The sequence below is a fragment of the Cnephaeus nilssonii genome (assembly GCF_951640355.1).
Source record: "Cnephaeus nilssonii genome assembly, chromosome: 9".
NCBI classification, from domain to species: domain Eukaryota; kingdom Metazoa; phylum Chordata; class Mammalia; order Chiroptera; family Vespertilionidae; genus Cnephaeus; species Cnephaeus nilssonii.
The window spans coordinates 11,755,609-12,263,849 of NC_137080.1; the positions used below are offsets into that span (position 1 = coordinate 11,755,609).

Here is a 508,241-nt window from a genome sequence, read left to right on the forward strand (position 1 = left end):
ATTGGGACAACACTAATCACAGTGTTTGTTCTATCATAGGCCTTTATTTTCCCCAGTGAGTTGTATATAGTACTTTAGCATTAAAATACTAGTCCATAAGAATAGACATTTTTACAAGGCAGGTGTTTCCATTCATCATGTTTCTTCCCTGTGCTCATGATTTAATCATGATAGAAAGTGGAGAACAAGACTTTATGGGTTTTTTTGTTTTTGTTTTTCAATTGAACTTATTGGGGTTACATTGGTTAATAAAATTATACAGGTTTAAGATGTGCAATTATATAATACATCATCTGTATATTGTATTGTGTGTTCACCACCACAAATCATGTCTCTCCATCACCATTTAAAGTCCACTAAAGTGTTGGTGAATTTATATTGATAATATTTTATTTTCTATTTTATTTTTTAATATATTTTTATTGATTTCGGAAAGGAAGGGAAAAGGAGAGAGAGATAGAAATATCATTGATGAGAGAGAACCATTGACCAGCAGCCTCCTGCACACCCACTACTGGGGATCGAGCCCCAAACCCAGGCATGTACCCTGACCAGGAATCGAACCTGGGACCTCTTGGTCCATGGGAGGATGCTCAATCCACCCAGCATACCAGCCAGGCGATAACATTTTATTTAGGATTTTTGCATTAATATTCCTTTGTGAGATAGGCCTTTCATTTTCTTTGTGTCAGTCTTTATCAATTTTATTAGCTTGACAAAAACAATTTAGAACTTTTCTTCTCTTTCCAGGTTTTCTAGTGCTAAGCATTGGAACTATAAGCTTTATGAAGGTGTGGTAGCATTGGCCCATGCAATCATGTATTGGGTGTGAGAGAGCAGCACTCAGACAATTTTTTCTATGGAAATCTGCTTAATTTTTTTTAATCCTCACCCAAGAATATGCTGAGAGAGAGAGAGAGAGAGAGAGAGAGAGAGAGAGACATTGAACTCATACCCATGCATGTTGCCCTACCAGCAACCTTTTCGTGCCCAAGACCATGCTCAATCAACTGAGCCACTCTAGCCAGGCTGTTTAATTTTTATTTTATTTATTTATTTTTATTAATTGGGGTGACATTGGTCTACATGAACATATAAGTTTCAGGTGTGGGTTTATATAAGATCTGTATATTGCACCCTGTGCCCACTGTCCAAAGTTAAATCTTTTCCTGTCACTAGTTTTAATAAATTACATTCTCTGAGAAAATTTTAAATTTATTCATATAGAATTGAAGAAAATAGTCTATTATCCTTTCAGTTTTCTCTGCTTTTATGGCTATTTCCCACTTATTTCTTATTTTGTACATGCTTTTACTCTACTGGTTCATGACTAGTTTACCAGTAGCTGGCAGTTTATTTTGTCTTTTCCCCCTGGAAAAAAATCCATTTTTAATTTTTCTTTGGTTCTACTATTTTTCTGACATCAGAAGCTCACAACCCACTTGTTACAGCCCCAGGTGGAAGTAAAACTGCCTTGAACAATGGCAAGGATAACCCTAGGGAGGCCCCTAGTGAGATTTACACCTTCCTCTGACGTCACGAATATCCTTGTTGCAGCTTTGCTTCCTAAAGACTGAAGAATATGGGGGCTGTGTGTACACAGGAAGAGGTCGTGTGTGTGTGTGTGTGTGTGTGTGTGTGTGTGTGTGTGTGTAGGGTTGGAGGGATTGGAATGCTATAGTCTCTAGGACCTAAGAGCCTACAATGTAACTTCAGTTCTGGCATTCTAACACTCAGCTACAGAAAAACTATTTCTAGTGCAGTTTAAACCCAGCTCAACTATAACCATCTTTTCTGAAATCAAAACTGAATCAATCCTAGGTTCCATCAAACCTTGTATCATTTAAGAAATAGAAATGTAATTATTGAGGAGAAAGATTGAAAAGCTGACAATTTCATCTATATCTCTCCCCTTTTCCTCCTTGAAAGTGGCCTATTAAAGTAGAATCAAGCCCAGCTGGCATGACTCAGTGGTTGAATGTCTACCTATGAACCAGTAGGTCATGGTTTGATTCCCGGTCAGGGTGCACGCCCAGTTGTGGGCTCGATCCCCAGTGTGGAGTGTTCAGGAGGCAGCCGATCAATGATTCTCTCTCATCATTGGTGTTTCTATCTCTCTCTCCCTCTCCCTTCCTCTCTGAAATCAATAAAAATGTATTTTTATTTTTTTTTAAGTAGAATCAAGAGTGGGATTTGAGTCCTGGCTCTGACACTACCTGTGTGACCCTCCATAAGTAATATAAATTTTCTAGTCCTCAGCTTATTCATCCTCATAATGGAGTACTTTTTTCGACTGAACATGTGTGTTATACGTGAGGCCACACAGTAAACATTTGAACACATTTATTGCATACGAGGACAGAGTATTGTATTTGATAATCTTCATAAAGGCTTTCAGCTTTAATAGAAATATCACATTTGGAATCTGCTGCCCCCTGCTGTCACTTTACCAAATTGCAAATTTTACCTTTCCAAAGCCATAGAATCCACGTTTTTGTCTGTTTTACATTTTGTATATCTAATTTTCCTTCTTATAGTTCATTAATCTATCTTCCTATTTACAAGCCATATTTTTTATCCTTGCCTGAGAGTATGTTTTATTGATTTTAAAGAGAGATGAAGGGATAGAGAGAAACATTGATGTGAAAGAGAAACATCAATGTGAAAGAGAAACATGGATCCATTGCCCCCTGTATGCTCCCAGACCAAATCCGCAAGCTAGGTATGTGCCTTGACTGGGAATTGAACCCAGAGCTGGGCACTCTAGGTACACCCCTGTGTGCACAGTCTTATAGTTGAACCTTGATTGTTGTTGGCATCACTGGGAGGAGTTGACCTCCAGGCCAATTGGCTGTGAGGACCAGCTGTGACTACAGTGGGAGAGCTGCTGTGCAGGAAACACCCCTATGGAGCAGGACTTGCTTCAGTGGAGCTTTGGTGCTCACTGAGTCTGCCTCTTGAGTTTGCCACTTAGGGATGTGTAGAATTGTAATCTGGCATTGTCTGAGCCTGTTCACTGGGTACACTGGCTCTAGGGCCTCCAGGATAGTACAAAATTAGCCACTGGCCGGGGCCACCTCACAGCTGCTACAGAGGGATCTGCAGAGGGCTGCTATTTGCTATTTGTATTGGGCTTGGAGGTACCCAGGCGAGGCCCAGCTGTGAAGCAAGGCAGGCTGGTGCTAATACTGGGTCTTGGGCCTTTTATTGATAGGTTTGGGGCACACTCTCACCAGCTGCAGCTTGTTTAAGAAAATTTAGCTCTGAAGCCTGAGCCAGGACAGGCCATTCATATGGAAAAGCTGCTGCAAACAGCTTGGATGGGGCTGCCAATTGGATGGGGCAGGGTCTCAAGGAATCCCCAGGGCGGAGCAAACAGTGTGGGCCATGCTGATATGGCTGCCAGTCAGCCCTGAGAAATGGAAGGTCCCAGCACAGGAACAATGACCCCTGTGAGCACCCCTGTCTCGGAGAAAGCTGCCCCAAGTTCCTGCCCCGATGCTGTATGTGTCTGGGTCCCCCGGTCCTGGAGCTCAGAGGAAGCCAGACCAGGTAAGTTTGTGTGTGGGCCCTTGAAGAGGAATATCTGGGATTCCAGCCACCTCCTAGTCACTCAGCCACAATCCTCGCTGGCTTTTACAGCCTGTAGTTGTGGGACTTCTCTTCCCAGCTCTGAGACCCTGGGCTACGGGGCTGGGGTGGGGCTGGGACCCTTTGCTCCTCTCTGGCGGCCTCCACAGAGGTGCTCTCCCTCCTGATTTAAAAAACAGCCCATGGGGACGCCCAACCAGCCCGTTCTGCGCCTCCGCACCTCCTACCAGTCTCAGTGTGCTTTCTTCACTTCTCTAGTTGTAGGACTTCCATTCAGCCAGCTTTCAGGCGGTTATGAATGATGGTTGTTCTGTATTTTAGTTGTAATTTTGATGTGGTTGTGGAAGGCCTTGAGTACAGGTGTTTACCTACGCCGCCATCTTGGTTCTTTACTCTCAAACTGTGTCTTTCTGTTTTAGGTGTGTTCCTTATAAATAACTTGTTGCTGGATTATTTTTTTTCAATTTGAATTTTTTCTTGTAATTGGAGAATTTAGACCTTGATCAAGCACTCTCAAAATCCAATCCCAGTAATGCTCAACCCCTGCTGCAATATACTAATGCTTACATTTGGGTGTCTAGTCTTCTCCCTTACACATCCACAGCCAGGTTTTGCTAGAATTTAATCTTGGCTATAAACCTTGCAGCCAAGAGTAGTGAGGGCAGTTATTATCTGCGGGATAGTGGGGGTTGGGTAGCAGCGTCTCTAGCACTTTCTAGCCTAACAGAGGGAAGAGGTGGGGTACTTCTGTAAGACCAACTGCGTAGGCCCTGCGGAGTCAACGTCCTCAGGGGTATCCATCCAGATGTCCCCAAGGTTTCCTGGACCAGGGCTATAACGATGAGATGGCCAGCCTGAAGCTCAGCTGTTTCAACCCAGGCCTCCTTGTAAGCTTCCCAGAGGTCCGCTGGCTCTCCTATTTCACCACTAACCGCTTGTTAACAGCCCTCAGTCTCATTATCCTTCTGCAGGTCATCAACACAACTCAGCAGCAACCAACCAACGTTGCTATTCTTGTAGGCATTGTTCTCCCCATACTTAGCAAATGCATGTGTCATTGAACTTCTAGAGAATTCCTCTCCATGAGGACATTTGCCCAGTTACCACCTGTATCTGGAGTGTCCAAGACCATCCTCAGATTGAGTCATTTGCTAGAAAAAGCCATAGGACTAAGCATAGAAGTGTCCTCACAAGTATGATTTATTAGAGAAAGAACACCAAACAGAATCAGCCCAGGGAAAGGCACATGAACAAACCAGAGGAAACCAGGCGCAAGTGCCGAGTCTTGTCCCTGTAGTCGCACAGGACAAGCGTCACTCCTCCCGCAGGGATCTGTGACATGTACAAAGTCCGTCTGTCAGGGAAGCTGGCCCGAGCCTGGGCGTGGGAGGCAGGGTTTTTACCAGGCTCAGTCACATAGGTGCACTCTGCTGGCACATCACCAAAATCTCACCAGAAGGAAAACAAGTGTTCAGCATAAACCCTATTGCTTGTACAAACATCTCAGACACAGTGAATAACTCTTGTCAGTTAAGAAATGGGGGAAACACTCCTAAAATCCTCATTGCTGGACATTAGCCGAAGGCGACCTTGCACACAGGTCTTTGTAAGGATAACAGGTTCAGGCCTGTAATGTTAACCCTTTTCCGCACACCATCTGTGAAATATTCGGCAACTGGACCGTGGCCTGTGCCAAGCAATGCATGTATCCTAGACACAGACCAGGATGTCAGCCTCTTTCCCCTCCAGGTGGGAGATGAGCCAGCTCCTAATCTATTAGCCTGTTTCCTCAGCTCTCACTCCTGGTCCACTGTGTTAGTCTGGGTCCTTCAAAAAGCAGACACCAAGACCAAGAAGGGCTCAGCCATGTCAAGGATTAAATAGGGACAACAAAGATGAGGAAAAACCAGGAGGGAGCTGGGGTTGGCCGGAGGCTGGGAGGCCACCAGATCTCATGCAGGCCTGACCCCAGGTGAATGAAAGGAGGCAGGAAGCCTCGGTGAAAGCAACCTAAACTTTAGGGAGTCTGGCAAGGCTGTCAGGGAGTCAAGCCAAAGTCAAGAAGCCATAAGCTCCCTCTCAAGATCAGTGGTTGGCAGGCAGCAGCTTGTGGGAAGCAGCAGTAGATTTCAGAGTGCAGCAGGGGGCGGCCCTGTCCGCATGCGCCCTCCTGGGGATGACAGATGCTTCCTCGGGGCTGCCACAGCAGTGACCACAGCTTTCACAGTACACCTGGGAAAGATTTATTATCAAACCAACCCTTAGCACCAACACAGTCATTTACCTCTTAGTTAAAAAAAATTGGTAATCCCACATAAAATAGAATGTTGATTAACAATGAGAATGCAAATAATCTTTTACATTTCATAAACTCAACAATCTAACGTGATATTGTTCTGGAAAAGACTTTTCCAAATTACTTGTTTAATTAGGAACTTAAACGGATACATAGTCACCCTTATTTCATTAGGACTAAATCAAGGTTAGTCCATGACAAAAAAATAATTATTTTTAAATGTTCATACCAAGTAATACTCCTGAAAAAAAGTAAAAAAAAAAACAAACAAACAAAACTGAGCCATGTTTACAGATGTTTCTAAAAATTATTTTACAAATAATTTGGGAACTTCTAAATTATATCTGCTTCGATGGTAAAATAGAATATCCTTACTATCTAGTAGGGTTGATTTTCTAATTACCAGTGTTGTCCTCACAGATAACAATGGCTATCAGTTTTTGTAATACAAAACCAACCCAAGGAGGCTAGTTGTTGCCATCTGCTAAGTTCCAGCAGAAGCCGGTCCTACAGTTGCTCCAGCAGTTCCTTCCAACCAAACTTGTTTTTTGTTTTAAAATATACTTTTATTGATTTCAGAGAGGAAGAGAGAGGGAGAGGATAGAAACATCAATGATGAGAGAGAATCACTGATCGGCTGCCTCCTGCATGCCTCCAGAGGGGATCAAGCCTGCAACCGAAGCATGTGCCTTGACCAGGAATCGAACTGTGCGCTCCTGGTTCATAGGTCAATCTCAACCTGTGAGCCACACCAGCCGGGCCAACCAATATGCTTTTAACTAGCTCAGATTAAACAGTTCCTCAAATGAGTTAATTCCTACCCCAAAAAATTGTTCTACCACAGGCCTTGTATGAACTTTATGACTTGTTGGTACAAATAATAGAAGCTACTAGAAATAAATAACAAACCAAAGTATTTAATGTGAAATAAAATTCATTAAAAAATTGAGATTGATACCATTTTTAATGTAGAAGATGCCATCTTTATTTACAGGCCAATAAAAAAATAATGAACTCAACTTAACTAAATACAATACATTTGTCATAAATCCTATAGATCTGAGGCTGAGCCTAAGTGGAAGACCGGATAGGTGGAATAGGATGTCAATTATAATAAGGATGTCAAATAATGTGCAACTTAGGCATGAATTAATACATTTTGTTTCTAAACAGAAAAACAAAAGAAGTTCACTGTGGGGGAAATAAAACCAGCACCAAGACAAACTGTGCTAACTTTTGACAACTGTTCAATATAATCACCAAGACTCACAAATTTTCATCTCTCTTAAATCTATTGCAGTAAGTCTAATGACCTAACTGTTGTTTTTCCGACATATTCACAACAGATACTGTAGAAGAGGCTTTAGAGGCTGAAATGTAACTGTGTACACACAGCCGTCACACTGTATTGAACGTTTTCCTCAGCTACTCTGAGTGTGCAGTTGTTTCCTTTCCTTTCAACTGACTGCGCCACAGTTCTCTCCTTACGTTTGGGTTTGCCCCAGAAACTTGGGTATTTTATGAGTTTCTTTCCTATGCATGTGAGAATAAAAAATTGCTTCTCATTCAGTCCTTTGGAAAAAGTCTGTAATTCTTAAAAGACCTTATATCCAAAATGAACTTTTAACCGGGTAGTTTCTAAACATGTCAGAAAGCTCACAGTAGCATCTGAGCAACAGTGCTCTCATGTAGGCGTGCAAACCAAGGGGCCGCAGGAATGAAAAGGGGACTGACCCATGCAAGTTTCAATTTTAAACTACCTGGAATTTTTTTCATTCTGTTCATCCGCCCTTGAAAGGAGTTATATCATAACCATCTGTCACAATCCTTTTATTACACAGCATCTTTATAAATATGCCAATTGAAGGCTCTAAAAAGATTCTTCATAGACTCAGTAGATAGTGCTTGAAAATCAAAAAGTTCTATCTAATAGTTCCTAAGAATTCAGTCATAGATATTCTCTGGAAAAAAATGCCATAGTCATCCCATTCTAGACTGTGTTTAAAAAAACATAAAAATAACATGGTTTTGAGTCACACACAAAACAACAGTTTCAGACTTGCTACAATGTAAATTTTCTTGGCTACATGAGTACACTGGCTAAACGCCAGCGTGCAGATCTCAAGTCATGCATGGGGGTATGCGTTTGCAGCTGGGGGAATGCATAAGGAAAAGGCATTTGTTTTCTTTATAGAGGCCTCGCCTAGCATGTCAGGAGCAAACAACAACATGTAGCTGGCTTATTCAGTTGTGCAATTAAATACTAGCTTTTGCTAAGAGGCATCTTTATCCTACAAGGTATTGTAATATCAGTAACAACATATACTATGAAGTGCATTTCTATTACAAATTAACATGAGATATACAGATGAATAAAACCACCAAAACAAACCATAAATGAACAATAGTTAAAACATAAAATTTATAAATAGCAAAACCACCAAATAAAGTATATACATTTTATAGATTTACTTATGAACAAATATATATAGTGCATCTAGGAAAGACAAGAAAGTGTGTGTTAGATCACATGACATCTGAATATTAGAAATGAAGAACTGATAATACTCTAAGGGCCTGCCAGGCTTCCCCCCCCCCCCCCCCCCCCCCCACTTAATAGTCCCTTAAATGTATATCCTTTAAAACAGTGATACTGGCAAAACTATCACCTCTTTAAAAGTAATATTTTCACTTTCCCCAACAAGGTACAGTGGCTGCAAGAACAGTAAATGAAAGAACACTTCTCCATGCTTACTCCTGGGATAAGAAAACTAGCACATCCGAAGTTTGCATCTGAAAAGCTCTTTAGTCAAACATACACTGACGTGGAAAGCCAACCAGAACCATTACTGTGTGAAAACATCTTTACCTTATCTTTCCTACCAGGGCCTCCGCTTTTTAGGTGACTGGCAAATGAGTTACTCTGAGGGCAAACTGCTGTTAGAATGCAATATATTTTGTTGATATAATAATAAATTTGAGCTTTGACTGCCAGAAAAATGTATTTGTAAGTGCCAGGACTATCACAGCAAGACACAACTCAAAATGTACAAAACTGTCTTTTGTAGATCCCAGGGAAAAAAGCATGTTAGACTACACAGTAATAACGTAATGCTCCAATACCATGCACAGAGATCAACATAATTGGGAACAAAGAATTTACACTTATCTGCATCTCTTTTGAAAAATCAGGAAAGTACAATATACAGTAACTACAGAAACGATTTTGGTGCAGCACTGATTGATAAGGATTGTTTAAAGAAAACTATTTTGTACTGCATTGCATAGAGCTGAACGGCAAATTCATCACAATAAATGATCATCAAGAACTGATTTACATATCAGGATGCAAAATAAAATTTAAAAAAACCCAAAGCCATTCTTTCAGTTAAAAAAACAATTAAGTCCAGCCTACATTTCTGCAATTCATTGAGTCAAGTTCTGTCTTTGAAACACCACACTTGACATTCTGGAATATATAACATGAATTCATTTATTCTCTTGGATTTAAAGGCTATTTCTTATAAAATACTGGTTAGCACTATCCCTTCTACTAAGTGGGAGAGGAACCAAATAAAACAGTAGTGCTTCATTTGGTACTTAAGAGCCTAGTAATATCCCTTTGGGAAATACATGCTTTGGTGCTTTACAATTTTTTAAGAAAATCAAAATTGCTTTACATGCAATAGCCAATTATGATATACCACAGAATCAGGGAGTCAAGCGTTTAGAATTGTTCACATGAAGCCCTGAGGTACCCGCCTTTCATTTGGGCAACAAACAGCCTCCCTTGAGCTTGTACAGTCTTTGTCGCCATCTTCCCTAGTGCCCCAAGTTCAGAATAGTCTGATTTTACAATCTTGTCTGGGGATAGTCAGTTTAACAAGACTTTCTCTGATACAGACTGTGCAGATCATCTAATTTAGAAGCACTGTCTTCTAGCGGAGTTTCCCTCGAAGTTCCCAGGTCTCCATTTTCATGTCCATCAGTTACTGCCTTCTTATTAAATCCTTAAAAAAAGAGGAAAAAATGCTGTTACTTTCTAGTCTAAAAAAAAGAAAGGTCTTGTGATTCTACTGAGCCAAAACAAAGGAATGAATGCCCACTGTAATTAAAAGTATTACTGGCCCGGCTGGTGTGGCTCAGTGGATTGAGTGTCGTCCCACGCACCAAGAGGTTGCTGGTTCGATTCCCAGTCAGAGCACATGCCTGGGCTGTGGAATCGATCCCTAGTAGGGGTCTTGCAGGAGGCAGCCGATGGATGTTTTTCTCTCTTTCTCTCTCCTTCCTTCTCTCTCTAAACCCAATAAAAACATTTTTAAAAAAGTGTAACTGAAGAACATCTGAGGCTTTTATATTTTTAATTTTTATTAATAACTTTTAGAGATTTTTACCTTGTAACACTTTGACTTCCCCGCCTGTGTCTTTGCAAGTGGCACCAGGATTACTACCTCCTTCTAACTCATCTAGGTATAAACGGTAACGATGTCCACTCTCATCTTCATACTCTACATTTTCATCATCAGAATCCACTTCAGGAGCCACATAAACTACTTCAAATTCAATCTCTCCTCTCTAAAATGGAGAAAGAAAATAAGGAAGTCAAGTTATTGTAACTGTAATTAAAAAAGGAGTTCTAAATTCTTTGGGGTGGTGGATAGAGATGAACAGTAGTCAGACCTCAGATGTAGCTTCCTTTCAAGGCAACAAATGACAGTCTAGAATCTCAAGAGGTAAAAGAGAGCTTAGCCCTAACCGGTTTGGCTCAGTGGATAGTGCGTCAGCCTGCGGAATCAAGGGTCCCAGGTTCGAATCTGGTCAAGGCCATGTACCTTGGATGCGGGCACATCCCCAGTAGGGGGTGTGCAGGAGGCAGCTGACTGATGTTCCTCTCTCATTGGTTTCTAACTCTCTCTCCCTCTCCCTCTCCCTTCCTTTCTGAAAAAATCAATAAAATCTATTTTAAAAAAAAAAGAGAGAGAGCTTAGAGGCCATCATGTCCAGACCAACTCCATGCATCCTCTCTAAATTCTTTTTAATATTACAGTAGTTCTTTCTACTGATTACAATATTTTTGCTTATAGATCTAAAAAAAAAAAAAAAGGATGCTCAACTACTCAATTATAGACTTCTGGAACAAATGTTCAGTTTAAGTCATTTTGCCATTTTGTACTTTACACAGCAATTCAGCAAATCCATTTAAATAGATATTAAATAAAGGTGCACATAAAGGCATCACACAAACGTTTCCTTGTCTAATTTAGCATACCTCTACATAATGATTTTGTTTCTTACTTACTAGGTCTTGAACCTTAACTTTCACTGAGTACCAGACACAGTGTTAATCAAGGTATTCTGTCAGTAATAATAGTAATGACCATATTTATTGTGCAAAATTATATCCTTTAGTTCTCAGAATATCACTATTGTAGTCTTTTACATGAATGAAAAACATGAGAGTCCTGGAGAAAGCAGACAACTTCCAATATGATGAACAAGTAAAATATAAAAGTAGAAATTTGACTCCAAATTCCTGCTCTTTCTACCATACTCCACTAAATGTGTAACATTTATACAATTATTATTTAGTAACAACTTTAGGTGCAAGTAAAAAATTACAGATTATACATTATGTTAGAATATTCCAAGTTATAATCATCCTATATAATAAAAGGGTAATATGCAAATTGGCCGAACTGCAGAATGATGGTCACTATGATACACACTGACCACCAGGGGGCAGACACTCAACACAGAAGCTGCCCCCTGGTGGTCAGTGCACTCCCACAGGGGGAGCGCAGCTCAGCCAGAAGCCCAGAAGCCGGGCTCACAGCTGGTGAGTGCAGCGTCTCACCTCCGCAGCAGCCTAAAGATGTCTGACTGCCTACTTAGGCCCATCTGTTGGACATCCCCCGAGGGCTCCCGGACTGTGAGAGGGAACAGGCTGGGCTGAGGGACCCCCGCCCCCGCCCCGTCCTGAATGCACAAATCTCATGCACCAGGCCTCTAGTCATTTAATAAGAGACTACGATCATTACACACAAGTCTGGTATTTGCAACTCTCTGAAAATTATGGCCTGCCCTTTGCTCAAGAGAAAACATGCCATTTTTTACTGCTACTCACTAAGTCAGTCTCTTTGGTTCTCCTGTTCCCAGCAGTTTAAAGCTATGCCTCAGAATTTTAATATGTGCTTAGTGTTTCCTTCAAGCTTTATGACTGTCTATTTGTGTCTCCTTTACCACAGCTGCCATTCACCCCACTCGCATGCTACTGGGTGACAGCCAAGCTGGGTTGGGAAAACACCAACTTAAAGAGGCTAGGGTTGCATTCTTAGATCTCCCTTATCGGAACATGCTTTAAAAATATTTTGGGGAGGCAGACAGATAATACAGTGGTCTTCAGTACAGTTCTAGTATATTTTGGGGAGGCAAACAGATAATACAGTGGTCTTCACAGACAGAATTAGGTCTGTGGGTAGCTGTCACAGAGACACAGATTTTAGACTTAATATGAGAAAGCTTTCTAAATATCATCAACATACCTCAAAAGAACCGACGATTTATCAACAAATCCTTCAATGCAATTATTTAATTAGTAATATTGTAGAGATTTATGCATCATGTGGAGTTGAACCAAATGAGCTATAAATTCACTTTCAACTCTAAGATTCAATTCTACACTTGCATACCACACTTATGATCCAACAAAAACTCAATGCACTACCTACCAATGCCTCTCTAATTCCCTCAACCCTAAAGGAAAAACAAAATAAACCTTAGGTTTATATACATATGATATCTGGATATGAATACCAACTCTGTCATTTATTTGCCTGCAACTATGAGCAAACCATTATTTCTCTAAGAACCTTAGTTTATTCGTTTTAAATAAGAAGGTTGAACTAAATGACTTCTAAGGATCCTTTTAGTTCTAACATTTATGACTATAAATCCACTTCTAGCATCATTGTTTCCTACAATATCTTATATTTATATAATATTTTAGTCATTAATGATGGTTTGCTCTCTAATGTCAGGTTCTGTCCTAACTTTTTATACTGTACAAGAGGCCCGATGCACAAAGATTCATGCAAGAATGGGCCTTCCTTCCCCCTGGCTGCTGCAGCGCCTTCACTCTGGCCAGAGCTACCTTTCTGCTCCGGCCCAGAGCTGCCTTTCCGCCTTCCCACGCTGCCCAGAGGCCCGGAGCGGCTGGGGTGGTGCGGAAGCTGTGTATGCAAATTAACCCGCCATCTTTGTTGGGTTAATTTGTATACTCACTCCTGATTGGCTGGTGGGTATCACAAAGGTACTGTCAATTAGCATATTACTCTTTTATTAGGTAGATTAATATACTGAATCCTTACAGTTCTCATAGGAGGGCACTGCAGCACAGAAGATTTAACTTGCTCAGAGTAACACAACTGTGGAAAGAACAAATAAAATCTCCTTTTTCAGAAAATCTGGCTGAATGTCTTCTATAAAAGCCCCTATCCCCCCAAAAAACCCGCAATCTATACAGAAGCACTTTACTACTTGAGTAACCTCCTAGGGAAGTAGAAAATACTCAACAGATTAAAAAAGAACCAATTGATAGATTCTATTTTAATTTCATAAAGGGAACTTACTTGCTGGGAAAGAATAGTTACAGCTTCTTTATGCTTTGTATCCCTTAAGTTAACTCCGTTAACAGCCAAAATAGCATCTCCAACGTGTAGTCCTCCACATCTATCAGCAGGTTGCCCTGGCTGGATCTCAGAAATGAGAATTGGAACACCATGTTCTTTCCCACCCTAACAAAAAAAACAAAACAAAGGCAATAAATTAGTTTACTCTTTGTATAGGCACAGACTATTCTAGAAATATAATATTTTCTTACAATATGTTTCATAAGCACCTATACTGATTCTATAAATGCTGAGTAAAATCTTGTTTGCTGCTTAATGATAAATAAATCATTATGAGTTTCAAAGGGTTACCTCTTAGTAAAACAATAACACACATGTGCTTTCCTAAAAAGCATCTTACAGAGCTTCCCCCCCTCCCCGCAAACAACTACAATCAACTAAACTACTTTAAACACAAATAGGAATACTTTATGTATTAGTAGTCTATAGCACTATTCAATTTTATCAGATCTAAATCACTCACTGGTAACATAAACCATTCTTTTATGTACCATAAAAACAATTGTAAGCTCATAAGATGGATCTCAATTTCAGAGATGTTAAATGTGAAAAAATATGCAACACAGAATTAATGGAATGCAGTATTTGGTATATATCACTTTCCAGCTTGTATCATAAAATTTTTTATAATTTTTCATTATAAAAAACATTCCTTCATTAAGCAATACCAGAACTAAAATGAACTTATGCAGTACCTAAGTGTTGCCAAGTGAAAATTAGAGTAAAACCACCTCATTCATTCACCTGGAACAAAGTACTAAGCAACAGCAAAATGACTCCAAATATATGTATTTGATAATAGATTGCTCTCAGGAATGTTGCCCAAGACAACTCTTTATAAAGGCATCAGATTTAAAAAGGAAGACTAGACCCAAGAGCCAGTCAAATCTGACAACTAAGAAATTAAGCAAGAGGAAGGTAACATATACTCTAGAGAAAAAAAATAATACAATCTGGAGCCATTTAACACAGAATAGACATATCCATTCCCAAAGGCTCTTAAAGGCATCACAGAATAGGATACAGAACTATGCCAGGTCATAATAAAAACGTTTAACTCTGTTTATTCAAGTTATATGTAACAGTTATTAGCAAGATTTACATACATACAAAAAAAAAGTTTACATAAAAAGAGTGCCCATGGGGATAAATCCAGTTACTTAGAAATATATGCAGAATGCTTTGTTTCAATGATTGCCAATGTCCTAAGGGGCATGATTATACTAGGTAACTGTAGAAAAGAAGACTGGAAGCACTACTTCTTACTGTAATTGAAATGCCAAGGCCTTCATAATCTTCCTTAAGGAGGAGAACTTTTCTAATTGGACCAACACCTTGGCTCTTCTTTAAAGAGTCTTGATCCTTATTGGGGGGAAAGAAGGAAAGAAGAAAAATTTGTATTATTTAAATAATATACCAAATAGGGTAAATCCATGCCATATAACTTGCTTTTATTAAATAAAGAAATCTTTATTAATTTCCTGCAATGGATACATAGTATGTGTTAAGAAAGTAATTATAGATAAAATGGAAAAGTGAAAATAGTTTTCCTGTTAATATAGTAGAATGTATAGATGACTTTCTCATCCTTTCGTCAAATTCTTTAAAATACTGATAAATCTCTTTTTAAACTGAAAGACGTTATTAAAAAAAATATTGTCAGGAATTAATTGATGAACAAATATCTTCAAGAAATAAAAATGGGTAATTGTTTATCCTCACTGGAAAATATGGTAAAGATCTATATCTATTTTATCTGATTGTAGAAATGAAAAACAAATTACCAACTGGATCGTTCATTATTTTCTCATTCCTTTGAGCTCTGGAGTCTACCTTTTAAATAGAGGACCTTGCTCCATGAATAATTTCTTCTCTGATACCTTTTCTCTTTCCGTCTCTACTAAGCTCCTTCCCTATTCAGCATATAAACTAAAATTCCAAGCCTCTTCCAGCTTTAAAATACTGACCATGTACAAACACAAAACAAAATAAAACCCTTCAATCACTTACTATGGCCTTTAGTTACTATCCTCCTCCTCCTCCATCTTTCCTTGACTTTCAAAAAGTTAATCCTCACCATATCTACTTGCTTGCCTCCCATATTCATTCTCCAACCACTGCAATTAGGATTTTGCCCCCACCTGCTCCACTAAATTGTCTTCTCTGCAGTACTCGGTAACCAATATGGCTATATCCAACAAACACTTTTTAGTCACCACTCAATTTGAACCTTCAGAAAGTTGGTACTGTTCGCTAACCCCTCCTTGAAACCCTCTCTCCCTTGGTTTCTATTGCACCACTTTCCTAGATGGCCTGTGTCTGACAAAGTCCACCTCAGGCTCCTTCCTTTAGTAATCAATTCCCTTGCCTCCCTCCATAAAAGATTCTTTCCATTCTTGCCCTTCTATTCTTTTTCCTTAAATATACTTTCCCTGGGTGACTTAATCAATTTCATAGTTTCAATTATAAATAGATAGATGATTTGTCTAATATTTTTCAACACAAGACCTCTCTCCTGAATCCCAGTAATACACCCAGTTGTACATAGCTGGGCTGTCCACTGGCACTTCATACACTACATGTCTAAGATTGATCTGGTTTCCCCAAAACCTTCCTTTTCCTCTATTTGGTTTATAAATCAATGGCATCAAATCACTCAGCTGCCCAAATAAAAAACGTAGTGTCTTCCTTCTCACTCACCTACTTAACCAAAACCAAGTCCCCTTGATTCTGTCAAACCTGTCTTTCCTCCCAAATGCACTTGCCCTGCTCTCATCACTGTCTCCTCAGATTAGCATAGTATCTTTCTAATATATCTCCTCACCTCCAATTAGACCCTCTTCCAATATATCTTCCAATACATCTTCTTCACTATACCAAAGTAACTGTCAAAAAATGTTAAATCTTATTAAACCCACTATTTTATTTAAAAATCCCATGATTATCAGGTTCAAATTCAAACTCCTTTATTTAGCATAAAATAATTTGTCATCTGGCAGCTGCTTGGAATATAATGGGGACCAACTATGTCCCAGAGAAGACAATGGCATAAGTATTTATTGCTATCTCCTCTCCTCTCCACCAATTCCATGTACATATCAATTCTTCTTACAATACTCTTTGCATTATTAAAGCCACGCTTTATCTGATGCTAAGATATGTGGGTCACTGAGTAGAAGTTTGATATGCTCTTATTATATTAAGGTTTGTATTATTAGACAGCTGTTGTAATGAAATTTGATAAAGATTTATCCAGATAAAAAGAAATACTCCCGTATATGATGACTAAGAAAGCAGACAATTAGACACAGACACAGATGTCAAATTCCATCTTAATTTAAGAACAGGTGTAAACATTAGTTCAGAACCTACATTTGAATCAAGTTACCAAAAATTCTCTTAAAAAACTACCCAAAAACATTTACCAATTTATCAATATGACTACACACTCTCTGCTATGCTTAAAATGAATTTAAAACAAATTCATGCTAATCATGATCCAGGAAAATTGGAGAATATGAGCCAAAGTACTAGCAATAGTTCACTATCTTCAGATATATCATTTTCAGGGTACTAATAAGTCTATAAAGAGCTATGGGTTATTGAAACTTTAAATATGTATCTCTTTTAAATAAGGTTAATCCCACTTTCACTTTTTAAATTACAGTTTTAAATACTATTAGAATACAAAAATGAAAAGGGCTTCTGATTAAATAAAGAAGGAAGAGGCTGAGAGGAAAGAAGTAGCAAAGCAAACCTACGTGGCCCGGTGGTGCCTGCATTGGTCGTTTTAGGTCATTACGTCCTCTACAGGCTCTGATGACAGTTTTGTGACGATGCAAATGTATTTCAGCTTCCAGTTGGTTCCAAAGCTTATCATGAGCAGGTCCCTTCATATCCCGCCCTAATAATTGTATTTGTTGGACCCTTCATATTGCCAAAAAGAGTTAATTCAGTTAGTTTTTCATTGTGCATACTACAGAGAGAATTCAGAAGAATTACTGAACGTAAGTAGCTTTTGCAAAGATCTAAGTAATAAAGATAATACTCAGGAACCTCCCAATGTCTCTGATTTATAAGGATATGAAAACTGAAAAGAACTGTGTCTTTAAGGGAAAACCAGTTAAAAAAATAAAAGACCATATGCTTAATTTAAATACATTTAAGAAACAATTTATGAGACTAATGTCAATTAACATGTATTTCACGTCTTGCATACAATTAAGATAGGTCATCGAACTCAGATACTATTGAATACTAGTCTTCAGATGAGGCTAACTATACTGAAACATTTCTTGTAACAATTTCTTTTTAAACAAAATGACTATTTTAAATGTGCTAAGTTATTAGAAAATGTGCACTTCAATATTGTTATTTTTATTTGCTCCACATCAGTTCTAATGTGACATTAAGACAATGAGTGGAAAATTATTTAGTACTAATAATAAATTAATCACCAAAGTTTGTCAATAATTCATTGTGATAATATCACTGTTATTTCAACACTAGAGGCCTGATGCACGAAATTCATGCTAGAGTAGGCCTTCCTTCCACCCGCTGCCAGTACCGGCTTCCCTCTGGCACCCGGGACCCGGGCTTCCCTCGCAGCCCCAGCTTTGTCCAGAAGGACGTGTGGTCTAATTAGCATATTACACTTTTATTATCATAGATATTTTTGAGGGGTAAAAAAGATCAGGCTTCAGTGATCACAGAAATAATTCCTTATGGAAGGTGTGCTACACATGTGAACATTATCTGTCATGTGTCAAGGCAAATAAGGACTGAAAAGTGCAGCTGTAGAATTGTTCACATTTAACAGTAAATTACTATCTGTGTGTGTGTGTGTGTAAACCAAAAATACTGAATAAATCTGCAATATATAAGGCTAACAATATTAAGTTAACAATAGTAAGCTATAACCAACTATAAAATAACTCTATAAAACAACTCTTAGGGTAAAGACTAATGTTTCATTTACCATACAGGTAAAAGTCAACCTCATTAAATATCCATTTGTCACCTACGGATACAAGGGCACCCATCTTTTTACACACCTTCCTGCCAGTTCCTTGTCTAAGTACTTGGCAGCCAGTCTTGCCCCATAAACTTCAGCCTGGAGAACAGCTATATGTCTACGAAGGGCTTCATTCTCTTTTCTCAGCAACTTTACTTCAGCTTCAAGTTGAGCTTCTTTCATTTTTTCTTTTTTGTTTGCTTCAAGCTCTCTCTCCTATTGTAATTAAAAAACAAACATAATGCAATGAAAATACTTTGAAGACTCTACAGTAGAGCATATTCCTTAAAATACACAAAAGCACACAGTCTAAATGACAACAATGAAAGCATGTGATAAAAATTACTACTTCATTTCTATAAAATAAGAACACAAAGATTTGGATCCAGTTCTTTTTAACTAGTACCAGAGGTGTTGGAATCACTTCTAGTGAGAATACTAAGAGACATAGTATTCTTTTTTCTTTTTTTAATGTTTTCTTTTTTTTTTAGAGAGAGAGAGAGAGGAAGGGAGAGAGAGGAAGGGAGGAAGAGAGGGAAGGAGGGAAGAGAGAGAGAGAGAGAGAGAGAGAGAGAGAGAGAGAGAGAGAGAGATTTGATGTTCCATTTCTGTATGCATTCACTGGTTGCTTCTTGTATGTGCCATGGCCAGGAGTATTGGGACAACACTCTAACCAACTGAGCTACCCGGGCAGGGCTGAGAAGTAGTATTCTTTATGCTCATGTTATCACATAGTAATAGAAGTGGCTTCAATGAATAACTGAATCTGCTCGCTATTTTCGAAAAACTACTTAAGAAACTAGACTACAATAAAATAGTCATTCTGGTGGTTGTGCCCAAATATCCAATTAACTTTAATGCAATAATTCTATAAAGCTAGTCAAAATCATCCAGTTACATAGAGATATGCTCTATAATTATCTATCTTAGAAGACTACGAAAAGCTTACAATGCTAAAATTAAAACAGATATTCTAAATAAAAGGAAACATTTTATGGCCATGGAGAAATGTTGGTAACAACTGCATGAAGACATTTACACATTAAAAATAAGCATATCTACGGTGTAAATTATCACTGATTTTGGGGCCCTAGATCATTCATTTGTCCATATGTTAAAGTGAATGAAGAACTGTTTTCTGAGGAAAATACTGGCTTCACTTCCATATCCTAATGGAAGGATGCACATCCATTTTTAGCTCTCACAAAAAGATGTCATCCTATGTTCCACGAGTAGATAGTCCATATGTGTGAATTTATAGGTGTTAGCCAGAGGATAAAACCTCAAGACCTTCACCACCAAATTTTTATCATAAGCTTACATGTGAGAAATAATGTTCAATTTACCTTAAAAGTAGGAAGTACAGTATGTACAAATGTAAATACCCTCAGGATCCAAGCACAGAGCAGAGGCAGGTACAAGATAACTTAGGAGAGTAGAAAACTGAAGGTACAAAATCCTGCCTGAAGGCAGTCAAATTCAAATTCACACACACACACAAACAAAACCCTTCTGAGAGTTGATAGAGCTCTGATAGATATTTTAAGTGTTATTTTTGGATCAAGCAAACAAAAAACCCTAAACACTGCAACCTTCCATCTATCCTGAGTAGAACTGCTTTTACTGATTTACAAAATTGCTTTTTCTGCCTCACTAATTTATAGAACTCATAAAGCCTGTGAAAATATGGTTATATCTGTTAATAAGATGTGGAAGGCACGTCACTATACTGCCAAGTCCCCTTTATGAGACGTAAAAGATTTACTATAGCACCAGGAAACTTGGTTTATCTTGAGCAAATGGCAAATGATAGTTTCTACTGTTTGGGCACTGATTATAATTATTTCTTTTTATTCTGGACATTAAGAAGCTGAAATATTTAAACAAATTTTTAGCAATTCATGGAATATATTATGGTACTAATTTGGTCTACTGTTTTGACTACAGTACATCAGCATTTGCTATATTTAATACCAATAGATAATATATTCAAATATAAGGCAGTGAGTACCACAATCTTAACAAAAAAATTATACAAAGCTAAAATAAATGACAACTTCTATGATTAAAAGTATTTGTTATGTATGTGGATAAGCAGAAAGAAATTAATCTGCAGGCTTTTACAACTTCTGTTTAAAAAAATAACGAGTAGAATATAATTTTTAGATATTGTTTTAAAAAATTTGCACAACTGATAATCCTCCATTTTAAACAACTTTCGAATTATTAATATGTCTATTTATTTCAGAACCTATTCCTCAAAAGAGAAGGTATCAGTTCTACAAGAAACCATGGTTTAGATTACATTAACAAGACTTTTTAATGACATTTATTGAGGGTTAATGCTATTTGTTTCAGAAAAAGAATTCCTAAAGATCAAGAATTCTTTGGTTTACTGGCTAAATAAACTTTACATTGAGAATTACCTACTTACAATTACTTTAATGAGCTATTTACACAAAATTTATGAAATCTAAGAAACATAATAAGCCACTGCTTTGCTTTAATGATTCAAACCCCTAATGAATCTGACAAACTCTAAGGCCTGAAATTAAAAGATACAAGTAAAAAAAGGACTGAGAAAACTGAACTTGATCACTTCTAGATTTAAAACAAAACAAAAAAAGCCTAAATTTTTTTAGTTAACAAATTTGTTATTATCATCTATAATAACAAAAGCATAATATGCTAATTAGACCGGAAAGCTGAACGACCTACCAGACGAAGCAGGGGCTGTGAGAGCTGAGGGCAGCCGCTGCAGCTATGAGGGCTGAGCCCCTTGCACAAATATGGTGCATCGGGCCTCTAGTTAGATAATAATCAAGAAGTTCATTTTGTATTTAGATAGCCAAACAGTATTCTTCAAAAAAAGGGAAGCCATATGACAAACTGGAACCTGATTAGGTTGGGGTAGTGTGAAAAATATTAAGAATTTATATATTGTTATCTTCTAAAATGATTTCTGGTAAAGGGTTCTAAAATTCAGTAAAGCCACACAATTATTCCGAAGACTGCTACAACACATGCAGTGGATGAATAAGAAACCAACATGCACATTCTTTCTCTGGGAATAAATTCAAACAGCAAAGAGGGAAGCTGGGCCTATTTAATATTTTCAAAACACTCAATGGGAAAACCAATTGCTCTTTTGGAGTACAAGTGTGAGCAAGTTACCAGGCTGAGAAGTTGTTAAAAATTGATGAGCTCTGCAAATAATGGCTACAAATTACAAACACAAGAAAAATCTGTCACAACATTAGTGAGAAAAGAGCAATGGGCCGTCCACCGAACTTGTCAGGTGCGAGCGCATTTAAAAATACCACCAACATCATTTTCAAATACAATGTGCAAAGAAAACACTAAGAACACTTAAGCGTGACATTTTAAAGCAAGCCAGAAACAACATACTTACCAGCTCCTCCACAGAGGGGACAGACTTAAGATATAAGAAAAAAGTTTTATAATTAGAAAAACATCAAGCAAATGAATTTATCTAGTGGTATAATCACTACAAGGAAAATTTCCATATGTTGAATAACATTTGGGTAAAATTCGTTAGGACAAATATATGTGCAAATCCATAAGCAATAAAATAGTAACTGTATAGTATTAAATTAAAATTTTTTGTTTTATCAACATTAGTCACCACACCTGGTTCAGTGTTGTTCCACTACAGCAGCCTATAGTTCAATCTAATGTTAAAACTTAATGTAAATTCCTTCCTAGTGAAAATGCACGTTGTTTTCTCAATGTTAATATTATCTATTCCAAAGAAGCTGTTATCTGATTCGTGTCAGTTAAATAAAACACTAATAACTTACATTCATAAAATTTCAGAATTTAAAATTATTTGGGGAGAATATAAATATTCATTTAAATAAATTCTAACATATCCGTATTAAAAACTAATTAACCAACCAAACAGAATTAACTAAAAACAAGTAAAACCTAAAAATGTATTTTACTGTCATCATTAACTATGTGCCCTGCAGTTAATAAAGTGTCTGGCACATAATATATACTCAAGACATGAATTAAGCTGAAATTAGACTTAAAAAATATTTACCTAAACAGCCTATACTGATGAAGAGGGCAATGGCTAATGATGGAAAATTTGCACAATGAAACATTATGCAAAATAAAAGTTTTCAAGTGGCAGGGAAAATGTCTACAATATATTTAGAGCAAAACAAAACATGTGCCATTGGCTGGCACCCAATCCATTTTCCCCTTCGTCATTATTAACAGAACTCTAATTTAAATGGGGGTGGCCACGTGACCCACTAAGAGACTGATAAGCAGCTGAGGATAGCCAATGAGATGGCCAAACTGACTGGCAAAAACCGTTGAGGAGTTCATGAAAAGTTCTTGAAAGAAGGCTAATACAGCTGGGCATCATCCTTTTGCCCTTCCCTAGACTCTGGAATGCAGACCTAAACAAATCCTGAGGATAGAAATCATGAGCTAAAAATGACAGAGCATAGTAACAAAAGGAAGCCGGATCCCTGATATCTGTGGAGCTGCCATATCAGGTCTACACTGCCTGTCTCAGAGCTTCTTTAATTGAGAGAAAATAATATGTACTATTCAAGAATAAATAATTTATACTATTCAAGAATAATCCCAATGTTACTTGGGATTTCTGAACTTAATGCTGAACATTAGAGTAAAAAAATTGTTTATATGCTATAATCCCAAATATTTTAAATATATTTATACAGATATTTTTAAATAGGAAAAACACTATTCTAAGTACCCATTGGTTATTGATATTATCACTGATCTTTTCTGGGGATGAGATTTTTGAATGATTGCACTGATCTTTACATTTCCTGTATTTTCTAAAATTGCCACAATGCACACATATTACCTTTTATAATTAAAAAGCCTCACTAAAAATTATTCCCTACATCCTCTAAAATGCATATGAGTATAGGTTACCCTATAAACTACTTACCAGTTTTGCTTTAATAGTACCAGAGTCGACACTTTGACCAGTTTTAGCATGAAGCTGAAGCTGAACAGAGTGCAATTGTAAAAGCTGATCATGTACTTCTTTCTCCAGTACAACTTTCTCCGCTTGGGTCTCTGTCAGTTCAGATTTCAGATCCACCAACTGTGCCTTATAAAACAATAATAACGAACATTAAGTATGCTTCATTTTCTTTATTTTGGCTCTAATTATTATTATTTAAGAATGAAATAGAAAGACTGTCTTTGAAATGAATAGATGAACACTAGAAGACCAGTATCTGAGCTATAGAACATCCAGGTACACTGACAGAAAGTCAATAGTGCAAGATATTTGAGTGACAAGAGAACTATATCACAAATAGTATCCTATCTAATAAAAGGGTAATATGCAAATTAACCATCATTCCATCACAAAGATGGCGGCGCCCAGTCCTCTCAGCCCTGCCGGAGTCCCCAGTCCTGGAAGGGGGGACAAAGGGGGGAGGGGGCGGCGGCCGCTGAGAGTGGGCAGCATGAGTGGCCTGGCAAAATGCTTGCTTTGTCGCCGAGGCGACGAGGCAAATGTTCTGCGCCCAGGTGCAGCTGGGCCTCTGGCCAGGCCGGGGCGTGGATGGGCCTCTGGGCTGCGAAGAGCCTTGGGGCAGTGGGCGTGGAGCGGCCAGGCCCCACAGAGAGCTACTGGCGCACAGATTTGTGTGCAGGTCAACTAGTCCTACCTAATAATAGACAAATATGCAAATTGACCGCACCTTCACTACGCCCAAGCCATGCCCACCAGCCAAGCCACGCCCACCAACCAATCAGGACGAGTATGCAAATTACCCCAACCAAGACAGTGGTTAATTTGCATACCAAGACAGCGTAGAAAGAAGCCAAGAGCTGCAGAAGGGAGCAAAGCTGCGGAGAAGCAAGCAAGCCGGGGGGAGGAGAAGGGAGGAGCGGAGGCAGGGCGGGGGAGAAGGGAGGAGCCAAGGCAGGGCCAGGGGAGAAGGGAGAAAAGCAGGCGGGCTGACGGAGAAGGCGGGGAGGGGAAGAAGGAAGGAGAGCAGGCGGGGCGGGGTAGAGTGCAGCAGGAAACCCTATTGCAGGATTCTTCCTGCAACGGGAACGCTAGTCTTCTAATAACACAGAATGCTACTTCATTTTACTTTGTTTACTTTAAGGCTTTCACTGTTTCACCTTTATCTACAAGGTTTATGAAAATATACAGTATGGGATGGTTCACCATCCTGCAGAGACAATATGCGCTTTAGTGGTGAACTAATACTAACAGTGTCTTAGAGGAGAATCCCGTAAGTGGTGCTTTGTCCTCACCCCGAAGAACACTAGCCCAAATCAGCCCAACCACTATCTAGTACTTTAGATGCTGAAGTGTGAGTTACTGAGGCTACAGTGGGTCTTAGGATCAGAATTAACTATAAGCTACAGTTAACTGTTACAACACAGCAGAACACCTCATCAGAACCACTAATCCACTTAATCTGAAGTTTTTCATTTTTCACAATATATTCATTGCTTTGCAATAGTGCATAGAATATGTCCTTTATGTGTGTTTGGTCTTCCCCACTAACCAATAGATTAAAATCAAGGCAAGACCTTAGTTTTCTATTTAACATGATTTTATAAAGCATCTAGGGGCCCAGATTATGTCAGCACAATGAGAAAAAAAAACTGTGAAAAATACTTTTAAAATTATAATTATTTATGCCCTTGAGAACCTTTCTTATCAACAGAGGTGATAAATATGCATGCACACTAAATAAGAAAAATGTGGCAAGCTACAGATATATTTAGAATTGGTCTGGTCCCAAGGCATTCAAAGTAAAGGAAGGCTTTAAGAAGGTTAGTGAGGACAGAGTTTAGAAGGGCTTTGAAAGAAAAAGACAACAAGGACAAAATAGAAGTAATTAATCTAGAAATGGGAAGACTAGCAGAGGCATAGAGAAATTAGAAGCAATTCAGGTAAATTCTGAGTACAGAGACCAGAGGAATATATCTCTACTAGAGGCCCAGTGCACGAAATTCGTGCACTCGGGGGTCCCTCAGCCCAGCCTGTGCCCTCTCGCAGTCCAGGAGCCCTCAAGGGATGCCCGACTGATGGCTTAGGCCCACGGGGAGTGGGTCAGTGTGCGTCATAGCGACCGATCGTTCTGCCATTTGGTCGATTTGCATATTAGCCTTTTATTATATAGGATATCCCAACGGTACCAACCAGTGCCTACTACATAAAAGATGCAAAGAGAGAACGCAGGTATCAAAACTCAAAGCCCAATTTTATTTTCCAGGAACAAGACAAGTGTTTAGAATTTACTCTAAATTTAATAATATTCACTAGTAAATAACTCTTCTTATCCTATATAATAAAGAGCTAATATGCTAAATAGACCAAACAGCCGAACAACCTTCCAGATGTCCTTCCAGACAAAGCCGGGGCTTCGAGGGGCTGTGAGGGCTGGCCAAGGCTGTGAGGGCCGGCTGAGGCAGCCAGAGCTGCGAGGGCTGGCCAAGGCTGCGAGGGCCGGCTGAGGCAGCCAGAGCTGCGAGGGCCAGCTGGGGCTGGCAGGGTCAGCCAGGGCTGCGAGGGCCGGCCGAGGCTGGGAGGGCTGGCCAGGGCTGTGAGGGCCAAGCCCCTTGCACGAATTTCATGCATCGGGCCTCTAGTCCTATATAATAAAAGGCTAATATGCAAATTGACCAAACGGCAGAACGACCAGTTGCTATCACGCACACTGACCACCAAGGGGTAGATGCTCAATGCCGGAGCTGCCCCCTGGTGGTCAGTGCGCTCCCACAGGGGAGCACCACTCAGCCAGAAGCCGGGCTCATGGCTGGCAAGCGCAGCAGCAGTGGCGGGAGCCTCTCCCACCTCTGAGGCAGCGCTAAGGACCCCTCGGGTTCCCGGACTGTGAGAGGGCACAGGCCAGGCTGAGAGACTCCCCCCCTGCACCCCCCCCCCCCGCCCCCGTGCATGAATGTCATGTACTGGGCCTCTCGTCTATAATATAAGCACTGTAGCTGCTAAGAAAAGTTAGTCATTGGTAAGTATGTGCCTACTACAACCAGTGCCTACTACATAAAAGATGCAAAGTTTCATATTTTTACTTAATGGCTAAAAGTTTCATATTTTTACTTAATGGTTACCCTCCTTATGTCACAGAATTTTAGAATTTAAAGAAATCTTAGAGAATATAAAATCTATGGTTATGAAAATTAATATTGAGATAATAAAGCCAAGGCCCATCAAAGCTGTTTTTATTTCTAGGGCTACCCAATCTGTCAGTGGCAAAACAGCACTTTGAACCCAATTCTTACTCCCAGGGCAAGGTAGCGGGAGTGTTAAGCAATTAACCATAAGAAAAAAATGTTTCTATAGCTACAATACATATGTATTACTAACAATATTCAAAACTACCACAAAGCAAGTAATCTACTTTCCATATGATAGGTATATGCATCATACATTATCTGTCATTCTTATCTGTCAAAATATCCAAACTTTTCCACCAAGATAATTCCTTTCTAATACAATTCTTAACCACTGGATTCCACTCTGTGGCACCAAAATCAAAGTAATTTTTTATTCAGTTTCCTATTGTTTCACTTTGCTAGACCTTAATCCTCTGTCTATATAATCTTTGAAAAATATACAAGAACTGTACTGTTTTCATTCTAATCTAAACATAAGCTTTTTTTTAAAATTTCTTTAGCACTCTTATGGATAACATTGCCAATTATTGGCAACTGAGGCCCAAAGAGATTGAGGTGCCCCAATGGGCCAAAACTCAAACCTCCTGACATCTTTGTCATTCTGAGAGTTAATAGGGAAAATGGTAAGGAAGCAATCCACGTGAGAGCACATTACCAAATCTCAGAACTAGTCACAGCTCTGAGAAACAGCCCCACACAATGCACACACACCCTACTCCACACATGTGCGCTCGCACGCGCGCGCGCGTGCACACACACACACACACACACACACACATGAACTTGTACACATGCACAGGCATGAAGATACCCAGACACACATGGACACACATGCACATAAAAGCACACATTCCTCCAACTTGTTTAAGAATTACAAAGAAAACAGTTGATCCCACTAGCAGTTTAACTGTAATGAAACACATCATAGAAAGCTGTTGATAAAGATGTAAATATTATGCCCTGCTGGTGTAGCTCAGGTGGCTGGAGCATCGTCCTGTACACCAAAAGTGGCGGGTTCAATGTGCACATGCCCAGGTTGTGGTTCAATCCCCTGTGGAAGGCAGCAAATCCATGTTTCTCTCCCTCTCTCTCTTCCTTTCTCTAAAATCAATTTTTAAAAAAATCCTACTAAATGGCACAGCCTTTTCTCCTGTGACAAAAATCCAAGGCAATAATCCTAAATAATAAAAGGCTAGCCGAAAATGGTTTGGCTCAGTGGATAGAGCGTTGGCCTGCAGACTCAAGGGTCCCAGGTTCAATCCCAGTCAAGGGCATGTACCTTGGTTGCGGGCACATCCCCAGTAGGGGGTGTGCAAGAGGCAGCTGATCGATGTTTCTCTCTCGTCGATGTTTCTAACTCTCTATCCCTCTCTCTTCCTCTCTGTAAAAAAATCAATAATAAAAAAAAGGCTAATATGCAAATTGACCAAAAGGCAGAATGACTGGTCACTATGATGCGCACTGACCACCAGGGGGCAGACACTCAACACAGGAGCTGCCTCTTGGTGGTCAGTGCACTCCCACAGGGGAAGTGCTGCTCAGCCAGAAGCCGGGCTCACAGCTAGCGAGCGCAGCGGCAATGGCGGGAGCCTCTCCAGCCTCTTTGGCAGCACTAAGGATGTCTGACTGTTGGCTTAGGCCTGCTCCCTGGTCAGTCAGACATCCCCCAAGGGCTCCCAGACTGTGAGAGGGCAGAAGCTAGGCTGAGGGACCCCCCCTCTCCCTCCAGTGCACGAATCTCGTGCACTGGGCCTCTAGGGTAACTAATAAAAGCATTTTGATCCCTTTCTTTTCTTTTACTCCTTCAAAATAGCAGAACAAAGTCTTAGGGCTCATCTACTTTAACCCACTCCTTTTATAAAGAATCTTCCTCTACTTTCTCTTTTCTCCATGTCTGAGGTGGTTAACGTTGCTCCTATTATCCAATATTTTAGGAAACCAATGATTCCTATTTCAAAACAAAGAATGTGACCAAACAGAAAATATATTCAAAGGTCAAATATGAAAACCCCTGCCATCCCTCAAGGTAGGAAATCATATTCCTCCTTATTACAAGTCAGCTCTTGACAATCTGCTCATTTGCCTTATGAAAGTTCTGTAAGAAAACACCTATTTGCTTCCATTTCTCTATCCAAGCATAATGATCACTATTTCCATCTGTCATTATTTCTCCCCAAACTGTTCTGCAGTTCAAGACAAGCAAACATATTTTTACTTTCAGTCTCCCACACTCATTCAACAAGAATTTATTAAGCATCCAATACTAGTATATGCCAAGCACTGGGCTAGGTTTTAGGGATATGCTGGTAGACAAAACAAATGTGGATCCTGCCCTGCAAAGTGTAGAGGAGCCCGGAACAGGAGGCAGCTCCTAGGGTAATAAATGGAATACCGTATTTTCTGGCGTATAAGACGACTTTTTAACCCAGGAAAATCTCAAAAGTCGGGGGTCTTATACGCCGGAAAATACGGTATTTTTCTCATCAGAAAAATCTTTAAATGTTCATAATGGATTCAGGTTTTCACTTTTCACAATTCTATTTTTCACTTAAAAGCATAAATTCTTTTCATTGGCAACAAATGCTGTCAGTTGTTTTCCTTGAAATAACAAATTTATTTATTCTCAAGAATGTGTCTGCTAAGTATATTAATCTTAACACATTGCAGACCGATCACAAGAATTCTCGCTTCATATTACACAGTGTTTTACAAAGTATCATACTTTTAAAAAGATGTTAGATTGTAAGAACATGTAATAAATAACTTCAAAATGCAATGGGTATTTAATTTTAAAGCGTGCCTTTAACATTTATGTAAAACTTTTTTTTGTACTCGTTCAATAGAAACTTATATGGCCACTGGGTAAAGCTAGCAATAAAACGATAACGTGTTAACAACCATAATTTGTTCTTCTTTCAGATAAAAATAGTGTCCCACAAAAAAAAGTTCAGCTTTGCAACTCAAACAGTTGTGTAACTTCCTTGAGATAACGTAGTTTGATATTTAGCAGATAAACTTTATGCATACTTCCCATTTCATCACTCTGAATATTAAAAAGATTTGTACTCAAGAGTCAAGATTTTTAAAAATCAATAATTTTTACTGCTTCATCAAAGATATTCTTAAGTGGACTTTTTTAAAACTGCAACTTCATAGTAGTGAAGAGTACAGTGACTATTGGTACAGTCTGGTGCACTGCATGGACTTGTACTAAAATGGCAGCATTTGGTTTATCATTGCTTTTGCACCTTCAGTACAAATGTCAACACAGTGAAAAGGGCAATATATTTTATTATTCTGAGAACAGTTTGACCTTGTGGGTCTTCTGAAAAGATCCCACAGATCTATGAGAACTGCTGCTGTGATAATAACCAAAACACTTCCCAGATGGCTAGCCATATACTCCCACCCCACTAATTCTCTTTGTTTACTTTCTGTCATACAGTTTATTACAGTTTGTAATTACATATATTCCTGGCTCTGTAATGTCTTTGGACAAGTTACCTAACCTCTCTGTGCTTCCGTTTCCTTCTCTGTACGAAAATGATGTCTCTCAGAGGATTATAGTGAGGACTAAGGCAATTAAAATCTGAATATGTTCAAAACAGTGCCTGGCACACATAATGCTGTTATATGTACCGTATTTTCCGGCCTGTAAGACGACTTTTTAACCCAGGAAAATCTTCTCAAAAGTCGGGGGTCTTATACGCCGGAAAATACGGTATTAACAAATGTGATTTTTTTTTTTTATATTGCATAATGAGATATGCCAACATTTGGAAGATCTGCCTAACTCAGTGAACCAATATTTTCAAAATGACCAATGCAGGATGCTAAAATAATGCCTTAATAAAATATACATTCAAAGATTACATAAACCAATGTCATACTACTTTACTGCAACAGTGTATGGAAAGTTCATGGATAGAGTTTCAGACTCTACATTGTAACTAACCTTAAGAAACTACCTTTTTTGCCGAAACCGGTTTGGCTCAGTGGATAGAGCGTCGGCCTGCGGACTCAAGGGTCCCAGGTTCGATTCCGGTCAGGGGCATGTACCTTGGTTGCGGGCACATCCCCAGTGGGGGGTGTGCAGGAGGCGGCTGATCGATGTTTCTCTCTCATCAATGTTTCTAACTCTGTCCCTCTCTCTTCCTCTCTGTGGAAAATCAATAAAATATATTTAAAAAAAAAAAAAAAGAAAGAAAAGAAACTACCTTTTACTATCAAATAAGAAAATCCACAATTATCCGAAAAGGCTATGAAAATATTCCTTTCCTATCCAACTACATACTTCTGTGAGGTCAAATTTTCTTCCTATACTATACTGAAGCCGCATACCACAACTGTTTGAATATAGAAGCAGATGTGAGAATCCAGCTGTGTTCTATTAAGCCAGATATTTTTTAAAAATTTAAAAAATGTAAAACAATGCTATTTTCTAATTTTTTACTATATACTTATTTTCCATTAAAAATGATATTTATATTAACATGTAATGGTTTATTATTGCTGTTTTACTGATATAGTAAATATTTAATATTTTCTCAGTTTTAATTTCTAATACAATAAATACCTGTACCTATAACCTACATTAGTAGGTAAAGGGGTCCTGAGACCAAAAAGTTTGAGAACTATTGCCTAAGAGCTTCTGAAACGAGGCCCATGTCACTAGACCATCCTATATAATAAAAGGCTAATATGCAAATAGACCGAACGACCACCAGGGGCAGATGCTCAATGTAGGAGCTGCCCCCCTGGTGGTCAGTGCACTCCCACAGAGGGAACACTGCTCAGCCAGAAGCTGGGCTCACGGCTGGCAAGCGCAGCGGCGGTGGTAGGAGCCTCTCCCACCTCCGCAGAAGCACTAAGGATGTCCGACTGCCCGCGGTAAGCGGGCCTAAGCTGTCAGTCGGACATCCCCTGAGAGGGCGCAGGCCGGGCTGAGGGGACCCCCCCCCCCACACCCCACCGAGTGCATGAATTTCATGCACCGGGCCTCTAGTATAGAATAAGAGGGAAGAATAGTAAGATGTGTGATTGGATATTTATCCAGGTCAGATCATACAGAGCTTGTCAGCCATAATAAGGAGTCTGAATTTTATTCAAAGTATAATTAAAAAATGTTACGTTTTAAAAAAATGCAGCTGTGTGTAATATGAGAGACAACATGAATGAACTAGGATTGGGGGATCTGAGATGGAGACATAGATAAATCTGTGATGTATTTTTTACAGTACTTTGATATTAACCTCAAAATGAAGTTCCAAACAATATGTTTTCTGTTTTCATTTTGATGTTAAATAACTCAGTTCCTCTATGATCAATCAAACTGAAGGTGGGGTGAGAAGAATCAACCTACCCAACATTTTATTTATTTATTTATTTATTTTGTTTTTTTATTGAGGTATTATATGTGTACATCTTACCATTCCCCCCCACCCCACACCCATACATGCCCTCACCCCCGAGTTTTGCGTCCATTGTTTATGCTTATATGCATGCATACAAGTCCTTCGTTTGATTTCTTATCTCCCCCACCTCTCCCTAACTTTCCCCCTGTAATTTGAAAGTCTGTTTGTTGCTTTACTGTCTCTGTATCTATCTTTTTGTTCATCAGTTTATAATGTTCTTTATTATCCATAAATGAGTGAGATCATGTGGTATTTTTCTTTCATTGACTGGCTTATTTCACTTAGTATAATATTCTCCAATTCCATCCAGGTTGCTGCAAATGATGAGAATTCCTTCTTTTTTATGGCAGCATAGTATTCCATTGTGTAGATGTACCACAGTTTTCTGATCCAGTCATCTGCTGACGGGCACCTAGGCTGTTTCCAAATCTTAGCTATTGTAAATTGTGCTGCTATGAACACAGGGGTGCATATATCCTTTCTGATTGGTGTTTCTAGTTTCTTCGGATATATTCCCAGGAGTGCTACCCAACATTTTAGAAATGTCACATGTACAATAAATCTATACTCAATATTCTTATATAATGATGTTTAAATTGATTTTTAGTCACAGTTTCAAATTTTTCTGAAAATGGAATACCATGAAATATTAACTTACAAGGCATATCCTTGTAAGTTACATACCAAGGGAATAAATGAACCTGCAGATTCAATAATGTAGCAGGCACTATTAGAAACTATAGATAACAGAATCAACAAGACAAACATTATCCCAGCTCTTACCAAAGATTATTGGTAATCTTTGAGGACTCATGGCAGAACACTAGAAGTGTTTCAAATAACTTATTCATTCAAATAAACACTTATTGAGTATACACTGTGTGCCAGGATCTAGAGACAAAAAGATCTGAGTAAGACAGGAATTCCGCCCTAAGACTTTCACTGTCTAGTAGAAAGAATTAAAAATATATATTTCCAATTATGATGTAGAGTGTCATAAGCACTATTACAGAGGCATGTGTGATGTGGCAATTAAAAAAGAAGTGAAGGGGGTCAGCCACAAAGGAGAAAAAGTTTACCTGAGTGTTGAATGGGAATCAGCTAATACATGGAGTAGGAAGAGGAAAGGTCTGAGATATGAAAACCCCTAGCAGGTGAGACAGGGATATAGGTAGGTCAGAAAGGAGTGTGTCTAATGTGCGTTTCAATTTTTTAATTTTAAAAGGGGCAAAACATCAATTCTGTAATCTATATGTAAGTTAACCTAATAACCATATTCAAAGGAATTACTCACTACTCAATATGGTCTGGGAGCACTATAGAGAAAAACACAAACAGCTCTTAAAAACCAGATATGTTACCCCCTTAAAGTCATCTTCACAAAGCATTTGATAGTTCAGGTTATTTCACCTGAACACGATCCTGATCCTCAAAGAGCTTACCTTCTCTAGAACTAGAGAGATGTGGTAAGCACTATTACAGTGAGCACAAGGTAACAAATCTAACAGTCAAAGTGAGTTCAAGGTGTTAGGACAGCCTCTTCCTATAGGCAGAGAGATGGGTGAGAAAAGCCTTCAGAGATGGTGATGTAAGTGGTATCTTGAAAGATGAGTGGGTGTTTGACACTGTAGACAAAGGGGACAGAGAAAGCATTATACACAAGAGCCTATGCCAAAGGAGAAATGCCACAGAAGAGCAAGGCCTATTTACAGAACTGCCAATAGACCAGTTTGAGGCAAAAGAAGCTAAGAAGGGGTGACAAAAAATAAGGACAGACAGACTGGGCATTGATTACCATGCTAGAGTTTGAGTTTTAGCCAAGAAGGAATAGGGAGGTAAAAAAGAAGAGTGACAGAATCAGAGCTGCCTTTTTTTAAATGAAACATTTCAGAATGATTTTGATAACAGATGGTTTGAAGGGAGTAAGAAGCAATTAGGAGACTGTTAGAAATATATAAGAAAGGATAGGGACTGTTAGGAATATACAAGAAAAGATAGGGACTGTTAGGAATATACAAGAAAAGATAGAGACTGTTAGGAATATACAAGAAAGGATAGGGACTGTTAGGAATATACAAGAAAGGATAAGGACTGTTAGGAATATACAAGAAAGGATAGGGACTGTTAGGAAAGATAGGGACCTGCACAATCTCCTAAATTCACCTTATCTTTCTGCCAGACCTGCTCCTTCTGGTAAATGGTATGTAATGCCATTACTTCAGTGAATTGCGTAAGTCTCCTAGAGCTCTCATAACAAATCACCACCAACTGGGTGGCTTAAATGAACAAAAATTTATCTCTCACAGTTCAGGATGCCAGAAGCCCAAAATCAAGGTGCTGACAGGGTTGGTTTCTTCTGGAGACCCTGAAGGAGAAACTGTCCCAGGCCTCTCTCCTAGCTTCTGGCGGTTGCCAGCAAGCATTGGCATTTCTTGGCTTGTAGACCGATCACTCCAAACTCTGATTCCATCTTCACATAGCCTTTTCCCTGTGCCTCTAAGTGTCTCTGATCAGGACACTTTCTTTGAATTTAGGGCCCATGCTAATCTGCTATGATCTCATCTCCCCATTTATATTAATTACATCTGCAAAGACCCTATTTCCAAATGAGGACACATTCTGAGGTTCTAGGTGGACATAAATTTGGGGAGACAATACTGAACCCACTATAGGCATCAACCAATACGTTTCCCAAACGGAAACGTGGTGTCATCCCTAACCTTCCTCTTCCTCATCCTCTGCATCTACATTAATTATCAAACCCTGTTTCTAATTCTTTAATGGAAGATTATCTCCTTCATTCCATTTTCATTTCAATAACAATCTTGTCCATACAGCAAACTTCTTGCTACAGCACTGGATGAACTCAATTATTACTCTCATTACTGTGCCTGTTACTAAACAAATTAAGTATTGCTGGAGAAAGTCACACAACAAGGCAGACTGGTTGTACAATGAGATGCCAAAGCCAAACACGTCCTCAACATTGCCTGGCAGTCCTGTTTCTCTGACCAACTGCCTCTCCCACTCAACGAAATCTTAACTATTTCAGATCTTTTCCCTCTCCTCAAGCTCTCACTTTCACCCACTTTTAGTTGTCCTGGGCTCCTATTTTACAGAGACTAAAGAAATCACCACACAAACCCCCCCTCAACCTCCCACCTGCTCTTATCATCTCTCCTTTCTCTCTAGTACAACAGCTGCCCTTACAAGACAAGACCATTCAATCTACATGTATTTAGGATCTCATCTTCATTCAGGGACCTTATTAATACCAATATACCTCTTTTTCTCTAGACTATCCACCTTTCCCCCTGAACTATATGGTTCTCATTGGCTTATAAATATGTTCACGTTTGTTGTTTTTTTTTCTTCATTTTAACCCTCCCTTGAATGCCACACTCTCCCTTCCAGCTATCGACCCAGCCCCTTACTTAATCCCTGTAAAATGGGAATAACAACACTAAACCTGTCCCACAGGGCTGCTGTGAGAATGAGATTAATCAATATACATAAGAGGCTTTAGGACTGTAAACAGAGAAGGACATTGATACTATCGTGCTTATCCCACTAAATTTTCCTAAGAGCTTTGATCAAATTCCCCTAAATAGTTCATGCATGCAGGAGATAGTATGTCCGTGTGCAACAGTAGACATGGACCTGAAATTGTTAAAAAATCACCAGGACTGTGTTTGTCTGGTGAAATACAAACCGAGTTTGTCCCTATGAAGGTAGATGTAAACACTCACACGTTAAAAGGTGGGCGGAGGTACTCTAATGACAGACCATCCTTCAGCTTCAGCCTGGGGTGAATGTAGGGTGAACGAGCAGACTGGTGGAAGGAGTTCCTCCTCACCGAGCAGGGAGGTGGGGGATGGCCCCCCGGAGACCCACACGTGGACCTACACCCCTTTTTCCAGTCCCACCTCACCTCGCTCCTTTCCTTCATGCACACACACACACACACACACACACACCCACTCCCCCTGGCCCTGGAGGCCCCGGGACCCCAGCGGGCAGTCTTCCAGTCGTCTCCCAGAGGCCTTGCATGGGACCCGAGGACTGGGGTTGCATGCCACCCCACCCCTCCAGCGCCCCAAGCTCACCTCTAGCTTGTGGTTGATCTGGGACACAGTCTGGACTTTGTGGCACAGCTGCGCGAAGCAGGAGCTCAGGCTGGTCATCTTCTGTCGCCCCTCGTAAGTGATGTCCGCCTGGTCCGGATCGATCTCCCCCAGGAGCAGGTCCACATCCACGAAAGCCTTGTCGAACTCCTTCTCCAGCACCTCCAACCACCGGAACATGGACACCCCACCGGGGGAGACCCCCACGGCGCAAGAGGCGCCCCCGGGCCCCCCTCCGGCTCCAGCCGGGCACGGTCCGCCCGCCGACATGGCGCCGCCTAGGGCCTCCCCCCCGACTGCTGCGGACCCCAGTCGCCCACCGCGCGCGAGAGGAACTGCTGGGGCTGCGGGGACCCCGCGCGCGCACGCTCCGCCCGACCCCTCGCGGGGCTAACGCCGGCGACGCAGCGCCGAGCGGCAGACGCGGGCGGCTGGGGCAGCGGCGGCGGCACACGGAAGGACCCGCCGTCCCACGTCCCCGCCAGCCCGGGCTGCGCATGCGCAGGCGGACGCCGCCAGCGGAGCGACGTGGGCGGGACTAGGACTGACCTGGGCCTATGAAAAGTCTCCGCCGGCGGGCCGGCCGTCGGCGGCCATTTTGACTACTGGCAAACTCCTGCCGGAAGGCCGGGGAAACGGGCGCGTGGTGTTGGCTTCCAAATTGGAAAGGCCCGAGGAAGGGCAGGGTGTCCACGTCTCAGAGAGGACCGGCTTCGGCTCGGGTGACTTCGCAGTGGGCGGGGCCGTCCTGCACTGGCCCAGGACGGAGGCGGCCGTGACGTCTCGGGGCCCGGAGGTGAGCGAGAAGGAGGGCGCTCTGAGCATGCGCAGTGGCCACGTTGTACCTTGAACACCCAGTTCCTGTGGAGGGTGCGGTGGCCGGACCCGCCGGCTCTTCTTGGGAAACCAGGCCCTCGATTCCGGGTGCAGTCTGCACGTTGAAGGGCCGCGGCTGACCAGGATTGGCTGAATTCACACGAGACTTGCCTTGCGGTTAAGAGGCGGACCTGGGTTCCAGTCTCAAACCTTGCCACGTAGGAGCGGTGCCATCTCAGTGGTATTCTCTAACCTCGAAGCCTCAGTTTCCAAAATGCACTTCTCTCAGGAATAAGGTAAAATGCTGAGCTTCAGTGCTTGGCACTTGGTATTCCTTATGACTCCCCCAGGCCATCGTTTCCAAAGCAACTACTTTTAAAAAAAGTGTATTTATTTCAAAAATGGTGCCCGTGTCCCTTACACATGACATTTCAGAAAAACAAAATCATAACGAGCCACGTATCCATACATATATTGAGCGCAGAACCATGGTGAGGCATTGGGGACACAAAGATAAATGAGACACGATCCTCCCTCAAGCAGAACTCGCCGGCCAGTGAGTCTAACCCTCCGAGCTACAACTTTAATTTGAATTTTGCAGGAGCCTTTAGCGACTGGTCTTGACCGCCCCTCCTACGCATGTTCAACCCCCTTCCCCTTCAAGCGGAGCCCAGTCTTGGAAAGCAAAGGAAGAGCCGTCTGAATGGAGTGGGCTGGTAGGAACTGTCTCTTCCAAATTGCCTAAGGGGAACATTTTCCTGGCTGACTGCAGACCCTTCTGTGATCCCTTCACGGTCCACTCTTCCCGCTAATCACCATCAAAGCCTGCACCGTGTTCCCCTTGTCAACTCGATGCCAACGGAGAAGGAAAGATGGTCGCTTCAGTCTGCTCTCTGGGTACTGCATGGCAGACTGGTTAGCATTGGTCAAGAAAGTCCTGTGGCTTCCGCAGATGTTAAGCTAAGCAAAAGGAACCCTGAGATCCTTGCCTTGAGCCTTCATACCGTTTAATACGCAGAGATAATATAAAACTAAAATGTGTATCTTTCTCCATCACCCTCCAAATTAAACGTTAGTTTCATCTTTAGTGTTTGCAAGAACATCATTACGACAGCTACCAATTTCCCAGCCACTTTCTCTGTACATAATATAACTTAGCAGTGCATTTTCAGGAATTTGAGGTAAATAATTTAAAATTGGGGGGAAAGCCCTAACCGGTTTGGCTCCGTGGATAGGGCCTACGGACTGAAGGGTCCCAGGTTCGATTCTGGTCAAGGGCATGTACCTTGGTTGCGGGCACATCCCCAGTAGGAAGTATGCAGGAGGCAGCTGATCGATGTTTCTCTCTCATTGATGTTTCTAACTCTCCCTCTTCCTTCCTCTCTGTAAAAAATCAATAAAAATATATTTAATAAAATAAAACTGGGGGGACAGATACCTAGAATCACAATAATAGCTTTCAATTATGGAGTGCATACTATGGGTTAAGCATGTGCTGTTTGCTTTACTTCTTTGACCCTCACAAAGTCCTATGAGGTAGCTATTACCACTTTTTTTGTAGATGAGTTACAAAGAGTTTAAGTATCTTGGTAAGGTCATACACCTGAAAATGGACTGAGATGAGATTTAAGTCGAGGTTTCTTTTTCTCCAGTCTTAGTGGTTAGACACCTCCTCCAGGAAGCATGAGGAAAATTTCTTCTTATGTAAGTTAACAATATAATAAATTGGTAACCAGTCAAAAAGCTTTTTCAAAAACATAATTTTTCCCATTATGCCATATGCAAATCCATTAATAAATAAAAAATATTACCAAAAAGTAACTGTAATGCACATTTCTATTACTTATCACTCTCTTTAGTTATATGGACTACACTTAAAAACAAATTTCATTTCTTTAAAAAAAAAATTCAACTTCCTGTTATATTGTGGGTATGCCTGAAATACATTTTTAGTGTTTATGTGTTTCCATTGCTCTGACTTTGGGTGAATGCTCCCAATTTCAGGATTGTAGAACCCAGCCCTATTTCTGTTCACAATCTTTAACAAGTCGCACCCTCTGTGTCTCAGAATACTCTCATCTCATATTGTCCCTTCTCATTGCCATGTGATGTAGCAGCTACCACATCTATATGTCCTTGCTATCTTAGTGTTGTGTGGCTGTTTCAAATACTCCTAGGTGCCCTCTATGTAGACATTATCTTCTGCCCACCTTGATTGGGATTTTGCATTTCTCTGCAAGTCACAATCTAACGTGGAAGTGAAAAGCAGGGTTTTATGTTCCAGTGCTGCCATCTGTTGGCAGTGTGCTCTATCTACATTTATTGCTTTATCTTGACCTACTCTGGAATTTGGGATGGTGTGTAATCTCAATACTTATGGGATTTATTTTCCAAGAGATAATAAAATCTTGATATTTATACTTGAAATTGCCTTGGAGAAAACTTCCAATAACTGTTTCGTGAATCATGCATATGTGATTAAACATTTCTAATATAACTTAAATGTGACAGTCTTTTCTTAGGAACTTATACTTACAGAATTTTACCAGAAGAATAAATAGGGTGGGGACTGAGGAAAATGGGCAAGAGGAAAGATGGTAAAGATTTCTTTGGTAGGTACTGGTAATTATCTGTAAAGTTAGAGCTCAAATATTTATTAGAGCAACATTAATTGCAAAGGCACTGTAGTAAAGGGACATACAAGATCTACCTTGAACTGGAGAGGGAGACTACCTTTTATTGAACTCTACTCTGTGCCAGCCCTATACTAACTTCACATGTATCATTTACTCTCCAATATCCCTACCAGGAAAAGGAAAGATATTAAGTGCTTTTGGTCGCAGTAAACAATTCTATGATGAATAGAGAAAGCCGAGGAAAACTCACTACCATTTTATTTGAGCTATGTGGGAAAAGTTCTGGAATATATCATATTTGTATATCTTATTTATGTTATATTTATTCATTTAGTAGCAATTTGAAATTTTGTGATAGACATGCTAACAAAGTAAATTTAGGCATTCCAAAGTGATTTATTGGCCTCATTATCCTGATCATTTCTTTGTTTTAATATATTTTTATTATTTCAGAGAGAAGTGGAGAGGGAGAAAGAGATAGAAACATCAATGATGAGAGAAGATCATTGATCGGCTGCCTCCTGCACACCCCACACTGGGGATCCAGCCAGCAATCCAGGCATGTGCCCTTGACCAGAATCGAACCTAGGGCCCTTTCTTTCTTTCTTTCTTTCTTTCTTTCTTTCTTTCTTTCTTTCTTTCTTTTTTTATTTTATTGATTTTTTTTACAGAGAGGAAGGGAGAGGGAGAGAGAGTTAGAAACATCCATGAGAGAGAAACATCAATCAGCTGCCTCCTGCACACACACACTACTGGGGATGTGCCCACAACGAAGGTGCATGCCCTTGACCGGAATCGAACCTGGGACCTTTCAATCCGTAGGCCGACGCTCTATCCACTGAGCCAAACCAGTTAGGGTGAACCTGGGGCCTTTCAAGTCCACAGGCCAATGCTCCATCCACTGAGCCGAACCAGGGAGGGCCTGATCATCTCTTTTATATACACTTACAGAACAACTGTTTGCTCTCTTGTTCCTAAAACTTTAGAATTTCGATGCAGTGGTTTGGGATTAGCTCAGACACCTTTTCCAGGAAGCATTCCTTTTTTTCTCCTCACAGGAAGCTATGGACTCCATCCTCATTCAGTTTCCTGCAAACACCTGCTGTAGAATTTAGCGTGTATCTCCTTGGAGCCCCTTAGACTCTGAGTGCCTTAGCAGCAATAACTGTATCTCATTTATCTTTGAGTCCCAGGTCCTAACACAGGACCTGGAATATAGTAGGAATGCTGGAAATATTTATATGACCAGTTGAATAATTAGGATAGTACAACATTCTACCAAGGAACTTCTAAAAGCAGTCGCTTTTCAAGACATACTTTGATACCAGCTGGAGAGCACAGGTAAACATATATTTATATTGGTTCTGGGTTTAGGAATATCTATAAAATACATGTTAAATATCCAAAATATACATATTTCTTTAAAAGCCAAGAAATATTTTCCCCAACCTAAAGAGAAAAGTTCATTTAACAACTGTCTGGTTGACTTGACTAATAAATCCATTATAATTTAGGATTTGAGAATTATTTTACCTATTTTATAGTTAAAATGTATGAGGTACTACATTTTACAGGGTATACCCAAACCTAAAAACATAACGAAAAATTTAATCCGTTACTATATTTTTATTCCCTTATACCCTCAAAGACTGACCGTAACCACTTTTCCACTGTTACCAGATCTACATTCTTCATGTACCCTTTCCCACACCTCCAGGTTGGTTCGACATTATCTAAAGCCACCCTTTATCACCAATGGTATCAGAGTTTACTAATATTGATTCTTCCTCTTTCATCCACTGTCAAGTCACTGCTTGTTTCTCAGATTGTCAGACTTGACAGATCACACATAGACTCCCCACATCAGCCTCCATCATTTATATTTCTTCTAAATTAGTTCTATAAGGGGCACAAAACAATTGCATTCTGACCGTGTCTAACATTTATCTTTGCATTTATATAAAAAAGTAAAGAATACTTCAATTATCTCATTAGAAATGTCATAGTCTTCTAAATGAACAAGTCAGAAGTATAATGAATGATTACACAAAAAGCCATGTCACAACAGTGGCATGGAAATAGAATTTGTTTGGTCCCCAGTTGATTGTAACTAATAATCCAAGCTGATACCACTGTGATTTATTGAGACCCTTTTTTTTGCCCGTAGACTTGATATGCCTTAGTGCATTTCATCTCTTCCTTTCTGTAAAATGGGAAGTATTTTCCCCATTTTTTAACTTCATTGTATAGAATAAAAAATTGAGGTATAAAGAGGGTAAGTAGTAGAAAATTTTATTTTTTTGTTTTACTTTCAACTTATGCTCTTTTGCAACATTCTCTAGGAGCAAACAAATTAAAAAAGAATCATATTCACAATTATTTTATTCTTTAACATTTATCTCAGAAAGAAGTTTTCATAACTTACAGTCTTATGTTTATCTCTTGATTGATCAGTTTTATAATAAGGATCACAAGCCAATGCTTCTATACACAAGTCAGGGAGAATGCGAGTTAGTTTCTTCTCTGGAATTCACTTTCTTCCCTATAATGGAAACTTGGCCTTTGCTTTTAATAACACAGAAAGGCCAATATCCATTGCATAGAAGTACACATTTATGTTTTTTGCAGGGTTTCTTAACAATGGCGCTGTTGACATTGGACTGCATAATTCTTTGTTGTGGGGCTGTCTTGTGCATTGTAGGGTGTTACGTAGCATCCCTGGCTATTACCCCCTACATGCCAGTAGCACTGTCTACCCAACCACCCCCAACCATGTATTGTCATAAAAAAATGCCTCCAGACATTGCCAAATTGCCTCTGGTTGAGAACCACTGGGTTATAGGAATAAAGAGAAGAAAGCAAATCAGGGAGAATCCTGGTTTGAGAATATGAACAAAGACATAAGTCTAATCCAATCCAAATTCAAATGTAGAGCATATTTTTTGAGATTGCAATCTCTCTTGTGCTGAAAGACTAAACCTAGATTCTGGGCTGTATTTTGAGCAGAGTTTCTAGGTGAGTCGCTGAGTTTCCCTACCTGAGAAAGGCACCCATGGTCCTTTACTCATTTTCTCCTGACCCAAAGAAGCCAAGTAATAATGATCTGATAAGGTCTTGTTAAGTCTTCTTTAGAGAAAAGAACAGCATGCCTCACACTTAGCCTAGGGACCCATAAGTTCAAGAGCTAAAAACCCAACCCAAAGGTAAGGAACTTTATACTCATGACCCTTTAGTAAACATGTGAAAACAACAAAAGTCTCAGCAGAAAGTAAACCAGAAGCTGAGCAATGGTGGCAGCTTTTGTGGCTGCTTCCTAGCACAACAAACTCCAGAGCAGGTACAACAAAGCATGCATGTCCTTTAAACATTCAGGTTCTATTTTTGTATTATACTTTCTCTGCAGTTTATAGTATCAACAAGACTTTGCCTGCTACCTGACTGAGAGGAAGTTGACTTCTCAGCTTGATCCTAAATAAACAGGTGCGGCCTGGGGAGCAGATGGATCTTTTCTTTTTCAAGACATTCTCAAACTTTTTATGATCAAAGTTATTTATACTTATAATGGTAAAATCAGGAGATAACCTAAAAATCCAGCACTTAAAAAGCAGTTAATCAAATTCAGACAATACTCTTGATGGACTGTTAAACATTTAAAGTTATATTTATGGAGATTATGAAATAATATGGAAAAATATTATGATAGTGAAAATTGCAGAATATAAAGTTGCATCTGTTTACAACCTGATAAAACTATTCACAGCGTAAAATAGTGGTATATTACAGATAATGCCAAAATTACAGGAAAACCAAATAAATACCATGAAAAAGAAGGAAAAATATATGTTGTATACAGTGTAATTTCAAGGCTTAATCAAAGAAGAGAGAATCCTGTGGCCACCATCAGAGGATTGAAAATGGAAGTCATTGCTACGCTGCATAACAAAATAATTAGCTGTCGTCGATGGCAGATGAGAAGTTAGGATTTTGCAGGCATTTTGTTTCAAATAACTAAATATGAATTTACTTTTTTAGCAACACAAGAATAAAAGTGTTCAGTAAGTATTTCTCTTTGCTGTTTCAAAACCCGAGCAGAGAAAAGAGACTGGAAAAAAGTTTGATTTTTTGATTTGGATTTTTCCCCCTTCCTTGTCTTTTTTCCAAATTTCTTTTAATTGGGCATTACTTTGCTCTTTGAAAAATCTAAAAATTAAAAAGATAATTCTATTATTAGGCAAGAGAAATAAGTCATAAAGTTTGTTGAAAAGCAGAATATTGACAGAAAAGAAATCTTATCACTCCTTATCTCTGATAGTGAAAGAAAAGAAAACAGAGGAAAACCAATATGGGGGGGTGGGGGGGAGTAGAAAAGTCTGTTGGGAAAAGCACACAGAAATCCTTACTCTGGAAACAGAATACACTGATTATTAGATCAAAGTAACGTTTAGCTTCAAAATGAAACTGACAAAGAGAGGCAGGGTTGAAGAGGAGGTCAGAGAAGCTTTTCAATGAGAAAGAATTTCTGGAGAGCAAGCTGCTGTGGCCCATCAGCATGGGAAATGTTAGGTCTTCCACTTGGGGGGACGGGGCTTTTTGGTATTACCTTTTGCTTAAAGTGCTTTTATTTTTGAAATTTTAGTTTTATTGTTGACATTACTACAGATGTTCCCCCTTTTACCCTCCCCCTCTTTGCCCACCTCCCTCAGCCCCTGACCCCCACCATTGCCAGTGTCCATGGGTTATGAATATATATTCTTTTTTAATATTGTTTTTTTTATTTTTTGAATATTTTTTATTGTTGATAGTATTACGGATGCTTTTGAATCCCGTAGCAGGGATGAGCATGGCAAGACAAAAAGCCACAACAAAGGAGTGCCCAGGACAAGTGACGTTTTCCCTCTCCAGTCAGGTTTCACAACCAACAAGTTCCTCTGAAGAAGTGAGAGGCATTTTCTTCTATTATTAAAATTAGATGAAGATAAGAGACCCACGTTGATGTTTTATTTTCATTTGCGTCAACAATATTTTTTATTAACAAAGGTGTTTTCCAAGTGGATCAAGTGATGGATGATTTGAACACGTTATCTGCAGCTCTAAACATCTCTCCGTGGTACCTAGCAATAAAATGTTACTGAAACAACAATATTAAATTGAAAACCTGCCTATTTTCCCATACTAGTTAATGTGAGAAGCAAACACCTGTCCTTTGCAGTCCTGCAAAAATGGTTTTAATATAGGGTCACAGAAAACTCAAAGGTTTTATAGCCCCTATAAAACAGCTCTTTGTCTTTTCCCACTAATTCCCTTGTGTCACATTTAACAAAACAAGGAAACTACAGATAATAGAGGTGTTTGCAGATTAGCCTTCCAAGCCATAAATAACATAGGGTTTTGCTCACCTACAAATATTAAGGCAGCTTATCAATTGTTTAAGCCCTTCCTCTTTGTGATGGTTGCTAACATTTTAACCCAGGCAAATTGAGAATTTTTCTTTCCTGTCTTCTTACATTGACAGAGTACACATTCATAAGATTCTATTATCAGATTTCATGGTATAAAGAGTGAGACATCACCTAAACGCTTGCTTGCTACCCGAGAGGCCCTGTTTTGGAAGATGCATCTGCTTTATGCATTCCTTGTTCTGCTCTCTCTTAGCGACGGTTTGGATCCTCACTGTCCTGGAAGATGCAGCTGTGACTCAGTGCAGTCGGTGCAATGCTACAGGCTGACAGAGGTGCCGTCAGGCATTCCTTCCACCACCAAGAAGCTCTACATCAGCCACAGCAAAATCCAACACCTCCAGGTAACGACTCACTCTACACTCAGGTGGCTGCAGTTTTATTTTGCATGGCACAGTGAGGGGCGAGTGTGGGATTGTTCACTTAATTGAAATCATCAGAACTTAAAAGTTAAAACTTGAGACTCAAAAAAATAATCAGAACATAGTAGGTTTGGGTAGGTGCACTAGTTACCAGCTTGCTCTGTACTACTGAGATTGGACTATGCCTCCGGATATTTCTTTTTAAGGAAGCAGGAAAACCACCACAATAAGAAACAAACAAATAAAAACAAACAAAAATAAACACACCAGAACCTATAACTAATCATATTTTATTTCATTTTTTATTCAAAAAATTTTCTAATTATGTTGTTGCAAAGTAAAAGTAAAGAAATGGCTCTTTCTTAACAAAAAGTTTGAGAGCATATGGCCACTTTATGTTCCCAGGAATAAGAATAAATGCTTTTTTTAGGGGGGGGGCATAGTTTTGTTTATGCCATAGAAGGCAGATAATACTAAGATCATTATAAGACTGTGAAGATGAACCCAGCATATGAGAATTATTCCTACAGACCTCACATCCTACTACGCATTAGCGTCTGTGAAAACCTCTACAGAAGAAATAGGGGTTTGTGTTTCGTCATGTTGCTGCAATTCTGATTCTGTTGCTTTTAATTATGACTGTTACTTCCATGCTTACCTATTCAGAAGGCACTGAAAAGAGTGCTATAGGTTTGTCTGGCTTTTACAACATAAAGGAACTTTTGGTTTTGACCTTTAATGTTTGAAAGGAATCAAGAGACTAACTAGGGTTCTCTCCCTACTTGGCTCACCACCAAGAGAGACAACCATCTTAGGCAAGCAGTTAAGAAACGTCTGGACCTCACCTTTTTGCCTTTATGAAGTGAGCACGCTAGATTAGATAGGTGATTTTAGACCTCTTTTAGAAGGAAAACTCTATGGCTCTCCTATGATCCTTCACTGCTCCCACATCCATCCAAATCCTAAAATGAGGAAATGCCTCTCTATGATTCAGGGGCAGTCAGCAGATGAACGTACTTTGTCTTTAAATAGAAGTCCCCTTCCTTCCATTTGGGTAAGAACTTTTAATGTAGGTGCACATAAACACAGAGGGTTTAAAATATGCTGCATGGTATTTATTCTGAGCCTTAATAAGCACAATTGCCTAGTCGTCATCTGTTTAGTTCTCTCTTCCTAACCCAGTAGTGCCTAATGCCCGAGAGCAAGTCTGACCTGGTCAGGTCTAAGCATTCAAGCAAGACACCTAGTTAAAGGGCAGGTTGCTTAAATATTTGTTCAGAGGACCTGAGATGTTGCGAACTAGAGGGTCAACTAAGCCTGGTAATGACCCTGCACTGACATCTTTGCAGCCAATAAGATGAAATTATACCTCTCATCAAATTACATTATTGAGTCAATCCATTTGTCATTGGTTTAGGCTCATTGAACAGCAATATTGCCACTTCCCTGACTTAAGCCCACTTAACTGTCTCTTGGAAGGACAGTTCCCAGCAGAAAGGTTGATGAGACACAGAAATGTTTTGTGAAGGAAATCAAAAGCTCTGAGCAATAATATTTCTCTTTATTCTTGTAAAAAGTTAGGTTTTAAATAACCATATTTCACCTGTATTTGGTGAATACAATGTCTATTCAGTTTATTTGATTTGAATCATAGAACAGGATGCCTATATTCAAAGAAAAAAAACCTTGAAATGGATCTTCAGATTAATTGCAATAGAAATTATATATACATATGTACATATATAAATATAAGCATATATATCACACATTTATAAGCATGTATACATAAATATATACATATATGTATATATATATATATATCACTATTTAAAATATTTCTATTATTAGTTTATATAATTCAGTTGTGTTTGAGATTGGGGATAAAAAATGAAAAAAAATCACAGTTTGTGCCTTCAAGAAAAGAGGGATTTTATTTATCCATTCATCTGTAAAAATTCCTACTTCTTTGGAGCTGCCTGCCATCAGGCTATAAAACTCTTTATTCTTCTGTCTTACACTGTGCCCCTGGTCCTTTCCCTCCTGGCTCTAGTCTTGTTCTCCATCCTAAACTCTGAATTTCTTGGGTGCCTTCAGTGTCCAATAGCCTAGTCTCATACTTCCTTGAACTCATAAAAAAGTATCTATCTACATTTCCACTTGACCATAACACTCTACTGTCTTAGTTATATCATAATCCTCTTTGCCCATGTAACTTCTCCACTCAATAAACTTGAATTCCCATACCCACTGTCTCTCTGCTCCTCATCCATCTCCTTTCCTTTCAGTCACACTTTGCACTTATCTTTCCACCTCATGGAGACTTCTAGCCTTAGATCTACCCAGGTTCTCCCAGATAATTCGTTTATTTCTTATCTATTTTCTTTTTCTACCCCTGCCCTTTTTGCATCCCACAGTGACTTATCCAGCAAAACCTCAGTTTTAAATTAGGGTGATAATTTACCTTTGTTTCTCCTGTACCTGAACATCTGGGTGCTGCTGGAGAGGATCACACAACCTCTTTACACGTGTGTGTGTGTGTGTGTGTGTGTGTGTGTGTGTGTGTGTGTGTGTAGTTAGGAAACACCACTCATTTATAGAACCACTACAAATTTAAGGTCTCCAACTTCATCTGGTTCTTCAATGTCACCCATCTAATTTCAATTCTTTGTCAGGTTCTACCTATATCCCCTCAACATCTTCCAGAACTTCAGTACGGTTTTGGATTTCCTTCTCAAGCCCTGCCCTTCTTATTCTCACCAAATGACTGGCTTCCCATTTTATTGACAAATCATGACAAAACGAAGGCCATTTGTCTTGATCTCCCTCAATTCTTACTCACTCTATACTAACTTGTCTCCATCCAATTCTGCACGTTCTTTCCTGCAGAGAGATGTCCTCCTTCTCTGCAAAGCAACCTCCCTCTCGTGCCCTTGATTCCATCTTTCTCACCTCTCCCCAAAGCTTGCTCCATCATTCTCCCCACTCCCATATCCTCCATTGCTCTTTCTTTATTAGCTTCCTGGCCTAGCCTATAAATATGCTCCTTTCATTACAATAAAAATAAAAATCTTTTAATCCTATGTCTCCTCTGCAACTATCTGTATTTGCAAAACTCTGTGAAAGGGTAGTCTGTACTTACTGGTTCCACTTCGTCATCTTCCGTTTATTCTTTAATTCACCACTGTCTGGTTTCCACCTGTTCTCACCCAGCTAAAACTGTCCTCTCTCAGACATTGGCTCATTCTTTTTTCTTGAAATTCTCACATTCTTGTCTACCATGACTCCACACTTTGAAGTCCTCATTATTCTTCCCTGATATTTCTTTTCTGCCATTTTTATAGGTTTTGTTGCCTCTACTGCCTTTTAGATTTTGGCTTTTCCAGGGAGTCTCAATCTTCAGCCATCCCTTTTCTTACTATGCACAATATCCTTGGGTGACTTCACTTTATGTGATCATGGCTCCCCAAATTGAGTTTCTATCATAACTTTTCTCCATGTTCAAACTTAGGCAGCTGCCTACTATACCTCTACTTAATGTCCTCAAGTTTTATCCATGTTGTACTATATGTCAGAATTTGCTTCCTTTTAAAAGCTGAATAATATTTCATTATATATACCACATTTTGTTTATCCATTCATTGTTTCCTCTTTTTGGCTATTATGTATAATGCTGCTATGAACATTCATGTACATGTTTTTGTGTGGACATATGTTTTCATCTCTTCTGTGTGTATATCTAGGAATGGAATTTCTGGGTGATATGGTAACTATGTTTAACATTTTGAGGAACAGCATCATTTTACATTTCCACAGCAATGCAAAACAGTTTCAATTTCTCTTGCTAACATTTCTTACCTTTTGTTTTGTTTTGTTTTTTAGATCATAGCCATCCTAGTGAGTGTCAGGTGGTATCTCTTTATGGTTTGACCTTCATATGATTGATGATGTTGAGTATCTTTTCATGTGCTAATTGGCCATTGTAAATCTCTTCTTTTGAGAAGTACCTATATGAATCCTTTGCTCATTTTTTTAAACATTTCCTGTTCATATTTCCTTGTTGTTGTTTTTTCTTTATTGATTAAGGTGTTACATATGTGTCCTTATCCCCCCATCCCCTTCACTCCCCTTTGCTCATTTTTAATTGGATTATCTGCCTTTTTATTATTTAGTTGTAAGAGTTCTTTATATATGGTAAATACAAACCTTCCATCAATATATTATTTGCGAAAATTTTATCACATTATGTGAGTTGTCTTTTCGTTTTCTTGATAGGTGTCCTTTGAAGCACAGTTTCCAATTTTTATTAAGTCTCATTTATCAATTTTTTTCTTGTTCACGTTTGCTTTTGGTGTCATATCTAGAATAGCTTTTACCAAACCCAAGGTCATGAAAATGTATTTTCTTCTAAGAGTTTTATATGTTTAGCTTTTACATTTGGAGGACAAATAGGGATGTCTTTATGATGGTGGTCAATCATAATGATTGCCTTTACATATTTTGTGGAAAAGGTTACTTAAAATCCCTCCTGGGTAAGAAATATATAAACAGGATTTATCACTGAGTGAAGGAATTATGGAAAAATTTTATAATCTCACTATACTTTGCAGAATTTTAAAATGGTTTACAGAGAACAAGTGTAGCTCTAATGGTCAGAAAAAAATTCCACATTGTTTTATGAATTTCTTGCTGCCTTGGTTCACACATGTCTGAGGCGGTCACTGTGAGGCTATGTCAGTTCTGTGTGTACATTAGACCTAGAAAAAACCAAGGAAGCTGTGGGGCCTCTAATGCGTGGACAGGGCCAGGCCCGAATTGAAACCAGAAATAAAGTCTTTCATGGGGAAGCCGCAGAAGGTGCCCTTCTCCTCACTTCATTTTACTTGCCTTGCTTATTTTTTTTTTAAACTTTTCATATTTTATTGTAAGTTTTATTTATGTATGTATTGGGCTCACTAAACTGTAAACCTACAATGGCAGATATTATACTTAGGTGAGATTCCTGTACCTAATGGTTAACACCAACCCATACTTGTCTTGTTTTCTAAACAACATTGAAAAAACTACCAGTCACCCCAGGTTAGCTCTAGGGCAAAAGTACCTCTTTCCATATCTCTTGAGCACAGCCCTGTTTAGGCCGGGAGATGGAAAAACAGGTATAGCCGAGTTATTTTTTTTCCTTTTGCCAACTCAACTGAAAAGTTGAAAGCCAGTGGGTGTCTTCCTCACTGTTTCTGCCACCAGAACTCTCTATTCTTGAGCTAAGTGCTGGCTAAAGGGGTAAGGTTAAAAATGCATTTGTTGGAATAAGATAAACCTGGTTTGAAAGCCCAACTTCCACTTGCTAATGAGACATACTTGGGCAGGTTATTTCACCTTCTTGAGCCTTAGTTTCCCTCTGAGAAAAGGGAATAATCATGCTTACACAAAGGGCTTTTTAAAGATAAACATACTTAAATAATGACAGGTATTAATAATAAACAGTAATCTGCATTGATTCTGACAAAAAGAAAAAGAAAAGGTTCTCTATGCTTAAAAGAAAACATCTATCCATTGGATTCAGTTCAGAATACTACATTTACTAGCTAGACCAGTGCACATACGTACAAAGAGTAATCAAGACAATTGACAAACTGAAGCTCTGATACCACTCTTTGTCTCCTCCCCAAATATATTCCCCATTCAGATCCATGTCAGCACTGAGACTTGCTGCCTTGTCAGCAATCTTTTAGGGCTGGTGGCCACTGAAATAGAAACAGAAAGTCTGAGTAACACCAAGTTCTTTTGGGAGATCAACAGTCCAAGAAGTGAAGATCTGGGTCCAGAGTCATTTCTGACTCTTAATGAAAGAAAAGCCTGGAAAAGGACACTTCAGAAGGGAGAATAGATTTAAAAACACTGAGTTTTTGGCAGGTCATTTAATTTTTTATTTATTTTTGGCCCTTTAAATGAGAGATTTGGATTAGCTAATCTCAAAGATCTCTGCTTCTCTAAAACTCTATGGTTTGTGTCCAGATCTTGAGTCTTTTCTGAAAACATTAGTTGTAGACCAAATGCAATAGAAAATGTATTAGAAAATGGTGAGCTGAGGAAAAAAGATGTTTGCAGTCCAATAGAGCTTGATGAAATTCTCAACTTTTTCACTTATTAACTTTCTTTTTTGTTGTTGTGTCTTGTTTTGTTTTCACTTAATAACTTCTTAGTTTCCTCATCTAAAAGCCAGTGTTGATGATAGTAAGCTTGCAGGGTTATTAAGAGAATTAATGATAACATTAAAAAAGCACTTCACACTTGTAGATATTCAACAAATATAAGAAAAATTTGTGCCCAGCTGGTTTAGCTCAGTGAATAGACTGTCGGCCTGCAGACTGAAGGGTCCCGGGTTCCATTCTGGTCAGTTGCAGGCTCCTCCCTGGCCTGGGCCCTGGTCGGGGCTCGTGCAGAAGGCAACCAATCGTTGTGTTTCTCTCACATCCATATTTCTCTCTGTCTTTCCCTCTCTCTTCCACTCTCTGTAAAAACCAATGGAAAAATATCATGGGGTGAGGATTAAAAAAAAAATTGCTATTACTATTGGGATTAGGACTAATCAATGCAATTGATTAATCAGTAGGACAATATCAAATATTAGCAGCAATATGTAACTAAAGGCAGCTGCCAAAACTGTTAAGGTTAAAAACATCTGTTTATGGAAATTTTAACATGAGATTCTTCTAATAGAGTATTATTTTTTAAAAAATATATTTTATTGATTTTTTACAGAGAGGAAGAGAGAGAGATAGAGAGTTAGAAACATCGATGAGAGAGAAACACCGATCAGCTGCCTCCTGCACAACCCCTATACTGGGGATGTGCCCGCAACCAAGGTACATGCCCTTGACTGGAATCGAACCCAGGACCCTTCAGTCCGCAGGCTGACGCTATATCCACTGAGCCAAACCGGTTTCGGCTAGAGTATCATATTAAGAGATTTTTCAATATATACTTTACCATAATTCACATCACATGTCCTCCCAGAATTTAGGTGCTTATAATAAACACTAGAGGCCTGGTGCACGAAATTCGTGCATGGCGGGAGGTTGGGGGGGTGAGGGGGTCCCTCAGCCCAGCCTGCACCCTCTCCAATCTGGGACCCCTTTCACAATCTGGGACCACTGGCTCCTAACCACTCACCTGCCTGCCTGATGCCCCTAACTGCTCCCCTGCCTGCCTGATTGCCCCTAACTGCCTTTGCCTGCCTGCCTGATTGCCCCTAACTGCCTCTGCCTGCCTGCCTGATGCCCCTAACTGCTCTCCTGCTGGCCTGATCACCCCTAACTGCTCTCCCCTGCTGGCCTGATCTCCCTAACTGCTCTCCCTTGCTGGCCTGATCCCCCTAACTGTTCTCCCCTGCCTGCCTGATCCCCCTAACTGTTCTCTCCTGCCGGCCTAATCACCCTTAACTGCTTCTGCCTTGGCCCCACCACTGTGGCTTTGTCCAGAAGGATGTCCGGAAGATGTTCGATCTAATTAGCATATTACCCTTTTATTAGTATAGATGGGATGCAAAATTAACCCAATTTAAAGATGTTAATTGTGCATTGGTATTATAAAAGGACTCAACTGCATAATGAAATCAAACATTTAGAAACTGTAGGTAGTAAGACATAAAATTTGCATTGAAAGTTCCACCTTAATTGAATTCTCAAGCAGGTTGAACATGCTGCAAAATTTATCAAGCTGAAGAAAACCTAAAATGATTCCTCTTTCTACCTAAACATGATCTTACTCAGAAAACCAAATACCGAGGAACCCATCATCCCACAAAAAAGGTGGATGTCAAATTAGGAAGTTGGTGGAACATGTAGAAAGATAGGAGTATTTGAATTTGCAAATCAGGGACCAAATACTTCAGATTTTGGTACTTCCTCAAATCTGGGAGAGGTCGGGGATATATGCATGAATGTACTTCTTGCTCTAGCGAGATGGAGATATATGTATCCTGTTTGTTTCTTCATGGATCTTGTTTATCAGTGAAGTGCAACTTGGGAGATATAGAGCAGGCGGCTAGTTTACAAAATCTATCTATATAAAAGCCGAAACAACTGTTCGACCGTTTGGCCAGTAGCTACGATGCGCACTGACCACCAGGAGGCAGATGCTCCGACCGGTAGGTTAGCTTGCTGCTGGGGTCTGGCCCATCGGGACTGGGTGAGATGGGCCAGACACGCCCTGGAGCCCCTCCCTGGCTCCGATCGTGCACCGGTGGGTTCTCTCAGCCTGGCCTGTGCCCTCTTGCAATCTAGGACCCCTCGAGGGATGTCTGCAGGCCAGGCCGAGGACCCCACCAGTACACGAACCCATGCACTGGGCCTCTAGTATAATATAGTTGAAAACATTTCTCTGATAGGTCCATCCTGGTGATAGCAGTATTTGGGACTTTTAAATTTTTACTTTTAATGCTTCAAAGGTAATTTATAATTTAAAAAATTCAAACAATACAAAATGTAGATAGTGAAAATCCCTTGCAATCTTACACCCTAGAGTTAGCAGCTATTTGGTGAAGAATTATTTTTAGTTATTATAAGATGATGCAACAAAGAACATTGTATCCCATAAATCATTGTGCAATTTATAAGTATTTCCTGCCTAGAAGTAAACTTGCTGGGTCAGAGAACATACAGCAAAAATTGGCCAATATTTCACATCTAACTACAGTGTGTGAAAGTGCATAAAATATTTTTGCTATCTTCTAGTGTTAGGAAACATAAATAAAAATAGTCAGGATCCTAGATTTCGACTATCATTAGTATTGAGTGATAGCACATATGGTGTGTTTTTCCCTCCACAATAATCTTAGTTTACTATTTGTGTCCCCCCTCCCTGCTTCTGCCTTTTTTTTTTTTTTTTTTTTTTTTTTAGCTATCTAACTTCACCCGAATGTTGGCTCTGGAAGACTTTATTCTTCTGGCCAGTGGAACAGAATCAGTAGAAAATGATACTTTCAAAACTCTGAGTACCTTGAAGACCTTGGAACTCTGGAAAAATAAGCTCAGACGAGTCCCCCGTGCTCTCCCAGCCAATCTTGAAGTGTTAAAACTAAATGATAATTCAATATATGTCCTACACGGATCTGATTTTGAAGGACTGAAGAAGTTAAAAACCCTTGAACTTAAAAACAACCTGATCTCTGCCGTCTCTCCCAGCATGCTCTCCTCCCTTGCCAGTTTGCAAAGCTTGATGTTGGATGGCAATACTATCGAGTCTGTAGCTGGACCACTGGCACTTCCCCATCTGAAACATATGAGTATGGAGAATAATAAACTGCATATTATACCAGCTAACTTCTTTACTTCTCTTCAGTCTTTGCAGTTTCTCAGTTTCAGTGGTAATTTTCTGACTAAAATTCCTATTACTTTGCCCAAATCCTTGCTCTCTTTAAAGATAGAGAGAAACCAGCTCAAAGTGGTGAGGTTTCGAGATATGAAACACTTGGAAAACCTATCCCATCTTTACCTGTCAGAAAACTCACTCTCTTCCATCGAAGGGGCACAGCTCCTTGCCAATTTAACCACTCTTGAGTTGTCCCAAAACCAGCTCCAAACGTTGCCCCTCAGACTACCGGCAAGGCTACAAAAGCTTGATATTAGCAATAATCTGATTCAGAGAGTTACAGTGCAAGACTTCCAGGACCTCCGGGACTTGAAACATTTGTTTCTGGACAACAACATTGTCAGCTTGTTTGAAGCTGGAGCCCTGCAGAGGTGTTCCCAGCTCTCCAACCTGGCCCTGGAGCAGAACCTGCTGTTGTCTATACCTCTCAGGTAAGTGAGCATTACCACGTGGTTTCTATTATAAATGTTCTTCAAAGATTAGGGCAATTAGCACAATGTAGAAGCAAGAACACATATTAGAGCAAACATAAATGATCGGATCAAACCTATCCAAACCTTTAGGGGTGGAAGTTTTCAACAAGGGTTTGGAATCTCCAGCCCGCAAACTGAATACTGCACTAACTTATCTTGCCTGTTTGTCTATCCGAGTGTGTGAGTCCATTTGTGTTGGTCTTACCTTCTGGTTTTGGTTGTCTCTTCTCTCTCTTTCTCTCTCTCTCTCTCTCTCATACCCTCATACTTTGACACTTAATTTTTCTTTCCAAATATTCCTCCCTCTATACCCAACCCACTGTACCTGTTCCCCCAAACCAGTCATAATCTATAACTAATATACATATTCACATTATTAATCCCATTTATTTAAGCTTTATCCTATGTTCTGCATTTTAAAGTAGATTAAAAAAACAGTAGAAGAATGCAGCACTGTTATTTTTTTTATAAAAAGAAATCATGATGTTTATTATATGTGCCTACCAGTGGATTCTTTTTCCTTTTAGCACTTTATAGAAACAAAAAACCAAAACTTTCTTGCCCTACTTATTATCATTATCAAATTTCTACTAATATACTAGCTTTGGCCTCTGTAGAATCCTATGACATTCCATTTACTTATTTTCATTGTTAGTTATAATATTTTTTCTTACTAATGGCAAAAGGAAAAATTATCTTTGATATATACAAATGTTAATTTTTCTTGTTAAAAAAAGGATTTTTTTATTATAAAGTATGCTACTTGTACCCAAAACAATGCATCAAAAAGTGACTTTTCTAATTGAAATCTATTCATATTTAAAAATATATATTGATGTCCAGACGTCACTTCAAACCAATTCAATCAGACACCCAGTGTTAGGGCCCAGACGTCAGTATTTTTAAACAGTACCCAAAGGAATTTAATGTGTAGCCAAGGTTGAGAACCAATGGACAATGGGGCAAGTAACATGAGATGGGAATGGGCTTTTCCTATGAGGGTTAAATTAAGCAACATAACTGTCTGCTCGGTCAAAGAATGTAGCCAGCAATGCGAGCAACGTTCTTGCAGAGAGTGATTTTTAAATTCCTCATCACCACCCCACCCACACTCCCTGCCTTTTCTTTGAATTAAAAAGTGGAAATGACTCAGAAATTTTCTCTGTAGTATTCCTCCTCCCATAAGGAATTAGAAACACAATAATATCTATTTCTTATACTTAGAATAAAAAAACTTTTATTTATGAACTTTAAGCAAGACACCCTTTCTTTTTTATTTGCTCCTTATTCATATACAAAGTAACACTTTAAAGTTTAGATTTCTATAAATAAACTGTAAACACATGCAACCTACTTATATCACAAACTATTTTCACACATCCCTTCTTTTGTCTGCCATCTTCCATTCTACATTTCATCAAGTGTAATGGTACATGGTTTTAGGTATACATATATTAAAATATCTACCACATTTGCCTCAATATACTAATTGAGGCAGAAAATGATACCTAACATTAATAACTGCTGACTAAGATCATCAATGAATTCATGTACTAGTATATCTGGTGTTTCTTACAGCATTCCTGTAAAGGGAGGAATATTGTTTTACTTCTATAAATTATTTTTAAAATATATTTTTATTGATTTCAGAGAGGTAGGGAGAGAGAGATAGAAACATCAGTGATGAGAGAGAATCATTGATCGGCTGCCTCCTGCATGCCCCACAGTGGGGATCGAGCCCACAGCCTGGGCATGTGCCCTGACCGGAATCGAACCATGACCTCCTGGTTCATAGGTCAACACTCAACCACTGAGTCATGCTCATGGGACTACTTCTATAAATGATTGATTCATGGCCCCTTTCAACTAAAATATTGGGAACTTAGTATTTTTCTTACCAATTTATTTTCTTACCAAAGCCTTGGAGGGTTGTGAGCCCATTTGATAAGAAAAAATATTAAAGAACTTTATGACTGTGAACCAGAAAAAACTAGAGGTTTAGAAAATAAGACTTATGAGGAAGGCTTAAAGACCTATAGATATTACACTTAAAATTACTTTTTAAAAATAAAGTTTGCTTTCTAGCTTCAGAAGGGTCAGAACTATAGACAAGGCAGGGGTTGCTCAATCTGAATTTCTTTGCAGTTGAGGAATAATGGCCGTGACCTTCTCTCCCATCCTGTTTCCATGCTTTCGCAGGCTCCCGGGGACCTTGGCCAGGCTGGACCTAAAAGGCAATGCCATCCAGGATATCGCTGAGAGGGAGCTCAAGGACCTAAAGCAGCTGCAGGTTCTAAACCTTAGGAACAACAAGATCTCTGCCTTGGACCTCAAAGCCTTGGAGGGGCTGCCTCGCCTCAGGCACCTGTATCTGGATGGGAACCCATGGAATTGCACCTGCAGTCTCCTGAGAGCGAGGGAGGTCCTGAAGGCCAAGGGAACCGACGTGAGGGGAGGACAGTGTGCAGCACCAGCCGAAAGACAAGGGGAGAGCTGGATGTCTTCCAAGAAGATCATGAGGCAGTGCGAGCCACACTTACGTCTGACCGAGAAGAGCAAAGAGACCAAAAAGAAGTCAAAACCGGAAGAGCACCCCAGCGTCAGAATCAACGTGGATGATGATTATTATGATTATGAAATCGATTAAGTGTGAACTTAGTTTACAGCTTAGAGAAAGTTTTTGTTTCTTTTTTTTAAAAAAAAATAGACTTTATTTTTAGAGCAGTTTTAGGTTCTCAGTGAAATTGAGAGGAAGGTAGAGAGATCTCCATACGTGCCCTGCCTCCCCCATCAGAGGGACACATGTATTAGTCGATGAACCTGCACTGACACACTGTACAGTAGGGTTCATGCATGGTGTTGTACACTCTGTGGGTTTTGACAAGTGCATAATGACATGTATCCTGCATTATAGGATCATTTAGAGTAGTTTCCCTGCCCTAAGCATTCTCTGTGTTCCAGAAACAGCTTTTAATGTTCAATCTTGGAAGCAGAAATATACTATACATTTAGCTATACCAGGCTCTTTTTGTTAGTTTTTCTTTTTTGAAGAATGAAATGAGGGTTAAGATAAAGATGAGGTGGGAGAGGAAAGTAGAAAGGAGCAATAGTGAGAAGATGTAAGGTTCCTCCTGTGTGAAAAGTAATTTGTGTTTTATACTGAAACCTAGGCAAATAACAATGCCAAATAAAATCGCCATCTGGCTAACTTCCTGCAAGTGCAGTAGTCCTTTTTATCAAATTAAAAGTGGTGGTTTTGTATATGAAGTTGGTACAGGCATACAGGTATATAGACATACACTACAGGCTGTTGGTTGCAAGCAGTAAAAACTGACTGTGCGCCCGGCCGGTGTAGCTCAGTGTCACTGTTTGATTCCTGGTCAGGGCACCTGCCTGGGTTGTAGACTCAGTCCCCAGTGTGGGGCATGCGGGTAGCGGCCAATCAATGATTCTCATCATTGATGTTTCTATCCCTCTCCTCTCCCTCTCTCTAAAATCAATAAAAAAAAATATTTAAATACCCAACAAAACAAAACAAAAAACTGACTGTGACTGACCTGGCCAGGTGGCTCAGTTGCTTGAAGCATTATCCCATACACCCAAAGGTTGTGGGTTCCATTCCTGGTCAGGGTACATACCTAGGTTGTGGGTTTAATCCCCGGTTGGGGTGCATATGGGAGGCAACTGATCTCTCTCTCTTTCTCTTCCCCTTCCTCACTCTAAAAAACACATACAAATATATCCTTGTGTGAGGATTTTTTTAAAAAAAATACTGACTTGACTGACGTAAGGGGAAAGAATTTCTTGGAAAGCTAGGGAATAGGTCACAGACCATGAGAAACCTGAGGAGTCTGGGATAGATAGGGATCAGAACGGCTCCCGGCCCCAGGCAGAAGACCAATGAAGAGGCAGGCCCTCGGCTTCTTCAGGGCGCTCGGCAGGATGAAGTGCTCCTGCTACTGTGTTAGCTTCCCTCTTCTCAGCATTCCCATCCTCAGAGGAAGAAGCTAAGGGGACTCTCTTGAGTCACACGTTTGCCCTTTGCTAAAGGGCAGTAGGTCCTGACGGTCTGACCAAGACCGAAGGCAGGCCAGAAAGGAAAAATGTAAATTGGCACCTTAATTACCCGAGATGTCCTTACAAAGGCCTTCCTGAAAAGAATTGTACTTTGAGATATCCTAGGACCTACGTTTTGCCTAAGTTGGCCACAGTCCCCACATTGCCTTCCTTTTTTAAAAAAAAAAAATTAAATGCATGCTTTTGAGAGTTGCCTGTCTGGGGACAGAGGTGTGACTATAGAATTTTTCTTTTCTTTCATCAGTCTATTTGCAAATAAATCTGAAACCCCATACCAATTAGTTTCTGTTTAAGTTGGTAAGATTTATCTGTTGCATTATTTTATAAAGTTTTCCATCAAAATACCCCCAATGGCAGAGAAAGTAAACAGTAGAGGTTGAGTGAATGAGCAGAGATGCCCACCAGACTTTTTCTAGAGCATCATGTTTTATTTAAACTTCTATGCAAGTTTCGCATTACTTGCTTTATCTCCCTATTTTCTTCTCCCCAAATCATTATAAACTTGACACTCCTTGGAGACGAGCCCTATTTATATTGTGGTTTCTGGTGCTCCCTGGCACATGGACAGGTATCCCAAATCCATAAAGCACAGGAGTACGGGAGTAAGGGAACTCATGATTTTTCTTGTTATTGTGTGAGGCTTCAACTTTTTTAATGTGTTAGACCTACAGTTTTCTCTAAGAAAGATTAATGATGCTTGATGTGTAATAATTTATACTCACCGACATTACCTGGATATTAATAATCTGAATCCCGAAGGTGTAAGGATTTTAAAAAATATATATTTTATTGATGTTTTACAGAGAGGAAGGGAGAGGGATAGAGAGTTGGAAACATCAATCAGCTGCCTCCTGCACACCCCCCACTGGGGATGTGCCCACAACCAAGGTACACGCCCTTGACTGGAATTGAACCTGGGACCCTTCAGTCTGCAGGCCAATGCTCTATCCAATGGGCCAAACCAGTCAGGGCAGGATTTTGAGAAAGAATCTAGTCTTTGGCAGTTGAGGGAGCTCAGGCTCACGGGAGTGAAGTGACTGTAGATTGACACACCCAGAAGGTGGCAGAACTAGAACTTGCAAATCTGCCCCTCTCCAAACCGAGACATTGCTCAAAGCCAATCACAATGGTGGCATATGTAAGCAGTGCCCCCTGGGATATTGCAGTATACAGTGTGTGTTGGTACTGTAGGGCCTCTCTTCCCTCACTGCCCCCCCCCCCCCTCAACAATTCAAATCACACCTGCTCAGTTCTGCCAAGTGTCAGAACAGAGCATTTCCTGCTTGGTCATAGCCCTGCTCTTGGCTGTTCCGTTGGTCACACGCATCTGGTTTGAAGCCTTTAAATTGCACCCTGTAAGGGCCTGATTGTTCTTAGGTGAAAGACGAGTCTCCCACTCAGCCTTGAGAAAGCGGGGAGAACCTTATCTCAGTTTGGAAGCCCAGAGGAATAACTGCAGTCAGTGATCTGAAAAGAAGGCATTGGTATTCCTTTCTGGTACACACACACTACCTACATACACACACACACACACACACACACACACACACACACACGCACGGACACACAGCTTTTATCAGTACTGATGTTTTCATTCAGGGCATTCTTAGTTTATACTCAGAATTGCTCAGAATTTGTAAACTTCAAAGAGTTTTCCCTCACAGACTTTTTGAATTCTTGTTAATCAGTATATGCTCTAGCAGGAAGCTGTAGACTCATCTTTTTTTTTTTATGTGCAGACTTTCTGCTAAGGCTTTGCAAAGGAGCTCCCAAGTCTTCTCAAATCTCTGCTTGGCTGCATCTGTGGGTCTCCTCTCTTACTCCAGCAGGAGGAGGTTCACGGATGCCCTGGTTTTAGTTGGGAAAGATGTTTTCAACACTGATGCTCAGAAAACTCTTCTTCCTCGGAAGGAGTCCTTTTTCTCTATAGTTGTTTATTATGTCCCTTCATCAAATAATATTCTGGTGTTGAGGCTGTAGCCAAAAATTCTAGTCTCATTATACAACAGCAGTAGTGGAGGGTAAGGGAGTCTGTTGATGTTTAACTCTCATGTCTTTTGTATATAGGTTTCATAGATTTCACTAGTCTTGAGAAACTGAATAATACTTTTTTAAAGCTCTGTTTTACTAGGGGCCATGGCTCACTATGCCACTCACCATTTAGTTAATCAGATTTTGCTCTTAGGTAATTTTGCTTAAATAAATATGGACACACATGAAATAACTACCATTACAAGTCAACCAGAAACTCAATGTTTCTCCATCATCTAACTGTGTAGTAAACATTAAAAATTGGATTTTTACCAGCTTATCAGTCTGAAACCTTGAGGAGTGGTAAAAGTGCCCCAAAGCACAGTTTTATGACAAGCCTTGTAGAACTGGTGCCATACTAGTAATAATAGTGGATTATCTTAACGTTTTGATTTAGGAACATGACTAGTGCCATCTCTGAGCCCTAGGCTTGCCATTATTCTAAATGGTATCTGTTTCTGACAAGGAAGAGCTGGTATAATGGATTTCCCTATATTTTTCTCTCTAAGGCAAGGTATTGTTCTAATATTCTCTATAGGTTTTCACAAAACACTGTTTCTTAGAATCCAATATAAAGGATTTGATTTAATTGCCAATATTCAACTTTCAAAATAGTCACTGACAACTGCCTCTAGAGTATTCTTATCTCAATCTTTCTTGGTTTCAGAAAATACTTAGTATGTTGTCTTTTTTTTTTTCACCTATTCTCTCCCCCAACACAAACCCCTACAACTCCCCCGCCCAGTGTTGGGTCATTATCATTCAGGCTCAGTAGTACTCCCTGATTGCTTTAGGATTCATCATCTACCTTTTTAAAAAATATATATTTTTACTGATTTTAGAGAGGAAGGGAGAGGAAGAGAGAGATAGAAATATCAGTGATGAGAAAGAATCATTGATCAGCTGCCTCCTGCATGCCCCCTACTGGGGATTGAGCCCACAACCCAAGCATGTGCCCTGACTGGGAATTGAACTGTGACTTCCTGGTTCATAAGTCAATGCTCAACCATTGAGCCATGTCGGCCGGGCCATCATCTACTTTTGAAAAAAATCACAAATGCACTGAAAATAATACTGTCTGAATAGACAAAAAATGTCTGTGCATTAAATGAAAAGTAACTCATGATAATTATTCACTTGGAAATGTAATGAAATTTCAAAATGTACTGAAAATCCATGTGTTAAAGGCTATGTATATTTTTAATTTTAGTGGATCCCAGCAGATTACTTCCCCTAAATGTTGTATAAACTCCTTAGAAATGTTTGTAGATACCTGTTTCAAATAGTCACCAGTATGCTCAGTCTTTACAATTTTGCCAGTCTGATGGGTGAAAAAACAGTATCTCATTGTTTTGCTTTTCACTTTCCTGACTACTAGTTAGGTTGAGCATTATTTTTTATATATTTGTAAGCCTTTAAATTTCCTCTTCTGTTTTTGACCTGCTCATATCCTTTGTTCATTTTTAAAATTCAGTTCTTTATCTTTTCTAAAAATCAGTTTATAGGATTTCTTTGTATAGCAGGTATTATCTCTATTTTGTCAATGATATTATTAATATTTTCTCCCAGACCATCCTTTTCCTTTAGGCTTGGTTTATGATGTTTTTGCCTCACAAAACATTTTAACCTTTAGATAGTCGAATCAGTCCATCTTTTACTTATAAAGTATACATTATGCACATATATGTGTGTATATATACATAAGATATATTTTAGTGTATATATGTGTGTATTTATATAATATATATATACCATATATAGTATGTGCATCTATATAATATATCTCTATGAATATGCAGATATATATCTTAGAAGCCTATGTTTCATTATTCTGTATTACTTAGAAGTTATCTATATAACTTATACCAATTAATTAACTTGATTTAATATTATTTCCAACTATTAAAGTTAACTTGGAAATTCTATTTAAAGAACCTTGGAAATTCTATTTAAAATGACACTACAGATTATAATGTTCATCAGAATTTATATAGTTCTAAACTGTTGAACATATAATTTTTCCTTTTTCCTAATTTTAAACATTATGTAAGAGTAAGCTTAATCTGACCAATAACCCAGTACAAAAAGTTCAGGAAATTCAGATTAATTAGTCTCTATATGAGAAGACAAAAACAGGGAATGAACTTACAGATTTATTAAAAACACAAACTGTCCAAGTATGATTTACCCAAGGATTTTAGGTTCTTGTATAAAAATGCTTATGACCTTGCAGTTTCGGTAAGAAAGTGGTTTGTTTTTCCTTAAACAACTAGCACATAGTTCAGTTTCTTTACTTTCTGGGAACTCTAGAAATACTATACTTCTGTAAGTCTACATAAGTACTTTTTATCCTCTATAAATCTATCTGAATAAAGCTCCTTTTACTTAAGATAGTTTGCAAAGTCAGGCGTTGGCCAACTTCTTATGTAGTAAACAACCAGATGGTGTATACTTTGAGGGCCTTGTGGTCTCTGTTGCACTACTCACCTCTCCCAACAGGCAATTCATAATGAACGGATGTAACTATACTCGAATAAAACCTAAAAAAAAAAATCGGTGGTAGACTTCTGGGTTATGATTCAGCACATAAGGAGCTTGGACGTTGTCAATCCATCATAACAACAAGTAAAACACTGGACAAAATGGAAAAAACCAACAACTCTTTTTTAGATCCATTAGAGAAGTGAGGCCACAAGGTAAACTTCTGCCCCCAAACTGGAGAGACAGACAGAATGCAGAAGACAGAGAATTACAATTCCCTGGGGCAGCAACCTCCACGGGAGCCCGTGCTGTGGGAGGCAGAACTGAGCTCGAATGTAATTCATGAATTGCTGGAGGCTCAGAGTGGACAAGTCTGAGAACTAAAAAATCCGGGGGCCCAGACACCGGAGGGTAAAACCCACTTTTGTGAGTTCTACTTCCAGGAACTGAATGAACCAGGTTCTGAAGTGAATATCTTGGAGAAAAAAATCCCTTCATGCTTCTGGCAACAGGAGGAGGAAAGGAATCATTTTGAAATATGCCAGAGCATTCTGTTCTTATCAGGGCCTGCCATCAAAAGAAACTATTTTACTGGAGCCTAAACTATTGGGATTTTATCAGAGCCCAACTCACTCTACATCTTGTCCTACAGAAGAGGGGGTGAGTTAAGTAAATGAAAAGCACTAGTTCAGAGGCAAGGCTCACTGAAAAAAGGAGTCTTAATCATAAGACTAAAGAGCACAGCCCAGCAATGAACAAGTGGAATTTGAAATTAAAAAGACGACACCATTACATTGCATTCCGTGGTCTCTCAGGCTTGCAGGGAGTGACACGTGACATGGTCATAACAAGAAATGTTGGGCGTAAGGAACTACTGTGAGAAGGGGGAGAGACATTCTGAATTAGGGAACTTGAGAAGTTCATACGGAGAGATGGGATTTAAGCAGAACGTGGGAGAATGAGGAGGAGATAAAGTTGAGGAATGCTCTAACTATCAGGTTTGGGCATCAATCAAATCCTGAAAACAATGGAATTTCCTGAGAGATAAAGATTTGAGGAAAAGAATGATTTAGGAGTATTGGTCTGAAGGACAGAAACTAATGTTTTATTCTTTGTTCAGTAACTCAAATTGCCCGTATGCTTCACAGACGCTACAATTCAATTTTTAATTTTTAATCTTCATCAGATAGGTATGTATAAGTGTGGGGTTTTGCCAGAAAGTGAGGTCTGACTAACTCGTACAGAGTATTAGAATAATCTCTGATTGACCTATAACATTTCTGGCAGCCAGCCTGTTATAATCAGATAATGATTTGCCCTGTAGGGTAAAGTTGAATATACCTTAGGCCAGTGGTCGGCAAACTCATTAGTCAACAGAGCCAAAATCAACAGTACAACGATTGAAATTTCTTTTGAGAGCCAATTTTTTTAAACTTAAACTTCTTCTAACGCCACTTCTTCAAAATAGACTCGCCCAGGCCGTGGTATTTTGTGGAAGAGCCACACTCAAGGGGCCAAAGAGCCGCATGTGGCTCACGAGCCGCAGTTTGCTGGCCACGGCCTTAGGCTGATAATTCATAGAATTTACCAAAGAACTCGAGGAATAGAAATCGTGAGACTGTTATAAGGACACACAATATTTACCTAAAGCAATGCAACAGATAGATGCATTGCCTGGGGAACAAAAGAAGTGAAGCAATGTGGTGAATTGCTTATAAAGTAAATCACTTACAGGGAGGTGAATCACTTATAAAGTAAATCACTTAAAGGAAGGTCCTTTATATTCCAGTAGAGAGGAAGAAAAAAGTATAGCGAAATAGTTTAACTTCGCCAAGTGTTCTTGTTCTGACAATTCCTATATACATTATGCACGTGTGTGTGTGTGTGTGTGTGTGTGTGTATTTATATGATATATTTTTGAATGGAATTGCTGTGATTCAGAAATATTCTTTCTCATATTCTGTAAAAAAAAAAAAAGATTGGCTTGTCTACAAAATATTATTGAATGTAAAATATAATTGAAAAATAAAATTAAAGAAACAAACAAAACCAGTCAGCCCTGGCTGGTGTGGCTCAATTGGCTGAGTGTTGTCTCAGAGATCTTATACTCTAGTGAGAGAAAATTAAGCAAGCAGGTTTTATTTTACTTATATTTTTTTTTTCCATCGGGCCAAGGTCTCCCAGAGCACAGTGGAGGGCAGAGGAGACCGACTCACTTGAAAACTTGCTTTTGGACTGAACAAACAAGCAAGCAGGTTTTAAAATCAGTCTGTCTCCTTTCCCCTCTACTATGCTCGGGAGACCTTGGTCCAGGGCTCCGACTTCCCTGGGACACAGGGAAGAAGCATACACGAGGGCAAAAATGTGGCCTCTGAACTAATGGGTTTTAAATAATACAGACTTGATATAAAAAAAAAAGACTGGTAATGAAAACAAAGAAGTCAAGCTGACCAAGTATTGGCTGACAACCAAAGGATTTTTACAGAGCATTTCAGTGAATGGACTTAGAGTACTTTATGTCCTACTATAAAAGCAAGTTTAACTATTTTTCAGAGATAATTGATAATTTAATTGTTTTAAATAAGAGACGTTTGATTTTAGTGTGTATTGATTGATTGATTGGTTCATTGATTCATTCATTCATTGGTGAAAACTGCATGGCTATTCAGTACCAAATATTGTTCTGTGCCTGAGGGTGCAGCAGTGAACAAAGCAGACAAAAATCCCTAAGATCATGAAACTTGCATTTTAGTGCCATTGTGACAAATATTATAAATAAGTAAATGTGCTGTATTAGATCATAATTGCAATAAGGAAAACTAAAGCAGAAAATTAGAGACAGAAGGTTAAAGGTAAATGGTGGAAGAAGGGGAGGAGTTTTAAGTAGGGAGGCGTTTTAAGCCTCAGTGGCTTTTGGGTACAGCCCAGAAAAAGATTGAGATCTGCCAGCAAACTGATCCTTCTATTTTCATTTACACATACTTGTTGATTATCGTAATTTCTGCCAATAATTATTTTTATCCTTCAGAAATTGGAGTTGTTTTCTCCGATTGGAATTTTTTGAGCTCAGAAGTCTAGTGAGGAAATTTGGCTATTTTGCCTACATGACTTTAATTTAGGAAATGACAATAATAGGAATGATAGAAAACTGGAGTCTGGGGGCTTCGGGTGCTATGGCTGTATTTGCCTGGGTCTCACTGGACTATACCTGTATCCATGTTAATCTGGATATGTATGATTCCCTTCAGTGGTGGAACTTGCTCATATTGCCCGGCTGTATTGGTGTCATAGTGGGAAACTTGCTGTCGGGCTGTTTTTTCAAAATAAGGCCTGTGGACCCAATGTGACTGAGTCATTGGGGATGCTTATAAGAAATACAGATTCAACACAATTACTGCTCAGACTGAGTGAGGGAATGGGACCTGAATGTCTCTATTTTCTTATCACATGATCTATATCAGCACTTTCCTTTTTCTAATTTATTTTTTATTGTTGGTATTATTATACTTGTCACCCATCTCCCCCTTCCTTTGTCCCCCTCCACAGTGCCTGCGCCCCACCCTAGGCCTTCACCACACTATTGTCTCTGTCTATGGGCTATGCATATATGCATATAAATTCTTTGGTTAATCTCCTCCCACCCCACCACCCCACTTCCCTCTGTATATCAGAGATTTTCAACCTTTTTCATCTCATGATGCATATAAACTAATTACTAAATTTCTGCAGCATACCAAAAAATATAGTTAACAAGGGTAATTTTTAAAGCTAATCTGACAAAAAAAAATAGATGTAATTTTTATTTACTCACAGTGGATGGTTATTGTTGTGTTGGCCGTTGTCATTTTTTTTAAATTTGAAAATCTAAGGGAAAAGATGTCAGTGCCCCAGACTAAACAGTCAGGTATTGCATGTTATAAAAATTTTTGCTGCACATCAGTGTGTTGCAGCACAACAATTGAAAATTGCTGATCTACATGATGCCTTTGTACCCTAAAGTGTGACCCTAACACAAATCTCTAATTTATTATTACATAATAATAAATGATGAGAGAATCATTGATCAGCTGCCTCCTGCACACCCCACACTGGGGACCAAGCTCGCAACCTGGGCATGTGTCCTGACTGGGAATCAAACCATGACCTCCTGGTTCATAGGTCGACACTCAACCACTGAGCCACGCCAGCCAGGTGTTCTTGTTTTCTAAGTTCCAGTTTCTTGCTGTGTAAAGCTGATAAGGATTTCATTTATTTTTTGCATAATATCTGGGGCATAGTACATGGGTACATGCCCAGGTTGTGAGCTTGATCCCCAGTGTGGGGTGTGCAGGAGGCAGCTGATCAATGATTCTCTCTCATCATTGATATTTCTATCTCCCCTTCTCCCTTCCTCTCTGAAATCAATAATTTTTTTTTAAAAAAAAGAAAGCAAGAACCTATAGTTAGCAAGGAGCAGATCTAAAATTTGAACCAGATTTTATTTCAAAGCATTTGTACTATTTTATGCTAAACTGACTTCTACTTGTAAGAAAATATGACCATAATATAGTCACTTTTAGTACTACTCCCGATGATGTATGGTTATCTTAGAGCCTTGATAAAGTGATATTATCTAAAGGTGATAGAAATGACTTGTAAAAGATACTTAAAGGCAAATTGAATTTTCTTCATATCACTAATATAAACATTCATCCTATGAATCATAGGACTCATTTTCCTGTTTTAATCAAATAAATTTAATTCTATGAAGCTCCTGCTCTGTATTGAGATATTTTAGTCAGGTGAGCAGTCTGTGAAGATACTCTTATTTTTTTTAAATGTTCATGCAGATGCTGAGAAAGTCTATGTGGCTTGTGCATTTTACACATCTCTTTTGCTTAAAAGCTGGGACTTAAATCCCGGTACTTATTCTATTATACAACACCATTTACATTAGCACACACACCACCAAATGAAATAATTATGTATAAATCTAACAAAATATATACAAGATCTATTTGAAGAAAAGTATAAAACATTGGTGAAAGAAATAAGAAATAAATTCACTGCCATAAATATGTGAAGTAATTAAAATCATTTCGTAAGATGTTTTCTGGACACAGTGTAATTAACACAGAATTTGATAATCAATCTTCCAAATGTTTGGTAATTAAGCAATGTACTTCTGAATATACCAAGGTCAAAAGTCATATTGGAAATAAAATATTTTCATATGACTAATAATGAAATATTACATATCTGGAATGGCCAAAGGAATGGAGCTTTTTCTTTGTTTGCTTGTTTTTATTTTTTCAACCTTCAAGTAGACAATTTCAAACACACTGAAGTGTAAGGGGACTTGTCAGTTCTCTCTTATCTTTTATGCTATAAGCTGAAACTGCTCTATAAAATAAAGTCCATTAGAAAATGAATGAATTAATTAAACAGGTAATGGAACACATTTGGCCCATGTCCATGGTTTGTTGACCCTTGGTCTAAATTTTAAATATCCCACAGAGGATGGTAGTCATGCTAAACTTCACCAAAGAAATACAGACAGTGGGAAACTCCACAGAACAATTTGGTTTCCTCGAAAATAAATTGGAATAAAAATAAACAGATGAAGAGGGACTAATAGATTGAAAGAGTCCGAAGAGGCATATCAATCAGTTGCAAAGTATGGCTCTCACATGGATCCTGATTCAAACTGCACATACAAAAACTTATAAATTTTCAAACTTGAAAATTTGTCCACTGAATTGGTATTTAATGACACTCGGGAATGAGTATTAATTTTTAGGTATGATAATTGTATTTTGGTTACACATTAAGAAAAGAGTTCACATCATTTGAGGCAGGATGAAATTATATGATGTCTATGCAGGCTTTGTTTCACAATGCTATTAGGGGCAATTTAGCTGTATGTTATGCAGAAGTGAATGGGGATGTGGGCTTGTCCTTAAATCAGTAACTATTAAAGTTGGGTGATGAAGCATGGGAGTTCATCCCACCCTAATTTGTTTAAAATCTTCCAAATGAAAGTTAAAACAGGCAAACAAACTTCACTGTAGTTCCCAGCCATACTTGCCTCCCCAGGTAATTCTTATGATTTTTCCAATTTAACATATACTTAAGCTGCATTCTTTTAAAACTAAACATTATATCTAATCTAGTTATATCTGGGAGTAAATTTAGACGGCACAACCAATTTTACATAAAAATGCCTTCTCACATTCTTATATCTGACCTGAACTACAAGAGCTGCACAACTTGCAAAATGAGTCCTGTCCTGTTGGTTTGCACTACTCATAAAAGGTGGTAGCTGAGTAGTCAGCATTGCCTTTAAGTGCTCTGCAATTGAACAGTTTTAGTTTTTAAATTATCAGATGATTTATCACATAAATCCTATGTACTAGATCCATAGCTAGTGGAAGAATACTTTTCAGTATCTATATAAAGCATTTTTTCTTTTGCTATATAAGTGATATGCAACTAAATATGGCAATATTAAAGTTTTCTTGTGAATCACTGAGAAATTGTTCCCATTACTGTATCTTTTTCTTTTCTTTTATTTCAAGAAGCTTATTGACAAATTCAGCATGCAGCTTTATCCATTTTTTAAAAATTCTCACCCTAGGCTATGTTTTCATTGATTTTTAGAGGAAGGGAGAGAAATATTGACGTGAGAGAAAAAAAAAATGATTGGTTACCTTCTGCAACCAGGGATTGAACCCACAATCTAGGTATGTGTCCAGACTGGGAATTGAACCCACAATCTTTTGGTGTCAGGGATAATGCTCCTACCAACTGACCCATCCAGCCATGGCGGTTTTAATAATTTTTTTTTAAGGGATAAGGGACTTCTTCATTGTTTAAAATAAGAGAACTTCAGTTTACCTATTCTTGGTTTTGATTGATCAATTCATGCATTCATTTGTTCAATAGGTGACAACAATTGTGTCACTATTAAGTGCCAGAATCTGTTCCAGGCATGAGGTTACAGCAGTGAATTAAACAGACAAAAATCACTACACTCATAGAACTTACATTTTAGTGGAAGTCTGACAAATAATTCAAATGACTTAAATGTGTGGTATATTAAATCATAAGGTCAATGAGGAAAAATAAAACCAGGAAGGTAATAAGAATGTTGAAAGTCAATGGTGGAGGAGGAGGTACAGTTTATTTTGTCCCCCCTTACCATCTCTCCTCCCAACCCCTATGCACCCCACACCTCAGTGCAGTTTAAAATAGGGTGGCTAAGGACAACCTTGGTGATTGAGTAGAGTCCTCAAAGAGATGAGGGAGCAAGCCATGTGGATATGTGAGAAAAGTTGTCCTTTTCAGGGACACACTGTCCTGATCCTTAAGCTTTACTCATTTTTCTTTACTCATTTTTCTCAAACAGACTTTTATTTAAGCTGTTTCTATATAGATATATTTGGCATTAAAAATCCTATTGACATATTCATAAATGCTAGATTTATGAAGTACCTTCTGTGATATAAAGCACTGGGACACAAACTAGTACAAGAAATGGTATCTCTTAAGGAGTTTACACTCAAGTTAGAGATATCTACTAAAAATTAATATAAACTAATATCTAAATGCTAGTGAAGGTTAGAGTCTTTGTTTAAGAAGAGAAAAAGAAAAACCCTGAGGAGCCAGGTTATCCCATATAATCATGGTAAGGAAAGAAATGAAACTTGAGGTTGGCCTTGCAAAAATAAGTAGAATTTTATTAACATAAACAGTGCTGTGTTCTCTCTCTCTCTCTTTGAGTGTGTATGTATTGTGTGTTTGTTTATATTTCCCTATGGCAGCATTTCCATTAGAGAAGCTTGAACAGCAACATTGAGTACAGTGTTGGGAACAGTAAATACAATAGGTAAGTTGATATAATGAAAATTTGAGAAATGAAGTAGAATGAAAGTTTGGACAACTGCTCTGGTTATCTGTTGCTTTGTAGTCTACCCCAATGCAGAGTTTAAAACAACAGGTGATGTCTTAACTCGGTTCAGTTGGGCAATTCTTCCTTGGTGTTGGACCCACTCATTAGGTTGCAGTCAGTAGAGGCTGGGACACAAAGTTTTCTCGTTATCTATCTGGTGCCTTATTTGTGATAGCTGGGATAGATGAGGACAGGTTGGCCACGTGTCCTCACATGGTCTTCCCACATTCCCAGCCTGAGAGTCCTCATTTCTTAGCAGCTTCAGGGTAGTAGGCAACTTCTTACAGGCAGCCCCAGAAGAGGTTACCAGAGACCTCACCAAGGCCCAAGCTGCAAGAATTCGTATGAATTAGCTTAGGAAATCATGCAGTGTTCCTTCTGCTGTATTCTCCTGGTCTGAGAAGACACAGGTCTGCCCCAAGTCACGGAAATATAGAAACAGACTTTACCTCTCAATGAGAAAATGGCTGTTGCACAAGTGCAGTGGTCGGCAAACTGCGGCTCGCAAGCCACATGCGGCTCTTTGGCCCCTTGAGTGTGGCTCTTCCACAAAATACCACGTGCAGGCGCGCGCGTACAGTGCGATTGAAACTTCGAGGCCCGTGTGCAGAAGTCGGTTTTCGGCTCTCAAAAGAAATTTCAATCGTTGTACTGTTGATATTTGGCTCTGTTGACTAATGAGTTTGCCGACCACTGCACAAGTGGTATGGGATGAGGTGGCGTGATGGCCTGGATCTTGGTGATGAGCTATTGTATTACATTTTCCAAGCCCTGTACCCTGCTACCTCAAAATTTCAATTAAAATAAGTATGCATTCTAATTCTAGTTGAATCTAGATTTTATTTGGTTCTTAGACTAAAAAAAAAATCTATTGATATTTATCTTGGTTGGACTCTGCCTTTTACTTTCATTTAACTGTAATATTTCTTGTTGATAATAATTTCTGACACTATTTTTTTTCACATATCAGAAATTAGCATTGTTTTCTTGGGAATTTCTTTTTCTCAGAATTCTAGTAGGGAGATTTGGCTATTTTGTCTACATGATTATACCTTAAGAAATGGCCACAATTGGGATGGCATAAAAACTGGCCTTTGGGGCTTTGGGTCCTGTAAACATTAAGCATGCTATAAACACCATCTTTCTGAGGCCGTGGAACTCTTCCTGCATTTTTGTGTCCTGGGAGAACTTGGGGGGTAGTGGAGGTGGGAGTTAAGATATATCTAAGTAATCCAATGTTTTTATCCTGAACTCCTAAGGTTTTAAAAGTGCCAGGTTCACTGAGACCGGTTTGGCTCAGTGAATAGAGCATCAGCCTGCGGACTGAAAGGTCCCAGGTTCGATTCCGGTCAAGGGCATGTACCTTGGTTGCGGGCACATCCCCAGTGGGGGGGGGGGGGGGGGGTGCAGGAGGCAGCTGATGGATGTTTCTCTCTCATCGATGTTTCTAACTCTCTATTTCTCTCCTTTCCTCTCTATAAAAAAAATCAATAAAATATATTTTAAAAAAATAAAAATAAAAGTGCCAGGTTCACTTCCTTTTTTTGAAAATGACAAAGTAAGTAATTATTTAGAAAAGAGAGAATTTTATAAACTTTGGATTGAATGTATATGCACAACAGGCAGTGTCGTTTTCTTGTCCCAGAACTGTGGCTGAAAACAAGACGTTGAATGACCTCCTTCTAATTGCAGAGAAGCTGCCAATAATAGAGGCAACGACCAGGTACCTCCATCCCTACCCTACTGAAAGGGGTCAACGTTCTCTCCATAACTTCTTTTGGGAGGCCAACATCCTTAACATGGATACCTGTCCACCTACCACTGGCTAGTATCATAGAAACAAAGCCAAGCAATTGCGGAGAGATGCCAGAATATGTATGTTGGAGGTGGTGGGGGTGTATTTATTGTTGTATAACATAGGTCCTCCTTTTCCCCCATTAACCTCTTCCAACGCTATCCCACACGCCCCCGCCCAGGAAATAAGAGTAGTTGAAACAGTGTCAGTGACTGAAACATTAAGGCACAAAGCCAAGATATTGACGGATATTTCCCAATAGGTAAAGGAGGTGTGAGAGAACAAAGATTAGGTAGGTATGACTAAAACAGCATTGTTTTCGTTCATTTATATGTAACATACCTATGTATAGAGAAAACATATAACCCAATATATAGCATATAAAAATACAATACAAAATATGTAATAATGTCACATATACAGCCCCACATATATATATATGAAAGTGGGAAGTGCTATAAGTAGAGCCATGAAAACTTATGAGTCGCCATGAGATTTACAAGAAGGGAGAGAGGGGATCAAGGGGAGTTCCACTGAAGAATGAGCCTTGAGAAATGGGTTGGGATTTGGGCAAGACCTAGTTGGGATTCAGGTGAAGGGAAGGGTTCGCACAAAGAGGGCAAAAATGGCACAGAATTGTTGCAGGGAAGGCCCCAACTGGTCTGGAGGGCCACTTTGTAGCCCAGATGACTGGACATTAGGCCCTGTGAGGGGATGATAAGACTGGATGGACAGTTTACATCAAATAGTAGTGGTGACTGAGGTCAGTGGTGCTGGTGTTCAGTAATGGCTTGCTGAATGAATGAGTAAAAGAATGAAGTGATTGGACTGCCAGGGGTGGAACCTCTCTCTTATGTACTAAGCAAAGGATTCCCTTTAGAGGGGAATGATATGGGCCGCATTATGTTCCAGGAACATTACGGAGGGTTCTCATTCTCACCCTCGGTAGAAGCAGTCTAGCTGGAAGGTTTGACCAATGAACAGTGGCAGGACCTCTCTAAGGGGCACACTCCCACCTCTACAGACACTTCCTTTAGGGGACCCTGGTCGATTCCAGCATCAACACTTACTGAGGGATACTTTCTACCCCTAGTTTCCTTCTGGCTATTTGTTGGTGTCCCTCGTTAGGGCGTCATAATGCCGGGGTTCTTTCCCCAGCCTTACAAAGGGTTCAGCATTCTGGTGAAAGGGGCTGCGCGTAGATGATTAAAGAGTCTGGAGACGAAAGATATTTTTGAAAGGTATTGGGGGTCAGAGGAGCTTCAGCTAAAATGAACTGAAGACGCTCCTCCTTCACTCAAGGACCCTGCTTTTATTCACACGATTTATCCTAAGGCAAGGTGGAAACAAACACTTCATAGGGTAAGGTATCAAAGGGTAGAATACAGAAGCATGATCAGTTTGGGGAATAGCCTACAGCTATTCAGGTATTTGGCCAAAAGGAGGCAATAAAATGCCCTGAGCTGTCTGGCAGCAAACAATGGTCCTATTCAGGTTTGGGGGAAGTGCCATTTAGCTGGTTCCAACAGGTGACTCAACCCTGCTGAGCTCCCCAAGCTTCACCAACCTTTTGGTGCAACTCTTGTAATTATGACATGCTGGAACTGGTTCCCGGCAGCTGTTGTAATTGCCAATCCACTCGGTCGACTTGCACTGCTTGGAAACAGTTTCTGGCGGGACCCTGAGAGGAAACAGACAGTATAAGATGCCCAGGACCCAAGGGGCACTGCGTCCCTGCAATCACCCATTCCTACCTGACCACAGGCATCTTTCTGGGTCCTGGCGCCTAAGTACCAGTGGCGGCCGCTTCTACACCTCCAACCACCAGGGGGCGCCCATCGGAAGCCGGTCCGCCTAGTTCCCAGGCGCGCGCTCTCCCTCGCCCAGCGGGGCCAGGCCACATCCTCTAACCAAGAGGCCACGTCAGAGCTCCACGCCGGCCAATCAGAACTGAGCAAGTACTAGCGGGGGTGGGGCTGCCAGGGCCGGAGGAAGATGGCGGCGGGGGCGAGGTGAGGCGCTGGCAGTAGAAAGGGGTTCGGGCGCGGGGGGCCGGGGGACCGCGGGGCGATGGCTCGCGCCGCCCGCAGGGGTAGATAAGGAGCCGTGGCCCCGTGGGTGAGGGAGGGAGGGAGGGGCGGGCCGCCGGGCGCCGGGAGAGTATGACGGGGCTGTACGAGCTGGTGTGGCGGGTGCTGCACGCTTTGCTCTGCCTGCACCGCACGCTCACCTACTGGCTCCGCGTTCGGTTCGGCACCTGGAACTGGATCTGGCGGCGCTGCTGCCGCGCCGCCTCCGCCGCGGTCCTAGCGCCACTTGGCTTCACGCTCCGCAAGCCCCCGGCCGCGGGCAGGAATCGTCGGCCGCACCGGCACCCGCGCGGGGGGCCGGGCCCGGGCGCCCCCCACCCGCGGCTGCGCTGGCGCGCGGACGGCCGGTCCCTGGAGAAGCTGCCGGTGCACATGGGCCTGGTGATCACCGAGGAGGAGCCGGAGACCAGCTTCTCGGACATCGCGAGCCTCGTGGTGTGGTGTATGGCCGTGGGCATCTCCTACATCAGCGTCTACGACCACCAAGGTGAGGCCCGGCCCGGGGAGGGCGGACGGGGCGTCTCCGACGGCGGGGACCCCACACCCGGCGGCAGGTGTACGCTGGCACCCCGCTCGCCGCGGCCCTTCGGTGCCAACTTCATTGGGAAATGCTTTCGAGGAAGGGGAGGTCAGCTTTAGGGAACACCCACTAAGTCCCTGCATTCGGCTCCATAGATGTTTGTACGTTTAAGGAATATTTCTTATTCTTCGTAATGCCCCGCTAAGGTAAGTGGTATTTGTACAGACCCTTGTTTCACAAGTGCGGGAGCGGAGGATCAGGAACATGCACCGATTTGCCTAAAGTTACCAAGGTGGTAATAGAGGGATGGGAGGGTCGGCCGGTCGGCTTTCCTGCACATTTGCCCTTTGATGACAATGCAGAGTTTCCAAAGAGGGGTTCGAGGCGCTGATCTGAGGGCGCTGCCCGGCTGGGGGCGGGGGGGGGTGGTGGTTATGCTTGGCTTGAGTGGTTGGGGCCCGCTGGCATTGGAACTGAGCTTATGGAAGACTGGATGGGGAGAAAAGAAAACGGTCCCCTGTCTTGGGAGGCCTGGGATGGAGCCTTGAGCCTCAGTGGCCAGCACTGTACTTGACACAATAATTGTCCTCTCGTAGTTTTTTTGATGGAGGGCATTTTCTCAATGGGGGAATTTTTGTAAACACTTCTCAGGTGGCTACAAACCTAAAGCATTGGGCTAGGCATTATTCTTGGGATCTTACATTTAATTCCAGGGACTCTCAGAGGAGACGCATGATCCCGTAGGTAGCATGGTCTCTGACAGGACATGTTGGGAGTGAGGAACTACTATGAGAAGTGGGGAGAGACATTTTAATGGGGAACTTAAGTTCATGTGGAGAGATGAGGTTTAAGCAGAACATGGAAGAAAGAGTAGGAGATAAGGAGAATGCTCTCATTGTCAGGTTTGGGTTTCAATCAAATCGTGAAAACAATGGAATTTCCTTAGAGAGATTTGGTGAAGAGAATGATTTAGGAAGGGGTGTTGATATGGAGGACAAACTAATGCTTTATTCTTTGTTTAGTAACTTGAACTACCAATTTCATTCTCTGATCAATAAATTTCACAGAAGCTGCAACTTGATTTTAATCTTTAAAAATCAAGATTTTAAAGCTAGATAGGTTTAAGTGTGGGTGTTGTGTGTGTGTGTGTTGTTTTGTTTTTCCCAGAAAGGGTGGGTTGAGTCTGACTAACTTTACAGGGTATTTGAGTAATCTTTGACCTATAACATTTCTTGCAGCCAGAAAGTAATATGGTGACCAGATAGTCTGCCATCAACTGCTGACTTGCCTGTAGGGTAAAGTTGAATAGACTCAGGGGCTAACATTTCATGGCACTTGCCAGAGAACTCTGCAGAGGAATAGAAATCCTGAGACTGTTAGGAGGCCATGCAGTCTTTGCTCAAAGCAATACAACAGATAGATACATTGCCAGGGGAACAAAATAAGCGAAACAGAAATAGAAATTAGTTAAAGCCTTTAAGCAAAGTGGTGAATTGACTTAAAAGGGAATCACTATATCCCGGTGATTCTTTTAAAACAAGGGCGGTTTACCTTTTAGTAGGAAAGGAAAATGTAGAGCTAACTAGTTTCACATGGTGACTGCCTGCTAATGCAGATTACAGTGCTCCCACACTTCCTGGTTCCTGCAATTCCTGTTACTGAGTCGCTGGTGGAATTCAGAAGTATTCTGTGTCATATTCGCTAAAAGAAAACAATTGATAAGGAAAGGGAAGAAGTCAATCTGACCAAGTATTGCCTGACAAACGGAAGGAATTTTACAGAGCATTTTCAGTGAATGAACTGAGAGCACTTTGTGTCCTACTGTAAAAGCTGTTTTAATTATTTCCTAAGGGATAAGAATAATTTCATTGTTTAGAATAAGAGACTTTCCAGTTACCCATTCTTGGTTTTTATTGATTGATTGGGTCTTTCATCCATTCATTTACCAGGTGACAATTGGGCATCTATTAAGCACCAGATACTGCTCCAGACAAGAAAGTGCAACAGTGAACAAAATGAGAATTCTTATGTTTGTGGAACTTAAATGTTAGTGGAAGTCTGACAAATATTATAAACTAGAGGTCAGGTGCACGAAATTCATGCATGGGTAGGGTCCCTAGGCCTGGCCGGCAATCAGGGCTGATGGGGGGGGGGGGGGGGGCGGGGATTGGGCCCCGGCCCCAGCCACCGCCTGTTGCTTCCCTCTGCGGGGCAACCGGTGGGGCGATCAGGGGGCCCCGCTGGCACCCGCCTTGGCTGGCCTGGGGCCTGCAGGCTGGGGGCAGCTCCTGCACTGAGCGTCTGCCCCCTGGTGGTCAGTGAGCATAGCGATGGTCGTTCCACTGTTTGGTTGATTTGCATATTAAGCTTTTATTATATAGGACTAGAGGCCTGGTGCACGAAATTTGTGCATGGGGGGATAGAGTCCCCTCAGCCCAGCCTGCACCCTCTCCAATCTGGGACATCCTTCTCACAATCTGGGACCGCTGGCTCCTAACTGCTCACCTGCCTGCCCGCCTGATCGCCCCTAACTGCCCGCTCTGCCAGCCTGATCACCCCTAACTGCCTCTGCCTGCCAGCCTGATTGCCCCTAACTGCCCCCCCACACCCCCTCCCCCCTGCCGGCCTGGTCACCCCACGCAGCTTGCTGCTCAGTCGTTTGGTCGCCCCTCACTAACCCCTTGCCATCCTGGTCGCCCCACGCAGCCTGCTCTCAGTTGTTTGGTCACCCCTCACTGCTCCCCCTGCGGGCCTGGTCGCCCCCAACTGCTCCCCCTGTGAGCCTGGTTGCCCCACGCAGCCTGCTGGTCAGTCATTTGGTTGCCCCTCACTAACCCCCCTGCCGGCCTGGTCACCCCATGCAGCCTGCTGGTCAGTTGTTTGGTTGTCCCTCCCTAACCCCCCCTGCTTGCCTGGTTGCCCCATGCAGCCTGCTGGTCAGTCATTTGGTCATCCCTCACTAACCCCCCCTGCCAGCCTGGTCGCCCCATGCAGCCTGCTGGTCAGTCGTTGGGTTGTCCCTTGCTAACCCCCCTGCTTGCCTGGTCGCCCCATGCAGCCTGCTGGTCAGTCATTTGGTCATCCCTTGCTAACCCTCCTGCCAGCCTGGTCGCCCCACACAGCCTGCTGTTCGGTTGTTACTGTGAGGGTGTCATGACCAATTTGCATATTACCCTTTTATTAGTATAGATGAGTAAAATATGCAGTGCATTAGATCATAAGTGTAAGGAGGAAAATGCAGGGAACGGGGATAAAATGTTGAAAATTAATGATGGAGGTGGGGTGATAGAGTGGCTTAGGAAAGCCTCAATGACTTTTCTCTCCTTATAATCCTTTATTGAAATGCTTTTAAATATGGCATATGACAACATAGTAAAGGCAATCAGTATGGCAGATTAATTTTATTTTGGATCAAAACGTTGGAAAACCGCCTCTTACTCCACCACTTTGCAAAATTCAGAGCTAAATATTTGTAAAATGTGCTGCAAAGCCTGCTCTGATATAAAAATACTATATATATGTTCCTGGAATTCTCTAACCAACAGTCCTTCACTCACAGTGCGTATGGTGTGAGGTCGTGGAAGGTGTGAGGGAGCAAGCCATGTGGACAGGTGAGAAAAGTTGTACTTTTCAAGGGCAGTACAGATTCTTAAGCTTTACTCAGTTTTCCCTAACAAACTTTTATTTTCACTATTTCTATAGAGATATTTAACTTAGAAAAATATTCTAATGCCAGTTTTATTGCGTGCCTTCTGTGATATAAAGCACTGGAATACAAAGAAGTATAAGAAATGGTGTCAAGGAGTGTACACTCAAATAGGGATATCTGTTAAAAATTATTATAAGCAAATACATAAATGCCAGTGAGTGGCATTTTTAACATGAATATTCATTTTGATTATAATTGCTGTAAATTATAGTTAATCCTTAGACTAAAAAAAATCCATTGATATTTCCCATGGTTTGACTCCTGCTAGCAAACTGATCCTTTTCTTTTCACCTGCCTGCAATATTACTTGAGTATAATGATTTCTGCTAGTAATTCTTTTATCCTTCAGAAATTTGAGTCATTTTTCTTGAGCTCAGAATTCTAGTATGGAGGGAGACTTGGCTGTTTTCTCTACATGATTATAATTCAAGAAATGACTGACTGGAATGGTATAAAAATTGGAGTTTGGGGACTTTGGATGTGATAGCCATAGAGTTGCTATGCTTGCCTAGGTCTCACCTCAAGAATCCCTAGATCCAAGGTATCTGGAAATATATTATTATCTTCTGTGATGGAACCTGTTCATATTGCCCAGCTGTACTGGTGCCGTACTGGGAACCTCACTGTAGGGCAGTATTTTCAAAACAAGGACCATCTGTGAGTGAGTCATTGGGGATGCTTAAAAGAAATACAGATTCAACACAGTTATTGATCAGACTGATTTAGGGAATGGAACTTGAGCATCTCTATTTTATCAAATGATCCTTAGGATGCATTTGTGTGGTCCTAACAAATCTCCCTGCTACTTACCTTACATCAAATTATTCATCCTAATACAAGTCTCCTTGCTACTTGCCTTACATCAAATTATTCATCCTTCATGGTTTTTTTCATGAGTGAGGATAACCTGGGGTGGGTCTTAATATTACTTAGGATAAGATAAGTTTGAGTGATCTAGAACAGCGGTTGCCAACCTATCAGACCTCACGGACCACCAGTTGGCAACTGCTGACCTAGAATATGGCATTGACTTCTTTGTGAGAATTCAGTAAAGGCAAAAGAAATCTATTGTAGCTCCTTTTAGTGTTACTTCCATGGTTGTAAATCCACACTACTGTGTCTTATGAAATGGTTTGGGGTACAGAATTCTCACACACTCAAAAGATCTGCCCAGTGTACTGCCAACCTTCCCAACCTGTTTTTCACTCTTTTATACGCCTTTTGCTGCATCCAGAATTAGATTACTTGATGTTCCTTCCTCCTGAAGCTTCCTCCTCTCCTTTTCCCAGTAAATGTCTGTCTCCCTGCTAAAAGGCTGTTATTGATCCTTGTAAGTCCATTCTAACACCTCGTAGGTAGTCTGTCACTACTGTGTTTTCCCTAATCTTGCTCTATCCTTGAATCTCCTTAGAGCTTTGTACATCTCTAAAGGCACTTCTCTTCTCTATTCTATAAAGTGTTAGTGTATGTATATGTGCCTGAATTTTCTACCTAGAGTCTAAGCTCCTGAGATGCTATTAATCTTCATTTTTCTTTCTTCTACAGAGTATAGCTGGTGTGATGTGTGTAGTCAGTATGTATTTCTTGAGTTGAAAGGAAGACTGAATTTTCTGTAATAAGAATAATGAGCTGAGTTATAAGTTGTTTCTCAACACAAATACTACCCAAAAGCCTTAAAATAATGGAGGAAAATGAACATAGTTTTTTCCTTATTTACTTATTTGGCATACTGAAACATGCTATTAGCAAATATAATTTTATTAAGTATTATTTTTCTTATTTTGAAATATAAAGTTGCCAGAAGTGTTAAAAGGGGAAGTATAAATGTGATTGCAATTTAATATACTGAGCAATGCAAACTAGTGTACCTGGCTTCCCTTATTTGGTAACTCATGTAAAGGAGCATTCTCTTCCTATTCTTTACTTTTGTGTGATTCACTTCCAGCACAGCATTTCACATTTATATTAGCGTTCTGGAATGTCCTCTTCTCCTTCTTTTGCCAAAGGGCTAGTTCCTTGTCAGGAGGCTATGAGAGATCCTTGTGTGTGTCCATTCTGACTATCGCCTCCTGGAAAGCCTTTCTCGACTGCTCCATCACCAGTTTTGCTGTCTTTGTTAATTTTTGAATGACCGCATTCTCTGAATACCCGCCTGTTTTACCATACTACTCGATCAATGTATGAAAATAAACCTTTACTTAATAGCAATAATAACTCTATTAAACACTGTGTACCAGATACTATACAAAGAAGTACATTAAGTTCTTAGCAGTTTTACACATCAAGAAACTGAGACTTAGAAAGCAAGAAACAGATCTAGAATTCGAACCAGATTTTATTCCAAAGCTTTTGTACTTAACTATTATATTGGTAAGACTTCTACTGGTTAAGAGAATTTGACCACAATACAATCATTTTTAGTACTATTCCTGATTATGTAAGGTCATCTTAAAGCCTTAGTGAAGTGGCACTTACCTACAGGTGATAGAATGATTGGTAAAATATATTTAACCTTTTGCACTCGGATGTCGAGTGTGACTCGACACGGTTAGCATTAGAATAAAGGAATTGAGAAAAAAGCAAGCGAGTGCAAAGGGTTAAAGGCAAATAGAATTTTCTTCATACCACTATTATAAATGTTCATCCTGTGAGTCAGGAATCACTTTCCTTTTTCAAGCCAATGAATTTAACTTTATGGGGCTCCTGCCTCTATTAAATTATTTATTTGTCAGGTGAGCAGAGTCTTTGAAGATAGTTGCATTTTTTACATGTGCAGCCAGAGACTGAGAAAGCTTGTTCATTTGACCGTTTCTTCTGCTGAAGCACTGGGACTGAAAACCCAGCACTCATTCTGCTATCCAATGCCAGCATTCCATGTATCTGTTCCCTCGCTACATGCTAATTCCAGTATAATTATTTTCCATGAGGTATCCTGGGGCGCCCTTGTGTTATGACTGCTTCAGTCATCTAAAATTTTAATTGCAGTTTTTTATTTTATCCTACCTAATAAAATAGTAATATGCAAATTGACCGCACCTTCGCTACACCCAAGCCACCCCCACCAGCCATGCCACGCCCACCATCCAATCAGAGCGAGTATGCAAATAAACCCGACCAAGATGGCGGTTAATTTGCATACATAGGCGCCCTGAGCTGACCCCCTGCGACAGATTGCAGAGAGCTGGGGTCCGCTCTGTCATCAGACCGAAAGCCTCCGCCGGAGGCTTTTGGCCTGGAGCCGGAGCAGACACCCAGCTCCCCGCTTTCGATGGATGGTGGGCATGGCGGACACCCAGCTCCTCGCTCTGATTGGATGGTGGGCGTGGCGAGCGGACCCCCTGCCATTGAAAGCGGGGAGCTGGGTGTCTGCTCTGGCAGCAGGAGGCTTTTGGCCTGGTGCACAAGCAGACCCCCTGCCATCGATTGCATGGAGCTGGGGGTTTCTTCGGCCTGGTACACTAGCGGACCCCCTGCGATTGATCACCTGGGCAGGGAGCTGGGGGTTTGTTTTCGGCCTGGGCAGGAGCAGACCCCCTGCGATTGACTGTAGGGAGCTTTCGGTCTGGGCAGGCCTGGGCAGGGGCTGAGCCGGTGATCAGAGGGAGCTGGAGAGGCCTGCCCAGGCCTAAAGCTGCGGCCAGAGGCTTTAGGCCTGGGCAGGGCCCAGCCCTCCATTGGTGTGAACTATAGAGGAAACACCTTTTCTGACTGCACATTGGCTAAGCTTCCTCTATGCCACTGGTAATATTCTTAGTAACTTGGGTAATAAGAATCCAAAAAGGTGATCTAGGGTTTTTCCACCACACTTCTGGAGAAAAAAATGAAGGTCCGCTGCTGGAAGGCTAAGAAATGTCATATCCTGCCCTAGCCGGTTTGACTCAGTGGATAATGCCTCAGCCTGCAGACAGCAGGGTCTGGGTTTGATTCTGATCAAAGGCATGTACCTAGGTTGCAGGCTCCTCCCTGGCCGGGGCCCAGATCAGGGCTCATGCAGGAGGCAACCAATCAAAGTGTTTCTCTCTGTCTTTCCCTTTCTCTTCCACATTCTCTAAAAGTCAATGGAAACATACCCTCAGGTGAGGATAAAAAATAAATAAAGAAATCCATATCCTATGAAAGACACACCTTGAAAATGCCTAAAGTAAGTTGTCATTTTTTCATGGTGAAGGGACTGGAGTCCGTGATGATGAAAACACCTTGGTGGCTGTGGTGACTGACAGTGGCTGCAGCAGTGGGGTGATGGGGCTGGTGCCTTCCCCTGACCAGCCCGGTTGCCTCCCGCAAAGGGAGGCCAGACTGCGGCTTAGGTACGCTCCCTGTGGGGCGCAGGCCTAAGCCGTCAGTAGGACATCCCCTGAGGGCTCCCAGTATGTGAGAGGGGGCAGGTTGGGCTGAGGGACCCCCGACCCCCAGTGCACGAATTTCATGCACCGGGCCCCTAATTTTAAATAATTGCTTTGTAAGTATATGTTTTCCTTGCTGGCGTTTGCCTCCAGTAGTGTTATAATTTTCTTGTTAGAGAATTAAAGGAGGGCAACCACTAGGTAACTTACATAGATGTCTGGTTTAAAAAGAGGAAAGGTAGGCTACCTTAGTGAGTCCACCTATTTACAAAGAGGTATTACTTTGATTCCAGGGCTGGAGAGATGCCTCATAACTAAGAGATATTTCAGTGTTTATCTCACTTTGCTTCCCTTGGATGTTAGATGTATTTAAGGGATATGGGTAAGATTTGCTGATTGAACACTTGCCTAACTGAACTCCTTGTTACTTGGTATTAAGTTGAAAAAAGTATTATGCCATGGCTTTGTGACCCAGTTCACACAGTTCATGTGTAGGTGCTTGAGTGTAGTATAAGTAGTCTAGATATTGAAACCTATAAGCAATTCTATTATGTAATTTTAACTAACATACTAGAGATTTTTTAGAGACTCCAATAAGGTTCCTGAGTACAGTATAAATCAAATAGGTGGATAGGTCATACTTAATTTCCTCTCTCTTTGAAATGTTTTCTCTCCAGGCTTCCATGACATCACATATGGTTGGATTTCTTCGTATCTCACTGTCTGTTTCTTCTCAGCCTTATGCCTGGCTTCACCTTTGCTCCACTTCTAAATGTTGGGGCAAAAGAAGCAGGATACAGAACTGCATGATCACATGCCAGGATTACACATGCATGTAGACAAAGACTAGGAAATATTAAAAATTAGAAATAGTTGTGTTATAATGGTAAGGTGGGTGGATGGTTAGGGGACATTCCTTTATTGCCTAACTTTGAACATCTCATATAGTTTTAATATTAGAATTTAAAACAGGTATTTCTTCAATATAAAAAGAAGTATATTTGGCCCTCAAAGTACATAGTAGTATTTATTAAGAAATACCAAAAACAGGAAAATCAACTCTAGAGAGAAAACAAGATGGCGGCATAGGTAAACACCTAAACTGCTGCCTCGCACAACAATTTCAAAACTACAACTAAAAGACAAAACTGACATTATCCAGAACCACAGAAAGGCTGGCTGAGTGGAAATTCTACAATTAGAAGGAAAGAGAAAAGCACACTGAGACTCAGAGGAGCTGCAGAAGGCAGAGGTACGGAGGCGCGCGCGCAGAGAGGGCTGGCAACTGAGTACGCGGCTGGCTTTTTCAATCTGAAGGGAGACAAAAGCTCCCGACGGCTCTGAACTTCAGTTCTGGGTGAGACTCTGGGGACCCAGACTCATTTGGGGAGAAACTGGACTGCCTGGCAGCGGACGAAACTTGAGGGCCGCTTTCTCTCAGAGATGCTTGCAGCGATTAATGCGGGACACTGAGACACAGGGGCCTATTAGGGCAGGGCTGATGGGAAGCCATTGCTGTCTGCTCCACACTGAGACTCCGCCCCATCCAAGCTGAGCACAGAGTCTTTTGCAAGTCTTGTCTCATAAGGGTGTCTCCAGCACAGAAGTTCTCCCAGTGTAGACACAGCTGATCCTCACAGCCACTTGGCCTGGAGGTCAATTCCCCCCAGTGATACCAACAACAATCAAGGCTTAACTACAACAAGACTGTGCACACAGTCCACAAAGGGGTGCACCAAGAGTGTCCACCTCAGGTAACTGGGGAGGCTGAGCCACTTGGCCCTATAGGACACCTAGCACACAAAGCCACTTTATCAACTCAGGGAGGCAGCCAAAATGCGGAGACATAGAAACAGGTCACAAATGAAAGAAATGGAGGAAAGCAAATGACTGGATATAGAGTTCAAAACCACGGTTATAAGGTTTTTCAAGAATTTTCTAGAAAAGGCCAATAAATTTAGTGAGACCCTTGAGGATATGAAAAAGGACCAACTAGAAATTAACCTTTTGCACTCGGATGTTGAGTGTGACTCAACACGGTTAGCATCGGTAGCAGGAATCGAGAAAAAAGTAAGCGAGTGCAAAAGGTTAAGCATACACTGACTGAAATAAAAAATAATATACAGAGATCCAACAGCAGGCTAGAGGATTCCAAGAATCAAGTCAAAGATTTGAAATACAAAGAAGCAAAAAACACCCACTGGAAAAGCAAAAAGAATCCAAAAATATGCAGATAGTGTAAGGAGCCTCTGGGACAACTTCAGGCATACCAACATCCGAATTATGGGGGTGCCAGAAGAAGAGAGAGAGCAAGATACTGAAAACCTATTTGAAAAAACAATGACCGAAAACTTCCCACACCTGGGAAAAGAAATAGACTTACAAGTCCAGGAAGTGCAGAGAGTCCCAACAAGAGGAACCCAAAGAGTCCCACACCAAGACACATCATAATTAAAATGCCAAGAGCAAAAAGACAAAGAATATTAAAAGCAGCAAGAGAAAAACAGTTAACTAACTCTGCAAGGGAGCACCCATATGACTGTCAGCTGATTTCTCAACAAACTATGCAGGCCAGACACGAGTGGCAAGAAATATTCAAAGTGATGAATAGCAAGAACCTACAACCAAGACTACTCTACCCAGCAAAGCTATCATTCAGAATTGAAGGTCAGATAAAGAGCTTCACAGATAAGAAAAGGCTAAAGGAGTTCATCACTGCCAAACCAGTATTATATGAAATGCTGAAAGGTATTCTTTAAGAAGAGGAAGAAGAAGAAAAAGGAAAAGATAAAAATTATGAAAAAAATACATATCTATCAACAAGTGAATCTAAAAATCAAGTGAATAAAAAAATCTGATGAACAGAATAAACTGGTGAATATAATAGAATCAGGGGCCTAGAAAGGGAGTGGACTGACAATTCTCAGGGGGAAAGGAGTATGGGGGGTGCGGGAAAGAGACTGGACAAAAATCGTACACCTATGGATGAGGACAGTGGGGGGCGGGTAAGGGCAGAGGGTGGGGTGGGAACCGGGTGGAGGGGAGCTATTGGGGGGAAAAAGAGGAACAATTGTAATAATCTGAACAATAAAGATTAATTTTTTAAAAAAAGAAATACCAAAAACATTGTAGTCTTTCTGAGTTCCAGTTTTCCTTGCCTAATATTTTAATCTTTCATGGAAACTAGATTTTTGTGTGTGTGTGTATGTGTGTGTTTTAAAATGTTTTGGTTCTTCCATATTATCTTTTCTATATATATTTACATGTAGTTTGTACTTAGGAAATTAAGAGAGCAACAAAACATAATGTAAAATTCTTTAAATCATTATTGCAGTTGGTGTTGCTCAGTGGATTGAGCGTCGTCCCATGCACCAAGAGGTCATTAGTTTAATTCCTGGTCAGGGCATATGCCTGGTTGCAGGCTTGATCCCAGTGGGAGGCATGCAGGAGGCACCCGATCGATGTTTCTACCTCTCTCTCCCTTTCTCTATCTAAAAATCAATAAAAACATATTTAAAATATATATTTATAGGGTAAGGCACCATCATAAATCAAGAAATAAAATGTATTTTTTTAAAATGAAGAAGAATGAATCATTATTGCATAAACTTATTTTTATATTCCCAAGTCATTTTTTAAAGAATTTAATTATCGCCGTGACCAGTTTGGCTCAGTGGATAGAGCGTCGGCCTGGGGACTGAAAGGTCCCAGGTTCGATTCCAGTCAAGGGCATGTACCTTGGTTGCGGGCACATCCCCAGTAGGGGTGTGCAGGAGGCAGCTGATCGATGTTTCTCTCTCGATGTTTCTAATTCTCTCCCTCTTCCTTCCTCTCTGTAAAAAAATCAATAAAATATATTTTTTTAAAAAGAATTTATCTGTTAGCCCTGGGAAACCTTCTTCAAAAGCCTTTTAAACACAAACTATAGTCCTAGTTTTTTTTTTTTTTCAAAAGATGCTATTCATTTGTAAAAGGTCAGTTTTATTTTATGGAGTTTAATTTTTTTTGAGAGGAGAATTCAAAATTTAATAGTAAATTGAGTTCATCATTCTTTATCAGTGTTAGAAATAGTTACTGAACTGAATAATTAGAAACCAGGAGACCTGGAATTCATGCCAAACTCTTATATCATTTGGCATTACTTTAGATTCTGTGAAAGCAAACAAGATGAATTATGATATGAGAAAAAGAATCTCCACATCAACTTGGTATTGCTAGAGGATTGCCTATCTCAGTCCAAGGCGCACTTACATGTTGTTGCATTTCTTTTGTATCATGTGACGTGTGTGTGGACTTTGAATCCTGAAGAAAATAGTAAGCTTATAATCTTGCTTATGTATAAGTGAGATAAGTGCCATAGAATATAATCAGGTTTCCAGATGGGGTTCAAGTTACGAGGTATCAGGAGTCATCTTGCTGATAATCTGTCTTACCTATGCATTTGGCATTTCTCAGACACTATACTATTTTTATTTCATCTCTTTATCCAAACCAGCCAACATAAATGTTCTGTTTAAAATAACTTTATGAAAGTCTTTATAAAAGGTGCTTTGTAACTATGCCTCTGTACAATATTCTTCCTTTTTAACATAATTTCTGCTTATGTGCAATAAGGAAGTATCTGCTTTTATTGTGAGAGGTTCCTGGAAACATTAAAAAAATTCCATTCAGTGAAGTGTTCATTTAGGTTTTGTTGTTGTTAGGTGACATTTTGTGCACTGATAATTCAGTTTATTAAATAAACATTGTGGAAGGTGCCCTAGGGAAAAGAGATAAGTAAGACACTAGTTCACACTAAGTACAGTTTAGTTGGAGTGGGGTTAAGCTATAACTGTAATAAAATGAAGAATATTAGTCTATCAAGGAGTTTGAACAAATTGTGTGTATTTGGAGGGGTGAGAGGAGGAATGAGGCACATCTGTCTGGTGGATTGAGGGTAAGTGACATTTTAGCTGGCCTGTGGGGCTGTGTAGGTAACATGATAAAGGTTGGAGGTTGGCCTCACTTCCTGTGTTTTTAGCGGAATCGAAGCAATCTAATTTGCTGGCAATATGGTACTATAGAGAAATAGAAAGATTAATTTATCTCATAAATACAAAGTATTTCTAGCCACCAAGTGTGGAAGCATAGGCTGGAATATGAATGCTGATCTGAGCAGCTTGTTCTTAATATATTCAGTATTTGGGGAGCCATTGACAATATTAAAGTTGGAATGTGCCAGGATTGAAGATGTACCCAGAGAAGATTAGTCTTGTAGTCAGTCTAGCAGTACACGAGAAGGGACGGGAAAGACACATTAGAAGGTGGTTGTAATATTATAAAGAAGACTATTGCTTGAAACAGTGGGGACAAAGTGTTACTGGAGAATTATGAGGATTGCTCTTCTCCATTGCTAGTGAGAGTGCAGTTTTTGGGGTGCCATTGGAAAAAGAATTTCTGGAGGCCTCCACGGGAGAATAAGATGTGGTACAAAACTTTATTTGTGTGGAATTATATCCTTCAAGTTGCAAAGTCTCATTTCCCTTAAACCAGTCCTGGAAAAGGTGCAGTTGGGGGTCCAGTAGAGCTAAAAGCAAAGCCAGTGTCCAGAGTTTGTGTTCCATGGTGGAGCTGGGTCCCATGTAGCATCAGACTAGTTAGAGTCCATTGTGTGTGGGGTCCACATGGCTGAGAGCCATGTAGGCAAATGCAGGAGCGTGCGAGTACACCCCCTGCCACAAGAGTCCCAAGAGACTAAGAAAGAGGGAACTCCTTTGTTCAGGAACTTACATATCTCAAATCTGTTGCACTTGCAGTGGCCACGCCTCTTCTGGCCAATGACCACTCCCAGGTGTGACTGACAGGTAATCTTCCCTACGTCACCCAGACCTTATTATGGGCATACCTACCAGTATAATATTCAGTCTTTGTTCCTTTCCAGTTCATTGATAACTGGGTTAAATTCAACGATGTCAACTGGACAAAAGGAAATGGTTACAGGGAGCATTGCTGTAGAAGAGTATATGGGTTCTGCATATTAATGGGTACTGATGAGGCGGTGGTGATAATGCTAGAGGGAGAAGATGCCTGGGGTGACTGGCAGGTAGTGATGCTTTTATTAGAAATAGAACCAGAAGAAGGGCTATGTTTTTATTAATTATATAAATAGCAGTTGTGATTTTAAATCACCTTGTTCCACCACCCTTATATATTTATTGTTCTCATATAGCCTATTCAGACCCCCCCCTTTTTTTTAAACTTGATATAATACAAGTGCTTGAGAGCTAGCTTTAAATATAAGCTGCCATATTTTAGATGTGTTCATTTTCAGATGCTTACAGATTAAGGGTGGTCTAAATTGTTATTTCTTCTTCACTTACATAGGTAATTAGAAATCATGTAATAGCAGTTATAAGCCTGTATCAAAATTTATATGCTGTTTTTGTATCATACATGTGACTTTTATTTTGGACTTGAGGATAATGATTATATCCAAATACTACACAAGTATTACTATCCTAAACACTTACTCAAATAACTCCTGATATTAATCACCTTCTTTGTGTTTGGGAATATATTTGTGGTATTTAATCTTGCTCTGGACATGGGTGTTACAAAATGCTCTCCTTTATCTTTCTAAGCTTAAAGTCTTAATGATTGTGGATTTTTTTTTTTTAAATCCTCACCTTAGGGCATTTCTAGACAGTCAGACATCAACGTGAGAGAGAAACAACAATCAATTGATTGCCTTCCGTGTGAGCTCCAACTGGGGATCGAACCTGCAACCCAGGCCTGTGCCCTGACTGAGAATCCAACTGGCAACCCTTCCATGTGCACAGGACAAGGCTCAACCAACTGAGCCACTCTGGCCGGGCGATTGTGGACTTTTTTATGGAGCCACATTCTTAGCTCTTTGCTCTTCTCCATGTATATGTACTCCTTTACCTTTGGAAATTGTATTTATTATTTCTTGTGTGTATGGCTCTCACCTTAAGGAGGATGATTGCCAAATGTGTATCTACATCTTTATCCTCCATTTTTTGTTCTGTTCCCCTTCCCAGCCCACGTCTAAAAAATTCTCCAGAGACCAGCTGAAAGTCACTTAACCCAAAGAAGCCTTTCCCAGTCCCCTAGCCCAGTGGTAGGCAAACTGCGGCTCGCGAGCCACATGCGGCTCTTTGGCCTCTTGAGTGTGGCTCTTCCACAAAATACCACGGCCTGGGCAAGTCTATTTTGAAGAAGTGGCGTTAGCAGAAGTTTAAGTTTAAAAAATTTGGCTCTCAAAAGAAATTTCAATCGTTGTACTGTTGATATTTGGCTCTGTTGACTAATGAGTTTGCCGACCACTGGGCTAGCCAATCTCTGACTTACCATCTTCTTTCAGTAGAAGTTTATTTGTTGAGTGTCTCTTCTGTACCAGGCACTTTGCTAGCCCCTAGTAAACAAAATAGGTAAGACTACTCGTGTGGTGCTTATGTGACGACCTCTTTTGAACATTTTTCCCTCGTGTCTCTTAATCACTCTTACAATAAACCCTACCTAAATATTCTACAATCAGCTATGTAAAAGTAAACTTTTCCTTTGAACCAATTCTCTTTGTAGACTTTCTCTACTTAAAAAAAAAAAAAAAAAAGATGTTCACATAGTCTGTCACCAAAGATTAAAATCATGGAATTTTCTGTTTTTACCTCTAATTAAGTCATACTCTTTATTCTATCATTTCTTCCTTTGTAGTGAATCCTTTTCCATTGCTTCATTAAAATTAGTATAGACTTCTGCAGTAGTCTGCTTACTGGACTTCTCTTTACTGTTACCAGGTTAATTTTCCTGAAGAAATAAATTTTCACACATTCCATATTGCTCAGAAAATGTTGGTTGCCCATTGAGCAGACAAAATGAAATAAAAATCAGAACTATCCCTTTGCCCCTTTTCACAGATCCTTTGCACCAGCAGCATTTGTCGGTCTTTTGAGCATTCCATGTTTTTTTCTTAAGCATTTTCTCCATATAACTGTTCTTCCCATTTTCTTCTCTAAGTCTTATTTTACAAAGCCTTTCCCCTACCAATAGAAACTGCTTTTGTCTTTCAACTGCTATTACACTTACACTACACAAAGTTGGCATTTATATACAGCACTAGAGGCCCAGTGCACAAATTCGTGCATGGGTGGGGTCCAGCTAGCCTGCCCCAATTGGGGCCCATCAGGCTGGGGTCGGGGGAGAGGGGTCGCAGGAGGTTGGCCAGCCAGCCCCGCCCCCTGGTTGAACCGGTCAGTCGAACTCCCGCCCAAGGGGACAATTTGCATATTAGCCTTTTATTATATAGGATATTCAGCAGCTTCTGTGCTATTTTTATACATTTATTATATTCTCTCTCTCCCAGTGAATCTTTGAACTGTTTTAGAATCATATCTGACTGAGAGGAATACTTGGTAAAGGCCCAAAAGGACAATGGCCACTGGAAGGTTGGCTTCTCTGAAAATAGCCAAAAATTTATTTGTTTTTAGTTAGAGCTCTTTATGTTAGTTTTACATTAAATGTATGTCACGTTCTTAGTTCTTTCATCCTTTGTTGAATTTAATTTTTTAAATTGTTATTGGTTGATTGATGTTTTTAGAGAGACGGAGGGAGGGAGGGAGGGAGGGAGGGAGGAAAGGAAAGAAATATCATTTTGTTTTTCCACTTATTTATATGCATTCTTTGGTTGATTCTGACATGTGCCCTGACTAGGTATCAAGCCTACAACCTTGGTGTATCAGAATGATGCTCTAACCAACGGAGCTACCTGGCCAGGGTTGAATATACTAAATTTTGCTAATTTAATCTATTTTCTACTTTTTACATAATTCATATTAGTCCCTCTACCATTAAAAAATCTAATCAAATTGAGGTTATGGTTCTGAATGTACATAGTAAGTCTGCAAGGCAATTACATGAGGCTGGAAGTCTGGAAGATATAGACTCTAGACCACTGCTGCAGTTTCTAAATCCTTGGACTAGACCTTAAGGATGTTGCATCTCAGTTTCATAATCTGTAAATAAAGTTGTCGAGTAAATGATCTGAAGTCTTTCTGGATCTAAATTTCTGTCATGTTTATATTGACACTATGTAGTTACCTAGCCTGAAGCCAGGCTCTTTATGTTAACAAAGTTCTGTTGTTATAACTTCCTTTCAGGTTCTAGTTATAATTAGTCATGACTACTTCATTTGGCATTTGTTCAGTTCTGGATCTAGCATTGTTTTCATAGCAAACACACTATTTATTAAAGAGGATAAATTACCCTCATTTGGATTTACTTGCTTTTTTTTTTTTTTTAAGGTATTTTCAAAAGAAATAATTCCAGATTGATGGATGAAATTTTAAAACAACAGCAGGAACTTCTGGGCTTAGATTGTTCCAAATACTCAACAGAGTTTGCAAATAGTAATGACAAAGATGATCAAGGTAAGCCTGAATATAAAATTGAATATCTAACAAAGGCCAATGTGTTTTGTGGTTGAAGGCAAATTCTGTCACTCACTCATTCATTCATTCATTTCACCCTGTTGGTCTTTATTGTCACCATCTTTAATCATCAGATTTAGACTTTTGTTCATTTTGTTAATAATTTTTTAAAAAGATTTTTTAATTTATTTCAGAGAGAGGAAGGGAGAGGGAGAGAGGGATAGAAACATCTATGATGAGAGAGAATCATTGATTCGCTACCTTCTGCATGCCCTCCACTGGGGATCAGGCCTGCAACCTGGGCATGTGCCTCTACCAGAATCGAACCCTGACCTCCTGGTTCATGGGTAGATGCTCAAACACTGAGCTACAAATGGCTGGGCCATTTGTTAATGATTTTCAGAAAAAGATAAAATTATGAATTTCATAGATATTAAAAAAAAAAAGATTTTATTTCACTCGTAAGCCACCAGGAACCAGGCAGATTTTATACCAGTTCAAAGAGAATCCAAAGAACAGACACATTTCTAGATCAGGAATATTGAAATGGTTTTTAGTGGGGTTGGTGGGAACCTCTATAGACAAGAATTTGGCATTGCTATTATTTACCTAGAGTCCTACCAATTGTAAAATAGCTTGGATAGAATCATAAATTTGATTAAGTGGGTATGCATTGTAAACAATGCACATTCCATTAAAACACTTTTTTTTTTGTCTTTAGTCCCATGTCACTGCTAACTGCTATGATTGTAGATGCCACTTTAGACTTACAGAAATTGAAATTTACTCTATAATTAAAATTCCTATTTGCTAGAGGATTTATTCACAGAGACAAGGTCATTCTGCATACTTTAAAGAGAAGGCAGTATTTAAATACATACACAAATGTGATGTGTGGGTCCTTTCCAAGGAAAGTAGTTTAAGTATATTTTGATATGGAAATTGAAGGGCTTAAATGATTCTTGTTTACTGTAAGAACTGTACCTTTATTTAGGTCTGAATTTAACATATCTTGAAACTGATATTGAAATATATCTGGAAGAGTATGCGGGTTTTTTTTTAATGTCTTGTTTGTGTTTCCTTCAGTTTTAAATTGCCAAGTGGCAGTGAAGGTCCTGTCCCCAGAAGATGGAAAAGCAGATATTGTACGAGCTGCTCAGGAATTTTGCCAGTTAGTAGCCCAGCAGCAAAGTAAATCCACAGATTTGGATGTGCATATGTTAGACAGTTTACTTAGTAAGTCATATATATTTATTTTTAGTTTTGTTCCACAAATATACAGTATGAAGAAGAGTATCTAGGTTCCTTTCACATTTTAAAGGCTGATTTTGTTGTTATACATGTTGTGTTTCTGAAGTTTAAGATCCTATGTGAAATTGGTTTTGAGATAATGACATTTGTAGTCAACTCACTTGCATGAGGACTTACTGGTTGGTAAAGGAGAGGACATAAGAGGATTTGTCAGGGGGAGTGATGAGTATTCTTAAAAAGGACTTCTGCTTGTTAGCCTTCCTCCCTCTGGATGTTTTCTATACCGACAATGAATTTTATAATTCTCCAGACACCAACTGGGTGTCCAACAATTCAATTTCATTCCAATACTAACTACCCAGAGTTAGTGTTAGGGTCTAACAAGCTTAAGAACTCAGTCAGGCAGGACTGCCCCACTTCAGACACCAGCTGTAATTCTCTGAGCACCTGTACTTGGGATCAGTCAGCTATAAAGAGGGGGTTCCCAGGACTCCCTCCTAAGGTTTGATAATTTGCTAGAATGGCTCACAGAACTCTAAAAGGCACTTATGTTTACCAGTTTGTTGCAGAGGATACAACTCAGGAAAAGAGGCGTTCAGGGCAAGGTTGTAGCGGGAGGTGGGCGTGTGGTAATGCAGCCTCTCATACAGGTATGGAGCCAGTGGCCCCTTTGTGTAAACCACTCTCATTGTGTCTACCAATCTAGAAGCTCTCCGAATCCTGTCCTTTAGGGAGGTTATGGAATCTATTACCTGGGCACCACTGATTAAATTTTTAAAAATATGATTTTATTAAAGAGTTTCATTTTTATGAAATCCAACTTATCAATTTTTCTTCAGTAGATCATGTATTTGGGGTCACGTCAGAAATTTTTGCCTAATTCAAAGTCACAATTATTTTCTGTTTTCTTCTAGAATTTTTATAGCTTTAAGTGTTATATTTAAGTCTGTGTTCCATTTTGAGCCCATGTTTGTGAATGGTGTGAGGCATAGGATACCAGTTTTTCTTCGACGACCCTTTATTAAAAAGACTAACTTAACCTTTCCCCCTTGAATTACTGTGGCTCCTTTGTTGAAAATCAGTTTACCATAAATCTGCAAGTTTATTTCTGGGCTTTCTATTCTGTCCTATGGGTCTGTATTCTGTCATTATAATGCTAGAGTGTGTTGATATTCAAAGCATAAGAAGCCAATTTGATGAACGGGTTTTGCCCCTGGTCATTTTATTTGTAAGCAGTGCGTGTTAAGATTGTGTGTATTTCTTTCTTTTCAAGGTTCAAATGGTTTTCCTGATCCTGATGTAGTACTGAAGTTTGGGCCTGTGGAGAGCACTTTAGGCTACCTTCCCTGGCACATCAGGTTGACTGAGATTATGTAAGTAATTAAAAGTGCACTGACTTTGGTTCAATTCAGCAGGAGTTTCTGGAGCCTAGTACTGTACTAGCATTAATGGGAATTCCCCCCAAATTGCAATACTGGATTCTTTCCCTCAGGTATTTCACCGTATCATTGGTAAAAGAAAGACATATAAATGCTCAGACACGAGAGGGTATGTTTGTGCAAATGTTTGGTATTGACACCAAGTATCATAGGAGATCAGGAGTGAGATATCTCTGTTGGCCAGAGTTGTTGACTATGTAGAAAGGATGTGACTTGATTTGAAGATGTAAATTGGGTGGAATTTGGTAACTAGAGAAAAAGAAGTGTAGGGGATGGGCAGGGTGGGGAAAGCTGGGGCGCAGAGGAATGCTCATTACATGTTAGAGACAGAATGAAGGAACTGGCCACACCAGAGCCGGGAGTTAGTGTTAGGTAGTCGTGTGAGATAAAATCAAATAATTTGGGAGTGGAGACAGTGGGAACACTTCCAGTAGCAGCAGAAGGAATGCATATAATTGTTGGGACAGGCAGACGGAAACCGTTGAGCCTGGGGATGATGCGGGAACGGTGACCTTGGACGATTTGTTGGGTGACTGGAACAGAGCAGAGTGCATTTGGGAAAGGATGAGGTAAACACACCAGTGAAGAGGCCATAGCTTAATTTAGGGGAGAGTACAGTGAAGAGAATGAAATTGCTTATTTTGAACAGTTGGGCAAGCTTTTTGTATAAAGGGCCCAATAGTAAATATTTTAGGCCTTGCGGCGTCCTACAGTCTCTTGCAAGATCTCCTCTGTTGCAACTACTTGACATTGGCTAGTATACCTATACAACCACAGGCAACATGTGAACAAATGTGCGTGACCACATTCCAATAAAACTTTATTTACAGACACAGGTAGCTGGCTCTTGGGCTGTATTTGTCAATTTAAAATAAAGGAGAGACTTAGGAGCGTTAAAATATATTTAAATTCTGGGCTTTAGGAGAAAAAATACTACAAATTCTCTCATGAGAAGTATAATTGCAGGCCTAGCACTTCACTAATTATGATAAAAGAAATGAAATGACTCTCTAAGTTTTTAAGCCTAAGTGACTGGGTGGATTAGAGAGCTATGGAGAAAAACGGAAAAGTGAAGGGAGCGTTGGATTTTTGAAGGGAAGATGTTGAATTCAAGAGTAAGATGTCTTTGAGGCCAAATCTGTTTAGATGGAAACGTGTAGAAGAGCAGAAGAAGATGTAGAATTGGTGCTTGGATGAGAAGTCAAGGCTAAAGACGAATCTGGGGAGTGTCAGTGTCTTGGAAGTAGAAGTAGGGAACGTGGGAGAGCCGAGGACCTCTCTAACGGGTGCACAGAGGAGCACAGTACCAAGGGGTCAGATGCTTCACGCCCAGGGGCTGGAGGGGAAAGGGTGTCAGAGAGGCAGAAGAGCAGGCAGTATGTTAGAGTCAGAAAGGGCTGTAGATCACCTGATGCCGCTTCCTCATTTTGTCGGCGAGTGAAGTGGAAGAGACATTGCTCAGGCTTGTAACAAAGTGGAATTAGAACTTAAATGTGCAGACTCTGGGTTTCCCTAAGGTGGTGCTTATTTCTCTTGTCTCCTTTTCTCTAGAGCTTTCCACGTCATTTTGGGTGCCTTTCAGGTGGTAGTTTGGAGGGAAAAGTGTGTTTTAAAACAGATCTTGGTTTAAATCTTAGCTGTCTATGCAGCTCATTAACATGATTTTGGAAAGCTATTTAAACTTCTATTTGTAAAATGGGCAGTTAAACACAGAGTTCAGGACTTAAATTTGGTAATGGACATCGGATACCTAGCACATACAGGCTTTCCTCGTGGATCTTCGTACTGTGTCTGTCCAAGCTCTACGTCTGTTACAGCTCCACGTTATATTGAGGTTTGCTCTGTATTTGTCTACTGTCCACCGGACTGCAAGCACCCAGATGCAGGAAAGATGTCCTAATATGGAAAAGAAGGGTGAGCCCTGACGAAGCCGACCCCGAAATAGGACCCCTTCGGAGGCACGGAGGGTGGTGGCGCTAAGTGCTTCTTGAGGAGTGACGGGAAAAGGGGGTAAATTGAGGAGGGCTTAGGAAAGTGGGAGTTTGAGGAGGACATTTGAAGCAGGCTTTAGCAAGAAGAATGTCATTCAGTTTGTCCTTTGAGGATGTCATTTCAGTAGAGTGAATAAGAAAGGGTTGATGGTAGTCAAAGGAAGGATAAAGATTACATGTCAGTTCTATCTCAATAAAGCTGGGGTTTGCGGAAGAAAGGGTAAAGTGTAGCAAAAGAGAACCACAGGGGCAGACAGGAGTTCATTCCCGGCAGGCTTGCTGAATCCTTTTCTCTGGTGCATGAATGTGGCTCTTGTACAATAGCCAGGTGTTTGGCTCTAATACTGTTTGGAATTTCCAGAGTTCACAATAAAGCTGTATAAAGTAGAGATTTTTTAGAAATGTTAATTATTTAAAATCACTTAAGTGTTTAAAATACTTAAAGGGGAGCCCTGACTGGGTGGCTCAGTTGGTTGGAGCATTGTCCTGTACACCAAAGGGTTGTGGGTTCGATTCCGGGTGAGGGCACTTGCCTAGGTTGTGGGTTCAATCCCTGGTCTGGTGAGTACTGGAAGCAGCCGATTGATGTTTCTCTCCCTCTCGTCCACCCTTCTCCCTCCTATCTCTCCCTCTTCTCTTTCCTCTCTGAAAATCCTCAGGTGAAGATTAAAAATAATAATAAAATACTTAAAGGGAACCCTCCAGCTGTATGTTCACTCCCTCTGTAAAGTCCTTGTCTTCACACTGCCATTGTCCCCTTGAGCAGTTGGAAATGGTGGAGGTAGAGGTTGTTTGTTCATGGTTACTCACCACATGGCTTCAGTCTGTCGCTGTGCAGGGGTGCTGTGCTGCTCTGCCAGTGCCAAGCCTGGCTTCCCTAAACCATTGAAGTAGTACTGGCTTCACTCAGACAGAGAGGAGCTCTTGAAGTCAATTTGAATGAAATCCTATGTAAATAGATCTCCAGCTTTGCATTAATCCAACTTAGAGGTTCTGAATCTCTATCTCACTACAAGTTACTTTTCTCTTACTGTGGGAGGAGAGATTGTTTTTCACTTGAACTGTTTCACAGTTAACAGTCATTTAGTAGAAATGGTTTGTATTCTCTATATTTACCGTTTACTTTCTTCTGTCCTTAACCTCTTTTTGGTCATTACCCTTCTGGTTCCCCCCTCCAAATCACGGTATGTCATCTAACGGCCTCTTTTCCCCTGTGCTTCCTTTTCAGCTCCTTGCCTTCCCACCTAAACATCAGCTATGAGGACTTTTTCTCTGCCCTTCGTCAGTATGCAGCGTGTGAACAGCGTCTGGGAAAGTAGTGATCCCTGGCTGCATCATTTGATTTCAGGCTTTTGGAGAAAAGGACCTAAGTGATTCTGATGTTTACAGAGCAACTATGAAACCCTGTACACACCTAGTTCATAACCCTCATAATTTATCAACAAACACAAAAAAGTGTCTTACTTGAGAGTAAGTGTGAGTGAGTGAGTGTGTGTGTGTGTGTGTGTGTGTATGTGTATGGAAATAAACTTATAAATGGGAAGTGTTAGAGAAGGAAATACATGGACTTGCACCTCCGAGCAAGCAGCAGTAATGTTATAGGAGCTGAAATTTCAGTTTTAAAGCCTTCAGCCCAAACTACTTCCCTGTTTTTGTAGGGACATGAGCGGATGTTTAGAGCTGTTAGATTATTATTGGGGGTGGGGGGTGGATTTTTTTTTTCAGTCTCTCTTGGTGACCAAACCTTAATTTTTAAGAATAATATATTGACTTATATGGAAGCATTGTGAGTTTGAGGGATTTCCAGAGGAATGGAGATCTTTATTGCTCGCGTGTTAAAAACTTGCTCACCATTGAAGCCCAAGGAATACCTGTTTTCAGAAACCCGTCCTTTTCCATCTCATCGTTATCGTCAAACAATGTGACTGGAGAGTGTTGATCCGGTGTCTTTGTCCTGGGATGTGAAGATCACTTGAAAAGAACTTTTACAACATTGAAATGAAGAATTTAAAGAATTTTAGAAATTTAAGTATTAAGCAGCCCAGAAAAGGTGAAGAAGTTGTAATCTGAAAAACCAGGTGGAAAGTTTCCTAAAAAAGAAAAGTTTGGATTTTTGTTGTTTGATGGATAGTGTGCTACATAGCATCCAAAGTTACGTTAAAAAAAGTATTTCCACTGTTTGTTTAAAATAAGCACTTGAGGGAAATTACACGGCAGCTCTTTTCCTTAAAAGTAACCTGTTCCTCTTTGGAATCACATGTTTAGGACCATGTTAGTACCCAGGGTTTTTGCTCAGTAAATCCTGATGGTGACTTTATGTAAAAGACCTTTAAGTGAGATTGAGGGCTGTGTAGGTAATAAAACATTACCAAAGGCTACAAAAGTAAATTAATTCTACATGTTCTCTTTCATGACAGAGAACAGCACTGGTTCTGTTATCTTTTTAAATAAATAAGTGATTTTTGATAGGTATTTAATATTTCTTTCCTCACTGCTGATCCTTGGACAGAAACCATTCTTTATATTTGATGGACTGTTTTCAGAAAAATCTTAACAAATGTATAATAATTATCTAAAATTGTACATTTAGAATGGAGAAATTTAAATACTATGTCTCAGAAGTCTGAAAAATAGCAGAGAAGACTGGATTTGGAAAGTAAGATCTGGAATTGCTTGTCAAATTCTGAAGGTATGAAGAATAAATGTTTCAACTTCAGATTACAAAACCCCATTTATGATTTAAAAAATGCACTTGAAATAAAATTATTAAACTAAATTTTGGTTTAGTGATATTGCTTTGCATTTCATTGTTCTTTGAACATTATAAGACTTTTTTTAAAGTCAGTTTATTGCTGAAAGCTTTATGTGAAGCTACAGCATATCTCTGAACTTGACCAGAGAATTTTTTATTTCTCTTCCCCTGTACAGTGATTCGTGTCCTAGTGAGGATTATTTTGCCTTAGTTTAAGACTGAATGTATGGCTTTTATAAACATGTGTCTGGAATATGTATAGCTTTAATGAATTAAATGTAATGGGCCCAGTTGAAGTGAAAAGATATATTTGTTAAAATGACGTTAGTCAAATAAATTACCCACTGGTGTATAGCCAAAGTCGCTAAAGGTTTAATAGTTGTCTTTTACTTTATTTTCTTCCATTTTGTAGCAGTATAGTGCTATACACCAGAGTGAATCTATAATCTGTGCTTGAGTTTATTGTAGTCCTAGGAAGAGACCCTGAAAACAAATTGCTAAGGGTTCTGAATTCAGATATAGGCATTCCATATCTTTCTCCTCATGGGTTCAACTACTAGTACAATCTCCACAACTTGAATGGCATTGGTCATTCTGTAATTCCTGCCAAAATTATCACTAGTTAACGCATTATCAGGGCTCCCTTGCACTCCCAAGAAGACATGGTAATTTTAAAGGAAAGTGTTGTTTGTCTTTATGTCTAATGAAGGATATTGTTTAAATATCCTTTAAATACTTTTTTGACACTCCCCATAATGGAAAAATTTATCAAATTAAACCTACATTCTAGATGGCAGCTCAGAGCATAGCAAGAAGTCAGGGGTTGAATTCCAGTCCCAATCTGGTTTGATTTTGTTTCTTAAAAATGATTACTGTTACAAAGTTTGAAAGCTGGTTTTGATGCGAATAGCAAATTGTGTATATTGTGACTAAGGCATAATAGCCTGTCTTAAGCGAGGGAGGTATTGTTAATAAACAGTGCCAAATACACTGTGCTTATCTACAAATTAATCTCTGAATGTATGTTACTTGATAGCTCCCTCCTCCTCCTGTGTGATGGTTTCATGCCTAGTAAGATCCTTGTGACGTTTTGTATGGCTGTAGACTTTGGTGACATGTAAATAATGTGCAAAGCAAGTTTTTATGATTAAGGAATCAAATTTATTGAATTTTATGATTGAAAGTCGAAACTTAACATGTATGAACAAAACAATAAAAGAATATACTCTTTTCATGGACATTCATTGTTATGTGAATGCTACATTTATTCTAAACATGTAGGACTTGCAGAAATGGGATGAGAAACTCCTATGACTAGATAGCAATACTATTTTTTTTTAGATGATCTTGGTTGAAACATATTCTCATTTTTACCAGGTTAAATACTGAGAATCTTATAATGTTATTTGCTTTTTGCTATATAACAGTGATATAAAATTCATCTTCCCCATTGCTAGGATTGTCAAAATTCTACAGTAATTAAATTATGAATTGATTTTTACCGAGTATGGAATGCTGAATTTAAAATGTATATGTGTACTCTTTAAAAAAAAATTGACAGTTTTTGTCAAACCAGGAAATTAAAGGGCAAGAGCTATTATCTGTTGTACGTTGCATAGAGTATTCACTTTCTAACTTGAGGATCTAATTATAAGATAGTTGGTTTTTATGCATAATATTTCATCTGAAATAAAATTTTTCAAAGGTCACATTTTAACTTTGGTTAATAGGAAATGCCTATAACAAAAATTAGTGTAGAAAAAAAGTTCAACATGGTTTGAAATAATCCCAGGAAACAATGTCAGCAATTGTCCAGGAATCCTAGTTGATAGGCCATAACCTGTGATAAAATTGGTGGAAAGGGAGAGTGCAAAAAGAATCTGCTTAAGGTTTAAAAACAAATACACATTTATTGCAGAAAAAATTAATTTGGAGACATAAAGGAAAATAACTTATAATACCATTGCTCACCGATTACATTTTTGGTGACAATCCTATAATTATTTTGTACTTATATTTTAAAAAATGGAGCCTACTGTAATGGGTTTAATAAAGAGATTCTTTTTAAACTATAAACTATAAAAAGAGTCTTTTATTCTGTTTTGTATTTTGTCATTTTGTATGGATACAAACAAATTACATTAGCACATGATAAAATGTTTGGAAAAATTAGTTCACATTCAGTTATCCTTAATGAATTTTTAACCTTACTTCATATTTTAAAGGTAATTTTATACTTATCTCTTTCCTCTATCTTCTAGAGATTCAAGAACTAGAAGTTAGTTTTGGCATCTGGATTCATATCCAGATGATAGCAAAATAAAAATTAGATGTACCTCAGATCAAGCTCTCTGCTCTTGATCATATTTATACTCCCCTTCATTAGAACTAGTAATTTAAGTTGCTTTTATGCGGATGAGAAAAGATCCATTTGTCTTGGAGAAGGAAAGCTTCAGCAAAATGAAAAAGATCAGAATGTAGGCAAGTTACACTTGTATGTATCTAATGTTTCCATTCTGATGAAGATTGATTGCAACTGCTATATCTTTTATGGGTTTGGTTCTATGAACCTTTTATTTTGATAAATATGTATTTACAATGTTATTCCTCAGTAACAGCTTGTATTTAACAACTGCCTAGAATTTCTTATTTTTATGAATTTCAATAGAGAAGTAGATGGGTAATGGCAATAGTAACTGACTCTCTTCTCCAGAGAGAAACCTCTATTTTAACTAGATTTTAGATAATTAGAAAGAAAATGGGACTAAAAATGTGGAAGTTACTTAACGGGATGTTTGACAAAGCATTTGTCTGGTGCAGTGCTGCTCAGCTGGAGTGATTGTGCCCCCCAGTGGACATTGGGCAATGGAGACATTTATGTTTCACCACTGGGTTGGGTCGGGGAGTGGGGACAGGACTACTACTGGTATCTAGTGAGAAAGGCCAGGACAGTCTTCCAAGAATTACCAGGCCTCAAATGTCAGTAGTGCCGAGGCTGACAACCCTTGATTTCTTTTATTTGGGGAGGAGTGGTGATGGATGTTGCCTGAAATATGGTATAGGGCCGTGGTCGGCAAACTGCGGCTCGCGAGCCACATGCGGCTCTTTGGCCCCTTGAGTGTGGCTCTTCCACAAAATACCACGGCCTGGGCGAGTCTATTTTGAAGAAGTGGCGTTAGAAGAAGTTTAAAAACTTTGGCTCTCAAAAGAAATTTCAATCGTTGTACTGTTGATTTTTGGCTCTGTTGACTAATGAGTTTGCCGACCACTGGTATAGGGGAATTGTAAAATACAAGTTTGTTTAGATTTGAATCTATAGATCATAGTTTAGAGATGAAATAAACATGCATATTTTAATTTATTTGAAATAATATATTAACTTTTTTCTACTCATGAGTTCTAGTCATTTTCACATTTATCTTTGACATTTTTTAAAAATATGTTTTTATTTAAGAACAATATAAAATCAATTACTGCTGGATGAAAGAAATTACTAATTTGATGTCTATAGATTGGATAATTAGAAGCATGTGATTTCTTATAACATGTGTAAAACATTGCTGTCTCAAAAAACTTGACTTTGTTTCAAATAAACAATAAGCTGACAAGCTTTGAAAAACTGATAGGCATCAAAATGTCAAAGATTGCTTGGCTGGGTGGCTCAATGGTTGAGCATCGACTCATGCACCAAGAGGTCACGGGTTCAATTTCAGGTCAAAGCGGATGCCCAGGTTGCAGGATCAATTTCCATTAGAAGGCATGCAGGAGGCAGCTGATTGATGTTTCTCTTATCAATATTTCTCTTTCCCTTCCTCTTTTTATAAATCAACTAGAGGCCTGGTGCACAGATTCGTGCACTTGGGTGGGGGGTGGAAGGTCCCTCAGCCTGGCCTGCGCCCTCCACAATCCAGGATCCCTCGGGGGATGTAGCAGTGCGCCAAGCGGCAGGCGGCCAGGGAAGAGCCTGAGCTGCTCAAACTCATCCCGGCCCACTGCGCCTGCTTTTGGCCATGAGCCCGGCTTCTGGCTGAGCGGCGCTCCCGCTGTGGGAGTGCACTGACCACCAGGGGGGTCAGCTCCTGCATTGAGTGTCTGCCCCCTCGTGGTCAGTGCATGTCATAGCGACTGGTCGACCAGTTGTTCCTGTTGTTCAGTTGTAAAGGTCGCTTAGGCTTTTATATATATAGATATAAAAACATGTCCCATGCTTGTTTTTGAGGTCATATCTCCAAGAATAAAGACTATCATTGATAAATATCTTTGCCTCTTGTTTTTAAATAATTCATCCAATGACCTTTTTTTGTTCTCTGAAACTAACATTGAAGTCTAATGTGATTTTCCCCAATCTTACTTTTTCTTGGCCTACAGAAAGATGATGTATGAGGGAAAATTATAGAGAAATAAACCTGCTTATGGTGTGCATAGGATATGTATGTGGATGTAAAAATAGTTCTGATAAGTCTGTAATTGATTTTGGAGTGTGGGGTGCAACACCAAATATAAACTATTCAGGATATTAACAGAAGGCACAAGAAATATCAAGGCAAATGATTTCATTAAATATTAATTTATGAGTTACTTGGAAGCTGAAGCTCATCTATACATAAGTATGCAGAATATCAAGTTGCTTGCAAAACCAGACTATATCAGATACACTCTGAGATCCTCAGCTTATCAGATGGAATATAAGACCAGCCACGATGCTCATAGCATATCAATTGATGATGCTTTTAATTTATTTAAAAGAAAAAATCATAGCTTTCCCACTGCCTGCACTTGTGGTCCTCAAAAAAAAAAAAAGTTAATATGAACGTGTACATACTCTATTTGGGGAGGTAGAAGTAGAAATTATGATTGCTGTGTCAAACAGTAATATTGGCAAATTTTCCTCCATCAGACCTGTGCCATATTCCCACTTGCAATAAACCAGAGTACTTATCTCCTTAGGATCTGTTGTTGACTTTCAGATGTTTGCCAATTTGATGGATGAGAAATACTTTTGTTGTTTTAATTTGCATTTTATAGTAGGTAGCTTGTGTTTCCAAAGATGGCTGTAACAATAGTTCCCATCCCACATGCTTTGTTTTGCAGTGTCACCTGGCCAGTTTTCCATAACACTTCCCTTGAGTCTGGGCTGGCCCTGTGACCCATTAGTATGTGTCAGAAGTGACATCGTGCAGCTCGCAAGACTGTTGTCTTAAAAGGTATATGTCTTCCTCTTTCTTGTTCTTGGAGTCCTGAGCCATCACGTAATGAGAGAGAGAGAGAGAGAGAGAGAGAGAGAGAGAGAGAGAGAGGTGCTACAAGTAAAGTTGAAGGTCTTTCCAATAGTTATAAACCATTTCCTTTTTTCCTTGTGAATGTACATGTCTGCCCATTTTTCTTCTGTTTTCTGGTATCTGTTCTTTTTCATGAGCTCTTTATAAATTAGTGTTATTTGTCCTTTGTGATATAAGTTGCAAACATTTTCATCTCGGTTTGTCCTTTACCTTTGATCTTGTTTTTAGTTTTATTTTTTACATACTGTTTTTATTTTTTACATTTTGTGGCTAAATTTATCAATATTTATTGGTTCTAGATTCATAGAAAATCTTTTCCCACTTACAGATTATAGAGGAAGTTATTCATGTTATCTTTCATTGTATCTAGTTTCTCAGTCTCTTCCCCCCCCCCTCCTCTCCTCCCTTCCTCTTTTCCCAACCCTCCCCTCCCCTCCCCTCCCCTTACTAGATATGGATCTAATTTTGTCTTTTTTTCTAAATGGCTAACCAATTGTTCCATTTTTTTAAAGGTCCATCTTTTGCCCAGTGATTTGAGATTGCCATCTTTATCATATACTGCATTTTGATTTGTAACTTGGAAAAATTGATGTTTCTGTGAGGGGACAAATCCTGGAAACACCTGTCTCATCGCTGTTAAGTCCCATTTCTCAAATCTGCAGCATTAGCAGATTTCAACGAAGTGGTTGATAAGCATACTTGCCTAGGATGTAGGCATATTCACTTCCTGATGATCTTTATTACATTGAAAATAGCAAGTGTTGAATATGCTAGTCTGTGCAGTGAATATTAATGTTTTATTTTCCCCAGTGATATTGTATCAAAATGGCATTTGCCAAATCAAACTGGAACTGAATTCTGAGGTCACCTTAATGTCTATTCATTTCACCAGGGGTAGAGTCATATGTATTATGTTAATTTTTCTTATTTTCTTTGCTAGACACATGATTTAAGGGCAATTTATTTGAATAAATCACATTTCTATTACATATGCTACATAAAATTGGAAGGACTGAATTCTTCCGTCAGGTGTAGGCATTGATTAGACATATATACCCCTGCCTCGTAGGAGAAAAACAACTTTATTAGTATCTTTTGAGAATATTCAGGTATGGGGCTTCTGGAATAAAGAATTCATTGTCCTTCTGAGTTACTAGCTGATGTTTCTACTCTTGACAGTACATATTCATGCAACAGATTGTGTTTCTTCCTTTGCTTTGACTACTAGGATTCTCAGAACCAAAGGGTTGTTCTAATTCTATTGAGTACTAGAGGCCCGGTGCATGAAAATTCATGCACTGGAGGGGGGGTCCCTCAGCCCAGCCTGCCCCCTCTCACAGTTTGGGAGCCCTCAGGGGCGGGAGGCAACCTGGTGATCAGGGGAAGGCGATGCCCCCATCACACCTCTGCTGCTGGCAGCACAAGCCTCGGCCGGCCCTTGTTACCTGAGCTTTGGGTGGCCCTGAGTGGCTGGGAAGCCACCATCTGAGGCTTGCCTGCACCTCAGGCCAGCCCTAGGTTGCTGGGGGGCTGAGGGGACTGGGGGACTATGGAGGCAGGCACATAGAGTGGCCGTACCCACCTGGGGGCGGGCCTGGCTGTGCCGTGTGCCTGCCACCCGGGCGGGGCTGAGGGCACTGGATGCCGCCATCTTGTGGCTGTGGACAACATCATCTTTGAGAATGTGGCAGTCAATTAGCATATTCCCTCCTTATTGGCTGTGGGCACTGCCATATTTGTGAGGGTTTGATGGTCAATTAGCATATTCCCTCTTTATTAGATAGGATTATTGTCAACTCTACCTTCATATAATTTTTTGCCTTGTTTCATGAACCCCAATTTCCTCATTCACTTATTTTAGTTTTTGTAAAGTTTAACGGCCATATTAGGTTATCCAAAAAAATGGATCTCACCTCTGTCTACATTAAGTCACAGATTATTGGGGATGGGGTTAGAATTGTTATCCAGGCTCCAGCAGCTTGAATAGTCCTTATTCCCATCGGCAAGAATAGCCCTTCTTGCTGGCTCTTAGCTGCACTTCTCTCCACGGGGCTCTGACATCTGTGCTCTGCTCCCTCACTCTCTCCTTTCTCAAGCACCTGATTATAAGCTTCTTTAGGCAAATGTTCTCCCACTCCCTCTCTCATTCAAGTCAACTCATGCAAACAGATATCACAGGCTTGCAAATGTACTACTTCTTTAACATTCCCAAGATCCCTGTAGCTCAACCCAGTTCCACACTACAGGTTAATCCAACCTGGGAAGCCAGAAAAGGTACCACAGAGCACAGGGAGTGAGCGGACTTGTTCTATTTTCTCCGCCCCTGGCTCATTTCTCTGCAGCCCCAGGGCTATGTTTTCATTCCAGGTACTCCAGATACTGCTCTCTTTTCTACCATTTCTCAGGGCACAGTGTGTCTGTCAAGGTGCACCTGCTGGCCATGCCCTCTCACGTAGTCTTCCCATCCATGGTATTCTTGCCACTGATGAACATGTGGGATGGGGATGGAAATAGCTCAGTTAATTTCCTGACACTTGGATGAATATGTGCTTCTTGAGAAAAACTGTGCCAATAATTTGTTGGAAAAAGAACAAGGTTCCTATGCTCTTTATAGATGGAAAGAAAAGAGCATTAATTAAAGAAAGTATTCTCTTTTCATTTGAGTCATTCCAAGTTATGTAATCAAAATATGGTTTTATAATTTTTCCCATTCATGAATTAACTCTTTTTGCTATTTGATTCAAGTTAGTTCAATTAAATGTCAAATTATATGTAAGGTGGGCTTGTGCCCTGATGGGGAATCAAACTATGAACTGGTTTATGGACTGACACTCAACCACCTTGCCACATCAGCCAGGCCATCCACGAATATTTTTAATTCATATAATTAATAGGACATTTGGTAGATACAGTGTGCAAACAGTATGAGATTCTTTCACTGGCTTTCTGAACTTCATACATTGAACAAGGGCACAACAAAGGCTTGATAATTTGTATTATTTATTCATATATACTAAATTAACCTAAGTCTTAGTGGCTTGAAACAATAGCCTTTATATACAACAGCCTTTATATACAATAGCCTTTATAAACAACAGCCTTTATATCTCATGAGGTTGAGATCCAGGTGTAGTTTATCTGATTCCTTCACTCTAGAGTTTCTCACCAGCTGTCCAGTGTTGGCCAGGGCTGCAGTCTCACTTGCAGGCTCAAGTGGGGCAGGCACTGCTCTAAGCTCACCCATGGGGCAGTTGGTCGGATTTAGTTCCTAGAGGGTTGTTGGACTGAAGGCCTTAGTTCCTCCCAGGCTGTTGGCTAGAGGCTGCTCTCAGTTTCTTTCCACAAAGGCCTCTCTATATAGGAGCTCAGAACATGGCAGCCAGTTTCTACCAGAGCAAAACACCCAAGAGAGCCAGAGAGTGCCAGCAAGATGGAAGTCACATCTTTTGTAAGTTAATCATGAAAATAACATCCTAATATGTTTGCTATACTCAATTGGTTAAAAAGGAGGTCTTTAAGTCCAGCCCTTAGGAGAAATGAATGTTAGGAGCAAAAACCAGATTTACCTTTAATATACTCTGATTTCTGGCTTGTGTTTTTCAAAGAGTCTGACCTCATTGAACTGCTTACCTTGAGGGACAGAGGAGAATAGAGGGGAATGTTTTTGAAATTAAGGAGAGGAAGCCAAGGAAATTTCCTCAGCAGTAAATAAGTTAGAAGTCAAGGAGCCTGTTGAGAGCTACTGCACTAGAGTTGAGTGGGGTGAGGGATCAGAGTTGATTTTAAATGGATTTAAAGAAAATAAATGGATATTTCTTACACACCTGTGTAAATTTGTGGATTGAGAATCATAGCCACTTATGATATATGTTACAGTTTATTCACTTTAAGAGCAGATATGTGATTGAGAGGAGACTAACACCAATGTTTTAAACTAACTGTATAGTTATTTTATGGATTTAAGTCTCAGTGTGCCTAATTTAAATTGGTTGTTTTTAGAACTCTATAAAGCCTATTAAATCATGTTAGGTAGAATTAGTTCCAGAACAATTATTGATGCTTCAACTAGACTTAATGTTCCTTTTATAATTATTTTCCGATACATGAAATGTAAAAATACAAGAACTAATACGTTTTTGCTCATTTAACTTGCTATTTCTAGTTATCAGAATTTGGCGTTTATTGGACCTGGGAGATAAAAATATTACTAACGTTTTCAAGTTTGAGATTAAAAGTTTTAGTAAAATAAACAAAAATAATGATACATCCTAAGCCTCATTAATTCTATTGCTTCTTCCATTTGAAAGCATTTGAACATTTAATATTGCCTCTTATTCTTCCATTCCCACTGCTGCCACCTTGGTGGGAGCCCGTGGTCTCTCTCTGCTGGACTTCTGCCAGAGCTTCCCAGTAGCTCCCCCCCCCCCCCCCCCCCCCCGCCACTTCTGCCCTTCAAGCCCCTATACACAGCAGTGGAGTGATCTTAAAACAAACAAAAAAGTTAGATCACAGCACTTTCTTCTCAAGACCCACCCATCCCTTCTCATCCAACTTCGAATACAGAACAAACCCCTCAGATCTTCCCAGCCAGCCTCCCGTGCCAACTCTGCTTTCCTCTCTCTGCTCTACCCATTGATGTGATCCTCTTACTCACTAAACTCTGGAGCCTAATTTAGATGAGTCAAGCACTAAAAAAACAAGCAAATGAATGAATGCAAAGCAGATATGCCTGAGGTGGTCAATATGTGCAGACTGATTATTTTCAATAGATAAATTTTCCCATTAGCTTTTGCCTGGGAAAAAAGTCAAATGACAATATAATTGAGGACTTTGTGTCAGAAGCAGATTAACACAGCCTGCTCTGCCATTACTTTCCAAGGTGAATGAAGGTGACCTGTTTGGCTGTTCAGTTCATCTTTTGCTGAGAGTTAAAAGATTCAGAATGTATCAGTTGGATGAAGTTTAGCAGTAATATATCTGTGGACCAGGTATTTTGTGGTATTTAAAGACTGGGCAGTGGATTGTGAATCTGAGGCAAATTTATTTGTTATTACATTTTCTTTCCTTTAGCTCACCAGTCCTCATGAGTAGACATCTAGTTTTCAAAAATAACCTGTTAACAACGTTGGCCATAAAAAGGAGGTACATTTTCTTGATTAAACAATACACCATCACACTGGACAGTCTTGAATGGTTTGGAGAAAATGAAATTTTTAATTAGTCTCAACGCTCTTCAGAAAGTGCAACATCCATTTCAGCAAAACAAATCATTTCTCTTTGGTTAAAAAACAAAAATGAAGTCTAAACTCTCCTCACCGATTGCATAGGGCCAGTTCCTTCTCTATGGTATTCTTCCTCCCAGTTGTCTCTGCACAGTGGACAGAGTTGAGGCCAAGCTTAGATCACCTTTCCTGAGATGTTATGTTATGATTCTTTTAGATCTCCCAGGGAACATCCTGCATAAAAGGCTTCAACTTCTCAGAAGAAAAATAAGACTGTGTGTAAGACATCAAACTATGTACTAAGAGATGATGAAAACAAACAAAATGCTACATTAAAAGCTTTCAGCACTGCCTTCAGAGTCAAAGAAATATCCATTAGGCACCTACAGGGTGCTTAGTACTTAGCTGGGATGAACAACCCATTTATTTGGGCAGTCAGTAATGGCATATGTACAACAATATATAATATGAGTAATATTTAGCATGATGAAGACACAGACACTAGGAACCAACAGGATGGAGATCAAGAAGACTGAGATAGGTAATCAACAAAACTTTCAAGGATCTTCAGTGATGAGAATAATTTGCCTAGGAGCCAGAGCCTTAATTATTTTCTCTGTGAAGCTTATATGATGGCTTCCTTGTTTTTGTCTTGTTTTTCCAGCTGACATTCTAGTCCCTTATCCTTCTAAAGAAGCATAAGTCCTTCTGCATTCTGTGCACCTATCTCCAGATATTTGCATTGTACGGTTGGGCTTATGGAACTGTTCAATCTCATTTCTGCCCTCAAATTTGGACTCAGCTTTCTTTGAAGGCAACATAATAACTTCTTACCCAAACTGTTTAGTACCTCCAAAGGGCTGACCACCTCAGGACTCATCAGCGTCCTCTGTCCAACAGCCTCAGGATGGGGCTGAAGGGCTTTCTCCTAGTCCCCAACACCAATAGTAAACCATTACTCCGGAACGCTCATGCAAAAGCCCTCTCTGAAGGCTCTTTCATCTTCCTCCTCTTCCTAGCTGTCATAGCTGCTCACGCTTCCGACTCAGTGATGACCATAGACTCAGGCTCACTGTCTTCCTCTTCATCCCAAACCCACCATCATTCCTGAAAGGAGCACAGGCTTTGGAACCAGAGAGGTGGGTTTAAAACACAGCTCTACCCTCCACTAATAGTCTGACCAAAGGCGAGTTGTGTAACTTCTAGGACCCTTACTTTCTCATATGTAAACAACAACGGTTCTTCAAAAAGGCTGGAGACTATGCCTGTAAGTTTCTCACCACAATCCCCAACTCCCAGAAAGTGAGGCATAAACGTTGCTTAGGCAGGTTGCTATGATGTGGAAAGCACACCCAATGCCTGGTCTTTGTTCAGTGCTCGGAGACGCCAACAAGGCACACACAGTGTCCCTCAGGAGTTCCCGAGACTAAAACGATTAGCGGGCTCTGAGCCCCTGCTGCCTTTCCCTGGGTGTCATGGGTGCTTAATGGTTCTTCATCGACTGATTCTACCTTTCTCTGTTGCTGTGCCAAAATGAGCCCATATGCTTTAAGTTAGTGTGATTTGCCACTGTCTTTTTATCTAGTTTTTTCCTTTCACAGGGTAGAAATAGTGGTAAGAACATCCTCAGATCGTCTTGTTTTATTTTTGGATGCTCTCTCGAATTTTACTTCTACTTTAATCATTTCCGTAAAACTAAATAATGTACCTCTTTATGTTTCTCTGTTGCCCTGTCATTTTGTAATATCAAAAGTGTGTTCTAGACAAAATTGTGATTTAGCTGTTGCTCTGGATCCTGGATTGCCTGCAGCCGTTTGATTTAAAATTCTAGAGAGAGTAAACCACTGTGTCTCTGGTGACTTGGGGGTAGTGGCAAATCTCTGGGGAATATACAAGTCTGTGAGCCATAAACGAAGAGGTCGCCTTTCATCATCAGAGGGGGCTAAATAATTTGGAGCAGATTAACCGCACAGTAATAAAGGAATCTTTCTTCAGAATCATCTTTAAATTATTGCCCAAATTGTGCTTAAAACACTCCCTCACTTGCCCTTCCCATTCTCATCTATTCCTGTTCTCCAAGGTAGATTAACAAAAAGTAGAAAAAATTAATTTCTCAAATTCTTAAGAAGATAGAAGTTTAAGCCTATTATATTAGAGCATTTTATCTTTCTTGTGCAAATACTGTTGATGGCAATTTGAATTTTGCTTATGACTGAAATGCACAGTACCTCTTCTTTCATCATGTGATCTTTGCTGAAGTATTCTAATTTTATTACCTTTCTCAGACAATTCTCATTTTATTTCTTTTTTAAAATTTTTAAAATCTTTATTGTTGAGATTATTATAGATGTCCCTCCCCCATCCCACCCCCATTGCCTCCCTCCACCTGGTTCCTGCCCCACCCCAGATCTTTAACACCCTATTGTCTGTGTCCATAGATAATGCATATAAGATCTTTGTTTAATCTCTTCCCGCCCCCCACCCCCCTTCCCTCTGAGAATCATTAGTCTGTTTCATGTCCATGCCATGATTCTCTCTTTGTCTTTAGCCCTTTTTATTCACCAGTTTATTCTGTTCATTAGATTTCTTATTCATTTATTTTTATTTTTAGATTCAATTGTTGATAGGTATGTATTTGTTGCCATTTTGTTGTTCATAGTTTTTATCTTTTTCTTTTTCTTCTTCTTCCTCTTCTTAAAGAATATCCTTCAACATTTCATATAATACTGGTTTGGTGGTGATGAACTCCATTAACTTTTTCTTGTCTGTGAAGCTCTTTATCTGACCTTCAATTCTGAATGATAGCTTTGCTGGGTAGAGTAATCTTGGTTGTAGGTCCTTGCTATTCATCACCTTGAATATTTCTTGCCACTCCCTTTTGGCCTGCATAGTTTCTATTGAGAAATCAGCTGACAGCTGTATGGGCATTCTCTTGTAGGTAACTAACTGCTTTTCTCTTGCTGCTTTTAAGATTCTCTCTTTGTCTTTAGCCCTTAGCATTTTAATTATGATGTGTCTTGGTGTGGTCCTCTTTGGATTCCTCTTGTTTGGGGTTCTCTGTACTTTCTGGATTTGTAAGTCTACTTCTTTCACCAGGTAGGGGAAGTTTTCTATTATTTATTTCTTCAAATAGGTTTTCAATATCTTGCTCTCTCTCTTCTTCTGGCACCCCCATAATGCAGATGTTGGTACTCTTGAAGTTGTCCTGGAGGCTTCTTACACTATCTTCATCTTTTTGGATTCTTTTTTCTTTTTGCTCTTCTGGTTGGGTGTTTTTTGCTTCCTCATAATTCAAATCATTGATTTGATTCTCAGAATCCTCTAGATTACTGTTGAATCCCTGTATATTATTCTTTATTTCAGTCAGTGTATGCTTATTTCTGACTGGTCCTTTTCAAATTTTTTGGAGGTTTCTAGAAGATTCTTGAGTAACTTTATAACCGTGATTTTGAACTCTATATCCAGTAGTTTGCTTTCTTCCATTTCTTTCATTTGTGACATGTTTCTTTGTCTCTGCATTTTGGCTGCTTCCCTGTGTTTGTTTCTATGTATTGGGTAGAGCTGCTATGTCTCCTTGAGTTGGTAGAGTGGCCTTGTGTAGTAGATGTTCTATAGGGCACAGTGGCTCAGCCTCCCCAGTCACCTGAGTTGGGAGCTCTAGGTGCACCCCCTTGTGGGCTGTGAGCACAATTTTGCTGTAGTTGAGTTTGATTGCTGTTAATGTCACTGGGAGGAATTGACCTCCAGGCCAATTGGCTGTGAGGACCAGCTGTAACTACAGTGGGAGAGCTGCTGTGCAGGAGACACCCCTATGGAGCAGGACTTGCTTCAGTGGGGCTTTGGTGCTCACTGAGTCTGCCTCTTGAATGTGTTGCTAATGAATGTGTAGAGTTGTAATCTGGTACAGTCTGACACTTACCACTGGGTACACTGGCTCTTGGGTCTCCAGGGAGGTGCAAAGTCAGCCACTGCCTGGGGCCACCCAGCAGGAGCTACACAGAGATCCGCAGATTCCTCCTCTTTGTATCAGATTTGGAAATGCCCAGATGAGGCCCAGCTATGAAGCAAGGCAGGCTGGTGCCGGCCTTAGGCCTTTTATTGATAGGTTTGGGGCTCCCTGACCCAGCTGCAGCTTGTTTGAGAGATTTTAGCCTTAGCAAGGACAGGCAATTCATATAGAAAAGCTGCTGCACACAGCTTGTGTGGGGTTGTAAATTGGATGAGGCAGGGTTTTAGGGAATCACCAGGGCGGAGCAAACAGAATTGGCTGCCAGTCAGCCCTGTGACCAACCAGCTGGGGAGGTCCCAGCATCGGAACAATGATCCCTGTGAGCACCTCCTTCTGGGAGAAAGCTGCCCCTGAGTTCCTGCCCTGATGCCAGACAATCCAGTTCCTCATCCCAGAGCCTCAACCTTGTAAGTTCAGTTCGTGGTGCTGGCCTTTTAAGAGGAAGAGCTGGGTCTGTGTCACTGAGCCCCAATCCGCACTGGTTTTTACAGCCCATAGTTCTTACTGCCCATAAGGACTTCTTTTCCCAGCTCTGGGATCCTGGGTTGGGGTTCTGGTGTGGGGCCTGGTCCCCTTGCTCCTCCAGGTGGTCTCCACAGAGAGGATCTCCCTCCCTATTAAAAAAGCAGCACACATGGGAGCTGGACCAGCCCGTTCTGTGCCTCCGCACCTCCTACCAGTCTCAGTGTGCTTTCTTTTTTACTTCTCTAGTTGTAGGACTTCCATTCAGCCAGCTTTCCAGTGGTTCTGAATGATGGTTCTCCTGTATTTTAGTTGTAATTTTGATGTGGTTGTAGGAGGTGGTGAGTGCCAGCATTTACCTATACTGCTATCATCTGTGAATCTCATTTTCTTTCTTTCCCAGGCTAACCCTCACTATGTGGTAAATGTCCTATGCTATGTTGTAAATGTCCAACCACAAGGCTGGTGTTTATTAATTGCATGTTAGCATTAAGAAATATAAGGGAATTAACATTTACTGATAACACATGATGTGCTAGAACAGTGCTAGGGGCTTACATATGCTATTTTATTTCATTCCCACTTTATTTAGTGATGAAAAGATTCTTTTCATCCTGTTAGATAAGTATACATTTCATTGGCCAGACCCATCTGCAGAAGAACTGGGAGAGGCATTCTCCTGGTGAACACTGGTGATATCCCCGTACCTGGCTTGTGGACTAAATGTAAGCACAGCACACTTAGCTCCAGAATAACTAACTTCACATTGTCTTTTTTGTTGTTCTTAATCTGAGACTGCTCAATAATCCAGACTCCCTGGGTCCCTCCATCATTGGATCTCCAGTGACTGAATCTGTCATCAACTGCCTTGAATGCCTTCATAGAGACCAGCTGTTTATTTCACAGAATTACCATAAGGGAGCAGAGGTTACCAGTATTTTCCCCAACAGTGACTCGGAGAGAAAGTCTGAAGTGGTTCCACATCTTTTGAAGGTGTTATGGAAGTGTTCTACAATATTTTGAGGTTTAAAAAGTAAATGTTAAATAATAGTCATTTGTCATTCTTTTAAAACGCTGTAGGACTTACCCCCTTAGTGACTTAATAAAGCTTTTTGATCAGAGAGCACTTGAATGAGGCACAAGCTGACTGGTAGATCGTCCACAGCTAGAGAGGCTTTGAAAGGCTCATTCATCAAAGCCAGCAGTTTTGGCAAACTCTGAGGTACAGCTTTAATTAGCATTATGTTGCTTTCTTCAGTCTGGATTTTGCATAAGTTAAAGCAGCCAGGGAAATATTTTACTAAAATCCACCTGCTCACTCAGCATCACCTACCTCTTTGGTTTTCCATAAATAGCTCAGAATGAAGCGTTGACTGTTTATTTGTTTCTGTACTCACAGCTTGGGTGCCTCAATGGAACATATGGAAAGATAGAGTCTGGGGGCTTTGTGACTCTTCTTGAGCCAGGAAAGTGAGTACCTGAGGCTGTGCTCTTGGTACCCTCCTTAATCCCCAGCTGGCTCTCAGGTTTAGAGCTGGCCTTGTCATTAAGTTAGGGCTCTAGCTGGCTTTGAGGTTGCCCTAGCATGGCTTTTTACTGTTTTCTGAAATCCTTAGAAACCAGCATGCTCATAAGTCACTCTCAGAACTGCCTTGATCCTTTATTTAGGCACCTGTGTCGACCTTCTTCTAAAATTAAGTAAAGGTGATAAATAATTTGGGTCTATCATTAGGCCAATTTCTATAAACAGCGAATTGAAAAATAGAACAAAAACTGTCCTGCTAACACAGGATATACTGTATTTCTCCTATTACTGGTATGTCCTTCACTCACTTCCATTGATATAATGTACTAGAGGCCCATTGCATGATATTCGTGCAAGAATAGGAGGCGGCAAGTCCTCGCTTCTATCAGGAGCACCACTCCAGTAGCTCCCTCTGCCGCCCCCCCTTCCCCTCATAGCAGGCTTCACACCACTCCGCATATGCAAATTAACTTCCATCTTTGTTGGGTTAATTTGCATACTCACTCTGATTGGCTGTGGGCATAGCGGAGTGATGGTTAATTTGCATGTTTCTCTTTTATTAGGTAAGATGATATTTAAGAGTTTCTCTCTAGTCCTGGAGCAGAGAGGAAGAAGAAGGAACATGGATGGAGGTAGCCATTCATCAGAATAAGAAATAGCTTAATGCTTTCTGGAAGTTTGTGTAGGTTTGCTTGGTCCTCCACTGTTTCTGGAAATGGATACCTGACTATAGAGAGACCCCATATCTCACCAAGCTTACTGATCCTCTTTGAACCAGTTGAGCACTTTCAATGCCTTCCAGGATAAAAAGGGAAGTGGATCCTTTGGTTCCACATTTCATGTTGTTCTCTCTAGTGTAACTGGAGCAGACAGAGCATGAGGGTGTTTACCTTAGGTAAGCAGAGTGTGCGGGACACGAAGATGCACCTCCCAGATCCCTGCACTGGAGGACTTACTGCCCAGCTAAACGCAGAGAGCTTCCCCTGCTCCTTCAGCGTTTCCCTCAGGTGCCAAGAGCAGCCTTGCTCAAGGGCTTGATTGGTCGAGATGGGGTATAAAGGCCTGTACATATGATTCCAGGCACAGAGGACTGGACTCTAGGTGTGCAACCCCCATGGTGGGGTTCTCCACAAGCTCACAGAAGTCACCCCCGAGGTCAAGTTGGCTTTAAACAGGCGCGCTGGTGTGAGCTCAAGGCAGGAGGGAAAGCCCCTGACCCTTCCTGACCTACCTGTCCCTTCCAAATCGCCAGCCTTTTGGAGGGAAAGCCATCGTTGGAACTGGCAGATCGAACAGCCAAACACAGTCCCTCTCCCAACCCAATGCTTGCAACAGCCACAGCTGGGAGGTGTTAGGTGCTATGGGATGCTTGATTGGGGCTTTAAAAGTTGATATTAGATTGTACCTCAGCTATTATTGACTTAATGGTGACTGTTCTTATGCCTCTAAGTTACTGAAAGACTTACTGTAGGAGAAACGCTGTGAGGCCTACCTAGGATTCCATTCCATTCAAGGAGGGGATGGGCACAAGCTATGCATAGAAGGGAGCTGACAACAGGTTTGCAGAGGCAGTACCGAGAAGGAAAATGTTGCTGTGTGGATCCACAAGTGTAGTGGTTCAGAGTAGGGACTGTGGAGCCAGGTGATCTGAGTTCATACCCTACACTTTGCTGTTTCACTGTGGGCAAACTACTTAAATTCTCTGTGCCTCTTGTTTCCTTACCTGCAAATTTGGAGTAATAATAGAATCTGCCTCATAAAGTTATTTTGAGAATTAAATTGATTAACACCTAACACACATAGAACAGTGCCAGACATCATCATAAGTACTTTATAAATATCGGCTATTATGGGTCTAGCATGTTCATTACCTGTTAGGTAAGCATGTATGAAGATCCCAAGGATGACTTGTTCCAGAATTGATGGTAAGCCCAAAAGCAAGTTAGTAAGTGAATTTCCTCCCCTGTTGATCTAGGGAAGATTGGCCTGTGCCCTGTAGTCTGAAGAGGCAAGCTCATCATTCTGTTGGCAGCTTCACAGATTTCCTTTCTTTCTAGAAAAGGCATGATGTATGCCCAGCCAGCTGTGCACAGACTGGCATAACTCCCTAGTAGGCACTGGAAAATCTCTACTTTTTTTTTTTTTTTTTTTAATGGAGAAAACTTCCAGTCTTTCCCAAGCCCCCTCCACCAGAGCTTAATGTTGAATGCAGATTTCATCTGCGAGCCAGCAGGAGGCGCTGTCCCTGTGCAAATCTAGTAGAACTGGCACATTTCTTTCAGCATTCAGGACATTGTGCTCTAAAGGGAATGTTTAGCATCATTTGAAAAAGATTTCTAGTCTATTTTGTTGATTCATATAGTCTGTGGATTCCAGTGTCAGATAATAGAAAATCTATTTGGCTCCTTGCCTGTGACTTCACTGTATGTTTGCAAAGGAGGAAGAAGTGGAAAGTCAGATTTTTCCCCATCCCTTAGAAAATGAGATGTCTGAGGTTTGGAATCTGTTCAGTGGTTTCCAAGTATTAAACGCAGAATTTAACATAGGGAATCTAAAGAGAATTTGACATTTAATGTCTATATCAATGAGTCATGTCACTTGTTCTTCACTATGATCTACACATTTAGCATTTAAAATCAATGATCCGTTATGCACCATATGCAGTTGAGTTAAATAGTAGTCACATATGAACAAGAAGGTCAAGGGTGTATTTTTTTAGTTTTGTGTTCCCAGTTTGCTCATCTCTGTTTTGTATTTATTTCATCTCTTATCACATAAACAATTTGAAACATCATTTTTCAGTACCGGGAAAATGACTGAGACTATATCAATATGATAACTATATATATATATGAATACAACTAAGTTATTATGAATACAGAATAGATATCACTTTGCTAACATGGAACACACAGATGCACACATAAATTCACTGAAGATGCATTGTTTGGGTTTCTTATGCATCTTTATCTGTGTGACAAATTTTTTTGAGTTTTTAAAAAATATAACTGAGATTAATGACTTGTTCATTTTGTCCCCTGTATTAGCTTTTGAAATGTATATGCAGATGGAGTGACTTTAGCTGGTTCTGTTGTACCAAGGTTGCTGTTACTTTGCTGGAAACCTCTGCAGGAGGTTTGCCTGGATAGATTTATGTCTGAAACAGTGCTTCAGCCAACTTTAGATTGCAAACACTAGGCCATCTTATAAGGTTAATTTTCTGGAAGTTTCTTTAACATTTTGCCATGTACTCATTGGAAGGAGCAACTTGTCCAAGTTCCGTTTGTGGCAGGAGAGTGTTTGCAATATAGATTGAGCATTTAATGCCTCTCTATGTTAGTTTTGTAAGATGCAACCTACTCCTACACACAAAGGGAAAACATGAAAATATGCTTCCTTTCATGTGAATTCAAGGATATGTGTTTTCTAAACGTCCAGATCTCTTATACACATTAAATACTATAATCCATAAGCAGAGCTCTTACCATCATACATATTCTATTTAGTAGAGAGACTCTAAGCAATCTAATGGTTCCAGAAGGTAGCACCATTGATCTTATGCAATTTAACATAGCATAATTGTACCTGAACCAAGCAGCAGGCCTACCCTGGCATAAAATATAATACATTCAACCTCTTTCGGGTAATCATTTCTATAAACTCTCTGGACACATCTCAACCAGAAATGGAGCAAATTAGTGAGTCAGTTGCTGAGGATTCTAATGCACCTCTTCAGTGAGAGAGTCAAGTCATACAGGAATGTTACTAGCCCAAGAGTTGAACCCTCAATCATGAAGGGACTGGAGGAAATTTGCTCTGTAGGGAGAGTTAGGATTTATGTCAGTGCAGGAGTCATCTGAATTAGATTATATATTTACAAGAGGCCGGAGATAACAGGAGAAACCTGTGGCCCTGGGAAGAGGGAATATGGTATTTTCTGGTAAACTCTTCACAAAGGCCAGAGAGACCAACCCAAGAACTTCATAGTAACCATTAAGGGTAACAGGGTAGAAGGAGGTTTAAAGAATAATGAGGATTCTCTTTATGTTGGAGGATGCCTGAAAACTCACTTGTGTCATTTTTCTTTCATTCTCCTTTTGAGCATGCCCTGCCCCCTGTGGATAGATCCAGTGCAACAAACACTTGTGGTAATAGACTTTATGTAAACGCTGTGGTCGCCATACTAGTTGATGGAAGGTATTGTTTTAAATAGAACCCCAGATTGTTGCTGAGGATTTACTTAGCACTTTTAGAGGATTTTTAGCACTTTGGTTTAATTGCTAACAGATGACAAAATAGCAGAAATTCTTAATGATGGATATATGTGAAGAGGTAATTATAAAAGTGAGAAGGCTTTGTTCCTTAACACTTCGATGTAGTTTACTTTAATCTCAGTTATAGCAACTTCTAAAGAGTCTTCTTCACTTGGAATTAGTTACTGGTGACTTGTTAATAACCCACTAAAGACATTAAAAAGTGTCCGTGATCACATATACCCACCTCATTCCACTTGTGAATTGAGTGAAAAATATTCATCCAGTTTTGGTGAATTTTCCATAATTAGCTGATATCTTCAGATTGTCCCTCAATGCAGTCAAGGTAACATTTATCCAGTTAATAAATGGTAGAAAGACCTGTATAAATGGTAAAAAGAGGGCTACGCTTTTCTATGTCAGAAGTGACATCCTGAGTCAGACCATGCATGTGGCCAGATGCCTGACAGTTGAGCCTAGAGCTATGCTGTGACTGGCTTCACCTGGGAGACAGCACCATAGTTGAAAGCATAGTGACCTTGATTTAGGCCGACCCTTTGGGAAAACATTAGTCATTGGAATTTTATGAATCAGGGCCTGAGTTAGGGTTGGAGAGATGGTACAGGTCATGCTAATTGGCTCAGACCTAACTTTATTCATAAGAAGGGCCTCTATTTCAGATTTTTGAGTCATTTTCAAACCAGGCTGTCCAATTGTCACAGAGATACAGACACAGCAATGAAAGGAGAAGCTATTTATCACCAAATTCTGCTTTGTCCCATTACAGACCACATTGCCTATAGTGGACTAGGAATTAATGTTCTATTGTATATATTTTATATCAAAGGACTTCTTTGTAATGTAAGCATTCAAAATACACAGAAAATTTGTAACTTCATATTTTTTAACATAATGAATGGTATTCTTGAAAAACAATGAAGTGGCTTTGCCTCTGTTATATTGTATGTGAGTTGCAGTCTACTTAAACATGGTTAGTTAACATTTGAAAAGTTCTAATTAGGAGTTCATAATCCAGAGGTGCCTAGTTATTGTTATCTAAATTTTCCCTGGAGGGCTTTGTTATTTAGCCAAAGGGATGTTACAAATAATTCTTCACTGAAGAAATGAGTAGTGTTCAAGGCACATGGTTGGCTAGAAAGATTGTACAAGCACCTTCATCCTTTTATTCAAAAAGAAAAGTAAGTGCAACAGTATACAATGTTTGCGTGATGGCTTCGTCTAGAACTCCTTTTAGTCATTTGTGACTCCTGTGATGGAGGACTAAAAGGCTTTTTGATCCTGTCTTCAAAGTATTGTTAGATCTGCTTTGTAGTTTCCTATGGGATGCTTTTTAGAGTCAAGAGTTGTCTTAGCTTAGGCTGTGATAACAAAATACCACAGACTGGGCGGCTTAAACAACAGGCATTTATGGCTCACAATTCCGCAGGCTGGGGAGTCTGAGGTCAGGGTGCCAGCAGCGTCAGGGTCCGGCGCAAACTCTCTTCTTGACTGGCAGATGGCCGCCTTATTGCTGTATCATCACGTGATGGGAAGAGAAAGAGAGCTCTGGTGTCTCTTCCTCTGGTTATAAGGTCACTACCCCTTCATGGGGAATCCACTCTCATGACTTCATTTAAAGCTCATTTCTTCCTAAAAGCACCACCTCCAAATACATTGCATTGGAGAGTAGGGCTTCCACTATGAATTTGGGCGGGGGGGGGGGGGTGGCGGGGAGCATACAGAGACACAGACATATAGTCCATAGCAGGGGCACTTTGAGGGAAGACTCTATAAAGCTTAAAAGAACAGGTTGTGTGACTGTTTCTGTACCCGCATGTAAATAAATGTTTGTGTATGTGGTGCAATTCAGTCTGACTTGTTTTCATTCAACATGCAGCCTGGCAGCCAGGTGGTGGGGAGGAGACGATAGTTCTCTAAATGTTGCTGTCAACCTCGGGAGGCTCTGCTCTGAATATAATAATCTCATTCTGTAACATTCATTAACCTTTCAAACCGGAGGAGCAGTCCTCAACCGGATTATATTTTTCCATCAACAAACTCAAACCATGTAAACAATGGGAAATCATATTGATGAACTATGAATGAAAAGAACTTCAAATGTGATCTTGACATATTTCTTCATGCAAAGCAGTGATTCTTTATAACCCTGTGTGCTGAACCACAGGGATGGTTAGAGATGGTCACATCAGAGAATGTAAGGCACTGAGAACTGCCCTTAGTGATATGCAGAAGGAATGGGGGCAATCAATTGTTGATTTAATTCTTCGTGACTCAGATTCTTCCCAGAATGAACTGTCGAAGTCTCTTTAATGTTCATGTTCTTAGTCTACAACTCAGAAAGGCAATTTTTAGTGTAAGTATTGTACTGTCCATGGAAAACAAATTATTATTTTTTTTATTAAGCCACTCATAAGTGTTGACAGGCTTATGAGTTTACAAGGATGAACATTTTGGATATGTTTGCATGAATAAAAGTGTGTTGTTGTTTTTAGAACTATTAGAGATACTGTGTTGGCACTATTGACTCAGAAATGAGGTCTTTGGTATGTGGAGTTTGAAGTAGAAATTCAAAAAGTGAAGGAACAAATGGATAAATGATTCAAGGCACAGATTGGTGACCAATTAGTGTAATATGCCTTAGGGGTTTGCTTATGCTAGATTAAGAACCTTGTCCATTAAAATCACTGTATAAATGAAGCTGAGTATAGTAACAAGTGCAGTTAGGAACACAGTAAATTCTCATTTGATCAGCATTTGAAAAGAATACCTTAAAGTGTTCTAAGGCATTAGGTCAACCAGGCAGGACTTTGCCTAACAAAAACACAGGTTCTCTCTTTCCCATGTTGGATGTTTGCTCATATGTCCAGAGACCCTACTTGCCAGTCAAGAAATGAGATCCACTGACCTTAGGAGCCAGGAGGTCACACTATGAACCAGGAGGTCACAGTTTGACTCCTGGTCAGGGCACATGCCTGGGTTGCAGGCTAGATCTCCAGTGGGGGACATGCAGGAGGCAGCCAGTCAAAGATTCTCTCTCATCATTGATGTTTCCATCTCTCTCCCTCTCCCTTCCTCTCTGAAGTAATTAAAAAAATTTTTTTTAAAAAGTAAAAATAAAAATAAAGGCCCCCTCTCCAAATAAAATGGACTCATTTTTTTAAAAATTGAGTGCTCCTTAGTATGTCCAAGGCACTGTACTAAATGCTCTAAACAGCAACCAAAGCCACAATGCCTTCTGCTTCTAAATCCACTGATGGCACCCTTTGCTCTCTGATTATGAGAGAGGCCCTCCAAGTTTAACCTGCTTATCTCTCTTTGAAATTTAAAAAGTGCATTTTCATTTCTTTGTAAGGTTCTCCTTTTTTGTTGGATAAATTTCTAAGATTTAAAAAATTATTTACCCTCCAACTCCATTATTAGTCCACTGTAAGTGTGGAAGATTGGAAAGCAGGGCTGGAGGTGGGTGTTAAGGGTTAACACATACAGCACTTTGAAAAGTTGCAGTTATCATGTACTTCATGCAAATAGAAGCATTTCCATGCTCGGAACTGTCTTATTGGTAAACTCTATAGAAGAGAATGACGTGATGCACATTACTTTCTAGGGAGAGAGACATCTGACATCTGTACTAGACTTGGCTGGGAAGAAACAGCCATGCTGTTGAGACCAGAAGAAATACACACCACTTTCTGTGGGGAATAAGAAAAGTGTCTTGCCACGAGACTCCTGTCTTGTTTGACTGTGAATGTAATTGTCAACTTTCCAAGAAGCTATAGACAGAGGGCAACCATCTCTCCTTTTCAGCAACATTCACCTTGTTTTCTGAGGGACCTTTTGTGGTTTCACACCAGGCCCACCTGGATCTGTGCAAAGTCAGGGCCCTGCAGGTCTATTCTATGTCACCAGGTAGGGTGGGAGCTGTCAGCACCAAGCTGAGTCCTCAGTGGAAGCTCTGCCACCTCGAATACCAGGGTGATACCTCACCTTTGTGCTTACAAATGAAGTGTCCATTGCGTCAGCTGTTCATAAAGACATTGCTTTCACTTTTCAAACAGGGACTCCCTAGAATATCCATTAGGGGAATCCACTTGGATCCATTGTCACAGCGTGGATGCCCACTCTTTTCTTTTTTAATCTCTTTACTTCAATTCTCTGCACATAATAGGCAGATACACATCTTTTTTCTTGTTTCTTAGAGAAACAAAGAGACAGCAGAGTTAAAAATTTGCGAATAAATCATGTGACCCTCTGTAGTACAAGTTTTATTGAAAAATGGACTAGAATTATGCAGATCTCCCTAGCTGCCTGAGTCTTGACATATCCTCCTTTATAGAATTAATTTGATTCAAGGCTCTGGGAAGCAAGAAGATGAATAAGATATTAATAAGATTGATTTATGCAAAGGAAGCCACAACAGTGAATATATTGTGCATTATGCAAACCAGAGGCAATGCACTTCCGAACCAGAGTCACTTGAAATCTTAATTACAATGGTTATATAGTGAAGTGCACAGCAATGACAATGTCCTGTATTCAGCATTTAACCTCAGAGCTAGCCAATAAAAAATGTAGTTTTAAAAGAAAATTTGTATAAGAAATTTTAAAAATCACAACATCTAAATTGTTTTGAATTTATATGTATTTCTTGACTTAATCAGTGTGACAAGGTGACAAGTGACAGAAGATACCTGAGCACTTTTGACATGCGCCTTTCTGCTCCACAGCGTACCTTATATGCCCAGTGAGGGTACCGTAACCTTCTCTGCTATAATACAACTCACATCCCACTAGAGAACCAGGCAGCCATTAATGCACAGCTGTTAGCTTCTGTGTAATCGATAGATATGGAACAAAGCATCCTTTATTTAGCTGTTGTTGTTTTTTTGTGAAACAGCAGTGAAATTTCCTGCAATAATAGCAATGATAATAATCCCTTACATTTAATTAGTGATTTTCAGTTTACACAACTTTTGAAGATTTAGAATAACAATGACTTTTCACTGTTGTGTGTTTGTTTCAGGCACTTTCTTAAACGCACTGTCTGTACTTTGTTGGTTTAACTCTTACAACAGCTCTGTGAGGTAGTCAATGGTCCTCACATTTTCCAGATGAGAGACTGAGCTTTGTGAGAGTAAGCAATCTAACTAAAATCATGTCACTAGTAAGAGGTCAGAGTTGAGATCTATGTGACCACAAAGTCAATGGTCAGAACCTGTGTTGTACTGCCTCTTTTGATGTCACAACAAATACATTCTTACTTTTACTTATAATGATCACTGCTCCCTACTATGATCTAAAGCAGTTCATACTGTTACAATTTGGAAAGTAATATATTTACATAAAAGGAAAATAATGTAAAAATCTGTTGCCTGGCCAATTTTTTTTCTTTATTTGCTTAATTATTCTCCATGTCTTCTATTCCCTGAATAGGATCACCTTAGCCTGTTCCCTAGAATAGAAATCCTCCTGAAATAGGGGACTCTTTTTAAAAAATATTTTTTTATTGATTTCAAAGAGGAAGGGAGAGAGAGAGAGAGAGAGAGAGAGAGAGAGAGAGAGAGAGTGAGAGAGAGAGAAGAGAGAGAGAGAGAGAGAGGGAGAGAGAGAGAGAGAGAGAGAGAGAAAGAGAGAGAGAGAGAGAGAGAGAGAGAGAGAGAGAGAGAGAGATCAATGATGAGAGAGAATCATAGATCGGCTGCTTCCTGCATGGCCCACACTGGGGATCCAGTTTGCAACCCGGGCATGTGCCCTGACTGGAAATTGAACTGTGATCTTCTGGTTCATAGATTGATGCTCAACCACTGAGCCACTCCAGTCAGGTGGGGACTTTGTTTTTTTAAATAAAAAATACTTCTGCTGTGTGTGTGTGTGTGTGTGTGTGTGTGTGTGTGTGTGTGTGTGTCTGAGAGAGAGAGAGAGAGAGAGAGAGAGAGAGAGAGAGAGAGGAAGAAGAAGATGAAGAGGAGAAGAAGGAGGAGGAGGACAAGAGGGGGGAAGAGAGAAGAGAGAGACCAATTAAATCCAAGCAGAGCCAAGTTTAAGAAGATCACAAATAAAGGGAACAATTGGTTTTTCTGTGATAATAGTGGTAGCTCCCTTGTACTACATTTGAGATTTTTCTGAGTCATCTGGATAGTATTCATGTTCACTCACTCACTCACTCATTCACTAAATACTTGAGCATCTACCCCAAGCATGTCAAACTCAAAAGCTAACATGAACGAGGCATGTGGTCCTTTGGCCTCGAGTTTGAGATGCTTGATCTACTCTGTGCCAGGGTTTGTCCTCAATGCTGAGAATACAGTTAAACATACAGATACAATCTCCTTTGTGGAGCTCATAGTTCAGCTAGAAAAATAGATATTACCCATTACAATATAGTGTGAAGAGGGAGTTTTAAAAATGGTGACAAAACATAACTCAGATAGCAGCAAAAAAACAAAGTTGCTTTTGGGAAGGAGGACTCCCAACTCCTGACGGTTCCATCCTTGTTGGGGACATAAATTAGTGTAACACTCAACATCTTTCAGTTTGTATTTCAAACTGGTTGTCACTCTTGTTTGTCTTTACTCTTGCCCTCCACCCTTCCCCATTCGAATTTACCTGATTGGTGAGATTGGGAGGAGGAACCAGATGCATAGAACCCCACCCCTTCCACTCCCTCTCTCTTTGAGAACTCCTGCCTACCCGAGGCAAATGCTTTCTTCTGGGAAGGCCTGTGAATTTCAGCCCTGCCTGACACTGGGCAGGTGAGTCTGTCTAATTAGGTGGTGCATTATTAGAAGCATATTGTTGCTGCACATTAAAGCCACATTCTTTCATATCAGCTTAAGGAATAACAAAGGTGATATTTTAATCCAAATGTATCTTACTCTTGTATTATTTCTCAAATGGCCCCGAGACTGGTGTAAATTACTGAGTTCTGATCATAGCAAGTATCTTTAAAAACATTTCTGCTTTAGAGGAGGACTAGAATTATTCTCATAACCCAATTTTCAACATTACTGCCTGTTATTTAATTTCCAACACACACTTCATTTGAATAAAAGTAGTCCTGGAATGAAAAATGAAGACATTTTTCTGTATTAAATTATTGATACCTAATTCCTCTTTGACCTTGACTACATCTATAATTATTAATGGTAAATTTAACTGTGACTTTTTATGAATGAGTTTTCCTTGTTCCATAATATTAAGCCATGTAGATTTATTTTACTTTAAAAAAATCATTATATAAAATTTATACAGAAAAGTTTACAAAATGTAACTGTGCACCAGCATGAGTTGAAGTACTGAAATTTTTGAGTTATCACTGGACATCCACTGTTTACAGTGTAAATTCTGATGAGGAAAATAATATGATGGGCTTGCTTTTATATTTGTTGATTTCTCTGACATAAGCCCGTATTTTGGTTCTTTATTCTCATCTTAGCAGTGCAGTCGATGATCAGGACCACACCTCCCAAGGTATGAATTGCCTGTTACTGATTGGGTCCTATGAAAACTGCCGTTTCCTCTTACCTCATCCTCCTCTGTCATCCTGCATATGTAAGTGTAGAAGGATCATAGAGAGAAGCTGTCACCCTCATGACATTGTTACAGTTCCTCAGGGATTTAGGAAAGTTGGAGGGAAGAAAAGAGAAAATTTAATCACCTTTTTTGTTTTGTTTTAAATGCTATTTATATTTTTATAAACGAATCCTCCATTTCACTTAACTGGGAACTGAAGCTTTGCTTGATTAACTCTAATCCAAATTGACCCTTTCTCTAAACCATATACATGCACAATTTTCACCATATAAACTTGCATTTACTACATGTTATTCTTGTGTGCATTAAATAATTTAACACTTAGTAAGGCCTTTGCTAGGTCATAGGAATTGTAACAGAGTAACACGCTGAAGAGTAATTTAGAAAGTAGATTTTCGAGCACAGGAGAAAGTGTTTAATACAGATTGGAGCCAGTAGGGAAGACGTTACAGTAAAAGAGTTGGGGGAAACACTCTGGAGAGAGAAGAGCTTATTTACAGATGATTTGGGGGTTCAAAAGGCATCATGAAACAGCTGACGGTGAAATTCAGAGGTGAGAAGATAAGAACATGGAAGGCCAGCTAGGTAGGAATGAGGGTAGGGCTTGTGCTTTGGATGACCATGCAGATTGATGCAAAGGGAATTGACTGGCTTCATGGTTAGAACATGAGCTATAGGGAAAAACTATTTTGGAGATGCCTAGACTTTTAGCAATTTCTTTTCATGTACTTATGGAAATGCTATTAGTGTCAACGTGGCTCTAATTGACCTTCTTCAATTAGAAGGGGGAAATGTTGGAGGGAAAGTGTGGCTGAAAGAGTTTGTACTTCAGAAAATGCATTTCTGAAATACCTTGGTTGTAATCATTAGAATTATCCTCTGAAAATATGCAAATGTGACCTTAAAACCTTTTCACAAGTTTATGTCTCTTCCCTCTTCCCTCTCCACCACCCCCCTAATAATATGGAAATGATTACATTTCAGGAATCATACTTTCTAATTCCTTTATTTATTCCCACATCCATCATTACATAGTAAGACTTTTACATACTTTGTTATAGCTATTAGGTATATTACTTAATCCTGTTGGGCCATAAACTTCTTTAAAGCTTGAACTTGAATCATCCTTAGTTATAACCTTTCATTTAGTAACTACTTAATAAATGTTTGTTGAGCTACAAAAACAGCAAAATTGAACAGTGGTGGCTCAGGTGTTGATGTCTTCCATGAGACTATGGAAGGCAAGAGAATGACATACCACCTTTTGGCATGGAAACCAGATCAGTCTGCATGAATGTTCATTCCTGTTGCCCTGGGCTGTAGACATCCAACATAGATGCTTACATCTACCTTCTACCCTGAGGAGAACATTCTGTGAAATAAAAGAAAGAGCCAAGAACTGTCAAAGCCAACAGCCACAGAGGTTAATGACTTTTCTTCTCGATTCTCTGCCCCCCGCCCCCGCCCCAGTAAATACAGCTTAGATAGTCTTTAGGATAGCACTGGAGAGAAAATGTCCTCTCCTATACCCCACTGTCAGCTTTATTGTGGAAGAGGAAACATGTTTTAAAATAAGTATTTTCTGTCATTAGGACACTCGCCTCTAAATATTTCATTTTGTGTGAAAACTGTGTGGTGATATTTCATGATCCCCGGATCCCAGAAGGGATATTTTTAGTGAATAAAGAATGAACCGTTAGGATGTTGAGGGTAAATTACTTAAGAGTGTTTTTCAACTTCCACTATGATTTCTGAAAACCTTTTTTATTTTAAAATAGTTGTAGATTTGCAGAAAAAAATTGCAGGTAATAGTACAGAGTTCCTATACGCTTCTCACCTAGCTCCCGCTGTGATTAACATCACATTAGTGTGGTACATTTGTCACAATTAATGAATCAATATTGATACATTATTATTAATGAAAGTGCATACTTTATTCAAAATTCCTTAGTTTTTCCTATTGTCATTTTTTCCAGAATCTCACCCAGGATACTGCATCACATTTAGTCATGTCTCCTTAGGCTGTTCTTGAAAGCTGGATATCTTGTGTCAAGTGATAGAAACTAAGGTAAAAGGTATTTAGTGGGAGGACTTATATTAATTGGGCCAGAAGTTGGGCTATTGCTACAGGTGTCAGAGCCTTAAAATTCCTCCAGTGACCTCTGCTTGTCTCCCTTTTTGACTTGGACTCTCCCTCTCAGAGAGTCTGTGTGCTGCAGCTCTTTCAGCCGTAATCCATTTCATATTGAAGTCGGTGTTGTGATAAGGTGTGGAAGACAAATAGCATTCTATAATCTCATGCTTGAAACTCAATCTTTTTTGTGGGCCTGTGACCTTCCCAAGTATTTCTCCAGTGGTGTAGTCTCCCCTCCCCGCACCGACACACACTCCCTTCTCTCACTGTAGTATTGCCAGTCTATTTCTGTGAAGCCGTGAACTCCATTGACTATGCTTTTCCCCTTAGGTGAGTCCATGCAACAAATATTTATTTAGCACATACTATGTTTCATACTGCTTTGGCACTGGGGAGTGATTTAGTATTGAGAAAAATAATGGACGTTTCAGGAGAAATTGAGGATACTACAGCAGTCCCCTCTATTCATAGTTTCATTTTTTATGGCTTCAGTTACTCATGGTCAACTGTGGTCTGAAAATATTAAATGGAAAAGTCCAAAAATCAACAATTAATGCTTTAAATTGCATGCCGTTCCAAGTAGGGGAATAAGATCACATGCTGTCCTGCTCCTTCCCACCCAGGAGGTGAAGCATCCGTTGTCCAGCGTGTCTGAGCTTTAGAGACACCCACCCCTTCGTCATTTAGTAGCCATCTTGTCTTGGTTACCAGATTGATTGTCGTGGTATCACAGTGCTTGTGTTCATGTCATCCTTATTCTACGTAATAATGGCCCTAGAGTGAAAGAGGAGCGATGCTGGCAATTCAGATAAGCCAAAGAGATGCCATACAGCACTTCCTTTAAGGGAAAAGGTGAAAGTTTTCCACTTAAGAAGGCATTTTATCATCTTACATATCACAAGAAGAAGAAGGGTGAGTTCAGTACAGTAAGATATTTTGAGACACCACATTCACATAACCTTTATTACAGTCTTGGTTACAACTGTTCTATTTTATTATTAGTTACTAGAGGCCCGGTGCATGAAATTTGTGCACGAGGTGGGGGGGGTCTGCCTCAGCCTAACCTGCACCCTCTCCAATCTGGGACCCCTTGGGGGATGTCTGACTGCTGGTTTACGCCCGATCCTTGGGATCGGGCCTAAACCGACAGTTGAACATCCCCCTCACAATCCAGGACCACTGGCTTCTAACTACTCACCTGCATGCCTGCCTGATCACCCCTTACTGCCCTCCTCTGCCGGCCTGGTCACCCCCAACTGCCCCCACCCCTGCCGGCCTGGTCGCCCCACGCAGCCTGTTCGGTTGTCCATTTGGTTGCAATGGTCGCTTAGGCTTTTATATATAGAGATTGTTATTAATCTCTTACTGTGCCTAACATAAACTTTTTCATAGGCATGTATGTATAGGACAAAGCAGTAGATACAGAGTTCAGTACTGTCTGTGGTTTCAGGCATCCACAGATGTGGGTCTTGGCATGTATCCCCTCCTATAAGGGGAGACTGCTGTGTTTGGAATGATAGCCTTGAATAAGAGATAGAAGATGTGATCCAGTTTACCAATGGAGAGGTTGGCCTCAGGTAGTACTTGTACAGTTGATCACAGGAGTTTATAACAAGAAGGGGGATACTATTTTGGCCCAGATGCAACTAGGTTGGTTGATTTGGCTTCAAGAGGAACTGAAGTCGGGAGAGTCACCAGAAAGAGCTCATTTCTCTCTCTTTCTCCCTCTGATTCTTGAGCTTCATAGTTTCTCATAACTCTTCTTGTTTAATTCATTCTCCATTCTTTCTGAAGTCAGCCATTCCCTACTGAAGCAGAGACATGGCAGGGAATGGCTCCACCATAATTCTCTCAGGTCATCACCTTAAGAGTTGCTGTGCCTCAAGTATAAGCTTCTGGAAGAAAGAACTTTATGATTTTCTCATCTGAGGTCAGGTGTCTACCACTGTTGCAGTTACCTACAGCCCATAATTTGCCCTGCTGTCACTTTGCAGGGATTGTGAAGACTGAATCTTCGATGAGCATTTGGGAGCAGGTTCTTTAAGAACATGGGAAGTTGAGGGCAAAATGATTTCAATGTCTAGAAAATGTGTGTGTATGTGTGCAGTTCATGCATGCCAATTAGCCAAAGTTAATCTGCAAATTTCACTTAACAACCTGAAAAATATAGCCCTGCTTGAGTGAATTTAGGGTTTGATTTTAAGATAAAAAACTCTAGAATAGAAAAATTGTATTTTGAATTATAGTTTAAATTATTGATGCATAATTTAAATTATCATGGCATGTTCTTTTACTAAGTTTGGATTCCTTACTCAAAAATATAGCTGAATATGTATTGTCAGGTGAATTCTACAAGAGCCGGTGGACCGTGGACCTGTAGGTGCTAAAGCTATTTGTCTTCTGCTTCCAGTCTTTTTACCATATCCCAAAATGTGCTTTTAAAGTTAGTCCTTCAGCCCAGATGTAATGTGTTGTACTTAATGGCCACTTAAGATGAAAAGGAATGCTACTTTATTCTATCACTTGCTAACACTGGCTGAATTATTTAGACAGTTGGACACTGTTCGAAAAGTGTTTGTCCCTTTGGCAAAAAGCAAAATTGCATATAGCAGTAAAATGACATAGGAAAAAATTCTCTTTGGGCTGTATGAATATTAATGTTGCTTTAATTATTAAGTTTTATCATTCACAATCTATCCAGGAAGAAATGCTTCTTAAGTCTGGAAACTGCTTTCATTTTGTGGAGAGCCCTAAATGTGAATAAAAGTGGGAATTTAGGTAACTTCTTTTTTTGCTGTCAATATGTTTTATTGTCACACAATATGTTTCATTCCATTTGTCCCCCAGTATCTATTCTTCCATTCTTCCTTAGTGTCAGGGCCCCAAGTTTTTATCTAGGCATAGGCAATAGGAATAAAGACTACATTTTCTGGGTCTCATTCCTTGCAGCTGGACGGGACTATAACCAAGTGTGTCTATAAAACTTCCAGGAAGTTTCCTTAAGCGAAGCATTGATCCCATTCTTCACCCTTCTTTCGTCCCCACTGGCTGGATTTGGATGAGATGGCTAAGCAGCAGTACTGGGCCATGAAATAGAAGCCAAACACTGAGGGTGCTGGGCTACAAAATAAAAGGAGGTTGGGTTGCTAACACTTCTGAGCTTTCACGCTTGCCCAGGCTGCTCTGTTCCTACATCATCTCTCTGTTGCCTTAGTAAAACTGAGTAAGAATCGCTCACAGAACCTCAGTGGTGTCCAAAAATTCTTACTTTTCACTCATGTGGGGCTCAGCTTCTCTGAGGCTGGGCTCCCTCATGCTTCCAGGGGATAGTGGAGGGTTGGCTGATCTAGGCTGGGTTCAAATGGGGCTGTTGGGGTGCCTCAGCTCTGCTCCATGTGTCTGTCATCCTCTAGCAGAGCAGTTGGGCACATCCTTCTCCTATAATGGCAATGGCACGAAAGAGCAAGTGGAAAAATGCAAGGCCTTTAGGGTTTGGGCTTGGAACTGGAGCACCAGCACTTCTGCCTCATTCTATCGGCCAAAGCATGTCACCAGGCCAGCCCAGGATCTAGGAAGTGGGTCTCACCTCTTACATATGAAGGGGGTGAGACAGGGAAGAGTGAAGAATTGGGACCACTTTCCCATTCTTTCAAGTTTTCAAACTTCTTTTATATACGGGACAAATTTCTGTCTTGTCGAAGCTTCTGTACTTTAGTTTAGTTTTGTTTTTGTTATATGCAGCTGACCCTAATCCTACCTGATGTATTGATCTCCCATTGGAATGTGAATTCCATGAGGACAGGGACTTTTGCCTTTTGAATTCACAGCTGAATGTACAGAATGAACAGTGCTTATTCCATAGTGGGCATTCAATAAATATTTATTGCTAGGATATGTAAATAAATGATATGGCACTTAAGCTTAATATTTGTAGAAACAACACAAACATGAAGAGTTGTAACAAATAAACAAACAGGATTATAAATAGCTTTAGAACAAAATTAGACAGCTATGAGATAAATATTTTAAAAAATGCTGATGTCTTAAAATAATTTGGTGACTATGGCAGATACTATATTTTGGCTCAGCTCCTATTCCAATCCCTTTTATCTTGACCTATAGAGACTATAAAGCTAAAATCTACATTTTCACACTCGCTGGCAGCCAAAGTCCTGAAAACGAGTTAGCTTTCACCAAGCCGACCCACCTGCCCTTGATTTGGAGGGAGCGTGGGCAACAGGGGTGGTGGCTGTGCAGAGAGTGTGTCTCCCGGAGTGACTGATGTCAGAGGTGGCCCACCCTCCCGACTCGGCCTCAGAGAAGTTTCTGGCTTGGGGTCACAGGTGTGGACCAGTAGGGGCAGAGCAGTTGCATTTCACCTTTAGATTTAGTGGTATTTTTTAGGGTTTCTCCCGTCGTATTTCCAGGCTGTGTAATATTCAAACACTATACTTGGACGCTCCAAGATATTCAGTAAACTACATAATATTTCTAAAATACTTTCTTATTCATAAACCAGCTAGAGAGAATTCTGCTGTCTGCAAATATTTTCAGAAACAACCAAATATTTGATCAATTATATTAACGTCACATTTGCTAGCATGCCATTTTTTGGATCTTCAGTTAAAATGTTGTGGAAACTTATTTTTTGGTTAAGAATAGAGGTGAGGAAACATCATAAATATGTGCATTTTAAAGACCTAGCTTTGAATTTTGTTCATTTAAAAATATTCTTTTGGCTATCAAAAAACTGACATTCCAAAATAGGATGTGATTAAAGCATCAAGAAGTGGGAATTATTATTTTAAATGTTACTTATAAGAGTTCTTTTCTATATCAATAAAGCATAAAGAATAAACTTTGTTTTTCTCCATGCATTTTCGTATATCCTTGAACAGATTTTCATCCCACACAGAAAACATTAAAATATTGGAAATAAAGCATTTAATTTCAGTGATTTTTTGCTATGAATAAATGTTTTTATACAAGCAAAATAAGCTAACTTTCAAAACATTTTTGTTTATTTTTGAAGAAATGGATAAAATACACAGGCAATATCTAATTGTCACAGACATAAATACAGATTTACATACGTAGTCTTACACCTGGGTTTTTCAACCTTAGCATTATTGACATTTTGGGTTGGATAATTCTTTGCCTTTGGGGGACTGTCCTGTGCATTGTAGGATGGTAGCAGCATCCCTGACCTCTACACTAGGTGCCAGTAGCACTAATCTTTCTAACTTGTGACAATCAAAAATATCATCGTCAAGTGTCCCCTGGGTGGCCAAAGTACCCCACCCCACCCCACCCCCTGCCTTGAGAACCACTGACGTACACAGACACAAAATGTAGATGCAATTTCTAATGAAACATTTAGCAATATTTTTCAAGATCTTGAAGACCAACATCTTCATGCATGAAATATGCACCATAAATAGCATGTTCATATCATATCAAGGCTTGTAATGAAATGGATGTATCTATACACTTTTTCACTGTTGTACTCATGACATTAAGGTGTTTTTTTTTTTTTTTAGTGTGTGTTTTTTGTTGTTGTTGTTGTTGTTAATCCTCACCTTAGGATATTTTTCTATTGATTATTTATTTATTTATTTTTATACAGAGTGGAAGGGAAGGGGAGAAACAGAGAGAAGCATCCATGTGAAAGAGACACATTGATTGGTTGCCTCATTCACGCTCCCTGACCAGACCCGGAGATCAAGCCTGCAACTGAGGTACGTGACCTTGACCAGGAATCAAACCTGGGACCCTTCAGTCCGAGGCCTGACGCTCTATCCACTGAGCCAAACCAGCCAGGATAAGTTGGGTTTTCTTTATATCAGATCTAAATGAGCAAGTTGTCAACTTGATAAAGACAAAAATGCCAGATATGTACACAATAAACCAACACCAACAGGTTACTGCAGACACCTAGCAATTACCTGTGATTCATTTTTGAGCCTATGGAGTTTTTATTTTAATTCCTGGGCATACTCTTAGCAGTTGGAATCTAGTCCGGGAGATAGAATGAAATATTATTTTCTTTATTTCTCAGCAGCTGGAAGAAAAATGACTGTTTACCTGAGTTCCATTCTCAAACCATGTGGGGTGGCCCTTGGGCGATATTGTCACCATTGTTTGTCTGTATGTTTTATGATCTGGGTCTGAGAGTGCTTCAGGGTTGCTGGAGCAGTTTTGAGACCTGAGAAATCATAATTAATGTTGAAATACGCTGTCAAAATAAAATTTTTTTTCTGACTCAACAAACATTTGTTGCAAGCACAACATCAAGAATTTTCTGTGAGGATGAAAGTTTCAAAAGTTAGGACTCAAAGAAACAGATTTATGAAATATTATGCTAGAGTGACAAAGATGTGGTTACAAATACAGGCATTTGGTTTGCTAAGATAAATTAAATAAACTATCTTATTTTAAAAATACCTGTCATATAATAGAAATTCAGGAGACCCAAATTTCCATTCTGATTCTGAAGGGGAAGAGGAAAGAATTTTTTTTTAAACTAGTCTCTGGGCCAGGGACTCTTCATATATTCTACCAGCTACTCTATCATACTATTTCTAGTCACTTAATCCCTCACCTTCAAATGAGGGTGTTGGATCTGGGCCATGGTTCCTTAATTGATCATCCTCGCATAGAATTCAGGGTGGTCCTTGAATTCCTTAAAATTGTATGCAAATTTTTGAGTATATGTACTATTATATGTGAAATATTCTGTGGGAGATAGTCCAGAGCTTCCATCCGTTTCTCAAAGGGATTTGGATCCTGAAAAAGAAAGAATCAATTTACTTGGAACAAACTGGAGTATGTGTGCCCCTGAGAGTAGAAAAACCCAGGAGATATGCAGGCATGGAAAACTCTAAGTACATCTGATTGTGTTCCTCAAATTCCTTGGGTATTATGTGCCAAAATAAAACTGTCCGTGAAAGTATGCGTAAGAAAGTCCCTGTGATAGAGGGCTGATTGTCCTCTCTTACCTCCTTCTTAATCTCCATTCTTCATTTTACTAAAGAAAGATTTACTTCCAGTTCTCTCATAATCTTACTATGGTGCATTGCCCTGTGGTATTAAGAACCTCCACAATGCCAAACAAATGGATATCTCTAGATATTCGTGTTGGAGTTAAGAAAGTAAATGACTTTACTGACTAGATAACAATTTCTTTGTACCTTTCATGGTTTGTGTTCAATCATATTGAAAGAGAACTTAATCACATTGTTATCTGATAAAGCATTACATTTTTAGATGATTGGTACCAATAATTTTCTCTACTGTATATTTCTTTCTCTATTTCATTAATGTCTACTCTTATCGCTATTATTTCTCTTCCATTTTCTTTGGGTTTAATATGCTGTTTTTTTTCTAACTTCTTGGGCTATTTCAATCACCAGAAAACTGGGTGATATTACTCTAATAAAATAATTTCCATTCCCATATACTTATCTAAGTACAAAAATTATTCAGTGCTAACATTCATGAAAATGAAAAGTGAACATTGTCTTATTCTAGCAAAAATATATACTTTTAAAGTATTTACAGAAAGGATCAGCAAACTGTAGCCCATGACACCTATTGTACTAGTAAATGAAGTGTTACTGGCCCACAGCCATCTCCAATTGTTTATGTATTATCTATGGCTGCCTTCATGCTGTAAACACAGAGTTGAGTAGTTGGGACTAAGATCAAATGGCTTCAAGCCTGAAATATTTGCTATCTGGCCCCTTAACAGAATATGTTTGCTAACCCCTGACTTAGAATCTAATAGTCACATAAAATGAACAATATTCAAATGCATATACATATGTGTGTGCATTGCTAAGAAGTAAGATTGGAAGATGAATAAAATACTATGAAGCATGAAGTATTTTACCTTAGGATAAAATCATGTGGAGAAAGCGGAATTAAAATACAGATTTAAAGAGGAGAAGAAGTTATGAACAATTTTCAACTGTCAAAGAGCTGGTTCATGTATAGGTCAGTTTTGCCATAAATTGCATTTCTGCAATAAACACATTCGTGGCTGTGGTATATTCTTTGTGCATATATCCATGGATTTATGCTGCCTAGATCATTGTGTTTCCTGACTAGAATATTACTTAAGAGTCTTTTCTCAGCATATTCGTGTTATTTACCATTTCTTTCAAAGCACATTATTTACATTTGTTCCTATTGTAGACGTTTAGTATTGTGGGTACAAAGGAGTATGGAGTAAAATCGTTTCTCGGTCTCATGCTGGCTTTATCCTGTCTTTCCTCCTTATTAACAGTGTATCCTTGAGCCACTTTCTCAACTTTTCTAGACTGAAGTTCCTAATCTTCAAAATAGAGATAACAATAATGCCTATTCATAATATTATTGCAGCTATAGTCAGAGATAATATATGTAAAGTACTTGGCAGAATACGGGGCCTATAATACACATTGAATAAGGATGAGCTGAGTTGTCTGCTGCATTTGGATATGGTTTTTCCTGCCTGCGTGATGCTGACGGTGCCTTCGGGTTAGAACTCTTTGCCAATTCTATGCATCTGCCCTTTGTTCCACGGTGAAGGAAATTGCAAAACCCATGAACAATAGCAGGCTCCGAACTGTAAGGCTCGAAACTCTCACCCAGCCTTGTATTTGCTGCTGGTGATCTGAGAACCCTTCTCCAAAGCAAAAGAGGAAGAGATGATTATTTGGAAATTCCAGGAATTAAAAAGAAATGCACTTTGATTCTGATCTGCATTTTTAATGTTTATGGTAGTTGACATTTGAATGTGTTTTCTTGGTTAGAATTTCCCCCTGAATGATTGCCTCAATGCTTTATTACACTTAGAGAATAACAATATAGTTGAAGTCTCATTTTACAAGATAGGAAACTGAGACATTGTGGTGAAATGATAACATTTTATAAAGGGAATCCAAACTATGGCTGAGTAGACATTTATGAATCTATAGCCCATTTAAGTATAAAGACCCGAGCTGAGTATGTTAAATTATTATGTAAGGTTTAAGTGATTATTATGCTGCTCAATAGGAGTGTAACCCCATCACTTTGCTATTGTATTTTATTTTTTTGATTGTAAAGACCATCTGAGAAAAGTTTCTGGCCACGCAGCAATACTGAAGATGGAGAATGCTCCTTTTGTGAGGCAGCACAAAGGCTCTGCAAAGGCTTGGATTCATCTTTTCCAAGTGCTGGCAGCCAGAAGTCTTGGGCAACCGCTAGCTCAAAGTCTCAGTTCTTCATCAACACCATCGCAAAGGGCTGCTGAAGAAATAGACTGGGAAGCTGGGGATTACAGATAGATTGCTAGAAATAGATGAATTTCAGTAAACAGAAGCAGAAAAGGCTTGACGTTCTCAGATGGTGTTATATTTACAAGTTGCTCTAGCAAATGAAATGGAACGCTGGTGACAAAGCATTTACCCCAAAATAAATAAGTAACAGAAACAGTCCCTTGGGCCGGTGATCGAGGATAGCACTTTGTTATATCAGGCAGAAAACTTTCCTGAACTAAGGCTAATCCTAAGGAGTGTGAGACAGGATGAATATAACAGCCGCTTCACAAACATGGGGGTTAGCCACAGATGCCAAATGCTGAAATATGCTGGGCACATGTTCCTCTAAGCACATCATTATCGGCCTCGTTACTATCAACACCCTTGTGTGCTTGTTAGGTTGACCATACATGCCATGCATTCTGGTTTGCTTGGACAGTACTGGTTTATCCTTGTTGTTCTTATGACCCTTCATGTTGGGACAATCTGAACTATACTTAACTTGAAGGCCTTATTTTGGAACAGAATAGTACTTGGTCAATACAAATACTTCTGAAATTGCTGAATTCATACAGAATTCAAATATTAGGCATAGGCAAACTCATCTGAGAACATACTGAGAAAATGTTTATATAACCAAATATTTTCAAAATTAAAGCCCTTTATTGATAGGATAAATTGCATAATGTAAATAAGTTAAACATGTATGTTTACTTGCAATTTTTGCTGAGAAAAAATTAAAAGACAAAACAACCAAGCAATCAAAGCCCGTCCTGACTTCTGACCAAACTTTCCCCTGATGCCAGGTGGATATCACATATAACATGTGACCCATATATTACTTTTAAGCAGAAGAAATGACCCTATCAAATAAGTACTCTCAGTGATTCACCATGGCATGTGGGAATCCCTTAACTAGATTTCTTTCCTTAACTCTAACATCCACATTAATGATGTATAATGCTCATTAAAATTCAAGGATCAGTTATGCTTGGGTAAACCACAAAAGTTACTTTTTAAGCGCAAACTCTCCAATTTTTTTTTTTTAAAGCACACATCAAGTGTAATGAAGCTTTGATGTCTATTTGTGGAATTCTCTAAAGTAAATATCTTAAATTAAAAGCATACCTGTATATGTCATGGAACATTATTAAACCCTTTAAAGTATTTATTAAAATGCAGCCAGTGAAGCTGCATTTCAGTTGATTTATGCTAAGATCCAATATGCAATGTACAACAAGGAGATTTTTTATTCATGGCCATTTGTTATAACTAAACATCAAAGTCTGATTAATATTAGCTGAAGATGAAAGAGTTCATTGAGTGTCAATATTTATACAGTATTAAATTTTTTACTCATCCACATAGTTTGGCAAATGTTAAATAGAAATTGCTATTGGCTATGATGTTCTCATTCTAGAAAAAAAAAAAACCTTATGTAATTATGGAAGAGAGAGACTTATGTAAATTATGGAAGTCCAAATTTATCGGCTGTCATTGACTACAAGCCTTTTATTCTTTTCTATGAAAAGAGAAAGAGATGTAAATGAAATGAAGTCTTAATTTATGTTAGTTGCTCCAAAGATACTTATCCAGTAATCAGTGAGACCTAATTTGGAGGCCCAAGAGCTGTGTGAGCATTTGATGAATGAATGTCTTAAATCACCTCTCTGGAGCATCATGGCATCCCAGTGGTTCAGATTCTTTAGGGCCTGAACACTGTAAAGAGAGAGGCCTCATTTCTGCTTTCATGCCCGTAGGAACGCATCAGTTCTTTTGTTTGCATCTTTACCGAAAGATGAAACCCTTACGCTGTGCAACCACTCTGTTTTAACAGTGCACACGTTTCCTGTCTGATCCTCTTGTCTCTTGCCTTCAGAAACTATTAGAGTAGTTGATTAGAAAACAGCGACCCTTCCCACAGCAGCCTTATTGTGAACAGATCGCTTTTTCGGGGGTTTTCCCTTCAGTCGGTCTGTGTGCGGGACAGGAGGCATTGCCCGGTCAGCGGCAGCTGGACGCACACCGTCGAGTATACACGCTCTACCCAGAGCCTCCCACGGCACCTGCCTTGATGTTTTTCTGCAGACGCAAACTGTAATGTTCTTCAAAATAAAGGAGCAAAGTATTTTCATTGTTCCCAGGCTAAATACTGATTTTTTTACCCAGGCCTTCTTTTGGTTCTCCCCACACATGTATTTTCTCCAAAGAAAGAGGTAACCATCTGACCCTTTGATTTATCCTATAATTCCCGATAGGCTTCACCGAACAAAAAGCCTTTTCAAGAGAACAGTGGGAACATTTTTTCATCACTATTTCTGAAGAAACGGAAAACTAGCCTAACATAATCGAGTGGTGGTTCTGTAGCAGTAAAGGTCTACCTGTCTCTCTTACTCATTTCTTTCTGGAAGTTTCCAAAGCAGAATTTTCTACTCCTGGTAGAGAGAAAAAGATGTGGTGTGTGCGGGTCTTCAACAAGATGAAACGGTTAAATAATTGGGGAATCTAAACTTCTTTTCATTTTCTGTTCATCCTCTCCACCTCCTGTCCACTAAACATGGCCACACGTACCAATTCTGCGGGGCGCTCAGAAGAGCATCTCCATAAAGAATCATTAGGTATCACAGCCAACATCTGATTACGCTCTTTTATCCTGTCCACCAACAGGCATTTAGTTCTTGGATAAAAATCCGTTAGAAAAGATTTGACTTTTCCGTCTTTAAAAAAAATATCCCAATTATTTTTCAAGTGGTGACACTTTAGCCATTAGAATGCCCTCCCCGAATGGAACCCTATCTTCTCTTTAGGAACAAAAACAGCAGCTTCCTCCACACTGAACTGGACTGCTCTAACTCAGCGGGTCCTCCCACTGTCCCTTGGCTGGGCCATTTGTCTTCCCGGATGATGTTTTCCAGGCACACTTGACAAGTAAACAATGGTGTCGCTGACACTCTGACAATATGATCACATGCTTTGGTCCTGGTGAAACCCCACAGGGAAGAAAGTTATTTTACAGAAATCTTTTGTGAAGTAAGTGGTGGCTGGGAGCGAGATGTCTGAAGTAGATTGATGCTCAGTGATCAGTATTTAGCCGGCAGTAGCAGCTGTGCTTAATCCTAAGCGAGTAGGACAGCCTTAGAAAAGTGCCCGGGGAGGAAAACCCTGGGGCTAGTGTACACTGAGAAAGGAGGGATGTTGCCTAAGTCCTTCCTGCGTTCTGAATCCCATAGTTGCTCCCCTGTGTCATATGTAGTTCCTGTGGCTCTCAGTTCCACCGTGGTCCACTAGTCACCTTGCTTCTAGTCTCATTCGGGCATTCCTGGATATTTGGCATAACCAGAAGGAATGAATTGGAAACAGGAAAACATTTAAAACTTCATACTAAACATGATTTTCTCTATGTTCAAGGTGTGGGGGGAAGCACTTAAGTTTATGATCTTGGTAACTTTTAAGTCTGAGATGCTCCATTAGCACACCCTCTTGTTTTAATCTCTGCCGTGTGAATCCACCTTTCAGAAACTGTGTCATGCTCACAGAATTATCTTGCTCAGGATCCATCGTTACTCAGCAGCACGTTTTTTTAAAGTGTGGGCAAGTCTATCTAGAAATATTTTTAAAAAAGCAATACACACACACATATATACACACATGCATATATGTATGTGTATGTCTAGAATAGTCTACTAATGTATATATAAATAGTATAGTATACATATACACCTATATGTATGGTCATATATATAGTGGAACATACAATTATGCACTATTATATGTAATACCCTATATTATATAGTATATATATTACATATATATATATATATATATATATATATATATATATACTTTTAATAAATATGCAATTTTGTTTGCTATTTTCAGGAGAAACTTAGGCATTAAATTGTAGGATGTTTAAAAATATAGATAGCTAAAAAACTACAAAAGCATAAATATCCCTTTAGAATACACTTTAGTAAATTAGTCTTGATATTTTTAAATTAAAAAGCCCACAAGCCTATCTATTTTTAAAAATATATATTCTTATTTATTTCAGAGAGGAAGAGAGGGGGAGAGAGAAACAGAAACACCAATGATCAGAGTCATTGATTGGCTGCCCCCTGCACACCTCACACTGGGGATCAATATTTATACAGTATTAAATTTTTTACTCATCCACATAGTTTGGCAAATGTTAAATAGAAATTGCTATTGGCTATGATGTTGGCAAATGTTAAATAGAAATTGCTATTGGCTATGATGTTCTCATTCTAGAAAAAAAAAAACCTTATGTAATTATGGAAGAGAGAGACTTATGTAAATTATGGAAGTCCAAATAGTGCCCTGACTGGGAATGGAACCATGACCTCCTGGTTCATAGGTCGACGCTCTCACTGAGCCACACCAGCCATCTATTATGTCAAGGTCATAAACAAACAACACTTGGGTCAGCAGCTCCTACAGAATACACTGGGGAGAATAGAGTCAGTTGATGGCTAAATGTGTCCTATAAAAAGGCTTTTATAAACTGTAAGCCAATCATTTTATTTATATGCTGTGTCTGCCACATACTAGTGGTTTAATAAAGACTTGTTGAATGAACAAATGAACTAATGAATGAAAAGCCCCATCCTCTCCTTCTATTCTTGCAGTAAATCTCTTTTTTTTTCTTAAGATAATTAGATTTGGTTTTGGGTGCTTGCATTTTATAATCATAACTGATATAGAATTTAATTCCTTTAAAAATGTATCTTATTTTATGAGAAGGTGAATTTAATCCAAACCCAGTATTTGCCAACAGACAGAATTTGTTAGTTATCCTTATCTCAATGTGCCCTTGGATACTAGTTAAAAGCCCTTCTCGGGAATGCAGTTGGATGGTAATAATTCAGACCCCCATTTGAGATGTTTAGCGGGCTTCCTTCTAGTGCCGCTCTGTTGAACTGAAATGAGATCTTCTCCTAACCCTGCTTCCTGCCTTTCTAATATTCCGAGGGAATAACACACCCAAGACCTTCAGTCCCCATGAATGCTGTCATGAGCTCTTCCCGCCACCCTTACCTAACCACTTTCTGGGGACCACACCTCCACATATTTCACCCCTTCCCTTTTCATGCCCGTGTTCTGGAAGTGGCCATCTCTGGGTGACAGTAAGAAGAGAGCTCCCGAGGGGGACTGGGGTGGAGGAGGGACGCTGGCTTCTCAGGAAGCACCAGGCACATGGCAAGTTGCCCAGCTTTCTGGTTGAAGTGTTTCTGACCCACTGATTAAACAGTGGGGGGCAGTAAAGCCATCACACTCCCTATTATTATGTGACTTCTCCATGTAGTTAGTTTTATCTGTTGTACCCTCAGAAGAAATTCCTTTAAAATTCTGCAGATCAACCTAGTATCATTTTTAAGTTGCAGCTTTGGAAATATGTACATCTTTTTTGTGTGTGTGTTTCTGGGGGAAATATTTTAGTGGAAATTGAAGAGACCATGATGGAACGTAAATTTAAAAGGTCTAATGATTATTTATATACATGATATATTTTGAGTATTTTTCAGAGTTTTTATCTAAATGTGGCATATACACGCGGGTACGAATCAAACTAGTACGTACTGGCATTCATAGGCGTCTTGTTTCAGTGATGTGATTCTCTAATTTGGAGGCACACTTTCAAGCTTTGAGCCTTTACCATGACAGTATTGGGACTCTGACCCCCCTACTTCCATTACAAATCCTTCCAGCCTCCAAGAAGGTATTAAAAGGCTCAGTGGTAAGTTTTCAAAATATTCCACCTTCCTTGAGGTCCTCTGTTGTCTGTTGGGCCATTATTTTCCAATAATGGTGGTGGCCTTGGCATGACTTTCAGAGTTTGTCTGAAGCCTTATTGATGGCAGTCTCAGCTTCCATTTTCCTCACTAAGGACTGTTCTTGAAGTACTTCTAAGTTCTTTGAATGTGGGGGTTACGCCCTATACTTTGGAAGAAGTCTACGGACCACTTATACACTCTGGTGTCCTGCACAGAGGAGATCCTTGATGGTCGTTGGTTGATTGATTACCATTAAGGCTGAAGTTGTGCTGTGTCAAGTGGCAGGCTCACAGATTGGGACACTGAATCTCGGTTCTGTAAGCCACTGGAAAACCATAGTGTGAATGGAGAAGGACTTACTATAGGTATTACATGTATTTTTTGACATTTTCTGTTTGTAGTAAGCGCCTCCTATGTGCCGTCTGATTTAATTTAGTCTTTACTACAACTACATTATTTCATTTTTACTAACAGAAAAACTCGGGCCAGAAGAAATGTATTTTATAGTCATAGCAAATAGAACAATATTAACTACATAAATTTACATTCTGGGAGCGGAAAAGGAAAAACCAGAAGATTTATATGTATGGGAGGAATTCCTAAAATAAGAGGAAGAGCAAGGATATCTGTCTGCTGGGGAGATAGCCTGGGTGGGGACATAGTTGTCATTCAATAGAGACCTGGAGTTCTAGAAGCATAGAACTTTGTCAATAGCTGGAACTTTAACTTAGAGTGCTAAGTTTTCTTCTTTTTGCTCTCTTTATTCTGAAGAAGCCACACCAGGGAATTTGAGCAGCAGCATAAGGGAATTAGGAATTTCTCTGATTAGTTAGCATTTTACATCTCCTCATTATTGATTCCACTCAAATTAGGCATCAAAAGCTTCTATCAGAACAGTAGCCTTATTCCTGATCATAAAAAGCCACGTTTCCCTTACTAATGGAGGCCTTGTCCTCTAATTGCCCTGCGGAGGGAAATGTACCCAGTTCTGTGTTTTCCGTTTGATTTTAGGAGTCTGCTCCTTGAGGCCCTGGGGTTGGTGGATATGTCCTATATCTGCTCTGTCCAATAGAGTAACCACTAGCCACATGTGGCTATTAAGCATTTGAAATGTGGCCAGTGTGCCTGAGGAATTGAAATGCAATTTTATTTAACTTGGATTAACTTGTAGCTACATTTCAATAGCCTCATGTAGCTAGTAGCTACCATATTGGACAAAAGGGAATTGATCAATTTCAGGTCACACATCGGACTGTTTCTACTGAGTTCTTGTCTCAACAGAGCGTGGTCCTTTACAATCATGTCATTCCTTCCTGCTCTCATCTCACTCAATTAATTTTCTCTCTTATCACTTGTTATTCAACAATTACCTGCTTGCTTCTAGCAGAAAACTTAAAACTGCTTTATTGGAAAATCTTTTCATAGAAGCAATGTTTTCCTCATCCCCTCCCCCCCCCCCCATATTTGAAAAATAAAAATAAGAGTTTGTAAAAGCTGTTTCCTTCCCTGTTACTTATTAATGCAAAGCAGTGTTTCCCAAAGTGTAGAGCATGTGCCCCTAGTGGCACAAGAGATAATTTTAGGTGGTACAGTGCGAAGCATTTACATAATTTTATTACTTATTTTTATTTTAATGACTATTGGGAAAATGTGGTTAGCACCTCAAATGTATAATTTTATGGATTATTATTGCTTAGCGTGAAGCTAAAGTAGACCTTTGCATTTTAGGGGCTCATTTAAAACAATATTAAGTAAATAGTAGTACAGGTGGTATGCAGATATGGCAAAACTTATTAATTCATTTAAAAATGGCTGAACTCTGGGAAACGTGGCTGTTAACTAAACTTTTTGCATCAGCTCCATTTCATGCCACTCCCCACACGTTCTCTCAGCTTCAGCTTATTCGCATCACCTGCAAACCCGCTGTGCACCGTTCTCCATCAGGCCTGTGTTTATTTGGCTGCTTCTGCCAGGACTGCCCTTCTGCTCTGGACCACTCATTCTCCACCAGGTGGAATTCTACACCGCCAGCAGCACCAGATCAAATCCTCACAGAAGCCATCCATGCCACTCTTCTTCTTCAGCTCTTTCGTAAAGTGAACTTCACCTACCTTCTTAGCCTCGTTGTAGGTTACTCATTCTTCCAGTGTAGCACTTACCCCTTGATAGTTTATTTGGTTGCATGCGGGTCTGTTTTGCTTTCTGGAATTGAGAATCTCTTCAAAGTAGAGACACTGTCTTTATTATCTTTGCACCGTAGAGTCAATTACAGTGTCCAGCACATAGTACGTGTTTATGAAATATTTGTTAAGGGACAAACTCGATTTTTAAGTTAAACTTAATTATGTGAAGTCAATTTGAGCCACACACGCCCCCTTCTCTTACATTCATCATATTTCCAGGCAGCCTTTGGCCATACAGGGCCAGCAAATGCTCAGAACGGCAAGTTCCATGTAGTGTTAGCTAAGAGGAAGCACGTAAATATTTTAAATTTGTGAGGAAGAAACTGCAAAGCTTTCCAAAGCGAAAGCGAAACAATTTTAAAAAATAACTCATGCCCTTGCTATCAAATAGTTTTCATACAGAATTTTATATTTAAATCATGCATTATTAAAAAATACTCTGCTTCACTGAATAAAAAAGATATTTTTTTTTTGGTTCAATTATGAACCTGGTCTATATTGATTTCTTTCACCATGTAATTGCTTAACTCACCTTTTTATTTTGTCTGGTTAGCTGAATTACAAATATAACATTGCATAGCTCTTTGTTCTCAAGCTCAGATAAGATATGGACAAAGAATATCTGAATATAATAAACTTTCTATAAGCCTCCTTATGTGAGTCATTTACTTATGCCTAGGACAGTAAAAATATACAAGATAGTCAAGATTTATAGGAACAATTTCTGTTTGAATAAAATGTTAACAACATTACTTTCTAGAAGCTCTTGACCTTTTCTTAAAGTGTTTTCTAGCTTGGGTAGGCAATATATTTTGTTCAGTAGATATTTCCTTCTATATCAGCTTTTCCCCTCTAACTTTAAATGAAGTCTGTCTAGTAGGTAGGGCTTTGTCCCATCTATGTATTTTTAAAATATATATGTTTTTATTGATTTCAGAGAGGAAGAGAGAGGGGAAAAGAGATAGATAGAGAGAGGCACCAATGATGAAAAAGAATCACTGATTGGCTGCCTCCTGCACACCCCACCCTGGGGATTAATCTTACAACCTAGGCATATGCCCTGACCTCCTGGTTTATAGGTCGAAACTCAACCATTGAGCCATGCTGGCCGGGCTATCTATCTATATATTTTTTTAACAGTACTTGATTTTTTGAGACCATGTAGGACAAATTTCCAAGTCCATTTCTTCATTGTCAGTCAGTCATTTGACAAATGCTTATTACATGCCAGACACTAGACTAAGTGATGGGAAAGAAGTTGAATGAGACAAGGTGCCGTAGCGCACGGAGCTTACAGCCGGGAACACGGATGCTGTTGGGGTTCACAGGGAGGGCAGTGATTGCACTACGGGGCCATCCCATGGGGCCACAGGGTCCGGGAAGGCGTCTGCAGGAGTGACTCCTGAGGTAGTTTGTGAACAATAAGGCAGGTCAGCTGAATCCGGGGAGGAAAGGCCCTTCGGAGTGAGCGGCGCCGAGGCACCTCGGAGCGCCCTCTGGCGAGAACAGGACGCGCGCGCGTGTCCCCCGCCCTGGCCCCCCTCTCCCCGCTGCCGCTGCGGCGCCCCTCCCGGCTCCGGGGTGCACTCTCGGGCTCTCACTCCGTGAGCCTCCAGACCGCGGCTTTCCCGGCGAGGCGAGCGGGGACGGGCGCCGGAGACGCTCGCCCCGAGGAGACCCGGGCACTGGGCGAGGGGGCGAAGCCGGAGCCCCAGCGCCTCTCTCCCCGGGCGTCTTCCGAGACCAGGGACCGCTCTGCGTCCCTGCGCGACACCTGCCGCGGCCACTTCGCGGGGCGAGCCAGGACTTGGGGAGCGTCTCGGGAAGAGCCGGGGCGGGCGGCGGCGGCGGAGCGAGGGCGCGCCCCGGGACCGGGAAGGAGTGCGCGGCGGCGGGCTGGGCGGTGGCAGCGCCGCGGCCGTAGCCGGGGGTGCCTCCCCTCCGCGCTCCTTCCCCGGCAGGACCGCCTCCCCCGCCGCCACCCGCCGGGTCCTCCGCGCCTTCCCCGCCTGGAGCCGGCGCGCGATGTGCCCGGCCGCGTTCTGATCGCCGCCGCCGCCGCCGCCGCCTCCGCGATGATCCCCCCGGAGCCGGCGCCGCAGCCGCTGCAGCCGCCGCTGCCGGCCCTGCCGAACCATGTGGTGACCACCATCGAGAACCTGCCGGCGGAGGGCAGCGGCGGCAGCCTGTCCGCCTCCTCCCGGGCCGGCGTGCGCCAGAGGATCCGCAAAGTGCTGAACAGGTGAGCAGTGGCGGGCGCGGGGCAGGGCTGCGGGCGCGGACCCGGGGGGGCCCCCTCTGCCCGACCCGGGGTCCCCTCTACCCCCCCCCCCCGGGCGGACCGGAGGCCCTTGGGGACGGAGGCAGAGTCGTGGCTGGGGAGACAGATGAGAACAGAGGGGGGGCCCCCCCGCACTCGCCGAGAGGCCGCGCAGCTTTGTCCCAGACCCCAGAGCGAGCCGAGCCGGGGAGCCCCCGCTGCCCGCCTGTCCGGGGAGTTCGGGGAGGGGCGGGGTTCGCCTGCCGAGGGCTGTGTGTCCCCCCGCGCGCCCCCCGCGCGCCCCCGCACACGCGTGCTGCCTCTCTTCCCTTTCCCACTCACGCCCCAGCTTTACGCTCAAGGGCCGGAGGGGACCCCGGAGGTGGCCGGGGCGGAGGCGGGAAGGCGTGGGGCTCCCGAACGGCGTGGAAGTCGCGGCCTCCAGCTGTCGCCAGCCCCGCCCGGCTGTGTCTGACCCCCCTCTCCCCCCCGCTTTGCCAGGGATGGGGTGGCAGCGACGGTCCTGGCGGGGCCGGAGGAGGACCCACTTCTGCCCGACACTTCAGTTGCCGCTGCCGCTCTGGCTGGCTGGTAGTCGGGCAGGGAGGCCTGGGCCAGACCCACGCAAAGTGCAGAAATGTTGCGGGAAAGGGTGTGCGAAGGAGGCGCCGGGTTGTGGCCAAGCCGGCGGAAGCCAGAGGCGAACGCTGGCGCCCGCACTTGCAGTGCCGGAATCTGCGCAGAACCTGGACCGAGGAGGAGGCGTGTTAGCGGGAGGACCTGGTGGGTGGGAGGAAGGGGGCCCCCCTCTTGGCGCCCCTAACTCGACTGTGATGTTGAAAGGGACTTTTTCCACGGAAGGAACTTGAAATGGTGGGAGAACGGACACTTAAAAATCGCGTAGAGAATTGGTGGTGCGTGTGTGTGTGTGTTTATTGGGGGGCGTGTGTGCGTTTCCATGCATCTGGAGGGGGAACGCTTAAGGTGGTTCTGTTCTGACAGGTTTCTGCGCGGCACTGGTTCGGGTACTTGAGATTCTCCAAGAAACTGACATGGAGCTCTTTGAGGCTAAAAGCTCTAGAGGGAGCACAAAATATGTACAGAAATAGAAGCTTGAAAAAAACCCTTCATTTTAAGAGTATGGTTTAATTTAGTTATATCAAATCCAAACCATTCAAGAGTCCCTTGTGAAGACTTAACATGCATATTAGCTTCCTTGCGGGGGCTTCTGTATGTTTCTGTTTATTAGCAAACAAGAAGACATTCACTCTGAAGTGAGACATGGCTTGGTACTAGAAAGGCAAGTATCTTCACTTAACTTTGGTTTGTAGCTTAGAATGACGCCCTCCCAAATAGTACACTTAAAAAGCTAATGAGCAGAATAAGTCAAGAAGATGCTGGCTCCGTACATATTATGTGGGTTTCCTATTCTTTCTGATTACCTGTGCGTTTTTAAATTGTAAATGTCTTGGCATTGGTTGTTTAAAATTTTAAGCAGAACATGTTAATTATTCATTTCTCTCATCAAACTGGGAAAATGTGCAATAATTCATTTATCTTTGCTTGCTTATAATGTCTTATTGATTCTGTGCAGGTTATTTCTTATTTCTTTTTTTTATTTCTTATTTCTTTTAAAAATATATTTCTTTGTTGATTTCAGAGAGGAAGGGAGAAGGAGAGAGATATAGAGACATCAATGATGAGAGAGAATCATTGATGGGCTGCCTCCTGCATGCCCCCTACTGGGGATGGAGCCCGCATCCCAGGCATGTGCCCTTGGCCGGGATGGAACCTGGGACCCTTCAGTCCGCAGGCTGACGCTCTATCCACTGAGCCAAGCCAGCTAGGGCAATTTCTTGATATTTAATGAAGCTTAAAGTGCAGAATGACAAGATCACTGAAGTAGGAGTGAGGGGGCTTGGGTCGTCATCATTCCTCCACCACTCACTAGCCATGTGGCTTGGGGCAGAGCTGTTCATCAGCTTGGACCTCAGTTGCTTCATTTACAAAATGGGTTTTAGAATACTTTTCTTACCCCGCTTAACATAGTTTTGAGACTTAGATGAGATTATACCGAAGAAAGTGCTTGGGAATGTATAAGGCTTGACACCAATTCATTTATTCAACTGATTTCTGTTGTCTGTGTTGGGTCTGGGGAATATCATAAGCAAATTAAATCATGGTGCATCATGGATAGACCTTTGTGTTTTATTAAGCCTCCAGTGGTCTGTGATATGATTCTTACTGTTCCTAATTTATAGAGGAGGAACTTAGACTGAAAGGTTGGGTCAATGACTTTTAATCACAGGTACATCTGTGCATGGAACCTTAGGGTTATAGTCTTTAGACTTCCACTAAAATATTTAATTGTCTTTCAGAGTTCTTCAGAGTGTTCAATATAATATTTTGTATTGAGTGAACAATCTTTTCTTATCCTTAAAGGATAAGAAGACACTATTTCGTTTGAGGAGGAGCACCTTTAGGAAGGAGACTGAAAGAAAATCAGAATAAATGTAAAAGTCTTGATGGGATAGTTTTGTTAGCATGCTGATGTGCTTGGCCTTTGGGCCATGATTAGTTCAACAGGAGACAGAGTTAGTAGTGGCTGCTCAGTGAGTGGGCTCAGGAGTGTGGGGGAGAGTGAATTTCGGAGCTTCGGTGCCAGTGGTTAGGTGTGGTTCCTTTTTGGTTTGAACCATCCAGGTGTGTTGGGGAAATCAGTAATGATTGTAAGGCTGGCTCTTTGTGGCCAAACCATAAGCATCTTTGTTCATATTCTAAAAGCTTACGATCACTTTTTCTCCTTTTTCTCTTCCCTTTTTCCTTAAAAAGGAGTGTTAGACTGCGAGCAATGCAAGCCTGGTGAACACCTGCTACTCGTCAGAGTCTATAGCAATAGCTTCCTGCCAACTGAGAGGAAGACAGGGAAACACATATGCTAGCTATATCACGTCTACCTAGGAACAGATACAGAGAGAAGTACTGATTAATAATTAATTAAAAGTGCTTGTTCTCAAGAAGCTTAGAATGAAAGTGTAGTGTTACCTTAATGAAATCTGTCTCACGTTATCCTGCATCATTTATTTCCCCCCTCTTTAAAGGCTTGTAAATTTGGAATGCTGCATTTTGTACATGACAATTGGGCATCTTCCCCCCCCCCCATTCTATTCAAAATTGTTTTGGCAGTGAAATGCAAGAGATACAAGATGATTTAAACGCTGGGACAATTGTTACTTCTTTAGTTCCCATAGATTTAGAATAATGTATTGGTTTGAAGAAGGAACACATTATGGTAAACTCTTCTTTACTTACTTCTTTTTTTTTAAAAAAAATATATTTTATTGATTTTTTACAGAGAGGAAGAGAGAGGGATAGAGAGTTAGAAACATCGATGATAGAAAGACATCGATCAGCTGCCTCCTGCACAACCCCCACTGGGGATGTGCCCGCAACCAAGGTACATGCCCCTGACCGGAATCGAACCTGGGACCCTTCAGTCCGCAGGCCGAGGCTCTATCCACTGAGCCAAACCGGTTTCGGCTTTACTTACTTCTTAGTGTAGAACAGTATTTATTACCCTGCCATGGACGAGCAAGATATAACAAAAAAGAAAATACTTCAAGGGCAACAGGTGATGACCCTTTCATAGAAACTGCTGATACCTGTAGATTTTTAAGAAACATACAGAAGCAGATACTGATCTGTATAGTATCCAAATATTTTCTCCTCTAAAATGATTACTTAATGAATGTTTATGAAAACATGTGACAGCTCCTTTTGGGTTTTGTATGCGCATAGTTTTATTTATCTTTTCCCACTTGCATATTATTTTCAAACACTAACAAAAATAACTATGAGGTTCTAGTTTTGACCCACTTTCTTCCCACGAAGAGATACATTGGGATGTCTCTTGTTATAAAGGATTTCTGCCTTTTTGAGTCTTGTAGTGGGGATGTCTAATCATTAGAATGGAACCGGGTTATCTATTCATTTGATTTGGAACTAACTGATTTATTTCCAAGGTACATCTTGATTTATTTTGATCAATTTTCAAATTTCTGACATTTAAAAAAATTGAAGACCAAGGAGCACTAAGGAGACTACATAAGAGAGTTGGTAGCAAGCCTACATAAAATCAACGTCTATGCAGGAAGTTACCATATGTATATATCGCTTTTCTGAGTCATTAATTAAGGTGGACAGAACATGGTGAACCAGCAAAATTGCTTTCAGGGAACCGGGCTGTTCTGAACTAACTATTAGGTACCGTTGATAACGACATGTAATTTATATGATCCCTTTTTTATCAAATGGGAAAGCTTTTGTTAAAAAATGATGGTGAAGCTCTTCCTCAAGCTGCTCCTTTTAACAGATGTCAAAACGAAAGGGGAAGATCAAGTAGTAATGAGCATAATTGATACAAAATATGCCAAATGGAACTGGATGGTGTGATTAAAAACAGACATTTCTAAGATCAGTAGTAAACAAAGGATGTCTGAAGGGTGCATTTATTTTTAACTCAAGGACAAAATTATAAAAATAAAACATCATCAAGTGTTTTCATTTTTATGCACAAGGCTTGGAGAGATGAATGTTTATATTAAAGATGATGCATGCCCAAGTAATTAATATTAATTTGTAATAAAATAGACACATCTTAGTGTATTTCTTTTTTACCTTTACTTGAAGCACTGAAACACTCAAGATCCTTCAGTGCTTAAGGATCACCATAATAGAAGTCTATTTTTTACTCTGCCTTGCTATAGATGTAGATGATATAGGAATTTCAGTTGGGTGCCCAATGCAAGACCTGATTTACTATTTATTTGTCATTTCCCATGTAAGTAGAATATGAAAGTACCACTACCAGGTTTTAGTTTATCTTTCTCATTCAAGTTTAGGCCAATGAGCATTCACTGCATATTGTTCAAAGACATAAATTCTTTTTAAAAAAATATATTTTATTGATTTTTTTTTAACAGAAAGGAAGGGAGAGGGATAGAGAGCTAGAAACATCGATGAGAGAAACATCGATCAGCTGCCTCCTGCACACACTCCACTGGGGATGTGCCCGCAACCAAGGTACATGCCCTTGACTGGAATAGAACCTGGGACCTTTCAGTCCGCAGGCCGACACTCCATCCACTGAGCCAAACCAGTCAGGGCAAGACATTAATTCTTGATTATGTTTCTAAATCAGTATGCTTTGGAAGTCAAACTCCAATAGACACATGGAAATAAGTACCCCATAAAATTTACTATCTTAAACACTTGTAAGTGTAAAGTAGAACAGTGTTAACTATATGCATTGTTATGTAACAAATTTCTAGAAATTTTTCATCTTGCAAAACTGGAACTCTATAGTCATTGAACAACAACTTCTCTTTTCCCTTTCCCCACCGGACCTGGCAACCACCATTCTACTTTCTGTTTCTCAGAGGGTTTGGCTATTTTAGATCCCTCATATAAATGAAATTGTGCAGTGTTTGTCTTTTTGTGACTTGCTTATTTTACTTAGCATAACGTCCCCAAGGTTCACCCACATTTTCACAAATGCAGAATTTCTTTTTTAAGGCTAAATAATATTCTGTTTATGTATATACCACATTTTCTTTATCCATTTATCTGTTGATGGACATTTAGATTGCTTCCCTTTCTTGACTATTGTGAATAAAGCTGCAATGAAATGAATGTGCAGGTATTGCTTTGTTTTTCAGACATAGTCAATAGAACAGAATAGAGAGCCCAGAAATAGAGTACCCATGCCTTTATAGTCAATTAATAGTTGATAAAGGATGGGAAAAGATACAATGGGGTAAAGATAATCTATTCAATAAATGGTGTTGGGAATATTGGAAAGATACGTGCAAAAAATGAAACTAGATCACTTTCTTAAACCATATATAAGAATAAACTCAAAATGGATTAAAGACTTAAATGTTAGACTCATAACCATAAAAATCTTTGAAGAAAACATAGGCAGTAAAATCTCAGATATTTCTTATAGCAACATTTTTTTTTTTCTGGTATATCTCCTTGGGCAAGGGAAACAAAAGAAAAAGTAAACAAATTAGACTACATCAAACTAAAAAGTTTTTTCACAGCAAAGGAAACCATCAGCAAAATGAAAAAAACAACCCACCGAATGGGAAAATATATTCGCCAATGATACATCTGATAAGGGGTTAATATCCAAAATTTATAAAGGACTTAAAAACTCAACACCAAAAACAAACAAACAATGCAATTAAAAAATGGGCAAAGATCTGCATAGATACTTCTCCAAAGAGGACATACAGCTGACCAATAGACATATGAAAGATGCCTAATGTCACCAATCATCAGAGAAATGCAAATTAAAACCACAATAAATGAACAAACAAGTGTTGGCAAGAATGGAGAAAAGGGATCCCTTGTGCACATTTGCTAGGAATGTAGATTGGTGTAGCCACTGTGGAAAGCAGTATAGAGTTATCTCAAGCAATTAAAAATGAAACTTCCTTGTGACCCAGGGATTCCACTTCTGGGGATATATCCAAAGAAACCTGAAACACTAATTTGGATGAATATATGCACCCCTCTGTTCATTGCAATGCTATTTACAATAGCCAAAATTTGGAAGCAGCCCAAGTATTCATCAGTAGATGAGTGAATAAAAAAAGCTGTGCTATGTTTACATGATGGAATACCACTCAGCCATAAAAAAGAAGGAAATCTTATCCTTTGTGACAGCATGGATGGACCTCGAGAGCATATGCTCAGTGAAATAAGCAAGTACCACTCATTACCTCTCTATCTCATCACCCCACTTTAATTCTCTGAGTAGTATTTAGCACAATTGAATATCTTCCTTATATATTTGTTTATTGCCTGCCACCAACTAGAATGTAGCCTCCATAAGAGTGGCAGCCTTCATGTCTTGTTCCCTGCAGTAACCACAATAGCAAGATGGTGCATCTTACCTGCTCAATAATTGTTTGTTGAATTGCTGAATAGATCCCACTCTGTGCCCCCCCCAGAGCTAGAAGTGAAGCCACACCAGTTGTCTAGTCACTCACACTGACCCTTCTTGGTAAACCTTGAGGGGTGGTAGCACTTTCTACTATAACCCAAAGCTAGGCCTGTAGGCCAAGAGAGGAGCTTTGGTTTTATTCTAAGTGGAATAGGGAGTAATGAAGGTTTTAGCAGAGGAATAATCTGGTTAGTATTTTAACCCTTTGCACTCGCTTGCTTTTTTCTCGATTCCTTTATTCTACTCGGGATTTAATTTTTTAAATACCCCAGATTTTACAAAGCACGGCAGTAGAATAAAAAACTGGAGTTTCTTTTCATACAAACTTATTTATTTGGATTTTTTTATATTTCAAATTATTGATACATTCAAAGAGTAATTTTAATCTCAACATCCGAGTGCAAAAGGTTAAAAAGAACACCCTGGTTGCTGTTGGAGAATGGATTGTAGGACAGGTAAGTGGCTTCTGGAGGAAAGATGTTGGAAGCTTGGACTGGAGGGAGTAATGGAGGTGGAAAGAAACGATTGGTTCGCAGTGATTTGCATTGAGAGATGAAACCCAAGGGGCTGGATGAGTGATTTGATGAGGCTGTTGAAGGAAAGAATAAAGAAAAATTCCAGTTTTTTTTGGGTGTGAGAAATTGGGTGAGTAATGGTACCATTATGTACCATGTGTACCGATTAATAATGTGGATTTTGTAATCAAAGAAAACCCGATAATTTCAAGAGAAACTTCACAAGTGCTTTATTTAAGTAATGTCCTAGCTACACATTTCCCCCATCTTTCAGGTAATTTGTGAATACCGTCCCAATAGAACTTTTCTTGTTTTGAGGCAAACCATTCAGAGACCCAATTTTCCACGTCTTCGTACATTTTGAAGTGCTGCTCAGAAAGTGCGTGTGCCATCGATCAGAACAAGTGGTGATCTGAAGGAGCAAGGTCTGGTGAATACAGCGGGTGGGTTAATACTTCCCAGGCAAGATCTTTTAACGTGTCTTTAACTGGTTTTGAAGTGTGTGATGGTGCTGCGTTATCATGAAGCAAAATTACTTTGCTGTGTCTTCTGCTCCATTCTGGTCATTTTATGATCAAAGCGTGGTTCAAATTGATTATTTGTTGTTGGTAGTGATCAGTATTAATGGTTTCACATGGTTTTAGAAGCTCATAATACACCCCACCTTCCTGATCCCACCAAACGCAGAGCATTGTCTTCTTTCCAAATCGATTTGGCCTTGCAGTCAATGTTGATGGTTGATCTGGATCAACCCATAATTTTGTGCATTTGGGATTCTCAAAATAAATCCACTTTTCATCGCCAGTCACAATTCGATGCAAAAAATACTTTTTTCGTGCCGTTGAAGCAACATTCTACTGATGACTTTTCGGTTTTCTATTTGTCTTTCATTCAGTTGATGTGGCACCCATTTTCCTTCCTTTAAAACCTTTCCCATTGCTTGTAAACAATCGGAAATTGTTTGCTGAGCAATGTTTAATCTTTCTGCAAGTTGTTTTTGAGTTTGACATGCATCTTCATCCAATAATGCTTGTAATTGTTGGTCTTCAAACTTTTTCGGTTGACCTGGACGTTCTTTGTCTTTCACATCAAAATCATCACTTTTAAAGCGTTTAAACCAGCATTCACAAGTATCTTGAGATGGAGCATGTTCACCATAAGCTTTCCGAAGTATACAATAACTTTCAGTAGCATTTTTTTCTTCAAAATAAAGTAATGAATTATAACTTCCCGCAAATACTCTTTTTTTTGGCATGAAATTTGACATTTTTAAGCGTAAAAATATCTATGATGTTAACACCTTAAGAAAATGTAACATATGAAGTTTTGAAGCTTGCTATCAATACAACAAAATAGCATACATATCAAATCGCATATATATCAACGTATGTGTGACTCCATTTATTGAAAAAAAAAAATCCACATTATTAACCAGTACACCTGGTAAGATGGGGAAGACTGGGAGAGGAACACGTTTGAGAATAGAAAGTAAAGAGTTTACCCTGGCAAGTTATATTAGAAATTTCTGGGGGAAATATCAGATGACAGGTGGAGTATGGGATTCTGAGGAGAAATCAGGGGCTAGGGATTTGGATTTGGGAGTCACTAGGGGTGGTCTGGTGTGGACAGCGGAGAAGAGGGTCCCAATCTGGGGAGCACAGCAACTTCCGAGTCAAATAGAGAAGGAGGACCCAGCAAAGGAACTGGAGAAGGAAGGGTCTGTAGTAGGACAGGGCGGTGTTCAGAAGCCAAAGGAAGGAAGTGTTTAAGAGGGAGGAAATAAGCAGTTGACCGTGCTGAGTAATTAAGGGCAGAGAACTGATCAGAGAACCTTGGGGCCATGACAAGCCCAGGTTCAGAGTGGTGGTGCCAATGGAACCTGGATGGAATGGTTCGGGGAGGGAACTTGAGGTGAGTGTTCAAAGCGTAACTTTTGTGATGTTTTGCCTTAACCAGGAGCAAAGTAAAGGGAGAGTCTTTTTTTTTTTTTTTTTTTTTTTTTAAGGGAAAGTCTTTTAACAGAGGGGATAATGCAGAGGGCCGATTGGCCATTGGGAGGAGCCAGGACACGCTTCCTCGTACAGGAGGGGAGGCACAGAAGTGTGGGTGTAAGTGAAGGTAATTGTAGGTTTGGTGGTGGGAGGAAAAGGCTGTTCCTGGCAAATGGCTTCTCTTTTTCTGTGAATTCTGAGCAAGGGTCTCAATTGAGGATGAAGGTGTAGGTAGTGGGGGAGGGGTAAGATATTTATATGGGGAGAAGTGGGAACTTGTCCTTTTGAAGAGTCTGAAAGGATACTACACACCAAAGAAGCAGGGTAGGATTTCAGGGCAGTGTTATGTGCTCATTTGACATTTGTGGTGGGGACGAGGTTGGGATGGGATGGGCAGAAAGACGCTACTGCTGTCTAGAATATGTCTTGGAAAGGGCTAACTCAGAAACGGGTCTGGCCCAAGCAACATGCCAGCAAGGACCACCAGTGAATTCAGCTATGAAAAAGTAAGTGTGTGTGTGTGTGTGTGTGTGTGTGTGTGTGTGTATACACACACACACACACACACACACACACATATATATATATATGTGTGTATATATATATATATATATATATTTAAAACCTCACTTGAAGATATTTTTTTTCCACTGATTTTCAGTTACAGTGAAAGGAGGAGGTGGTGGGGGAGAGAAATATTGATGTGAGAGAGAGACATCGATTGCCTCCAGTACATGCTCCAGCTGGGGCTGGGGAATCAAGCCTGCAACCGAGATACGTGCCATTGACCTGGAATCGAACCCGAGACCCTTTGGTTTGGGGTGGGGGGGCGACGCTCTAACCACTGAGAAAACCAGTTAGGATGAAAAAAGTGAGGACATTGCTGTAGGACGTATATAAGGGAGCCCAGGAAGATTTTGGTTCTGATTATATTTGGGAGTGGGGTGTGGGAGAAAGACAGGGGAATTCAAAGTCACTTAGAGATTTTGCTTCTGAGCCATTGGAGTGATAGTGTCTGTCCCCTTCAGAATGTGATACGTTTTGTCTCAGGCAACTGATTTTTGGGGGGAGGGGTGTCTCAGTTTTCTTATTTGTAAGCCCGTTAAAATAACCCCAGCCCTTCATTTGCCATCACATTTTGGGGGATTTTTAAATGAAAGAACATCTGGAAGAGGGCTTGGAAAACTGCCAAGCAGTCAGTGTGCCATTGTGATCCTGGTCACACAATTAGAATGAGAGCCCGGTTCTCCTGGCTTTGGGCTGTCACCAGGCCTGTGATAAATGCTGCCCAGGGCCTCCCGCACACAGAGGACTTAGATGCAGGCACCATTCTGGTCCCGTCCTTTTTCTCATGAGCTTGTCAGATTCTGAAGTGAAACCCTATGTATATGTACATTGGTTTTGTCTTCAGCCAGCCTCGTCTTGGGAAGCCTGCTTTGGCCGAAGGCGTGGGGCCCGGCTGTCTGATCGTGGCCCTGAGTGATGGTGCTTCGAAGGTACCTGCGGTTTGTAAAGGAAACTTGGACAGGCTTTGGGGAAGGCCTAGTGCCTCTTGAACTGGAGAGGTTTCAAAATGAGCCCGGGCCTAAAAGGCCCCACAGAGGCCGGCAGTGGGCAGACAGAGCAGCTCAGAAGGCAGGGACAGAGCAGCTTTAATGTGCTAATGAGGGGGAGCCCAGATGCTCGCGGGATCAGAGGAGCTCTTTGTGACGCTGGGTTCCCAGGGATGGCTGGAGTCTCTGTGCCTCCCTGGATGCTGCTGCAGCCTGGGGGACACTGTGCTTTCAGAGAGGGGCCTGTCCTCCACAGATAGCCTTACAGACCTCTGCACACTGGTGGGCAGTGAGCGGCTGCGGAAAATCCCAGGATGGGGTGACCGCTTGACAACAGGAGGGCTTATGTGTTGGCGGGGAAGTGCGTGGGGGGAGGACAGAGGGTGGAAAGCGGGAGATCTGTGCTGGAGGGTGTGTGTGTGGTCAGATAGCCCCAGAAAGGATATTTGCAGTTTCACAGAGTTAGCTGTTTTCCCACCAGTACTGCCAAGCTTGGTGAGTGGCCTTCAAGTCGCTCAAAGGAGGTGATCTGTCCTTGGGAATAGTGTGAGTCAAATTTTAGCTAGTTATGAGTAAGTCCGAAACATCACAAAACCAACCAAAGGAACGCTAAACATTGCCATCACCCAGAGCGCGGGAATGAAATTCATGTCCGGTTATTTCAGTCACTGATTGCTCCAGAATTGCCAGAGGAGAGGGGGGAGCAGGGTCAGCGTGCTAGACTTGAAGCTGAGTTTGCAGAGCAAGAACACAGTATTTACAAAGATTTGCGTGTTTACTTGTGCTGAACCCATCTGCTGATGGAGAGGTTGGGTTAACAAACCACCCTCAGCCACCCTTCACCATGCCTCTAAATTTCATCATAATGTCTGGGGTCATTACGTCTCAGAAATACATGAGTTCTCAGACAAGAGACAAATGAAGATGATTGATCCATGGCATCTTGACCTACTTGTCTCCTACTTTTGCTTTCTGAATCTTTCTGAGGATATATACTAGTATGTGTGTGTCTGATCTGCGTCTATCTATCTATCTATCTATCTATCTATCTATCTATCTATCTATCTATCATCTATCTTAGTAGTCCTGTGCATGAATCCATGTGCCAGTAGCTCAACAGTAGCTCACTGCTGCCCTCCTGTAGCTCCCCCGCCCCCCTCATAGCTTGCTGCCCTGCCCCCTCCTGTAGCTCTCCGCCACCCACTTGTAGCTTGCTGCCCCACCCTCTTGCTGACCAGTGATCCAGTCATTATGCGGTCTGTCGTTGCACGGTGTAACAACCATTTGCATATTACATCTTTATTATATAGGATATATACTAGTAGTTATATATAATATAACTATATTATTATATTATTTCCCCAATAGTATATTATATATTATTGGTAATGATCTATTTGACTGTCTCTTTTTGTCTTATTTGGCACTCTCCCCCCCTCCCCCCTCCCCCCACCCCCCACATACACATACAGATAGGTAGAGGGTAGTTTTCCATTTGGAATAATTTGTCTTCCTTATTTGAAGATAGTCCTCAAATTTCCTTACCATGCTTTTATTTATTTATTTTTTGCTCAGAGTTGTTTCAAGAGGAATGCTTTGTTTTTTAATGTTTTATTTTGAAACCACATTGAATTGGTATCACTTATGGAATGAAAATAAAAATATTCTGAGCTAGCTGAATCTGCAAGTGTGAAAGCACCTATGGAACAGCCACCCTGTAAGGATTTGTCCCCCTATTGTCCTCAGCCATATATATTTTGTTACGTTTCAGCTCCAGGTGATAATGAGCCCGGTAACCTGACTTTAAAATTTTATCCTCTTTTACCTTCTCTGATTCTAACAGTTTGTGTGATTTTAGTGCTTTTCAGGCAAAATTCTTCTTTATTAAAATTTTTTTCTCTCTCTTCCTTGATGCTTCCCATTTATTTCCTGTCCCTAATGGGATACATGCATTTTGGATTGATCTTTCTTAATGAAAGTTGGGTGCTCTCAAGCCTAAAGAAGTATAGGCAATGAGGTCCTTGCTTGCACTAGTTTTAGAAAATTGATCATTTGCGACTCTAATGCTGATAAATGGACTCATTTGCTTCCAATGCAAAGAGACTGTAATTACTACCTCCCTCGCCTCAAAGTTAATTGTAACCTGAGAATGTGCCTTCATTGATGACAGACGAAAAGCACCATTTAAAGCATTTACAACAATGGGTATCAATTGCTCATTTTGGATCATCAATTTGTCAAAGAAAATGGTGATTCTGAAAGGATGCAAATGAGAATGTACGCAGAATGGACCAGTGTACCAGGAACTGCAATTCGTTAGGCTATGGATTGATGAATTGAGATATAACAACAAAAATTCTTAACACAATTGTCATTTTCCTTTTTCACAGCTACAAAGCAGTTCATTGGATTTAGAAACCTGAAGATCCTCTTCTTTTTTAGTTCCTATTGGAGAAGCCAGTGAACGAGCCAAAGTCTATGATACATTCTTTCTCTAAAAAGAAATGTTCACAACTTGATATGCTCTACCACAAACTCTTTGGGAGAGATAAGACATACACAAGCTATACACAAGAAATAAAGACATTTTAAAATGAAATAAATAAGGAAATGAAATGCTGGGGAGTCTAGGGGGTGAGGGGGGGAGGTGATAGGGAGGGAAGCCTCACAGAGAACTACCCTTGTATTTCTAGGACTGCTCTGCTTTTTTAAACAATCAAGTTATTGGCATCATGAGGCATAGGATGTTGGTTCCTGACACTTCTAAGGGAAATGCTGGCAAGGTAAGAAAGAAAAAAGTCACAGAAGGCATGTGACATGTGAATGAATCAAAGGCACCCTTATTCTGAGTCAAAATTCCCATTTTGGTGAATTCTTAATTTTCTCTGTGGAAGTATTTTGGATTTAAGAAATGAATAAAGTAAGCAGTGAATGTTGTCATAAAGCCTTGATCCTCAGTTTTAAGATGCTGCTAGGCTAACCTCTGAGTATTCTCTAAAGATAAATTATGATATAGAAGCTCAGTCTACAAGATTTTATAACTTTTCAACCGAAATACAAAGACACCTATGTTTTTGACAACCTTCTGACCCAACCCCCAAGTCTGGGTTAGATGCCCCTTCCATATTCAGGCCATTTTCTATCATTCCCAGTCAACATTAGTTACTTGTCTGAACCCTCCCAATGAGTTGTTACTTCACAGGGTATCCTCTGTCCAACATCTCACCCAGAACATGGCATCAAGTAGGTGCTCAATAAATATTTGTTGATGAAGGGGCAAATGATCTTCTAGTGGCCCTTTCAAAAAGAGAAATTATTTTCAGCAAGTTAATATTCTCTGATTTTTATTATCAAATAATGTATGTGATAGTGCCTGGCTCAGAGTTTTAAAACTCAGTGAATTTAATTTTAATTAAAAAATCGATCCATGAAAGGTAAAAGATATAGAAAAGTATAGAAAGGTAATTTGAATGGTGCCAGAGTTAGGAAAAAAATTGCTGTGTGCTGTATAAGTCCTATTCATATGTTTAAAACTCAACAGACATTGCTATCAACCTCTTTTCCTAATAGAAAGTTTTCAATTCTATCTTTTAAGAAATTTCCCATGGGACAATCCATTGTAGAAATGAAAATAAATGTCACTTAATGCTCATTATAGGCAGCAGAGGTTAAGAATAGGGCTAGTTTAGCATCTAGACTGCCTCGTTTAACAACTTACTTTTCTGGTCTTGGGGGCTTCCCTTTCTTATCTGTTCACAGGTTGTAAGGACTGTGTAGCACGTAGAACAAAATCTGACATATAGAAAGCCCTACTCAATGTTGTATCATCATCATCATCATCATCATCATCATCATCATCATCATCATCATCTATGGCAGCTAAAATGCCCAGGAAAAAATAGTGAAGAAGGAAACCGATTGCCGAGAAAGCTCATGAAAATAGTGCCCAAGTCTAGCTTGTTTAGTGTTTTCTGTCCAGTGCCCAACATGGCCGTTGAACATAAAATAGATGTTGGTAATACTTGTTTAATGAGTTAATGATGTACTTATGGTGGTCTGGGAAGAAAAAGTAAGAAGGTCATGGTAGGTAGTAAGTAGCTCAAAATAAGCAAGGAGAAGGAAGAATATTTTTTATTCCTGTTCATAAATATTTTCCTAGATAATTTCTTCCAGTTAAAAATTAATTGGAGTTCAATTTCATCTTTAAATACATCAACCTGGGAAAATGAAACAGGATTAGATTTATATCCTTTGCATGCCTGCTGCAAGGATAGCATAGTCCTCAGTGTGGTTAGGGGATACAAACACATAATAAGGTTGGGTGTATGCTCTGAAGTATATTTCAGTCTAGCTAATCAGTTATTACTTCAGTCAATCAACTAGATTGCTTTCCTTTTAAGAGCTGGAATCAATCACAGCGAAGGGTGGGGCATTGCTTTCAGGTATCCTTGGAACATGGGCTCTTGGCCATCATGGCAGGTCTGCTGGATATTTACATTGGGAAAAATGGTACCACGTGAAAGCTTCAAGCCTTTTGGGCTAGAGGAGAACACACAAGCATGGGAGACCACCAGAGATCAACTTTGCTTTCTTTGAAGTATGTCTAGGACTTTCTATCAGCGGGACCAGTTATTACTTCACTAGAAGATTTTCAGAGGTATATGGATTGGTCAATAAATCACTGAGAATGTATCTATGTGACAGCTCTGAGCATTTTGACAAGTCATTTGAAATACATGGTCATTAATCCCCTGTCCAGCTCTTATGGTATATGATTATACATGACAATAAAGATCTCCAAAGATCTTCTGACAAATCAAATGAAATTTATTTCGAAAGCATATATACTGTCTTCATTCTTCATGAGCTGGGACCTCAGCATAAAATGATAGCTTAATCATTTCAGCAGTGGTTCCGATGTGCTTGTGTCCTGGGGGCAAACAGCCCATGTGGAGAGTTTAGAAGTTAAAGATCCTGTATATTAGATTAGAGTTACAACCAGGGAATTATTAGATACCTCAGTATATTTAGATAAACCCTGCAAAGATGGACTCAGGATAACTTGGCAAGGTTATCTGCAATAGAGTAGAATGGACGTTAGCATACATATTTTTTTCTAAAAACTAGCTGGCTTTAAAAACAATCTTTTGACATAATTCTTTTTTAAAATATATTTTTTATTGATTTCAAAGAGGAAGAGAGATAAAAATATCAATGATGAGAGAAAATCATTGATCTGCTGCCTCCTGCACGCCTCCCCCCCCCCCCCCCCCCCGCCCCGCCGGGGATCGAGCCCGCAACTCAAGCATGTGTCCTGGACTGAAATCGAACCTGGGACCCTTCAGTCCACAGGCTGTGCTCTGTCCACTGAGCCAAACCAGCTAGGGCTAAAAGCTAGTTGGCTTTTAAACTCCTGTTTCAGAACACACAAGTGTGACACCTTGAGGAGCAGGGCAGTACCCAAGTGTTGTTAACTGTGACAGCCTTTTCCCCCTCTCCAGCCTTTGTTGCATCATCAAGGTGGGATGTTTTATTTAATGAGAAGTGATGGAAACTTCTGCTTTATGATATTATCAAAGATCTGCCCACATACAAAAGAGTAATGAAGTCCTTGGGCTTACATTTTTGATATCTTTTGTATTGCCTCTGTGAAAGGTTGAATGAAGCAGTTTCTACAGCCGCTGTGAGCAACAAGCCACAAAATGTTCAATGCTGACTCAACATAAGCATGTCTGCAGAAGATGATTAACTTGAAGAGAAGCTAGCATCAGCAAGAAGAAATACCACCACACATTCAAAAAGAATATGGAGTATGCCCAGCCGGAGTGGCTCAGCAGTTGAGCATCCACCTATGAACCAGGAGGTCATGGGTTCAATTCCTGGTCGGAGCACATGCCCGGGTTGCAGGCTCAGTCCCCAGTGTGGGGCATGCAGGAGGCAGCTGATCGATGATTCTCTCATCAATGATGTTTCTATCTCTCTCTCTCCCTCTCCCTTCCTCTCTGAAATTAAAAAAAAAAATATATATATATATAGTATATACACTGAGTGGCCAGATTATTACGATCTCTGAATGCATAATAATCTGGCCACTCAGTGTATATCCTATATAATAAAAGGCTAATATGCAAATTGTCCCCTCGACCAGGAGTTTGACCAGCAGGCAGGCCGGCCAACCGCCCATGTCCCCTCCCTCTGGGCAGGCTGGCCAGACCCCACCCATGCATAAATTCATGCACCAGGCCTCTAATATATATATGTGTATACACACACACACACACACACACACACACACACACTGAGTGACCAGATTATTATGTGTTCAGAGATCATAATAATCTGGCCACTCAGTGTATATACACACAAATACACACACTAGAGGCCCAGTGCATGAATTTCGTGCACTGGTAGGGTCCCTAGTGGCTGCCGGCTGGGTACTCCCTCCCTTCCCCCCGCCAGCACTGCCTCCTGGTCGAACTCCTGGATGAATTCTCAGTTGAGGGGATTTGCATACTATGCTTTTATTATATAGGATATTTTAAAAAAAGAATATGGAGTATTTATATGTGATATCTTCAGGAGCTTTTGCAAATAGAGAAAAGTATAATTTTGTTAGGTGGAAATAAGTATACTCTTTCTTTTCTATCCTTAGCACTAGAGATTTATTTCCTACTCTCTTGTCGATCCCCCTACAAGTACATCCATTTCACCCCAGATGATTCATATAAGCCAATTAGTTCTTAGGCATTTTTTCTGGACTCCATGGCCTGCAGATTATTTTTGGTCTTGGAGTGGGTACAGGTCCCAGGTTGGCCCAATCAAATTGTAGGGAAGGACTTACATTTGATGGTGGGGTAAGATATTCCTCTTTTCCTTCTGAATTTGATCAAGGAAACAGCCTCTTAGCTACTGACTGTTACTGTCAGCTACCCCATGATGATGAAGGAAGCCAGCTGTATAATGTCACTGATGCTGAGGACAGAAGACTGGAGAGAGACAGAGCACTTGGATCCTTGCAGATAATATTGAGCAACTGACTGCCGAGCTACATGTTTGAAGCTTGCTCTGTAACTGAACTTTTATTATACTGGATATTTATTAATATCCTAACTGCATAGGCCAGGTTGAGGTAGAATTTGTTTTACTTGTAGCCAGGAACTTCCTAAACTGATATACACATCTCTCTCACTTTACCCTAAAACTGATGACCTTCTGCAGCTACCAGCCAGGGCCTTTTCACCTCTTTTAATCTAGACACATCTGCCAAGGAAGAACAGAGGCAGGTTTGCTAAATCAGTCTGTGGTAATGCTGGACGTTGGGTGACATTTAATGCCGGTGGTCTTGATCCGGCATCTAGAAGGGTTCTGGAATCTGGAGAAAGGGCCATGCATAGATTAAATAGGAGTCCAGAGATGAAAGATAATTTTGAAAGGCATTGGGGGTCAGAGGAGCCTAGCTAAAGAAACTAAGTTCTCCTTGTCTCAGGACCCTTTGCTTTTTATTAACACAATTTGTTCTAAGGCAAGGTGGAGATATACACTTCAAAGGGTAGGGTTTCGTACAGAAGCATTGTTAGATTGGGGAATAGCCTTTGGCTGTTCAGATGTTTGGCCAGAAGCATTGTTAGATTGGGGAATAGCCTTTGGCTGTTCAGATGTTTGGCCAGTAGGAGGCAATAACATGTAGATTAAGATGCCCTGAGCTGTCTGGCAGCAAACAATCAATTTAATGCATCATTTTCAGGTTTGGGGAAATGCCTTCAGCCATCTCCAACAGGCGATAACATATGTGACTCAGCCCTTGTTGAGTCCCCAAGTTCCATCAACCTTTTGATGAAACTCTTGCAATTATGACATGCTGGAATTGGCTTCCGGCACTGTGGTATGGAAGATTGTTTTTCCCAGGATACAGTTGCACAGAGAGGAGAAGGAATGGGCTCTTGTGACTGAGAGATGCCATGGATATCCATACATTTGGCACCTTTGATAATCCTGAGCTGGTCTGGATTATACAAATGTATTGCAGAGATTGGAATGCTGGATGATAGGCTTCCCCATCCATTTTTTTCATTGGTTCGATAAGCATTTATTTCGAGCCTGTTTTGTGCCAGGCTGGTGTTAGTCCCTGGATATGTGAAAGATCTCCCAAAGTATAGTGGAAAACTATGGATCACCTGATATAAGGGAGAGGCGGAGGCATCTGAGCATGAGACAGCTAAGCTGACAAGTGGAGAATGAGGAGGACTTAGGAGAGAGAGAGAGAGAGAGAGAGAGAGAGAGAGAGAGAGAGAGAGAGAAAATGTCCTAGGCAGAGGTAGCAACACGTCAGGAGACTGTGAGTAGGTGTAAGCATGGTGCATGTGGGGAAATGAGATCTGTTCAGACGGCTGCAGCTCTGTGAGAAGGAGAAAGATGTTAGTTAGAGGCTGGAGGAGTAGGTAGGGACCAGATCATTCAGGGCTTTGGAAGTTTGCTAAGTTGTGTGTACTTTTTATCTTGGGAGCACTGGGCAGTATTGGAGACTCTAGGCAAAAGAATAACATGACCAATTTACATTTTGATAAGCTCTGGCTGCTTGCAGTAGGTACTGTGCATTTGAGTACAGCAAGATTGGTTGCAAGGAGCCCAGCTAGGAGCTGGTTGGCAAAGAGAAATAGAGAATTGTTATGCCCACTTAACCTCTCCTTCTCATAACCAGGGGTTTTGATTGTAAGCACTACTTAAGTGAAAGGTGGATGGGTATGATGGTGGTCAGTGTTTGACTTTATTTGATGTGACAGTTGCATGACCTCAAACAAGTGACCTAAACTCTCTGAGCTTTAGTTTCATTGTCCGTGAAATCACAATAAGAACCCCTACCCAATAGGGTCACTGAAGAAGATTAAATAAGATATATTTACAGCTCTTGACACCTGCCTGAAGCATGCTAGTCATTATAATAATTAATGCTTAGCCTATTAAGTATGCATGGAAGAGCCATAAGAATGAAGGCAGAGAAAGAGCTTTCTACCTGAGTTCCTTTGCCGTCTTGGGAGTTGAGTTCCATGAAAACGATGAAGCAGTTATAACCATGGTGTTATCATATTTTCTTTGGGAGCAGGACTTGTATTTATGGTACAGGCAACACATTCTGAATTCTGGGGTCAGAATTTCTGCCTGAAGCATGGCCCCATGCTGGATTGGGTTCCCTCCATTTTCCACCTATAAAGAAGCCTTGTATTTGTATTGCACTCATTAAAGGAGCTAATTAGAGAAGCTAATCAATGGCTGATGAACTGATTCATGGAGATAGATTTCTCCAGCCAGAGTTTGAAAGGAAAGAACAGATTTTTTCCCGTGGACTGCGTAAGCAGCTATTTTTAGTCAGCAGGTGTTGCAGCTTTTATGAGGCGTTTGGCAGGGTTTCTCTTCTTCTATTTCATCAGAAATATGTAACTTTCATCCCTTTCATTCCAGAAACATGCTGCTTTGTGTTTTCTGAGTAGAAAAGGGGATTGTGGGAAAGCAAAATCCAGGAAAAATATATGAAGTGCTTAGCACAGACCTGGCCCCGTAGTAAATGGATGCTAAATCAGAGAGAAGCTAGACAGAGCGTGGGGGGAGGAAGGCAAGGGCAGGGGGCACTGCCTCCTGCTGCACAGCGGGGACCTGTCTCTGCATTCCTGGAGAGAACGCACGGCTTTCAGCTCCCTCGGTCTGGATCGATTCCTGGACTTGGAGCCTGGGCTTATCATTTTAGATGTCAATACTGATTAGTTAGGGAAGAGGCAATCAATGTTCTTTGTGCATTGCTTAACAACAAACAACCCCCCTCCACATCATTTGGTGGAAATACAATGACTTAAAAATGGGGGCTTTGGAGAACACCACCGCGCACAGTTCTGAGAAGAGAACTGGGCCTCCAGAGCAGTTATTTCCTCTGATCAATTTCTAATCATGCATCAGATTTTTGCCAGAGATGGATACAGTGTAAGCCACAGATATTTGTTCGTCCATGAGATGCCGTGCTCAGGTCTTTGATAAAGACAAGCCTGGTATTTTCTTGCTTCCTGGAGAACAGCAGGGGAAGTCAATCAAATACATGAATGGCTTGCTTCAGGAAGCTGTGCATCATCTGGGCCTATGGATCATCACCCCAGCACTGCAAAGGGACTGGGAGCAGTTAGACAGCTCCCCTCTCTCTAGCTCCTCTCCCCCCGCCCCCCTTTTAGGTTTTAAAGAAATTGGCTCACACAGTTGTGGGCAGGCATGTCCAGAATCTGTAGGGCAGGACAACAGGCTGGGAGCTCAGGCAGGATTTCTGTTACAGACAAATTTCCTTCTCCAGGAAACCTCAGTTTTTGCTCTTCAGGCCTTCAAACGATTAGATGAGACCCATCTTCATTATCATGGGTAAATCAGCTTTACTTAAAATCAACTGATTGTAAACGTTAAGCACATCTTCATAGCAACATCTAGACTCGTGTTTGACCAAATAACTGGGCACCATAACCTAAAGAAGCTGACACATAAAATTGACTGTCACAGTGATAGTGATGGTGATGGTGATAGCTCTCAGATGTACTGACATGACCATGTGTCAGTCACTGTGCCAAGTGCTTTATGATACTGTACTGTTAAATGCTCTGAAACCTTTATCTCCATGCTAAAGATGAAGATACTGAGTCAGAGAGGCTGCTGAATTGCTCAAAGTCTCACAGACACCGAGTGGCCTTGGTTCTGAAGCCTTGTTATGGGGCATTCTGTGCAGCAGATACAGTTGATACCATTTTGTTTCCTCCCAGGGACAGAAACCTAACTCAAGGTAGGATGCAGTGTGCTTTCTCCTGCCCTCAGGAGTTCCAAGGTGACTGGCTTTAGGCACAGCTGCGTCCAGGGGCTGAAAGGCTGTTGTCAGGACTTGGCTGTTGCATCATCTCTTGGCCCTAATTATTTCCTCTGAACTTTACTTTATAGATGGGGTCTCTCCATGAGGAAGGCAGGGCTCACATCCTCCAGTTCAGTAAGTGCCATGGAAAGGGGCTTTGCTCTTAACCTCCCTATAGCAATCCTATAAAATGACTTTGACCTTGATTGGGTTATGTAGTATTCTTTTTAAAAAAATATATACTCTTGTTGATTTCAGAGAGGAAGGGAGAGGGAGAGATAGAAACATAAATGATGAAAGAGAATCATTGATAGGCTGCCTCCTGCATGCCCCACACTGGGGATCGAGCCCACACCCCGGGCATGTGCCCTGACTGGGAAGCTAACCGTGACCTGTTGGTTCATAGGTCGACATTCAGCCACTGAGCCATGCCGGCTGGTCTATGTGGTATGCTTGGGCTAAGTCCTAGGTCCAAAAGGTTCAGCCATGTGATTGTACCTCCTGGGTCTCAGGTCAGACTCTGGGTTGGAGGGTTGGGGGTTGGTGAATCAGGGCCTCATGATGGAAGCCACACTAGAACAGGTGGAGTGAGGGCACTGCCACACTCGGGCCTCCCGTACTGACACGTGACCATGGAAAGGAAACTCCCAAGGGGATACCTCCTTGGACTGGACTAGATGTGGCCTTTTCTAAGTTTCCCAGCTGTAGAAGTATCTGGAAGCTATCTTGTGGGAACACTATTTTTAGTGCCTTGGCCTGTTTAAAGGGACATCCAGCCCTAAAGTAGAATTTGAATATGGCATTTTAAATGTTTCCCTTTGATTCAAAGCACAGGGCTTAGGCAAACTTCTTTCCAAGCTTTAATGCTAAATTAGCTTCCCAGTAGGTACCTGAACATCAAAGGTGTCTTAGGGAAGGTAATGGTGCAACCTGATGTTCACATCACTTCACCCTTTCTAACTGCAAGTCCCAGACCACCTTGAACTATGGTTGTTTGTATTCCAATCTTACCTTTCTACAATCTTACCTTCCTTTCTTAGCGGGCAGGGTCCCAGCTTCTCTCTTTTAGTAACTCCCTACACTTCCTCACAGATTTCTGTTGCAGTGGGCACTCAGTAAGCGCTTTTGAGCAAGTGAATGAATATAAATCATTATGGAGTAAAATACTCCATTGTGTGCTGTACTCAGAGAGTTCTCCGGGGTAAAATTTTAAAGGGGCATGGCACAGAATAGAGGTTAAGGGCACTGGTCTGGGTCAGATGGCCTGGCTTTGAATCCTTTACCCCCACCCTTTGTCCCTTTCTAAACCTTCATACCCCCATCTATCAAGGAGATGATCATAGTATCAACCCCACAGAGATCTTTGAAGATATATTGTAAGTACCTGGCTATAGTTAGTATTCAGTAAACATTAGCTATTATAATTATTGTTGTTGTTTCGTTATCTTTGATGCTGGAGGCTTACCGGGGCCGGTTTGAACCTGGCAAGCATTTGATTTAGTTACGCTCATCACTGTGCCTCTATCACATAACAGCACGTAAGTCTATTCTTGCTTGCATGGCAAAAGTAACGTCTCTCAAAAAAGAGTTTGCACTTTTTTTTTTTATTCAAACAATGGTATCATGTATCTTAATAAAGCTGTTACAAAACAAACAAACACAAAAACAGTGGTCCTGTACAGGTAGTGGTTTTCTAAGGACCCCAGTCTGAGGAATTTAGCATGCTAAAGCTGAGGCTGGTTTACTTTGATGATCCCTGGAAATGGTCTTCAAATCACCAGATTGATTTTCACGGTGCCCGTGGCCCATTTCTCTCTAAGCTCATGGTTGATTAATAGCTAAACCCTTCCCTGTTCATTCTCATATGGTTCAGTCACTTCCTGGCACACCATTTGATCATCTTTACAGCCCAAATGCATCTGACTCCCCCAGAGGGATGGTTCACTTGCAGGTAGAGGTCATGAAGGCTGAGAGGGAGAGACGGTACATGGAGTGTGCCAGGCTTCTCTGGAATCCGCGCTGGAATCCTTTCTGGATTTCCACAGTGGGGAAGATGGGAATTGCCTGTGGAGGTCTTGAGCTTCACCACATACAGCATAGTCAAAGGAACTATGTCTAGAAGCAGTTATCCGCTTAATTGTTGCTATTGTTTTTTTTAGAAACGGATGAAGAGGTGCCTCTTGATGTAGGTGGGAGAATAACATTATTTTTTTTTTTACTATTGTTGCCTAAAACATTTTCAAGTTTTTCAACAGTCATTATCTGTTTCACAGAGAAGAAAACCAATGCAACAGAGCAAGTAGCCACGCTGAGACTTGAGTTCAGTTTGTCCTTAGAGCCTGTCACCTTAACCACGACACTGTACCTGCAAAAATGGCAAAAAAAGAACACTTTTGAAAGCCTCTTGTGGTCTCTACCCGGATAAATGAACTTTACCCCAATTTAAGATGAACAATGATGGAAGAACCCAATCTCAGACAGATTGAGGCTTTTCTTCTGGTAAGACCAGGCCATTCAAATGCTCATTTGGAATAGCTTACTTTGTGGTTTAATTGAGTGCTGTGTGAACTGTGTCTTTTGAAGAACGATACGAAGTTTTCAGGAAGTGAGAAGACCACACGGGACTTCCAGAATTTGGAGTCACTGAGGTTGGTCCATGTTTTCCTTCGGTGGCAGTCGGCAAATGTGAACTTCAGGAGACTCTTCTGATCCTGTTTGGTGGGATTCCTGGGCTGGGCAAGCCAGCCGTGTGGTTGGAGTGAGGCCCATCCCCTCAGGTCCACATCCCTAGCCTCTCTGCCTGGCTTCTCAGAAGGTGCTGCTTGGAGGGAGAGCTACTTGTAACAAAACCAATTTCTTATGTTGATTTCCCACGAAAGCTCCAAGGACAAGCTCAGAACTTGTTAGACTTCTGCCTTTCGTGCTGCATAACTAGGGCTTGCAGAGACATTACTGATGCTTGTGAAAGGAATATGATAGATATGGCAGAGATTGAGATGCAACACTTACTTCTTAATGAAAATCGATTCCTTCCTTCTGCCTTTCACCCGGCATGCCTCTTAGATCTGCAAGATCTGCAGACAGTGTTAGGCGTTATAAACCCTGCATATTTATAGCTTAAGTTATTTCTCCGTGCATACCATATTTAGTATACAGGCTCCTCTTCCTCTCCTTTCTTCCTTCCAACAAAAGCAAGCCTTAGAAGCACTCTAAATTTTATTGTTTTAGAAAAGCAAATTGCCTTCAAAACAATATCATACTAAAGGGATGCCCATTTTCTTTCAAGCACCTATACTAATAAAAGGGTAATATGCTAATTAGACCGGATAGACTGGATGTTTTCCAGACGTCATTCCGGACATCCTTCCTGACAAAGCGGGGGTGTGGCCAGCCTGCAAATTATATATATTTATAATTTTTTTTAAAGAAGGTATACCACACTCACAGTATTTCTGAGTAAGCATACATGTCTTGTGATGTAGTGGTTGCCATAGAAATTAATCGCCCCCCAAAAAGAATAGTGGAGAATATAAACCCATGTAAATTACCCAGAACTGTAGTTAGAGCTGCCCCCTGGGCACCTTGGTTTATGAGGGATTTCAGAAAAAAAGGGTGTTTCCTCTTCCATGGAAAAAGGGAAGGAGAAAGCTGCTTTTGTGCTCTGATTGTTTGGCCTTCTCCCTTCCCCTGGCAAGCGCCAGAAGGTTGAGGGGCAGCGAGGCCTTCATTCTAGCTGACAGAGAGGGCTCTTGTGATCGCTAATTGCAAAATACACTTGGGCATGGCGGGGTCCACCGCTCTGTGAATATTCTGCATTCAGGTTCTAAATCGCCTGTGCACTTTCTTGGGGCTCAGTGCTCACTGCTTTGGAAGATGTTTTACTGCGTGTCCTGACCTAGGTCTTTTTTCAGATTGAGGTGGAATTTGCCACCGATTTCTATTCAGTAGGAATAACAAAAGTGGAAATTATTTTGAAAGGTTGACTGTTGATCAGGGTTCTGCCGAGACAGAGCAAGGCATTGTGGAAGGAAATCCATGAACTATAGTGAAAGGGCTCAGAGGGAGTGAGCAGCTAAAGGGTGATTTCTGAAATTTAAATTATGTTGAGCAGTGCCATTTGGCACCTGGGAACGAATTTGCCATTTAACCTGCTTCTTGTAGGTCAAAGCCCATAGCTTCCAATCCTTTCTCTCTCTCTCTCTCTTTCTCTTCCCCTCCCTCTCTCTTTATTTTTAAATATATATTTTTATTGGCTTTTCTTTTTAAAGACAGCCATTAAGAAATATGGTATAGTTCGGTGTAGCAGGCATACAGAACCATTCCTGATCGAAAGGATTTCTTATAGAAAAGCTAATGGAAACCTGGCCAGGTGGCTCAGTTGGTTGGAGTATTGCCCATACACCAAAAAGGTTGTGGGTTCAATTACCAGTCAGGGCACACACCTAAGTTATGGGTTCCATCCCTGGTCTGTGCAAGTAATTGATGATTCTCTCTCTCTCTCTCTCTCTCTCTCTCTCTCTCTCTCTCTCTCTCTTTCTCTTTCTCTCTCTCTCTCTCTCTCTCTCTCTCTCTCTCTCTCTCTCTCTCTCTCTTCTCCTTCCCTCCCTTCCTTTCTAAAATCAAGAAAAACATATCCTCAAATGAGGATAAAAACAAAGGCTAAAGGAAACATGTTTATATGGTGGAGGTGTTTTTAACTAGGACAATTCAAGGAATTATATTAAGAAGATGTTCTGTGATAGTATTGAGGAGACAAATTTTGGTAAGTGATTCTCTGATAATTATTAAGGTTACATTTTAAAATAGAATTAATAGTCACAAAGAGAAGCCTTAATAGTTCATGTATAGTTTACCTCAATTTGTAGAAGACATTTTCTTAAAAAGTCACTTGTAAAGTGAATTCCGGTTTCAATAAATGTGAAGTTACTTTTGGTAGAATTCACTGCCCAATTATGCAAATTAAAATTTACCATGCGGGGACAATAATTTGGTTACACAAGAGTAAAATAAGCTATTATATTTAATGGTTTCATTGAAATGAAAGCGATTCTTTCTGATATTGTAATCTAAAACAAACTTTGTGTGTTTCACTCAGTAATAAGATACACCGTTCAGTGTTACCCTTTAACGGTACAGAGCCTGCTGGCAAGAAAACGCCCTGAAATTCAGTTGGATAAGTTGGTTTCACAGGACCAGAAAAAAAGTCAACTCTTACACGATTTTGGTTCATAGTCCACACTAGGTCATGTGTACATTAACTAAATCTCACTGCTCTAAATCTCTGCTTGTTTTGAAAGAAGCGCCAGTCTCTTCCAATAAACTTCCGGGAGTTGTCTCACGTGCCTCACCATCTCTCAGCCCCCCTCCTGCTGCTGGCTTCCTGGTCCTTTCTGCAGCGAGACTCCTGCCCCTCCACCTGCCCCGATTCCGTGATGCATTTGCCCAGATGGAGGAGCAGATTCCTGCCGAGTCCTTAACATCCCTTCTGACAAGCTTCCACCTGCCCCCACAGCTTGGCCAACTCTTGGGAAGTAAGAAGGAGGATGTTTCCTCCTCTTGGTAATACTCAGATCAGAAGGCCCCAGAACAAGGGTTGTAGGGTCAAGCTGGGGTATAGTTTAGAGTGATGGCTTTGCCAGGTCACATTTAGTTTTTCCCCGCCTGGGATTTGTACATATCTCCAGGTAGCTTTGTCTGAGTGGATTTAAGTACTACGTTCTGAATGTTGCATGTATAACTGTGTCAACGCCCCCCTCCCCACCCCACCGCCAAGGCACCTTGACTTACTGTGTTAGACAACTTCAGGATTTTCTTTTGTAGCCAGTCCCCACTGTCCTCCCCGAACCTTGGTGTCCATTTCTTTTACTTCTAGAGTTCTACCAGATGTGCCTGGAGATGCTTGAACTCTAAATGGAGATCTGATTCAAGTGTGTTTTCCCCCCAAGAAGGCCTCTCTACCTTAATGTAAATCAGTGGATGCAAAAAGGTACTTGTGAGAACAAGTATCACTTAGCTCTCCTTCCCAGACAGATCCGAGTCTCACTTCAGCCCAGCCAAGTACTGCATGTAATTTTTTGCATTTATTTCTTTTCCTCAGGGGCTCTTCCTCTGGCGTTCTTGTGTTTAAACAGCAAGTTACGGTAAGATTAATGGGCATCAGGACCTTGATCTTCCACAATGCCCAATTCATCTTCTGATACTGACTGAAAGTTCCTCAAAGACTTTGGAGCCAGTTGGAATCCAAAGTATCTTTATCCCATAAGTTTCCCCGAGAAGTGCCAGATGGAACAGATTTACAGTGTATAAACCTGGAAACATAACAGATGCCCTACTGTGGAGTTTCTGGAAGAAAAAAAGAAGCAGGGAGGAGATGATTTATAAAGTAACTAAAAGATGGTACTTATGTTCCCATTACTTTCCTACTTTAAAATTAGGAATGTTCTCCTTTTAAATTAGCCCAGACAGGCAGGACCAAGCAAGCTGAGTGGGTATCGGTCATTGTATCAGTGTTGCCTTAGTGGGGCAAGGGGCCGAGGGAACTCACACACCACCTCTCCTTGCGTCCCACAGACCCATGGTTCCATCCACCACGTGAGGGATGATGAGCAGAGTGGAATGAGCACGCGCCACCTCAGTTGTCCTGGCCTGGCCAGGAGCGCACAGTGGGTGCTCTTTAAATCAGCCTTTTCTCTGAACTCTGCTGACTGAAGAGCCCCGCTGGCAATTAGCCTTGGCAGTTTAAGCAAGTAGAGAGGAGGTGGGCAATGGCGTGGAGGGAGGATGCAGGGAAATCATTTTTCATTCCAAAAATGAGTGCAGTAGGGTAGAGAAACACATAACAGTACATAGCTCTTTTTCTGGGCTCATTGCTTTTGATCTCTTTTAAATGGATTTGCTGAGTATCCAGAGGGACAAATAAAGGGATGCAGCCTCTGTTCACCATCAGGAGAAGGCAGAAGGCACTTGCTGTTGAAATGTTGGTGGAGGATGGAGTTTTCTTTTATTTCTGAGGGTCATCTGGGACATTTCATCTATACTAAGACTGTGTTTGTTGTTTTTGTGTTTTGATTTTTTTTTTTAGATTATGTATCATCATCTATAAACTTTTCTTAGTAATACAATAATGGCCACCTGTATTTGAACTTGTATGGTGCCCACTGACCTAAAGAGAGGGCATCACACTTGGTCCCTGGTCACAGTTTCTCTCCTTCCAAATTTTAAGACCTGATATCCATCCACATGCTGGCTGTGCTGTTTATATTTGTTTTTAAAAATCTAGACATATCTTTCTGATTTATAAATTCTATGTTAAAAGAAGTTTTTCCTAAAGTAAAACGAAAGCCCCAGTACCTCTTGAGAAATTCTATCTTTAGAATCTTATTTTTAGGCTTTTATGTTTCAGCTGAGAAAACATATTGGAAAGACTCTCTGCTATTTTAAAGTGTTTAGAAGCAAATTAGTCTCACCATGTTGTTTACATTCAAGGTAAAGCCCTAACTATTTTTCTTCTTCTTCTTCTATTTCTAAGACAACGTGAAGAATGTTTGCAGAGTAGGGGTGACATCCTTGATGAAACCCTGGAGTCCAAACCAATCAATAATAATAGCAAAGCCAGTAGCAACTACCACAATAATGAGCCTTCAAGAATCAAAGAATCTAAACCAAGAATCAAAAAGATATCAGGAGCAGCCCATCTGGTTGTGAAATGCCTACTTACCTTTAAGCCAGTGATTTTCATTCCTTTCTTTCATACAATACTCTATTTGCTGTTGGAAATTATTGATTCTGTTGCCAGTAATGCAACAGATTAGCTTTTGATTCAGAAACAAATTCATTCTATGGAGTGAGTTGTTCAAGTAGCACTGAAGATTTGAGTCTCTATTTAAACCATAGATATTTAATCCTATTCCTTGTTTTCTGAATGAAAACAACCCCCCCCTCCCCAACAGGGATCTATATCCATCTATATCTGAGAATCATTCACAAGATTAACATGACTCAATAGTTATTGCTGATCACCCAGGAGTTAGCTAAACAGATTTTCTTCCTCATCATTATATCATTTGCATAAGTTACCTTATATTTGAATACCTACTGTGTGCCAGGCATACCTCATTCTCAAGCATTATCATCAAGAAGGAGAAAAAAATGATAGAAAGGCTAATAACATGTGCATTTTATAAAATTATCATTTAATCCTTTCAGCAACACTTTTGAGATATCATATCTTTTGCCAGATATTGTTATTTGCCAATAGTGCCTTAACCACTTGTTTAAGATCACACAACTAGTATGTGGTATGGTGAGGATTTTAAACTCAAGTCTCACTAACAATAAAACACCTGCTCTCTTTCTGGGATTTGGACCTAATTCTATTATTGTTACAGAATATGAATATTTAACATGAATTATATAAGCACTATGAGTTTAAGTATTGTAATATCCAGGAAAAAGAAAGAGAGAGAATAAATTTTTATATGTGTTGTCAAGAGATCCACACCAATTTGATATAGAATGTTTTGATCTTTGAGGGTGTTTAGGACTTCATGTGAGGGAGTTTAAATTTTTAATAGTGAGCATCAATTAATTTTTGTCTTTTCTTGATGCAACTTCCATTTTACATAGAACACCTCATTCAATTTTTTGATCTATTTTTATTTACAAAATTTAATTTCATTGGACCACTTATCCTATATAACAAAGAGGTAATATGCAAATTGACCATCATGCCCTCACACAAGATGGCAGCCCCATGTGGTCACAAGATGGCCACCACAAGATGACTGGCAGGGGAGGGCAGTTGTGGGCAATCAGGCCAGCAGGGGAGGGCAGTTAGGGGCAACCAGGCCAGCAGAGGAGGACAGTTTGGGGCAACCAGGCCGGCAGGGGAGGGAGAGCAGTTGGGGGCAACCAGGCCTGCAGGGGAGGGAGAGCAGTTGGGGGGAACCAGGCCTGCAGGGGAGGGCAGTTGGGGGCAACCAGGCCAGCAGGGGAGGACAGTTGGGGGCGACCGGGCCGGCAGGGGAGCAGTTAGACATCTATCAGGCTGGCAGAGGAGTGGTTAGGGTGTGATCAGGCTGGCAGGCAGAAATGGTTAGAGGCAATCAGGCAGGCAGGCAGGCGAGTGGTTAGGAGCCAGCAGTCCCAGATTGTGAGAGGGATGTCTGACTGCTGGCAGTCAGACAACCCCCGAGGGGGTCCCGGATTGGAGAGGGTACAGGCTGGGCTGAGGGACAACCCCCCCAGTGCACGAATTTCGTGCACCGGGCCTCTAGTATTTTGTATAATTTAAGAACAATTTATATATTATTCAGCTTTCTGGCATCTATTAAAGTGTCAAATGATTATAGTTTCTGTCATTGAAATTGTTATTTCACAGAATCAAAATTTTGTGTTATGATTGAAATTCTACCAGGAAGATTTAATTATTTTATCAATAGTTAGTCATTGTCAGTTTTGTTTGATTATTTCTACTAAATCTTATTTTCTAAGGTTTGTTTTAGCCATTGTGATTTTTGTTTTACTAGTGTCCCAGTGCATGAATTTGTGCACCTTGAAAGGAACTGTGGGCCGCAAGGCTGTGGTGGGCAGAGAGGTGGGTCTTGGCCCATCCTCTGCATCCCCACCCAGCCCCTCTTGTGGCGGTCCCCGGTCCCCTCTCTTCCAGCAGCCCCGCTCCCGCTGCTGCCGCTCTCATGCACTGACGGCACTGGCCCCCCCACTCACACCTGCTAACGGCACAGAGCAATTGGGACTGGCGCCAGCAGTGTGTGCGAGCGGGGCCAGTGCCATCAACGGGTGCGAGTGGCGGCTTCTGGCCCTGATCAACCCTCAGGAGCACGGGGAGGAGGAGAAGCCCTGAGGGGCAATCAGCTCTGGCAGTGGGTGAGAGCATTGCTGTCGCCAGCAACAGGTGCAAGTGCCAGGTGGGACCGTGGCGCCTGGGAGCAAAGAATTTTCAGTAACTACCAGAGTCTGATGACACCGAGCGGCACCCTACCTTGGTCTGGCACCCCTGCTCACCTGCTCCAGCATCCCACCATGGCTGACACCCACCATGTTCTGTGCGCGCCCCCTGGTGGTCAGCGCATATCAGAGTGACTGATTGTTCAGTGGTTCTGCCGTTCAGTCTATTTACATATTAGGGTTTTATATATATATAGATATTACTTATTTTTACTAGTAATGAGTTAATTTGGGGACAAATAAAAACCTTTAATTTTTATAGCCAATCCATGAGAAAATTATGATCAGTTTCTCTTAGTCCACAATTTATCCTTTGTCAAAATGTCATACCAGTCTCAAGTTCCTTCAAATTCTTGCACAATCAATAGTCAGGTGCCTCTAAAACAACTTTTTTCTGTCAAATATACTAATCTTGTAGTTGATCCATTTTGGATTGAGTCTTGAAATCCTTTTAACGGATTTCTAAAATTCAGAGTGCTTCATTTCAAATCTCATTTGAATATAATAAATGTAACTCTAAGAAAATTATTTAATAAACCATTACAGATGTTGATATTTCATGTTGGGACCTTATCTGTGGAGGTACCCTAAACACGTTTACTTAACCAATTTAAAAGTGGTTGTAATTTTTCTAATATATTAACTTGCCAGGGTCTCCAATGAAGTCCTAACTTATAAATTGGAATTTAGGCAAGTGACACAGTTATCTCCGTCACATGCGCAAAATGCATATTGTTATCAGATGTGGTGTTAACATTCTCTGCTCTACCTTTAATTGTATTTAAAAAATTGGAAAATTTAATGTCAGGAAAAATTGAACAGATTGAATGAATACCACTTGTTAAGACTATGGACAATGATGTCAATGTGAAATTTTATGTAAAGTTCTTTATGGGTTTAAACATACATCAGAGGTAGATCATTGAAATCATCTTGTGATGGAAATGACCTAAATCTTTGCCAAAAGAGTTGGCTCTGTTATAATATTCTATCAAGTAGCAATCTTCCCATTCAATTATTTCAGTGACCATGAAGGTTCTTACCACATCCAAACCATGTAAAGGCTTCCCATATTGGTAGGTCTGGAAATGGTCTTGAACCCCAGTTTGTGTCAAACCATTGGTTGTACTGATACTGGAAGGAGTTCCTTTAGCTTTACATCACGTTTGGTCATCCATCTGCCTTCAGTTGTTTCCCTTTTGCCTCCCTTCCAAGTGGCCCGATGAACATAAATCTGAAGTGAAGAGGGTGCTTCAGACTCTTTAAGCGTCAGTCATAGAAACACAAACTTGGCCCACAACACCTCCCTGGGAATGTTCCTTCACTGTCCACAGATCCAGTCTCCTCAGGGAGTTGTGAAGTCTACCTTTGCAGGTGTGAGAAATGCCCTGAAAATTGATGTGTTCATTGTTGTTTATTTTTGAAAAGTAGCATAAATGGCCATCACAAGATCATTTTCTGTAATTATGTTTGGTAGTCTTTTGTTTGATATTGAACAGCGACAATGATAAGAGAATTATTTCTGTAATGAACTTAGTCCAGTTCTCCGGTCTCTTTGTTATCACATTGCTTACTACACGCTGTCTGTATCAGTTATTGGCAGTTGAAAGGCATTAGTAAGGAAAAGATAAAGGATCTGGTTGAGGGAAGGGACAAACCTCTGAGGTCAAAGTTGTGAGGTCAGCTCTCCCACTTCATTGCCAATGTAGTATAAATTCTGTTGTTGGGCTGCAATTGTAGTTGAAAAGTTCAAAATGTTGTGAAACATACTGAGTAAATTTTACATACTGACAAACTAGTTTATTATTTTTGTTTTGTTTTCTGGAAAAAAAAAAGTTGTCAATTTTGTTTCTTATGATCCGCCTCTACCAACACAGACACACACACGTAAACACAAGCACACGGTGAGAATATATTATAGATGTAAGCACATGGTAAGTATTTGTTGATTTGTTTCAGTTTACTTTACTGCCTGCCATCTTTATGGGTGCATCTGCTCTAGAGAGAGAATGCCTGCATACAAACAAGGCAAATTGAACAAAACTGTACTGGATTCCAGTTTTAAAGAGTGATTTGTAAGCAGTTTTTGAGATGTGATTCTTATTTTTGTATGCAGCTATTCTTATACTTAATTTCAGTTATGCTGTCTAATCTGAGTGTTTTTACTCTGTTCCTAAATGTTCTGTAGTCATGAAAAAATGTAGCCGATTCCATCTCTGACAAGGTACAGCAGGTTTGCGGGTTGGAGGCAGAGCTGAGAAATCCCTCTTGGCAGGGCACTTGGGCAAGCTGCCGGGGCTCCCAGGGCCAGCACTGTTCCCATCCACGGGTCACTTGGCACTTGCCCACTCCATCCCTAATGCTGACCAATCTCAGGAGGATGTACTACTGGCTCTCCTTAAATCATATATAGACTGGTTTGTTTCTATTTGGAAAGATCTACTACAATAGAGAGTATGTTTCTACTTGTTTGAAGTTTTTTTGTTAAACAGACAGTCACAAATTTACTATTTGTTTAGTACTTGCTACATACATTATATCACTTAATCCTTATAACATCCTGCATCATAGGCAGAATTTATTACCCTGTTTTACATATGAGGAGACTATTATTTAGGGAGTGTAACTCTCATATTATGAGTTACATATATATACACATATATATTATATACATTATATATTACATATATACATACACTAGAAGCCCAGTGCATGAGTTCATGCATGGGAGGAGTCCGGCCAGCCTGCCCTGATGGAGGCCCATTGGGCCAGGCCAGCGGGGGTGAGGGGCCGTGGGCGGCCCCTCCCCCAATCGGGGTGTTGGGGGCCGATTGGGGGTGGGGCCGGCCAGGGAGCGGGGTGGGGGAGCCGATCGGGGCCTGGATCAGGCTGGTTGGCTGCCGCAGTGCGTGTCACAGCCTCCAGTCATTCTGGTCGTTCCGCCATTTCAGTCGCTGGGCTTTTATATATATAGATTTATATGTGTGTGTATATGTAAGTAAAATAGTCACAGCTTTTCTGAAAAATGAAAGGTAAACTACTTGTGATTATTTGAGAACATTACAAACATTCAAGATGATCACTTCTTAAAGTTAAGCTAGAGTATTAGAGTTATAGTACATGCATGTGATGATAAAAAAAAAAAGTACTAGCTGGTTAATCCTAACACTTTTTCCTTGTTATTTTCTTCTTGGAATTATTAGGAAGCTTCGCCATTATGAGTTATTGCTTATTCATCTCCATGGCATACCTGCTGTCCTCCATTGTATGATATTTGACAAAGGCCTTAATTTTTTCTCCTCTTTCCACAAATTCGAATTTAAAGTCTCTTTATTAGGTTGGCAAGCCTCCTGCCAAAGCCTGGTTTATGTGAGATGCCATCTGACCCCTTCTAAGAACCCAGATTCTGGCATTGTAAGCCACGGCTCAGAAAAAGGAAAACAAGAAGAAAAAACCAAAAAACAACTTTCCATCCTTGAACGGTATCTGTGGAACCTACTGTTCTCACTTCATAGGCTCATTTCCCTCATGTAATTATCACCTGCAGGTTTGAAAATATCATCTGTTCACTTGTGTCCCTGAGGCTTTCAGTTTCTTGACCTATCACTGTAGATCTCTACTGATTGAGTTGTGAATGGTAGTGTGGGTGGCATGGGATCAAGAAGGTGGTACCCTCCTGGTTAGTCATAGATTTACACTGTTCACTCTTAGCAACATATGTCTCTCTCTGGGGGATAATTGGAGTCCTTGTATTTGATAATGCATCCTTTTTATTGTTCTGTGGAATGAAATGCTTCTCCATTAGCAAGTCCGGAGTCCCCCTCCTTCGGCAGTCTCGTATTTTTGAGTAACCCTTTTGGTAGATGTAGCTTTTTCTTCTATGTTGCAGCCTCTCCTTCACAGCCCTTCCACTGGGTCTAGATTCCAAGCTACCCATTTTCTTCTTTCTTATTCTGGATGTTGTTTCTGCTCTGGGTTTATTCATCTTCTCTAATAAGATGGCAGAGAAGTATTTATCAAGCTCATTTACACTCTTGCCTACCAGGGGCATGGCTGAACTGGCATTTCTTGTGGCCCTCACTAACTTTCGGATGCTTGGTGAGATTAAATAATATTCCATAGCACATGGTGCCATAGTAGGTAGGAAGATTGAACCTTCATCAGCTGGACGCTAGAGGCAACGCTCTGCGTGGCTGTGTTCTGCTGCCTCCCACATGGTTTTCTTTGGTTTTGCTACTTTTGTCTGAGAAACATTTACTGACTATTATTTATTGAGTACTCTGTGCTAGATGTAAGATCTTTGGCATACAAAGGTCTCTCCTTTCAAGGAGCCTCATTCTCAAGAGGGAGTGACTCAAAATCAATGTGTATGACTCTGGTCATTGATTTATTCCAAACATTCCTGGTACATATAGCCATAAATTAAAGTAAAATAGAAGACTTCCATTATAAAACTAAGATGGTGTATATAGGGAAGTCATCTCTTATAATTTTATTAAACATTAGCAATAAATATACTCAAAGCCTTTATATTTGAAATATGCAGTGTTGGAATTATAATTCCCTAAATTACAGTTTAGTCACTAAAAAAAGCTGGTATTGAGACATCAGTTAACAAATAAAGAACTTTGAAATAGTTGAAGTCATTCATAAAAAAGGAAAAGAATTTAAAAAAATTTTTAACATATAGTCAAAGAATACTTTCTTATATATGTCTAAACTAAAATAAAAATCACAGACATGCACAACTGAATGATTATTTTCTTATTCACTTATGTCTGGATGTTCTATTCTTAGACCTGAACAGGAACATTTCTCTTCATAACTTATTTCAGTATCATGAATGTGATCTATGAAAAAATGATGTTTTTTTAGGGTTTATTCAGAGCCCAGAATCTTTCCAGACTGAATTGAGGGAGCTTTGGAACAAGGCTGGAAAAGTCTAAAGATTTAATACAAAATTCAGTGCCAACAAAGAAGAGCTTAATTAATCTCCTCTTTCTTAGAAAGAAAAACAAACAGCAACAACAAAAAAACAAGTCATATTAGAAAGAGTGAAGAGTTTTCTGGTGGGTTTGAGGCTGGAAATTATATGTCTTGGTAACCATCTGGACATAAAACTGTTATAGAGATGGGGGAAAAAACCCCTCATTTACTAGAAATGTTAGAAATGTGATTTTATTTTACAAAAAAAAATGAGCAAAATGAAATTTAGTGAATTTAGTGGAATTGAATGATCTGGGGAAAATGGGGAGTATCTATAAGATTCAATATCAAATAACAAAGAAAAAGGTAAAAGAAAACATTTCTGCAAGTTGAATACATGATCTAATTATTCTTTCTTTTTATACTTCTGGCCTCTAAAAAAATAGTGAATAAGTTTGCTTCTTAGTGCTGTGTAGGTCAAGGGATATGCTAGGGATAAGAGACTGGGAAAAGACCCCTGTACAGACCTAGGGCAGTGTTCATGGACCCCACATTAATGCTCATTTTGCCAGAAACCTACCCTTGCCAAAGAATGACAGTGGTGCACGCAGGGCGGCGGGAGACAAAGCCAAGGGGAATGGAAAGCGATTCCGTCCTGACTGGCAGTAGACTGTGCCTAAAGATGTCCATTAAGTCCAGGGGATTCCCTGCAAAGCGTCTGCTGGAGGAAGGCAGAGCCTCTGAAAGGAACTTTAAAGTGCAGCTGGGAGTGAATATTGCCTGTGCCGCGTTGCCAGCCGGCGGCCCGCCTCATGCTGCGCCCTTCTGCAGAGCAGCCATCTGCTGCGGCTTTAATGAATGAATCTCCCTCGAGTTTTCTTTTCTCTTGACAGAACAATAGCTTCTCTGGTGTGATCTGCATTCCGATGGGTGGATTGGGTCCTTTGCTCACACTTCTCTCTCTCTCTCTCTCTCTCTCTCTCTCTCTCTCTCTCTCTCTCTCTTTCTCTCTCTCTCTCTCTGTGTGTGTGTGAAGACATGGTGTATGTCTGAGTCCTCTCAGGTGGGGAGTTGGTGGATGTTGTTGAGAAGGTTAATGCTTTAGGTTCATTTTTAATAGGAACGCTCAACCAGCTCTGCCTTTGAAGACTTGGACAATGGGGCTGCTGCTCTTTCTCTACATTTCCTTTTCACAGCTTTTAGTTTCCCCCCTCAACATTGAAGGATGGAGTCACTTCTCTCAGGAAATGCTGGTGAAGTACAGGTCTATGGAATAAAATATTTAAGCAGATATTTTTCTTTCTTTTTTTTAAGTCACCCAACATGAACTTGGATTGATTAATCCCCTTCGGTCCCTCTTGCCTTGTCTGGTGTCTGTAAATCCATGTGGCTTCCTTTGGTGCAGTGCCCTGGAGGGAACCTCTGCCATCCCAGCAATATCTCTTCTGCCTCTGGTGTTTGTCAGACTGGAGTCCTGGTCTTCTTAATAATAGGAGAGAGAGAACATCCCAGAGACAAATCCAAAACTTTACCAGGAAAAGATTGATTTGGTCTTTGGTTTAATCATCCTTAGAGACTCTTATGCTGCCTGTCGATAATGGTCCTGTGGTTAAATCGTTAGCCTAACAGAACTGAAGGAGAAGCTAATTTGGGGAAAGACTTGTGAAGACTGGTTATTGGACTCATTGAGTTCATGTAGTTTCTGATTTTCAGGAAAAAAAGAAGTATTTCAAGTAAAATCTTATTCAGAACTTTCACATACAGACCAGATACAATTGTAACTGCGCTGGGTGAGTTGCAGAGGCGTGGGAAGGACGGAGACACAGCTGAACTCCCCAGTAGCCCATGTCCACAGGGCTCTGCTGGCCGGAGTCTATGAAGCTACTCAATCAGGGTATTCATTTGTTTTGGGGTAGAATTCTGCTAAGCCATAGTAGAGAGCAGTTGTTGGTATTTATTTGTACTGTTCTTCTACCTTTTAACTATTAGCAGAAATGCTGCAATATATTTTTTCCCTCCCATCCATTTGGCTACATTAGGCAGAAGATAGAATAAATGGGAACAAAAAACCTGTTTTATTCTAAAAATCAGAAGCAAATGGCAATATTTACACTTTTCGTTTTATTGTGAATATATGTTGAAAATTTTGTACTTAGTTGCCACATAACCTTACCCTTAGGTATTTTATTACTGTAAGAACTGTGATTTATTTTTTTACAAAATTTCATTTCCTACATATGTATTTATGTACACACATACCTATTTATGTGTATGTACCTGTACATAGAAGACACATCTATGTAATTCTTGCATAGCTCATTCTGAGAGACACACATATCTCCAGTGGTAATAGCAATATAGAGCATTCCTGGATTTCCTTTTTACAAATCCACTTACCAAACCCTTGAACACCCTTTTCATAGAGGCATTAAGAAAGCCTTCTAAAATGTCTAAGTTGTTGCTATTTTCCATTTAAGGGTCAGCCAGGAACTAGAAGAGCAGGCCTAGGAGGCAGGCATTTCCAGTTGCGTTTGAATCTGTTTTATATGTGGATGTTTCCATGTCCTGGATGGTGGTGGTGGAGATTCACATCTCAAGCTAGGTCCTATAAGGAGGTATCGGAGTCAGTGGGAAACCTGCCATTCTCATGAGGGCATAAAGCAGATCATTTATTGGTAAAACTGGGATCAGTCTGAGAGTGAAAGGAATCACTACCTGAATGGGATGCTGGAACAAGCAGGACATGTGGTCACCCTACTAATAGTTCTTTTTTAAAAAAAATATTTTATTGATTTTTTTTTTTTTTTTTACAGAGAGGAAGGGAGAGCAATAGAGAATTAGAAACATCAATCAGCTGCCTCCTGCACACTCCCTATTGGGGATGTGCCCGCAACCAAGGTACATGCCCTTGACCTGAATCGAACCTGGGACATTTCAGTCCGCAGGCCGATGCTCTATCCACTGAGCCAAACCGGTTAGGGCCTACTAATAGTTCTTAATGTCTCCTAGGCCTCTGTGCATGAAGAGCACATCCAGCCCCACAGACTTCAAAGTAGAGCCTTCTTAAGTTCTGTAAGCAATTAGGAAGAAGATCTCAACAACTCAAGAAATAAAAGCAGAGTTTTGTTAAAGCAGCTTGATGCTTTATAGCAATCTTAATAGTTATATTAGCTTTCACTTCGTCATGGATTAGGAAAGTGGTGCAGTGATGGAGCCAGGTGAACATCTATCAGTGATGAATATGGTGACCAAGAGGACAAGGGTTCCCAGGGAGTCCTTACGATTATGTTACTCAAGCTAGATCTGCAGAATTAAAAGATCACAGAGAAGTAGGGGTGGAGATATAACGGATAGAAATGGGCAAGAATGTGGCAGGTAGAAATCATTCTTTTGACCAGATGTATATTCTACTGCAGTGGTTCTCAACCTTTCTAATGCCGCGACCCTTTAATACAGTTCCTCATGTTGTGGTGACCCCCAACCATAAAATTATTTTCGTTGCTACTTCATAACTGTAATTTTGCTACTGTTAATGAGTCATAATGTAAATATCTGTGTTTTCCGATGGTCTTAGGCCCTAGACCCACAGGATGAGAACCACTAGCAGGGTCGCCTAAGACCATCAGCAAACACAGATATTTACATTACGATTCATTAACAGTAGCAAAATTACAGTTATGGAGTAGCAACGAAAATAATTTTATAGTTGGGGGTCACCACAACATGAGGAACTGTATTAAAGGGTTGCGGCATTAGAAAGGTTGAGAACCACTGTTCTACTGCATCCCAACATCTGAATATGTAGCTCCACACTTCCATTTGACCACTCCTGATCTAGACTTGGTATTCAGATAGTCTGGTGGTGCCTTACCACAGGCTGTCTGTCTTTACCTCAGTTTTCTCATCTATGCACTTTGTTAAATATGCAAGAAATATATGGATGACCCCAAGGTTTTCTACTCACTGAATATTAATATGTGCTTAGTATAACATTTGAAAATATTAACTCATCTATAATTTATTTTGAACTGTTCATTAGCCTTAATACTAAATTAAGCTTCACAATCCATTCCTAGAGTATTCCAAGTACCTAAGGGCTAATACTTCATATTTAAAATTTATCATGAGAAAATCCTTTCTTATAACAAATACATTATTTTTAGCATTAAGTTGACTAACATCTGAACATGGCATTTATGCCACTTAATCTATTGTAGAATTCTTGGGCTCTTTTATGATTTTTAACAATCACTTAAAAACCATAACTCCTGATTTTTAAGTGATTGTTAAATTGCTATTGCCAGGAGAAGTACCTTTTAGGAATTGCAGGCAAAATTAATACTTGAACTGCATTTTGAAATACTTACAATGGTGACTTTATTTCCAAAGCTAAACTTGGAACTGATTGTCCAATGCCTAGTCTGGAAAGTGGTCTGAGACACGGGCTGCACTTTGGCCTCAGGACTGTCCCAGCCTGTGGTTACCCACGTACAGAGCAGCTGGCATGTGGTAGGAGCTTTGCACATGGTCTCGACTCTGAAACTTCCTGGAGTGCGGGATTGTTTTGTGTCTGGCTTTAAGTTCTTTATTGCTTCTTTGGGTCTTAAATGGAGTCTTAATGCTCCACAGTCAACCAAGTTCCAAAGCTGTCCCAAGAACTTTCTCCATCTCTCCTTTCACCAGAGACCCAAGGTCAAGGAAGAGGTTAGAGTAATCAGGAGCTAGACAGGATGAGAGAACAGAGGGTACTGTGTGAGGACTCAATCTCAGTGGAACCCCAGTCCATTCTCTCATTTGTGCTGACTTGCTTATTGTCTTTGTTAACTTGCTCAACTGAGTTTCATATTGGATATCAACACTGCCTGAGGGTGGTCCAAAGTAATAGACAGCAGAATTAGTAGCATAAAATTAAGGACTGAAAAGTGTATTTGGCCAGGTTGGTGTGGCTCAGCGGTCTGAGCATTGACCTATGAACCAGGAGGACACGGTTCGAGCTCCAGTGAGAGCACATGCCTGGTTGCAGGCTTGATCCCCAATAGGGGCTGTGCAGGAGGCAGCCAATCAATGATTCTCTCTCATCATTGATGTTTCTCTCTCTCTCCCCCTCTCCCTTAATCTCTGAAATCAATAAGAACATATTTAAAAAAAGCGTATCTGCAGGCATTTTTGAACTGTGGAAGTTCATCTGCCAGTGCAACAATAATCACCAAGAGAAATGGCGTGAGGGATGAAAACTGTGCTGGTTTAGAAATGGCCTGTGGGGAGAGCAGCCATACACCACCCTGGTGCTAGGTAAGAGCTGCTTTACAGGACTGTCAGGAGCCCTGGCCAGAGCTGAATGTAGTCTCTGCTTCTAGACCCACTATTTTATGTCCTTTCTGCATCTGTGCTGGATGCCTCAGAGTAGTTCAAGGATGTCTGTTCTTCACTTCACAAGCAGGGTGCCTTTCTGGTGAGCAGAATGGAGCCCCTCGAGCTCTCTGTCTGCTGTCAGGAACTGGCGTGAGAGTCCCTGCCCTCTAGACAGGGCTGCGTTCGGGCACTGTGGGCATCAAGCTTTCCCACAGGTGAGCAAGCCCTGGTCCCTTTGCCCTGGCAGCCACAGGGAAATATACGGTGTTGGTGTTGTCTTTTGATGCGCTTACGGGCTGCCTTGTGCAGTGAAGGATTCTGGCCCCTTCGCTGTGGATGGGAAATTGTGATTAAACCCTCAATGAACACTCCTTCACTAGGCAACGGAGGGACAGTGCCTGGAATCTAGTCAGTTCATTGATAAAACTCGAGGTTGAAAGCATGACTGTTCCTTTGTGTAAGTGCATCCAGGCCTCACTAATGGGCTTCAGCCCAACGCTGCAATCTGATCCAGCGCTGAGCAATCCGAGGCATTGCAGAGGCCATTTTAACGTGCCTACAAGTGAAGCTTTTAATTTCTCATTGGGAAATTTTAGGATTTGCCAAATGTCACTGAGGCCCCTATTGATAGGTTAGGATTTCAGCAGGAACTGTGGGAGGTTGAGTTTCTTTAAATCTTGAAGAAACAAGGGAACCCTATCTTAAGGGCATATTTTCTTTAAGCAAATATCTAGCTTCAAAGACAGACATTTGTCATAACTCTTAGCATCAAAATGGAGGCTGAAAAAGAAAAGAAGAGGAATACGAACATCTGTTTCCCTCCACTTCTGTTCATAGAGCAATATTCTACGCCTACGGTAACGACTTCCTTGTAGGCCCTGGGCAGGGAGGTTTTCCCTTTAGGGTTATGCTTGGGGCCGAAACCGGTTTGGCTCAGTGGATAGAGCGTTGGCCTGTGGACTCAAGGGTCCCAGGTTCCATTCCGGTCAAGGGCATGTACCTTGGTTGCGGGCACATCCCCAGTAGGGGGTGTGCAAGAGGCAGCTGATCGATGTTTCTCTCTCATCGATGTTTCTAACTCTCTATCCCTCTCTCTTCCTCTCTGTAAAAAATCAATAAAATATAGAGTTATGCTTGGGGAGTATCTCTCCTCATGACTCAGGTATCCTAAATGATTTATGATTCTGCCTCTGCATCCAGCGTGTCATCATTTTTTCTTCCATCTTCTCTCCAGACACATTTCTAGATAAAACGAACATTTATCAAAGGAAAGAATGACCCTAATCGTCCATGTGAATATTTCAGTATTTCTTGACTCTAATGCCTTTCTGGTCAGTTTACGTCTCTTATAGGAATACCTTTGTCATATTCAGTTTTCAGCGGTCCATGAGCCTAGACCCCTGGGCTCTGTGCTTTGGAGCAGCGGTCGCCAACCTTTCGGACCTCACGGACCACCAGTGGTCCACGGACCATCGGTGGCGGCTGCTGCTTTGGAGAAAGCCATGAGAATTAAAGAGAAAAAGAGAGCATTGAACTGTGAGGCATCATAATGGTACTTAATAGTATTAGAATTTTCAAACTAGGTTCCACAAAACATCCCAAACAGCTTGACTTTTAGATGTGGGCCTTGATAGAAGCATCACAAAAGTAGTTTGGTTGTATAATACATGATCCCTTTGGGATATTTATTGAGAAACCTAAAAGGTTTATAGAGGGTTATATCAGGTTGTGATTACACAAAACACAGTTTATTCTCGTATTATTATTTATTAATTCCATACAAACAACTGTACACCTACTTTTGCCATATAAAGATGAACAGTTTTCCTCTCATTTAGTGGACAGTTCTTAGTACAAAGAAAGCTTCAGTGAAAGACTATGGTCAAGTTCACTTATTTGGTAGAATTCTGTATTTCTAGAATTTCTGATCCCTGACTAAATTGTCATTTATACTCTGGAGAGGTAGTCTAGTGGAATTAGAGCATGGGCTTCGGAGACAGAGTATGTAGTTCAGATCCCAGCTTCTCTACCTGCTGGTTGCATGGTCTTGGGTAAATCACTTAATTTCTCTGTGCACTTATTCCTTCATGCATAAAGTGGGGATATTCATAGGGCTCTTCTGAGGTTCATGGAGCAGATCTGAGTAGTGTGTGTAGAAGAGTGTGGCACATGGTAAACCTATGAATGCTCATGATTTCCTAACATTGTGAGTCCCCGAGTTGGGTCCTGTAAAGCTCTCCAAGAAGGATAGGGAATTGCAAGCAGAAGAGACTGAGGCAGCGTCACCGCTATTTGTTTAGGCTGTTTGTGAGTTGAGTACCCTGCTCCTTTAAGCCCGCTGTACCAGATGCTGTCCTCTGGGCCCAGGACTTGTAAGTGAGACTTCCATGTCACAAAGGCCTTTTGACATTTCAGTAACTGAATCTGGGTCTATGGGCCTGAGGCACAGTTCCCCAGTACTCAGGATTGCTCTACAACAAAGAGTTTTCGATCTAGGCTCCAGCATGTCATTTCTGAGAGGAGGAAAACAATTCTAGCATCCAGAAATAGACATGTCTTGTCATACCCGAGATGCAGGAAAAGTAAATAAACTAAATTCCTACATAAATACATAGATCTAAAAATAGGGCTCAACCTTTTTGGTTAAATAATGCATGGAGCAAGATCAGAAAGCATGAGATCAATAGAAATTCTTCTCCTGTATGTATAGTTGAAGAATAGTTTGCTATTCTTAAAAACCAAGAGGTTTTTAAGAGACACTGTTAGGACAGATTCAAAGAATATATAATACCTAACATATATAATTGCATAAAGAATAATTATACAGTGAAACAATTATTTTTATCACCTGCTAAGTGCTACAAATTTTCACAAGTTTCCTCAATAAATATTCTCTACCGACTTGGTTTATATGGTACCATCTTCATTTTTTTAGGGAGAGGAAAACTAAAATTGTGAGAGATTTGTTTGAGGTTATATATAGGTAATGATTGACAAGGCAGCATTCAAATCCAGGAATTTCTGACTCTAAATCCACATACTTTCCATGATAATCTTACTGTCTTTCAAAGATAATCAAGTTCAGTCCAGTGGAAAACTTAAGTTTCTATTGTGTGGTAGGCACCGAGGAGGGTACGGTGGATCCAAGGCAAGTCACACAGCCATGCTCCCTGTCTTCTAGAAAGTGATGGATGGGATGACAGCTATTAACAACTATCTATATTTGCTTCTCTTTCAATGCGTTCCTGGCATGTACAGTTTAGATGGTTCGTAAGGCACTGTGCTCTCTTGAAGATTATATATATGTAAATCCTCACCCAAGGATATGTTGAGAAAGAGAGAGAGAGAGAGAGAGAAACATCAATGTAAGAGGAAAACATTGACCAGTTGCCTTCCATATGTGCCCTACCCTGGGGATTGAACCCACAACCCAGGTATGTGTCCTGACTAGGAATTGAACTGGCAACCTTTTGGTGCACAGGACAATGCTCAACCAAGTGAGCCACTCCAGTTGGGCTAAGATAATATTTTCAATGCTCAACTGCTGAACCACACCCACTGGGCCAGGTATAATGTTTTGTAAGACAAAACATTTGTGCAAAATATGTTCATCTCAAATTCTCACCCTCATTACCTAATGTTGCCACCTGACATCGTAGTTTAGACTAGATTGTGAAGGATCAACGGGAGAATTATAGTTTAGCATGTTACAGTGAATTTCATGTTAAAACAAGACATCTGATTATACCAGTTTTCTGACTTCGAAGGGGCACAGTAAATCGTAAATAGATTTGTCCTGATATTGTGGAGCTCATGAAGAAAGGGGAGAGGATGAGCTGGACAGCAATCCCTTTGCTGTGTCCCCAAAGAAAGTGGATGGGGTATAGACGAAGTACCTTTGCAGGAAAGAAAAGCTGTGTGTCAACTGATGCTTGATGGAAAGGACAAATTATTAGTACAGGCATGAGAGAGACAGAAGGCGGGTGCCCGGAGAAGCAGGGAGAACATGGGGCTTGACGTGTGTGAGGACCTGTGTCTGATGATACTACTTAGTTATGTTTCTAACATCTGGATGTTTACTAACTCTTGTTTTATGGACTGAATCACTTAGCTTCCATTTAGAGGTTCAGAGTCCTCGATATACATTTCTTTAGAATACAGGATCAGTTCATTACCGAGCCAGGATATAACCACATACAAGAGATGAGCCAGGCTTGCTTTCTCGTCCTATTTACCAATCTCCATTTTCCATGGTAGTGTATGGGTGAGGAAGCCACACAGCTTATGAAATATTCCCCCAGTATTTTAATAAAGAGAAATAAAGTCAGGTATAATGTTTTCTAAAATATATTCTTATTGATTTCAGAGAGGAAGGGAAAGGGAGAGAGAAATAAGAAACACTAATGATGAGAGAGAATCATCGATCAGCTGCCTCCTGTATGCACCACACTGGGGATCGAGACTGCAACCTGGGCATATTGCCCTGACCGGGAATCAAACTGGTGACTTCTGGGTTCCTGGGTCAATGCTCAACTGCTGAACCACACCCACTGGGCCAGGTATAATGTTTTGTAAGACAATGAGGATTATTGATTTTTTTTCCTTCACTTGTTAGAGATTTCCTTTGTTTCTGTAGATCTTTCAGCAGGTTTACATTTTGAAATGACCCCTCCTTGCTTTTTAAAAATGCAAGACTTTGAACACCATTATACACACACACACACACACACACACACACACACACACACACACACAGAAAAACACAAAAGGTTTTAAGATTCACTCTTCTTTGATGTAAAACCATGGGTCATGTATAATCATCCACTCATCCGGAGAGCAGCTGCTGCTCTCTTTCCGGGCAAACAAAGCTTTGGTGGAAAGGGCAACACTGCAGGGACGATGTTAACACCCTCCACTCCTATCCCACCGAGGGCCAGGGGCCTTGGACTTCCCTGGAGGGCCTGCTAGCGCTTATCAGCTGCTTCACGTGGGCTCTTACTGAGTGACCAGAGAAAAAAGTGTTCTCAGAGTATAATGTGTGTGAGAATAAATATTGAAAAATGAGAGAGAGAGAGAGAGAGAGAGAGAGAGAGAGAGAGAGACAGACAGACAGCATGGGATTCTAGATCAGCTGGGCACTCTATAATTGTGATAGGCTGCCCTGCCCACTTTTCAGGATTCTGGAAAACAGTTTGTGAGGGCGTATACTGGGGCACTTGAGTCACTGGGCTCAGTGCTCAGCCCCACCACTTCCTGGCTCTGTGATACGGGCAAATATCTTAAATCTCTGTTTCCTCATGCTGTGGTGTGCTGATAAACCAGCTTTGGGGTATATGTGGGGGCAAGGGGAAAGGGAAGGAGCCCTGATTTGTAGGAATTGCCACAGTGGTGATTTCAAGCTATTCATGGTTGTGGCTTGCTAAAACTCCTGAATATTGAACAAAAACTCAGTAGCCAGCTCAAGCATATCATTGCTGGTCTGTAAAATGGGCATGAGAATTTACTTCAGAGGGTTGTGGTAAGGATTAATGAGACAATGTATGTGAAATTCTTAGCACCTTAAATTCTGGAATATACTCAATAGTTAATGAAATCTGCATAGATAGGCAGAAATGGGCAAGGTTGCCCCATCTCATGTGTACCCAGTCCTTTTGAATGAAATTCCTGGAGGTCCTCCCACTTGTATTAGGGAGGGAGAGTACCCGTCTTCCCTACCCCCATGGGATCCTCCACCTTGAGCACTGCTCCCCTCACAGAGCCCCCATTCCTTCCCCACAGATGGAGTGGTAGATGGTGGGGAGGTGTATTAGTTTGCTAGAGCTACCATAACAAAGTACTATAGATTGAGTGCTTAAACAACAAAAATTTATTTTCTCACAATTCTGGAGGCTGGAAATCTGAGATCAAGATGTCAGCAGGGTTGGTTTCTTCTGAGGCCTCTCTCTGGCTTGGAGATGAGTCTTCCCGCCATCTTCCCCCTGTATCTGTCTGTGTCTAGATTTCAGAGGAATGCGGATATCAGTCATATTGGATTAGGGCCCACCCCAATGACCCCGTTTTAATTTCATTACCTCTTTATCATTTCATTTATTTTTTTCATTACCTCTTTATTCTGAGGCATTAAGGAGTTAGGATTTCAGCGTATGAATTTTGGAGAGACACAATTCAGCCCATGACAGTAGGGCAGGATTATTTCTGCTGGCCTCCAGTGTCATTGAGGTTTCTTTTTAGAAAATTTGATGTTTTGGGTTTGTTTCAGCCCACTCAAAATTCTACTTACCACAAAAATAAATGGTGGTTGCTGAATATTTTTGAGACCTTTACTTTGCCTTCCTTACCCAAATAGTTGAAACTATGAAATGTACACTATAAGAAATTACTAGAGCCCATGGCAGAAGGACCTGAAAAAAAAAAAGAAAGCAAAAATTAACTACGAAGCATAGGAAACAACTGGAAAAGGGGATGGAAAATATCAGAGGAAAAAAGGAAACTATCAAACATTCATTTTGAGACCATAGAAGAAACCTGCATCCTATTTCTGCCAAGTGTTCTGTGGGAAGAATAGGGTGCCACAATCAGACAATTCCGCCGAAGAGAAGGATTTCTGACCTTACGTTATCGCCACAAATGTCACTGTTATTGTCTACTAGTAACATGCAAGTTAGTAGATTATTCTTACTGACACTTCTGTTCTCACCCATTTCATAGTTTCATTCTTGTGTTGGCCTTTTTGGAGGACTCTTAACACTTCAAGATAATGCTTGTTCAGCTGGACAAATCTACACATTGTGCCACTGTTTACTCTTGTCTCCAAAAACAAATTGTGGGCTTTTCAGCAATTTCTGAGTTCTGAGAACTATTAATGTTCACTTAAAGAAACAAGCCATTAAGAGCAGAAAGATCAGCCAAGCAGTCTTCTGTGATGAATGAGTTAATGGAAGGTGGTTCAATAAATCTGCACCTTGGCAGATGCTGGTGCCAAAAGGTAGTTGCCTTAAGTTCATGGAAAGAAAAGAGTTAATAGTAGTGTGGGGGAGCCATTTCCATTCAGCATGAACAAAATAAAGAAATATTTGTCTTTATTTCAGAAACTTTTCAAAAAAATTCTTTGAATTCTTAGTTACAGTGAAAGGATGATGGATGTGTGCTTATATATAGAAGAGAAATGGATATAGTAAAGCATGAGGATGTTAAATATCTCTCCATTTCAGTATTTCCCATTTCACGGTTTTCATTTCATTTAGAAATAACTAGGAAGATTAGCACAGTTTCTGGTAGTCATTCCAACATCATGTGCTCACATAAATTGTAGTTGGTTTCCTTACCCTGTGGACCTGTCTTGTTCCTTAGAGTGCTACAGAAGTGCACTCTCGTGTGTTCCGCATTCCCTCTTTCGTCCCTTCTCTGGATCGTATTCCTATTTTCCTAAGGAAAATGAGAATTTTAGTTTAATTTATAAAAATAATAAGTATCACCAAATGAGCTCGTGTGGGCTTCCTCACTGAGAACAGCTTTCACTAACAGTATTTGCCTGTTCTTTTTCTAGAAAGAAGTTACCTTATTTGGTACTATCAGGAATTAGAACATTTTAGGCAAATTCAAGTAAAATTAGTTTCATCATGAATTCTCTTTTGAATGGTGGGAAGCAGTAGTGAGGGATTGGAGAGAGGTAAAAAGTTGCTTGAAAGAAGGTTTGGGGAATGCGAAAACTTCAATATTTCATTTCAAATATTTTTATGAAAATTGTGTCAAAATAAGTAGCAAAATACATTTTGTTTATTTTTATAAATCTAAGTTTTTTTTTAAAAAAAATCCTCACCCGAGGATATCTTTTCTTATTGATTTGAGAGAGAGAGAGAGAGAGAGAGAGAGAGAGAGAGAGAACATCGACCTGAGAGAGAAACATCAATCGGTTGTCTCCCATATGTGTCCCAATTCTGCTGACCTACCACAGCCTGGGTATGTGCCCTGAGCAGAAATTGAACTCGTAACCTTTTGGTGCACGGGACAACGTTCCAACCAACTGAGCCACCTGGCCAAGGCTCTACTGAGATTTGATTGACAGTTGTATACCTAGAAATTTAATACTTACATATTTGTATATTTAAAGACATTTGAAAAATATGCTCCACAGTGTGCCTGCATCAGAAACATGTAGGGTACTTGCTAAACCTACTCTTCCTTGTCCCCTGAGATTCTGATTCCATATAGTGACATGCAAAGTCCTGAATTTTTAGAGGACTTTCCAGATGTTTCTCATGCACAAAGAAGTTTGAGAACTCCTGTTTTGGGAAATAATTTTGCTCACAGAGATTTTATTCTGGCGGCACTGGTGTCTACTTGTTTATTAATCTCCTTTTTCCTTCTCTCTGTTTTGTAAGTTTATTAACTAACCATTTTGTTCCAGAGAGGGATCAGATGATGAGCCTTTCATATGGGTAGCCTATATAGCCCAGGAAATGGTTTTTTAATTGACTAAAAGTGATTGTACAATTTCAATACAAAAATTTATTTCCTTTGTGTCTTTTAGTCTTGGATGAATGTATTGCATCTCATAGAAACAGAGAGCGAGAAACAGGTACTTTTATTGTAAACATGTTTATACTTTCACAATAAATTTCTCTGTAATGTAGTTCAAAATTTTTACTTGCAGACTGAAAAAACTTGGTTGTTTGTGTCCTTATTTTCTGAAAGGACACACTGAGACATGAAGATACACAGAGATTTTTGCCCAGTTTGTGATCAGAACCGCAGTGACATGGTTAATCTTGTAAAAAAGAAAACATTTATTGTTTATTTGTTGATTCATAAAAGTAACACATGGTCATTGTCGAACTTTTGAAATACAACAAAAAGTATAAAAATAAACCATCCTTCATTTTTAAATTCCGAGAAAAATAATTTTAATTTTTTGATGTATTTTTTTCTTTCCAAAATATATATAACTCTTCTTAATATTATCTACATAAATCTGTAGGGATTCCTGATCATTACTTTGGAATAAATTTCTAGAGTGTAATTCCTGTAAAAAGAGACACTTTTAGGGTTTTCAATATATATTACTCAATTGCTTCCCAGAAAAGTTGAGCTAATTGGTATTCTGTTATATGGATAGGCAGACTTCACTGGCTCAAATTGATGTCTTTTTTTGAACTTATAAGAACAACACTTTTTAAGGAGTTCATGAGTCTTTAGTGAGCTTGTCTGAATTATGTCACTTCTGCTGTACTATTTGATGCTGAGGTTATTGTAATCAGTTGATTGAACAGGGTAGTGTATTGAACAATGTCTTCTGTCATCCCAGTGACTCTGCTGATTGCAGTGTCTGAAGATGAACACGTTGTCTGGAGAGTTGACCCATAGTGACTTCTCTAATCCACTGCCTCTCTAAGGAACTCTCCTGATAGTAAGAGCTACTGCTGTTAGCATGGCACATGGTGGCTCCTCCGGCTGCCAGGCATGGCCTCATTGTCCTTCACAATAGCTCATGGCACCTTAGCTCATGGTACTACCCCCATATGACATTCTAGAATGCAACAGGCATGTGTGGCCTTGAATTTTTATATGTGCTTTCTCAATAATGTTCTGTAGGTTAGTCTTTCTTCCTCCAGTTTTTCCTTGTCAGCTCCTTGAGGACACAAAAACTTGACCATAACCTGTAATTCCACCTGCTGTCCACTGCAGAGTCACCACACCTAGATCTCCATTTTGAGATGAGGATTACTGCTGGTTTTCTTCTCAGACAGGCATCTAGATGTCTTTCTGCTCCTCACTGATCTTGCCTCTGTGCATGCACACCCCTGGTGTCTCTCTCACTTCTTATAAGGTCATATTGGATCAGAACCACCCATACAACCTCATTTAACCTTACCTCTAAAAGCCCTATTTCCAAATACAGTCACATTCTGAGGTGTTTTGAGGATTAGGATTTCAACAGGGGACTTTTCCAGGGGAATACAATTCCGTTCATAACAGCTTTTTGATTAAATGATTGATTGGTTGAATTACTTAATTATTTATCTGAAAATGGATGTCACTAATGTGCACAGATTATTTTACTGGGAGCTGGTTTGCTGATGTTACACTTTCTGGGCCTCTCTCCAGATTTTATATCTTTTTATAAAAGTTAGAGTTTAGGGTTATTGGTATAGTAGGGTCATTTCTTCACAACTCCATAACTGTGCACAAGTGAATTGTGACCAAAAGTTCAAGTCAGTTTACTTTTTTAATCCAATCTGCAGGATCCAGGAATTAATGGTAAACTTAAAGTGGTGGTTTTTTTCAGCTCTGTCAAGATAAACTAACTCCAGCAAATCTTGATGTTGCCTAGGATATTGCTCTACATCATGTGCCACTAGTTCATATATGCAGCTCCAGGATTTTGCTGAGTGGTGTAGTTATACCATGAAGGTCATGCGCAGAGATTCTGCTCATTTCAATCCTGGCTCTGCCACTTATCAGCTCTGTAACCTTGGTCAAATTTCTTAATCATTCTGTGCCTCAGTCTCTTCATCTGTAAAATGGGAATAATAACACATAGAATCATTGTCAGGAGTAAATTAATTATGACAATAAGTACTTAGAACAATGGCTAGTATATATCATGTATTTAATAAATGTTAGGTCTTATTATTTAGAGATGGCCACATTATTTTTTTTTTCAGGCTAAGTTGCCATTTTATTTTCCCAGATTAGCAAGTTACCAAACATAGTTGTATTTACACATGATAGGTTCTCAGTACATTTGTATTAAATTGATGCATGAATGAAATTTGAAATATTCTTATTAGTTCTCCACCTAAGTGAAATTTAACTTGGGTTCTGAGTAGTATAAAGTCGAACAAAAAATGCCTTTCCATTCAGGGCAAAGCAGAAGGTTGCTTTGATGCTGAAAATCCAGAAAGATTTTCTGGAGCCTCTGAATTCAACATTAATACAACATTTTAATGCTGAGGCAAAATAGAGGTATCTGAAAGCTATTCTCAAGAATTTTAGTCTAGGACCCATTTTTACTCTTTAAAATGATTGAGGACCTAAACTTCTTTTGCTTATGTGGATTACAACAATTCATATTACCTTATTAGAAATTAAAATGGAGAAATTTAAAAATATTTATGTATTGTCCAAAATAACAAAAATAAGGCCAATTTTGGTTGGCAAAATAATATTTTTATGGCACTTAAATGTATTTTCCATGCGAAGAAAAAATTCAGTGAGTAGAGTGGTATTGTTTACATTTCTGCAAATCTCTTTCATGTCTGGCTTTAATAGTAGACAGGTAGATTCACATATCTGCTTCTGCATCCATCTGTTACAAAATGTACACGGTATACTTGTAAGAGAATGAGAATGAAAAAGGCAAATACTGTCTCAGGATGATTATGAAAGCAGTTTTGACCATGTGGACCTGCTGAAAAGACCAGAGGGATTCCCAAAGGCTCCCAGACCATGCTTTGAGGGCCGCTGATCTAAGCCAAGTCCACGGGAACCCACAACCTCAGAGTTTTACAGCTCTGTGTTTATCAGCAGTAATGAGCTCAACAGATGGAAATGTTTACTTCCTTCCATTGATGTATAGAAGCAAATTGACTGAAATGATTTTCCAGTGCCATTCACACACCCTTCAGTGATGACGTCTTTCCGCAAAACAAATGAGAACATTAAATAGCTAGAAAAATCTTTTTGTTAAGGTTATTTTGACAAAAAGAAATTTGATTAGAGTCAACTTCATTATAAATGTCTTCCTCAGATTTAGAGCCCTGTAACAGGCAGCATCCCAGGGCAAGTTCAGCAGTGCTGTTGAATAACAGATGCAAGATCTAGTGTCATGAGAAATTCTTTTCATTTTAAGATGATCTTTCCACTTTAGTATGTTAGAACTAATTGTGTATCTCAGCCTTCTGGTCAAATGTGATTTTACTGTAATTAGATGCAATAAAGAATCCCCAAATTAGAGCGATGAGAAATTCAGTTCTATTTTGGTAGATGGTCTTGTTTCAGTGTAAAGGGGAATTCATTCTGTCCTGCACATACACTTGCGTTGTGCTGAAGATGTCTTAGTCTCTACTCTAAATGATCTCTTATTTGATTTTGGTTTAGTCTAAGTTGTTTTAATCATGTTTACTTTTAAAGTGATGATGTATGACTCTGTGCGTTAAGAATGTGCAGACGTGACCCTCTTTTCTCATTTCAGAAAGGCTTGCCTCCTTTTCAGGACATCCTGACCCTTACATGTGAGCACAATGGTGTATTTGCCCCAGAGGAGATCCTTGTGTCCTCCACTGTGATAATTCAGACAAGCAGTGGCAAAAGTACAAGCGGACTTTCAAGTTCTCTTTCATGAATTTTAGGACAATAAACACTCTATTGAATGTCAGGGACTTTTATATACAAATGCATTGTATGTTGAAAACCTAAATCCTCAGGAATTCTGGGATGATTTTACCCGAAGGACTGTGGTCTCTAGTGAGCACAGGTGTGTGTTTTCTCCCATGGTGAGTAATAAGACACAAGTCTTTCAGCTCTAAATATATTTTTAAAATTTCATCCCATGCTCACAAGAGGGCGCTGATCATATTCATGCCTGAAGTGGCAATAGAATACATGCTCTCAAATCTCTTCAAGGTCAAATTAGAGTAAAATCTTGAGCACAAGAAAACTTCTAGTTGGATTTTCTCACTTTTAGCAGAATAAGTTTAAATTTTACAAATCTTAGGCTGTAAAAAAAACAAATAGAAATATCACGTACTTGTCAGGTATGTGGCAAACTCAGTTTTGAGGGAAAAAATTGATTTGGGGATAAAGATTTTATTTGTTTTTGTTTTTTTTTGTTCAATTTTTATTGTATTATTGAGATGACAATAAATAAAGAGTTGCAGGGCATAGGCAATCTATAAATATAAGTACTTAAATAAATACCAAGGTGTATGAGTCTAAGACTTGTACATATGCTTAGGTTAATCCATATTTCTGTTTTCCTTTTTGCTCTTTAGCTAAAGCTAGTTCTCATTTTCCACCACCTTGATTGCCAAAGAAATACACATTTATTGTGGAAGCCACAGAACATATAAGAAATTTTTTTTAAAGGAAACAATAATTATGCATAATCCAACAACTGGATTAATCACCCTTGACATTTTAATATATTTTCATCCACTTTTTTCATATATGATTATTATCATGCTATCTGTAGACATATAAATATAGTTTTGTGTGCTACTTAGAAATACTTACTGTTATATCACTTATTTTTAAGGGTCACTTAAATTGTTTTAAATGCAATTTTAATGACTGTCTAATATTCCATTTTAATTATTCTCCCATTAATGAACATTTATATGCTTTTCTTTTTTTCTGTTAATAGTGTGATATCTCTGTGCATAAACCTTTGGCAATACATCTGATGACTTCCTTAGGACAGATTTCTAGAAGCGGAATTCCTAGGTGGAAGAATGTGATCATTTTTTAAGGCTTTTGACATTTACTGCTAAATTAATTTCTAGAAAGGTTTTTACCAGTGCCTGATGCTCACTAACTACCCTCATCAATATTAAATATATTAATTTAAAAATAACTGCTAATTTAACAGGTGAAAATGTTAGCTAATGATTGATATAATTAGGATTCCCTTGATGACTAGAGAAGTTAACTATCTGCTGTGTTCATTTTCTTCCAATGAATTACCTTGTCATGACTTTTGTCCATTTTTTTGCATGATGTGGAAGATTTTGTTATCTTTTCAAATGAGTTCTTATTAGTATAAGGGTAATATATTCTCTTCTGCTACATTTGGAGTACTTTCCAGTTTGTATTTTGCTGTTTAATTGCTTATTGCTTTAAAAATATTAGAGTGGTTTTAAGTTTTTGTTGTTTTAAAACTGTTGAATTCTTGGATAGTTTCTGTCATGATTTTTTTATACATAGAATATTCAGATAAGTCTATCAAAATATGTTTTTATGAAAGGGAAAAGTTTTCAGAAGCTGTGACTTTAATTTTAGCTTCATTTTCAAGAGAAACTAACAGTTAAGATAATAAATATTGGGGAGAAAAAAATCTAATTTGTTATTTTGTTAATTTGGGAGTAGATTAGAATTTTACTTGAATTTTTGGAAGATTTTCTTCATATTGCATCAAATCCTCTTCTGGTAGGCTAATAAAAGCAATTATTATAGTATTTCTTACTTTCTTTGTATTATATGAAGATGATAGCACCTCAAAGTGCTTTTTAATTTCACAACTTTTTTATGAAGTGTAGGCTATGTTTTCTAAAGGTGCCTGAGCCACCAGTAGCTCTAGTGAGTCACTTGACTATGAACTTTTTGGTGTTTTCTGGTGCACAGTACCTGGAACTCAGTGAGCGCTCAGAGGTGTTTGTTGAGTGAATGAATAAATGAATGAGTTAGTACTTTTTATTTCCTCAGTGTAAATTGTCCTATCTCCTTAGGTGTACTTATCTAGATTGAATTTCACTTCCTCTTCTATTGGACTTATCTTCTCCAAAGCAATAAAGAGATGCCTCATTTTTTCATGCTTTAGAACTAGCAGATCACAGAAATAAGGGTCTATTTCTTTTTGGCTCCACTTTTAAAGAATATTCTTATGGAAAATTATCCTCTTTCTTTATCTCAATCTTTCTTGCTCTCTCTGTGTGTCTCTCTCTTGCTCTATTTGCCAAGATAATCATGCCACGTTACTTAGTGCTTCTCTTTGTCTTGAATTAGTTGTCCACTTTCATCCTCATCACAATGAGCACAGTCTGTGCAGTCTCAGTGTTATTGTTCTCAGTTCCACACTTGCTCATGACAAAAATCTCACTTCTTTTCCCTTCACGCTATTTTCTTCCCAAGCCCCTTCCTCTGGCTCCCTCTTGGTTCACACATAAGCCATCTTTCCTTGGAGAGAACCCCTGGTCCCCCTTGCCAGATTCCATGCTTTAAAAAAAACCCCACAAATTTCCTCAATTTTTATTTGTCTTTATTTTTCCTTCACTTTTGAAGGATAATTTTGCAAGGCACAGAATTTGAAACTGATTTTTTTTCCCTCTCTGAACATTTTAAATAGTATTTCACTCCACTCTTCTTTTTAAAAATTTTGTCTTTAGTGTTGAAAGTATTACAGATGTTCCCCTTTTCTTCCCCATTGACCCCCTCCACCCTGCTCCTTTCCCCTCCAGAGGCCTTCCCCACACTATTGTCTGACCACGGGCTATGCATATATGCATATACATTCTTTGGTTAATCTCCCCCTCCTCCCCACTTTCCCTTTGAAATACATCAGTCTGTTGCATGCTTTTAAGTCTCTGGATCTGTTTTGTTCATCAGTTTATTTTTTTCATTAGATTCCAAATATAAGTGAGATAATGTGATACTTGTCTTTCTCCGACTGGCTTATTTTGCTTAGCTTAATACTCTTCAGGTCTCTCCATGCTGTCTCAAAGGGTAAGAGATCCTTATTTTTTACAGCTGCATAGTATTCCGTTGTGTAAATGTACCACATTTTAAAAAATTCATTCATCTACTAATGGTCACTTAGCTTTTATAAATAATGCTGCGATGAACATAGGGGTGCATATATTCTTTCTGATTGGTGTTTCACGCTTCTTAGTATGTCGTCCTAGAAGTGGGGTCACTATTCCACACATTTCATAGAGTCCCTCTCCTATGACAACTTAATATTGTTCTCTCCCCTAAGAAACCCATCTCATTTGGACGTTAGGACTCAGGTTCTCAGCTCTCATTCTCTAAAGTAAGGCTCATTTTTCATTAAGGTCTCATTTCCCTCATCTAGCTTCGCCAGATTTAGCAAATAAAAATACAGGGTGCCCTGTTAAATTTGAATTTCAGATAAACAGAGATTAATTTTCTGTATTAGAATGTCTCATGTACTGTGTGGGACATATTTACACTCCAAATTATTCTTTGTTTTTCTGAAATTCAGGTTTAACAGGGTGTCCTATATTTTAGCTGGCTCTCTTGCTCTCATCTGTTGCTCATTTCATGGTTCCTCTTATCTCCCTTTCTGGGTCATGGGGGGCTCTGCCCTCCGCTCCATGTCTCCTGCTTAAACTCCTTACAATATGTTCCCTACCCTGGCATGACTTCTTCCTCACCCACCAATTGCTTTATGTAACGAAAGTATGTTTTTTAGCTTATCCCACGCTATGACTGACTCACTTGTATGTTAGTGGATGCCACTGTGATGGGTTTAGAAGGAAAGCTACCTCAGAAGAGAAGCCCCACTCATGCCCAAAGCTCATCCCTTCCTTGGACAGCACCTCTGTATCAAGGGCTTCAACGATTCCTAATTCAAAAAGCTGGCCGTGGAGCCAGGACTCAGGCTGGTAAGCTTTTTATGTTACAGCTCATAAAAGTCACATCTCTCCATTACCCCATTAGAAGATTTCCTTATGAAATCTTCTGGTCCCTTGGAAACTGCTAAGAAGATTTTACTGCGTGTGTAAAGCGAATACCAGCAGACACAGCTTAAGAATTGGTTTTGCCTCACAATGTTTCCCTCTTTTTAACAGAAGTAGGTTTCCGATGAATTCATCTCACCTTACCAGCATCTAGAAAGTATTAAAAGCTCTTTTTCTTTCACTAAACACAGCTTGTTCTTCGGCAATCAGCATACTGGTGTGTTCCCAGTCCTTCTGTGTCCTGCCTTTACATCAAAATAAGAAAATCTTAAATCGCTCTGCTTGAAGCACACAGGCATTCAAATCCCATTATTATTTCTTTTCTTCTCTTGGGCTCTCAGCCCAAGGTTGAGTGCGAGGCCCTGTGGTAGAACAGAAGCAAGTGCAGTCCTGTTTCTCCCAGCATGGGCTGCATGGTCCTTTCCCGGGCATCCAGTGGATTCAGCTGATGTGGATCCAGTATTGGGACCTTTTGTTTCCCAGCATGATAGGATGATGGAGCTTTTCGTACATCCCGGCAGGAATATTTCATTCATGTTTCTCTGAGCTCTGCCAGCAAAAATTACTTACCAGGATGTATTTTCCTTCGGGATGGGGACAAGTTACTCTTAGCACAGTCATGAGATTTCTTCCACTCCTCTGCGGATATTGGGGCTTCTGGCTCTTTGTCACTCCCCGGATGGGTCCCTATTTGTGCATGTGTCTGGCAGGTGTGGAGCCAATTGCCCTGCACAGTTGTTCGAAGACTCACCTTGCAGGGGCAAGGCAGTGTGCGTTTACCACGCACTCTCAATGTCTTTGTTGGTTTTGAAACCGTGTCTGAGGGAAGCTTCAGAAACTGACATGTCTAACCCTCCCCACCAAGATGTAGCCAGCCAGATGGTTAGCTTTCTGCTAAGTCTGGGATTCTAGACGGTACACCATTAAAGAAATATGGGAGATGGTGGGTACTGTAGACATCGTTGATCACGCTTGAGGAGAGCTTGATTATGCTCCTTACATGAGACTCTGATGGCCCTGTAGAATGACAAGAAATGGGTTGGCCATCTGGTTCTAATGTTGTATACATTTGGATGTCTGACTAATTCAACAATTTTACAACAGCAGGATATATTATATTTTCTAGAAATATCACACGTGGGATTCAGGAAAAAGCAAAAGTGGAAGGGAAAGGAGTTTTTGTTTTCATTTATTTATTTACCAGAAAATTATTGAGTACCCCCTCTGCCAGGCACTGTGTTAGTCATTGTCCCTCCAGCTTTAGGGAGCTCAAGGTTTAAAAAAGAGATACATATGGGAAATATAATCATAGTACATTGTAGTAAGGGCTCACTAGAAATATTTATAGAGTATCCTATGAGTACTGAAGAGTCTATGTAAGAGAATCAATTAATGATGCATGGTGACCATTTAGTTTTTCAAAGTAGGTGGTACAAAACCTTGATAGAAATAAAGGCGTTCAACAGGTTGTCCTAGAACACTTTCAGAGTAGTGGGAGGGAAATGAATTAAGACACAGGGATGCGCCAGGTATTTAGGGTTATCCTGTGGCAACAGGGAAGCCTAGATGATTTCAAGTGTTAAGGTGATATAACCAGTTCTGAATTATGGAAACAAATTTCAAAATGTAGGAAGACCAGTTGTGTCTATTATAGAAGAATGCAATAGAGGTAGAGGCAGTGGGAAAAGAGAGAAAGAGGTGAATTTGAGACAACTTGCTTGTAGAAGAAATGGAGAAGACCCCCTATTCCAATGTAACTACTTATTTTGAGGAAAACCAGGATGAGAGAAGGAGATTTGGGAGAGAGGGAAAAAAGTGTATGAATCCTATTTGGGCTGTGTTGGGGTAGAGGAAGAACATCCAGATGGAGATACTGAAAATGCTGACCTGGAGTGCAACAGGGTGGAGGTGCTGCAGATACAGATATGGTCCTTGTAAGAACATAGATGATGATTGAAGCTGTGGTACTGGAAGAGACTATCCAGGAGAAGAGTGGCTAAATAGATGAATAGTTAAGGTGGGGAAGGGAGTAAAAGGAGCAAGAGAAAGACTGGGAAGGCTGAGTAGAGGGGCTCCCATCTGGGCTGGTAATGGTGCATAAAGGGGGATGTCAGGGAGCTGACAGGAGGGAGGGTTGGGAGTTGACAGCTAGACTCAAAGGCCATGAAGAAAACTAATCAGCTTCAGAGTTCTTGCTGAAACTGGTTTCCAATAAGCTAACTTCAGAATAGGTTCCTCTCTGATGGGAAGGTGCTTCCAATGGGCAGAACTGTATGAACATTATCAACAAGAACTCAGAAGGGAAAGTTAATTGAAACACGATCTAGTGCTTGGGGTACTTTTGTTCAAAGAGCATGATTATGAATCTGAAACCAAAAACCCATAGAGAATGAAGATAGAATTGAAACAGAGACCATATTTTTTCCTCCAAGTTTTCTATACATCACTGATCTTTAAAAAAATCAGCAAATTAACCATTCTGACTTTGGGAGACCCTCTATGAATACATTTGTTAATTTTTCTGCGTCTTTGGGTTCTCAACTGTCTGATCTTAATTACCCAGCATTACCCTTGACTAATACCTTATCGAAGTGGTACCATTTCAGTTTCAACTGCTTCTCACCTATCTATCTTGAGTCCATTCATTACACTGGAGAGATTTGGGCTGGGACAATTGGTATAGAAGGAAGAAAAATATAATTTTGCCCCTTATGGCACTTCTGTCAGCACACTTGTAATTGTATTCCCTTGGTCTCAAAAGGCAGTTAGCAATAGAGTGGTGATAGATGAGTCTAAGCCCTTAAAAGCCAACCCTAAACACATGCCTTTGGATGGGTGGCGGGTGCACTGTCTTTCATGGATGAAGAATTGTCAGTCCTTAATTGCAAGTATGAGTTGTGTGCATCCAACATGGGAAAGCTCTTTCAAAAGTGGATTTCCTTAAGTCCCGATTGGTTACTTGGTGCACCTGCCTTAGAAAATTCAGAAGCAGCCATAAACCCATGACATGCTTCTAGATAATAGGCAAGGAACTTTTTTTCTGGTCCACAGTACTTTCACCATTCTGATCCCACGGTTCAACCAGAAACATCTTTAAAGAGAAAGTAGTAAAACCCATTTATTGTGTAGATGAGAAAGTAAAACAGAATTGGTCATTTTTCTTTATGTTTAATTAAAGTCCATTCTGATTCCTTATTTCTGTTGTGACCACTCTGATTTTTTGATGGGTAGCTGTGTATGTATGCCTACCTAAACTCACATGTTCAGGCTGCCTCATGGAATTGGACTAGTTGGAGGCTCCAGTGGGAAGACTGGGCTTCTCTGCTCCTTCTTGAAACCTTGAGGAGGTATATTCTGTCATCTTATGGGCACCATCCAAAAACTCCTATTCCACTCTGCCTTCCAACGGCAGAGTTGGAAGGAAAAAGTAACATTTACTTAAAACATACTTCTTTGTCTATTAGCTAGTAACAGAACCTCTCCTCTGTTTTCAGTTATTATTGTTATTGGCAATACTAATAATATTTCTCAGGGTTTGCTGTGGGGCAGGCTCACTGCCTATTCTCATACAGATGGCAAGCTACGAATCATTGTTACATTTTAAGTGGTTGAAAGAAATCAAAATAATAATATTTCATTATATAAAATTCACAGTTGCGTGTCCAGAAGTCAGTTTTGCTTATGTTTTGCTTCCAGCTGCTTTTGTGCTGCTGGGACAGCTGAGTTGAGTAGTTGCTACAAACACTGTGTAGCCTGCACACCCTAAAATATTTACTATCTGGTCCTGTACAGAAAAATGTGCTAGCCCCCTACTCTATGCCACATACCTATGTTAGCTCAACGTAATCCTGACAACAGTGCTACTCAGTATGTGCAGTCATTATTTCCTCTCTACACCCGAGTACCCTGAGCGTTAGCAAAGATCTGAACTGACCCGAGGGAAACAGCGAGGGAGCCACAGAGCTGAGCTGCAAGAGGAACCCCTGTCTTTCTGATGTGGAAGTGCCAGCCCTTTGTTGTACACTAAATTGTCTCACAGCTCTACCCTCTTCTACAGCCATGTTGCCGTCCTCTGAACTACTTCTTCATTCTCTCCATCTCCATTAAGGCTGAGCGGAACATAGACCCCTATTTGATAACTCTTTTCTGTAGTTGAACAGTCTGTCAAACTCTGCAGCTGACGGAGCCTCCGTAGCCTATATGTGAGAATAATAACACAAGGCTTCCCCCCGTTCTCTTAGTACATCTCTGGCCAACTGTCTATAATGAATGCTGAGCAAGCCAACTGCTGTGAGTCTGGGCTGAAGCAGAAAGAGAGGCTGAGCCACGGGAGGAGGACATCATGAGTCAACGAATGTCTTGAATTGGATGCCTGGAACTCAAGCTTTTTAAATTGAGCCGTGGTTTTGTCATCATTCAGGTTTTGCTGTTTTTGATGGTAATGCTTAGCTAAAGACGAGCATTAGACAAATCACAATTCACTTGTAACGGACACATGGAGGGAGAGTGCTTGAGAAACACTGTCTGAATTTATAATTTAACTTGCGTGCAGGGTTGTTTGCCATATAGAAAAATGCAACAATTAAAAAGTCATTAGATTACACATTCCAAATTGGAATCTCTCAAGATGTTCATTAAACAGCACAGAGGAGCATCTGAGGCCATTGAATACCTGTAGTTGAGTGGCATATATTTCTATTTACACATACTTTTAAGCCATATGCTCCGTATGTTGCTAAAATATCTTCAAAGAAACTATGAATAGTATGTCTACCCATTGACTTATTTCCTTTGGACTTTCAATTTTTCAATTAGTGAGAAAAGAACATTGTTCATAAAATTACTTCAAATTTTTTCTTAATATATCTTTAAATTTGTCAAAAAATTAAAGTAAATATACAAATACATTGCATGCCTGTCTTAATATTAGGCCTCCTTTGTTTGTGAGGCACAGTCTCAGAAAGCATCACTAGCTTGAATGAAAAGGGGAAATTTTCTATAAGCAGAGATATGATCCAGGGACATCTCTGGGCATCCAAAGGCCATTAGTGTGATGGGGCGTCACAAAGGACTGGGCAGACTGGCCACGCTTGAAGGGAGGCAGCTATATTTTAGTCTCTTCCTCACTCTGTCAGACCATATGGTCTCTCTTTTTTGGTTTGTTTCTTTGTATTTTTATTGACTTCAGAGAGGAAGGGAGAGGGAGAGAGAGATAGAAACATCAATGATGAGAGAGAATCATTGATTGGCTGCCTCCTGCACACCCCACACCAGGATAGAGCCCGCAACCCAGGCATGTGCACTGACCCAGAATTGAACCATGACCTCCTGGTTCATAGATGGATGCTCAACCACTGAGCAATACTGGCTGGGCACTAGCCATATGGTCTCTTGTTTCATATTCTTTCTCGTGTCTGCTGTAGGCTTCTCTTTCTGTAGGCCTTCTTTGCTTCTCCATTCCCATTTCGGAATATGGCCTGGTCACAGCTCACCAGACACTAACCAGTGTGCTAGCTCCCAATTCCTGGGAGACAGAATCTGTTTGGCTTAGCTTGGATCTGGGACCATTCAGCTGTGGCCAAGGTAAACCATGGCCACTAAGGTCCCTTCTTGGGTTGAGAAATTTCAGAGGTGGCAGGCTGGATGGAGACTCAGAGGTGTATCCACTAGCTATCCATCATTGCCCATGTCAGACCAAAAATGAAAGACCTAACTTATTAGCTTACCTTTTCTTGCTTAACTCAGAATAGCTTGCAGAAATCATATTCTTATATGTTTTTGTACGTTCTTTTTATTTTCCACAAGTGTGCCCGGGCAGTACATTTTTGAAAGTTGAAAAAATAGCTTTCTTTCAAGAGGCTTGACGCTTGGGGTACAGAGTCAGAGCCTGCCAGTGGTGGGCCATTCACAAAGAAATGCCCAGGAATCGCAGCTTCACAGCAAGGAGAGCCCCTCAGGCCTCCAGCCCTCTATTCAGGACAGCCAGGAGGACACATGTCACTCCCCAAGAGCTCCATGAAGCCCGGTCACATGGACTCCACCACTGCTGAGCTCCCAGCCCCTGGCAAGGTGCAGGGCACAGCAGGGACCCCCACAGTGCACATGAAGTGAATGAACAAGGTGTATAACAATGACTATCTCATGTGTGAATCACGCAGAGCTACAATGTTATCTTACCTCCAGGTGAGAGGCAAGGTGGTGGGTTTTCTTTTTGCAGTCACTTCATATCTATTCCAGAGCAGCAAGCCCATGGAACTAATATAATGTCACAATCCATTCTATATTTCTTAATTTAGCTTTAATCAGAAATGTAAGGACCTCTCTAAACCATAAGATACCTCTCTTAAAAGGAAACCAGAAGGTTAGAATATAGTGACACTTAGTTAGAATATAGTGACACTTCCAGCTCTCCAACTCAAATCAGCCAGCTCCCCTGCATCCGTGCAGAGTTCAGTGAGCACACCTCCAGCCCCAGCACCTCAGTGAGCTGTTCTTCTCTCCAGAAAAGCCCAGGTGTGAAAAGTGTTTCAATGACGCTATTCGAGTAGAAGAGATAGATGCTCCTATTATTAATACTGACCACCCGGACCATAAACTGTTTGATTTCTTCTATGATACTAAAAAGTGTGCCAGCACAAATGTATCCTTTCTAATTTCATAATATAGAGTAAATTAGGCTGGTTTCTTCATATTTATTATCAACGTCCTGTGCAGGGCTGAGTGGAGGAAGAAATGGACATTTATTGTTGAACAGATACAGAATTTCAGTTTGGGATGATGAAAATCTTCTGGAGAGAGATAGCGGTGATGGTTGCACAACAATGTGAACGCAATGCCAATGAATCGTATACTTAAAATGGTATAAATTTTATATTATGTGTATTTTACCACATTAAAGCTTTTCTACTTTGTGAGGTTTTAGAGGTGCCATATGTCGAGGCAGTTATTATTATCTCTACTAGAGGCCCTGTGCATGAAATTTGTGCAATGGGGGGGGGGGTGTCACTCAGCCCAGTCTGCACCCTCTCCAATCTGGGATCCCTCGGGGGCTATCCGACTGCCGGTTTAGGCCCAATCACAATCTGGGACTGCTGGCTCCCAACCGCTCGCCTGCCTGCCTGCCTGATTGCCCCTGACTGCTTCTGCCTGCCAGCCTGATCACCTCCTAACTACTCCCCTGCCAGCGTGATCAATGCCTAACTGCTCCCCTGCTGGCCCGATTGCCTCCAACTGCCCTCCCCTGCCGGCCTGGTCGCCCCCAACTGCCCTCCCCTGCTGGCCTGGTTGCCCCTAACTGCCCTCCCCTGCAGACCTGGTCGCCCCCAACTGCCTTCCCCTGCTGGCCTGATCGCCCACAACTATCCTCCCCTGCCGCCCATCTTTGACCACATAGGGGCGGCCATCTTGTGAGAAGGCATGAGGGTCAATTTGCATATCACCTCTTTATTATATAGGATAGCAAGATGGGTAGAGAAGTTCTTAGTACCTAGGGAGCTGCCGTGGACTCAAGTCAAGCTGACGTGGCCAATGACCAATCATAGATCAGCTCTGTGAGGGTCACTGCATTCAGGGACCCCCCTTCACCCACTCCCCAACCCCAGCAACTCCAGCTTCGCTTTGTGGTAAATAACAGGTTTCTGTCTCCAGACAGAACAGTTACAGAAATAGCATCTCTGTACCATTTTTAGCTGAACACATTTTATATTCTGTCCCCAAATGGGAGACCTGCTCTGTACTGTCAAACCGTGCACAGTGCTTTCTGAGCGCCTGTCATCAGTGGGGGACACGCTTCCCACTTGCAGCCTGTCAGGTTTTGGGGATTCTTCTGCAGGGAAAGCAGCAGGTCTGGGAGAGAAAGGCCTCCGACTCAAATAAGTTTGTTTCTAATGTTCCTGTGTAGTTTTATTTTGAGGAGATTTTATCTTAGATATTTAATTTGGGGACCTTCTAAAGTCCTTTTGATTCACTGATGGGGTTTAAAAAATGGAAATTGGGTTGTAATTTCTGACCTTATGAATAATTTGTTTTTACAATTAATTTAAAAAAATTAAAACCCTTAAGTATAGTATTTAAAGTTAAGTATCCTAAAACTGGAAAAAATTACTAAACTTAATGTTGGATTTAATTCACTTCTTCAGTGACTACAAATGAATACAGTGAAAAAAATGTGTAGTTATGTTTTATAGGTAGAATGAAGTAATACATACTAAGGCACGAATAAAGCTTTACGTTATGAGGAGAAATGCTTATGCTTTAAGAAAAGGAAAAAGAAAACGAAGGAGACTAGACCAATGCCTCTGACTTTGGTTTTCTTATAACGCCTTCGTAGAAGCGCCAGCTTCAGTTGGCCTGACAGATGACAAAGGTTTTCCCATTCTGCAAGATGCTTTGTTCTACTTGTTTTTTATTTTATATATTTTTGGTAGCAGAGTTGAGTCCAACTTACAATGGTGACAGTTAAGCATTTAAACCCAGAACTTGCTTTCTGCATGAATATCTGATTCAGAGTGGCAGCTGACAGTTGTCATTCCCCATGGCCAAGAGAGATTAAGTGGGTAGCTTCTATTTTAAGGCACATGAGTCTTTTTTTAAATTTATTTTAACAATAGGTGAGATTCCTTCTCCCAGTGTGTACTTGTACTGATTTTCAGTGCAGGACTAGGATTCTGAATCCTGAGCTTTGGAGTTAGGGTTATTTTCTCTAGGAAGTAACTAGACGTATATGCTAAGTAACTTCTGTCCACTCTGGAGGCCACTGTAAGTGGCTCTAAACAGGTCTCACACTTAGACTGAGTTTGCACCATCATCTTCTTCTCTCTCCCTGGTGGTGTCTCCTCTGATTTATCCAGTGGTAAAATTTTCAATTTTATCTAGCAGTCACTAGATAACTACTACATAACTGAAGAGGTATGTTATCTCAATAATTTCAATACTCACTAAATAAATAGGACATCATGTTGTATGAAACAGTGCAGCCCAAGGCCACTCTATTGCTAGTTGCTTGCATTTACATCACAGTTTGCAATCCACAGAGCGGTTGCGTGTACACCTGCTCACTGGTTCTTGAAATTACCTGATGAGCAAGTGTCAACTGTGAGCCCTGCTAGGCACACAAATGATGATGCAGTGATGGCTTTTGTCCTCTGAAGAGCTGTTTTTGCCTTTTATGAAGTGTTTGAAGTTAGTGGTGTTGATAGAAGAGAGCAGTTGCTTGGAGGGGTGAGAGAAGGCCCAGACCAAGCTGGGGTAGCTGGGCTCTCCGTATCAGCTGCATTGGGATGTGGCTCCCATCCACCCAGTCTGCTGCTGGTTCTGCTGTAAGTCTTCATAAATGATCAGGACTTGGTGAAAATTGGCCAGATTATGGGATTAGTGGTATTGTCTCCAAAATAACAAAAGTAGGGTACCCATTTAAAAAGTGAATGGCTTGGTGATTCTCAATTGTTTTCTGAATAGAAAACTGAATGGACATATTGATGGCGGAAATTGTTGAACATTCAGGACAATATAAAGAAAATAAAAATCACTTGTAACTAGGACCAGATGGAGACATTCAGAGGCATTAAAAGCAGGTGAGAATATAGCACCTCAGCCAACATTTGATTTCAAAATGAAAACAATACTAAACTGTGCAGTAGATGTAAAGAAGTCCAGCCATGTTCCGAGTTTTTGCATGATGACAAATTCACTGCTATTTCTTTTTAAATTATGAATTTCTTTTTAAAAAAATATATTTTATTGATTTTTTACAGAGAGGAAGGGAGAAGGATAGAGAGTTAGAAACATCGATCAGCTGCCTCCTGCACAACCCCACTGGGGATGTGCCCACAACCAAGGTACATGCCCTTGACCGGAATCGAACCTGGGTCCTTTCAGTCCGTAGGCCGACGCTCTATCCACTGAGCCAAACCGGTTTCGGCAACTATGAATTTCTTACAGAAAAAAACAAAAACTTTTGCATTGTCTTGCTCTGCTGATGCGCAAGCCGTCTGCTGAGTTATCATTGCTACCTCTCCCTCCTACAACCCAAAGACAGTAACTCTCCCTATTCTCATGTATATTCTTATAGAATTTTCTTATATAGATAAAAACAAATTTTGTAATTAAATTTGGGTACCGAACCTGTGGCTTTTAAAATTTTGAGTTTTCACTTACCACATCATGAGATTGTTCTCATACCATTAAGAGCTCTCTGAATGATACTTTCAATGTCTAAGCCATTGGTATATTTAGCCAGTCTCTCAGTGTCTCTGTTTCATATGCCAAATAAAGCTCTATAAACAGCCTGCTGCATTCATCTTTCAGTCCATTTCTAATTTTTTAAAAAATATATTTTATTGTTTTTTTACAGAGAGGAAGAGAGAGGGATAGAGAGTTAGAAACATCGATGAGAGAGAAACATTGATCAGCTGCCTCTTGCACACCTCCTACTGGGGATGTGCCCGCAACCAAGGTACATGCCCTTGACCGGAATCGAACCTGGAACCCTTGAGTCCGCAGGCCGATGCTCTATCCACTGAGCCAAACCTGTTCCGGCCATTTCTAACTTTTATTTGTATTATTTACCTGGATTTGGTTTCTCTCTTGGGACATTTGATAATCCAGAGTGGTATTATTTTAAAAAAGAATGATAAACAACTCTTCTAACTTGATAGAAAAAAATAGCATCTTGTTTTATTTGCATCTATTTGATTAGTAGTGGAAAACATTTTTGCTCATGTTTATTGGCCATTTTTTTTTTCATTTCTGTTTGTTTATGTCCATGGAACATTTTTTTCTCATGATATAAAACATGTTGTAAGTGCTGTCTCTGTAATAAGGATCAAACTTCTAAAAATATCTGTTAGAAATATTTTATATGTTTTTTCTTTACCTTTTAATTTTATAACATATTTGATTTGGGAAAACTGAAGTTACTATAAGATTTAGTTTATTAATATATGCTTGTGAATTTGGTAATTACTCAAAAAGCCCTTCTCCATTCTGAGATCTAATTTCCAAGTAGATTTTTTTCTGTGCTTTAAAAATATTTCCCCCTTTTTACTGTTCTTTTAAACTTCTTATACATCCTCTGACCAGTGTTTTCTGTGTGTGTGTGTTTGTTTTTTTTTTGCTAATCCTCACCTGAGGATATTTTTTCCATTGATTTTTCGAGTAAAAGGGAGAGGGAGAGACAGAGAGAAACATCCATATGAGAGAGACACATCGATTGGTTGCCTCCTGCACACACCCCGACCAGGGCTGGGGAACCTGCAACCAAGGTACATGCCCTTGATCAGAATCGAACCTGGGACCCTTCAGTCCATGGGCTGATGCTCTATCCACTGAGCCAAACCAGCTAGGGCTGTTTTCTGTTTTACACAAAGTATTGTTGATTTCCATTTGCCACTTAGTTGACATTATTGCATTTGAAGTGTTCAGTTTTTGTGTGTAGGAGATGAAAGAGGATGATCTAAAAAGTCAACAAAAAGGATCATCATTCCATGTCTTTTGAATATTCTGCAATCTTCTTTAATATACCCTCTATTTTTTTCCTCCTTTTGCATTCATGTTCCTCTTCACCTCTCATCTTCTCCCAATTATCATTTGATAAATACAAAATCTATCTTCTGTCTTCCCAGTGAGGCAGGTATGAAGACCTTGGCCACAGAGAAGTCAAATTAGGAAATTGGATTGCTTTTCACAGTGCCTTCCTGACTAAGAGAAAGTGCTGACTTTTGTGGATATTAGAAATATTTCTTATTCAGCCCCACTTATTTTTCTGTGGGAGAGACTTTTAATGGAATAGCCTGAGGTTGTTTTTTAAATGCCATGCAGAGACAGAAGTGAAAGATTTTTTTAAAGCAAGAATGGCGCAGAGAAATTCAATTTCTTATTTTGAGATTAATTGATAGTCTTCCCAGGAGTCATCGGTTTTCTGAAGAGTAGTTTAGTTTCATTAGCTTCTTCCCTGTACAGTCCACCTCAGAAAGATAGGACTTTTGCAGATGGCAGTGGGCCATGCTTCATTTCTGGTCAGATCACATCATAATGATGCCACTTATTCATCCATAAAAGCTTGTGGAAGTGCACTGAACATCTGCACATAAAGCAGTCATTCATGCGAAGAGAGCTGAGGGCCCTGTTTGTCACAAGGGATCTGCGCGCTCTCTCTTCCTGCTCAGTCTCTCCTGGGAGTTCCAACTGCCCTGGGAGAGAAGTGCCAACAGCCCACTAGCCTGATGAACCAACCCACAGACACATGCTCTTTCTGCCCTCGCGGATGCCTGGCTGCAGCTGGGGCACAGCCAGCATGAGTTTAGCTCTTCTGGAGCCTGACAGCATCATCTCCCTCCTTTAGTCCCAGACCCCCAAAAACACTGCTTGGACATATGGCTTCCTATGGCCATGTTTACCCTTAACCACGTGTTCTGCATGACCTTTAGCCAAAACAAATGTGAAAATCTTGAAATTAAAGCGATTCCTTTAACAGCTGTTGCTGTAGAAGAACTAGTTCAATGAAAAGCATAATAATAGTTTCCTATTTCCGTTCATTGTAAATAGGCTTTCATTTGTCCAGTTAATAGGTTTTTATTGAGCAGCTATTGGGTGCCAGGTAATATGGATAGAGAATTGAATGAGGAGGAAGTTGTTCTATATCCTTTAGCATAATTCAAGTACAACAAAAAGCTTTTTAGACCAATTTTTTGAGAACTTTTCTTTATTATTTTTCCAAAGAAGAATTCAGCTTTCACCTCTTCATAACTATAGTATAACTTAGGCCAGTACCTTAAGTCTAGAAATATAGGCATTATCACTTTTGACAATTGTCATTACTTCGTTTGGCTTTAAACAGTTTTCTTGTTTCCTTAACTTAAATGTATTTTATGATTACCCATTACCCATCCATGTTTGCTGAATGATGATACAATGGGCAGGTACTTCTAGTCCTAGGATGAATCCAACTGCAAATGTATTACTTTTCTTTTGCTGATGTTAAAATTACCACAAACTTAGTGGCTTAAAACAACACAAATGTGTTATCTTACAGTTCTATAGGTCAGAAGTCTTTGCACTGGCAGAAATCAAGATGTTGGCCAGCCTGAGCTCTTGCTTGGAGGTTCTAAACTCATTCAGATTGTTGGCAGGATTCAGTTCCTTTTGGTTGTAGGACTGAGGTGCCTGTTTCATTTCCATCAGCTGGGAGCTTGCTTAGCTCCCAGAGGCTACCTGTATTCCTTGTTACCTTGCCTCCTCCAACTTCACATTAGCAATATCACATCTTTTGGAATCTTACATTTGAATCTCTGACATTCTTTTCTGCTGCCTCTCTCTATGACTCCAGACAGAAAAAGTTCTCTTACGGGATTATGTAATTAGATTGAGTCCACCTGGATATTCCAGAATAATGGCTCAGCTTTAATATATATAACCTTGCCCGGCTGTGGTGGCTCAGTGGTTGAGTATCGACCTATGAACCAGGAGGTTACGATTTGATCCCTGGTCAGGGTACATGCCTGGGTTGTGGGCTTGATCCCCAGAGTGGGGTGTGCAAGAGGCAGCCGATCAGTGATTCTCTCTCATTGTTGATGTTTCTATCTCTCTCTCCCTCTCCCTGAAATATATATATATATATATATATATATATATATATATATATATATATATATATATAACCTTAATTTCATCTGTAGAGTCCCTTTTGGAACATATTCCCAGGTTCCAGGGATTAGAATATGGACATCTTTGTGGAGTCATTTTCCCTTCTACAACTTTCCAGACCTCCTCATAAAAGCTCTAACTATTAGAATCTTCACCATAACTCTATGAAATGGGTACTGTGTAGCCATATTTTACAGGTAAGGAAACTGAAGCTCAGAGAAAATAAGGTACTTGCTCAAAACCTTGCAGTTAATAAAGTTAGCAATGGGATTTGAACTCTGTCTTCAAAACTCTTGTGTTTCACCTGTGAAAATAAAAGTAGTATAAGATATTGTTGACTGATTAATACCTGGTTATTGACATAATTCAGAATGTTTTAGGCTCTTCAAAAAACTAAGATGGATGAAAACATGTACGGGGGGGGGCAAAAATAGGTTGACAGTTGTGAGTATGCAAAACACAGAGTATATATATATATTTTAAAATATATATTTTATTGATTTTTTACAGAGAGGAAGGGAGAGGGATAGAAAGCTAGAAACATCGATGAGAGAGAAACATCGATCAGCTGCCTCCTGCACACCCCCTACTGGGGATGTGCCCACAACCAAGGTACATGCCCTTGATCAGAATCGAACCTGGGACCTTTCAGTCCGCAGGCCGACGCTCTATCCACTGAGCCAAACCAGTTTTGGGCCAGAGTATATTTTTGTATTATTATTTATTTATTATTGTATTATTTTTCATACTAACAACTGTAAACCTGCTTTTACCCCAATCTGTATGCATCTTCTGGAATAATTTCTGTACTAGAAATTTACATTCCTTATTTTCTTTAAATTTTCAAGCAAACCAGTTAATATAATTTAAAATGTTGTTATGAATTGAACACCAATGCTCTATCATTGATATATTTGCCATCCCAGTAGATATTCTAGTCTGTAAGCCAAATTTGGTAATATCACACTCTGAGTTAGAATACATCTTGGTGATCATCTCTCCTGACTTCTCACCTAAGGAAGGAGTCTGGTATGCAATATTTCCAACACTTCTGCCTCATCCAGCTTGAGTTTCCTCTCACTACTAGAATACCAACAGTGTCAGAATTTACTATTTTATGAGGTAGTTATTTTTACCAGTGAATAGCTTTAATATTCATTTCTTTTTTCATGAAATAAAAACATTGCTTCTGCTTCTGAACCACTGGTATTTATTATAAAGTTTAGGAAAAATTCCCTATGTGTTTTCTGATTGAGCAACTATCCTATATAATAAAATCCTAATATGCAAATTGACCGAATGATGATACAACTGGTCGCTGAAACTATCGGTTGCTATGATGTGCACTGACAACCAGGGGGCAGACACTCAATGTAGGAGCTGCCCCCTGGTGATCATTGCGTTCCCACAGGGGGAGCACTGCTCAGCTAGAAGCTGGGCTCATGGCTGGCAAGTGCAGTGGTGGTGGTGGGAGCCTCTCCCACCTCCACAGCAGCGCTAAGGACCACTTGGGGGATGTCCAACTGCCCGCTTAGGCCTGCTTCCCAGAGGGGCTTGGGGTCCTGGACTGCGAGAGGGTGCAGGCTGGGCTGAGGGACTCTCCCCTGACGCCCCAGTGTATGAGATTACGTGCATCGGGCCTCTAGTGTCCAAATGTTTTGCTAAATAACAGGGAAGGCCTTTGTTACTTCCACTCATATTGAAGTTCAATGAAGGCAAGGATGTTGTCTTATATACCTAGTGTCTAGGACCTGACACAGGGCAAGTGCTAGATAAATACTGTATTTATTGAGTGAATGAAGTGATAGATGGATGATGATCTTTATTTCATACCAAGGGGAAACATTTAAATTCTGCTTAAGAAATGGCCAAATACATTTTATTTGGAAATTTGATAGATTTGATGGGTTGTATTATATGGCAAAGAAAGTATAAACATTTTGTTTTCACAAAAGAGACAAATTAATGTTGAATAAATTTTAAATGAAATAAAACATTTGTATGGGGGATTCCTTAGTGCTATTTTCTGTCTTTGGAGAAATGTGTTCTCCATGGCTGAGGGAAATGATAAAGACTATCGTGTGCATTTATAGTATAAAAATAACTTTTTCCCCTGAAATCCCCACATTTAAGATTTGAATATAAAAACTCCACATTTATATTTTTTCAAATGAAAATTTTAAAGAAAACATTTTAGTGTTAAGATTCTTCAATGATTTTAGTATAAATTTTTTTAATCCAAGGGCATTTCATTAATGCAAAAGCAAAAATTTGCACAATTTTGCTACCATATATGAAGAAATTCTTTCTCTTCAGTTTAAACAATGTTTTCACAAGGTGCTATTAGACCTTGTCTCAGGTGACTATTTGCTATTAGAAATGATATCTAGACATATGCAAAAATTTAACCTTTTTATAATGATATGAGAATTTCTAAATTGCCTGGAGGAAAAGTTGTAAGAGATAAGTAAAAAGTGGTATCCGGAGGAAGATATTAAAAAAATATTTTGAGAACTTAAAAAAAATTGGCAGCCATTTCTACAACTCTGAGCCAGGTGGGTTTTCCTTCATGCTATTGTTAGATCAGTTATTTATTACTCAAGTTATGTGTATGCTTTTCCGAAGATCCTGCCATCCCTGTATACTATAGCCACGAAGCCAGTCTTATGTAATGCTGACATCTCTGTACACAATAAGCAGATTCTGCTTAGTAAATCAGCTAGCATATACAGTATACTGCACACTAATTCATTTGGAAGGACACAGACCTATGCATGAATTGTAATGAGGTTGTCTTATGTTACATCTAAAGAGGGTTAATTATAAAATATCAGTTGAAATTCAGTGTAACACAGTTTAGGAGGCATGCATGATCTTCCAATGCTCCAAACATCGGAATTTCCTTTGCTGGGGGATGACTGAGTCCCCTGTATGTATAGGCTTAGGCCTGTCTAAGGAGGTTAAGACAGCTCTTTCAACAAACCCAGAAAAATGAAGAAAAAAAAACCACACACACAAAACAAAACAAACAAAAACTCCAAAGAATAATGAAAAGAGGATTATTTCCAAGATTCTGTAGACCCAGTTAACTCTATAGCTATCATGATAGCATCATGGAAGCACAGGCCTCGGTGCGGGAGTTTCTGATTGGTTCTGAGCCTGGCTTCCATGGTAACCTACAGGCTGTGGCCTCTGGCTGGTCTCAGTCATGAGGCTGGGTGAGCCAGGTGGGTTGTCCTTCATATGGTGCTGCCCTGGTTAGAGTTCGGGGTACTAGTGTGCTTGTCTTTATTCTGGATATAAGCTAAGGGTATGCTGTCCAGCTGTTGAGAGAGAATCATAGAGATAATCATACTGACTATCACATGGGGTTACGATGAAGAATAAATGGGTTAATATATGTAAAGCTCTGAAGTTCCATTTGATACCTAACTTTTTGCATTCTTTTTCCTAAAGAAGACCCTCTGAGTTGTACAAAGCTTCAGATACCACATACCTGGATCTGCCCTGTCTCAGACAAAAGTGAGAAAAGCAGTCACTGCTCCCAGAGGGAGGGGAGGTAGGAGGAGAGGTTCAGGACTCGCTCAGCCTCAGTATCTTAATCTATAAAATGGGGATAGTGATATCTTGGCTCTTCACAGGGATATTGTGAAGCTCAAATGTAGAATGCATGTGAAAGCAACCTAAAACTGTGAATTACTAAGTCATTATTATTATTGAGTAGTCTTTGTATGCAAGTCCTATATTTTGCAAACACAGGAGGCAATCTGGATAAATGTGCACAGATCACCTTTGATTTGTTAGATTTCCACTAAGCATCTATTTCTTCCTGAAAGATGGTGATTGCACAGGACAATCTAGGTGTCTAGAGAGTGTTGTTTTGAAGTGGTTATTTTTGTTCATTTCAAATCCTGAAATCAAGCAATCCCTCTAAATGTTCTTTTGGCAATAACATTAGTAGAGCGTTTTGGGGGTTCCATTTAGCATTTAGAGTTTCCGTTTTATCACAGTATTAGTGATGTTCAGAGTGCTTAAAGTATGAATATTTTGCTTATTGTCCAAAGCTTAAATCCATTTAAAATAGGATGGCCATTTGTTTGGAACACTAAGTTCTAATCATACTAGAGTTTGTCCTACCATCACCTAAAATTTAGATATTCCCGATTCAGAATTCATTCAACAGATTTGTTGCGTGTCTGCTATGCACCAGGGATAGTTCTAGTTGCTGGGCATACAAAAATCAGGTCAGATGCAGCCCTTGGACTCAGGGAGCTCACCGTCTAGGGTGGAGAAGCAGACAAGCACATAACAATGAAGCGACTTGATGGATGTTGAGGCAGAGGCCTTTATTCACAGCTGTTAGGTAATCTAAATTAGGCTGATGGGCCTGAGGAGGGTTTTCTGAAGAGGTGACCCAGAGAAACCACTTGAAGTGTGACTGGAAGACAGGGAGACAGAGCAGGGGAAGAAGGGCATGGGGGAGCGGAATGGCCCGCTGTGTTCGGAGGACTGCTGGCAGTGTGGTCTGGGTGCCTGCCTGCTCACATGCGCACACATTGCACAGCAGAGAGAAAACAGGGGCCAGGCCTCAGGAGGCCTTCAGTGGGACACTTAGCCCGCCCCTGTCCCCCGCCAGGCCTTCACCACCCTTTCGTCTGTGTCCATGGGTTATGCATATATGCAGACAAATTCTCTGGTTGATCTCTCCCCATCTTCTTTACTTTCTCTCTCTCTCTGCTGTTTGCCAGACCAGTTAATAATTGTCCTTTCAATTTGTCTTTCATGGTGTCTCTAGATGTTTCCTAGTCCTACTATTTTGCCCCATTTTAGGCTCATCTTCCCCATGTGGGGGCCACTGCTAGGTCCCCCTGAATGCTCTCCCTGCCTCCTGTTTTCTCTCCTCCAGCCTGTTCGCTTTGCCTATCTCTGACAAGTCCATCTACATCACCACGTTGGCTTCAGAATCCTTTAGCAGCCTTCTGTAGCTCACAGTATTCCTCCAAAATACAGTAAGTCTTGACTTGGATGGGAATGAACTAAAAACCTCTTCACTTAGCTCCCCAAGCCCATGGGGCAGCACCAACCAAGCCGCCACCCACCCTCAGCTGCCCAGAACCCACATCTGACCCGCCAGCGTGGCTCCAGCTCTGCACCAGCCTCCTCTGCGCCCTCCTCCCATGGGGGTCACTTCTTCTGAATTTCACTTGCTGCTTCTGCCACACCGCCCCCACCCCCCCACCAGCCCACCTTGGTGTCCAGAAGTCTTAATTATTATTGTGAATTATTTTATAATTATATTTTATTTTCTGAAAGAAATTTCAAATTTGCCCCGAAGGGGAAAATTTGTAAGACAATCCATCAAGCACTTAGCACAATGAATGGCACATAGTGGACTCAACAAATTATAGTAATTAGTAGTGGTACCGTTTTTTGGTTTATTTTTAGGATGTTGCCTCTTTGGATCCCTAGAGCATCAAGTAAAAGAGGCCCTCAAAGAGATGTGCTACCCTAATTGAGCAGCTCACTCGGCATTACTGTAAATGTCTGGCAAAATGTTGAGAGTTATAATAAAAAGGCTTTCTGCTTGTAGTTTTAAATTGCATGCTCTTAGATTGAACTTTTTTTATTGTTAAAGTAGATCTTTTGTTATTAAAAATTTGACACTTATTGCAAAAACTTCCAAGGGATGAAGTATACACAATAAAGAGTGAATGCTCTTCCATTTTAAATTCCTCTAAGTTCACTCCCAGAGATAACTGACTCCTGAGATGAGCAGTTCTTTAAACACTGTTTTGTGGATGGTAAATGGTGATTACTGTATGAAGTCTGCACAGAGTCATCAAAGAAATATATTCACTATTTTCTTAATTATTAAACAATATTTTACTTATTAATAAGTGAACTTATTTGCCCTGGCTGGTGTTGCTCAGTGGTTAGAGTGTTGGCCTGCACACTGAAGGGTCACAGGTTCAATTCTTGGTCATGGGCACGTCTCTGGTTGCAGGTTTGATCCCCGACCCCAGTTGGGGGTCGTGCAGCAGGCAACCAATGGATGTGTCACTCTCACACCAATGTTTCTCTATCTCTCTCCCTGTCCCCCTCCCTCCCTTCCACTCTTCCTAAAAACCAATGGGAAAAATATTCTCAGGTAAGGATTAACAAAGAAATAATCAACAAACAGATAGATAGATAAATAAACTTATTTACCTAACATTCATTAACTCAATAACACATGTTTATTGACCACCTACTATGTGCCGGACATTAACTAGGCAATGGAAAACATGTGCTCTGCCTCCCATCGATGATTCTCATGGTCCTAGTGACTTTATAGCAGCACCAGTCATTATTTGATGGCCCTTGTTCCTATGCCAAGTATAAACTCAAGCATTGTAAATTGAAGCCCAGCCTTTCTCATTATACTGAATGAACTTCGGTCACTACCCTCATCCCTATGATGTCATAGTGTGCTCACATTCCTTCTCTTTGTATTCGATTTCTTTGGTGTGTAATAAATGACCGCGAACTTAGGGACTTAACACAACACCCACTTACTACCTCACATTGATGTGGGTTTTCTGCTCAGGGTCTCACTAGGTCAGGCTGCAGTTCTCGCCTCGAGCTGAGAGTCCTCTTCTCAGCTCATGCCGGCGAATCCCATTCCAGTGGGCATAGGAGTGAGAGCCCTGTTTCCTTGCTAGCTATTGGCCAGGGGCCACTTTTAGCAGCCAGAGGCTGACTGCAGTTCACACGGTCTCCACAGGCATTGTCACAGCACGGATATTTGCTTTCTCCCAGGATAGCGAGAGTGCATCTTCTGCCTCCCAACCCCTTCTGGTCTGCTCCACTATCCCATCCTGCCTACAGGTCCCACTGCACTCAGGGAAGAGGATTGTGCAGTGGATACACCAGGGAGTCAGAATTTGGAGGGGGGAGGTGTCAATATTCTGCCTACCACACCCATGTATGACATTGGGGTCAGTATTTATATTAACTGCAGGTTTGATGTTTACAAACAGAGCAGAGGCTGGGCCTGGAGGAGGTTCACTACAACAGGTGGAACATGGGGCCGCCATCCGTACTTGGCACTGATAGGAGGTTGGGCGAGGCGGGCCATTGACCTGCCCTGATGAGAGCATTTTCATGTTTTGCTGAAATAGTCCACGTATGAAAAGTTAGCTCACAATTCAGAAAAGAATAGGAGACCCTTTTCTGGAATTTACTTAGAGGAGCAAAATTTAAACTTACATTCCATGCTAGTGATAGACCAGATTAGACCTAAGCAGATGGCCAGTGACAACTGCAGATGGTAACAGCCTCAGTTTAAAGTCCGTCTGTTCCTGCGGAGAATAACAGTCTTTAATATTTTGTTTTCACTGTCCAAATCCCCTTGGAGTTGGCTTCTTTGTGCTTTCCCTCAGAATCTGGCTCTTCTGCTCATGTTTTCATTTCGGTTAGTGGGAACTCAAGACCTATGTAAAGAATTTCAGATGGCACTCTTATAATTATTGATGCCACCTTGGAGAACCTAAAGTACTGATAGGCCTTAGAAATATGTGTTGTCCTGACACTTAGGTGCTGCCATGCAGTGCCATTTATCATTTTCTGTGTGTCTAGTCTGACCAATGAATCAAGTGACAGAGATACAGTGCATCAGATTTGGTGCATAGAATTGTTTATTTATTCTACAAATATTTTCTGAGTGTCTGTCATGTGCCAGGCACCGTGCTTGTGCTCAGGATACAATGGAGAACAAGAGACCTGGTGCCTGCTTTTAAGGGTAGGGAATAGTGCGATAAAACAGGCTGAAGTGGCCCTGGCCTGGTGGCTCAATTAGTTGAACATCGTCCAGTACACCAAAAGGTGGAGGGTTCATCTCTCTCTCTCTCTCTCTCTCTCTCTCTCTCTCTCTCTCTCTCAATCTCTCTTCCTGAAATCAACAAATATGTCCTCCAGTGAGGATTAAAAAAACACACAAACCAACAGGCTAAAATGATCCTACAAATCCTTTTCTTCTTTAACGTTAGAGATTTTGTTTATGTTACAGATGGTGAGATGGCAGTGCATCAAGGTATCAAGGATATCTGAGGTCAGGGTTATGGGCAGTCACATAAGTAATGACATTCCAGAGTGCCAACTGGTCTGGCCTTGTCATGGTGTTTTCCCATTTTAAACCTAAGGAGAGCTAAGTGGAACTGTTTTGAGACAATAAACTAGGTCTGAAGAAAAGACCCTCGGCTCTCCCTCCAGTTTCCCCGCCCCTCACTATTGCCACTGGGCCGTTTTGCCCGGATCACAGAGCTAATTAGAGGCAAGACAGCAATTTGAATCCTCCAAGTCCAGTCATCTTTTGACGACAGCTCCACAGAATACTTTAACACCCTCTATTCTTTCCTCATTGCCATTTTCTAGTGTGGTTATAATTATTCACTCAGTAAAACTACTTTCAAAATGACAACCTCAGTTCCTTAGTATACATTTTATTCTCATTATCTTTAAAGATTTTTAGTCCAAATTGGTCCAACCCTATTTTTAGATATCTTCTCTTTGATTTGTGTTCCATCTATGCCTACTTAAGAATAAGTTTGCCTAGTCTCAGGATTCCAACTTCCAGACAAAGGAATTTTGTTGTTTTTAGGTAGAAGGAAACTTGCATGCTAGGGAAGTATCACCTGGAAATTTATTTTGTAGTTGACCCCTAAAGATAGAAACCACATGCATGCTCGATGCTTATATTGTTATTTGAGATTCTCTGAAAAATAAGATACACATTTATAGGTGGAAATTGACTAAAAAAATCATTTTTAACTAAATTTAATTTTGATAGCAGAGAGAGGAAGTTTGGTGTTCAGAGTGCTGATTCTGGACTCTGACATGGCGAATTTTCCTCTGTGGTCCAAGACGGTCTCTGTATCTTAGACCTAAGTGTGAATCCAGGATTTACTGATGTTTTGACATAAATTTTCAAGAGCCTCTTATTAGTTTGTATTACTTCATAATAGTAGTGCCATTTGTATTGACATCTGCCTCCTCTAATAAGAGATGACAATATTAATTCTCTGTAAGGAATAATTAGCTGTTTGCAAAAATGCTCTTAAATGTATTTCCAGAGCTGACAATACATTCTTGTGATAAAGACAAGGGAAAATAAAAGTGGTTCTTAATTTTTTTTTACCATTTTACTTGACCATATCATTTTATTTGACCATATCAATAAAAAGTGCTGATTAGAGGCAAAAAGTGTTGGCTTGTTAACACATACAAAAGTTAGACAATGCATACTGTCTGTTAGACTCAGCCCACTCATGTTGTATAAAATACATGTTACTCTTCAATGCTTTTATTATTGTTTTTTGGGGGTTTATTTTTCCTCCAAGAAACTCAAAATCCTTTAACCAATCTTGTGTTCATATCAATTCTCCCAAGGCCAATATGATATGAGTAGACTTTTTTTTTTTTAATATAAACAACACACATTTATTTCTTGTAGTTCTGAAGGCTGGGGGCTGAGATCAGGAAGCAGGCATGGTCGCATTCTAAGGAGGGCCCTCTTCTTGACTTGCAGACAGCTGCTTTCTTGCTGTGTGGTCACGTGGTAGAGATTCAGGAGTAGACATTATTAAAGAAAACTGTCACCCCACTGACCCCCAGCTTCTTCCTACCTCAAGAATGACATGCACAAAACTCAAAATAACCTTCTTCCTTCTCCAACACACAGCCACACAGACAATCAGGCAATGTTGTCTAAAGGAGTACTTCTTGACTAGGGCTGATTTTGCATGCCTTCCCCCTGCCCGCCCCCCCGGGACATTTGGCAATGTCTAGAGATATCTTTAGCTGTTACACCTTGGGGTGGAATGCTATGGGCATCTAGTTGGCCCAGGCCAAGAATGATGCTAAACATTCTACAATACATAGGACAGCCAGGCTGCACAACATAGGATTATTTGGCCCCAAATATCTGTGGTGCTGTGGTCAAGAAACTTTGATCTAGAGGCAAAAGCACTAGGCTGAGGGCCAAGAGAGGTCAGATATCTTTGTCTCTATTTTTTATGGGCCCATCAGAGAAAAAAAGCAGAAAAAAATTACTTTGAATTTCAGAATAAACACCTTATAAATATGAAAAGCTTTTAAAAAATGACATTAATTTTTTAAGTGCTAACAATGGGTTAATTACATGTATAGCATTTAAGAATAAGAAAGAAATCTGGAAGGAAAGGATGAGGGGGGGATCTTTTTATATGTCTCAATAGTATTATAAGTAATATCCTATTACTTGTAATGTTAGTGACCAAAATGAGAGGAAAAAGAAGCAGAAGGCAAAAGAAGAACAGGAAAAGGCAGACGAATGTGTAGTTAGTTATTTAATGAGACTTTTGATACTTTTCCCTTTTAATAATCTTGGCAACTGCCATTTCATTGACCTTCCTCCTGAACTTGAAGTTGTCCCAGGAGACAGCATGTGGGGACAATAAATGACTGGGAGAAGGAAAACAAAATAAAGTAAATGGAAGAAAAAGACCCTCTGATTACATGGTTATGAGAGTCTTCGGCAATGACACCAGCAGGAAGGATTAGCAAGCTGTTGTCTGTCCTTGCTGAGTTTCGCCCTGATTGGAAAACCTGGGCTGAGACACAATGCGTGGAGCGCTGAGCCCAGGGTTATTGAAGCAGCCTGCTGCCTCTGTCCTTATTTATACTTGCTAACTTGCTAAGTGGTTCCTGGCAAATCACTTAACCTCCCTGAAGTGAGACTACACTTCACTTTATTTGCTTTCTGCAATTCAGTGAGAAGGGCGAGATTCAGGGAAAGCTCTGCATTGAGACATGTGCCATTTTACAGGTGTTATTACTTAGCATCATTATTCATTAGTAACATGGTCAACTGCCAGAATGGAAATGAGTGTACTATTACAAACCCTAAGCACTCTGCTTAGATATACAAATTTCTATGTTACCCACAGTAATAGCTGCACTTTTGGTAAGCGGCATCTTTAGCCAAAACTAGCCATCTCTGGTGGTTACTTGGAATTTGGATGAATGTAATTTCCCCCTTCTTTTCAGCAATTAGTTCATTAGTGCAGCAGTAATCATGTAATCATGAAAATAGGTCAGAGCCTTCTTAGAGTTGGGTTCCTATGCCTCCCCCCATGCTCCCCGCCCGGAGAACAGCACTTAAATATTAATAGCATCACTGGGAAAACACGGCAGCTATTTCCCTGTTTTCTCCAGCTCAATGGAGGGTTGTTCAGTGTGGACCCCAGTGCCCTCCCCTCATGAATGGATGTGATTGTGAGGAAACCATCTCCTCCTAAGGCAAGACGTGATACTGGGAACAAAGGCTGGTTTTCAGCCTGATGTGATGAGCTCACCCCAGTGCCCATGTGGCGACTTTGAAGCTCATCCAGGTGCCAGCTTTCTGGGTATCTGACATTCCTGGGGGGGCATTGGAGCCTGGGCAGCAGGCCTTTCAACATTGATCTTCAGTGTATGACTGCAAGGTCAGATGAGGTGAGATGTCATAATTTCTATTTAGCCAAAATTTCCCCCAGAGGGGAATTATTGCCTTTACCCTGAGTAAAGGGAAACCACAATATTTTCAATTCCGCCAAATCAATAAAGGCTCTTAAAAGAAAATTTGTATAATTATTTTTTGGGTGGATATGTCTGTAAATAAGAAAGTACATTTCTCCTTTTCAGTATCTACCACACCTCTTTGAGGCTATGCTAAAGCTTAGGAGAAGTACAACCAGGAAACCAGGTATGGCATAGGCAATGGAAATAGGAAAATCTCACAGAACCAGTTTTTGATTCATGCGATGTCTTGTAACCACATTGATTACTGTTTTTTTCCCCATTGAATTGACTGATTCTCTTGTTTTGTCATCCTGTAGTCAGAGCTTATCATATGGTTCTATGCAAATCTGTTTGTGGACCAAAGTAAAATTAAATGGGCTTGATTTTTTTTCCACTTACGTAGAGATTTTTCCAGTCACTCTATATGTTATGTGCACAAATACTTAATTGGACACCCATATATACCTGACACTGTGTTGGGTGTTATATAAATTCAGAGCAACAATAATTTACAGTCTAGACTTAGAAGACTAAAATATACTACAGAACAACCTAAGAATGCTATTGCTTCATAGTGGGGAAATAGCCTTTGAGTCAGACTTGAGTTTGATTCAATGTGTTCAGCTATGTTAGCTTAGATAAGTTAGTTGAAATGGGTTTAATACTATTTAACCTGGTAGGCGCTAAAGCATAGTGTACAACACACTAGCACAACATGGACACTCAGTACATGGTCCCCACTGTTAGGGAGATCTCAAAACCACAGGGCTCTCAGGTCAGGGAAGGGTGTCTTCTTTGTGGGTTGGAGTAATTTGGGAGCAATTCATGGGGGTGCATTTTAAGTTGGCCTGTGAGAAATGGGGGGCGGGTGCTAAATGTATAAAGAAATCTATAAAGGATGCTAGCATGTATTAGCCATAGTAACATTTTTGAAAACAAGAATTGGTACATGCAGAAACTTTATACAGGGAACAGTTGTGATATCCAGATTTTGAAGTGCAAACTCATACTTGTCACTTCTCGTGTAATCTCTTTCAACCCAGTTGTAATTCAATATCTTTTTGGGTGGGTGTGGTCAAGACAAGAAGCAAGGGTGGATTTCTCTTGGGACTGAGGCTGTGGAGCATCAATCAGAGGCAAACTGAAAGCTGAAGGAGAGAGCTGCTCTTTCTCTCTCTGGGAGAGTCACAGGCACCGAATTTGAGGGAAGCAGAAGTGGAGAAGTAGGAAGATAGATGTCATGGAGCAGCTGTGCACAGTTACCAACAATAAAAATGGGTCAAGAACAAGCTAGAGGGCATCTTGGTGCCTTACACACCAGCTGCCCTCTTGGGCTCACCGATATGGGCTGGCAGATATATGATAATTAGGCAGGTATATGATATGGGCTGGCAGATATATGATAATCAGGCAGATTCAAGAGCTGGTAGTAGGATGACCACCTGTCTAGAAATTCCTGCTCTGAAAAACTGGAGGCTTTTAGCTCTCCCTACTTCTGGTCACCTGCACCCGCCGAGTTTGTGTTCTCTATGAACATAGTTTCCTGAAATGGTTTCTTTATATCCCACTTCAATTTCCAACGACCAGCCTAAACGAAAAGACCTTATTTTCCCGACAGGAAATAATCACCCTACAACCCTAACGTTTTAAAAACACCTCTCCCACCACCTCCACCCCCAGGTTTGTCTATCAGACTAAGCACTCTTTCAGGGCAAGCATTGGGCCAGTACCTCCTTGTATGCTGCCCAGGGTTCTCACATCGACTCGATGGCTCTCAGAGAGCCGTGAACAACTAAGAACCCAGTTATTTGCTGAATAAATCTCTATGTTACTCTCTTGAGAGATGGTTTACAAAACTGATCTGATTCCCTGGGGATGCTTTTACCAAGGAAACTCTACCACATATGCATGGCCATGCCTGCCTTTGGAGCACTGGCTTCCAAAGCATGCACCCGTTCTCCAGTTTCCTATTCAGTGAGTTCTGCTGCTCAGAATGCAGTTCTCCGCTTGTGTCCCACACCTTAGTCTTGGAGTCAGTGTGCTGTGTTTTGTAGGAGTCCTTCTGTGACCCCAGCATTAATGTTTTCTCCCACAGAATGCTCCTCAGTCAGCCTAAGGGGACCAGGCGCGGAGTCCCCTGTGTCTTATGACCACCACCCCTCCTGCTTCTTTTGTGTCGTTGAAGTCCTTGGGGGTAAATGGCATGCCTAATATTTACTGTTCCATGCTGAGTTCAGAATAGAAGTCATTTATTATGTAATATTGTTTCCCACAGAAATACTAATTTAAAGAAGGACTAAATCTGAATTCTGTGAGCCCTTTATACATTTACAAAACAGTATTTTGTCCAGCCTAGTTTACCAGCAAAGGTGGGAGAGAAAGTAGCCCTGTTCCTTTCAAGTTGAATAGAATTCGTTTCTTAAATCAGTCTTGTAGGGTTCAACTGCAAATATTCTTTGTTCAGGAAACTCTACTTTTATAGAATGACTTTGGATCCAAGCTCTTATGTGGAACCGGTGCCTACACCACGTCTGGTAGTTAATATTTGCTTAATGCTTGAATTAATCAGCATTGGATTCTTTGCTGGTATCCTGGGTTCTTCTCATCCAAGAGATTTTACTTTTTTAGTCTCCTATTGTGCTTCCAAAGTTAAAAGGCATGACTTCTAATGAATATTTTCAAAAGAAAAGGGCTTCAAGCCATCCTGCTCCCTCTTCATAATCCCCCTCAAAATTTCCACCACTGTCATTACCAGCAACAAATAAATCCCTCCAACTCCCAGACTACTCTTGTGGTAAAATTGCAGGGTTGTTTTCCTTTAATGTGATGCTGACTCAAAATATTGAGATTGCTGCTGATTTGGTCTCCTCACCCTTATGCTAAACCCAGGAGCACACAGCCTTGCTTACACAGTGGGATCTGTGGAATCCCCCCAAATTTCCCTCCCTGGAACATTGCTGGACAAGTTACAGTAGCTTCAAGAGCCAGTCTAGGAGAGAGAAAACAGACCCCATGTCTGGCTTGGTTTGGCTCACTGACATAAATTGTCGGTGTTCTCAGTGTTGTCTCATGTGGGTAGAGACTACATCCAGTGGCAACAATAGGAAGATCCCTGGAACCTTCCCTGAGCCTGGAGCAGAACTGCTAGCAGGAAGTGATCAAGGTGTGGACATGGGGACAAGCAAGTCCATATTAGACTGGGTGCCTTTGCATTGGTGTTAAGTTTCCCAAGACTACTCCTTTGTCATTATTATTATTATTATTATTATTATTATTATTATTATTATTTTGTCACGTTGCAGAATCCTAGGCAAGCCAGGGGGTAGGCATTTAGGAATTCTCATGAGGGAGATCTCAGCAATGCTCCTCTGGAATCCCAGCAGGATCGTGCTCCTGGGCTACCGTTCTCCAGTGTCTGGTGGCTGTGATATTCACTGGTAGCAAAAGCTCAACTTGCAGCCGAGTGCTCTTCTAAATAATAGCAACTTGGCAACTGCAGGAGCTCGCACTAATTATGTTTCTGTCATTCATCTGTGGTAGATCTTTTGTAGCTCTTGTATAAAATAGCTCCAGGGTATTATTTCTGCACACTTATGTAAGCTCTGCTCATTAAATAAAGTGCTTGAAGTTAAGTTCCCTTTTAATTTTGTTTTCTAGGACTATCATAATAAGAGAGAGACTGGACTGCAGGGAGCGCTTTTTGTAGACTAGTTAATGGCAACTTGATATAAGATCGGTTTTAAAAAACGAATAAAGGAGAAGTCAATGGGTCTTATCATTACCTCACACTTTGCTTTTAAAGTCCTCCAGCATTAGCCCCAAGTGCCAGAGTAACAGTAGTCATTATCAGAGTCTGGATTCTTTAAGTGGAAAAGTATTACTACTATATTCATAATCAAAGGACAGACTTTTTCACTATCATTTAGTAGCTGCATAAGTATCTCAATTTCTCTCAGCATTTCTTTATCATTTGAAAGTGGGGAAGTAATTTCTACTTTATTATGAGGGTAAATGATTCCTTTATATATGTGTCCAAAGCACTTTGCAGACCTACAAATTATACAAATTTTTGTTGTTGTTAATGCCAAACAGCTTTACACAGGAATATATATATATATAATTTTTTTTCTAATCTTCACCCAAGGGCATGCATTGATTTTAGAGAGAGGAAGAGGGAGGAGAGGGAGAGAGAGAGAGAGAGAGAGAGAGAGAGAGAGAGAGAGAGAGAGAGAGAGAAACATTGATGTGTTCCCTCCCAAATGTACCCCGACCAGGGATTGAACCCACAACCAAGGTACCTGACTGGGAATTGAACCTGCAATCTTTCAGTGTACACTGGCTAGATATGCAGGGGTACTTTAACCATGTCTTTCCATGTAACTTGTGTTTTATGCTTTGGGATCTAGATGGAAGTCTTTACACGAACCTTTGAATATTTCTCTATTTTGTTGTTGTTGTTATTGTACCTATTCCGCCCCCCTGCCAAATTTATTGAGATATAATTGACACATAACATTGTATGACTTTCAAGTGTACAGTGTATGATTTGAGACATTTATAAATTGCAGAATGGTGCCTACCACAGTGTTAGCTACTATCTCCAGCCCGTGATATAGTTACCTTTTCTTTTTTATGATGAGAACATTAATATTTCTCTTAATAAGAATAAAGATAATGGGCAATATTATATAGGAACATCTTATCTGATAAATCCCCTTCTCTACTATTGACCCCATGGAGCTAGCTGGTGATGTGTGGCTAATGGGACCAGTCACAGCTGTACAGTGTCCAAATTGTATTGTTAGGCCACACTGTATACTAATACATCTGAGTTTGATTGACCTTTACTAACTCTTTCTCAGCTTGGGCAGTTTTGAGGACATTCCCGTTCACATGCCATGATAAGAAATTCCAATTTGTTTTGTGTCAATAGCACTTTCTGAGGACTATCACAGTAGACTTAAGATAATTTTAAACAATTTTAGCTCTTTAAGTTGAATGTGTCAGGTCAAACAATACCAATTGCTATCTCCACATATTTTATTCTTATTCTGAAAGACAACGGTTTTAAACTTGTGCATGTATAAATTTATAATGTGGTTTCCCCTATGTCAGTGATGAGCAACCTTTTGAGCTTGGTGTGTCAAACTTCGCCAAAAAACTGAGCATAACTCGGGTAGTGTGCCACTTTGAGGAAAAAACATTATTTCGCAAATGTTTCATCCTCAGGAGCAGCAAATGTTTCATCCTCAGCATGTGGCCGCTGAGGCGGCTGTGTGTCATCAGAAATGGCTATGCGTGTCAGTGCTGACACGCGTGTCGTAGGTTCGCCATCACTGACCTATGTGAAACTGACCAAGTATTAGTATTACTCAGCACTGGATTTGAACAAATATTAGTTTTGCTATTTGCATAAATATATTGAAATATATGGTATATTTGGTATTTTACATAGCCAAATACACCATTTTATTCATTTTTACAGATATATTTATATAGTAAGTAAATAAATCTTTAGCCGATATTCTCAGTGACAAATAATGACACGTTTGTGGTGTGACCATTTTTAAGCATCTTTTGTAAAAGTGTAAATTCAGAGTATTAAGATATTAATATAGAAATTGATATTTACAGCAAGGTGTAAAAGATTTCTTTTTAGTCTGAATAGTTGTATTAAATTAATATCGTTAAAAGATAATTAGCATCCACTCCATGATGAAACATTTTTACAAATATATTATGCATTGGAGAAGAGGGTGAAGAGGTTTAGAAAAATTAATTTCTTTTTAGTTTTTAGGCACATATACACTTAGGCAAATGTATATAATATTAGCCTTATATACATTTTCCCAATAGCTCCATAGTACTTGTTTCATATTAAGTACTTGTTTCATAGTAATTATATACATTTATATATATCCTTATATACATTTATATATATCCTTATATACATTTTCCCAATAGCTCCATAGTACTTGTTTCATATTATGTAAAGCACAGAATAATACTGTATGTTTTCCTAAGCGACTCTGACCTCATCTACTTTAACTCCCTTATTTCAGATTAGACTCCAGGGGCAGCACTAGTGGGAGCAGTGTAGGTCTATTTTTATTTAATAGTTGGACGGTGGTGATATTGTTTGATTCAATTGATATTTGTCTTCAGTGAAGAGTCCTTTTAGCAAAACACTCATCCTGTTTGTGTTGTACCCTTTATCACAATGGGTCTAATTCATCATAATTTTGTTGTCTTCAATGAGGAGCATTTTAAAAAGTGTTATAAAAATGTCACAGCATTTAAAATAACATTAGAGGTTGGCCTCTGACACATTTGAAGAGTCAATGAAACAGACATGCGTGCGCTGGCCGGTGTGGCTCAATTGGTTGGGCATCATCCTATGCACTGAAAGGTCGCTGGTTCACTTCCCAGTTGGGTACATGCCTGGGTTGCGGGCTCCATCCCCTATAGGTGGGTGTACAGGAGGAAACCAATGTGTGTTTTTTTTCTCTCTTTTTTTTCCTTTCTACCTTCTTTTCTCTTTAAAAATCAATTTTAAAAAATCTTTAAAAAAAGAAATCAGACATAATATTTCTTCTTTTTAGATATAGTAGTAAGTCCTCATAGTTATCCACATCTCTGCTTCCTTTCCCACAGACATTATTAGGACATACTACGCTGTACTAATTATATTGAACTGAAACTGAACACCAATCACCTCCTATAGGATGTATAGGCTGTGTGGTATCTGCTTATAACTAGTTTGCAAGTTAGAATTTTCTGACTGTTAATTATGTGCCAAGTGCGTACCTGAGCGGGATATGATGTGCTACTCAACTCGAAAAAGTGTGCTAGATGCTCAGAAAGAGAAAATGAAATGATGGCAAAGGCAACTTTAGAGCAAGTGCTTGATCAGAGTAGAGGCAGTCAAGCCCAAGAAGAAAGGGCATGATCTGAATTAGTCTTGGAAGAATTGTTGAATTTTCAAATGTCCCAGCTAGAAGGTTCAGTCCCCTTAGAGTACAGACATGGACACTGAAGTCATTCATCTGGCTTCAACCAACGTCTTTGGGCAGAGCAAGGATTAGCATCATGTCTATGATTTAGGGTCCTGGGAGTTGAAGGAGGTTCCAGAAGGGTGATTAGTAGAGAGCAAAGCATAGATGAATGAGCGTCCATGACAGACTAATGGCAAGAGGTACGATTGAGCACTTTCTCTGTAGCTGAGGAAATGAAACTGGTATTGTGGAGAGTTTACACAAAGGGATACTGGGAAATAAGTTTAGATAGACTTGGGGTATTATTGGGGAACTCTTGAAAGTGAAATAGAATGTATCAACTTGAAGAAATGGGAAATGGAGAGTTACTACAGACTTTTGTGTGCAAGAAAAATAAAAAAAGAAGCTTAAGACAATTAGTCTAAATTCTATACTTGAAATGTTTGGAGAGCACAAAACTAGAGCCCAGAGACTAAGAAAATGCTGCTGTAACTCAGGGGCCTTGGTATGTGGGAGAGAGTGGCACTGGGGACTGAAGAGAAAGAACAAATCAAAGACTAAAAAAAAATCAGACATTTTGAAATAAGCAATGATGGGATTTTGAATTTAATATGGAGTATGATTTAGAGGAAAGGGCCAACGATAACTCATAGTGTCCTAGTTCAGGATGCTGAAGATTGGATGTTGAAAAGGAAGAACCATTTTAGGGATTGGTGAGCAACCTTTCATCCAGTGCTATAGTTATGCAGGAGGAATTTCTTCAGCAACTAGTGAGGAACATCATGAGTGACATCAGATTCCTACAAGTCCCTTTGGCACCTGGAAGCCCGAGTTCTGAACTCACACAGCACACTACTGCCACATTCTATTGGTTAAAGAAAGTACAAGACTGGCCCAGAATCCAGGGGGGAATAAATAGACTCCACCTCTAAGGGGAGGGAAGGATTACCATAACTGCATTGCAAAATGGTGTGCATACAGGTGTAGAAAGTATTTGTGGCTTTTTTTCCCCTTTGCAATGTATCATAGAACATGATCAGATTTTTATTGTACTATCTTTATGACTACAGCAAAAAATGTATTTGGAGAAAAATTCAGACTGGAAACATGGGGACTTATTAGGGTGTTATTGTGGTAAAGCAAGATAATATTTATGGGTGTACTAATTAATGCACTGGCAAAGGGAATGGACAAATGAGAACAAATTCAAATAAATATTAAGATGTTAAAACTTGAAAATGAATTTGATGTGGAGAAAAGTCAAGGTTGACTGCTAAGTTTCTTGTTTGGTCAAATAGAAAGGAAAGTGATGACAGTCACCAAAACATGCAATCCTGCATGAGGAACAGGCTTGGATGGGAAGGCAAGGATGTGGCTGTTTGGGTAATAGGGAATCTGAGGTGCCTCTAGGATTTCCATGAAGGAAAAGGCAGAGGTTTCCCTTGAAGATGAGAGGGAAGGTAATAAGGTTCTAAGGAAACTGGCAATATAGCTGTTGTTGGGACAGAAGGGACAGGGAACTGGGAAATATGGACAGTGTTGAGCATTGGGAACCATGAATCTTGGTGGCTCAAGGCTGCCTGGTTGGGCAATTATTTCCAGTAATGTTCATCCATCCTATATAATAAAAGGCTAATATGCAAATCTACTGAATGGCAGAACAACCGGTTGCTATGACACACAATGACCACCAGGGGGCAGATGTTTAACACAGGAGCTGCCCCCTGGTGGTCAGTGCACTCCCACAGGGGGAGCGCTGCTCAGCCAGAAGCTGGGCTAATGACTGGTGAGTACAGCGGTGATGGTGGGAGCCTCTCCCACCTCAGCGGCAGTGCTAAGGATGTCCAACTGATGGCGTAGGCCCGCTCCCCGGGGAGGGCTCCCAGACTGTGAGAGGACACAGGCCGGGCTGAGGGACTTCCTCCCTTCCCCCCGAGTGCACAAATTTCATGCACCTGGCCTCTAATTCCTAAATAAGCATAGAGAATGCCATGAATCACCCATTGACATTCAGTAGGTGCCCAGTAAAATGTCTTTGCTTAATGTAAGGAAAGGAAGTGTAGGTAGATATTTTTGAAGATCTCTTAAATGGCAGTGGTCAGGAGCAGCCACATAATTTGCTGGACACAATCCCAAAGGAAAATGATGAGCTCTTTATTAAAAACAATTGTGAAGAAGTTCAAGATGGAAAAAAGAAAGCATTACGTCAACCTGGGGGTCCTGTACAGTGCATGGCCTGGTGTGACCGCATAGGTCACACCTTCCTGTGAAGCTGGCCTGGCCATGGGGACACTACCTGGGGACTGAGGAGAATTCATTCACTGAGTGAAAATTCAGATATTTCTTTTTGAATATATTTCTCCTTTCTCTTCTTTTGTCAAACATATAAATAACTAAGGTAATAAAAATGATGGATGCTAGGGAAGTGGCGGGCATGGAAGGAATTTGGTGGCATGATGCATTTAAGGGCTGACCCTCACTATTCATCTGTGCCTATTCAAATGGAAAAGCTGATCTCTGGCCTCAAGTCCTATATCACAGTGTCTGCTCCGTGACAGCCATGGTGAGTTCTCCAGCAATATAATATTAAAGCTGTTGTAAGCACAGTTTTCCTAAAATCCTCTGTTTTCTTACAAACTTGTGAAACTTTACTCTTCATCCTTTTCCTTCTCTTTGAATCTATCTGAATGCTGGCTTCTTTGGGTGGTGCAAATAGAGGTCATTCTTTAGCATATTGGAGACCGTTCCCAGAATCAAGGGAATAGGAAACCAAATTTGAAATCAAAGTTGTGTTAGGTATGCTGGTCTCATTGAGTTATATCTTCTGCAGCACAGTTTCTATTGCTGAGACATAAACTCCCATCTTCATTAATTTTAAAGACTCTGCACTTGAGCAGCGGCTGTGGGGTTACTGTGGAGTCAGGCTCACCACTTATTTGAAAGGCAAATGTGAAATCGCACTCAGACTCTAGAATTGTTATAGCTAAAATGAATTTGGAAATAAGTGATTGTGAATTATAAGCTTTTCATTTTATAAATGAGAAATCAGAGACCCAGAGCTGTGGTTTGTTCTAGATCAGTCAGCTGGATGGACTTGGCTGGAGAATCTAAGGCATCACTCCCACGGCCTCTAAATATGCTCTTATCTTCCATCCCCCAAACAACTAACTAAACCAGAAACAATCCTTTCCCAGTTCTTTCTACTAAACTGTCTCCAATAGGGACATAATTTATGTAAATAATTAAGATAAAAACAAAAGCTTATATTTTTAGCAATGGAAAATGATCAAGGTCTTACCAGTATCAATTTCCCCCCAATTTATTTTGAAAGGATAGTTGTAAAATTAAGACCATAAAGCCTTTTTTTTTTAATAGCAAAATATAGTGTTCCTTCACTTTAAGGAGGAAAGATAAAAGAGAAAATCAGTCATCTCAAGTGAAATTTATTTTAGATAATGCTAACCACAGAGAGAATTTCTACAAATAAAGTTATACATTTTTCAGTGGCTTTCAGTATAAATTGCATTATTTAATTTATTAATATAAAATCATTTTCTCCCCCATTTTCATATGCTGTAATGAAGCAAGCATTTAAAAAGTAAACATTTAAAAACAACAATTACAATATTAAAAACACTTTTTTTGTATTTGTATATATATTACAGATGTTCCACCTTCTTAAGAGTGGTATAACTATATAAATTATAAATTATTTAAAATTCTTCTGTCTGAGAGATTGTCTATTGTCTCCCATTTATTTATTCAATCATATATTTGTGTCAGTATGGACCCAAAGACATATATTTTCGGTTATAATCCCATAGCGCTTTGTTGCTCAAAGTGTTATAGCTTTGGCCCTTGGGAACACTTTCAGTTGAATTTGTATGTATTTTATCTGATAGTTTCAAACAAATATGTTTTCAAAAGACTCTAGGATATATCTTATATTTAGAGTAAGTCTATTACCTTGAAACAGAATAGTCATTAAAATTTTTAAATGGGCCATTATTGGGATTACACTAAATTTTCTATGATCGCACCCAATGAAGTCTAAATTTAGTATTCGATCATTCAACAAATGTTTATTGGGTACCTGTTACTTCAAGGCACTGTGCTAGGTGTGGGAGGTTTGAGGATGACTCACACACAGGCTGCCATCTCCATCAGCTTACAATCCAGTAGGTTAATTATGTCCGTACCCATACAGCACAGGAATTTAGCAATCACAGGGACATGCAGATAAAGGACTTTGGCAGTTTACCAAAGACAGAGCACACTTGCAGTCTGGAGGATGTTTGAAAGGATCCTGAACTTTTCAGGGTGAAGAGATGGACCTTGAAGGACAGAAAGGATTCAGAGATGATGAGCCGGGGAGGATGGCATGACCTGTGCCCAGAACACAAAGAGCAGGAAAATAAAAGCCACTACGGCGATAGGCAAGGATTTCAGTTTGATTGGAACTGCTGTTTTCTTCTGGTGTGGATTTATAGACAATATACTTAGTTTAAGTGGTGGCTTTACTTCTTTTATAGATGGAGTTTAATTTCAGATTATTATTTTTTAAAAGGGAAAAAGTCATTCGGAGTGTAGGATGTGTAATAAGAATGTTGACATCACTGTTGGTGTTCTCAATTTCTTGTTTTGTAAATATTCTCCTTGTGAATTCTGGAGTTGTTGAAGATTAACAGTGCGGATATTTACTCCAATTCTGTTTGGGGAAGAAAACTTTTAGAGCCAGTCTTAACATTGTTTTCAATATTTAAAGGATTTAACAATGTGTTATTAAGCTGATACTGAGAAATTATTTTCAGTATGAAGATGGTTGCCTACAGAAGTTAATGAAGAGGTTGGGATAAGAAAAAGAAAAGGTGTCTTCTCTTTTCTGATTTTAAAAACAAGTCTTGATTTTTTAAAAGCGACGTTTATTGAGTCATATGCAGTAAAATTACTCATTTTTAAGTATTGAGCTCAAAAAGTTTTGACAAACGTATTCAGTTGTGTGATCACCACCACTGTTGAGCGATACAGTGCATTTTGATCACTCGTAAATGATCTTTGCAGGTGTATATGTATAGGAAAAGCATAGTAGATTTAGGGTTCCGTACAACCCGCAGTTTCAGGAATCCCCTGAGGGTCTTGGAACATACCCCCTTTGGATAAGGGGGGATTATTTTCTTGTGCACCTATGTACTTTTAGAAAATTTAACTTTTTGACCTTTGTCAACTTTACCAGGTAGGCAGTGTGAAGAAATACCCTGAAGTCTTTTGCTCAGGTTTATAGAAAAAAAATTTGTTCTTCCCTCTGCCACTGCGTTCAAGGTTGCTTTTACATCAGACCTTTTAGGGGAATCTGATTTTCTCTATTGTCAGTGCAGGGTGTGACCTATTCTCCTTGGTTCTGACAATTCTGTGGTGCTTACTGAGGGAGGAGGGGGAAAGGCCTGCCAGCGGATCTCCTGATGGCCCCAAATGAACTGGCATCCTGTTGACAGAGGCCAGGATGCCCACAGGGTGCAGGGCAGCCACGAAGCATGTGTCCCCCTCAGCTCAGTCCCATTCCTTCAAGCACAGATGGTTCACATGGATTCTCATTTTTGTACCTGTCTGTGATGTACCTCTTCTAACACACCAGAGTTTCAGTCAAGGGCAAGCTCTCTGCGACCTGATACCTGTCATGCCCTTCCCTCCCCTCTGGTCTTCTGGTCTTCCCTCCTGTGCATAAACAAGTCTTCTTCCTGATCCCTCCATTTTTCTCTTTCTCTGAACTCTTTACATCGGTCATACCAGTTTGAAACACTTCCCCAGAGCTTTTCCCCTTGCATGTGGGTGTGGTCAGGTGCCCAGTTGAATAACCAAAAACAAGTGAGAATTATTCCGGCCATTTGAAGGGCTTTCAAGGGGGAGGGGGAAACACATAGCCACAGCTGCGCTTATAAAATCATTTTCTCCTCCTTTGTCCTCTTTCCTCACACTCTAACTACTCCCTTACCTGATCCAGTTAAACTCTGTTTACTCCTCAGTCTCCTCTTTGTTTCTTCCCACTAGTTATCATAGAGCAGAATTAACCTCTCCGTCCACAAAATGTCAAAATGTAATTCTTCTAATTCAGGAAGGAGGAGAGGGAATGAGAAATTATGGGACAAAGGAAGTTTGTGAACACTGTGCATGTGACTATTTTTATGCTGTTACGTTATACAGTATAAAATTATGTTTTGAATAAATGCTTCAAGAATAAGTCTTGCATATATGGATAGATATAATTTTTTTCAAGAAAACAAATTTAAATGATTTTGTTAATGCCATTGTTTAAAGGTAAAATATGAATTTTCAGGGAACTAACTCCTTGTCTAACAAATTTACCCTTAAATGATGAGCTTTGCGATGTCAGATTGGGTGAAATGTTGCATTCTGGGTTTGTGTCTTCCATCAGAGGCTGCCTCACTCATAGTGGAGAGATTGCCAAATAAGATGTACTTGGCTACCAGAAAGAAAAAAACATACAAGAAAGCGTTTCTAGGTTGCCAGCCATGAACATAGCAATTTGTCAGTTGTCTGAGTTAAGAAGGTCTAAGATCAAGTTCACTAGATCTATGCTATTTATGGATCGCAGGGTCTCAAGGGCACAGCACAAAGCCTGGCTTATAGGAAGCTCTTGATGGATGGTTAGTGAACTGATACAGAAGCTTGGCAGTCCAGAAATTTACTTTTGGACATTTACCTCCTAGAGCTATTTGTCTTAATTTCTGAAGTTGCGGCTCACATTCTTTCCTTTCCCAATCACATGCACACAAAAGCTGTCACACCTGACTCCCATGTCTTTGGGATGTATTATGTATTGGGTAGTACCATTGGGGACATGTCAAAGTGGGATGTGGCAAGTTTTCTTCTATTGCTCTTATCTTCACAAATGTTAGGTGCAAAGAATTTGTAATATCTTCAAATTCAAAAGGGAATTATGTTTGTAGACATAAAATCTAGCATGTTCAGCTCACAAATTTGGTGCTCTCTGTAGAGGCTTTGATGGATCCTGAGGGGATGGCCACAATTATAAAGTGTTTCCAGGTTATTAAGTTTTATTTGAAACATTTGAGCAGTTTTTAGTGGGTATGGGCTTTTTGTGCTTGGCTTTATACCATCTTGGATAAGAAATAAAGTTGCTGAGCAAACCTAAAGTGCATGGAGAGAGACCCAAGCATTCATAAAGTATTTCTTCAAAGATTGAGCTGTGCCTCTTTTAAAGCAAATGTTTCTTTATTTCCTGGACATTATTAGCAAATAACCATGGTGTCTTCCCCTGTAACATCTGTCTTTGCAGTGACAAGTGCTTACCTATTTCAGTGCCCTTATCCATGTGTAATTCTAATATTCAGAATTTATAACCAGCACTGGAAGTAATAGTAATAGACAAGATGGTACCTGTCCTCAAGGAATTTACTAGTAAGTGGGGAGATAATGACAAAAACCAAAAAACAAAACTGACAATTGTATTACAGAACAATAGGTGCAGCGATAGACGTCCAGAGGTAATGAGGGCCCCAAAGAGGAGCAGTGAACCTTACCTGTGTGTGTGAGAGAGGCCTAGAGAAGAATTCTGAAGTGAGAGCTAAGGAAGAACAGAAATGATCTGGGCAAAGGAAGAAAAGGGTGGAAGAGTGTTTTAAGCAGAGGGAACAACATACTTAAAGGACTGCAGAAGAGGCAGCATAGGGCTTAAGGAACTGAAAGAAATTCCCTGTTGATTTGTGGGTGGGTGGGAAGAATGATGGGGGAGTGGACAGAAACTAAAGAAGAAAATAGGGCTAGACCAGGCCAGGTTTTGTTGTAGACCCTCATCCTAAGGGGCTTGGCCCTCATCCTAAGGAGGGTGGGTGGCAATTAAAATAAATATATTGTGGGCAGAGTATGATTTCTATCATTCCTTAGCTGTTGACCTTGACGAGAAAGACATGGAGAAAAAACAGAATGGCTAGGTGGATCCTGGCAGCTGTAGGTTAGAGAAAACCACTGGAGCTAATGAGACCTCTGTGGACTGGGTGTTCCTCAGCATATAACTAACTTTGCAGATGAGTATATTGACATCTAGAAGATTTCCCCTTCTACTATAAAATAAAGTTACAGAAAAATTGAACATGTTTCATTAAAGACTTATTATGTTAAGAATTTGTGCATTCTAGATTAAAAATGTACCCCAAAGTCAGTTTCTTAGTAACCTGGTTTGTCGACTTCTTATCATTTATAAAGCATTGCCTATTTAAGAATTACAGCTATTTAATTATCATTCTAAATTCATGTCTCGTAGAAACACATTATTTAATTTTCCAAAATTAAATAATTTTTCCTCTTGTTCCTTTTTTCCTTTTGTTCTTCTGTTCAGTTTGCCTTGGTTCTTGCTGAGTACCCATTGTGGACTCAGCCCTGTTAACAGGTTCGCATTTGACTGTTGCTCAATACCTCTCTGAATAATTAAGTAATTTTCTAATTAGATATTGTAACAAGTGTGATGCTTGTGTGTGTTTTAAAGATAAATAAGAGAATGTGTCGGCTGTTGTAGATAGCACACATTTGTCATTCACCCACCACACAGCCATCACTGTGCAAAGTCTGGGAAGGGGTAAAAAATGTAAAATACATAATACTTACTTCCTTGCAATTCACCATATTGGTGAGGAGACAGAACATACATGAAAAAGAAGGAAAATAATAAAAGGCAAATACTATTAAGAGCTCAGAGTTAAGGTTAAAACAAGAAGGTGCAATAGAGGTGCAAAGGAGGAGGATCTCAGTAAGAACCAGAAGAATCGAGCAAGAGTGCAGGAGGCATGTAGCAGCCGGCTCACAAGCTGACTTTGCTGCTGCTTCAGTTCAGTTTGATTACATTTAAATGTATTTCTCCTTTCTTGGACCCTCTCCCTGTATATTTCACCAATTATCATCATAGTGAGCATATCACTTCATGTTTATTTTCACTTATAGTGTATTATAAACATTTCTCATGTTTTTTTATAGTGTGTATGTTTATAGTTTTTAATGGCTTTATGATATCCTACTGAACTGAAGCACCAGCATTTACTTCAACATTCCCCTACTTTTAGTGTTTTTAAATTTTCATGTTCATGCCCATATCATGTTTATGCTTGAGAGGATTTTTAAGGATAAGTTCTATAATAACTGGGTCAACCCCCAAGAACACGTTTATGATTCTGGGTATATATTACCGTATTGGGTTCCAAAAGAGTACAATCTAGCTGATACATAATTATTAGCAATATATTTCTGTTAATCCACATTGACAGCATTGAGAATTTTTACTATTTTTTTAAATTTAGTGTATGCTGAATGGTACTTTATTGTTTTTAATGTACATTTATTAGTAAACCTGAAAATGATTGCATGTGCTTGTTGAACATTTGTCTGTCCTTGTCTTTGGGGAACTGACTTGACTGGAAATTCATGGATTTCTCTTTTGGAGTCTTGATTTTTTGCTTGTCAGCATCATAACTTTTTGCAATTGGTTAGCAATGAGTAAGGCTTTGGGGGCAGAAGAAGCACTTTCTAGACAATGAAGCATTCAGAGGGTGGGAGCCCTGAGAACAGAATTTATTTGGCTGGAGTAAGATGGCATGGTAATAGATTGCTCTTTTATCAATGTCTATCCATTGTGTGAGTGGAAATAAAAAGGATACTGTTTTAATCGTCTATCATACTGCAATTTCAGAATTCTTAAAGAAGGGTATTTTTTTGACTTGGTGATTGAAATATTTTACTTATGGATATCATAAAGGTTATTTTCCATCTGGGAATATAATTCCCTGTTCTTGACATAATTACAACCTAAGATTAGAGAAAGATGATCATTTTGCGGAGTCTGTCATTCTCTATATGCCATTTTGGCATCAAAGGTGATGTAGATTTGTGGGAGCTGTTTCCCTGGGGACCTCTGGTATTTCACATTACCTGTCACCTCATTTCCTCTCTGACATTAAATCACCCTATTCCGTAAGAAGTGATGGATAGTGGATTTGACATTCTGGCAAACTCCATTTTCCCAACCTTATGAGAGAAGCCCTCTGCAAGGTTGTGAGTCCATCTCTTTTCAGTTAATTGACAAATATGTCTGGCTTTGAAAGGATGGTTGGATATTAAGGACTAGTTTAGAAGATTAGTCAATGTTACTTTATCAGTGTTTTTTAAGATTTGTCATTAGATTCAACATTAAATTTGAATGGGTAGAAGCATTCTTGAGGATGTTGTGTTTTAAACAATAAGCCGTAAAGCATCTTAATGTAGTTCTGGTTGGTTTATCAATTGCTTCATTGATTAAATATTTACAATAGAAACATTGTTTTTCATTCTTGGTGGTTTTTAAAATTTAGCCCGATTTTGATGTGAGGAAGAGGTTGGAAGAAAACCTGAACATTTGGAAGAAAAGTCTCTTTGATATTGGAAGCCTCTGGAAGTCATTGTTGTTGGTCTCATGTGTACTCAAAGAAAGGACATTTTCGTTTTGGGAAGGGATCTATTTTTAAAGGGACCAATCATTTGGATTGTTTTTCAAATTAATTTGGCATAAATCATAATAATGCTTGGTTATCTTATAAAAATGCTGAGAAATATCTTCAATCCAATAAGTTATTCCTGGAAATGTTGTCTTTAGTCTGGATGGTAAAGCATTGGATTATCAGGTGCCTGAGCCAGAGCTGCAGATTATGAGGCTGTGGTTGAAATGAAATGCACCAGAAGTTAGAGGCAACTCATGCACTAGGTTTGAGGGGGGAAATGTGTTTGAACAGGAAGTCCTCTGGAGGGAGCAGTTCCTTGTCTATTGACCAACACCCACGACCAAACCAGGTAGACTGAGGGAAGGTTGGTCTCAAGCAAAGGTCAAATTTGCCTTTGCATCTGTGACAGGCTGGACTTTGGCTCATGGTCAGAAGTCTGGCCAGAGAAGGCCTATTAGGAACCACTTTTCATGTGGGTTCTTCTCTGGAGTGGTTTAGCTCCTCCTCACCAGCCTTGCCTCTGGGATTACCCTTGACATTTAAGATCTCAAAGTGAGTGCTAATCCCCTGGGTATGTAAGTGCTCAGTTATTCAAGGCCTTTACATTTCTGTCTGAAGTCTCTTTCCAAATGGGCTGGAGCTTTAGGGGCAACACATGGTAAGAACAAGGAGGGAACACAGCTCCTCTGTTCCATAAAATCTGCAGAGTAAGGAAACGGGGAGATTAGGAAACTAGTCCAGGGCAAAAACCCACCAAGAACCTAGCAGAGAACTGAAGCGCTGATCTGAAGGATGAAGCTAGGTAAAAGGTGGCAGACCCAGAGAAACTACAGATTTTCAATTTTTACCAAAATAGGACAAGAGTAGCTGGAAGATCCAATGTGAGGTAGAGTCTGGAGTAATTTCTAAAGTGCTGAGTTAAGGACACTTTCAAGAGGGTACCTGGGTTTGACCTCTGGTTGAGCAGCAAGACATTAAGAGTTTTTCAGTCAATCCAGACAATGTTAGGTAGTACTGATATTATATCTTTTATCTCTAGCATATAAAATTTTCTTTAGGTTTATTTATTATTCAAATACCCTTTGCTTAATATATAGTTTAAATATTTAATTTTTATGTCATTCTTTAAAAATAATTTATTCATTTTACATCCTTTTAATTATACTATCCTTCTTAAGCTTTCATTAGAAATGAATACAATTTCTTCTAAGAAGTAAGTCCTGACTCATATGGACAGATTGATATACATCTCCACAGCAGTGCTAGTCTCATAATAACTATTTAATATTTCTGATTAAGGAAACATAAAAGGAGACATTTGGATATTTTAACTTAATGATCACAAGTTCCCAGAGGAAGGCAGTCAATCCTCTTTCATATTCTAGATTGCACTCTGAATCTATGAATATTCACCCTAAATCAATCTATAAAGGCTTGATAGAGGACAGTTTTGCAACTCAAATCTGGTTGCACTCTGATGCAGGCAAAGTAACCACAGCCAACTCTATCATAAATATGGTGAAGTTGATATCTTGTATTTCAGTTCAGTGAACCTGAGAAGAGTGTGTGTATTCAACTGTGGCAGAGAAAAGTGTTTTGTATTTAAAATATGTTTTTATTGATTTTTAGAGAGAGAGGAAGGGAAAGGGATAGAGAGATAGAAACATCTATGAGAGAGAAACATCATTGACCTGCTGCCTCCTACACATCCCTCCACTGGGGATAAAGACTGCAACCCAGGTATGTGCCCTGACCAGGAATCGAACCAGTGACCTCTTGGTTCATGGGTCGATGCTCAATCTCTGAGCCACATTGTCTGGACAGTGTTTTGTATTTATACAAAGGCTTTTTATGGGAATTTCCTTAAGCTTTATAATCACTGTCTTGGTCAGTGATGCCCATGGCAGTAGTGTATTGTATTGATCTTAATATTGTACCTTTCTTTTGCATTTGGAAAAACTGGAAAACAAAAATTAAAATGATTTGTCTTTGTTTTATCTTTGGCAGAATTGACAAGCAGAAAACTTTAATAGCTGCTTAAAAAAGAACAAGCAGACAAGGATAGTAAGAAATGAAAGGTGAAAAGTGTACTGTTCCTAATTTAATTATCCACATATAGATTTGATGATAATGAGATAATTGCATTTGTGAGTGATTGCCTCTGCTCCATGTAAATTTAAACTCCAGAGTCCATGAGAAGGCTGCCTTTAAGGCTGCCATATCACATGAGCCATTTAACAGGGGCAAATGAAATGAAGCACTGAATTAGTGTGGTTAGTGTTTATTGTACTGTTAGACCAATGCCATGATAGAGATAGCTACAGCTCACCATTCAAGGGCTGTAATATGGGCTTTAATAGTGAAATTAGGTGAGATCCTACCTGGATGGATGCACACTGGCGCCAGTCCCTGGAAATCCTTTTGATGGCCGCAGTGACCTTGACAGTCCCTAGAAGAGGAGGGGATACTGTGGAATTCCAGGGATAAAGTTGAATCCTGTGGGGTTCCTGTGGATTGATTATATGGCAGAAAGTTGAAGATGTAATTAAATTAACCATCTAAGAAAGTGTAGTAAAAAGAAAAAAAATCCTCTGCATACTATGATATCAGATCAATCTGCCAAGAAGCTATCACCTTGATCTTTGGTCTCTATATTTTGTTGAATGAGCTTTTGGAATCTGATGAGAGGTTGCTAATGGTGGAAGTGAAATATTGGGAAAGCTCCCATTTATCCAAAGATTCCGGGGAAAACAATAATGGCGGAGGTCTGGTTGTTGTGTCCAGTATGTTGTGTTGGTAGAACAAGTTAATGATTCTTCCTAAGAAAACTTTAGAGAGATGGAGACCAGTGTGTACTAGAGAAAGAAGAGACGTTTGAGGTGTGAATTTCTGTTGTTTAGAGGCCAGCGACTTGTGGAAGACAACCTCTTCTGCTGAATGGGTGGAAGCCTTCAGGTCAAAGGCAGGCAGGGAGGTTCAGGGAGGTGAGGAAGAGATTCTTCTTCCACAGGAAGTACATTTTCATGGAGCTGGGCAGCATCAGCGGGCTTTCCTGTCCTACTTGGAGGGATGGAGTGGGAACATGATTCCCTGAGGCATGGAAAAAAAGGTTATAACTTTGGTTATTTATGTAATTGTTCTTTTCATATATTTTTTCATGTATATAATATATTGACACAGATATAACGCACAAATAGATACACAGATGTACCAGAGGGTACATTTGAACTTTTTAAAACTTTATTAAGGTGCTAAAAATAATCTTCAAAGTTTGGAGGTCTAGGAATCAATCCCTTTTCCCTGTAGTAACTGAGCTGGGCCTCTCCAAAGATACTTCGTAAACCAGAGACCCAAGGAACTGTTTTGTTTTCCTTATATAAGACCTGGTGATCTTGTAATTTACTGTTTTTTAATTTAGGAGCCAATCAGATCCCTGTCTTATTTCCAGATATTTGTATTTCCTAGACACCATTTTCTCATTTCCTTTTAAAATCCCACTGCTTGGTGTGCATTCCTGCTGACCCCTGGAGATTTTTATGAAACAAGGTGGGGAATATATAAATAAAGCTGAGAATACTTAGGGGACATGTAATTCACCCAGCCATTAAGATTTACCAAAGCAACAGTACAAATGGTATGGGGATATTTCTATTGTGGGATCTCTAACTAGCTTGAAATAGTCAACTTACAAAACAATGCTATTTGTTTTGGCTAATCATATTTTTCTTTACAGTAAATCATTACTTTTTTTTTTATTGGCCTCTGGTATTACAATAAGTTGGAATTGTGAGTATAGTTCTTAAGATAGAATGCAATTCTTTTGCTATAATAAGACCAGCTTTAATTTAGTTTCAGTGCAATGAAAATATAATGAAAATCTCAGCTTCAGAACATAGAATCTGGAGAAATTTTCCATCAGTACCAAAAGATATTCAAAACCTTTCCAAGATATAATAAAATCTTTTTCATTGAAATTATTTGTGGGGCTTAAAGATATTCTTCCAATAATAAAAGATGCCACAAAGTTAACCTCAGTGAGATGATTTTATTGCAATTCATCATTATAAAAATAATTCAGTTATTCAGGATGTGAGAAGAAACACAACACAATAATTAGTCACTGAGCCAGTAAGAATGCATTCCATGCATTTTAGTTACTTCTCATATTCATTGTGACAGAAAAGAGAATGCACCTTAGCTGGTAGTTTGGTCAACCTTGAATTTATTTACAACAAAAAATACCTACCAAATCATATTATTTAGGACACAGAGTCCACTTAGGAGAATGACTTCTGTATTATATCAACTGCAACTTCCCCCACTTACTTGCCTGGGTAGCACAAAGGGAAAATAGAGAAAGAATACAATTAAATGAGGATGCAGTCTAATTCTGCAAGCTATCACCCTAAATTGTTATAAAATGCTACAGTAAAGTTTCTTTCTTTATTCTCTTCAAGAAGTTGATCTTTATAGTGTTAAATTGGGATCTTAAAGTAAGTGCCCTATTTGATTCTGAGACGCTCTATCTGTCTCATTCAGTGCAAACTAGGTTGTGTTGCGGTAATAACCAATCCCCCAAATCTCAGTGACTTAACAGTAGCCAAGTTTGTATCTTGCTCACTCTCAATGCCCATTGCAAGTTGGCATCCTCGTTACTCAGAAACCCAGGCGTGGAGGTGTCATGTCCACGCACGCTTTCACAATTGCGGAGACAGGTAGACAGGAACTGGGAGAGTCATGTGCTGGTCCCAAAAGCTTCTGCTGGAAGAGAAACTCATCATTTCCACTTACAGCCACACTGCTTTTGAGCAGGCAGAGGACTTCAAAGTTCTACCCCGTACTCAGAGCTAGAGGCCCATCATTTGTAAACAGCCCAGTGGCAATCACAGAGGCCACTTATTGAAAGATGTACTACCAATCTAATGATACCATGTTTACAGAGATGGGAGAAATACCACTATATTGTGTACTCATAAGCTTTATAAAATATGCTGTAGGGCTGCATATTAAGAATAAACATTGTTTATACCCTCAAATATCTTACATTCTGAAAGGGGAAGTAAGGTAATATGAGACTATATAATGATATCTAGTTAGCGGGAAATATGTTAAGTTATCAGGATAAAAACCGCATAACAAACAAGGGAAAACATGTACTTTAGCACTAGATTTGAGTTTACACATGGTCCCTCCTCCTTAGTACTGATTTAACCTCTCTGTGTCTGTCAACAGGGAGTAATATCTGTTCCATTAGATTACTGTGAAGATGAACAAGATGGCAAACATAAAGTGCCTGCCACATAGTAGTCAACTAAGCAGTGATAATTATTATTACAACACTTTAATCTAGAGAGTATTGTGCTTCAACATAGTATACATGTACTAGTAGGTAGGCACCTACTAAAGGAGTTTGACCGATATGATGAGTTTTCATTTCTGGTGAATATAAATCCAAGCCTCTGATGTCATCTTTTTATATGATAAATGCAAAGATATCTTAATCTTTAAAATAGTTTTAGAATTGCCCCTCTACCAGTACACAGAGGATACCCACATTTTATTGTGCCTTTTATTTTTTATTGGCTGGTGTTAATTATCATTTCTATTTGCACTAAAACATTCGGAAACCTCAAACATTTGGCTCACTTGATGAGATTTGTTCACTCTCATAAGCAAAAGAGGCCTAAAAGTATAAAATCAGACCATGAAATAGAGAATGAATAAGTCACAAAAAATTTACTTGTTTTTATGAAATACGGTGCAATTCTGCATCATTTTGCCAGCTTGAATTGTTTAGTAAAACAAACAATAGTGAATGTGCCTTTAACTCATTCCTTCAGAGGAAGACTATGAAGATTTGCCACCTTTCACATGTGCGGACACTATGAAGCTTTTCGTATTTGCACAGAGAATGAAAGCTTGAGCCAGGGTTGGCACCAGGCACTGTGTTTGTAAAGCCCAAGCTCAGCCACCACAGCTCTGCCACTCATTTGTTCATTTGTTGGTTCAGGCATTTATATTCTCCATTCCTCTAGTAAAATAGTTTGTATCCCACAATTCCAAATATACCATGAGTCTTCTGGATAAACTTATTGACAAATTTAGGTTAAGGGACAGTTGCAGAATGGACACGTTTTAGTAATCTCAACTGTCTTCCCATACTAAGAACATAAAAGGCAGCAGAATGGACTATCTGCTCCCTAGAGGGGCTGGAGGCCACCATCATGGACTTGAAATTGCTTTTTACATGCACCAATTGAAATGGCCTCTGCACAGCAATTAGATTTAATGAAGGGAAGCTGCTGATAACTAAGACAGGCTGCCAGACCGTCTGTTGGTTATTTTTAGAGGAAATAGATTGTACAACCTGTTTGGCGCCAATTTCTATCCATCTAAAATTGCTTTTTCTTGATGGGTTTTGCTTCTTTTTCTGAATTTAAAATCCAGAATAAACTCCTAAAGGTAGTTTACTTGATAGCTTCAAACAAATGCTATCATTAAAGAAACTGGACTCATGATGATGCTCATAAGATGTATTATGTATATAGATACAGATATAAAGTTAAAGATATAGACATATATATGTATTACACTTATATATGTGTATATATATATATATATATATATATATATATATATGCGCGATTGGTATCTTTTACATTGCTATTTAATTATATGTGTTTCATGTGACTTCTTTGCACAGCTTAGTTCAAGGGTGGGGAACCTTTTTTCTGCCAAGGGCCATCGGATGTTTATAACATCATTCTCAGATCATATGAAACTATCAACTTAAAAATTAGACTGCTACATGTGGTCACACATTTAGTTAACTCATTCCTAATGCCTTGGCAGGGCCAGAACGAATGATTTCAAGGGCCTTTTACGGCCTGCAGGCCAGATGTTCCCCACCCCTGGAGTTAAACTGTAATTTTACCCATTTTCCACTAAATTCCACTAATTTCCACTTAATTTTTTTCATGTTTTTAGACAAAGTGACTATAGGTATCAAATCTACATATACAACTCTGTGTTTTTTGATGACTGGGCTTCCTACCAATGATTATGTGTGTACAGAATCTCATTTTGGGAAGATGCTAAAGTTATAATAAAGCAAATCAGTATTAATAAAGAGCTGATTGGCTATTATTTTCTGAAGTCACATATTCTCAAAATGATTTCTAAAAAAAGACACATTTAAATGGAATTGTAAGATGTCAATGATTTGCATCTATTTCAAGTTATTTTCCTGACAAAGGACTACACTAACTGCACTAAGCTAAGCAAAATGTGTCCTTTAAAAAAATTATGGTAATAGAGTTCTTGATCTCTTAAGGGAGAAAATCAGAATGAGGGTTTTTTTAAAATGAAAAATATGTGATTTTTAAACATGTGAATATGTTATTTTTAAATGAAACACATTATTTCAAAATGAAAGTATTTTGTAAGACATTGAAAGAAAAATCTCGCCACAAAAAATCACATAAGAGATTGTAATTGAGGAAGAAGTTGAGTTGATTGCTCATGATGTTCAAATAATTGAATAATAAGTAAAAAAGGAAAACCACCAATTCCTAAAGTTTTACTTAGTAAATATTATTTAAGACTCTCCTCAATTTTTAAAAAAGGAATTAAACAAGATGAAGATAGTTTTAGGGATGTGAGTTATTTATTTTTTAAGGGCATTTTCTTTGTCTCCTAATGTATGGATTTGGGGAGTATGCCATGTTATATAAATCTAATGTATGTCATGTTTCTATTATAGAAAAAAAGAAAACCCTAAATTTTAATGCCATCATGCAGTCACCAGAATATTGGAGAACTACAGTTTATAATCAGGGGAGAAGGGAACAAAATCTACCTTGGGTAAAACTTTTTATAAATGATCTCTTTTATCTTTATCTTAAATATAAACTTTCATATTTAATTTGCCATCATATGTCCATAGAAATATTCTAAAATGTTTTCACTGTAAGTTTTGAATGGAGTAAGATTAATTACTCCATTATCAAAAAGTTTGAAAACAAAGGAAAAAAAAAACTAGAATGAGTAGAAAGATTTTATTTCCTCCTTTTTACATATGCTACTGTCCTTACCCATCCCAATGCCTCTCAAGACCACTCTGTGAGTTTCCTAAAGTTTAAGGACCCAGGACCCCACAAATAGGCAAAATATCTCCAAGGAAAATTATATAATACGTATGCATATCTTTCTCTGTATTTTTATTGACATACTTTTCAGTTATTCACTGTATAAAAGGCTAATTGTTTCTGAATTCAGAAATGGGTCAAAAGCCACCCCCCACCATTCCCACCCCACCCCATGTTAAAGCTTAATATACTGTTGGCACAGCATTCTCACACAGTGAGGTCATTCTTCCTTCTTCTCCATAATCTCCGAGGACTGGCGATTGTGGGTAACCATATGCATAGCCATAATCCTAAAATGTCACCCAGGAGCAGGCACTGTGGTTAGGTGCTTCTGTAGGACTGGTTTTACTCTGAAGAATCAGCCTGATGAAGTTTCTAACAAATGCCTGAAAAGATACATGGGATGGTTTCAGGATGATTTTATTGAAAACAGCATAAGGTTCTTTCTTCCCTCCCTCCCTCCCTCCCTCCCTCCCTCCCTCCCTCCCTCCCTCCCTCCCTCCCTCCCTCCCTCCCTCCCTCCCTTCCTTCCTTCCTTCCTTCCTTCCTTCCTTCCTTCTTTTTTAAATTTCACTGTAGGTGTAATAATACACAGGTGTGATATGAGTAAATCATGTAAAGAAAGTGTCTGCCTAGACTGCAGAAAACAAACTAGCTCCTTTGCAGATTTTGGTCATTTTCATTTAATGGACTTTGCAGAACTGGTAATTACTATTGTATCATAGCCTGACACAGATCGTAGATCCTACGTTCAGAACCCCAGCCCACCTACAATAGCCATCACCCCCTGCAATACCCCTTAGAATTGCCACGGCTCCCCACACATTTTGGGTAGGTGGCTGCTGAAGGGCGCTGGGCTGTTAGTGCAGGTGACAGGACAACAAAGTCAGATGTGAGTGACTCACGCTGGACTCTGGCAGCCCCGATGAGTACAAAGCCACTGCTTTCATTAGGAAGTCTCAGGTCTCCTTGGATTCTGCCAGACACCTAGGGTGCCTAGACATTTCAGACCCAATTTTCTAAGAATACTAATTTAAAAAGCCAAAATTCTGAACTTGTATTCTAAACTTTGTAACAGCTCGAAGGAATTTATCACTTTCCACATTATATTACATGCATTTGGTTGTCTGCATTTTTCTCTTTCTGGCTGCTAAGGGCTGCTGTCTTGTATACATTTTTATCCCTCTGTGTCTTGTACTTATTGGCTACCTGATATAGATGTGGTTAATTGAATTACCCGAAGCACAGGAAACCAATGAAAGGTTATACCTCCAATTGATGTATTAAGGAACAATCATACAGCTAATCTAGATAATTTGCTATGGAGGTGGTGAGGAAGGTTACCAAATTACCTGGATTAATTTAATTTACTGTGAGAAAGAACCTTAAATCATTGCCTGGTACTCCACTAGGGGTTGATAATGGGATGCAAAGAGATAGCAGTAAATTTTATGCCTCCAGCTTCTAGGCTAGTGTTCTACTCACTAAATGTGATTGCATGGAACTTCACAGGCAGGCAGAACAGAAAATAAAATTCCCACTTTGGGATATTTTAGTACAGGAGAGTAAGAACATGAACTCACAGTCTAATAATCTGTAATCTGCTTTCTGCAAAAGCCAAGAGATACTCAAAGGTAGACAGAGTTGGATTAATGTTTAATTAATAGGATTTTATAGACTTTTCCCCCTCCACAGCTATTCGGCAGTTCATAGATTTATACTGCATTGTGTTGCATTAGTCAGATCATGCTTACAACAAAAAAGGTTGGAAGGGCAACCAACAGCACCTGTTTGGGTTTACTTGTTCTAACTTGTTCTAATAAAACTAGTGAGGACCAGGTTTCAGTTTTATTCCCTTAAAGGAATTTGAAGATTCCATGAAGAAAAATCGAGTCCACAGTCAGAGATTCCAACTTAGACCCAAATACTCAGGTCCCAGATGATGTCACAGGAGATACTGGAAAAGTGAGTAGGAACTGGCCAGTACCGGCCATCACTGCTGGCAGAATGAACACGTGGATGCCTGGACACTGGAGTTAGAAACAGCCCCTCTTTTTTCTAAGAGACCAATACACATATACCTGCACTTTAGAAAGGGAGCTTAAGGATGGAATGACTCTTAAGCTCTAAAGTGGATGACTCCTGAGTTCCAAAGTGGAAGGTGGCTTTGAGTGACACTGTGGGCCTTAGAGAACATCTGCTGGAGAGGCAGGGAGAGAGAGGAGAGGATGAAAAGGAGGATCAAAGATTTTAAATTGTGGTGGAGATGGTTATTCTCTGTGTGTTGTTTTTAAAGGAAGTATTTTTTTAAATTTTTATTAATTTTGAGAGAAAGGGAGAGGGAAAGAGCGATAGAAATACCAATGATAAAAGAGAATCATTGACCAGCTGCCTCCCGCACTACCCACACTGGGGACAGAGCCCAAAACCCAAGCATGTGCCCTAACTGGGAAGCTAACTGTGACCTCCTGTTCATAGGTCAATGCTCAACCTCTGAGCCAGGCCAGCGGGGCTCTGTGTGTTTTTTAATTAAGATTTTCAGGTTCTCTGCCTTTTCTATTTTTCGTTAAAGAACTAGAGACAGGGTAGCAGCACAGGCCAGTTTATATTAAAATTAGGCATGTGTAAAAGGAAGGCAATTCTTTCTCTTCCTGGGTCAGGAGAAATGGAGGAGAAATTAGGAGGAAGGGGCCAATAAACATGTGGGTGGGGATAAAGGTCTGAGTCAGCTTCCCCTGCCTAGCCGGCCCCAGCTGGAGACAGGCTAATGCTTCTTCATTTAAGCCTTTCCCCAACTTGCCACTTGAAAGGTCACATTTTTGTGTCTGACCTTTGTCCCCAGGAGCTTCTGCTCTCAGTGCATTTGTTGCTCCTCAGAAGGAAAGAGGAGGGAGACGGAATTTATTCAGAGAAATTTCTTTTCATGATCTCCTTTGAGATAATTGGAGAAAACCATATGGAAAGGGAAATGCATCATTGAAAATGATCTTTTGTTACTAAACACCTGTCATGTGTTAGGCATTCTCCATTTATTATCTGGTTCAAACTGTGTAACTATCTTGTGAGGAAAATATATTTTTGTACATATTGAAAACTAAGGCTCAGAGAGGCTAACTAACTTGACTTATGTTACCTTGTTAGTCAGTTCCAAGGCTGGAGTTTAAACTTGGGTCGGCTTTGCCTTAAGTGTGAAGGTGACTTTTGCACCATACTGTAGAGTTTACCAAGGAGTGATACAAATATTGCTAACAGAGCACCAATTCCATTACTTTGCTCTTAGGACAAGGCCTCATGTGAGTATTTAAGCTGAAAAGTAAATCAGTTTATTAAAAGAATAATATTCAGCCAACAATAGACATAGTGTATATTGCAAAATCATAAATGTACTGGAATGCTGAAGTTTGGAAAGTATTGAAGAAAAAGTTTTGACTCCCTGTGTTGAATTGAAAAAACATGATATAAAATGATTTCCTCGCCGAAACCGGTTTGGCTCAGCGGATAGAGCGTCGGCCTGCGGACTGAAGGGTCCCAGGTTCGATTCTGGTCAAGGGCATGTACCTTGGTTTCGGGCACATCCCCAGTGGCGGGTGTGCAGGAGGCAGCCGATCGATGTTCCTAACTCTCTATTCCTCTCCCTTCCTCTCTGTAAAAATTCAATAAAATATATTTAAAAATAATGGTTTCCTCTAACAGGGCTGTAAGTCACAATTCCAAGTGTACAAACATCAAGGGCGTATTTACTTCTAGTCATTTATCATGTGTACTTGAGGCCATTTAGTGGTTGTGTATATTAATTAACCACCTAACCTGCATAATACACAATTCTCCCTCCTCCTCCTCCCGACCCATTTTGTTTCTGACAATTTCCCCATCATGTCAAGGTAACAATACTAAGTTCATTGCAGGACAGATCAAATCTCTTCACATTATTTTTATAGTCTATCTTGAGGAAGACCAAGGACATCAAGGAAATTTTTTCTCTCTTTTAATCAGACCAGTATTTCCTTAAATGTGTGAATCTCTCTCTCTCTCTCTCTCTCTCTCTCTCTCTCTCTCTCTCTCTCTCTCTCTGTGTGTGTGTGTGAGAGAGAGAGAGGTATCAGATGTCTTATTTAATATATATTTTTTGCCAGCCTCCTTTCTCCTGAAATATATCTAGGATCAGGCCCAAAGAGATAAGATATTTTCTATTAAAATTTCCTTTCCACTAAAATCTCCTAGTCTAGGAAGAGTTATTTTCTCGAAGCTCTAGCTTGCCATTCAACTTTGACAGTTCTATGAGACATGTAAAAATAAAGCAGAAGATTGTCATAGCAATGATTAGCAAGCCTCACTGTTGGCTTCTCTAGCTAATATCTGGCTATTTGCAGCAAGAAAAATTATACTTATTTACCAGCACCAAACGATTGAGAAAGTACCGCTTACCGAGTGTAAAGCACTTAAAAATGAACTCTGTCCCTTCTGAGTCTGAAAGAACAGATTCACGGCACTCAACTACATATTCAAAATGAGCTCTTCTGTGCAGGAATGTCCATTTAATTAAATATAGCTTAACTGATGCATAATATATTATGCAGCAAAAACTAAGGAAATCTGAGATAGGGTAAAACAGCAAACTGCTCTCTCTTTAGCTAGAGGACTTAAATTTCAGAGAAACAACCTGCACTAAACCTTCAGGAATGTTTTATTTTCAACTGGCATGTAGGTTTCTTCTGTGACACAATAGGTGTGAGAACATAAATCTTGCAGCAAGATGCTAAAGTCTGCTTTACTTCAGTTCTACACTCTTAGATAGGAATTAAACACAACTATGTAAGACCCATATGAAGTATGCATGTACACATACATACCTAAACACCCACACGTACATATTTTAAAAATGGAATAGTATTAATTCTATCCTATTGCAAGGAACAACAAATAAAATGCTATCCCTAAATTTAGAAATAACATGACTAAATCAGTTATAAAATCCAACATATTTAGTTATATAACCTAAAATCAAAATGAGGTTTATGTGTGAAACTTGGTCACATGGTTGAGCAGATATGTGTACTTGTTATTTTGAATATTTGAAAAGAATTTCCTGCAATTATTATTTAAACAATGAATAATCTCTGTTTTTACTTATACTCTCCTGTTGCATTTTATGAACACCATTTACCACTTAATGATTTATGTTACATAAATTAGTCTTTTGTTTGTTAAATTGGCCCATACATCCCATATTGATTTGTAACATAAATAACACAAAAATTAAAATTTAAAGAAAGAAATATGGCCATTTTGTGTATTGTTCTGATGTCAGTGAATCCAGGAAAATGCCCCTTGTCAAAATTAAAAAATGTTTCCTGTTGATCACATAAATTCAATTCCCTTAGCTTTTTTCCATAGACTATATTTATAATGAATGAATGAATGAATGAAATAATTGTAGCATGTTTTTATAATTCTGCCCTGCAGTCAGTATGGGAAGGAGCACTGTGCCCTCAATTGGGAAACTTGGGTTCTGGTCCTACCTCTCTTGTAGATTGTAAGTATATCCTCTCTGCTCCCTGAAATGTGTGCAAGGCAGTGATGGTTCTTTCAAATTTACTACACTGGTCTCCAGCTTGCACAGATACTATTCCTACTGTGGGAAGGAAGCAGGGCAATGAGGATTGTGCAGTGGAATGCTGTTGTGCTCCCAGCATGGAGAGTTGGCTGAATTTCTCTCGTTCAGCCTGTCAGATCCCCTCTGTAAATGCCTCCATGCCTGGGTGTGACCTCCTGAAAAGTGCAACCTAAGCTTGACTTACCTGATATTATTTACCTTCATTGATGGTAAGGATCATCCAGCATCCTTTTATTCTCAATTCATCTTCCTCAGGATTGAAATGTGAGTGTCTGGTTTGGTGGTTCAGCATAGCACAGAGTAGTGACTTGGTAATTATCCAGGTATGTGGAGACATGCAGATTGAAGAAGTAGATAGTTGGGGGAGGGGACTACAGACTTCAACTTTGCTACCATCGTGTTAAAGCTTTACTTTCCAATGCATTGTTCATGTAGCCCTTTCTCTGTGTGTGCCTTCTGAATGAAAGACGATGGAGCCATGTTCTGTTTTAGAATATGGTGCTTTTCTGGTGAGAGCTGGTTCTTCAAATGAGTTTTCTTAAATTAGTCAATGGACTTCTTGAAGCTGCAATCAGGATGGTGTTTATGTTGGGTAGACTATAAATGGTCAGAAAATAGAACCTTGGGACAGGAAACATTTTTCACTTCTAATTATGCTTTAGAGGATTTTTAGTGTCTTCAGTGGTTTCGCATTAATTGTCACAGCATATTAATAGCAATGCAGTGAGAGCTTAAACCTGCATGACAAATGGAAACTAGTGCTACTTCCAAAGAAAATGTTATTAATTTCATATCGGCATCTTTTTAGCATTACTAAATAGTTCATCAGATTTTGTGGTCACACATCCAGTTTTTTTCTCCTAGAGACATTTCTGCAAACCAAATGCACTGGGAGCCTAATGCGAAGATTAGGATGACAAATACTGCAATTAGATGCACAAACATCAGTAAAGCCCTGACTAATGTAGCACTTAAAACTGCATTTGTATTTTTGTTTGCTCATTAGTCTGAGTTCTATAAATGCAATATTTTTAGTCTATTATCACTTTATTTTTGGAAACAACCTGGTTGCTGTTTGGAGTTGACTGTGGTTCTTAATGTACATGGACCTTATGTATTTATACATACATGCTTATGACTTTTTAATGGGCAAGAGCAAATAAAGTTTAAATTGTCAAATTGATTAGTATTTCCCTTCATAGCAAAATAGTAACTTAGGAGTTGAATGATATGCTTTTCTTTGCCCCACACAGTATATTTTTAAAAATGTAAGCAAACAATGAAATTGGACTTTTCTTAAATATGTGGAAGATCTGGTAATCCCAGCCTTCTGTTTGTAGGTGAAGCGCATGCTCCCCAGGTGGACATCAGCCCACCCTTCTCTATTATTCCTTGACTAAGGCCAAGTTGCACCTTCGCCACCAAAGGCTTAATATGTCTCTACTGAGGGGAAAAACAAAACCATGATTCTTTTATCTAGTCTGATAATTGCTAATTTATGTTACCTGTTTTGGCCCCTGTACTTCTATGAGTTTATTATTTCTGCTTTATAGAATTGGCTTTTTGTATTATCTTTAGAAAACTTTTTCTACCCTATATTACATAAGTATCCTTCTGTTTTTTTCTTGAGGTATTTTATGCTTAAGGTTTACATTGAAATATTTAATATATTAAGAATGTACTTTAATCGAAGGCATGAGGTGGGAACTTGAGCTAATTATTTCCAACATTGTTTGCTAAATAATTTATATTCTCACCATGAATTTCAAATAATGTCATAGGCAGCATTGCTTCTTTTATGCCATTCTGCTGTTTTAGTTTTTATAGGCTTATACGATGTCCCCTATTTATTACATATAGAACCAGCTCCTCTTTTCTCTTTCTTCAAAGCGTGTTGCCTATTGTTGTGCAATTATTTTTTATTTACTTTATAATGACTTTTCAAGACCCCATTTCCCTCCTTCAGCTATAGTGCTGTTCCCAAATTCTCAATTTTTTTTTTAGAACAAAATTGAAATTGTATTGAGCTGATGGATTAATATTTGGAGAACTGACATCTTTCTGTTTGGAATGTTTGTAAACAAAGTGTTGACATGCTCTTCACTGTAAGCAGGCAACAATACTGACGAGATAAATGCTCAGAAGCATGGAGCCCCACCAGGCAGGGATGCTCGGGGAAGGCCTAGCAGAGAGATTGCACGTGGCTGAGGCTTAGGGGTGGGCGGGAACACTCAAGCAGTAGATCTCTGTGGAACTCTCCAACTGTGTTGCAATGTCATAGCTTTCCAATATTTCAGAAATAGACATAAGGGTTTGACTAGTCTATTAGCGGGATAAGGAAATGCCCTTTGGGAACCTAAGTCAAAAGTTTATCAGGGTCATTGCTGGATAAAATTCTACTGAATGCCACATTTTTGTCTAATTGACTTCATAAGACTTTTGGAAATTTTAGTTTACTCATAATAAACATGGAAAACGAGAACCCGTGCTCAACTTCAGCAAAACAGTATATAAGCTGAACGCTGGGCAGCAGGTGGAGGATTTAAGATGGGTTTATTTTGAAGCTTTGTCAGTATATCAAAGGCAATGCAGACCATACAGCTGCCTCTGGAGGTTCCTGTGACAGGTGGAATGTGAAAACTGAGAAATAAATTAACTATATTTAGTACTAGAGGAAGAGAATTCCCAAAAAACTGAAATAGAAAGAAATCACAGTTAAAGAACTTCACATCCAACCATAAATGTATTTTCTAAATCATTTTTCACCTCGTATGGCTGTGCTTTAAGATTCTGGCTCACTAAGTTTTTCTCAGTAGTGGGTTAAGCTTGCCATTGGTAGTCAGTTAAATTCTGCCTCTTGGGATTTAAAAAATGTCAGAAGGCGAGTATCTCTCTTTAACTGATGTCCTGCAAAGACTAAAGCAATGGAAACTAGGTTTTTGGGTTTTTTATGGCTTCTCATTTCACTGATATCACCTCAAAGGCATGGCACAGTTGGTGTAGTATTTTTTAAATTTACGGATGAGAGAAGTGCTCAAAGCTCATTCTTTCTATATTTCTATTCAAAGTTTATAGAAGAATATAAGGCAAAAGTATGTCCCCATGTAGAGATAGCTCATGTGAGTGGAATGAAACTGCAAAGAGATGGAAAACCTGTCGGCTATTAATAAAAAGAAGAATGAGTGAAATTTGGGGCAATAATTCAGAAGTAGAAGCACATTTACTTATTTTGTTTTTGTTGTTTAATTTTGTAAAAAATCATTAAAAGAATACATGCATTGGGAACTATGAGGAAAAGAATAGCAAGATATCACACTATGTCAGACTGAGGACCGAAGGCTTTCATAGTCTCCTAGTCACAAGCCAGTTCTGTAGGAGCTGGGGCTTGCATAAAATAATACATAAATAAAATAAAAAATGTACACAGTTGATCTTTCCCTAACCCCTTGAACCTTTATTTCCACGATAGTGGATTGCACCTTGATTAATACACTCCCATTTAAAACTATGTCACTTGGGGGAATTTACTAATACAGAGTTTAATCTCACTGTCGGAATTCTTTACTTTTTAAAAAAAATATTTTTATTGATTTCAGAGAGGAAGGGAGAGGGAGAGAGAGAGATAGAAACATCAGTGATGAGAGGGAATCATCGATCGGCTGCCTCCTGCACGACCTTCACTGGGGACTGAGCCCACAAACCAGGCATGTGCTCTGATCGGGAATCAAACCATGACCTCCTGGTTCAGAGGTCAACACTCAACCACTGAGCCATGTGGTTGGGCAGGATTGTTTTTTTCTTCTTAGAGAGGCCCCTCTATCACTTCTCCACCCCTAGACAGTGTCACGGTGCAGAAGGAAGCTTGTGTATCCTCTCAGCACTGGTGTAGTTTGGTGGGGACACAGCTGATGCCCCTTGGCCCTGGTGAATCTTGGCTGGCCTCTCTGGAAATGCCCATCCACCAGTCTCAACAATGGGCATTCTGAGCCACAGCTATTGGGGCTAGGTTTTTGGCACGCCTTGTGGATGGACATCCACTGCTAATTGACCTTTTGATGGACATCCACTGCTAATTGAGCCTGTTGTCCCTGCCATGACCTTTGAACGCTATGTGGCCTCCTGGTCTTAAGGGCCCACTTATATTTAAAAAATTATTGTGGTGCAATATACATAACATAGAATTTACATTTTAAGTGTATAATTTGGTGGCATTGAGTACATTCAGAATGTTGTACAACTATCACTATTCATTTCCGAAGTTTATCATCCCAAACATAAATTCTGTACCCATTAAATACTACCCCCCCCCATTCTCCTGTCCCCACCAGCCCAGAGTAACCTCTATTCTACTCTCTGTCTCTATGAATTTGCTTATTCTAAGTACCTCATATATGTGAGGTCATACAATATTTGTCCCTTTGTGTCTGGCTTATTTCATTGAGCGTGTCTTTGTGTTATATAATATGTCAGAATTTCACTCCTTTTTATGACTGAATATTATTCCATTATATGTATATATGACATTTCATTTATTCAGTCATCTGTCAATGGATACTTAGGTTGTTTCTGCCTTTTAGCTATTGTGAATATAATGCAGCTACGTACATGGTTGTACAAGTATTGGAGTCCCTGCCATCAATTCCGTTGGGCATGCACCTCAGAGTGGGATGGCTGGAGACTGGTTCACTTTGCATCTTAGCAATTTTTTTGTACCCATTGGAGATGTGAGGACTTTCAGCTGCTTACTCCATACTCCGCTGAGGTGGGCAGGACATTGTGAGGCTGTCCACAAGTCTGTTTTCCTGGACAGCTTTCTCAGTCTTTATTGTACTGCCCTCTCATGTACTGTCCTGCTGCTGGCTGAGTGTGGAGCCTTAAATGTTGCTGAGTTATTCACTGACAAAGGAACAGTTTCCACTGTTCTGGGATTCCCTGCAACCTCTCTGCTTTGAGGGTTCAGCCCTGGGAGAGGGTGGCCAGGACACTCACATCTGACCACTTGACCTTCACATACTCTGTCCTTTGCCTTATGCACCTGTAACAGAAGGACCTTCTAGTTCAACTTCTTGTTGTCAAATATTTTTTTCTGCGCCATACCCTCTTGCTTTCTGTGTTAAGGCTTATAGTAAAGCATGCTCATCTCCAAAATTTGCTTTTAATATGTAAAGCAATTCTTTTAAAATTTAGAAAGCCTCTTATTTTTAACAAAGCCAGGATTTCAAAAACTCTTGTCTCACTCTGAATATTAAAACATTTAGGTTGAAGCTCAAAGCTGATCTCTAACTTCTTTCTTCCGAGATAGTATCCACCAAATCCTGAAGTAATACATACCATCAGTTCAATAAATGGGGGAATAGGAAAAAATACACCAGTGAAATGTACCAAACCTACCATCACCATTACATTAGCAACAACATTGATTTGTCCAGTTTCTGGTCAGCTTCTCCTCTTTGCTCTGCTCCGATATCCTGCAACCTCAGCTCTGATTTTGGTGATGCCACATTGCTGTGTAGGGCCAGTGGGATCACATTTGACTTAATGCGTTATGTAGGGAGACTAAATGTTTTCTAATTAGCAAATGCATGTAGGGTCTGTTTTCAGAGAGTGTGAATATTGTCAGACCAGAACACATCCTAACTAAAGCTTTGAAACACGTGTCTTAAAACGACAAAGGTAAGGAATGATTAATTGGCTGCTGTGTGGTACAAAGAACTGCAGAAGTTCAGACTACGATGTTGGGTGATCATTGATTTCTAATGGCTTTGCTGTGACTTTAATTGAGCTGTTAGAGGCTAAGCCAGGTTTGAAATAAAATAAAAGTGCTTGTAGCATATGCAGGCACTCTTCTAGATTGGTTGAAACAGGGATTGGGAAGACGTGGGAGTCCTTACAGAAGTGCTTGGGTTCCTGGTGACTACAGATCTACAAACGCATCATCCCCTCGCAGGGAAGCAATGAGCTGCTGTCCTGTGCAGCGTTTCCACCGACTTCAGCCTGGAGAGTAAGGCAGAAAAAGCTGTTAGCAGTCAGTGAGGAGAGAAGAAGCTAATGAAGGAATCAGCAGTGTTCCTAATAGCTCATCAGTGCCATTCTACTTATTTTGCCAATGTCTGCCTGGGACTAGTAACTCCCTGTCCCTTTTACCACTTTATTTTATGTGTTGGTTTACTTTCAGAGCAGAACCGAACCTGTCTACTCCACGTAGGGTCCTCTACTCCACGTTTTCATCATGGCTAATTGCAGAAGCTCAGAGCTTCAGATGGGATCTTCTCTTTTCCCTCTTTCCCTTTACTCGTGTTTTACTCCCGTTTGGTCCAGAGGATGCTCACTGAAGTTTTCAGTGACAGAAAGACAAATTCCTCTCTTAAATAGCATGTTATGTTTAGGACAAACCTCGTGGAGATGTTAGAGCAACACTTGTGCACACGCAAGAATGCACACAGAGAAGAGGACAAAATGATGAAATCTGCAGTTGTGAACTTTTACTGGCTTCCGGCTTATGTTTCCTTTAAAACAACCCAATCTGTTTTTGTTTGCAGATGGTATGACCTGGCCCATTCTTTCAGCCTGGTTAGTCCATGCTCAACATAGATCATGTGCAAAGACACACTGGCCAGTGCCAAGCCTTCCAGATCCCTTGAATTCTCAGTCTGTGTTTGTCCTTTCAGATGCTCTTTGCTCTGTGTCTGCAACGTGGCCTTGACTATAGATTCACTGAGGGTGTCCTGGCCCCTCATTTAATCCCATAGTTCTTACACTTGAATGGTCATCAGATTCACTTGGGAAGCCATTATAATTTCTAAAAGGCCCTTTAAATCAAAATCTTCATGACTATGTCTCAAGAATCCGTGTTTTAAAGAGCTCTCTGTGAGTTTGATGATTAACCAGAGTTAAGGACCCGCTGACTTAGTCCACTCTTCTTCTTTAAAGAAGGTACCTGCATAAAATAGTTGCAGCTGATTCCTAAATCAGGAATACATATATAAAACACAAAGCTTTCAAAAATATACTTCAGGGCCACAACTTCTGAGAATTAGTTCATTGAGATTGGGGTCTTAGGCAATTGTGATTTTATTAAAAATCAGAAGTGATTTTAGTTCACATCCCAATCCCAGGTGAGACTCACTGATCTAAACCATTCTGTGCAGAGAAGAAGAAAGCCTAGTTTTAAAGATGCCTAAATGAGATGTTTTGGTCTAAACTATGTGTATGTCTCTATTATGAGATGCTGGAGGCAAGTGATGGAAGTAACTGAGAGTTGAAGGGAAAATTTTTAGAAAGGAATAGGAGCAAATAAGGCCTGGAAAATATCCCTATTAGAAGAGGAAAATTTAGTAAATTAAAGAAGTACTGAAGATAAAACTGTAATGTCTGCCCTGTCCTTAAACAACTGTGATCTTTTAGGAACAAGTAATAGAAAATCAATTCTAAAAAGCAAAATAGTTAGTTTTTTTTTTTTTACATAAAGGAGAGACCAAAATTAGGACTTCAGGTACAGATGGATCCAGAAACTCAAAAAATGGTACAGCTTTACCTCTGTCCTTCAGCTTTGCTTCTCGCTTTGTGTTCGCTTCATCCTCAAGCAAACACTTTCCAAATGGCAAGAAAAAAAGACGACCTTTGGCAGTTCCACACCTGTTCCTTTAAGCAATCTAAAGGGGAAGAGTCTCCCTCTCTCTTGTGGTATTCAGGGTTCAAATCTCAAGGAAGGCTATGATTGGCCTTGCCAAATCTTCTGCCCATCCCGGAATTTGTCACACTGACCGCAACCCGGGGGAAGAGTATTCATTATACTTTGTAATCTGTGGGGAGTCACACATCAGAAACTTCTGGCGCAAAGATAAAAAGTTTCTTCTCTGGCTGTGTATATTTAAGGGTCTCTTGAGAAGATGTATGACTGAAATGGAAACTAAGTTTTCCTATAGTTAATATTATCAAACTGAATTGATGACGTAAAGAAATGTGTGGACAGATACTCGTAAAGTAAGGAAGATTGTGTTATCTCAATATATTTGTATGCCAATGTGTTTGTGTATTGAGAATTGACCTTGAACTTGAGCTGCTAGGACCTGTTTAGTGATGCTTATAAGGAAAGAAATAATGAGGAAATATTAAAGTACAAAATATGTAATTAAAAAATCATTAACATTATCCCTAAGGTACTTCCCTTCAGATATTAAAACCAGATAATTAAGAGCATACTTTTTACTAAATCCAGTGATGCTCTGATGTTACTATTATGAAGTCAAAGTAAAAAATAATTTAGTACTTGGTTTTCTGTTGTATGATGTGCCCTTTAAGGATGTTCTGTGGTTGATCTTGATTGGTACTTGGTATTATATGTTTGGCTTCTAACTACAATCAGAAACTTGCAATTTTTCTATCATTAGTTAGCATCATTTAAGGGCAGTCATTACAGCCACTTCAACTTATGAGCAACACCTTTCTCAGCTTCATAAATGCAAGCCCTCTTTGCTGTTCTCAACATTTCACCATTTACCCTGAGGTCATTTGAATGGAATTTAGATCCCTGGTCTTGCTGTCTTCCCACACTTGGCCAGAGCGCCAGCTGTGTTACAGACACTATTCTAAGTCCTTTATATGTATATTTTGTTTAATTCTCACAACAGCCATCTGAGATAGAGGCTTTGATTTTCTCATTGTGTACATGAAGAGGCTGAGTCTTAGAGAGTTTAAGTAACTTGCCTAGGATTACAAAACCTGTAAGTTTGGGCACCAGGATTCCAGTCCAGTATTTCTCTGGCTTCAAAGCCAAATTCTTGAGCCCAGGCTCTTTCCTATCTTCCTCTCTCCCTAATCCATGACTTTATTGGAAAAAAAAAAAGCAAAATAAAACCCCAGAAATGTAAATTTCTTAAATTAACTGGAGGAATCCAGCTACATAAATCATGTATACTCCCCAAATCTAATTGTTTTCCATGTTGGTCTGGAACAGAAACTTTAAAAGATGTAGTAGATGTTTATTCTTATTTTAGCCTTAGTTTTACACATACACGTTCACATACACATTCATACACAGTTCAAGAAGAATCTAAATAATATAAGCCTGCTTTCTGAATCCTTCTCATAACCAATTTGCTTGCTAATCTGTTAAAAGAGATACAGAATAATTTAAATACAATATTTGCTTGCAAATGCTTTATCCTTTGTACAAGTCAGCATGGCCTGCCATTACGAAATATGATAATCGAGGTGATTTAAACAACAGAAATTTATCTTCTCATAGTTCTGAAGGCTGAAGGTCCAAGATTAAGATGCCAGCATGGTTGGGTTCTAGGGGTAGCCCTCTTTCTGGCTTACAAAAGACTGCCTTTAAAAAAATAATTTTTTAGAGAGAGGGAAAGAGAGAGATAGAGACAGAGAGATGTGAGAAACACTGATCGGTTGCCTCCCGCATGCGCCCCCACCAGAGATCAAACCTGCAACCTGGGAATGTGCCCAGAGTGGGAATCGAACCCGTAATCTTTTGTTGTGCAGGACGATGCTCAGCCCAGTGTTCCAAGACTGAAATTACTTGACTCTTCTCTTCCTACCTCGATAGAAAGCAGACTGAACATATACATGCCTTCTATGCCTTTGCCCCAGCCCCTTCTATCAAAATTCTACCCATCCATCAAGCTCAACTCAGATACCACGCACTGTTTTCCTGCTCTGTGTTGCCATAGTCCTTTGTATGTATGATAACATTATAGTTATTTATTGTTTCTATTGTATTAATGTTATTTGCATCGAACCCTTCTTGTTCATAAACAATAGTGAGCACCTTGTAGAAACTTTCTGTTATCATGTTCATCTTTATTCATTTTTTTTAAAAAATATATTTTATTGACTTTTTTACAGAGAGGAAGGGAGAGGGATAGAGAGCTAGAAAAATTGATGAGAGAGAAACATTGACCAGCTGCCTCCTGCACACCCCCTACCGGTGATGTGCCAGCAACCAATGTACATGCCCTTGACCGGAATCGAACCTGGGACCCTTCAGTCCGCAGACCGACGTTCTATCCACTGAGCCAAACCGGTTTCGGCCATCTTTATTAATTTTAAACCACCAATCACGTGGTTTGTACCCAGCAACCATTTGACAAATATTCAATTGTTTGAATCTTATCACAGATTTAGAATGGTATTCAAAACAATTTAAATGGCATTTTATAGTTATGCATATTCTTTAAAGTACTCTGCGACAGATCATTGATATGGTGAATATAATTATTGGATTATTTTAATAGTTACTTTTAATGGTTTCTTGAAGTAGTTAGCCTATTAAAGTGCATATCTTTTCATAAATTTTTCATGGTGATCTTGCCTTCTGAACTCCCAAAGCACTGTTTGCTCCTAGCACCAATTCCATATTTATTATTTATGCTGGGGCATCCTTTTATTCATTTTTCCTGTTCCTTATATTAAAATGTAGTCCCTTGGTGAACAAGGGCAATGGATTATAAATGGTTCCCTGACACCTGTGAGGAAAACCGTAGATAATGCAAAGCAGGCCACAGGGTTACTCTCATGCGCTGTGCCAGCTTCCTATGGTCACAAAAATGGTTTCTGGAAAGAAACGTTGCGTTCTGCAACCCGGCAGCTTTCCTCTTAGCCTTTGTTTTTTCCCCGGTGCCTCACCCACAGATTGGATGTTGAACATTCATCTATTTATTTTTTTCAGATGAAAATATTTAATGAGCACCACTTATAATAAGTCTTTTTCTGGGAAATAAATATAATGTCTTGAAAGAGAATAATGTTGCGGTGGGAAGCAGGCAGAATGCCTATGTGTGATTGTGCCAGTTGTACCCTGAACAAGGGCATCAGCCAAAGAGTTGATGGGGCTGAAACCAGGCTGATCGAGCGTTACCAAGTCCCATCCTGGCACACAGATGTGTTAGCCCAGGGAAAGGAAGGCTTTTTTCTAATTAACATAAAAATGCTATGCATTCACCATGTTCTGTGTCCTTAAGGTTGCATCCACCCAGAGGGGACACCTTCTTTTTAAAAAAAATTATTTACATAAAATACCTTGTGAACTAGCAGCATCTCTGGGATAAGAGGGAGGTAAACCTATCACATATTGCACAGTTGGGGGCCCATGGTGGAAGCAGAAAATCATTTATTTAGTAAGCTATTGCAGAAACCTGGCAAAGAAATAATGTTGCCTAAGCAAGGTGAGGGAGGTGGAAATAGAACTGATGGGCTTGCTGAGAATTTGGATACAGAGGATGTGAGAAAAAGAGGAGAGAGTGAGAGGGGACCCCTGAACTCTGGCCCGAGCATTCAGTGATTATTATTGCCATTTACTCAGATGGGGAGGTGAGAGGCAGAATTGCAGAGACAAATGGAATATGGCTATTTTACGGAGTCTCACTGTAGGTGAGGCCTGAGGGTTTTCTACTTTATACATCTTTGTAGTCCCATAAAGCAGCCATGAGGAAGCTCATCCTTCTGTGTGCCCAAAGCCTAAAAGAAACAAAAGAGCCTGGGCTGGGAGTTTAGACAAGTCATTCAACATCTATGAGCTCATTTGCCAAAGGAATTACCGGTGTGTGCTCATTGCTGTCAAAGTGTTTTCCTGCCATAAAACACTACCTTTAATTTCTATGTTCTTTTGCTCATTTTTGTGATGATCTCGGTGCAGAATGTGCAACTGAGGAAGAGAGGGTGGCATTGACAATTCATAGGAAATGAATGCAGATTCTTCAAGATAAAAAAAAAAATCAGCAACAGCCAGGCTGGTGTGGCTCAGTGGTTGAGTGTTGACCCATGAATCAGGGGATCACAGTTCGATTCCGGGTCAGATCACATGCCAGGGTTGTGAGCTTGATCCCCATTAGAGGGCATGCAGGAGGCAGCCGATCAATAATTCTCTCTCATCATTGATGTTTCTACCCCTCTCTTCCTGTCTCTGAAATCAATACAAAACATATTTTTTTTAAAAAATCACCACCATACACAAGAGGCCGCAAGCTGCTCCCTAACATATTTTTATAATAGTGCTGGCTCAAAGATGGATACTTGGAAGACTTGTGGTTTGATTTTACTAGTCTGTATTACCAGTAAAAGACCCCTCTTTTACCATGGATTTAGATCCTGGGGGCATCTATGGATTACAGAGTCTTCTTTTAACAGCTCTCTCCAAGATAACCATCAGCCTGCAATTTGACCTTGCAAAATTAGAAGGAAAGCTCTTCTTTCATGGGCCAATTTCACAAAACAAAAAGAAAGCCTCAATTATTGACTTGAAGCCAAAAAACTCTAATGATCCCATAAATGACTGAAACGGCAGCTGGTAATGTCTTGGAAACAGATTGATCAGTTGGAATGCCTTAGATCTGTCTAGATTCTGCATGCCTTTGAACTCTGATGTGAGACTAACAGTGGGTGTTTAGAACCCAAAGATGTCAAGATAATTATTAAAACCCTGGCAGGGACTGTATTTTTCTAAGGCAACTGCTAGCATGTTTTAATTCCAAAGTGGGGTATAGATTTTGGAAGCAATGGCATTATGAAAAGTGATGGTGACCCTTGTTTAACTGGCCAGGGTACTCAAAGTCAAATCTCCTTATATTGTTGTTTATTCATAGCAAATGGATTTTGATTGATTGCCTATAATATATTCATCATGGGAATGCAGTGGTGAATGAGACAGAGCTCCTGACCTCATTGAGTTTATGTCATGATGGAAGAAAACAGACAATAAAGAACATATATAAATTCAAATAGCAATTATAGCTATGCTGAAAGTAAAGCTGAAGTGGTGGAATGCTAGTTTAAATGGAAATATTAGGAAAACTCTCTCCAAAGAGATGACATATGAGCAAAGACTTCAATGATAAGAAAGGAACCAACAATATAAAGTCTGTGGAGCCTGAGGGAAAGCAGGAGTAAAGCTTTGAGGTGAGAATGGGCTTGGCATAGTTGAAGAACGTATGAAGGCCAATAGGACTGGAGTCTGGTGAGAGGAGAAGAGTAGTAGGAAATAAGGTAAGAAAAGTTGCCTTCTAGGTCATAAGGAATTGGGTTTAATTGGAATTGGGTTTAATTCTATGGAAAATCAATGGATGGTTTTAAACAGACTGAATTCATATTTATAAAAACATCCCTGTAACAGCTGTGTGAAGAAAGGACTGTGGGGGGGCATTAATAGAAGAAGGAAAACTAAACAGGAGTCTATTGCACTTGTCCAGGCAACAGAAGATGATGGGCTTGGATTAGGATGGAGATGGCAGTCCTGGTCTTAAGTGGTTAGAAATGGATAGATTTTGAAGGATGATATGACAGGACTTATTGGTGGATTGGATTTGGGATGAGGAAAAGAGAAAGAAATAGAAGATGATAAGATGACAAGTTTTGGCCCTATACAATTGGGTGAACTAGTATTACCTGAGAGAATGAAATGGGTCTTAGATGAGAAACAGGTTTGGATGGAGATGGAGGAGGAATCCAAAATAAACCTGGGCTTCTTAATGTGAGATGCCTATTAGACATCTAAGTGATTATATCTAGTGGGTTGTTAGAGCTCACTGGATGAGTTTCAAGGGAGTGAAATAGATGCTGGAGAAGTCTAAGGACCAAAACTTAAGGCTCCTTTACCTTTAGTGAGTGCCCAAGTACAGCTTCTAGTAAAGTAGGAGAAAAACATGAGAATAGGGCATTCTGGGAGCCAGGGGAAAGGAATGTTGAGAGGATGATAACTGACCACTATATTTGACAAGATAAAGGTCATGGCTATACTTAACAATAGCACTTCCAGGGGAGAGCCTGAAAAAGACCCAGAAAAGCCTGAAGTGGATGCATGGAAAATAGACAAGTCTGAAGATTTTCTATAGAGGACTTGAGGGAAATCAGGTGATTGCTTGATTGTTGCATTTTTTCTTTAAAGATGGCAGTTATAGCCTGAGTCTGTGCTATTAAGAATGATGAAGAAGGGAAATTGAAATAAAAAAAAAAGAAAAGAAAAGAGCAGAGATATTTTCAAGAGCAAAGTCCTTTAGTAAGTGAAAAAGATTGTGTCCAGGGCCCAAATGAAGGGCTGGCCATTGATCAGAGCAGGAGTGTTCTTCCATTGAAACAGTAGGGAAGACAGAGTATATAGGGCCAGATAAGGTGGGCATATAAAGTATGTGATAAGTAAGTGGTGTAGATCTCACAAAGTTGCTTTTAGGTTTTTTTTCAGTGAAATATGAAACAAAAATCAGCTGAGAATGAGGAAGGCAAAGGAAATGGTGTTTAAAAAGTTTGGAAGAGAGAGAGAGCACACATTTAATTTTCCAGGAAAATAGGGTAGGATTATTGGGTAGTAGTTAATACTCTCAAGGGGTCTGTAATTATTAATCTGAGTTTATGCCTTTTCTTCAAAACAGGTGTCAGCATTGAGTATCTCAGTGAAAAGAGAACATGGTGCTGGGCATGTGACATGACAGGCAGGGGAGATGGAGGTAGCTATATAACCTTGGACACTTTATTAAATACTAGAGGCCTTATGCATGAAATTCGTGTAAGGGGCTCAGCCCCTGCCACAGCATTGACTGCCTCAGCCCCCACCGCTGCTGTGGCTTTGTCTGGAAGGTCATCCAGAAGGACACCCGGTCTAATTAGCATATTACACTTTTATTATTATACATTCTGTCTTGTGTCATTTATCTAAAAATGGAGATGAGAGTTTCTTATAATAGGGTGATTGTGCATATCAGATTAGGTAATATATTCAATGAGTATTTTTGCTTTATAATTATAAACTTGCCATGAGTCTCTCTCAGCCTATTTTTCACTGGGTAAACAGCTGTGGGGATCTGTGATTAATATGGTATATATGGCCTACAGTGAGCCCTGAACCTCGATATATGTGAGAAAGGAATATCATGGGGGCTCTGATCAAATTGGACATAGCCAGTAGGGCGCTCAGAGGCTCAAGAATGAGTGGAGCTGATAAAGGGCTGAGATGGCATGCAGGAGGAGTTGGAGTTAGAAAGGAGCAGGTAGGAAGGGAAGGAGAGCGTGGAAGCAGAAAAGAGGTAGAAAGGCCAGGAGTAGTGGGATGGGATTGTGGACCACATGGAGGTCCACATGCATAGTTCAGGGTTTCTGTTTAGGATTGAGAAGGTTCCTTTGGCTCAGCTTCATTATTATCAATTGAGTGCCAAACCCTAGACCTGGATCTCCAGTTTACAAATTTTACTTTGACAAAGGAAGGAATGTGAGAATGTGGGTCACGTGAAGTCTTAAGTGGCTGTGTACTCTCTCAAAAATAGGGAAAAGGAAAGAATTAAATTAACAAAAAATTGGAATATTACTGTTAAATTCTTTTTCTCTGAACTTTCTCTATTCCAATATCAACCTCTTCCTTCAATCAAGCAAGTTGCTGATTTTGCAGTTGGAAAATATTGAATAAATAATAATAACAAAATACTAATATGTATGAGGAATATCATCACAGATATTTTTAGGGAAGCCTTGGTACAATTTGGCCTAAAAATTTGCCCCCCATGGCTGAATACATGTGGTTCTTTTAGTGAAGGCACAGCAGAAGGCAAGGAATGTGAGTTGCAAAAAAACAAAACCTCTTGTGAAACATCTTTATAGACATGCTGCCTCTTTTAACTACCTCTCTTCTCCTCCTCCTCCTCCTCCTCCTCCTCCTCCTCCTCCTCCTCCTCCTTCTCCTCCTTCTTCTTTGGAAAAGCCTAGCCTATAAATAAATAATCATAGTTCTCTTGGCTGCATTTCCAAAGTGATTGGGCATTCAGTTTTGACTAGTTATGCAGTGAGCAGCCCTTAGTCACTTGGGCATTGTTGTAAAACCTCCTTTAAATGTACAATAGATGTGCCTTTATTCTTTTTAAACCCCAGGGGTTGACTGTCTGGGATCACACTTTATCTCTTGTCCTCTTCATTCTAGGACTTTCCTATTGAGAGACTTTCAGTGAGCTAAGAAGATACATCACTCACCCTCTTCCTCAAGCACGTATTCATTCAATGTCTAACTATAGACATGAGGTAGCATTACTGGGAAATGCAGACCCATGAAGGGAAGTGTATTCTATTATTCATGGTATCACTCTCTTCTACTCCAAATCTGCTGTTTTTCCACAACGTTGATATTCCCTGCCTTGGCTCAAGCAAAATACACCTCTCCCTATTATTCCACACGGTATTGGCCATGAAATCCCTCTTTGTCATCTTCTCTACCTCAGTTTAGGATCTTGGAAGTCTCACTCTTGGTTCTTGCTGGCCTCTTTTCTCCTCTTTAATCTTCTTTCAATGTTTTCTCATTGCAGCCCAGGTGATAGTTCTATAAGTCAAAACTGTCACTCCTCTCTTTAAAATTCACAACTTTTTCCATTTGCCCCAGAATAAGGGCATGGCCTAAAGCTAACTTATATCATTTCCCCTTGTACCCTCATATCTCTTTCTGGCCTTATACCTTTCCACTTTCCTCTTGTCGTATGTTCAAGCCACTCTGTGGTACCTTCAGTACAGTTTCATAAATGTTGTGGAAGGAAGGAAGGAAGGAAGGAAGGAAGGAAGGAAGGAAGGAAGGAAGGAAGGAAGGGAGGGAGGGAGCGAGGGAGGGAGAGTGTAAAGTAGGAAGGAAGGGAGGAAGGGAAGGAAGGAAGGACCACTTCTAAGGGGATCAGGGGGTCCAAGGGAAAGAGTGTGTCTTTTCCTTTTAAAACAATGTAACCTGGTTTCATTTGTCCTGAGCCAGAGCAATAAGGGCTTTGTATTTATTTCTCTTAGGAGATTTCCAATCAGTTAAGTCTTGGGGGTGTGCATTTATCTCGGTGTCTTTTCCTCTTGGACCCAGCGGGCGATGGAAGCCATTTTGGTCTAAATGTCAGTTCTGAATGGGCACAGCCAGAGCTGACTCCGAGTGACATCTTTCTGTGAAGATTGCTTTATACAGGAGAGGTATTCAAATCACAGATCTCATTTAGATAATTATTCTGTTTCCAACACCAGCCACCAACAGCTGATAATGCCGCAGCAGTCATTCTTTGTACCAGTAAAACAAAGGACACTAATCCTTTAAAAACAGCATTGAGCTTAAATCTGTAATAATCATCCAAGACAATTACCAGTAACCTAGTAATTATTCTAAAGTGAAGTTTTCAGTCTTCCTAATGAGTAGGTGTGGTTTGGGTATCCCTTAATCTCCTCACACCTATTATAAATAGGTTTATTTCTAAGTACCAGGTGTCTCTTTCCTAAAAATAAGAATACTATGGTTCCATGCGTTGTGCTCTGACACAGCATGAATGGAAAAGTCACACTGACAGTAATACTCTTAAATAATAACAAGGGTGCCGAAACCGGTTTGGCTCAGTGGATAGAGCGTCGGCCTGCGGACTCAAGGGTCCCGGGTTCGATTCCGGTCAAGGGCATGTACCTTGGTTGCGGGCACATCCCCAGTAGGGGGTGTGCAAGAGGCGGCTGATCGATGTTTCTCTCTCATCGATGTTTCTAACTCTCTATCCCTCTCTCTTCCTCTCTGTAAAAAATCAATAAAATATATATATAAAAATTTTTTTTAAAAAAAATAATAACAAGGGTATATTGGTTCATTCACTAAATATTTATTGAGTATTTATTACATGCCAACACAGTTCTGGACGAATGCAACGGATATTTGTTTGAAGATACAACAAACAGATGAGTCAAAATCCTCCATGCTCCTGGGCCCATTGTTGTCACAGTTGTACTTGCCTATTTGGTCTGCAAAACAACCTTGTGAGGTAGATACAGCGATTACCCTCCTCAGGAATGAAGAGAACACAAGCTCAGAATGTCTTGCTGACTTAAACAGGAAGTGGTAGACCTAAGGTCAGCCTGATGCTAGTGCCAATGTGGTATTTGCACTATCTTATTTTTTCTGTGGCAATCCAGTTCCTCCAGCCAGTAAACTTCATGTGTTGTGCATGGGGAATGAAGACAGCTAAAGCACCCCATCATGGGAGACCCACTGTTTTTTGATTGGCTTCCCTCTTTTTGTACCTCCGATGACTTTTGGCTTCCTCCGTTGACTCCTACCCTTTGTCTTTTCTACCTTTTCCTCCTTGTATCCAGACAGCATTCTTGAGCAGCTTTCCATTCAAGGACAGAAGTCCACATTGCACGGATCCTCTCCAATATATTCCCTATTTGATGACTAAACTAATGTATCTAATAATAGGCCCTGGGGTAAAATGACTAGAGGTGGAATTTTATTTGTACTAATCAGGACAAGGGTACTGTTGATGTAGGAGAAATAAAATAAGACAACAGATTTATTTTCATACTTTATTTTATTAATAACACATGTGGAGAGTGAGTAATTTTTATTTGGGTGAAGTTATATCGCTTGGGTTCCAAAGTCCCATTTCCCTTAAACCAGTCCTGGAAAATGTGCAGCTGGGATTTTAATAAAGCTAGAAGCAAAGCCAGTGTCTAGAGTTTCCGTTACATGGTGGAGTTGAGTCTGGTACATCATCAGGCTAGGCCCAATCAGTCCACTGTGTGGCTAACCATATGGCTGTGTGCCACGTGGGCGAATTCAGGGGAGCGCACCCCCTATAACAGGAGAGCCAGGAGTGCAAGAGGGCCAAGGGAGCAAACTCCCTTTGTTTAAGAGTTTAAATATAAAATCTTCCTACACTTGCAGTGGCCACACCTATTCTGGCCAGTGGCTTGTACCCAGACCTTACTGGGCATGCATTTATTGTCCCTTCCCTTCCCTCAGCCATCTGCAAGGGACAAACCGGGATAGTGTTTAACTGCAGCTTTCTGGCAAAGCTGTACAAACGGCAAGCCTATATTACCTGGCCTTCCCTTTGCTTCTTTTCTGGTTATTACGACGGTATCACTCTTCCTTCACACACCAGCCTAGACCAGTTAGGGGGTCCCCAGGGCCAAACTCACGCCAACCTAGTTGACGACAAATTTGGGGGCCCCTATGGACTCCCTCAGGTTTGATAATTCACTAGAATGACTCACAGAACTCGATAAAACACTCTATATTTACAGTTTTATTATAGCAAGAGCATGCAAACTGGAATCAGCCAAGGGAAGAGGCACATAGGGGCAAGTCTAGGAGGGGTTCAAATGTGAAGCTTCTGTCATTCTCAGGGATGTATTTACCTCTCCATATCAAAGCATGAAAATACCCAAACAGTATTGCCAACCAGGGCAGCTCAACCAAGCGGTGGCGTCTTGGAGTCTCAATTAGTGTTTCTGTGCATAGGCCTGATGGATCAAGTAATTGGCCAAGTGGTTGAATGCAACCGCCAGTCCTCCTCCTTCCCCTGGAGGTAGCGCTGATGTTGTGGTTCAAAGCCTAGATCCTCTGATCACAGGCTTGGTCTTTCTGGTGGCCAGCCCTTGGCCAGAGTTTTGTTAATGTTGTGTTAATCAGGTGTGGTCCAGGGGCACACCAGGCATCATAATAATACTCATTCACCTGGGAAATTCCAAGGGTTTAGAAGTGACCTCCTTGGAACCATGGACAAAGGCCAGCTAAATTCTTTCTTACCCAAAGCACAACACTGGAAGGTGGTGAACAGGGCTGCCCGAGCTTGGAGGTGAATTTTGTGAACTCTTTGCTGTCAGCAACACTATTTCTGTTACAGGCAGTAGTCTCACTACCACAGAAAAGGTAAGAATTTTCTTCTGGCATTTCTGCAAATAACTACACACTAAGTCAGGAAAGGTAACACCGGAAAGAGGGAGTGTCTAAATCAGGAAGCTAGAGAGCTCTAAGTGATGGAGGCTGCTGGTGAGCCCAGCACAGCAATTTGCAAACCACGCCAACCCAAACTCCATAACAAGAGAGTATCAGCTGTGTGGATGGAGGACCACAGGACTCTGCAGTTGCGAAGCTTTTATACCACCAACTTGTAAATTACAGTGCTTGTGAATTGGGGTTGGTTCACATGTAAATGAGAAGACGATGGAGTTAACCAAATCTGCCTTTGAAAAGAATTGGTGTCTAGGGACTAAAGACTGTATTGAGGGGCTTGCAAATAATAGTGAGGGAGAGAGAGAGAGAGCTGTTCTAATTCTAAGGGGCATCTAGAAGGAAGAATAAAGAGGGGCGGGTGGAGGAGGGCAGGATATGACATCAGAAGAAGCAATCTTTCAGGAAAATCTGCCTGGATGCCATTAAAGCACGTCTCTCCAAGTAAGAGCAAGCAAATGAGACAATAGCCAGGAGGTCTAAACAAAGGCCGGCGTGAAGTCTGTAGGGAGGCTTGTTAGGCAGGAATGGAGCCTTTTCTTTCCCCCGGCTGGCTGTTGAATTTTTCAGGGCTGGCTGTTAAAATGTGCACATTACACACTCATGTGTATAACTCACTCCAAACACGGGAGTTCCTATTATGTTCAAGCCCTCTGTTCTCTGAAATGGAAGCCCCTCATGTCTGATGAGCAGAATGAGGGTTTTCAGGAGGAAGGAGGAAGAGGGAAGTTATGCTTAATTTGGCCCGACCTATGTATCTGAGTACCCTGAATGTTTGCCACATTGATTGGCTTTGCCTTCTCACTGGCGTGCTGCCTTTACCCTTCACTCAGTCAGAGAGATGGGGGCTTGTAATTACTAGGGCAGCTTTAAAATGGTTGCCGCTGCTTTAAGCAACATAAACTGGCACACAATAACAATTTATAGCAAGGACTTGTTTCCCTTTAAAAAAGAAAAGAATGGATTAATATTGAGATGCACAGCTGCCTGTGTTTGCAGGGTGACAACTCTGGGCGATGAGGAATTGAAAATGTCCAAGGATGCTGAGTGACACTTTTGTGTCAGGGCACTTCAAGTTGCTTTAAGATTTAGAGAAGGCAGCCCTAGCCAGTCTGGCTTCGTGTACAGAGCGTCGGCCCACGGACCGAAGGGGTCACAGGTTCGATTCTGAGATGTCCCTCTGAGAGGCACGGGTCTCCATCCAGAAGGAAAGCTGTAAATGAAGCTACCTCTTAACAAAGCCAGATACGATGCTGAGACTGCTGTAACTAACCCAGTTATTAATAACAGAAAGGATCAAAGGAAGGCCAGATACTATGGGCATGCCGTGTGTGCGGCTCTGCCAGGAATCCGCAGTTGAACTCTTTATTTAGCATGAGTTCTGCTTGACACCGGAGCCTTCCTCCGAAATGAAGGGAGAGTTATACCTGAATACTTGACGCCAGGTTGGATGAGCCAGAAAGCCGTGGAGGAATACGATAGGGCAGAGCAGGAGGTCAGTGTAGTAACTGGAGGAAGCCCGGCCAGGCTGTTTGGTTTGCCTGGATCCTTCTTGGCATCCCGTTGTCTTTGGAGATAAGGCGCTCCTTTTCTCTGGGTGCTGTGATGGGTAAAAAATGCGTTCTGAATCATTCCAGAAAGAAAGAGCAATGCCAGCTTTTGTGTATAATCCACATAATTGTTTGGAGATTGATAGTCTGTGCTGGGTGTACACTGAAATTCTATGTAACTCAAATATTTGATTCGTTAAACAACAAACAAGAAAACCTGCTGCTGCCAAATAACAACTCCTTGCTTTGCCAGGGCAGGCCAGTATCTCTTTGGAGCTTGATGTTGAACTGTACCAGGTTACTAGACCCACAGTTCTTCTAGAAGTAATGTGCTAAGTGAGCTTATCTCATGACCAAGACCTATTTGTTACAGTCTACCGATGCCATTGCCTAAGCCACTTCTGGGTAAATTTCCTTAAGATTCTGAAGGAGTCACTGTGGACTTTTAAACTGGTGATTTGTCACTCTTCTAGGCCCTGGGACAATCTGCTTCTCTATCCATAGTCCCCTGTGCTGGGAGAAGTCAGAAAGGTGTTAAAAGCGCGAGGAGGTCTTTGTTTTCAGATACTTTTTAAATGTACATGCACAAAAATACCTTGGATCTATGACTAAAGGAAAGGAAATTACTGGAAAATCTTTTCTCAAGAACAGTTGTTCCCCTAAAATACCTTGTCTGTTGCTGCACCGTGTTATTGCCTGCGCGTGGGCTGCGGAATTGTTTTGGAGCCCATTTCTACGGTGTTTTTCCCCACACGGAAAACTATCAGTCAGCTACCATTTATTACTTTTTGATCAAACTATAGATGAAGAAATGAGTTTAGCTTCTTTTGTTACAGTGACATTTTATGGGCATATTATTTCCTCACACTGGGAAAATTAAACTTCTCGTAAGATTAAATCGCAATACTTATTGCTTTCCTTTGTTTTGAATCATGCCGAAGTCCTCGCTGCCTGTACTCCTTTGAAGGCATTTCTGCTGGGGAAATTATAGCAGCTTCAAGTCAAAGAAATGGAGAAAACGTAGTGAAAGTTAATGAAGAAGAGTGTCAGAGGAACAGATTAATTGAAAATGGAACTTCACATGCAGGAACAACTTCCTCGTTATTGGGCATCATAGTCAAGATGAGATTCAGAGGAGATTTCAGAGGAAAGATGACACTCAGATAATAAGAAAACTAAGGCCAAGTCTTGGGATGAAGTCTGAACGCTTGACGTAATTGGATTTAAGAGGCTGCGCCTCCTCAGAGCAGAAATGGGTGATATAAACAGATGTGGGGCATATGGAGAAATGTGGATGTTTAAAGGTTTGTGATTGTGCTAGGTCACTGACCACAATCAAGATGACTAGGAATGGAGTGAGAATTCTACTTCTCACAAGTCCAAAAGTATTGACTGATATTTTTAGGAGTTTTTAATTAGCCCCCTTGATATTTATTTTTTCCAATACCAGAGGTACAACAGCTTTCTGTGCTCATGCATGAGCTTTCTTAGCTCACTTCCTAAAAAAACAAAACTCTCTCCTCTAAGTAAATAATGCTCAGGGTCAAGCTTCACTTGGATATGAAAGTTTTATTAGAATTTCAACATCTAGCATTTAGAAGGTAAGAACTTGGAGAATGTACAAACCTTTATTTGGGGGCGAGGGGGTGGGGAGGCAAAAACTAAAGTTGCCCTAAGTATTTCGGGAGGAGCATGTACTAGAAGAAGGAGTTATTCTGTTACCTTGTCTTACAGTAAGAATAAATCACATAAAATAGAAAGGCCTGTAATATATTAGCAAACAGAGCACCAGTAACACATGCAGAGGAGCTATTCAGCAATTTTTTATGAATTAATGAAGACACTAGTTTTGAGGCATAAAAATTGCAGCTTCTGTTGAGACATAACAGTGTGAGCTTTTCTTAGTTACCATGAAGAAATGTTCTGATGGATGGTCAGGATGTCCTGCAGGGAAGTGCACAAAAGTCAGGAAAAGAACCTGTGAGGAACATGGCGAGACTGGCAGGTTCATCCTCTTGCCTTCAGATGGGAGAATCCAGAAGTCATGCTGCACACACCAGGAGCTGGGCTGCTCTTAAAGGCATGTAGGGAGGGAGATCTCACAACCTGGCTCACTGACCTGGGTGAGGCCATTGACAGCCTTCAGAGAACTCTTCTTTATATCTGTATGATCCTATTAACCAATGTCACCCCAATAAATGTAATTTATAAAATAAATAAATTTATTTAATTACAATTTTTTAAAAAAATAGTATTTACCTTTATTCTTAGTCCTTCATTCAACACATACTTATTTGGGGCCTTCTCTCTGTCAGGGCTATGGGAGTCACTGGGGATACATGGAGAGCACACTCCTGTATGATAACAGGGATTAAAACCAAAAGCACTGCAAGCCTCAGATCCTATATACAGAGTCTCTAGGGGCACCCAAAGACAATGACGGAGATACAAACAAAGACATCGGAAAGGATTTTAGCTTCTGACACTATAACTACACAAATGATAAACACAGCCTTACCCCTAGCCAGATAAACTCATACTAAAGGCTTCTCTACCTCAGTTTGTTTTATCTGATACATTATATCCAGCTTTCAACAAAAAAATTACAGGACATGCAAAAAAAGAAAACAAAAAAAGCGCTGTCTGAAGAAACAATGTAAGCATCATGACCAGACACAGATGAGACAGAGATTTTGGAATTACTAGATTGGGAATTTAAAATAACTATGATCAATATGCTAAAGACTCTAATGGAAAAAGTTGACAACATGCAAGAACAAATGGATAATAAAAGTAGAGAAATGGAATCTCTAACAAGATTGAAAGGAAGTACTAGAAATGAAAAACCCTTTAATAGACATGAAGACTGTCTTTGATGGGCTCATCAGTAGTCTGGACAGAGCCAAGAAGAAAATCACAGGGCTTGAAGATGTGTCAATAAAAACTTTCAAAATTGAAATGCAAAGAGAAAAATGAGTGAAAACAATGAAACAGAATATGCAAAAACTGTGGGACAAATACAAAAGATGTAACATACATGTAATGGGAATACCAGAAGGGGAAGAAAGAAAAAGGAACAGAATAAATACCTGAAGTAATAATGGCTGAGAAACTTTCCAAAATTAATGACAGACACTAAACCACAGATCAAGGAAGTTTAGAGAACACCAAGCACAGTAAATACAAAAAAACTACACCTAGTCATATCATATCTAAACCACAGAAAACCAAAGAGAAAACCTTGAGAGAAACCAGAGGAAGAGGAAGAGACACAATGTCTGGAGTTACAACATAAAATATACATTGGACTTCTCTTCAGAAACTGTGCCAGCATGAACTCCATTGTATATCTTACTGTTGCTACTCCATAGATAAGGTGTCTCCCACTCTTCCTCTGGCTTCTCTCAAGATTTTCTTGAGATACAACTGTTGGTTGGCCAGTTGCCATATAATGTGCGTGCTTTAACCCTTTGCACTCGCTTGCTTTTTTCTCGATTCCTTTATTCTAATGCTAACCTTGTCAAGTCACACTCGACATCCGAGTGCAAAAGGTAAGCAGTGACAAAAGTAGTCATTGAGCCTGAAATAAGTAAAGATACTCTCTCACAAGGTGATAAGCCTGGCATAAGCCTTTGGTTCTTTATCTCTTGGTAAGGAAGTGCTCCAGGCCCAAGGCCCATTCTTATGTGGCTAAGTGGAGGCATATGGTACTGCATTTTCCAACAATTAACTGTTTCTAACTTTCTCCCCAAGGTCTTCATATTTTAGAGCCCAGAATTAAAAATTGTCTAATATCACTTAATGCTATGTAATTTTACTTTTTTAAAAAGGATATTCTCTCTTCTATTCTACAGCTGTTAATATATTGCAGTGCCAGTATCATCTATATATATAAAAACTAAGTGACCGGAACGCCAAAAACGATCGGAAAGACTGGTTGCTTTGACGCATGGCCTCCTCAACCCCAATTGGGGGCAGGGCCAGCAGCCAACCTCCCACGGCCCCTCCCCACAGCCGACCCCACCCCAATTTGTGCACAAATTTGTGTACCGGGCCTCTAGTCTGTTAAATAATATATTTCCAGTGTACTTACCTTTACTCAGCATAGTATAATATATAATACTACAAACAATGAATCAAAAATGCTATTAGCTAACTTAAACCAAGCCCTTCTGTAAGCATGAAGTCATTTAGTTTTTATAGCGGTTGATACTAGTTTTATCCCTATTGTACTGATGGGGAAGCCAAGCCTCAGAGAGGCTGCTGCAGAACTTAGCCAAGCCTCTAATTGGCAAAGTTTGGGCTTGAACTTGGCTGTGTACAGAGTCTACTAGTAAATACTTAACTACTATACCTTACCTTCTCTTTCGTTAACACTATATTATCATCACAATAATGTCTCAGTTTTGCTTCCTGTATTTCATCCATGTTCTTGGAATATTTTAGCCTCCAAGCGAATTATTTTTTCATTTTCCCTTGCTTACTTATATTTTGTATTGACTGCACTGGTGTTTTTCAACTTCACCTCAAAGATGTTTAGCCTCCTAAATTGTCTTTTAGTGGTTCAAGCCCTCATTCCTTCTACCACATCAACCAGTTGATGCCTTTCTCTTTCAGCCTTTCACTCTCATCCATATCTCATGTGACTTAGGTTTGGAAAGAGTCATCCTATTATTTCAAATTGGAATAGGGGGTGAGGACAGTCATTTACAATATATCAGATGTCTTCGTTAAATGTAAACAAATAAACAAAAAATTTAAAAAGTAGAGTAGCTTAAGAGACAACTGATTTGCTGCACTTAATAGCCATGCAAATCCAATACGCGGTGTAGTAGAAGCCACTTGCACACAAGGTGTTTTAGATACTTCTAATTTGGTATCCAGACTCTTCTTCCCAAATAGATACACTGAGGTATTAGTTGACTTTTAAACTTACAGTTCTCTTTTATGAACTCTAGCAGCTTTTGCCTCAGATAATGCTGAGCGTCAGGCCTCAGGTTCTGTTGCCAACACAGCTCTGCACTGACGTACAACAGGAACTGATAGTATTTACAGCGTGCCACTTTTTCCTGGCAGGTGCTTGGCTGATGTCTTCTAATCAAGCAATGGGCTGTAACTGAAGAGCCTTTCTGTATAATTACAGCACGCTATGGGTGCCATTATGAGGAATTACATTTTTAACCACGAAAGAATGAAATGATTGCAGAGACGCAGCATCTAGCATTTAGGATGTCATTACTTTTGTGCAATAGAATTACAGTGTATATACAATTTAAAGGCTAACCTTCACATTAAGCATCTCCATCAAGGTCATTATCTATTGTGTTTAGAGACACATCTTTGTTTCAAACTCTGGCTGTTCCAGCTGAGTCTTTCAGGTGCAGCTTTATCTTTAATTCCACATTGACGAGCTTATCACAGCGCCCCAGGAAGAATGATTTATGCTTAAGTGTGTCAAAGCTAGCCATCGCCTATAGACAGGAAAGGGAGAAAAAGGGAAGATTGGAGGAGGGTCTAAAGCTGCTAGAAAGGAGGAAGGTGCACTAACCAGATAGCAGGTGTGCAAAGAGCACCTGTTGGTTGACAAATGTAATTAGAAGGAAAACAATGGTACCAAGAAGGAGAAAAGGTGATAGCAGGAATCAAGGATGAAATGACAGTTTTAAGGATTAAACCTTATTCTCCTCTATGTACTCTGGAATAAAATACTTGTATTTTACATCCTATACATCACTGAACATTAGTTTCTTAGGGGCTTCAGACCTTAAGGTGGATGGTGCACTTTATAGACGCTGAAACTGTCCAGTAGGCTGAACTCTGCACCACACCAGCTGTTGCTTTGAATCAGAGAAAGTTCAGGTAGTTCTTGATCTTACCTCTAAGATTTTCTTCTCACACTTTCCCACAACAACATAACTATGTTAGCTTAATGGAAGTCTTATAAATAATAAGAAGGAATAAATGACCAAAGAATTGGTTGACAAAATTACTTATACTTAAAGTAGAAAAAAATATGAATTGACCATATCCAATAAATATTTGGCTAAGGTTAATCAAAGTGTTAATATTAAAAATGTTTGAAAGCTAGTAAAATGTTTTTTATTCCAGTCAAATAAAAAATGTAAAACATCACTTTACCTTCAATTCATTAAAAAAATATTTTTATTGAATTAATAGAGGAAGGGAGAGGGAGAGAGAGATAGAAACATCAATGATGAGAGAGAATCATTGATGGCTGCCTCCTTCACACCCCACACTGGGGATTGAGCCCACAACCCCAGCATGTGCCCTGACCGGGAATCAAACTGTGACCTCCTGGTTCATAGGTCGACACTCAACTGCTGAACCACACTGGCAGGGCTTCAATTCATTATTTTAATTTAAAGATTAAATGTTGAACTGTTGGAATTAAACATGAACATTTTCACTTCCTCTTTAAAATAATTCAAATATGCAACTGAAAGGCAGAGTTAGTTCCTTGATAAATAAGGCTTGGGAGACACAGTATTTCAAACTGTCCCTTTGTGTAGTGTTTCCAAGTACCCTTTATAGCCCATGGCTCTCCCCCTACCATAATGAAATGCAGGCTGGGTGAGGGGTATGCAAAGGAGATTGTGAAGGATATTAGAAAGGAGCTCTGGCATGACCTTCAGCTGTGGGTTCTCAGGCAGGCCCATTTTGTAAAGCATGCCTAGGGGAGCTTATGATTTGCATATTAATTGTCTTCCAACAATGCTTGCAAACCTCAATAAAGGTTCTGTGGGTATGCTAGCCCAGTGTGAAAACCATCTACTGTATATATAAAAGCCGAATGGGAGTTCGACCAACCAAGAATTCAATTGTTCACTATGACATGCACTGACCACCAGGGGGCGGCGTGGAATGAAGGAAGGCCCTGGCCGGCAGCCGGCAGCCACTAGGAACCTTACCCGTGCACTAATTTTGTGCACTGGGCCTCTAGTTGGGTTATAAAATTAATACAGGTGTGGTCAACATTTTGCAACTTTGCAGTTAATGAAAATCTTGAAGAAATAAAGTCCTTCTGAGGGCATTAAATATATATTGATGGAATATAGTGACTATAATTAATTTATTTCAAGCTATATGTACTACCAGCTAAAATTCACAGAATAAGCAATGCACGCCCAAAATAAGGGACTTGACAATTTGCATTTCTCTGGTGACTAGTGATGTAGAGTATGTTTTCATATTCTTCATGGCCATTCATATATCTTGTGAGGTGTCTGTTCAAATTTTTTTTGTCCATTTTTAAATTGGGTTGTCTTTAAAACAGATTTTTGAAAGAATACAAGAGTCTTTGAGTTCTCATGAATGCCTTCTTATGTGGGGAAGTAACAAACTTGCTAGGTGAACACAACAGAATTCATTTCAGGAAGGGACAGAGCTGGGAATTAATGACCTCTTTTCCCAGAATGGCTGAATGGTGCACTACTCTGCATCATTTACTAATACCCATGGCAAGATGCAAATGAAAGACCCTGACATGAAAATGGCAGCTTCTGGGGATAGATATGCCCTTCCTTCCTTCCTTCCTTCCTTCCTTCCTCCCTTCCTCCCTCCCTCCCTCCCTCCCTCCCTCCCTCCCTCCCTCCCTCCCTTCTTCCCTTCTTCAGACATATTGGTGTGAGAGATGTTGACAAATCTATATGGGATAAATCTCAAAGCACAGACGGTTTGAAATAAGTTAAGTATTTCTCAATGGTCATTAAATTTTATGTTAGAAGAAAAGAAATGGGGCACATGTATTCTGCTTTTTAAGGATTTAAAATAGGATATTTATATACAAGATGATGTAAAATAATTCAGTAGTAATAAATTTTCTTATTTCAGAGAGAAAAATAGATTTATATATTATTGGCTAATCTACAATAATGCTGTCTAATACACAATAGTTTTGTGTATTAATGACTACTAAGTCATTACCACATAGTATTTATTCAGCATCATTGTGTGTATTGTGAGAGGTACCCACAAGAATTACCCAACATAATCGTAATAATCCTGGGAGCTTACCTAAAATATGTGGGAAACATACACTGTGCTCGTTTCTACAGGACAAAATAATAGGCATACATTTAGACCACTGTGGCTTATCTTTTATAAGTATCCAATTCACATTACATAAATAACTTGCATTTTAGACTACAAGCATAATAAATTGAGTGTACAACAGATGGAGAGACAAGAGATAAAATGAATTAGGAAGTCAAACATGATGAGAGTCTTTGTGAAAATAATAAGGTTACATATTGAAAAGGATAATCTTTGAAATGGAAACCAGAAAAGATTACCTGGCATTAAAAAAAATAGCAGCTTCCAGCCACAGCACCTTGAACAACTACTAGCACTCCACCCTCTAGGCTCGGCTTGCATCAGATGAGCCCCTAATTCAAGAGCATCTCCTCATTCCTTCTGGGCTAATTTGATACCAATAATAAACATACAAATAGTTTCCCACAGTGCATAGTGCCTGGCATAGAATAGGCAGTTGGTAGAATTTTGATGAGCCACTTGGAAATTCTCAAGAAACCAAAAAATTGTATCCATAACTTTTATGAAGAAATATTTTATGTCTGGTGACAGGCAATAGAGTTAGCTGAGACCAGCAAATGCAGCCTGAATTATCTGGATAATTCCTGGACATCTACCTGTGTTAGTACAAATACCACCTCTTCAAGATTTACCTCAGCCAGTCACCAACTCGTCAGAGAATCAAATGTAACTCATTCAAAGAGTCTTTGAGAACTTACTTTGTATTACAGGTAACTCCACAGTTCCCTTAAAGATGCATGCTGATGCTTCTAACACCCTCAAAAGTAGGGCGTTTTCTTTATATCCATAGATGTAAACGTAGGAGGGAAGGATTTGGTCATATTATTCTTATAGTTTACCAACACTTTTTTTTCTACATAGTTCAGACTTTGTGAACATGAGTTGTTGGATTTTGTCTTCTGCTTATAAGTAATTTCCACATTTTCTCAAGATAATTCAAAATAGTGAACAAGGGCTCAAACCCTTGATTCATTGCACATTAAGCATGAAGACCTGAATGGAGAAATATTGATAAAGGAGGGTGATGGATGAATTGAAGACTCATGGAAGGAGCAACCAGCCCTTGCACAATTGCACCCTGAGTGACAAGACAGAATTAAGTTCATTAAGGTTCTGAGAATTTAATAATAAAATGGGCCCTTTGCCTTGACTGCCAGGACTCTCTATCAAACTTAAATCTAAATGTAATAACTCAGTAATTATATCTAATTCCTGGCATAATTATCTCTTTTCTTTCTCGCTTTATTCTTTTCTTTTCCCTTCCTTCCTTTCTTCTTTCTTCCTTTCTTCTACTCCTTCTCTTTCTCTTTCTCCTTCTCTTTCTCCTTCTCCTTCTCCTTCTCCTTCTCTTTCTCCTTCTCCTTCTTCTTCTCCTTCTCCTTCTCCTTCTCCTTCTCCTTCTCCTTCTCCTTCTCCTTCTCCTTCTCCTTCTCCTTCTCCTTCTCCTTCTCCTTCTCCTTCTCCTTCTCCTTCTCCTTCTCCTTCCCCTTCCCCTTCCCCTTCCCCTTCCCCTTCCCCTTCCCCTTCCCCTTCCCCTTCCCCTTCTCCTCTTCTAATTCTTCCTCCTCCTCCTCCTCCTCCTCCTCCTCCTCCTCCTCCTCCTCCTCCTCCTCCTCCTCTTCTTCTTCTTCTTCTTCTTCTTCTTCTTCTTCTTCTTCTTCTTCTTCTTCTTCTTTCTCTCCTCTCTCTCTCTCTCTCTCTCCATCTCCTTCCTTCCTTCCTTCCTTCCTTCCTTCCTTCCTTCCTTCCTTCCTTCCTTCCTTCCTTCCGTTGTCCTTTAAACTCTTTTTAATGTCAATGTTCTATCAGAACATTTATAATAGTAATATATACTACATATTTTTGTTTAGTTTTTATTGTAAATTATTTCAAGGTTTTTTGTAAATATACATGGGACAAATTAAAAATAATAATTAAAAGAGGTATAGCATTATAAGTTATCAAAAAGCCCAGAATTAGGCAAAAATTGATTTGTTTTAGCACCTGTTTCTTGTGTCTACCCCTGATTTATCATAATGAGCATTGGTATGGAGATGTTCACTGCTTTATTTTATGAGGGGTTCAAGAGGAGCTATTCAGAGGTATAAATTAGAATTTGTGGCACTACTCTATTTTCAGAAAGTTAGAAGGGACTAATAAAAACAACTATTACATTCTGAAAACACATGATATAGCCACCATGATAATGGTGATCTCTAGTGATCTAATCTTCACAAAACCACTGTGAGTTATCATGATCATCATTTCATGGCTGAGAACATTGAAGCCCGTGAACATTATGGGCTGTTGCTCAAGGTGACACCACTAGTAAGTTGCAGAATAAGTATTTGAACCCAGTGCTGTCTGGCCATATTTTCTCCACTGTACTAATGCTGCCTTCTTAAGGATTATTCGGCAAACTATCCTCTCATCTCACAGAACCACCTTTAGGTCATCTGTGTAAGTGAGAAATTATTTTGTCTTCAAAGACAGCACTAACATTTATTTAAAGATGCATTCTAATGCTTAACATTCCCCTCAAAGGTATGAAATTCCTCTTTTTATCTAAATTTATCATTTATGTAATCTTCTGTGTTTTTTCTCTTTTGTCTTTTCCTCAGTTGAGGGGAAGACACTCAGACACGCTGACACACTGTGATATACATAAGGGAAAATACAATTCTCAGACCTTTAAGACACCAATAAAATAAAAACTACTAGATGACTTAATAACAATATAATTGGGGATTTCAGAATAAGTTCCTCATACATTCCATGTTTGAATAGCTGTCCTAGTCTTTCGCAATCCAGGGTTGCCATCCAATCTAATAAGAAAGATTTCAGTTATATTTTATCTATAATTGAAACTACCCTCAGAAAATGGGAAGCTGATAAAAATGACCTCTCCCTTTATTGTGAGAATGCAATTTAGTGCCCAATGATATTATATTTTTATATCACAACTGAGGCAAAAGAATAATATAATGGTTTTTCTAAATGAAGAATTTAGCGTGGCATTTTTGTATGTCCAATATAAGAACATCTTTACTCCAATTCCATCCTTTCTCTTCTTCTTCTTTTGTTTTATTAAGAACTAAATTGAAATGCAAGTAAAACACAAACTCCATTGTTAGGTAGTATCATGCCGCTTAGCTCACAACATCTCGGAAGCTTGATTTCCAATGGCTGGTTGCCCTGCACTTGTTGATCAGAAAGGATTCAGTACCAAGCAAAGATACTCATTAAACAAACTTCTGCCCATTCAGAGAAACTTTATTTTCCTCCATTGAGTAAGGTACCAAGTGCAATTCTGCCAGCTGCCAATTTAACCCCAGCAATGGGAATCTGAGAGAGCTTGGGTAAGTGAAATGTACATGATAAAGAAAGTTTGCTCTTATTGTGTGCTTTCAATACACTGCTTTACCAAACTTTTAGCCAGAGCTGCCAATAAATAACAGAATGAGCTTATTTGGATCTCCAGGCCTTCATCCCTACCCACTCTTGCCCCTCATCCCTCATGAAGGAGCTAACAAGTTGTGCCATGGCCAAAAGGCGGGCGGCAGAAAAGAAATGGAGAGAAAAGCAGAGTCAAGTTCATTCCAAACCCTGGTTAATTGGCATCCAGATAATTAAGAGCTGGCTTTAAAATAAAATACCCAACCCAGCACCTAACAGAGGCTCAACTATGAATAGGGCACAGGGAAGTGCACTGAAAATTTTGGAACATTTATCCAATAGTAGGAGTGCAAGGCTATGGGCTAAAAGCGGGAAGTCAGATAGAAACAGAGGCCCTGATAGGAGAGAGAGAATGAGACAGCTAGCTGGCAGCAGCAAATTCATCTAACAGCTAGAAAATAGATCAGTTTTCAATTTAAGTGATGAGATGGTAGGTAACTGATAGTTTGAATAAGATTTATTCTCAAAAGGCCTTTTTTTCCCAAGCTTGTTTTATGTTCCTTTATGTATGTATAATAAACACCTATCCACAACTAAAGAAAAAACCCTAGGAGAAACACTTCTCTGGCCATGTCTCCAGGCTCAATTACAGTGGAGGGTTAAGTCAATTACCCAGAAGACTGAAAGGAAAATAATCTCCCTTTTGCCTGAATTAACAGGCAAATTCAATCCCAGGCTTACACTTTGGGTTAACTCTAGCACTTAACTATGGTTGGGTAGAGTTGACGATCAAAGGTAAATATTTGGTAGGTTTTATAAGACCATTCTTAGAAATTCAATACCAAATGACTGAATTTTTTAATAGTTGCCACAGAGATGGATTCTACACAAATATGTAAGATATTTAATAAATGGCAAGGAAAGAAATTGCCTATGTGCTCTTTAAAGAGATCTGTGCCTTGCTGGTCTATAGATAATGCTTTGGAAAATGCCAATTTTCGACTCAATGGATGTCTGTAATGCTAGGTCTTCCCTGAAAACAATGACAGGCTCCCAGGCTCAAAATGGAAAACATTTCTGAATTGACATCTTGCAGACTGCAGTGAGCTCCTATCATTGTCAAAACATCCTGCCATTTGCTGGGACAATCTACTTGAATGAACATTCACTGTTACACGCTTGGTGAGAGTTCCTGGAAACCCTGGATTGACATGACAATTCTGGAAGCATTTACTTTTAGATGGAATATGGAACTCATTGCAATAAGAACTTTAGGGGCCTGTTTAGTCAGCTCAGGTTAAGCAGTGTTAGCCAGGCCTGCTGCTGTCTTTTGGGAGGCGGAATGGTCAGTAAGTGGTCAGTCCTACACACAGCAAATTGACCTCTGCAAATGCATCTTGAGCAGAAACCCAAATCACCGACTTGAATGAAGCTGCATTTTGAGTGGAATTTGGATTCGCAGGGTCCCTCAGGGTATTTCTATTTTGTTCAAGGACCAGGAACTCTGGGAGACAGAGAGAGATGGCACCTGAACTAAGAGTCAGGGTGTCTGAGTTCCAGGATTGTCATTAGCAAGTTGTAACTTTGGATTGTTCACGTAGCCTCTCTGAGTTTCATTTTCCTCAACTGTCAAATGAAAAGGGTGGGCTATATGATTCTTAAGGTCACTATATCTCTTGAAATATCATGATCTTAAGTTAGTATATAAGTACCCTTTGATCTTAAAGGCAAGGACTATTAAATCTGCTGGATTTGGTTTCAAAGATAAAATCATGGAAGTTCTGGGCTAAGCCTTCTTTTTCTCTGAACTGTGCTCTCCAGGCTAGGAGGCGAAGAGTACTCTGTATGGCATTGGACCTACATATCCCTCTCTGTCCTTAGTGGGGAAAGAAATAAAATATTAGTAACCTATACCCGCTCTGGAAGGCAGAGGAGAATCTACACTGCTTCCCCCGGCTGAGGTCTGAGGCCTCTGTGTTGTTCCTGAGCTAGGTCCACACTGACTTGACCCACTTTGTGGTGACATCCCAAGGTCACCTGCCATGAAGGTTCTAAACCGAACGAAAACCCCATCTTTATTCACAATCACTTTCTCCCTTCCTCTTTGGTAAAACCCAAGTGCATATGTTCAAATCTATGTCAGGAGCACATCAACAAAACTTCATATAGTCTCAAGATATCACTAAAAATAAACTGTGAAAATGACTAACAGCTACAATTATAAATGCTCTTTTTTTATGGCATCCAAGCTATTTCTTTCTACTACTTAATATTTTTCACAATGTGCAAAATAGATGACAGCAGGAAGAATGAACAGTAAATTACCATGAAGCAAAACCCGATGAACCAAGAACCATGGACAAAAGAAATGCTGGAACAGGGAATCCTGCAGCTCAACTTCTCATATTACTCTCACATTCCAGAAAATCTCAGCTGCATAGCAAATATTTGCACAAATTCATGTGTCTTCAGATATACAGATGTGAGTACGTGTTTGCAGGTGTGTGTGTGCATGCACACCCACGTGTGCCTGAGCATGTTTATGTTAAGAGGAAAATCAAGAACACATTTAAAGAAAAACAAGAGAAGAAAATGGTGTTTTTGGTATTAGGCAATCAGGTTTTGTTTCTGGTTCCTGATTGAAAGCTACTAGCTAAAATCAATTGCTTTAGGAAGTAATGTGTCACTTTTCCCTGCCCACTCTCATAACTGTACATAAATATTTGGAAAAAGATATCAATTATACATATACAATTGAAACACCTTTTTTACTCATTTATTACTTTTTTGCCACATCCTGTAGATGTTGTTTGTTTTTATAGATGATATACAGCTATTCATTAACATTTTTATGAAAGGCTAAAATGAGCAAACTTTGCTGTTGAGAAAGTTTTTTTTCAATGTCTCTACTCAAAGTTTAATTGTATAATTGTTTAATTGAGTGGAGCAAGAACTAGACTCTGACTGACCTTGTGTATTTGTGAGCATATACTAAGTATTCATGGATTTACATGGGCAGTACAAATTAAGCTTCTGAGCCTTGTTCTTCCAGAGTTTCTCTCCTATATTAGCATTCATAAATATGAGAAATCTCCTAGATCCACAGTGGGCAGGTAGCCTGATAACAAGAACCCCAAAGTTCTATTTTTTTTCATGTTTCTAAGATGAGGGATTTGCCAATGCACCAGAGATGGAGCAAGCCAAGCCCGATGACATCTCTGATTTTGATGAGAATTTTGGAGAAAAAGCATATTTAGTATGTGACCTCGTTAATATCATTACATCTGCTCTCAGCCAATCACACCAGTGCTGGAGGGGGGCTGGCCGGCCCCTGGCCTGGAGCAGCTGTTGGCCTACTGCCCGTGGATAATCTCTATTCTTTCTTTCCTGAATCTTTGGCTTACTTCCTAGTGAAACAGACATCTCTGCTAGCATTTGGCCATGGAAACACCGAATTATAAATGATACTAGATCAGACCATTTTAATAAAATGAATTCAGAACATAGTATACCATCAGAGTTTGACCTTGAGAAACAGCATAGTTAGTGGTTGTCTTCAAAGATGGCAGCCTTGATGTTCCCCTCACTAACAAGTGACTGCTCACTTTTCTGGGCCTGGTGACTAACCGTAAAAAAGAAATTACAAATAGTACTCTCCTTGTTAGGATCAGATGAATTAATCCATATAGAACTTTCAGAAAAGAGCCTGGCCTGGCTGGCGTCGCTCAGTGGTTGAGCATCGGCCTCTGAACCAAGAGGTCATGGTTTGATTATGGTCAGGGCACATGCCCGGGTTGTGGGCTCAATCCCCATAGGGGGCATGCAGGAGGCAGCCGATCAATGATTCTCTCACATCATTGATGTTTCAATCTCTCTCTCCCTCTCCCTTCTTCTCTAAAATCAATAAAAATATATATTTTTTAAAAAAAGAAAAGAGCCTGCCACATAAGTAGTACTGCATTAGGCTATCTTTTATTTTTTGAGTCTTTGAATGTCAATGTTTTAACTTTGGGTATTTCATGAAAATAAATGCTTAACAAATCCCGCTTAACATATGTATTGCTTCCTTGCTAATATTTTACTAAATTGCTATTGATCCATTCATCGACTCTTGTCTCCCATGTGAGAGGCAAAGTGCCTGTCAGATAAGATATGACAATGCATGGGAGACACCAATCCCTTTCCTCACAGAGCTGAGAGTCTAGTTGGGAAGAGACATGATAAATAAGTAAGCAAATGAGTAAATCAAATAATCGTGGATTGTGATTAGTACTTTAGAGGAAATCAATGGGAGTGCTGGTGGAGAATAATAATAGCAGGGTCCTACTTGTGGTGGGAAGATGAGAAGTGACCTCTCTGAGGAGGTGCTACTTGGGCTGGTCCATCAAGACTGGGGTGAAAGCATTCTGAGTGGTGGGAATGAGGAAGGAAGCATAAAGACCCAAGTGCAGAAGGCATCATCCAGGAGCAGAATGGCCCGAGCAGAGTGAGAAAGGAGGTGGAAATCAGAGCATCAGAGGCTTTTTAAAACAAGGAGTCACTGCTGTGATGTGCATTTCCTATTCCTTTACCTGCATGACGGAGAGTGGGGTGTCTGTGGCAAATATGGCAACAGGGAGAACAGGAGCAGCCACAGAAGTCTACATGAGCCAGGATGGTGGCTTGGGCCTTGGTGTTGACAGTTGTGGCAGGAATGAGGGATGGATTTCACAGATGTTTTAGAAAATACATCAACAGAAGTTGCTGTAAATAGATTGGACCTGGGATGTAAGAGAGAGGGAAGAATTGGATATGAAATCAATGTCCCTTTCTTCATTTTGATGATAAATAAGATGAATGTTAATTCAATGATACCAAAGAAACAATCTTTACATATTCAGGAGATGATTTGCATATAATGCAATTAAACATAGGATACTATACTGTGTGTCAAAGGACAGGACTTTCCCCAAAAGGAAACAACTTTTAATGTTTTAGGAATTTTTGCATGGACTATAAGGACAGTGGGTAAGTTTCATACATTTTCCTCTTTGCCTGTTGCCTCAGATGTATCACCATTAACCTTCTATATACCGTAGATTATGGTTTCTAAACTACATGATATTTACAAAACACTTTATAATTCTAAAACATTTTAAGCATTATATTACAAGCAACTTGAGATATGTGTCTCCCTAGCTTGAAATATGGGGCAAAGTATTAACCTCTCTTTAGAGGCTTCTTCACCTGTAAACTGGAATTTGACAGTAGTACCTTCCTCAGTGGTTTGTTGTAAAGGTTAAATCACTTAGTTCCTGCAAAACGCTATGCAATGCCTGTCACACAATATGATTTCAGTGAAGCTCTAATTGTTAGTATAGACAGGCTTCTTGGGATACTAGTATGTGTGCTGTAGCTTCTTCTATTTTATTTTAAGATTTCTTATTATTTTTTAGAGAGAGAAGGAGAGACAGAGAGAGAAAGATTGTTCAGCTGTCCCCTGCATGCCCCCTACTAGGAATCGAGCCCACAACCCCCGCGTATGTGCCCTGAATCAGGAATGGAACCAGCAACCTTTTGGTGCAATGGCCAATGCCCAACCAACTGAGCCACACCAGCCAGGGCTTCTTCAGCTTCTTTATCTGCAAAATAAAGATGGTTCCCTTCTCAGAAACCAGTGGGAGTCTGGTTTACTATAGAATGCTGTGTCTTTCTAAGTGAGCTGAAATTTAAGAACAAGGTATCAGTAATTTGGGGAGAGGGGGGTAGATCACGCCAAATGCATAACACTTAGCCAGTCACGTTACATGATGCCAAGCATTCAGAAATGTGGGAAAATGCCTCTTAAGGCAGTAATTTTTTTTCAATTTTATCTGCAGTTTTGTATGCAGAGAATGGCTACTACTTTGTATGCATGAAGCACTATTATGATTTCTTTCCTATTTATACTGTGCAACAGTCAGAAAGGATTTGAGGCGGATTACAACAAAGGGCTCAGAGATCATAAATCATTTAAATAAAAGTAACAGAACCTAAGCTAGTAAAAGAAGGGGAAAAGTATGTAAAGATTTTATAAATATTTAATGTCTTCTATAACTAAGGATTTTTTTCATGCAATTTTTCATATTACTTTATAATTTTCTGATTAATCTTCATAAACTATGTGGCATGGAAAGGTAACAAATATTGCCCTCACACCATAAATATGAAATGTCACTGGACATAGTCAGCATATATACTGTTTGGTCCAACATTACACTTTCCCCAAGCACACATAAATTTTTAAATCAATAACATTATTTCCTGCAATTTTAAGTTACACCACAATCAACTTAATAAAAGGGAATAGATTCAAGCGTAAGAATTTTTATTGACCTATCGAAGTTGTAACAGACCAAAAGAAAAAGAGAGTAAGAAGTCTCTGTCAATATCCATTAAAATAATTTTACGTAATTGCCTTCAAAGCACAGAAACAATTTTTATTATAGTGTTTTTCACTCATCATTATATTTTGAGCATTTTTATATCTCTACAATCTTTTGGCAAGGATATGAAATTGCTGCCTACTCTTCAATCAAGTTGATGCACTGTAACTTAATGAACCATTAAGTTATAATAACATTTAGGTCATTTCCAATTTTTTGTCATTATGAATAATAATCATGTGCAAGTCTAGTTTTTCCACCTTTTGGATGACTTCCTTTTAGTAAGTGCTTAGATAGGAGATTACTGGAAGTGTCAAAGAATATGCATATTATTGTATCTCAGCAGATGCTGCTGTCACTGATTCGGGAGATGTTCTGCTCCCTCTTTTAAACGTGATGTTTTCGCCTTTTTTATTTTCATGAGTATAAGTTCAAAGTTTTACATACCAATGTAGTAACTCTAAATGTTCCATTCTAGCATTCAAGACAGGTGAATTTACTCAAAATAATATAATATATTATATAATGTTATTATAGTATATTATAATCTTCACAAACATAAAAATTCAAATACATAAGTATATACTGATATAAGTAAGTATATCACCGTACTAATGAATTATTTTAAGGAACACAAATAGAAAGATCAAGGCCTTTCAAAATAGGTCATGTCTCCTCTCTTCTTCCTCAGCCCCCTATTCCACATCACCTAATTTTATAACTCTTGGATCAAAGTAATGTGAAAATGGTACCAGTGAAGACTTGGTGGGAGCAAAAGATATGAGAAAGAAAAACAATGAAGTAAAACAAAGGTAGTGATACAAATCAAGCAGTGTAATATGTGTTTGTGTGCATGGTTTGTGTTGTGTGTGCCTGCTGTGGTCATCTGTGTATGGCCATATAGTTTGTGGTTAAGGGCTCAGGCACTGGAGTTGGACTGAGTTTGGGTTACATTTATCTCACTTGCTAGCTGTGTGATCTTGGGCAAGTGACTTAACCACTCTGTGCCTCCATTCCTTCAACTGTAAAATGGTTAAAATGAAAATACTTACCTCATGGGGTTGCTGTAGGATAAACCCATATAAAGCCTTTAGAGTGCCTGGCACATAGTAAGTGTTTAATAAATGTTAATTACTACTACTACTACTACTACTATTATTACTCTGTGATAAGAACTGAAATCTCCAAAATGACTTATTTCTCTCAGTAAAGAAAAATTGAGTAGAGACGTTTTATTTTCTTTCATTTTGTGGCACATCTTTTTAGTCACCCCAAGATATTTTCCCACAGGGTATGATTTGAGCAGTATCTGGAAGATTCTATCCTCAAATCTACCCTCTACTAATTTGTCAAGTGCCACTATTATAGCCCTTTCTTTTTATTGAGCTTTACCCTACTCCCTTTACTATCTTCTAAAATTCAGAAGAAGCGGCCTATTATCTCACCATCTTATTGGTATCATTAGAGTTATCAGGATTTTTTGTGTGGTCAAGACAACACAGGAGCCCATACTACTTCTAGAGGAAGGCGTGGAGATGGAAAAGGGAGGGCTGAGCGGGAGATATGGGACTGGAGGTGGTTCCTCCAGTAGAGAGAGGAAAGAGGTTGACATATGGCTCCATATGCTTTCCTGGATGTTGGTTCTGGACATGAATTGTGACTGAAATAGACCTGATTCTCTGGAAAGGACAGACCCAGTAGTGATGTGGTTTATCTGAACAAGAGAGCTCTGTGTTACCGTGGAAATGATGTTTTCCTGGAATCAGTAATCTGTGATTTGCCCCTGGATTCAGGGGAAAGATCTGGTCCAGAGCTCTGCAGGCAGGATCTTGCTGATGGCAAAGAAAAAAAGACAAAAGAAAGAAAACAGTAAGAAATGAAACCCAGCTGCAGACGGACACATTCCCAGTGCTGTGAGTGAGCAGAAAACTATTGCCTTAACTTAGAAGTTCTTTTCAAAATTAAGTGGCAGAACTATTTTTAGATTTAAAAAAAAAAAGTCATTTCTTTCCACCAAAACTAGTTTTTAGATGCATAAATAGCAACATTTCTGGTTGGAAAAAAAGTGAATTTCCTCCTAGAACAAGTTTAAAGAAAGGTTAATCATATTGATAGAATAAAATAGGCCAATTTTTTACTGCAAAGGAATATTTCAATGTGCAGAATTACCAGAGGGAAGAATATTTTCTCTTGATTTTCATTTTGAAGGTAAATGTACAGAAAATAGCCTTCAACTCTCAAGGAAAAATAGTTTTGATTTTTTTTCTCTTTTCCTTCCTGCAATGCAGAGATCCGGGGTACTATTTTGTTGTTGTTGTTGTTGTTGTTGTTGTTGCCTGTAGACTTTTTCAAATGTCAAAAAGAATGGGTTCTTTGCTTTACTGATGGACCACTTCACTCCTAGGGGTGCCCATGAGCATCTGTCTGACCTCCCTGGTCCCAGTCTCTGTGTCTAGGACCTCATAACGGAGGCCCTCACTGGATACCCGGTGGCTGCATGAAATCGTCATGGTGACTGGTCTACTGCTCTGTTTCTTGGAAGCATTGACCTTCCGGTCCACTGAGAGCTTCCTTGGTTAACACTCCTCCGCCCCTTCTTTGTGTCTTCATACCTGTCTTTCCTAAGAGTCATGTGTATGAGTGTGTCCAGCTATCTATCTCTTCTCTAGAAGATAAAACACGAACCACTCCTGAAAATTCAAATCCTTATGAAATCTGAAGCTAATGCAGGTATGTCAGTACGATGAATAGATGACAGTACCACCAGGAAAAGAAAAGAGTGCCTGTGCTGGACAGGCCGTGGTACGATGTTCAAAGGTGAATGGCTTAAGGTGGGTGTTGGGCACAGTATTAGACAGGGTCAAGGTCTTGCTTCAAAGAGAAAAGTAGTTTGGCTACATCGTATAGTCCATCCTCTCATTACTTAGGATGAAATTCTCCTGCCTGCCTTTGGGACACTTGCTTTGTCATCTCTCAAGTCCAGCTGGAGACAGGGGATTAGAAATGTTGGCCGCGTTCAACATTCTGAGGGCTTGAAAGTCAGGAGGAATTCGTTGGTCCAGAAATGAGCTGCTCATGGGTGGTTGATGAAGGCTGGTCAGTCTATAGTGTGAGTCCCAGAATCAGATGCCACAGCATGAGGCAGAGTTTAATAAAGAACACCCCATGGTGGATTTGAGGTAGGGACTTAGACCCACGAGACTTGATGTGGGCAGCAACATGCAGGAAACCAGCTCTGTGTTTGTCTTTGCTTTCTGAATATGACTCTGTGAGGCAGGCCTCACCAAGGACCAGGAAAGCCTGATGACACTTGAAAGAAAAGCCCTCCAGGGTGTGCACACCTGGATGGTGGCTCAGAAATGCACTCTGCAGTTTTAGAGACCTGTAGGCACTTCCCTCCACCAAGCAGCAGAAGTGAACATCAGGATCTGTACTGTTTCCTTCCTCTTCCTCCTCCTCCATTTTCTTCTTCAACGTTTGTCTTTCATATTGTCAAACCCGGGGATTAAAATGTCAATGTTGACTTCCTGTTCTGTCTGCCAAAGTGAGGGACAACCTCGGAAAGCTTATTTTTCAATAGTGGTTATACAAAGGCTAAATCAGTAGATGGAGAAGGTCAAGTAGGAAAAGAGCAAGGACAAGAATATCACTTCTCTATGGGTTTATGAGCAAACAATTCCCCTCTTTATCATGATGTATATTTCTAAAATAGCTGTGGACCATACCAGCACTTTGAAAAGCACCCTGCCACACCCCCCATCTTTAATGTACAGGCATGCTCAGGACACAGGTTTACACAAGAGTCATTAAAACTCAAAACAGCCAAATTTCAACTATGGCTCCTAATTACTAACATGCTAACAAACCGACAAGTTAATAATCCTTCTATCCTTCAAAATTACTCTCCAGGTTGTAGACTCTTTGTCAATCATAGCATTTTCTCTAAAATACCATCCAAAAAATGTCAGTGCTGCTTGAACTCCGTGTTGTGTTTCTACAGCAGAAACATTGTTTATGTCCTTTAACAGAAAGATGCATGTGAAAGGAAGGGCAGGGTTGAAGCATGGTGAAATCTCCACCTTTGGAAGCATTTAGATGTAGGGTCCATCTGTGCTGGTTGTTGTGTAGGATCCTGCCCAGGCCCTTAAATTGGTTTGGCTGCTCTCACTTCCTCCACTGTCCAGTTGGATTTCAGCTCTGTCTTCATGCACAGATTCAACATCTGCTGGTTTCTAAACACTCTGAAGACTTCTACTCCCATGGAGTAAAGGGAGATTGGAGCTTGAACAGCATATCTGGGCGATTTCTGACTCAAACTTCACATTCTCTCCAACATAATTCCCTCCCCAATCCTCTTCCAAATACTTCTGTAGAGAGAAAATAGCACCAGATGTTGATCACCTGTCTCACATAGTTGGCATATGGGTTAGAGTGGGGTTGGGAATCTTCAATTAGCTCTTCATTATATGCAGGAAACTAGATACTTTTGCCAGAGATCCTGTAACAGACTGAGCTTCCTGTGTTCTCACTCCACACACTGTGCTTTAGGGAAGACCAGGACACAGAGGATCAGAAACCCTTAGGTTATTGCCATTATGTTGACTGTAAGGCCTGGCATTGACAAACAACATGGAAAGACAGTCTCTCTTACTCTGTCTTCCCATGATGCCCTACTGTGAGCCCTTTGTAGTGTCTCCTCCCCACTGCCTGGCCATGCTATATAAAATTAATCTTTTTTTCATGATTCTTCCGTTGTTAGCAATATTCTACATTTACCTTAGAATATTTGGGAAGAATTCAGCTGTCTTGTTACCCTTGACTTACATGTAGTCTATAGTTCCTGACCTGTTGAACACACTGGTCTGACCATATCTGTTTCATCTTTGAAGAGATGTAGACATAGACTTGTCCCCATAGTGTTGAAAAATTTAACATAGCTCATTAAAAAATAACCTCTGGCTTATTTAAATGTCTTTATTTAGGATTTTTAGGTCACTATGCTAACATGCATGCCTTGGTGAGAATAAAACTTTTTTTTTAAAGTTTCAAATTTATACCTTGAAGGAGTTTTTACAGTAGGAGAGGATGGAACCTCATTCCTCTCTCGTTAAGCCATCTACTCCTACCCCTCCCTTTTTCTTCTTAAAGACTCTGAAAGCAGTTCACGAGTCTTGTTGTACTTCCACTCATATACTTTCAGTAAATATTTCCATAAATATCAAATGAGAAAATGCTTGCAGATGTGTTCTGGGATTGTCAACTGAACCAAAAGTGTATGCACCAAACATGAAAAGGTACGTTAGTAAGAAAATGTGTGCCTCTCATCTCTCTCACTAATATATCTCAGACAGCACTGGGAATGCGCAGAAGGGAACACTCTGTAAGAAAACACTTTATGAAATATGTATCACAGACGCCATCATGTTCTGTTCTTCAAAGGGCCTCATTTCTCCTTTTTCAGATTGGCTATGGAACTGGAATATAGATTAGGCAATATCACTTCATTCATGGTTAGATAACTTTCACAGGTTCTTAACCCATTCTCATTTGATTTTATATGTTGTTATAGAAAAATGAGTAATTTTCATAAGAGTGGCTCTATTTTTCTAGACATTATTGCACATGATCTTTATCTACTCCTTACTCATCCTTTGGCACATCATTTAAGTCTCCTTTGTAAACCTTTCTTTTCTGTACCTTCCTTGCCCTCTCAGACTTTACTCACCACTCTTCTCAAGCCAAAGAAACTATACTCCTAGCCCGTAATAAAATGCCAAGCATTTCCAAAGGAATAGGAAAAGAATGAAGTTTAGGGAAGCAAGATGTTTATTCTTGAATAACTTTTTAGCTAACCACAATGGAAATGAACTTTTCCAAGAGTGGAAGAAATTGAGATATATTGTTCCATAAATTTCTACAAAATAAATTAATTCTGATTCCAAGTTCTCTTGCTCTAGACTAAGAAGAAATTCTCTCTCAGACATTTGGGAAAGGAGGTTCCCTTTCCACACTCCCAATGCTCCTCACACCTTTACATCCCATTCCTCCTACTCCCACCCATTCCTTTAGGGCCAAACAGAGGACTCAGGGCGTCAGGCATATCAAAACACACTGGAGGGGAGTTGGGGGGCTGGGTGAAACAGGTGAAGGGATTAAGGTGTACAAATGGTAGTTACCGAATAGTCACAGGGATGTAAACTTCAGCATAGGCAATATAGTCAATAACATTGTGATAACTACATATGGTGCCAAGTGGGTACTGGAAATATTGGGGGGGGGGCGCACTTCATAAAGTGTATGATTGCCTAATCACTATGCTGTACACCTGAAATAAATAAAAATAATATTGAAAGTAAACTTTAATCCTATATAATAAAAGGCTAATTGCAAATAGACGGAATGGTGGAACAACCAAACAACCGAACAACTGGTTGCTATGACGTGTACTGACCATCAGGGAGTATGCGCAAAACAGATGGTGGAGCAGGTGAGCGGGGCACCAGACCAAGGCAGGGAGCTGGTCACTGTCATCAGGGCAAGCCTCTGGTGGTTACTGAAAATTCTTTGCTCCCGTGCGTTGTGGTCCTCCCAGCATTTGCACCTGCTGCCAGCACCAGCCCTGCTCTCACCTGCTGCTGGAGCTGGAGATGCCGCTCGTACCCCTGCCAGTGCCTGGTGACAGCCCCGATCACTTGGCACTGTCAACGGGTGTGAGCAGGGATTGCTGTCCCCAGTTGCCCCTCAGGGCTTCTCCACCTCCCCCTGCTCCTGAAGGGCGATCAGGGCAGCAGCTGCCACTTGCACCCACTCCTGGCGCCAGCCCCAATCGCTCCCCGCCTTCAGTGGGTGCAAGCAGGGCCGACACCATGAGCGTGTGAGAGTGGCAGCAGCAGGAGGGACTGGGGAGCCACAGAGGGAGGGGCCAGGCGGGGTCACAGAGGATGGGCCAAGACCCACCCCTGTGCCCACTGCAGCCTCGCAGCCCACAGTTCCTTTCAAGGTGCACGAATTCGTGCACTGGGCCCCTAGTTGAACATAAAATAAAATAAACAAAGAAACCCACACTGCATTACCAGTACGTACATTTTCCAAGCCTACACTGCTCCTTAGCATCCAAAAGCTTTCTGGGTTTTACACCGCCCTTGGGCACAGAAATCTATACAGGCTAGGAGCTTCCCTATAAGGTCTACCTAGCCAACCCATGCAGATGTCTACACCCTTCCCCTCCCCAGAGTGACATGAGATGGTGAGTCTGGGTCCCTCTCACTTGTAGAACCTACCCTAGTCTTTGGACATCTTTCCCCAACTTGATACTTCTGTGCCCATCTCCCTCTAGCTGATATCTGCCTTCTCTACTCCTAATCTAATCCCCTCCATGGAATCAGAAACAAAGGGACATTTATTTTAGCCCTCTGTTTTACTTCCCAATCGAAATTGTTCTGATGCCAGGGAATTCCAAAGCTAAGAGGAAAAAAATGTAGGGGGAAAACACATAACTAAATGCCTCAATAAATTATTTTACTTTCAACATAAAGTAAATCCTAGTCTCGGGCTAGTCTTTCTGAAGTTAATATAGTGTCTGTCTCACTCTAAGAAGAAATGGCCCAAGGTCAGTCTGACCTCTTGTTCATTCCAAGAGAATATATCAGCAACTAAGTCATTAAACGAAGCCCATTCTGACTTTTCTATTCATAGAATTTCATTAGGTTTATTCAAAATGTGCTTGAGAAATAATCTAATTTATCTTGCTCCAAGTAATTTAATTAGAATTCATTTAAATTCAGCAGAATGCATACATCATATTACATGTTGCACCTTGATTCACTTTATTTTAACTTTAAATTAAAGTAAAAGATGCAATGGAGTTATTTTCAGAATTATATCCAAATAAATCTACTTCATATATAAACTAACTGGTCTCAGAAGCACTAAAGAAAACAAAATGTGTACATCATTATGTATGCCACGCACACTCATTTGAATTTAATTTCTTTGGCAATGTGTGTGCTGGTGAGACAGTTACTTCGGGTATCAGTTCACTTATGCTTTCAAGTAGGACATCTTTTTAGCTTCTCCATTTTCAACCATACACACACACACACATAAATGGATCAATAAAAGAAAAGAAATGATGTGCAGACTCTATTCAAATCACCTTTATAGACATGATTAAAACTTCAAAGTGCCAATCCAAAAGTAAAAGCAACAAAAGCAAAAATAAACAAGTGGGACTACATCAATAAAAAGCTTCTTCATGGTAAAGGATATAATCAACAAAATGAAAAAGCAACTTGCAGAATTGGGTAAAATATTTGCAAACCATACATCTGATAAAGGAAGTTAATATCAAAAATATATAAGTAACTCATACAACCCAACAACAAAACCAATCCAATTCAAAAATGGACAGGAGACCTGAATAGACACTTTTCCAAGGAAGACATACAAATGGCCAACAGGTGTTTAAAAAGGTGGTCAACACCACTAATCATCAGGGAAAGGCAAATCAAAAGCACAATAAGATACCATTTCACATCTGTTAGGATGTCTATTATCAAAGAGACAAGAGGTAAGTGTTGTCAAAGATATGGATACGAGGGAACACTAACACAATATTGGTGGTAATGTAACTTGGTACAGTCATTATGGAAAACAGGGGCTTATGGAGGTTCCTCAAAATATTAAAAATTAGAGGCCCGGTGCATAAAATTTATGCAGGGGGGGGTGGCCTCAGCCCAGCCTGCACCCTCTCCAATCTGGGAACCCTGCAGGACGTCTGATTGCCGGTTTAGGCCCGATTTCTGCAGGACGGCCTAAACTGGCAGTCAGACATCCCTCTCACAATCCAGGACTGCTGGCTCCTAACTGCTCACCTGCCTGCCTGCCTGATTGCCCCTAACCACTCACCTGCCTGCCTGATTGCCCCTAACTGCCTCTGCTTGCTAGCCTGATCACCCCTAACTGGTTTACTGCTGGCCTGGTCACCCCCTAACTGGTCCCCTGCTGGCCTGGTTGCCTCCTAACTGACCCCTGCAGGCCTGGCCACTCCCTAATTGTCCAGAAGGAAGTCGGATGCCCAGAATATGTCTGGTCTACCCGGTCTAATTAGCATATTACCCTTTTATTAGTATAGATAGAGGTGCCACATTATCCAGCAATCTCACTTTTAGGTATATAGCCAAAGGAAATGAAATCAGTATCTCTAAGAGATATCTGTACTCTCATCTTCATTGAAGCATATTTTATAATAGCCACTATATGGAAACAACCTAAGTGTCCTTTGATGGATAAATAAAGACTATTTAGCTAGCTAGCTACCTATCTACATATATAGATTCATCCATTGCGTACGTATGCAAAACTTTAGAGTATCAAGAGAAGCAAGGATGGAGTTTGAAACTTGTTCAAAATAACTAATGTGTCTGGAAACTGTCTTTCTGTTAATGAATCGACACGACATACTGGGATACGATTGGTTTGAGCAACACAATCTTAAAGGGCCAGGCCCCACATGGGTGCTGTGCACCACTGGAAAGACAGGGACTTCATAGTTCATTTTCCAGGAAGAGAGCCAGAGGACTGGCATCTGGGTTGTTGGTGGCCATGATCAGTTTAATATGGCAAGGAGTTCTCCAACACTGTATGTTCCCAGGATGCAAGAATCAAAGGTGGATCACAAGTGTCTTTTTTCCGTATGTTCTTGATCCCAAATGGCCTGTCACTGCGGCATTCACAAGCAGGTGAGCTCTCTGCCCTCTTGGTTTACCAGAGTGCTGGAGCTGTCAGCCCGCCTCAGCTCTGTCCTCAGCCGCCAGGCTGCGTCACTGCAGCTGCTGCATGAAAGGACCATTAGGTGTTTTCAATAACTTAGGCGTGGTGGCGGCGGGAGGTCGTTAGAAAAATGAACCTTTAGCACAATATATTTTTAGAATGAGAACTTTAAAAAAGGGGATGAGGCCATCCCCCCCCCCCTCCCTTTTAATTTGAAAGACAAAAATCTTACTCTCTTTTTTGGTGTTTTGCCATGCAGTCAGTGGATGCCCTCTGTGCCTTGAACAGTTTGGAAACACTGTTGCAGCTTTTGCTGGGTGAGACTGTGCTAGGTGCAGTGTGTCAGAGATCTGAAATCACTTGCATTTGGCCAAGTCTTACAGGAGACAAAGGAAGGAAGGTGGATTTTAAGTGGTTTCCATTGCAGACATAGCAAGGGACAGTTTCCCCAGCATCCTCACTGTAAAAGGGCGGACCATACTGAAGCCCCGCCCGCCTCACCCCTTCCCTCTCTGGGGAGTGGATTTCAGTGGCCAGGTAGACCAGAGCACACCCCCTTACTTCAACAGGTTTTTTCACAATGAGCTCAAGTACAAGAATGGTGAGAGCACAGTTTAGGCCACAAAAGTGACCCTTCTTTTTTCCCCTCTTGTTCTTAAAAATGTGTCAGTGGTTTCGTAAAATTTGAGGGCCTGAGCTTGGTTTTCAGTTACAGCCTCAACAGAGCCTCCACTTATAAGAGCAGGCTAACTCCTTTACCTAGAACATGATTTTAATGAGAAGGTTTGTTTTTAGCATAAAAATCACTATTGCACTCTTGGTTTGTAATCTGCCTGTTTGTTTGTTTGTTTGTTTTGGGTGACCTGATGTTTTTACCACAATGCTTAGTCTTGGTACCTCTTAAAAAGATGGAACATTTTGTACTTCATGAATCAACCTGGGTTGTCTTTTAACAAATTCATCAATTTAATGGTGTTGTTTCCTTTTCCACCGGCCCCTTCCTGACTCAAGCCTTTAAAAATCTTTCTTAGATCGCCCTGCCTCAGGAGCTCTCCCTCTCACCTGTCTGTCCTCTTCCATCCTAAAGGCAGCTGAGAACTTTGGGGGATTTCTCATCTAAAGAATTCCCTTCCTTTTAATCTCCTTTTCCTCTCTGGACCGGAATGCACGAGTGGCAATAATAGATTATTTTGTTGTTAGAATCATTCCTACAGTAGGAATTTCACCAGCTCAAATTTCTTCCCAGTAATTATAATATTTGATTATGGTAAATATCCCATTTTCATTTTTACAGAAGACCTTAGCCTCCAGAATAAGTTTCGTCTAGCCTGTGCTGCAAAAAATTTGAGTTGTTTTCCAAGGTTATCTGTCAGAGGTACTGAAATAACATTACTTCTCTATTGTCAGATCCTTGTAATGTCTATTGGAGCTGTCTTTTGATGCAAAGAATGATGAAGACAAATGTCAGCTTAGCCTCCACTAAGAGGATCCTTTTATGACTTGAAAGCAGAGAAGTCAGATATATTTGTCTTCCAAAATTAGGCATGGCTTCCCTGCTTATTTGTCCTAAGTTTCCTGCATGTTCTTCCAAGTAAAAGGTATAATTGATGATCTCAGTTGATTATGCATTTTTCAAGCAGATTTTAATTGTGTGTGGAGAAGTTCAGCACTTAGTAGAATCTAATTTTCCCAATTTGCTCTACTTCAAATACACTATACTTCATGCATACAAATTTGGTAAATATGAGATAAAATAATGGAATTTGACATGGGTCTTTATTTTAAAAGAAAGTGAATATCGCCAGTCGCTTGCATGCTTTCTTTGTTTTTATTTAGTCAATAAATTTTAAAGTTAAATGTTTGCCTCCGGGGTCACTAACATAATTCAAAATGCAAAGTTCAAAGCATTTTGTAATGAAAAATGCCAGTCATTTAAAAATGCATAAAGAAAGAAAACAGAAACACAGTTGACCTAAAAATATCCTTGCCTTTTTCCTGTTCTCCAAAATGTTAGCAAGTGTGAGAACTCAAGTCAGAAGTTCATATTTAAAACTAAGATCTGTTAGTTTCATAATAGTTTTGTCAGGTAGGACTCTAAATATTTATTCTATCTATCTATCTATCTATCTATCTATCTATCTATCTATCTATCTACTTTCTTTCCCCAATTTCTAAAGGGCAGGACTCCATTAAAGTTTCAAAATTTTGGATACATTTATTATTCAGAACTTGAGAAACTAAATATGGGATGTATTTAGCAATAATTTCTCTAGTTTTTTAAAATATTATAAGCAAAGCACATAGGTAGATTTAAGTAATCAATGAAAATATTGCTACCAAATGTACTAAAAGGTAATAAAAGCTGTTATTCTGAATATTTACCGTGAACCAGATACTATAGTAGGCAGTTTATACAAACTATCTCATTTAGTCCTTATGACAGCCCTGTGAGATATACATTATTATCCCTATTTTATAGATGAGTCTGTAGAAAATGAATTTCAGCTAGTTAGTGGCAGAGTCAAGATCTAAATTCATTTTCAAAGCATGTTCTCATTTTATGACCCCATCCTGGTTTTCTGGAGAAAGATGACAAAGGTTTTACCTTCTAAACCCGTGGTCAGCAAACTGCGGCTCGCGAGCCACATGCGGCTCTTTGGGCCCTTGAGTGTGGCTCTTCCACAAAATACCACGGCCTGGGCGAGTCTATTTTGAAGAAGTGGCGTTAGAAGAAGTTTAAGTTTAAAAAATTTGGCTCTCAAAAGAAATTTCAATCGTTGTACTATTGATATTTGGCTCTGTTGACTAATGAGTTTGCTGACCACTGTTCTAAACTAATGATTAAAAACATCATTTAAATCAGTTGTTTCCAAAGTGGGAATACAACTCTTAAGGGAGAATATAAGATGATCCCTGGGATTCAGGAAGAAAATAATAGTTATTTTATATGTGAAAGAAAAAATATATTTACTTCTTAATATAGAAACAATAGAAAGTAATTAAGCTTGACTAATTTTAATGTATAAGTTGACCCTGGTGCAATTGCTTAATTCGTAGTTCAGATAGTTGAAACTTTATTTTTCAAGCGCTGTGTGATTTTTTAAAAATTTTCCCTTTTTATTTCATTTTCCCCCCTCTTCCTTTGTTTCTCTTTCTTTTTAATAACAGCTTTATTGAGATATAATTTGCATACTATACAATTCACCTACTTAAAGTTTTTCGTATATTCAGTGTTTTTAGTATATTAGTGTTAAGTATTATACAGATATGTGCAACTAATACTGCAGTCAATTTTAGAACAGTTTATCACTTTAAAAAGAAACCCTATACTTTGTAGCAATCACCTTGCTATCTTCCTGTTCTGAGAGTCCTAAATTAGCAGCTATCTACTTCCTATTTCTGTAGATTTTCCTATTCTGGACATGTCATATAAATGGAATCATATAATATGTGGTTTTTTGCGACTGGCTTCTCTAGATAGTTGATTCCTCTAAGTTACATGAGGTTTTTGACAGAGGAGTGGATGTTCTGCTATCAGAGGGTTTTCATGGTGGCCTCCTGACCTCACCCAGTTTATGCGGGTCTGCTTAAAGGATTTAGTGATTGGGCCATCTCAATAACTAAGCTTCACAAAGAGGATTGTTGGCTTAAAAATAATTCCTACGTAGAAGCTGAGAATCAAAGATAACATGAAAATGCACTATAAATAAATAATAAAAAATTTTGTTCAGTTGAAACTTCGTGTATTCTTAATCTGACCTTTCTTCATCAGCCACATTGCAAAGTAAAACAAGTGCAATGAAGCCTAATCAGATAAAACAAAAATATTAAGTAACATTTCTAATTGTCAGTAAGATGATATTAAATATGAACTTACACTTTTATTGAAGATCTCTTTGGTCTTAAGAGATTACCTGACACAACGTTAGCAAGCAATTAAAAAAGTAAGCAATCATAACATAAAGATAACTTCTGCAAAATGTTTCGTCATACAACCCTTTATATTTTTAAAAATGTTATTAAATGTAATGATCTGTATAATTGGCCTCAAACAGTTTCTAGAAATTCCTCTTCTTCTCATCACTGTGAAGATGCTGTTTTATACAAGAAAAACAAGATGGCAAAAAATCTTCTATTGACAAATAATGTTGAAAGGTACATAGAAAGCCATGCTGATGACTTAAAGAAGCAAGTTATTAGAAAACTGTAGCTTTGCAATGTTGGGATGAAAGTACAGGTGTAGTTGGCCTGCCTCGGCCAGAGGTGGGTGTACTGTGAAGCTATTGAAGTTTCAGCATGCCAGACAACTATGCTGAGTGGTGTTCCTTTGTAGGGATATATCAGTTTCTTTGTCCATTCACCTGTTAACGGACAGTTGGGACCATAACATTGGGACAAAGTGATTTGACTGTTACAAATGAAGCTGCTGTGAACATTCGTGTACGAACCTTGGCGTGCATATGTTGTTTCCTTTCCTTGGATGGATACCTAGGAGTGAATGGCCGGACCACTTGATAGACATATTTTTAACTTTTCAGGAACTTCCAAACTGTTTTTCTAGAGTGGATATTCTATTTTATACTTACACCAGAAGTTTCTGAGAATTTTTGTTGTTCCACGTGCATGCAAACAAAATTACATCGCTTCCATTATTTAAAACAGAAAAGACTCCAAAGTATGTTCTCCCTGAAACCTTCCCAGAGTTGCTTTGCCCAGTTTTAAAGACTGAAATTATCCCAGCAACTTCTAGCAGTTTTGTACGGAGGTATTTTTACATCCTCTGTTCAGATAGTTTCACTTACTTATGTTCCATAGCCCTTTCAGCTTCTTGGAGGCAGGGGGCAAGCATTCCTTTCTCATAACCTGCACTCAGCAGGCCTTGGCAAATGCTACTGACTGGGGCTATTTCTCTGTGGCTAATCCCCAAAGCCACAGAGTGTGCACATAATAAATGAGTAAACATTGCTGGTAGCTCAGCTACCAAAGAGTTTAATCAAAAACACAAAAAGAATAGACTTTAAGGTTGAAGATACCAATTTTAAGGGTTGATGATTTCACACCAGCATCTTCTAAGAGTAGGTCAGACTTATGGAGTAGGAGGAAAGGGAAAGCTCATTATCTTAGCTTGAGTTCCCCAGGTAACAGAAGCATGTGCTGCTGCTTTACTAAGGGCAGGAACCCCAGGGAGCAGGAGTGAAGAAGGAAAGGTGGGAGAGACAATACAAGGGCGGGGTACCCAACAGAGCATCTTGTGGGCAGGATCTTCTTCCGAGAGCCTGCAGAAGTTGACTGCTTCTCAAAGCAGCCCGCCTAGGGAGGAAGAGGGAGAATGTATCTATCTGCATTGGTTTTCTAGTGCTCAAATGCAATGATTCCCCTCCACTACCTGGTTGCCAATGAGTGGGCACCAAGTAGGTCCCCACAAGGTCTGGCCCTCAGCATCACCCTGCAACCCCCAGGGTAGAAGGCACAAGGCGCACAGTGTGGGCATAAGGCCCGGGCCACTGGACTGTGCCCACATGATGTTGGTGTAATCTGTGTGGAGTTGGTCATGGCAGCCACCGCTGGAGCTAGAGGGAGTGACCAGAGACCTCAGAGATAGAGGAGACCAAGAAGATCTGAAGGAGAGCATAAGAGGGATCTTACCAATTATAATATCCTTACTTTACATGAAAGAATCCAAGCCAGAGTGGGAGGTGCCCACCATTGTGGAGCTTGATTAGTGGAACTCAAGAGGTGGCCTTCCCACTCCCTATTTGGTGCCTTTTCACTCGTGTGCCATTTCTCTAGACATACAACATATAGGGTACCTGGGCATTTGTGACTCATCTTTCTCACACTAGCCCTTCAAGTGTCTCCTACACTTGGTTCCTCATAGACTCAGTGAAATACTGTTCCAGAGGGCTTCCTTGTGGCCTACTTGGTTTCTTCTAAAAAATAACAGCAACAACAAAACTGGTACCACAGAGCCAGAGAACAGATAAATTCCATGAGCACAGATTCTGAGGTGAAGGAACTCCAACAAATGTTAAATCTCTGGGGATGTTTGCTCCTTGCCTATTAATCTTCTTACATGGAAGTCTATAATTCATACTGAAATGTGATGAAACTTTTCAGCAGAGAGCTTCAAGAAGCCAGAGTCCTAACTCCTGAGCACAGGAATCTTGCCATAACGTAGTAGGACGTGTTTCTCCCACGTTCAGGTGGCGGTGGTTTTAGTCACAGCAGTGTACTTTGTTCTTGATGTATGCATATTGAATTCAGATGCTGACTCAGGTCTGGCATGACTTGCCAGAGAACAGTTATCAGAATGAAGATGTCTCTACAGAAACGTTGACATGTTCTAATTCAAGATGATGCCATAATTGCTCCCCTCTCATGCTAGAGAATTACAAAGCAATATGACTATATAACTCTGTGTTGAAAATTTTCACACCTTTTTAAAGCAACATATTCTTAATCCCAGGAGGGAAAAACAAGATTCAATTTATGGTTTATTTTTCATCTTCTTATTTTGAATATCTGATTTGTATAACACAGCTTTATTCACAAGAGTCTGAATTCTATTTACTTAAGAGAACGAAGTGCTTATGGTAATGGGTATGTCCGTCTTTATGAATACAAGCTCTGCCATATCAGGTATTCAGCTTCTTCAGGACTCTTTTTTTTTTCTAGGACTCATGCATTTTTCATTGTCTAGTCGTTCTGAATTTAAAGTGGACAAGATGTCCTTCTAAACACATAAACAAAGAAGACGAAAATGTGTATCATAGTCTGCTCTCGTTTCTGCTACTAAAATTATAGGAACTATGTAGCCTATGTTAGAAAGCATCTGGTGTGCTATTCTATGTACTACACGAATAACCAACCACTCGCTGTGCAAAGTTTCACCCCACACCATATTTAGCATCCTTTTCGCAAGATAGCACCTTACCGGGCTTGTTCAGAAATGCATCGGAAAATAGCTTATTAATCTCAGTGTCTAACTGGCAGATGGAATACAGTGAACATGGGGTTGTTTTTGTCATTTAGAGCTAGTAGTTTTTCAAGATAGAATAAGCAGCCATCTTTCAAATCTTCTGAAACTTCACTCTTTTCATTTTCATTTACGTTTGTTTGCTTGTAAATTCATTCATTCATTCATTCATTCATTCATTTATCCATTCATTCTGTATTAAATATCTATCTCTTTTCCACTTAACAATCTTCAAGGTACCAGTAACATACAAATGAATAGAATACTTTTTTTTTTCTTTTCAGGAGCTCACGAGCTGCACAGTATGATGAGTACAAATAGAGGTGGGAATGTACAGATGAGGAAACTTAACTCAGCCGTGGGGAGCAGGGAGTGGCAAGGGAGGCTTTCAGGAGAGAATGGCCCTTTTAAGATGATGAGGAGTTAGGTTGAAGGGACCACACATCTACTTTGGTGGTTACCTAAAGAAAGAAAAGTTCAGAGAAATAAGGCAACAGTAAATGAACTGAGAAGATCCTAAAACAGAAGAGTGGTAAGGAGCACATTCTGTGAAACAAATCACCAAAAGGACTTGTCCTGTGTGAAAAGAGAACAGACGGGAGTCTGATGAAAGGAAGATGATAGAGGCCGTGGGGAGGTGGGATTAGCAGGGTGTCAACATCTAGGTTTGCTTATAGTTTTATTCAGTTACTCATTTATTTTGCTTTGGTAACTAGGAACTTAGGTCAGATGTGCAGATTGCAACAACAGCTAGGTCCTTGCATTTGGAAAAGGACTCACAAACTAATCTGATCAAAGGTCCGTTCCATTCCTTTCTGTTTTACAAGTCATGTTTATTAGCATGACGGGTAAAATCATAATTTGCACCTTCTATCAAATCATAGCAGCTGCTGAATGACATGGCCACTAATTAAAAGCAGAAATTGAATGCAGCAGATTTGCTGTTTTGTTTGGCTGAAGCAACAAGAATAGGCTTGTGTTGACCTTTTGCTGAAAGGCACACATTACATATATCTCGGTGGAAGAGTTTTCATCAGTCAGTCTGGCTGCCTTTTTGTCTTCATTTCCCCCAGAATATTTCTGGAAACCAGCCACTTAGACTTGGCCAGTGCTCTGTGCCCTCTGTGAGGGCAAAGTGTATGTGTTGGCTGCAGAATGACACCGATACTGCTCTGGTACTCTTCATTCAGCCAAAACTGGTCTTTCAAAGGCTGGAGAGGACTACAAATCATCTCCTCTCAGTCCTCATTCTTTCTACCCTCTATGCAACATATAATATTACAACTGTTCCCGCCATGCAAGTATCTGTGCCCTTGGTTTCCTTGACACCAAGAGCTATTCTGCTCTTTCCCGGAGCTTTCTAACCTCTTCTCACTCCAATGATGTGCCTTTCTTTCTCCCTTAGCCCCAATCTGGAGATTCCCCAGAGATTTTCTCTTGTCTTTCTTATTCTCTCTGCTGTTATCCCTTCCTTGGTGATATCCATTTCCAGGACCTTAGCCATCTCTTATGTGTATAACTTCCTATATCAACCTCCTGGTTGACCTTTCCATTCACCTTTAATCCCATAATTCTGACACTGCTGGACCATGTGGAAGATGATCTGGCAGCTCAAATTCAGTATACCAAAAACATTTATTATCTTCCTACTAAAACCAACTCCTTATTATGGTATTTAAATTTTTTTAATTTTTCAATTACAGTTGACATTTAATCATATTATACTAGAGGCCCGGAGCACGAATTCGTGCATGGCTGGGGTCCCTCGGCCTGGCTGGCAATCGGGGCCGATTGGGGCCTTCTTGCCCAGTCCTGATCCGGGCTGATCGGGGCCAATCGGGGAGAGGGACCTCAGGAAGTTGGCTGGCCACAGGAGGTTGGTTGTGTGAGCGCACTGACCACCAGGGGGCAGCTCCTGCATTGAGCCTCTACCCCCTGGTGGTCAGTGAGCATCATAGTGACCAGGCAACTGGTTGTTCGGTCCACCGGTTGTAACGGTCACTCAGGCATATAGATAGATAGATAGATAGATAGATAGATAGATAGATAGATAGATAGATTAGTTGTAGTGGTTAGTCATGGGGAGGTGTAAATATTTCTCTTTTCCACATCCAGCGCTGCTAGAGAGTGGTCCGGTTCCTGAGTAGGGGTGGCTGGGGATTGAGAAAATGAAATAAAAAGACAGACACAGAGATAGAAGTAAAAAGCTGGGGCTGGGTGGGACCACTGTCCTCTGAGATGGATAGGGACAGGAACAGTGACCCTGAGCCAATACAGTGTATTTATTTTATACAGCAAAAAACAGGAAGTTTTACTAAAAGTCAAGACAAAGGAGATTATTTGCATTCTTGGGTGGGTCCCGGTCATAGTCATTCCTAGTGCTTGACTGAATTTAAATAACAAAACCCACCCCCTGGCACCTGGGCTGAAGGTCAAGCTGACAACACGCCTGCCTTTTGGCAAAGCGTGTTTCCAGGACGTGGCTTTGCCAACACCACTGGATTCAGCTGACAATAATTAAAGAAATGCCCATGTGCCTTCCCAGGCGCTCTCTACAGGGAGGGACTGTGTAACACTGCGAATCCTCTACCTAATGCTTTTTTGTTGAGAAATCCTACTCCTTGCTTATTTTACAGAGCTGTTTCTATAAATAAACCAGGAAAGTCAGATGAGAGTGGGGAGGGCAGGAGCCTGTTTTGTATTTCCAGGGCTCTTCCTGTGTCAGGGCACAAAGGTTCATGTGAACATCAAGCCTTTGCAAAGTAGACCCTTTGACTTGCTCCTGATCCCGCTAGAGTGGCCTCCAGGGACACTGCCTAGGAAGAAGTCCCAGAAAATATCTACAGATCTTGAAATATTTCACTTCAAGTGACCACTTCGGTCATTGAATTTCCTTCATGAATAACAGTTGTAATGTGTAAGCAATTATAACCTAAGCAGAGGAGAGTGGCTAGAAGTGCTTACTAATGCTTTCTAAAGCCAACTGAGACCCCCAATCTGGGAGTGGAGAGGAGGTGGTCCTTCTGGATTTTCAGGGGTTTGTACAGCCTCTTCATTTCCGTGTTCCCGGATCCAAGATTTCTATCTGTAAAGAAAAGTCTCTGTTATTGGTATAAGAGCCTGATGGTAGGGTTGTATGATATCTCCTGGTTGGTGTTCAGATTCTCACTCAGGTTTCTGAACACTTTGTTAATTCTATGGTGGGCATCGGAATGGTGTTAACTTTCCCCTCAGGCTCTGGAGGGCAGTGGCTAGAAGCCAGGGTCATTTCAGAGATTTAGTCTCAATTCCCAGGTTTACCACTTCGCCACTTCCTAGTTATGCGACTGGGAGCAAATTCCTTAAACCCTCTAAGCGTTAGATTTTCCTCCTATAAAACCTCAGTAACAATTGCACCTTCCTCATAGCATTGCTGTAATGAATTAAAAGAAATACTATTTATTGCACTTAGGCCAATGAATAGCACAAATGCTCAATAAGTTTTAAATGTTGTTTAAGTGGACTTACTGCTGATCTTTGCTGTGTTTCTTTTTATTTTTCAGGGAGATGTTAATCTCTGTGGCTCTCGGCCAGGTGTTATCCCTCCTTATTTGTGGAATTGGCTTGACCAGCAAGTACTTGTCAGAAGATTTCCATGCCAACACACCAGTCTTCCAGAGTTTCCTCAATTACATTCTCCTCTTCTTGGTCTATACCACCACACTGGCTGTCAGACAAGGTAAGCATTCAAATACACCAGCAAGGTAGCCAAGTTTCTTTTACAAACATCTAGAAAAACGATGCGCCATGACCAAATAACTTTTGCACTTACAACATCATGTGATAATTCAAAACCCCGTATCTTACTTTTCTGTTTTACAGTCATACAGTAAATAAAGTGAGTAAATAAATCACAAAGAAGTATAAATTATGCGAATTCAGTGTGAAGTGGGAAATGCATGTATAGGCAGAAATGTACAGTTGCTTACTATGTGAATTTCTGGTAAAATTCCTCGTACCCCTTTGTGAATCTAAATAGAGTGCTTCTGTGGAACCTGGAATAAGCCATGTACAGCTGTCCTAAATAATGCTAGCCCTGAGAAATTCAAGGGAATTGCAGACAAATATATGTTCTTTGGGAAAGTGTCATGGGAAAGGTAAAAGTAGCAAACACAAAACAACTCTAATAATAGCAAAGTGGGGAAGAAAGAAAAGAAAACTACCACAAATGGCCAAGTAAGATGTTCTGTCTAAACTTAGAATAGCTAAAGCAATAAAGCAAGGCCTCTAAGAGCCAATGCAGGAAAAACATTTTAAGGGGCAATTGCAGTTTAAATCCTTAGGCTATATCTCTGGAGGGTATACCTCACAGCTTTATGATTAAAACACTGGATCTGCTGTATATATTTTTCTCTATGGCCCAGAAATAGCCAAGAATTTTTCCCCAATAGTAACTATTGGCTATAAAATGTGCATAGAAAAATAATCATTAATAACTTTGAAGGCAATTATATACCTTAATAATAAATAAGGATATATGAATAGTTGTATATATCAATTCTAATAGTTATACTTTTAAAAATATATTTTTTATTGATTTCAGAGAGAAAGGGAGAGGGAGAGAGAGATAGCAACATCAGTGATGAGAGAGAATCATTGATTGGCTGCCTCCTGCAACCTCTCCCCCTCCCGCCCCCAACTGGCGATGGAGCCTGCAACCTGGGCATGTGCCCTGACTGGGAATTGAACCATGACCTCCTGGTTTATGGGTCAACACTCAACCACTGAGCCATGCTGGTTGGGCTAATAGTCATACTTTTTCTTTTTTTAATTAGCTTTATTGTTGAAAGTATTACCGATGTCTCCTTCCCCCCCTCCCCCCCCCCATTGACTCCCTCCACCCCGTACCCCACCTCCACCAGGCTTTTATCACACTATTGTCTGTGTCCCTGGGTTATGCATATAAGTTCTTTGGTTAATCTCTTCCCACCCCCCACCCTGCCTTCCCTCTGAGATTTGTCAGTCTGTTCCATGCTTCTATGTCTCTAAAGTGAATATAATAGTCACACTTTTTAAAAACTTTTATAAGAACTGTATATTAGTATTTTATTTTTATATTTCCTTATTTAAATTACTGTCCAGAATAATATTGCTTAATTGTAATGATTTGGCCACTACTAGATTTTATCTTAGAGGGAGAATAGCAATGAACAAGTTGGGACTGAATTCTAGTTTAACTTTGGATTTGTTTAAAGTATTGAAGAAGCTAATTTCATTGACTTCTCAAAAATATGTGTTATTGGTGCTTGTTTCAGTTAGCTCAGTACAAGGAATATGGATAAGAATAATAAAATTAAACTTAACCTGATTTTGCAATACTTTAATATTACAAAAAAAATTCACATGAAAGTGGTAAATTTATTTTCTCTGTGGCATTGAGACCAAACATTCCAGATGATGAGATGGCGAATTGTAACTAGTCTTTGAGTTCTTGTTCGTCTTACTTTCTAGGGGTTCAGAAATTTAACAAAAACCTGTATCAGGACAAAAGTAAAATCAAGCCATTCTATGTAACAGTCACAAAAAGAGACAGAAAAGCTTAGAAAACTTAATGTAGCAAAATAATAATAATAATAATAATACCTTCTATTGAACCTTATAATGTACCAGGCACTATATATGTGAATTCCCTCTTTTATTCCTTCAATCAAAGGAAATACGTGTTATTATTCAAAAATTTATAAATGAGAAAACCAAGACTGCTCCAGCATCCGGAACCTGCTCCAAGCTATAGAACTAGGAAGTAGAGGCCCACCCTGCCCACTACTATGGGAGGCAAGAGGAGGAAAGAGAGATACTTTCCAGCAAAAGAAGGGTGTTTGCCTTGAATTTCAAAACTCTTAATTAAGAAACCAGCCCTTGGTGCAAGGCCTAGTGAGGCACAGCAATGAAATCAGGAGGATGTGGTCGAAGACCCGGGTGAGGTGGGCAGGGTGTGTAGGGAGAGGCACAAGTGGAAGGAGGCTGGGGGCTAGGAGCAGCAAGGAATCGGGGGACTCTTTGGAAAGAAGACTAAAGAGGGCCTGAGAAAATTCTGTCTACTCCAGTCAGTGATGAAGAAAATCAACTTCCAAAATGCTCTATCTGGAGATTTTTTCCTTTGCCTCATGTTATCACTAAATTTGCTGACATGTCTTTATTTGGGTGTTTGCTCATAATGTTTGTTTGTTTTAATCTTCATCTTTAGAAATCTTAATAGGCTGGCATTAAGCTGACATCTGGAAATCAGCATCGTAATTGCATTAATTTTGTGTGGGCTGCTTCGGCACTATGTTCTAGAAACATACTAATCTCTGGCACCTCAAGATTTGAGAGGGAATGAGGAACGGAGCAAAGAGAAGGGTGGGAGGTCTGGTGTGGACAGGGAGGTGCTCTCACAGCCAGTTTCCCCTCCTTGCCCACTGCTCCCTGACCACCCTCCACAGAGGGCTACAGGTTAAGACACGGGGGATGCCCATCTTCCCGCTTCTCCCAGCACAGCCACCCCACCCTGCTGGGCCACCACATTAATTTAAAATCACCTTAGGCCACATGACAGCAAGAACTTAGACTCTGGAACATATGTCTAACGAAATCTCATTTTCTAATTTTAATCGTACAATGTTTAAACAGTTATGATTGTTGTCTGTGAACACAATGTGATCAATGCAAGAAGCACTTCAAAGGTGTTAAGGGTGATGTGATTACAAAAGCCTTGTGGAAATTTGACCCCAAACTGTATTCTTTTTGTCAAGTTTGCATTGGACCAATGATCGAAGACTCTGAAGCAACACATTCCAGGAAAAGTTCTGGTGTAACTCCAGTTCAAACTGGAGTTTTGAACTTGTTCCTGATTATTCATTAGTCCCTGCAAAATATGAGTATATATATCTTGTTGAACAAATTTTAAATCTATTTTTCTCCTTAATTAGAGCTAGGTTTTTATTCCAGATGGTTCTAAAATGCAAAAAAATCTCGTGTTCATAACAAGCAACTTCAGTAATAACTTTTGTAGGGAAAAAAAGTACTTCAAAAAAGTAGTTCTATTAACATTGTCTCCACTTTGAGAATTTAGGTAGAATTTAGGTAGCTGTTGCTTCTTTGTATGCACAAAGTAGGTCTTCAGGAACTATAAAGAAAAACTCAGTACTCCTCCTGTGTGTCTTTCCTTTACTCTTATACTACTACTACTACTGCTACACTTATAACACTTCTGATACCAGATGTGTGGAGGTTTTCCCCACACCAAGCAATTCTGCAACACCAGCTGGGTGTCCCACAATTTAGCATAATTCTGACACTCTCTACCTGGAGAGAGTTAAGGGCTCAGTTCCACAAGACTGCCCCCTCACTCCAAATGCCAATTGCTTCTGACCAATGGGCTATATATAAATTGCAGCTTCCCAGGACCTCCTTCTTGGGCATGGTTAATTTCCTAGAGCCCCTCCAGAGGGAAAATAAACTGTGGACCAGTTTATCATGAAAGGGTATGATAAGGGTATAGATGAACACACAGATGGAGGAGATGAGTAGGGCAAGGTATGTGGGACAGGGTGTGGAGCTTCCATGCCCTGTCTGGATACACACTCTCCCAGCACCTCCACATGCTCACCAACCCCAAAGTTCTCTGAACCCTGTCCTTTCAGGATTTTATAAAGGCTTCATTACATAGGCATGATCGATCATTAGCTCTATTGCCAGGCCTCTCACCTCTCTGGGGAAGGGGGAAGTAGGGTTAATAATTCCAAACTTCTAATCATGGCTTGCAGTTTCTGGTGACCACCCTGCCCCACCCCACTCCCCAACCAGGAGACCACTAAGAGTGATACCTCATGAGAACAGAAGGCATTCCTAGCACCCTGGAAATTCCAAGGTATTTAGGAACCTGTGTCAGGTGCTCCCTGTGTTCTCATCACATAGGAAATTACAAGAATGTTGAGAATTCGGTATCAGAAACTGAAGGCAGAAAAAAATATATATATATATATCTAATATCCCACAGGAATATAACTAAGAAAGTCTAGTGAGAGTTTAAAAAACTAACGTATTTGCCCAGGAAATTCTCAAAAGAGGACTCTTTTTTCATGCCTACTTTTTTCTTAAAATTTCATGCAATTCCTCTAGCTGAAATTGGGAAGCAGAGAAACACAAATGCAAAGACTATAAATAAGAGGAAAGAAGAACAGGCTGGGTCCGACTGAAGCCCAACTTGTTCTTCCATTTGTGTTGTAAGAGAAAGAGATGAGACAGGCTTTTAAAAAAACAAAGGTGAAAATTGGATATATTTCTTATCAAGAAAAGAATATGTCATCAAACTGTTTGCCCAAGAGCTTTTTTTATCAACTGTTCCAAGAATCCTGCTGATTCTTGGAACTACTTTCAGCGCTTCTTAAATAATAAATACCCATGGTTCCTCTTTGGGCAATTTGTAACTTCTGAGTGTATATGAACCACAAAGATTTAGTCAGTAATTTCCTCCTCCTTTTCTTCTTCTGCCAGCTTTTCTCAGTTCTTGTTTCTCTAAATCCTTTTTATTTTCCCATCTACAATTTACTCAGTGATGGGGGAGGTAAGGATTGTGGGGAAAAAACAGGATGCCAAGGGAAAAACAAACAAAAAAACTTGTAATTCCTTGTTTTTTTTTCTGGTCATGGTGGTAAAAAAAGAAGGGGTGTGTGTGTGTCAGTAATGTAAACATGATAGAATGAGAAGTATCTGTTTCTTTTTATATGTAGACCCTGGAAATAAAATAAAATGTTGTCACCATTGACCATTAGTAGATATATTTCTGGTGACTGCTGTTCCTACAAGTTTTGCTTTTCATTGAAAGATATTTTTATAAACTCTTCCACTTTCAAATGAAAAACAAGCTTCTAGCTAAAAGCAATTTGATAAGAATTGAATGAATGTTGCTCTCTAACAAATTCTTGAAACATAGACATTATGATATTTATTGAGTCATTTTATATATTTCTTTGTATGATTGTGAAAATGAAACAACTCTCTAATAGTACTAATGGAGCACTTATAAAAATATCTCCATGTGTAATCCTGTTATTGTTTTTTCTAAAGAGAGTATTGAAAAGTAAATGCATGCCTTACTCTTCATGAGAAATAGTCTCATGTTGGTTACATTCCAGAAGACAGAAATCCTAAAGGTCTAGTTCAAATTTCAGTTCTAAGTGGGGAGGCTGAAGAAATGAGCTCAGGTATTTCAAGCATTCACACTCTCTCTCTCATCTCTCTTACTCACCATCTTCCTTTTCCCATTCATATACTCAAGTAGGGCAGTGAGAAATGAGAGAAATACATAAAAGTGACAGCCTTGTCTACACACAACAGATGGATGCAACTCATGGCCCAATGGTCCAGTTCCATAGCCCTCAGCATTTTAAACAAATGTTCCTCTCAGTATTTATCTCAAGAAAGTATTCCTCCTTTTGGTGGTGGCTGGAGAAGCATTAATCAGACGGTAATTGTTGCCTCTTCTAATGCAAGACAGGATTCCCATTTGTGCTCAGCAGACACACTACACTTTCCATATGTGTGTGTGTGTGTGTAAATTGATTTCAGAGAGGGAGGGAGAGAGAGATAGAAACATCAATGATGAGAGAGAATCATCAATCGGCTGCCTCCTGCACATCCCCACTGGCGATGGAGCCTACAACCCGCTCATGTGCCCCGACTGGGGATTGAACTGCGACCGCCAGGTTCATAGGTCGATGTCAACTGGTGAGCCATGCCAGCCCAGCTAACACACTGAACTTTCTGCATAAGAATATATAGGCTAAATTCTCAATTACCAATGTTGCAAGATTAAAATATCAATGTAATTAGAGAAATGTAGGATTTCATACAGAATAATATAGACCTCTCAGAGAGCCACACAGAGTCCTAGAAACCAGTACCTGGCATTTCAGTGTGCTGACTCTAGAGTCACCTGGAGCTCTCTCCTCCCAGTTCAGTTTATACTGCTCTCCCTGTGTGATCCTTTGCCCCTTTCCTTTTTTGGGATTTTCTTTGCCCATGCCCACAGAAGTGAAAATACAGGCCAGAGCAATGAAAAGACTTCAAGCAGGATCCAGGATTTTCTGAGCAGAAGCCCAAGTTCTGTTCACACACAGCTCAGTTTTCAATTTTCTGGATAACCTTGACTAAATCACTGAGAAGGGACTGTTAATGGATTGGCAGAATAGGAAGCATTTGGCAAATGTAAATGCTGAATTATAATTCTCTTGGGAGTCTCGGGGGGAATATTACTGTCACTTACTTAAGTCTAGTGAGGCAGTATCTGGAGCCTCTTAAAAAGCCTCCTTTGCCATAGCCAGTTTGGCTCAGTGGATAGAGCATCAGCCTGCAGACTGAAGGGTCCCGGGTTTGATTCCAGTCAAAGGCACGTACCTAGGTTGCAGGCTTCTGGCCCTGGTTGGGATGAGCAGGAGGCAGTCAATCAGTGTGTCTCTCTGTCTCCCTCTCCCTTTCACTCTCTCTAAAAATCAATGGAAAAAATATCCTCGGGTGAGGATTTAAAAAAAAAGTCTCCCTTATGGGAAATTACTCCATTTCTATTTCCTGTTGGGTTGCATTTATTTTTACTTCTTAAGTATGATTGGAGAGTTCATCCCTCACAGTATAGAAGGGTTGTATCTCAGGGGTTTCTAAGATGCATCCTTAGTAGACACTCCATCAGAATTATGCTTATGTTGTCAGGGAAAGGAGAAGAAAAGGGTCACGGCAGGTAGGGGTCTATATACAAACCATGTTGGGGAATTGGTAGAGAAAAATCACAAGAGAAAATTAGAATCCAGTTCTAGCAAAACTGCCTACCAGTGTATGGAGCAACTGGAACTCTCCTATGCTGTTGCTGGGGATGCAAACTTCTACCAACACTTTGGAAAGCAGCTTGGCAGTTTCTTATAAAGTTAAACAAACATTTACCATCATCAAACAAACATTCTTCCAAGAGAAATGAAAACATAATGTCCACATAAAGAGCTACAGTATATGCAAACATACATTGCAGCTTTATTCTCAATTGCCCCAAACTGTAAACAACCCAAATGCTCATCAACTTATGAAAAGATAAACAAATTGTGGTAAATTCATACCATGGAGCATACTCAGCCATCAAAAGGAATAAGCTATTGAAACATGGGTTCATCTAAAGAACATTCTGCTATATGCAAGAAGCCAGACATGCAAGCGTACACATTGCACAGTTCCATAATGCATAGTAACGTGATGTTCTGGAAAAGGCAAAACTATTAAGGTCAGGAAATAGATCAGTGGTTGCCAGAGCCTGGGGGTGGGAGGAGGAGATTGACCTCAAAGGGACACAATGGAGCTTTAGGGGTGATGGAAATGCTCTATAGATCTTGATTGTTGTAGCGGTTACATGACTATATACATTTGTAAAGTGCTCCAGACTTTATACTTAAAAGAGGTGAATTTTATTACATGTAAATTATGCTTTAAAGCACTTGACCAACAGGGGGAAAAAGAGGAAGAATTAATTGGCTATCTACTATCACTCCTTGTTTGCAGTGATGAAATAATGTATCCTTGGGCTCAGTTTCCGATATATAGCTAGTCCCTCAGTCACTTTCTGATAGTCAGAAGTCCCATCATTATTGTCATGTGCTTTTAGACCACAAGAATGAGTATAGTTTTCTCCCCAAAATGTACCTAATCCAAGGAACTTGCTAGAGGGACAGGAACTGTTATCGATCAAACTCATACTCCATTAAACATTGCAAAATTGTACACATCCCATATGTGTGCAGTGCTTACGGGTAAATCTGCACTAAATCAAGTCTCCCACAGTCATAATCAAACTTATAGTATCCAATAGCTTATGTCCTGTTTGTGCGAAAGTGGATGAATCTCAAATAAATTGATACCTTAACCAGAACCTTCAATATCACTTAGCACAATAAGTGACTTTTAGATTGAAAGAAAATGACATGAATTTGCACATCATCTTCTCTTAATGAATCTTCATGTAAACTTACAAGAGCACACACATACAGAGTGTACATCCCCATTCCCCATGCCATTTACTTTATTAATGGATGCCCCATTTCTTTTATTTCAAATGGCAGATAAGCTTGGAGGGAGGTATTGTCTCCCTGTTTTATCTGGAGTCCGTGTTGGCTCCTAATTCTGGAAATCTTTAAGCATTCAGCTCTCCATGCTGAGAGCTGGCATAGAGCAGGACTCATTACTGGCACGCTCCAGCGTTCATTTGGGAGCGTGAAGGGTGGTTACAAGATGATAACTGTATTGCCTGAAGGAGATAAGTCCCCTTCTGCCAAAATAGTGCTTTGTGTGTAATTAGTGTAAAAATTCCGAGGGATGGAGTTTATCCTTACAATCATCTTTTGCCTTAAAAAGAATTATAATGGAAGAACAAAGCAGTCCCTGCAGTGAATTGAATTGCTTTCTCTAAGTTTTCATTAAATCAAAGACTCAGCAGTTAGCCATCTTGCAGACACCATTGCAGTCTGCAGTGTGAGATTTGCTTCATTTTTTTCCTTCACACGATTAGAATTGCATTGTGATTCTCTCAGATCAGAATTCCCTGTCTATGCAATTTTGCACGTCTGCTTTCATTGGTTTCCATTTCTGAGATTTTTGAGGACCGGGAAGAGGATCATGTAACTCACCAAATTTAAATGTATTGCTTGCAAATGGTGCATTCTGGCTACAAGTTGGAGTGATTGGACTTCTTCAGTGATCTATGAGAGGCAAAGATAGAGGAAATGACTTCCAAATAAAAGAAAATGTGATCAGAATATATGTTTCTGACCATGTTTTACTATTTGACACTTCTTTCTAGGAAAGAGAATGAATATTACTTTCTTTTGCCTTCAACTGCCCAGTTAGTCATGTCTAATACAATTTCTATCTTTAGGAATCATATTTAGGAATTATGACTTAAATTCATGAAATTAAAAAATAATTTTAAAAAATTAGGTTCTAGACTTTTTCTGTTCCTCAATTCAATCAAAATTCCAGAGCCATTGAGCCATCCCGGGAAATTTCCGTAACTTGTCTGTGTTGTATTTCTTTATTCTGAAAGTCAGGATAATAATAACTGACTTAGAGCGTTTGTGTGGACTAAAGGAGGTGATGTATTTGGAAAATTCCTAGCACAGTGTCAGGCATATAGAAAGCATTCAATAACCACTGTGATCTGCCATCATCAGCTTTAGATTTGCCTAATAAATTCTGATTCTCCTCTCCAGCAATTTGGATTTTACACATGTAACCCTTAATGTGAATAAATTCTACCACAAGTACCCTGAAATTCATTAGCCATATTCCAGCATTTAAAGTTTTCTTAACTAGTCGCTGGATGTCAGAGCAGGCACTGATAAGATTCATAAAGGGAGGGGGGGGAGAGAGAGAGAGAGAGAGAGAGAGAGAGAGAGAGAGAGAGAGAGAAAGAAAGAGATTGATTTTAGGCCCATTTTTACCACTAAAGCATCCAATGTGAATAGGAACTCGCTGATGCAATTATCACACTAGCGCAGGACTAATTCTAGAATGTACTAGCCTACAGCCCCTCCCTCAGGGTGTAGAGTGAGGCTCCTTCTTCAGAAACCAAGCGAAGAGAAACAGTGGACAGTGGGCACCCAGAATCTGATCAGAAAGAGCCAGAGCCACCTTCTGTTTTCAGGCATCACTTCACTCAGATGGTCCAAACGATGAGAGGTTGGGACAGGAAAGGGAGGTGCCAAAGGAAAAGAGTTGACAGAACAATTCCCTAGGCTGGTGCTCGCCTCAGAAATGCATCTTTGTCCTAGAGCTCTGATCATGACTGTGAAATCTCAAGGCAGACTCGCTTCCCACCCTTCCTCTCCCCTTGTTTTTGTGCGTGTGTTTCCTCTCTCTGTTTCCTCTCTTCACCCCGGCCTTTTCCTGCTCAGACAGACAAAACTGATACCCAAATGGGAAGAGGTGGGAAGGAAAACATTCCCCAACCCTTTACTGAGCTAGGACTGTCATGACAAATTTAGACCTTGAGAGATGCTCTAGATTCAGTGAAAGCCATGCCTTCAGATAACCCCTCCAGTTGCTGTGCTTGGCTCAAGAGAAGGCTTGGTGCACAAGGTCACCAATTAACATCAAGTATGTTGCAAACTAAGCTTGACTACCCTTTCCCCTGAATGTTTTCTCTCTATAACACACACAGAATGCATCTGCGAACTGCAACCTACTCAGTACACTTCCAGAAAGCAAAGCAGGTCCAAAGCAGCTGGGAAAATCACATTCCATTTGGCCTGCTGACTGAGGCACGTGCCAACTGGAGAGGTCGAAGCAAAAGAAGTGTGGTCTGACGAAAGCCGGAGGGGAGTGGGGATGGCATTTCTGTCCCTCATAATTTTCATCAAGGAATTAGTTCTTGGGACAAGGGCCCTGGACACTTTAGAAGACTCTTTCATTATAATCATAGGAATTCTTCAGATGCATTCCCAGAAGGAGCGTTGGGTCCCTGTTTTATACCCCAAATCCCAGACCTCCATCAATTATTTGGAATAATCAATAAGCAGTCTGTCTGTTTTAAGGGCATTTCAATGGAAACCATAGTAAGAAATCTATAAGCAAAGATGGAGCTTTACTTAATAAACGATTGCATGGACAGGAATTATCCTTGGATGAGTTGATTAAAAGAATCTCGCTTCCATATTTTGACAGGGTAAGAATTTTTTTTCTATCTCAACATTGAAAAATAAAGTCAGCGTGGGGAGAGGGAAAAATTAAAAATAATCCAAGACCCAAAAGAACTGAAAAATGTCCTGAGAGAGCATAATAATTGGGTCTACACGGCCAGGGAAGTGGCTGCCAGCATGCCATCCTCCAGATGAGAAGAGGGGAAGGCCATGCTGTCACAGATCATGGAGCTCAGTGATCGTGATCCATTGTCACTGATCGTGGAACCACCATTCCGCAGGAAGGGCACTCTGCAGACAAACTCAATGGCCTTCTGGGGCCTCACCAAATTCAAAGCAGCAGGTTCTATACCTGCAAGCACATTTCAACTTTTGGCTCAGTGAATGTCATTCGTTGAGGTTGAAATTCCCAGCTGTGCTGTGTTAAGCTCAGGACCGTTATAGCACAGCTTTAAGCAAGCTATTGATTTTAAACTTTTTTTCAGACTAAAAGAAACTGAGTTGAATCACTCAGAAGCCAGCAAAGAATTCATCTTCTAAAAATAAAGGAACTTGGTAACTTCTTTTTAACAGAGAAATGTGTGGGCAGAGCTTATGTAAGTGGGATAAATATAGAAGTCTGTGCAATGTTAAAAATTGTAAGTTATTTACTAGATAGAAATTTAGTAGATCTCACCCCCTAGTTTCTGTTGTTTTGACATCAGATATACCTGACAGGAAAGACACTGTAAATGTGTTCCTATACTCAGAATGTCTCTTAACTGATGGAATCAACCTGGTGCACAAGCCAGGGATGCAACCCATTCCTAGCCTGAAGTTAATTAATTTTAGTTCTGTCCGTACTTTATACAGAACCTTCTAGAAGTCTCTGGCCTGATTGCATCTTATTCAAATTTTTATCTAAATTTAAGTTATCTTGCCTTACTCAATCACTCCTTTCTTTCCTTCATACATTATTTCATTCATTTAGTCAGCCAATATGTTTTGAGGGCCTTCTTCTATTAGGCACTGTACTACTACGTATAAAGGATACCTGATTAAGGAAAGATGATTTCCCTTCTCCCACCCCTCCTCAGCTTACAGACAAGGGGAAGAGAGTAACAAGTAAAAAGTACCTGTAATTTCAAGAGTACAGATCTGAGGGCTTTGCTTTCTCTTGTCTTCATCACATCTTCATTCCAAAAGAATTTACTTCTCCGTCCATCAGCCACCAACCCTCCCTTCCCCAATTATTAGTAGCAGAAGAATTCATTACAAGCGGTTAGAATCAATGCATTGCTGTTTCTTGGTCTTCCCCTTGGCCTTTCTTTGATCGTGCATATATTCTTTGCTCCAGACCCTAACTTTGTATTAAGAAGGGGGACAGCTGTTTCACCAGTCCCTGCACTAGCCCCACCAGTCTTCCTGGGAGAATACAGCACAGACATCACCCACCTTCTTTATTTAAACTTAGCTGTGGTGACTTCTTGGCTGATAGGCTTTTATGAGCTAGAGCAATTGACTATATTCGTGTTTATTAGTGACTTCCAATACCCTCAAAGGTCTCTTCTCCTTTTACAAGCAGTTACATAGGGATCACAGGTCTAGTCACTTTGCCTGACTTAAATGACCCCTGTATGTATTGGCAAATAGTTCTTTACTTGTCTGGCTTTATTCCTTTAAGAAGCCTTAACTCTTCTGGGATGTCCCTTTAGTACTTGTTACATGAACCTAAACTTTTCCCAAGTTTCTAATAAATCCCATAAAATATTAGAAACCACAATAATTTAATGTTATAAAGTGAAAAGTAACAACACAGTGGAGAATATCAGGGTTCCTAGGCTTTATCTCCATACCTGACAGAGGAGAAATACTGTCAGCCACTCACTGGGACCTTGAGCATTTGTGGAGGAGCAGGAAGAAAGAACAAAATATCAACCTCTTGCTTTTGACCAACTAGCTTAACTCATTTCTTAGCAGAATGCTCCATTCAGAAAATATTCAGCACCTCTCTTTCAAGGTATTCGGTTACCTTTTCATAGGATTCTAGAGGGGTCAATTAATTGTGCATTTAATAATCTGGGTCACAATGTGGACAATTTTCAATTGTCCCAATTAATTTTCATAAAGAAATACAGATAAATATCCAACTAAATGAAGCAATGATTATGGTTCATTTGATGAAACCATTATTGTATCTTATAATCTTACTAGAGGCCCGGTGCACGAAATTCGTGCACGGGGTATGTGTGTCCCTCAGCCCAGCCTGCATCCTCTCCAATCGGAGACTCCTTGAGGGATGTCCGACTACTGGTTTAGGCCCAATCCCGGTAGGATAGGCCCGAACTGGGATCGGGCCTAAACGGGCAGTCGGACATCCCTCTCACAATCCAGGACTGCGGGCTCCCAACTGCTCACCTGCTTGCCTTCCTGATTGCCCCTACCCTCTTCTGCCTGCCAGCATGATCACCCCATAACCACTCCCCTGCCAGCCTGATTGATGCCTAACTGCTCCTCTGCCAGCCAGTTTGCCCCTAACTGCCCTCCCCTGCAGGCTTGGTCCCCCCCAACTGCTCTTCCCTGCAGGCCTGGCTCCCGTCCCCCCCCCCCCAACTGCCCTTCCCTGCAGGCCCGGTCGCCCCCAACTTTCCTTCTCTGCCGGCCTGGTCACCCCTAACTGCCCTCCCCTGCAGGCTTGATCGCCCCCAACTGCCCTCCCTTGCAAGCCTGGTCCCTCCCAACTGCCCTCCCTTGCAGGCCTGGTCCCTCCAAACTGCCTTCCCCTGCTGGCCATCTTGTGGTGGCCATCTTGTGTCCACAGGGGGGCAGCCATCTTTGACCATATGGGGGCAGCCATCTTGTGTTGGAGTGATGGTCAATTTGCATATTACTCTTTTATTAGATAGGATATTGAAATCAGGATTTTAAAAAAGAGTTGTAGGAGGAATTGGTTAAGAAAATATGAATATTTTCCATATCCATTGAAATCAATGGGTAATTCTTGGCTTCATCCTGTGAACCAAAATAAGGTCTTTTAATAAGAATTCCAAGAAGCTCAAAACCAAGATACTAGAATGTTGCTATTTCTGATTTCTAATTAACCAGTCTACTTGTGTAAAAGAGCCCAAAGATGTAATAGTCTAAGTTTTGTTCTCTGAGAAGGGTGTCTTAAAGTGCAAGCCAAGTTGTCTTGGATTTCAGAGTGGGAAACATTGATCCTAATATAACAAATAAACTTAATATTTTAGGTACTAGTTTTATAAGAAATAACTTTGATTGATACTGTGCTCTACATACAGCATTATTGCTAAACTCAAAGACTTCTATTAACCTCTTAATGTAGAATTTATAATTAAAATCAACTCAATTTAGTTGAAAGTTAAAATAAATTGAAAGGCCTTAATAATAAATCTTCTGGTTAAAGATCTTTGTTAGACTGCTTCTAAATCTGATGTCTACTTTATAAAACTGCTAAATACTAAGGAAAAAAACATGAAAAACCAAAAAACTCAGAAGCAATATTTGAGGTAACAATGTTATAACCATTTTTAAGATTTATTTTTTTAAATTACACAAATAATGCATGGTTATAACAGAGATTATGCTTTCCACCCACCACATAAATCCCACTCTCTTCTTCAAAGGAAATCTTTGCTAATTTTTGTTATTCATCTTTTGCAGACTTTTTATGCATATGCATTCACAAACATTACAATGTGTTATTCATGCAAGTGCTAGGAAAAATACATACTGGTATTGTTCTAAAACTTGTTTGTTTTTTTTCTAATAATATATTCTGAAAAATGTTTCATCTCAGTACATGTGCATTTACTTTATAGTTTTAATTGCTATCGTAGTATCAATAAACTCACAATGAGTGGTCCTACAGGTTGTTTCCAATTTTGGATTATTCCATTTATTTTACAAGAAACATCTTTACACATATGTTAGTGATGAAATGGCACCAGAATGTTACTGGACCTCAGTTCAGCAACCTAAGTACTTGAGTTCAGCAAAGAAAAAATTCAGAGCCAAAGAATTCAAATTATAAGAGAAAAATTATTTAGAAAGTCACAAAGGTAGAAAAGGTGAGCCAGCTGGGCTGTGTGGGCTCAGGAACCCAGTTACAGGGGCAAAATAAAGGCCCTTGGAACTTAAGAAAAAGAAAGACAGAGAGAGAGAGAGAGAGAGAGAGAGAGAGAGAGAGAGAGAGAGCTGTGCTGAGTCTTGAGAGTTTTTATTTGGAGATCTAAGGGGAGGATCTCAATAGAATATTCATCAACTTTCCAGGTGTGTCATTCCAGAGTCATAGTCTCTACTAATTGGTCAGGGCAGCATATCATTAGTCATTGCAGCTGGTTCTCATGTCGGCCTTGGTGTCCTCTTGCTGCTTTTCTGAATGGACCTGGAGCTGAAACACAACTGAGGCCTAGATGTTATCTCTAGGGCTTAATGCTTAAGGGAGTGGTCATGCAAGAGAGTCACATAGGCTATTCTCTGCCCTCCTTGTTCCTCCTCTAAGGGGGGCTGCTACATGACTATGATATGAAAGGTCAGGAGATCTAAACTGTATGACCAGTGACAGGCTAGGACAAAGATCACCCTGCGAGTGAGGTCCCACCCTACAATTGTCTGTTGCTAGGCACCCTCAGCTTTCCACCCTGCTAACTTCTGTACCTGGCCCATTATTCCTACACTGCTCATGCCTGTCCAACTGCCTACTACAGATATACCTTTCAATACATGTGAGAGTATCTTGTAGTTTAGATTTCTAAAAACTTAAATGCTGAGTCAAGGGGCATTTTCAATATTGATTAATATCTCTAAATGGCTCTTCCCCAAGAGGTATTACCAATTCAAAAGCCTACTAACCATAGAGAATATCTATTTCCCCACTTATTTCTGAACATTGGATATTATCAGTAATTTTTTGTTGATCTGAAAGTTAAAAAATATCTTATTGTTTTAAATTTTATTTCCTTAATTACCAGTGAAATGAGCATTCTTTCCTATTTATTGGCAAGATGAAGTAACGTTTAAATCCTAAAATAAAAATGTGAAATGATAATGATCCCTCCCACTATCTGTTCTTATAAGAGTAAGTCCCAGTGGACTCTTTTCCTTCTTTCTTTCACTCACTCACTTGTGTTCATCTCCACATGAATTAGTACAAAGAAGGGAAAACAAATGAGCTCTGTTATACCTTCTCCTGGAAGAATGTCACTGCCAGAACATCGTATTAATGCTGTAGAAATTGATATCATCCATAAATCTTTTATAGCAGTACTAGAGGCCTGGTGCACAGATTTGTGCACTGGTGGGGTCTCTCAGCCTGGCCTGTGCCTCTAGCAATCTGGGATCCCTCAGGGGATGGCAGAGAGCCGATTTTGGCCCGATCCCTGCAGGCCAGGCCGAGGGACCTCAGTGCACTGGGCCTCTAGTATGTATATAAGATCTTTGGTTAATCTCTTCCCACCCTCCCCTCTCCCCCCTTCTCCCAGAGATTCATCAGTCTGTTCCATGTTTCCATGTGTGTGCGTCGAGCGTCTACCCCCTGGTGGTCATTGCTCATCATAGCTACTGGCTGGTCAGCCAGTCGGCCAGTTGCTTAGGCTTTTATGTACATAGATAATTAGTAGGGTTATTAATGCTACCCAGGCCTAGCTTTCTTTACTGCTGTAAACACAGTTTGTGATCACATAAATGTCATCAGTAATAGTCCTTTAGGGCATCGAGTATACCAAAGCACTTGAGTCATTTTAGCTGGGGTTTAATCAGAATCTTCTCATTAAAAAAAATACGTTTGCTTAGAAAGCAGAGTATGAGGGATAACCCTTGGGTATTTTCCAATATTTAAACTTTGGATTCCAGGGAAGGTTTACTGGTTTGGATGTGCCTGGGAAGAATGGATAGACAAGAAATAGAACAATTTTAGCCAGCATCAGTGCAGAATTACGCCTATCAGCCAAAGATATCCTGCCTATTTCAGCAACTCAGTGTCATTTACATATGCTTTTCTTCCCTTTTGTGGCATTTTTATTAATGTTTAGTGAGTTTCTGAAGTGAGTTTAGTATACTGTATTTGCTTCTTATCTGTTGTTCAAAAAGTAATGAATGTGACACAAAAGGAGGTCCCAGGGTTCCTAAATCAGTATAAATTAGCAACATGGTTTAGATGACTGGTGTGGGAGTCAGGACAGTAAAGTTATGTTCAAGGATGATATGGTTATGTTCCTTCCTAATACAGGTCAACTTAATATCACCGTGACTCAGATTTCCTGGCTGATAAAAATGGGGATGAGTATCAAATAAAAATTGTTTATTCACATATATTGATTATGGTTATATTATGTGCTCAGAGATGGTATCATTACAATGTTAATCTCTTTGATAGGTGAAAGGCCATATTCAATTGTATAGAACCTTTATAGGGTCAGCTATTAATTTACTTAAGCCATAGCTCTGAATAAAATCAGTCTATTCCAGAATGAGTAAGACTTTCTGAAGTAACAGTGAAAAGTCAATTTGCTCAGCATGGATGGAAATTGACAAAAAAGAAGAGCACAACTAAATAAGGGAGAAAGAAATAGTGCACCGTGATTTGGTTTTATGACCACGGTATGCACCATGTCAAGTACCAACCAAAGAAGGAAAAGAAAGGAAAAGAGAATATACAATACAGCTACATCATTTTTAGCCTTGAAACTACTGTGCTAGTATAGGTCATTTTATAGAGAAAGAGACTGAGGCTTAGAGAAATTAATTATCAGAATTATATAGTGGCTTCTGTTTAGGATATAGTCACATCACTCTCACTCTAACAATAAAAACATATAAAATCATAGTTTTTCTGAGCCCATCATAAAGCTAAGGAAGAAATGTAAATGTATGAAATCCATAAAATTCCCTCTGCAAGAGAGAAAAGATTCAGAGCTTCTTTCATCCCTTGCAGAGTGACAGGAGAAGGAATCCACAAAGAGAGAAATAAGAAAAACCAGGGGGAACAATTTAGGTTTTAATGGCCACATGTGAGCTCCTGTGTCAGATTCTAATTCTAAAGGACCCCAGCCACAGAGCAGGTCTCCATACACCTGCAAACTAGGCCCCATGAGTCTTTGCCTTGTGCTGGGCATGCAGGTTAAGTGCTGCCTTTAAAGCCTTTCCCCACCGCCCTTTGCTTCCTTGCTTCCTGTCTCACCCTGGTAAACGTCCTTTGGTTGCAGTACTGGGGCGGGTGGGTGTTGAATTATCCTTTGCTCACTTTTGTAAAGTGTGGATGTTCTACTACAATAGTAACTTTCCCAACTTTGCAACTCAAGCATCACCCCAAAGCGGAAAGCCACAGCTCATCAGCTCCCCATCACTGCTCCCTTGGCTATCTACACTACTAACTTTCAGCAGCTCCTACGACTTGGTGATTTGGATGTTTGACCTTTCTGTGAAGGATGCCAACTGTCCCCTCATCTTCCCTCTTTCCGCACCAGAATGTCCCACTTCTCTGCCTCCTCCAGCTGTCTCTCATCAGAGGGCCTTGCTGTTTGCCCGTGTGTGTGTGTGTGTGTGTGTGTGTGTGTGTGTGTGTGTGTGTGTAGGTTCAGCTTTGGACCTTGTGTTTCTACAGCTTCTTTTTAAAAAGCTTTTCCTGTCCTTGTACTTTGGTATTTAATTCAGCAGACCATCTCATTTACATGATTTATTTTTAGTGCTGTTTTTTAACATTTAAAGTGAATTTTAGCATATTTTACCTTTCTCGTTTGCTTTTAAACAGGGAATCCCAAATAGTTTAAGGAGAATTCTATGAAGAAAAACAGATGCCTTTTTAATTCCACTATAACCTAAACATAGAGAAAATTCACCGAGCCTCTGTGAAGACCCTCTTCAAACCCTAGTCAACTAAGAGACAGGACCTATAAAGAAACCCAGACAATCACAGACAGACTGAAGATTTATGCCAAAGATTTCTCCTTTATCTTGTTCCCAGGATTTTTCAGTACCTTGTGAGTAGATTTGTGCTCTAAAAACCCAGGTCTGTGATTGACACATAATCAGATTCACCCATGGTGGTTCTGCAACTCTGTCTCTTAAAACTAAGCTTGGATAATAACAAAATCATTTTGAACATTCTCCTTAAGAATGTTCTTATGGAGAGCCATAATAAAAAGGCTATGTCCACATTACCAAACATTTTAATGAAGACTTTTTAATGCAGAATATACAAGACTAAATGCATTCCTTTCTTTCTGGATAGAGATTCAACTGATTTTTCCCGTTGGTTAAATTCATATGTCCGCCTCCCATAGCTGTGGACTAAGCTGGCTGGAAGCAGGCTTATTTCAGAGGTTTCGAGACAGGGGCATGGCTTGGCTTTTCCTCTAAATATAGGTTTGGTGGTCAGGACCCTAACCAGCTCCCGTTCAATATCCTGTTATACATAACTAGAGGCCTGTTGCATGATATTCGTGCAAGAATAGCCCTTCCTTCCCCTGGCTTTACTCCCAGCCGCCCAGGAGCCGGCAGGTCCCTGCTTCTGCTCAGAGCACCGCTCCTGTAGCTCCCTCCGCCACCCCCCTTCCCCTCATAGCAGGTGTCCCTCCCGGCAGCTCTGCGCCTGCATATGCAAATTAACCTCCATTTTTGTTGGATTAATTTGCATACTCACTCTGATTGGCTGTGGGCATAGCGGAGTGATGGTTAATTTGCATGTTTCTCTTTTATTAGGTAAGATTATTAACCAGCCTTTTTAGGGGTTGAAGAGGTAGTTTATTATTGAAATATTTGAATTGGCTGATTTCAATAATTCTATATCCTATGAATAAAGCGTTCCTCTACTTTCCATTCTTTATTTAGTGTATTTTGCCAAGATGAGCCCCTGAATCATTTTATGTGTCTGGAATCCAGACCATGAGTATATTCCAGAATGATCACATTAGAATTCTAGCTGTATGATGTTTATCAAAGATGCACATAAACTGAAAAGATTAAAAAAATATTTAAAGTAAAACAATGAAAAAAAAAGATAACTGGAAAAACACTAAACAAAAAGAGAGCTATTGTGGCTATGTTTTATTTTAAAAAAAACTTTGATAAAAATATTCCTTAATGATAAGGAGGCTCACTACCTTTTGATTTAAAGGTTTAATTTAAAAAAAAAAAGAAAATAATCTTAAGCTTGCAAATGCTAGTAAAATAAATCAAAATAGATTTTAAAAATTGACCTATTGGAGTGGGATATTTTTAAGGCAACTCTAAAAAATTAATAGACCAAGAAATATTGTAAAGTATATTTGCTAATTTTACTTATTTAAAGAAGCAACTTTTGACTTGGAGAATTCTTTCTATGTCTTTGATTTCATTATTTTCTTCATTTATCCTGCATTATCTCCTTCTTTATTCTTTCTTTGGGTTTAATAAATTCAATAGCATACAGAATAAACCCAAGACAATAAACCCAAGCATGAAAGAGCAATTTGAAAACAACGAAGTGGTAAATGGATGTGGGTGAAAATTCCATATTATTCATTGTTATTAAATGACATTGTTGTTTTCATATGTATATATGAACTATGTACAAAGACATTTATGACATAATTATACTTTTATAAACTTATCAAAGGCCTATATTGTAAAATAACCTTGATAGTACTTTTTCATGACCAAATTTAATTCTTAAAGACTATTATAGTAAAACTTAGATAATGCTCATGATTCTTTTGTTCAAGAGAACTCCTGATGCCTATTAATTTTGAACAATGCTCACCTGGGAGGATTTCTCTTTGGTCTGACTCTAGAACTTGAAATATCTCTCTCAGAATCTATTTAAAAGTAAGAGAAACTCTGAGGCTTTGAATGCTATAGTCTATCATGGCAACTCCAGATGTCTTGCAAAGGTACTAGCAATAAAGGTCTTTATGTTCTTACGCTTACCAGCTGGCTTTGGAACCCATGTCAGATAGCAAATGATTGGAAGGCACATGTACTAGTATCTGTATTTTATGGCCACAATTTTTAAAAAAATATATTTTTATTGATTTCAGAGAGGAAGGGAGAGGGAGAGAGAGATAGAAACATCAATGATGTGCTGATACCGGTTTGGCTCAGTGGATAGAGCATCGGTCTGTGGACTGAAAGGTCCCAGGTTCGATTCCGGTCAAGGGCATGTACCTTGGTTTGCGGGCACATCCCCAGTGGGAGGTGTGCAGGAGGCAGCTGATCGATGTTTCTCTCTCATCGATGTTTCTAACTCTCTATCCCTTCCTCTCTGTAAAAAAATCAATAAAATATATTTTTAAAAAAAGAAAAAAAGAGAGAGAAACATCAATGATGAGAGAGAATCATCGATCGGCTGCCTCCTACAAGCCCCCTACTGGGGATCGAGCCCGCAACCTGGGCATGTGCCCTGACAGGGAATTGAACCCTGACCTCCTGGTTCATAGGTCGATGCTTAAGCAAGGAGCCACACTGGCTGAGCTATGGCCATTCTTGGGGTACAGCTGTATTCTTTCAGCTGCCTACAGACCCTTCTGCCTAGATGCACTGGTGATGGCATCAGCAAGAGGCAGAGCCGGAATCCTTGATGCTCTGAACCCCGTGATTATTTCTTCTTTCCTTTTCCTTTTTCTAGTCTAAGAGGAATTTCTTTCTTGCTTGGATCAGTAAATAGTGCTATTTTGTCCTTTGGTTATTCAAGACTGTCTATACTGGAAAATTCTTCTTCCATTAACCTCTTCTGCAAATTACTCCTTAGGTTTGATGCCTTGAAAAATGAAAGCCAGAAAGATTTGCAAAGTAATTCCACCTTGGTCCTGACACATTTCCCCTGAGGCAACAAAACAGAAAGTTGGAAACCAGTTTGAATTAGTGGAAAGAATAGGGAAAAATACAGGGAGAGCAAAAGGAATCTCAAAACAGTATCTAACCACAAAAGTCAAGAGGAAATGAAAATCAAATAATGTGAGCAGCTCTCTCCTCCACACAGTGACTTCGATGTAGATGTGCCTGGAAGCATTTCTAGACCAGTGAAGGGCCCCCCTGTCCAGCTTCAGGTTGTACCTGGATTATTCTTTTTGTCGTAATGATTTGTTAGAATTGTTTAACATAGAAGTGACAAATTGGCAGACTATAGGCCACTTATGGACTGTAAATGGTGCTGTGTTTGGCCCACACAATGTTTAGGAAAATTTGAATTTATTGGAAACATTTAAAAAGCTAGAACATTTCACATAAAAATATGGATTTTTAGCTTCTATTGAAAATTACTTCTGGCAATAGTAAGTCTGCCTGGCTGATGGCAACAGTCCCGGGAAGTGAGATGTGGTTTGCCCCTGGACAAGATGAACACCCGCCAGTTGGCCACAATGGCTAACTGGTACTCATTGCATAGGCACTTGAGTTTGTGAGCCCTGGTCTAAGTTTGCACATTTTAAATTTTGTGAGATCAAGGATTGCATCTCTCTTATTTATTAGAGTGAACATGGTGTCTGGTACATATTAGGAGTAAGTACATATGGCTAGAATGAATAGATTAAAATCCCCCTATGCCAAAAAATAAACCCACAACATTTTATTTTTACTCAGCTTTGCTTTGTTCCCTCCCCAAAAAAAGGGTTTGACATATTTACATGACAGCTTTATTCTGCCTCTTATCTGCAGTGTACAAAATCAAGCAGCATACGTGTTGTGTTTTGTTTTTTAAGCAGCATACGTTTTATCCTCAGTGTTCTCATGCTAGAGGACATACATAGAGGATGAAGTCACATGGCTTCTATGGCTGCCATGAGTCACCCTGTCCGGAGTAACAGCTGCTTTCTGTACACACACCACCATCACCATCACCACCACCATCACCACCACCACCACCACCACCACCACCATCACCACCGCCACCGCCACTGCCACCTTCACCACCACCACCACTGCTGCCAGCATCACCATCACCACAGCCACTGCCACTATCACCACAACCATCACCATCACTACCACCACCACCACAACCACTGCCACCATCACCATCACTGCCACCTCCACTGCCACCACCACCTCCACCTCCACTGCCACCACCAAAACCATCACCATCACCTCCACAACCATCACCACAACCACCACCATCACCACCTCCATCACCATCAACACCATTACCATCACCACCTCCACCACCACCACAGCAACCACCATCCCCACCATCACCATCACCATCCCCACCATCCCCACCACCATCATCAACATCCCCACCATCACCATCACCATCACCATCACCGCCACCACCACCATTACCATCACCACTACCACCACCACCACCATTGCCATCACCTCCACCACCACCACCATCACCACCACCACCATCACCACCACCACCACCACCATCACCATCACCTCCATCACCATCACCTCCACAACCATCACCACCATCACTACCACCACCACAGCCACTGCCATCACCACCACCACCATCACCACCTCCATCACCACCATTACCATCACCACCACCATCACCACCACCACCATCACCACCACCTCTATCACCATCACCACCACCATCACCACCTCCACCACCACCACAGCAACCACCATCCCCACCATAACCATCACCATCCCCACCATCACCATCACTATCACCATCACCGTCACCACCATCACCACCTCCATCACCACCATCATCACCACCATCACCACCACCTCCATCTCCATTACCACCACCATCACCACCTCCACCATCACCACAGCCACTGTCGCCACTACCATCACCACTATTACCACCACCACCACCACCACCACCACCACCTCTATCACCATCACCCCCACCACCACCATCACTACCTCCACCACCACTACAGCCACCACCATCCCCACTATCTCTATCACCATCCCCACCATCACCACCATCACCATCACTACCTTCTCCTCCATCACCATCACCACCATCACTACCACCTCCATCACCACCACCATCACCATCACCACCATCACCACCACCACCACCACCACCACTGTGATGCTCCAGCACAGCCAAGGGTGAACCTGAGTGGGGGTGGTGAAGGATTAGAAAAGACAGACAAGAGAATGAAAGCTGGGTCTCGGTGGGACGCTGCTTCTCTGATGGAGAGACAGCAACAGCGCCGCGGACTACAAGCCGTGTCTTTATTTTATAGCCGGATTCCACGAGGCAAAGGAAGGGCGTGATCAAGATGTTTACAACATTCTCGTGGGTTTTGATCCTACTCAATTACATGCACCTGAAATCTATCAAGCCCACATAACTCAGGCATGTGGGGCCATGTGTTCGGACCATAGGTTCAAGCTTACAACTATAGCTGTTGGCTGTAATTGTGCTGGGAGGGCTCTGCCCTCCAAGCTGGGACTTGCATGTGGCCATGAGAGGACTGTGCCCTCTCATCAGTCCAAGGCTTGAACCTGTCCAAACACTGTAGCCACTCTCCACACACCACCATCACTGCCACCACCACCACCACCACCACCAACACCACACACCCTGGCTACATCTGTAGTTACCTTCAATGCATGTTTAATGTCAGTCTCCCCATCTGAATGTGAGCTCCAGGAGAGGAGAAAGAAGTTATTATTCCATTGTACCCCCAAGCCTAGCACAGAAAAGCTGTTATTTAAATTCCAGATGTTTCCCAGGAGCTCAGTTCCAGGCCATCAAAATATACTTTCCTTCAGCCTCCTTTATCTCACCCAGTGCCCAAAGCTGCTTTGCAGAATTCTTTATTCCTGTGGTATCATCTAAATCACCATGTTTTTTCCCCTCTTCTCTGTCTCCAGTTTTCTCTTTTTTAACTATTCCTAAGACAAAATTTACTGTGAAAAAGACTGCTGGTTTTCAAATAATATATATATATTTTGTTTAACTCTTCATGGCGCTAATTCAATAAGCATTTGTTGAGCTGCTTTTACTTGCTAGGTGTCCAGTCAGGTGCTAGGCATAGAAAGGTGAATGAGACCAGCAGCCCACATTATGTAAACGAGGCTACGAGTGGTCCATTCTGAATAAAGGTATAAATTCCTGTCCCCAAAACTGCTGCAGGCGTATGATGTTTCCTGGACAACTTGAACCAAAGCCAGCTTTCCAGGGCTTTGGGCCATCTGGTAAAGTTGGCATGGGCAGATAGATAGTTTCTATAGACTCCCATTTCCCTCCAGGCATTTCCACCTTTTTTTCCCATATCAACCCCATTACTTGTCTCTCTCTGTCCATCTCAACCAGCGGCCTTTGGGAAGTTTTCATCTCCTTTGTGTGCGAGGTGGGATTTGTTCACTGACCGTGTTTTCTGTCACTGAGTCAAAATCCGTTAAATGAGATCATTGATGTACTAACACCCTGCACAGAGCAGTCAGGGGAATGTTACCTCGCTTCTTTCTTCTCCTTTCTGAAATGCCAAGATTGAAATTGCTTTTCTGTCAAACGGAGCTCACATTTCTTACTCTCTCACCAAGTTAGCTGAGACTCAGCCCTTACAAATAAATGCTCTCGTAACAATGCAGGTTTGAAATGTTCCTATTAACGCCAAATTCCCTTCCCCCTCCATATTAAGAGAGAGAGAGAGAGACAGACAGACAGAGAGAGAGAACGAGAGAGACAGAGAAAGAGAGAGAGCTGAAAACAAAGCAGTTCTCTGAGCATATAAAGTGGAAAGAAAGCAACAACAAAAACAAGTTGAATTTTTTTGCACTCTTTCACCTTTTGGTCACGAAAGCCTTTCTTCCGTGATAATGAAGTTCACACTTAGTTCTGCTTTGGGATTTTTCATTGGCAGCCTCTCAGTCAGGTTTCCCCAGCTATCTAGTGTGTGGGTGGCTGGAGGGACTTCTCTGGAGACTGCCTGCAGCCCACTCAAAGGACAGAGCCTAATGAGTCATTTCAGTTTTAGGAAGCATGTTCATCTAAAAGGCGCCTGAGCCAGAAATCAGAGTTTCTCAACCGAGAGAGTTAAAAATAGTCTTGGTTTCAGGCAAAGGAGAAACTCTTCTCCCTCCTGGCACATAAATTATTCTCCAGCTCCACACCAGGAAGAAGACGGAGGTCACTGGCCCTGGCCCCTACCCCTGCCCCTGCCCAAGACAGAGTTGTTCCAAGAGTCACAGCATAAATTCCTATTGCCCCGTTCCGCTGGGATCACAGCATAATTTAATTCACATCGTGTTAGTCCTTGAGCAGTCATCTCTTTCCCAAGAATTTAATACTGGGTCTGATTGCTTCAGAGTGTCCCTACCCCTAACATAAGCGTTCATGCTACAGTAGTACTTCGAGCTTGACACAGGCTCACAGATCCAGGGGCGACCTGCGGCTGTGGACTCCATTCAGCTCCTAAAGAAACGATTCACTCTCTCCGGGGAGTGCTGTCCCTTCTGATTGGCAGAACATTATTTCTACGTTTCCACTGTCTTTCAAGTTCTCTTCATTCAAGAAAATCACAGTGCGAGAAAAACGATACTTCTGGATGAAACCCCTTAAACTAACAGGAGCATTGGTAACTCTGACAGGTAAAAAACAAGTTCTCAGCGTACCTTAGAGATTTCCCCTGGTAACGGAATCAGCCATTTGCTCCTTGCATTTTCTCTCTTTTTTTTTTCTTTACTTTCTTCCCTTCCCTTCTTCCCTTCCTTCATTTTTTCCCATCGTGTTTGGCTCTCCAAGTATCTAGAAACGAAATGATATGAGAAATTTAACATGTTAGATTTTTTTCCCTTAAAAAAAATCAACTATTAGCATAGTTAGCTAGTTAGTCATAAATAAAGGAAGGAAGCAAAGGGAATCAGACATTAAACATCATAAACTAGGGAGCTGAGCCAGACAGTAAGCTTGCTTCACTAGGAAGCATTCTTATGGGACCCCTTCATCCTTTGCCCCTGGGACCCAATTCCCCCCCCGCCCCCACCCCCAAAGAGGGCAGGAAGGGTGTGTTACTGACTGTTAGCAGAATTATGAAGGGGAGGGATAAAGCAGCAGGGGAACTTGTTGGCTGGGTGCATGCCCAGTAAGAGCCAGGATGGCAATCATAAAGGGGAGGTGCCTGGCCTGGGAAAAAAAATCCTATTGGATAAGGGACACAGAACCCTGGAAAGTCTAAGAAATGGATTGGTCATGGGGAGAGCCTAGTACAAGCCCAGGAAGGATTGGGAAATTGGTTGGTTAGTTTGAAAGAGAGCTGTTTCTTCCCACGCCCAGGTAATATACTATCATCTAAGTTTAACCGGAGCCTCTGTCCTGGTAACACCCATTCATTCTCCAGTTCATTGGTGCGCAGCAGCCATGAGGTCCTAGTAGCAGTCCTGGTACCCTGTGGGCCCCAAGCACAGGCTCCAGAATGCGGGCCCAGCAGCCATGTGGGGTGCAAGCAGGGGCCAAGCCCAAGCCTGGGTACTAGGTAGGGCAGGGCAGGGGGAAGAGAGGGTGCAGTCAGGAACACAGGCTAAGCTAGTGGGATGGGGACAGAGACTGCACTGAACCAAGAACCAATGGCACAGAATTTCTGGGTCTTACTTCTAGGCTTGATGAAGTCAAGGCTGAGCTTCTTCCACAGCAGGACAGATGGAGATGAGACACCGAGAACCTGGGGGCAGTCTTTTATTTCTATCCCACTTTATCTCACTTCCCTCTGGGTATAAGTTGAGATGATAGATAGATAGATAGATAGATAGATAGATAGATAGATAGATAGACAGACCTATATGTGTCCAGATCAGGGATGGAACCCACAATCTAGGTATGTGCCCTGACCAGGAATCGCACCTGCAACCTTTTGGTGTATGGGCTGATGCTCCAACCAACTGACCCACCCAGCCAGGGCCGAAATGCTTTTCTTGCAACTCCATGGAATGACCCCATTTCCTTCCCACATCTAACTTAGAAAGCACAGAGGATCAGACTAACTCCGCTATCTCTAGGATTAAGTAAAAGTTTCCCTATCAGATTCCAGTATAATGTTAGTACAGTTAAAGAGGACTCAGGAAAATATAGAACTCCCAGCTTATACAAATCAGTCTGCTGCCTCCTGGGGCGTTAGCCTGAATAAAGACCGTGGCTTGCAGCCCAAGCTGTACTCAGCCCTTACAAATGCCCTTGTAACAATTCAGGGTTGAATTTTTAAGACTTGAAGTTGTCTGCTCTCGGAGAGAAGAAGGTAGGGGGCTAAAACACCCTACTTTACATTTGAAAAGCTCGCATTCCGAGCCTGCTGGTTCCCCACGGCGAGAGCCTCAATGGGCCTGGCAGTGGATTTGCAAAGACATCACTCTGCTAAACTTGCAGACAAGCTAAGTGCTCCTTTCCATCTGAAGCCTCTTCTTGGTCCTCAAATCTTTAAGTTGTTCGCAGTCCTGTAAAATCCACAAAGGAAAGAAAAAATAATTTTAAGAGCTATTCTTTTATCATAGATATTTGCCTTCTGGAATGCTTTTCCCCCTAAAATATTTCAGTTGGCTCAAGGACTCTTAACCCTATGGTAAACATCAATGGCAAGGAATGCTGTGGTCATTTCCCCATTCATTTAGACAGTTAAATCATGCAAGTGTAGAATCTGTGCAGGCAAGCTTCCTTCAGGTTTTGTAAGAATCGTTTTCTGGATTAGAGAAAATTCAGATTTTGAACTGATGAATTATGAAATTCCTCACAGATCTAGTTTCTCTTTATACTGATTGCTTCACACACATGTTTCAAATCTTGTGATCTTATATCCCGGAAGTGAAATGATCATATTTTTTTCTTTCAAACTGGAATCCTTTTGAGAATGAAAGAGTGGAGTCTTTATTCATGTGGGGACAATGGGCAGAAAGCAGGATTGTCGTGAGCTTATTTACACATGAGGGATTGAGTTTTTAAATCTGAAAATAAATGAGCACAAGATAAAAATGTTCTTGGTTATACCACTGCATGTTTTGAAAATGCATTTTCTTGGTGTAAGTGTAATTTATTTTGGAGAAAATCCATTTAAGCATATGGAGGAATTAAGTACTTATACTTCCACTCCCCAGAGAGAATCCCTGTTACTACCTAAAGATGTATATCATTCCAGAGATGAAATACACACACACACACATTATATATATATATATATATATATATATATATATATATATATATATATATATATATACATATATATATATATATATATATATATATATATATATATATATATATTAGTAGAGTTTATATATATATATATGGAACCTTGGTGCCACCTGGTTCGATGTATTTTCTCCCATGTTCTTCCTCCTCTTCTCTTGGCCCTCTGATGGCAAGAGCACAGGTCTAAATACTGGTGGCTTATGAAGGGTAACAGAACTGTCCTTGTTGACTTAACTCCACCAACTCTTATTTCTGTGCAGGTGAAAGAATTTGGGGCTTTGCAGTAAATACAGAAATTACAATGGAAAGTAATTATCAATTTTGTCCACAAGTGAATTCACACCAGATCAACTGTTTTTGTTTCTTTCCTTGTTTGCTTGTTTTATCAAATGCTTAATAATATTATTATGGCAACTTGGCCTTCCTAAGATGAGCTTTTTGCAACAAATGTAAAAAGTTGTTTGTAGTCCCTGAGTTAGAATCCATCCCAAAGAATGTCCTTTGCCATCTAGGATGATGAAATGAATGGAATCAGGTTTAAATTACTATCAAGGTTAGTCATAAAGTAGTAAAGAAGGAGAGCTAAAATGGGAAAATAAATCAGGAAGGGATATGGGGGAGACAGGAGGAGGCAATGCTTTTGCTAAGAAGTTGACCCCATTATTTTCCTGTACCACTGTATTTAACCACAACAACACTCTCCCCTGTCAATATCTTTCCAGGTACCTGATTGCTGATGTAGTAGGAGTCCTAAATAAATAAATAAATAAATAGACGAAACCAAACTAGGTTTTAAGTAATAAAGGAATAACCCATGTCTAATCAAAGCCTGGTAAAATTATCACTTTGTATCTGAAGGAAGATAGCACCTACAAGCATAGATTTTTAAAGAACTGGAAGGGGCCTTATAGTGTGCAATATTTCTGTCTTTGTATTATACCTAGAGTGTTAGTTAGGTTAACACTAAATGTTCCTTTAGAATTAGTTATATTTTTTCATAGCATAATGCTGCAATGATGGGTCAGGTTGGGAGGTTTGCACTATGTAGTCATTCAGGGACCCATGTAGATGAAGAATCTGCCATCTTCAAGGTGTGACTTCCAGCCCTAACTGGTTTGGCTCAGTGGATAGAGCATCGGCCTGCGGACTCAAGGGTCCCAGGTTCGATTCCGGTCAAGGGCATGTGCCTTGGTTGCGGGCTCATTCCCAGTGGGGGGTGTGCAGGAGGCAGCTGATTGATGATTCACTCTCATGAATGTTTCTAACTCTCTCTCCCTCTTCCTTCCTCTCTGTAAAAAATCAATAAAATATATATTTAAAAAAAGATGTGACTTCCAGGATCAGCACACTCATTTTCATTCCAATGGCAGAAGGGAAGAAATGCATGAATGAGCAGGCAAAACAAGATTTTATGTGCCAGAATTGAAACTGAAATATTACCTACTTTCTCAGACAGTTAGCTAAAGCTAAGTTACAAGGCTACCCATCTTCAAGGGAAGCTAAGAAATGTGATCTAGTTGTGTTTCTGAGAAAAAATGTAATGTGGACTTAACAGATAGCATTCTCCACTACACACCATTTCTTATCATCAGACTTCTCCTACAGAATGTGAAATAAGGTATGGAGTTGGTCTAGAGACTACAACGTTTCAATTGATTATTTCTTCCTTAAGGTAGAACCCATAGTTGTTGACCTGTGATATTCCTGATTTAGCACCGAGCCTGTTGCAATGTGAGTGATGAATACATGTTGAAAGATTGAATAAATAATTTTAGGAATCATGCATATTAAATCATTTTTAAAATAATAGCTTTATTGAGATATAATTCATGTATTGTACTCTTCAACCACTTAGAGTGTACAGTGCAATGGTTTTTAGTGTATTCACCATAGTCAATTTTAGAACACTTTCATCATCCCTGTATCCGTTAGTTATCTCTCCCTATTTCTGGCCAACTTCTGCATTCCTAGGTGTTCACTAATCTACTCTCTGTCTCAAAGATATGCCTATTCTTGACATATCATAGAAATGGAATCAGATAATATGTGGTCTTTGTGAGTGGCATTTTGACTTAGCTTAATATTTTAAAGTTATATTCATTTTGTTACATGTTTTCATTCCTTTCTGTTGCCAAATGATATTCCATTGTATGGAGAGATCATATTTTATTTATTCATCAGCTGATAGAATTCTAGGTTATTTCTATTCTTTGGTATTATGGATAATTATGATCATTCATGTACAAGTTCTGTGGCATATGTTTTCAGTTGTCTTTGGTATATACCTAGGAATGGCATTTCTAGAGCACATGATAACTCTACATGTGATCTCTTGAGGAATTGCCAAAGTGTTTTCCAAAGTGACTGCACCATTTTACATTATTGAATGACTTTCTGAATCTCCAATACGCAGATCAATAAATTTATTGAGCACTTAGAAAGTTTCAGGTATTATTCTAAAGACTGACGTTATGATGGTGACAAAGTTTCTGTGCTCGTGAAGCTTACAATCTGGTGAAGGGGACAGACACCCAGATAAACAGATGGACTTCATGTAGTTGCAAATGTCATGAAGGCTGTACACCAGGCTAGTGTGACAGAGAGCGTGAGGCTGGGAGGAGCGCTCCTTTAAGTTGGGTCTTCAGGGCAGGCCTCTCCAAGGCGATGACACTTGAGCTGGGACCTGAATGGTAAGTGCTGGCTACATCAAACTATGGGTGTCAAGTGTTCTAAGCAGAGGAAGAAGCAGTGCGGAGGCCCTGAGGATTTGCATTTCTATTACAAATTGGGCATAAAAACCTAATGAAGTAAAAATTCCAAACTAAATTCCTTGAAGAGAGACCATGGTTCCTACCTGTGGCCAATTGATTTCTGGCAAACGGCATTCAACAAAAGGCAGCCCAGCTGCTCTCCCACAGTGGCCAAGGTTTCACGACAGGGTTGGGGGTGTTCTTGTTTACTCCTGCTGTTCCCTCCTAAGCTGGCCACGTCTCCATGCACACTTCTACCCTATTAATGCAGGAGCCAACTGTTGTCTGAGATTCACAGGGCTCTGAGCACAGTGGTCATTTGTCTGTAATAAGTTATGAGGCTTAGGAGGTACGTTCTGCAGAATATGGCTTACAGCCCTTTCCTGGAGTTCTGAGCAGCTAAGATATAGAACAACAAACTACAAAAGCTGTGTTCCTATATACGCATGAAATTTACTTTTCTGTCCAGTCGGTGTGGCTTAGTGGTTCCATTCCTGGTCAGGGCACATGGTTGGGTTGTGGCCTTGATCCCCTGTAGGGGGTGTGCAAGAGGCTGCGATCGATGTTTCTTTCTCATCGGTGTTTCTCTCTCCCTCTCCCTCCCTCTATCTCTAAAAATCAATAAAAACATATTTTTTAAAGAAATTTACTTTTCTACTCAAAAGCAACTTAGATCAAGGTGGTGGGCATCAGTACGAGAAGAAACTTGGGTTAGTGTAATGGCCCAAGGATGGAGAGGGATGTGTGAAGTTCAGAATCGGAGGGAGAAAAGGTGAACGACAATGTCAGCAGGCCTTCCTAAGTACGGAATGGAAACTGAAGCTATTTTCTGTTTACCCAAATTGGAGATTTAGTCTGATTCCAGGGACAAGGAGTTATTTCCCCTGACAGCCTCCCCCTCCCCCTGCATCTAAACTACCTGCTCAACATCACCTCGAATTCCCTTAATTGGAGATACTTTCTCTCATTGTTAGACATAAATACTGTTAACACTTAAATATTTAATAGAGTTAGACAACTGCAATGAATGGATTCCACTAAGTTTAAAGGATAATAGCAAGTCATTCCCTTTTTGGATCAGAGTGATGATTTCTGCCCTGAGTAGATGAGCCAAGGCCCCTGAGGAGGGCAATGGATGCCTTGGAAGAAAATGGAGGCATTAAGGAAGGACACACACACACACACACACACACACACACACACACACTCACACACTCACACACTCACTCATATAGTAAAGCACGTCCTATATGAGCCGCCTATCACCGCTACTTGGACAGGCTGTGATGAGATCTGCAGTTCTCTAGGTCCCACACATATATGATCCTGGGAGGTAACTTTTCTTTCTAATCCAGAAGCACTCGATAATGAGTGAGAACCTACCACAGATGTGAGCAATGCTCATAAAATAATGACAAATGACTGCAACTTCTTTTGACCAAGATATTTATTGTTTAGTATCACGGATTAAATCATTCTCTGATTTTTTAAATAAATATTTTTTAAATTATTGAAGATCAAATTGTGGAATGCACAGATTTTATGTGTAATAGTGATTATGAAAGCAATTCATGCTTATTAAAGAGAAATTGGAAAATGCCTGTAACTAGAGAGAAAAAAATACCCATTTTGGCCCACCCAATCACCAATACCTCTGTTAATATTTTGATGTCACTTTTAGAGCCTTTTTATACTATTTGTGCTTTTATTTTATATCATTGAAGTCATGCTGTGTTTACAATTTCCACAGCTGATTTTTGTACATTTAATATTCCATCATTTTATATGTTTTACAAAAAACCTTCCTAAAGGCTTTTAGAAATAACTGCTAAATATTCTAACAAGTAGAAGTATTAAAATGTACTTTTATAATTGGGCAGTTAGGTGTGTAGGTGCCCAGGATTTTTGAAAACCTAAGTCTATTAAATAATAATATTATTGTAGAAGCCAGAACTATTTTCTCCCCTTTTCTGGTAATCATGACATTTCAGAGGTCTTGATAATTTAAAAAAAATCACCCTGCCAGTATATAAGAGTAGTGTCCCTGGTTCTATGAGAGTCCAAGAATGTCTGATCCAAGTTTTGACAAATACTTTATGATTTTAAAGTGATGTTAACTTTCCCAGAGTCCTCTCAGCTCCATCCTCTGGAGTAATCATATGACAAAAGAGACAGAAGTGATGATTTTTGGATTCTGTCTTTTCCAAAGGTTTTTATCTGCACCTTTGCTATACTAATTAAATTCGGTAATGACAATGGTAAGTTTAGTGGTCTGCTGTCAAGAAGAAAGTTATCTCTATTGTATATATCGGTGGAAACAATAGAGTGGTATTATTCTCAGACACTTACTTGAAGCAAGTAAAAGAACAAAGGAACCAATTATGCAAATATGTGCTCTTCCAAGTTGAGGAGGTTGGCCACAAATGGGAGCAAGTGACAAACTTACAGTTTTCTGCTTCAATTATTAGTTCCCCTTATAATTAAATCAGACCTGATTATAATTATTACTATTGCTCTTCAAAATGTAAAATTATTCACCTGATGTATTAAAGTGTTTCACAGCTCTCATTTGCTAATCCCTTCTAAATACATCTTTCCCTGTTAAGATTTTAGCCACCTGACCCACGAAAGCCTTGTTTGCAGTGCTTGCCAACCAGGAGTCTTGTGGTGACAGTGACAAAATAAATCAAATTTTAATTTGTTTGAATAAAAACTAAACCACAAAAACAAAAAAGACTGGAGAAACTGAAGGGTAGGGCTGGCTTCATGTAGTTTGACTTGGCTCAACTTATGCCTTAGGACCTAATTTCCCATTTCCACATCTGTTCACTCTGGCTTCCCCTCAGTAAGATTCATTCGCCAATGAGATTTTTCCTCCTTGTGATTGTAATAAGTCTACCATTATATGATTCTATTCATATGAAATGTCCAAAATAGGGAAATCTAGATATAGAAAATTGATTAATAATTCCCTAGGTCTGGAGAGAGGGTTTGGAGAACTGACGTGTGAGTGCTAAGGGGTATGGCATTTTGAGGGGGAGAGGTGATGAAAATGTTCTAAAACATGGTTGCACAACACTGTGAGCATACTAAAAACAATGAATTGTATACTTTAAGTGAGTAACTATATGGTATAGCAATCATATTTCAATAAATCTATTATGTAAAAGAAGGTGAAGAAGAAGTCTATGTGAGTTCCAGCCTTCACACTTTCAGGTTCAGGCTTGGTCAGTGGAAACCCACCATGTCTCTCTGGCTCTGTTTAGGTTGTGTGTCTAATTCTAGCTCGGCCATTTTGGCGAGGGTAATGTTACACACTGATTATTCCAAATCTGAATTAGAGGGGAACACAACCCAAGCTGCCTCCCTCATGAATCAATCCCTTACTACCTGCTATGGGCTGAATTATATCTCCCCGCCACCCCCAGATTCATATTTTGAAGTCTCAATGCTCACTGCTTAAGAATATGACTGTATTCGAAGTAGGACCCTTAAAGAGGTGATTAAGGTACAATGAGGTCATATGGGTGGGCCCCAATCCAATATGACTGGTGTCCTTATAAGAAGAAAAGATTAGGACACAAAGAAAAAGACCATGGGAAAACACAGAGATGAGACAACCATCTACAAGCCGAAAAGAGAGGCTTCAGAAGAAATCAACCTGCTGACACCTTGATCTCAGACTCGCAGCTTCCAGAATTGTGAGAAAATTAATTCTGTTGGTTAAGCCACCCAATCTGTGGTGCTTTGTTATGGCAACCCCAGCAAACTAATACATTGCCCTCGTTAGAAGTAAGCTCCCTTTCTTCTGAATTTCTGTTGTCTTTTTTTGGTCTTTCTTATGTTCTACCTTGTATGACAACTATGCATGTACTGGTATTTTATATCTCCCTTCCCAGACCATAGATCTTTGTGCATAAGACCTAAGTCTAATTCATTTCACACTGCCCACATTGTACTCATTAGTTCATCAAATGATTATTGTATGCCTACTAGAAGCCATCTGTGTAGCACAGTCTTAGTAGGCACTCAATAAATATTTGCTAACTGCATAAATGTGACCCCCCCGCAAAGAGGCAGGTGAATGACATAAATCATCATGAGATGCCAGTTCTGAAAGAATGCATGATTAATTGAAGAACAATAACCAGGAACATATGGGCCATTGAGGAGGAGAAGTTGTGCCAAGATCATGTCATGCTGACTACAGCATTTTAATATTTTCATGTTGCTTACCCCTGCAGGGATAGGAGCTTAAGCAGTGTTAAAAGGTCATTATTATAATAAATTCCTTGTCTGACCTCAGCCAGAACTATGCACAGCTAAGTGGAAAGGAGTTTGAAAACGTGGTTGATGTATTACCCAAATAATTGGATTTCTCAGGTAAGGGTATTAACTCTTGATTTTCTCACAGTAAATGTAATACAGAGGCAGCCACAGATTATAAAAAGGAACCAGAACTACATATAGTAACACCTTCTGGGTGGACATTGTTGCTTTTACTTAGCCAGCATCCATCACCCTATTTCCAGCAGAAGCCCAGTTTTTGTCAGGGGTTCTACCCCATCCCCTACCCACACAATGTGGTGCCCAGGGAACCCCAGTTCTTACTCAAGGGGTGATGTATGACCAAAATGAAGCCAGTGGAACATTCTCTCCTGGGACCTGAGCCCTGAGCTGGAAAACACAACACAAAACAGAACAGAAGGAATTGGGGGTGTCACATTCCTTTGTAGTGCCCTAAGAAAAAGATCAAATGTTTCACGCTGCCCATGTTCTTGACAGTCTGATTCTGCAGCAGTCCACCAATCTGGGAAGTGGGTTACTCAACCATCTCCCCATTTGTCCATTCCATATGTGGCCATGGAGAAAAGTGGACAAGGGACATTCTCCCTAGAAAAGAACCATCCTTCTCCTCTCGCAGACAATGCACTTAGGAAAAGTCATCTAGCACTAGCATCATCAGGTAGAAGACTAGCACCATAGTTTAGATGAGGAGCAGTAAAAGACTTAACTAAAATCAACACAGGTAGGTTATAAAGGTGGTGATTGAAGAAAAGAGCCAATGAGAAGGGATTCAAAATTGACAAGCCAAGAAAGAAGGAAAAGTAAGATGGTTCTAGAGTTTAAGACTTCGTTGGCACCATTTGCAAGTACTGGGAGCCTCATAGGAACACAGTGTCGGCAGGGCAAAGTACAATTAAGTTCAGTTTTGAAGAAATAGATTCACTTGTTTACAACACATTATTTTGGATACTTGGTGGGTCAAGTGGCTGTGATGGAAGGTATTACAGTTTGGTGGAATCAAATAGACCTACTCAAATGATAGTTGCAGGCTCAATGGCTTTGTGCAAGTCCTTTGGAGTACTGGGACTATGTCTGTGTTGATCATTCCTGGCATGTAGTAGACATTAATATATATATATATATATATATATATATATATATATATATATATATTTCTCCAAACCACACGTAGCAGATATTGGTTATTTCCTGCCAGTCAACATCCAATCCTTTCTATTTAACTAGATTATCCCTTATTTTGTTCATGGAAATAAGCTTTTTTCCAATACATGCTTTTGTGTATGTGTGTGTAACTTTACTCAAGGTGACTTTTCCTCTGAGCAAGAGGTGGGCATGTAATCCAAGCTAAGCCAATGTTCCTTTTTCTCCCAGGTTTTGAATCTTAGGTGAGTGGGGCAAATTGTTTAAACAATTAGTCTTGATTTTCTCCAGTAGTGGAATCTTACAAAGACTATCTGTTTATCCTTCAGTAATAGTTGTCCCAGAAGTCCTGGTTCCTTGAGGACTTTTTCAAACTCACTTCTCTAGCCTTCCAACAATTTCCTTATAACCACCACAGCTGGTATATGTTGCTTTCCATCATAAAAATCTTGATATAGAGATAATCATATAGGCAGCAGCCATCCACATTCTCTCAGCAGCACTATTCTAAACCATTAGAACAAGAATTAATCTAGAATTAATCTAGTAGATATCATACTGAGTTAGGGAAATCTTCTGGTGTTCAAATACCATTTCTACTGGGAAGTAATTTGTAGCTTACCTGGATATTGCCAATAAAATGTTAAAAGAATAAGTATTGAAAAAACAGAGATGGGATACTCTACCACACTATTATAAACATGCTCATATTACAAGTTAAGACAAGTTTGCATCTGGGTATCTTTTTAAAATTCAGCAATGCATAAGAATGCACTCCAGTTCTGTTCAAGTTATCATTCTCAACTCTCAGGTTTTTCTCTCACTTATTTCCTAAATAGAATCCATTGTATTAAAATCAACAAGTCTACAGCCTTTTATAATTAGTGACATTGTACTAGCAACTATTTAGGAATTGAATTTCATTGTTTTGATCATAGGACATAAAATTGATGACAGATTATCCTTGTCTGTTGTGAGATAATCATGAAGATGTGTCCCGTTTGTGTCAGCTAGGATGGGGAGAAAGGGAATTCTCATACACCGTGGGTGGAGTGTAAATGGGAAGAAACACTTTGGGAGTTATTTGGTCATAGCTGGGAATGTAGAAATTGTGTATATTCTATGAAACAGTAAGTCTGGAGACTGGTGAGTTTTATGCAGGCACAGAAATATGTTTATTGCAGTATTGTTTATAAGAGCGAAAACTGGAAATAACCAACGAGTCCAGAGATGGGAGAATGGATAAGTAAAATGCAGCAAGCTGTTCAACGGATTCTTTAATGGCCAGATTTATTTCTACATAAAACAGATAGTTCACAAACACAATGTTGAGTGCAAAAGAGCGAGTTGCAAAAATGTTTTTAGAGTAGCTATATTGTTATAAATTTTATAAAACTTCTACAAAAAACATGTTAATTAATGATATGCAATGCAGTAGTCTCCCTTTATCTGCAGGGGACACATTCAAAGACCCCAGTGGATGTCTGAAACCTCAGATAATACCAAATCCTATATACATATACTCTATTTTTTCCTATTAGGTACAGTAAGAGATTAATAATAAAAGATAGAACAATTATAATAATATACTGTAATAAAAGTTATGTGAATATGGCTTTACTGTATTAGGTAAAATAAGGGTTACTTGAACACAAGTGATACTACGACAGTCCAGCAGATAACTGAGGCAGCTGCTAAGTGACTCACAGGCAGGGAGTGAATGCAGTGTGGTTACTCTGGACAAAGGGATGATTCACATCCCAGGTGGGAGAGAGCAGGACAATATGAGATTGCATAACGATACTCAGAATAGCGTGTAGTTAAAACTTATAGATTATCTATTTCTGTAATTTTCCATGCAATATTTTTGCCCATGATCAATTGCAGTTGACCGTGGGTAACTGAAACTATAGAAAACAAGACTGTACATAAAGAGGGGACCACTGGACATGTGTACAAAACAAAAGTGGGTTGTGAGGCAGTTTATAGGTTTCAGGGGGAAATCATATAGAGTATGGAGAAAAGTGAAGACTTTGACTTTACACGGATTGTTTTATTTTTCATTTTACTTTGTTCTTAAAAAATGATTTTGAAGATTTTTCAGAAAATGTTAAAAATTACCAGTTTTCTGTTGCAGCTGCACTGAGGTAGCCAACTATTTTTCGGTATTGTTCATATTTTACAAAACTAAAAGACTTCTCACATCTACTACTATCTGTGACACCAGATGCTTGATTCATTCATTTCTTTTCCAACATATATCTAATACTTGCCTGTTATGTGTAAGACACTATGTTTAGTAAAACAGAAAATAACAAGGGATTATAAGGCATGGTCCTACCCCTCAATGATCTTGTAGCTTCAGAATTTAAAGTCCTTTTTGGAAAAGGTGTGTGTGGGCTCAGGCATGCTTCAATGTGGAAATATTTTCAATAGGCTTGTGATATGAAATTATTCCAGTTGTCATGAAATTACATGTGGGTGGGCTTCATTCTATGAAAACATAATAAGAAAATCACTACTTGCAAAAGATGAAATTAGGGAGTGATGGGCATTTTAAACGGGAATTATTCCATTTTTAAGAAATGATTCATTGTAAGCCTCTTTCCTGAACATATAAAATGTGATGGCATTTCTGAAAAAGTTTTTTTTTTTACATCGACCTTTTTGGGCAACACATCTATCATGTAAAATAAGGAGTTCCAGTGTAGGACATAGACTTTTCACCTGGGGAGTGTTTCATACTATAAAATAAGAAGTCAAGCTTGCCTAGAGATATGTAGCTGAGCACTTTCTTAATAGCATCATGCCCAACTCTCAGTTCAAGTGGATAAATTAGATCCCACGCGGGCGGGAAACCCCATGGAAAAGTGTCCTCTGAGGTATCTCTCTACTGCAGCTGCCACAAGAGCTTTAGGCTGATATTGGGGACAGTGGGCGGAACATGCAAATGATAGTGAATGCGGATGTTGGGGAAGGAAGGTGAAGAATGGTAAGCAGAAAGCTGTCTCTTAGACACACCTCTGCCTTGACTAGGAAAGGGATGGTAGGTCAGTTTTGGAAGGAAGGGCAGGATCCAAAATACTACCTGTATTTTTCATGGAGAGAATAGGAAAAGGCAAGATCATCAGTGAAAGAAAAGGGAATTGCTTTTGGCTCTAGGTGAGACTAGAAGAATTCAAAGAGCATTGATTAACAGACTGCCCAGCTCGGCTTGGTACCTTCAGTAGAAACTCAGTAACTTTGTGCTGATTGAGGCCCTGATTGAGGGCCCTGAATTGAATATTGGATGCATCCTTGTGCCTGGTCCTCAGAAGGAATTTGAATCCACAGTAAACACAGCTTGCCAACTCTGAGGCAAAGGTAGAGGCACGGGACTCACAGGGCACTGCCCTTAAACAGCGGTTCTGCACTCATCGTACTGCATTCATTCTCTCCACTAGCACAGTGGCTTCCAACAGGCGTGGGCATGCTCAGAGCTCTCTTTTCCCTGAGCATCCAAATTCAGTGTGGAAAACCCCTAAGCAATTACAGAGAGACCAAAAATATGGCAGTGGCAGTCTGCCTCTGTGTGTGTGTGTGTGTGTGTGTGTGTGTGTGTGTGTGTGTGTGTGTGTGTATCTGAGAGAGGGGTGAGGGACAAGTATAAAGAGAGCAGAAACGAATGACATACTTAGTCCTTATGAACGTGTGACTTTTGCTCTTTAGTTTTTACTCCTCCCTCGCTTTTCTTAAAAGCAATTTACTGATCACTGACAGGCACTTCCTTGGCATTTTGGTGAACAATGTGTGTCCAAAGGCCTTTGTCCAGTGAGCTTGGTTTCAGGAGGCAAATGAGCACCCTGGCCTCCACGCAGGGTCCGCTCACTGGTATCCGTGGCTTAGGCGAAGTGGATTTTGAGGTGGGAGTCAGTTCTAAGCTGCAAAAGAAGCTGTCAACCACAGTATGCCTTGGCATTCAGACGTGTTCTGTTTTTTGAAATTTCTATATTTGGTCTGACTGTAAGGTATTGAGGTAAATGACACAGAAGAGATCTGAAAATTGCACAGTGAATTTTCTCTTGTGGTCTTATAGCTTTAAAAAAAAAGTGATGCAATTTAAAATGCATGTGAGAAAAGCATGTGTTTCAAAGTTTTTTGTGTGTTTTGGTTTTTTTTTTTAAAAAAAGCGACGACCAACAAGGGCTTTCAACTAATATTAAAGGTTATTCGCCTGCATAGATAAGATGGCCTTGTTGCTAAGCAACAGAGTTACCAAGACAATGGTGGGCAGGAAGATAGAGGAACTCATGAGTATTTTAGTAAAATTCTTGTCACAACCGGAACCAGGCTGACAAGCTTCTCCATAATGGGAAATGGCAGAAATGAAGATACAATGGACTGAGAGAGGTGACACATCTTGTTTTATTTTCCTAATATACTCAATTCTCATGGGATGCAGTTAATATTTTTGGCCTGTTTATCCTAATTAGAGGGACTACAGGATTTTAGAGTATATTAGACAACTACCCTGGGCAGAAGCAAAGCTTGATTATCTCTGCAGGGTGAATATGGTGTGTTCTGAATTAAAAACAAGGACTCGATTCATCACTCACCTAACAAAGGCATTTGGTTGTCACTTAGAAGTGAAATTTGATAGATGATGTCAGATGTTAAAGGGTATTTCATATAGTGTTTTTTTTATAGGAATATGAGCACTGTCCATTTCAGAAATACTGAAGATTTTTTATTTGGTATGCGTGGTTTTTATTCTAGATCCTCATAGTCTTTAGAATTCTTATTTTATCATTCTTACTACTAAAAAGTTGTATGGGAGGCAAAGAAGATAAGCCCCTTGCCCCCATAAAATGTTGGAGAAAGTGAGCAGAGGACTTTTTCATTGTTTTAAGGTAAAGGAGCAAAAGCAGTCAGGAAAAGGTTGAATTTCATTGTGTCAAGGCCTCTATAGCAATTTATTTATAAGAAAGTCCATATAAAAATTGATGATTAGTCATTAGCTGTCAATAGTATACTTATTGCATAGAATTATTTCTTTATTGTCTCTATTTGCAGAGCTCAAAATACTGAAACCAGTGCTTTATAGCTATGATTTTATAAGATTGTGAAAGTATCATATTTTACACAGAGTGGAATGGATTTATATGATATATATAGTAGAACTTTAGTTCAATCTAAAAATAGCAGCTACCCAGGTTTCCCATAGAAGATGAACATCATAATGTGTAAGTCCCACTCCCTTACATATCCCCATTCACATGCTGCGTTAGATCCCTAAGTGACTCGAATTTTGTGATCATCTAACTGACTTGAGGCTCCAGTGATTTGGAAGAGCCAGTATGAATGACTACCAAGAGGGGCCAAAACAATGGCAGACAGGGGGGGGGGGGAGTTCCCTGTGGCACTTTCATTCATTACATAACTTTACTAAGGAGTTCTAGAATTTACAAAAGATCATTACCTCAATTCCACTTGTACATTTATACCCAAAATAGTTGAAAGCAGGTACTGAACAGATACTTGTAAGCAATGTTTATAGCAACATTATTCACAAGAGCCAAAAAAAAGTAGAAACCACCCAAATGTCCAATGATGGATAAATGGGTAAACAAAATGTGATATATACATACAATGGAATGTTATTGAACCTTAAAAGTGTATGAATTCTGATATATGCTTCAAGATAGATAAACTTTGAAAACATGCTAAGTGAAATAAGCCAGTCACAAAAGACCAATAATGTATGGCTCTAGTTATGTGAGGTAGCTAGAGTTAGTCAAATTCAAAGAGACAGGTAATAGAACAATGACTGCCAGTGGCTGGGGAAGAGGGAAATGAGGAATTATTGTTTAACTGGGCAGAGTTCCAGAATGGGATGATGCAAAAGTTCTGGAGACGGACAGTGGTCATGGTTGTACAACAATGTAAATGCACTTTATATCACTGAACTATATACAGGGTGGGTGGGGCAAGAGAAGGTTTGCAGTTGTTTACATGGAAAATAATACAGTTAATAATACAAGAATAAACTCTGTAGTTTGGTGTACTCAAAACTGTAAACCTAGTTTTCACCCATCCTGTACTTAAAACAGTTAAAATGGTCAATTTTATGTTATATCTTATCATACATAGAAAAAAAAAATGATTATCTATATCTATACATATAAAAGGCTAAGTGACTGGCCGACTGGCTGGTACCTATGACATGCACTAACCATCAGGGGGCAGATGCTCAACGAATAGCTGCTGAGCTGCGGTGACTTGGCAGTGGCAGTTCTCGGGTGACGCACCCCGGAACCAGAGAGGAGGGAGCCTGATTCCTCATGGGGCTGCATGATTCTACCTTCAGCCATGGGTTATGTTATTAAAATATTTCTTCTAATTAATTTCCTTTCAATGTGCACGAATCCATGCACCGGGCCACTCATGAAAAATAAAATCATTACCTCATTCTAGCTCAGCACTTGATGTTTTCCTTACTGAAATTGCATACTTCTGTTTTTTCCTCTCCTTTACCTGAGGTGCAAAAATAAAGTGGTGGCATCACAGTATCCTATCTAATAAAAGAGTAATATGCAAATTGACCATCACTCCAACACACAAGATGGCCACCCCAATGTGGTCAAAGATAGCCGCCCCCATGTGGACACAAGATGGCCACCACAAGATGGCCAGCAGGGGAGGGCAGTTGTGGGCGATCAGACCAGCAGGGGAGGGCAGTTGGGAGGGACCAGGCCTGCAAGGGCGGGCAGTTGGGGGCAATCAGGCCTGTAGAGGAGGGCAGTTAGTGGTGACTGGGCTGGCAGGGGAGGACAGTTGGGGGGACCAGGCCTGCAGGGGAGGGCAGTTGGGGGTGACCAGGATGGCAAGGAAGGGCAGTTAGGGGCAACCAGGCTGGCTGGCAAGAGAGGGCAGTTAGGGGTGACCAGGCTGGCAGGGGAGCAGTTAGGCATCAATCAGGTTGGCAGGGGAGTGATTAGGGGGCGATTAGGCTGGCAGGCAGAAGTGGTTAGGGGCAATCAGGCAGGCAGGCAGGTGAGCAGTTGGGGGCCAGCAGTCCTGGATTGTGAGAGGGATGTCCGACTGCCCATTTAAACAGGCAGTTGGACATCCCTTAAAGGGTCCCAGATTGGAGAGGGTGCAGGCTGGGCTGAGGGACACAGCCCCTCTGTGCACGAATTTCGTGCACTGGGCCTCTAGTGCTTAATATAAACTCTGGTAGGATACCACAAGGTCAGTTTAATCATTTTCTTTCCTGTTTCTTTCTGTTGCTTTCTTAAAGTATTTCTTATTTATCTGTCTGCTTACTTAGGCCAGACACATGCTTAGGGACTGCACATAAAGAAAGAAGCCCAGTCCTGCCCTGGTTGGAGCTTGTAGGACAGATGGCAGGGTACAGCAGCAGGTCTACAGACTGGACAGATGGCCCAATCTTTATTCTGAAGTAGAATGCTAGTCCTGGGATTTTGGTTCAATTATATCAGTCTATTGATGAGTCTAAGTTTCTGTTATTAAAGAAGAAATGAGGGTTATAGAGGCCTCTCAGGAAAATAGTTAATTAAACAAGGAGAATGGAGGCAGCCTGCTTATAGGCATGGCATACCCAGATGACCAGTGGGATGAAGCACTCTAAATATCCTTTTGATGCTATGGTTATTCACAGTCAAGTTTCCTAGTAAGGGGTTAGCAGTGTAAGCAGCTTCATTTCCCAACTATGTGAATATCCACAACCTTCAGACACCCTTCAGACTTCAGCCATAACCTTCACAAAAGATCACTCTATTTCAGTTGAAGTCAGATCTCCAAATAGACTGCACTTGGTGGATGTAGGGGATGGGTACTCCAAGTGTAGTCTTTTAATTAAATCCAAGATGTAACAAGCGAAGGAGCAAAAAAGGTTGACGAGATTACTTTGGGAAACCACTTGAATTTGGAGTCTCATCCAGGTTTATGTTAGGAATCCTACTTTTACTACTAATTGGAAAGCTAAAGAATTTTATTTTATTCACCTTTAAGCTCCTACTATTCCTCTACACCCTAAGAAATCCATAGGCAAATGAAAATCCTGTTAAAAGCTGTTGTGTAGCCCCCTATTTCTAGGACACATTGTGATCAATTTTGGTTCCTAAGAGTTCACCTCCCATCAGTAACTAACCCCAAATCCTTGAAATGTGTTGTTGGGCTGCTGCTCAGTAGTACCCAGGCTTCATTCTTTTCCAGGCCATCTGCTGTGCCTCAGGGGTGGACACTCTTCAGAGGCACTCATCTCTCTCTTTTTAAAAAAATATTTTTATTGATTTCAGAGAGGAAGGGAGAGGGAGAGGTCGATAGAAACATCAATGATGAGAGAGAATCATTGATCGGCTGCCTCCTGCATGCCCCCTACTGGGGATCGAGCCTGCAACCCAGCATGTGCCCTTGGCTGGAATCGAACCTGGGACCCTTCAGTCCTCAGGCCGACACTCTATCCACTGAGCCAAACCAGCTAGGGCAGGCACTCATCTCTTGATTCTCAGAAGTTTACATTCTATGGATAAACACAGCCCAGAACAGAATTACTTTTCAAGAAAGACAATTTATATGGGTCATTAGAGTTTGTTGTGGGTTTTTAAAAAAAGTATTATGTCTTAAAATTGACCTTTTTCTTTTGGGTATACAGTTCTATGAATTTTAAAATGAATCATTCGTTTTTGTCAACATCCACAGTGCACATGAGCTGAATCACTAGTGCCAGAGTTGACACATAATAAATGAATAAAATTTTTGGAAAGTTAAAACCTTCCTAAAATGGAATATGTAGATATAGTAAACGATAATAAAAATCGAGGCCTTAAGTTCTATGAAATATATGTTTTAGGATTTGTTTGCAATTCAAGGCCAATAAGTATTCGTTAAGCAGACAATAATGTACATAAGCGTGCAACAGAAAAGGATTATAAAACAGACTTTGTTTTTCCTTAAGTTTACTACCATTTTAGTAAGAAGAAATATGCACATGCAACATGTTAAAAATATAAGCAAGGATATGATTAAGTTCCCAAATCAATAGAACAATACCTCAGAACTGTAAGAATTCAGAAGAAAAGTCGATGTGGGTCAAACGGGGGCAGCCTCTCTGAGACGGAAAGATTTGGGGCATGTCTTCTAATAATGCATTTGTCGATAACTAGCCCTGCTGCTCCCTGGGGCTCTCAGAGACGTGGAACAGATGTTAGCTTTATTCCTGTACCAAGGGCAGCCCTGGCAGTTGGCTCTAGTCACCAGCCAAGCAGCAGCAAGCCCTGGAGCATGAATGCCTCAGGGAGGCATAGGCCAATTTATTTATTAGTTTAAATCAATATTTCCAAAATGGAATGCAATTAGGACAAACAGCATCGCAGTCTCTGGGAGGCTATTTTCAGTGCAGATTCCAGACCCTCCTCCCCATCCGCACTAGACCTGCTGTGGAAGAATGCCTGAGAGCCCAGCAATCAGCTGTTTTCAAAGCTCCTAAAGTGATTCTAATGTGCTGGGGGAAAATGGGGAAAAAAAATCCAATTTCATCAAGAGAGAAACAGCCTATCTAATAAAAATGGAATATGCTAATTAACCATTACACCCTCACAAATATGGCAGCACCCACAGCCAATAAGGAGGGAATGTGCTAATTGACTGTCACACCCTCAAAGATGGCAGCGCCCACAGCCACAAGGTGGTGGCGCCCAGTCCCCTCAGGCCTCCAGCTGTCCAGGGCCGGCCCGAGGCGCAGGAAAACCTCGGATGTCGGTTTCCCAACCACCCAGGGCAGGCCCAAGGCACAGGCAAGCCTTGGATGGCGGCTGCCCGGCCACCCAGGGCCGCCCGAGGCTCAGGTAACCAGGGCTGGCCGAGGCTTGCACTGCCGGCAGTGGCAGCAGCAGAGGTGTGATGGGGGCATCGCCTTCCCCTGATCTCCGGGTCGCCTCCTGCCCCTGAGGACTCCTGGACTGTGAGAGGGGGCAGACCCCACTGAATTTTCATGCACTGTGCCTCTGGTTTATTTATATAATTTTATACACAAGTGCATCACTCAACCTGTTTTGTTTCATTTTGTTTTTTTGCTTCCCAAATATTCTAGCACAGTAGAATGCCTTATTCTAGGCCTATGTCTGTGGTGAAGGTTAGTAACATACTCTGGAACCTCCCTGCTCTGTGGGCTGACAACTGTGCCATAGCTGTGTCTCCAAATGCTTGCCATGCCACAAAGGAGGCTTCCCTTGGGACAGATGTTAGCTTATTATCTACCATCTTTTCCTCTCTGTTTTTTGGCAGTCACTGTTCAAATCATCCCATCCTTCTTTTTTTTTTATTAATATACTTTTATTGATTTTTAGAGATAGAGGAAGGGAGAGGGAAAGAGAGATAGAAACATTGATGAGAGAGGAACCTCCTGCACCTCCCCTACTAAGGATTGAGCCTGCAAATGAGGTATGCGCCCCTGACCGGAATCAAACCTGGGACCCTTCAGTCTGTAGGCTGACACTCTATCCACTGAGCCAAATCGGCGGGGCCCATCTTTCTAATTGTGTTAGATGTTACTGCAATCAGCCACTCCACCTTACTAGTATTTACCTAACTGAACACGGTGCTCCCAACCCTTGAGAGGAGTGATTTCTCCATCACCAGCAGCTTCTCAGAGCTTCAGGAGTTGGTACAGATGCTACAATGCACCAACAGAAGATTCCCTATAAGGGCTTTTGTGGTCCAAACATACGCAGGCTTTGTCTGTAAATGAAGCAACAAAGGCAGGGAACATCTTGGCCATTGCCACAAGGGCAAGGCACCTCCACAAGCAAAGATGCAGAGAAATGAACAAGAGACGTACTCAGCTGTTAAGAGCTTGTCAAACCTCTGCTGGAAGAGGTGCCAAGTATGCTTCCTGACCTCCAAGACTGAAACGAGGACATGGAAGTAATATAATTCAAGCTTCTGCATTCTCTGCTGCTAAAGAGGATAATATCACCTACAACTCAAGGACACTGTAAGGAGAAATGTGGCTGCACTGGTAATCACTATGAGGTCTATGGATACATAGACACTGTGGATATTCCTATCTTCTGGCCAGTGCTATTCCATTATCTGAACTTTCTCTTCACAATGGAACTCCTCTTTCTCTCTTATGAAATATTTCAAATACATACAGAAGTAGACAGAAGAGTCTAATGAACACCCATGTGCCAACATATCAACTTCAACAAGTTTTAAATCATAGTCAGGCTTATTTTATCCTTACCCTCACCACTTTCTCATTCCTATAGTATTTTAAATCAAACCTCAGACATTTTATCAATTCATCTATAAATATATTAGTATGTATTTCTGAAAGATAAGAGCTTAAAATAATTGATATCACGATTACATTTAAAATTAACAATAATTCCAAATATCCTGAAGGAGTTCAAATTTCCTATTGTCTCATAGGTTTTTTATAGTTTGTTTAAGTAGGATGCAAATAAGGTCTGCATATTGCAAGTGGTTGATTTTTTTTCTTAAATTCTTTTAATCTATAGATTTTCTTCTTTTATATTTATTGCAGTTTATTTGTTAAAGAACCTATCATGTGACCTGTGCAATCACCACCTCTCAAACCGTAATACATACAAATCCCTGGCATTTGATCACGTGCCAACTCTGAGTCAGGAGGTCTGGGGTGGACCTACGATTCTGCGTTTCTAACAAACTCAGTGGTGTTGTTGCTGCCACTCGACAGTCCAAACTGAGTGGCCAGACTATGGTATATCCCACAATCTGGAATTTGCTGATTGAATCTTTATAGTGCACGTATTTTAACATAATTCTCTGTATTTCTGAAATTGGTAGTTGAATCCAGAGGCTTGATCAGATTTAGGTTCTTTTTTTTTTTTTTTTTCGGTGTAGGCAGTATTTTGTTGGTTGTTTTTTGATTGTTTGTTTTTCTTTTACAATCCAGTGATTTTTAGTATATTCGGTTGTACAACCATCACCACAACCAATTTTAGCACATTTTCCCCAAAAAGAAACCACGCCCCCTTTAGTCATCAGTCATCACCTCGAATCTCTCCAGTGTCTCCCCAGCCCCTGGCAACCACTAACCGCCTGTTTCTATACATTCGCCTGTTCTCTCTCTTCCTTTAAGTGAGATTACACGGTAGGTGGCCTTTTGTGAGAGGCATTGTCTCCTTTCACGGAGCAGGCTGTGTCCCAGGTTCTCCCTGTTGTACCGTGATCCGCATTTTATTCCTTTTCATAGTCGAATGATGTTCCGTTGTATGAGATGCTACACTTCACATATCCATTCATCAGTTGGTGGGCATTTGGGTTGTCCCCATGTGTTGGCTGTCAGGAATAATCCTGCTATAAACGCTCATGTACAGGTTTTGTGTGGACGGATGTTTTCATTCCTCTTGGGTGTGTACTTAGGAGTGGAATTGCTGGGTCACATGGCAACTCTGTGTGTAACGTTTGAGGAACTGCCAGACTGTTTTCCAAAGAGACTCCACCACTGTACATCCCCACCAGCAGTGAGGTCTGATTTCTCACATTCTTTTTTTTTATTATTGTCTAAAGTTTTACATATGTCTCCTTTTTCCCCATTTGACCGCCTCCCCGCCCCAGCCATTCCCACCCTGGGCAAGCTCCCACCGCCCCAGTGTCTGTGTCCATTGGTTATGCTAATATGCATGCATACAAGTCCTTTAGTTGCTCTCTAACCCCCGCTCCCCTACCATTAGTCTCTATATTGATCTATTCTTGTTCATCAAATTATGTTGATCATTATATCCCACATATGAGTGAGATCATGTGATATTTATCTTTCTCCGACTGGCTTATTTCACTTAGCATAATGCTCTCCAGTTCCATCCACGTTGTTGCATATTTTGTTGTTTTCGTATGTTTATTTTTTCTTTCTTCCACTGGGAAGCATATAAAACAATGCTTGGTTATCTTTTTCTCTGTAATGCAAGGCCTATATCCATTAATTTATTAGGGGGTACAAAATGATGAAATTCTAATTTTCTCATTTCTTCATTTATTAGCTAGAATGTTACCATAAAGACAAATCTCCCCCCATCTAATATGTAGTTACCTAGTAGTATAGTTAATATAAGAATCTCAGGGGGGAAAAAACTTTATTCTTTTCCCTTATTTATCAATTTTCAAAATAATGAGTTAGTTTGCTAACATCTTTCTATGGTGACGAATTCATTCTGTTTTGTTTTTTAATTTGGTGGTGTTTATTGTTGCTTTTAGGTTCATTATGAACTCATGGATATGAACATATCTGATGTATTGTAATCCATTTCAGTTGTTATCTTCATATGAAAGACTTCAGTTGGCCTTGAGTCCTTCTGACACACCCTAGTAGTTTTGTATTGCTTGCTTGCGCTTATGTATTACAAGATATTCCAGTTTTAACTTGTGTTACACTTCGTGACCAAGATCTGCAATCAACCATTTCTCCAAAGACCATTGTTTCTTTTAGTGACAACTGGTATCTTAAGATGACAATCGGGGCACTATGGTGTTCATTGCCACAAGTTAATATAGTGGAAACTTTTAAATCCCATAAATACATTCTTCAATATTTTCAAATGGAAATATACACATATAGACATATGTTCTATAAATATTTTATACTATTACTACACTGCTCAGAAGATGCTACCTTATTTCTGCTAAACTTCAGAAAGTTCATATAAATAAATAAAAATATTTCTTATTTATTTTATAAAATGTACCATGTAAACAAAAAGTCTCATCCTTATAGTAGTGAGTACTTTGCAATAAAAAGTCAGAACAACCCGGCCGTGGTGGCTCAGTGGTTGAGCGTTGACCCAAGAACCAGGGGGGTCATGGTTTGATTCTCTGTCAGGGCACATGCCTGGGTTGCGGGCTCCATCCCCAGTGTGGGGCATGTAGGAGGCAGCTGATCAATGATTCTCTCTTACCATTGATGTTTCTATCTCTCTCCCTCTCCCTTCCTCTCTGAAATCGATAAAAATATATTTAAAAAGAGAAGTCAAGACAGACCTCAGACAAATTACTTAACTTCCTCTAAGTCTAGTTTTATGATCTAAAAAATATTTTCCCCATAGGGCTTTTAATAACAAACCTTTCATTTACTAGAAGCCAGACATTTTACATACATTTTCTTGATTAATCGTATAGAAATATTTTCAAGTAAGCCGTGTTTACCCTGTTTTATAAATGAGTAGACTTTTCCAAGGTGACACAGCCAGTGAAGTGTCAGAGGCAGTACTTTAACTGCCTCTATGCTTTTGACCTAGAGGATAGGGTGGCAAGTAAATGAGAACATGAATATATGGTGCCTCTGGCCCAGGGCTTGACAAATGGTTTTCAGTAAAAAATGAATTGCAGGTAACAGAAGTGGCCTTGGTAGATCTGTGCTTGGCATTTAGGATGAGAGATGGGCGGGTGGACGGGGAGAGGAGGCAGGCCAGCTTTCTGCTTTACCAGGGCTTCTGACCCATTGGCACTCCTCTTGTTAATTTCGCACATTGGGTCTAACCTGTGTGTCCACATGACAGATGCTCTCACGTCTGAGCTCAAGGTCAGCCCGCGAGGGTGCAGGCTGGCACCTTCTGTCCTGCTGTCCTTTGAATATGCTCAGCAAGTGGCAGGCGCCCGGAGGCGAGCCCGCTTTGGCATCTCCCCCTTCCAGTGTGTGTCATTAGCTGCTACACAGCTCTTTGTTCAAAACAAAATTTACAAAACTGACAGATTCATCTGCTAATGTCAGGAGGCATCAGAGCCAATTAAAGGAAACCTCCAAAAGGCATGTAGGGTCACTTTTCACAAAATGGGATGAAGCAAAAGAAAATGGTCTTGTCATTAAAAAGGACAAATACATTTTCCTCTCAGCAGGCTCACACCAGGATAATAGAGAGATTTCTATTAGTACGGAGTTTCATTATGATTGCTTTGAATAATTTCAAATCAAAGCATCCCCCCCACACAGACACACATACAGACACCCTATCATTAACCATTTGGAGTGAGTGAACAGTTTTTCCCATTGTAAGTGATATGTTTATAATCATAAAAATTTAGGTATAAAGCATGAAGTTTTTACACTCTTTCAAGATAGCAAATAATTGCATACATTGCTTGAAATCATCTAGAAAGAGACTAAAGTGAATTCAGACCTGGAGAATGTTGGGGCCTGGCTATTCTGAGATACGCCCAGGGTGTATGTACTCAAGTTGTTGAGCAACAGAGGGATACAAACAGCCTAGCTGGTTTGGCTCAGTGGGTAGAGCGCCGGCCCGCAGACTGAAGGGTTCTGGGTTCTATTTGGGCCAAGGACACATACCTCCATTGCAGGCTTGAGCCCTGGCCCTGGTCCCTGGTCAGGACACGTGTGGGAGGCAACCAATTGATGTGTCTGTCTCACATCAATGTTTCTCTCTCTCTGTCTCTCCCCCGCCCTTCCACGCTCTCTAAAAGTCAATAGAAAAATATCCTCGGGTGAGGATTAACAAACAAACGAAAAAGAGGGACACATTTAGTTGTATTTGAGGAAAACCTACTGCAAAGGTTTAGGGGCAAATCAATTGGAAGAGTTTAGGCTATAAGAGGAAAGTTTAGAGTCCACACAAGGCCACCTGAGATTGCAGGTTTGGGGTCAGGCCCCCTAAAACCACCCTCAAGTTCAGTAATTTGCTAGTACTTGCAGAACTCCCTGAAAACAATTATGCTCATGGTTACAGTTATTACAGGGAACGGATACAGGTTAGAAGTAACCAGGGAAGAAGCACATAGAGCAGAATCCAGGAGAAGTCCAAGTTCATAGCTTCCACTGTCGTCCACCTGTGGGGTCAGGATGTGTTGCTTTCCCAGCATAATATGGGACAATACGGACAAAATATTGCCAACCAGAGAAGCTTGCTGGATATTCTGTTTGGGCTTTATATTGGGGCTCCACTATGAATACATGACTGATTGCCCACTTGGCTGGTCGCAGTCTCCAGCCTCGGGGCGTGACTCTAAATCACACTGTTGGTCTTCCTGGGATGGCCAGCCCCCTACCTGAAGTCATAGTTTTAGCCGAGGACAAATCCCAGACCTCCTTTCGGGCAAGGTTAAATTCTTTACTACGTAGCTACATGATGTGGGAAGTTTGGCATGAGCAAAGACCAACTGTGATACAAATCAGGAGAGTTACTAACAAGGGCTTCTTGCCAGACACCATGTCAAGCACTTTATAAATAGTTAATCCTCATGAGCACTCTGGGAGGCAGGAACGAGTCGTTCCAATGTGTAGATGAAGAAAATTGAGTTTTGCGGGGACTAAGTTGTATAGCAGCATCATACACCCAGTGCATGGACGAGCCTGGGTCAGAGCCAGTGGCTCCAGTGCCCTCCCATGTTATCCTGCCGAAGGGAAGGCGTGGCTGTCACATGCACCACTCCACAGGGCACCATTCTTGTCTTCTCTGGGAAGATCGGCTCCTAGAGTTGGGCAGACCAGCAGCCCCGAGGCAAAGACCCAGACTGGCAGACTACTACCTAAATCAATAAAATGGAACTCTTGTGAGACTTTTCAGAGCAAGAACCTACACATACAGGTAATTGTAAAAGATACAACAAAGGTAAAATGGACCCCATGAAGTGGTTGCACAAACTGGACAAGAGTTTGGAGGAGGAAGATGTGCTCGGTTTCAATGGTTAAACCTTAGTTTTTAGAGGCTAGTATAAACAACCATGTCTACTACAACTAGAAATAGGGGGCAGAAGTGTTAGTTTGTGTTTCATCACTCAACAACATAACATTTTAAGATTTTCAGATTCTCCTTTCAGTTATGGATAGTGACAGTGTTTAGTCATTTTAGCAGGTTAATTCTTTTATAGGGAAGCCTTTCCAAGAATATAAAATGGGTGCACTGAACTATGTACCTACTTTTAAAATGTGGGGTGGGATTTGTTTAAGGCACTTGTTTATACCTCATGCTCTATTTTTATTAAGAGGTAGAGGAGCCCATGCAAGCAGGTATAGGTCAACAACATTTAATAATCAGTATGCAGTTTTCTAATATGGATTTTTAGATATCCATCTTTTTATTTTGTTTAGCTATCTATATGTTTTAACTGCCTGTATGGCAAAATTGGACAAACTCACTTTCAATTTCTATATTTATACTAGAAGCCCGGTGCACGAAATTCGTGCACGGCGGGGGGTTGTCCCTCAGCCCAGCCTGTACCCTCTCCAATCTGGGACTCCTGGAGGGATGTCCGACTGCCCGTTTAAGCCCGATCCTGGTGGGTTCGGGCCTAAACGGGCAGTCGGACATCCCTCTCACAATCCAGGACTGCTGGCTCCCAACTGCTTGCCTGCCTGCCTTCCTGATTGCCCCTAACCGCTTCTGCCTGCCAGCCTGATCACCCCCTAACCACTCCGCTGCCAGCCTGGTTGATGCTTAACTGCTCCCCTGCCAGCCTGTTTGCCCCCAACTTCCCTCCTCTGCCAGCCTGGTCACCCCTAACTGCCCTCTCCTGCAGGGTTGATCACCTCCAACTGCCCTCCCTTGCAAGCCTGGTCCCTCTCAACTGCCCTCCCTTGCAGGCCTGGTCCCTCACAACTGCCCTCCCTTGCAGGCCTGGTCCCTCACAACTGCCCTCTCCTGCTGGCCATCTTGTGTCCACATGGGGGCAGGATCTTTGACCACATGGGGGCAGCTATATTGTGTGTTGCAGTGATGATCAATCTGTATATTACTCTTTTATTAGATAGGATAGAGGCCTGGTGCACGGGTGGGGGCCAGCTGGTTTGCCCTGAAGGGTGTCACAGATAAGGGTGGGGGTTCCCTTGGGGTGTGGGGCGGCCTGAGTGAGGGGCCTGTGGTGGTTTGCAGGCCGGCCACGCCCCCTGGCAACCCAAGTGGAGGCCCTGGTATCTGGAATTTATTTTCCTTCTACAATTGAAACTTTGTAGCCTGGGGCGGCAGCCATTTCTGTGGCAGTTAATTCACCTTCTACAATTGAAACTTTGTAGCCTTAAGCGGGTGGGCCTGGCCAGGGTGTGCGGAAAGCTTTGCTTCCCCTGTTGCCGCCGGCAACCCTGGCCTGCTCTCTCAAGCTCCATTCTGCCATAATGTGTTTGAATTTGTTTACCTTCTATAATTGAAACTTTGTAGCTTGAGTGGAGGCTTAGGCCTGCAACGGCTATGGAAAGCTTGGCTTGCTCTGTTACCTGGGAAACCTTGCTCTCTGTGGCTGTAGCCATCTTGGATTGGGGTTAATTTGCATACTCGCCCTGATTGGCTGGTGGGCGTGGCTTGGCTGGTGGGCGTGGCTTATGTAGTGGAGTGATGGTTAATTTGCATATTACCGTTTTATTAGAGAGGATGAAGAAGAAAATGTTAGCAATTGTGCTTTCTCTCTTAAGTCACATAAAGACCACAAGAAATCTGGGTATTTTAGAAAGGTGTACAATACAAATGTGCTACATAAAATCAAATATCTTAGCTTTATAAAAGATGACAGCTTTAAAAAAACAGAAGGAAAAGGTTTCTAAGATTTAAGTGATTTCGTTCATGTTGAAAATGGTAATATACATTGAAACATACATGTTGAGAAGTTGAGACTTTCATTTTCATATTTTATTTGAAATGTGGAAATGTTTTGCTTCAAAAGAAATAATAGATTGAGTCTATAATTAAAGCTAAAATGTTGCATTTTAATTATCAATCCTCCAAAATCTAAGTTGGAAAGAAATAAACTTACTGATAAGAAACCTATCTCGTATGCAATCATATCTATACTTAAGTTTTTTTCTCTCATATCCAGCTTAAAGTAATAGCTACCAGACCTCCATGTGATTAGGATTCATTTTTAGTTGTTTTCATATATTTTTCCAAACCCTTACGAGGCATGTCTGGGAATCACGCAGATGACGGAGCAGGTTTAACAGGTGTTATGCAGCTATCACTCCTGGATAACGCAGTCTTACGTTGAGTAAGTAATTTGTCTGAATCACTGTACCAGGCAGAGCTGAGGGTATGTCAAAAAGAAATAAGTGCTGAGGGGGACTGGGCAGGATGGCAGAGGACTTGGGAGGCCTCCGAGGGAGGTAACATTTGGAGGAGCTGTGGCAGGGTGGGTGGGGGCGTGAAGGAGCGTGGTGTGAAGGGAACAAAATGGAACTGAGGCAAAGTCTCTTCTCTGCTTTCCTTGAACCTCTCAGGGGAGTGTCCTCTTTCATGTCTTGCCTGCCCATCGTATGCAGCTTGTGTGATAAGAGGGACCTTGGAGCACCTCCTCAGAAGCCCCCACCTGGGAAGGCCCGGCAGGACTAGAGTCTCAGGGCACAAGGCCAGTTCGGGTTTAGGCTCAGGAAGGAGGAATGTGTTCCCAGGGCCTCCACTCCCAGACCAAGTGGGGAGACCCAGCAGAAGATGGGATCTGGACCAGGGAAGTGGCTTCAAGGAAGAGGCCTCAGCCTGCCTCTCATCTGGGCAAACGTTGTATCTGGCCACAGTGTGATTCCGCGTAACTCACCAGAGTAAGAGACAGGGTATATGTGGCCGAAGTCCTAATAGGTAACTGAGAAAGTGCGCTGTCCTGGGCTTCCTTCGGCAGTGTCTGTCACACATGGCATGCTAGTGTGTGCTGGGTGGCTGGTTAGGGATGCCAGGATTCTGGGCCCTCGCCGATTGCTAGCATATCTGTGCATATACCTTGCATTAGATATTAGCTTAAACATATCACTCATGCTACCTTTAATTTACCTTCGAGAGAGTGGTTATAGAGCCCATTTTACAGCAGAGGGATTGAGGTGCCGAGCAGAGGGCAATCTGTGGTCGCACTCAGGTCCGTTTACTCTCCGGCTGACACATAAAGGGCTGTCTGTATGCTCCTCCCAGTCTCACTGCCTGGCTCCGAATGAAAGAATACGAAATGGAAGTTAACCTGCATCCTTTACCTTTTTTGTATTTCATCCACACTCAGGTTCACATCATGAAGTGCAATTGGTTGCCATCCTTTTTGTGAACAGCTGACACTTTCATTTCCTTGTTAGTGCATTTATTTTGTTCACTTCTCTAACTAAAGAGACTTGGTTGCATTCTACATTTAAGTTTCAGCTTTTAAAGGCAAGTAATTAAAACCTCCATCATGTCTTTTCTTCTCCTTCTCCTTCTCCTTCTCCTTCTCCTTCTCCTTCTCCTTCTTCTTCTTCTTCTCCTCCACCTCCTCCTCCTCCTCCTCCTCCTTCCCCACTGATTACTACTTAAACACTCCCCTTTGGCGTCCTGGTAAAGAAAGATGGCATTATGGCTTCAAATTGTGAGCCAAGGAAGTGTCTCTTCAAGTGAGGGTCTCGCCCTCTGTGCAGGGGCCTCGCTCTCGCGGCCGACTCTCTGTGCAATGCGTGCCGGGCTCTGTTCTTGCATAAAAGCACCATGAGGGGTCACACCACCCCCGAGAGCCCTTCATGAAAATGCGGCCCCAGGAACAATGCAGCCTCTTGTTCCCTGAGCTGAATTCACCTCGGGTGCTGTCTCGCAGTATTTTTATTCTCTGCTCACACCACCACGGGGGTGAAGGAGAATACTATGAATCAGGGCTCCTCTGTCTTCCAGTCACTGTTGCAAATGTGGGCCATGTTTCAGTCTTTGTGCCTACATTTCCTCTTCCTTCATTCAACATTTATTAACCACCGTTCTCGCCCCACCCAACGTGTGACCATTGTTGTGATGCCCTGCGCTTCAGCAAGGAGCACAGCATATAACAGTCATTCTTGTGATGAGACGTCTTTATGACATAAAATTGATTTAAAGCCTTATTTGACATTCCACGAGGGAAACTGTCATGGCCTCAGATCAAATCTTTGGTACCAAACTGATGGTGATGGGGCACATCCTCATCCCTAAGCCAATTCAGGGGTGTACGCACACCTGCAAGACTGGGGTAATGGAAACTCCAGGGGGCGCCATCCACAGTGGCTTCAGTCCTGGGGTGCTCCTTGGAGTGGGCAGGGGAGCACCTTGCAGGTGAGTTTGGACAGGCAGTTCATGAAAGATTCTTTAATGAAAAAGTCATGACTCCTGAATACAAGGACACAAATACAAAACAGTGAGGCAAAATAGTTCAATATTGAGGATGAAGCCTAGTGCTCGACTGTCATGAGTTCAAATCCTGACTTAATCTGTATGACCTTTTTGGGAAAGTTATTTAACTCCTCCAGGCCTCAGTCTTATCATCTGTAAATAAGGTTAATAGCAATATCTACTATATTAATCTTATTTAGAATTAGGTAAGTTATTATTATTTAGAGTTAGGTAAGTTAATATTTGTAAAGCTTATAGCATCATATAAGTATCACAAAATTTCAAAACAAATTTGATTGATCATTCTGGTGATGCTTAGTAAAATCAGATATAAATTACGTGAGAGTATCTGTGATTTCACCCTCTTTTCTCAATTATTGAAGTAGTTATTGTGCTGCAATACTGTTAATTCAAATTAGAAAATTTTTAATTTTAATTATTTTAATTATGTTTTACTAGAGGCCCAGTGCACAAAATTTGTACACTCGGGTGGAGGCGGGGGCGGGGGACTCAGCCCAGCCTGTGTCCTCTCGCAGCCCGGGAGCCCTCAGGGGATGAGCCCTCAGTAAGACATCCTTAGCACTGCTCCTGAGGCAGGAGAGGTTCCTGCCACCACTGCTGCACTCGCCAGCCATGAGCCCAGCTTCTGGCTGAGCAGTGCTCCCCCTGTGGGAGCACACTGACCACCAGGGGGCAGCTCCTGCATTGAACATCTGCCTCCTGGTGGTCAGTGCACATCATAATGATCAGTCATTCCGCCATTGGACCGAATGTGAGAGGGTGCAGGCCAGGCTGAGGGACCCCACCAGTGCACGATCAGAGCCAGGGAGGGATGTGGGAAGTTGGCCAGCTGAGAGGGCTCCAGGGCGTGTCCAGCCTGTCTCATTCAGTCCCAATCAGCTGGACCCCAGCAGCCAGCTAACCTATCGGTCGGAGCGTCTGCCCCCTGGTGGTCAGTGCACATCATAGTAAGTGGCTGGGCAGCCTTAGCATATCATTAGCATATTACGCTTTGATTGGTTGAACAGATGACCAGACACTTAGCATATTAGGCTTTTATTATATAGGATAGATTTGTGACTAGTTGTATAATCCACAATCCTTTAAAAAGAGAATGAAAACAAAATAAAACTCTATATCAATTATAGGGACACACATGCACAAGGATGTTCTTTGCTGTACTGTATGTGATAAAGAAAAATTGGTAAGAACTTAGATGCTTATCAGTGGGAGACTGGATAAATTGTGACATATTCATAAAACATGAAAATATACATTGTTTGAAATAAATGACTACTGGGCAGGAGTGGCTCAGTTGTTTGCGTGTTGTCTTGTGCACCGAAAGGTTGCTGGTTCGATTCCCAGCCAGGGCACACACACACTTGGGTTGTGGACTTGATCCCCTTTTGGGGCACAGACAGAAGGTAATCAATAGATGTTTCTCTTTCACTTCTCTCTCTTCCTCTCTCTTTTAAATCAATAAAAATAAAAATCATATATTCAGGCGAGGGTTAAAAAATAAACATAAACATGAAGAATACACAATATCAAGATGGTATTTGAGGAAGGATGGAAGGGATTGGACTCTGGCAGGAGCATAATGGGATATGGGACTTCAATTTCATCTAACTTTTTCTGTCTCAAAAAAAATATATATATATGAAGCAAACATGGCAAAACGTTAACATTTATTAAATCAGATTGGAAGTTACTTTATTACATTATTCTCTAATCTTTTCATTTATATTTGCACATGTTGATAATAAAAATAATAATTAACAGAATTTATCTAAATGCCAAACTATAGTTCTAAAGTTTCTACCACGGATTTTATTATTCATTCTAGTTACTTTTTAAAAGTTTACAAAACATTAACATGCCACCAGTTGTGCTGGTATTTCTTTCTTTTCTTTTTTAAAAAAAATATTTTTATTGATTTCAGAGAGGAAGGGAGAGGGAGAGAGATAGAAACATCGATGAGAATCATTGATTTGTGCTGGTGATTCTTATAGATGTCCCTATTTCATGAGGTTTATGAAGCACTTTGGCACAAGGACTTTAAAGAATGCATTTTCATTATTCTAGAAAGAATTTTAATGGCCCGTTGTACAACAGTGTTAATAGAGTCATTTAGATAAATCCCTAAGCAGTCCTTTTAAAGGCTGCATTTTTTGTTCAATCAAAAAAATAAAAAAAGCTCTCTCACCATCCTGAATAAATCTGCTAATCAAGTGTGTTATATGTTTTTAGGTGCTTCAAATTAAATATTATGGAAACATTTATTTAGGGTGTTTTGCTTTGAAAACTTCTTCAGCAAAACAGCAAGGCAACTAATCATTCCTGTGAATCTGTGTAATGAATTATGCTTTGAACATGTTATTGATTGGTGGAACAAACAGACCATGACCCAGATTTTCAGTGTTGTATATTGAGATGTGGCTGGTGTGCTCCGAGTCTGACAATTCTCTATTGATTGTGTAAATTAACTGGGACAATGACCCGTGACTATAGCATTACAGCTTTGCGGTTAAATATGCCATCAACCTTTTTATGCCCTATGCATAGTGTGAAATGGCCACCAAATTAATTTTGTCAGATATTGTCTGCATTCTAACTAGAAAACAATTTTCATTGTCTGTAATGTGAATCTTTATGGTAGATATAAATACCTTGATTTCAATGCCACTTAGCATTGCTAAGATCATTAAACATGAAATTTATTTATATTTTCTATATTATGTATTAGCTGCTCACTATGTACTGTTGGGTCCTAGAGATAAAGTGATGACCAAGACAATGCAACTCTCTTTAAATTGTTAATAATCTAATGAGTATTAGAGTAAAAAAAACAGGTCATAATAACAGTGAAATAAATACTATTTGTGAGATTTGCAAAGGGTGTTACAGGAGCACATAATAGGGAAACCCAACCCAGTCTAGGATGATCAAGGTGAGAAATCGAGGAAGGCTTCGTGGTGGTTGATTCTTCATTTGGACACTGGAGGAAGAATAGTGCAAGCAGAGGAATTAGCACATGGAAAAGCCCAGAGACAAGAGAAAGAAAGCATACTTTGGGTCAAATGTTTGGGCTCTTACTTTGGTATGAAGAGCCTTTACTACTCTGGGATTGTATTACTTTGGAATTCCTAGCTCAAGTCATCCTGAGAATGGCCATGGGATGTCAACCATCTGAACATCTTAGAGTTGATCATTAGCCCAAAGCCCAGGCCCCCATCCAAAACCAAGGAAATCAGAATTTCTGGGGGCTGGTAGCAGGTATTTGGATTTTAAAAATATCTCTCAAGAAGATGTGCATATTCAGCCAGGTTGAAAATCACTAATTTCCCATATAAATCCTGGGAAGTGTATTGATTTAGCAAATGTGTAGGCAAGTGACAAAGGCAGAAATGCTGTGCAAAAACATTGCCGAAATGAGCTGGCTATAAAGAAATGACCTTGGGGATCATATCCCTCTTATGCATTTAAGTGCAAAACAGTAATAAATGTGACTCATATTCTAGAACTGGCTCTTGACTTATTCAGATAGGTAGTACTTCACATGTTTTACAAGTCAATTATTCATTTATTCCAAACACTTAGCTAGATTATCTAGCCAAATGTCATATCCTATATAATAAAATCCTAATATGCAAGTCAACCGAATGATGGAATGACCAGTCGCTATGATGCACATTAACCACCAGGAGGCAGGTGCTCAATGCAGGAGCTGCCCCCTGGTGATCAGTGTGCTCCCACAGGGCTCACGGCTGGTGAGTGCAGCAGAGGTGGCAGGAGCCTCTCCTGCCTCCATGGCAGCGCTAAGGACCCCTCGAGGGATATCTGCCTGCCAGGTTAGGCCCGCTCCCTGTGTGTCTGCCTGCTGGGTTAGGCCCACTCCTCCTGGGGAGCGGGCCTAAGCCTGCAGTCGGACATCCCCCAAGAGCTCCCAGACTGCTGGAGGGTGCAGGCTAGGCTGAGGGAACTCCCTCCCCGCCCCCCGAGAGCATAAATTTCATGCACCGGACCTCTAGTATGTATATATGACATTCAAAACCTCCCAGTTTAGTGAAGAGATAATTTCTAAATAGTCACAATCCTGTAAATCATGTGACAGAACTATACAAAGCTGTGTACAAGTTGCCTAGCTGAGGAATGGTATCAGGCAATATCAGAGAATTGCTAAAATTTGAAGGATGAATAAGAGATAGCAATTCACTGAGACAGAAAGATCTTTAGTGTGCTTAGAGCAAAAGATATGAGGTATCACATCCAAAATGTGGCTAGAAAACTGGGTTAGCTACTGAAGGTGGAGAGACCTCTTGCTCCTTGGTTCCAACTAGTCACAACTCCCTCTGACTTTCTCTGTGTAGCTGGAAAGCTTCTTTTTCACCAGTCTCCATATGGTTGACCAGCTAAAGCACAGCTATAGCACTGAAGGTGTGTGGCACTAGATAGCCAGCCTGTAAGCTGGCCTCTAATGATCCCTGCCTCCTAGTAGTCACATCCTGATGACATCCTCTCCCTGGAGTATGAGCTGGACCAATAGATTCTTCTAAAAAATAGAATACTGTAGTCCTAGCCCATTTGCTCAGTGGTTAGACCATCAGCCCTCATACTGAAGGCTCATGGGCTCAATTTAGGTCAAGGGCATATATGTACCTTGGCTGAAGGATCAATCCCCAGTCCCAGCTGGGGCACTTGTGGGAGGCAACCAGTCGATGTGTCTCACTCACATATATGTTTCTCTCTCTGTCTCTCTCACTCCCTCCCTCTCACTCTCTCTAAAAAAATAAAATAAAAAATAGAATACTGTAGAAGTGTCCAATAGACACATGCAAAGATATTCAACATCACTGATCATCAAAGAAATGCAAATTAAAACCACAATGAGATACCATCTCATACCTGTTAGAAAGGTTATCACCAATAAATCACCAAACAAGGCTTGGCGAGGATGTGGAGAAAAGAGAACCCTTGTGCACTATTGGTGGGAATGCAGATTGGGACAACCACTGTGGAAAACGGTGTGGAGTTTCCTCAAAAAACTGCCTTATGACCCAGCAATTCCGCTTCTGGGTATATATCCAAAGAAACCCAAAACACTAGTTTGAAAGAATATATGCCTCCCATGTTCATTGTAGCATTACTTATAATAGCCAAGATATGGAAGCAACCCAAGTGCCTATCAATAGATGAGTGGCTAAAAATGTGATACATATATACACTGGAATATTACTCAGCTATAAAAAAATAATTAAATCTTACCATTTGGGACAGCATGGATGGACCTAGAGGGTATTATGCTAAGTGAAATAAGCCAGACATAGAAAGATAAGTAACACATAACATCACTTTTATGTGATAAATTACAAAGTAAATGAACAAACAAAATAGAAATAGACTTATAGACACAGAGAACAGACTGATGGATTCCAGAAGGGCGGGGTTTTTGGGGTAGGGTGAAAAGGTGAATGGATTAAGAAGTAGTAATTGGTAGTTACAAAATAGGCATGAGGATGTAAGTTAAAGCATGGGGAATATAGTCAACAATATTGTAGTAATTATCTATGGTGCCAGGTGGGCACTTGAATTATCTGAGTGAACACTTTATAACTTATATGAACATCTGTCCACTATGCTGCACGCCTGAAACTAATACAAAATAATGTTGAAAGCAAACTGCAATTGAAAAATAAAATAATAAAACAAAGAAAAAAAGTAAATAAAAAAGAAAATACAGTAGAAGTGTCATTTCTGATATTGGGTTATAAGAGAGACATGGTTTCATTCTTGAGTTCTCTCTCTCTCTCTCTCTCCTTCTGCCTCCCTCCCTCCCTTTCCAACTCCCTAACCAATCCTTCACATGAGACTGCATTCATACTTGACAATTTGGCTGCAACTTAATGAGAAACCTTGAACCAGAGGCACTTAATCACCATTCATTTAGTGTTTCTGCATATTCCACATCCTCTATGAAGACCTCACAGGTTGGCCCCAGAGAGCAATTGACTGCCCCTTGAGAAATAAGGTTTATTTCAGGCCTGAAATATGTAAAAAATAAGGATGAAGAACTAAGGGATTTAAAATCTGTTCTGATGCTATCAGTTTAAGAGGCAAAGTGGTGAAGATTACAGTTGCTGAAAGTATTAAGACCATGGTCTTATGGCACTCATCCATCTGAGCTCTATTTTCCTGTCTCTTCCAATCACACACACCACCAGAGTGTAATTTCAAAGTATGTCATGTTCAAAGCTGAACCAGTACTCAGGATGGCATCTCACTGCCTAACTACAGACCTGCTGCCAACCTTTTGTCCATTGGGCTACCCTCTTTTCATTTCTATTTTACCACAGTCCTGAGGTTTCAGATGATTTGGTCTTGGTATGTTTATGCAGCCTTTCTAGCCCACCTTTTATTTTATTTTAATATGATGTAATTTTTTTCTTCAAATGTCCCAGAGAAAATGTTTTGCATGGTGAACTAAAAACTCGCCCAGTCTTATTCTGGCATAGAAACCAATTTGAAGGACTGACTTTACAGTGAAGACTATTAGCTAAGTAAAAACATGTCAGCCTTTGACGCATTGAGTTATTTGTTTAAATATTTGAGAAGGCATGGTTAAACTATAATACTACAATATTTTAGAATCCTTCTAAATAGACAGTTTATTATGTGTTTAGAACCTAACCCATTTCTTCTCCACTTTGTAACACAGGAGAAGAAAACCTCCTGGCAATTTTACGACGAAGATGGTGGAAGTATATGATGCTGGGACTCATAGACCTGGAGGCAAATTACCTGGTGGTCAAGGCCTACCAGTACACGACTCTGACCAGTATCCAGGTACTGACGGCTCTTCTTCTCTTCCCAGCCTCCTCAATTTCCAGATGTTGTTTGCTTTCAGTTCAGTCACTTTGGAATCTGAATACTACTCTATTAGTTTTGCAACAGGAGGGAAATTGGTTGTATGAAAGTTAACTTAAACTTTATTTCTATGTCTTATTAATTTTTCTTAATTCAAGTGTAATTGGACATCTTTTTCCTCTTCATTCTTAATATACCATGGTAACATTGACAATGTAGGAAAATAATTTGTAGCTATGAATACTGCCAACTAATTTTATGTCAGGAGGAAAAGAATTATTCTTAAGCATAAAATAAATCTATTTCAATCACAACTCACAATTTTGCAGAATATGTTCATGGACTCTTATTAAGTAATCAAAATGCTTAGTAATTTTTGTTTTAACTTTTTTTGATGTGAAGATTTTGCAACCTGAAAGGACAGAATTTTTCCCAAAGGGGCAAGATTTAAATTCTTAAAATGTGTTATCCATGAAGATAGGCACTGTATCCTTTTTTCCTCTCTCTCTTTTTGTTTTACGCATGTATGTACACACACACATGCATATACACAATTGCAAGATTAGCTTAGATCTCAGAAAACATCGCCTATATATATATATATATCATAATTAATAAGCTTAACTATTTTTGTTTCACCCTTATTTCTCTTTTAATGGCAACATTTTGAATTTGTACACGTTCCAAAGTTCCAGGATGAAACAAAACATTGTTCACATATTAGATTTTACTTAGATTTGATACCTCAGCAGTATTTCTGCCATCCTAATGATTTGCTTAGAAACAACAATAACAAAAATGGGGAAACAAACCAGCAAACAGACCACCTGAATTAATTTAGATTGTATAGATCGAATAGGAAGCTACCTAAACACGAGTTGGATGGGGCCACATGTGCTTCCTGCATGCCCAATGAGAGACAGAAAGAATGCTTACCTACAACCATCGAAGAAAAGCCCAGAGCTCTATTCTGATTGGACCACAGTGATGACAGTGGATTGCTACTGTGAGCTAATTGGCATAAATCTGAACTAATAAAGGATGAGGTTTCTCAGATTGGTTTACCAGTGGTCGGCAAACTGCAGCTCGGAGCCACATGCGGCTCGCGAGCCGTGGTTTGCCGTTCTGTTAATAATGAGTTTGCCAACCACTGACCTAGACTCTCGATTCCAATAATTACAGGCTGTTGTTGTTCCTTGTGATTAAGCCCCTATCCCAGGGGTCAGCAAACTCATTCACTAACAGAGCAGCAAACCACGGCTTGCGAGCCGCATGTGGCTCCGAGCTGCAGTTTGCCGACCACTGATTTAGGCAAATACTTCTCAATGGGAGTACTGCTGACATTCTGGATAGGATAATTTTTTATGACGTGGGTCCCTTTTTTATTTTATTGACCATTTAACATTCCTAGCCCCTGGCCACTACATGCCAGTAGCATCCATTTTAGACTTTGTACCAACCAGAAGTGTGCCCATGATTTCCAAATGCCCTCTAGCAGAGAGGTACCATCTCTGGTTGGGCATCACAGACTCAACAATCAGCATTCACTCCTGAGTCAGGGTTGGATCAGTCCCACCCAGTCACATATCTGTCACCCGCTGAGAGAGAGGGGCTGTGGATGGGTGCTGGGAGAACAACCACATTGCTGCCACACACAGCTTAGCGCCCACCTCACTTTGATGAACCCCATGATGGCAACACTGTCTTCTGTGCTTCCCTGGCACCCTGTTTTTCCGCTGCTGCCACAACCTGTCTTACCTAAGAATGATGTTCGACGATTCCCATCTACTCCACCAAACTCTGAGTGCTTTCACAGCAGGGATGAGGTCTTGTCCTCCTTGGCATCTCTAGTAGCTAGTAGAAAAACCAGCACAGACTAGGTATTCAATAAATGTTTAAAAGAAGTTGATTAAATTACATTGATTTCCCATATTTTGAGGCACATGCCCAGGTGTGGTTCAATCCCCAGGAGGGGGTATACACATAACTTCTACATGCACTGAGAACCCAAAAAATCCGTGTGACTTACTTTGTTGTGATGCTGGCTTTATTGCAGTGGCCAGGAGCCGAAGCCCCAATGTCCCTGGGGTGTGCCTGTGTGGGTTTGTGTAACAACTGCCACAGTCAGGATACAGCCCTGCCCCATCACCATAAAGGAACTCCCTGTGGTACCCTACGAAGTCACACCAGATTCACCACTCTCATCCCTCTCACCTGCCCAACTACTGATCTATTCTCCGTCTACATGATTTTGTCAACTGGGGAATAATATATAGAATAGAATCATACAGTATTTAACCTTTGGAGATTGGATTTTTCACCAAGCATAATGCCCTCAAGTCCATCCAAATTGTTGCAAGTATCAATAGTTTGTTCCTCTTTATTACTGAGTAGTATTCCTCCATGGTATCGATATACCAAGTTTGTTGAACCATCACCTGTTTAAACATCTGGGTTGTTTCCAGCTTTGGGCTTTTACAAATAAAGCTGCTATGAACATTTATGTGCAGGTTTTTGTGTTAGCATAAGATTTCATTTCTCTGGGATAAATGTTCAAAAGTGCAACTTCTGGATTATATAGAAAGCTGCTATTTGGTTTTAGAAACTGTCAAACAACTTTCTAGAGTTGCTATACCACTTGACATTCTCACCAGCAATGTATGAGAGATCTGTTGCTCTTCATCCTCACCAGCATTTGGTGGTGTTTTTATTTTAGCCATCCTAAAAGGTGTGTAGTAATATTTCATTGTACTTTTTAAAAATATATATTATTGATTTCAGAGAGGAGGGGAGAGGTAGAGAGAGAGAGAGAAACATCAATGATGAGAGAGAATCATTGATCGGCTGCCTCCTGTATGCCCCCCACTGGGGATGAGCCCACAACCTGGGCATGTGCTGTGACAGGGAATCGAACCCGGGCCTCTTGGTTGATAAGTCAGTGCTCAACCAATGAGCCACCCCAGCCAGGCTCATTGTGGCTTTAATTTGCATTCCCCTAGTAGCTAATAATGTTGAATATCATTTGGAAAAAAATATATTTTAACTTTGTCATTATAGTCAAAAGCTAAAGTTAACAATGGCAAAAGAGATAACATTTATTCAGGGAAAATATAATAAAGAGAGACATTGAAGTGAAGAAACCCAGCTGTTTTCTTTATTAGAAAGTAAAAAGAGAGGTGGTAACACCAGGATGTTGAATTTATAAGGATTTTATTTTAAAGACACATTTGTGGGTTTCTATCTCTTAACTTATACAGAATAAATAGATTGTGCCTATAATTTTGAGACAGATTAGCAATGACATTTGGTTAAATTCTAAAAGCTATACTATTTTTATAACTGTGCTATAGAAACCATTTCAGTAGAAATATCAGCTTTATGACTTCTTGCCAAAGATTATTCGTCTTTCTCCAGCCATGTAGTATGAAAATGCAAATAGATGAAACTAGCGAAGTAAGAAGAAACCAGGTCTCTTCAAACATGATAGTTTGGTCATTAAAATGAACTCACATTGGAAACAATTTCCAGTACTCTTGCTAAAAACCATACTGAGGGGTCTGTACTGCTAACACTTCTCCTCCTTCTCACAGTGAATATTTCAGAGTCTTCCCATCCTTCAGGCAGTTTCCATCAGGGACAAAGGAGAAGAAAGAAACCCCTCTAAACCTAATTATTTTCCTTTGGCCTCACTGCTCTGACCTTGGCATCTTAGCCAAATGAAAGCCAGCCTCCCCAACGTGCAGTGAGATATCCAGCCCTGAGACTAATTCTACGTGACCAACACACGTGCAAAGCACGTGATAACATTCACATACTACACCATACGCATGCAACAGCTTGTCTCATTGCTTTATGTAACTCTCAGGTCTTCCTGGGTCCACCCTGAATTTCAAGTAGGCTTGGGATTAAGTTGTACCAGGTACAGAGAAACCTTCTGATGTGTCTCTCAAGTTTCAGCCATGTGAGTAGTCTTGGCATACAGATTTCTTTACTGATTGAAAAATGCCAATGCTATGGCTAAGTGCTGGGGACACCACTACTGATCAGACCTGGACCCTGTTGTGGAATGATAGACAGCTACATGAACACTTAGAAGACAATATAATGGTGTGATTTAAAACAAAAGTATGTATTCAGCTCAGTGAAGACACAGAAGAGAGGTACCCTTACCCTCAGGATTCATGTAACTGTGGTCCCAGGGCCAAGAAGTTATGACACAGGAGAGAAAGTCACCAAGCAGACATTATTTGTAGCCAACTTGAATTTCCACCTCAATGGATGAGCCCAGAGAGAAAGCATACCTATATATAGTAGAACCAGGTCCCATAGCCATGGGTTTACAATTATGAGCTCAGCTTTTAAGACTATGTTTTCTTCTTTATCCTTGCTATTTTTACCTGTTCCTGGTATAGGACTATGGCAGTTTAATGATTATTCATAAGATATTTTAAAGTCCATTTAAAGGAAAAGCTTTCAAAAGCAAAGTTCTGACTCCTAAAGGGAACATGATATTTTGAATTGTTAGATTTGGACTTCCTATTCTCATGATTGTGATAATAACTTAAATATGCATCAGTTCAAATATAAGTATTTGATTGGATGCTGCATAGTTTTCTGCCAGCCATAGGGTATAGACCAGTGGTCAGCAAACCGTGGCTCGCGAGCCACATGCGGCTCTTTGTCCCCTTGAGTGTGGCTCTTCCACAAAATACCACGTGTGGGCGTGCACGTACAGTGCAATTGAAACTTCGTGGCCCATGCGCAGAAGTCGGTTTTCGGCCTGGGCGAGTCTAATTTGAAGAAGTGGCGTTAGGACACTCAAGGGGCCAAAGAGCCACAAGTGGCTCGCAAGCCGCGGTTTGCCGACCACTGGTATAGACCCTTGCCCATCCTCAGAAGAACACACTAAAACAGTCTTCAGTGTCTCCTTAGTTCCATTACTATTCCCATCCCTTTTACGTGTGTTCTGTAGAACTCCCTTCCACAGAAAGCTCCAATTTCTAGCTCTACTGACTCTGGGCCGATGGGCTGGTTCCCAGACACCATCAGGTACAGCCATTGGAAAGCAAGCAAAGCATCTCTCTCAACTCCTTCCTCTACCCTCTGGAATAGCCATGCTTGCAAAACAGGAAAACATGCATTTGATCCTGTCTTGACAGTATTTATTTCTTCATATTCATTTTCCTTGATACTGTTACTTTCCACTTCATCCAATAGTTGTTTATTTACATATTTCCTCTCCCCTTCAAGTGTATAAGGTCCTTGAAGGTGGGACCTGTGTACAAGAAGCACTGAATACATTCCAGAAAATGCAGAAACAATTCATCTTTGTTTCTTTCACAACATCTTGTACCTATAGATGCCAAAAATGTATGAAATATTGGAATAAATCAGTCAATGAATGAAAAAAAAAGACTTTCTAATGGCCAGTTATTGAGCAAAGCAACACAAGTGACCTTTAGTAGTTTCATTCTCAGTAAGTGCATTTATTCAGACAGACCCAGATATGGAACGCTAAACACCTTTAAGTATTCTACTACGCTTTGGGGACGTAAGGATGATGGGAAAACGGTCCCAGCTCTCGAGAAGCTCATGTTATAGGAATAGCCGGGGTGCAGATTCATTTGTTCTATACTTAGATGTTCAAAGCAACTATCTCCTTTACATCCTATAATTGATCTAATATCCATAGTGAACCTTCCTCCCCTCAAGCATCCTCAAGCTGGCTAAATAGCAGTGGAAGGCGAAAGGCCGATTACGTGTAAAACTGCATTTCTTCCCGTTTAAAATTTGTCTTTGGAAAGTTCAGTTGCTTTGGGACAAATGCTTAGCCTCTCAGAATTCTCCCTTCCATACTCATTTCTGAGATGGCAAGTGGGTCTCTAGGGTGACCTTTGGCTGCTGTCCACTGTGGGCAGTTGGCCGGCTGTTGAGTGTGGGCAGTTGGCCGGCTTGCTGGGTGTAGAGCTACTGTTTGTTCTGTGCCTGGTACTCTGCTGGCCTCTGCCACTCTCTCTGCCCCAGCAATGGTCTCCTTCTCCTTGCTAATTGCTACCCCCCCACCCCCACCCACCCCATCTCCCTGATTTCTGTTGATGCTGTGGACCTCCAGGTGTCCAGCTGTGAATGCATTTGGTCTCCAGCCTTGGTAGCTCCTGCCACGTGGAAACCCCCATCCTGCCCCGGGTAAGCCACCCTGCACCCCTTTGCGAGCACTCAGACTCTGGACATCTTCCAGCAAAACAGAAGCTCTGAGGAGGGAATACAGAGCTCTGCTAACGACGTGTCACCTCTGGTTGTCCTCTGATGTGGCCCCTTCAGGGACAAGCCCTTCCCCCCTCTTCTCTCGCATGGATTCCGTGTCTCACACCCTCCCTCCATAACACTAGGTCTCCTGGCTCGGCCCTAAGGGAGGAAGGGGCAACGTCCACATTCTGGAAGAAACTCCGATGTAGTTAACAATATCATGTCTTGATATGTTGGAGGGAGAGATACAGAATTTAAAGAATTTCCTCTCTTTCTATGCCCCTCACTCTCTAGACCCTTCCTTGGTAAAGAAGTCAGGAAAGTCAGCTTTCTGTTTGAAAGCTGATCAGTGGCCTCTCCTTTTTTAAGGGACCTTCTCTCTTTTTTCTCAAGGCTCAGATTTACAGGTTGAAGGCTGGATGAGGCATAATTTAAAGGGGAAAATTAAATTTTCAAAAACTTTTATTATTCTATTTTGCTGGAAGAGGGTTCTGTAAACAAATTATAATACAGTGGGAAAGGTTGTAAAATGGAGCCGTACACAAAATATCATGAATTACAGAGGAGGAATGACTGACTCCAGCCATAGGGAGGACTCTCAGGAGACATTCAGTGGGGTGTATGAGCCCAGGTTTTACTGACAACATGAATTGCCAGTAAAGCAGGGCCACTTGGTCCCCTGCTGATTATTAGCTCCAGTGGTTTTGTAGACAGGTTATAAATAAGATGCCCTTAAATGTCTGTTCTTTCTCTCTCTCTCTCTCTCCCTCCCTCCCTCCCTCCCCCCCCCCCTCTCTCTGTCTCTCTCTCAGTTTTCCCACCTATCAGTACAAATTTAAAAACCTGCCTCCTCATGTGGTCACAAGTAGGCAAACAACATTGCATACAGTGGCCCATGTTTTTGCGCCAGCTTTCAATGCCAGGCAAGTCCTTAGGGAAGGAAACTGGCTGTGAACTGCAGGGAAGAAATACGTGTGTGTTGAACACTGTCCACTTGGACCTAGATGCAAAGAAATTCCTTCACTCTAGTATCTCTTGTGCCTGTACAATGCTGAGCATGCAGTAGGCACTTAATAAATAACTGCTGGCTGAATAAATAAATGACAAGTACAAGGTGCTGAACATTTGATTTTGCTCTTTTTCAGTTGAGTTAGACCTAGAAATAGACCCCAGAAGCACAAGATGTTTTCCTTCAGCTTTTGAAATTGTTTCTCCCCGCTGTTTTAATGCTGGGAGGAATCAAAACAATGCAAAATTGATGTAGAATTAATATTTTATCAGAAAATGTTCATTTCCTTCAACATGGGCTTTGAAATTTGTACTTTTTTAATGTTATTGTTAATGTTCTCATGTGCATGAATTCCATAAATAAGAAAAATACAAGTTAGTGTTGCTTGGCTGACTCAAGGAAACCACTTCTCCAAAAACAAGATGGTGACAGTGTCAGAGACCCATCACTAAAAACAAACAATTCAAATTCTCATACGTTTTCTTATACCCTTCTCCTCCTCTGATATAAAAACGGCAGGCAACCAGTGGTTATTTCTTCAGTACCCCAGAGCCTGCCATCCCTCCTGGAGTGCTCGCAATGTGAGAGGCAGCCCAGGAGCCTGCTAGCTGGAGCTCAGGCTGGCCTGGCCTAGACCACCGCACCTGGACCTTGGCTGCTTAAGCTCACTCTGCAAGCAAGTGGGAGAACTGGGATTATATCCTGGCCCTGACACTACCACGTGACTTCAAATCAGTTACCTATTATCTTTAGTGCTCCAATTTCTCATCTGTAACATAAGAACCTAGCATTGTGCCTGGTATATGGCAGACACTAGGGCATGTCCATTCCTTGCTTTCTACTTTTGGAATCCAGTTGGCTGATCATCAGAGTTTGTTTTAAACCTGATTAAAACTCCAATGAGCCTGGCCGTTTTTTCTCAGTGGTTGAGCATCGGCCTATGAACCAGGAGGCTGATGGTTCAATTCCTGGTCAGGGCACATGCCCAGGTGGCGGCCTCATCCCTAATGGGAGGCGTGTAGGAGGCAGCCATCAATGATTCTCTCTCAGCATTGATGTTTCTATCTCTCTCTCCCTCTCCCTCTCCCTTCCTCTCTAAAATCAATAAAAATACATTTTAAGAAAAACAAAAAACTCTAATGATGCTCACCGGAAGGAACCTGTGCTCTGACAGTTCTGCTTTTACCCAGGGTGGATTTCACTGCATCGGAGCTGAAGAACGTGTGTCTCCTAATCAATGGTATCTTCCCATGGTCACATAGATTTCTAGGTGCCCGTCCCAGATTTTCAGCACATGGCAATGTCCTTCCTTCCTTCCTTCCTTCCTTCCTTCCTTCCTTCCTTCCTTCCTTCCTTCCTTCCTTCCTTCCCTCCTTTCCTCCCTTCCTTCCTTCCCTTCCTCCTTCCCTCCCTCCTTCCTTCTTTCTTTCCTTCATTTCTTCCTTCTTTCCTTCCTTTCTTTCATCTTTGAGAGCCGAAGCTGAAAACATAAAGAGAATATACTTGAACATGAAGGAAGTTCTGATGAACTGGCACATGGGAACATATGAAACTCACACATTTAAATCTTTACCTGTGGAAACAAGAAAAATAGTTTGGAGAAAATCTTTTTCTAAATCCTGAAAATAGGACATTTCCTGGAAAATGGCTGTCATACAGCCAACACTGTGACACAGTTTATCTGTTTGGAGCTCTTGGGCAACACATGGAAACATGGCTTCCTCCAATAGGAATATTTTAAGAGTAAAGCCTAAACATTAAGTCCTAAGGAATGGGTTTCTTTTTTTTTGGGGGGGGGGGGGGGGAGTAGAGGTGTTATGAATGAAATAGCCCTGGGAGGGGGTGAGAAAAATTGGTTCCAGATCAGAGACACCACGCCCTGAATTGTACCCTGGGTTGGATTTTCAAAAATGCCTCTGGGACGGTCTCCAGGCCCCTGAATTAACAAGGTGCTTGATGTGAATGTGCATTTCCCAAATTCTATCCACCCTCTTCAGCTGGACTGCCAGCCAAAAGAGGACTTGTATTGTGTCTGTGTAACTGAAGTTTGTCTTTTTGAAGATCCTTCCCTGTTAACAATTCAGTCTTACTCACCGGAGAGGAGATGAATTTATAATATAGATCACTTTTAGAAACACGGGAGAATTGCCAATTAGAAGCAGAGGGAGGGGGACTAGGGAGATGTTCTTTTCCCTGGAATCACCTACCAGTTGCCTCAGGTTTAGCCTCTGACAGCTGGGCCCTGTGAGGGGAGCTTTCTCCCGGTGAATAGCCTGAGGGGAGCGTTAATGAGGCGCTGAAGCCTGGCAGGCGTCTCTTTTGGGCACAGAGAATTAGAAAGAGGGATGAGGTCACCTCCCCATTACGCTGTACTGTAATGGGAACAGTTGGGTGGCGGCTTTTTGTTTTGTTTTAATTTTTTTACAAACCATCCACTCTGCTTGAGAAAGACTGATCTGACTCTCGTGGATCTTTTATACCCTCATGTATTTTTTACACTCTATATATTTTGAAAGTAGCATATGTGCAAGAGAGGAAATTTGGATAGCACAGAGAACTGGTGCAGTGGGGCGGAGAAGATTCAGTTCAAAGATAACCATTGTTAATATTTTATTCTCATAGATTCTGACTTCTCCTCTCAGAGATTTTTATGCCTAATATTATGATACTGAGATTCTTAATCAAGAAACAAACACATATGTCACCCAAACCAAGTATGGTCTGGGAGGAGTGTAGTGGGACTCTAGTCTCCCCACAGTATCACCCAGGCCAGGAAAGACTTACATTCCCTTCCAAATGCTGGGAGACGCTTCTTCTTCGTTCTCCGATCCTTCTTGCTCCTCCCCTAAGGCAAAATAGCTAATTTGATATCCAATAGGGAAAAATGCTATGTAAATTTAAGAGGTAATGAACACTTTTCTTTCCAAAATATTCTTAAAGTTCTTTGAGAATTGTCAGAGCATAAGATGATTGTGAAACAATATTCATCGGTTCGTTTTTTGTTTTTTTTGGGTACTGATGTTTTATACTTTTTCTTTTGGTTATAGAAATGTACGCAAAGAAAGATAAATACAGTATACAGGTTAATGATAGATCGGAAGCTTTCTTGGTTCTTTTTCTTTTTTAACAGGCATCTATTATAATGTGTCTCTTTTTTATTACTCTAACTACCGCTTAGCTAAGGAGGTAAGCTACCAGAAAACCATTGGAAAATCATTTTGTCAGTATGTTTTATGCTATATGACCACAGGGGAAAGGCTGGAGCCAAAAAATTACTGAAAAATAATAGCCTGTTTAATAACATCAGCTACCAAATGGTTTCTTTTCTGTAGTTCCGGGTACCGCAGTGAGACCTCCACCTGTAGCAATCCTGTAGTGTTTGACCTTCATTAAATACTGTTCAGAAAAGAACCGCGACAGCACGGCCGCTGGTGTCAGCAATTTGAGGGACCTTGAGCACGTCACTTCTCTTGAGACTTCTGAGTTCCCAACTTTTCATAAAGGGGTCACAAACGGGGCAGTATCTCCCCCAAACTGGGGAGCTACCACCCCAAGGGGCACTCCGTTAATGTGTAGAAGCATCTTTTTTCTTTATCTTTTTTTTCTTTTTTAGTGGTCAGGGCCCAACTGTACTCTAAAAAAGCAGAGAATATAGGGCAGACCTGCAAGATGAAGAATGATTTCAGCCCAAATGCCAGTAGCAAGCACCCTGGATTACCTCAAATGTCCCTTCTGACAGTCAGGGATACCAAGTGGCTGCGCATTCATTAATTCCCTTGGCCACTCATTGCTGACCACCTGCTGTGTACTGGGCACCATGCCTCCCTCCCTGCAGTGTCTCAGGAACCCTGGCTCAGATGTGTATTCTCCTTTTCCCTTCTTTCTTCCTGAAAATCCTCCCAACAAATAAGACCTGCCCTTTACCAATAAGCGTGTTTTGTTTTTTTTTAGCTCAACCCATTAAGGGAATAGATCCCAGGACTCATCATATGCTTTGGGATTTCTAATGACACCAAGACCCCAAAAGGCTCACTTCAGTCCTCCCTGAAGATTGGATGATGGCCTCGTTCGCCTTCAGTAATCCAGGAATGGAGGCCTGGATCGAGGGCTTCCAGCCAGATAATGAAATCCCAGGCGTGGAGCATGTAGCTAAATATTTCAACCGTTGATGCAATCATTTCTAATTTTTAAAGCAAAACACCAACTGTTTTATGCCCAGTGAACAGTTTTCACTGGCAAACTGAAATTTCCTAATGTACTTTAATGGCATTTGAGGCCAGGTATAAAACCTGCCTTAGAGCATTTTACCACATCAAGTAAGGTCATTCGTTTGCTAATTAACTATGCAGTGAGCAACCCTGTATAGTACAATCCCACCAGCCACCCCCTCTCTACATTGTCCCTCCGGGAGTGCTGTCCCCTCCGGGCTCAGCCCCCAGCCATCAATCACACTGTTAAATCACTATTCACAGGGCCCTCCTCACCTTATCTCACAGCAGCCCCAGGGACAGCTTACATTCTGATTGCTTGTTTCATTTTGCAGAGGAGGCCAAAGCACAGAGAAGCATGAAGGATCTGTCCAGGTCACAAAAAGCTTCAGGGTGGAAGGGATTCTGAGAGCTGCTTACAGGGCCAAAAGCCACTATGAGAGTCAGGGATGCTCTGCAAATACAGTAGCCCCCCCTTATTCCTGGGGGACATGTTCCAAGACCCCCGATGACAGTACAGAACCCTATGGATACTATGTTTTTTTTACTGTACATACATATCTATGATAAAGTTTAATTTATAAACTAGGCATAGTAAGAGATTAACAATAATAATAAAATAAAACAATTATAACAATACTAGATGCCCAGTGCACGTATTGGGTGGGGGGGGTCCCTCAGCCTGGCCTGCGCCGTCTTGCAGTCTGGGAGCCCTTGGGGGATGTCTGACTGACGGCTTAGGCCCGCTTATCCTTAGCACTTCCACGGAGGTGTCTGCCCCTTGGTTAAGCGTCTGCCCACTGGTGGTCAGTGCGCATCATAGCGACCGGTTGTTCCACTGTTCAGTTAATTTGCATATTAGCCTTTTATTATATAGGATAAGTAAAATAAGAATTATTTGAACACAAGCACTGTGATACCGTGATAGTCGATCTGATAACTGAGATGGCTACTAAGTGACTAACGGGTGGGTATCATATATAGCATGGATATGCTGGGGTGATTCATGCCCTGGCCAGGACAGAGTGGGATAGCATGAGATTGCATCATGCTACTCAGAACGATGTGCAACTTAAAACCTATGAATTGTTTCTTTCTGGAATTTTCCATGTAATATTTTCAGACTGTGGTTGACTGTGGGTAACTAAAACTGGGGAAAGTGAAACCATGGAAAAGGGGGGTGGACTACTGTATACATATGTATTTTTCAGCCTTAAATGAATCTTGGAGACTCTATTTTGATGTTTCTGGTCATTATAAATTCATATATGTATTTGTTCAATAACTATTATTGGATAAATGTATTAGCCCAACAGGGTTTTGGGTACTAGGAATATATTCTTGTTTCCCTGGACCTCTGGACATGTGAGGAAGGCAGACATTGTGCCAATAATTCAATATTTATTATTATTGCAATTGACACTATCTCAGTCTAGGTGGTGGAAGTGAGAGAGGGTGGCATGAGTAGATTTGAGAGATGTTTAAAATATGGAATTGGCAGAAGTCAGTGGTCAATAGGATATAGAATGAAGGAGTATTAGGGGTCACTGTTCTGAATCTGGTTGCTGGGAGGTAGGGCCACTTATCGAGGATTCTAGCGGAGGAGCTGTGCTGAGCAATGGGACAGGATCACCAGCTTCTCATTTGGTATATGGACATCGAAGTCCAGTGGGACGTAAGTTTGTCTAGTGGAGACCCTACTTTGCATGGAGTGTCAAAGGTCACTGCAGCTTACCACAGTGTGAGAGAAACAACAGTACGTGGAGCCCAACGTATGTGTTGGTAAACAGGATTGTAGATTGGCATCCAGGCCCAAGTAACTTACAAAATGCTTTTACATGTATTGTTTCTGAGCTTCACAATGATCTTTGGGGAAAGTGAGTAAGAGTCATCTTCTTCTACTATCAGGAAATTGATGTTTCCTGAATTTGTGATTTTCCCAAAGTCATACCGCTATAAGCAAGGACCTAGCACTCAAATTCAGATTTCTGGCCCCTGGCATAAGGGTTTTTTCATTTCACCATGTTACTTCACCGCATGATCAGAGTGAATTCTTCACCAACTCTCGGGGCTTTCGGAATCTCACTATTTGTGCAAAATAAATAAGAAATGAAATCAGTTATTTTTTTCTAAACTCTGTTCAGACTTCTAGCTTTTATCACTCTTTTTTATAACAGCATTTTAAAGTTATTTGTAAACTTCTGAGATTAATATTTGTATTTATATTTACAGCAATTTTCTTTTTAAGAGTGAAATTTCAAGGACAGATGAGAGTAACTTTTACTGGCTGTGGGAAGACAGTTGTCTGGGAGAAATTAAGTTCAACTTTTGTGTAAATTCTAATAATTTATAAAACATTGTAAGACCTCTGCCCCCTTTCCTCCCATTCCCAGATCTATTCCTGAAGTGGAAGGACCATCTGAAATGGCTCAGCGTATACACACAGCATATGAGGTGTTCCCCTGGGGCCCAGGCACTGAGGGATCCGGAGAGTCTTCCCCACCAGCCTGTCTTATCAATTTGCATTCTCCCCTTTTCCTCTTGGGGATGTTTAAGTAAAAATCATTTGAGTTTGTTTCTGCGTCTGTTTTAATTGCATTAGTTCTGGCTCTACACCGAACCTCAGACTCAGGGGACTTGGCTGGTCTACAGAGCTAAGTTATGGTTCTGTACTACATGAAAAGCTTCCCCCTGACCTCCTGCTGTTCTTTTCTTCCTTGCCAATAGCTCCTGGACTGTTTTGTGATCCCGGTGGTGATTTTACTCTCCTGGTTCTTCCTGCTGATCCGGTACAAGGCTGTACATTTCATCGGCATCGTGGTCTGCATCCTGGGGATGGGCTGCATGGTGGGAGCGGACGTGCTTGTGGGAAGGCATCAGGGAGCAGGTGAGTGTCTGTGTGTTCACCAGGTTGGTTACCTGCCTCTGTGGGTGAGGCCAAGGCAAGACATGGAATGTTCATTGTTGGGTGGAAGAAAAGGAACCTGGTCTTCCCATTGTCTGTGTCTTACTCATGCTTGGTTCCCCACGCCTAGAACAGTGGCACATAGGAGGTGCTTAATACATTTCTTGAGTGAATAAGGGAAGCATATCTGACCACCCATAAACAAACTTTACTAAAACTCAGTTGGTAAGTTATGGAAATTCTATAAAAATGTCAGAATAGAATTTTTCTGGTGCTAAATTCTTGTTAAGAATTTTTAATGAAGATCTCTCTGGTTTTTTTTGTTGTTGTTGTTGTTCCTAGGGGAAAATAAGCTGGTAGGGGACCTTCTGGTCTTGGCAGGAGCCACACTCTATGGTATCTCTAACGTCTGGGAAGAGTACATCATCCGCACCCTGAGCCGAGTGGAATTCCTGGGCATGATCGGACTCTTCGGGGCATTTTTCAGTGGAATTCAACTGTGAGTAAAAATAACAAGAAACTCAGACAGTAGAGTCTCTTAGGGCATGTGTTTGAAATTTTTTTCCTTTGGCGTAGGGTTGGTAACTTTATTTTATAAAAATCAAAGCTGGGAACCTGTCACCAATTCCCCACATGAAATCTGAAAACTCAACATCTTTATTAGTAAATTTCTTCCAAACTAAGTAAGTTTATTGTAAATTATTAGAAAAACATTTCATGGACTTTGAAGATGATTGACAAGAAACCATTGGATGTACATTGATTCTCCCAAACTAGCCTGTGGGTTGTTACGTAGAGAAATAGAAAAACTAAGTGTAAATGCCACGATCTGATGCACTTCCAGAAAGGGACATTCTATTTACTAGTGACGACTGCCACCAGAAATCATAACGTTTAAATTTGCTCTTTTATCAGTTTGCTCTTCTATTGCCCATGGATTTGCATGAGTGAATCATATTTCAAATTCATCTCTTAGAAATTTTGTGTTTCCATTTCCCTTAAATAATCAAAGAACTTATATGCATACATGCATACCCCATGGAAACAGATAATAGTGTGGTGAAGGCCTGGTGGGGAAGGGGACTTGGGGGTGGGGTATAGAGGGTCAATGGGAAAAAAAAGGGGGGGGGGACATGTGTAATACTTTCAACAATAAAGATAATTTTTTTTTAAGTAGGTAAAGATATAACACAGACATTCTCAAAAAGTCAAAACACCACATTTTCACTAATTCTGGTGTGGGAACATATAAGCCATCACTGGTTTGTGCCTCAGAAATTGCTGTGAGAATAAGTGTCAAACGAAGTATACTTTTTCATCAAGAAAGGCCACATATTTGAGTTTCACATAAGAGATGAATAAATGTATGACCTCCTGTCTAATTTCACCAAATCTGTTTTTACAAGCAAGCAATTCTGATTTCACCAAATAATTTTCTACAAAGCAAGTACTTTGCATTTGTATTGGTTCAGTGCCTGAGATTATTTATGGAAGGTATTTTAGCATCACTGTAAATATTTTGCAAATAGGCTGTTTCCAAGAATCCTCCAAATTTCAGTACCCTCAGATAGAAGTGAAGAGCTCCATAGTACACTAGGCACTGAGATGGGAAGACTCTCCGAGGATTTATTTTCGGTTCATTTTGAAAGCATGATGGCATTTTAAAGCTCCTAAGTTTGGTGCTTTAGGTGTGTGAGAGGAAAAGAAAGTGCCTAGTTCGACTGTTCAGAACCAACATTTTGTAGATGGATGGCTCATTTTATGGATTATTATTCTTGAATCCAACAAATATATTCCTAGATCTAGTGCTCATTGGCTTCAGTAGCAGTCCCCATTAGCGCCGACTGAGCCCTTCAGAAACACTGCTACCGAAGTCATGGAAGTGCTGGCCTATGGGTGAGTTTGGCAAATGGGATACATCAAGGACCCACCAAAACCAAACAGCGCTGGTGGCATGGTGCCACCCTCGCCTCCGGGTCCCCTTCTAGAGCGGTGGTTCTCAGTGTGCTTCTCTGGTACCATGTGAGAACCCCTCAGACATGCCCATCCACAGTCAGATCTATGGACTCAGAATCACTAGGAATGGGACCCAGGAAGCTGTTCTACATGCTTCTCTGATGGCTTTTTTTTTTTTGCACATGAAAGTCTGAGAATCCCCGCCCAAGAAAGTGCTCAGTCAGAAAATTAATTACACCTGCAAGCACAGAAATTTTCCGAACCTCACCGTTCCCTTTTCAGGAAGCATCTAAGCAAGAACAAACACGGGCCGTAGGCAGACTGCGTGGGTGTGAAGGTCAGTGGGAGGTTTGGGCTCCACCATGCCCACTGGCCCACTCACCCCTGCTGGCCACCCCTGACAAGATGCTTCAGGATAAAACCCAGTCTGTCTAATTAGACTGGCCTCTGTATGGCCCAGAGGTAGTTTTGACATTCAGGTGGTTGCTGCATGATTTGTACAAAGCTGGTGAGTGAAAAGAAATAGGATGCTTCATAATCTTGCTCATCAAGTCCACTTTCTTTCCATTTGCAGAGCTATAATGGAGCACAAGGAGCTGTTAAAGGTGCCCTGGGACTGGCAAATAGGTAAGGGGCTTGTTCACCTAAGATGCTGGTTTCCTTAGGGAACCTGAGAAATACATTTGAAGAGTAAGGCGGGTGGGCCTGGAGCACGAACAATGAAAAGATTTAGAATGCAGGGACAAAAGAAAATGAAGTCCCCTTGTCATTTTAGGAATTCTTGCGCACTACAAGAGACTAAACTGTATGATTCATAATGTTTCCTAATTGAGCTTTGGCCCATTATCCTCATCAAGATGCCATTAGTGGAGACACAGACGTATGTCATTAGGTTAAAGACCAACCAGAAAGAAAGAATGCCCTGAGGCAGTGGGGGGACATAAATGACAGCAGTTTGCTCTCACCAAGCAACGCCACACTGATGTGATCATTAAAAAGTGGCACTTCGGTAAAGGGGAGAAAATGGAACTTGACAAAAAAGGCATAAAAGAAAAACAATGTAATGGACATTCTGAGCCCATAAAACCTTTCAGAAGGGAGCATCTTGCAGATGAGGAATGGCTAATTGATCCCCAGGGGACTTGGTGAACAATACCAGAGACAACTTGAGCTGGTTAGTCAAGCAGGACATCTCAGATTGCACTTCTTTCTAAAATCAGTTTTCTCTTAAAACAACAACAACAAAAATTAGGACAAGGACTTGAGATCCTAAGCGATGCTGTAATGATCACGCAGAAAGCTCTAGTAGGGACTACCATTTAATAACCTTAGGCCCCAAGCTATGCCCTCAGTGTCTGTACCAAGATGCATGAGTCCCAGCAATGAGGGCAGAGCCTGGTTTTATGGAGGCGCTTGGAAATTGTGTGCACAGTGCATGTAAATGGGGATGAAAATACACCTGGTCCCCCACCTGGAAGCTGGCTGCTTGAGCCACCTCCAGTTTATGAGCTTTGATGGAATTAATAGCTTAAGTCACATTCCGCTTCCATGAGCTGGGTCAGCAATGGCATAAACTTCATCACACCACTTTACCTACCTTCGACCCCAGAGCAGCCAAAGCCACCTGCTGCTGAGAACACTCCCTCCGAAAATGCATTGCAAGCTACAGAATTATGCAGGACTCTCCCTGGGGATTAGTTCTAGTGACTTCCAGGGCTGCCCGGCCCTGTGGCTGTCACAGAGTCCTGCCATTTACTTTCTCTTGCGTTTTGCTGTAGAATGTTCCAATGAAATGAAAATCAATAGAGAGGAGGAGATGGGGGCAGGGCAGGGAGGGCAGCTGGGCAAGAAAACCAGAGGCAGGTTACACACGCATTTGCCTTTGTGACTCTCAGTGCCAGGAAACAAAACGTTTCTGCTCGGGAACGCTTCCCATGCAGTGGTCCGTGAGTATAAATTAATTTTATATTAATAGTCATAGTAATAATAAAAAACAATCTGTCCTTTAATAATGTGGATGGCATGTGCTCGTCCACCGAGGTTCTGTTATAACTCGTGGTTAGTTAAATGTGCCATCGAAAGGTAGTTTTATTCTGAGCTCTCCCATTGCCATTGAAACGTCAGTCCCCTGCAGTTGGAAATGATGAAGGGCCGTGTAAAAGGAACACATTACGGAGCCATTTGTTTAATTCCTGATGGGAAATGAGGCCACAACGGTCTAGAAAGGCAATCAAATATTCGCCCTTTTCTTCTGAAGTGATGATGGGGTTGGGTTTGAGGGTTTTTCTTTTTTTTTTTTTTCTACAAGGCCACTTTTGACCTCCTTACCTCGTCCTGACCTACTGTAAGGTTCTAATGTTTAGCTCAATTCTAGGCACATATTCAGTGCATAAATATTTACTAAGTAAGCGAATGAATGAATGGCAAGAGGGTGGCAGGAGACTTCAGGCTTGGCAGTGCACTTACTTTCTGGGGAACCGGGAGATGGCATAGCAGCTGCTGGGACTCCACTGGATCATTCTCGTTCCGGGCTGTTACTTACTGCTATTGCTAGTCTCTGCATTCCCGTTTCCCCACTCATCCATTCAAACACCTTTGTAACTGTGCCCCATATTAGATTTCCTCTATTGAATCTGGTATGGACTGTGTTTCTTGACTGATACACTCTATAAACTCATTTCCTTATCTGTATAATGAGAGTAACACTAGTAATGGTGTTATACTGTTGTGGGGATCAATTAATTGATGTATATAAAGTACGTGACACCTAGCAAGCTCTCAATTAATATCAGCTGACAGTATTCTTTTCCAATCTCTTTAACTTAAGTCTCTTGGTGCACGAGGACAAGTGTGAATGAATGCTATCTTCAGTGAGAAAGAAAACATTTCAATTAAGAAATGGTTGTACACATACCCTGTCTATAAATGTATTATTGCAGCTATTATGTAGTTGTCAGTCAAAAGTCAAAGCAGTTCATTTATTCCATCAAGTTGATTGATTGTTTGAAAACCCTGCCTGGACAGCAAGTTGGGCCTTCAGATGCATTGCTAATGTCCACTAACAAGCTAATGTCCGTCTAAGAACAGCAAATCAGCATGCTGCAGCAGTCCTGTCATTCAGTCCTGTGTTCACTGTGCTAACTACACTACATTTTTTTTGTACAGATTATTATGATCTCTGAACACATAATAATCTGGCCACTCAGTGTATATCCTATATAATAAAAGGCTAATATGCAAATTGTCCCCTCGACCAGGAGTTCTACCAGCAGGCAGGCCGGCCAACCGCCCATGTCCCCACCCCCTGGCCAGGCTGGCCAGACCCCACCCAGGCACGAATTCATGCACTGGGCCTCTAATATATATATATACATATATATATATACATATATATATATCTTCATGCCGATCGTCATAAAGAAAACCAGCGCCACTTCTTAGAAGATGACCATATAGCATTTTAAGGGCATTTTTTTTCTTTCTCTTTTGGACAACTTAGTTCTTTGATAGTTTGCAAAGCATTTACCTATTTATGTATAAAACAGAACTTACATGTGAGGGCCCATGGCATGCTGGGAAAGGTGATGAAAGAATAGGTCTCTGTGCGCTGGCGATGAGGCTGGGCAGGATTCACAAATCTGGAAGGTCATCTGTGCTCAGAGCAATGACCTTGTCTTCCCAGGGTGGTGCAGTTAGGATTCCATTTCATATATATGTATATATATATATACATACATATACACATATATGTATAAATATATATATACCTATATATATAAATATATATAGATATATATATATGTATATATTTATATATATGTATATATATGTATACACACACACACACACTGAGTGGCCAGATTATTATGCATTCAGAGATCATAATAATCTGGCCACTCAATGTATGCTTTGCTCATCAAACAGGATATTCACACACGAAAACACTGATTGACCTAGCAAAGGGGTTAACTGTGATGGCGCACACATCCCACTCCCATCCCCCTACATGTAATTTCTACAGCCTTTAAAAATGCATTTAGAATCTTAAAGCTGATGAATAGGGTAAAGCTCTACTGTGTGTCTGGTTTCCTACTCTCCTTGGCTCACCAAGTATGCTTGTAAAGTCACACCTCGCCTCTGAGCCTGCCAATTACAATGTCGCTTCCTACTGCACAAATCCTCTAGGAGGATGCATAAGCGTTTACAACTTAACACGTTCAAAATGGAGCTTTCCATTTTCCCTGAAAACCTGGCAATCCCTCATTTCTCTTCATCTCAGTAAATGGCATCACAATTCACCCAGTTTATAAATTCGCCAGAACCCAAGGGTATCCTTGAGGCCCTCCTTTCCCTTGATACCGACATCCAGTTTATCACCAGGACTTGCTGAGTCTTCAAGACCCGGCCACTTCCCCTCATCTCCATGGCCATTCCCAGCAAAGCCACCAGCATCTCTTGCCTGGACTCTGACACTACACTCCTTGCTGGTCTCCTCGTATGCTTTTCTCCTTCCAATCCCTTCTCTGCACAGTAGCCAGTCACCTTCTAAAAATGTAGATCAGAGATCAGCCACTTGCTACAAACTCCTAAAGGCTTCTTATTACAACTAGAATAAGATTTCTTTCCAAGATGTACAAGGCCCGGCAGAATTCATCCCTTGCCTGATTTTCTAACCTCAGCTCTTATCACTACCGTATTCTGTTCCTTCTGCTCAGATATCTGTCCTCTGACAGCTGCTGGAACACATCTGGCCCTGGCCTTTCTGAGGGTGTTTTCATTTGCAGAGCTCCCCGCCCAGAACCCTCCTCCCCTGGCTCCTCCCCTGGCAGTTCCTTTAGTCCTCCAGCCATCAAGGTGAAGGCCACCTCCACAAAGCAGCCTTCCCTCGTCACCCTGCCTGAGGCAAGCCCCTGGCATGCCCTGGAAGGAACCTTTTCTTTCTTCACAGCCCTAGCACCAACTCGAGGCCTCTTGTCTACCCCGTTTTCCATTTCACTGCTAGCCCATAACAGAGTGCCCAGGGCATACCAGGCACTCCGTGAAGAAATGGTTGAATAATTGAGTGAATGGAAAACGTCAGAGCCAACATGTGAGCATCCATGGTGTGCTAGGTAATGTAGTGGAAGAGTAGGATTCTGAAACTTTCTAGCCTTAAAAAAGGGGAGGGGGTGCCTGGACTCTGTTCACATCAAGTTTGATTATTTTCAGTGAATTAATTTACAGCTAGATCTTGCCCTTAGCCTCAGATTCCTTAAACGGATATGGAATTAATTTTTGTCTCTTCATGTATTGATCAGAGGTTCTTCAGTGTTGCATTTTTAGTAACTTGCTTAAAAGGCAGATGAATAATAGGTAGCATGAAACCCAAGCACAGGAAAATTGACCCCTTTTAGGGAATGAAGACTTCTGCTGGAGACTGGAAAGCCACCATCTGATAGTACAGTGACAGAATAGCCCCAGAGGACTTGTCCTTGACCGAATAGGGAAGGGTGTTCCAGTGTCCTCTGGGGCACTCCCGCCACACTAGAGGGGGCTGTTGCACTGAGTTTGCTTACTGTTCAGAATAACTTTGTATATAGGTTTGATGTGGCTTTCCTTAAATTTAGGCTCAGAAATGTGTAGAATGGTTATTTGTGTCCTTAAATATAGGGTGTCCCCAAAAATGTATACATGCACTTTGAATAATTATAAAGGCAGTGCTTATTAAAATACAATTCATTTTTAGAATTGAGCTATCAGCTGTTAAAGTGTATGTACCTTTTGGGGGATACCCTGTATTTTTCAGATGGAAAAACAAACTTCTCTTTGGGGGAGTCACTATTCTTCATAGTCAAATCCTCCAAAGTGCACAGGATTCAAGGAGGCCATCTGCCCAAAGCCCACACCACATACATTATATAGCAAGGGTTCCTTGGGAAAGGTTGGTTACTTTTATTGTATTGCAAAGTCCACTGGCTTGTATTACTTATGCTTATTCTATGCCTTATTCTTTCAAGGTAGAGAAATGAGAATTATTTTTCTACATTTATGTGGTATAAACATCTACAAAAAAAAATAAACCAAACTCTAGATTTAGTTATAAACGTCTGCTTGAGACCCAACAAAATTGTGCACTTATGGAATTAGTATTAACAGTTGTGTATCTAGAGATAGAGAAAGATTGATTTAGAGAATGAGAGACTGGATGACCATATAGCATTTTAAGGGCATTTTTTTTCTTTCTCTTTTGGACAACTTAGTTCTTTGATAGTTTGCAAAGCATTTACCTATTTATGTATAAAACAGAACTTACATGTGAGGGCCCATGGCATGCTGGGAAAGGTGATGAAAGAATAGGTCTCTGTGCGCTGGCGATGAGGCTGGGCAGGATTCACAAATCTGGAAGGTCATCTGTGCTCAGAGCAATGACCTTGTCTTCCCAGGGTGGTGCAGTTAGGATTCCATTTCAGTTCTCTGTCCCGATCTCTTTGACAGGTAAGCCCTTCAACTTTAAGGATGATGTAATTATTTGTCATTGTGGACACTATATGATACCAAGCAGTTCTGTTCCTATTTTGCAAATAAAAAAAACTAGAAGATGAAAGAAGTTTTAACAGAGACAGATAGAAGTTAAGTACCACACAACTGAGAATAGAATTCAGAAGCCTTGACCCCGTGTTCTGACAGTAGCAGTAAGGAGCCACTCCTTCCTAGAAGGTGCAAAATATCAGCTACGTAGTGGGAAGCAGAAAGTTTCTTTTCTTACTTTGCATGTTTTAGCTGTGTATTCACCAATCCGAAACACCAGTAAACGGAGTGAAAGAAAACTCCCTTCGGGCATGATCAGTGGTGTGCGCGGTTCCCTCCTTTCACCCACTGTGGACGCCAAGAGGCCCTGAGGGGCTGAGTGTTGCCTGTCTTTCTCTCCCCCAGGCCTGCTCTACGTCGGCTTCAGTGCGTGCATGTTTGGCCTCTACAGCTTCATGCCGATCGTCATAAAGAAAACCAGCGCCACTTCGGTCAACCTCTCCCTGCTCACAGCGGATTTGTACAGCCTGTTCTGTGGGCTGTTTCTCTTCCACTACAAGGTAAGCTGAATCAGGGCTGCTCTGAGAAGACACCTGGTAGGGAATTAACCTTCCCGGGCATACAGGTAGGACTCCCCTGCTGTGGAGTGCCCTGGCTGATGTAGGAAGATGGGAATGAAACTGTGTGCTAACCCCTGCGATCTGGGTGTTTACATTTCAACGATGAGACAGAGGCAACGTTTTGCCATTAGAGACCAGTAACAAGTGAAAGATAAGAAACTGCCAGAGGAAAGGGCTTTCACCACTAGGGGACAGTTTTTTCTGACACCATTCCCCGCAGAAGGGACTCTTTGTTCAGCCTAAAACTAGGAAGATTTGTGCAATCTCCAAACTAGAACCGCAAAATCCATTTTGCCAAAGGCACTGGACAAAAAAGGCAGTTCCTGCAGTTTCTGTTCCCCAGATATTTTTATACCTGCAAATAAATATGAATGGACTGTGTTAATGCACTTGTAATGCAGGTGGCCTCTTGAACAACACAGGTTTGAACTGTGTGGGCCCACTGACCCAAGGTGTGTTTTTTTGTGTGTGTGTGTGTGTTTTTTTGTTTTTTTGTTTCAAATAAATACATTCAATACGTAATGTACCTTCTCTTCCTTATGATTTTCTTAATATTTTCTTTCCTCTAGCTTACTTTATCGTAAGAATACAGTATATAATACATATAACATACAAAATATGTGTTAATCAACTGTTTATGATATTATAGTAGGCTATCAGCAGTTAAGTTTTGGGGAGTCAAAGTTAAAAATGGATTTCAACTGTGCAGGAGGTTGGCACCCCTAATCCCTATCTCTTTTTTTTTTAAATGTTTTTATTGATTTCAAAGAGGAAGGGAGAGGGAAAGAGAGATAGAAACATCAATGATGAGAGAGAATCATTGATTGGCTGCCTCCTGCATGCCCCTTACTGGGGATAGAGCCTGCAACCCAGGCATGTGCCCCTGACTGGAATCGAACCTGGGACCCTTTAGTCCGCAGACCAATGCTCTGTCCACTGAGCCAAAACAGCTAATCCCTGTCTTGTTCAGGGGTCAACTATAGTTTCTTTACTGAAAGATTAGGGTTTGAGTAAAGGAATGCAAAGAGATATTGTGAAGTATTTGCAGTTACCGTATTTTCCGGCATATAAGACGACTGGGCGTATAAGATTTTCCTGGGTTAAAAAGTCGTCTTATATGCCGGAAAATACGGTAGTCCAATATATCTAATCCATTATATCTAATCCCATCAATATAGTCCAATATACCGTATTTTCCGGCATAGAAAATGACTTTTTAACCCAGGAAAATCTTATACGCCCAGTCATCTTATACGCCGGAAAGTATGGTAATATATCAGCCCTGAAGAAAAGAAGAAACTATTCATCCCAAAGATGGTAGTCTTTTTGAAGATTACCCCCACCCTAACCCAAGGCACGCATGACTACTTGGGTGGCACATGGCAGTCACATGTTATACTTTAAATGCTACACTCCCTGCAACTGTTAACAATTGATCGAATTGGTATGTGAGGAGAGACCTGCTTGTCATTCTTTAACTAGGCCTGCAAGATAAGGGTCAATGGGGACTGTGACCAGTGTGACAAAGGACAAGTATGGAATATCCAAACAGATAAGACCAAATTAGTACAGGCAAAAGAAGAGGCAGACGAGAAAAGCTGTTCTGGCCACTTCTAGCCAAGTGCTTCCCCAGTGGTTTTACAGTTAACATCACCAGCACATGGGTGTGGCCAGCTGATGGGGCTTCTTGGTGGGCAGGGCATCTTCATCCAGGTCAAACTGGTCTTGGAGGTTCTGGGAGAAATGCTGATATGGGAAGAGTATGTACTTGAGAGGACCAGAGACCAAGCAGCTGAAGTGAATAATCTACAGTAATAAAACAGAAATAGGCAAATTGACCATACCTCCACAATGCCCACCAGCCAATCAGGAGTGGGTATGCAAATTAACCAACCAAAGATGGCAGGTTAATTTGCATACACAGGTGCGGAGCGTCTGGGCAGGGCGGGACGCCTGCTATGAGGGGGAGGGCGGGGGCGGAGGGAGCTACAGGAGCGGCACTCTGGCCAGAGCGGAGAAGACTGAAGGCTCCGGCCGGAGCGAAGATGGAAGGCGGTGGCCAGAGTGAAGGCCTGGGTCCCAGGTGCCAGAGGAAAACCGGTGCCGGCAGCCAGGGGAAGGAAGGCCTATTGCACGAATCTTCATGCAACGGGCGTCTAGTCAGTAATATTACTGAGAGAGCCCAAAGTCTTAGCCAAGAAACAGACTGAGAAGGGCAGGCAAGGGTGGAAAAGAGGTCACAAACAAGAGGTGGGGAAAGTTGCTATGGCGTAGACAGGGATAAAATGGACCCTGTGCCCAGTGTGGTGGCAAAAATGACAGCTTAAAGGAACTGAGACTGGACAATGTTTATACATTGCTTATACATTATTTTTTCCTGGATAGTGCAATCTGTGTTTCCTGAACGTACCCTGGTCCTCCTAAGGGTTAAAAGGTGAAGTCACATGCCCTTCTCATGCTGTTCCCACCCACGGTGCAGGGAGGTCCAGCTCCCCTCACCATCCCACCCCATACCCATCCCGTTATTTTCCCTCAGCCTGGGACCGCCTGGCTGCGGTCTCCGCAGCACAGCGCAGCGGCTGCCAGGTGTCTTCTCCTCTCAGCAGCTCAGCATCCACATCCCGTCCGTTCCTGGCGCGTGAATTCAGTTCTCAGCAAGGTTTCCTTTAATTGCCTTTATACGCTCCGGTGCTAGAAGAAAACCCTTTAATGTCCCTTGGGAAAGATGACTGAAATCAATCGCTCTAGTTGAGGACTGCGGTCACTTCCTGGGCAGTCCAGAGCCAGCCCAGCGCTCGGCGACCCCTACAGCAGTGTTCCTGAAAATCTGGTGCACCAGGGGCATTCGCTAAAAATGCAGATTTGGGGGCCACGCCTCTGAGCCACAGAATCAGTAAGAGATATTGGAAATCTGGGTTCATTAGGGGACATGTCTCAGTGGGTCTGCATTGTTAACTGGCTCCCCTGTGAGGCCTAGGCTTTCTGAATTCGAGAACAAATACCTGAGAGATGTGGCTTGAAAGTGCTCATTTCTATTTAAATGTATCGCTCCTCATACTTCCACTGAATTTTGGGTAGACCTGGGGCTCACCACACAGACAGCCATCAGGAACCAAAAAAAGCCAATGAGCCAGGTAAAGTCTGATTCTCTGCAACCCATCTTCTCCCCATCAGTTGTATGTTGCTATTGACCTGGGATAAGTAATTTTGCTAAAGAGGAAACCATTAGTAACCCTCACCAGGCTATCATAAGGGAGGCTGTGTTACCTGGAAATTAAATTCTTATAGCACCAATGTGGAGGTGTAATAGATGTTTTTATTTCTTAAAGCAACATTTTTTTTTTTTTGCTATACACATATATTTCTTTACTACTTAAAAGACAAATTTCCTTAAGGCAAAACACAATAGGTGTTTTTTTTCTAGTTAAAATTGATTCCTAGTATCTTTATTAAAATTAAACTTTCAAGATAATAGTTGGTTCACGTGCCATTTTAAGAAATAACAGCTAGAGATCCCATTTACCCATTTACCCTTTGCACTAGTAACATCTTGCAAAACTATCAGAATATTAACATTGATACAGTCAACATATGAGCGTACTTCAATTTATTTAACCCAGGGTTTCTCAACCATGGCACTACTGATATTTCAGACCAGACAATTCTCTGTTAGGTGGAGGGGGTCTGTCCTGTGCATTGTAGGATGTTGAGTAGCATCCCTGGCCTTGACCCCACTGCCACGAACTTCCCCACCCCACCCCACCCCGCCCCGCGCAGTAAAGACGATCAAAAATGTCTCCACACATTGCTAAATATTGAGAAACACAGCTTTAACAATCCCCAATTATTAAAATCAGATGGTATCTCTTTGGTTTATATAAACAAGTAGAATTAGCTTGTGCTAAATCTTTGTTCACATCTATTGTTTCAATGTTTTTAAAATAAGTCTCATAATTTGTTTGTTTCATTGCAGACAGTATTTATAAAGCCCTGTTACTATTATAGCAACCGATATTAAGACAAATTCTATTTCTCCTTTCCCTTCAATCTCATTGTACTTAATGTTGATACCACACCACTTATTTCTTGCATGAACACTGCCTTGTCCTATTCCCTAATTGTTTTATGAACAATGGTATTTAATATCTGCCAAGAAATAAGTTAAATACTCCATTTAAATCTAAAACTTAAAAAAAAACACTTTATTTTGCCTTAAACAAGTTCGAAAGGAATCTTTTGAGCAATGTTTGAATCTGCAGTCAGATAGTCATTGTTTGGAAAAACGGTTCCTTTTCTCCAGGGCTCAACCTGCCTGCCTCAGAAATTGGCAGTGAGCTTGCTTCCCAGGTGGGAGGTTCCTCTGAGCTGGGCAGAAGGGCGGTTCTGAGTGGCTTGCAGGTTTCCACCACCGCCAGGTGGGCCATCTCAGAAAATGATTTTATTTTTTTATTTTTTAAAATATATATTTTTTATTGATTTCAGAGAGGAAGGGAGAAGGAGAGAGAGATAGAAACATCAATGATGAGAGAGAATCATTGATTGACTGCCTCCTGCACGATCCCCACTGGGGATTGAGCCCAGTGGGGATCAAGCCCGCAACCCAGGCATGTGCCCTTGGCCGGAATCAAACCTGGGACCCTTGAGTCGGCAGGCTGACGCTCTATCCACTGAGTCAAGCTGGCTAGGGCAGAAAAGTGATTTGAAATAACACCTATTGGAGGCACTTTGATCTATAAGAGAAATTTCCGGTCAGTGCAAAAATCTTGGCAAATTTTGTAAAATTTTAAAATGGTGATGTCATATGATGGTGTGTGTGTGTGTGTGTTTTGGGGTGTGTGTGTGTGTGTGTTTGTAGCAGTGGGAGAACAAAACTTTTTATATCTTTTCTTTGGAGAAAGGTCTATTTAAATTCTTTGCTAAGTTTTAATTGGGTTATTTGTCTTTTTACGATTGAGTCATAATATTTATCATACACGCTGGATACTAGACTCTTATCAGATATATAATTTGCAAATATTTTCTCCCACTCTGTGGTTGTCTTTTCAGTTTCTTTTTTAGTGGCCTTGGGAGCACAAACGTTTTTAATTTTGGTGAAGTCCAATTTATCTATCTGGTTATACTTTTAAAAACATGAAAGGAGCCAAGTCCATCACACCACAGACTCTGGGCCACCAAGTCTCCCTGGTGGTTTCCGGAGCTGCCTAGTCATTAATGATGCTATTGCCTCGAGATGTCTGCTCTAAGGGATGGTTGAAAGCCACGGCCTAAGGAAGAGAAGTTTCCATTTAAGCGAGGGCATCTTTAACCATATACCGAGCAATGTGTGGAATTAAGCCAGAAACCCTCAATGTTGGCTGCACATGGGAATCCCGTGAAGAATTTAAAAAGAGCTGATGCTTGGGTCCCACTCTCACTGATGCCGATTGAAGCGGTCTGTGGTGTAGCTCTAAAAACCAGGCTTTTAAAGGCTCCCCTGCAGCCAGAATCGAGAGCCACTGATTCAGATTTACTCTATGTGGCTGCAAGCAGGTAGGACTAGCACCACAGGGTGAAGGTTATAAGATTAACAGCTAAATAGCAAGAAACCTTGTTAGCAATCAGTTATCCAAAAGCGGGTAGGAGTTCCCCTCACTAGAGGAGCTGGACGAGAATGTGAGAGGGACGAGGTGAGCAATGACCAGTGACCTCTAAGATCCCATTTGGTTTAACTACATCCTGCAGTTATAGTTTATTCTTTCACTTAATCACGATGTCTTCACTCCAAACTACCTCCTGGTCTGGTCATAAATATCTGTAGCTTTCGAAAGGATATTGCTTACCCAGGCAGAACTAAATGATTAAAGGAAGCTCTCCTGCGCAACATTGATTATTTGCCTTTTCTCACTTTCCACCCTTGGAAAAAAATCCATTCCCTCCCCCTGCCCCCATCAGTCCACTGTCTGCCGCTTCTCTGCCTGTTGTGCTGAATGCCATGCTGACTGGGCAATAAAGCCCACGTCCTGGGAAGCAAATGACCCACTTCTGAAATAGACTATCTGCATTGTATAGTGCTCCTGTAAACTCATTTTACAAGACTTTGAAAAAGTGGTTATTTATTTCTGTTATTACCTGGCCACATAATCGAATCCAGAACAGTAAATCTATAGCAATCCATGGAAATTGTAGGGGGGAAAAAAACTTTACTGGGCTTCAGTGACCTCTCAAACCCAAACCCAGGAAGAGATTTTTTAAAATCCTTACCCAAGGATATTTTACTTTTATTTTAGAAAGAGAGAGAAACATTGATATGTGAGAAATATAGATCAGTTGCCTCCTCGTACATACCCTCACCGGCGATTGAAGCCAAAACCTAGGTATGTGGCCTGACTAGGAATCGAACCCCCCAACCTTTTAGGTGTATGGCACCACGCTCCAACCAACTGAGCCACCCAGCCAGGGCCGAGATTGACATGGAAGCTTTCCAATTTGATGGTGTGTTGGCTTTTCAAGGTCAGAGCTTGACCAGTTATAAACTCTTATCTTCTTATATTAATTGTACAAACACTTTTGAAATGGAAAGGGTATTAGTTTCCATTGGCTGCTGAAACAAAACTGCCACATAGTTGGTGGCTTAAAACAAGACAAACTTTTACCTCCCCATTCTGAGGTCAGAAATCTCACTGACGTAAAATCAAGTGTCAGCAGAGCTGTGCGGCTTCCGGAGGCTCCAGGGGAGATCTGTCTCCTTGCCTTTCCAACTTCCGGAGGCTGCCTGCACGCCTTGGCACCTGGCCCCTTCCTCTGTCTCGAAAGCCATCCGTCTAGCATCTTCCAATCTGACTCTGCCATTCCTGCTTCCCTTGTGTGACTGGCCACCCAGGTAGTTCAGAATAATCTCCCCATCTCAAAATCCTTAATCACATCTTCGAGGTCCCTTTTACTAAGTAAGATAAAATACAGGTTCCAGGGATTCGGGTGTGACCCATCTTTTGGGGGCCATTACTCTGCCTACCACAGGAGAACAATTAATCACTGCAGGACAGACAGGTAAGGGTGCATGGCTCCAAGCCAAGCTAGCTGAGACATGTGGATGTGCTCTGTAGACGCCACATCTGGGCAATGAACACATGCTCCACCTACAGACAGTGTGCTCTGCTGATTTCCCAAATGATTTTTAAAGTAGTTGTGACTTTCACAAACAAACAAACAAAATAAACCACAAAAAATAAAACACACACACTAAGTTATGTGGGTAGAAATTGCATTGGGTGGGAGGATTACTGCAGTATCTACAGTGTGAACTATGAATTCAAGCACTATGGTGTGGCAAAAAAAAAAAAAAAAAGTGTGACTGCAAAGTCAAAGGAGCCTAGATTTAAATCATGGCTTCTGTTAACCCTTTAAGTAATTTGGACCAGTTTTTTTACTCTCTCCAAACTTCAAGGTAATAAGTCTTGCCTTTTGGAGTTTTTGAAGGGGATTCTGAAATTTATAAATGGTGGTCAAGAGTGATGAATTTCTCTGATGAAATGTGTGGTCAGGGTTAGACATCTCTATCCCCAGATTTAGGATATAAATCTTATTTTAAGATTTTGTAACTAGATGTAGCTTTTAATAATTTTGTGAGAGTTTCCTCTTATTCCTTGTTTGAAAAGGCAAAAAAAATGGGGTTTTAAGGATGAGAATTTCGTAAGTATGTTGTCAATCATTTTCAACTGAATTCCTTGATTCCTTCATTGCTTATAATTTTTAGATGATAGCCATAAATACAAAACATTCAAGGGTTGTTAAAATGAAATAGCAATAAATTATTTCGTGATATGCATTTGTGTGCTGGAAAAAATAGTAGCCAATCCTGAATATATGTGATATCCCCTTTAATAAAGAAAATGGCTTCACACATTTTGCTGTGACCTTTTCAAGGCTTAATATTGCCACAGAATTGCTGTAATAGTTAAAATTGAAAGAAAGTTCATAAGAAGAGATTATTTTTGTAGCTGTATCAAAATAAACATGAAATTAATAGAGGAGGAAACATGAACATTGTAAGTCCAAGTCCCCTTCAAACACCACGTAGGCCATTAGTTTCTATGGTTCCCCACACTGAGCAGCAGGAAGCCACAGATAATAATATGTTAGGGAAATAAGGGCTCCATCCAACTTATCCTCATATATCAGAAAAATGTTTCTATTATCCATATATTCACAATTTTTTTAAAGAGAAAGATTTCAAAATTATTTGTCCAAGAAGGCTATTTCAACTACTCTGGGTAACGTGATTCATGCAATTATTTTTAAGAATTCCATCTGAATGTGTTCACTAGAAAACATGTTGCATGTTTTAATCTCATCTTTATACCAGATAAATTTTTTTATAATTGCTACCAGTCTCTTTTGACAAATAATTAGGAAAGGTTCTGACATTGCCAGCTGCCTATTCCAGCAATCAGATAACATCCGGCGAGGACAGGTGTGGAGCTCTGGGTTCCACCCCCACCCTCTCTGCCGGCCACTGAAAATTACGTCCCAGGCATGCCTGTTTCTCTTACTGCTGTTGACGTTGGTGGTGGTGTTCTTGTTCTTATGAGATTTGGCAAGAAAGGTTTAGTAACTCTGGACGTGGGGCTAATTTAATAATACATTAGTATGCTCTAAATTTAAAAGATCTTCATCCAGAAAATATTTATTCTATGCCTGCTATGTGCCAGGTACTGTTTTGGTGCTTAACTCTGTTTATAAATAAAGATGACAAGAACACCAAGGTGGATTAGTGCAAAGGGTGAGATGCCAAACCCACTGCTACTTGAATAGACCAGCAATCTGAAGCATCCTTACCATCTGAGTGCCCGTGCCAGAGCGTCGGCAGAGATTGCATTATGCGTGGACCCTTTCATTAGCCGTGGATTAGAATCTGGAGCCAGGCCACCCAGTGGGTCCTCTGTGGCAGCGAGCGAGTTCAGTAACGGGACTGCGCTTGAAAAGCCAGGGCGGGCGGCCTCCGCCTGTGGCAGCTGATGAGCATAAAAGCAACACGACACATCTCATTTAGAAAAGTCCTCTCCTGAGTAGCCTTTCGTATTTCTTTTTGTAAGAATGGCATCTTAAAAGGCTATGACTTTTCAGTTCCCGGTTCCTAAATACAATTATAAATGGGTGATTTTTTAGATTAATACTTAGCTTTTATGACTCTTTTCCTATTTTTTAAACTGTCACCAATGAGTTGAGAATCGGGGAAACTGGTCTCACTGAGGCCCCAAAGCATTTCACCTGAAATATCAAGGCGATAGAGCAATGAATGGTTGGACTTGGTTTCCCCTGCCTGGAAACTCGGTGCAGTGTCCTGGGAGGTTTCCATCCTACTGAATGAGGTAGAGTAAGTGTTACTAGCTTCTACAGGGGGGGGGAGGGAACGCTTCCCACACAGTAACCCAGGCTCCTTCCATTGTGCAGCTCTGCCATCCTCTAGGCAGGGATCAGCACACTATGACTCGGAGCCATCCCCTGTTTTTGTAGATACAGTTTTATTGGAGCACAGCCATGCCTATTTCTTTATATGTTATCCATGCCTGCTTTTGCCCTACAACATCTGCACTGAATAGTTGTGATGGAGATCCCACAAGCCTAAACTACCTGGCCCTTTAAAAAAAAAGTTTGCCAGACCCTGGGCCAGGCCCTGGGCATTCTCTCCCCTGCTGTCAATGAGACAGCCTGGAGGCTGTGATGGCTGGGTCTAGACTGGTGTCCATAACTTCCACCCCATTCTGTTGGTCAGAACTCAGTCATATGGCCACACCTAACTGAAGGAAGGTTGGGAAATGTAGTCAAGCTATTTGTGCAGAAAGAAAAGAAAATAGATTTAGTGAGCAAAATAGCCAGCCTCTGCCACAATCGCAATTTCCATTTGCCAGCTATTTTGAAAGGATTAGAGAAGTTGGGGACACATTTTGAGGCAAGTCAAGAATTCTAGCCAGAAGCCCAAAATTCCTTCTATGTGAATCTATTCATAAATGCAACATCAAACAGGTCTTTTGGAATCACATCCTCAGGACAAGCTGTGAGGAACAATGGAATGAGATAGAGGTGTTGCAGACCTTTCTAATGGAATGGCTTGTGGTTGGACTGGGCTGCGGCCAGGAAAAACCAGCTAGCTGAAAAACCAGGAGAATGCACTGGCTGTGTTTGTCACCAGGGGGCACAGTCTGGCCCCCTCCTGCACACGCAGGCTCCTGATTTTGTCAGCAAACTGTATGGATCCCTCTACTCTGGACCAGAACACGAATGGCCCAGCCTCACAGAAATCAGAGCACCAGTTTGCTCAGATAAAGAGCAAAGGTTGGATCAAACATTAAAGGCTGAAGTAGAGCCATCACTCTACATGTCTCCCGGGGCTTCCATGAATGGGAGGCTTTTTCAACTCTGTCCTTAAAGTTTTGAGAGTTTTTATTCACTACTTTCTACGAAAGATAATACGGTCTCTCCCTCACTTCCTGGTGTATGTTTTCATATTATCAGTTTTTAATAGTTAATTTCCATCAATGGAATCCTTGTGGTCTTTAAGCCACATTTCTATACTTACTGCATTTGCTAAACCACCCGTCTCTGCAATGCAGGCTCTTCTTTTCTGAATTCCTTGTTTTGGTTTATCTCTCAGTTGGCTGGTATTGTCAGGAAGTAGGGCTTCCATGGGTGGTTGTACAGGCTGCCTACAGTGCCATTTGCCCATTGACAGGGAATATTTTCCAGCAGATGGTGATCAAGTGCCTTGAAGAAGGGAGACTTTACAATCACTGCAGGAGTGTCATTGGGCTAGTCTGGGTCTTCCAGGAGGTGTTCATAGGGGCTATATATTCCACGTCTTTGCTGTCTTGAAAACATTTCTTATATTTGTATTCAAAGGATAACTTTCCTAGGTTACGTTCTCTTTTTCTCGGAATTTTATAGCTACTGTGTTTTGTTTTGCTTTAATTGAGCATTGCACTCCGTTCTTTTCAATCTAATGAGTGACTGGATTTTATCGTTAAGTAATTTGGGTGCTTTTTCCCCAAAAGAGCCCACAAGAGTCCTATCTCTGGGTTTTTTGTTTGAGAAAGTCTCTGATATGTTTTCACTGTAGGTCAGCTTGGCCTGTACCTGTTCCACTCCCTGGGGCACAATTCCTTGGTTGCCTTGAGCTGCTCCCTCAGATAATGACAAGCCTCATTGTCCTCCTGCCTGTTTGAGAGTCTGAAGAAGTGGGAACGGTTCTGTTCTTAACAATGTTTCCTTGATTTCTCCCTGAGTTAGTCACCACTTAATTAATTCCCTACAAATTGGAGACAAAACTGAAAGTATGTTCACCAAAACGCGAACCCAAGTCCACAGGCAGGCAGGGTGGCAGAGTTGTCCCAAGCCCGAGCCCACACCCTGAAGTCAGACCGCCGGGGTGTGAGTTTCAGCTCGCTGCCTCCCGAGGGCTCCCCAGCTGTTTTGTGCTGGAGGACCCTCTGGCAGTCTGGGGAAGCCTCGCCATCCCTCACAGTGTTTTTAAATGTCTAAAATAAAATACATAGCAAACAAAGCCAGCCGATTAAAGTAATCACAGTATTTTACCATTTGATGATATAGTAATATATCAAGTCACAAGATGTAGAAGCACATCTAAGTACCGTCATTTCGAAGCAGTGATGAGTGTAAGCCAAATTGGAGAGATCTGCTGCGATTGTAAGGTGGCATGCACGTATATGTGATTTGTGTTAAGCGAAAGCATCTAAGGTGCTGCTAATACCAATGTAGGTCACTGCTCACGTTTATAATGAAGAAATGCCAAATGTCAGCTAGAGGTCAGTGAAAATAAAAATCCAGGGTTTTGTGTGTTTTTTTTTGTCAGGTTTGCCCTCTGAATTCTATACAGGACCCCTGATGTTGCCAGTTATCCAGCCTTGTGTAGAACTCCGCTTCCCTCAGCCTCTCTTTCCCTATTAGCAAAATTGGGGTCACAGTAGTGGATACCATATAACTGGTAGCATCAGGGTCCTTGCACAGAAATGAAATAGTACACGTAAATCACTTACTGCAGTGTCTGGCACAGTGAGCACTCAATAAATAATGACATTAGTAAGGAGGGCAGAATTTTTAGTGCTTATATTTCATGTTCTTCACACTTTTAAGCATTGCATAAGCTATGTGTTACCAAAGCAATATATGAACATTTATTTTTATAATCATAAAACCAGAAAGCTAGTTTCAGTTCAAAAATACATAAAGTTAGCAATCTCCTCCAATACAATGGAAATCTAAATAAGAATCTCTGCCATTAAAAAAATGGGACAGAATTGCAACCGGACACTGATTAGAAGGTTCTAAATGGTTTATTCTCAGTTTTAATTGACAACCATGTACACAAAGAATTGAAGTGTTTGTGTCTGTTTTTATCACTATTTTTACATAAAGTTAAACTCTTCTCTCTTTACATTGCTCAGCACTAAGGCAGTTTATACCTAGTGTTTTGTCTCATTTAAATATATTTGGGATGTGTTTTTATTTTTAAAATAAATACATTGTAAACTATTTTGTGCGGCCTCAGACCTAGCAGTGCAGCTCCGTTAACTTGAATGTCAATGTTGGCTGCCAGTTTCACACCCAGCTCCTTTCTGATGCTCCGTGGAACCAGGCGTTTGTGTACAGGAGTGTCCCTGTTTCCCACTGCCCTGTGGCGGTCCCAGCGTTATGGATTGTATTGGTGTTTCCTTTGGGTACTAACGAGTCCCACCTTTAAGTGAGAGGACTGACTTTATATAAGAATTAAGCTCCAGGTGACAGGCGTCATGCATGTCTGTTCTATGCTGGATCCCTGGTGTCCAGTACAGTGCCTGGCATGGTAGGTGTTCATCAATTATTTATTCCATGAAAGGCTTATTTCTACAAGAAACATTTGAGGTTAAACTTTAATTTTCTAGGCTAAACATTATCTAGGAACTTTCACATAAGAAACAAAAAAAGCTTTTGATTGATGAGGACTCTGCATCTCAAGTCAATGAAACCAGCTAAAAAGCAAAAAATCTAGCTCCCACAATAGCAAGCCATTGTTTTGATTCATGCTTTGATTGAACTGATGGGTGGCTTAGGGAATATCCCAGAGGAACATGGAGGTTCAACAAGAATATTGGAAAAAAAACAATTATCAAATTAACTTTCCCATGATCACGCGTGTCCAGAGAACAGAAACCATAATACTCAGAGGCTAACTGGATAGTAAAAGAAGGTTCTTTCCAAGTGACAAAACTCCTCATAGCTTGGTGCTGAGGAATGGTGGCTATAGCTGGTTAGAGAGAGAGACATAGATGGTTGTGCTATATCAGTTCATGAATGTCAAATTCAGGAGACACCTCTAGATTTTGATTTTTTAAAATGTGTTTACTAATATATAACAGTATCATAACCCAAATTTCATATTGTTTTAAAGTCTTAAGACATTACCTAATTTATTTTATTTTTATAATAGGTACCAAGCTTAATTTAAAGAGGGAAAAATAAACATTAGCATTGAATGTCTGTCGCATTTTTCTAGCACTCCATGGATTTCAAGGATCTTGCAATACTATGAATATATAATAATAATGATGTTGAAGATTTTATTATGGAATAGCTAAATATCCTGGGCCCAATGCCAATGCTCCTCAGTGATATTCTGGAATTAAAAAGTTAGTGTTGAGGGCTACATAAGAGAACATGGCACCTGTCTATCATGTGCTGAACTTCTTATTTAAAAAATATTGATTAACCATTAAAATCATAATATGATTTCTTCCTTGACAGCTTCCATATCGTGGTATTCTTTGCAATAAATTACTTGTCCATTTATTTCATTTTTCTGTCTTTCCTGCCATCACTGGGTAAATGTAAGAGAAGGAAATAAAGATTCCAATATGGTTGCAGGGGAGTTCATTTTTCATTTTGTCAAGGGGCTTCCCCATCCTGCAGCTATGGTAGTACTGCTTGATGATCATTCATTGCTATGAATTAAGAAAGAACAGCTTCTTAGTTCATCAATAATCCATTAAGGTTGTTCCGAGATATCTTGGATTTGAGTTCTTCCCCTGTGCAATAGAGATGTAGATTGTTCTTAGAAGCTTGTGATTTTCTTTGTAGTGTCTTTATCTGGTTTTGGAATTAGGATAATGCTGGCTTCATAAAATGAGCTTGGAAGTCTCCTCCTCTTGAATTTTTGGGGATAGTTTGAGAAGGATAAGTGTGAGTTCTTCTTTGAATATTTGGTAAAATTCATTTGTGAAGCCATCCAGTCCAGGACCTTTGTTTGTTGGGTGGCCCCATTTCTAATTACAACCACATGGGAGTCATGGCTTCAACATACAAACTTGTGGGTCGGGGGAGAAGGCATAATTCAGTCCATAGCGCCCAGGAAAATCTATCATAATATCCTTTACTTAATCATATCTGCAAGACATATTTCCAACTAGGGTAACTAACATTTGAAGGTTCCAGGGATTAGGATGCGTTTTGTGGGGCCACTTTTCAGCTAACCAACCAAGGAAGCAAAATGAATTGCTAACTCACATATACTCGTGGGTATTCCAGTGTGATATGTGCCAAGGGGAGTAGCTGCTCAAAATTAATAAATAAGGTGAAAACAGAATAGGAATTTATGGAGATTTCTGTGACTTCTGTAATTATGCATCATTGTAAGAAAACTGAACATGAATAAATCCAAACACTGAGCCTATGAGCCAGGGATTTATTATTTGCATTGACACAAAGCCTCCCATTCCCGATGGATTGATTGTTGTGATGCTTTTCAGTAGTCAATTATACAAATGCATTTGCAATTCAGCTTGGTTCAGAAATGGCTCTTGAGGAGAGTTTTTATATTTGTTTTTGCTCTAGCATTTACTCTTTGTAATATAAAGCTAACAATAGCTGACATTTACTGGATATTTACTATGTGCCACACACTACTACTATCCTTAGTTAACTGGTGAGTGACTAGAGGTGTGGAGAGGTAAGAAACTTGTGCAAGATCACCAAAGGAAATGGAAAACAGAGATGCAATGCCAGAATTCTGACTCTAACACCCACACTATGAACCACCACTTTATATTTCCTGGGAAAGATCATTAAACACCCCATTTCTAAAATTTGCCATGGAGAGAAATTGTTATGAAAGTTTACATCAGCATCAAGAGCTTGTATAACAGATGTTTTGAAATCATCAATTGTATTAGGTTATTCAGAGAAACATAGCCAGAAAGATATGTGTGTGTTTGTGTGTATTTATAGCCATATATCTATAGAAATAGAGATTTTTATTTTAAGGAATTAGCTCTTGCTACTGTAGAGGCTGGCAAATTCTAAATCTGAAGGACAAACCAGCAAGCTAGAGACCCAGAGAAAGTTGGTGTTGCAGCTGGAGTCCAAAGGCAGAATTCCTTCCTTCTTGGGGGACCTCAGGCTTTTTTTCTTAAGGCCTTCAACTGATTGGATAAGGCCCATCCACATTATGGAGGGTAACCTGCTTTAGTCAAAGTCTACTTACTATTTACAGTTAGTCTCATCTGCAAACTACCTGCACAGCAACATCTAGATAGGTGTTTGACTAAATACCTAGGTGTTGTGGCCTAGCCAAGTTGACAAATAAAATTAACTATCTCAAGTGTATGTCTATCAGCTTTGCCCCCATATAAACATCTCTTTAAATCATACTTAATCTTGAAATAAAGACAGTAACAAGATCACAGTTTTGTTTGACATGAGACAACTATTCTTCACACAACTGAAAACACACTAACACACTAACACACTAGAAGAGGATGCAAACATCTTGGGGGATGTGACTCTTTTCCTTGATATCTGTAACTTAAATATTATGATATAAAGGTAACAATACTTTAATACTCTGATGAAAACTCAACACATCTTACATGGCAAGGGGATAAGAGAAAGGGGAAAACCAAGTTATTTCATACACACACAAACATATTCATAACAAAATAAGGTACAAATACTCATGAGAATTGCAGTTCTCGTTTCTGTAAATGGTCATGTGATTTAGCTGATATTTATTAGTACCTTCTTCTACTATTTTTTCTGTATTATATTTGTCCTCAGCTGGCCGTTGGTGGGGTGACTCATCCTTCATTGAGCAGGGTCTGGGCCATTGATAGTCCTATCTGAATTGGGATGTTGAAATTTTCCACTGACTTGTTCACAGGGCATGGTAATACTTAGAGATGCTTATGGGATCTCCTGGATTCCAGATATACTCTTCTTGACCTCCATTGTGACACAGCAGCCCACTTTCCCTTTGGTATCCAAGATCAATCACCCCACCATGTCAGCACAGTAACAAGAACCCCCTCTTTACCTGTTGGTTGAGAAGCAAGAGGAGCCCAAAGTGGCTGGGTGGTGGTCTTAACTTTGAGAAGTTCCATGGAATAATTTTTGTGTCTTCTGGTAGAAACATTCCTGTCTTTGGCACTAAGACTTTTAGATCAGCAGAGCATAAGGTTGCAGGGACAGGAAGCAAAATTGCACTAGTGGATCACTAGGGGTAATAGTGAGTGGGGCCACTCCCATTTCTAGCTCTTGATTCCATTGTAATGGGGCTGGGGTTCTCTGAAATGTGCTGAACAGCAACACTACCACGTCTATAAATTGTCTTTCACTAGCTTAATATTCAGTCTCCTACAAAATCAATCCGCCCAGTGTGTATCTCTGTGTTGTGTGGAAGGAAAATAGATATCTTGTGATGCAAGAATCCAGACGGCATGAAGGCCACTGCTCAGTGTACCCTGCACACAAATATAGTCCCTTTTTTGAATCCTGATACTAAGACTGATGCATGGCAAGGTGACATAAAGGAGCCATCACACAGCCTTGGTTGTCACTGAACCTATAATTAAACACTCCCATAGAGTTGTCCCCTTTTATTCCACTTGTGGCTTGACTTTATGGTCTTCATTTGTGGGACTACAGAGAATAGAAATCTGCACAAACGAGGAATCCTATCAATTCATCAAACCAAGTGAAAATGTCTGTTTGTCATATAAAAGATAATGGCAGAAATCCATTTTTAGCTCCCTGTTGCTGTACTCATGTGTGAAATTACCCACAGGGGAAGATATTTGCCTGGGGAAAAACACCTTCATTGGCCTTAGATGTGATTGACTACACAAATTATGCTGCCAAATGAATTGGTTTTGAAAACCAAACAAAAGGCCTCATAAATCAGACTGGAAAGGCAGTGGGGGGTACAGCCTGTAGCTGGTGACAGCGTCAGGACACAGAGCAGCAAGGGTCCTGGCTGCTGCTTCTCTCCTTTACAAAGCGGCATTTAGAGCATAGGTTATTTCCCAAATATTTAAATCTTAGCCGTGCTGTGGTTTTCTGATATGGATGAAGGGACCATTTAGTATTTTGACTGGGGCACTCGCTGATTTATTTTCTCTGTAGTTCAGATGAATTTGGGGTTATTTTCTCACTCCTACTTGGAGAAAGAATGGGAGGTAATGAGCGGGGGTAAGTGTTCTTGGTCCCTAAAGACAACCGATTATGGTGTTTGACGGGAGAGTGTGTGCCATGCCCGCATTTGGTATTGTCCATGCTGTGACCTAGAAGAAAGAAATATTGCAATATTTAACCAGAGAGCTTTATCCCTTTTCTTCTAAAAACATGGGGAAAAGAGAAGGAGAGGAGAAATGAGAAGAGGCAAGAGTGGGAGACAGAGCAGGTACAAGGCAGATCTAAAAACTTTGAAAAAGCTCTGTCCTCTCCAGGCAATTTATTTTCAGTTTAGTAAACTCAGAAGCAGAACTTTTGCATTTTTAATACTCTTAATAATAATAAAAATGATTTTGTTAATTCAGTGCAGAGCCAAGTTTAGGAGGTCGAGCATCAACTTGTTTATGTTGGCATTTTTGCGGAGCCAGGTCTGTCTAGTTTCCTTGCCTTGAATAGCAACTGGCTCAGACCCAGCAGCCATAGATCACAATCAGGCAGAGCCTTTAGCCTCAAGATCCCAACCAGGCCCCGACTTACAGCCTCCTCTGGTTCTGCTCCCCACCATTCCACTCTCAAACTCCAAGTGTGGTCCACACCCCTCTGAGACACACGTGGTGGCCGAGGGATGCATTGTCATTGCTGAGCTGTCCTCTCCCTTCCACCCCAGGACACTCAGCAGATTGGTTTTTCCCCTTCCTAGATTGTTGCCCAAAGGGTTGACCCTTCAATCCACATGTAAAGTGGGCACTCAAGAGAACTTGGGCTCCCCAAATCCATTTATATCAGCTTCTTCAAAATTGGACTTTCAAACAACTATAGTAGCATTTGATTTCATTAGTGAAATGATGATGCTACCAAGATTCACTCTTTTAATTGGCATTTCACTTAGTCACTGCTGGGTCTTCAAACTACTCTATTACCTAGAACCTCCAAACTGTGTAAGCTGGTTCTGTTTCAGAAAGAATTGGGCTTATTTATTCCTTCTTGGTCTAGAAATCATGCTTATATGTGCCAGTTGATTATCTTTATATGTGCATTTTATATCACAGAGCATGGAAGTTTGGGGGAAAGAAATTTTTTTTAGTATTGCAGAGTATTCAGGACAGTTTAAACAAACTTAATTAAAATTCTAATTTTTTCCCAGTCATAAATTGTCTGCTGAAATAGCCAGGCCAGTCTCCCTACACAGAAATTCTCCCACAGCTCTTAAACCTCACATTTACCAGCCTGTGCCGCATAACCTTGGGACTGACCAGTCACTGCCCTTTATCATTCGACTGAGCTACCGTTGCACTGACTGCTGAAGCAACCACTAAGTTTGCAGATTTCCAGATTCTTCCCTCCTAGATGTTTTCTGCTAAAGAGTAAAAAATGTGGAAAAGCTTAATTATATCTAGTTCTTGAATAAAAACTAGAAAGGAAATCATTGTAGCCACATATCCTTTGTGTATGTGGAAAACCTCCACATTAAAGCTATGTCTAAGAACACTTAAAAATATCCTCAAATTTATTTCTGAGTAGCTTCCTTATGCAGTTCAGAAGTTAGTTTCAACACTTAGCATTATTATGTCTCCAAATGGTCTGCCTCTTTCAGTGTCAGGCTCATATCCAATAAAGCCCTCTTGTTTGGGCAAGATGATCGTCTTCTGAAACTTGAGCAATGATGTTACTTTTGAGCTACGGTCTGAGGTATTGGGTTATTTCCTTCTCCCCTACATCGGAGATAGTCTTGGGAACACCTGAGTGCTTGAAGGCAGTGTTCCTGGCTTATCTGTTACACAGGAGAAGCCTTCAAGGTAATGTTCTCTCACTCTTCTCAGAAAAGTTCAGAAGGCAGGTCTTATCACATGAGCAGTAGCAGCTCACAGGTGTGTGTGTGTGTGTGTGTGTGTGTGTGTGTGTGTGTGTACAAAAATTTGAGAGAGACATACTGGCTCACTTTAGAATAGATCATTATTTTGTTGGTTATTGAGTTCTGCACCCCCCTTTCCTCCTATCTATTGAGAAACTTCTTTACTTGTATCTTTTTTTCTTTCTATTTTTACCTTGTTTTCTCCCTCCTTCCAATTGTATTTTCTCTGATCTTTTCTTCCAGCTCTCCAAGTGAGACCTAACTTAGATCAAAACTCTTCTTACTTCTCAGAAAACTCCAAGAGCTTTACACATGCCCTGTACCCCCCTTTCCTCAAGGACCTCACCAACTGCTCTTTTCCAGGTCTCTCCTCTACCTCACGAGTGACATGGTTTCTGTTTCCATGGAATCTTTGTTTTTGTTTTGTCTTGTTTTGCAGATAGAACTGTGGAACATCTCTTTGTAAGAGCTCAAATAAAATTTTACTTTTAGTTACTTGTTAAAACAAAATTGGTTCTGATCATTAATAGGCCCAAATGAAGTCATTGAACAAAAGTGACCAGAGTTCAATAGTAGGCACCTGTAGAAGCCACCTGGCACCCAGGCATACACATAGAGGAACTTTTTTAAAGTGCTCTCCCAGGAAATAAGGACAAGACAGAAGCCAGACCCACCATACTGCATGGTGGGTACATACATTCACTGAAAGTAGAGCTTTAACCTACAGTCACTTCATCCTTCACTTTCCACCTGTGAGGATTGCCCGTATGCACCTCTGCTCACCCCTGTCATCTTCTCAGGCAAGCTAGAAAAGGAAAGCTGCCCCTGAAAATTGCTCTCTTCCTCACATATTCTAGTTGATATGTTTATAAATATACTTTGAAGTCGCTTTCAAACCATGTGGCTTTCTACTTTGTATAAGCTTAGGCTCATTAAAGTCATTAGTTTATTAAAACTCAACTCAGAAGTCTAATAGCAAAGCTAAAATGGAAATGTGGTCTGTCCTTCATTGATGTGCTGAATGTCCCATTAGCTAACTAGTAATCATATTGAGGCACCAGTGGGCTAAGAGCTTGGTTTCATCCCTAGTTGGAGGTTAAAGAGCTTTGTCCAGCCTTCTCAGTCTTCATGCTCCCTCCTCTGGACCATGGCTGTGTCCCAGTCAGATCGCCCTAAGCAACACACAGGCTTTCTTCTTTTGCGCCTTGGGTGCTTTCTGACCCTCGTTAGCAAAGAGATCCATCAAGGTGGAAAATGGCAGCAGCAAAGTAAGCGGAGTGTGCAGTGTGGTAGTGTAATGCAGATGCGTCCTGTCTCAGCTTCTCAAAGCTACAAGTCAGAGAAAATGCAGGCAGGAGTGTGTCTGCAACACAGAACATACAGCATCTCCTGATCACTTCCCGTTGGCTGAGGGAGGATAGCAAATACACTCCAGACAACAGCCCATGTTCTTACATGGAGACAGCAAGCCTCTACCTGAAACTTGCCTTATCTGCAGCTCAGAGGTGGCTCTCAGTTCTCCGTCAGCATTCCAGAGCAGCCCCCGTTCTCCTTGCTCAGGGAACTTGAAATGAGTATTTCTTTGCAGATAAGTTAAACAGCTGGGAATATACAGAATTTTTGTTAGATTGATTAGGTTTGTTTGTTTTTAATCGGATGCTCTATCAGGATAAGTGTGGCATCCAGAACTGAGGGTCATCCTATTAGGTGCCCTGATTAAATTGTTTCCCTATCCTACCTAATAAAAGAGAAACATGCAAATTGACCGTACCTTTGGTATGCCCACAAGCCACGCCCACCAGCCAATCAGGGCGAGTATGCAAATTAACCCAACCAAGATGGCAGTTGATTTGCATATCCAGGCCAGAGTGAAGACTGAAGACAGCTTAGAAAGAAGCCAAGCACTGCAGAAGGGAGCAAAGCTGCGGAGAAGCAAGCAAGCGGGGCGGGGGAGAAGGGAGGGAAGCAGGTGGGGCGGGGAGTAGGGATGGAAGCAGGCCGGCCAGGGGAGAAGGGAAGGAAGCAGGCGGGGCGGCGACCACAGCAGGAAGCCCTATTGCAGGAATCTTCCTGCAACGGGCCTCTAGTCTACCTATAAAGGAAAATAAGCAGAAACTTTTTCTGATTTTTTAACAAGTCCAACCTTCCTGTTGCTATTTCTAACTTTCAATATTTATCCAGATTAATTGTAATGCTGGCCTTAATGCTCCTTTTGTGGGCTAATGTTTAAATGAAAACTTTCCCTACTGTCTATTAATAAAATTTCTTGGGTGACTTCCAAGATGCCTCTACCATATAAAACCCCATGCTATCAATATTTTGACAGTTTTAGAGTGAATTTTGTATGAATTAAATGGAAAGGCATTGGAAATAGAGTATAGGTTTTGAAAATGCAAGTCATTAACAAAATATTTGAGATGATGGTCAAATTAGGAACAAATTTGTTTCATTCACCAAACTTTTAGATTAAGGATGAATCTCTTGAGTGTAAAATTTTAAGAAGCACATTTAGGTGTAAGATTATATACAACAGTATTGAGTTAGGGGTCTTCTTTTCCTATTAACTATTTCAAATTAAGTGAAGCTGTTACAAGCTGAGACTTGCATATACATCCATCTGAGGAAGTATTATCATATGGTTTCCTTTCTAGAAAGAAAATCAGAAAATGGCCTTTAGTCTTAGCTATCTTTCTGCTGCTAAAAAATAAATAAATAGAAGGAAAAGACCCACCAACATGGCAGGAATGTTAGCCAAAGGACTATCTTTTCTTTGTGCCATTTTCAAAACTGCCTTTCCTGTTATAGCCATCTTTTACCTCTTTATTGTAACCTTGCAACTTACTTTATAGATTTCTGGGTCCTTTTCCTCTTCTCCTTTCTTCCAGCTTCCAATTGACTTTTGTCCTTTATTTTTCCACCAGTTTTTAGTTCTTTTAGAATATGAGCATAAAAAAATAAAATAGGAAAATCAAATTGATCCTTTTTTCCCTTGGATGCAAAATGTGGTCAAGATGGGGATAATAGCTATTGACTAGAATGAGATTTGGCCAGCCATAGTGCCTTGTATTGTTCTTGTCTATCTATATATCCCTGCTTCTCCACTGAGACTATTAAGTCCTTGATGGTAACAACCATATGTTTCCATTTCTTTTTCCCAGTAAAAAGTTCAACGTTTGATATAGAGAAGGAACTGTTTGTTGAACGTAGTGAATGAATGAAAGAAACTACAGAAATGGCAGCATATATTGTCACCTCACTCTCCCCCAGTAATTACTCAAGTAGCTGCTTCCCATGTAACTACTCAAGAAGGTTCAGAAGTGGTAGTTTTTAACACATATGTAAATTCTTGGGCACTTGTATAAACCATTATTCTCTCTCTCTCTTTTTTTTTTTCTTACAAAACTCTATCAACTGTCAAGCAAGGAATTTAGGAAGCAAAATTCTATAGATACAACCCTGTTTGGTTTTGTTTTTAGGTTAGGGGGTCAAGAATGGAATGCTATAGTTTTTTCCCCACCCAGTGATAATCTAATGAAAAGATAGTCAAATAACAGCTCCTGCCCAGAAGACAAATAGAGTGTGAACTGGATTAGGGGAAATGGGAGTGCCCATGCAGCTGTGTCAGGGAGGGGTCTGGTGTTCATGGCTTCATTACAACATCAAATGGAATATCTATGTTTCTCCTGGGTTTAATGAAGCCAACGACAGCCCACTCTGTGTCGAGCGATATTGGAGATTTTTGGCTTTTAACTTGATGTATTTTAATTTGTGCTTCCTAGCTCTCCCACATCCGGTACTCACTGGCATTTTAGGCACAGTTAGCTAAGTGTTCCTCTGTGTTAGCCACAGAGTCGAGAAAAAATATATAAGGAGACTCAATAAGACCACAGCAGTTTAGGAAGAGCAAATTAACCTCCATCAAGAGCACTGGCCAGCTCATCAAGCACCTGGTCTAAGAGGAAGCAGGTCCACCCTGGTCTCCCTGTGCTTCTTTAATGTATAAATGGTTCCCCTCTGAATGCTGATTAACTTGCTGTGGTGTTTCTTAGTTTTCAGGACTTTATCTCCTGTCCTTCTTCACCATCCTCATCGGGCTGGTGCTCTACTCCTCCACCTCCACGTACATAGCCCAGGACCCCCGGGTGTACAAGCAGTTCCGCAACCCTTCGGGACCTGTCGTGGACTTACCAGCCACAGCTCAGGTGGAGCCTTCGGTCACCTACACCAGCCTGGGCCAGGAGACCGAAGAGGAGCCCCACGTCCGTGTGGCCTAGGCTGAGGCCCTCCCCCGCCCACTGAGCACAACTCAGTGGCCACGTGTTCGCCCATCATCTCTGTATTGTACATAGAGAAAGGTATTTATTAGGTGCAGTTTACACGGGTGGACTGCAAGGTAGCAAATCCAAAAGCCTGTCAAAGGCACAAGCTAGTAAGCATCACTGGAGACAGGCTCTGACCCGCCTGACTTGGAGAGATGCCCCGCTTGTGTGTATCCTGATCACAACGCCCCTGCATTAATTACTGTGAACATTTTTGGATCAAAAGCAACTGTTATTATTATCACGTGGATTATTATTGTTGCTCTTATGACGCCTAGTTTCAGGAGGATGTTTTGTACTCTTGAAGGAAACTATTGCCAGACCACCCACATGTAGTTTACATAAATCCCACTTTTCTATAGCAAGTCACTTTTTAAGAATCATACTTCATTTTGTGTGCACAGTCTATGAGTGCTGCCGGCCACAGGAGCCCCACCCTGAGAAGTGTCCCCATCCTGGGGACCTGGTGGCTCACGGCTTCCCCTGTTACCTTTGGATTGTCTGCTCAATAAGTATTTCTTGCTGTGACCCTTGTGGGGAGGGGCAACTGACCATATGCTTCTCTATTCTAGGAATAGATATCGCCTTTTTGTATTTTGATCTCTGATTATTCCCGGCCATTGTCTTTTTGTTATGCCACCTTAGATAATGCCAATCAAGTCTCTGAAGTAACGGGATAAGGAATGTTCCATTTCTGTGGCTTATGGGAAACCCCGGGAGTAATATAATGTATGTTTAGGGGAATATATATTTTTTAAAAATCCTGCTGCCTCTTCCTATATCCTCTCTTCAAAAAATAGATTTGCTTTTCTTTTCCCCCCCTAGATTATCTTTAGTGATGTGGAAATTAATCAAGGTGTTGGCAAAAGCCATGGTCCTCTGTCCCTTTAATTGTGTGACACCCCTTTTGAAACACACAAGCATACAGCTACCTTTATTGTGGCCTCCAGACAAAGTCAAGGTGCTGATATGGAGCCATCTCTGACAAAGCTCGACTGATCTGGCCACTTTGTGGTGGTAAAGATGTCACCCATGAGAAAGTCTGGCATGTTGGTCATATTTGGCATCCATTCATCAACAGAATATATCAACATAGCATTCTTATGGAGACAGAGAATATTACAAGGTCCTGATAAGGCTCTGAGGGATATGGCACTACTCTAATTCTGTTAAAAGGGCCCTTAAAATAGCCCTTTTCCAAACACAGGAAATAAGAACCACCGCACATCTCTATGATTTAGAAATAGATTCTATGTGTCAGTATGGGAAATGGTCTTTTACATCTGGCTGGCTTCACTATCATTCAAAAAGATCCTCGATAAAGTTACAGGGTGGTAAAGGGAAAGTAAATGCTTATAAAACTTTGGGCAAGTAAAATCAATGAATCTTAAGCAAGTAAAGCAAAACGCCAGAGGGGTCTGTACGGCAGATGGACAGATTGCAGCTTAGTGGGATTCCCATATAGCCTGAGCGAGGCCTCCTTAGGAAGGCAAAAGCACCCCATGCTGTCAGTCAGCACTCACGTGGCCCCTCTGCCTGCCTTCTACTCTGGGCGTGGGTAGTCCAGCCCTTGCAAATGGAGAAGAACAAGTACCTTTTCTGATATGCAGATCTTATGCTCATCTGTGTTCAGCCCCTTTAGGAACATGTTTTATTTTCTCTGGGGGGGGGGGGGGGTGGCTGGAAACAACAACAATGTGAAAGCTACGTCAAGTCAAAACAACTTTGCCAGTTTCTGCTTTCTGCTACCTTTAAAACCAATTAAATACCTTTCTCTCAATATTTCATCCATTCAGATCTGAAGACCTTTAAAGACTGTGGTTTTATTTTTGTGTTTACATTCCTTTGGTTTGCATAATTTGCTTGATTTATTGCATTTTTAGTATTTATTTTAAGCCAAATGTTTTAGCCTTTTTTAATTCATTTTTTGTGTGACACTAATTTGTAGATGCTTAGTAAAATCTTAGGAGAAATAAGTGGCTGAAAGTTTTCCTAGTCGCCTCAGTGGACTGGGAATCTTTTATAAAATTTCAATTTCACAAAGGTTGGCAATCAGTGGATGGCTGAAAGTTGCCATCTGAATTATTTTCTAGGATATTTCAATTGACTCCATTGTAGGAAAACCAAGTGTGAATGTTAAGGTGAATTCACTGTATATGCTTTATCATCCAGTGTCCTTATACACAAGACTTTCATGCCCCTGGGGAACCTCACGGTGTTGGTTTGTCTCCATTTAGAAAGGCTGATAACACCGAATTGTCTGAGATCCGGAGTTCCCATCCACTCTTGGGAACAAAAAAAGATAGCAGGAAACACACTTTTTTTTCTGTATACAAACATCTATCCTTTGGGAGTGGGGTGGGAAATGGGTGTAGGACATTAACTCTAGCTGTTTTCATTTCTAAAATGTCATAACCTCAGTAGACACCAGCAAGAAGTTCAGCGTTTCAATGCGTCACCCCACCCTCCTCCATGAATGAGACTAGCAATTTGTATAGAATTTGATTGGACAGGCGAACCACAGCTTTCCTGAACCCCACCTAGAGATGAGTGGAGGTTCTCACTGCCTCAATGAAAACTTGCACTGGGGATGGAGCTTGCCTTGGTCACGTCTTCTCACATCTTCAGACTCTGAAATTCACAACCAGGTAGACCAAGCAATAGAAAACTTTGCACCACTCTGTCCCATGAAAATGTTTCCATGTTTAGTTTAGATATTGCTAACGTGTGCTATTAACCTCTTGAGAAGCGTGTAGTATTGTTTGTTTTGCGTTTGTTATGATTTATAACCACTTAGTAGTCCCCAGCTAGCTACCAGTACAGATTTTACCCCATGGGTAGGATTCTATTGTCAAGCCACATAACAAAGCACACTAACCCAGACACTGCAAAAGGAAAATATGAACCAAAAAAAAAAAAAAAGGAAAGAAAGAAAGAAAGAAATTTACACCTATAAGTTGAGCAAACTCTCCATTTTTGATATTTGCATGCTCCCCTATGGACTGGCTGTGGCAATGTAATGCCTGTATAATGTTTTCAAATAAAAGTAAATGCTTTATGAAAGCTCTGAGCTCTTGGTTTTCTTGAGTGTTTGTCTGCACTATGACGACCCTGGAAGCAGCTCCCGTGGGAGGCCAGAAATAGCACGAAAGTCGATAGCAGGGAACATGTCAAAATAAAAACCAGAAAGAAAATATTCCCAAATTAGGAAGGGCACGGTTGTTCTCAGAACTGTACTTTCAAAGAGCCAAATTGAACATGTTTGTGATTTGCAAAATCCATTACTTATCTGGATGCTTACGAAGGCTCTGGGGCTGCAGCCTCTAGGCCCACATTTAAAACACACATAGGACAATACAGTTTACCCCCAAGAAACAGTTTCTCATCAACAGGAAAGTTCTGTGTGTGCTGCCCTTGGGTGAGCATTCTTTCAGGGCAGGACATTTATACAGCAGGACTGCTGGGGTTCCTGCTCAGAGCTCACACACTAGCATCGCCCCTCCCCAACCAAGTGGAGTTGCCCAGCAACCCCCTAAGTACTTGGAGGTGATTGCATATCAATTTCATGTTCTTGCTCTTCTTGTTCACAATGAGACTTCAGAAATTAGGTGAGCCCAAAAAGACTGTGTGTCCACGTTCCACATTTAAAATATTTTTAAAAGAAATACATTCATTGTTCAGGACAAAAGGAACAGCAGCACACGGATCCTTGATAAAGTGTTCTTAAGCTGAGACCCATCGTGATCTGCTTTTATAAATAGTTAGAACAGTATGTACTTCATGGAAATAATTTGCTTGAAAACATGTGACTCACGGTTAAAAAAAAGGTTTTTCTTGAAAAATGTAAATGTTTCTCTAAATGATTGCTTTTTGTTTTTTTAGTAAACTCTCGGATCAAAGACAAAATGCAGTTGAACTTCCACCCAGTCTGTGTTCAAATGCCCAGCAATCCTAAATGATCGGGGTCCAAGTGGTACACATAACAAATGTGTAAGTCATGTTTAGTCTGTTTCCCAGTGAATTATCGTTTTCTTAAGAGAAAGAACTGGGTTTCCTAAATGCTTGGAAGCTCTTGCAGAGGTAAGATAAGGCAGCACTGGAATGATTTGTGTGACTATTACCATGAAAGAAAAGGAGAAACAAGTAAAATTCAGCAGGAAAGTTGTAATTTATTATGTTGCCTTGATGCTCCATAGGAAAGCAAACGGTAATGTCTGAAACAACAGGAACTGACATCAGATCCAGCTTATCCATCTTCAGCGCCTAGGAAAAATACCGTGCACATGGAAGGCACTCATACATCTTGTTTTTAATGTACTCTAACTTCTGAATCAGAAACACAACGTGGGAGGGTATTCTATTACAAAATGGTCCCTTTTTCCTCCTCCTACTCTCAAGTACTTTTTCTGTAAAATTCCTGTTCTTGGAAAGGAAGAAATCATTGGTTTCCCTTCAATGCACGCTTGAATTTTTTACAAACCCTTAATATGTTTGGCCATTCTGGTTGGCCCTGGGATATTTAAAAAAAAAAAAAGTTCTCCTTTTTACTTGTGAATTGTGCTTCTGATTTTATTAAATTGCTTTCTCATTATGCACACTGGTCTTCCTTTTTCCTTTCTGCCATTTTTCTTTGATTTCCTTTTCCTTTTTGTCTCTTTTCTTTTGCAAGCATAGATAGAGGGCTCACTAAGGGCCACCTAGACAGTGTCTCTGCCCTTTATTCTCTATGTAGACAAAAATGTTTAATTCAGAAAGATAGAATACAGCTGGAAAGCCCACACCTACCAGATGGCCTTTCATTAGTGCCTGACAGGCCATTGTGCGCTACTTTTCAGACAGCGGACAAGTTGCCTCCAAACACTACTGAAGCCTGATTAACAAGGAAAACTAATGATCAGAGGGAGGAGATCTCTGGGAATAGACTAAAATTAGGGGCTTTCATCTGGATAGACAAAGGCTTGGTGTGAATAAGACTAAACCTATAAAAGCATGAAAACAAGTTTGTTCACTGGGTCCAGCATTAGAGCTGGGAGTTATCCCATAATGCTTGGAGGATAATTTCAGGATAGATAAATATTATTTTACATAATGGGGAGTGTTCTTCCTGAACTTATTACCGCACTTTAGCACTGACTGAAAATGTGTTAGGTCACCTAATAGGTGGGAGAGCTACAGTGGGACATTAGGTGAGCTGTGTAATCCTTATCCACTCTCTTTACACTTTTACTAGTAGATTGAAAGCAGGCATTACTCATAATTATGTCTGGACAACAGGTATAGACCCAGGCTATCACAGGCGAACCTGGAAGTGTGGTCACCCTGCCTTTAAAAGATACTCCGGCACCTCCCCTCACCATGGGAAATTGGTAGCACAATGGAAGCCATGTCTTCCTGCCACTAGATGTCGCTGTCTGAGGTAAAACAACTGGATGAAGAGGACCATCTATCCATCCAAGGTGGTGAAGCTGTTGTTACTGGATTTTATTCGTGGATGGCAGGCCCCACCTGGGTTCCCATCATGCTGCTCAGACCTTCTCCTTGGAAACATCTCTAGCCAGGAGTGGTAGAAAAGTGAGCAGAGTTCCAATGGTAGTATCGTGAACATCCTCACCATTGTTTCATTGCTAAATGTGTACAAAAGTAAGAGCAACAGAGAAACGTGTGGCTAAAATAAAGGAGGCATTACTGGTTAAATTATTCAGAAGTAAATTACAGGAGAAGTCAACACATACATTTCAAGAAATGCTGAATGACAAATAAATGCATTTATGAATGAATACATATTGCTCATGGGAGGAAGAAGTAGACTCCTAAGTTCGAAGAGCAGATGCCTTGTGGCAGAGGATGAAAACCATTCTGCAATTCTGCACCTACCTTTTCCCCTAACACTGTCCACTAAATGCCATTTCTGGGATTTGGGGCTAAAAGGTTGAAACATGGGGTAATACCTAGGTCTGTGCAGTGTTGGGTCTTATTCGTGCCTATCTTGGCCTTGTTTTCATGGGCAGGGGGATTCTTTTCATACTACCCGGAGAGGTTTGACAAATTTTAAGTAATAGTAAATAATTGCAGTTTTATAGATGGTTGGCCACCTGCCAATTTCACAGCAAACTAAAAAAGCAATAAAGAAAATCTACTTGTTCTTAAAATGACTACTTTACTAAATGAAATTACTAAAGAGAGAGGAAAGCGGCTAATCACTGGAATAATCAAAACAGTCTCATTATGGGACTCCCTGTGAGCTTTTGTTTGAATTCTCTAATGTAGTTTTTGGCATTAAATAGGATTTTAAAAGCTAAATAGGTCACACATGCATATGAATGGTTGAGTGAATCACATAACCTCTTTATGTGCCCCATGACTCTGCCCATCAGGCTGCATTTTAATTAAAAGGAAAATTGTCAGGAGAGGACAACTTAATGTGGAGAGTTTGGTGTCAGAGTTGAAAACGGAGGCTTCCGTTGGCATTCAGTTTTCAGTTTATAATCATGACTTCCAAACAACAATGAAGTTCATTTTCATTTCAGTCATAACCTTAGACACAGAATTGGAGAGCTGCAGGGAACATTGGAGATCACTTCATTCACAATCTGAAGTCGTTTTATGACATGTAAGTGTGGAGATGTTTAGTTGAAGGCAATATGTTTTGCCTGGAGAAGCTATAGCTTTGTTCACTACTGACAAAGTTCACAAGTGGATAACGCACAGTGTGTGATTCCTCAGTTAAAGAAGCTGCTCTGTGATCCCTGGAAACCAGTCAGAGAGCTAGTGCACATCCTTCCCATTTAAGGGGCTGGGCAGCTTGGTTAAGTGGTCCTTAGGAGGATCCCAATTTCTAACCTCCTTTGAACGTGGAATTCCAAAGAGAAAAGAAAGGAAAAGCACTTGGTATGTATCCAAGGAACTGCCTTTGCCTTTCTGGATTGAGTCCATCAGATACATTTGCCAACAGGAAATGTCCCTCTGCTCCTCTTATTCAACACACAAGTGTAAGAGGGATCTTGGGACCAGCATTGCCCATGAGACTCCTAGATCCAGATAATCTACTAAAAGTTGCAATGACCTGTCTGTAGCTGCTTGCCCAGGGACTGAGAATTCACTGTTTGCATGGGGAGATGTCCTACCTCCAGATGCCCACTAGCTGTCACTCCTATATTCTCCAATGACCGATGGCAGGTCAGCGTCCCTGGTGAGGCTGCTGCCTGTGGGAAACAAGTCACCTGCCATGGAATGAAGGCCAGACGTGACTTTGAGGTGACAGAGCTTCTGTGTTCCTCCTGACTATTGGGACAACATGAACCACTCAGTCAAGTGGCCCTTGTGATGCAAGGATGTGGGGGGGGGGGGGAAGTCATCAAGCAAGAGGTGATATTGAAGCTGAAATTTTATAAGCAAAATGTGCCCCTGCTTTCCCTGAGGAATCAATGCTGCTGATCATTCTAGGGTTGTGGGGGGCCACCACCCCCTACTGCTGGATTAGTGGGGGTATTTTTCAGTGAAGATGCTCTTCTAATTCTTTATTGTTTGATTGAATATATTAGTTGTGTTTGTAATTCAATCTCCTTTTTTTGATTCTAGACATTGTAAAGAAATAGACTTTATGTACTAAGCCATTTTATTATTTTCATTATTGTGATAAAGTAGAATATCTTCTTCAGAGTACAGCAAAATTCCTGCTTGTTTCCAATGAGAATGCACTAGCATCGGCTTTCTGGCATTGTATTATTTCTGTCTATCCCTCCTGAGATGACTCACCCAGCTTCACAGCAGCATTCCACGTTTGCTGCATCTTCTCTGCCTGGAGTTTCTACTTCACTAGTTCATTCTTGATGGCTGGTTCCTTTGAGCATTTCAGGGAAATGGTTTTCTTTACTTTAGAACTTAACTACATTTGAGCTTTTGTCTTTAAAGCCATTTAAGAAAAGGAGAAAACTCTACTGCGCATGAATGATCATATCTCAGATACTGTCTCTCGGCTGTATGCATATTTGTTTTAGAAAATAGAATTAGATTTTTAATATCACATTGCGTAACCATGCAATGAAAGCAAACTGGGTCCTAAATAGCAATGACTTAAAAATCAAATTATGGTTCTAAAATTTTTTAAATTATTATTTTTTCTAATGTCCTTACCTGTCAACACTATATGTCAAGATTCCCACATTAGCAAAACACCGTGAAATGTTTTGCTGCTGGTGGAATTGGTTCATGCCATCCATTCTGCAGAATAAACCCATTTTCTTCAGTGGGGTTGTTATCTACTTTAACTTCTCTTTCTCTTGTATTTTTACTTCCAAGGTTTTAGGAAAAAATGTTGCACTATTTTTTCATTCATCCAAGGGGAACATCCTTGGAAGGAAATCATGACCAAGTAGAATAGTGTGGAGATAATATATAGCAAGTAATTCTCTGCTACCCTTGTTACAATGAACTGAACATTATTTTTTTCTGTCCTTAGAAGAACAGAAAAATAAGTAAAATTATTAATTTTAGAAAAGAAACTCTGAAAAATAAGGCAATAAAGTTAGGCCTCCAAATTAAACCAAATGGAAATATTGTACCAACCAAGGGTCTGGGCTTGACTGATTTTCTTTAATAAGTGGACAGGTGTGGACAGGATTCCTGATAGACCTAATGCAGCTCACATGTTCAGCCAATGTGATAAAACAGGTGCCAGCAAAGCCATGTGCCCAAATGGAGGCAAAGTCAAGATGTAGGAAGAGAATCTCAAGTAACTGCAATTAGCTCATAGTTATTCTTGATAATGCCCCTATTGGGACTCACCACAGGGGATTCCAAAACCTCCTTCTACTTGGGAACTTGAGGCCACCTTTCAGCCACTTGCTTATAGATTAAGTCCTATTTTAGTTACGTGCGCTAGGTGATGATTTTCTCCAGGGAAGAAAATTTGAAAATCCCTCTACCTCTACTCCTTTGCAACTTGATCTAGTAGCTAGCTATGTCTATTTACACCTTAAATGGATGTGTTCCTCTTATGTTCATCATTTGAACATCTTATCCCTGCTGTCAATCTCCATCAAAGCTGTGAACTCTGGGCTCCACGATTTCTCTGGGAAGCCCAAGCGCATCTAAGAACAAGGCCAAAGACCTTGATTTTGCCCAGCATGCCATGGTTCATGTTGCTCCGAGTGAGATGAAGCCGGAGAACAAAGCAGTTAGGTTACCTTCCTCCTTCCTGAATGCAACGAGAACTGTGCTTAGGGTTCACTTCCATTGTCTGATCTTTTCAGCTGGACAAACGAAAGCCCAGGACAATGCCCAAACCTCTTTTCCATTTGCATCTCCAGGAGAAATCCAGTTGTTCCCTTTATAAAATCAAGCCCTGGTCCTCTGGTATTGACAATTGAAACTCTCCCTTCATTTGGGGGATAATGTGGAGCAGCAATATTCAGTGCAAGATCTTCAAAGGGAGGCTGAAACTCAGCTGTAAGCGTCAGACCTCAGGGTCTCTTCCATTAGAGATTATTTGCTTGCCATCAATCTTGAAGCTTCCTGGTCCAAATGTTTAGGGGCGCCAATGCATTTCCTTTGAATCTGTTATAGATGTCTCTGTAGCTCCAGCTACAACTACTCTCATTTATTCTACTGTGTGCTAGGCACTGGGTGACTGATTCATTTAATCCTCAGAACAACCCTATGAGGTGGATTGTCAAGTGCACTCCCGTTATTTTTTGACAAGTTAATGGAGTCAGAGATTGGTTCTATAAAATGGCCAAGTTTACATAACTAGAAAGTGATGAGGCCAGAATTCAAAACCAGGTGTGCCTGACTCCAAAGACATCAGAATATACCATTGTACACAGTGTCTCATGGTATCTCAGGAAAGCGTTCAGGTTGATGGATCCTTTGGGGAGCTACCCGCAAGAATCCAGTGATCAGAAGCACCTGGGAGAGAAATGAAGAAGCTCTGTGTCCAAGCAGAGAATGGGTTAAATTGTAATGAGTAAATCAGCTAGCATGAGAAATCAACCACACTCATGGCTCCTCTTTGCTGTGGGGAATGGGTGACGGGCAGATTCCTTTGTGCAGCACCACCAGCAGCAGCTGGTCTGGAGATTAGAAAAAAATTTAAACATTCCTCAGCCAACGGAAGAAATAGTAACTTGCTCTGGAGATAGAAAGATGTCGTCCCAGGCAATGCCCCGGACTTCTGCACCACGCTCCATTCCCACCTGCTGAGGCAGCACGGGTCCCCCAGGGCACCCTCCCCACACAGGAATCTTATCTGTGCCACGTTCTATGGTTGTTTCTTTTTAAAAATATATATATTTTTATTGATTTCAGATAGGAAGGGAGAGGGGGAGGGAGATAGTAACATTGATGATGAGAGAGAACCACTGACTGGCTGCCTCCTGCATGCCCCACTCTGGGAATCAGGCCTGCACACGGACATGTGCCCTGACCGGGAATCGAACTGTGACCTCCTGTTTTATAGGTCAGTGCTCAACTACTGAGCCATGCTGAGCCATGGTTACTTCTTTACTTGTACTCTGCTTAGCCTTTTAGCTGCATTTAGCACAGCCTGTCTTCTTAAAACACAACTTTCCGCTGGATCTTGTGGAACACTCCTTCATGGTCACTGGGTCCTTCTTTCCTTCCACAACTCTAAACATTAGAGCTCCCCGTGATCATGCTCTTAGTTTGCTTCTCCTTTTATCCCCACACACCCTCACTGGTTTAAACACCAGCTTCATGCTGACGATGCACCTGTTTGCATCCCCAGCCCAGACCTCTCACTGCCTGCTCCAACTCCCCTCGTCCATTAGGCCTCTCGTGTCCAAGGCAAGACTCATGATTCTCCCAAATCTGTTTCTCCTCTAAGCTGGAGATTAGAAAAAAATTTAAAATGCTCCTCCCCATCTCACTTAATAGCACCATCACCTCCCTGGTTCCTGGGCCAAACATGCCAGATCCTTCTCTGATTTTGTTCTTTTCATCAGCAACTACATCCAGCCCACCAGCTGGGGTCGTTATCCTCTGGCTTGACCTGATTCTGACTGCTTGTCACAGCTGCTTCTGCCCTCTCTCTGTCCTGAGCGATGCAAACTGCCAACAAAGTGCTCTCCCTACAATCCATTCTCTACACTCGGAGAGCTTTATAAAAATGTAAATTACATCCTGTCATTTCCCCGCACAAACCCCTCCAGACGCTCCACATGGCTATTCGAATGGACACCCAAGACCTGGAGCTGCCACGCTGACAACGGCGTGTTTTCCACTCTGCCCTCCCTCACCCACCACATGGCACCTGACTCTTTCCCCAACAAGCCGAGCTCATTCCTAACTGAGGTCCATCTGCCTGGGGTGCTCCTCCCTCAATCAGCACAGCTCGGGTGCTTCCCACTGAGGTCGCAGCTCCATGCTCCCTCTGCAAAGGGCCACTTGACTCCCCCTCACCCCAGTCTCACTCTTTTCCATTACCCTGGTTTAGTTTCTTCAGGAAACTTCTCGCCATTTAAAATAACACCTTATTGTGTTTGTTTTGTTACCATGTTCTCCACCGTAGTATAAATTCTGTAAGGCTGGAAAGAATATTAAGCATTTGGGTGTGTTTATTTTCTGAAGTAACAGAAACTGGCTCTGATTAGATTAAGGAGAAAGAGTAATTCATTGGGAAGGTTCTGGCTCTTGGAGGTAGAATTTCGACAGCATTTATGATACCACCTTAGATATCTTTGAAAAACAAAACCTTACAAACAATCACTAGGAAGCATTTTTTTTTAAATCAGAAATTGCATATTGAAAAATATTCAGCCCTATACTTACCTGACAGGGGAGATACCATGATCACAAAAAAATATTCAGTCCTTCACATACATAAAGGGAGGTGAATGAGTGACTTTGGATGGAGAGACCCATGGCCATTTATCCAAGTCTGGGCAAAAGGTGAATAGTCTTTACGGATGAGGCAAACATCTCCGTGTGGAAAATATGAAGTAAGACAACAATGAGAATGAACTCTGTCTCTTAAATAAATTATTCAGCTAGAATCTTAGATTGCAAAAAAAAAAGATAAATAAATAAAAATGAAAATCAGAAATTTACTTATCTTGAACCTGGTGGTACTGGATTCTAAGCTTTTGTTTAATAAAACATGAACTAACCCTTGATATTATAGGGGAAGAAAAAGTTTTCCTTGATTCTCTTAGAGTCCCTGGCTGGGTCTGAAACGGACAGAGATGAATTAACAGGAGAAAAGTACACACATTTATTTAATATTTATTTAATAAGTTTTATGGGACATGGGAGCCTTCATAAAGAAATGGAGAATGGAGGATGGTGAAACCTGAGAGTTTTTATGCTAGATTAGACGGAGAGCGGACAGTTGTGGAGAAATGTCACCGGACAAGGGTATATGAGCTGAAAGTAATAGACTGAGGAACTGAAGTAAGACCTGTTAATTTGGATTGTCCTCCCTCCGTCTCAGAGATAAGAATGCTCCTCTCCTGCGGGTGGAGGGAGAGCGCTTCTCACAGGAGGGTCTCATGACCTGCTTCAGGGGGAGAGGGAGGCAGAGGGTCAGAGAGAAAGACCTTCCTGCTTCTGACATTTTCTCAAACTCCTTCAGCATAAAATACTCAAGAGAGCAAGGTGGCATGTTCTGGGTAGCAGCATGTTCTGAACCCTGTCAATATCAAACTTATTTTCAAATAAAATAATTTTAGCCAAAAAGTTACCTGAAATAATAAGGGTTTGTCCTGAACATGATATGAAATATCCGTATTGAAAAATTCTTTTCAGATTCTCTTGACAGTCGGCACAGTGTGACATTTTAGAAACAATGATGTCTGAAACACAGATCATCTTTCGTGCTAAAGGCCAATTATTACCGTCCTGCCATGGTACTGAATTGAATATTTTCCCTACGTGACAGAGTCTGGGGGAAGAGCTCAAAGAAGCCAGAGTTCCTGGTTGTCTGAGCTGAATTGGATTACCTTCTGGCAGTATTGATGCAAAGCAGTGGAGGGTTTGGGAGCTTGACTTTCATTATGGAATAAACACCCTCATATAACAAAACAAGTTTCTGAAAAAGATTTACTAAAAATTCTAAAATACAAATTTTCAAGACTATTTTCATGACTTTTGTGATTCATCCGTGTGACCCCCAGAGACTCTGACATCCTCCCAAGAGATAATCATCTTCCAGAATAAAAAGCAAAGTAGCAGATCCCCTGAAACCCGAATGCCTGGGGATAAGCAATGGGCAAACCTCTCATAATGTTGAATGTCCTTCATGGCATCCCCGGGTTCTGACTTTGAAGTCCTTCGGGAATTTTCAAAAATAGAACATCAAGGCCTAATTTCTTGTCATTGGAGACACAGGATCTGAATGGTAACATGGCACTAAAAGCTTCATGTTAGTGAATAACTCCAGGCTTTCCTCAAAAACTATGTTTCCAGGCCTTGCTCAAAAAACACCTTTCCGGAGAGCCTAACAAGTGGCAAAGTAGGCTGATGTGAGTTTTGATTCTTCTCCCTTCTTCATCTGCCCCCTGAGAGTTTGTGGAGAGCAGGGAAATGCGGGCGGTCTGCTGTCAAGAGCCGACTACAATTTCCACATCCTCTTCTGCCTCTCGAGAGAACACTTTAAGAACCCTTGATATTGCATATTAACACATCAGATATGCAATTTCCTCTGGGGGAAAAAAAATGAAACTTACAGCCAATGTCATTCTTCAAGAGTTACTTCCAGGCTAAAGAACCGTTATGACCTGGGAATGGAGAAGACAGAGAGCCAGGGAACACCATTCTTAAAAGTGAACGGGGGATGAGGCTCATACACAATGTGAAACAGACTAACGGTGGCAGGTTGGAATTACATTCTAAAATGCCTGAGAAACGGAAGAATTCCTTCCCGTGCATAAATATGAAGAAGCTCTAAAATAAGCAACCACAGGGGGGAAAAAAAGAGCTAATAAGAAATTTATTTTCCATGCCCTAAATAAAAGCAGGAGTAGAGTCTTCAGAAAATGGGGACACAAGAGCTTTCCCTTCTGTTTTGCCTCGCAGGGAGTTGAGAATGAAAAGTCTCCGCTGGGAGTGAAGGCGGGATGAGCTGGCTGGCCCCCAGTGCTCTGACTCACCAGGCCCCCTGGCACTGGGAACTGTGGCGAGAGGGAGGGCAGCCTCTGGCAGCCACCATTGAACCCAAACAGCCAGTACTTCATACCACTTCGGGATGAGCATCTCACACCAGTAGGACTTCCCACTTACACTTACAGAACTTAGCCGTCTCTCAGGTGCAGATAATGGGGCCTCATCTTCACAAATGAGAGTGGCCCTAAGCAGTACTTCCTTACTTTTCTCGTGTCACAGACACACGTAGACACTGATAGCACTTGTCAGATAAATAGGAGAGTTGTTGGAGTTCAAGCAACCAACCTGGGGGTGTGCCCAGGCACTCCAGCTGTCGGAGGCCACCTCTTAGTTCACCTGAGTTTCCCCTAGCCCAGTGGCGAGCCATGGTTTGCCGCTCTGTTGACTAATGAGTTTGCCGACCACTGCCCTAGTCCTCTAAAATAGTATCCTTCTGGATTAGGACAGGCCAGTAGAGAGCGGAGCGCTGGAGACACACTATTACTGAACTGACCTTTCGGGCAATGCTATTCTTCTGTATGGAAGGTTGTTAACGAGCGACCTCCCAGGATGATCCATTGCTGAACAGACCATATGGGTGGATGGTGTTCATTATACCACACATCCCCTCTCAGTTACAACCCACAGGAGAACTGTGTCTCTGATCTCAAAATCTAGAAAAACTCTGTGTTCTTATGTAGAGAGCGCCTGGGAAGGCACATGGACATTTCTTTAATTATTGTCAGCTGAATCCAGTGGCGTTGGCAAAGCCATGTCCTGGAAACACACTTTGCCAGAGGCAGGAGTGTTGTCAGCTTGACCTTCAGCCCAGGTGCCAGGGGGTGGGTTTTGTTATTTAAATCCAGCCAAGCACCAGGAATGAGTACAACTGGGGCCCACCCAAGAATGCACATAATCTCCTTTGTCTTGACCTTTAATAAAACTTCCTGGTTTTTGCTGTATAAAATAAACACACTGTATTGGCTCTGGGTTCCTGTCTCTCCATCAGAGGACAGTGGTCCCGCCCGGCCCAGCTTTTTCCTTCCATCTCTGTGTCTGTCTCTTTCTTTAATTTTCTCAATCCTCAGCAGGCCCTACTCAGGAACCGGATTGCTCTCTAGCTGCGCTGGACATGGAAAAGAGAGAAATATTTACATTCTTAAGCACCTGTTTTTGTTTTATGTCAGGGGCAGGACACTGTGAATCTTGTAATGGATCAAATTCTTCAGGCACACTGGCTCTGAGAGAGTTGGAGTTTGGATTGAAGCTAGAATTAAGAGGAGGGACGGAGGTAGTATTTCAAACAGGGAACTTAGCAGGCCTAGGAGGTCTGGTGAGGAGAATAGAGACACTGTAATGGAAAGCGGCGAGCTTCTAGAAGGCTTGGTAGAGGCCCTCACTGTATGAGCCTGGACGAAAGGGTCACTGGAAATTTTTGGAAAGGGGGTGTCAAAATTCCCGAAGGTCTTTTATGGTGAATACGAAGACAGAGCTGCTGTCTGCCCAAAGAAGCCTCGAATCACACTGAACACTAGATCTCCGGATTCAGTGCTGGGAGGAATCGTCAGCATCTCTCACTCCCACACCCTTCTCTCCTGTCTGTAAAATGCCTCCACATGCACGGAGAGGCCGTTGTGGCTGAACCACGAGAAAACCAAACCCCCAAGTCAGTGCCACGTGCACTGAAGCCTCCTAACTTGTTTATATGGAGGAGGAGATTTTTATTTCCTGATTTGTGCCTGATTATTTGGTTCCAGCAGCTGGAACATCAATGATTTCTCAGAGCAACCGAGTGCTGAATGCACACCAGGTTGTAAAAGCCCATGATGTGGGCGGATAATTCAAATGTTAAACGGCAGCAGGTGAAAAGCCTACACTGACTCAGGAATAACGTGTTCCAATCTTTGATGAAGGTGGATGATTTGTTTACATCTTAGAAAATACTTGGCAGCCCTGGCAGCCATTTTGCCAAGAAAAAATCTCCTTCCAACGCTATTTCCACTTGGACATTCATCATCCCAATCCCACAGGCGAAAAATATAAAGACACCCCGGGAGGGAGGAGAGGGCAAAGGGGCCTGGCTGTGCGTGCTGCCATCTCATTAGCACAGCTCTGTCTTGCAGCATCCAAAGCTGCTTTCAGCCATTGCGCCTACGACAGTGGTCGGCCAACTCATTAGTCAACGGAGCCAACTATCAATAGTACAACGATTGAAATTTCTTTGGAGAGCCAAATTTTTTAAACCTAAACTTCTTCTAACGCCACTTCTTCAAAACAGACTCACCCAGGCCGTGGTATTTTGTGGAAGAGCCACACTCAAGGGGCCAAAGAGCCGCATGTGGCTCGCGAGCCGCAGTTTGCCGACCCGGGCCTAAGAGCTCCCTCTGGCCAGTTAGGCACCTTGCTTCCCTCTCATTGGTCCTCTTCTGTGCTTTCTCCCTTTCTGCCTCCAGAGGGCACTCTGTGTTCTTTATAACCACCTGGTTCATGTTCACTAGGCAGACCTGCCTCTCCTTCCTTCCTTTTCTTTCCATTTCCATGTTTGGGAAACACCTGAGCCATTTACTAATGAATCATGCACACTCAATGTGCTTAATTCACCACACGTACAGAATCTGAAAACCAAACCCAAGGTAATTCAGACACATGGTTGCTTCGGTGAATGCTTCCACCCTAAATCCTTCCAAAGCGCTGAGGTGGCAGGGAGATTCAACTCACATGGAAACGACAATTACTAAACTCTTTGAGGTATAGATGTTCATGCAGGTAGCACTTGCTGTGTTCCAGGCAATATGTTCAATTCTTGACTCACTGAATCCTCAGAACAACCCTACAAGAGATACAGCATTATTTACCCCATTTTTCAGAAGAGTACACCATTTCAAAGAAATGTTAAGTAATTCACCGATGAACTCGGCTAGTCACTGGCACAGCCAGGTGTAAACCTAGACACTTTGGCTCCAAAGTCTGCTCTGTTAACCCCTACCCTATGCTATCTCCACACCTACAGGCAGGGTGGAAATGATGCCTTTTTTTACCCAGCTACACTAGCTCTCATGGTGTTTAACATTAGACTCCACTGCCTTGAAGGTTTGGAGATAGAAATTAGAGTTTGCAGATGAGCTGTGCTCTGTGCACGTTCAATGGCTGGTATGAGATCCATCCCAAGGTGGGATGGTGGTGCTTTTCTCCTTCTCTCCAAAGCCCGGACATTCCCTCTCTTTTCCTCGCTTATGGGGCCATCTGTAGTCATCTTCAGCACCAGCCCCCCGAGGCTCTGAGTTTGAGAGAAGAGTTTTAATAAAAAGAGTTAACAAGTATTAAATGCTTAATATATGCTAGAAATGGGTCTGCGATTTTTATGCATTATCTCATTTAACTCTCACAATAATCCTATGAAGAAGGTATTTTTAACCCCCACTATACAATAGGAAAACAAAGACACAAAAATCATGTGACTTACCCAAGATCTTACTGACGGTGAGCGGAGGAGCTGGAGGTCATGTCCACCAGATGTGCAACTGGTCCATTACTGAGAATTGCACATCATCCTCCATACCAGACCTGTCACTTAATATTTGCCCCTGTGCTCCCGGGCTGGAGAACAATGCATCACTTTTTCCCCCAGAGTCATCTCATAAGTCCCTCCGATTGCCTGCTGCAAAGCATGCATTGCATGGGGGAATCAAGGTGGGGGAATCTGGACACTGGCTATGGATATGATGTCCAAAATGTACTTCATCTTTCTGTGGTGTCATTTACGTCACTCAGCATGTCATGAAGCTGAGTGATAAAAGTATTCAAGAAATATTTTCCTCGGAGATGGTCCAAAGTCCAGCCTTCACTTTAGAAGTTAAATGATGTTGCCTTTCTCTCTCTCTTTCTCTCTCTCTCTCTCTCTCTCTCTCTCTCTCTCTCTCTCTCTCTCTCCTCTTCTATTTCTGTTTTGTGACTATATTTTCCTTTCCTTAATAAATCTAAATGCCCAAAATACATTTTCTTTAGGGAGATGTAAATGCCGTAGGCATTAAAGAAAGTACTATCACTATCTGTCACTATTTAGACAGTAAAATTTATAAATTTATTGGAGGTGATCTCAATTGCATATACACAGCCAATTCAATTAACCTAACATTGAATTTAGCAGGGGAAATGGGCCTTCTATGAGCCCAGGAGAGAGAGATTAGAAAGAGCTTCAAAGAAGATTAGCTGGATTCACAGCCTCTGACAGCTAGCTAGCATATCTTCATATGCCTCCTCAAGAATACGAAAGTATCAGGAGAGTTTCATACTTGTTATTATTTTACTTGTGGGCAAAATATCTAAATTGCCCTCATCCTTGATAGAGAAAGAGAGAGACAGAAATCTTATTACTACTGAAACTGTATTCACTAAAACAGTACATTGAGAAGAGAATAGATAATGGAGCAAAGTATTTCTGGGCCTAAAACTATCTATTATTACCCTACTACCTTCCTTCAATTGAGGATGTTAGGACAATCTGTTATCCCAAATCCTCCATGTTAAAATCAACTCTCCTATGGCAAGCAAAGCACTAGGCAGAGACACTTTGCTTGCATTGTTCTTGTTCTTCCTATAGTGGTGAGGAGTACTTTGACCATAGAAACTTAGGATTTCAACACTATAACAAAAAGAGAAGCACCAATGGGTGGCCATCTTTAATAACAAAGCGAGTTGATAAGAATGCCCACGATAAAGTCCCATTTGAGGCCAAGAGAGAAACAATTACAATAAATACGTTGTCCGGTGGGCAGCCTTTGAGCACAAGCTCCCCAGGAGATCCCCCAAGCACTGCTTCAATGCAGAGAGAGAAACAGGCCTGCAGCAGTAGGTATCATCCCACTATGATGCGGTGTCCCCGGGATGGGAGGGGTGTTTCCCAATGATGATTTTGTCCAACACATTAACCAGGGCAGCACCACAACCAGAGATTTCTGAGGAAAAGCCCAAATCACACCTTCACCTATTTTTCCTCACTGAACCAATATTTAGTCAGTGAGGGCCACTGAAGCATTTTTAGGTGATTTTTTTTCATTGTAGCAAAATATGTGTAACATAAAAAATGCTGTTCTAACCATTTTAAGTGTACATTTTTAAAGTACATTCACATTGCCATGCAACCATGACCACTATCAATTTCCAGAAATTTTTATCATCCCAAACAGAAACTCTACCCATTAAATGACTACCCTTTTCCCCAGCCCCCCAGCTCCTGTAACCTTTATTCTACTCTGTTTCTATGACTTTACCTACTCTAGGTACCTCCCATATGTAGACTCATACAATATCTGTCCTTTGGTGTTCGGCTTGTTTCACTTACCCGTTTCCAAGTTCATTCATGTTGCAGCATGCATCAAAATTTCATTCCCTTTTAAGGCTTTAGAAACATCCCATTGTGGATAGATGTATTACATTTCACTTATTCAATTTATCTGTCCATGGACATTTGGATTGTTCCTACCTTTTGCCTTTTGACTAGTGCTATGAATAGTGCTATGAACATTGATGTAATTTCTGAACCATTTCAACAAAGGAGTACTATACTCGATTTCTATTATAGAAAATTCACCCCTATATCCAACAGGGTCCAGTCAGGAGACAGAAATCATGCCAGTTTTTTGGTTGTTGTTTTTTTTCAATTTTATCTATTTACTAGAGGCCCGGTGCATGAAAATTCATGCACTGGAGGGGGGTCCCTCAGCCCAGCCTGCCTCCTCTCACAGTCCAGGAGCCCTCAGGGGTGGGAGGTGACCCGGCGATCAGGGGAAGGCAATGACCCCATCACACCTCTGCTGCTGCCACTGCCAGCAGCGCAAGCCTTGGCTGGCCCTGGTTACCTGAGCCTTGGGCGGCCCTAGGCAGCTGGGCAGCCGCCATCTGAGGCTTGCCTGCACCTCGGGCCGGCCCTGGGCGGCTGGGGGGCTGAAGGTGGGTCTGGCCGCACAGTGCACTTAAAAGGACTGTGGGACTCCGGTGGCAGGTGCAAGGAGTGACTGGACCCGCCTGAGAGCTGAAAGAACTGGGGGACTCCGGCGGGGCTTAGGGGAATGAGTGCCGCCATCTTGTGGCTATGGGCGCTGCCATCTTTGTGATGGTGTGACGGCCAATTTGCATATTCCCTCTTTATTAGATAGAATTTTTATTGATTTCAGAGAGAGGAAGGGAGAGGGAGAGAGAGATAAATATATCCATGATGAGAGAGAATCATCAATCATCTGTCTCCCACATGTCCCCTACTGAGGATTGAGCAGCCCAGGCATGTGCCCTGGCCGGGAATTGAACCATGACCTCCCTTGGGGGTAACTAGCCCACGTTGATGGCTCTCCATTGGGAATAGTATTCAATGGCCATGACTTTGTTATGTAACTCCATCCACTGACTGTAGCTGATTTATCCAAGGTGATCACCTAACAAACTGAATTCAGATTCTCTTTCTGGTCTTTGACATTTGGAAAAAAAGAAAATACATCTAAAGTCTGGGAATCATTAGGGCTGAGTCAAGTAAATGGCTCCTGGTCATGGGTCGATGCTCAACCACTGAACCTCACTGGCCAGGCCTACACCAGTTATTTTAACAGAGAGTTTAATGTAAAGAATTATTAACCAGATCAATGAAAAGGCAAAAAGAATAATACATAGCCCCAGGGCTGGGCACTGCAGAAAGCAGCTCCTCTCCCTAGGATTGGGAACACAGAGAGAAGAGGTTGGGTGGCTAAGATGTAGAAGCCTGGAGCAGGGGCCCTTTAAGCTGAAACTCAGAGCCTTGAGGAGAGAGTGCTGCTTGGCTGGTACTCACGTCTGCCAGCTCAGAGGGGAGGGTACACGGGTCTGTAACCCCAAACTCTGAGAAGGGGTGGGGTGCTGCTTGACTAATGCTGAGCTTTGAAGGGGAGGTTGTGGTTTTGGGACCCCCAAACACTGAGGAGGGGTGCATCTCCGCTGATGTTGGGTCTCTGAGCTCGGAGAAGAGGACCCATGTGGCTGGGATGCCGTACTCTGAGGGGGACGTTGCCTGGCTGGTTCTGGAACCTCTGAGTGAGTGTGATGAGACTAGCTCTGGGAGTGCTGGAAAGACTGCAGACTGGATTCAAGGGCTGTTATTGGAATAAACTGGCAATTAATTCTGGGTAAGTCACACGGACAAAAACAGGAAGCTGCCAGGAAGGAGCAAATCCCTTCTCCCGCCTCCCCTCTTGCAGGCTTCTCCTAGTGCCCCGCTGCCAAAGCCTGACAGGATCCACCTGTGGTTTGCAGAGTCCCAGCCCCAGTGTTACCAAACGGAGGATAGAAGGGTGGGTCTGAAGCTGAGGCAATAGCTTGATGCTAGACTAGTCCTACAGCAATGGGACAAAAATTGGAGGCAGCCAGCCTAGAATCAAAAATGTAGTGCATATTGGACATATTCCCAGGGATAGACAACCCTTGGGGGTGACTGGCCCAGGTTGATGGCTCTCCATTGGGATTAGTCTCCGATGGCCATGACTTGGTTATGTAACTCCATCCACTGACTGTAGCTGATTTATCCAGGGTGATCGCCTAACAAACTGAATTCAGATTCCCTTTCTGGTCTTTGAAATTTGGAAAAAGAAAATACACCTAAAGTCTGGGAATCGTTAGGGCTGAGTCAAGTAAATGGCTCTGCAGACCCCAGCTGCTGGAGTTCGCTGGCGCTCACTAGTCCTTCCCTTCCCACATTCTTGTTGTTGTTAGTCCTCACCCAAGGATGTTTGTTGATTGAGTTTTAGAGAGAATGGAAGGGAAGAAGAGAGACAGAGAGACATCGGTGTGAGAGAGGCACATCAATTGGTTGCCTCCCACACAAGCCCCGACCAGGGCCTGTAATCGAGTCTGCAACTGAGGTGCGTGCCCTTGACCAGAATCGAACCCAGGACTCTTCAGTCTGCAGGCCGATGCTGACGCTCTAGCCACTGAGCCAAACTGGCTAGGGCTCTTCCGACATTCTTGACTGTTCAGTTCCAGCTTTGATCCCAAGGAATAACCCAGGAACCTTCCAATCAATTTTCCCTTTTCCTTAAGCCAGCCAGAGACACTTTCTGTTGCTTCATGTTTTCTCTAACGACCCAGAGCTTATATTCCAGGGGAGTTGAAGAAACTTAAAAAAGCATCAACACTTTGGGCTGCCAGTGTTCCAAGAGAGGGAAGTAGCGTGAGTGGACTGCACAAACACAGAGCGGGGTCATCTAAGCTCATGGGTTGGGGCCAAAAGTGAAGAAGTAGGAATGGAGTGTGTGTGTGTGTGTGTGTGTGTGTGTGTGTGTGTGTGTGTACGGGGGGGAGGGGAGACAGGTCAAATATTTCAGAACACAGTGATCCGTTTGAAGGCCCAGATGCAAAAGACAGCCTGGCATGTTTGAGTAAATGAAAACAACTCAGAATAGCTGATAGAGAGAAGTGGGAGGGTGGGGAGATATGTTAATAGCAGCTCATTTATTCAGGGTCCATTATGTACCAGTCATCGGTGATAACTGATTTGGTTTTCACAATAATCCAAAGAGGAGGTAATAGCATTGGGAGACATCCCTCCCTGGGAAAATGGAGATTCTGTCCCCTCCAGAGCAGAGACGCGATTGTTGATTATACTTACCTATTGTAATAAAGATAATGGTTTCTGCTAGGGCCAAGTTCAGGCAGTTTGCTCCCAGCCCTTTTAAAAAGAGTTGGGAGTCTGTATCTATCCTTAATGTTATAAAAAGCCATTCAAGGCATTTCAGCAGAGGTGTGGAATGAGGGAACAGGGGCAGCAGTGAGGGTGAGGAGCAGGGGTGGGAGCAGGAGGAGAAAGACCCTGGAGGGCTCTGTGATCATCCCGGGGAGAAATGACAGAGGCCAGAGCTGGGGCACCGATGAGGAGAGGAGATTGCAGATGTGAAGGCAGGATTTACAGCGGCTGGCGGCTGGCAGCTGGTGCGGCTGTTTGCACCTGGGTGGCGTGCTGAATGGACCCTGGAGGCAGGAGGCTCAGGTTATCTTGGAGGCAGAAGGTAAATAGCAAAGCGCAGACATCAAAGGGCAGAGTTAGGCCAAAAAGAGTGGAAACGGCCTCTGTCTAAAGCTGTGAAGACATAAGGAAGATTCAGTCATATCCTTTAGTCAGGGCGAGGGAGAGGCCTGTTTATAACTGGAGATTAAAACAACAAACTGCAAAGAAGAGGAAATAATTCATTTACCTAAAAATGACAATAAAAGAGGATTGCTGTGTCTGAAGAGCTCGCCTTCCCTGATGCGTGAACCACCTTTCCTTTTCCTGGGGCCCAGAAAGCTATGAGGAGGGGCCCGCAGTAGAACTTCCAGAAAGACCCTGAATTGGAGATTTTAACCTGTCGTTTGTGGTTATTCCAGAGGATGTATACCTCTAAGAAGCCTGTCCTGGGACGCCTCTCTCCTACAGAAGTGTGTTTCTTAGAAATTCAGAGAAGGCCTTGAAGATGTAAGAGTCAAATTCTTAGTTAGCAGGACAGAGAGCTCACTCTGCTCCTAACCAGCCCCCATGGGTGAACGAACAGGCAACAGCCTCCTGAAGGCATCCAGGCCAGCGCCGCCCTTCCCAGAACCAACGTGGCAAACCCCAGCAGCAGACACCTGGGGAAGGGGAAGGACTGGGACCTGGGCAGAGGGAGGGGAGGGGAGGGGAGGGAAGGGGAGGGGAGGGGAGGGGAGGGAAGGGGAGGGGAGGGGAGGGAAGGGGAGGGGAGGCGGGGACCTATGCTGCTGAGAAGAGCGCAGGCTCTGAGGGCTGGGGCAACTGGGCTGGAGATCTGCTTCTGCCACCTGCTAGCCTGTCAACAGCCTTACTACCCAGCTGCGCTCAGCTTCAGTGGAGCTGCCCTCTGTCTAACCCAGTGGTCGGCAAACCGCGGCTTGCGAGCCACATGCGGCTCTTTGGCCCCTTGAGTTTTTAGCAAAGGCCAGCTTAGGAGTACCCTGATTAAGTTAATAACAGTGTACCTACCTATATAGTTTAAGTTTTAAAAATTTGGCTCTCAAAAGAAGTTTCAGTCGTTGTATTGTTGATATTTGGCTCTGTTGACTAATGAGTTTGCCGACCACTGGGCTAACCAAAATGGACCTGAGGCTTCCTCGCTGGGAAAAGGTCTGATCCCTCTCTCCCTCAGGCCCTCCCAAACGCAGTGATACAGGTGCTACTTACTCTCTTGGATCTACCTCTGCTTTCAGATCAAAACGTCACTCAATAAATGAGAAAATCCACTGGTCTGGCTTGTGTACAGGAAGGCGATCAGGAAGGGCTCTAACCACGGGAGATGCTGCAAGGGTTACATTCTGGAAACCGCGTGCTGAGCCCTAAATATAGTCCCATGTTTCTCCCCGGGCCCCATCCAAGAAGGAGAAGCAGAGGAGGCACATCTCAGACACACAACGTCAGGAGCCCGCAGGCAGGCATATTTACTTAGCAAATTATAAGTAGATGAGTTCTGTTTATCTGCATTTATAAAACTCATCTCGGCTCAGATTCAAAACTCATTAGGAATTCTCGGTGTGCTCTAAGTGACAGGCTGTGTCGCCCGGGTGCCAAAACAAAGGCCAGATTTAATGCCCATAAACAATCAACTAAATTTACTGTTTGACGTCATACACAGGCCATGTTCCAACGGAGGCAGAGCTGGCCGACTTCTGTCTTGTTTTTCACTTGTGCAGTCATTATATAGACAGACCCGCTCCTAGGGTTTCTACCTCACAGGCAAAAACACTCGGGGTTTGGCATTCAGCGTCTCACTGTGCTTTCCACAGACTGTAATCTCAGGGGTCTTTTTCCTTCTGGACCAGCTGCTGATTAGGGTTCTCAGTTGCAAAGCACGGAGTCCACCATAGCTAGCTTGAGCAGCAGAACGATTCCTTAGAGGGTATTAGGTAATATTCCAGAGTTCCCAAAGGGACAAGGGAGTGGGAACTGTGGACTGATTGCAGGCACAGTCCCGGGTGCAGGACCCCACTGTTAGCATCGCTGGCACTAATGCCTCGAAAAGTGGCTGCCTCTTCATCCCACACAGCCACCCCTGATTGGAAGCAGTTCCAATCCTCTTTTTTTTTTTAATGTATATTTTTTATTGATTTCAGAGAGGAAGGGAGAGAGATAGATAGAAACATAAATGATGAGAGAGAATCATTGATTGGCTGCCTCCTGCATGCCCCCTACTTGGGGGGGGGGGGGATTGAGCCCGCAACCCGGGCATGTGCCCTTGGCCAGAATCGAACCTGGGACCCTTTAGTTTGCAGGCTGACACTCTATCCATTGAGCCAAACCAGCTAGGGCCCAATCCTCTGCTTTAAAGGGAAGGCATGTAGGAGCGGGTTCAGGGGCAGAAGCTGGGTCACATGCTGCCATCCTGGTATGAGAAAGGCTGTGAAACAGAATTCTAATTCCTACATTTGGGAGGCAGGACTCAAGGGGAAATGTCCCCAAGTACAGAATGACTATTCAAAAGGCAGTGGCCAGATAAAACCCACCACACTATAAAAATATGCCTTCTGCTTTACCTTTCCTGGAAAATATTTGGCCCATAAGAATATCAAAGTTCATAAAAATAAATATGGTATCTGCTGATTTTCAATTGATATGTGACTTCAGCATGGACTCTAAATGCAACTCAATGCGTGTATCAACAAGAACCATTTTCCTAATAGCCTGCCCAAAAGGGAACAGGTACCTGAGTGTATGTAGTTTGTATAGTGCCATTAAATGAGCAGCTCGAAAATGAAAAAGTTATTTACCTGGCTGTACCCCGAGACTTTCTTTATACCATCTTACCTTATAATAGAGAAACATGCAAATTGACCGCACCTCCGCTATGCCCACGATTGGGCCGGCAGGAGGCTGAGGGCGGGACTCCGGGTGGCATATGTGCCGTTGAGAAGATCAAGATGGCGGTGCCCAGTGGCCGGGCCCATGACGCCGCTCCCGGGGGTGCCTGGGGCGATCGGCACCCCCGGGGGGCGTGGCCGGGCCCATCGGCACCCCGGGGGCGTGGCCGGACCCATGCCGCCACTCCCCGGGGTGCCTGGGGCGATCGGCACCCCAGGGGCGTGGCCGGACCCATGCCGCCGCTCCCCGGGGTGCCTGGGGCAATCGGCACCCCGGGGGGGCGTGGCCGGGCCCATCGGCACCCCGGGGGCGTGGCCGGACCCATGCCGCCGCTCCCCGGGGTGCCTGGGGCGATCGACACCCCGGGGGACGTGGCTGGGCCCATTGGCACCCCAGGGGGGCGTGGCTGGGCCCATGCCGCGGCTCCCGGGGGTGCCTGGGGCGATCGGCACCCCGGGGGGGCATGGCCGGGCCCCTCCCGCCCCTCCTGGGGGTCCGGGAGTCGATCGGCCACCTGGGGGGGCGTGGCCCGGCCCCTCCCGCCCCTCCCGGGGGTCCCGGGGGTCCATCGGCCACTTGGGGGTGTGTGGCCGGGCCCCTCCCGCCCCTCCCGGGGGTCCCGGGGGTCGATCGGCCACCTGGGGGGCGTGGCCGGCCCCTCCCGCCCCTCCCGCCGCTCCCGGGGGTCCCAGGGGTCGCAGGAAACCACTGGGGGTCGGCTCCTGTGATCGGTAGCAGGGACGCTGGGTGCGGCGAGCCCAAGGCCGGGAAAGCCTGGGGCGGAGGCTTTCCCGGCCTTGGGCACCAGTGGGCAGCCTGCATGGATCGCAGGAAACCACTGGGGGTTGGCTCCTGCGATCCTTAGCAAGGATGTTGGGTGCCGCCGAGCCCAAGGCCACCGCCCGGGGCCAAGCCCCGACCCTGAAAAAGGCAGAAGGCAGTGGCCACAGCCAAGGCCTGGGTCCCTGGTGCCGGCAGAAAACTGGTGCAGGCAGCCAGGTGAATGAAGGTCTATTGCACGAATCTTCGTGCAAACGGGCTACTAGTATAAAATAAGAAGCTTTTGCTTTGTCTAGAAGTTTCACTGATATGTCCTTTTCTCCCCCATGAAAAAGCATGTTTTTCAAAATTGAGCTCAGAAATCAGGCCAATCTGTAAATCAAGAAGAGTGTCCTTGTATACATTTAAATCCATCAGGTTTCTGGAATAAATTGGCAGTGAATTAAATATAACTGAATTACATCCTAGCACCCCATTAAAGTGTCCATGAATTAAAAAATATAGCACCTTCAACCCACAAGCCATCGCTAGGCTAATTTGAAAAACACCAAAAGTATTTCCATGATCATCAGGAATGAGAAAGTAACCTCTATTATTACACTGTTACTTAACATTGAGTTCTAATGGAGTTAGGTAAAAATATAGATGATAGAAAGTTGGATGGCTAGATAGATAGATAGATAGATAGATAGATAGATAGATAGATAGAAAGAATACAGATAGATATAAAAATTGAAAGGAATCAGCATTATCTGATGATGAGATTATATTTAGGAAAAAATACAACTAAGGGAAGAATCAACTTGCAAATAATTTACATTACCGGGTATAAGAGTAATAAATCAATAGTTTTAACATACACAAGGAAACTAATTAGGAGATATCATAAAAAGGTCATAATTTACAATAATAACAAAGATAATGGGAACAAAAATAGATAAAGAGAATAAATTAAGAGGTTATGTATAAAATCTTTAAGAAGGAAATTTTAAAACGCTCCTGAGAAACACAAAGGAAGACTGAAGTGAAAATCATGCCATGCTCTTATCATCCACATACTTAAAGTGATTTCAAAAATAGTACCAGATTTTTTTTTTAAGTAGAAAGACACTTCTAAGAAAAATTCACAAGCCGGAATACTGTGTGAAATTTCTAAAATGAAAAATAATGGCCCAGGAGGAAGAGGTACCACCTGCCAGGACATAAAGATAAAGATGATATGATACTACATATTGATAAAAATAGAAATCAGAAACAATATAGTTGATAAATAAATATGACTTGGATTTCAATAACAAAATAGAGAAATACATAATAAGTCCCTTCTTTTTTGCTTACAAAAGAGAAAGCACACAAAATTAAAAAGGATAATGACATATAACAAGCATGTGTATTTTTCACTTATAAGTGCACCCTTTGCACACTTGAGTGCTAAACATTTTATTTATTTTTTTATGTATTAAGACATTTATTCATCACACTGATCTAATCACATTACATGAATGCAAACAAAGACCACCACTGTATGGTGTAAGGAAGTCTCCCACTTTGCTTTAAGAGAATGCTCCTGGTTACTTCTTTCCATGGTCCACATAGTGACTGAACTTGGACTTGACAAGCACAGCTGTGGCAAGTTCATGGGGTTAAGAGTCATCTGGCTCACATCCATACCAGGTTGTGACTTCTTGCACAAAATGACACCTGATTCCTAGTTCCTAGAGAAAAATTGCATTTGGTAAAAAAAAGTAATTCATTTGAATTTCATATCATGAGAACATTTACCTAATTATTTTAAAACAAGATAAATTATGACTTAATTTATTATGCAACCTATTTATTTACTAGAGGTCCGGTGCACAAAATTCGTGCATGGGGGCAGGGGTGTCCCTCAACCCAGCCTGCACCCTCTCCAATCTGGGACCCCTCGAGGGATGTCCGACTGACCGTTTAGGCCCGGTCCCACAGACAGTTGTACATCCCTCTCACAATCCAGGACTGCTGGCTCCCAACCACTCACCTGCCTGCCTGCCTGATTGCCCCTAACCACTTCTGCCTGCCAGCCTGATCACCCCTTAATCACTCCCTGCCAGCCTGATCGACGCCTAACTGCTCCCTGCCAGCCCGATTGCCCCTAACTGCCCTCCCCTGCCAGCCTGATTGCCCCTAATTGCCCTTCCCTGCAGGCCTTCTCACCCCCAACTGCCTTCCTCTGCAGGCCTGGTCCCCCGCAACTTCCCTCCCCTGCAGGCCTGGTCCCCCTAACTGCTCTCCCCTGCTGGCCTGATAGCCCCCAACTGCCCTCCCTTGCAGGCCTGGTCCCACTCAATTGCCCTCCCCTGCTGGCCATCTTGTGTCTACATGGGGGTTGCCATCTTTGACCACCTGGGGGCAGCCATCTTGTGTGTTGGAGTGATGGTCAATTTGCATATTACCTCTTTATTATATAGGATTGTTAATCCTCACTTGAGGATATTTTTTCCACTGCTTTTCAGAGAAAGTGGAAAGAAGGGTGGTGGGGAAGAGAGAGACATACACATCGATGGTTGCCTCCTCCCACACACACCCTGACTGGGGATGTGAAGCAAAACCCCAATGCAGCCCGGACCAAGAATCAAACTCATGACCCTTTGGTCAACAGGCCAATGCTCTAACCACTGAGCAACCAGCTGGGGCATATATTTTTATTTTTTTTTCTTTATTGATTAAGGTGTTACATATGTGTCCTTCTTCCCTCTATTGTCACTCCCATCCCCCCCTCTCACGCCCTCACCCCCCTGTTGTCTGTGTCAATTGGTTAGGCTTATATGCATGCATACAAATCCTTTGGTTGGTCTCTTCCCCTTACCCCCACCCTCCCCTACCTTCCCTCTGAGGTTTGACGGTCTGATCGATGCTTCTCTGTCTCTAGATCTGTTTTTGTTCATCAGTTTATGTTGTTCATTATATTCCACAAATGAGTGAGATCATGTGATATTTATCTTTCTCTGACTGGCTTATTTCACTTAGCATAATGCTCTCCAGTTCCATCCATGCTGTTGCAAGTGGTAAGAATTCTTTCTTTTTTACAGCAGTGTAGTATTCGGCAGGGGCATATTATACAATTTATATAACCTATGACATTAACATCATGTTTATAAATAATTATGCTTATCATTATACTGTATCTTTAAAGAAAGCAAAATAACAATTTTTTAAAAAAAATTTACTCCTATGCTACCAATGCTATTTTATCATCCTTATTTAATTTGTATTTAAACTCATCCAAATCTAGAAAATGTAATATATCATCACATTTACTGAAAAATAAATGTAGGTATCTAAATCTCTATATGACATACGAGTGCTCTATGATTTTGGGCATACTGTATGCATTGATGCCAACTGATCAATTACTGAGTATTTTTAATCATTGTAGTAGTATTTTAAAATTGATCATTTATTCACTTGAGAGACTATCTTGAAGGCCACTGTGAGTAAAGTCCTTTGCTAGAGGAAATAAGAAGAAAAAAGAATTAATGTGAACTATCCCCTCATACAGGCAGCCAGCACTCCACTCAGAGTTGTGATTGTGAAACTGGAATTAATATGCATTAAGTTCGCCTGGCTCTCGGCTTCCTCCCGGCTTCCTCCTGCTCTCCCCTCCTTCCATCCTCATCACAAATGTCCTGTCCAAAATATCAACCATTCTACTGCTAGTATTGCCACTTTCTTGGGTCTTTGGACTTTCCGCCTCAGATGCCTGGCAAAAACTGTCAAGCCTGCATGGATACAACTGAAAGCTTGGGCTAGGGCCGTGGTCGGCAAACTGCGGCTCGCGAGCCACATGCGGCTCTTTGACCCCTTGAGTGTGGCTTTTCCACAAAATACCACAGCCTGGGCGAGTCTATTTTGAAGAAGTGGCATTAGAAGAAGTTTAAGTTTAAAAAGTTTGGCTCTCAAAAGAAATTTCAATCGTTGTACTGTTGATATTTGGCTCTGTTGACTAATGAGTTTGCCGAACATTGGGCTAGGGGGACATAGGAACAAAGATCACAGGACGATGGATATCAGCAGAGACCACACTCACTGGACCTTCAATACAATCTCGGACCCTACTGTTTCTCCGGTCAGTGCTCTCTCCTATTCTCTAAAGTGGTTAGTACTAAACATTTTACTATCTTGATGAAATGGAGTGTTTCATGAAAAATATAAATCACCAATATTGAATGAGTCTATAGGAACTCGAACTGGCCAAGAAAAAGGAAGAGAGAAAAGGTAGTCAAGGAATTACTCCTCGAGGCTTCACATGGTGGTTATGTTACAGCAACTTCTTTCAAACGTTCACAGAATCATTAATTCCCATGCCATCTGATAAGAGCAAACAAAACAATGAAAACCTACCAGAGCATGTTATGAAACTAGCAGATCCTGAATTTTAACACCTGGGATTGATCTAGACTTTTCTTTGCAATGTGTGATCCTTCACATTTTTAAATATAGGTCTAAAAAAATCTTTAACAAACGACTAAGAACAAAAGTTCAAAAACAAATTCAAAGAATAATAATCTATAATCAATTAATATTTAGCCCAGAAAGGATAAGTGTTTCAAAATATATTAATATATCAACAAGTGCAATAAAACAGTTGGTTTGTTCATTTATCTTCAGCATTGCAAATTTAGTCTTTAGAAAGACACCAACACTCATTCCTGATTTTTGAAAGAACTAATAAGGAGCAATAAAAATACTACCTTAGCATAAAAATATATTAACAGCCAATATTTTAAAAGACAATGAAACACCAAAGGCATGGAATTTAAAGGCAGAAGTAAGATAAGGATGCTCACTATAATCATGTTTATTGTAACCTGTTCTGGAAGCTTTAGTCCTCACAGAGAGAACAGGAAACGGAAATAAGTACAATTATCTTACATAATAAAAAGGTAATATTTAAATTACCATCACTCCGCTACACCCATGATTGGGCCAGCGGGTGACACAGGGGGCGGGACTCGGGGTGGCTGGGGTGGTGATTGGGCCGGCAGGATGCTGAGCTCGCGTTGCCAGCAGCGACACGAGCTCAGCGTCTGCGCCATGGCTGTGCTGCGGCACAGACAGGCCTCTGGGGCAGCGAGCCGAGCCGGCGTTTTGGAGGTTTGGAGGGGGCGGGCGGCGCGGCTCCCCGGGGAGGAGTCTGGCGGCAGTTGGGCCGCAGGAGCACGTGGCGGCGGCCCCAGCCTTCCTGGGCGGGAGGCAAAGGCAAGACCCCGGCCTGGGCTCCGGCTGCAGGAGGACCACGCCCCCACCCCGCCTCACCCTAGGGGCCCAGGGACTTCGGAGCTGCCGACCAGCGGACAGACATCTTACACGTGCATGATTAAATCATGCACTGGGCTTCTAGTTAACTATAAGGATATGACATCACATATGTATCTAAATTATAATAGATAATTAGTATATCTGAGAACATCAACAACAAAACTATTGAACTAATTAAAGAGTTCAGTAAAGCAGCTAAATTTTTAAAACTAGTTTCCTTTATAATAATAAAAACAAAATATTATATACATGAAAAAATACTGCATTCACAACAGCTACATATATAATACTAGAGTTGTACCTTAACTATATATGTACAGATTCCATATGAAGAGAACTACAAAACATTTCACTATAAAACAAATCAATTGCCTATGTAAGGAAGTTAAAAAATAAATACAAAACATAAAAAATTAGCGGGAAAAGCTGAACATTTCCTTTTTAAACATAAACAAAGTAACCATAAGGGAAAAAGAGTAACACAGTTTACTTTAAAACATTTTTAAAACCTTTAATATGCCCCAAATACCATAAACAAAAAAGAAAAATATTTGTAATTCATGAGACAGTTGCTGACATTTTCAGCATAAATTGCCCTTATAAATCAAGAGATAACCCAAGAGAAAATTGGTAAAGGACAAGAAAAAATCTACACGTACAAACTATATAAAAACAGGTCAACCTTACTAAAACATAAAGAATTGAAATTTAATACAGCAAACCAATGCCAATTTTCTTCTGTTAAATTGGCAAAAGATTTGTAAATGAATAAAACAGAATGTCATACAGCTCTGATGGGTGTGAAAATTTTCAAAAACTTTGTTGAAAGAAATTCAGCAATTTGATTTGAACCTTGAAGTAAAATTCATGCCCATTAGCCAAATAATTTTAGTATCAATAGTATTTGCTCAGGATGTGATTTTTTAAAAAATAGACTCAACAATAATAAGCCAAACTATACCATGAGAGAAGAAAAATGGAGGATAATGTAAGTTAGCTGCTGGAGCAAAAGGGAGACACTCCCAGTGGCATTCGGGAACTCTCTATCCAGGAAGTATTCTCAGGGGAAGTGAGTATCTGCTGAAGGCCCAGATATGGCGGGCAGCTGGTGCCTTTCCCATTCTTAATCATGATCCTAGATCCACACTGTGTGCGTCCTTAGTTCCTCAAATACATCAGGCTTTTTCCTTCCTCAAGATTCACCCCACCTTCAGATATGCTGCTCCCTAAATCCTTAGAAATTTACTAATCTACAGCTCTCAGACTGAACACGATCTTTTGACTTCTAAGTTCTTTCAATGAGCCTGAATAATCAACTTGTGACCTTGACTGTATAGTGGAATCACCTGGGTTTTGTTTTGGTTTTTTTAAACTATTGATTCCTTGATCCGTCCCACCCTCTTGCTAGAGATTCTGATTTAATTTGCCTGGGCATGTAGCCTTGGCATTTGAGAGCTTGGAAAGCCACTCAGGTGATTCTAATTTGCATGAAAGATTGAGAACCACTGGCGTAGAGCTCATCTCTGTTTCCTTTGTAACACTTTGCAGCTATAATAGTGATGTATGTGCCTGTTTGTTTATGTATTGGCTGTGTACCATCGAGGTCGGATCTATGCCTATTTTATTCATCTCCAGAAGTATCTGATGAATGAATGCATAATAGAAGGGAAAGCATTTCCTATTCCGTATTAATAAGTCGCAATAGCCTGAACCCATGCTTCTTCAACTTCCATGTTGGCATGAATCACCGGGGGCCTTGTTAAAATGTGGATTCAGTTTCAGCCTTGGGAGAGGGCTGAGATTCTACACCTCTAACAAGGTCCCACATTTTGAGTAGCAAGGGCCCAATGCCATGTTAGCCTGAACTTGCCTGAAAATAAGAAGCACCTTATTTTCTAACTAAAACCAGATTACTAGTTCCCAGTTCAGACCGACCCACAGAATCAAAATTTCCATGACAAACAGAGGGTAATCTGCATACTACTAGTATAAGTATCCTAACTGGTTATTCTCTTCAGGGAGATTTGGTAAACCCAGGAGCTACTCAGACACTGTTACTTATCATGTCAAGAGTAATGAGGGAATCGCTAGCTCAGCGCCTGTCAGACTGACTCTCCCACATCTAACTATAAACCCAGGACAAAATAGAATGAATAACAACCTGAAGATTCTGGAGAATAACAAAAGCATGTCGATACCAGAGGGGTGTTGAAACGGGAAAGAAGGGACTGGTAAAGGGTTACTTTTACTGGCATTTGGCCTCCGTCAGTCACGCTGCAGTCTGCACTATGCAAGGAAGCTAACACTCCAAAAACAAAACAAAGGTCTTAGAAGGCAGAGTTCAGGGCAACCACAGCCACTAAAATGTGAGGGGAGGGAAGGATAGAAAGTAGAGACCCACAGGGATGAACCACAAACTCTGTGCAAACTTCTGTCCAAATCTCTGGTGAAGCCCTGAATCGTGCATGGGAAGGGCAGTCTGCAAGCAAACCAGCGAAGGAGAAAAGGATGAAGAGGGGCTGGAGTGGCTGCCAGGAGGCAGAGTTTACACTCTATGTCTAATTAACCCAACTAGCAGCAAAATAAAATTGTCGACATTCTTCGGAGCACTATAATGCAATCCAGAGTCTCCACAACATAATAATATCCAGGATAGAATCCAAAGTTACTGAGACACAAAAGGACAACGATTGTATGATTCTCCTTCTATGAGGTGTCTAGACTAGGCAAATTCATAGAGGCAGAAAATAGAATAGAGGTTACGAGGGGCTGGGAGGAGGGGGAATGAGGAGTTATTATTTAATGGATATAGAATTTTTGTTGGGATAATGAAAAAAAATTCTGGAAATTGATGGTGGTAATGGTTACAGAACATTGTAAATATATTTATGCCACTGCAATGCACACTTAAAAATGGTTAAAATGAACCTGGCCAGTGTTGCTCAGTGGTTGAGCATTGACCCATGAACCAGAAGTCCCCAGTTAGATTTCTGGTCAGGGCACATGCCCGGGTTGTGGGCTCCATCCCCAGTAGGGGGCGTGTAGGAAGCAGCCGGTCAATGTTTCTCTCTCATCGATGTTTCTATCTATCCTTCTCCCTCCCTCTCTCTCTAAAATCAATAAAAACATATTTTAAAAAATGTTTAAGATGGTAAATTGTATGTTATATATATTTTGCCACAATAAAACAAAACAGGGAAAAAACAATGTAACAGAAATGAAGAATGCCTTCAGTGGGCTCAGCAGTAGAGTGGACATAACTGAGAAAAGAATCAGTGACCTCGAAGATATCCAAGAAACGTCCCAAACTGAAAAGCAAACAGGAAAGAGGAATGGGGGTGGGGAAGAACAGAATTTCTAAGAACTTTGGGATCATTACAAATGTGCAACATACGTGTGATGGGGATGCCAGAAGGACAAGAAAGAAAGAGCAGAAGAGATATTTGAAGTAATAGTGGCTAAGAATGTTTCAAAACTGGTGACAGACACCAAAATACAAATGCAGGTAGTTCAGAGAATACCAAGTAGGAGAAAAAGAAAAAATCTACACTTAGGAATATATCATATTAAAACTGCAGAAAATCAAACACAAAGAGAAATTTTTGAAAAAAAGCCAGAGAACCAGAACACCTTACTTATAGAGGAACAAGAATAAGAACTATATCAGACTTATCTTTAGAAACCACACAAGCAAGAAGAGTGTGGAGTGAAGGGAAAGAGGGAAAGGAGGAAGGGAGAGGAGGGAGAAGGGGAAGGGAGAGGGAGGAAATGAGGGAAGGAGGAAGGCTTTAGTCCAGCGGTCGCCAACCTTTCGGACCTCACAGACCACCAGTGCTCCACGGACCACCGGTTGGCGACCGCTGCTTTAGTCTTTCGGAGGCAAATATTCTTTCCATTTGTCTTCCCAGGAGAACTGTGGCCTCAGACCTCTCCTGTGTGCTTGTGTCCTGGAGATCTGCCTTCCAGTCTTTTAAAGAAATATGAGAAGCAGGAGACTGGTCTCTGAAGCCTTGCTCTGTCTAGACGAGGAGCACGATACAGCCACTCTTCTTTGAACTCTTCAGTCCCATATCTAGAGTCAGCAGCTAATACATGTCTCTAGCATTCACTGAACCCCCTCTAATTTGCTGGGGAAGGAAAACTACTCATTGGAACATTTACAGCTGACTGAGCCCACAAAGGGAATTACGGTTTGATTTACAAGTTAGATTCCACCTTATCATTACTCCTTAATGACTACATCACCCATAGTAATGAAGCTGGGCCTGTTTTTCTTTCTTACCCCAAGCGTGACATAGGGGAAGAAGAAGAAGACTCTGCCGGAAGCACAAATACAAGTGAAAGAAAGTGTGCAGATAGATATTTATAAAAATTACAATGATAACAATAAACATTAAAGAAAAGGGACAAGGTATTGGGATGGGCGCTGTCTTTCCCAACACAGGATGTGCAGATAACGCAGTGATTTGTAAGAGAATGAGAAAGGAAAGTGGCAAGTCAGCTCTCTGCAAAGACTGAGATTTGACATGAAGTCAGAGTGTGGCTTCCAGGGGGAGACCGTTGAGACGGACAGTTTGAGAGCGTTAAGGAAACAATGCCTAGGGAAGCTTCTGGCAGCTTTTCCATGAAATGCATGGAGTATTTCTCAGGATTCTGGCTGCTCCCTTACAGAGATGGTGTGCAGAGGGTGTGCCCCCTGAATGAGAAACGATCCCATCAGTTTAAAAATTCCCTGTCTATTCTCCAATGCTCTGACCCTCATGTGTGCATGACGGGCTCCCGACATCACTTCCTTACTCCTCACCCCCAAATTAAATGCGCCCTTCTCTCTTCCCAGCCACTCGCCCTCACATCACCCTACTTCGTGTTCTTTTGCACAATCCTCTCGATCTGAAACCAACTTTGCCCATTGTTGTTTGTTTCTTTCCTGTCTCCACCTACTAGAGTGTAATCTCCATAAGAGCAGGAACGTGTCGTTTTGTCCTGCTGGGAGCAGTGCCTGGCACAGAGCAGGAGCTAATAGGTGTATCTGCAGAACGAGGAGGAATTCATTATAAGGAACCCTCCTGGACCTAAAGCATGATTCCTGATGTTCTCAGAGTAACTCAAATCCTGCAGCAGCCAGTTTTGAGCAACTCCTGGGAGCAGTCTCAGGCCAATCTTTACATTCACATTTTCTTCTTATTTATATAGATCTGAAATGCTCAGATCTTAAGTGTATCAATGAAACACAAAAAAAAAATTATTTTATTTTTTCAATTACAGTTTACATTCAGTATTATTTTGGAAACAGTTTTGACTAATTCATATCAAAGATACATTTCTATCACCCCAGAGAGTTCCTCTGTACCCCTTCCCAGTCAGCCTCTCACCCCTAACCAAAGCAGCTGATGATCTGATTTTTATCATCATGAGTTTGTTTTGCCTAGAATTTCATTTAATTGGAATCATAATGCATTATCTCTTTTGTGTCTGACCCTTTTACTCACCATAATATTTTGGAGATTTTTCCATACTGTTGCCCGTAACAATAGTTTATGTCTTTTTATTGCTGAGTAGTAGCCCATGGTATGGATGTACCCCTATTTGCTTATCCATTCTCTGGTGGAAGGACATCTTGGCTGTTCTCAAGTTTTGGCTGTTATGAATAAAGCTGCTAGGAGCATTTTTGTACAAGGCTTTTAGTAAATATATGTGTTCATTTTTCTTGGATAAATACCTAGGAGTTCAATTGTTGGGTCAAAAGTGGTCATGTGTAACTCATGAAATTGCTAAATGATTTTCTAACATGATTGTACCTTTTAAAACCCACATTTAATTTTCTCAAACTGCACTGTGAAACTATTAGATAGTCAAATATCTAAAGGTCATCCATAAGTAATCACATAAAGAACACTTACAGTATCGAGTACAATAAGCCAGAGGGCTCAGAGGGAGGCTCCAGTCCCTCAGGCCTCTCTATCCAAGCCCTGCTCCTTGGTCTCTCTGACCCTTGGAGAAAGAGGGCCTGATGGTTCACATTGCCAGAGCAGAGGGAAGTCACTGTGTCCTCAGTCAATTTGCTTTAATCTTTCCCACCGTGTGCTTTCTGATGAGTAGGGAACTAGAAGCCAACATTCCAAGCAGAATGGCCTGGGTTCTGTTTTGTGTTGAGCTTCCTGGCCCAAGCTCTTAAGCAGATAAAGAACAGCACATGCCTACAGGCCTGGCGCTATTTCAGGCTCTCAGAGGGATGCAGAAGGCTGTCCCTCAGAGACAAAGGAGCAGCAACTCATGCATCATGCATATATTTGAGCTTCCAGGAGGAGGGTCTAATCTGAGGATAAATTTTCCCACCACTAATAGCCACTATTTTAGACAGATAGGTGATGGCAATGGCATTTGGGATTCCCTTCTTATTTCCCATCAAGAATTAACAGTTTTACATGGTCTAGACCCAAGAGGAAGTAATGCTAGGGCTCATAGATTGCTCCAGTTACCAATGTTTAGTCAGAGAATAACAGCTTTTAGAATCAACCTAGTAAGGCCTCTGGATAGCTTCAAGTATTCTTGGGAGTATTCACTTTCCTGTTGAGTGACAGGAAGAGTCCAAGCACTGTGGCCTTCAATGACTAAGGCACAAGTCAACCCAGAGTGGACAGCCAAGGGGTGAGCACAGCACGCTGAGCATCTCAGTCCCCCTTAGACCCTTCGAGTCCAATTGCATTCTGGCCCTTCCAGGCCTCTATCAACCCCCGGCAGCCCTAACTCCTCCATCCCCCAAAGTCATTCTGGGGAAAAGGTTGAGTTTCCGGAGACCTGGAGAAGTCCTCAGGAACCAGAGAAGGTACTGACCTCCTAAAACCTTCCTGGTGCAGAAACAAGCCACCCGAGTGACCAAAGAGAACTGTAGTCTTTTCCCAGCATCCTCTAGCTTGGATCTGGGCTTCTTGACCTTTTCAGAACTGGAGAAGACTCCAAGCCTTTCTGAGTCTGAATCCACATTTCCAGGGTTGGTATGTGTCTAAGACAATCCAAAAAAAAGTGGTTATGCTTGCTGGGAATGAGTTTTTCCTGTACAGCTGTGCTTAAGTCCCCTGCCAGTGAAGAATTTGTGATTGAAGCCATCGGGAATCTTCCGACTGACTAGCTCTGTGGCTCAAGGTGCTGCAAATATTGATTCCCACAGCTCTGGCCTGGAACTCACCTTGCTCTTTGAGGTCAGACATAGAAATGATTTTATATCCTGCTGTTCTGACCAAGGCCCAAGCACCCAATCATGTTGTTAAATTGATTTTACTCCCACCCTGAACTTTTTGTAATAAGGTTCACCATAAACCCAGGACAGAATCTGTTTTCTGAGGACACCTTTAGGAAGACTCTGCAAACAGGATAAATGTTTCTTGATAAGGCATTTGCTCCATCCTCGGAGCACCCAAACTTAAATGGGTCAGAAAAACACCCAGGTGCTGTTCTGGTTTGATAGAAGCAGTTATCACATGCTATTTAGAGAGTGTGTGGAAGGTTTTCTTGGCTCCTATTGAATCCTGGAATTCTGTTTCCAACAGGCTTTCAGCAGCCCTGGCTCTGAGTCATCTGCCCGGTGGCCAGAAGCTGGGACCCAACATCATGTGCCTCCCAGATAATGAGGTCAAATGTGCCAGACCCGTTGGGAGACTGATAACTGGCTTATTAACATCCATAAGTGATAGCACTTTTGATTAAACCTCACATCTCTGCTTGTTCCCTCTCTTGTCCCTTCTAAAATTAGAGCTGGTATTTTGATAACCATGCCCTTGCTTGAACTTCAGGATGGTTCAAGGATAGTGGAAAATCATGATGTCCCTAGACTATTACTCCCAAGGACAGGGGATTTTCTGGGTCAAAAGCCTTAGGCTTTAGTTCAAGCCTTACTGATCTTTTTTTCCCTTTAGAGCACATTTAGATTTTTTTTTTAAGCCACCAAGATATATATAAAAAAAGAGAGCATAAGGTTTAGATTCAACTGCTCTAATAACAGCTGCTGCCCTAACCTAAATAAGTAAATAAACAGAAGTCAGTGCTTCAGTTCTCCATCTATAAAAGGGAAAAGAGCTGCTTCTTAGACCTAGTATAAGAATTACATCAGATAATAGATAGAAATTCTTTTGTGAATAATAAAAGCAGTGTATAATTATGAGGTATTGTCACAATTATTATTGATTCCTAGGTTTTCTCTTTTGTGGCAACATTGCTTTGTTTGAAAACTGTAATCGCCAAAGTCTATTTGTCCCATTTCAATTTTAGTGTTCAAGACATAAAATCTTATAAGAGGATTTGCAACTGTCCTCTAAACTTAAGTAACCCCAAACCTAAGGAACGAAGATGTTCCAGGATGACAGACAGTTCTAGATCTCCGTGAAAGTAAGGAGACAAAGACCAAAGGCCAGACTGATGAAAATCAGGACAACTGAAGTTAAACTGGACAGTGGGTGTCAATAACCATAGGGAGTGTCTTCAGTCATGGGGGAGAAAGGGAAAGAGGAACTCTAGGATTTCCTGACACAGAATAGAGTGTTGAAGACAAACTGGTGGATGGAGTTAAGGTGACTATGCAAAGAAGAAACTAGAGGTAGGGAGGCCCTTCCAAAGAATATTAAAACACTTCAGATGGAAGGCAGCTGACTTTTGGACAAGGATTTGAGCACAGGTTAAGATAGGAAGGGGAGGATAGAAAGTAAAGAATAAATCTGACCAAAGACTCATTAGACAGAGAAATAAATGAGAATGAGGCAGAGGCTCTGGGCTCAGGACAACAGTGTGAGGACCTTAATCAGGTTGCAAAGCAGGAGTTGGAGGTGGGGCATGAAAGAGTGAGAGCTGGGAGGAGAGTGAAATATGGAAATGTAAGATCTTAGAGGAGGGAGAATTATGATTGATGGGAATGTGTGCATGGGTGTGGATGACAGAAATGGGGAGCGAAAGTGACAGTCCCTGAACTGGAGGACATCAAGGGGCTAGAGGACCAGAGTCTTTGCTAAATGCCCACATTGTGAGTGGAATCTCCCAGGATGAAGGTGGGATGTAAGGCAATCATGCATACAGGAACCAAAGTTATCCATAAATTTGGAGGGATGACCATGAGTTTAGAAGATGAGAATGATAGGAAGGGAAGGGAATGGTATAGCCCAATGACAGGGGCCCTTTAATGGTATAGCCCAATGACTGAGCACTCAAATTGCTATGTAGAGAATAGACCATGAGGCAGAGATGGGAGGTCAGCAAAGGGGAAGCAGGAAAAGCAGTGAGGAGGCTGTTGCAATAAAGGTAAGCACTCATAAAAGAATATGAATATTATTTAAAACTAGAGGCCTGGTGCACAAAATTCGTGCATGGGGGGGGCGAGGGGGTGTGTGTCCCTCAGCCCAGCCTGCACCCTCTCCAATCTGGGACCCCTCGAGGGATGTCCGACTGCCCGTTTAGGCCTGATCTAGGTAGGATTGGGCCTAAACGGGCAGTCAGACATCCCTCTCACAATCCAGGACTGCTGGCTCCCAACCACTCACCTGCCTGCCTGCCTGCCTGATTACCCCTAAGCACTTCTGCCTGCCAGCCTGATCACCCCCTAACCACTTCCCTGCCAGCCTGATCGATGCTTAACTGCTCCCCTGCCAGCCCGATTGCCCCTAACTGCCCTCCCCTGCTAGCCTGGTCACCCCGAACTGTCTTCTCCTGCAGGCCCGGTCCCCCCCAACTGCCCTCTCCTGCAGTGCTGGTCCCCCCGAACTGTCCTCCCTGCAGGCCTGATCACCCCCAACTGCCCTCCCCTGCCGACCATCTTGTGGTGGCCATCTTGTGTCCACATGGGGGTGGCCATCTTTGACCACATGGGGGCGACCATCTTGTGTGTTGGAGTGAAGGTCAATTTGCATATTACCTATTTATTAGATAGGATGCCAACCCTCCTCTCACCTCTGATCTCTTCATCCTCTTTCCATCCTCAGACCCAATCCCAGAAATGGTGATGATGAAGGCTGAGCAGCCCTCCATGACCTCTGAAAAGACTATAGGTTGATGGTGCTTTCTCCAGACAATCAGGCATCAGTACACAAAAAGGAAGTCACAGAAGGAATTGCTCTGTGCAGGGGTGGAGGGTGCAGAGAACTCTGATGCCAGCTCACCTGAGTGCACGAGGAGCTGAGGGAAGGGCCACAGAAGGCAGAGCAGAAGATTGGTGAGCAGGAGGGCTTGCATTAGGGGTTATGTCTGAAGGACAAGGATGAGAATCCTGGGAAGAAGAAACTGACCCCAGGGTTCTGAGTAGAACTCAAGGCAGGCTAAAATATCAGGCCTTTTCAGAAATCCAATGGCATCAGGAATCTTAACAAAACATTAGAGGATGTGCTGAGGTTCAGGCTGGCCAAGGAACCCTGCCACGGGTAAGCCAAGAAGGAGGGCCTTTTATATGTTCTTCAGGGTACCATGAGTTAGGGGGTACCATAGTCTCTTTTGTCTGCTGAAGTAGTACATAACTTCTGAACACCCACGACGCAGTGACCGTCAGCCAGCTAGTAGGCCTGCCAGCATGATGTACGAAGGGTCGTCGCCTGAGGTCAGCCCTCAGTTATCAAAGGCCCTGCTAACCATGATGCTGACTGTGTTTTGACATCTAGGTCTTAGTTATATAATGGTACTGATTGATTCTCTTTCTGCTCTTTGGCCCTGCTTTCTTCCTCCCTTGTTCCCTCATCTACAGCATTACTGATGACCTTGAAAAACTGGTGACAACCTAAATGTCCAACAATAGGAGAATGAATAAATCACAATATTTTTGTGCTTTGGAATACTGAGAGGCAATTAATAAAATGGAGCAAACTTGTATCTGCTATCATGGAAGGCTCTCTAAGATGATTGTTGGGTAACAGAAAAGGAATTAGCAGGATAATGACTAGTGTTAGATTGCACTTTTGGAAAGAAAATGAAGGAAGGGAGAGTGGGATGGGAAGGAAGGAAGGAAAAAAGGGAGGGAGGGAAGGAAGGAAGGAAGAGAAGGAGGAAGGAAAGGAGGAGGGAGGGGGAAGGAAGGGAAGGAAAGAGGGAAGGAGGAAGGGAGGGAGGAAGGAAAGAAGGAAGGAAGGTGAAATCATATTTATGTATACTGTGTGTATAAGTATGTTTGCTTGGTGTTTGTGAATAGAGAAAAATTTCACAAAGATATTAACCTAAGAACTATAGTCCTCCAGACATGAGCCTAGGGGTAGAGGGAAGGAACAGAGGAAGAACCTTGACTACTTACACTTACATTTCTGTAACTCCGGAACTTTTTACAACCAGGATTATAGCTTACATTAGTAATTAAGTCAGATAATGATCCTATCTAGGTCTGGTCTTTACAAGCTCAGTGCACACTGCAGCTTTATTAACTCTGGGCTGGGGCACAATGGAAGCGAGTGTCTGTTTACTCACCGCAGGCTCATTGTTCAGAGGAACCCGGAGCACGGATGATGGAAGCAAATTGCAAAATCACTCAGCAGAAACTGGGGAACGTTGTCAATGAGTTGGAAAATTGTTCTGAGCGATTTGTGATGAAGGGTAGTGACTGGGCTGAAGCTGAGAAATGTGAACTGCCTTGCTGTCTTCTGATTATAAGAGCTGAAATTATTAAAGTTTAAAATTACATAAGCAGACAGACAGTTTTCTCACTCTTAAATGACAAATATAAGTCCCACTCAAATAATTGTAGGTTATAAGGAGTTGAATATGAAACCTACCTACACTACACTATAAATATTTTGAAAAGTGAATTCATTTTAATATAAAAATACTGAAAGGTGATGTTTTAATAATTTTTACATTTGATTTGTTTACATAAGGTTTCACCCAAAGGCTGGGTGAACAACCTTTCCACCCAAGCACTTAAAAACCTGTTAGAGTTGATCCCAATGACTTCATCTTACATTAGCTTCCTGTCTAAATATATCTCTGAGCAAATTACTGCAGACAACCTCCGTGTTAAAACAGCTTTCGTACAATCACAATCTCTCAAAACAAGTGCGAAGGAGCTACACTTGAAAATTCATCCCTTGTCATTAATTTCCAAAGTCAAGGACACTTCGCTAAGCCTCTGGCCCAGATCTCAAGAGAGAAAAGGGCACAGGTTGGCGGTGGACAAGGTTTGTGCTCACAGCCAGACTCACACATGCTCCTCCACCCATTCGCCCAGGAGGTTGGTCCTGTCTCGGCCAGGCTGCTGACCACCCCACCGGCCAGGCCTGACTCTTCTCCCAGCCACTCTGCAGGTTTCCTCTGTGGATTAACCAGAACATTTTCAAAACCAGATCAAATAATTGCTATTCAGAAAGGGCAGGCCCACCCCATGTTCAGAGACAGTTAAAGAGCTGAAGTTCATGGAAAAATGGATAGATATTTCAAATGGCAAGATATTATGGAAATATTTGAATTCAATTCTGTCCTTTGAAAGCTGAAGATACCAAGTCCCTGAGCGCTATGTGACTGGCCAGAACCAAATGGGTTATTTTGTGGTCCATGTATGCTAGGCATAAAGAGATTATCTTTACCTAGATATTTCGGGAACATTTTGGTGATATAAAAACATGATTATATAAAAATGTAGTAATTCATATTACATACCTTATTAGGTAACCAAACAATGATAAGTTGCAGTTTCTTGGTTTCTGTTTTTTATACTAAGGCTTAAATATTATTTTACTCATTAGGGAAATCTTTATCACCAGACACTGTTCAGTTTCGGGGGGGAAAGGACCATTGGAGAGTTTTGAGCACAGAAGTGATGTGATCTGATTTATTTCAAAGGACCACTCAAGTTGCTATGTGGAGAATAGGCCATGAGGCACAGATGGGATGTCAGCAAAGGGGAAGCAGAAAAGGCAGTGAGGAGGCTGTTGCAATAAAGGTAGCACTCATGACGGCTTGCACCAAGGTGGCAGTGGAAGGAATGCTATTTTGAAGGAAGAGTCAACAGGATTTGCTGCTAATGCACTGGATGTGAATGTGAGAGAAAGGAATGAGTCAGCCACAATTCCAAAATATTTGGCTTCTGAAAATATAGCAACTGAAAGAATGCAATTTCCATGAACTGATATGGAGAGAACCAGAAAATTAAGGATTGAGGGATAAAATCCGCAATTCAGTTTGGGGCATATTGTTTGAAAACTCTAGAAGATGTTCAAGAGTGATATGAGTCAGCACAATCAGACCTAAGCAAGTGGACTTGAGAGGAAATACTGGGTTATATATTTTCTCACTCCAATTTTGAAGGGAAGAGCTTAATTATAGCTAGTTATCACCCCTAAAGTCTCTAATGAAGCATTTCTCACTAGAGTGTTAGTACCTACTATATTTTACTGATTCAACTAGTTCTTTATTTATTAGGAGCCAGGCACTATTATAGGTTCTGGGGGTATAGAGATGATTACGGTCCTTGTTCGGGGTGCCTCGATCTAGAGAAAGGAAAGAAAACAAACAAAAGTCTACATCACTATAAATGCTGTAGGAGTTTGCCCAAGGTGCTAACGAAAACACAGAAGCAGACAGAGCTCACTATCCCGGGAAGGCCAGAGCCAGTGTTTGAGTGGCTTTTAGGGTTGTGTATGGGTTTTCAGACAGGCAAGGGGTGGGACGAGCATTCCAGGCAAAGAAAGCATGCACCAGGTGCCAGGGCAGGGCCGGGCAGAGCTCATGCAGGCCCCTGGTGCCTGATGGCCAAAGCCCAGGCTGTGTGGGAACGCAGGCTGTTAATAGCGGGGATGAAGAGAAAGCAGTGGGTGTGGAGTGCGGAAGATGTGATGTGCTGGGTTGCTATGCTACCTCATAAAGGAAGAGGGGACAAACACAGGCAGGATGAGTAAAGACACACACATCCGTCCACGCGGGCCCAGCTGTGCTCGGCTGAGCTGCGTTAATCTCCTGGCGGCGGAGGAGGTGGCCCTGCCGTCTGGGAGGGAGGGTCAGGCGCCAGGAGCTGACATTGTCGAGAAAGGGTGCCCTTCAGAGGGTTGTCTATGGCTGCTGAGAACGGGGCCAGCTGCTGTGGGGGAGCAGGAAAGAGCAGGCAGGCCCGGGAAGGGCCTTGGCCCCCTCTGAGAGGAAGGAGAGCCACCAGCGAGCTTTCGTTCCCAGAGGCCCATGATGAGAATTTCCCAAGGGGCCACTCCTTCCCAGGAGGCTGACAGGGAGTGGTGCTTCAACTCAGAGGAATTCATTACATTTGGCAGAAATACATCCATGGATCACAAAGTCTGTGCAGAGAACATTGGGGCGGGCGGCCCTCAGACCATATCACAGTGAAAGGCTACCTACCGACTCTTTTCTTATATAAGATCAGCCTGAAAATATGAAGTTTCTGTCCAGTTTTAGCCTTTGAAAATCACAAGTGCTTTTACTTAGGATATTTCAGAAGTATGGAATGTCTGCAAATATTTGTCAATTTTAAGCAAAGTGTTAAGATTTAAATAAACACTATATAAAGGATCATCTATTAAAATGATGTTCATGATGTTGTGTGTGTGTGTGTGTGTGTGTGTGTGTGTGTTTGGGCACTGATGGAAAAAAGGAAAAATCTAGGGTTGTAAGAGGATAATCTCTTCCATTCATGTTCCACAGGAGCCATTCTGCATTGATAGAGTAGGCCACTTGTTCCTATCCATGAAGTCGTATGGTGTGGCTGCAGTTATGATGTGTCCTAGTGGACAAGGTACCTACGTGGATTGTGCACTTGTGAGCATGGTAGGTCTGGAAAGGGTATACAGGTCGTGATGATGTGGTGGTGATTTTCCAGAAGGAGAAAGCCTTTCCAGGATGGCTTTCTGCTACAGGCTTTAGGGGATTACGGGTGAATAATGTAGCTTGTACTCACTCTTTCCTGTCTATTCGCTCCCACTTCCTGTCCTTGAGAAAGCAGCTAGATAACTTGTATCCTCTTGTACAAGGTTTCCAGAAATAACCAGGTGGAATTTTGACTGAGTTGTAAAGAAACTAGTCCACATGTACAAAGGCTGCATGTATTCTGAAAGTGTGCGTGGATTTTTAATAATCCACATATCAGCTAGGTTCTTCTTGGCTTTATGATCTAGACAATCGAATATCCTGACTCCACACTTTATGGAAAGTCCAGTGCCCTTGCCAAGAGTGACCTGAATTTCTGAAAGTAGTAGATTAACATGGTGGCTCCTTTATCTGATCGCCTGCCTGCTCTGGCTAGACTGTTGTGTTTATGGAGTCACTACTCTGCGTGTGAAGAGCTTGGTCCACACCATGTGACACCAGTCATCAATTTCTACCATTCGGGCGAGTTGCCAAATAGACTACTCACCCAGGCTCTTTGGATGTGGACGGGGCTTTACTGGTTTAGGGGAGATGCTGGGAAGTTTATAACAGAAGAACTCTACAACTTTAAAGCTATATAATCCTCACCTCTCTCCCTGCAAGTCTTCCTTGGCCTCTCCATTTTGCTGTTCATCTTTTCTTTCTCATCAGCATCCTCCTTCCTACAGGCATAAAATAAATTTAAAAAAAAAACATTTTTAGTATGATGAAGAATTTAAAATTTTCCCTGTTGTAATATGCAGAATAATTTTCTATCTCCATTCTCTCCCTTGAAACTCAGCTGCAAACTGCATTGTTTATTGAAGACTCTAAGGAAGCTCTTATGCCCAGGAATGGGCCTGGCCCTCTTGGCCAAATAAGTCCTTAGACAAAAGCTCAGAGACTAGCAGTAGATATCTCTGCCTGCTAGATTATAGCTAATCGCTATGTTCTTTTCCGTGCCTTTTCACCATTTTTCAAAATTTTTACCATACTTTTTATGCAGATACAAATAATCAAATGCTTTGAAAATGTTCTGGGAAAATAAATCTAGTCTTTTGTGGAAAATTGTTTCTTGGAGAACATGTATGTAAAGGGGATTTGAAGAAAGCTGAAGTTGATGTTAAGAGTGGGGGTCAACAAACTTTACCTAAAAGGCCCAAAGAGTAAATATTTTATGTTTTGTGGGTCCCATGGTCTGTGTCATGGCTATTGGACTCTGCCATTGTTCAGAAAACAGCTATAGATAATACACGAATGAGTGTGACTGTGTCCCAATAAAATTTTATTTACAAAAACAGGTTGCAAACAAGACTTGGCCCACAAGCTGTAGTTTGCCAGCCCCTGCTAAGAGGATTGTCAAATGTTGATCACATTATACATGAACTTTATAAGAGCATGAGGGAACACCTCAAAAACAGGAAAGTTGAGATGATGTGGTTAAACTATTGTGTAGCTTCCATAAAATGTAATTGTTTCTCATATTAGTATATTTTGGAAAGTTTAGAAAGATAAAATGTGTGGCTCCTTGCCCTAACTGGTTTGGCTCAGTGGATAGAGCGCCGGCCTGTGGACTCAAGGGTCCCAGGTTCGATTCCGGTCAAGGGCATGTATCTTGGTTGTGGGCACATACCCAGTAGGGGGTGTGCAGGAGGCAGCTGATTGATGTTTCTCTCTCATTGATGTTTCTAACTCTCTCTCCCTCTCCCTTCCTCTCTGTAAAAAATCAATAAAATATATATTTTTAAAAATGTTTGGCTCCTTTAATAACTTAAAGAAGCTTAAAAGGAATTGGGAGTGTAGAATTCTAGAATTCAGAGAAAAACTAAGTTGGATTAGAGAAAAAGAAATCTGGTAGAGAAAAACTTGGTGAACAGGGAGAGACAGTGTGGGGCAAAGACTACCGACATGGTCTCAAGAACCCTGGATGCATGTCCAGCCTCTGGTAGGAACTCTTTGATGATGAAATCAGTTTAACTTCTGAGGCACTCAGTGCTCTTTCTTGTAAGTGATAAAGTGTTGCACTAGATGAGTCTAATGTCCTCTCCTGCTCTAGGATTTCATGAGAGATTAACTCAGAATCTATGGAGAATAGAAATGAACACTGGAAAATATTTTCTTCCTTTTTACCCTTAAGATTTAATAAACTCATTGAGTGTTGCTTGCAGGCCAGGTGGTTGCCCCTACATTATCTTACTTCACACTCCTAATAACCAACACTGTTTTCTTCCTTCGACATGTCCAAATGAGCCTAGTGCTTGGGTATCCTTATTGAGATCTTTTCATATAGAACCTGGACTTCTCGGAAGTTAAATGACTGACTTGGCTATAATAAGTGGTGGAACTGAGAGTCAAACTTTAGACCCACCATGTCAGGTTACATCATTTAATCCACTCAGTCATAGTTGCATACCTTTTTTTTTTTTCTAGGAAAGGAAAAATTGGACATTGAAAGGCAAATGGGAACTTTCTTCTGAGCGCACAAATGAAAGAAGTCAGTAGAAAGTTTTTAAAATTTATGCTGGAAGTACATACCATTGAGGGAAACCTTTAACAGCAAGATTAGGTTTGACATGAGTTAAAGGTACTTTTCTAGGGAGGCCTAAAATAGAAACGGAGTGGGAGAGGGCTGGTCGTTGAAAAGAACGTGAAGGAGGACGCAAAGTCAATGCCAATCTGTTACCTGAATGGCTTGGAAAGGAGCAAAGTCCTCCAGAGGAGAGGGACGGGCATCCTCCCAGTGCCTTTGCCCCATCTGCGAGGGCCTCCCTGCACCTGTCGCTGTGCCTTACAAGGACATGGACAGTGCACCTGGGGACAAACTGCTTTTCCTACTGCCTTCCGACTCCAGCTAGTCCCCTAATGAAGACCAATAATTAGTTTAGATTCACGGAGTCAGGGCAGAGGGAGGAGGGGCTGCTGCCTGGCTCTAGAAGGAAGTTGGTATATCACCTTTGAGCATGACTGCAGACACAGCAGAGGCCAGTGACAAACCAAGTCTTTTGGTTTCAGTTACTGACCTTTCCAGTGAACGAACTCGCTGTATCTTAGCCCTGGGGTTTGGTTGGGAAACATGTTCTAGCTCTTCTTTTACATTTACATCGTGTGTGTGTGTGTGTGTGTGTGTGTGTGTGTGTGTGTACTTTCCAGTCACAAAGGGCCCATTTATCATCACTAAGGAAAACAGGAGAGAGCATTACAGGACATGGACAGCGCTGTGCCCAGGAAATTGCATTCTTGTCTGGATGCAGACAGCTCTGGTGGGCAGAGAAGGCTTAGCTGCTCTCAGCTGTTGGTGTGTCTTTTGAAACATCCGGATGAGGTCTACTTGGTCAGAAGAAAAGTGAGTCACGGTAGGATGAACAAAGCGAGGTCATGGGGATGGAAGATGGATGAAATAAGCAAGAAGACAGTTATCCTCTCAGCCAATGGATTCATAAGCCCTGTCCAATATTCTCAACTTAAGACATTCTGCTGAGGGTTTCGGGGCAAGGTCTGTGGGTCGGTCAGTCCGGCTGTCTTCGCTCTCTCACCTGTCCCCCGCCATCCTTTTCCATAAGGAGTCTTACAAAGGTGGCGTGCATTGAGAGTTTAAGCTGTTTTACCAGATGAAATCCCCACTGTGTCAACATAAAAACTCATTATGTCTGCTTTTAGGAACCACAGCATTTTAGTAAAGCTTTCCCACCTGTCACTTTAGTACCTTTTCAGGATAGGGATCAAGCAGGACCAGTCAGGGGACACATTTGTATTCAATCACATTAAAGGTGTTTAATCAAGAGTTTGAAATTGGGAGAGAATAAACAATTAGCCAAATATTGACCAGCCATGTTCAGGTGAGTACACAGCAACTGTGGAGGCATGGGAAAGTCCTGGTTAGAAGCTACATGTGGCAAATGGAAAGGGAAAGGATAATTTCCCAGGTAAAAAGGGTCCTGCCCTGGCCGGGTGGTTCAGTTGGTTGGAGCGTTGTCCTGTACACCCAAAGGTTGCGGGTTCTATTCCCATTTAGGGCATATACCTAGGTTGTGGGTTCAATCCCCCATCGGGGCATGTATAGGAGGCAACCGATAGATGTTTCTCTCTCACATCGATGTTTCTCTCTCTCTCTCTCCCTTCCTCTCTCTCTAAAATCAATGAACATATCCTCAGGTGAGGATAAAAAAAGGGTCCAGCTGAGAGTCATGGACTCCCCTGGTAGTGGTATCGAACAAGGAAAGGCATTTAAATGCTTTCTTGGAAGGAGTCACTCGACAGCTTTCCAACCCTTTGGAGGCTTCTCAATCCCACACCAGCTTCTCTCTTCACAGATCTTGGTAAAGGGACACCCAGGATCACGCACGCACCCTCCCTTTCTCTCTCTCTCTCTCTCTCTCTCTCTCTCTCTCTCTCTCTCCAAGAGAGCACCTGTAATAGAAAGTTAGCTTACATCCTGTGACCCACTCCCCAATACCTCCATCTCATCTGATTTCTCTGAGTCCATTTGGATGCCAAGGTTGAATCAGGAGAGGACAGAACCAGCATTCCCTGAGGAGAATATCTTCATGGCTTTGCTCTCTTGACCTGAACAGAAGCAGCAGAAGAAAAAAGCGAAACCAAGTGCCCTACAATACAGCACATTTCAGGGGAGAGGCAGCTTCTAGCTTCAGTGGTGATTTTGTGTCTACAAAGCACAGCTGCTTTCCTGCCAGTTCTGAAGGGAAGAGACTCGGTTGCCCTTAAGCTGTGGTCAAATATTTGCAGGTCTGTCCTGACGATGGGTACTAAAATGCTGGTCACACTAAAGGACAAAACTAGAAAAAATATTTTGACTCAACATTCAAAAAGTTAACCTTGACAATGCCTTAAAAAAGTAGTAAACCTCTTAGCACTGAAAATGCTCAAACAAAATGCCCATCTGGTTTGTATAAACTGGGGAAAGATAAGCTGAAGTAACAAATGCACCCAGAAGATTTGGGGACTTAGAAAATAAGGTTTTGTTTGTTTGTTTCTTCAGGCAACAGTCCAAAGTAGGTATGCAGGGACCCAGCTTGATGACCAATCTAGTATTGTTCTGGATCAGTGGTTCTCAACCTTTCTAATGCCGCGACTCTTTTTATTTTTTTTAAATATATTTTATGGATTTTTTACAGAGAGGAAGAGAGAGGGATAGAGAGTTAGAAACATCGATGAAAGAGAAACATTGATCAGCTGCCTCTTGCACACCCCCCACTGGGGATGTGCCCGCAACCAAGGTACATGCCCTTGACCGGAATCGAACCTGGGACCCTTGAGTCCGCAGGCCGACGCTCTATCCACTGAGCCAAACCGGTTTCGGCATGCCGCGACTCTTTAATACAGTTCCTCATGTTGTGGTGACCCCCAACCATAAAATTATTTTCATTGCTACTTCATAACTGTAATTTTGCTACTGTTAAACCATTGGAAAACACAGATATTTATATTATGATTCATAACAGTAGCAAAATTACAGTTATGAAGTAGCAATGAAAATAATTTTATGGTTGGGGGTCACCACAACATGAGGAACTGTATTAAAGGGTCGCGGCATTAGAAAGGTTGAGAACCACTGTTCTGGATGGTCCATCCCAGTGACCTACCTGGATAAGGGGGAAAAGCATCCTGGGAAAACCCAGCCATGGGAAGTGGCCCACATCTCCACTGCCCCCATTGCATTTGCCATAACTAGCTGCAAGGGGGTCTGGGAAGTACGTTACAGCTCACTAGTCACAGGCTCTCTTGACACTTCCAATCCAGTCAGTGGATAGCAGGAGGCATGTGTTTGGGGAGGTAGTTGGAAATCTCTGGTATCATGCTCTTGGAGTCAGACTAACATAGTTTGAAACGTGGTGCAGCAATTCTATAGCTATGGTACTTTTAGGTGAATCATTTAACCTCTCTGAAAAATTGTTTCCTCATCTGGAAAATGGAAGAAGGAAACTTGGCAACATCTATGTCACCTGTGTAGAAATAAAAGGGAAAAATCAATGTATCTCAGAGCAATGGGTTATTAGGCCAACTCTTTGTTGTTGTTGTGATGGGAATCTAAGTGTAGATGCACGCAAATGGTAAGCATCACCAACACACTCTACGTCTGTGAGCAAACAGCAAAGTCGAGGTAAAATGCAGCAGGAGGGTGTCAGGTTAGGAGTGAAAACAACGCTAAACACAGATGTCAGAAAGTAGAAGGGAAGAGAGGATGCAGGGATGGGCTATTGAAGAGAACGAGAGAGCCTCTTTGTCTAGATAACCTTAGAAGATCTGATTCTTATTTCCTTGGGGGTGGGTTTGAAAAAACCACAAACTCGCCTACAAAGAGGGCTTCACCGAAGGTCATTTCTCCAAGTCCTTTCTAGATCATTTATTTCCCCCGAGGTGGCCTTGGACTTTGCGGGCATCACCAAATGCAGGAACAGCTGAGCATCTTTTCATAGGAAAACTTAACATTGTTTACCTTTCTTTGACCCTAATAGTATAGAGAAAAGGGAGTATATATCAGAGGCTGGAAAGCTGGAGACATTTGTAGACCATGCAAAACAGTCGTCTTCAATAACATACCTGCTGAGTCACAGCTCCAGGGAAAGTGCTTGAATGCAGTCAAAGGTCTGTGTGAGCTGCCTGCTTCTTGCTGTTTTTAGCATGGCTTTACAAAAAAAAAAACATTAAAAAAAACACACAGAACTCAGTAAATTGGTTGGTTTGCAAACAGAAATGGAAGGAAATAGAAAAGGTATAGAAATGTATCGCTTCCCATTCACTCATTGGTTCATTTGTTAAACAAATTTGTCTCAGGCATTTGGAATGAACATCGATGAACTAAACACATAAAGAACTTATATTCCAGTTGGTGGGTGAGGCATGCAATAAGCAATAAATATAATAAATTATATATGTTGGGATATAGTGTTATGGAAAACAAAACAGCGGAGGACAGTGAGATTGGGGAGGGGGGATGTGAACAGTATGTGATTTTGAGTAGAATGGCCCTGGTAGGCCTTGCTGAGAAGGCAACATTTAAGTGAAGACTTGGAGGTGGGCGAGTTCGATGGATAGAAAAAGCATGTTCCAGGAAGAGGGATCAACAGGGCAAGGGCCTGAGTTGAGGAAGTGCCTGAGTCATATCCAGAGGGCTCCCGAGAGAGGGTCAGAGGATATGACAACCTCAGCGATCTCCCCGTGGTCATCGTCCTCCCAGGGAAGAATAAGAACAAGTTGGGAAAAATAGCTGTTTCCCCCCCCCAGGAACATAAAGAAATGAGAATAAGATCCCCCCCATAACTATCATAATTATTAAATTGCACGATAGGATGATAGGAATACCTTTAATTTTAGAACAGAATAATTCATTACACACCTTTCAAAATCCCATTTTAAAGTGCATTATATAACAAGAATTAGGTACATGTGTTCACAATATTCTTTCTTGCTTAACCAATGTACTTCTCTGAGAGGCAACATAATGTCATAGGAAAGCAGCCTCAGTTTGGGGGATCAGACTTAAACCTGTTTCTAATCTTGACCTTTCTATCTACTAGCTGTGTCAGTTACTTAACAGCTTTAAGCTTCAACTTCCTGCCCAGAAGAGAGGAGCGGTGACACTGGATGAATGTGAAAGTGCATGGTAGATAAATATTACAGAGGCCATACCATAGAAGGCACCCTCAAGGTTAGTTTTTCCTTAAAGCAGGAGAATCCGTGTCGATGTCTGCTCTCTGCTACCCTTGAAAGGAGCTCTCCTCCCTGAAACACCGGCTCTTATATATGAAATGCAGTTTGCCAAAGTTGAAAGAAGAAATGTTGCTTTCCATTCAAATGCCCTTGGCTTCATTTGTGGGCTTTTGAAAGCTCGGTGACCTCAAGCACTATACCGCTGATGAAGAGTAGTCTGCAAGAATCTGGTGCAATGATGAGGAGAATCATCTCATAAAAGAAACTATTCTTGTGATGTCTTCAGCCTTAGCTCAAAGGCCTGTGGTTTCCAATAGATCAAACAAAGCCTGGGGTAAAAATAAAACCTCGATGGAGATTTGTTCGCAGAAGCCAACTTGCTAGAAGGCTACATTTCTCAATGATTTTATGGTCTGGTATTTCAGTTATATGCTATCAATTACTCACTTTTCTAACACCAGAGCACTGGCTCGGAGCTCTTACTAATTATGAGAGATGCTGTGAAGAATAATGAGAAGGGGATTTCAAATGCCTTGATTAAAATGACATTCACAGAATTGACATTTAAGTGACTAATTTGGTTCCTTTTCCATACTATAAGCTTTATTCATATTTTGTGTTATACTGGTATATGAAAGGAGATTTGGAGAATTTCAGGAGCAAAATCACCACCATGGGTAGCAGTCTATTTTAAAATAAATCCTTTAGTGTTTAAAGAAAAAAATCCCTGTTGCTATGCAGAGAGGTTTATTTTTAAATCATATGAACATATCATTGGATTAGAGTAAACTGCTTTAAAATAGTCTTTGACAGTCTTCAGCATTTCCCTGAAGTGATTTATACCTTTGTATAATGTAGTAGATCAGAAAAAAAGAAGACTTAAGAGTTTCAAAGTTCTTGGTTTTATTCCCAGATCAACTGGTTGTTTGATCTTGGGCAAAAGAACCTCAGTTTTCTCAAATGTAAGGTAAGGACAACTCATAATATTGTTCTACAGATTTAACAAGAACATTCTTTTGAAAACATCTCATATTGGTATTGGTGTCTTGTAAGCAATACATGGTAGCTATATTTATACGAACAGTCATCATAATTCCTTTGATCCTACTTTTGAAGATCATTTCTGGTCTTCTGCAATGCTACGTGAAACTTGAGTCAAATAACATACATTCTGGAGAGAGATACTTATAGCTAGGGAAAAGTGAAGCAAAAGAAAGTGGAATAGCATTTTTTTAAAACTACCTACTATTATTGCATGATTATTATGTGCTAGGCAATATGCTGAGACATTTATATGAGTTATTGCTCACAATAAAATTTTTTTAATTGAGATGTAATTCACATAAATCATCATTTTAAATTGTATAATTCAGTGGTTTTTCGTATATTCACAATTGTTAAACCATCATCACTATCTATTTCCAGAACATTAGCAGTCATTCCATATCCCCCTCTATCCCATGTTCTGGTAACCACTAATCTACTTTCTATCTCTAAATTTGCCTGCTCTGGACATTTTATATAAAGGAATCATATCATGTGTGGCCTTTTGTGCCTGAATACTCTCTCAGCATGTTTTCAAAGTTCATCCATGTTGTAGTGTGTGTCAGTACTTCATCATTTTTATGGCTGAATAATATTTCATTATATGAATATCCCAGATTGTGTTTATCCATTCATCAGTTGATGGCATAATAACACTTTACAATTGAGGATACTGAGACAGAAACTTTAAGAAAATTTGCCAGAGATCACACAGTAAGTGTCCAGGCAAGGACTTAAAGCCAGGTGTTTTTTTCCTTAAATCTAGAATTAATATTCTTAATCATTTCACCTTATTATATCCATATTTTAATATATAAATGGAGAGAGAGAGAGAGAAATAGAACATATGTTCATGGTCTTGTTTTCCTATTGTTTATGTCCTTCTTAATGGTTTAGAGGTATTCTTAATATAAATATTATTCTGATACTAATTTTTGGTGGTGGTGTGTATTATAAATATTGTATTTCAGTTCATAACTTGTCTTTTTACTTTCTTGAATGTGTCTTGATAAATAAAACTTCTTAACTTTAACATGTTAATGGTCAAATGTATCAATATCTTATAGATATAATTTTTGTGTCTTGTTTAGGAGAGCCACCCCTACCTCAAGGTTGAAAACATATTCACTTATATATTCTAATATAAACATACATTTTCCTTCTTTATATTCAAGCACTTAATCTATCTGAAGTTGATTTTGGTAGGAAACGTAGAAGGGTTCTAATTTTATCCAAACATTATTCTACCCATGCATTTCAGAGAAGAACTGCTCATGGCAAATGAATATTTAGAATGATATTCAACTTCATTAGCAATGGAGGAAATGCAAACCAAGGACACAATATGACAGCATATTAAATTCTTTAAATAAAGTGGTTAAAGACACTTGGAAAATAGTTTCATATTATAAAGTTGAACATTTACACCCTTTGCAAGCAGTAATTCCACAGGAGAGATATCCTTAACACCTTAACACATGCTCATAACAAAACAGCCCAAGAACCCATGTTGGGAGACATGAACAATTGTGAATAAACAGTGGAATGTTCACAAATAGAATATGATGCCACAGTCAGAATGAATGAATTACAGAGACAATATTATGAATGAATCTTAGCAGAAAGTGGGAAAAAGTAAGTCCTAGAAGGTAACATCACTTTTATACTCATTTTGGTAAATTTAAAAATAATTCTAATCAAAAAGAAAACAAGGAAATTCCATACTGTGTAGCCAATATATTCCCTTTCTTGCATGAACAATAAGCATTTTTTCATCTTGAGTAACTTTGTTAGGTAAAATGCCACACAATTTTATCAAATATTCATATGGTGGGCATTGTTAGTTCTTCTTGGGTTATAGTGACAGAGATGTAGACTAAGGGTTGCAATTTGATCTACATTATGACCAGATCTGTAGACCAACATGATGTTCTTTAAAAGAAGTCTTATTGTATCTACCAAACAGAATTCTGTATAAGCTTATGACACTGTATTTAAAAGACCAAATATTATATTTGCTTTATACTTTGAAGTTTGTGAAAGATAAGGAGAATGCAATGTCTATCATTACGTCCCCAAGACTTAGGCCAGCATCATGTGAAATATACTAAGAAATTACTCAGAAAATTTTTGTTGAGAAAATGGCTTTCTCCTGAAGATACGAGCCATGCCATGACACGATTCAGCAGTTTTTTTGCAATATCCCACAGCTTTTCTTGTGAAAAAGCATATGGACAACACTGAAGGGAGGCAAAGTAAGCAAATTCAATAAATAAATAAATTCTAGCTCATCAGTATGCTGTTTGACCTTGAGAGTTGAAGTTAGTTCTGTATAAACAAGATTTCCCATTTCTAAGTCTCTGGGTTCAAGGGAACCAAGCAAGAAAAATACCCTACCCTGCTTTATAACAAGCAAAAAAAAAAAAAAAAAAAAAGTTAATACATTAACTATTTGCAAAATAATTTGAACTAAGCTTTTCAAGTTTTAAAAATTCTTTCTAATATAGCTCATATCCACCCACAGCAGCATCCAACAAGAGTTCTTCTGTCAGAACAAGAGCAGTGCCTTCATCCCAGCTGGAATGTGTTGGGGGAACATTTGCCTCCTCATCACATTTCCATAGAGATTAAGGAGCAGTATTGGGGTGGATACTTCTGCATCTTTTCTCTGTCTCTTTCCTCATCCTTTTCCACTGGAATAAAAACAGATCCCTCTGGAAAGGTCATTGGATCTCCATGCACCTGATCCATATTCACCAAGCCAACCAGGGTGGCGATGAGGCACAGCACGGAAAGGCCGACCGCACACCTGTCCCTGTTTTAGCTGCCCCTCTCTGTTCTGCCGGACATTGACTTATTAAGCTGCCACGACTCTGTATGGCTGGCTGGGGAAAAGGTGTGCTCTGCAGAAACAGCCCTACCTACAGGGAAGGAAGAAGGCCCAGGCTGCGGAAAGGAAGAAATGGCAACCTCCACTTAAGCCTAAGCTGCACCATCTAATATAGTTTATCAGGGGCTGTGGAGCCAGGGAGGCTGAAACTCTACTGCAAGTACTTCCGGCTTCCTTTGCCTCTGTTTAATTGGCTAGGAACCCGGAAGTAATGGCTGTGAGTGATCCACACCTTAGGGGTCAGCATAGGGCATTTTGGCAAGGACAACTTACACCTAGACAGAGGAAGTAGCAACTGGAGGGCAGAGGACCATATGGGGAGCCCAGCATTTTGGAGTGGTTCCTGGAGCTGATGCCCTTGGGGTTTTGTGGCCAAGGGCACAGCCCCACAAGCTGTAGTGCTTGTGTAGGAATTACAGCTTTGCCTGGTAACACAAGGCCCAGTTTGTTTCTTTAAAAAGAAGAAGATTCATTTGGGATCCAGATAGGTTTTCTAGAACCTAAAGCTTCGTGAGGAGAAATGTTCTTGTGTGTAGAGAGATCCGTTCCTGCATTTGAGAGGTTAGACCAGACGGGTGGCTTCACTTTTTTAGGGACCTCAGAGGACAAAGCCCCCAGTAAATCTTGTAAGGCTTGTTTCAGAGCCATCAGAACCTCTGTGATAGCCATGAGTAGAAAGAATAATTCGTGGTATAATTTGTTTTAAAACTAACTTGTCAACCTGGAACACAGCTATAAAACAGCTGATATCTATAAGGGCAAGAGCTGATCAAAGTGATGGCGCTGTAGTTGTTAGGACTGCCATTTGGGACTTTGGTGTTGCAATGCTAAGACCAAGTCTGTCCCACTTTATTTTACTGTGAACTATAACCAGGGATGAAGATAAAATTTTAAGGGAATAGCTGAAATGGCTTGACTCCAGGCATCGAGTATCATTTCTATCATGCTTGCTTTAATTTGGCTCTGAATTATGTAAGCCCTGAACACAATTGTGAAATTCCTATAGTTAGGAAAAGTATATTTTTTCCACGAATAGATAAAGAAGAATGAGTGAGCCCTTTATGGTAAAGGGCCCATACCAATTGTTTAAGCTAAAGTAGTCAAAAATCCCAGTGGACCCATCACATCCCAAAGGCCAAAGAGAACATTTTGAAAGAAGAAATTTTGTTCAGACTCAAGGAGAAAGAAGATCTATGTAAAAAAATGGGTTGGATCTTAAACAGGATCAAAGAGAAAAATCAGAATAAAATTACACTTTTCCTTAGATGAAAAGTTGGAAGTCTCGCCAGGCTTTTAAGATAGGGTTGGAAAAAGCAGGAGGATGCCCATCTATTTCCATTCTAAGGACACTTCAATAGATTGGCAATGCCAAAGATGTCTGTAGTTAGACCATGGTTTAACTACTTCAGCTGGGCTATCCATTGTAATAACTGTGCCTACCTTGTTTTTGACAATTAAGTGCGAACATTTGAAGATCAGATTTTGAATGTTGTTATCCCAGTCTCTGTAATAGGACCATCTGCCATGGGCCTTGGCTCCATCCAGGTGTGCTTACTGCCTGAGGCCAGAAAGCAAAGGATCCGACTGTGAAGGAGAGAGGAGAAAGGCCCTGCACCTGAAGGGAGGGAGGGAAAGAAAGCAAATGGGTGGAGCCTAAATCTTGCTTCCTGGCCCAGTTACTCTCCCACCAGCAGACTTGGCTCAAACTCAACAGATGTCGAGTTCTAACTAAATTGCCCCCTCCTTCTCCCATAGGGAAGGGAGAGTAAGAAGATGGGGAGAGGCAAACTTTCCAATCTCAGCACTCACCCTGGTACGAGAAGGGGACAAATCCCTTCCTCTGTGGAAACCAGACTCCTAATAAGAGTCTTGATGAAAGAAAAGGGTTTGGATTAGTTGAAATGAGAGGGTTCAAGTGGTTAATATGGAGAAAACAGTAGTCAAGAGCACAAAGGCAGGAAAGGGTAGAAAATCAGGCAGGCTCTGGTCCTGCCAAGTGACCTGCACTGTTTTAGGGCTCCCACCCCAGGAGGGAGCTAGGTGACAGTGGGGAACCAAAGCCTGACTTGTGATACGAAGTGTGCAAATGTGAAAGTTGTTAGGAAAGGGAAGTGTCAGATGTCGCCTGGATACACGGGGTCACTACCAGAACTTACAGTATTTAGGGCAACAGAAGTAATTCCAAAGCAATCCCCAATCTACAAGCAGAAATTTCCCAAAGGGTATCCAACACTTAGTAGCTGAAAATTAGGCAGCTATTCCCCAATTATCCCAACCTCCTAAAAGTGTGGCCCTTTAGGCAAGTTCACCCTGAAGTTGGCACTGTGCAAAAATATTCATTTAGGGCCCAATGAGTCTCCAATAGTTCTCCTCAAAACTCCAGTGCTTCTGCAGGAACCGTTCTCGTGGTCTTAAAAATCAACTAAGACTTCCATTTGCATTTCATTTCTATACTTGCCAGAACAAAAGAACATGCAGACAACGCATTTCCTGGTACCAACCCACAAATTCCAGTTCAGTTCAAGAAACTGAAAGAATAGGACCCCTGCCTTCTGTCTGATGCAAAAACCAGTGGGGGCTCTACTTTGAAAAGGCAGCTAAGAATAAAGCCAGCACAGCAGAGGACAGAGCCAGGCAGGAAAGAAACCAGCCCAGCTCCTGCCAGAAATGGCTGTATTATATGCTAACGCCCACTTTAAGGTGGCAACCACAATTTAGTCTCTTCATTTCCTTCCTTTTATGAGATTGGATGGCATTGGAGTTGTTTGGAAGTCAGCGGGAGCAGCTTCTGCCAAGAGCAGCCAGCCCAGTTAAGTGGCATTTCCACGGTGCTCTTTTTCATAGTGACAAATGGACCTGGGTTGATGAAATCCCTAAAATGAGGCATGTACATGGAGCTCCACGTGACTGGCCATATTCAGGCAGGGACTTGCCAAGGAGTTACATGGAAAGGTTCTTGTTCAAGGGGAGAAATTTGGGTGTGGAAATGGTGGAAGTGGGTAGGTGGGATGTTGGGTCTTTAAAATATTCAGGACATCAAAATAGGTATGCAGGTTTGGAATATCCTTCAGGAATACCCAACCTAATGGCACCTACCCTTCATTATGGAATGCTTTAAGATGACTAATAAAAGGACAGTTAACTACCTTCTTTTTGACATATTTTTAAAGCCTTCAATAATAAAAACAGTTGCTTCTTTGTCAATTTCCCATGATTAAAGGAAAATGTATAAAGTCATTAGCATTAGAATTGTGGCATCTAAGCCACCAAGCATTAGAAACATGTAAACATATCATTGAGTTTTGAGATTTAACTTTGAATGGAGGCTCAGTCTTCCCAACACATGCTCTGATGATAGGGCATCCTGATATGCTGACCATATCTCTGTGGAGTATAGCCTTGTGGGAATACACACCAGGGTGTAAACTTGGGCATTTTAAGAGAAAAAAAAAATTGATTATTAAGGGAAAGGAGTTGAGGCTTGGGCTGGGAATCCAGAAAGAAATATCTACAACTAAAACATTCTCTCTCTCTCTCTCTCTCTCTCTCTCTCTCTCTCTCTCTCTCTCTTCCTTATTTCTTCCCCTTTCCCCTTCCCTTTCTGCTTTCTTCCCCTCCATTCCCCCAACTAGTTTGTGCTAGGTGCTTTCCTGTTACTCAATTTTACTGCTATGGTTGCATCTATCGCATCCTATTGTATCTGTGACTATTTCTCCTACCAGATTGTCAGCTCTTCCAGTGCTGGGGCTGAGATGTTCCTTCTCCTCAGACCTGACACATAGCAGGCATCCAACAAGTTTCAGCTCAATAAAAGAATGAATAAGTTGCTATTTGAATGGAAGAAAAAAATTGCAAAGGATTTTGGGAAGAGAGGGCAGCTGATGGTTGTAGTGGGCTGAGACAGGGAAAGCCTGGAGGAGCTGGATGCAGAAGGAAGATGAGTTCATGGCCCTGGAGGACAAGGAAAGACATGCCAGCTGGGGTCATGGCCATAAAGCAGAAATGCACTCAGTTTATTGTAAAGCAGTGAATTTTCCAGCTTGGCTAGAGCAGAAAGGTCTAGAGCAGGTCGTAGGGAACAAAATTGGGAAGTCAGAGTCAGGTTGCAGAGCACCACATGCCAGGCTAAGCAGCTTTACCTTTGTCCTCTATTTTAGGTTCTTAAAATATTTTGAGCAACAGGCAATGTAACCAAGTGAAGTTTAAAAACAGCTGGGAGATGTATGAAAGAGTAATTGGACGGATGAAACCAACTACACATAAAAGGAGAAAAGCAATTCTCCTGCCAAGCTCTGGGCCAAAGAGGGAAGACCAAGTTTGGCTTTGGAAAAAGCAATTGGGGAGGGATTTAAAGATTATTTACAAATTCAGTGATCTCCTACCCCTAGCTGAGAGTTAACATTCTCCACGAGGTGACCTGAACCCCACATTCTAATGCTGTCAGATGCCATCATTAGTTGTTATCACACATGACCTCTGTTGCCTCATCTCTGGGAAAACCTTGATGCCTGGAATACTCTCCCTTCCACCCATTTCCTCCAAATCTGACCTGTACTCCCACTCTCCTCAAAAGCTACCTCACCTATGATCGAAATTCAAATGCACATATGCATCACCTGGGAATCTTGATAAAATGTAGATTCTGCTTTAGTAAGTCCGATCGGGGGGCCTGAGATTCTGCAATTCTACCCGGATCCTGGTGATAAGGATGTAGGTGGTTCCCAGGCCATACTTTGAGTAGCAAAGACTTAAAGCACATAGTAGGCTGTGTAGTCTGGATCTGTGATTTTCACAGTAGGTCTCGCTGTCAGATTTGGGCATGGAGAGCTGAGGGCTCACTTTATGGAGCGAATAAAGTATAATTCCAGACTTTACTTTTTATATTCGAATAAGTGCTGCTTAGTGGTGGGGGTTCCCAGTGGGAGATTTGGGCCTCTGTCAGTGATTGGTAATTATAAAGTGCATTCATTCATTCGAGACCACCAGAGGCCACTGCCTGTGTGCTAAGCACTGGTCTGGGTATTGGGAGTACATCTGAACAAAACAAGTAAACGAATAAAAACTCCCTGCTCACAGGGAGCTTCCATTTAATAAGAAAAATATAATGAATAAAACAAGACACACACATAGTTAGAATTCCTACACTTTTAGGAAAACACGTTTTTTATCGTATGTCAGTATTTCCTTAAGCTGGTTATTGGTCTTTCCAGTGCTGCTCTTCTGCCGTCCATTGTAAGCTGATATTAGTGTAGCTGTAATTATCAACTTAATTGTGGCCTGTTTTGTGAATCCAATGGTAGGTAATGATGGATGTTCGCAGTAGGGTATTTTAGGACTTTACGTTTCCATTAGCTAGATGCTCAGAGACTCAATTATGAACCATTCGCATTCCATTCCCAACAGTCAGATTGATGTCACTAGACTTGATTAACTGGTGACCTGCAGCAAAAGTCACAGATAAACCTGTCCATCAATTGGACGCAAAGAAAATTGCTCATAACAGCATGAAGCAAATCCTACATTTCTATGAGCATCATCAGCAACAATCTGAAAACAGATTTACCTAATCTCTTGTCAAATTCTGCTTTTCCAGTGACATTTAATTGTGATCACCAATTCCTTTTTTCACAAAAGGAAGAAATGGGGAAGGTAATTGTGCTTGTTCACTAAATCCTTATGGGGAGACTCAGTTAGAGGTTGCAATTTATGAGGATTTCTGCCATAATCACGGAGTTCTACCACCTGGAGTTTGACTTTTCTGTTTGGGTGATGATCGCATTACCCATGTGCCTCCTGAGTTTCTGCTTCTCTGTTCTTTCTCTTTAAAGTCAGAGGAGCTATTCTGAGTTTAATTTTCTCCTGGTACACTAGCCCAGGGTTTCTTTCCAAGTTTGGACATTTTCAGATGTTGGATATTTCCCCTCGTTGGGCTCAGTCCAAGTAGACATGATGGATGTCCTGGTAGTAGTTTGGGAGTCAGAGTGACAAGCGGCACCTCACTTTGTCACTTTAAAAATACATTATCTTTTAAAAATATTCTACTATAAGCACATACTAGTTTCATAAATGTAAAAGTATTTTAAAAATAAGATACATGATTTGTTGAGGATGACTAAGTATGGTCTCTCTGCTATAAAATTTTTAAAATATTCACTTCTTTTTTAGCTGAAGGAGGAGCAGACATATTTTTTTTCCAGAAAATTGAGTACCTATTGCCCTGGGAATAGGGTTTAACTGGACCTTTTTACTTTCTGTGACTTAGAAAAGGTCCCTGCTCTTCTTAGAGCTCTGGGAAGTGTCATGATAATTTGCATATTTCTGGAAGGGAAAGCCCAATTCCAAACCCCTTTCCCCAAATCCCATGGTATGTTCTAACCAACAGAGTGGACCAGACCAAAGGGCTGATGGGAGAGGACACCACAGAGCTCACCTGGGGAATTCACCTGCAAAACCAGGGACAATGGCTGGTGGTTCTGTCTCAACTAAGGGCCATAGGTATGTGAGAGAGCAAGGGTCTACAGAGCATGTGCGGGTGGCTGCAGGCACCTCCACATCTGGCTGACCTGCCAGTGTCTTGCTGGGTACAAGGCAGAACTCACCAAATCTGACCCAAATCAGCCCCCATATTTCTAGACCAACCCAACGGGGTGGAAAGCTCACAGGCAAGACGCCATGGTTTAGCTGTGAACAGGGAACTATAACCATATTTGTACCCTAAACTGGTGAAATGAGTTTAGTTGCACTTTTCCTTGGGTTTTCTGTGGGCAAGGGGAGGTGACAATATTCCTTCAACCAAGTTGAATGCAGATCAGGAGCCCGGATGCTTGTTGATGATGTTCTGAATAAAGCTTGAGCAGCAAGTTTCATCTGCACAGTGACTGCACTACACATTACAGCTGTGAGTTCGCACGGCCGTTAACCTGAGAAAATACTCAGGTGACCCATGGGCAGCGCAGTAAATGGTGACAAAGGAATGTGGCAAATTAGTAAATGCCATGATGCCTCTTTGCATCGTGGCCCCTCTGATTGGAGAAGAGCCAAGCCCTACCTGTGAGGGGAGGCTGGTTGGAAATCTGGGTGTCCACTCCCCAGGACTTGTTTGAAGGCAGGAGGGAGCTATGGCTCCTGCTTTTACAAAATCCCTCACTCTGGAGAGAAGGGGAGTTCTTCTACAGCTTCTGGGAAGATTCCACTTGCCCTTAGGAGCCTTGCCAGGCAAGGGCTGCATGTATAACAGGACACCACAGGCCTTCGTTCCTTTGAAATGTGCCTCCCTGGGGGCCATTTAAAGCACTGGAATGAAACCCATTGAAGAATACCTAAGTAAGAGGAGCGAGAGGGGGATCAGAGACAAAGAAGCCAAATGCTACCTTGACCTCCATTTTGCTTAAGGGCTCACATTTGGCTGTATTAGTTTCCTAGAGATGCTGTAACGAAGTCCCACCAACTGAGTACCTGAAAACAACCGAAATGTATTCTCTCACGGTTCTAGAGACGACAAGTCCAAAACCAAGGTGTCAACAGGGCCCTGCTGTCTCTCAAGGTCTTAGGGAAGAACCTTCCTTGCCCCTCCTTAGCCTCCAGGATCACCACCTATCCTTGGTCCTCCTGGCCTTGGAGATGCATCCCCTCAATCTCTGCCCCGTTTGACATGATGTTCTTCCTCTGTGTCTGTGTCTCACTTTATAAGGACGTCAGTCACTGGATTAGGGCCCACAATAACCTAGGATGATCTCATCTTAACTAATTACATCTGCAACGATCCTACCTCCAAATGTCTGAAGTTTTAGGTGGGTATGAATTTGGAGAAAACATTCAACCCAGTACAGTGGCTATACCTCCTTTCAGCTCTATTTGCTATTCCTAATATTCTAAGTATTAAAAATTATCAAGTTAAAAAGAGGACATCTTACAACCTGGATTAGTAGACAGTAGACAGATTTTTTAAATTTATTTTTAAATTTTACCTTTTCACTAGATGAGGTCATTCAAGGTCAAAAATCACCTTGCTTGGGATTGGAGCCCACTGATGAATCTTGTATGATATAGTGTTCCCAGCATTCACAGTTATAGGCAAGAAAATAGAAAAAGAGCTTTCCCTCAAATCTGTCTTTGGATGTTCCTTTCAACAAGCTCCCTCTGGAATATCATGATTTGCATAGGTCTCCCCTCCCCATTCGTAACCTTCTTCTTGTTGACAATAATTTCTGGGACTATGGGAACTAAAATAAGCAAATTCGTGCAAAAGTATTGCTGACACCTTTCTGCAGACTCCTTTAGGGATACCCTTTCTAAACACCTAAACCTGTATGAAGAATCCAGAAGAACAATTCCTAGTTAATACCATGATAAAAAGTATTGCTTCAAAATACAGAGCGCTGTCACACACTCATTGCCTATGTATCACATATACAAGCTGAAAAAAAAAAAATGGATCACAAGCTACAACACTATCCAGTTGATAATAAGGAGAGAGAAACAAATAAGGCATGCTTCGAAAAAATAGAAAATAAAAGCCAAATGAAGTAAAAATATATTTTCTAAATAATCATATTGTACTATAATGTATTTACGGCTGCATTTTACACATCTATCCCTGTCTGTTTCAGTCCTTCGTTGTTTTATCTAAAGTTGCCCAGTGAGGAAAAAAACCCACATCATCTGGATCTGGTTCAGGGAGAGTTTATAAAAGTCGCCTATACCCATAAGCGTTAATAGTTTTTGAAGTGATACAAATGCCCTGTAATCTAAAGGAGAATAGGAGCACAAAAACATTTGTAGGGAAATTTGGAATAAGAAAAAATGGTTACTGGGTGTCTTCAACAGAAAACGATGCGCCATTTAGAGCAGTCTCTGAGGTTATCTGATTTAAACCGGGCAATTGGAGCCATTTTATAACTCTTGGCACCTTGGAGCTCCAAGAATTATCAAGCATTGGAGCTGTTTTATAAATCGTATAAGTTGTAGATAACTAATAATAAGGCAAAGTAATTGTCTATCGACAATTCTTATCTATCAATACACAATAAATTCTGACTAGTAGAGGCTCAATTGACTTTCCTTCCCCAGGATGGAAAAGCGTTTTGCAACCGCTTGCAAATGCATTTCAATATTCTTGATTTATAACTGTGTTTTTTCCTCTGGATTCTCTTTTGAATCAATTGTAATAGCTTTTCCAGTTCCCTCATTTAATTAACGAGTTAAATAAAATCTTTGACACATGTTCATTTTATATTCATGAGTCATGTTGCTTTTTTTGAGAATTATCCTTTAACAGATTTATGCAAGAAAATACTCCACCATTTTCAGATTGAAAAGCCTGCAATTTTTTACTGAAAATTGAATCTAGATGTTAGATTAAATGTAAGTGAATTTACATATTTCTGGAATAGCACTCTTGTATTAAAGCATTAATCCCTGCATAGATGGACTGATAGTTCAAGGTTATTAGATGTATTGTTTTTCCATGGTGTCCTTATTTTTTTATGACTTCTGCCTGGAAATTTTTCAGACCAGCTCTGCTCCACACTTATGGAGTAATTGGGATCGAGCCATGGAAAATGTGAATTCATTTGGTTTGCTTTGTGAATTACTGCATCAAAGCTGAGATTAATAGCAATGTAATTCTAAAGATAATTTATCACTTGATGACAATGCAATAGCTATTGCATTTGAATAATGAGTTCACAATTTACCTTCACAGTCTAAGTGAAGAAGGAGCAGATAAGGGAATGCACCCGTCAGTCCAATCCTTCCCATTGCGGATAGGGACGCACCTGGACTAAAATTCTGGCTGCCGGTAACCTCCTCACCCCCACACACTCAGGCCCCAGGCAAAGTTAAGAATACATTAGAGAGTATGTCTCGGGTATATGTCAGCTGTCAATTTATGTCAATCCATTATGACTACCTCACCAGCCAGTATTCTCTAACGCAGCCCCACCTGTTAATAGAAGATTCTGAATAATTCTTTCAAACTAAAATATCAATAACTTTCAACATTACCTTTCCCAGGAGGAGCTTTATTTTAAAAAGAATTGCAACCCACACGTATATAGTCAACTGATCTTTGACAAAGAGCAAAGGCAATTAATGAGAAAAGATATTCCTTTCAACAAATGGTGCTTGAACAAAGGGACATCCACATACAAAAAAAAAAAAAGAATCTAGATAAAGACCCTAAAGCTTTCACACAAATTAACTCAGAATAGGTTGTAGACCTAAATATAAAACACAAAACTATAAAACCCTGAGAAGATAATATAGAAAACCTATTTTCCTTGGGTTTGGTGATGACTTTTTATATACTCCATCAAAAGCATAATCCAGCAAAGAAAAAATTGAAAAGCTGGACTTCATTATAATTAAAAACTTCTGTTTTAAGAAAGACACTATTTAGATAATGAAAAGATAACAAATAGAATGGGAGAAAATATTTGCAAAACACGTATTTGATGAAGAAGTTGAATCAAAAATAGTCCTGGCTGGTGTGGCTCAGTTGGTCGGACATCATCCCATGCACTGAGAGGTCACCAGTTGGATTCCCAGTCAGAGTACATGCCCAAGTTTCGGGCTCAGTCCCGGGTAGGGGACGTGCAGGAGGCAGCCGATTGATGTGACTTTCACGTCAATGTTTCTCTCTCCCTCTCTCTATAGAAATTAATTTTAAAAAAAGAACAATAAAAAAGAACTTGTATTGAAAATATACAGAGAACTCTTAAAACTCAATAAGAAACCAAATAGCCCAAATAAAAAGTAGGCAAAAGATCTGACCACCTCACCAAAGAATATATACAGACATGCAAATGAGCATATGAAAAGACGCTCAATATCATTTGTTACTAGAGGCCCAATGCATGAAATTCGTGCGAGGGCCTTGGCCCTGACCCCCAACTGCTGCCACCGCCGCCGCCGAGCCGGGAGCCTCTGCCACCTCCGCTGCGGCCCCCGCCCGCTGCGGCTAATTGGCATATTACCTTTTTATTATTATAGACTAGAGGCCCGGTGCACGAAATTCGTGCAAAGGTAGGGTCCCTAGGCCTGGCTGATTGGGACCCTCCTGACTGGGGCCTTCTTTCATTCCGCACCACCCCCTGGTGGTCAGAGCACATCATAGCGAGCGGTTGAACTCCCGGTCTCCCAATCAAACTCCTGATCCATATTAGCCGTTTATATATATAGATTAGAAAAATGCATATTAAAACAATAATAATGAGATGCCACTATTCCCTAACCTAGTAGAGCTAGAGGCCCAGTGCACGAAACTCGTACACTGGTACGGTCCCTAGCAGCTGCCGGCTGCTGGCCGAGTACTTCCTCCCTTCCCCTGGTCACCTGCTGCTGCCAGCCAGGGCATCCCTCCCTTCCCCCGTCCGGCCCTGCCCCCTGCTCAAACTCCCGGACTGACTCCCGGTCGAGGGGACAATTTGTATACTACGCTTTTATTATATAGGATGGTTAAGATCCAAAAACTGATGATAACAAATGCTGACAAGGATGTGAAGGGAATGAAAAATGGTACAACCACTTTGGGAGACAGTTTGGCAGTGTTTTATGAAACCAAACACGGTTTTACCACATAATCCCGCAATCACGCTCCTATGTATTTATCCAAAGGAGTTGAAAATCTATGTCCCCACAAAAACCTGTAGATGAATTTTTATAACAGCTTTATTCA

The 508,241-nt window shown here is 40.8% G+C and overlaps 4 protein-coding genes across 4 annotated transcripts; 3 read left to right on the forward strand and 1 right to left on the reverse strand.

Moving 5' to 3' along the window:
- Nucleotides 1–6,848: 6,848 nt before the first annotated feature.
- GOPC (golgi associated PDZ and coiled-coil motif containing) lies at nt 6,849–36,799 on the reverse strand. The gene is made up of 8 exons (XM_079780239.1): nt 36,291–36,799; nt 23,547–23,711; nt 18,630–18,805; nt 17,337–17,502; nt 14,842–14,937; nt 13,516–13,680; nt 10,282–10,462; nt 6,849–9,897 (listed from the first exon to the last, which is right to left on the reverse strand). The coding sequence occupies exons 1-8, from the start codon at nt 36,576–36,578 to the stop codon at nt 9,767–9,769; spliced, it is 1,368 nt and encodes a 455-aa protein (XP_079636365.1). The 5' UTR covers nt 36,579–36,799; the 3' UTR covers nt 6,849–9,766.
- Nucleotides 36,800–45,371: 8,572 nt separating this feature from the next.
- LOC307104946 (nephrocan-like) lies at nt 45,372–58,630 on the forward strand (the record flags this gene model as incomplete). Its single annotated transcript, XM_079780238.1, has 3 exons — nt 45,372–45,560; nt 54,477–55,378; nt 57,620–58,630. 3 exons carry the CDS (start codon nt 45,372–45,374, stop codon nt 58,065–58,067), a joined length of 1,539 nt encoding a protein of 512 aa, XP_079636364.1. The 3' UTR covers nt 58,068–58,630.
- Nucleotides 58,631–75,796: 17,166 nt separating this feature from the next.
- On the forward strand, nt 75,797–103,266 carry NUS1 (NUS1 dehydrodolichyl diphosphate synthase subunit). Its single transcript, XM_079780241.1, has 5 exons — nt 75,797–76,311; nt 93,696–93,821; nt 94,908–95,057; nt 96,346–96,445; nt 99,731–103,266. Exons 1-5 carry the CDS (start codon nt 75,897–75,899, stop codon nt 99,819–99,821), a joined length of 882 nt encoding a protein of 293 aa, XP_079636367.1. The 5' UTR covers nt 75,797–75,896; the 3' UTR covers nt 99,822–103,266.
- Nucleotides 103,267–150,524: 47,258 nt separating this feature from the next.
- SLC35F1 (solute carrier family 35 member F1) lies at nt 150,525–441,188 on the forward strand. Its single transcript, XM_079780240.1, has 8 exons — nt 150,525–151,190; nt 325,693–325,868; nt 390,883–391,010; nt 405,222–405,381; nt 405,742–405,898; nt 407,930–407,982; nt 414,268–414,422; nt 437,856–441,188. Exons 1-8 carry the CDS (start codon nt 151,024–151,026, stop codon nt 438,078–438,080), a joined length of 1,221 nt encoding a protein of 406 aa, XP_079636366.1. The 5' UTR covers nt 150,525–151,023; the 3' UTR covers nt 438,081–441,188.
- Nucleotides 441,189–508,241: the final 67,053 nt, after the last annotated feature.

Excerpts from the sequence above, each read along its gene's own strand:
- GOPC (XM_079780239.1), bottom strand. The coding sequence starts at position 36,578 with ATGTCGGCGGGCGGACCGTGCCCGGCTGGAGCCGGAGGGGGGCCCGGG. Across the intron at positions 14,938-17,336 it reads TGCAGGCACCACCGGGCCAC|GATCAAGACTCTTTAAAGAA; the intron begins GTAGGTTTGCTT and ends CCCCCCAATAAG. Across the intron at positions 10,463-13,515 it reads TAACTATTCTTTCCCAGCAA|AGAGGAGAGATTGAATTTGA; the intron begins GTAAGTTCCCTT and ends TCTCCATTTTAG.
- NUS1 (XM_079780241.1), top strand. The coding sequence starts at position 75,897 with ATGACGGGGCTGTACGAGCTGGTGTGGCGGGTGCTGCACGCTTTGCTC. Across the intron at positions 76,312-93,695 it reads CAGCGTCTACGACCACCAAG|GTATTTTCAAAAGAAATAAT; the intron begins GTGAGGCCCGGC and ends TTTTTTTTTAAG. Across the intron at positions 93,822-94,907 it reads TAATGACAAAGATGATCAAG|TTTTAAATTGCCAAGTGGCA; the intron begins GTAAGCCTGAAT and ends TGTTTCCTTCAG.
- SLC35F1 (XM_079780240.1), top strand. The coding sequence starts at position 151,024 with ATGATCCCCCCGGAGCCGGCGCCGCAGCCGCTGCAGCCGCCGCTGCCG. Across the intron at positions 151,191-325,692 it reads ATCCGCAAAGTGCTGAACAG|GGAGATGTTAATCTCTGTGG; the intron begins GTGAGCAGTGGC and ends TTTATTTTTCAG. Across the intron at positions 414,423-437,855 it reads TGTTTCTCTTCCACTACAAG|TTTTCAGGACTTTATCTCCT; the intron begins GTAAGCTGAATC and ends GGTGTTTCTTAG.